The sequence below is a fragment of the Equus asinus genome, chromosome 1 (genome assembly GCF_041296235.1).
Source record: "Equus asinus isolate D_3611 breed Donkey chromosome 1, EquAss-T2T_v2, whole genome shotgun sequence".
Classification (NCBI taxonomy): Eukaryota; Metazoa; Chordata; class Mammalia; order Perissodactyla; family Equidae; genus Equus; species Equus asinus.
The window spans coordinates 31,137,795-31,714,510 of record NC_091790.1 but is presented as its reverse complement, the minus strand read 5'-3'; the positions used below and the strand labels follow the sequence as shown (position 1 = coordinate 31,714,510).

Sequence of the window (576,716 nt, the reverse complement as noted above, 5' to 3'; positions counted from 1 at the left end):
AAAACCAGCGCTTCTGAGGGAGGTAGACACCTTGCTATGCTTTTCACCACTGTACCACCTCGGATGGAGCCGGCAGGAGTGACCGCCTTCCATATTTGTTGACAAAATGAATGCCTGTCCACCACCCAGCTTCAGTCTGGTATCCGGCGTCAGCCTCAGCAGCCACAGAGCATCCGTGAGAATGCAGACTTTTGAAATTCCTGCTGATGGCTTTAAGCAGGAAAGCCTAGGATATTGGGGGGAAATTCCTCCCCAGAATCATGGTAGGGATTTAGGAAAAGTATAATTAAGAAATGTTTGGGGGGCCGGCTCCGTGGCCGAGTGGTTAAGTTCTCGCGCTCCGCTGCAGTGGCCCAGGGTTCGGATCCTGGGCGCGGACATGGCACTGCTTGTCAGGCCACATTGAGGCGGCGTCCCACATCCCACAACTAGAAGGACCTGCAACTAAGATATACAACTGTGTACAGGGGGGGTTTGGGGAGATAAAGCAGGAAAAAAAAAAAAAAAGATTGGCAACAGTTGTTAGCCCAGGTGCCAATCTTTGGGGGAAAAAAAGGAAGATTGGCAACAGTTGTTAGCCCAGGTGCCAATCTTTAAAAAAAAACAATGTTTGGGATAAGCATTGGCATTTTGGAAAATGAAGTTTACTTTGTAAACCTGAGACACTTAGGTTGCCTGTTAAAGCATTGGTTTTTGGTTCTTTTAGCTGGGGCGTTAAACCTAGACTAAAGAAAGTTTTTCATCTCAAGAAAATGGCACTTTCTATTATTTCAAAATTGAAACAGCAAGATGAAATTTACTTGGAAATGGAGTGAATTCATTAGCTTGAATGCCTAAGCACCTGTTAGGTAGTGGCTACCGTGCTGGGTGGTGAAGAGATTAATCGTTCATTCAATCAGTCATTCATTCATTTGAGTGACTGCTGTGTCAGGTACTGGGCTGGACAAGATAGAGAAGTAACTTAGAATTTAGTAGAGAGTGCACCACAAGTAAACAAGCAAAACTAATAGCGTAAATACGACGATGGGGGAACATAGCGTAGGCCCAAAGGCAGTCTGCAGGAGAGACGCTCACCAGGTTTGGAGGTCCCAGATTGCTTCCCACAGTGAAATCTAAGCTGGGACCCGAGAGATGAGGAGGATTTGGTCAGGCAAAGAAGGAAGAAGGGATGTACGGGTTTGGGATCCATCAGTATAAAGATGGCCACTGAAGATGTCAGGGCGCCTGTGATCCAGGGAGAGTGGATCAAGAGCATTTATAGGGTGGCCTGTCTCCACAAAGCAGCCTGAGAAAGGACAGGAGACAGACGGGGGAGGAAAAGCAGAAGAGGGCGGGGGCGGCAAAGCCAAGGGAGGAGAGTGCTCCAAGAAGGACGAAGTGGACAGCAGTGTCCAGTGCAGCGAGGGGGTGAGGCGAGCTGAGGGCCAGCAGGCTCCCCTGGCTTTCTTAGGAAGGGGGCTGGTGTCCTTGGCCAGAGCCGTTCCGTTGTGTGACTGGGGCGGAGCTGGGCCACTGTGGGTCCCAGGCGAGGAGCAGATGAGGTAGACACGATGACCGTGGCCAGCTTTTCTCACATTTCCGTTCCTTAGAGTAAGAGAAAGCATGGGGCACAGCGGTCTTTGGGGTTGGGGAGGACTTTTTCTTTGTAAAGATGTGGATGGTTTAAATGCTGATGGGAAGAAGAGTGCAGAGAAGTTTAAAATCCTGGATAGTGAGAAAGCCTCGCGGGCTGAGTGGTCCCTCTGTCACTGAGTGGGTGCGTGCAGGTTACCTTCCTGCTTTGCTGAGGGAGTTTTCTCATGGCGTGTCCTTCCTTTCTTTCTTTCCTTTTTTTTTTTTTTTTTGCTGTTTTGAAGTTAGAGCTAAGGTCGTGTGCGTACATGTGACCCCCAAAAGTGCCCTCAAGCAAAAGTTTGGAAGTGGTTTTTCAGCGTTAAGCTCATCTGTTTCATAATGCTTGGTGATTGTAGATTTAAAGTATTTTACTTTTGTTTTAAGGCTTCTGGCAGACCACTTTTGAGAGCATATGCTTGTTCCTATGGCTTGTCAACCCACAGGACTGCTGGCTGCTGGTGGCTGTGAATGTGTTTGAGTGTCCCAACTGTCAGCTACAGAAGGCTAAATCTGTAGAAGGAAGAAAAGTGCAATTAGGGTACAACCCCCCGCCCCCAACAATTGGGCATTTTTATTTATTTGTATGGTCTTCTAAAAATTGTGGTAAAATGTACATAACATAAAATTTACCATTTTAACCATTTTTTAGATGTACAATTCATTGACATTAAATATATTCACAATGTTGTCTAATCATCTCCTCTATTTCTATTTCTGGAACTTTTCATCATCCCAAATAGAAACTCTGTCTTGTTACTGATAACTCAGTATTCCCTGCCCCTAGCCCATGGTAACTTCTCCTCTACTTTCTGTCTCTGTGTGTTTCCTATTCTGAGTACCTCATACAAGGGGACTCATGCAATATTTGGCCTTTTATATCTGGCTTATTTCACTTAAAATGATATTTTCTAGGTTCATCTCTGTCTCAGCATGTATCAGACTTTCGTTCCTTTTTGTGGCTGACTAATATTCCGTTGTGTTTTGTTTATTCATCTCTTGGTGGACGTGTGAGCTGCGTCCCCCTTTTGGCTCTTGTGAGTAGCGCTGCTGTCAACATGGGTGGACGAGGATCTATTTGAGTCCCGGCTTTCAGTTCTTCTGAGTGTGTACCTAGGTGTACTCTGTACCTTCTGGTAATTCCACATTTAACCTTTTGAGGAGCTGCCAGACTGTTTTCCACAGTGGCTGCATTGTTTTACATTCCTGTCAACCATTCACTTTGTTTTATTTCAGCTATTTTAAAAAGTATGTCCGAATTTTACAAATACTCTAAAAGAATAGTAGTTCGAACTATTTGAAGTGGAAATTAGTTTGAATTAATGAAATAGCTGAATTACCAAACATCGAAAACTGATTTATGTTAGGTTATAACTCTCAGAAGTCACAATCCTTTTTCACTCTGCCATATATCGCCCTGATTTCTGTGACTTCTGATTTCTTTATGGTGACATTCCATTATGCTAGACTATACTGAACCAGAGTTTGCAACCATACGGCTTTTTGGTTAACCAGGGCTGCAAGTATACCTCTGGTGTCACATAATAGTATGATAGAATACTATTTGTGAAATTTTTGCTTAATTTTCTATTGTTCAATCTCATCCTTTTACCAATAATCATGAATTCATGATGCTATTTATTCAATAATTTCTCTCTATAATTTAGAAAAATAACGTCTATAAGCAACCTAATGTTACTAAGCAATAATTATTTCTAAGTAAATTATCCTTCATATTGTAGTTACTCAGTAGATTTTTGTTGAACAGATTCTAAACTTTGCTTAAGAACTAGCACCCAGCTTTAGTTGCTTTGGTCTGCATTGTATATATATCTTTTGAGTGAATACTTTTGTTTTAAGTGACCTGAGAAGCACGTAGGCTCTCGGTAAAGAAAACAAAACAAACTTTGAGCTATCTACAGTAGAAGATTACAGCCCTCCTTAGTTTCCTTGATTCTCATCAGGGTATTTTTTTTTTTTTTTTTTTTTTTTGCTGGGGAAGATTCACCCTGAGCTAACATCTGTGCCAATCTTCCTCTGTTTTGTCTGTGGGTCGCTGATAAGTAGTGTAGGTCCATGCCCAGGAACCGAACCTGCACTGCTGAAGTGGAGCACGCCGAACTTAACCACTAGGCTATGGGGCTGGCCCCTCATTTAATTGTTGTGTTTGCATCCTTCCAGATGTTTCTAAGATACATTTATACACAAGCGTACACATAATTTTAATAAACAAGATCATACTGCTATTCTGTGACGTACTTTTGTCTTTTAAAATATATATCTTAAGAGCTCTTTGTACGTCATTATAGATTTACATTGGTCTTTTTAATTGCTATATCAATGTTTAATTAATTTAAAATTAATGTTTAATTTTTAATGTGTATTATAATAACTAATTTAATGTTTAATGTTAACTTGCCACAGATGATAGAATTAGTAGACATTTCTGGGTCAGCTTCCATTGCTTCCTTCTCACCTCGTTGGGGGTCCCTTTTCCTGCCTGTAACTTTTGACTGGATGCCAGGCACAGTGAACTTTACCTTTTTGGGTGCTGGATAGTTGTGTATTTTCCAGAACATTCTTGAGCTGTTTTCTGGGATGCAGTTAAGTTGCTTGGAAACAGTTTGATCCTTTTGATGCTTGCCTTTCAGCTTTGAAGGTGAGGTCAGATTAGCCTTTCGCAGGGGCTGTTTTCTCCCAAATACCGGGAAGGGTACCTGACTGAATAATCTACTCAGGCCTCGTGGAGCACATGGCCTTCCACTGTGGCTGCTGGGAGCACCACCTCTGGGTGGACTTTGGAGGTGATTCTGTCCTCGGGCAGCTTTCCTGCACGCGTGTGCTGATCAGTTCTCAGCTGCAGACTCAGAGGGAGGTCCCTCTGCAGATCTCCGAACAGTCTCTGCAGCTCTTTCCTCGCCCCTGCTCTGGCCAGGGGACCCTCGCCCTTTTGGCCTCTTGCAAACTCCCACCTTTGAGTCCGCAGCGCGTGGAGACTGACAGGCTTTGCCTGGGTTGCCCTCCCCGCACTGTGGCCTGCAGAAAGTTCTTGGGCTCACCCCGTTTCTCCCCCTCGCTCAAGGATCACTGTCCTGTACTGCCTGCTATCCATTGCCTGAAAACTCTTGTTTCGTAGATTTTAGTGTTTAAGTTGTTTAAAGTTTGATGCACCTGATTGTCCATGTTTTGGGAAGTTGAAGTTTGGCCCCTATTTATTATGAAATTTTTGTGTACTTTCTAAAGTATGTTCTATTAAATTGACCTTTTTCCAGGGCCAGTTATCTTCAGAAAAAAAGTGCCCAGATCTCCTCCTCCTCTCCTCACGGCTCACTCTTTCCTGTCTCTTGTGTAGCCGTTGAGGAGTGACGCCTGCCTGCCTGCCTGCGTTTCCGCACACGTCCAGAGTCGGGTCGTACAGGCCTTCAGAGGGGCTGGACCTGGGTGCTCTTAGGCATCTGTTTGATGCAGTCGCCCGGCCAGCTGGCAGAGTGATTGGGTCCTGGAGAAAAAGCTGCCTCGCCTCCCTGTGTTGCCTGAGCCTGTGTCCTGATGCGGGCCCTGCAGCAGTACTCCCGTCTGTTTGCAGCTTTCCAGCGTTTTCCTCCTTCTGCTTTTGAGTCTTCTGTCTCTTTGTACTTAAGGGGCATTTCTTATAGATAGTTTATAGTCAGGGTCTTGCTTTTTTAATCTAGTTGACAGTCTCTGTCTTTTAATTAGAGTGTTTGGACTATTTACATTTAATATAATTATTGATTTGATGTGGTTCAGGTGAACCGTCTTGCTGTTTGTTTTGTATTTGCCCCGTCTATCTTTTGTCCCCTTTTTTCCTTTTCCTGCCTTCTTTTAGATTATTTAATAGAATCACTTTTTATCTTCACCACTGGCTTATTAGCCATACAGTAGCACCCCCTTATCTGCACTTGCACTTTCCATGATTTCAGTTACCCACAGTCAACCAAAAATATTAAATAAAAAAATTCCAGAAATAAACAATTTATTAAGTTTTGAATTGTGATGAAATCTCTTGTGGTCCCACTCTGTTCCTGCCAGGATGTGAATCATCCATTTGTCCAGCATATTTGTGCTACCCACCCAATAGTCACTTAGTAGGCATCTCAGTTATCAGATCACCTATTGCATGCACTATCACAGTGCTTGTGTTCAGTAATTTCGATGTGTGATCCTTGTTTTAATAATGACCCCAAAGCACAAGAGTAATGATGCTGGCGATTCGGATATGCCAAAGGGAAGCTGTAAAGTACTTCCTTTAAGTGAAAAGATGGAAGTTTCTGACTTAATAAGGAAAGGAAGGAATCGTATGCTGAGGTTGCTAAGGTCTACAGTAACTTTTATTGCAGTATATTATATAGTCATTCTATTGTATTATTAGTTGTTGTTGTTAATCTCGTACTGTGCCTAATTTATAAATTAAAGTTTATCATAGGTATGTATGTATAGGAAAAAACATAGTATATATAGGACTCGGTACTATCCATAGTTTTAGGCATCCACTGGGGGTCTTGGAATGTATCACCCTTGGATGAGGGGAGACACTGCACATAAATAGATGCATCTTCCATTTCTTTTCTTTTCTTTTTTTTTTAGTGAGGAAGATTGGCCCTGAGCTAACATCTGTTGCCAATCTTCCTTATTTTTTTTTTTCTCCCCAAAGCCCTGGTAAATAGTTGTATATCCTAGTTGTAAGTCCTTCTGCTTCTTCTATGTGGGATGCTATTGCAGCATGGCTTGATGAGCAGTGTGTAGGTCTGTGCCCGGGATCCGAACCAGCAAACCCCAGGCCACCGAAGGGGAGTGCACGAACCCAACCACTATGCCACTGAGCCAGACCCACATGTTCTTTTTCTTTTACTTTCGTTCTTCCTTTTTCCCCCTCCCCCTCTTCTCCTCCCCATCCCCTTTCCTCTCTCTTCCTTTCTTTTCTTTCTATTATTGCCCTCGGGTTCACAGTATGCATTGGTGTCTTGACACATTCTAACTTTGAATAATACTATAGCACTTCATGTATAAGAACTCTGTGACAGGATACTTGTGTATTTCCCTCCTGTCCTTTGTGCTGTTTTTGTTGTACATTTTATTTCTCAACATTATAAACGCCACAATACTGTTGTTACTCTTGTTTTAACAATTATCTTTTTAAAGTCCATTATCAGGGAAATTGAACAATGAGAATTATTTTTATATGGATCACATATAATTTCTGATGCTCTTGTTTCTTTAGTGTAGATCCTGGTTTTCATCTAGTATGATTTTCCTTCTGGTTGAAGAGCTTCCTTTAACATTTCTTGTAGTCTTGGTTTGCTGGTGACAAATTCTCTCAGCTTTTGGTTGTCTGAAAGTGTATTTATATTGTCATTATCTTTCAAGGATGTTTTTACTGGCTATGGAATTCTAGGTTGATAGTTTTGGTTATTTTTCAGCACTTTAAAGATGGATTTTTAAATTTTTATTTATTTTTTTGCTGAGGAAGATTTGCCCTGAGCTAACATCTGTACTAATCTTCTTCTGTTTTGTAAATGAGTCGCCGCCACAGCATAGCTGCCACAACCTCGGCCGCTGAAGCAGAGTGCGCCAAACTTAACCACTAGGCCACAGGGCCAGCCCCTAAAGGTGGAGTTTTCCTTGTGTTGTTTGTGATGAGACGTCTGCAGTCATTCTTTGTTTCTTTGTGTGTCGTGTATCTTTGTATCATGTACTTTTGTATGTCAAAGGATTTTTTCCTTTGGCTGCTTTTAGGACTTTTCTCTTTATCGCCGATGTTCTGCAATTTAATTATGATGTCTGTTTGTGTGTTTTGTTGTATTTTGTTTTTTCTTTGTGAGATTTATTCAGCCTCTTGGATCTGTGAGTTATAGTTTTCATGAAATTGGAAAATTTTTGCCATTACATCTTCAAAAAGTTTTTTCTGTTCCACCTCCCCATCCTTCTGGGATTCCAATTACATGTATGTTAGACTGCTGATTACTGTCTCACAGGTCAGTGAGGCACTGCCCGTTGTTTTCAGCCTCTTTTATTCCTGCTAATAGTTTCTCTTGCTATTTCTTCAAGTTCACTGACCCTTTCTTCTGGAGCGTCTAATCATCTAAGTCCATCCAGTAAATTTTTTCATTTCCAAAATTGTGTTTTACAGCTGTAGTCGTTCCAATTGGTTCTTTTTTATAACATCCTTATTTTCCTTATTGTGATCATGTCTTCCTTGAAGTCCTTGAACATATTTATGTTAGCTGTTCTAAAATATCTGCCGGTTTGATTATGTCTGTCATTTCTTGGTCTGTTTCTGTTGACTGATGTTTTTATCCTGAGTTACATTCTTCTGTTTCTTGGCTTGTCTCTTTATTTTTTATTGGCTACTAGACATTGTGTTGGCACGTTGTTAGTGTCTGGATTTTGTTGCCTTCCTTTAAACAGTGTTAAAGTGTGTTTTGGTAGGCAGTTAATTACCTGTGAATCAGTTCAAGTCTTTCAAGGCTTATTTCTGAGTTTTCTTAGAGTGAGTCTAGAGTAGCCTTATCCTGAGGCGCATTTAGCCCTCCCTGAGCCCTATTGGGATCTCGACCACGAATGCTTTGGGTGTTCAGTGAGGTTTCCCGCTCGGGCTACTCAGAACTCTGATGTCCTCCAGCTCTGCCTGCCCTCTGAGAATTCTTTCCCTCCAGCTTCTTTGCTTGGCCTTCAAGAGCCTCACCCTATTGTGTGCAGTTTAGCATTCCTGACCAGGCTCAGGTTGGCCTCTGTAGGTTTCTGTAGCTTGGTCTCAGAGCAGCTCCTTTCTGCTAGTCTGTCCTCAGGTTCCAGCTGCCCTAGCCTCCTGGGGTTCTGGTCTCTGTCTCTTCAACGTAGCAAGACCTGTGCTTTCTGCTCGGGGCTCTCTGCTTGGGTTCTTCTCCCAGCGTTTGGGTCAGAAAATGCCTCCAGGCAGGAAGCTGGAGCCATCACAGGGCTCCCCTTGTTTGTTTCACTTCTCAGGGTCCACTGCCCTGTTGCCCAATATCTAGAAACTCTGGTTTCATGTATTTTGTCCAGTTTTCCAGCTGTATATGGTAACAGGGCAAATCTGATACCAGCTACTCCATTGTCAGTGGCTTTCTATTTGCTTTTGGTTAATTTAGTTATTTTAACCACTTGATTTTGATGTATCACTTATTTAATGTACTAGTTTTTCTCCTCTCTTTTCACTTTATTTGGTCTGCACTGTAGCCTCTTTAGTTCTGCGTTTTAATAGTTTTCTCTTTGTAAGGCCCTCAGTTGATTCAGGTTGTACGAGGAAAATGATACTGAAGTTCTGGGGCACAAGTTTATTTTTTGCCGTCTTTGCATGTAATCAGTGTTTCACAGTTTATCTGCAGGGTCTCCAAATAGCGATGCAGACTGCGCTCTAGCTTGGAACCCCGTTAGTGCCCAGCACACAGGTGAGCCCTCTGAGAATCTTTGTGTTGCTGGGGAAATACGGATTTAGGAGAAACTTCAGTCCATGGGAGGAACTTAAGGCACTGAGTGTAATAGAATATTTTGATAGGTACTTTGTGAAGACTATTTCTCTTAACTTTTATGAGATAAGGCATTTCTTTCTAAACAGAGTTGTTGGACTACTCAGTACAAAGTCATCAGTGTGGTAAAGGGCTTAAATAATACTTGCCAGTGGTCATTAGCATAAGACAAAAGGGACTAATAGTTAAAACGGGAATTGATTTTACAGGACAGTTTAATCTGGAGAAAGTTTTCAACCTCATGTGGAAAATAAATATTTCAAGGTAGTTTGTGCCATTTTGGAAACTATGCTGAGTTTGTTTTAAAGAGCTGGATGAAAATGTTGAAAATCTTCACCATATGGTCCCTGGCTATTGATTTTTTTTTTGTGGCCTTAAAGTGCTAAAAATAAAGTATTGCCATTCTCTGTTTCTCAGGTCATGTTATGTTTCAGGTGCCCCTTTTTAAGTGAGCAGAGTACATTTGGGACAAGTTCACTTGTAATTTCTCCCAAAAAAAGGCCCTTGGGGTTTCGGATGAAACGGCCCTATATTTAGAGACAGATGTCTTTATGGTTTTTACCTTTGTTCTCAGGAACAGAGCATGGTATATTGACATGGCTTTCTTCACTAAGGTTTTCATGCTTTTGATTATCTCTTCTGCTTTGTTTTTTGTTGCTGTTGGGAATATCGCCCCAATTATGGTTTTTTATTGTTATTGTTTACAGAAAAGCTGTTGATTTTTGCGAGTTTGTTTTAAGGTTGGTCTCCGTAAATATTTGTCATTCTGATGTTTCCCGAATGACTGGGGTTGGGGGACTCCCTGTGGGACTGTCCTCGGCTTTGCTGGGTCCTCCCCGCCTGTGCACGTGTGCCACACTTGGGGCTGGCGTGGGCCAGGGGCGACGGTTGACCCCCTCAGGTGGGTCTGGTTCTCGCACGATCTGGTGAAGTTGACTCCACCACCTGTTGTGGGAACAAGTAAGACAGTGCTCAGCTCTTTCCCTGGAACCCTGAAGCTAGTTCCAGAACTTTCAGCGGGCAGGAAAGAGGACTGTTAGGCAACAGTGTTTAGCACGTGCAGAGCGTGTGTCTAGTGTTCCGAAAACCCAAAGGTCGCGGTAGCTCACGTCGCCTGGCCTCTGGCTCTTACCGTCCTGAGCGCTTTGTAGCATGACTCCATTCGTCGCTTGTGTCACGAGGCGCATGCACTCAGCCTGATCTTATTCTTGAGGAATTTGAAACAGAAACTTTAAGGAATTCGACCAAGTTTTACAAGGCTGGTCACTCGGCGGAGCTGGGAGCTGAACCCATGTGCTGTGGCTCCGGAGTGAGCTCAGAATCGCATGTGGCCAATAATTACATCTCCCCCGCTCCTGGGGGGAGTCAGAAACCGTCCACACAGAGTGCTGCGGGAGGGGACCATGTGCTGGGTGGGGGTGAGTTTTCTACCAGTTGTCTCCAAGGTTTGGGATTTGGGGACTTGGAGTACGGTTTGTTTTTCAACTTTCCTGTGTTTTTTCCCTGCAATGCACATGTTACAATCAGGGAAAACAATGAAGCTGTTTTAAGTGGGGCTGGAGGTGAGGCGATTTTCTTAGCACAGCTGAGTGAGTTTTCATGCGCTCGGCTCTGGAAGTTGCACAGGGATTAGTAACCTTGCAGCTGAGAGAAGAACAAGGTGGATATTCCAGTGGGACGAGTCCTAAGAGAATAAGACATGAAATGTAGGAGGGTGTGTGTACTTTGGTTCAGATTGGTTCAGCGTGTCTGTGCAAACGCATGATGTTTTCAAGGATACTTTTAGATCTGTCAGTGCTTGTGCCCTTTGGCAAGAGAAGAGAAACATTTTTAACTCTTGTTTTTTTAACTTCAGTCTATTACTGTTGTTGTGAAAGTGCATTTATGTATATATTTATGTACACTGAAAACAGCAGGACTCGGGATGAGAACCCCAGCAATATGGAGCCTTACAGACAGATTCTGTTTGCCTTCCCATCGTCTGTGGAGTTACACTTTGGGGCATTTTGCGCTTTGTTATAACCAGGAAAGCATTGTCTAATAAACTGGTATTTTCAACAGGGTTCTGAGCTGTTTTGGCAGAGATGTAAGACGGTGATTTCAATTTTTAGTTTTTTTGACTAGGCAGTAGGTTCATTAAAAAACACACACACACTAAAAAGGTACGAAAGGGATAACACTGAATATTCTTCCGTTATTGGACTGTCTGTCCCTTCCCTAAGCCAGCCGTCTCCTCTCCCCAGAGGCAGTGTCACCAAGTTCTTTTCTGTCCTTACAGAGACATTCTGTGCGTGTACAAGCAAATGCATCTGCCCCCCTCCCAGGCTTTTTTTTGTGTGAAGAAGATTGGCCCTGCGCTCACGCCTGTTGCCTGTCTTCCTCTGTTTTGTGTGTGGGTCGCCACCACAGCATGGTTGACAAGTGGTGTAGGTCCGCACCAGGAATCCAGACCTGCAAACCCTGGGCGGCTGAAGCAGAGCATGTGAATTTGACCACTGCACCACCGGGCCAGCCCCACATTTTCCCTTTTTTTGTACATAAATGGTGTACTTTGTGGTGTTTTCTCATTTAATACATATACATTAGAGATAATTCCACATCCAAAAAATAAGCAAATACTTCTTTTTTCCTGGGGTGCCCGTATTCCGTTTTTTGGAGGTACCCTTCTTTACCAGGCCAAAGCAGGCCCTCCTTGTGGGCTGTCTGGTCCTCTGCTTTGTAAGCAGTGCTGCAGCGAATGGCCTTGGATGTGTGTCGTTGCACGTACGTGAGCATTCCAGTAGTTCTAGTATTTCCCAGGGGTGGAATTTCTGAGTAAGGGAGTGTGCGTGTTTGTGACTTTGTTTGCAACAAATTGCACCGTTGCCATCACGATATTATTATTGGAGTTTTGCTTTTGTTTTTTTTGTCAGCCTGATAGGTGAGAAATACTATTTGTTTAGTTTTGTCAGAGAGGTTCTACATTGTTAAGAGCCATTTTCCTTTTTCTCCTTACTGATTTGTGTTACCCTTTATAGAGTGGGGAACCAACCTTTAGACTGTGATGTGAATTGCATTTTTTTCCCCCAGTTTGTCATTTATTTCTTATCTTGTTTTTATTGGCTTTTGCCAGGCAAGGCAAGTATGTTTTATTTTGGGTGAAGAGAAATTTCTCCATCTCTCCCTTTTAAGGACTTTCGGGTTTTGTTTCATATTTGAAGTCCATCTCCACTGCAAGATTATTAAAAAGATTCTCCTAAGATTTCCTTTGGTACTTTTTATAGTTTCTTTAAAAGCCTTTTTATTGTGGAGGGGCTGGCCCCATGGCCAAATAGTTAAGTTCACGCGCTCTGCTTCAGTGGCCCAGGGTTTTGCCAGTTCAGATCCTGGGCGCAGACATGGCCCCACTCATCAAGCCATGCTGAGGCAGCGTCCCACATTGCCACAACTAGAAGGACCCACAACTGAGAAAAAAGACATAACTATGTACCAAGGGGACTTTGGGGAGAAAAAGGAAAAATAAAATCTTTTAAAAAAGAAAAACCTTTTTATTGTGGAGAATGTCAAACATACTCAAAAGTAGAATAGCATAATGAAGCCTGTGTACCCATAATCCAAATTCAGCAACTGTTGACTCATCTCGTTTTGTCTAGAACCCGTCAACTTCCCGTGCTCTTGCATTTTTTCACTTCATCCATAAATATTTTAGTGTATATGTTTAAAGACGGGGGAGTCCTTTAAAAATATAAGCATAATATCATTTTGACACCTAAAAATTGAACACTTTTAGATGTTGCATAGCCCTTAAGTATTCAGATTTCCAACTGTCTCAAATATCATAATCTTGTTTGCAATTTGTTGGACTCACAATCCAAATAAAGTCTGTATGTTGCAGTCGTGATCCATGTAAGTCTCTAAATTTGTAGGTTCCCCTACTTGCTCTCTTTCTCCCCTCCACACCCGGGCTTGTTTTTCGAAAGATTTGGGATTTGTTTGTTAGAGAAAATGGGTTCTGTAATTTCCTGCATCTGATTTTCTTATTGCATCTTCATTGCATAGTTTAATATATTCCTTTGTATTTGCTGTAAATTGGTACAAGGATCTAGAGGGTCAGTAAGGTTCAAATTCTTTTTTCTTTTCAAGTATATTTCAAAGCTGGCATCGTATTCCATTAGAAGGCTAATATTTCCTGGTTGTCTTTTGGGTATACTATGCTCAGATGCAGTAAATTACTGGGGGTTGAAAAGTGATGTCCTAATTCGTCTGTTCCTTTTTCACGTGTATACCGCATTTTCTTGATCCATTCGTCTGTAAAGGACATTGAGGTTGTTTCCATGTCTTGGCCATTGTGAATGGTGCCGTAGTGAACCTGGGAGCGCTAACAGCTCTTCGAGACCCTCATCTCAATTCTTTTGGATAAATACCCAGAGGTAGAATTACTGCATCATATGATAGTTCTATTTTTAATATTTTGAGAACTCTATACTATTTTCCCTAGTGGCTGCACCATTTTGCATTAGCTGGAAGGTTTATAGAAAGAAAACCTTCTTAACTGCTACTTGATTAATTAGTGGTATAGTTTGTAAAGGAGAGGCAGAATAAATGCCTGATTTTTTTCACCTTTATTTACCACTTTTCAAAATGAATTGGTCGCCTTGTATCCTATAGTGGTGCCCAATTAGCTCTGTCATTTGAACTCGTGGGTTGAAACAGATTTGATGTGTGCGGTCCTTATCCTTATGGATGCTCTGTTGTCGGTTAGTTGGACAGCAAGCTCCTCTGCAGGTTGGAGCCTGTGTCCTTTTGATGCAGCCGTAGTAGATTTTGCTGGTGTCTTTGATAGCTGGTAAGTAAAGACGTTCCAGGCGCATCTTACATGTTGTGTATGGGTTTTCTTCTTGTTTTTTTCCCTAAAACCTGGAATCAGTCATTTCTCTAAATAAATCTGATTCCTTTTAATGAAAAATGCTGTTTGGAGATTCCAATCTGGGTACTAGATATGTGGTTTCTTTTCTTTTTTAATGTAAATCTTTGATCAATCTTGGAATTTATTTTGGTATAAGATGTGAGGTAGGGATTCACTTGGCTTTTTTCCAGATAGCTATTTATTTATTCTAAAACAATATGATGCCACCTTTATCATACTACTGTATTTCTGTGTTTTGGGGACTAGTTGTGGACTTTCTACTTTTCTAGTGTCTGCTTGTTTTTTGTGAAAAAAATTTTTTTGGCTATTCTTGTGTATTTATAATGATCCAGTGTTGGATCCAAATCAATTTTAGGATCAGTTTGTTCTGTTTCAGAAAAAAAAAATCCTGTTCATATTTTTATTAGAATTAATAAAGGGAAAGTTGCTATCTTGATGATATTGGGACTTTCCATCTAAAAACATGAGGAGGTTCTTTGTATGAATTAGTTTTTGTTGCATAACAAACTACCCCAAACTTAGTGACTTAAAACAACAAACACGTATTATTTCTTATAGTTCTGTGGGTTGTCTGTGGGTGTTCTTGTGGTCTGGAAAGCCCGGCTGAAGCTGGATGGCCCTGGGTGTCGTCGCTCACGTGTTGGGGTTCTTACCTTCTACAGCTAGGATGGTGGTCTCTTGTCTGCAGAGGCTAACCCAGGCTGGTTCAGTGGTTACAGAGGTCCCAGTGCTGAGAGAGAGCAAGACTCCGGTGTGCAAGTGCTTTTCATGCCTTTGTGTGTATCACATTTGCTCTCATTCTGCTGGCCAAGGCAAGCACATGAATGAGTCCAGAGTCAAGAGGAGGGAAAAACAGCATTCACTTCTTAATGGGAGGGGTGGCAAAGTCACATTGCAAAGAGGTATTCATACAGGGAAGGTAAGATTTATTGTGGCCATTTTTGCAAACAATCTGGCATACTTTCCAGTTTTTCCAATTTTGTGTTTCTTTTAGGAACATTTTAAAGCTTTTTCCAGATAGGTCTTACACATCTCTTTAGCTTATTCCTAGATATTTTATCTTTCGGTGCTACTGTAAATGGCGTCTTTCTCCCCTTACTTTAATTGAGAATTCTTGGGTAGGTGATACATGTACACAGTTAAAACGATGTGAAAAGAAATATACTGAGGATTTTCCCTCTCACTTCTGTTCTTATCCACTCATTGTCCTCTCCCATCTCGATAGAAAGCCAATATAAAAATGATTTCTTTTATTTATCTAATGCTGCTTCTTGGAAATACTGACAAATATAAATATTCTTCTGCCTGTGAAAAAGGTTGCATACTATATGCTCTATTTTGCAGCTTGCAAACAGTGCTGCAGTAAATAACCTCGTACACATGTGCACGGGTGCATCTGGACAGTGGATTCCCAAAGCGAGATGTCTCGGTCAGAGGGTAAATGTATCTTTAGAAGTATATTGGGGTAGCATTTTTCAATTACTAGTTTGGCAAAAATCCAAAAGTTGGGTGATTTATCCTGTTTGTGAAGAACCATCACTTTCGTCTGTATTTCTGGTAGAGGTTTAAATGATGCAGTCCCTAATAGAGGACACTCTGGCAACATCTACCAAATTAATTCATCTTTTTTTTTTTTGAGGAACATTAGCCCTGAGCTAACTGTTGCCAATCCTCCTCTTTCTGCTGAGGAAGACTGGCCCTGAGCTAACATCCATGCCCATCTTCCTCTGCTTTATATGTGGGACGCCTACCACAGCGTGGGTTTTGCCAAGCAGTGCCATGTCCGCACCCAGGATCCGAACCAGCGAACCCTGGGCTTCCAAGAAGTGGAACGTGTACACTTAACCACTGTACCACTAGGCTGGCCCTCATCTTTTTTTCATGTGTAAAATTGAGCATTTTTTTTCACATGTTTAAGGGCCATTTATATTTTTCAGTGAACCCTTTATTCCTCTGCCCATTTTTCTGTTAGGTTACTGGTCTTTTTGTTGACTTCCAGAAGCTCTTTATATGTTAGAAAGATTACTTCTGTGATATGAATTACAAAGATTCTTTCCTTTAGACCTCATGTTTTATATATTAATGATTTTTACATAATAACTTGGTTCCCAGCCATTTTATAGGGATCAGCAAATTACAGCCAATGGGCAAAATTGGACCTGCCCAGGTCAGATTTTGTGTTTTGTAAATAAAGTTTTATTGGAACACAGCCACACTCATTTGTTTACATAATGTCTGTGGCAGCTTCTGCACTATAGCAGTAGAGATAAGCGGTATAGCCTGCAAACCTTAAAATGTTTACTGTCTGGCCTTTTATAGAAAAAGAAAACCAACCCCAATTTAAAGCATCTACAGCAAAGTGTTTCGTATGATGCAGCCGTTTTTACATGGCCTTAAAAATAAAAAATCCAGTTGCTTTCATGTGTGTGTTGTGTGTATGTTTAATTATGAAGCAATGGGCAGAAAAGCAGTCGCATGTGGGCGTCAGAAGTGTCTTTTCTGGCACGTTACTTGGTAACAGTGATGTTGTGTGTGACACAGCCAGTTTGATGCCACCACATCAAATAACTGTTGAAATGCCTTTGTCTGATTATTCTCATGTACACCGTGTAAAGAAGCTTTGATCCGGGTGAGTTTGGGTAGAAAGTCTCTTAAAATCATCCCAAATTCCAGCTGTTTGGTCACAACATGGCCTCCAAGCTCTCTCCGGAACTGTCCTGCATGAGTGGAGAGAGGGAGGGTGATGTGGAAGTGGATGGTACGGCTTGACTGTAATTCTAAGTATTCGGAACTTTGCTTCTCTCTCGGGATTGTATAATTGCCCTTGGTTACACTTAGATTTGAGATTATTCTAAATGTTTCTTGGAAATTTATATTCCTACACTCAGTGATTTTCTATTCACATTTCTGTTTGGTTGGAAATTTCCCAAACTGCTTGTCTAACTGACCGCCAGTTAAAAAATTTCTTTAAGTACATCATGTTTCAGGAAAACAGATATAAACCCATTTTTAGGAAAAACGTTTTTGAAGAACATATCAATTTTACTGGTAATTCTTAAAAATTTTGCCTAAGAAAAATTAAATTTTCAGCCATTCTCAATGGCTGCTTCCGATTCTTTGTAGAAATTTCTTCTATAGGAAAAAGATCTTTTACTAAAACAACTATTAAAATACAACTTTAACAGAATTCTGTCATCTTAGCTATGTTCTTGAATAGATTATTAAACATTCCTTGTGAAAACATTTAAGAAAGCAGACGACCTTTACTTCCTTCTTTGGAAATTTTAAGAGCACCATACCCAAAACGTGAGAATTAATTGATCCGTACCCCCGTGGAAAGGATTCTTAGTGTGTGCAGCTGTCTGGGGCCCTGGCCCTGCGATGTGTTAACAATGTACTAATGACACAGGTGACACTATGGAGAGCAAGCTTGTCAGGCTTTTGATGACTCAGCAGAGAAGCATCAGGGATAGTTGGATGATGGCCTCAGGGATAATTTAAGATTCTGTATTTTATTCAGAATAACAACTGAACAAGCACAGGCCGGGATTTAACAAAGGCTGTTGAAAGCACAGATTGATATAAACTGAAAAGTGTTTAAGCCTTAACCAATTAGAATAAGGACAAAGACATCTACATGTATTAATAGTATAATAATGCTCTCAGAGTCTCTTAGAGTAAGTTCTGTTTCTTCTGGTGATTTTGCTGGTTAGGTAAAGACGAGCTACAGGAAGGCATTAATGTGTAAGGTTTTATAAAAAGTCAAATGGGTGTGCTTAAGTAAAACAAGCTTGCCATTAAAAAAGTAGTTATATAGAAATATCACCTACATGCAAAACTTTAGTTCTCGAGGGTGTCAAATTAATAAGATCCTTGAGTCCCTTGAATTTCTGAAAGTTTATGCATATTACTTACTTTTTAATTAAAGTTGGGAGAGGCACATTGCTGAAAATTTACTGCTTTTTCCCAAGATTTAGTTGTGCTTTATGTGAAACTAAAGCAGATGCTTAAGAATGGGGACTTGTCTTCTGCGTTCTAACCCCCCTATGAACTTTTTTTGCTGTCAGGATTTTTTGCTATTTTGAACCGTTTAGTTTAATTCTCTATTATTGTTTGTTTTAAAAAGGCTCTAGTGTTTTGGGGGTTTTTTTGTTTTGTAATATAGGAAATACAGCAATGTACTTCTTACATCCTGTGTTTTCTTTATTTAGAATGTTTCCTTTGTAAATTCTTTGATTTCAGGTGATTGGTTTGGATTAACGTGCACTCTCTTGCTTGCACGGGGCAGAATCTGAAGTCACAGTAGCTTAAGCACCAAGGAGAGACCTTGCCTCCTGTGACTGAGATGTCTGTGCGGGGAGAGAAGGCTTCTGGCTGGTCCTCCACTTATCTCAGCTTTGTCATTCCGCACAACTCTTTTTTCAGACTTGCCATGCCTCAGCTAGTTAGCCATTGCAATAGTATCAGAGAAAAAGACCCGCTCTCCCCAGCCTCCGTGTGGGTTTCTAGGAGAGTTCTGATTACCCCTGTTTGGGTTATATGCTCACCATTCACTCGGAGTCAGGCAGGAACTGTTTCCGGAAGGAAGGGATTGGCGCAGACAGAATAACAGATGTTTACAACATGGGTCAGAAAGAGTGAATGTTTTTTATACCCCTCTCCTCTCCCAAAAGGAAATCTGTGTTAAGGATGATGGCTTATGCACATATCAGACAGGTGTATGGGGGCGCACTCATGTTCCAGTGCCTAGAGCATTTGGTGTGAAAGCTTTGACTTCGCCAGTGTTTATTTTGCTGTATCTGGATAATGGGACTCTTCTGTGAGATTGCTGTGTACTAGCCTTTCACCTTATCTGTATTACTTTTTGAAATTGCTGTTGAAGAGATTGTGGTTGACAGTATGTATTCAATATATAGTGTGAAGTTATCTACTGACCAGGAACTGTGTGGAAATTTAGCTCTTAAAGCTATTTAAGTCTTCTCGAAAAGTACAGCTAACTTTGGAAAAGGCAATGTAGAAAAATGGGCCTTTTCTTTCAAAGGCCACATCAAAAATAGCTAGACTGATGGGCATTTGGGGTCGAGGTCAGCATCTTTATCTGTTTGGGTACTGTCAGTGATGAAGGGGAAAAAGGGGAGAAAGTGGGAAGGCTAGGTGGAAGCTAGACACAGGGATGGGAGAGAGAAAAGACGTTGGGAACATTGCCAGTCTCACCGAAGCTTCGTAAGAGTGGTTGCTCCCCTAGGCTACATGGTCAGGTTTTTTTTCTGTTGACATGTTATGCTCATTTGGGCATGTGCTTTTTCAATCTTTTTGTTCTCTAAAATTATCCTCAATTCTAATTTTTAAGAAGCATCTCTAGGTTAAAAAAAAAAACCTCTGAGATTGTTTTAAATAAACCTACGATGTTTGTGTACATTTTTCCATGAGTAAATGTTCAGTAATACTTGAATGTGTAAGGGAGTTTCCATTTTTTTATTTTTGACTTGTTTCACATTCTGTTTCACCAAGTAGTCATTTTAGTAAACTAGAAGCTTTGGTTTTCTGTATTTGGGGATTGGTGGATTTAGCTGGATTGAAAACAGTTGTTAACCAGGATTCTTCAGGAAGAGTAACAAAGCAGCAGGTTCCTCATCCAGCTGCTCTGGGGACCCCAGGCTGCTGGCTGTCCTGTGGGTGTGTCCTGGCCTGGGGACCCTGCTCACTCCTCACACATTTGTCTCACGGCTGCCCTCCTTGCACGAGGGGTTGAGCCTGGTGTGACATACTTTTAAAAAACACTCTACAACATGACAAGCAGAACTGTATCTACTTTTGCAGCTGTTTTGAGAAAAATAGCTCAGCACAGTTTCGTTGTCCTTTGTAATGACCCAAGGAAGGCTGTAAACGCCTACAGAATTCTCTCTTTGCCTGCAGTCCTGTCTTTCACTCCCCCTTCCCAGCCTCTCAGTGGACAGAATTCAAGGAGCCGAGGCCGTTTCTTGACTGACAGGCTGTACACTACCATTGGTTTCTTTCCAGCATTTTATCATGAAAAATTTCAAATATGTAGAAAAGTTGAAATCACTTTCCATTGAACACCATGAACCCACCATCTAGATTCTATAAATAACATTTTATTATACCTGCTTTATCACATATTCATTTATCAATCCATCTTATTGTTTTATTTTTTGAGGAAGATTAGCCCTGAGCTAACATCTGCCACCAATCCTCCAGTTTTTGCTGAGGAAGACTGGCCCTGAGCTAACATCCATGCCCATCTTCCTCTGTTTTATATGTGGGATGCCTGCCACAGCATGGCTTAATGAGCGGTGCATAGGTCTGTGCCTGGGATCCGAACCCGCGCACCCCAGGCTGCCAAAACGGAACACATGAACTTAACAGCTACACCACCGGGCTGGCCCCCATATTATTTTTGATGTATCTCGAAATAAATGAGTTTTTGGGTTTTTTCCCCCTAACCTTTCATGGCTACATATGAATCCTTAGTCCTTGGTATAAGGATGTCAGGCATCATTAAGTGCACGTGGGGAAGAGCAGTGTTGAGTGAGAGGGCCGAGCTCAGTTGCCATATGGTAGGTGTTCAGTCACGTTTGTTAAATGGGTTCAGTTCCCAGTTCTGTGTGACAGTCCATGGAAGACAATTACTTAGAATTTGAAATGGACTAAAAACATATATGTTTATTATATATTATAAAGTCATATAAAATATATTTTTTATAATACTGGTTCTGTCTCTTGGAATACGTAAATGGCAATATTCCAAGGAATCCGCACTTCTGGGCTGATTCCTCAAGGGTCCTCTTGAGGAAGAGGCTGAAAGAGTAGCCCCCTCACGTCAACCACAGCAGCTTCCCTTTAGTCTGTTTTCTATGACATTAAGATCTCATTGCAGGATAAGTTTGAAAATCGCAGCTATTGAGGTTACCTGATCTCCTGGCAACCTGACCTACGCAGGCCTGTGAGCGTCGTCGTAGCGTGGGAAGGATTACAGAGGAAGCCTGTCAATGTGTCTTCTCCCCAAATCTTACACTTCTGAGTTTAGTTGGCTCGGGACGCTGCATTATCTCTTGGTAAAGAGTAGGGGGAGTTTTAATTGTAAGGGATGAATCTAAAGGCTCGTGAATCTTCTATGTGTACATGTTTGTATGCCTGTATGTATACCTCTTCAGTCCTCAAGAGCACGTGTTCCCAGAATGAACGATATTTGTATTTCCACGTCTTACCTCCTAAAAGGAACGGCATGCTTTTTCCCTCCTTCATGAAATGGGTGTATTTTGAGTACTTCTTGGGTGACCTCTAGGTGCAGTGTGGGCAGCTGTCAGAAGCCTTGCCTGTGTCCAAAGCAGAGCGGGCCTCCCACACTGGTGTCGTTCTTCCTCACGGTGGGGCTGATGAATCATTTCGGTAATGTGTCTTCCTTTCTTCCAAAACAACCCCGGCCACGGGCGTGAAGCGTTTGTTCACACCGGCAGGTTTACAAGTGAACTGTAAAGGTGGTTCGGGTTTTTTCTGTTAAGTTTACATTTCTAACTTCCTCTTTTCCTCTCCACTCCCAATAGGCTCGGGTTATGTATGATTTTGCTGCTGAGCCTGGAAATAATGAACTGACAGTTAATGAAGGAGAAATCATCATCATTACAAATCTGGTAAGAGGACTGTTCTGTCCAAATCTGATTCTCCCTTCAGGACTGATTTTTAAAATTGTATATTTTTAGTAAGTTGATCATTCAGACCCACATGAATTTTTGTCCTGTTGCTTATGAAGTATTGATGGTCAAGTAAGAATCGATTATATAAACAGTGAGAAAAGTTAAGTCCCCTAACGATAGCTGGCTGGAGTTCCATCAAACAGAAATGGAAAGAGAGACGTCCCAGACAGATGCCGGCCGGATCGAAGGTGTGGAGATGAGAAAGTATTCAGCGGTTCTTGGCAGTCCCAGCAGCCCTTTCTTGACAGCCTAGGAGCCAGGCGTTTGGCTCAGTCCTGTGCACATGTTCTTTGATATCTTTTCCCCATGAACTCGCTGAGGTTGGTGTTTTTCATCTGTTTTACGAAGCAGGGTAATGAGACTCACTTAGAGGTCAAGTAACTGCCCAAGATCGTCCCGCTTGTAAGTAGCAAAACAAGGATTTGAGGCCACGTCTGTTTGGGCTCTGAGGCTCTGCTTTTTCTTCTCCGCTGGGGAACACTCTGTGTAGACAAGTGTCCCACGAGCATCGGGACAGGGCATGTATATGCCAGTGGGAGACAGGCCAGGAAAACTGGCTCCTAGAGCCAATCAGACAGGCCTGTGGGCCAGGCTCTGGACTTCAGGCTTAGTTTGGGAAGCAGTGGGTTCATTTAAGGGTTTTGCTTGGTGTTTATTGTTGATATTGTTGCACTTCAAGGAAATTAACGTAGCAAGGGTGTATAGAATGAATTGGTGTGGCTGGAGACTAGGGACAAGATTTGGGTGGTAGCAATAGGAATCAAAAGAAAATGGAGGCAAGAGGCTTTGAGAGTCAGACCAAGAGGACCTGGTGCTTGATTAGATGGTGGTGGTGAGAAAAGTCAAGGATCACTGAGTTTTTGGCCTCTGCACCAAATGATGAATGATGAGAGAATGATGAATTTAGTAAAGTACGTAGGTCAGGAAGAAGAGCTTTGGAAAGATTAAATGAGTTTATTTTTAGATGTGTTGAGTTTAAAGAATAGTAAATAATCACCCCTGCCCTATAATTTTGCATCAGTTTCAACATGGAACTGCAGAGCCAGCCCTGATGCCTCGTGGTTCAAGTTTGGTGTGCCCTACTTTGGCTGCCTGGGTTCATTCCACAGCATGGAAACACACCATCAGCCCGTCAGTAGCCATGCTGTGGCAGCGGATTGCAATAGAAGAACCAGAAGAACCTACAACTAGAATATATAACGGTTCACTGGGGTTGGGGAGGGGAAAAACAAGAGAGAGGGGAAGATTGGCAACAGATGTTAGCTCAGGGCGCATCTTTCCCAGAAAAAAAAAAAAAAGGGAACTGCAGAGGTAGAGATGAGGGAGTGGCCTGGCTCCCCAGACTATCCCTTTGAGAGTAAGCATATCAAGAAAGGCGCTAGGAAGGCCGAGGAGACTCTGGGAAGAGGAGGAGGAGAAGCAGATGTGTCCTACCAGGTGGGAGGGAGGAAGGGAGGACTGTGGCAGCACAAAGATGAAGGAAGGAGAAGGAGGAATGCCCAAAAGGATGGTGGTTTCTTAATATTGATAGTATTTTTTAAACCTATTTTATGTGTCTTAGATGCAAAAAGGAATTACTTGGTAGAAAAAGTGTATGTTTTAGATAATGTGCTAGTAACATGTATATAAGTAAATAGGTTCTATTTTCAATCAGAGGAGAGAGTAAAGATTCTTTTATCTGCTCATCTATTTGGGGGGAGGTGGGGTTGAGGAAGATTAGCCCTGAGCTAACATCTGCTGCCAATCCTCCTCTTTTTTACTGAGGAAGATTAGCCCTGAGCTAACGTCTGCTGCCAATCCTCCTCTTTTTTACTGAGGAAGGTTAGCCCTGAGCTAACATCTGCTGCCAATCCTCCTCTTTTTTGCTGAGGAAGACTGGCCCTGAGCTAACGTCCGTGCCCATCTTCCTCCATTTTATATGTGGGACGCCTGCCACAGCATGGCTTGATAACCGGTGCGTAGGTCCCTGCCGAGGATCTGAATCTGCGAACCTCGGGCCACTGAAGTGGAGCACATGAACTTAACCACTACGCCACCAGGCCGGCCCCTAATTTTTTTTTTTTAAACAAAGAAGTATTCTTCATTTCTTGGTAAAATAGTATTGTCTTTAAATTACTGTTGTATCAAAAATGGACAAATTTGTGACTTAAAGTGATTTTTAAAAAGAATGTGTGTTCTAGATTCAGGTAATTATTAACTAATTAGGGCATAATTTATGAACTTAAGACAACTCATACTATTTTAAGGGGAAAAAGTAGGACATTGCTGCAATAATAGATTGAAAAATAGGAATCCTGGTATAAAGTTCTTTATTATTTAGCTTATTAATACTGCTTATCCAGAAGAGCTAAGGAAACATAGATCAGTTAGCTTTTCCTAAATAACAGGGAATCCCAAAACTTAGTGGCTTAAACAACCATGTGTTGTTGCTCAGCAGTCTACAAGTCAGATGGATGATCTTCCTGACCTGGGCTCGCTCACGCCTCTAGCAGTTCCGCTCTTGTTGGCTGGCTTTGGATGGGGCTACAGGGAGACTGGGCCTTGTCTCTGTCATCATCTAACAACTCAAATTTATTTACGTAGCAGCTCTTTTGGAAAAAAGAGCGAGCTGAGGGGCTGGCCCGGTGGCACAGCGGTTAAATGCACGCATTCCACTTCAGCAGCCCAGGGTTCGCTGGTTCGGATCCTGGCTGTGGACATGGCACCACTCGTCAAGCCATGCTGTGGTAGGCGTCCCACATATAAAGTAGAGGAAGACGGGCTTGGATATTAGCTCAGGGCCGTTCTTCCTCAGCAAAAAGAGGAGGATTGGCAGCAGATGTTAGCTCAGGGCTAATCTTCCTCAAAAAAAAGAAAAAGAAAGAAAGAAAAAAGAGCGAGCTGAAATGTGCAAAGCCTCAAGGCCAGGCTCAAGGCCAGGCTCAGAACTCACCCCATATTATTTCCACCTCGTTCTGCTGGCCAAAGACGTCACACGGGACAGCACAGATTCTAGAGGCGGGGTGTGCATGCTACTTTCTTGACAGTTGGAGCTGCAAACCATTTTTGTAATCTACCACAGACCAGTAAATAGAAAGGAATTACAAAATGAAGGCATTGTATTAATGGACTCTTTTTCAAGCTTTACTTATTGTTGAAGTTTGATTTTTCTTATTTTTCGATTATATAATTTTCTGGAGAGAAGGCCTAAGAATTAAAAATTTTGAAGTGTTAACTCTGTAGGAATAAAAACCTAATTTATGTTAATTACTTTTTCATATGTAACAATTCCCAAATCAAAATTTCTACCAGAAACTCCCACTGTAATCTTTTTCTTTTTTTTTAAATTTTATTAGGATGTTGGTGGAGGATGGTTGGAAGGAAGAAACAACAAAGGAGAACGAGGCCTTGTTCCCACAGACTATGTTGAAGTAAGAACGTACTATCATTTATTAATTAAACCTGGTCTCTGTCAAACACATTTTTATAAATTATCAACTTAAAGGACAGACTGGAAGATAGCAATTTTATTTTTAATAAAAAAAATTTCCATTGTAAAAGTAATACATGCGAATTACATAAACAGAGGAGAATACATTGGAAGTAGAACTAAGAAAAAATATTACCTGTAGTCTCAAGCTCCAAAGAGTGACTCCAAATGTTTAGATTAAGTTCCTTCCAAGGATAGCAACTTTTACTTATTCTGAATAAAAGTATCTATTTTTCCTTTGCTCCTATTATATGATAGCTGCTGCCTCCCATACTGTGTATTGTAGAATTGATTCACAAAGTTTAAATAGTAGATTTTTCCTGCTCCCTGTGCTAATTTTAGGATGTCTCTCTCAATTCCTTCTTCTGGAACATAGACAGAAGGGTCTGGAATGAGCTGCTGTGAGCCATGCCCGGTTTAACTCTCTTATGATAGATGCCAAGGTTGGTGTGGCAACACCGGAGAGAGGGCTGCCCGGGGCACGCCCACTCAGCTGACAAACCCTCTTCTGAGTCAGCCTCCTGGCACCCCCTGCTGGTGGTCTGTAGGTCACTCAACACTGAGTACTGGGTACTTGGTGAGCTTGCCTCTCATCTTGGGTGACAGACAGTAAGGCTGCCTGGTGCCCTGTGAGCAATTGAGTGAGATGGAGAATGAAGGTCCCCTCCAGCAGAGAGGAATAATGCCCTGGAGGAGGTTTGCGTGGGTGCTGTCTGTCTGCTCTTCCTGATTGGGAGCTGAGGTGGGAGTTTTGAACCCTCTGGAGAATCTGATGAAATCTAGACCATTCTCTCAGAATATGTGCCCGTGCATGCACACCCAGCCTAATCCATACACGGGTCACAGGTCCCTGAACCCATTGTGCGTCTTCTGTTTGTGCTGTGTTTACCTCCGTACACTATGCGCTCAGGACAAGAAGGAGGAAAGTCTGAGGATTTACGTGGAAACTGGCATGAATTGCATTTTCTAGAACTCTGCATACTTACAGAAAGGAATAGTTAATACAGACATTCTCAGGCTTGCTTACCGTTTAAGAATATGAACCACTTTTCCATTATAGTAACAATTCTTGCTGCCCTTCAGGGACTTATCTCTGAAATAACAGATCTATGAAAATAATTGTGGTCCTTTCTAATATTCAGATCTTGCCCAATGATGGAAAAGATCAGTTTTCTTGTGGAAATTCAGTGGCCGACCAAGCCTTCCTCGATTCCCTCTCAGCGAGTACAGCTCAAGCCAATTCATCAGCTGCCAACAGTAGTAACCAGGTAAGTCTTGCGTCATCCTGCTGGATGCCCCGGCTTACTGAGCGCAGAGGGCATTTGTGAAAGCTTGTGATGTGTTAACGCGGTTGCTCTCTGCTGCAAGCATAAACAAAGTAGCTGTTAGATGTTTGTGTGGCGTTTTTGTTGGGTATTAACAAAGAACTCACCTGTTAAGCCTGCTGAAGACTGTTTTTAAAGTTGATTGTAAGAGCGAAGGCAGGGTGTTTATCGATCTGCTTTTAAAAGTTTGACATGATATGAACACAAACCCTGTAAATTGCAAATACTCTCTCAAGTGAGGGTGCGGAAAGAAAAGAAGGTTCCTATTGTTGGGACGGTCAGTGTCAAAGCTCTGGCTGGAACAGGAAATGATTTCTCCACCCTTGGCCTGTTGTTTCCATTCTCAGCTGGAGCCCCCACCTCTTGCAGGTGCAATGCATGTACAAGTGGCTGCAAATCTGGCGCACAGCACTTGGTACTATGGCTGTATTGCTTCTAGAAAACTTAGAATCATGGGGTGATTTGAGGAAAATACGCTGAAGTTTTCTTTAATTTTAATGAAAATTTGACTAGTTTGGTTATTGCTGGATGATTATCCAGAGTAACAGGCAAGAAAATTGAGAAGATGGATATCAAAATGTTATTGCTACCTACGTCTTTAGAAATGAATGGGCATTAGGGGATATTATTTCCTGATAATTTTTAACTACATAAAAAATTTTAAATTATATGAAGTCTAATAATCATATCACTTATAATTATTTGTTACAGAATGTCTGTATCTTAAGCTCCCAAGAGAGTTTATCAAAGTGGTATTACCATATATTAACCACAGATTTTATATAGTTTAAAATAGCTTTTTGTGGACATCCTGAACTGCAAATTAGTTTGGCCCAGATATTTCAGATTCAGAGGCAAGGTGATCCCCATACTTGAAAATTTCGTTGTTTTTTATTAAAGATTGGCACCTGAGGTAACATCTGTTGCCAAGCTCTTTCCCTTTTTTTCCCCTTCTTCTCCCCAAAGCCCCCCAGTACATAGTTGTACATTGTAGTTGTAGGTCCCTCTGGTTGTGCCATGTGGGACGCCGCCTCGGCATGGCCTGACGAGCGATGCCATGTTTGCACCCAGGATCTGAACAGGCAAAACTCTGGGCCACCGAAGCAGAGCGCGTGAACTTAACCACTCGGCCGCAGGGCCAGCCCCCATTTTCCTGTATTTTGTTACTCTGTAATACCCGAGAACGTTGGTCAGTTAAAGACTGCTGCTGACAAAATGTGAGGAAACCACGGTTAACCCTCACTTGCAGTTTTGCAGGGATTCCCAGCCTGAGCTGTTAACGTTGGGCCTGAAGCTTCCTCGCTGGGATGTTGAGCAGCGTCCCTGGCGTCTGCTCACTAGATGCAGCACTCCTTCCTCAGTGTAACAGCCAGAATGTCTCCAGATATTGCCACATGTCCCCTGCAGGCACAGGGCACCCAGCAGAGATTCACTGAGTTATGCAAAAACATCAGGGAAATGCGTTTGCATTAAGTAAAAGGCAACATTTTAATAAAAGGGAATTATAATGAGATGATCATAGAATAAGTGAAGGAAACAAAAGATGAAAATATCCATCTTATTTTTTTTCTCCCCAAAGCCACAGTGCATGGGTGTGTCTCCTAGTTGTAAGTCCTTCTAGTTCTTCTCTGTGGCCCGCCACCACACATGGCAACTGACAGATGAGTGGTGTGGTTCCATGACGGGGAAGTGAGCCGGGTCACCGCTGAAGCGGTGCGAGCACCAAGCTTTAACCACAAGGCCATCAGGGCTGGCTCAGGACTCATCTTACTTTAATTCAGGGACCTGCTTCAACCATTGTCTCAGGAGAGGCTGACGCACTTTAGCCGACGAACACAAATCCGAAATCAGGCTCAGATCTTGTTCTGTTGTGAAGTGAATTCCTCAGGATTTAAATGTGCTAAAGTACACTGATTAGTGTAAGTCTAAACTTTTTTTCTTTCAAGTTATTTGGAAGATAATATCAGCAACTTTTTTTTAAAGTTAGATTTTACTAATTCGATCTAATGTTAAATCTAATCAGATCCTTTGAAAGCAAAGAAAAGGTGAGCTGAAAATAGAAGTAACACAATACAGAAAGGATAACCATAATTGATGAATTTGAGCATTTGAATTTAATTTAAATCAGGTAAAAATATTTTTAACAGCCATTGGTGCTCTCAGTTATCTGGGATATGAGAACAATTTAAATAGGCCAAAATTGTGGTTTTATTTTACAAATGCCGTGAAAGATGTCATGAATAAGAAACCAGACAACCATTATTAATTGATAGCGTTTAAAATCTTTGCTATCAGGTTTCCCCGTTCTTTGATTTACTGAATGTCAGTCAGAAATTATTATTTTGGTTCCAGGGATATTCTCTTGGGATTTTCTAATTACTCCCGTGTTGTGCTCTCTCCCAGAGGACCATTTTGTTTTGAGGGCAGGCATGTCAGAGGAGCCGGCCTGTCTCTCCCCGTCGGGGCTTCCATCTCCTGTCACTCAGTACCCTGCAAACTTCCAAACCAGGATCCGTTTCCTCTTCTCAGCATCCCTAGTTTTAGGTTTGGCTTTCTTCCCACACATCCAGCTCCTGGTTATCCAATTTTCTGACTGTTGTATCTTTCTTTTAAGTCATGTCTTTTAAACAAGACCTCTCTAGGAGGTTGTCCAGCTGCAGATGTCCCTGAAGAACTCACTTTGAGCCTGCTGTTTTTCAATTTATCTGAGCCTTCCTTGCCTTTGTATTTTTAGTCTACACTGCATTTCAGTTCATAAATTTATGTCTTAATATGTAACACAGCACTTCCTTTTGTTTTTCTTGAAACTCCTAATTTCAGGTTGCGTGGGGTACCTCCTGGTTCTAGGTTCTTACTGAGCAATCACTGAGGCAAGGGGCCTACCTGGGGTCGAGGTAGGTAACGTGGACACATTCATTACGGGACCTTTTATGAGCTTTTCCTTCCTTTGACAGTAGATGAGGGAACCTTTGTAAAAACATAGTCCAGTCGCTTGGCTGTGGTATAGACTAGAATTGTAAATGTCAGAGGAATAGAATGCATTATTTTTGAAACGTTTTGGAACAATTTAATTTGGAAAATTATAAAACTTTTTTTTTAAGTACTTGGAGAGAATATAGACCTTATTTTTTACAGCCTAGGAATATGGAATGCCTTTCTAAGCATGACATAATGTCTAGCAGCCATTAAGGAAAGAATTGATACACTGAAGTCACAGTAATAGTCAACTAGGAAAAAGATTTCTAACATGCCACAGATATAGGCGAATTCTGTTAATATACAAAGAACTCTTGCAAATCTATAGGAAAAAGATGAACAACTCAGGAGAAGAAAATGCTCATTTTGAGATTCCTTTGTCAAATTAACAGAGAATTAAAATGTTTTAATACCAGTGTGAGGAGAGGCGTGGGCAAATAGGCGTTCTGGTACGAAGCTGGTGAAAGGATAAATTGATGAAGCTCTTTTGGAGGACAGGTTAATCATGGAGATTAATATTTAGATGCATGTACTCTCTGACTCAGCACTTCTGAGTTGATCCTGCAGATCTCCTCTCAGAACAGACATGGGGCAAGGGGTTTAGTGCAGCATTGTTCTGTCTGTCATGTAGGGGAGCTGGCCAGGTAGACTACAGGACAGCCACCCAGTGGGAAGTGGTGCTTCTTTTAGCTGTACAGATATGGATGTATTATTTTTTAAAGGCACCTCAGTATGGGCAATGTTACCTTTCTTGTGTTTACATATACACACACCACAGATGCAGTCATGTAGAAAATTCATTGAAGTATACCCAAGAACTGAATCAAAGTCTCCTTGTCGTCTTATTCTTTTTGTTTTTGTTTTTTTTTTTTTTGAGGAAGATTAGCCGTGAGCTAACTATTGCCAGTCCTCCTCTTTTTGCTGAGGAAGACTGGCCCTGAGCTAACATCTATGCCCATCTTCCTCTACTTTATATGTGGGACACGTACCATTTGCCAAGCGGTGCCATGTCCACACCCAGGATCCGAACCAGGGAACCCTGGGCCACGAAAACAGAACATGAGAACTTAACCGCTGCGCCACCGGGCTGACCCCCATGGTCTTCTTATTCTAATGGGGATTTTCAGTTGGATGAGCTACTGCAGTACCTTTGGAAGAGACTGATTTTTAGTGGTTGATATTAGTTTCATGATTAATTATTTACATGGTGTTTTCCAGTTTCGAGAGCACTTTGTATTCAGGGCTGTGCCGCTAGAATGAGTTAGCCGGCTGATGGAAATGAAGCTCAGAAGTCACTGAAAGACATGTCTTGTTAATAGTTGTCCTGGTCTTGTTTCTCACCCAGTTAATAGGGTTTAAATTATATCATTGCCTCGATTCTAAAAAGGTTCTCAGTATGGGTGTATAAAAACATCCTTCGATGACTTCCTCTTTCAAGTAGAAGGTAACGGGTGGGGCCAGCCCGGTGGCCGAGTGGTTAAGTTCACAAGCTCCGCTGCGGTGGCCCAGGGTTTCGCAGGTTGAGATCCTGGGCACAGACATGGCACCACTCATCAGGCCACTCTGAGGCGGTGTCCCACATGCCACTGCTGGAAGGACCCACAACTAAAAGTACACAACTATGTACCAGGGGGCTTTGGGAGAAATAGGAAAAATAAAATCTTAAAAAAAAAAAAAAGAAGTTAATGGGAAGTTTTTGTTTGTACTTTTTAAAGAAGAATAATGGAGATTCAACATTAATTAAAAGTTCTATAAAACTAGATGTTCTATCTGAAGATTTTTGACTTGAGAGATTCATATTCTGTCTTCTTCAAACACTGGAAGGATATACATACTTGAAATAAACCGATTCTCTTTTTGTAAAGTTCTTGTTGCTTTTTAGCACGCTGTATCCCAGTTCCCCTTGAGTGTCTGTTTTTCCGTTTCACGGTTTCTCATCCCATCCCTCCTCCTCCCCCCAGGCAGCTTGGTGCAGCAGGAAGCGTATGAGCTCTGGGGTTAGACCCCAGTTTGGCCGTCTGGCTCCTCTGCGTAAGAGTTGTGGCTTTGGTATAATACCCGCTCCCTGAATTGTTGGAGGATTCGGCCACCTGTGTAAAGAGGTGCTGGAAATGTGGGAGACATTTCATAAATATTTTCCTCCTTTTCTCTCTCCGTTCTCCATGGGATATTCTCAATCCACTTATCCTTTTTCGTTCCAGCCTCTCTCCCTCTTCTGCCCTCCTTAACTGTGTAGATGATTCCCTTATACGCGTCTCTCCAATGTTGAATTTTCTCTTCAGTTTGCCCACCTCCCAGCTTCTTGCTGATCGGCCCTATGTGCCTCCTCTGTATCTCAGACTCACCACGCGCAGAATCCCTGATTATTTCCCCACAGAGCTGGTTTCTCTTCCCAAGTTTCCCATTTGTGTTTCTCTGAAATGTTATTTATTTCTCTGCCCTCTTTTCTTTCCACTTTAGAACCCAGAGTGTCATCCTGAGCCATCGTTATGGACAGGAGTGTTGTGCATCCTTTAGATGTGTAAGGGCAGGAAAACCCTTGGTTTGAATCCCAGATCTCATACTTTCTGTGTGACTCAGGGGAAGCTACTTAGCTTCTGTGTGCCTCAGTTTCCTCATCTGTAAAACCTCATAGAATTGTTGGAAAGAGTAGGTGGGAAAATACTTCTAAACTGTTGAGAACACTTGGTACTTAGTAGGGGGTTAATGATTGTTCATTATAGTATGTTCTACTCTGCTGCCTCTAAAATAAGACATTAAGCATGGCAGTTCTTTGCTCAAGAAACTTTAGGAGTTCCCTGTTGCCTCCTGAAACAAGTAAGCATTTCTACCTGTCAAGAGAGAGCTATCTGAGGAGGTAGTCACTCTCCTATCAGTTAGAATTATGCACTCAGACACTGAATGATGCATGGTAGGGAAATTGTAGAAGAAACTCATGTGAATTTGAGGTGGGACTGGATACTTTTCCAGCCTCGATTGTATTTCTGTGATTCTGCAACATGGCACCATCCTTACCTTACCTCATATACCTAGGCTTCAGCCAAACTGGCTGTTCTCCAGTTTGCCCCATTCTGTCCCACTGCCTCCTTGTGTCTTTTGCTCTCTCTTCCAAGAATGACAGAATGACTCCTTCTGTCTCGCAAAAGTCTGCCCATCCCCCCACAGGGATGGTTCAACATCTGCAGATCAATCAGTGTGATGCACCACATGAACAAAATGAGGAACAAAGACCACATGATCATCTCAGCAGATGCAGAGAAAGCATTTGACAAGATCCAACATCCATTCATAATAAAAAAAACTCTCAATAAAATGGGTATAGAAGGAAAGTACCTCAACATAATAAAGGCCATGTATGACAAACCCACAGCCAACATCATACTCAATGGGCAAAAACTGAAAGCCATCCCTCTGAGAACAGGAACAAGACAAGGGTGCCCACTCTCACCACTTTTATTTAACATAGTACTAGAGGTTTTAGCCAGAGCAATTAGGCAGGAAAAAGAAATAAAAGGAATCCAAATAGGCAATGAAGAAGCGAACCTCTCTGTTTGCAAATGACATGATCTTATATATAGAAAACCCTAAAAAATCTGTCGGAAAACTATTAGAAATAATCAATAACTACAGCAAAATTGCAGAGTACAAAGTCAACTTAGAAAAATCGGTGGCATATCTATATACCAATAACAAACTAACAGAAAGAGAACTCAAGAATACAATCCCATTTACAATTGCAACAAAAAGAATGAAATACTTGGGAATGAATTTAACCAAGGAGGTGAAAGACCTATACAAGGAAAACTATAAGACATTACTGAAAGAAATTGATGATGACATAGAGAAGTGGAAAGATATTCCATGCACGTGGATTGGAAGAATACACATAGTTAAGATATCCATACTGCCTAAAGCAATGTACAGACTCAGTGCAATCCCTATCAGAATCTCAGTGACATTCTTCACAGAAATAGAGCAAAGAATCTTAAAATTCATAGGGGGCAACAAAAGACCTTGAATTGCTAAAGCAACACTGAGAAAAAAGAACAAAGCTGGAGGCATCACAATCCCTGACTTCAAAATATACTACAATGCTGTTGGAATCAAAACAGCATGGTACTGGCACACAGGCACACAGACCAACGGAACAGAATTGAAAGCCCAGAAATAAAACCACACATCTATGGACAGCTAATCTTCGACAAAGGAGCCAAGAACATACAATAGAGAAAAGAAAGTCTCTTCAGCAAATAGTGTTGGGAAAAGTGGACAGCCACATGTAAGAGAATGAAAGTAGACTATTCTTTTACACCATTCACAAAAATAAACTCAAAATGAATCAAAGACTTAAACTTGAGACCTGAAACCATAAGACTTCTAGAAGAAAATATAGACAGTGTACTCTTTGACATGAGTCTTAAAAGGATCTTTTCGGACACCATGTCTTCTCAGACAAGGGAAACAATAGAAAGAATAAACAATTGGGACTTCATCAGACTAAAGAGCTTCTACAAGGCAAGGGAAAAGAGGATTGAAACAAAAACACAACCCACCAACTGGGAAAAAAATATTTGCAAATCATATATCTGACAAGGGGTTAATCTTCATAATATATAAAGAACTTACACAACTGAACTACAAAAAAACAAACAACCCAATCAAAAAAGTGGGCAGAGGCTATGAACAGACATTTTCCAAAGAAGATATACAGCTGGCCAATAGGCACATGAAAAGATGCTCAACATCACTAATCATCAGGGAAATGTAAATCAAAACTACACTTAGAGATCACCTTCCACCCATGAGAATGGCTATAATCACCGAGACGAAAAATAGCAAATGTTGGAGAGGATGTGGAGAAAAGGGAACCCTCATACACTGCTGCTGGGAATGCAAACTGTTGCAGCCACTATGGAAAACAGTACAGATATTTCTCAAAAAATTAAAAATAGAAATACCGTATGACTCAGCTATCCCACTCCTGGGTATCTATCCAAAGAACATGAAATCAACAATCCAAAGAGACTTATGCACCCCTATGTTCATTGCAGCATTATTCACAATAGCCAAGATGTGGAAGCAACCCAAGTGCCCATTGACTGATGACTGGATAAAGAAGATACGCTATATATAGACAATGGAATACTATTCAGCCATAACAAAAGACAGAATTGTCCCATTGGCAACAACATGAATGGACCTTGAGGCTATGATGTTAAGCGAAATAAGCCAGACAGAGAAAGACAAACACTGTATGATTTCACTCATTTGTGGAAGATAAACTTATGGACGAAGACAACAGTTTAGTGGTTACCAGGGGTAAAGGGGTTGGAGAGCGGGCACATTTATATGGGGACTGACAAATGATAATGTACAACTGAAATCTCACAATGTTATAAACTATTATGACCTCAAAAAAAAAAAATCTGCCCTTCCCTGAAGTTCCATGTTCTTTATGAAGTCTTTTTTGATTTTTCCTTTCTCCCCTTCCCCCTTCTTGTAGCACCGTGTGCGATTCTTATCACAAATGATATTACTTACTTATAAACTTGGTGAGAAGCAGAGATTTTGTGTTATTTTTTTCTGTTCCCATAACCCATAAGAGGCCTTGCACCATAATAGAATGCTCTGCACATGTTTGAATAAGTTTTTTCCAGTCCTAAATACATCAAAAGGTCTCTTACAGTGTAAAATGTTATGAGCTTTACGGATTTCAGCCTGACTCCTGTCTGAAGGAGCTGTGTGTTCTCAGCATCGGCTGTAGGACTAGGAGTTGCCCCAGCCCATCCTCTACCATCTGCTGGGTTACCCAAACAAAAAGAGTTAAATTCTCTTACAGAAAATCCTCTGAGATTGTTCATTATTTTTTAACAGATTAGATATGAAACAAAAGCTTCAAGTTACGTGGGTATTTAGGAATATAACATCTTTTTATTATGCAGAGATTTGCAATGTAATGATACTTGTTAGGAAGGAATTTTTATTGGTTAAGGGATGAGGAAGACAATAGTAATTTTATGATGAAACTACGTTTTGCTTTCTCATTTCTCAAAAATAGTCCATCTTTAGTCCATTTAAAAATAAGTCAGCAAAAGAAACAAAAGTATTAGATTGGCTTATTATTTGATTGTCTCAAATGAGGTCCGTAATGCTCTAGACGTCTCAGGATTGCTTAATGGGAGATTGCCTCTTTAGGAGATTCTTATTGAAAAGATTTTCTCTGTCTCCCCATCCCCACTGCTAGCCCACAGGAATCCCTTTTACTTGGTTACACGGCTTTGTGAGGAACGCTGTCTACATGTGTTCAGAGGATGTGGTTAGAGACATTTGCCCTCGAAACTGCACCAGGCTGGCCATGCTAACTTCTTTGTGCTCACAGATCTTTGCCTTGTAAGAGACAGCTGTGTTCATCCAGGGACCCTTTCAAAAATGCGTGCTGGTGAAATTTATAGTTTAGGGTGGTTTTGTTGTTTGCTTTTCTCTAACTGGAAGCAAATGACAAAAGCAAAGGGTTTGTTTTGTTTTTTTTTACCTTGAAACTGCTGTGATGAAAGGCCAGTCAGCATTGTACGCACAGCCTATCATCAGAAGAGTGTTCATGAAAACCCATTTCTCAAGGACCTTCATTAACAGGTCTACCTGGGAGTAAACTATGTTTTTTACTTGTAGCATCATCCTATTTGGTACATGAAACTACCTATTTTAAGACTTTGTGCTAATAAGCAAATTCTCTAAGCTAATACAAATATTATCCATTTTTTAAGGCAAATTTTATGCTTTTAATTTTCTTTATTTAAAAAATAAATACCTGGAATTGACATCTGTGGGTTCAGAATGTGAATTAACAAAGGATTTGTTAAGTAAGTTAAACTCTTTTGAGTAATTTCTGGTCGATAGTGTTGACGTGACTGGCTAAAAATGGATTTAATCTGTTCTTGTGATCTAGCCTCATTTCAGAAAGAATGTACAAGTTTTATGTTTCTTTTAGTGGTTTTCTGAAGTCTGGAGAGGTTTGTCTGTAGAATTAGATGATGTCCTTGGAGCAAAAGATCTATAAAGAACAAATAGGAAATTTTACAAAGTCTTCTCTATTTTGAGCTAAAATGGTTAAGCTTTTTACATAATACCCTGTCTCGGCCCTTTTGATAAAAAGAGTTAAATCTTTGTCCGAAACTGATTGAACTATTTTTGGGTATAGGAATCACATTATTTGCTTTCTGTTCCCACTTCCTAACACAGCTGGCACACAGTTATTAAATGTTTGATGAGTGAGGAATGTCAGAGTAAAGACTTTGATATCTGCCGTGCAGATGAGTTGAAAAAGAAAAAGCATAGTAAACTCAGCCTTCACAAAACAAGTAACTTTCCATACATTTTTGTTGTATACCCCTGGACAAAGTCTTGCCCTGGAAGTTTCTAGTTACAAAATTCCATCCTTTTTCCTTTCCTTCCAAGCAGGAGACCATTTATTAGGGGGCAGTTGTGTTATGGGCCATGGCTGTGATAACCAAATGACAGCACGTGTGTGACTGAGGCACAGCAAGAATTTCCTTGTGTGAGATAAGCTGGACCCTCAGACGCTCCCGGGGCCTCTCCCCAAGATGGTAATATAACAGGCAGTGAGCCCGTGATTAGGGACTCCCCTTACCTGGTTGACTTACCAACTGAATGATCTCTGTTGACCTGGGTTGAATTTGGGGCATCCTCTGTAAGGAGCTGGGTGGGCCATTGGAGCTGTGACTACTTACCAGTTTCTTTTGAGCTTCTTCTATCTTCCGGTGAAGAAAATCAGCCCTGAGCTAGCTAACATCTGTTGCCAATCTTCCTCTTCCTCTTTTTTTTTTTCCCTCCCCAAAGCCCCAGTACATAGCTGTGTATCCTAGTTGCACGTCATTCTAGTTCTGCTATGTGGGTCGCCGCCACAGCATGGCTTGATGAGTGGTGTGTAGGTCCGTGCCCAGGATCTGAACCAGCGAACCCTGGGCCACGGAAGTGGAGTTCACCACTCGGCCACAGGGCTGGCCCTGAAGAACAGTTTCTGTTGGAGTTCAGTATACATGTCCAAGGTTCATATTACCAGTTTTCAAGTAAGAAGTTTTTTAAATGACTGCCTCAAATAGTGACAAATGAGTTTTCCTATCTTTCTTTCTTTTAGTATTATTATGTACTCCTGGATTTACATGGATTCAGTGTGTTTCAGTCCACTAGAGTGGCTTTTTTCTTTATGCTTAAATTTGTCACCCCTTGGAAGCCCATTCAAAGTGTTGCCTCTGTCTCATCGGTATTTGAAAGCTTCCTTCTCTTAAATATTGCTAATTCTATTATCGATGTCATTCCTGAGTCAGCTTGGATTGGCTGGTTTTTCTCTTGCTGTGGGTCATGTTTTCCTGCTGTTTTTCATGCCTGATGATTTTTTATTAGGTACCGGACATTGTGATTTTTACTTGATAGATGCTGGATATTTTCTCTTCCCATAATTGTTTCCTAGTCTTATTCTGGTGTCCAGTGAAGTTACTTAGAAACAGCTGAATCCCTTCAGGTCTTGAAAGCTTTTGAAAGTGGGGCTGGAGCAACCTTTAGTCCAGGGATGTTTTTGCCTCACCGTTGAGGCAAAACCCCTTTTAGTGCTTCACCCGATGCCCTAGGAACCCTGAGGTTTTCCCTTCTGGCTGCTGAGCACGGCCCAGTGGGAGGGATCGCTACTTCATCGTTTCCTCTGCTCGTTTGCCCACATGCATATGCGGTCGCTACTCAGCCTCAGCCCTGAGGCCCCCTCTGCAGATCTCTGGAGCTCTCTGTGCTGCTCTCTCCTCCCCAGTTCTCTGCTCCAGACACCCAGCTCTGTCTCCTCAATTCGCAGAGACCACTGGGCTTTGTGTGGGCCCCCATCCCTGATCTGTGGCCTGGCAAATCTCTCCAGGCAGGATCAGGTCCTTTATTGCCTGATGTCCAATGATTTGAAAACAGTTTCATATATTGGGTCTGGTTTTTTTAGTTTTAAGTGAAAGTGTACACTGGATCCCAGTTACTCCATCTTGATTATCTTCTTTGTGTATTAACTGATTTCTAAAACTGAGTTTATCTACATCTGTAGAATGGAAATAATACCACCACTTACTTCACAACAGAGTTGAACCTGGAAAGCGCATTTTCGTAACGCTATGTAAATGTTAATGGTAATGATTTCCCTACTAGACAGTTGCGGAGCTGGGATTGAAGCCTGGAAATTGGACTGCAAAGTTGTTCTCCTGGCAAGGCTGCCACTTTGGCCATTGGTGTCTTCATGGGAGTGTATCAGTTATCTGTTCTCACAGCGATGCTGCGCTGTGAGCCAGACACCCTCAGGAGCGCACATCCGAAGCCCTTGCTCCTGAGAGCCTGGCCTGGCCTGGCCACTTTGTGCCCACAGCTGGGCTCGGTGGGGCTCATCGTGGTGCTGTGGTTGCTTCACGTCGACCAGGTGGCTTTGCTCATCTCGGCTGGGCTCTCTCTCATGTCTGGTGACTTTGAAAGCAGAAGGTTCAACAGCTGAGCGTTTTTTAAGCTTGGCTGTGTTTTTCCTGTGGAGCTTCTTTCATCGGCTGTATGACTTGCATGGTATTTCTTCTGTTCCTTCTGTGGTGCTTATAGTGATTGTTAGTGCTTCAGTGACACTGTGTTGTGACAGCAGCAGTCTTTAGAATATGTACTAATCCGTTGGAAATGACCCACTGCTACACGATGGGAGCTCTGCTTTTGACGTGTAACGTTTTGAATGAGTGGCATGCTAGAATTTTCTGGTGAACTTAGACCTGCCATAAATTTACATTTTTAGTTAAAAACTTTGGTATACCCTTTCTTTTTTTTTCTTGCCCATTTACTGAGCACCCTTTTTATTTTAAGGCGGATATTTTGGCTCAGATTGGTTGTGTCGAAAGTCTCAGCCACTCGGCACCTTCTTCATCTTCTCCTCCCATAAATAAGGTAAAATTCAAAGTTGAAGGCAAGAGGAAATAAACATTTAAAACCCCTAAAAGCAATCCTTTTTTCCAAGAGAGGAGCCTTTGTCAGGTAAAGATCTTATCAAAGCTATTCATGGGGCTCAGGAACCTGGGAATTGAGTGTTGTGGGATCAGGAACTGAAGGGTCATCGCCATTTACACCTTGGAGACCTTTCCGCTGAGACCTGATTGATGAATTTATTCACTGGCAGTGAGGTCTAATGAAGGGTTTTAAATTTCATGTGGTTGATGGTTGGTCAGGAAGGGTTTGGTACCACAAAGGGAGGGAGAAGAGGACAAAGACATTGCTCAGCAGAGAGAAGAGAGGAGGGAGCTGGACGAAAAGTAGAGGAGAAGCGCCTCAGAGTTGAAACTGAGTGGGGGAGCAGAATGGATTATTGTGTGACCGCGGGTCTGAGGGACCAAAGGGGTTATTGGGATTGAGAGCACAGAAGTCGGAGGCCAAAGGATCATTAAACCAGATTGTTGTAGCCTGTGTGTGACAGTAGGGGGTAGGCTTTGAAGAAAGCAAGATCTCAGCGTCTGGCCCACAGAAAATGTTTGCCCAGAGCCCCAAGAATTAGGAGTTGCTGTTGAACTTTATGGTGAACCATTTCTGTCTTCTTCCTCTTTCCTTTATGTATCTGAAGGAAACAGGTCTTTGGCTAGAATAGACGATATCTTAAGTGCCTGTTATCACCTCTTCAATTAAGTTTCTCTATTAATGTGATCTGGCCTTGAAACCATTTGGAAATAGAACTGTCTGATCTTTTCTTGTATAGCATAATCTAGTGAGTGGGGCCCAGCCTGGTGGTGCAGCAGTTAAGTACGCATATTCCGCTTCGGTGGCCCGGGGTTCGCCGGTTCAGATCCCAGGTGCGGACATGGCACCACTTGGCAAGCCATGCTGTGGCAGGCATCCCACATATAAAGTGGAGGAAGATGGGCACGGATGTTAGCTCAGGGCCAGTCTTCCTCAGCAAAAAGAGGAGGATTGGCGGCAGATGTTAGCTCAGGGCTCATCTTCCTCAAAGATAAAAAAATTTAAAGAAAGAAAAAAAACAAAACAAACTAGCAAGTGTAGTACTCAAATGGGGATTTACTCAAAGAACTGCCAGTCTCCATTCTTTTCCTTCTGTATTCTAGATGAGCGCCTGTCTGATAAGGTCACCTCTCCTGAATGCCCCCGTGCCGTGCACCACATGTTAAATGCTTTATAAGCATTATGTCATTTAATCCTTACAGAGCCCCTGTGGGGAAGCTACTGTTAGTATACCCATTTTGTAAGTGGCAATTAAGAGAGATGAAGTCAGTCGCACAAGGTCACTTGGCAGTAGCCCAGATCCACTGGCTGTAGAGCCCGAGTTCTTCCCCGCTGTAGCCCCGTAAGATGCGCTTGAGGCAAATTCCTGCTGGTTCAGAAAGGGATGTGAAATTTACCCAGTGGACCAGTGTGCCTACCCTTGTTCCTTTTATGTGTTTATACCCCGTATTATATGTTTGTAAAATGCACAGCTTTCCTACAGTTACCATCTCAGGAGTGCCCAGCACTACCCACCCTCATGGCCATCCTGACCCCACTGCGGTTTTTCTGGCTCTGCAGTCAGGCACAAGCCAGTCTGCTTTCCAAAGAAACTTACCTTAGGCTATAAATCTTTTCAGTTGATGTATTTAAATAAGTCTTATGATATAAAGCTAAGGTAAGTGTATTTCTCTGTTTGTCTTATGAGGATAGGATAGCTTGTAAATTCAGAGTGCTAAATCAGCAAGTGTATTTCGTATTATTGCTCCTGGCCTTAAGGAGCATTTAATTCAGTAGGAGTGGGGGTAGGGAGAGTGTTGGATATAATCAGCCAGTTCTAGTGCAAGGTGGATTAAAACGTGTTTGTAACAGAGATACAGATAACCATCCTTTGGGGGCATACTCATTTAGCACATCCTGAATTTACTAAGCCATTACTGTGTGCCAGGCCCCTGTTCACAGGCAGGCGGAAATCACTGGTGACCTGATGGACACAGTCCTTCTCTGTGTCCCCTGCAGGCATCCTAATGGAGTTCAGAACCCAGGATGATTGTATATACAGTTTGTGTTTCTTGGATTTTTTTCACTATTTGTTAAAACTTCAAGCATAGAAAAGTTAAACAAATTTCATAGTGAATAATCGTACGCCCCCCTTCTGGATTTGACCACTAACATCTTACTGTTCTTGCTTTATCACACGTCTGTCTGTCTGTCTGTCTGTGTCTTCCAGCTTCTTTACAGTGGCCTGATACAGTTTTTATGTAACTTAGAAGGCGTTGTTGCTCTAAGAGTATGGTGGTGTCATGTGCTAAAAATTGCTTGTTCTCTGATTGGCCACAGCAGGTTATTTTCCCAAAAAAGACTCAAGTCAGTATACATAAGGAAAATCTAATTTCCCTCTTCGTGAACTAATGATAATCTTATAAAGTTTAGATGTCTGATAAAGAATAATATGTATTTCACACAAATACCCAAGAACATCATATTTAAACACTAAAGTAAAAAAAAATGTTTGAGTCCTTACGACTTTATGTAAGGCATTTTGAGAATCTTTTTGGGGGAAATGTTTTTTAAATAAGGCAGGCCTTGTGCTCTGGACTTCCTAATGGGAGTGACCAGCTGATATGCAAATACCTCTAACAGAAGACAGACCTTGGGAGAGTGTGGGAGGCCTGAGTGAATGGCAGCAAGCCGGCCCTGAGGCCAGAGCCCTGAGCGGGAAGGGCTGTGACAGAATTTAGGAAGATTAGGAGGAAGGCTTTGCGCGCGCTAGAGAGCACAGTGTGAGCAAAGGCAAGGTTGTAGGAAAGTCTGGGAAGCTGAGGGTTGAAGCACAGAGTGAGGTTCAAGCGAGTCATGAGAATGGGGTGTCATGGAAGGCGAAGTTAGGATCTGGACCGATGGACTAAGAAGCTAGGAATTTATTCCGTGGGCAGCGGGATCTAATGAGGGGTTTTTAATTACGCGTGCTTGGTAAAGGCAGGAGGGGTTCTATACCACGATGGGAGGGAAAAGAAGATGAAGACATTGCTCAGTAGAAAGGAGAAACGAGGGAAAACTGGAAGAAAAGTATCAAAGAGGCCCCTCAGAGCTTGAAACCTTAGCGGAGGACCAGAATGGATTACTGTGTGAGCACACTGTGCAGTTGAGGAACAGAAGGGTTATTGGGGGTGAAAGCAAAGAAGTCGGAGGCCAAAGTGTGGGAAGAGTGGGTTCAGAGAGACAGAATGTGGCAGATTGTGCGAGCTGATTATTAGTCATTGATGTCGGAGGTCAGGAAAAGGTCATCTGAGAGAGAGAGAGAGTAAAAAGTCAGTGATAGAAGCTGGAGAGGAAATTTCCAGTTGGTCAGGTTTTGAAAGATTTATCAGCAGGAGTCAGGTTGAAACAAGATGGAATGTTCCAGGGAAAAAAAAGACCCAGAGAGAGAAGCAAACAGTTACTGGATTTACCTACCAGGATTATATAGCCTAGGTAGAGAGCTAAGATCATATACATAACCAAATAATACAGCTGTTACTACAAGCAATTTAGAAACAAAGTCGTTTTTAAAAGAACTTCCCTGTTACGTGCTTCTCTCCTAGTAGGTTTTAACTTTTTTAGGATACTTGCTATGAATAGTTCACATGCAGGTTTGTCCTCAGTACTAAATTTTCATCTTTCTTTGACAGCTTGCTGACACTTATTAGAGTCTTGCTGTTATAGCAGTGCTGAACTTTCACTCTTCTGTTCTAGTTCTTTCTCAGTCGACTTCATTTAGCTTCTGTTATAGTCTTTCTGAATTGAGTCAGGCTGCCTGGGTTGGAATTCCCGCCTGGGGTTACCCAGCTAGAACAAGGTGGAGCCAGGAGTGCAAGCAGGCAGCCTGCCCTCCTTGGCGCCTTCCACTAACTGCTTCCTGGAGGCCAGGCCCAGCCCTTCGCTGCAGGTCCTGCTCAGTCAGCACTTCCGGAAATCATGCTAGACAAATGGATGTCTGTTCTTATCATCTTACTAGCCAAAATTTTTGTGCTTTTTGAAGTTTTTATTCTTAAAACAAAACCTTGTCGTTTAGAGTTTGGAGGGCGCAGAGTATATGTTGCTGAATAAGACTCCCTCCCTTAAAGAAAGCTGTGGAAGGAAGCGATTCTCTTGCATGGGGTGTGGTTGTCAGGCCCTCGGTGTGACCGCCTTCATTTCTGGTATCCACAAGAGTGGCTGGACAGTCTCACTTTGTAAGCCATGTGTTTGAGAAATTCAGTCATGTGGGTGACATGTCTTTCTGATGTTAATACTTAGAGCAAAATCACTAGTAACTTCATTTTTTTCTTGAAGGTATAAGAGATGCTAGAATGAAGACATGCTTCTGCGTGTAGAACATATACTCTGTTCTTTGATGCTTCTGGTGTGTGGCTGGAGGGCAGTTGTCCACCCCATCTGTCAGTTAAGAGTTAAAAAGACCAACCACTATAGCATTCTAAAACAGTGAAGAGGTATATTAGACAGTTGGGGTAATTTTCTTGCAAATCTCTCTCGCTTTTTTTTTTTTTTTAAATAAATACCAATTTTGTTTTTTTAATGTAAGGAAGAAGACTCAAGTATAGAGGAAAATTTGCTATTCCGTGTTCTTGGATAAACAGATTCAATATTGAAATTATTTTCTTTTAAAAAGGCACCGTTTATTTTCCCTGAATTTATATGTGAATTTAAGGTGACTCAAATGAAAATCAGCACTTTTTTTAAACTTAGCATTCTAATGCTAAAGCTCAGATTGTTTTAGTTTTAAAATGTTAAGCTCATGCTACAGTTCGTGAGTGAAAATAAGCAGATGAAAGATGGCATGCTAAAGTACTGATGGTCTTCTGTCTCGTGGGCTCCAGCGTAGCTTGGTACTAGTACAGATAGATGGCTAAGATACGACAGAGGGTCCAGAAATAGGCCAAGTCCAGGATGTGATCCAAGTGACTTTTCAGGGCCCAGCCCCGTGGCCGAGTGGTTAAGTTCGCACGCTCCGCTGCGGCAGCCCAGGGTTTCACTGGTTCGGATCCCGGGTATGGACATGGCACCACTCATCAGGCCATACTGGGGCAGCGTCCCACATGCCACAACTAGAAGGACCTGCAACTAGAATATGCAACTATGTACAGGGAGGATTTGGGGAGAAAAAGCAAAAAAAAAAAAAAAAGATTGGCAACACTTGTTAGCTCAGGTGCCAACCTTTAAAAAAAATAAGTGACATTTCAAATCAGTGGGGAAATTGGTGTGGGGGAATTGGTGTTGGGGAACAGACTGACCACAGCAAGAAATTAAGCTGGATTCCTGTATTTTTTCTTATACTGATGTAAATTTGAGACAAATTAAAGATTGAAAATTTTAAAAATCAAGGAAATGAGAAACTGTGGTTGCCTCGGGTGGGGGGCAGTGATGGGAAATGGCTACAGGTCCTCTTACTGCACTGCTCCTTGAAATTGGGCGCTCTGATTGCCCATTCCAAAATTTTATTTATAATATTAGTAGTTAAACTATGAAATTACTCAAAGGAATAATGAGAGAAAAATATTTTAAAAATAATTTTGGAGTGTGGCAGTCCCCTTTTGTGCAAGACAGAACCCCTCTGGCCTGTCAGTGGTGTGCAGGGCTGTGCACCACAGCGGTGTTTCCAGGAGCGAGATACTGGAAGTGAGATGAATGAGCATGAGCGAGTGCCAGTTGAAGTGTCGCAAGTCAGTGTGGTGGAGCTCTGGAGCCGTGTGGAGAACGATGCCATCCCCGTGTGCTGTTGCACCTTGGACAGTGTTTCAGGCTATTAAGTGGGGAAAAAGCCAAAAGTGCAGAGCAGAAAGTCTAATTTGGGCTCTCTTGTATGTTTAAAAACAAATGCTTTTTATGCTTTCCTACATGTTTAAAAAATTTGTTATTTAAATTTAAGATTGTTTTAAATTTCTATCAGTTTTTTTCAGCACCCTCGTTGTATTCAACTGTTAGGTGATTCCTCCTGAATTGAGTAGTGCTTTCTAGAAGTCACAAATACTCTTTTTACTTTTTTTACCCCTCACAACAGGTCAGCAGTGGCAATGACCCCTGGTCAGCCTGGAATGCTTCCAAATCTGGAAACTGGAACAGCACGGATGGCTGGGGAGCCAAGCCAGAGGGGGCTGCAGCCCAGAAAAGCACTTCCAATAACTGGGACAGTGCCTTTGGTCATCCCCAGGCCTACCAAGGACCAGGTGAGGAAGAGGAGCCCACGCTTAAAGCCAGGAGGGCATCCGAGTTAAAAATAGATTTTAATCAAAGAGGCTGTTCTCAGGTGCTCTCATTCATTAACAGCGAACCTGTTTTTCTGGATCCAAATATAGGTGGTCGTTAATTATGATCTCTAGTCCAGTCTCAGTTATGTGTCAAGGAGTCACAAATACAAACACTCGGCAGGGGCCAGGTTCATAAAGTGAAAGAACAAAGCGGCCCTGAGGCTGCGGAAGACAGAAGAAGGCAGCCCTGCTCTGGCCAGCGGATTGAGACCATTGCAGGAGAACTGAGCCCGTGTTCCTGCTTCCACAGCTCCAGAGAGAGCCTGGAAAGCTCGATTTTTATGTCATCTTCCCCCTTTAAAGATCTTGGCAACTAACGCACATTTATTTTTTAATCTTGGGCCAAAACAATGTGTATACAGATCGAATATGGTTTATCACTTGCCAGTTTATGACCTCCGACCCTCCTGATCTGCCTGTTTGACTGCCAGGCTATGAGTGGAAGTACTGAGGCAGAAGAGGAGTTTATTGAAGGGGAAACAATTCAGGAATTAAGAAAGGGTATTTATGTCTGTTCTGAAATTAAATGAGAAGAGATCTGCACATTATTTTTTTGTGTGTTCCCTGTATGAGCACCATAATGGGCACGGGTATGGGTTCCAAGTTCCTGCTCTAGACAGGAGCTGGCCTGTCACAGGACCAGGAGTCATGGACTGGGTAGAAATGTTGGGACCAGACTGCTGACCTCTAGTTCCGTGGTAACTTGGCATGACCCCGGGAGACTTAGCCTGGATCCTTCTGATACTTTCCATTCTTTTCTTTTTTGTTTTGGCATTTGTCTCAGCCTCTCGTGGTGGCACTCTTAGGGCGGAGGTCCCAGGACTATGGACTGTTTCCTGCCTAATAGTGAAAGGACACCTCAGGCCGTGAGAGGCAGGAGACAGGGGCACAGACAGTGGGAAGAGGAAGGAAGGGAGGACACTGGCAGCATCTTATCTGACCCAGGGATTATTGTTCGAATATTAGGCTACAGATGCTGGTTAATTACTCCTTGTCTCTCTCTTCTCTCTCTCCCTTCTCCACCCTCATCCGGTTCCTTGCCGTCTTTCCCCTCACTGCCCTTCTCCCACCTTTAGTATTATTAGTGTTAAACAATTCCTTTTCAGAGCTCTGTCATCCCATTTGTCCTCCTCAATCTTCTTGGTGTAAAGGGCGCTTTACCTGTTTATTGGCGAGTTTCTAAAGCTGGGTTCAGTAGTGCATAGGCCTGTGGAGGGCCTTCCCTTGTGTACCACATGGCGTTTTCACAGTCTGCATTTATCTACAGTTCCTGGGGCTGACAGCCCTGTTTAAGTTGCTTCTAACTTGTCTTTGGCACTAAAGGGCAGACTCTACAGTTCAAGCCTTAAAACTAGGTAGCTGCAGAGGCTGTACCCTTCACATCTGCAGTACTCCTGTACCGCACCTGTTTCTTCTTTTTTTTAATTGGTTAGCCCAATTGGCAGTTAGTAGAAAATAAAGTCGCCCTTTTCTCTTTTTCTTTTTTGATTGTTTGGCCTAGTTGGTAGTTAATATCAGAAAATTGTCGTTCCACTTTTATTTTGTTTTCCTTTATTGACGATCTTCTATGCCACCTCCAGCAGCTGGTGATGACGACGACTGGGATGAAGACTGGGACGACCCTAAGTCGTCGTCTCCCTACTTCAAGGATTCGGAGTCGGCGGAAGCAGGGGGCGCTCACCGGGGGGGCAGCCGTCCTGGCGCCTCTTCTATGAAGCTGCCACTTAACAAGTAGGTTTAACGGAATCGGGGAACATGGAGTCTGTGTGGAAACAGAAGAGAGCCAAAGAGACTTTCTCTCCTTCCAGTGATCTGTAAAGTTTTGGGTGTGAATTTGGTCATTTTTATTTGCATCTTAGCTTGGAAGCTTATTAAAAAAATTTTTTTTTTTTCATTTTAAAGTGAAATATCTGTTCTATTTAATGATCTGCCGAATACTGTTTTTATCTCTATCAAATCAATAATGTATTAAGATTTTATTGCTGATGTTGCAGGAAAGCTAAAAATAACAATATTAATAATAACTCTTTTAAAAATGTTTTGCTATTTATTCATGTCAATGAATAAGAGGCGTAAACTGCAAAGAGGCAAAAAGTTTACTTGAGGTCTCAAGAATTGCAATTCGGGAGACAGATATGAGTAGAAACTCAGATGCGCTCTGAGGAAGACGCTAGAGGCAGGGTTTGTGAAGGCAGGGGACACAGGCCTACAGAGGTTGACACTGAACAGCTCATGGTTGGTTCTGGCATGGGGTGAGCTGACTCAGCAGCACGCAGTTGGTCCTTGGGTCGTATCTAGGCAAGTTGGCCGTTCTTGGAATGAGGAAGTGCTTCAAGACGTGATGTCTGGCAGCAGGTAAAGGTCAAAAGTTCAGTTAACATCTGGCCACGGTGGATGTGGTGTGCGTGCATAAGCCTCACTTCCTTAATGGCCTCCCAGCTCCATTTTAGAAGCCTTGACATATGTTACTCCATTTTGTTATCGTCATCCACGTTGATCACTTACCACGTGCCACACGTCGTGCACAGCAGTTTCTGTGCATTCTCATGTGTCCCTCATGGCCCTTTGTGGTGCATATAATCTCTGTTTCACTGTGGCGGAAACTAAGCCCAGGGGCTAAGTAACTGCCCAAGCGCACCCGGGTGGAAAGTGACTAGTGTGGATTCCAGTCCAGTCCCTCAGTGTCCTGAGCGCATACCTGCTCTCAGCCACTCTCCCTAACATGTTTAAGACTTGGTTTTCATGTAGATTTCTCTCAGATTAAAAAAAATGTTTGAACAGTACCTGTAGCTAGGCTGCTTACCGGGAAGGTGTGGGCAAAGGGGCGAGTGTGGACAGAGCCGTGACAGATCCTGCAGAGAGTTCTGGCTCAGTCTGCAGGCCCCCTCAGTGTCCTTGAAGGAGATAGAATTTATGACTTCGTAAGAATCTTCAGATACTCTTCTTACAGCAATCAGGTTTAAAATCGTTTTTCTAAAATGAGTAACACTTTTTCTCAGTGTTCCAAGTCCATGATTCAAAGCAGATATCAAAGAATGTTAATCTGTGTCTGGAAAAATTGTAAACAGTGTTTGATAGAGAGCTGGATATCAGGATCCAGATCCAGATCTGCATATACATGAGTTTAATGAGCCCTGCAAGTCGGTGTATCTGAATAGCATCAGGTGATTAAATGAGTTATCTTTTAGCTACACACTTTTCCTACCCTTCTTTTCAGTTTCTTCCGTTTGTATTTTCATGTTCAGTTGCATATGTAATAGAGTTAGTCGTTCGTTGTTGACTGTGGCCTATTTCTTAGATCAGATTTGAAGTTCTCAGTGTATGATGATGTGCGTGACTCTTAGTGCTTTAAAGCTAAATACGGAGTAAATTTAAAACCCACTTTATTATAATGATTCTCTCAGCCCCATTTTGAAAACGAGGAAGCAGAGACTCTGAGAGAAGTGACGGGTTGAGTTGTCATGGCTAGTAAGTGCGGTTCTGGCTCCAGCCCAGGCCTCTGACTGCTCTCCTGGCTCCCCCTGCTCTCTCAGTTGCTGTATGATCTTGGGGAAGTTGGTGGCCCCTTTGAACCTCAGTTTCCTCATCTCTAAAGTGGAGGAGTTGACTTCTGTTACGAACTCTTCCTGCTCTAAACTTTCAGTCCAGGATGAAAGCAAATCAGAGGGCTCCTGATTTGTCCCTGAACCTCTGAGGCGCTCCTCTCTCCCTGGTGCTGGGAGCTGTTTAAAATCCTATGTATTTTTATTTAACTAGACTAATGTGTAAATGACTCATTTATAACAGTTGTAAAACTTTTTTTAAAGTATTAACACTTTTCAGCAGCTAATCCATTTTATATGACTGCTGTAGTCCAGTCATGGGACATAAACCTTATACTAGAAAAGGAGATGAGAAATTTGAGCAGTGTAGGAATCCACCTTGATAATATTCAGAAAATTTCATTGCCATTCAGTGGGTATTAACTGAGTGCACGGCTGGCCCTAGAGTTTTGCTGCGGTCCATAAGAATGCCAAGATACGTGTGAAATGTGATTTCTGCACTCAGAAGCTTACGGTCTAGTCAAGGAGTTGTCACTGAGTGTAATTCCCAGATTCTTCCATCAGCATTTTCTACCAAAATTATAGGTTCTTTAATAAAAGTGGCCCAGGTGAGCCAATTAATTCATTAAGCATTTAGTATATTCCCATAACTACTTTAGGTCCTGGAAGTGTGAACGCTTTCTCTAAGGTAGTTCTAGTCTGCTGCAGTGTGTAAATGGATAATGGCGATTACGCGTGATAAATCGTACAGCAAAAATATGCTCTGAGTGTGGAGGAAGCACAGAGAAGGTTCTACCTGAGTGGTAGGGAGTATTTCAAAGAGATGATGGCGTAATTAGAAATAATTCTAATTTAGGAGTACATACTAGGCTCTTTACATAGATCTTTTCATTTAATTCCCTTATCACCTTAACAAGTAGATCGTATTGGTCCCATTCTTTGCACAAGGACACTGAAGCTCTGAAGGTCACATAGCTGTTGTGTTGGAGTTGGAATTGAAACCCAGGGCCATCCCGCTCCTAGACTCCTCTTTGTTCTTTCTTGGATGAGCTGTGTTTTAAGCATGCCTGGGGAAAAGGGAATGGAGGAAAGTCAGTAGAGAGTGGAAGAAAAGATCTGGGTCCCTGAGAGCATCTTGTTGGCCTTGAACTTGGTATATGAATGAACTTCGAAGTAATGGAGCTGGTTTTTTGTAGAAATAAGATTTCTTTTGCTATATTAGGTATTTTGCTTTCTGAAGGTTTTTTCCTTTCTGGTTATTAAAAAAAAATTCTAAAACCCAAATTAATTTTTTCTTCTTTAAAAGTAGCACTTTGTGGGGGCAGCCTGGTAGCATAGTGGTTAAGTTCACACGCTCTGCTTCAACAGCCTGGGGTTCACAGGTTCAGATCCCAGACGTTGACCTAGGCACCACTCATCAAGCCATGCTGTGGCCGCATCCCACATAGAAAAAATAGTTGAAGATTGCCACAGATGTTAGCTCAGCAACAGTCTTCTTCAAGCAAAAAGAAGAAGATAGGCAACAGATGTTAGCTCAGGGCCAGTCGTCCTCACCAAAAAACGACAAAAAAAGTAGCACTTTGGACGGCTATGCATTTATTCTTGCCTTTCTCCAAATTTAGAACTTTATAGATTTGATTTCTGGAGGTAGCCAAGCTTATTTGTTATAATTTGAGTCTTTTTAGTAAGGAGACTGGTTTTCTTTTGTGTCTCAGAAACTGGTTCTGAAGGCAATTCCAAAAGGGTACAAGCAGCAATGAACAGTGTCAGCTTCTTTGGTTTAGTTGTGGCCTTCTGAATGGAGTGTGCTGAAGGGCGGCTTTAATTTGGATATGCAAATGCTGGCGTGTGGCTGCTGCCCTGTGTGGTCACTTCACATTGGTGTGCTGAGTACTTCCCCTCCTGTGACTAGGGCGGGGGTGGGGGACATTTTCTGGTCTGCCCTTCACTCTTCATGGGGTGACAGAGTGTTTCAGATCAAGTTAAGCAAATAGAGCACCCATAAATATCACACCTTCTGGAGTCACACTGTTCAATTAGCAGATGAAGCTTAATTAAATGTCTAATGGGCCGTTGAACAATCTGATTGTGTCAGGTCTCATTTACTGCAGCTTCCTAGTTCTAGTCCATCTGAAAGACAGAACAAGGTGAAAACTAGCGTTGAGTAAACTTGGACGAGAGCTGTAGAATTCTTACAAGGAGAGACGTAAGACTCACAAGCGTTGTCTTCATGATTAGGTTTCCTGGATTCGCAAAACCTGGAATGGAACAGTATTTGTTGGCCAAGCAACTAGCAAAACCCAAAGAGAAAATTCCTATCATTGTAAGTTTGTCCATTTTTGTTCTTTGCTTTGTGTCTCATTAAACTCCTTTATAATAGCTTAAAGCCAGGAGAGTGTATTAGTCTTTGGAAAGCGTTTTTAAACACATTCAGTGCTCCAAGTAACTGACAGTATGTTTTAGCATGTCAAGAGTAGTAAAGGTGATTAGCATGAATTAATGCTTGTCATTATATTGTGTAGATATTCTTTATTTTTACTTTTCAAACTATTAGTATTGAACCAACAGCACTCATAGCATATATTCTTTTAATAACTTTCCTTCTCTGAAGTGTCTTCAAGTATCTTTTATATCCTGTTTTTCTACCAGCCCTATATATTTAGCTGATAAACCCAGTTCAGGTATTTAGGTCTCTACACCAGCAAAGTACATGCGTGTTGTCAGAAGGTGCCTTTTCCACTGGTTGGCAATAGTCTTCCTTCCAGTAAACCAGCTGTCAGCTCATGATAAGAACATGGCAAATAAAAGCTGAGCGTTGACGACACCGTCAACATTATCTGTCTTAGAATAACTTGATCATTACATACGTGAAGCAGGCTCTTTGGTGTCACCCAGATGCTGATTGCTAATAGATTTTTTTCTGCCTAAGCATTATCTAGCTCTATATTCCCAGAAGAAATTCTGGAGAAGAGAACCGTGGCTATCTTCTGACCCTATTGACTTAGCCCTCTCACTCTAAGATGAGAGGGGAGCTTTGAGTGTAATCACCGTGGACTCAAACAAGGATGAGGAAACATCTGGTCTTATTCTATAGTCTCTGGGTCCTGGGAAACTTGATAAAATTACGAGAATAATACTGGATTTTTTTTTATTACTTGTTCCTTTATCTTTGAAAAGCTTGAAATCCTAGAACCCTCCAGAGAGAAGGGCTGTGGCCAAGATCCCCTTTTATCCTCCTTCCTTCAAAGCAAATTTGGGGTAATCTTCTGAGTAGTTAGATTCAAGATTATTTTAAACTTTTTTCTTCAGACTTTTTTTTAAATGCTGGACGTGCATCATTGTTCTTTTCATTAAATTTAAAGCCTCACAGAATTAAGAGCCTGTGGCGCTGCCCTCAGATGCTCAAGGGGACCTTCTCACAAGCCTGATAGTGTTGGGACAGAGCTAAAGGCCCCCGTGTTTGAGTTGTCCCACAGCTTTAGGCGGAACTGGGCCCACGTCCCCTGTGGTCAGTCCTGCCTGTGCAGACCTCTTCTGTGGAGAAGGAAGCTGAGGAAAGCCGTCGAGTCTTCTGAAAACCAAGAGAAAGCAGAGGCCTGGTTCTCCGCTTTTAAGGCACAGTAACCCTCCCCACTAATAAAGTGTGACCCTGTGCCTGCTGGGTCCTCGCGGATCAGTGGTGCCTCTCTTGGTCCCGGGGCTCGTCTTAAACATTCCTGCTCTGTAGCTTTAAGAGGGTTTTCCAGATCTGGGCTCCCTCTTGGGCAGTCATAGTAGCTTGCTGTCACAGGTCTTCTTTTTCATCCCTTATTAAAATTTCCAGGCTCCAGTCACCTTCCTGACCTGATAACCTCTGAACTTTCGTACCCCACCCCACTTTTTCCTCCTGTTACCTTTAAAAACAATTAGGACTGGGTGCGCAGAAAATGAGAGGAAGTGTTGAGGAAGTGTGATGGCAGTTGGACGTTGTTGAGACATCCAAGTGTATAATTTTATATTTCACAAAACTGTCAGTCTGTGATAGATTGGAAATTTTAAAAGGAGCCCTTCGTCACCTATAACTAAGACAGCTGAACTAGAGAGAGAAAACTGTGTTCCATCCAGCCCTCCCCAGAGGGGAGGCCAGCAGGCATCTGGGCCCCGTGGCCTGAGACAGCCCACGTGGGGAGCAGAAGGGTTCGTGTCAGCAAGCGAGTTCTTTAAGTATGACCCCCAGGGGAACAGAGCATTTATGCAACTTCTCAAAGAGGGGCAAGAATGACCCTCGAAAGGACTTCAAGTCCTAAAAAGAATCATTTGATGACATGTCAGTTGTATCACTGTCTTTCCACGTAACAACGTTAACTCTTCCTGGAACACTGTGTAGGTCGGAGATTACGGCCCAATGTGGGTTTATCCCACCTCCACGTTCGACTGCGTGGTAGCAGATCCCAGGAAGGGCTCCAAAATGTATGGTCTGAAGAGCTACATCGAGTACCAATTAACGCCTACTGTGAGTATCCCGGTTAGCAGACACAGTCGTGGTCACCTCACTAGTTACAGTTTGCTTTTTTCTTCATTTTCTGTAGCTGGCCTTGGTAACTTTTTCCTCTTTCTCTTATTTTGTAGAACACTAACCGATCTGTAAACCACAGGTATAAGCACTTTGACTGGCTATATGAGCGTCTCCTGGTCAAGTTTGGGTCAGCCATTCCAATCCCTTCTCTTCCAGATAAGCAAGTCACAGGTGAGTGTGTGTGACCCAGAACCAGGATGACAAGTGACAGGACTCCATTGGAGCATCATCGTGTAAACTGGTGACAGCATTGTCCATCCTCCACAGGAGCAGGATGTATACGTTTGGAAACAGTGGCTAAATGTAGCGGTATCTATCGTACATGTATTTGGAAGTTACCTAAACACCTAACGAGAATGTCACATAAAATTTTCTCTCAGAGTTCTTGTGCACATAGCTTAGATTCCAGCAAAATTGTTGTGTCTTTATTGCTATACTCTTTCCTATAGAAGAAATATGTGAATTTTTAAAATGTGAAAAATGACACCGGAGAAAATAGAAATGATCCAAATAGCCTAAAATGGCAATAGCAATGTGTGACCCAAATGATGCAAACACGTTATACAGTGCAGCTGTGTCGTTTTCATTACAAGTGTGTAAACATCAGCTGTAGAAGTGGCAAAGTTTCCAGGTGTTAATGCAGGCAGCTGCCAGGTTCTCTGCTCAATTATTTGAGTGATTATTGATATTCGAGTGTTGTTATTTATCATTGATTATTACACTCTCCCTTTCTTATTTGTTTAAAGTGTCGTGTCCCCCCCCCAACCCCACCCCAAGTAATCTTCTGGTAACGAATCCACAGTGCTGCCATAGCCCCTTGTAAATATGCAGATAGAGAGTATTTATTTCTGTGTCCGTTTTGAGAACGGTCATTGAGTTCCTTCTTCTCCAATGTAGTATAGAACTTGGAGTTTTTGTGCTCAGACTCTGATTGTCTCTGAATAAAAGTTTGTAAAGAAGCTAAACTTTACTAAAGAATAGAAAGGGGTTTAGTGTGTAGCTCGAAAATTTTGAGATAAATGAAACTAGTAAGTATAGAAAGGAAGGGGTCGAAGATGAGAGTAAGGCTTAAAAGGTCAGAGCTTTATTGAGAGGCCTCCAAGAGAAGTGAAAGGGGCATCGACAGGCTGAGCCCAGAAAGGAGAAACGTGGGATCTGGGAAGGAGGGGCTCTTTCCCCAGAGGGCGGGGAACACCAGAGAGGGGCGAGTCTTGACTCAGCAAGAGGCCAGATCAGTAGTCGAGGGAGGGACTAAGAATCTTAGCCAGCCAGATGGCAGAGGCAGCTCCAGATGTTCTCAGGCTACGTTTGTCCTGACGTGCCAGGTGTGCCGTGTGTCTGGACGCTTCCCATGTGCTTTGTCACTTCAGAGCAGAGACCTTAAACGGGCGCTGCTCACTAGCGCTAAGAACAGAATTTGAATCTGCTTCGGAAGCCGGCTCTATTGACCTTATGAGATGTGAACCAGCTTGTCTTCAGCTAGAATTAGTAACCTTAGGGGAAGAAACTTATTCTCCTTAAAACTTCACTTTGTACTTTACTTTGTTTCATGTTTGTTTCCTTAAAACTTTTTGAGGAGATGGAAAGTTTTATTTTTAAGGAAGTTGTTTTGATTTGGATTTTTTGAAAACTTTTCAGAAATTTCAAATTGTCCTAGGAGAGTGGAGGGTGGGGTGGCATGGCCCGGTGGATGAACCCATCCCGGCCTCATATGGGGGTCCTGAGCAGTCCCTCGTGGAGCCAGGCAGGTGAGGGGAAGCCGTATCAGGGCGACTAGGTCAGCATCAGCTGCCACTTCTTCCACACAGAGGTGTCACCATACCCCCAGTCCCCTGCCCAGTTCAGATACTCACTATCCCTCATTTTTGCCATTCTATTGCGTTAAATCACAGCTCTCTTTTGAAAAATTTTAGGTTTCTTTCCATGGAAACTTCAGTTCTGCCCTTCTCCGTATTTTCAAATTTCAGTCCGTTTCCTGAATTTTATCCTCTCCTTTATCAACGTGATTAGCCCAATATGCACTCTGTAGTGTTTAAGGAAATGGGTCAATGAGCTGTTTTAGGGTTGTGGAGATTTCGCATATCTTTCAGGCTTTAACACGTCTATTCTGAGTCAGATAACTTGGTGCCATTTTAAAGCATCAGAGTCACGGTTCTCCTCCCATACTAAGGTTTGTCTTTAAAAAAAACAGTTCAGGCCTGAAGCCGGGGGATGTCACAGAAAAGCGAGAAAGCAGCAGCCCCCAGTCAGAAGAGAGTTGGGCTTTGATTCACTGGCTGGGATGTGTGCCGAGGAAACGGAAAAGCACAGAAGCCGCTTTCTTTCTCCCTGATTTGCCTCCTGCCCGTGGTTCCAACCAGACGTGATTCTGTACACTCCCCTCTCACGGAAACCCTGGAGAAAAGAAACCGGACTGCCAAGTGGATGATGTCATGACACTTCTGTGGACTCGATACTGGCTCCGTGAAACACTTAGAGATAACGTTTTTCATTTGTGCGAGGATTTTGTTTTTTGTGAAATAATACTGAATGAATCTGGTTTGATTCCTGGACGCCAAACTGGTACATTCACATTCTTAGTGGAAAGCTAATAAGTAAGGTTCATTGAAAATGAGGAAATGGCAATCCTTCCTCCCTGCCTTTTCCCTGATTCTCTGGAACCTGGTATGAAAATCTTACCAAGCACAAAATAACTTCCGAAGTCATAGTTTGGAAATAAACCGGCGATGTCAGAAAATAAGAAGAAGAAGAAGAATCATTAGTTAATTAATTTCAACCAGTGAATAGATTATGAACTCTTGGTGTAATTCACTTTCTCCTATGGGAAATTCAGTGTAATCCTGGTCCACAGTGAGTTTCTGGGTCTCTTCTGTCCGGGAGGTGGGTCTGCATAGCTTAAGTTTATGTACTGCTTAATCTCTACTCCCAGTAAGTGCAAGATTTGAAGTGTTTTACTATACAGGAGGTGTCCAGACCATCCTGCTGTTCATGGGTTTTTGATATGTGGGTCGATAAGACTCTTCTCATTAAAAGACTTGTGCTTATTTGTACTCATAATTTCTAAAGGAAAGTCCAGGCTGCATTTTTTTAAATTTATTTTTAAACTTACATACAGTAAATTAACTCCTTTTTGGTGTACAGTTCTAAGAGTTTTGACAACTACCACTGCAGTCTTGTAACCACCACTGTATTCAGGCTACGGAAAGTTCCATCACCTTCCAAAATTCCATTGCTTCCCCCTTTATATTCAACCCCTCCCCCTGGTCCTGACTCGTGGCGACACAGGTCTGATCCTTGTCTCTATAATTTTGCCTTTTCTAGAATATCATAAATGGAAGCATCTAGTGTGTAGTCTTTTGAGTCTGGCTTCTTTTACTTAGCACAATGCACTTGAAATTCATCCATCTTGTGTGTTATCAGTAGTTTGTGTCTTCTTTTCACTGCTGAGAAGTATTTCAATGTATGGCTGTATCATAGTTTGTTTCTCCGTTCACTCACTGAAGGACATTTGGGTTCCTAGGTTTTGGCAATTATAAATCTGCTATAAACAGTCACATACAAGTTTTTATATGAATATAAGTTTTCGTTTCTCTTGGGCAAATAAATACCCAGGAGCAGAATGACTGGGTCATATGGTAGGTGTGTGTTTAATGTTTATGAAATTGCCAAACTCTTACCCAAAGTGGCTGTACCATTTTGGAATCCCCACCAGCGATGGATGAGAGTGTCAGGGCACTTTTGGTAGTGTCAGTTTTTCTTGATTTTAACAAGTGTAATTTAGGATATGTGGTGGTATCTCATCATGGTTTTAATTTGCATTTGCCTGATGACTAATGGTGTTGAGCACTTTTCATGTACTTATTTCCCATCCATGTCTTTCCTTTGGTGAAATGTCTGTTTAAATCTTTTGCCCATTTTTTATTAGATTGTTTTCTTATTGTTGAATTTTGAGAATTCTTTATATATTCTGGAAACAAGTCCTTTTGCAAATAATTTCTCCCAGGCATAGCTTGTCTTTCTCTTAACAGTGTCTTTTGCATAACAAAAGCTTTTAATTTTAATAAAGCCCATTGTGTCAATTGTTTCGTTTATGGATTGTGCTTTAGGCATTGTGACCAAGACCTCTTTACCTGACCCAAGTTCACATTGATATTTTCCTCTACAAATTTTGTAGTTTTAGGTTTTCCATTTAGGTCGACCATGCCTTTTGAGTTAATGTTTGTATAAGATGTGAGGTAGGGTAAGGTGGAGGTTATGTTATGCATCTGGGTATCCACTGGTTCCAGCACTATCTGTTGGAAAGAGTATCCTTTTTCTGTTGAATTGCCTTTGCACCTTTGTAAAAAATCAATTGACCAGATTTGTGTGGGTTTATTTCTGGCCCGAGGTCCTGTTCCGTTGATTTATGTGTCCATCCTTTTGCCAGTACCACACTTTCTTGATCTGTGTACCTTCAAAGTAAGTCTTTAAATCAGGTAATGTGATTCTCCCAACTTGGTTCTATTTCAAAATTGTTTTTGGCTATTCTTTTTCTTTTGCCTTTCCCTGTAAATTTCAGAGTGAGTTTGTAGATAACTGTAAATAATCATGCTGGGATTTTGATTGGCATTGCATTGATTGCATAGATCAATTTTGAGAGAATTGAAATCTTAATATGTAGTCTTCTAATCCAAGAGCGTAAATATGTCACATTTGATTTTCATTAGTATTTTGTAGTTTTCAGCATTCAGATTCTGCACATATTTTGTTAGATTTACATGTAAGAATTTTATTTGAGGAGTTCTGTTATAAATGGTACCATTTGTTTTCTAATTTCTGTTTTCCAATTATTTGTTGCATCTAGAGATAACAACCAATTTTTGTGTATTGACCTCATATCTGCAATGTTGCTAACTTCACGAGTTCCAGGAGGCTTTTTGTGAATTCTTTGGGAATTTTTTATGTAGACAATCGTATTATCTTGGAGTAGAGATGGTTTTATTTCATCCTTTCCAGTCTGTCTGCCTTCCATTTCTGTTTTTGCCATATTGACCTGGGTAAGGCGTCCGGTATAATATTGAATAGAAATGGTGAGAGCAGACATCTTTGCCTTGTTCCCAATCTTAGAGAGAAAACATTGTCTTTCACCATTAAATAGGATGTTAGCTGTAGATTTTTTGTAGATGTCCTTTTATCAAGTTAAAGGACTTCCCTTCTGTTCCTAGTTTGCTGAAAGTTTTCTACTTGAATGTATCTTGTGCATCTGTTGATGCAATTGTACAGTTTTTCTTAATATGCTGAACCAGCCTTGCGTTCCTGAGATAAACCTCACTTGGTCCTGACATAGTATTGTTTTTTTTTGTATTACTGGATTCAGTTTGCTACTATTTGGTTGAAGATTTTTATGTGTGTGTTCATGAGGGTTATTGGTCTATAGTTTTCTTGTAATGTCTTTGCCTGGTTTTGGCTCAGGGTAATGCTTGCTTCATAAAATAAGTTTGGAAGTATTCCCTCCTTTTCTGTATTCTTGAAGAGATTAGAACTGATATTTCTTCTGTAAGTGTTCGATAGAATTCACCAGTGAAATCATCTGGACCTAGAGTGTTCTTTGTGGGAAGGCTTTGAGTATGAATTTCCTAAATAGGTATAAGACTCCTCAGGCTCTCTCTTCTTCAGTGAGCTTTGGTTGTTCAGGTCTTTCTAGAATTGATCTGTTTCGAGTAAGTTGTTGGGTATGGGTTCAGAATTGTTCACGGTATTCCTTTATACTTTTAAGGTCTGTGGGGATAGCTGCTCCTTCATTCCTGATTTTGATAATTGGTGTCTCCTCTCTATTTTCTTGATTTTCTCTTTTCTATTTCATTCTTTTCTGCTCTTTTATTGTTTCTCTCCATCTGTTTGCTTTGGATTCAATTTACTCCTTTTCTAGTTTTGTAGCATGGAAACTTAGATTATTGTTTTGAGACCTTTCTCTTTTTCTGCTATGAGCATTAAATGCTACACAATTTCCTCTAAGTCCTGATTTAGCTGTATCTCATAAATTTTGATATGTTTCATTTTCATTCAGTTAAAAATATTTTCTAATTTCCCTTGTAAGTTCTTTGACCCATGGATTATTTAGAAATAGGTTTAATTTCCAAATATGTGGGCATTTCCCACGTTTTTGTTGTTGCTTGATCTCCAGTTTTTTTCTGTTATGCTCAGAGAACAAGCATATCCTGTATGATTTTAATCTTTTAAATTTATTGAGACTTTTATATGGCCTGTCGTGGGGTCGTCCTGGAGAGTGTTCCATGTATCAGCTCTGCAGCAGTTGCGTAGAGCCGTCTGTGTGTGTTGTTGGTTAAGCTGAGGTGATTGATAGTGTTGTTCAGGTTTCTAGATCCTTGCCAGTTTTCTTTCTAGATCTGTTCATTATTGAGAATAAGGTATTTGAATCTTTCGCTATTATTGTTGGACATGTCTCCTTTCAATTCTGTCACTTTTTGCTTCATATATTTTGAGGCTCTCTTGTTAGGTGTTCATTCAGTTTGTAATTGTATCTTCCTGATGTAGTGACCCTTTTATCATTATGAAGTGCTCCCCCTTGTCTCTAGTAAGATTTCCACAGGAAGTCTGTGTTTAAGTCTGTTTTGTCTATTTTTAATATGGCCACTGCAGTTCTCCTATGGTTACTGTTTGCGTGGTACATTGTCTCCCATCCTTTTACTTTTCATCTGTCAGTGTCTGTGAATCTAAGGTATGTCTCTTCTTGGCACCATAGTTGGATCTTGCTTTTTTATCAAGTCTGACAATCTCTGCATTTTGATTAAAGTTTTTAGACTATTCATATTTAATATAATTTTTGATCCAGTTAGACTTACATTTGCTGTTTTGCTGTTTGTTTTCTATGTGCCTTGTTTATACCTCTGTTCCTCCTTTACTGCTTTTCTTTTGTGTTAAATGTTTTCTAATGTGCCTTTTTAATTCTTCCCATTTTTAAAACTAAATTTTACAAGTTATTTTCTTAGTAGTTGCCTTAGTGGATATAATATGCATCTCTTTGTAACATCACAGTACACTTCAGATTAATATTAATTCTAGTAAAGTTAATAGAAACTTTTCTTCAATATAACTCCGTTGCCTTCTCTTTTTATGCTGTTATTATCATATATTACATCTATATATGTTAAAAATCCAGCAATAAAGTGTGATAATTGTTGCTTTCTACACTCATATCTTTTGAAAAAGTTAAGAGAAGACACGAGAAAAAATACATCTATAGTGTCTTTCATATTAACCCACATATTTCTGGTGCTCTTCATTTCTCCTTGTGGATTTGGGTAATTTCATTTTAGCCTGAGGTAATATCCTTTTAACCTGCAGGACTCTTTATAATATTTCTTGTAACACAGGTCTGCTATCAGTGAATTGTCTCAATTCTTTGTTTATCTGGGAATGTCTTCATTTTTCCCCGTTAGGAAGGATAGGCTTATTGGTTATAGAATTGGTGGCTGATAGTTTTCCTTTCAGCGTGATGAATATGTCCCTCCATTGCGTTCTGACCTCCGGGTGTCAGATGACAAACCAGTCTGTTCTGTCCATCACACAGCTACACACCTGTGCGCACACTCCCCATAAATGTTGTCGTTTTTCACTTACTACTTTCAAGATTTTCTTTTTGTGTTTGTCTTTCAGCAGTTTGATTCTGCTGTATCTTGGTGTGGATATCTTTATATTTATCCTACTTGGAGTTTGTTGAGCTTCTTGGAAGTATAGATTAAAGTTTTCCATCAAATCTGGGAAATTTTTCCCCACTATCGCTTTAAATGATTTTTCTTTTTCTCTCTTGTCCTTTGGGGTCTCCCATTACACGTATGTTGGTGTGCTTGATGTGGTCTGGGGCTCTGTTCATTTTACCTCAGTTTCTTTTCTGCATGTTCTTCAGATGAGATAACTTCTGTTGAGTTATCTTCAGAGTCCCTCGTTCTTCCTTCTGCTGTCTTGAGTCTGCATTGAGCCCCTACAGTGAATTTGCAGTTTCGGTTATTGTATTTTCAACTCCAAAATTTCCATTTGATTTTTTTTATAGTTTCTGTCTCCTTCTTAAGAACCCCTGTTTCTTGATTTCTTTGCATATTTTTCTTTACTCTTTTAAACACGGCTTCCTTTAGTTCTTTGAACATATTTATGGAAGCTGCTTTGTCGGCCCTTTTGTTTTTGTCTGCTGGAGTCAAACAGTCTAGGGGGACGTTTAGAGACAGTTTCTAGTGACTGCTTTTCTTTTCCCCCCCTCAGTGTGGGTCATACCTCACTGTTTCTTTATGTATCTCTTAATTTTTTGTTGAAAACGAGACATTTTAGAGAATATATTTTAGCACCTCTGGATTCTGGTTTTTCTTCTCTGAGGGTCATTGTTGTTTCTGCTTTACGCTTGCTTGTTTGGTAAGTAACTTGCCTGGGCTACGTCTCTGAAGTCTGTCTCCCCTGCAGTACCATTATTTTTATGTTTTCCTTGGTAAGTTTGGCTCCCCAGGCCTGCTCCTGTGTCTGTGTAGGTTGGCAGTAAGCCCCCCTCCAGCCAGACGGCCTCTGTCCTCTGCTGATGGATCTGTGTGTGGGCAGGGAGTGCGTTCACAGTTCTGGTCCTTTCCAAGTTAGCCCTGGCTTTTACTTTCTCGTGGGCCCTTTCGTGTCTCCTGTACATGTGCCTGCAGCCTCAGAGGTGGCTAGGAGGATGTGGCTGGCCTGGACCCCTTCTAGTCCCCTCTGTTTCTCCTCTCACTCTCAGCCTGGAATATGCTTGGCTCAACCGTGCAACCTTGGCCTCTGGATTGTCACTGCCACCACCCCGAAGCCTGGGTGTCTCCTCCTGCTCCAGATCAAGTGAGCCTCCTGCCTCCCCAGGGAAGCTGCAGCTGCCAGTCCTCGCAGCTGGCCTCGCCCTGGCACAGCCTCCATGTGCACCAAGTAGAGGGTGGGGACGTGCAGGGGCAACAGGGAAGCATGGGAGCGGCCCCAGGCCAGAGTGCCCCATTCTCCCACTCTTCTTGCCTGAAGTTCAGTAGTTTTGCAAACGTAAACACTTCTTAGATGGCTGTTTGCCTTTGCTTGGTTTCCAGAGCACTGCTTTGGTGGGTTTTGTTCAGCTTGGTAGTTGCTTTTTGGGGATAGAATTAGCTGATTCTCTCCCTGGGCTGTAGCCAGAATTTCCATCTCCAGGAGCCTTTTAACTGATAGTGACTTTGTTTGGTAGGCTTATAAAAATTCTCAGTACTCCTTTGATGTTTGGTACATTAAGCTGATTTTCTACTTTTAAAACAGAATATCACCCATTAAGCTGTGTTTTAGAATAGTCATAAGTTCTGGGATAGCAGCTTCCATTATTGCATTCATGGAAAAATTGCTTTTTCTATTTTCAGTTCAAGTAATTTAAAAAACAAAGCAGATGAAAAAGCTATAGCCCTAAGTTACTTTTCATAAATACTAAATTTGAATTTGTATATCTGAGATTATATTGCATTTGGGCACATTTTTATAAATAGAGAAATTTCATGTGCTTCATAAGAATTACTTATTAAATTCCACTCTTTCACTCCTTTCTTGCCTATGGGGCTTCATAGGGCCACAGGAACTGGCGTAATGTTACTTTATAAGAAAGAGAATTTTTCATATTGAGGTAAATTTGCTTTTAAATTTGTTGAGTATTTTAGGGATCCTTGAAGAAAATAGCAGTTTGAGGCTATGATTATTGTCTCAGTTAAAAAGTTTGTTAATTTGTTAACTTGGAATTTCGTTCTTTCAAAGTAACAAGTCTGTTGTATCTTTCCTGGAGGTCTTTGAGCATTCACTTTGTTGCTTGGTTTTAGGTTAGTGAAAAATTGACCCTGGTTTCCCTTTTACTGAATGACTTCCTACCGAGTAGCCAGCAGCGATGTAAACGGCTCTTCAGTTGGAGCAGCAGTAATCCATTTAGACGAAGTTGCACCTCACTCCGGGCCTGTCTCTTGCAGGTCGCTTTGAAGAAGAATTTATCAAAATGCGCATGGAGAGACTGCAGGCCTGGATGACCAGGATGTGTCGCCATCCAGTAATCTCAGAAAGTGAGGTTTTCCAGCAATTTCTAAATTTCCGAGATGAAAAGGTAAGGCTTTTTGTTATGATAGCCTTAGAGGATATTGGGAATTCTCACATTCACACCAATTTTATGTCTGAAAGGAGTTAAAATTATGTTGGCCGCTTGGTGATTTCTCATTTCCTCCAAAGACAATGAGGAAACGGAAACGTAAGTCCCAACCGTAGGAAATCCGTCATGACGTTCAAAAGAGCTACTGCCGGAACGGTTCCCGTAAGCGGGGGGAGTGGGCTGGCCCAGGGTGGGCAGCGGTGAAGGACATGATAGCGTGGGGAGTTTTTTCCTAGATGCTTTTAAAACTAGGATAAACCCCAAAGCACGCAGGATATCAGCATGAAGTGAGGGCAGTAGAGTGAATGATTTCTCACGGTCACATCTTCATCTTACAGTGTAATAGCATTTTGAAAGGAAAAGTAGGTTTGGAATTAAATTGTGCTTCTCAAAGCCAAGTTGTTTTCCAGAACTGTAGTTGTGAGTGCAAAGTAAATGCTGGGGTCTGCCTGCCCCCGTGGGCTGTCATTCTGCCAAGTCATCTGTTCTTTTTTGAAAATCAAGACAAAATTGGCTACTTGACATCTCCTTATTGTCTGCTTTGGAAATCGTTTTCTCTCTCAGCAAGCTTTTACTGTACTCTTTATTGTACCTTTTTATTCTCCAAAGGTGTTTTCTCCAGAATTTCTCTTATAACAAATATTACATATCTTAGAAAACAGTCTGAAGAATAAAAGCATTAGTTAGCTCGGGCGCCAAAGGCAGATAGGAGATATATTACGATCCTAGAAGAAAGTCTTGACATTATTTTCATGTTTGATCAAATAATAAAATACTGTATACCGTGTTGGAATTTCAGAGATTTACTTGCTAAACGTCTTTGTGGTACTTTTCTCTTCATAGAGTGAACATGTTTACAATAACAAGCGTAATATTAGGGCTCTGCATGTGTTTACAGACTTAGGCATACACTGAACATAGTTGAAATATTTGGGGCCTTATTTTCAGTTACCGCTTATTTCTAGAATTGACGGGCTCATTTGCATGTGTTGTACGTGACCAGGTCAGGAATTAGAAAAGACTGATGTACTTCAGCATTTCTCTGTGAATTTGTATGTATCGTAGGTCTGGCCTTATGGTCTGCTCTAGAAAACTCTAGTTTTCCGGCGGCGAGATGCGATATTAAGTCACAGTATGTCGTGTAGCTGTATAGTAGTGAAACTAGGTTCTTTGGGTGAATTCTGTGTAGTTACAAAACTGCACGGACCCCTCCAGGTTTTCTGCCTGACTCGTTCCCCACAGGACTTTAACACGGGCTTGTTTGATTGATTTGCCAAGGATTTGATCTAGAATGCACTTCTAAAGGTTGTGTTTTATGCAGAATGTTGTTATTAAAAAAATAAATCTAGACGTTGGCTTTTTTGGTGGTTTTGATATATTAGAAAAAAGAAAGAAGGCGCAGCCAGGGCACTTGAGTTCTAGTCTTGGTTCTGCTTCTGATTACCTCTGTGGTCTCAGCCATGGCATTTCATCTCTTGGCCACACTTTCCTCTCCTACTAAATGACAGTGTAAAACTAGATAATCACTAAAAACGGTGATTCTGTGGTCCATAGTAGCTCATAGAGATGGGTGGACCTAGAAAATCCCAAAAAATCTGCAGAAAAATGCTTAGAAATAAGTGGTTAGTAAGATAGCTGGATATAAAACATTGCATGTTTATATATGAGCAAAAAACAAAAAGGAAAGTCTAAAAAAACTATAATTTACAATAGCATCAAAAATATCGAATATTTAGGAATAAAAATGATCAGTGTACCTAAAAATCTATGAAACATTGTTGAGACAAATAAAAGAAGACCTAAATAAATTTTCCAATACTGTTTCATGGGTTGAAGATCAGAAAAGATGTCTTATGTAGAAAATCAAAGTGCTGAGAATAGCCAAGATGCTCTTGAAAAAGTAAGAAGTGGGAGGTGGGACAGCAAGACTCATTATAAAGCTAAAGTAGTTTTAAAAGCATAGTATTGGCGAAGGACAGACAGACAGACCAGTAGAGCAGAATAGAGGGGACGCTTGCTTTATGACAAAGGTGGTGCTGAGTTCAGTGGGGGAAGGACAGTCTTTTTGGTAAATGGCGCTGGGTCAGTTGGATGGCGTCACTGGGGGAAAAAGAAAATGTGGTCCCTCCTTCACAAAAATCTACTGTTGATTTTGTTACAGTTGATATTGGTGTTGTGGTTATGTTCTTAAAACATGCTCTTATCTGTTAAAGACATGTAATGAGGTATTTATAGGTGAAATGATACTATGTCTCAGATTTCCATTAAAGTAAGCTGGAAAAGATGAAAGGTAGAATGGAGAAGAGTGGATAAAGCAAGATTGGCAAAATGTTGATCGTTGTGGAAGCTGAGTCTGTAGGGGTTTATTATACTTTTCTCTCTACTTTATATGTTCTTACGTTTCCATTGTAAATAAAATCAAAAATAAAAATGAAGTCAATTCCAGATGGTCCACAAGTCTAAATGTGAAAGGCAACACAATAAAGCTTTTAGAAAGTAACATGGCAGAATATCTTCATAGCCCCAGAGTAAGGAAGGATTTCTGAAATAAGACACAAAAATGACTAACCGTACAGGAATAGATTGATAAATTAGACCACATTAAAATTAAGAACTTCTCTTTATCAAAAGAAGCTATTAAAAGTGAAAAGCTCAAAATGAAGATATATAACCAACAAAGGGCTGGATTTTAGAATATAAGAAAGATAACCCAGGAGAAAAATAGGAGATTTGGTAATGTACCTCACAAAGGGAAGTATGTGAACCATCACCAGATGTATAGAAATGCACCTAATCTCACTAGCAATCAAGGGAATGCATTGAAAACACAGCAGATACCACCACACACTTCCCAGAATGGCTAAGATAAGCAAGACTGACCATACCAAGTGTGTTCTTGAGATGGGTTGCTGCTGAAACTCTGACCCACTGCTGGTGGGCGTGAAAATTGGTAAGACCAATTTGGAAAACAGTTTGTCATTATCTACTAAAGCTGAACCATTTTCCACCCTCAGTATATACCTAACAGAAATGCGTGCACATTTACACTTGGAGACATGTATCTAGCAGCTTTATTCATAACTTGGCAGGGGCTGGAGGTGGCTACCATTAATAGAATGGATAAATAAATTGGGAAATAATTTGTACAGTGGAATATTATACAGCCATGGACTGAGTGAGCCACAGCTGCAACAGCAGCGTGGGTGTAGCTCCTACGCACAGGTTGAGCAGAAGAAGCCAGACACCAAAGAATACGCTGCATAGAGTTCTTTGCTAGTTCAGAAAACTAGCAGACCTGTAGTTTAGGGACTCACTCTTAGATGGTCAAACTGTAAAGAAAAGTGAGGAAGTGATAACCATAGAAGAGAGGATAGCGGCCCCTTTGTGGGGGAAGGAAGGGGTAGCGATTGGGAAAGGCTATGAGGAGCTTCTGGAATGCTAGCTCTTTGCTTTCTTGGCCTCGTGGTAGTTAGACAGGAATTCACGTTGTGAGAATTCATTATACTGTGTATTTTTCCTTTGGGCACTTTTATATAAATATCTTGCAATAATATGTTTTTTATAAATAGCTCATAATATGGGTTCCTATATTATATTTTAGAAAAGCTTTAACCTTTTTTAGAAAGCAGTTAACCTAAAAGTTTGAGCAATTTGTCCACATTGCTAGGGTGTGTTTGTTGTCGCCGTGTTTCTGTTGGTGTGCAGTGGGCAAGGCAAGTGGCTGACTCACCTCACTCCGAAGGTCCTGGGCTCATGGGACCGTTGTGCAGTGGCACATTCACATGCAGGATTGCACTTGGGATGTGTGGGCATTTGGTCCATGGTGCAGAGGGATATGGTGTGGGAGCTGCTTCCTGAAAGTTAGAAAAATAAAGATGATCAGCGAGCTGATTCTGTTAGGGAATTTTGAAAGACCAGTTTGACTTTGCTTTTCACTGTAACATTACAATGTTCCTATTTACAGGAGTGGAAAACTGGGAAGAGGAAGGCTGAGAAAGACGAGCTGGTGGGAGTTATGATATTTTCCACCATGGAACCAGAGGCCCCTGACTTAGACTTGCTAGAAATGTAAGAGAGATTGCCAAACTTTCCTTCTCAGACTGTGTCCGCCATCTTTGCTTACAGGTTTTGGCCAGTACAACTACAACTGGAATTCCGATTGTCAGACTAGAGCGTATGAAATGAGTGGGGTTTGTAGTCAGATACAAGGAAAGCGTCATGGGCACATGAAAGCACTGTCTTTCTAGCCATAACAGATGGAAGTCTGTTTCCTTTTACCTTGAAGGCAGTGATTTCATGGCTGGCACAGTGGTTAGTAGTTATTTCCAATAAAGTATGATGGAACACAGTGCCCAGAGCCAGCCAGCACCCACTGAATATTCAACAAAGCAGAAATTTCCTTGAATATTGCCTTGAAGGAAGCAATTTCTGACCTGCTTGTTCTATGTTTTTTTTAATCTGTTATCTTTTTTTTTTAATGTAGGCTTGGTTGAAAATCTGGAGTAATTCCTTTTCTATATAAGGACTAATAAGAAATCTTAGGGGATTTTTTTATTTTAAGAAGCTTTTTTCTTATCACAAAATCAATGCTTGTGTGTTACCAAAAATTTTGACAGGAAAAAAATCCACAATCTTCCAACTACCCAGACAGAAAACCATGTTAATATGTTGTCCTAAGTCTTTGGTCTTCCAAACAAACCCTCCTCTGTACATACGTATCTAAAGAAAAAATTGTTTAAACAAAAATCATCTCACACTATGCGTTCTGTCTTATGATTATACTGCTTTTTTCATTTAGCAATATATTATGCTAATTTTTTCAGGTGGGTAAATACTTTTTACATCCATAGAGAACTGGTGTGTTCAGTATCACTGAGATGATTGCACATGCAGGTTATTTTCTCTGATTCATTAAAGTGCTTGCTGGAATTGCTGGAATGGTTGAGCAGCTGCCATCAGCAACCATGTTGTTGTATAGTCCACGGTACCTCCAGTGATGGGATTTCACTAAATAAGATATGCAAGAAATGATTCTTTTATTTACTTTAGAATAATTTTCGTTAAAATTCACGAGGAATTGAGGGGGAACGGAAGCAGAGTTAAAATATAAATGGCAGATTTTTAAGTAGTTCTTGAAAAACCTGCATCAAGCCTGTTTTTAAGACTAATTTAGTTAAAGGACAGTTGTTAATAATGCAAGAAAACAGTAGCCGTGGTTCTGTTTGGTGAGAGTCTCCCTTGACCGCAGCGATCTTTCTACTCTTATGCCTCACCCTGTTGGGACATTTGATAGCAAAGGCAAGGACATGCCTTCTTGTGTTTCTGCCCCACAGAGAACAGAAGTGTGATGCTGTGGGTAAGTTCACCAAAGCCATGGACGATGGCGTGAAGGAGCTGCTGACCGTGGGCCAGGAGCACTGGAAGCGGTGCACAGGACGTAAGTGCCGTCCTCTGGTTTTTAGAGGTGGCGGCGCAGGCTCAGCTTTATGACTTTCATCACACTGAGGAACTGTACCCCCCAAACAAAAATGCATGCCGTGAACTGAAGTCACATGGTTCCCAGAGCTCTTTGACGAACCCCACTTTTCAGCCCTAGTTGGACAACAGAAAAGGGGCTCCAGTAAAGCCAGTTCAAGAACTCTGACACAAAACACCATGTTCAGGGGCCGGCCTGGTGGCTTAGTGATTAAGTTCACACACACTGCTTCGGTGGCCCTGGGTTTGCAGGTTCTGATCCTGGGCACAGACCTACACATTGCTCATCGAGCCATGCTGTGGCAGCATCCCATATACAAAATGGAGGAGGATTGGCACAGATGTTAGCTCAGGGCCAATCTTCCTCACAAAAAGAAGCCGCACCATGTTCACTTAAATATTTCCAGTTATTTGCAGTTTGTAACCTATGGAAAATTCATTTTTTCTGCATGTTTAGAGAGTGCTTTTGTTTATTTTTAATCTTATAATTTTGCCTTTTAATCTTCATCCATTTAGGAAGATGTATATTTGACCAAAGCCCTAATTTTTAGGAAAGACTAGTATAGTTGGTAATAGAAAATACAAAAGAGGGTCAGGCTAGGAGCAGGCCTGGGGGAAAGAGGCGCTGGCAGCCATGGCCTTTCCTGCTCTTTCCATGTCCTTGAGAACTTCGTGTCCCCTCCCTTCCCTATGTTTGTACACCGTCATTCTGCTGGACTGTGTTTTCCTGTGCTCCCCAGAACCGTGCAGCTCTGTTGTCAGGTGGCCCAGGGGAGAGACACAGGAGTCCAGCTGTAGGGACCACGCCACAGCATGCTGCCCCATTACCCCTGAGGCCCAGAAGGCTGTAGAGGCAGTGGACTCGCACAGATGCCATTGACTGCCTAGGGTACAGGAGTTTTCTCCCCGGTCTATCCATCCATCCTGCGCTCACTGCCAGCAGCCTTCTGAGTCCCAGAGAGAAGGCTGAGCTCTAGCTGCAACTGCCCAGGGGAATCTCTGGGAAAATTCGAGGCAGTGCTAGTCTCTCACGAAGAGTTTTCTGGCCTTCAGCTCTTATACTCTACAAGAATACTGGTTGTATTTGGTTATTTCTTAAAAATAAAAATGGTTTCTAGTTTGTGTAAAAGTAATACATACCTGCCTTCAGAGTATGTCAGTCCTGTGGTACTCAGCGTACGGAGGAGCTTAGTTATCTGTTTCTGTGAAGATTTTTTAAAAGGTGGTATTTTTCTTCTAAGTAAAGGAAAAGAATCAGAATTTTGAAGTCAGAAAATAATTTTCATGAACAAGAAAGTGAATCGTGAAGTGACTTGTAGATGAATTCTTCAAACAGCAAAGCCAAGTTAACAGCAGTATTAAGATCTATTAAATCCAGACCCGGAATCTAAGCCTTACATCAGAAGTTGGCAAACCGTGGCCTGCAGCCCAAGTCTGGCCTGCTGCCTGTTTTTGTAAATAAAGTGTTACTGGAACACAGCCATACTCATTGATTTGCGCGTTGTCTGTGGCTATTTTCCTGTTGCAGTGGCAGAGTTGAGTGCTTTCAGCAGAAACCTGTGGCCCCACAAAGCCTGAAATATTTACTGTCTGGCCTTTGCGGAGAAAAGGCCAAGCCTTAGACTGAATGGCCCTCTGCCATTCACATAATAATAACAAAACCCCTGGTAGTATAGCAGCTGCTCGTGCTCGAGGGCCAGACGCCAGGAGTAATAACAGTTGCTCCTTTCTCATGGCAAAGAAATATGATGCTGTGTCCTAAGGATAGAACGAAGACTGAAAAAATAATGTATACAAATGCAGCATTGAAAAAAAACGCAGGGGCTGGCCTGGTGGCGTGGGGGTTAAGTTCTCACGCTCTGCTTCAGCAGCCCCGGGTGCGCAGGTTCAGATCCCGGGTGCAGACCCAGCAGCACTTGTCGAGCCACGCTGTGCAGCAGCATCCCACATGGAACAGAGGAAGATTGGCACAGATATTAGCTCAGCACCCATCTTCCTCACAACAAAAAACCAAAAGACAAAATCTGTTTCAAGCCGTGGTCACAGGGAATAACTCTTTAGCAAAAAGGGGAATGACATTTCTCTAAAATAGTAATTTCATTTTAAAATAATTAATTTTAGCTATAAACTCTTAGGAGGCCATAATAGCAGATCATTTAAATCTGTATATTCTTTGAAAGCTATTTCCTTTTTTGGAAATATTTTAAATGAGTGTAAGTCTTGCAATCAAATCTTTTAGAGGTATCACAGAACCTCAGGATTATGGTTTCTTTTAAAGAGTTAAATCCTGGGGCTGGCCCCGTGGCCAAGTGGTTAAGTTCGCGCACTCTGCTTCGGCAGCCCAGGGTTTCACTGGTTCAGATCCTGGGTGAGGACATGGTACCACTCATCAGGCCACGCTGAGGCAGTCTCCCACATGCCACAACTAGAAGGACCCACAACTAAAAATGCACAGTGATGTACCGGGGGCTTTGGGGAGAAAAAGGAAAAATAAAATCTTTAAAAAAAACACCACATAGACTATTTTGAATCACTTCAAATTTCTTTTATTATAAAAGGAATCACTTTTAGAAAATAGTTGAAACCCATTTCAGTTCACTCAGAGGCCTAGTCAACAATTTTTTCCTTTTTCTCTTCCAGCATTACCCAAGGAATATCAGAAGATAGGAAAGGCGCTGCAGAGTTTAGCGACGGTGTTTAGTTCCAGTGGTTATCAAGGTACGTCTGTCTTTGTTTATTCTTTGGGTCTCCAGTGTCTTATCCAAACCAGCTGCCTCTTCAGGCTCTTGCAGACCAACGGTAACCCCACAGTCAAGAACCCTTGTCCCTGACCCTAAAGTGGCCAGGCGACTCCAGTCGGGACTTCCGTGACCTCACTGTGTTACTTTCGAGAAAAGTGAAGGTTGTTAGAATTTCTATTTTTTGCCAGCTTCTTTGTGCTCAGATACAGCCCTTGGGTTGTAATAAAACAGGCGGGCGATATGTAACACTGGGCCCTTGCTCTCATTTCTCTGCCACACTCTGAAGTCAAGTCTTCCTGTTACAGAGGCCGGAACCCATCAATGTCATTGGGAGGAGCAGTTTTTGACTAAGTAACCAATTCACGTTGCCTGTGTCTCTCCATAACTCACAATTGTTCTCAGCGTGCCCTGAGCTCTGTGGCTCACCTGTGGTGTTTCGAGTTCACTGAGCTGTGTTCACACTGACAACACTCATGAGAGCATCTGAGCTGTTTCTCCTTTATATTTTGGTTTATGTTTACGTAATTTGACCTGTGGAGCAGGTTGGAAGTAAAAGGATTTGTCAGGTGAGTGACACGTCTTAAATTTGAGTGTGTCTGTCACTTATCGAAATGACAGAACTGGCGTTTCACCAGGGTGTTTTCCTGATCCCCAGGGAAGGTAGGTCTTTGGGTGTCAGTCTGTGAGTATTCTCAGGAATAAGAAATTGGTCTCACCAAAATTTAAGATTCGGGGCCCCCGTATGTGAATATTTCTCATCGGCCTGGCTGAAATGTGTCTTATAATCAGAACTTTTAGGCTGGACAGGAACTTTGAAGATTGGTCTGGCTCCCTCGTTTTCAAGATGGGTGACCTGAGGCCCGGAAACATAAGCACCTTGGCCAGGGTACCACAGGTGGTTGATGGATGAGCCAAGACTAGAGCCATATCCATTGCTCAGGTGCTGGGCAGACTCTGAGAGCCCGTTCGTCTCTGTGGCTCTCTAGTGTCTTGAGTTTGTTCTGGAGTTTCTGGAAAAACATCTGGTTGGTCCCCATGGCGTCCTTCCATGTCAGAGCTCATCTGAATCCACGCCTGCCTTAAACCTCACCTGAGGTCTCTCTGCTCTTCAGCCCTGCCCTCACTTCCCACTGTCACTTCTCGGTCCACAAAGTCCTTGTGGGAGAACCAGCTCTGTCTTGGGGCCCCTCCAGGTTCAGGTCCCTGACACCAGCCCACGTGTCTGGTGAAAGCTCAGTGGGTGCCTGCTTGTCTCAGCAGAGCTCCTCTGCCGGTGGAAGGCTCCCTCTTCCACCCCTCGGTGCCCCCAGACCCAGCAGCTTGCCTGGGGCGCAGGCTCACCACTGTCTGAGTTTATGTGTTTGCATTTCTTCCTTCCAGCAGAGATTCCATGACTCTGAGGAAAAGTATGACTTCTTAATTTCTTTGGTGTTTTCTTGTTGTGATGAGAGCAGCAGCCTTGCAGTCATCCACATCCTATCTAGAAACGGGACCTCTCCGAGATTAGGTTGTTAAGGCTAACAATGGTCCTTCAGTCATTTCAGAATTCGTTGCTAGGTTATAATAAATGTGCCCAGTTTGGGGTCTCTCGTCACTTGAAGTCACATATAAAACTTAGAAACTGTTCAGAGCTAGACCATGGAATTTTTAAAGAGCACTTCACTTGTTCTCCTGGTCGCTGCTCAAAGAGACAAAGGTATCACTTGCTGTTGCCTGAATCTGCTGTGATTACGGAGGGTGCAGATAAGTGAACGCCAAGTCTTGGGAAGGGAGGAAAGAGAAGACAGTTATAATCTGGGAAATGGTTCCTGGAGAAGTTCTCCGACGACTTGACGCTGTAAATAAGTCTTTTCATAGATTGCTCATTCTCGTAAAAAAATGTGGTAGAATTCACATGCCTCCAAAATCATCAGGTTCTTCTGGAACTGCTGTAGATATTGCAGGGTAAGGCAAGTGTGTAATTATGTTACTGTTAACAACTAAGATTTTTTAAATGAAAGAGATAAACATAAAAATCAGAAGTTTTAAAATATATTCAGAAAAGCCCTAGAGTCCTAAATTGGAATTAGAAATATCAACATGAGCTCGTCATGTGTTTTCCCCTTTGAAAAGTAATACAGTTTGCCTTGCTGTGTTCACTGAAAAGGCCTACAAATAGTGATCCAATGTGGTAGCAAGAGGCAGCCTGACATCACCCACATGGTGATTTCTAAACACTTTGTCCCCCTGAAATGCGCCAGCGCCCCTGCTTAGCAAAAAGAACTCTGCGGCGAGCTTGAAGAGCCTTCCACTGGCCAGTGAAGAGGAGATCTGAGCATCAGCGGAAGTAATCATCACTGTGGAGTGAAGCATACCAAGTCTGTTTCAGTCCAGACTCGCAATGATGCTTAAACGAAGTTAATCTCTGTTACCCTTGGGGATGGTAGGGAATCACCTCATTATTCTGAAAACTGTAAAGACAAGGAATCAAGCATTTAACCTGCTTTTCCTGTTCAGACTTGCCTCAGGGTAACCGAAAAGTTGATGAAGGAAAGTTTCTCTTTATAGAAGCATTTCAGCTGATAAAGAAGGAGTGCTAGAAGCAGAGTAGGAGCATTTTGCAAACCTGTGCTGAAATAAAAGGTCCAGACAGGGATCATTTGTGGCTTCTAACACTGTACAGAATAGAAATGACTGGACAACGTGTCTTCTGAATCCGATCAAACCTCTAGATCTAACGACTAGTGTAGAAAAATACGGGAGACAGGACTGTTACGTCATCACCACAGAGATGCAGTCAGCAAAACCCAGACGGGGTCCCAAGGCAGATGAACTGTTTCTTCAATCCCCCAAAGAGAAATTTGCAAGGAAAAAGGGGGTGGGGAGAAGTAACCTGTGGATTAAGAAACTCATCGGCTCTGTGCCGGGTGGACCTTCCTTCGTCCTGATTCAAGCAGCCGCCTTGACAGGAGACACCAAGAAGCGGCACGCTGACTGGATAGTCTATATCAGGAACGCTTGTCGCCTTAGCTGTAGTGCTCCTATATTGTCCTTATTTTTTTAAGACTCCTTACCTTTTACGTAAAATCTGTGGATGAAATGCTGTGTGACCAGTGAAGGGGGGTAGGGAGTAGACAGTCCAGGTGAAAGAGGATTGGCCATGAGCTGTTAAAGGGGAGACCAGGTGATGGGTGGAGGGGGCTCATTGTCCTGTTCTCTAGTTTTTAAAAGTTTGAAGTTGTCTGTAATAAACTTCTTAAATAAATGAAAAGAGAGTCTAACTTATAACCACTGGTATAACTGATTTTCAGGCGAAACAGATCTCAATGACGCAATAACGGAAGCAGGGAAGACTTACGAAGAAATTGCCAGTCTTGTCGCAGAACAGGTATAAACAGAACCACGTAATGCCAGTTAAGATTTTATACTAGTTAATGCACGTTTCATTTAAAACCTGTTTTAAGACACTTTCAAAATGGCTATCCTCTTCCTTTCTGGCCCTATGTATCTTTGTTAGCTGTATTTGGTAATAGTGTTTCGTAGGTTAAGCTGAAGTGATGGATAAATCTGTCTTCAAGAAATCTGTGAATACCTTCCAGTGTCAGTGGCTGGGATCCCCTCTTGGCCGTCAGGGGATTAGGACGTACGGGACGAGGCGTTGCCCAGGTCTCCATTTGGACTCCCTTAGCCTCTCTGAGCCTTGGTTTCCTCATCTGGTAAATTTCAACGGTAGCTCCGACTCGGTGAGGATCTCAGGACTCAGCAACTGTAGAGAAGAAGCTCCTGCCCTAGCTCCTGGCATGGAGCAGGGCTTCGTTCCAGCCACATGGCTTTCACTGCAGTCTTTAGGAGCCTGATTTCAGTTCTTTTTACAGACAATAGATAATAAGTTCCCTTAAGGAGAATAACCGTCTCAGTTGTTTCAAATCTCTAAAGTAAAAAATTTTTTTTCCAGATGACTTCTAGGAAAATGTTTGTGCATACACACTCATGTGTACGCATTCATGTGGTCATTAACCACTCTCCTGATACTTGTAAAAAAGATGCATTTTTAGAACTGTACATAACATAGCTGTTAAAAACTGTAATTCAGAAAAATGGAAAAATTCAAAGTTGCCTCTTAAGATAATTACCAGATTTATTAATATTTTTATATTCTCTGCTAAAATTTAGACATTATAGCATCTTTTTTGCTTATATACATTCTTAACTAGTTTTTTTTTCTCACAGTATTTTGGGCTACCCCAAATTGCTAATTTTATCAACCAACCTGAAAATGATCCGATGTTTTATCATTTTCTTGACAACCTGTGATGGAGAGTATAGTAGTCTTGGGGGTTATTTTCTTGTAGGAAAACAAGGCTGAATGTGTGGCACTCAGTAACTGAACGTGGTCCCTGGGGTTTGGCTAGCAGTCCTCAGATCTGACAGTTTTCTTTTCCTTGACCGTCTGAATTCCTCTGCTGGTAACAACCACCTTGTGTCTTGTTATAGCCGAAGAAGGATCTGCATTTCCTGATGGAGTGTAATCACGAATACAAAGGTTTCCTTGGCTGCTTCCCGGATATTATTGGCACTCACAAGGTAACCTGATGGTGGAAGTTTCCGGAGGATGCCGCGGTGACACAGGGCCTTGTGCCTGGCCACCTGCGCCCCTCGCCTGTCAGCACATGCCTGAGTCGGGAGGAGGGGCCCGCTAACGTGTTTCAGTAGCAAGGTCCCATAAAACTAGGGGTGGTTTTTACATTTCTTTTCTTCTATAAAAGGTGATTTTGAGGGAAGTGAAACTATGAAGAATATTTCTTTATGCATTTGGTTAGGTCATGTATCAGACGGAATGGTCATGGTGTTGGAAATTCAAGACGGTAGTAAAAATAGTACTTTCCCTCATCAGTGAGACCCCGTGAGCTGTGGGCAAGTCGAGACGAAACAAGATTTTCTGTCCCTGAGCCTCGTGAAGGGTTTCCTAATTAAAATTGAAATGAGAATCTTGATTTATGTGTCTGTATTAATAAAAAGGAAACTATATAATTCCCAGCAAGAAGATATTTTTAAACTAAATGAGAAATTGGCTTAGGGTGTCCTCAGGTTTTGGTTATGGATAGTTTTTCTGTCTCTGTGTCAAAATCTGTCTATTACCTCAGAATCGTGGGTATTTAGCAACTGCAGTACCCCCAGGATATTGCGATGTACCTGGGTTTGTTAGGAAAATCCCTCTCGAGGGCTGGTCTGTGAGCCCAACAGTCCTGCCTGTGGCCATTTGGCATTTGGCTTGTAATTGAAGCATCACGAAGGGTGACATAGGAAACAAGAAGGCTGTGCAGCTTCAGACAGCTTAATGGAAGACTCCAAACGCTTTCTCTGTCCACTCATCTGCCAGTGGACACTTAGGTTATTCCCATATCTTGGCTGTTGTGAATAAAGCTGCAGTGACCATGGGGGTGCAGGTTCCTCTTGGAGACAGTGATTTCGTTTCCTTCGGATATACACCCACAAGTGGAATTCCTAGGAGAGCAGATCTTAAAAAATTCTCATCATGAGGAAAAAAACGTTTATAACTCTGTGAGGTGATGGATGTTAACAAAATTCGTTATGGTAATCATTTCACAATGTGTACATGTGTCAGAATCATTATGTTGTACACCTTAAGCTAATACAGTGTTATATGTGAATTATATCTCAGTTAAACTGGGGGAGGGGGATTAAATAAATAAATAAAAATTTCAATAAAAGAAAAACTCAGAACAGTTAGCGTGTTTTCGGAATTTGTGCCAGCCAAGTTAGCATTATAGGCATGGAGCCTAATTTATGCAGGAGGAGAGGGCTTTTCTTTCCAGACGGCTCTCAGTAATGAGCAGTGTGATGATACTGGAGTGGGAGATGTTTGGCAGCTTTTATACTACTTCCATCTAAGTGTTAATTTAAAGTTGAGGGGCTGGCCCCGTGGCCGAGTGGTTAAGTTCGCGCGCTCCGCTGCAGGCGGCCCAGTGTTTTGTTGGTTCGAATCCTGGGCGTGGACATGGCACTGCTCATCAAACCACGCTGAGGCAGCGTCCCACATGCCACAACTAGAAGGACCCACAACAAAGAATATACAACTATGTACCAGGGGGCTTTGGGGAGAAAAAAGGAAAAAAATAAAATCTTAAAAAAAAAAAATTTCTAAAAAAAAAATAAATAAATAAAGTTGATTCAGTGCTGCTTACAGACAATATGGTGAAGCTTGAGCCTCAGGACCAGCTGGCTTAGGCAGCAGCTCAGGAAACACTGTAACAGCAGAGAGAGGACCTGAGCATGCACCCAGGACTGCCCTCCTCAGAGGACCTTCTAACGCACCAACGCCAGCTTTCCCCTTAAACCCTGCCCTTGTGCTGGCAGTGGCTTATAAATATCACGCAAACAGTGTGCTCGGGGGTTTTCTATTTTGTTGTAACATAAAACTATAAACCTTAACTTAGTTCTATTTTTCAACAGTGGCAGCCTTTTTGCTCGCCAGTGACTTAGAGGCAGTTACATTTCACTGCTTTCCTATTGATGCTTTTCCTATCGATGATGTTCCTGTTTCGTGGGGACATTTTCCTGTTCAGTAGCAAGGCAGTTGTAGAAGACGTTAGCACTCTTGTAGTTTAAACGAGTGACTAATCCTTTTAGCTTTGTTTTCGTAATACCATTGCATTTTCTATTTCACAGGGAGCCATAGAAAAAGTGAAAGAAAGCGATAAACTGGTTGCCACTAGTAAAATCACCCCGCAGGACAAGCAGAACATGGTGAAACGCGTGGGCACCATGTCGTACGCGCTACAAGGTAAGACCAGAGGTTACGCCTAGCTGGTGGAGACCTTTCCCCCAGCAAAGGGGCTCTTTTCCTTGCTGGACAGAAAGCCAACTGTGAATGACAGTTGAATAGATGAAAGCTGATTTAAAATATCCTCATACGCCTCCTGTTTGCAGGATCCCAGTGTTAATGAAGATCTGTAATATTTATTTACTCTTTCGCACATTTACCTGCCGTAACTGTGAATGACAGCTCGCTTAGACCTGTCTTAGAGATGTTAGAGATGCCTTTACAGCCCTTAACATCAGCACCTGTCATAAAGCTCTGTTAGACTCCAAAGTTCAGCCTTTAGCAGTGTGTAACCTTCATGCCCCAGGACCACAGAATATGAAGGGAGTGTGGACGTAGCATTTTCGGCATAGTGTGACTGTTATTAAAAAGAAGGTGTTAATTAATTTTTATGTCTTTGAGTGTTTTCCTGCAGACAGGAGCGGTAAATGAATTTTTCCCGTTTTGGTGGATGGACAGAATATGTGTGGCAAAGGAGAAAGAGGAAGGATGTTGTAAGATGAAAAACGCGCACAAAACAATGGTCCAAGATTCTGCCCTTGGCCTTCAGGAATAAAGCATACTTGCGGGTTATCGGGGAATAAGTTTTGGTGATTGTGGAGGTCCCTGAAAGCCAGGCAGAAAAGTCTCGACTCGATGTGGGCATTAAGAAGCCACTTAAAGGTTTTGATGGGGAAAAAAAATGGTCAAGGGAGCAGAGTTTGATAGTTGCATGGAGGGGCAGACGTTCGCCAGGCAGCCCAGCCAGACGACCATTGCTTCTGCGCTCTGAGATTTTAAGGGCCTAAGGAAGATGTGGTGCTGGGGGAAGAGAGTGAAGCGTGTCTGCAGGCTTTTCAAGGAACAACCTGCAGGCCTAGGGAATTAGTGGAGAAAGAGAAGAATGGGTGCAAGAGTTCCAGAACTGAGGCAACTAGGGGCAGAACTGGGGAAACCTGATTGAAGATTTGGGTTTGGAGGGTTTGAAATGGGGAATTTGGCTTTGAACTTATGTTTGAGGTAAATGAGAAGTTTTGTACAACTTCAGGTGACTTACTGTAAAACCCATGGGCCAGCCTGGTGGCACAGTGGTTAATTTTGCACGCTCCACTTCAGCAGCCCAGAGCGCACAGGTTTGGGTCTCGGGCACAGACTACACACCGCTCGTCAAGCCATGCTGTGGTGGCATCCCACATGCAAAGTAGAGGAAGATTGGCACAGATGTTTGCTCAGGGTGAATCTTCTTCACCCAAAAAAAAAGAACTGCCACCACCCAGGACAATTAGCTTTCTGTAGGAATTTACACCAGCCCTTGGCTTTCTGCACCCGGGATATCAGGGCAAAGGCAGGTGGGGAGGCGATGAGGGGCTCCGATAAGGAAGGCCTCGCCAGAGCTGTGATGGGGTGGGGACGGTGTTGAGAGGCAAACTTCAATAGGGGATTCATGTGCTGAATCTGTACCTTCAGCCAAGATGAAGAGCGGGTGTCAGATGCTCTCGCCTGGTGAGAGGTTGCATCCTGACAGCCCTGGTGCTCAGGCTGCAAAGCGCCATTACTGAAGAGGGTCTCCACTGCGTCTGCTCGTCTGCCCAGCCTTCCAAAGGCCCTGAGACACCTGCCTAGGCGGTCGCTGTGCGAGAGGGAACGTGGCCCACTTGGGCCTTGCCAGCTCCGCTGCAAACAGACGTGGCATTCTGACCCGCAGTCGTCTGAGGAGAATTACCACCAAGTGGTTTCCTGCTCCATCAGTTCCGTTAGAACAATAGTCCACATTTGGCTGATAATCCGTTTTGGGTTTCATCGTATTTAACATGCAAATCAGCAAAAAATCATCCATCTACTAAAAAGTGTTGTTTGCCATTAACTGATCCAGTTGCTTTTCTAGCCTCTTTGTAAAGTGATTTGCCAAGAACCGGCAATGCCCTGCAGCCAGGTTAAACCTGGCGGCGATGAGTCCTACGTGAGCAGGGGGCCAGGTATTGTCCTCTGGCGCCTGGGGCTGACTGACGTCTTGGTTTTGCTTGCAGCCGAGATGAACCACTTTCACAGTAACCGGATCTACGACTACAACAGCGTCATCCGCCTGTACCTGGAGCAGCAGGTGCATTTCTACGAGACGGTAAGCCGCCTGCCTCCCTGGGCTGTGCGGGGCCTGGAGAGAGGGCTCCTGCTTGCCAACTCGGACCAGATGAAGTCGATCCATTGGTGTTTTTGTAATGCTCAGTAACAAACCAAAGGAGGCCAAATACTGAGCAAGGGTTTTTTCAAATCTCTTAATTCTGTCTGCTTTTTCCTTTTTGAGTAACACTGGGTTAGAAAAGGTTTTCTTTTGAAGAAGGAGGGGTGTTGGACGCTAGTCGTGAGGTCCCAGAAGTCCTGACTGTGTCGTTCCTGAGTCCCTCCCAGCCTCTGGGCACAGGGACACTGCACGGCACGCTCTCCGCGGAGCCTGGCACGGCACACACCGCGGGCAGGCTGTTTATGAGGGAGGTTTCACAGTGCATAAGAGGAATTCCAGAAAGAAAACAAAAGAGAGCGAAACCTTAAATACTTTCATTCAGAGAACAATCATGAAAACATAAACTCTTATGCCTCTACGTAGTAATTTTGTTGTTTATTAGTGTACAGAAAAGAAAGATCTTGCATGGAAACGCAGACCTGAAGACAAGTTCTGTGACGTTGTAGTTGACCGTGTGTTGGTGGCCGTGTTTCTTCCTAAGGTCCCCACTGTTCTGTGGTGTTAGCTCATGTGTCTTCAGGGACGTGGCAGGCAAGCCCCACGCTCACGTGCAGGCCTTGTCGCCTTTGGGCTGGACGCTGCCGAACTCGCGTCTCCGACGGCGGGTGCTTGAGAGGGAGCTCTGGCTGAGGCGCCCCATGCGTGTTGTGAACTGGGGGTCGGAGCTGAGTTTACAGAAAGAATTCCCGCCAGCTGCCTCTCCCTCGCAGTGTGCGGCTCCTGCGCTCTCTAACCAGACACTTTTCTATTAGTTGGTGCCAGTAGGGCTGCCTTTCATCAGGTGTTAGAATAATAGATTACGTTGTTCTATGTCTGAAAATAATTGAAGGGCAACTCCTGAAATTCCGGTAATGTTGGTCACTTAAGACTCAAGCCCAGGTGAGTTGTAGTTATCAGTGACATTGTAATTCAAAATAGAAAACCAGGTATTTAACCACCATATTTGTTAGATCTAACCTGCTTTTATGAGAAGGTAACCCTTAAGTTATTAAAATGTGTGTATTTGTTCATGTAACAAACATTGATTGAGTGCCTCTTATATACCAAGCGCTCACTCCATTGCTTAGGCCCCAGGGACGACTCAGACAGCTGTGTCTTCCAGGAGCTGGGTCCCCGTGGGGGAGACCGAGGCCCAGAATCCTGACGCAGTGCAGCCCTAGCCTTAGAGGAAGGTGTGTACTGTCCGTACTGTGTAGGAGCCGCGGGCTCGTCAGCTGGGTCTCAGGAGCTCATAGGTGCCCACGCAGGAGGATTGTAGGCCCAAACGAAGACCCCGTCCATCTGGCTCGCTGGGGAAAAGCGGATCATCTGGAAATGCTGCTATGCAGACGGGCAGGGGCCATGGGGAGGAGCCGGGGCTTCCTGCAGGCTGTGGCACCACCATCTGGGGTATAAGGAGGTCTCTCCTGCAGGGTGGAGGCTGGGTTGATGCCAGGAGAGACTGGAAGCACAGACCAGTGAAAGTACTTGAAATTTTTGTAATGTTTAACTTATAAGAGGTGGAAATAATAGAATACTACAACGTCATAATGGGAATAATATCTCAAAATTGTTTTCTTTCTTCACCAGATTGCAGAAAAGCTGAGGCAGGCCCTCGGCCGCTTCCCGGTCATGTAGAACAGAACAGAATGTGAAGAAAACTCCGAAGTGCTTCTTTCTGACTTGGGGCAATGCAATTCAGTTTTTTCCCTTATCTTCCAAAACAAAGAAAAACAGGAAAAAAAGAAAACCAAAAAGAAGTAGAGTTGCAAAAAACTGCCTTTACTTTATTAACCAGCCTGAATGCATCCGTTATCTGGGGATGGTCTTTTTTTGTTCCTTTCCATATCCATTATTAACCAATTGAAATTCTCTATTTTTGGAAAGTACTTAAAGTTATCAGAATTTTGAACAGAAAATTAGGGGTTCCCCCCAGTGATATTTTACATAAAATTGTAATTTGTAAGTTACCTGCAATCTTCTTGTTCTTACCCCGTGTCAGATAATTACTAATTGCTTTCTTAAAAATATGAAATACGCCAGAATAAAAAATATATATGTTTGTATATTTTTATAACTTTTCTGTCCTTTGGGATTCCTGTCTCTTCAGGAGAATCCACATGCCTTTCACTGACATATTTATGACTCAAGTGCTTATGTTTTCAGGAGAGGGAGCAGAGAGGCCTAGAGGACGCAGCTTGGCAAAAACCCATGGGCAGATTCTCCTGCCCTCGCTTTCCTTAGGAACGTCCTTGAAGCGTCGTCTTCCCCCAGGAGGGCTTTCTCTCTGGCACCTCCTTCCTGAGCATGGGGAGGCGTTCTTGACACTAGGAAGAACATCTGGAAACTCTGGGGATGTTTTTGAAATGCTCGGCCTGCTCCCGGGCCTGGAGCGGCGCCCTGACTCCTGTGCTCAGGAAGGAGCAATCAGGGGGCACACAGGCTCCTCCCGAGCGTTTAACCCCCTTGTCAGTCTTCAGCTGTTCAGTCAGGCATAGTGAGAAGTGCCAGCGAGACACGATGAGCCACTTGATTTGGATTGTACACTAGCAGGCCAGTTGGTATTACCTGAAAAGATGAAAAACACAGTTGAGTAAAATGGAAAGTTTAGGCACTGATAAGGGCTGCAGCCTGAAGAATGCGCAGTAACCCCCAGAGCGTTCGTGTTTAAGACAAGTGCAGAGGGCTCTTCTTCCAGCCTGTGTCCCAAACTTCAGACTGAATTTTTCTCATCGCCAGTACTTCAGCTAATGGCATAAAGCAAAGCAGACTCTGCAAACCGTCAGCTTTGAATCTGAACACGTGCCGCCACGCCGACCTTGCTCCTGCAGACGCCGTCCACCCTCCACCGTGGCCTTACGACAGTCTCTCCAACTGCTCTCATTTTTATGACCTAGGAATTATAGAAAATGGAAAATTTGGGCCAGCTTAAATAAACTGAAACCAAAAAATTAGTAGAAGAGGAAATCAAATGAAGATGAATATGAGAACTTCTTGTTCTTAATATCACGGGTTTTTGTTAATGTTTTATAAGTAATTTTCCCTACTTGATTTTTCTTTTATAAAATCTTATAGAACAGTGTTTATGATACAGCCATTTAATATATGTACAAATTGTAAAGAATATGTACAAATGTTTTACACAAATGTAAGAGCATGTAGAAGCCGACATATAAATAAATTGTTAAAAACACTGTACAGTAAATTCTCAAAGCACTTTTTCAAAACACTTTTTGGCGTTTTTGTGTGATTTTTTTTTTTTGGAAAATTGCTTCTTGTTGCCAGGTGCTGACCAGTCCAGGTAATGAATTTTTCCCCAAAACTTATTTCTCCTAACGTGATTTAGTAATTGTAATCTCTTATGTCAGAGTTTTAATCCTGGAAGCATTTTGTCCTCACCTGGAGACCTGTAAGGAACAAATACAGAGTGTTAGGCTCTAGAGAAACAGAACCTGCGCGCGCGTGTGTCTGTCTGCCTGCCTGCCTGCCTGCGTGTGTGCGTGCGTGTGTGTGTTCCTTAAGTGATGCTTACTCTTCTTGACATCCCGTAACTTAATTCTATGCTGTAAAACTCTTACGTTACATCATAAGAGAGGAAAGAAGACAAAGATTTGCTTTACACACACAGGTACTCATGACGAAATAAGGAGGAAATGCTCATGACAATTACGGTCCTCTGTAACTGGTCACATGGTCGTAGCCGGTATTTATAACTTCCTTCTTCCACTACCCACCCCTATTCCCTTTGCCTTCAACAAGCACTTCAGCTGGTCATGGTTCTCTACTAAATAGGGTCACCCAAACCTTCATTCCTGAAGGGTCTGAGCCATTCCTAGCCCTGCCTGGATTGGGATATAGTTTTCCATTGGCCATAATCTCAGGACATGGAAATACTGTGAGATGCTCTAAGGGATCTCCTATAATCCAGACATGCTCTCCCTTGCCTCCACTGTGGGGTCGCAGTCCAGTTTCCACTGTAGTCAGGATCAGTCACCCCAGCCAGCACAGTAACTCCTTCTTTGCCTGTTGATTCAGAGGCATGAGGAGCCGAAGATGGCCGGGCGGCAGTCTTAACTTCCGGTTCGGTGGAATCATTGTTGTGTCTCCTGATGGAAGCATTCCTCCCTTTGGAACTAAGACCTCTAGACCTGCAGAGCATAAAATCATGGAAACAAGAGGCAAAAATTTATTAGAGGTGATATCAAGGACCAGTATACACGGGTCGTTGATTCCTGGACCTATAGACACAGGCTATGGGAGAAACAGCCCCACATTGGACGCTGATTCACAGTATATACAGCATCCTGGAGAACCTTGCCCAGTCCTGCAAGGTGTTGCCACCTAGCTGGCCCTGTAACTGAGTCTTCAACAGGCCATTCCACTGTTCTGTCAACAAACTGTGTCTGAGTGGTGGGGAACATGGCAAGACCAGTGAATTCCATGGTCACGGGCCCATTGGTGCACTTCTTTTGCTGTGAACTGAGTTCCTTGTTCAGACGCAATGCTGCGTGGACGCCACGACTGTGGATGAGGCTTTCTGTAAGTCCCCACCAGCCATTTCAGCAGAAGCATTGCACGCGGAGAAGGCAAATTCTTATCCAGAGTAAGTGTCTATTCCAGTAGGAACAAAATGCTGCCCCTTCCGCTATGGAAGTGGGCCAGTGTAGGAAACCTGCCACCAGGTAGCTGGCTGACCACCCCGAGGAATGGTGCCATATGGGGGCTCAGTGTCAGCCTCTGCAGCTGGCATATTGGGTGCTCAGTAGTGGCCACAGCCAGGTCAGCCTAGGTGAGTGGAGTGCGTGGTGCTCAGCCCATGCACATCCTCCATCCCTGCCACCATGGCCACTTTGTTCATCAGCCCACTGAGCGATGACAGGAGTGGCTGAGGAGAGAGGCTAACTGGTACCCACAGACGGGGTCATCCTATCCACATGGTTATTAAAATCCTCTTCTGCTGAGGCCACCCTTTGGTGATCATTCACATGGGGCACGAATACCTTCATGGTTTTTTGCCCTTTCAAAGAGCTCTGCCCACATACCTCTTCCCCAAATTTCTTTTTTCACTGGTTTTCTAGTCATATTTCTTCCAAGTAGCGACCATCCAGCCAAACCATTGGCCACAGCCCAAGAACTGGCGTCTAATCACACGTCAGGTCGTTTCTCTTTCCAAGTAAAGTGAACGGCCAGGTGCGCTGCTCCAGGTTCTGCCCCGGGAGGATGTCCCTTCACCGTGTCCTTCAGGGATGCCCCAGGCAGGGGCTGTCGGGCTGCGGCTGTCCGCTCCCGGGTGGTCAGCTCCTCCTCTGTCAGCTGATCATGGGGACTCCCCGTGAGGCCCGTCGGTGCAGGCTGGGAGGAGAAGGTGTAGCAGGAGGGGGGACCGGGGGCATTTGGGCCACTTCTTCACGTGACTCACTTGTGCCTTCGGGCCTGCTGGGCCGGGCCCGCATCCACCACTTCCACTTGGTGATGGAGTGCTGCTGTGCACGCGCAGCTTTACGGCTGGATGGGTCAGGTGACGCCCAGGTCGTGATGGCAGCTCAGGTCGCGATGGCAGCTCAGGTTGCGTGGTGACTTGGTGCCCAGGGTTAAGCGCTCCGTCTCTGAGGAGGCCCAGTAGCAGGCCAGAGCCGTTTCTCAAGAGGAGAGTAGTTATCTGTGGGGGTGGCAGGGCTTTGCTCCAGGATGCCAAGGGCCTGCGCTGCGATTCACCTGTGGGGTCCGGCAGAGGCTCCCAACAGCGTCCCTTTCTGCCCTGACACTTCGGGCACCAGTGGATCTGCTGGGTCCGTGGCCCGGGTGGCAGAGCAGCTCGCATGGCAGCCTGGTTCTGTCGTGGAGCCTTCTCTCGTCCTGGGCCCCACACCAGATGTCTGGGCGCCCTTTGGCCTAGTTGACATATAAGTTAGTCAAGTTGACACAGAAAATTAACCATCACACTCAGTGTCCGCCTCCCATATATTCTGATTAAATTGGTCTAAAGAAGAGGCAAGGAGAACGAAAAAGGAATCTAAGAAAGGAGATGGCATGGCTCCTCAAAAACAGTGGTAGCTGACTGTGAGCCAGGAAGAGTAAAGGGGATTTGAGAGAAAGTGAGAAATTATCCTTCGGATGTTGATGCTTGGAAAATCCTCCAAGCGGCAAAATTTTAATGACCTAGTGTATGTTTCATTCTCTATGGGTTCAAACACATATGTGGTTCTTATACGTTATTTTGATTTTTAATTATTTGTATCAACCTTTAGATATCACAGCAGAGCTTTAATTATAGAATATAATTTTTACAAATCTTCGCAATGTAAAAATAGTAGAGAAGTGTTTGGAGAGGAGAGAGAAAGTCATGGCGGAAGAAAATCTCAGTCTGCTTTTCGACGAGTGACCCCAGCTGCCTGCCACCAGAAGCTGCAGCCCCAGGATGTCACCTCCCTGTACGGTGTGCAGGTGTCGGGGACGCCAAGAAAGATACTACTCACAGACACTGGATGGAGCAGTGCTTTACTCCCAGGGAGAAGAGACAGAGCGAGATCAGCTTCAATAATGAGCATCCGTGCCCTGCGGCCAGTGCATCTGGTCCCGCAGCCAAAGCAGGGAGGTGGTCTACACACACCCCTCTCATGCAGCAGGCCGAGAACCCGGACCCCTCCCACTGGGAGCGGATAGAGCATGGGGTCTCCAGATGCCCCATGACGCACATACTCAAGCAGAACATAGAAGTACACATGAAGCCCGGAACAGGGTGAGGTATTTCCGGATAAAGAGCTATCCCCCACTCAGACGTGAGGGCTCTTGATCTCCGTGTGAGGAACGGTTCCAGGCTGGAGACCACTCTCACGTGGCCGCGCAGGGGTCGAAAGACTGTGCCCACGAAACTGGCTTTCCCAACACTCCCAGTGCACATCTTCGATGGACTTTTCTCCAAGAAACTAAGGAGAATTCTAGTTCCTTTTGCAGGGGACAGTTTCCACAGGTCTTGTGCTCTACCTGGCTTTGTCGGCTGTGCCAAGAACGCAGAGCCCTGACTGCGTTCCACCAGGCAGTTTCTCAGTACTGTTGGCAGCAAGCATCTTTGATGGATGAGGTACCGTCTTCTTCCAGGAAGAACAGGCGTGCTTACTGCTTGTTATAAAACGTGGGTTTCCCCACCTCCAGGTTCCTCTCCTATGACACAACCTGCTTCGTATGCAGGCAGCCCTTGGACCCTCAAGTCACCCCCCCAGGGACTTACAAAGCAGAGGGAAACCAACGCCTACAGGCTGACGCGAGTGCTTCCTGCGGTGCCTCGGGTAAGGAAGTCCTTTGTCTCTGACTCAGGAGTCTTGTGTCTCCTGCCAGCATCTATGAAACAGCAACAGACTAACCAACCTATTTGCTTGTAAATAAGGCAAAATTAAGTCCTAGACCCAGCAGTTACTTTTGTAAGAAAACATTTTTTAAAAACAAAAGAAAAAATAAAGCCACCAAAAATATATACACTAACATAGATGGTTAAATGATGAGGAATAATCTTTCCCACCGTCAGCAAACTCTATGAAAGAACCCAAGGACAAGTCTTAGCAAAGCAGGAAGCAGATTTTTTCCCCAGCTTTATTGAGACATGACTGACATCTAACATTGTGTAAGTTTGGCGTGTACAGTGTAATGACTTTGTATATGTATACAATGCAAAATGACTACCACAATCTGAACTTATCTGTCACCTCCCATAGTTGCAATTTTGTGTGTGTGGCAAGAACTTTTAAGATCTACTCTTAGCAACTTTCAAATGTATAATATATTGTTAACTAGAGTCACCGTGCTACACAAGGAGATTGTTTGAATGCTGTTGACAATTCAAAGGACAATGAGCAAGGTTGTCTGAAGGCCATTAAACCTCTGTGGAGAAGACTTTAACTTTTCAGTCAACAGAAAGGTCAAAGGTCTCTAATAGGAATAGATGTTCATATCGCAGGGAAAACAAAAATTGTGACGTCCCATCCATCAATCACTCTGTCGGATTTGCAGAACTCAGTGGAGAGAGAGAGAGAGACACACAGTGACGTGTGTAACTTGAATCCAGGAACCCGGGTTATGCAAGACCAGCTGCGTTTCAGTTTTGAAGCACTATTTTTTTTAAAGAGTGAGTGCTTCCCACGTGGCTCACCTCTGGGAGCTGCCCTGCAGTGTGGAGGGGAGCAGGGTGGGGACACCCAGGTGGTGGGTGGGTGGTGAGTTGTTAATTCTGGAGAAAAGCCACTGACTTAACTGAAAATTATGTTGGTTTACCAGCAAGCCAGAGTCATGCACTTCTCCTCTGGGAACAAAAGGGTGTCACGGTGTCTGGTGCTGAGCATGGACACAGTGGCCACCCGTGGTCAAATGCCTGGGCCCAAAGGGAACCCGTGGCCCCATCAGTTGTCCTTAGAGCGGTGGTTCTCAGCCAGAAGCCATCTTGCCCTCCAGGAGACATTTGGCAATGTCTAGAGACACCTGCTGAGGGGGTTACTGTCATCTGGTGGGTAGAAACCAGAGATGCTGCGGAACATCCTCCAATGCACAGAGCAGCCCCTACAATAAAAAATTATCCACTCAAAATGTCAATAGTAGCAAAACCCTGCTTTAAAGCAAACAGACAACTTTTGTTTGCCTGGGGATCAACAAGTGTTCTCAGGTGTATACAGGAGGTGCTCAATAAATGCATGTGGATGAGGATGAAAAGCTATTGTCCATGGACTCTAGCAGAAGAGCCCAGGGTAGTGCTGGGATAGAGGGTGGCAGGAGAGGCTCCTAGGCTGCAAATGCAGCCCTTGGACCAGGAGGCAGGACCCGGGCTAAGATTCAGTTTCTACAGTGGTTCTTTGAGGGTATGATTGTGAATGATATTTATTATAAAATTATATTTTTCTGAGTTTTTTTAACAAAATGAGCTTGTATTATAACTTTTTCTTAATTACCTGTTAGAAAGACTTAGTTTCCCAAATCATCTGTTCACGGGACTTTCCTTAGTCCCGACTGAGAAAGGGGCACCGATTCCCTCTGCACCTGCAAATCTCAGTTCACACTTTACAGTTCACCCCTGTGATAGGGCATCATCAAAAGTATGAAGACCTTCCTTCCAGGGAAGAAACTCTTAGATGTAAGGAGATCTGAATTGTGAGTTGGAGCCCTGGGGTCTGGTTGCAAGTCTGACGCCAACATCTGTCACCTTGAACAAGTCTTGTGAGTTCTCGGGACCTCAGTCCCCATGTCCCTGGAGTGCCAGGACGAGAACAGATGAGTCCCATAGCCCTTGAGTGGCTCACAGAAGAGCAGGTGGGGGCTCAGGCCCACGGCCTCCTGGCTTCAGCGAGGGGGCAGCACCTGTCTGATACAGCCCCCACTGGGCCTGCCTCCCAAGTGACCCGTATGGGACACAGTCCCAGTGTGTTGAAGGGCAGCACAGGGTGTGTCCCCAAACTTTCTGCTTTCATCGCACGTCACGTCTTGCCAATTCAAAAGGAGGACCTGGCCACCAGGTTACACCAGCTGCTCCAGGCACATCTCACGTGGCAGGAGATACAGGTGAGCTTAAGAGCAACTGTGGTCTGGGGTGCATGCCAGAAAACCCTCTTTTCCCTACAAACCTTCTTGATCTCAGAGTAACCAGTTGACTCCCATGGCAATTAATGAGGTGAGACACGGCTGCCAGCTCTCCTCTATGAGTCACTGCCACTGTTTTCACAGATGGAGACGTTGAAGCCCAGGAGTGGCACCGTCTGCTCCAGACCCCTCAAGTGCCTTTAAGTTCGGAGCATCAGCCGTCATTCACTGGTTTCCTTTGCCCTGAAAAACTCTGATCCTTCACAAAATGATGATCCTCTAAAATAATGAGGGAGTTCTGTCATCTTTCTACTTCCCTGAGGAGGCGTCAGCCGGGCTACAGGAAAGAAAAAAGGGCTTCTCCAAGGATTTTATTATTTTTATTTTCTTTTAAAGATTGGCCCTGAGCTAACATCTGTTGCCAATCTGCCTCTTTTTTTTGGTGAGGAAGATTGGCCCTGAGCTACTATCTGTTGCCAATCTTCCTCTTTTTTTTCCTTCTCCACAAAGCCTCCCAGGGCATAGTTGTATATTTTATTTGTGGGTCCTTCTGGTTGTGCTATATGGGACACCGCCTCAATGTGGCCTGATGAGCGGTGCCATGTCTGCGCCCAGGATCCGAACCGGCAAAACCCTGGGCCACCAAAGCAGAACGTACGAACTTAACCTTTCAGCCACGGGGCCAGCCCCTCCAAGGTTTTTAAAAGTTATTACTAAAAAAAGACGAAAAAAAAAAAGTTATTACTAGCGCTTCGGCAGGCAAGCTTCTGTGCCCTTCCTAGCTTTCTTCTTGACAGTACAGTCTCAGAGAAGTCCCAATCAGCTGAGACACTTTGAGTTTATTCTGTGAACATTAAATCCAATATCATGTGCTGTGCTCTGGCTGGAATGCTAACCTGAAGCACGTGACGGCCCCCGGGGGAGGCCCGGGCCTCGTTAAAACTGAGCCCAGGAGCTGGAGGCAGGGCCTTCTCAGAAGGATGCTCGTGCCTGCTCCTCTCGCTCTGCCGGGATGAGCTGATGTGCTCGCCCACTTCTCACTCTGGTTTGCCTACTTTCGATTATTTTTTAAGTTGATTCTGTTTCTGATCAGCACCTGTGTATTTTTGGCAGTCAGATATTAATGGTGGTTTTCTATTTTGTTTCTTAGCCATCAGATATAAATAATTCTCACGTGAAGAGGTGAAAGGACGGTCAGTAACAGAAAGGTTAGGAAAGGCGGGGACCTAGAATTCCACATAGCCCATTAGCTCTGTGCAGGTTACCTCGCTCACCGGCTCCGCCCGTACAGTTAAGGAGACAATCTCAGGCTAAATTCAGTTCACCCCTGCAGTTAGTGAATGTTGGCTATTATGATTATTGAGTTGCCTCAAGAAGATGCCACGTCTGAGCCACAGAGGACCACGGTCGGCTGAAGGACCGCAAAGCAGAAAGGCCATCAGGCAGGAAAAGCAGGCTGGATACAAAGAACTGGAAGAAGGCCACGGTGTGGCAGGAGTGGTGACACGTGGACTGGGCTCCAGGCTGACAGCCCCCCCCTTTCTCCCGGAGTAAGCAGAGCTGCGAGTGGATTTGCATTTCTGATGGCTTCCTCAGGCTACAGAGAGGAGAATGGGTTATGGAGGAAAAGCTTGAGGCCTTTGGCAGTGATGTTTCTCTGAGGAGCCTGCCCGAGGTCTATGTCATGTCTTCACACTCTGGCTGGTCGCTCTGGGACCTATTTCCCATCCCGTGTGAGTTCTGGGAATTGTTCGGCCTATTGATTTCTGGTGGTTGTGTCACCGTCCTCACATAGTTTCCCCTGAGAGATGCATCCAACAATATTCACCAAAGTCTTATCTTTCTAGGGCCCTCTCCTGCAGAGCTCCAGGACACACAGCCCCTGTTTCTCGCTCTTTCTCTCTCTCTCTGTCTCTCTGTAGCTCCTTTCTCTCTCGTGCTCTGCCCTTCAGATCCTAGCCACCTTGGTCTCCCTGAACTCTGACCTCTGTCTCCTCAGCTCAGTGAAACCACAGAACTATTTGGTTTCCCCTCCCTGTCCTGGGCCTGGAATCTGCATTCAGGCAGTCATTTGGGGCCATTGTGGGAATTGCCTTATTTGTTTTTCTCTCAGTGATTGAAGTCCTTCATTGACTGTGGTCAAATGTCTGAAACGATTTTTCATATATTCTATTGGTTTTTCTCTTTATTTGAGGAGGAGTAATCTGGCCTCTGTTACTCCATCATGGTTGTAAATGGAAAACCGATCATTTGTTTTTGAAATCTAAGGCACGGGTAGGTTTTCTATTCACAGAGAACATCTTGGCACACACATCCCTCCAAATTTATTTTCGTTTTCAAGCATATGTGAGTAGCCCCTGCAGCAGGCACGACAACTTCTATCAACATTTGGTTCTCATCTTCCTCCAGACCCACTGATGGACCAGGCGTTTCCATCCCCATAAAATGAGGCATCACTCCGTGACTTGCTTTGGCCAAAGAAACGTGGTGGGAAGCCATGTGTGCACATGTGATCCCTGATGCTCGTCTGTCCAGCTCTTCGCTTGGGTCCCACGGTGACAATGGGAGTAAGTGTTGACGTAAAGGGGCTGAAGGGTTCAGGCAGCTTGGAACGCTGACCCATCACAGAGAGGAGGGATGGGCTGCGCAGCCACTGGAGCCACAGCAGAGTTCGCACAAGCAGGAAAGAAAGTCCCGCCGCGTGGAGACACTGGGACCTGAAGCTGTGTCTCATGCACATGAGCTGCGCCCGCCTGTCCTGACTGGTGGAGCCCTCTTCACTGAACCAGAGCCTGAGTTCACCCCGACCCTAAACAGGCGTCTGAAATTATACTGGCTTAAGAAAGCAGGAGTGTTTGAAAATGTCCCATTTGAAAAGCTAACAAACCACCATAAAATAGGAAGCAAAACAAAACAAGAATTTACACAAGCAAACCATTTTTGTGAGATTGCATTCTTTTGTTGATATGTTTCAATCACTTCCAGATGCATCAATCCATTGTAATTCAGAAGGGTTTTTTTATTCCCTTGCCACGCATCTGGGCAGAATGGAAAACAAATTTGCGTAAGTGGTAGAAATACGTAATCTACAACAGAAGAACTGACCCCTGGTGGATTAAAATTCTTCTTTGAGCAGCGTCAGTTCTTGATCCTTTTCTTTTGCATGATGTTAGCTCCGCATGTCCCTGTGCCACTGGAAATTTCTTTGTAGTTATGATTTATTTCCCAACCACCTTGAGAGTTCCTTCTGTGAGCAGCTTCTAGTAACTTGCGTCTAAAATAGGAATTCTTGGCTCGCGGTCCATATAATACTGGGGTGTGTGTATCAGTGAATCACACGCAATTTAGGCAAATTATTCATGTGTGTACTTTACAATTTTTTCTGGGAAAAGGGTTTGTTACCTTTCATCAGATTCTTAAAGGTATAGGTGACTCAGTACAGGGTCCCTTTAAAGACAAAGTCAATTTCCTCTGCTAGCCAGACTTTTGTCTCACATTTCGTCAACCACATCCTGTTCTTTTTCTTATAATTGCTTCTCCTTTTCTTTCCTCTTTCTTAGAACACTCGAACTGAAAGAATGTCTTGAAGAGGGCGGGATGAATAATTTTCACAAGTAGATGGGAGGTAGTTGCTACTCAGTTCTCAAAGCTTGTGGCTGATGACCCAGGTCAGCTGTCTGAGCGAGATACAGTATTTCACTCTGTGCCATCACTGTGGAAAGTGCCCAGGGCTCCTTCTGTTCAGAACAACTGTGATCAGTGACAGCAGAGCACTCCCTTTGGCCAAAGGAGGGGAGAAATGGAAAGGAGCTGAGCCTTGAGGAGAGAGGAGAAAAAGTCCTTCCTCTGAATAGCTGTGTTTCCTTTCACAGCTGACTGCCCCCTGTGGGTGGGTGTGGAGTTTTAGATTTCTCTATTAAATCCTGATGAGGAGCCAGAGAAAGCTTGTTTAACTAATTACGAGCAAACCCTTCTGGATACAAAGAGAGAAAAATTCTGGCAGTCTAGTCAATATTATTGTCTAAATACATGTGTGTAAGCCACCCGTGGTCTGCAGGGCACTGGAAAGCAGGAAGCAAGCCAGGCTTGAAAACAGCCACTGGGGCTGAAGATGCTCAGCTCACACACGGATGCTTAGATGGAGCTGGTCCTGGAGGCATCGCAGATTTTTAATGTAAAAATACGCTTCAGAACACAAACCATAGGACAGTTTTGTAGGACAAAAGCCGCATCTTCACTGAGAATCAGACTGAAAACCTCTTTTAACAAGCGGTTCTTTAGGAAGCTGGAGAAGCAAGGATTCCTAAGATGGATATGAGCACAGTGATCTGAATGAATGCTTCATTTTTGCTTTTTATTGTGGTCACTCAACTGGGGCCGATCCTTTTGTAGTTATCATTTTTGTTACGTCTTACGTGGATTCATGTTCACTTTTGTTCTTAAAACAAGTCACTAGCTCGATCTGTAAAAATGCTGTAATGCTTTTCCAGTTGCCGTCAGCTTTTTCGTTTACTTTATCTTTTATTCCACACTCCTGGAGAAATATGTCCGTGGGTCCAGTGATGAATTGGTCTCATGTCTGTAGAGCTGTGCTGAAAATACCAGTGATCCGTGCGTGAGTCAGCAAACGGGAAAACCACTATACCCTGCTGAATTTGTCAGCAACACAGTGGAAAAACAAGTTCTCTCAAATAGATAAAATATGAAATCAGAGAGGTGGTGTCGCCAACAGAAAAGACACTGAGTGAGAAGTTTGGAGACCTGTTTCTAATAACAAGTCCTGTCAGGGCTTCCGTGTTCTCATGAACAAGTCAGAAGTGATTGCTGTCCTTTCCTGAGTCTTAAGTGGAAATTTGTTGGGAGCTTCTGGAGAAGTTTTGCCTTTTTCTTATAAAAGAGACAGATACAGCTGGCGTGGATTCCTCTCTTCTTTCTACCTTGAATATCGGTGTGATGCCTGGAACTGAAGCAGCCATTTTGTGGTCATGAGACAACAAGCCAGCATGCTAAGAATGATGGAATGGAGAGAAAGCACTTGCCTGGGTCTTTGCTGACATTGCTGAGCTGTGGGTGGCTTACCCTGAGACTTCTTGTTTATTTAAGATGTTTATAGTTGAGTTTTCTGTTACTTCCAGCTAAAGCATTCCAAAATACCCCTGACTGGCTATGTTATTACTGGAATATTTAACTAAATTAACATTAATCAAAAGGGAATCTCCATGTAGTAATCCACAGTTTCACTTTACTTTTCAAAACTAACTACATGATGAAGCAAAAGTTAAGAGCAAATTTTTAAAATTTTGTATTTTGATAATTTTCAAACATACAGAAAAGTAGAAAGTAGTTTATTTTAGATTTTATTTATAAAATTTATATTTTATTTTAAATTTATATTTGATTTTTAATTCCTTTAAAAATGTATATTTTTAAAGTTTTCAAACATACAAGACAAAAATGGAAACATAGCAAAAGTTTCTTCTTTCTCACACACCCACAGGATGGGGCCAGCACCCAGCCTCTGTCTGCATTCCCCCAGGGATGGGGAGCTCACTTCTACACACAAGGCAGCCTTTTTTTTTTTTTTTTTTACAATAGCACATCTCTAATTGCTAGAAAGGTCTTTTGGATGTTGAACCAAAACTTATCCCCATAACTTTTTTCTCTGCTCTCTGGAGTGACAATGTACAGGCCTTGTTATAAAACACTTCACAATATTTTCTATCTACAGATCTTTCTATTTGACATCTAAGGATCTTGTAGCCCAATCAGGAAAGGGGCATTTCTGGGGAAGGGTTGAGGATAGAAAGGAAATGGGCCTGCCCATCCCCAGACGTGAGAGCACATTCGAGAAGCCTGTTCATCCTCTTGTGCAGGGAGTGCTGGGGGCGGGGAGCTCCAGTGTCACCCCACTTCCTCCCAAGCCCCGGGTCTATTTTCCCAGCTCACGTGCTGGGGCACAGGGCTGCGGGACACAGACCTTCGTTGTCAGAGCGACTTCAGTCGACAGTGACCGAACGAACAGCCAGATTCCAGTCTGCACACCTGTCCTGCCCTGGTGGGTTCTCCCTGAATGTGGAATTGGACTGAACAAGGGACACGCAGACCCTCGCTGCTCTGGGCATGTGAAAGGTAGCCCCCACCTGTGACAGGTGTGCTTTGGGGTTGTTTTTCCAGCTGTGATGCTGGTGGGGGCCCGAGGCCCGGTGTGTGCGGGGCTTGGTCTCGACCACAGGAGTGAATATAGCTCACATGGTCTTCAGGGCCCACAGGCGCCCACACAGACCAGTCTCGCATCAACCCCCCAAAGCGAGGGGCCTTGTTGATTTTCAGTAACGGACCAGGAGGGAAGGATGGCACCTGGGGACCTCGAGCGGAGAGGGCAGGTGCCACACAAACACGTTGGGAGTCTTTGAATCACCGGGCTTCTGAGCTTGCTGAGCACGCCACTGTCTGCACGGCAGCCAGAGCCGCCAGGCCGCCAGCCACAAGGTGGTGGGGAAGGTTTGACTCGGTGTCTGGGAGGTCTCAGCCCTGGGCCATCCTCTGAGGGTCAAGGTCTTGGAGGTTCTGCTGCTTAAAGTACATCATGAGAAAAGCTAAGAGTCTATACCCAGTTATCTCCACCTGAGGGCGTAAGTCGAGTCGTGTGTGTGTGTGTGTGTGTGTGTGTGTGTGTGTGTCTATGTCTATAGATAATTATAGATAGATCACTGCCTCATATTCCTTTTCGACAAAAAAATAATAACAAAATGAACTTCCAAACAACCGCTCCTATTAACTCTGCCCAACCCCCACCCCACAGCACGAAGGCTGGCAGAGCCGGGCTGGCTCTCCCAGGGAGCTGAGCCAGGAGACGTCAGCCCACACCTGCGCCGTGGGGCTCTTCCCAACCCCAGGGGGTTGACGGCGGCCAAGACACACAGCTGTTTCTGCCTCCAGACGCCTAGAAAGGAGCTCGCATGCTCCCCTCGCAACTGGTAGACGTCAGCTCAGCGATGGGCAGCCCAGTCTTCCTGCGCTGGAGGCTGCCCCCAGCGGAGAGTGTCGAACCAGCCTCCTCATTCTCCTACGATGGTAGCTCCTCAATCTTTCTCTTGTGTTATCAGGACCGTGTGCATCAGTGTTTGGATTCTAGACTCTGGGAATGAAAGACCATGGCACGTATCATCTGAGCTACCCTTTGCCCAGTGTTGACTTAAGAGGCTCGATTTCCCAGCCAGCTCCAAGGAGGTGTTCACGTGTCCTTCATTCCTTCACTCAACAAGCACTCAATGAACGCCAGGCGCAGTGTCAACAGTAACTATACAGACGTGGCCCTGGCTTCACGGAGCCAACGGGACATGGGGGACACACACAGTGGTAGCTTACACCTACACAGTGCCCACCATGGGCTACTTTACAAATGCCAATCTACTTAATTCTCACAACTTCTCCATTTAAAAGATGAGGAATCTGAGGCTCTGAGAAGTTAAGTAAACTGCTCACGGTGGCCCAGCCTGGAAAGGGTAGATCCAGGACTCAGACCCAGGCCGCCAGGCTGCAGAGCCCTTGCATTTGATTCCGACCTGATTCTGAGCAAAGGTGACCAGCTAACGCACAGATATATGGAGGATTCAGAGAACAAAAAGAATAGAGGACCATGGTGGGGAAATAGTGTGGTCAGATCCCACATACGCGGGGTCACGTGTAAGCTGAGGAAAGAAAGCTGAGAAGGACCCAGCCAGGGGGCAACGGTTCATACGGGCATCTTGAGTTGGGGCTTGGCATGGTCATGGCACCAAGTGAGGGCGGCGTGCTTGGAACTCGGGGGTGAGGGGAGAGTGGACTGGGGTGGATGAGAGGACAACAGAGGCAGGAGGATGGACTGTACCCATGTGCCGTTGGAAGCTGTGACGAGGGGGTGACATGACTCACCATGCGTGCTGTGTGACAAGGAGAGGAAGCAAGAGGCCAGTTACCGTCAGAGTCCAGTGACAGGGTGATTGCAGTGGTCAAGCGGAGAGAGGGGCCCAGGCCAGGTTTCCCTAGTTCGATGTAGACTTGATGGTCAGTGCTGGATGGCCTCTCCAGGTTGCCTCCAACACCGCTGAGCAGCGCTGGAAAAAGCCCACAATGCTGCAGACTGGCTTCATTCCAGGCTCACGATCTCTGAGGAGGGCCACATGAGAGGGACGAGGGGTGGAGGGAGGGTGACAAGGGACAGTGGGGATAACAGAAGGAGCAAAGTCCTTGGGGGGGCAGATGGACAGGGTCCGAGCAGGTGTGGAGAAGCAGGGACTGGTCCCATCACTGCAGGGAAGAAGATGAGGCCAGAGCGACGGAGGGTGAGGGAGTTCTTTTCTGGGAGGTGCTTTCTCAGGGAAGCGTGAGGCCAGGTAAACCGCTGAGAGTGAGGGGCGGAGGGGGGTGGGATGTGTGAGGAAGGACAAAAAGGTTGAAATAACTGTCTTAGAGAAAATGGGCTTAACTATAAAACTGCCTTGGATTAAGAGGCAGTTAAGTCCTGAGACCATGAGGTTAAAATTCACAGGCGTCATAGCACCCAGCTGTGGTCTTGAGATTCCTTTTTCTACCCAAAAGAATCAGGACTTCTTGGAGAAATGATTGATCCCAGGTCTTGGGGGCAGAAAATGTACAAGATGAGCCTGATACTGTCATGCCAGAAGGCGTGGATCCCATGAAAGACCACCGGGTCACATCAAGAGGACTCAGGAGCCAACTGGAAAGGCTCCCACTGGCCAAAGAGGGAACTTTTTTTTCTTTTTTTTTTTGAGGAAGATTAGCCCTGAGCTAAGATCTGCTGCCAATCCTCCTCTTTTTGCTGAGCAAGACTGGCCCTGAGCTAACATCCGTGCCCATCTTCCTCTACTTTGTATGTGGGATGCCTACCACAGCATGGCTTGCCAAGCGGTGCCATGTCCGCACCCGGGATCCTAACCAGTGAATCCCGGGCCGCCGAAGCAGAACGTGCGAACTCAACCGCTGCGCCAACGGGCCGGCCCCAAAGAGGGAACGTTTGAGCATCAGTAAAGCTAAGACTGCAATGGACTGAAACACATCGAATATGTTTAAACTCAAATATGATTCATAATGAAAAGAGAAAAAAAACTAAACCAATTGGTCACCAGTGGAAGGTGTTCATGGACCAATTCACTCATTATTTTGAATGCTAGGAAATTAAGGAAAAGAATCCTATTCTACCTATTTTATGTTATCGTTGAATAAAAAATAGTAGATGGGAATTTTCTGTTTGTAGATGAATTTTAGCTACTGAATGGAGAAGGAATGGTAGAATAGAGCACAACGGTTTTGCAAGGACCATGGCATCGATGATCAATGGCTGGTACATGACAGAGAGGGACAATCAGACACATGCTTCCTGACGGGAGAAACACCCCCAGCCACGAGACAGGATCTGCTCCAGCTTCTGTGTCCAAACACCAAGCCACAGACAACAGAGAGGGCAAAGCCTTCACCGTGGCCCAGAGCATCGGGCCCACAGCCCCTCCACTTCCCTCCCCTTTTCCAGGCCTGCTCCATCCTCAGGGTTTTGCACAGGCTGATCCTGGTGCCAGGAAAGCCCTTCCCTTAGATACCCACGTGGCTCCTTCTCTTGATTTCTTCACTTCCTAACTCTAACATCACTTCTCAATGAGCTCTTTATTGACCCTCATTTAAAATTGTTCCCTCCCCCTCCTGGCCCCCTCTGTGCCCTCCCTGCTCTCTTGTCCCCACAGCACTGTCACCACCTAGCATGTCACGCCTTGTGTGTGTGTCGATGTCCCCTCTGTGGCAGGGACTTTGCTTTGTGTGTGGCTATATCTCCAGCATCTAGAACAATGCTTGGGATTCAGCAGGTGCTTAATAAATATTTGTTCAATAAACCCATTGGTCAGGTAAGAATCATTGCAACAAACAACCAAAGAAGCTGTGAATCCTCCACTCCTGCGAGACTAGAGGATACTAAGGAGATTCATTTCTTCACTGGATGCATCCTTCTGGAGCTCACCATGTGTCAGGCCCTGGTCCAGGCTCTGGGGACGTCCCGGGAACAAACCAGACGAGCAGAAGGAACCCTGCTCAGGGGGCTTATCTTATAGTGGGAGGTGGATGGCAGACAGGGTAAATAAGGAAACTATTATATGTTAGAGAGGGATGTGTGCTAAGGAGACAAATAAAGCAGGGAGGGAGATGGGAAATGTTGCAGAGTGTATTAGTCAGCTCCAGCTGCATAACAAAGCACCACAGACCTGGGGCTTACACAACAGACATTTGCTTCCTCATAGTTCTGGAGGCCGGAAGTCCAAGATCAAGGTGTCAGCAGGGTTGGTTTCTTCTGAGCCTCTCTCCTTGGCTTACAGATGGCCGTCTTCTCCCCGTGTGCCCATGTGGTCTCCCCTCGGTGTGTGTCTGGGTCCTAATCTCCTCTTCTTAAAAGGACACAAGTCATATTGAATTGGGGCCACCCTGTGACCCCATTTTAGCTTAATCACCTCTGTGAAGGCCCCATCTCTGAATAGTCACATGGTGAGGTATAAGGGTTAGGGCTTCAGCACATGAATTGGCGGGCAAGACAATTCAGCTCATAACAGGAGGTTAGGTGGGTGGAGGAAATTTAGGGCGGCTCAGGAGGCCTCACAAAGAAGGTAATTTTTTAACACTCCTGCAAGAGCGAGAGCACCAGCCACAGGGCTATGTAGGGGAGCAGCTTTCCAGGCATAAGGGCTGGAGCAGGGGCACCTTGCGCACGTGGGGAAGAGCAAGGAGAGGGATGTGTCTGGGCTGAATGAAGCAGAGCATGGCTGGAGATGGCATCAGGAGGAAGGCGCCAAGGCATGCAGGGCTGTGGGGCGCGGTGGGGACGGGCTTCCGCTGAGTGTGGCTGCTGACCAGGCCAGTGGGGAGGGTGACGAGTTCCAGGCTCACGATTTCAGGGCAGGTGAGACAGCGGGTGCTACGGTGGAGGGAGGCGGTCATTCTCCCAGCACTGGATGCTGCTCCTGCACCCAGGTGACACCCTACTCAGAGGCAAAGACTGCATTCAGAACACCTCCGGGGCCACCCCACTCTGGGTGTCCAGAGGGATCCATGGGGCCTGATTCGAAGTTCAACTTCTTCTCTCTCCCTCCCTCGAGGCTGTGGGCCCGAGAGCCCACCCCAGTGATCTCCTGCAGGCAAGTCCCCAGCTCAGAGCCTATGTCACAGGGCATCAAACCGAAAACAACGGGGAGGCCAACAGTGGTCAGACCCCAGGTATATTTTTAAGGTAGAGCCGACAGGATGGAGACAAGGGAGACGATCAGCCAAGGCTGCCCCTGGGCCTAGGATTCCATTACCTTCTCAGGCCCCAAGGATTTTTGAACATGACTTCTAGATACCCCGCGCCACCGCAGACATTCTGGGCTTTTTCCGCTCTCCTCAGCTCCCATTCCCACCTTTTTTTGCTTATTGGGAATTCATCAAGGGCCAGGCCTCCAGAAGGATGGGCCCCCGCTTCCCCCTTCTCAGCAGGCACTGTCCCTTTGCCCCCTGGTTGCTGTCTCCACTCCCACCCTCCCATCAGCCCCTCCTCCCTCTAAAGAGCTGATCCTACCACCTGCGTTTGGGGGATATGCTCATCTCTAGACACAGGACACTTCCTTTCCACGCGGCAGCATCTTTATTTCTCTTTCTCTGTTCCTTTGCTGCTGGCCTTCTGACACAAGCAGGCTGGCCTGTCCTAGAAAGGTCCCCACTGTCCCCTCTGCCTGCTATCATATTTATTTTGTGTTTCTCCCAGCTGGGCTGCGAGAACTGGCAGACCACGCTTACTGCCTGCATTTCTTCCTGAATTCTTTGCAAGCTGCCTCTTTTTTTTTTTTTTTAAAGATTTTATTTTTTTCTTTTTCTCCCCAACGCCCCCCAGTACATAGTTGTATATTCTTCGTTGTGGGTCCTTCTAGTTGTGGCATGTGGGACGCTGCCTCAGCGTGGTCTGATGAGCAGTGCCATGTCCACGCCCAGGATTCGAACCAACGAAACACTGGGCCGCCTGCAGCGGAGCGCGCGAACTTAACCACTCGGCCACGGGGCCAGCCCCTGCAAGCTGCCTCTTTTGCCCAGCCCTCTAATAAAACTGCCAGCTCAAAGGTCACCATAACCTTCCCACCAACCAGAGATCTTTCCTGAGAACTCAGAGACCTTTCTGAGGTTCTCAAACCACTGGCCACTCCCTGCTTCCCAGAGCTCTCGCTGGCCACACCCTTGGCTTCTCCAATCTCCCAGGCTGCTTCTTTCTCGGCTTTTCCTTCTTCCCCTCCCAGGGTTAGACACCAGCCTCTCTGGCCTGTCTCCACTCCCCTTCAGAGAGCTGCTGCCTCGCGGCCTCCTCTCTTCATTTCTGGCCTTTCCCACTGGGTGACCCTCCTCATCTTAAACTCAGCACGACTGGAACCAGACCCACGTCCCCACCCCCAGTTTCTGTTTCTGGTCACACCAGCACCCCCACCCACTGCTCCCGTCTCTGTGGATGGTGCCACTGCAGCCCATTCTCTAAAGGCTGGGCTCCTTTCTGACTCCTTACTGCTCTTTTTGCCTCTCCAGCAATCAGGCACCGAATCCAGCCTTTCATTTACTCCAAAGGTCTCCCTGATTTCTCTCTGCTTCCATAACTAGCTGCGCTCCCTGGCTCCCCGGGCCAGACTGACTCCCCACGCGGCAGCCAAGTTGGATGTCCCGCGGTGGTCAGCTCTGGGCTGATGGAGATGGCTTTCCTTCCCTCCTCACCTCCTTCTCTTCCCATCACAGGCCCTCCAGGAGGTCTCCATCTCAGGAGTGGGGTGTGCCCAAACTTGCCCACTCAGATGGGTCCACTTCTTTTCCCAGATGCCACTCACGGTTTAGGTACCAAAGCTGACCTTTTTCCTGAATATCTGAAAATCTGTTACTCTCTCCATCTGCCAACTGTGCCAGCACCCGGGTGACCCTCGGCCTGTCAGGGCAGTGTGTATATAAGGATGGTGCTTCATCTGCCATCCATGTTGACCGTCCCACCCCGAACCACAGGGCGGCGACCTGAAAACCCAGCACGCTCAGCTCATTCAGCCAGTTCTCAGAGACAGGGGGACGGCCGCTGCAGTTCATTGAGTCTAAGATGCACATTGTAACATGGCTGCAATTAGGGCAGAGCTCAAAATTTAATTAAATAGTTTAATTGGAAGCATTTTTTTTTCTCTCTCAGTGTTACATAAAATAGTGGTTCATCTTTCCAGTGGATTGTGTCTTAGATTCTATAAGCTGTAAAGCTTAAGTGCTGGTCTTGACTGTAGGAAAATTTCTAAAATATATACAGCATGCCACTGAGCAAAGCTTTAAATTATGTGATGTGAGGGAAAGCAGGAAAGAGGGAGAGAGATAAGATAAAAGACCTGGTCCCCTGCCTAAGATTTTACTAATTTGTGAATCAGGGCTAAGAGAAGAAATATAAAAACACTTCTCAAGCAACACACGAGCAAGTGAGAGCAGAAGTGTACATCTGTGAATCTGAGCGTCGATAAACGCTATTATCTGGAACCTCAGCATTCTAGGAAGGCTTCCTGGAAGAAGTGAGCTTCGAGTTTAAAAGGAAAGGAAAAGGGGGCCAAAGTCTACTGTGCCTCATTAAATGGGTACGCTGTTCTCATGAGGAAGTAACATCTCCATTTCACAAAGAAAGAAACTGTTTGGACAGTCTTGAGCATCATACCTGTGATATCTACCACATCGCAGTTGAATTTGCGAGCAAGGGCGCAGAAGGCTCAAGAATGATATGAGTCTCTGCTGGTTGTTACATTTACTTTTTTCTCCAGATCATCACCTGGGAGGTTGTCCACAGAGGATGGAAAGTCTGGTCATTTTGGGTCACTCCTGAATGTGCGCAAGGGCAGTGCAGTATCCTGTTCCTTCTGGAACATGCCCAGGAGACACACTTGGCCCACAGTCTTCTCGCTCTCAGCGTGAGCAGAATGGGGTGGGAGAGACGAACCAGATTGGCTTGAGGGCCAGAGGGAAGCACCCTGAGGGAGGTCTCTGGGGCCCTCCACACATACCCATTATGGGAGAAGGAAACGAAACCTCCAAACCCACCACAAGGGCGACTGCAGGTAAGCCTAGACATCCCATTCCACACCCCTTCCCTGCCGACTAGGCCTGACATGTGGGCTAGAGCGCAGCGCCAAAAGGGGCCCCGCCTCCCATTACCTATTGCGAGGTCATCCTTGGTGGGCCACATACTCCAATGGACGATGCACCGATACGAGCTGGTGTCCACAGGCCATGAGCACGAACTGGCCTATTGTAGTATCTGCCCTTAAGTCAAGGGCCATACTCAGCAGAGGGGGAGGAGGGATTGCAAGTTGCAGGGGAAAGGACACAGGCAGGCAGGGAGAGCGCAAGAGCCCCCCTCGCTCCCGCGCCAGCCAGCACCTCACAGTTGCCCCTGCTTGTTATTGCCAAGGGTTCAGCCCTTAACTCCTCTGACCCCGCACCCACCCTGTAAGCCGGTGGGACAGGTCCTGTCTCCATTCGAGAGGTGAGGAGAGCGGGCTCAGAGAACTCAGGGTCACATGGTCAGTGGCAGGTGTAGAGGTCACGGTCTCGGTTCTGTCCGAGACAATTCCAAAATTCTGCCTGGTGTGGACAGTGGACCGCAACGCCATCACGTATAGAAAGCTGGTAAAAGGCAACATTTACTGAACACTTTCCACTGGCCAGCCACTCACTAGCCCTTTACGCGAATTAACTCGATCCTCACCACCACCTTATCAAGTTGGTCCAGTTATTAATCCCGCTTTCCCCGCAGGGTAACTGAGGCACAGAGTCGACGTGCCTGCCCAGGGTCGCAGAAGCAGAGAGCGAGGGAGGCGCAGCGCCCCTTGCGGGAGTGGGGAGGCAGGTTTCCAGCCCCACCGCCGGCCAGGCCCGGGCTGCCCATATAAGGCCGCGGGCGTCCTGTTGCGTTTCCAGGCCATTGGGGGCCCCCCGAGGCCAGCATCCTCCTCCGCGCCCAGGAATGTGTGGAATCCCCCTCCCTGGCGGCCGCCCGGCGCCGGGGGCACTTCCCCTGGATGCGCCCGGGCCGCGCGGGGCCGACGCCGGGGAGCCCGTGCGCCCTTGGGGCCGCGCCCCGGCCGGGCTGCAGCGGCCTCGCCGCTGGGGGGAGCGCGGCGCCTTGGCGGAGCGCGGCTGGGAGCGGGCGGCGGGAGGCGCCCTCACCTGCCCGGGGCGGCGCGGCGAGGGCGGGGAGGCGGCCGGGGAGGAGCCTGCGCCCGGCGCGAGCAGGGGCGCAAAGTGAAAGTCCTGGAAGTTGCGGGAGGCGCGCGCCGAGCCGTGGCGGGCTGTGCGCCCTCGGGCGGACGCGGCCCGCGCCCATGGCTCTGAGCAAAGGGCTGCGGCTGCTCGGGCGGCTGGAGGCGTCGGGGGACAGCAGCGTCCTGCTGGAGGCGCGCGGCCGCGGGGACTGCCTGCTCTTCGAGGCCGGCACGGTGGCCACGCTCGGTGAGTCGGCGCCGCCCGGGGCTCCGGGCCGCGACCCCGCCGCGCGCCCTCGTCTCCTGCCCGCGGGGAGGGCCGCCCAGAGGACAGAGCGACTGCCTCTGCTGAGACTTAGAGAAACGGGCACCTCCCTTCCCCGAGGTGACCGCTCCCCGGTGGCGCGGGGACAGCGGGGCATGGGGGTCGTGCGCCGGGAGCGGGAGGCATGGGGGGTGGTTTGTTTGAATGAAGTGACGCCGGCGACGCCAGAGTGCGCTTCTGGCTGGGCCCAGTGCGCACGGCGGCCCGCAGCCCCTCGCCGGTGGTCTGCCATCTGCGCGCCCGGCCGAGGGCTCTGGTCTGTCGGTGGAGAACCGGCTGTGGCCTTTTATGCGCCGCGCTCCGCCGGGACGCGTTACAGATTGACGACGATCCGTGGGCGATGACTTAGGAGCCGGCCCGACCGTGTGCCTGGCGCCCTTTTTCTTTTGCACCCGTTGAGGACACCAGTGATTGGCGGTCGCTTGTGTTGGCTAGCCTCACTCCGGGAGGGGACCGGGAGAAAAGCTCCAGGACAGACTCAGGAGAAACCGCTGATGGCACCTCCGCGTCTTGTAAATGCTTGGCCCATTAGCGTCGGTGCTGCAAAGTCTAGAACCTGGAGGATGACTCCGCATTTGTGCTGGGGATATTCGAAGCCAGATGTCAAGCCAGTATACCTCACATACGGGCTTCAGGAAGTCTCGGGACTGGCCTTAGAGACAATCTCATTTAATTAATTTTTACAGTTCTACAAAAGAGCTTTTTTTTTCTTTTATCGTCAGACTACAGATGAGTAAATTGAGGGCTGAGGAGGCTAAGACAGCTGCTTACCCAGGGTGACACGGCTGTCTCTGACTCCTGTGTGGCTCTTTCTGTGATGTCGTATAACGCATGGCCTCCTGGAATCACCAATCACCCTGCTCTTAGTTTTGTGGTTAATGTTCACGAGGAGAGCCTAGGTGACACCCAAGTGAGCAAAAAGCAGAGGAGGGTCACTTGTCCTTCAGTTGGTGGATGACTAGGGCGCTGCTCCCACAACACTTTATAAAGGTCTCAAGTCCTTTTTCCTCATTGGTATGCATCGATTCTTCAATTAGCATCCCCGTCTTGGAAGGACTATTTCTTCTATTTCCACTTCCCTCATCGTTTCATTAGCATATAGTTAGCTGGTTTGTTTTGAGTCACTTGGTTACTGAAACAATTGTTTTCTAGTCTTCTGAGCTCCAAAAGTGTGCAGTGAATCATGGCTTAAATTATTATCAGATTATTCCCATTTGTGTTCTGTCCCGAAACGTCCAAGTTTGGTCATTTGCTAAGGTCCTGAAGGAAAATGGCAGAGATTTCCATTCCATTTCAGATGTCTACTTCATACCACATTTATCAGAGCCAAGACGTTAATTTCATGGTACAAAACCACTGCTTCATCAAAGAGATTAGAACATCCTTCAGGTGGCTTACCCCAATGTTAGAGCAAGGTTCATAGACATTTCCAAGTTCCTTTGAAGCCACGTGGAGAAAAAGGCTTTTTCAAAACTGAAGATTTAAAAGTGCTTATTGAAAGTGATATAAAGCATATTTTCCATTAGGAAATTAAGTTTGGGCTGTGATGCGTGCACATCACGTTGGTGATTACAATACGCTGGATTCTGGAACAGACGGTGCAATGAAAGAGGTTGGCGGGTCTTCGCTTCTTGTGCGGTTCACATTTGTTACTTAACCTAGCGTTCATTTTTTGGTGGACCTTGGGCTGAATCCTTGATTTTTTTTTTTAAAAGATTTTTTAATTTTTTCCTTTTTCTCCCCAAAGCCCCCCGGTACATAGTTGTATATTCTTCGTTGTGGGTCCCTCTAGTTGTGTCATCTGGGACGCTGCCTCAGCGTGGTCTGATGAGCAGTGCCATGTCCGCGCCCAGGATTCGAACCAACGAAACACTGGGCCGCCTGCAGCGGAGCACGCGAACTTAACCACTCTGCCACGGGGCCAGCCCCCTGAATCCTTGATTTTTAAAGTCTGTTTTTCTCAATTGCAATGAAATGAAACTATTTTTAAAAAGCAGCTGTCGCATTTGGTGGTATTGCTGGCCCACAGAAGGATTGTAAGAGCCTTCTGTTCCTAGAAAGTTGTTGTCTCAAACTTTTAAAATAGACTCAACGTGTCACCATTGGATAGAACGGCTCTGCACTTGGAATTCCCACGTGTGTTCCAAAGTGCTAGCTTCTTTGCTTTTCTTTCCTCAAGAAGGTTAAGAGTGCTTTCATTTTTATCCAGAAGGTTGCAATCTCTACTTTGTGTGGGACCGTACTCCTGGGGCAGCCAGCATAGCTGGTGGCACAGTCCTGACCAGTCACCCTTTCCATGAGGTTCAAGGTTGGGAGCGGCTTCCTTTTCACCTCAGCTGTGGTTTCCTGTGATGGGTCTCCCCGGGGAGGAGTGAGAGGCCAAGGACACTTAAGTCGAGGGTTTATTCCCATGTGGGCAGTGGTTTCTCCTTAGCCGCTGAGTGGTCCTAAATTCTGCCCGGCTCTGTGGCAGATGCACGCTGCTGCCTTTATGTGGACCAGCGGGAGAGTTAGGTGGGCCCTACAAGCATACACACAGCTCTTCAAGGCACGTTTTACCCTATAAGGATCCTGATTGAAAAGGCCTCTTGCTGGCAGGGCTCACAATCGCTTAGCGTTTGCAGGCGGTGCTCAGAGAGAGTCGGGGGCTTGAACTGGCTTTGAGAAAAACTGATGGTCCTGGTTGTTGATTGCTGGGCATAGTCCTTCTGTTGCAACACGATTCTGCAGACAGTGTCCACGCCTGCCATCCAGCCTGCTAGCAGGAGGCTTACGGAAAGAATACTGCCAAATTCCTGCTTCTAAAAAAAGAATTCGGTTGAGAATCTATCTTTAATGTGGGTCAGTGGAAACAAGAATTCCAGAGGCAGAAAACCAAACATTGGCACCCATTTCAAAGGTTTTTATCAAGTTTTCTCGGTGACCTGGTTCAACAGTCGGAGGCTTCTCAAGTAGAGGGGACAAGCCATAGCTGGTGACAGTTCCCCGTGGTCCCCAGTCCAAAGTGAGCATACAGATGTTCTCTTCTTTGCACATGGGAACGAAAAGTACTTGCTGCCTTTCTCTTTGTCTCTTTGAGACCGAGTGTGGACCAGATGAAGGGCAATGGGCCAGTTGTCCATGGGTTTTATTCATTTTCAGAGGCAGCACCAATGCTCTGAGGTTCAGTGTTCTCCAAGCACCGCTGCCCGTCCCCCCCCCCCCCGCCCCGAGGGTGGCCGTGCGTGTCCCTGGGTTTGCACATCTGTTTGTGAGCATGTGGAACCCGGTCTCTCCCTCCCCCAGCTGTGCCTGCTGTAACTGGCAGCCGGGAGCGGGGGTGGGAAGGTGGCTCTTGAGACTTAATGAAATTAATTAGTGAGTGTCCCTAAATTACTTTGAACTTGGCGGGGAGAAGGTTCTATGTAAACCTCGGGCCTGGGAAGTCCCAGCTGCTGTGTTTGTACAGAGGCCACAGTGTCGCGCTTTGTTAGAGCGATGGCCATGGAGCTGAGCAAGGCTTTGTCTGGGCTGTGCCTTTGCCACTTTCTCAGGCTTCGTGGCTCGGATTTATGTGCTCAGTGACTTGAAGTTTGAGCTACTTAAGAGCATCTGAGAGAATCAAATGAGGGGCATCTATCAATCCTGAATAGAGTGAAGTGCAGGCGGGGCCACGTGGGGGCTCTAGGCTCCTGACCGGGGAAACCTGGGAAGTCACCGGGAAGACCCTGATTTCAGATCTCATCAGGCTGTGTGACTCAAAAACTTTTCTTTTAACTTATAATTGTGAAAAATTTCAAATGTACACAAAAGTGGAAGGATGCACGAATCTCCATGGACCTGTGACTTGATGTTGATAGTTATCAGTATATTTTAATTCTCTGTCACCCATCCCTGTATTTGTTTTTTAAGGAGAAAATTTTTTTTTATTTTTTTAAATTTTTTTTGCTGAGGAAGATTTGCCCTGAGCTAACAGTCTTCCTTTATGTTGTATGTGGGTCACCACCACAGCATGGCTACCAACAGAGCAGTGTAGGTTTGCACCCAGGAACCAAACCTGGGTCACTAAAGCAGAGCACAACGAATTTAACCATTAGGCCACAGGGTCACCCCCACCCCCCCAGCCCTAGTATTTTTTGTGAAAAACGAATCTCCTAAAATTTAGTTGGTTCAGGTTCTACCTCTAGTTAGTGGCAGAGCCGTGATTTGAACAAGGTTAGGAGGCTCCAGAGACTAGTGTTCAATAAAATCTCATTTGTAGAAAAAAGAAAATTTGATGGTGTGTGAAAAAGACTAGTTTTGTCCCCACCATCTCTGGGCTTATTTTGGGTTTCAAAACACACGTGTAGTCAGTGAAGGTGAGGGTTGTTGGTGTGCGTAGCATCCATGAATACAACATCCTGATCACGACTGGATTTTCATCTGGCACAGTTTTTTGTTTTTTTATTGAGTTAATAATAGTTTACATCAATGTGAGATTTCAGTTGTACATTATTTCTTGTCTGTCACCACATGCGTGCTCCCCTTCACCCCCTGTGCCCAACCCCCACCCTCTTCCCCTGGTAACCAGTGAACTGTTCTCTTTGTCCATGTGTTTGTTTATCTTCCACATATGAGTGACATCATCTGGTGTTTGTCTTTCTCGGTCTGGCTTATTTCTCTTAACATTATACCCTGCAGGTCCATCCGTGTTGTTGCACATGGGCTGATTTTGTCTTCTTTTCTGGCTGAGTAGTATTCTGTTGTATATATTTATGCCACATCTTTTTTATCCAATCATTGGTCGCTGGACACTTGGACTGCTTCCATGTCTTGCAATGAACATAGGGGTGCGCAGGTCACTTTGGATTGTTGATTTCAAGTTGTTTGGGTATGTAGGGGAGGAAGACATTTCTTCTACCCGCTCTGGGTCCTTCTGGCCAGACAATGAATTAAATTCACATGAGACAGAATAACAGGAGAAAATTAAACAAAGCTTTATAACATGTATACATGGGAGAGGCCCAGGAAAACTGAGCAACTCAGCCAACTGGCCGAGGCTACCTATTTAAACATCTTCAGCTACAGACAAGGAGGACGTTTGGGGTAGTGGTTTGGGGCTTCGAAGAGGAGGAAGGCAACTCACATGGAAATGGAAAAGCAAATGTTTGGTAAATAGAACTTTGATAAGAGTGGTCTTAGCAAGGATCCTCCCAGTCTACCGGAACCCAAGGTTGTCTATAATGATGACCTGTCCTGGGGATAGGCCTTTATTTTAAATTTCTTTTAGGCAGTTGGGGGGAAAGGTCAAATGTTCTTGCTGAGTCTGAGCCGCCTTTATCGTCTTGAGCTCAAAATAATCCACATACCAGAGTGGCGCATCTTGGGGCAGCCTGCCCTGAACACCATCAGGTAGATATACCCAGTAGTGGGATGGCTGGGTCATATGGTATTTCTATTTTCAATTTTTTGAGACATCTCCATACTGTTTTCCATAGTGGCTGCATCAGTTTGCATTCGCACCAGCAGTGTACGCGTGTTCCCTTGGCACAGTTTTTTTACAGAGGAGCGTTCAGGCATAGGGAAGCGGTCGCCCCCTTTTCTGAGCAGTGCACGTGACATTGCAAAGGGGAAATCTTCAAGAGAAGTGTGTGGGCTTCAGTCCTTGCGTGGGGTCTTATCCTTTTGCGTGGGCGTCCCCACCTAGGATAGAGCCGGAAGCAGACTCCAGGCGCTGAAGAAAGTGCCAGGTGTCTCTGCATAGAGGCAGCAACGAGACACCAGGCTCCCCGTGGACGTGCTTCTGAACGGAGGACTGCCCAACAGCTAACGTGTTAGACTGGTGTCATCTCGAAAATCTCCTTGATTTTGAGTGGGGAGAGGTTCCCGTGTCAGTGATGGGCGCCGCCTAGGAATGTAGCTTCCTGTCTTCTGTTGACCTGTTCTGAGGGGCTGGGGGTAGCTCTGGACAGAACCGTGCTTTGCACCTGAGGTGGGCACTGGGTCCCTGTTGTGAGCCAGGCGCCTTAAAAGGGCCCGGTCCAGACAGGCTGGGTGTGTCTGGCCGGGTCTGGGGCAGGTGGCAGTCTGCGCTGTTGGCATATGAAACTGGAGGGTTGCCATTTGCTTGTAAAGCTTCCTGGTTCAGAAGATGACTCCGGGCGGAGTCATCACTCAGCATGTTGCCTAGGGAGGGCGGGCAGGCAGCTCCTTCCAGTGGCCCAGTTCACGGGAGCCGTTGCAAAGTACAAAGAAGCAAGTCGGAATTTAATTTTAAGGCACTTTTTCCAGGACAGGGGACTCTCCTGCAGAGGCTCTGTAATATCATAGGAGCTGGTAATGATTCTATTCCTGCATCTGTGCCGCTTCTGGCCTGCCTCCCCCCTTCCCTGAGGATGGGGCGTGATGGAGCCCTCTCCCTGACCTCCGGGAACCCTTGTCCAGCCTGACGCCGAGCTGCTGTGCTCTACTCTCGGACTCTTTCTTGTGTGTTTCAATGAAACCACATGCTCCCCGAGAACAGGGCTCATCTTCTGCCATTTCTGCTCCTTGACAAGGTCTGAGGCAATGCTCAGGGCACAAGAGGTGATAAGAAATGAAGACGGACTTTCCCTGTATCCTGTTAAGCAGTGTGAGGTCTCACGGAGCAGAGCTTGGGCCACCAGTGCTCGCCTAGAGTCCGTGTTGATGTGGGAATAGGGAGCGGGGTGGGGAGAGGGCACGGTGTTCCTGGCTCATGCTCAGACCCAGCAGAGGACTGGGATGGTCCCAACACCCGTCAAGATCTAGGAAAAGGGCCAGATTGAAGGTGAGCCTGGCATAATAAACAGCTTTTTATCTCTGCTGGCCGACTGCCTTTTTGTATGCAGCTTGTATTGACTTATTACTGATAGACGGTAGTAATCTCTGCTCAGAAAAAACAAACTACTTCCCTCTCATCAGGTCTGACCCCAGAATGTTCCAGTGACACCCCCTCCAAACCCTTCACCTGTTTCCTCTCCTGCTTCTTGGCAGGAAAGAGAAGACCTGACTTCTGACTTTGGCTCCTTATGCTGTTCCTTATCTCGGGGGAATTTAGTTAATTCCTTCAGGCCTCAGAATCCTCATCTGAAAACAGATGAGTTACAGCCTATACTGCCTTTCCTATTCTGAGATTCCATGTGTCTTCAAAAAATCTTAAACACTAAGCATAGCAAATAAGCATACCCCTACTTCATGTGCCTAGTTAGAATTATAAACGACCCCCAAATTTGAATCTTAGGAGAAATGATCTGGTGAGGTAAAATTTAAGAGTGCTCAGATCTAAGTCCGAGCTAAACCTGGGAATGTGATGCTATGCACTTTTGATTGGAGACTTATGAATTAATTAAAATGCATGAAATTATCTCTCCTTCATTCTGCCCCTTTCCTATAACCAGGAAAAAACTTTTAAAACGCAATAACAATTTAAGCTTAAGTTAGGAACACAAAATAAGGTATTTATTAAAATATACTATGCTAATTCAGTGGCGCCTTTAGTAGATTCTTATTAATATCCATTGACATTCTGAAAATCCTACCTTTCATCATGTTGTAAACCTTTTTTTTAATAATCTGGACTGGAGGGGGCAGTTTGTATATCTGGGAATGTGTGTTCTTGTTTTTTCTGTTTTTTATTTTATTTTTTTAAAGATTTCATTTTTCGGGGCTGGCCCCGTGGCCGAGTGGTTAAGTTCGCGCGCTCTGCTGCAGGCGGCCCAGTGTTTCGTCGGTTCGAATCCTGGGGCGCGGACATGACACTGCTCGTCAGACCACGCTGAGGCAGCGTCCCACATGCCACAACTAGAGGAACCCACAACGAAGAATACACAACTATGTACCGGGGGGCTTTGGGGAGAAAAAGGAAAAAAAAATAAAATCTTTAAAGATTTCATTTTTCCTTTTTCTCCCCAGAGCCCCTTCCTTCCCCCCCAACATAGTTGTATATTTCTAGTGGTGAGTCCTTCTAGTTGTGGCATGCGGGAGGTCGCCTCAACATGGCCTGATGAACGGCGCCATGTCCCCGCCCAGGATTGGTACTGGCGAAACCCTGGATCCCAGAGCGCGAGAACTTAACCACTCGGCCACAGAGGCCAGCCCTCTCTGACTGCTTTAACGACTGTCGTGGCGTGAACTTCACTGCGAATCCTATGCATGGCTGATAAATACTGCATGTTGGAAAGACTCTCTTTAAGCAAAGGGGACAGCTCTCTGCAGCTCCTGCTTCCCACTAAGCAAACCGAGGTCCTGGGGAGTGAGCTGGATGCTGCTGGCAGAGGGGAGTGGTGGAATGCTGTCGGACGTGGTGGCAGTCCACGTGCTCTGGCTGAACACAGCAGTGACACTGGTGTCATGGCCTGTTTCAACAATGGGCTCGTTTGTTTTTATTTAAATAGTATGGATAAAAAAAAGAATATTTGAAAACGGAGTTTAGTAATGACTTGCTACCCACCCAGGCCTTAGCCAGGCCCTTGTTAAAAGGTCTATCTGCGTAGTGGTATCTACTTGTCCTTTCACCCGGACCACCAGGAGGGAGGAGGGTGTGGACCAGGAGGGGAGGAGCCCGTGGGCCAGAGGGGAGGAGCCCATGTGCCAGAGGGGAGGAGCCCGTGGCCCAGAGGGGAGGAGCCCGTGGCCCAGAGAGGGGAGCTGTGATCAGCACACATCTCTGTGGGTAACACCGGAGGGCCCCTATGGCGCTGCAGGAACGGAATTCCCTATTGAGACTTGCTGTCTCTGGAGTGGACAAACAGGGTCTTGTATTTCTCGCTTCACAGGGCTGCGTGCCTCTTTCTCCAGATACACACTATAAACAGTGTTTTAGGGGCAGGGCTGGGAGAGTCTGGTAGTATAGATGGATTTTAACCAAAAGTAACAACTTTACTTAAGTTTTGCTGTTTGTTGACTGGAGAAGAGGTATCATTTCCATTAGAATGTTAAAAATAATGACAATTCCTGGGGCCGGCCCCGTGGCCGAGTGGTTAAGTTCGCCCGCTCCGCTGCGGCGGCCCAGGGTTTCACAGGTTTGGATCCTGGGCACGGACATGGCACCACTCATCAGGCCATGTTGAAGCGGCGTCCCACATGCCACAACTAGAAGGACCCACAACTAAGAATATACAACTATGTACCAGGGGGCTTTGGGGAGAAAAAGGAAAAAAAGTTAAATCGTTAAGAAAAAAAATAATAGTGACAATTCCAAAGCCCCCAGGAGCCTGGGATGGGAGCACAGGGGAGTGCCCTGCCTGCTTGCCAGGTTCTGAGGGGTGGGGGGCTGAATTTCCCATTCCCTCCCCTGTTCCCCCTGCTTTCCAGCTGTGACTGTGTGTCTGAATCTGTCCAGAGGGAGTACTTTTTTCTGCTTCGCAGAAGGGCACCGTGTGGACTCGAGGCTGCCCTGGAGAAAGTGGACCAGGAACGGCCTTTTTCTAACTCGTGTGGTAGTGACAAGACTTTAATTCAGGGCGGGCCTGGTGGCACAGTGGTTAAGTTTGCATGTTTGCCTTCGGCGGCCCGGGGTTCCCCCGATTGGATCCTGGGCGCGGACGTTGCACCGCTTGTCAAGCCATGCTGTGGTAGGCGTCCCACGTATAAAGTAGAGGAAGATGGGCATGGATGTCAGCTCAGGGCCAGTCTTCCTCAGCAAAAAAGAGGAGGATTGGTAGCAGATGTTAACTCAGGGCTAATCTTCCTCAAAAAACAAAAAACAAAAGCCAAAACTTTAATCCAACTGTGGAAGTGCTATTTGTGGCTTACTCCTTCAACATGGGAACAGATTCCCTAAGACCACACACATGCAGTGAGAAATTGTAATGAAGTGCCATTGCATGAACGAATGGCTGCAGCTGCTGACTTCAGCTGCACCCTCCCCTTTAGGTTTCGGGATCAGTTTGCTGTTAGGAAAATTGGGTTTCCCAGAGCATATTAGGATTTAGTCTTAATGGAGAAAATGGACCCAGAACAAAGCCTTGAGGAGTGGTCCTATAGGAGAAGTTAGTAAGCTTCAGGGGATGAACTTTGTGAGTTTAGTTTGGTCACTGCCTTTCTCCTGGGCCTCGAGGACGGTCCTCTGTCCTGTGGCTTCTGTCTTCTCCCCTCCTGAACTTGCTCCAGTCTTTTGGGTGCGGATGGTAAGATTCTACGCTTCGAAAATCCAGGAGACGGCTCCTGAAGTATCTGTGAGGGTGGTGACGTCGTACCTGGGATTTACTCGGCAGTGCTCCGGGAGACAGACAGACGGACACACTCGTGCATGCACGCATGCTCACATACACAGCGGAGAGGGGAGAGTAGGTGAAATCAGACTGGGAAGGTGTTGATAACTGTTGGAGCTGGGTGGTTGGCGTGTGGTGCTTCATTAGACTTAGTGAATTCATAAGCTGGCTGGTTTTCAAGCTCAGCAGATAAAAATTGATGGCTGTCCCATATACCATCGTAGTCATCATTAGTCAAATCAGTTAGTCAATCAATTAGTCAGGAGTTGATCATTAGAGTATGTGATAGGAAAAAGAGATTCCGCTCCAGTGACAACAGTTTCTGAGAATAAACCTAATGTAACATGTCAGAAGAAAAAAGAAACAAGCGATAAAAGAAAAAGAAGAAACCGATAAAACTTTACTGAAGCACCAAATAAATGCAAGAAAGGTGTACCAGATTCTTGGGATAGAAACATCAGCGTTGTAAAGATGTCGGTTCTTCTCCGGTTAAGCCTGACATGGAAGTATCTATGAGTAAAATCCAATTCAGTTCCAACAGGAGTTTGATATAAAAAGTAACAGGCTCATTGTGAAGTATTTCTTGGACACCCCCCCCCGCAACTCATTCTTATCTTAATCCTCCCGTTTGGGTTAATGGTAATGGCAGCCCCATGTGGATGCGGCCAGTGCTCAGGACAAAAGCCTGTGAGTAGTCCTGGTCCTGCTCTTTTCCCCAACCCCATCCAACCCTCTGCTCAGTCCAGACCACTCTACCTCCACAGTATATCTGGATCCCACCAGTTTCCCCTGTTGTGGCTGCTACATGCTGGTCCAACCACTGCCCTCGCTCGCTAGGATTGGCAGCCGCCTCCTAACCACTCTCCCGGCATCCCCCTAGACCACACCTGTGTGCTCTGTCCTGGCTCTTTCTCCAGCCTCATCTCCCACCATTTCCTGGGCTCCCTCCCCTGAGTAACGCGCTAGTTCCTGCCTCAGTGTCTCTGCCCCGTTCTGCCCTCTGTCTGCAATGCTGCTCCCTCAGACCTGTGCCTGGCCGCCACCTCCTCGTTCAGGACTAACTCAGTGGCTTCAGCCAGAGTTCCCTGACCACCCTAGGCAAACCAGCCCAGGCCCTCCGTGCCCCAGCCGTGTCTGTTCCATCACCTGTTTTCTTGTCCTCGTAGCATTTATCACTGAAATGCGCCTTAATTCTTTGCTTGCCTCATCTGCTGTTCACCATGAGAAGGCAAGTTCCATGGGAGCAGGATGTTGTGGGTTGCACTGTGTCCCCCAAAAAGATATGTTCAAGTCCTAAGCCCCGGTAATTGAATGTGACATTATTTGGAAATAGGGTCTTTGCAGCCAAAATTAAGATGCAAACTAAGATGAGGTTATATTGGAGTAGGGCGGGCCCTTGTTCACTAGGACTGGTGTCCTTATAAGAAGAGGAGACACAGAGACAGACACACGGAGAGGGGAGAATGTTGCATGAAGACACACACAGAGGGAAGACGGCCATGCCAAGAGAGAGGCAGAGGCTGGAGTGATGCTGCCACCAGCCAGGGAGAGACTCCTGGGGCCACCAGCAGCTGGAGAGGGAGGGAAGGATCCTGCCTAGAGCCCCCAAGGGACCAGGGTCCTGCCAGCACCTGCACTTTGGACTTTTGGCCTCTAGAACTGTGAGAGCATAACCTGCAGCTGTTTGAAGCCCCCCGTGTGTGGGACCTTGTCACGGTAGCCCCAGGAGACGGATCTGAGGGGCGTTGTCTGTCTTGCTCAGTACTGTCTCCTCAACACTTTCTGTGTGAGGAGAGGCTCAGGAAACACTGGAAGGATAAAGGAATGGCAAAAATAGCCAAGAAGATTTTGGAAAAGATGAGCGAGGACCCATTTGGTCTATCAGACCGTAAGACGCACGTGAAGCCGTTACAGTGGTGTAATAGGCCAAGGTCAATACAGTCGAGGAGAGGGCTCAGAATGGCTTGTGTCAACGGAGTAATTTAGTTTATTATAAAGGCAATGATTTAAAGCAGCCAGGGAAAAGGGTGGATGCTCAGTAAATGGTGTTGGTGCCGTGGACCGGGGCAGTGCCTGGCAATATTCAGACAAGGGCCCCCTTGGCTTGTCTAGTCAGAAAGGAGAAGGGTAGAAACCTCAACTTGCCCACAGGACAGGGCCGGCTGTCCCTCTTCCGGGAGAGGGAGTGGTCATTGCAGAGTTCGTGCAGGTGACCGCTCGCACAGCCGTCCATCCGCTAACTAGCTTCTCCCCTGGCTTAAAGCCTTGTGCCCCACAGGAGCCAGTGTCCCTTAGAAAACCCCCATAGGTATAGAATCCAGGGTTCACACAAGGGACATGCCCAGTTATAAGAATTATGGTGCTTAAGGAAGCCCTGAGCCTGGTATCCCATTGGGGTTTATAATTCATTTATGGCTCTTCCCCAGCCAGAAGCAGTTTGCAAATGAGGGCCATTTGTACCATAAGCAGTGTTATCTAGTGACATCGTTCACTTTTACCTTTATGAGGTTCCTAAGGAACAGACCTAGAGAGTTAAACAAATGCCAGATTCTCATAAGGAAGGGAAAAAGGGTCTTGTTAATCCCGTGTGGATGCTAAGTAAGTTAGAACTCTCCATAGAATCATACATTAAAATAAAGTCCAGAGGTATTTAAGAGTTAAATGTAAAGAAATCCAACTTTTAAAGTATTTGAAGAAAATATAGGAGAAGCTTTCACAGTTTTATAGCATGCAAATCTTTCTAGGTAAAGCAAAAAACTCAGAAGTTACAAAGGAAAAAAAAAACCTGACAGATTTAAAAAATATTTTTTATTGAAATATAACATACAGAAAAGTGAACACATCCTCAGTGTACAGCTCCGCGAATTTTCACAAAGCCAATGCACCCACATGACCAGCGCAAGATCTGAAAATAGAGTATTGGGGACCCCCTGCCCCGCCTTCCCCCTGTGTCAGACAGACAGACTCCATAAAACTTTAAAACTCTAGGATATCAGAAGACACTGTAAATGTAGTTAGAAGACAAGCAACAGCCTGGAAGGAAGCCAGGGACAAGCCTTGGCCACATATAAAAGGGTCAAAGATTGATAGTCATTGTATATAAAAGAGCATTTACAGATCACGCAGAAGGACAAATAGATCAACAGAAAAATTGGCAAAGGACGTACTAAGTCATTCTCGAAAGGAAAAATACAGATGGCCGGGACAATGGAGCCAGCACGGCCAGCTCTGCCTGGCGAGGTGATTGATGCTGGAGGCAGGAGTGCTGTTTCTCCGTTCCCCTCCATTTTTCTGGCCGCCTCCCTCCTGTGATGCTGTCCCGGGGGACAGACAGTGCACTCCACTCAGCGTCACCCCTCCTTCCTGGCCCCGCACCTGTGCCCTCACCCCTGTCTCTCCCCTTAGGTGGAGCTCTTTCCCAGGAAACGTTTGGTCCCCTCACGCACCGGCTCCCGGTCAGCCCCACTGACTCCCAGACGAGCCCAGACTTGACTTGTCCTCCAGGAGACACACCTGCTCAGGTTCCAGCCAAGCCAGGCTCAGTGCTGGAAACATCAGGGCAGGGCTCGGGTGCTTGAGGCATGAGCCACAGCTGTGGCAGAACCAGGAGGGGCAGGAAGTCGGGGGCGGGGGGGCCGCTGTGCCCCGAGGTTGGGGCAGGTGGTATGTGTGGCCTCCCATCCCAAAAGGCCAGAGCTAGGGAGAACAAAATAGGCCCCCTGGAAGGAGTGTGGGACAGGCCTCAGAGGATGCAGGGTGTTCATTTTGTAAAGACAAGCTTCCCCAGAGAGAGGCTCCCGGAACGAAAGGATTTCACAGGGAAATGACGGGGGGCGTCTGGACAGGGCCCCCCCCGTGGACATGTGCAGCTCCAGTTAGCATGTGAAAAACCGAGAGGGCTTGCAACAAAGACACCGCTCAGCCGGTGTTCCTCCAGCATGTTCGCCTTTTGTTCACAGAACACACATCAACATCTTAGGGTACCCAGTGTCCCTTGGGATGCAGCCGGGGGTCCCTGCTGTGGAGTGAGTGAGGTTCGAAGGCCAGGTTCTGACCCAGCTGCAGGCTCTTCTGTTCCTGAGGCTGGAGCGAATTCCAGGGACAGAAAGCTTCCAGCTGGGTGGTGTTAATAGGGTCATTTGAGAAGGTTTCTTCTCCCCTTTTGTACAAATAGTGTGAATATTTTCCCGAGATGTTGGCAGGGCCTCGTGAAGAAGCTGACATGTTTAATTAATAGACATGGATGGAGAAAGAAGCCAAACTGGTCACAACCATATGTGCCCCAAATATTACTGACATCTGGGGATGTGGATAATAAGCTCCAAGATGAACTGAGTGTGTTCATTCCTTCATCTTTCCTGGACCCGTGTGCCACTGCGTGTCAGAGGTCGGAGGGTCCCAGAGGGCGTGGGTGCTGCTCTGTGACAGTCTTTGTGGACCGTCTGACACAGGTGAACAAGCTCATCTAATCAGATCCCTAACTGCGGCTAGTTTTTCACCAAACAACAACGGAAATTATTAAAAATCAGAGAAGCCTGAGAAATGAATGATGGCCTGTTTTCTGGATTCTGGATTCAAATACAGAGTGGGAATCGACTTTTGGTAGGTTGATCAGCTCTTGCCCCAGCTTCCTGAGACCGGGTCCTGTCCTCGACGAGTCCCTCACATCGTCAGCCTCTTCTTTGGCCTGCCTCCACCTGTACCACTCCCCCAGACTGTGCCTTGCAGGAGGCAGGGTGGGCGTCCTTGCTCCTCGCTGGTTCGCCCAGGCCAGGCTCCTCGCTCCTGTGGAAGCACATGGCTCCTTGTTGAATCTACCTTCTTGCCAGCCACGCTCTCCGTTCGTTGATGGGCTGGGCTCCTGGCTCACTGGGTCCTTCCGCCTCTGCTCGTGTCTCCATCCCAGGTGAGCTCATGTCCTTCCCCATGAGCCTCCTGCTCTGCTGGCCTCTCACTGCCCTCCCCTCCTCACTGCCCAGTCTTTCCTTCCGTCTGTCTTCCCACGCTGAGATCTTCTCATCACCAGTCATTATTCCATCCTTTAAGTTCCACTTTGAGCGTCCTGCTCTGCTACCTTGTGTCCCCCAGCTCCCTCAGAGCCCACCCGGACCGTTAGTCTGTGGACCCCTAGCCCTTCCCACCCTCTTCACCCCCCTCACATCCTATCTTCCCTCCGTGTCTTGCTTAGATTCCGATCCACGGCGATCGTTACTCTCTTGCACACGCACTCCGCTCTTCACTGCGCTCTCTCCTTCGAACTCGGCAGGCCAAGTCCTCAGCCCCGAATAAGCCCACTCACGCATGCACTCCTGTTGCTGAACGTGGCCGGAGAAAAACACAACATCGCTGACGTGTCTGTTGCAACCTCATAAAGGGTTTTTGCTGCTGTCAGTCATCTTACTGCATCTTCCTGCTCAGATTTCTCTTCCTCTCTCCAGGATGACTGTTTCACATATTCTCCAGCCTGCAGTGCCTCGTCCCTCTCAGCTAATGATTTTGCTTCCTATTTCACTGAGAAAATAAAAGTAATTAAAAGGAGAGCTTTCACAGCCCATCACTCATGTGCCCGCCCGGTGCTGGTGGGCACCGCCGTCCCTCCGTTACCGTGGATGGCCTCCTGTGCGCCTGCTCTTCCACTTTCCCAGCTGCTCCTGTCCCCTCTCACCTTGGAAGACTTCGCTTCCACAATTTTCCCCTTTCCCTCCTAACTAGGTCACTTCCACCGTTACACTAACAGACCGTCATACCTCATGTTAAGAAACCCTCTCTTGACCCCAGTCCCCACCTCCTTTCTCCATTCCCCCATGTGAAGGAGTCGTCCAAACATGCCATCTCCGCTCCCTGTCCTCCCGTTCTCCCTTGACCCAGTTCCAGCCAGGCTTTGGTCCTCCCCACCCCCCCGGAACCCCCCATCAAGGTCCCCAGAGACTTCTACCTTGCAGATCTCAGTCCTCCATCCAGCAGCATCACCCAGCTGATCACACCTCCTTCTTGAAGTGATGCTTCTTCTCCTGGTCCTATTCCTGCCTCACTACTGAGTTCCTGGAGCAGCACCTGGCACACAGGAGGTGTCTAGAATCCTTGTTGTGCGATGAAATTGAAGTGTGATGGGGGGGAGGGGGTTGTGACCGTCCCCTTCTCTCAGGCTCCCTCGTCCCGGAGCCTCTCTGCTCCCTGCATCTCACGTAGCATAAGAAGATATATATGGATCATATACGTGGCTTCTGAAGGTGTGTGTGTGTGTGTGTGTGTGTGCGCAAGCAGGCAGGCACACATGTGTGGAAATAGGGCTTCTCTGAGAGGGAGGAGGCACTGAGATGGGGTTGTAGCAAGGCTGGGAGGGGGAGATAACGTGAGTGAGGAAGAAGAGAGGAGGAAGTTCCGAGGAACTGGTTTGGCTGATCAGTTAGGGAAGAAACTGAAAAAGTAGCTGGGAGCGGAACCTCCAGCACCAGGCCCAGGCCATGGACCTAATTTGTTAGTCATAGGAGGCAAACCGAAGGGTTTGTTGTTTGAGGAAGTGACGCATCAGGACTTGGTCCAGGAGGGGCCCCTTGGGGAGGAGTGGGGAGGCTGATGGTCTAGGGATTGAGATGTGTGGTCAGGCCGTGAACACTGCCCACTATGTCTATAGAGAACATGCACACATTTGAGTATTTTTATGCTTCATTCTTTCTTTTCTTTCTTTCTTTTTTTTTTGGATGAGGAAGATTGGCCTGAGCTAACATCTGTTGCCAATCTTCCTCTTTTTTTTTGCTTGAGGGAGATTGTCACTGAACTAGTATCTGTGCCAATCTTCTTCTATTTTATTTGGCATGTTGCCACAGTGTGGCTTGACAAGCAGTGCTGGGTCCACACCTGGATCCAAATCTGTGAACCCTGGGCCGTCCAGGCGGAACGCATGAACTCGATCACTATGCCACCAGGCCGGCCCCTTTATGCTTCATTCTTACTCCCTGTTGGGATGGAGGACCTGTGGCCGCCCTGGCCCTTCCCCGTGCAGCAGCATCCTTAGGTGGAGGGACTGCTGACCAGGGCTTGGGCCCATTGCCTGGCTCTGTCCGAATTATAGCCAGCACTGTGTCAGTATTTTTTAAGGCCTGGATTCTGTCTTTTTAAAAAAAAAAAAAAAAAGACTCAACTATAAAAGCTCCGTGTCCTGCCCTTCACTCAAGCCCTCTTGTCCGAGGGGCCAGCCTCGTCACCTTGGCCACTACTGACCTTGGCACAGGGAGGGGAGTGTGGAGGGGCCCGTTCCTGCCCTGCAGATGTTTTTCCAGCTGTGGCTGCAGGAGAGGATGCGTTTTCCTCCGATTTCCTCTGGCTGGGCTGTGCATGCCAGCTAGCGCAGCCTCGGTGGGAGGCAATGCGTGTGCTTACATACTGGGCTTTCACGTGGCCCCGCTAGCTCTTTGGCGTGGCCTGGACTTCTTGGTGAAGGAGAGAGACGGGGGAGCTGCAGGACGTTCCTCAGCCGGGCTGATGTGTCTGCCCCGTTGGCCTTGGTCTTGGCTCTCAAGCTTCTGTTTCAGGCTGATGTTTTGATTTCCAGTCTGCTTAGCAACCCTCCGGCAGCCTCAGCAGCCCCGGATAAACCATTGTCTTTCTCAAGAGCTGCCTCAGCTCCAAACCGATGCCTCTGGAAGGAACGGCTCCCAGCCAGTCTGAGCTGAGCTCAGAGTTAGCACATGAAGGAGACGCTGCCCTTGATCTGGATGATTCTTTCCTCTTGAGACCCTGAAATACAAGAAGATGTTTAATTTCAGGCACAAGAACGCAGCCACAAAGGGTCCCTCAGTCTTGGGCCGTCTGCTTTGTTAAATTGGCCTACTTCTTTTTCGGACCTGTGGGCTGGGCTCTGCTGGAATTTCCTTGTGGCGCGTTATTGTGGAAAATATTATGAAAGAAAGAAGGATGTGTGGTTAGTGTGAGTATCGATCCGACTGGCTGGCTGCTGACCCGGAGCCTGGTCTGCCTGGCCTGGGTTTTACGAAGCAGAGCGGACTCTGGCTACAGCTGTGAGCACGGCTGCTCCCACTGAGACCAGCCCCAGCGTGGGGACATCTGACGACAGAGCTCTGAATCCATCAGCCGAGTTTGCTCTGCTTTGGAGCAAGCTACTGTTTCCCCTGCCAGCCTCTCAAGTGGTGGCTGTTTCTGTTCCACTCCCCCTGGCCCACTGGACCCGGGGGTGGGACACGTGTCCCCTAGGCTCCTCTTTGCCACCTCCAGACTGGTCTCCAACCCTCCTCCATAAAAGCACTTAACTTTGAGTCTCCTGTGCAGCGCCCACCAGGAGATCTTCCTAGGCTCACCTAAACATCTAAACTGTTAGTGCCCCACTCAGCATCCAGGATAGGGACCACAGCTCCCTGGCAGGGCAGCACGGGGCTTTCTGGTTCTCTGAGTCATCCTCCTGGCAGCCCTTGCTGTCCACACAGCCATTGAGAGACCTCCAGGAGAGTTTCACTCCCCCTGTGTGGATGCCAGCGCTGCCTTGCTGGGAAGTCTCACCCCCCACGAGATCTGGTATCCGGTGGTTGAGCTTCCAGGGTCTCACAGGACAGGCCCCTTCCAGGAATCTCCGCAGGGCCCCATTGCTCTTTATAGTTCACCTGTGGTTCCGCTCAGTCCAGATGCTTCTACCAGGCGGGACTATTTTTATCATCAGCCATGTTGTCTAGTAACGCAGACAACTTTTATCAGGTTACCTTGGAAACAGGACTAGAAAGTTAACCTAAGGTCAAATTCTTTTGCAGGCTCTGTTAACCCTCTGCCCACACACCCCAAGCAACCACATCACCCACTGCCCTCCTTGAAATTGCCTGGTTCCTTGGTGACTTTACCTTCCTCTCTGTTAGTCTCCCGGATACCGGGTCCAGCCTTCATTCTTGGCACCTTCAGTCGCCATGTTGATCCTGCTGAAGACCTTGGTGTTTGGTTCCCTGGCCTTCCCTCCTCCGATGAGCGTGTCCTCCGCCCTGGCTCAGCCGCTCACTCCCTCGCCCATGCCTTTGTCCCTCCACCGTCTGTGTCAACCATCCCAGTCTTCATCTTCCACCTCCATCTTTTCAGCTCATCCCTCAATCCCCCAATTCCTGTGATCTTTGACCCTACTGGGGTGCGACCCCTTGAACCTGCCACCTCTTCACAGTCCATCCCGCGACCCCTCAGCCTCTGCTCCCTCTTCAGCCATCTCAGTCGCTAACCCTGGCTTACTGCCTCCCTCCCTCCCCTGCTGCTCTCTTGCTTGGTCCTACTCACTTGGTGAAACCAGCGTCAGATCCTACCCTCCTCACCTCTGTGCCTTAGGAAGTTTCTGGAGATGACCCGCTACCACGCTGATGGTTCTTATGGTCACTTCATGATTCCTAAGCCCAGGTGGGCCCTTCAACGACATTCCTATACTCCATCCACTCTCCCACCTCCCCAGACACCTGTTTCACACCTTCCCTCCTCCCCGCTCTGCTGCGCCTCCTCCTCGCTCTTAGCCGCTGGAGTCGCTTCTCATTGTGCTCAGAAAATTGAAGCAATGAGGAGAGAACTTCCACACGCTGCCCGCACCAGTTACCCGCCCACCCGCATCTGCCCCGTATGTTCTCTCTTCTCTTCTGTTAACCATGGTGGACTGTCTCTCTTTAAGGCTGGCCCCCACTTAGGCATCGGATTCCATTGTCCTACTTGAGGGCATCGCTCCAGCGGCTTCTCTCTCTCCTACTGCATCACTTTTTACCTCTGTTGGATCATTTCTACCAGCAAACAAACTTGATATTAACTCCCCCATCTTGGAGAAATCTTTTGAGCCCACGTCTCTCTCCGCAACCTCCCCATTTCTCTCCTCTGCACACACACACACACGGTTCCTCAAAGAATTCTCTCTGCTCACTGTCTCCATTTTCTTTCTTGCTTTCCATTTAGGTGTTTTCTCCTCAATTTTACTGAAACTGCTCTTTTCCAGCTCGCCAATGCCTAACTCAGATGATGAACGCTCGGTCCTCATGTTCTGGGACATGGAGCGGTATCTGACCTCACTGAGCACGCTTGCTTCCTTGAAATACTTTCTTCTCTGCGCTCCGGGACACCGCGCTCTTCTGGTTTTCCTGGTATCTCTCCGGCCATTTCTTCTTGGTCTCCTTGACCTGTGAACACATTGTCCCCTACACTCACTCTCGAGGTGATCTCCTTCAGCCTCGTGATTTTAAATACCTTCTGTTTGCTGGGACACCCCACTTTGTGGCTTCAGCCCGGCTTCTCTGCTGGACTCCAGGCTGGAACAGCCCTGTCCTCGACATCTCCACTCGGGCGCCCAGTGGTGCTTCAGGGTCCGCTCGTCTGACCTGAGCTCTAAAGCTCCACCCAGACCTGCCTGTCACTCTTCACCGTCACGGCTGATGCTCATCCCTCCAGTTGTTCAGGCAGAAAATTCGGCATCATCCTCGAACCCTGTCTTTCTCTCATAGCCCACATCCACTCTGTCCACAAATCCTTTTGGTCCTCCCTTCAAAATATATGCAGCTGTTTGCTGATGTTAAGGAATTATGGTTAAATTTTTTCAGATGTGATAATGGTATTGTGGTTATATTCTTAAAAAGAACCCTTATCTTTTGGAGATTCTTACTGAAATATTTATAGGGGAAATGATATGATGTCTGGGCTTAACTCAACATCATCTGGGTCGGTGATTCTCCCCTGGAGGGCTCATTAAAACACAGATTGCTGGGTCTTGAGCCCAGAGTTTCTGACTCAGTGGGTCTGCAGAGGGGCCCCATAATTTGTCTTTCTAATGCTGGTTGATGCTTATTGTCTGGGGACCACATTGTGAGACCCACTGATCTAAGGTGTAGGAGAGTGGGGGACACAAAGTGGGCATGAGTTAAAAGTGGTTGGAGCTGGGGGGGTACATAGTAATGTGGGTGCATAGAGTTCCTGACCTACTTTTCTTTGGAAATTTCCATAATAAAAAAGTGTGTGTGTGTCTCCAGAATTCGACTGTTTCTCAGCACCGCCTCTGCTCCCACCTGGTCCAAGCCAGCATCATTTCATGCCTGGATCATTGTATTGCCTCCTATATGGTGTCCTTGCTTTTCCCCTTGCCCCCTAGAGTCTGTTCTCAACAGAGCAGCCAAGGTGATCCTCAAAACCCTGTACTGGCTCCCTCTCACTCAGAGTCAAACCTCTTGACTTTTTATGACCTAGAGCTCTTTACAGTGTGTCCCCCACTCCTTTTCTTCTGTCAGACACACTGACCTCGCTGGTCCTTGGATATGCCAGGAATGCTTCTGCCTCAGGACCTTTGCACATGTTCTTCTGGGCCTACAGTGCTACTCGATGCTCAGCCATCTCTCTCCCTTCCTTCAGATCTGCCTGCGAAAGTTGCCCTTGCAGTGAGGCCTTCTCAGAGCACACTGTGTCACATTTCACCCTCCCTACCCTCTTCACATCTGCCCTTTCCATGCTCACCTTTCCTCCTTAGCTCATGTCACAGTCTATATTGTGCTTATTGGTCTTGTCTGTCTGCCTTGGCAGGAAGCTTGCACGGTGCCTGGCACCGAGTAGGCCCTGCCACTCCATTGCCCTCATGGATGTGCCTCGGCCATGCCACTGTCCCCAGCTCCCACCCCCATCCGGGTTGGCCTCCTCTGTCATCACTCATTCATTCATGACACGTATCCCTTTGCCACTGCCCACTGCCTTCCTCGGTTCACTATGCTGTCCCTGGATTCTTGTCTGTTTGGTTCCCTGCTGGATCCCCGTGCCTAGGACAGTGCCAGCTGCAGAAGACTCGCAGATACACATTCACTGAGTGAGTGGCTGAATCCTGGGGCAAGAGGTGGAGGAGGAAGTGGGGGAGAGTAAATGAGAGGACTTTCCTTAACAGGCTGGAAAGTCCTGGCTGACGGGAAGGGAAGCAAAGACATTCTCACATGGAAAAACTTACAGGAAATGCAGCAAAAGTATGGAAGACGGGAATATTCTATTTTTGAGACATTAAGTAAGGAAGGACAGAAGTTGCAAATGGGCACACCAAATACAGCCTGCAGAGGTGTGCATGCAGCCCACACGATGCTTAAAATAAATTTGGGTTGGTTGCCAATACTGAAAAATCAAGAGTGTCCTATTTATCTTGAAAAACTGGAGACTTGCTGGCACTGGGCTGGCATGCCCGCCTGGTACAACTGGCTGGAACTGGCCGTTTGCCCCCTTAAAGGAGGGATCTGTCCTCTAGCCCCCCACGGCCTCTTCCAGCAGCTTCCCTCATTCCTTACCTGCCTAGTGCTCATAGACATTCATTTGTGAGCTCCCCTTTGAGGAGTGAAATGGATTTCTTCTTCCTTTGAAACTAACTGAGGAAATACGGTTGTCTGGGGCAAGTGGTGGTGTGGAGTGGTTCTGGAACAGGCTGCTCTGGGAGTGTGGAGGTGAGGCAGCTAGGGGGCCCTGCATCACGGGGGTGGGACGCACCCTGCTTACACATTCGAGGGGTCAGAAGGAGCCTCGGAGAGGAAGGCATCGAGAAAAGAAAATAAGCTTACTGGAGAAATGGAATGCCTGGGGGTCTGGTCTTTAAAAGGACTGGGTGGGACCAGCCCTATGGCACAGTGGTTAAGGTTACGTGCTCTGCTTTGGTGGCCCAGAGTTCACCAGTTCAAATCCTGGGCGCGGACCTACGCACTGCTTGTCAAGCCATGCTGTGGCGGGTGTCCCACATATAAAGTAGAGGAAGATGGATACAGATGTTAGCTCAGGGCCAGTCTTCCTCAGCAAAAAGAGGAGGATTGATGGTGGATGTTAGTTTAGGGCTAATCTTCCTCAAAAAAAAAAAAAAGGACTGGCTCCCCAAATGAAAAGATTACCAGTGTTCAGTGTTATGGGTTCAAATGTGTCCCCCCCAAAGACAGGTTGAAGTCCTAACTCCCAATATCTCGGACTGTGACCTTATTTGGAAATTGGGTCATTGCAGATGCAATTAGTTAAGCTGAGATGAGGTAATACTGGAGTAGGGAGCGCCCCAAGTCCGATATGACAGGCGTCCTTGAGGCGAGAGACACAGAGACACACAGGGAGAAGACAGCCATGTGACGATGAAGGCAGAGAGACTGGAGTGACACCACTGCGAGCCAGGGACTCCGAGGCTTGGCGGCCACCACCAGAAGCAGGATGGGGATGGAAGGACGCTCCCTGGAGCCTTGGGAGGGAGCGTGGCCCTGCTGACACTGCTTTCAGACGTGCAGCCTCCAGAACTGTGGGATGATCAATTTTTGTTGTTTGAAGCCACCAGGTTTGTTTCCAGTTAGTGTTTGTGGTGGAGAAACAGCATCTTTTTACAAGACTGTCCCATCCACAAAGGTTGTGACTTGTTGTGACTTGTCTCGTGTAAAGTCAGGGACAAAGATGTTTATGTTGGGGAGTCAATAATTTACAGGGTTTGAATGGGACCAGGTGGCCCTGTGGTGTTGAGCTTGTTCGTTTTTTAAGTATGAGTTTGAAAAGTCTTTTAAAAATTTTGTTTGAGTTTCCCAGTGACAGGGGACGTGATGTGCGCGCTTGTCACCTGTGATCCAGCAGGGCCAGGGGCCAGTTTTGTTTCACAGCTTCTCCTTGTGGTCATGGTCCCCCCTCCGAAGTGTGGGTGTGACCACAGCACGTTGGTTAGCAGGTCCTGATGCTGGGTTTTATTTGCTTGGGGTTATTTGCAGAGGTGAACGAAGGGACAAAGACTCCTTGTTTTACGGTTCATAGAATGAGAACCGAATGAAGGGTTCTGTCTGAAAGCTTTGGAAAGCTCCGAGGGTTGAAAGATATATTTTTGTGTCCGAATTATCCTCTTGCATTTATCAACTTGTCTGCTGAGATGAGGACCGGGAGCTGCCTGGTGTACCTCTCGCTGGTTCTACTGCAGCTCTTGCAGACGGGGAGACCCCAGACGGAGCAGGCACATGGCTGCAAGAGGGACATTCCCTTCCTCCTACAAGGTTGGGATTCACAGGATGTACCTGTCCTAGAGTGGGGAGCAGGCCCATTTCCAGGACTCCGTAGACACACGACACAGTGCCCGTCCCTTAAGAGATACAATTAGGGGCCGGCCCGGTGGCGCAGCGGTTAAGTGTGCACGTTCCGCTTTGGTGGCCTGGGGTTCACTGGTTCGGATCCTGGGGATGGACATGGCACCACTTGGCACACCATGCTGTGGCAGGCATCCCACATATAAAGTAGAGGAAGATGGGCATGGATGTTAGCTCGGGGCCAGTCTCCCTCAGCAAAAAAAAAGAGGAGGATTGGCAGCAGATGTTAGCTCATGGCTAATCTTCCTCAAAAAAAAAAAAGATGTAAGAGGGAGGTAGGCGAGTGAGAGAGAAGGAGATGTGAAGATGGGAGCAGAGACCAGAGTGATGCCATTGCAGGCTTTGAAAAGGCAGCAAGGGGTCAGAATGCAGGACACCTCTAGAAGCTGGAAAAGGCCAGGAAGCGGATTGTCTCCTAGAACTTCCAGAAGGAACACAATCCTGCCGACCCCTTGATTTTAACCCAGTGAAACCTATTCCAGAAACTTTGGACCCGCAGAATTGTACGATCATAAATGTGTGCTGTCTGGGGCCACGGAGTCTGTTGTCATCTGTTACCACAGTCATTTATTAGGAAACTAAGAGACCCGCCGAGCTGCCCCACCGTCTCTGAGACAGGTCGATGGAGTCGGTGGGACTGTGGCCTCCCAGTCCCTTTCATAATTATCTTTAGGTTCCTCTGTCCCCACTACCCACCCCCCAGAAAAAACCCAACCAATCAGAAAAAGTCATGTGTGTATTGTGGGAAAGTGTAATTTATTATACTGCTTCTTAACTTTTCTGGCATCACACTCCTTTGACAGTCTGATAAAACTATGGGTCCCAGCTCCATAAAAATAGACATCCCAAAAAATTGGCATACAATTTGAAAGATTATACAGATGCCCCCAAAACCTATCTGTGAAGTTCCGGTGTCTGCCCGGGCCCTCCTCGGTCACCCTGGATTAAAAGCCTTTGTGTTAAATGAATTCAGTTGAGGCTGAATGACCGCTTCCACGTAAGTCTCCCTGATGACGTTTGCCAGGCCCTTTCCTGAGGACTCAGCTACGTTTCTATTTTGTTCTATGCTTTTAGAAACATTCTTCTGAGAAGGGGTCTGGAGGCCTGCCCCTTTAAGAGCCAAAGGAGTCCATGGCATCATTGTATAGGCTGAAGGCTCTCTGCTCTTAAGTGTCCTTCCATCTGTCAGCTTTGCCTTCCCCTCCTGCTTTCACACTAGGCTGTGTCTTGCCCTGGGTGTGCACGGTGACTGCTGGCGACCCAGAGGCCTTGGCTCATGCACCTTGCCTTAGGATTCACTGGGCCCGGAAGCACCCAGGCCTTCTGCTCAGCCTCCCCTGTGTGTTGGCAGGTCCCTGGAGACAGGTGGGCACGCATAGGACGAAGCCTCCACCAGTGGACAATGCTTAGGAAGGGAGGTCCCCCCACTCGGGTCACGATGACTCACTCCTGTTTCTGAGCATGTGGACTGCGGAGTGACAGGGCCGGGCCCATGGCACCTGCTCCGGGCTCAAACCCAGTGCCTTTGGCCAGCCGGGGACTGCCTTCAGCCCCTCCAGCCCCCAGGAAGCTGCCGGCACTTCCAGAAAATCAGAGAGCAAGCTTTTCGTGGGAAGGTCTGAATCTCTGCAGCTCGGTGATTGGCTGATCAGAAAACCTCCACACACATTACTTGGGGCTGAGCTTTTTGTCTGTGCGTTTTCTTTTTCGGGCGGGTGGGGAGCGGGATGGGGAGGCTGCGGTGAATGAACCCCGACGGGAGACGCACGCTCATGTTGTCCGTGATGTGTTTCTCCCCCAGCTCCGGAAGAAAAGGAGGTCATTAAGGGACAGTATGGAAAGCTCGCTGATGCTTATGGCTGCCTGGGGGAGCTCAGGTTGAAATCTGGTGAGTACCCATCCAGACGGAGCCTCGGCTGTCAGAACGTGTGATGCGAGCCTTCTGGAGCCCTGGGCAGAATCTCTTTGTGTTAGTTCGGGAAGACTGTGGGATTGAGGCGTTTTATTTTAACTGTTAGGATCTTGTTAAATGTTTCTTTATTTCGCTGAGTCTGCTCCTCCACGCCGGGCAGGAGGTCCAGGTGAGCTGAGCCTGGCTGTGCAGCGTCTGTGCTGGTGGAGGGGAGGGTCAGCCCTGGTGACAAGGAAGCTCACCTTCATTGTTCGCCCGCTGGGATCTAAGTTTTTCCAAAGTCTGGTCTGGGGCGGGTCTGTCCAGGGGTTGTTTGTTCTTTACAAGGGATCTGTACTCTAGAAGGCATGGATGCGGGAGGTCTGAAGCCCCTGGACCCACTGGGTGTGTCTTATGGGAGAGAACCTGGGGCTGGGCGATGTTGGCAAGGAAAGAAAAACCATCAGTAGGCACCCAGGGTGGGGGAGAACGTTCATAAAATGGGCCACGTTGTCTGGCTGGAAAGGGCAGAGAACTCACAGAAACAAGTGGGTATTCCTGCTTAGTCTGAGACTGGCTGGGCTGAGCATCAGCCAGGCTGCCCTTGGTACTCACAGCCTTGCCGCGGGGCCACCGCATCACCTCTGCGCTCCTGGAGGTCATGGGTCTGCAGCCACCATTTCCTTCCTCCTCTCTCAGTCACCTAATTTATGTTGGCCCCACCCAGTCCCTCCAGTGATGCATGGGACCGAGACCAGAGCGCAGGTAACATTACTGATTCTCTGTCCTGCTTGGTCCAAATGGGAATGGCTGTGAGTTGACCAAATTCAGGTGGTGGCTTTTCCTGCGCCAATCGTGTGCGTCTCCACGGCTCACACAGCAGCTGCTTTCGTGGACTGAGGGATTTTGAAGCCGACAGATGCTCTGTGGTCCACCCTTACTTTTCTGGGTCTTTTCTTCAGGGGCTGGTTTGATGATGACATTGATCATTTCCAAACAGTGTGTGGGAAAAACGTTCAGTCCCTGCATGAAAAATGCATTTATTGAATGTCTGTTTTATGCCAAGGGCTAGATATACAGTAATTTACTTAATCTTAAAAATAAGCCAATACGATACTGTATCTTTTCCCCTGTTTACAGCAAAAGGAAACTATTTCAGAGGGTTGGAATAACTTGCCTGAAGTAAGAAGCTTAGTTCACATTCAAACCCAGGTCTAGCTGCCTCCAAACACTTGCTTTTTCCGTGAAAATGTGCTGCCTGCCAAGGGTTTTCTTTCCCCCAGTGATTTTTCTGAGGTTACGGAAAATTCCTGTGGTCCTTGCCTTAGTCGTGATGATGACAGTAACCTTACAGGGCTTACTCCCTGCTAGATGCTGTTTTAAGTGTTTTAATTTCTTAACTCAGCTCTCCCAAAAGCCTATGCAGTACGTCCTGTGACTGTCCTGCTTGACAGACACGGAAAGGGAAGCTCAGAAAGCTTAAGTGCTGTATTTCATCTCTCCGGTGACACATTTTCTTACATTGTAACATCTAGACGCTCGGGATGTGTTACAGTTGTTGGCACCTTAGAGTTATAATTGGCAACGTTTTTCTTGTACCGAAATTAATGATCATTTTGCGTCTGGCCGGGACCTGGATACAGGGCAGTGCCGGAACTTGCCCAAGGTCAGGCAGTTCTCAAGTGGAGACCCCGGGGTTGAAACGCGTGCCTTCTGGCTGTTCTGTCCTGCAAGGAGCAGAAAGGCTGAGCTCCCAAGGATGGGAAGACAGTCCCTTCCCCCACCGCAGGGGAGAGTGTGTTTTCCTGGGCTGTGATCGGAGATCAGCTATAGGGAACTGGTCCTACCCGGGAAGGGCAGCAGCCCCCGGAGAGATATTGTCAGATGGAGGGAGGGTGTGTACGGGTGCCCAGGGCAGGGGTCAGGGTGGCTTCAGCAGGAGGGGGGAGGAGGCAACTCCTCGAGAGGGCTCTCGTCCCTTCCTGCAGCCACTGGCCACCCACTTTTCCCTTCCCTGAGGGGTCAGTGCACACAGCTCCCGGTGCCATCAGACACTAGCCAAGCAGGACCGTGCTCCTGGCTTGGGGGGCCGTCAGGACCCCAGCCCGCATTTCTGATGTCCTCTGAATACCCCCAGCCCCGCCTGCCAGAGTGGCCCCCCAGGGTGGGCAGCGAAGCCCCTCTGAGTGTGGCTAGGATGAGTTTGACTTTTGCAGGGTCAGGAGTGTTTGGCCTCAACACATTTCTGGACCGGCCCTAGTGCGTCTGAAGGAAGGAAGGATGGAGCCTTATAATCAAGATTTTCCACATCCCCTGTGGTTACTTTGAAAAGCATTTGGCTTTAACTGGACTTTCCTTTTCCACTGCAAGTCCTCAACCCAGAGCTATGATCTGTTTTGTTTCGGGTTTTTTTCTCACCAGCGGAGGGTGTTGGGCAGCGGCGAGTGAAATTCCCCCTTCCGGTTGCCACCCACGCGACCCGCCGAGTGGAGGATGGGCCTCCTTTTTGGCTTCTTAAGGCTGAGGGTTTCTGAACAAAGAAAGAGACTTCCTCTCAGGCTCTTAACTTCGGGCAGTTGTTCAATTTCACTCTTCCTAAGGGAAAATATCCTTTTCTGTTAGAAATTAAGAAAAATGTACAAAAATTGCACAAAAGCTTTATCCCAGGTTCCTAGGTTTTCATGGAGAGCCCAAAGTCCTCCTTCCTCCCTGATATGTCAGCAGGAAAGGGGTGGAGCCCCCACCATCAGCCTGGGAGTTGGGCTTCCTGATACATATACAATACAAAACAGAGAAAGTAAGAATATAGCAGTAAAACGAATTTATCCCATGATTATAGGGGTTTAACTCTCTTTTAACCTAAGCTCTCAAGGCCTCCCTGTTTCATAGCTTCAAGGGTTGAATAAATTGAAGTCTATAATGAATTATGTCTCCTGGAGTTGTGCAGTCCACAGCCTGTGAAGCTGTACATGACAGCCGTATAAACTTTCCAGCAGACAGCCCTCCTAGATTTTAGTTCCAGCTTCACAACAGACTGACCTTCTGAGTTCATTTAATCTCTCTAGGACTGTTTTCCACTATGTGAAACCAGGAAAACTGCCTCATCTCTTACAGGGTTCTTAAGAGATTTGCATGAGGGAATGAACATGGTACTGAGCGTGGGTACTGAGTGGGAGAGGGCTGGCCTGCAGAGGGGTCCCTCAGGAAGAACTAGGTAAAGGCCTGGGCTGCATGCCTTAGGCCGTTGACTTCTGGTTGATGGTTAACCTTCACAGGCCAGGAGCTGGCCCTGTGGCCCAGTGGTTAATTTCACGCACTCCTGCTTTGGCGGCCAGGGTTTTGCTGGTTCGGATCCTGGGTGCAGACCTCGCATCACTCATCAAGCCATGCTGAGGCAGTGTCCCACACAGCAGAGCCAGAAGGACCTACAACTAGAATATACAACTATGTACTGGGGGGACTTCAGGGAGAAGAACGGAAAAAAAAAAAAGAAGATTGGCAACATGTTAGCTCAGGTGCCAGACGTTGGAGAGAAAAGAAAGTCCGCACAGGCCAGCTGAGGGCTGACTCGGTGGGCGGTGACTACAGAAGGAGAAGTCTCTGACATGGAAGTTTGGCAGTCTTTGTCCTTCAAGGTTCAGGGTATGCTGTGTTCTCTAGCAAGTCTTGAATGGAAATGGCCTTCCTCCGTCTTAGAATAATTTATTTTAATACCTATACCCAGTGGCATGCTGGTAAATATTTGACACCCAGCTCTCCAGGGGGGAAAAGCCCTGGCATGTGGTGTTTGCTAATTCCCGTAATGTAAACGCACTGACCCTGGCTGATGTCAGGCTGCCGGCGCGGAGCTGGGAGAAGACGTGCATGGCTGGCTCTCGTGAGCTGGTGTGACTGCCAGCACAGCACCTCCCACACCACGTTCTAGGAAGGGAAGGGGAAGGAGGCACTCGAGGCTGTGCACGTGGAGACAAGGAATTTAGACTTCTGAGCCTGCTGGTATTGGAGGGGAGGGCCTCGGGGGTCCTCTGGCCTCCCGCCACCAAGTGGTGGGAAAGCCTGGTGTGCATACGTCCTTTGTTTACGGATTTAAGTATGAGAGGATCCTCTGGAGCAGAAGGATGGATAAGATGGTCTGTGGGCACCCCAGGGTTGAGATGCCTGCAAACCCGGCTGGGGAGAGAACTCGGAGGCTGAGCCAACGCAGAGAAATGCCAGCGCAGGGGAAGCAGTGAGGACACGCCCAGCATTGTCCCCAAATAAACGGTATTGTGTCTGCAAATGACTCACCGAGATCCCGATGCCAGCCACTCCCACCCAGATGACAAATGGCCACAGCTAGCTTGACAGGGACCCCGTTCCTGCAGGGGCGGGGCTACTGGGCAGCTTTGACGTCAAGCTGGGTTTTGAAGGCAGCCCCCTCGAGGGAGAGAATTTCTAAGTTGATATTGAGGTTTCGGAGTTGTTTTTTCTTTATTAGGGTAAAATGCACAGAAGATAAATTACAGAGACCATTATAGCCAGTTTTCACTGTATGGTTCAGTGGCACAAAGGATGTTCACCTTGTCCTGCAACCATCACCACTGTCCGTCTCCAGAACTTTCTTCATCTTCCTAAACTGAAATCCGGTACTCATTAAACAGTCTATTTTGGGGTGGTCGCATTGCATTTCTCCACCCTGTTGATTCAGACTGCAGGCGGCATTGTCTAGACTATGAACCTCCTGCTCTCTGGAGGGGGTGTGTGTGTGACCCCTTCTGGTTCTGGTGTGTGTTTTTTTTTTTTTTGAGGACTGTTAGCCCTGAGCTAACATCTGCTGCCAATCCTCCTCTTTTTGCTGAGGAAGACTGGCCCTGAGCTAACATCCGTGTCCATCTTCCTCTACTTTATATGTGGGACACCTGCCACAGCATGGCTTGATGAGCGATGTGTAGGTCCACACCTGGGATCTGAACCAGTGAATCCCAGGCCCCTGAAGCAGAATGTGTGAACCCAACCACTGTGCCACTGGGCCGGCCCCCTGGTGTGTCTTTTGACCCATTGCTTGCCCTCCCTGCCACCTCACCTGACTCTGGCTCACAAGCTCTGACCCCGGCATGGACTTGCTTGTTCAAGCTGGAAGGGACATGGACCCCAGCTGCTACATCCTCCCCTGAGGCCCAGAAAGGGTAGGAGACTTGCCTGAGGCCCCACAGGCCACTGGAGGCGTGCAGAGCCCCGAGGCCCATCTCTGAGGCCAAGGCGAGTTTGAGTCTTGTCTTTGCCTCGCTACGAGATCCTTTCTGGTTCCACGTCCCTGGATGCAGCTTCCACGAATGACTTCTGAGACCCTCCCTGGGCCCGATTTCCTTCTTGGCTGTGAGAAAGCTGATCCTGCCTTAGTGAAAGCAAAGCCTGGACCCTGTACTCAAGGGGAGCAGCAGAGGGGACGCTCACACACCTGGGGCAGGTGACTACCACCAGCCTCACTCCTGTCCCCCTAAGAGACACCTTCTCTGTAGGAATCACGGGCCAACACCACACTGACAGGTGGGCAGGGGGCCAGTGACCCCCAACAGTCTGGTGCTACTCTAACTAGGAGTCTTTCCTTAAACCTGTAGCATGTGGTGAGCACACGAGGCTGATAAACAGGATTGGGTAGACGCGGTCATGAGGGTATTGGAGTAAGGAAGCTGCGTGCTGGGCTGAGCAGGGCCGCAGGGCCCCTTCTAGAGTGGCTGTGGCCTAGCGCAGTTCTTCTGGCCTCACAGAGTCTGTCCCCGGCACACAGACATGGTTAGTTCTAAGGAAAACAACTTCCAGGTCCCCAACTCCGTCCTATTATTGATTTTGTCTAAGAATGGGCCTGTAATGAGGGGCCGGTTTCTCACTTCCTCTGTCCCACCCACAGCCGCCCTTCTCCCATCTTACCTTTCTCCCATTGCCCCATACCTCCGGGGTGCCAAACAAAGGGACAATTCAAGATACTGTAAGCGTGTGGAGGAAGTGAGTCACCTCAACGACTAGGTGACAAATTTGTTTACAAGTCAGGTGATATTCAATTCTTTGCTTTCCACATAATTGAAGGACTTAATTGGGGGTTCAGCTGACATTTTCACAGTGATTTTGTCATAGATCATTGTTATTTATTTTTAGCATGTAACTCAGAAGGACTTTGAAGAATTCACTGACATTTCTATAATGAAGCCCTTTCTCCTCCCCTCGATGGATTAATGTGAACCAGGTTTCTTAGTGTTGACATCCGTAACAATGCGAAATAGAACTGAAATTGATATAGATCTAGTTTCGTTCCGTCAATAAATAATATTTATCGGTGGATTTATGAACTCAAAGTCCCATCCATCTCAGTAAGAGACGTCTTTCCAACAAATCTTTACTTTTTATGTTAAGTGAGTTTTTAGCAAAATGTTTTGTTCCCATTGTTTGATGGATCGTGTACTTCAAAGTCATTGCAATGATGACTCAAACCAGGAGAAACTCTTTTTAAACACTTTGAGCTTTAGGATCAGCCTAATCAATACAAGAAATGGAAGCACAAAATATGTTCCATTAGGATGAAATTCTGTGGGGAAGGTGGGATGGAAATAGGCGTGAAAATCCCATCTATTGGAGAAGAACTGGAATACATTCCTTCATTTATTCCTTTAAATAACAGGCGATGATGAGAATCAAGCCGCTGTCTAGATTGCATTGGATACTGGTAAGGAAGCCCACAATAGTTTCATTTTTACATGTCAATATTTAGCATGTGCTGGAAAATGTATTACTCACAACCATACACAGTAACAATGAAAACTTTTGTTGTCAGTTGAAAAATGAGCAAGCGGTACATGGATCAAGGACACTCTTAGAGAGATAGCCAGCCAAAGAGATGACAGACTGCTGGACCTTAGGGCTGGCTGGAGCCTGGGCCAAGGCGAGACCCACATTTGCATTCTGCGTCCAATACAGATGCACCGTGCGCTTGGGCAGGTGACTCAGCTCCTTGGGGGCCAGTCCCTCGTGTGAAATGGCAGGCAGGTGGGTGATAGTTCTGCAAGGATACAGTGGAGGGCATCAGCTCTGGAACTGGACTTGGCTTGAGTAACTTGCCCAGGTGGGGTAGCCAGAACGTGCCTTCAAATCCCAGCTCCGCCACTGTGTCGCCTGAGGCAAGCTAATTAACCTCTCTGGGCCTCCATCTTCCTTCCTATAAAATGGGACTAAAATTGGTACCTCTCCTGTGGGTTGCCGGGAGGAAGTCTGTGGCCCTGTGCCTGCTGCCCGAAAGCGCTGACTTGAGAATTAGCTGTCATTAGAGCACCTGGCTCCCACATACTTCCACGTGGTGGCTTTTATTCACTGCACTGTCTCCTGAGCCCCTCCCCCCAGGACTCAGGAGCCCCAGTTCTCCGTGGTGGTGGCACCTTCCCTTTGTCCTCATTTATTTTAAGAGCTTTTTTGTGCCTGCTGCCGCATGCCCATCGCAAGCCTCCCCCGGGCGCTGCCCTGCACAGGAAGTGCCTGCTGCCTTCAGAGCAACCCGGGCCTCCTGCCAGGGACTCGGTCCCCCCACGCAGAGGCTGTTGAGGAAGTGCTGCTAGAAATCAACTTCCAGGCTCAGATGGAGAGATGTCAAGTGAAATTTCCCTTGCCTGGCCTTGAACCCACTGCCTACAGAGTCTAATCTTGGGCTGGCAGACTAGACCCCAGGGATGGTCCTCCAGTCCCTTCAAGGGGTCGGTTCTGGGCTCTGCTTTTCCCTGTGCTGAGCCCATCAGAGCAGGCGGATGGGATGCTGGCCAGTGGCTCCAGCACAGGTGGTGGGAATATGTGCATTCGTGGGGCTGTGACTTGACGTCAGCCCCACCTTGTCTTCCAGAAATGACACCTGTCCTACTTAAGAAACTCAGCCCCCTGACACCTGTCACTGTGCCCAGCGGAACTGCCTTATTCTTACATTGTTTTAAAATGGTTTCCTGATGCTCTGACTGGAGAGGTGGGCTGTGAGCCACAATAGTCCCTCTGTTGGACCCACCCATCAATAGACATGGTAGGATGCTGAATGAGGGATCTTTACTAAAAACCAGGCGTTACCTGGCCCCAGCAGCACGCTTCTTCCTGGTAAGTGTGAGGAGGGAGTCGGGGGGGTGGTGAGCAGTGGAACTGGAGTCCCAGGGGTCTTTTATCAGAGTGTCCAGAGATCTAAGAACACTGACCGCCGTTGCTCCAGATCGTGACACTGACCATCTGGAGAAGATCTTGGGTCCTTAAACCTCAGCAGGGTGGGAGGAGTGTCCTCTGCACCAGAACCACACAGCCCCTGCAGGCCAGTTAGTCACCCAAGTCATCTCTCGGGCCCTCTTCTGAGACAGTGGAGAGTGGGGGTGCTGTCCCACTGTCCCCAGGGCAGAGCCTTGCTGTGCACCCCCACTCGTGGCATGTGTTTGTCAAGCGCCTTTCTGTGCCAGGGGTCTGCTCTGTGGTGGGGGATGCGTAACAGCCCTGGATGGTGCAGTGGGGACCCCGGAGAGGGAGGGGTCTCCTCCTCCTCGTAAAGGGGTCAGCTGTGGTTTGGGTAACCCTTTCCCAAGGGGCAGGGGGCTTCAGCTGCTCTCTCACTGGCTTATTTAGGAAGTATTCATCAAACTTGCTGTGTGCAGCGTTAGGATATGACAAGGAAACAGAGCCCCACCCCTGAGGAACCCCAGTCTACTGGGGACACAGATGGGGAAGGAGCCTGTTAACTTTGCGTGTGATGAGGGCTAACAGGGATGCTATTGGCACATAGAAGGGGCACCAAGGAGCAGGGAAGGCTCCTTGGAGGAGGCACTGACCCAGAAGGGTGGAGAGGAGTTCTCCTGGAAAAGGAGGATGGCAAGCAGGATGGTCCTGATGAGCACGAGGAAGGCTCGTGCTGTTCTGGAGGGTGGAGGCAGGGAAGCTGAGTAGGGAAGGAGTTGTGGAAGGCCTTGTTGGGTGCAGAGAGTCGTGGGGGCGTCCTGGACAGAGGCAACATCTTGTGCAAAGGCCCAGGGGTACAAGGGCATAGGGCACATTTGAGGGTCTGCAGAGGACAGCTCATGAGTGCTGCTGGATCGTGGGTGTCGTATGTGAGGAGGGACGAGGTGGGCAGGGTCGGGGTGGGAGGGCCCAAGAGGAGTTCCCATTTTAGTCGTGTGGGGAGTGGGAGCCATGGAAGGAGTTAAGCAGAGGAGGAAGGTCTGCAATCAGGTGAGTTTGGGAGGCACCCCCAGCGATGGAGCCTGGAGGACCCAGCCCACCTTGGGACCCTGAGCCAGACTGGGGCTGAGGATTAGTGGGGAGGGTGGATTTGAGACGTGGCAGATATGGGGTGAGGTGTGGGGCTGGGAACGCTCCAGGCCAGTAGCCCTCAGACTCTGGTGGGCACGGGACCACCTGGGGGCTTGTGAAAGCACAGGCCTCTGGCCCACCCCCAGAGGTCTGGGAGGGGCCGAGACTCTGCATTTCTAACAAGCTCCCAGGTGTTGCTGCTCATCAGGGGCCGGACCCTGAGAGTCACGGCTCCAGGCACAGGCTCCGGTGATGGGGCCGATTCCTGGGACCCTGACTTTAGGAACGCAGGTGCCACCGGATGTGAGGTGTGGACAGGAGTCATGGAGCGGCAGTAGGAAGAGGGACAGTTTCTGCCCCTGCGTCCTCTGAGCCACTCTGCAGCACGCCAACTCTGATCCTAAGCCCTCGCATCCGATTCCCCTTCCAGGTGGCGCTTCCCTGAGCTTCCTGGTGTTGGTGACTGGCTGCACGTCTGTGGGCAGAATTCCAGAGGCCGAAATCTACAAAATCACCGCCACCGACTTCTATCCGCTCCAGGGAGAGGCGAAGGAGGAGGAGCGCCTCACTGCCTTGAAGAAGATCCTCAATTCAGGCGTCTTCTACTTCTCGTGGCCCAGCGACGGCTCGGGCTTCGACCTCACCGTCCGGGCGCAGAAGCAGGGAGACGACAGCTGCGAGTGGGGCAACTCCTTCTTCTGGTGAGGGCCCGGGCCCCGCGTCCCCTGCCCCCCAGGTCACACGGAGTGCGGGCTCTGACGGGTGCCTGGGTCTTGACCTCCTCTTTGCATTATCCCCAGGACCTGGGTGACCTCTGAGAGCTGTGATCTGGTCCTGCTGGCTCTCAGCACGAGAGGAAAACTAACCTGGATTCCCCACCCCCGGGTCAGGGAAGCTGTTCAAAGGGGTCTAGTGTGGACTGAGGAGAGAGCGTCTGCTCTATAAGCAAAGAGCATAAGAGCCACATCTCCAGTGCCTCCTAAGTGCCCAGCCAGTGCTCAGTGCTCCTGCGGGCATTCGCCCTCTGGCTCCCTCGGCCACCCTGGTTGTCCTCCAGCGTCCACATATTTACCGCGGATGTTCATAACGCACTCATGATCTAGGCTCGGTTGCAGTTCCCTGTGGATAGTAACTCATATAATCCTCCTGGAGATCTATGTGGTGGGGTCTGGGATCCCCATTGGACAGATAAGGAGGCTGAGGCTGGGACGAGAGAGGGAATTTGCACCCAGGCATTCTGGATGCAGAGTCCCTGCTATTGATCACAAAGCCAAGCCAGCCCCATCAATGGGGAAACTGAGTCATCCTGCGAAGGTGATGTGAGGTAGTGTGAGAGGACAAAGGTGGCTGGATTTCACGTACCGATGATGTTTACGGTCAGTGGTAGCCAGCCCTGGTGGTCCAGTGGTCGAGATTCGGCACTCTCACTGCCACAGCCAGGGTTTACTTCTCAGTCAGGGACACGCCACTGTCTGTTGCTTGTCATACTGTGGTGGCTGCGTGTTACTGTGATGCTGAAAGCTATGCCACCGAGATTTCAAACACCACCAGGGTCACCCATGGTGGGTGGGTTTCAGCGGAGCTCCCAGACCAAGACACAGTAGGAAGAAGGATGTGGCCACCCACTCCTGAAAGAATTGGCCGTGAAAACCCTATGAATAGCATCAGAGCATCGTCTGATAGAGAGACAGAAGGGGAGAGGATGACGTAGAAAGACCGGGCAGGGATCCACTCTGCTGTGCACAGGGGCACTGGGAGTCAGAATCCGCTCGAGGGCATTAAGTGCAACGGATCATCTGGGTGCCCCTTCATGGACACAGGTGGTGTGGATGGCCGTGTAAACGTGTCAGTTATCTGTCTGTGCCTTGGGGTTCATGCCCCTGACGAGTCCTGTGAAACGGGGCAGTGATTTACAGACAGCGGTGCCCAGGAGCGGGTGTCAGTGGTGCTCTTCCCCTCAGATTCACCAGGAGAAACGAGTCGGAAGCAAAAGTGATGAAAATCCTGCAGTGGAAATCGTTCCAGTAGACTCATATACTGAGATGTTCTCAAAATTCTAGGATTGGCGAGGTTTATTGATGCCTTTTATTTGTACCTCTCTCCCTTTGCCCAAACAGAGGACGTCATAGGTTTCCATCATCTGATAAATGTTCTTTCCTTGGTGCATCAGAGCCCCCACAAGTGAATTCTGGGCTTCTGTCTGGGGAAACGGGGGCTTCACCATATCCTTCCATGTGTCCCGGTGCACGCCACCCCCCCAAATCCTCTTAGCTTCTCTGGTTTTGTTGAGTTTTTTGGGCAGTAACATGCCCAAACTTTAAAATGCACGTAAATCTCCTGCTGACCTTGTTAAAATGCAGATTCTGATTCAGCAGGTCTAGCCTGGGGCCCGAGACTCAGCATTGCCAGCAAGGTGATGATGGTGGCATCGATGCTGCTGGTTTGAGGACCACACTCTGAGTAACGACGTGTCCAGAGGATGGAGTGTCTGTGAATCGCTAGTTCCATTTTGCGGGACCAGCTGGCGCATGTGCCCCTTGAAGGCAGGCGAGCTTAGGGATGCCGGGGCTGTGGCTTATGAAGGTCTCTGTGCTAAGGCCATCGAGCCATGGTCACCCTGAGGTTCACGAAGTGGAGGCTGAGAGGGGCATAGGAAGAGGCAGGCTGCAAGTGGACACTAGCCTCTATCCTGAGTTGAGAGGAGGCTGCAACTCTGGAGGGTGCCAGGATGCAGGCCGTACCACACTGTGGGGCATCGTGTTGGGCTCAGGGTGGCGCCCAAGGAACTGACCACAATTGGGTCAGCCCAGCTGAGTAGTCACGGGCTTGACTGCCTAAACCCACCATCTGGGGTGCCGCATTCGAGGTCTGGACCCACATCTGGAGTCTGACGGGGTCAACCCTGAACGTGGCTGGTGAGTGAGGGAGAGGGTACAGCATGGTGAGGTCATTTTTCTGGGCTGGTTATTGACCCCACTGGTCATTGTTTGCCAGTCCAGTCAAGGCCTGGGAGGAACTCCAAGCTGTTTTCCTGTATCGATTTGGGTCTCTTCCTCCCAGCATATGAGCTGCCCTCGCCCAGGGGGTCAGGCCAGCATGACTACAAACAAGGATTATTCAGAGTTGTCCCTTTGGCAGAGGGCTCCTTCTCCTGACCCCTGGTGACTGACAGCAGCTGTGGCTGTGTGGCCAAAGACTCTAGAACATTCTAGAGGCTTTGCCTTGATGCCACCTGCAGATTTAATACATTTGTTACCATAAAGCTGGTTTATCATCTGAATTTTAGAGTGTGGCTCAGAAGAAGGAAATGTGTTTTTGTAAAGTACGCTTCATGAGCATCATTTTTCAGGCAGACGAGTGCTGTGGCCGTGAGAGCTCAGACATGGCCCTGCTCCCTGAGGGGTGTCTCAGCGCCCAGTGGAAGTGTCCATGGCCACAGTCGGGGAGGCTGGTCCAAGAGCAGGGCGTGGCTGCTGCTTGCTGCTTGGAGAAGCTGCCCACCCGGGGTGTCAGAGCTCCCAGCCCACCTCCCAGCAATGAGAAATGCTGCCATCCTTGAGGACGGCTCGAGGGCAGGGGTAGGGCTGCCTCTTTAAACAAATAGGGCACTGTGAGCCAGATTTGCTTAATTAAACCCTGGAAGGGAGAGGCTCAGCTGAGGGTTCCTGCCGCCCTGGGAGCATGACTGGGGCCTCAGAACCGCACTGCTTGGGTCCCCTGGGTGCACTGGGTGCAGCCAGAGGCAGCTTGTGGTGTCCAGGTGTCCAGAGTTGCCACTTGCACAACTTGGTAAGCTCCAGTGGGTGTTGGGGAGGCTGGGCGAGCAGGAGATGAGAGAAAGATGGAGGTGCACACACTCTTCATCAAGAGAGTGTGGGGCTGGCCGTGCTGGGCTGGCTGTGCTGGGCCTGAGCTCCGAGCTCCACGCTGCCACTTACTGCCTCCACAATCTTGGGCAAGCCCTTCATGTCTCTGTACCTCAGTTTCTTTATCTGTAAAATGGGGTGAATGATAATACCTTTCAGAGAGGTTGTTTTGAGGATGAAGTGAGTTAATCCATCCCAAAGCACTTAGAATGGTGCTCGGTGCATTGGATAACCATTGGCTGTCATCCCCATTATTATCATCACGGACACCAGGGGTCTCCAGAGGCCCAGAACAATCCACCCAGTGGGTATCAGGAAGAAATACTGGAGCTTTCATTAAGCTTTATGTCCATCTCAGCCTTTTTTATTTATTTTGGGTTGCTTTGTAACGCTCTCATTATATTCGCCTCATGGGATAGGTATATAATTTAAATAAGCATGCATATATTTAATAGGATTTTTATCACTTGTCATTTTATCATTTATTATTATTATTTAACCACAAAGCATATGATTAAATTTTTTTCTGATGGGATTTCTGATTTAAAAATGGGGAGCCACAGGTCCAAATGGAAGCCCCTCTGAAATTCCCTGAAAGGCACGTGGCTGGCTTAAACTCCACATGTGGCTTCCGGTCACTGATATTGACAGCCCGGAAGTGGCTTTGGGAAAGGCCTCCTTCCCTTGGCTGTTGCTCGTGTCTCGGTGGCCCTGCTGTGTGGGGTCTCAGAAGCCGGTGAATGTCCCAGGCCACTTGTCCTGAGTGCAGAGTTCACGGGGAGCCATGTGCATTCATCTCATCCTCAGTGGGAATGGCAGCCCCGCAGGTGCCTCATCCCTACCTCCGTGGGCGCAGTGTTGCCTGCAGGACGCGAGGTGACCTGAGTCACTGTGGGACTCCATTTTGCAGGAACCAGCTGTTGCACGTGCCACTGAGGCAGCACCAGGTGAGCTGCTGTGACTGGCTGCTGAAGGTCATCTGCGGGGTGGTGGCCATCCGCACGGTGTACGCCTCACACAAGCAGGCCAAGGCCTGCCTCATCTCTCGCATCAGCTGCGAGCGTGCCGGCGCTCGCTTCCACACCCGGGGCGTCAACGACGATGGCCATGTGTCCAACTTCGTGGAGACGGAGCAGGTCAGTGCCCAGGCCCGTCTGTGGCCCCGAGTGGATGAGAGTGGACACAGTCTGAGCAGATGTGTTTCCATTTGGGGGGTATTTGAGGCAGTTTTTGATGACCGTGCCTCCTTACTATGATAGAACAGAGTGCATAATTGGGGCTCTGCCCGCAAATGGGCCTCTGGTTTGCACGCTGTATCTTTTTTGATTGACTTCTCGTGCTGGGAAAATGTTTACTTGAGATATTTTCAGCTAAAAGGAAGCAAGAATTTTTGCCATGGTCAGGAAGGGTGGCAGTTATTCAGAGAGCAGCTGATGGATGAACCAATAGGATTTGAAAATCTTTTTAAGACAAACATAAGTAGATCAGGGCCAGCCCCCATGGCCTAGTGGTTAAGGTCGGCATGCTCCGCTTCGGCACCCCGGGTTTGGTTCCTGGGTGCAAACCTATGATGGCAGCTCACATACAAATTAGAGGAAGATTGGCAACAGATGTTAGGTGAGGGTGAATCTTCCTCAGCAAAAAAAAAAAAAAAAAAAAACGTAGATCAATAACGGAAGGATGAGAAAAGAAAATTATTTTTCTTTCAAATCAACTGAAACTTCACCCTAGCAAGTATTAGCACCTGGGAGTTGTGACATCTGCATGTTAAGCAGCAGTGGCTTTGAGCTCCCATGGAAGATGGTTATAACCATCTGCTTAATTTCTCACTGATTTTTTTTTTCCAAATTCTGTTCTCATTCCTAGAGATGCTGTCTTACAACTGTTTTTTTCCTGTCTCTAACTTGCAATCTGTAGGATGGTTCCACCATGTAGACTAACAGGTGTAATAAATTGCAGGAAAGGACCACTGTGAAAGGCACAGGTGTGATTGGCTGTGGGCATCGGGCTTCCAGCAGCCTGTGTTTACTTAGTGGTCGGCTGGCTCTGCATCCCCTCCTTGACACGCACCTGTGAGGCCTGTTTCCCACGAGGACTTCAGCCAGTTTAATTCAGCACAGATTGGAGTGCCGCCTTCCGTGTGCGAGCGGCTGCCTGTCTACCTTTCAGAGGCACAGAGGCGAGGAGCGTCCTCTTGGGGTCAGATGCTGAGTGGGAACGTTTGGAACAGGAGCCTTAAGATGAGGGGCAATTGCTTACCTGCAACTTCTGTTCACACTGTCTGCTCTCCTGGATATAGACGAAGCTGGTAAAGATCTGGTTAAAAATGACAGAAAACGTGGCCCCCAGGTGGAGACTGTTTTTCTTGTTGTTGCTTGGTGTCTGCAGGATGAAAAGTACTTCCTTTTGTTGTCATGCCCGCTTTCATGAACAGTTTTCATCCCAGTTTTTCCGCTTGTGCCTTTGAACCATTCAGTTTGTTCAACAGATCTTTATTTTTTATCACTTGCTATGGACTGGGTGCCATGCTGGGAACTGGGGGCCAAAGGTACAAAGTGTGTTTGTACGAATCAAATACCAGAGACTGAACCTGGAAGCGGAGCCGATTCAGGAGTCCGTCACTGGCGGCCCTGGAGTGCGTCCCTGCAGCGCAGCTCCTTCTCCGTCCAGCCCGTGCACGGATAATATCTTGCTTCGTCCTCTTGTTCACTGTTCTCTGGATTTTTGCATTTCAACCAGCTTTTTAAAAAATTGGAGTCTTATCTATTATATCCTATCAAGTAAGTCGTTGGAAAATGACTGTCCTCCGTGTCACTGTCCTTTCCTACAAGAGAGGGCATTTTAATGCTGGAGATGTGAGAGGACTGTATGAGTTTCCTTGAGCTGCTGTAACAAAGTCCCACAACCTGGGTGGCTTAAAGCAAACGTCTGAGAAATGTATTGTCTCAGTGCTGGATGCTTGAAGTCTGAAGTGACAGTGCTGGCTGGGCTGCGCTCCCTCTGAAGGCTCCAGGGGAACCTCCTTCCCTGCCTCTTCCAGCTCCTGGTGGTCCAGCTCCTGGTGGTCCAGCATCACTCCAATCTCTGGCTCCGTCTCCGCGTGGCATCTCCTCCCTGTGTGTCTCTCTCCCTTTTTATAAGGACAGTCCTACTGGGTTAAGGGCCCACCCCACTCTGATGTGACCCCACCTTAACTCATTGCATCTGCAATGATTCCATCTCCAAATAAGGTCACATTCCGAGGTGCTGGGGCTTAGGACTTCAACATATCTTTTTGGGGGACACAATTCAACCCATAACAAGGACGTAATCCTTTAAAGGACCACACTTTAGAAGTAGTGCATTTGGCTTTATGAAAAATCTCCCTCTTGTCTTTGCTTTTCTCATTTTTCTGCAGACTAGGGTTGGGGTCTTTGCTCTGGTTATTTCATCTCCGTGTGCCTGGTGCCTTGTGTTTGTCCCCTCTGAGCCCAATTTACTTGCTCGGGCTTGGAGGCAGGGGCCACCCCTCTTCCCCCAGCACTAAAATCTGACCTTACTTTGTTGCCATGATCAAGAAGAGGAAAGTCACTTTGGGAAGATAGGGCCAACTCAGCTGCACACTGGATGGCAAATTCATTGCTGATCCACTTGCAGTTTAGCTGTCTGTTGAGGACCTTGTCCCGTCCTACACCTTGTGGCCAGCCCGGCAAGACCTTAGAGATACCAGTGGCCTGTGCCTCCCCTCCTGGGGCCTATAGCCAGGGCTATTTAAATGGCCTCCCTTCTCAGGACTTGGGGAGGGGTTTCTTCCCATAACCTTTGTGGTCTTCCTAGTTTGTATTTTTCCTGTTTCCTCCTCTGGGCTCTGGATCACACAGTGCTGCTCTCAGTGAAGCTCTCACCCCCACCTTGCTCCCAGGACCAGTGGGTGAGCCGAAGGGCAGCCAGACACCCCCATTGGCTGTCTGCCCAGCGACGGCAGGCGGCTTCGAATGCAGCGCTCTCCCAGACTGAGAGGTTGCAACTTAATCCCACGGTGATTCCGTTTCACCAGATACACACCCCTCAGCCGAGTTTGATCGTGAGCCTGCCAGGTGGGGACACAGCAGGAACAGGACGTACGGGCTGGCCCTTGCCGGCAGGTGGCTTCACCCTCCTGGGGGTGCCTCTCTCGGTCAGTGCTCAGCTGCAAAACTCCTGCCTGGAGAGAGACGGGAAAGACAGCAGAGCAATTGAGGGCAGGGAGAGATCTGTGTGCTAGGGGACCGTGCAGGTGGGGCAAGCCGTGGAGTGGGAGGAAGACACAGATGAGATTGAGGAGGGCAGCGAAGGCACATGCTTCCTTTGGAAAGCATCCTGCTGCGGGATGCCCAATGATACTCACAGGACTGGGCATGGTCCTGATGGAGGATCCTCCCTTCCTGGAAGCCAGCTCCAGGTAGTGTCTAGCGTAGAAGCATCATCCCCTTCTCTAAAAGGCTTACGGAGGCAGGATGAGCAGAGATGGCTGAGGCGAAGCAGCTGCTCCCAGAGGAACGAGAAACTCACGTTGCTCCACTTACAGCAAGAGAGCCGCTTGCTCTCTGTCTCTGGACTCGTGGGATGTTTTTATTTATGGTGCTTTGTAGCAACAAAGGTGCTGAGGTTGATCTAAGCTGTTTTCTTTTTTAACACAAAAATCTTTCTCTAAGTCGAATCTGTACTTCCCAGCGTTCCTGCAGAGCGCGGCTTTGCCTTCCTGCCCTGCCGGCCGCCTGCTGGTGATGGTACTTCTAAGGATAAGTCGGGGATTGGCGCAGCGGGAGGATGCTCAGCCTGCAGGCGTTTGCTGAGCTCTGGGAAGCAGCTCGGGGAAGGGAGGGCGCACAGTGAGCGTGAAGGAAACCTCCCTGTGCCCCGTCCATGTCCACCCGTCTAGGACTGAGGGGATCTGATGGGATCCTGGAGAAGTCATTAGTGAAACCACAGTGGGTTCCTTCCTGGCCAGTTAAATAAGACTCTCCACCGGAAGTAGTGGTCTGATAGAGTAAAGGATATTTGCAGCAAATAGGAGGCCACACAGAATCGTTTCCAGAGTCATGGTGTCCCCGAACAAAGGAAGTGGGGACATTTATTTCCGATGGGAAATGAATATTCACAGGGGAGAGGTGGGTATTGACTTGCGCAGGCTCAGTTGGAAAACACACTTCCACACACACTACAGGTTATGGCAATAAGGCCTGAGCTCCTCCTGCAGAGATCTTAGCATTGAAAATAAGGCAAAGGTCAGAGGCGGAGCTCTCGTGGTGAGGCTGGTCTGGTTCAGGGAGGTTGGTGACTGCATCTCCTCAGCATAACAAAAGGGAAAAGAACAGTTTGGAAAAACAGTTAAATGCTTCCAGACTCACCCTTGAATTCCTCAGGGCAACTAGTGGGTGACGGATTAGGATCGCTGATGGAGTACGGCTGGTCCTGCTCTCTGGAGCTCGTGGAGCCATGATTGTGAGCCCCTGGTCGGATGGTGTCGTGGGGCAGGCAGAGTGCACCCTCAAATGGGCGGCCTTGGTGGCTTTGCTTATGGTGAAAGAGCAGATGGAGGGTGCATCTCAGGCCCTCAAATCAGTGATTCAGTAGACACGGGGCGGGGGGTGGGGTAGATTCTTTCAGGTAGCACAGAGTTGCCTGCTTCGTGAGCTGACGTTTAAAGAAATGGCAGGCTTTGAACCTCGGCCTCCTCGCCCAAGATTGGCAGGAGGAATTTGGTGCTGAGCTCGTGGCGGCAGGAAGGAGCCTCCGCTGGGGCAGCTCAGACCCTCTTAGTGGGAGTGGAAGCCCTGCGGTCAGTGCATGCAGGTGGCTGAGGAATTGCCAAGTGGTCATTATTTGCAAACAAACGACTAAACAAAGACAGATTGGCAACTGGGCTTCTCCTGAATGCAATGCTCGGAGAGCCAGAAAAGGAGGTGCTTTTGGCATTGTCCACTCTGCCTACTTTTAACATTTTTCCTAAGAGGGATGAACAGTCTTTCTTCTCCAAGGCAGGCTGTGTGTGTGTGTGTGCACACATGTAGGGGGTGTTTTGTGTGTGTACGCATGCGTGTGTGTGTGCTTTTGTGTGTATTGTATGTTAGGTGCATGCACGTGTGGGTATTGTGTCATGTGCGCACACGTATATGTTGGGTGTGCATTTGTGTGGGGGGTGTGTGTGTGTGCACAAGTGCAGAGGCATCCCAGTGTCCCTGGGAGGGAGCCTGAGTCCTTCCGGCTCTGCTCTGAGTCATACCTGGTGCACTCGCTCTGCAGCCATGACTCACTGTGCAGATAAACAAAACCCAAAAAGTCCCCTGGGTCTCCCAAGAGATAACTATCTGGCCATTGAAGATGAGGTGGCTGATTAATCCAGGGAGGTTAGGATGACTGTGCGCGTCCTCCCAGGAAGGCAGACTGGCAAAGAACTGGTTTGCAAACACCTCATCCGGAAATCGAAGTTCAGCCAAAAGCCTTTTAGATAAAAGTGTATCTATCTGGTCTGCTTGTCCCTTTCGCTTTATGGTCATAGGGTTCCTGCTCCCGCCACTCTGTGAAAGGGGCCTCTCAGGGTTGCCAAGTCCAGGGGGTCCCAGGCCTGCCCTGGCCTGGCCTGGCCTTGCCGCCACACGGCCATGGCCACAGTGGAGTCCCTCCTTCCTGAAATGCCCTGCTGGTGTCCATCCCACCTCTTGTCTATCTTGTCCTGGGTTAAACCCTTGTTTGCGTCTCTGCGTCCTCTGCAGGGGCTTCGTCCACACTCACGGGGCAGCATGTTCCTGGAGGCCTGCCATGCCCTGGGATCACACTCCCTCATTGACTCCTCCTTCTGTGACCAGGTGATATTAACTCCCTTGAGAGAGAGGGAAACTGAGGCTGGAAGTGGTTAAGGAACGTATCCAGGGTCATCCTGCTGGGCAATGGGAGTTGGCACATGGAAGCTGGACCCAGGCTGCTGTCCCAGAGCCCAGTGCTGACCTGCTTTCACTCTCCATCCCGCCTCTCCTCCCCCGGGGACCCCAGATGCCCTCTGTTAAAATTACATCTGTGAGGTGAGACATCCCATCTCCCACTAGTGTTAAAACATATGTTCTTTAGCCCAGAAAGGAAAGCACCGTAAATCCATCACGAGTGTTTGATGACCAGGTTTATCCTATCACCTTGGGAACAAAGAAGGTGGTCCTGATGATAGGATGGGGACCCAGAAGTAGAATATTTTCGTGTAGGAGGGAGGAGTGCAGAAATTTGGAGGCATCTTCTGGCCCCAGGCGTGGGGTCTGGCGCGCTGTGACTGCCTCTTGGTGTCTTCTGAAGCTGGTCCCGTGTAAGTTCCAGGTTAAAAGGATCGCGGTCTAGTGCTGGAAGTACTGCAATTAGCGCATGTTAATTAAAGTGAAGGGTAATGTTCCTTAGCTTACAGCAGATCCTGGGCACTGTTAGGAGTGGCCTTTATGGAGAGATGTTAGCTGAGTTAGTTTCTTTCTCAGCAATCGGGACCTGTGCAGGTCACACGTGCAGCTCAGTTGTACGCACCGAATCTCCTTGTAGCTGACTCCACCTGCCATACTGTAACCGATCTGCTACTTTCTTCTCTTTTTGTCAGTAGAATAATAGAGAGTAACAAATGGGCTGGTAGTCAATATCTGGAAACAGACAACCCTTCCTTAACCCAGTGCTTTTTTCCTTTGGGGATTAAGGGATAGAATTTCAGCTCAATAGTATAGCCGCAAACTCATGGAATTCCCGTAGTCCAGGGAAGCTGCGGGCCTGATGTTCAAGTCCTCCGCAGCGGAATTACTAATGAATGTGTGATCTGAGCGTGATCTAGCTGCCTGGAAAGCTGCCCTGTAAGGGAGCAGGCCAGTAAGAAATGGAAAGGACCAGCAGCATCGCCCAGGCCGGCCCTGCCAGGCCAGGCTAGAGTTACTCAGATAAAGGACAGCACATCTGATAACTGCCACAGCCCCGCCTCATGACACTCAGCACTGTGCTTTTTGTCCTTTTAAAGCTCCCTTGTGCTACAATGTCAGTGGGGGCCAGCAGGCCCATGAGGAGTTGGTACCCTGTGTGCAGGCAGAGGAGGAGATATGTGTCTTTAATGTATCGGTTTCATCTGCCTCTATGCAGGTGCTATCACACTGGAAGCTTGTGGAAGCTGTGTTGTGTGTTGACTTAGTGGCATGTTCAAGAACACGGTGGCAGAAGGCCAGGCCAGCTACAAGTCAAGTCAAGTCTTGACTTGCGTTGTCAAGTACAAGCCTCACTAGTGCCGTCAACTAGGTTTTGGGGCTATGGCTTGTTCATTTCATTCAGTCCTTTTCCAGTCGCTCTCTGCTACTTGGCAAGGTGAAAATAGAGGGCTCCGAAGAAGTTCTTAGTTAAATTCCTAAAACGGGGGGTGGAGGGGCGTTTCAGGAAGCTTGGTAAGGTGGTGCGAATTCCCTGCCTGCTGCAGCAGACCGTGGGAGGCCCGGCGCCCGCTCTGGACTCCTCGGAGGCTGGTCGGCAGCCAGCATCCCGTGAGTGCGCGGGGCCGGCCTGTGGGTCAGGCGGTAGCCCGGCCACACTGGGGAGAGGAGCCGAGGGCGCTGGAGTGGCTGTCTGCCCTTCATTCCGGCTGGTGTCGGGTCTCAGGCAGCCGGATCCCGTTACCCGGCCCCAGGACATTCGGTTTCATTGAAGAATACTTTCTCCCTTTATGTTTCCTTGTGGTGCAGACTATTTACATGGACGATGGAGTGTCGTCTTTTGTCCAGATCAGAGGCTCCGTTCCGCTGTTTTGGGAGCAGCCAGGACTCCAGGTAGGTAATAAAAAAAGTATGTCCACGTGTATTACTGTTGCCCCGGCCCTGTCTTCTAAACAGCTGTGGTTTGTTTCTTTTAACCATGTTTCTTTCATGGCACAGTTTCTGGTCTTTGTCCTCAGCCCAGTTGGCTTGAGCTGAGCTGTCAAAGCGTGCACACAAGCGTCTGTGGGTGTGCGTGCATGTCTGGTGTTTATACAGAAACATACACATTGTGTGTAATTTTCTGATCGCGAGCTCACCGTTGAAGCAGGTTAAGCGGGAAGGTCTTTGCTCATGAGTGAACCGCAGGGTCATTGAGTAGAATCACCTTAAGTTAGACCCAAAGTTCAGTGTATTGAAAACGTGGCCAAAGATGCTTTTTGGGAGTTGTGACGTCCCAGAGGGCTGTGAGAGGTCCTTGGGGCCCGGTGGCTGTGCACCAGTTCTGGCGATTGGAGGTGCCTTTTGTGGGGCCGCATGGGAATTGCATAGAGCTTTCTCATGATTTCTAAAAATACACCTTGCCATCCCAAACTGGGCTCTGGTCAGTGCCAGAGGCATTTGGCATGCTGGCTCCTGGGGAGAATTCAGGATGTGGTGCCATGTTCCAAGAACACATTTGTCGTCAATGAAACGCGCACTGCCTCATTCTTGAGTTCCTACCCAGGGGGGTCACGGACGAGTGGACTTGAAATTCCTCAACACCAGCCCTGGATCTTCCTCCCTGGCCTGCAGGAACGTTGGTGCACTCAGAAGACCTCTCTGCCCGGGCCTCTGTCCCTTCGACTCTTCTTACCCAGGACTCTGCATGATGGCAGTTGGGTCATCAGCCAGTGGCTGACGAGGCTCAGGGCCATCTGTCAGGTTCTTGGGGGTGTTTGACACAACTCGGTCTTACACTAGCCCTTGACTTGACCCCGTGTCAGCAGTAGGCACTTTGTCCTCGTGACTGTCATTGTGCTGCAGTTGACAGCCATAGAGAGGAACCATGTCAGTTCTTCAAGTAAGATGGATGGATGAGGGTCTCGTTTGGGCTCTGACTTCTGTGGAGGGGAAAGAAGGAAGCTTTATTAACGTTCAGTCTTTCCATTAGAAAGGGAACAACTAAGATGAATGAGGATGGCTGGTGGCTTTAAGTGATGGCTTGGAAAAGTACTCCCGAGGATAATTATAACATGGAAAATTCCTCTGGAGTTCATTCCAAAAGAGTTATTTTTTTTTAAACAGCTATATTGAGATATAATTTATATACCATAAATTTCACCCATTTCAAGCATACAAGTCAATGGTTTTTAGTGCGTTTACAGACTTGTGTAGCCATCATCATAATCTAATTTTAGAACATTTTCATCGCCGCTAACAAACCCTTTACCCATCAGTGGTCGCTCCCCACCCCCTCCCAGCTCTCCGTGAGCAACTGTTAGTCTACTTTCTGTCTCTATAGATTTGCCTGTACTGAACATTCCAGAACGGTTTTTGAAACTTGATCTTCTTTAGATTTGGAGTTTTCCTTCTGAGGCTTCTGGAGCTCTGCGTTTAGAAGCATAAAAAGTGAAGATCAAATGAGTAGAGTGCGAAAAAGAAAAGAGGGAGACCGCATTATGTTTCAAGTTAAAATTTGTAAGAAAGACAAAACTTGGGGTGCTGGTCATGATACAGTCCTAGAATTTGGAAAGGACCCTTTGAAATTCATCCATTTCACCCTGTCACCCAGTTGAAGGGTGCTTCTTCCAGCATCTGTGAGAGGCTGGCCTCCAGAGGCCACCATTTGGGTGGCTGCGATCATTAGTGAGTTCCTCCTTGCGTTGTGCACTGTCCGTCTGCAGGCTGTTCTGGGATGCACCAGAGTAAGTCTGATTCCTCAGACCTTCAAGGAGGATGCTCATGGCTCTTCCTTTCTCCCTTTTGTCTTCTCCAGAATCTTCCAGCTCCTTTGGGCATCTTCTGTCCTATTTCTAGGACCCTCCATGTTCTGGTGTCCTTCTAAAAACAAAGCAGAACTCGTTTGTCGTTCCCCTCTTTAATTTTGGTTTCCAGGTTGACCCTCTTGATGCTCCAGACACAGCCTGACCCTGTCGTGGAACACCTGCCGCTGAGTGTGACACAGACAATGTCAGTGGAACCTGGTGGCCCGCTTTCCGGCGGCTCTAGTACCTTTCAGATTCATAACACTTGTGCTTCTCCAGAGCCTCCGTGGTTTCTTCAAAATAAGTTTCAAAAGGCTTTCATATTCATTAATCTTACTAAAGATTTGCTGGCCTTTGGGTCTAATACTCATGTTTATCCTCTAGATACCATCCATCATCAGAGAGAGATGAGGTCATCTTCATAGGGCACCAGGAGGGCAGCTTTCGGTGGTGGTCCACAGTCACCCTACCTGAACTATCAGTGGCAAGCCTGAGGATCGATTCTGGTTGTTTTTCTCCGTTTTGAACTTTTTCCCTTCCTTTTGCACTCAGGTTAGATGAAAGGTGCAAAGATTTTTTGGGTGAATAGCATGCATTTTAAGTTGGAGTGTTGCACCCCGTTGGGGCTGCCCCAGGGAACCCCTGAGCCCTGCCAGGGATGGGGAGGGAGAATGGGGCGGGCAGAGAGGACTGTGGGATGATGATTTGTCTGCACATTTCTGCTGGAATGGTACTTTCATGACAAACTCCTAGATCCTGATGCCATTTCTAGCAACCGTGTACCTTTAACACTTTCATCTTTACCGTGTAAATAGGTTTGCAGTTTATAAAGATCCACACTGAAATTTTACCCTTAAAACTAATTGCTTTTAGAGTATATTTTTTATATACTGTTAGTCTCTTGAAGATTTTGCTCCACTTGTCACTTTAGAATCTTCCTCCCCCGTAACATGCGTATAGAGACACGTCTTGCAAAGGTGAGTTAGGTCTGTATTTTGAAGGTTCCGATGACTCAGCCAGCTGGAGGAGGATGCAAAGTAATTAATCCTTTCTGCTGCTCCCACGTTGCCTACATTCGCCTCCTCCTTGTCAAGGACCATTTACTAAGCTCTTGGATGCACGGCACTGTATGTGCTCGTTTGCGTGCTGTACAACCAAAATGTGGATGTGAGCCGGCTCGTAGCACAACAGTTTCAAAAATGATGAAGAGGTTGGGGTGAGGGGAAAAAATACTTACAATGAAAATCAACTGAAGCCGAGATAAAGTTGCACACGCGATGCGGGCCGTGGGTTTGTGTACCTGCCCGAAGCTGCTGAGCTTACCAGCCAGCAGCACAGAAAGAAACAAGATTGCAAGGCCACCTAGCACGTGACTCAGAGCATGAACCTGGAAGTTAGACGGACCTGGGTTCCACTTCCAGTTCTGGCTCCCCCACTTAGGAACTGTATACTTTTGAGAAGTTTTTATCTCGGGAAAAAAAAGTTCGTAACTCAAAAAGCTGAGAAGTTTTTATCTTTGCTAAACCTTACTATGCTGTTCTGTAAAATGGGGTTGACAGTACTGACCTCACAGGGTTGTGGAAAGAATTAAATATCATAATGTATATTAGAATTGAGCACAGTATCTAGAACCTAGAAAGCACTCAAAAGTGGTAGCTGTTGGGGCCGGCCCAAAGGTGCAGTGGTTAAGTGCACATGTTCTACTTCGGCAGCCCGGGGTTCACTGGTTCGGATCCCGGGTGTGGACATGGCATTGCTTGTCAGGCCATGCTGTGGTAGGCATCCCACATATAAAGTAGAGGAAGATGGGCATGGATGTTAGCTCGGGGCCAGTCTTCCTCAGCAAAAAAAAAAAAAAAAAAAAAGAGGAGGATTGGCAGCAGATCTTAGCTCAGGGCTAATCTTCCTCCAAAAAAAAGTGGTAGCTGTTAATATTATTAATAACATAAATAAATTATAACATGTAGGAGATAAGAACACAAGTTGCATCAGAAGGACCATGGCCCTTTGCATCTTGAGAGTGAAGTAAGAGATTCCCCCTAAGTCCCCGTGAGGACACTGGGGTGTAGTGACAGTGTCCTCATATCTCCCTATCAATATGCAGCACAAGGGCCAGTCTCCTAGTCTGTTCCATGTCCTAGCCCTCAGAGACACCCTGGAGTAAGCCATTTATTTGTCCCACACTCACTGAGCATCTGTGGGTACATGAGGGCACCTGACCTTGGTATAGCCCCTGCCTTTGGGCAGAAGGGGACAGGGCTTGACTGTGTTGTGTGGAAAGAGCCTGAGAGAGAGGCAGTGGCTCTGGAGAGGGCCAGCTCCTGCAGGCTGAGGGGTGGGCGTCTGAGCTGACTTGGGAGCGTCAGGACGGAATCACCCAGGCGAGGAAAGCAGCCCTTGCAGAGAGAACCACAGAGGTGGATGTTGCAACCCCTGAGGTCCCAGCGTATCCGGAGAACCACACTGGCATGGCTGCTTGCAGTCCTGGGCACGGGGGGCGTGGGGAGACTGGAGAGGCAGACAAGGGCCAGATCAGGACGGGCTTGGTGTGTTCCACTGGGGAGTTTACGCTTTACCCCAGGAGCCACTGGAAGAGTGGTACCCAGACTTTGTTACACATGAGAATCACCTGTGCAGCTTATTGAACCTGACACCGAGGTGCGTGCCGTTCCGCTTAAGTCACAGTGTCTGGGGGTGGGAGCCAGGCATCTACTTTTTGAAGACCCCAGATGACTCGATGTGCTGGAGGATTTAGGAACCACTCAGTGCTATGCTGTTAAGCCCGGTTTCTTAGGGCCAGGAGGGACAAGTTCGGATTTGTAGCATCTGCCCGTTTCTGCAGTGTAAATACTCCCATCATGGCCAATTTCAAGCTACCAGCTTGACGTCACTGAACTGGGAGGTGGCGAGAGATGCCCAAGCAGTCGGCTTGTGAGCTGGTCAGAGCCGGCTCCAGCACACACTGGGCCACTGCACGAAGGGTTTCCAGGGCTGAGGGACATCTCGGCATAAAGGTAATAGGATTTAGTTTGGAGGGAGAAGACTGAAGGTAAGGACACCAGGTGGGACTGTGGCAGTGATCCAGATGACACATGCTGGCTGCCTTAACTAGGGGAGGGGCAGAGGGATGCCGGGAGAGATTCGGACATGCCATTTGGGATTCTGGGACTCTCCGGTGCTGGTGCAGGCTCTGCTTTGACTAACACAGCCGGGCGTTCTCGAGACTTTGGTTCTTCTCATGGCCATCTCCCTAGGCTCAGTCTGCAGTCTACAGGAGTGAACTGATGACTTCAGATAGGAGTGATTGGCCAAGTGTCCACTCGGCCAGGGGGAGGAGGCTGGGTGAAAGAGAAGGAGGGAGACTAAAAAAAGTAGAGGCAGTCAGTTCCAGAGGCCCGGCGCCAGCGGTGGTTTCATTCCAGCCCCTGACTGCAGCTCGTTCTTGAGGCTTCTGACACACAGTGGCCTCAGGACTGGGTGACACCAGAGAGGAGAGATGTGGGTCAGTGTCAGAGCGGGACAGAGTGAGAGGCAGGGTCCAGGGTGGGAGGAGGCAGGACGTGAGGCCTAAGGCAACCAGACTAAAGGGATGATGAAGGAAGCGTGACCTCTGTGGAGAGAATGTCTGAGGCCCCACTTCTGCCCCAGGCCCTGTCCACTTTCGGAGGTGGGCGGACACAGCGTGTGGCCATGTTGCCCGAGGAAGCAGCCCTGGGCGGGCTAGGCCTGGTCACAGGGTGCCCCATGGCTGTGCAGGAGTGGACACAGCCCCCCGAGCTCATTTCCTGCTTCCTTAGCCCCTCACAGGTATTTGCAACCTGAGCAGAAAGGGAGTAGAGAAAGAAGAGCAGGTGGAAACAGTTCTTGAACTTAGTGTGTGCGCACGCGTGTGTGCAAACGCAGGAATCAGCTGGAGGGCTTGCTAAAACAGATTTCTGCTTGTTCTCAGTACGCAGGGGCACAGTTTCTGTCTAATTAGTCTGCACCTGTTATGTAGAGCTGTTAGAAACCTTGAAGCGTGCTTCTAGGTCTTTCCACGGTGATCCCAGGGTTCCCTATCTCTTTCCCTTTCCGCAGCACCCAGGGCCATGTGGACCCCTGGGGTCCAGGTGTGCTCACTCAGACCTGGACTGGTTCTGCAGTTCAGAATGGGACTTAGGTCATTGTTATAATGGGAGGAAATTTGAGCCCAGAGATTGGATGCTCCTGAGTCTAGTCATCTGTGACTGAAATTTCTACCTGTTTCGAAGAAGAAACTTTTCGTTATGACTCAGGGAGACAGAGTTAGACGTGTCGAATAAGAGAACTTGTCAGGACTAAAACCTAGGCTTCTGGGCCCTAAATCCTGGTTTTTCCAGTCTCCTCTTTCTGTGTTCCCATGGGAACGATTCTGGAAACAGCTGCGGCTTATCCCTGTACCCGGGGCAGATTTCTTGTGATGACTGACAGACTGACATGGAGCAAACAGCCCTTTCTCTTGGGTTTCAGCCCCTGGGAATCTCTCAGAGCGGGACTAAGAGGAACATAGACCCGCTTTCCTCCAGCACCTTCCTTGTAAGTTCAGAAGAAAGACAGAGCTGGCTCGCCTTGGAGTGTAGGACAGAGCTGTCTTCTCGGAACCCAGGGCCGTGAAAGTTTTTGGAAGTAAGCATCTGGCAGGTGTTGATGACCATCAAGAAAGGAGGGCAGAGGAAGCATAGAATGAAGACATTGGGTTGAGCCTTTTTTAGGAACTCCCAGAGTTTCTTAGGACCAAACGGATTTGTGACTTTATTTGTAGAATCATTTGGATGGAGAAACCTAATCCCAGTAATTTCTAAATCTATTGCTGAGAAACCAGTTTTCTAGATGGGTGCTTTCCTCAAGTGGGAACAGGGCTAGATGTCATCATACTCAGTAATCATCGCATCTCATCTGGATGGATCTCATGACACCACTTTGACAACGCTCAATAACAAGCAAGACTAAACCATACATTTTAAGAAACCTTTTATCTTGAGATAATTTCAGACCTACAGAAAACTTGTAAGACCAGTAGAGAGAACTCCCATTTGTCCTTTACCCAGAGTCTCTAAATGTTAACATCTTGCCACACACACATATGCTATCATTTTTTGAACCACTTGAGAGTCACTTGTGTATATCATGTATCTTCTTAATATGTTGGGGTGTTTCTCCCGAGAGAAAATATATTCTCTTACGTCACCGCAGTGTAGGTTCATTTTCAGGAAATTTAACATTGACCCAATACTTTAATCTGCAGTCCATATTCCAGATTTATCAATTGTCCCAGTAATGTCCCTCATGGCACCTTTTCCCCTTCGGTCCAGGATCCAAGCCAGGATCACACCCTGCATTTAGGTGTGACATCTCTAGTCTCCTTCAATCTGAATCAGTTCTTCTGCCTTTCTGTCTCTTGTGACACTGACATTTTTAGAAAATGTAGGCCTTCTTTTCCTTTGGATCAAACGTGCCTCATTTTGGGGTTTCCCAGTGATTCATTATGGTCAGGTTGAGGGTATGGATCCCTGATGCCATGTCCTTCCAGGGGTCCCATCTGGAGGCCCACAGAGTCTATCTGGCCCTCTTTAGTGATGTTGATTTTGATCGCATGGGCAAGGTGCTATTTCATGGCTTCACTTATAGTTAATATATTTTCCTTTTCAACTGATAAGCATCTCTTGAGACTCTGAGGCCATGCCAATATCCCGCTCCTCCTCAAACTTCCCCTTAATGTTTCTGATCAAAGGATGATTTTTGCCAAACAATTCTTTACTATGATGGTTATCAAATGACGATTTTTCCATCACTTCCTCCATTTTTATCAGTTGCTATTCTATGGTAAGGAAGAGCCCTCCCTTCTCGCCCATCCACCTGCCCACCCGTCCACCCCTCTGTCCACTCACCCTTCCGTCCACCCACCCAGCCATCTACCCATCCATCTGCCCACCCATCTCTCCACTTACCCAGCTGTCTGCCCACCCATCCCTCCACTTACCCAGCTGTCTACCCACCCATCCCTCCACTTACCCAGCTGTCTACCCACCCATCCACCTAGCTACCTACTAATCCTTCTGCCTACCCCCCCAGCCATCTACCCTTCACTTGCCTATCCATCTCCCCATCCGCTCACCCAGCCATCTACCTGTCTACCCATCCACCCAGCCATCTCCCCCCGCCATCCACGCATCCATCCATCTACCTCGTCTACCCATCCATCCAGCTCTCATCTGTATAGATTGATGGACTCCTATTTTATTCATCAGGTTATAATCCATTACTGTCCTTATGTAATTCAATGCTCAAATTCTCCCAGATTTGTCCAGAGAGAGCCTCTTCATACTGGCTCCAATAACAATACGTAGTTTTAAATTAGTTTTTTAAACTTCCAGTGTTAAATAGGTAGTTCTAAATAATAAGGCAAATTAGTTTGCAGGTGATTATAACTCAGATTTTGGGCAGTCGAGGTCTCTGGATTTGTAGAGGAGGCTGCAATGTGGTTTTCTCTCCCCAGTTGGCTTAGCTGCACCTCCGCACTATGGAAGCGCTTGCAGATCTGACAGGGGCCTCATGGTCTTACCCTGAAGTTTCTCTTCTGTCTATGGAAGAAGTCCAGCCTGCCTGGTCCAGGCTGCAGCTGGGACTGGGCCACCGCAGAGCCAGACTCAGGCTTCAGGACCTGAGTTCAAGGCCTGGCCTTCCAGAGCTGCGAATGGGCCACGGAGGGGGCCGAGTGGCTGCCGCATGCAGTGGGAGACTGGCAGTGAGAGGGGAAGGGGGAAACCGTTGCTTCCTGGGTTCGTAGAGCAGGAGGAATCACTAGCGTTATTTCTTTTTGCTTTAGGTTGGCTCGCATCATCTGAGACTCAACAGAGGCCTGGAAGCCAATGCCCCTGCTTTCGACAGGTAGGGTCATCTGACAGCATCCTGAGCCTCTCGTCCTTAGGAGCCTTCCTCCCATCAGACAGTAGCACAGGGAAGAGTGTGCAGTGGGAACGGGAGGACTCCAGATCCGGACTCTCAATCTGCCTTTTCCTTTAGTTCTTTATGCAACAAGAGAGTTTACTTACTGATAAGTAAGAATTTCTACTTACTCTCAGGTTTCGCTGAAGGTTCATTAATAAATGCTCAGGTAACACTTTGCAATTATTTTATCTGATCAGTTTCTTCTTCAATGAAACTTTATCCATTTGTCCCGGCTAATAAGGGATAATCTAAATTATTGGATATTTGTAGCTGGTTGGTTTTGTTTTAAAAGTAATATATTTCCAGGTTTTAAAAAGTCACAGTATAGGAAGGTATAAAGTGAGAAATAAAAGTACCCTAACTCCAAATTCCCACTGCTAGAGATTTTACTTTTAGTTTTTCCTGTATCATTCTAGAAAAAATTTTGGCATATACATAGTTCATTTTTGAAAACACGAATTGGAGCATAACACACTTACCATCTTGCAATTTGCTTAAGAAAAGCCGTTGTTATCAAACCAGGCTTGTTTTGCCCATTGCATGAAAAGCCAGTCACCAAGATGACGAGTTTGCAGCAGAGAAAGGGTTTATTCACAAGGCAGCCAAGTGAAGAGACGGGAGAACACATCTCAGATCTGCCTCCCTGAAGATGGGGATTAGGGATATTTATGGGATAAGGGGGCGGGGCGGTCTGAACTGTGGGGGTGATGATTGGAGGCAAAGAGGACTGAGGTAATTGCTGATCTGCACAAGTATAGTCAAGCTTCCTGCCTCTTCAGAGGATGTGTGTTTACAAAATGGCAGTGTTACCATGACCTGAGGGTGGAGTTTTTGGCTCCCTGACCTCAGGAGTTCACCTGTTGGACACCTGCACAGGCCCAGTTGATGGGCTGATGGTCTTGACCAGCCTGAACTAGATAGGGGTCGACTCTTAGTTCCTGAAAAACAACTCAGGCATCTGTTACCATGGTGACCCAAGTATCAGGGATGCTGTCTATGAGGAATTTAGTGGGACTCAGTTAATATATTGCCTATTTACCTGTCTTTTAAAAATAAGCAGCATAGCCTAACAACAAGTGGGCAAATAACTGAAGGTTACAATTAATAATTGCCAAAAAATCTTTAGTTACTAGCTACCTAATCATTAATGGCTAACTGTCCACCAGTTTCACCATCGCCAAGCAATTTGTCCTTGAATAGTTAATAGCCTCTTAAAATATTTGCTTTTTTAATCTAAATACTAATTTTAAAAATTATCTTAGTGAATGTAATAAAAATTCTCAAAGTGTAATTTTGAAGTGTTTTGATCATTCCACCTGAAGCCTCATTTGAACTTTAAATTGGCTTGCAACCTTCTTGTTTACCACAAGGCCGGTGACACCAGCCCAGCTGTGACCCCCTAATTAGCATGTTACCAGTCGTGGGCTTTTACTGGAAAGAGATGTATAATCTATTAGTCAAAGTGCTCTTGCCTTTTTCTCAGAACACTATTAATGTGTTGTACGCATTGTGCGTATGGAATTCTTTTAGTTGACATTGACCTATATTATACGTTCTTACTAAACATGTAATTGAATATGAAATTCTTCTTGAGCTGACCAGAAGCAAGAAGGAAGGGACATGCTGGGCTTGTTTCAAAAGTGTTCATGTGTTTTTGAGCTTTTTTTAAAAAAAAATATTTTAAGAACGTTTACATAGACTTGAAACTTTTTATTTATTTTTTTATTGTGAGGAAGATTGGCCCTGAGCTAACATCTGTACCAATCTTCCTCTATTTTATGTGGGATGTCACCACAGCATGGCTTGATGAGCGGTGCTAGATCTGCACCAAGGATCCAAGTTTGTGAACCCTGGGCTGCCAAAGCAGAGCACACAAACTTAACCACTATGCTGGCCTGGGCTTAAAACTTTTTAAATCCTGTTAGTGTATGGTGTATGTACGTGTGTGTGCGAGCTGGAGGGAATAAGCCCTCCCTTTTCTCACAAGCCCCCTTCCCTGAATCCAGGGGGTAAACTTAATCTCTTCTGCAAATCATCGAACAATTTTGTGAGACCGTAAGTCCTTTTTCAAGCCGCTACTGCTTAAACTTGTTTGGCTTACAGTAAGTTTTGTTTTTTCATGCTTCCTAACCACGAAGCTTGCCTAGAATTGTGCACTCTCACATTCCCAGTGGAAGGGGCTGCCTGTTCTCATGCTAGTCGCAACAGTGTTGTCCTCACTGAGGATGACGTTTAGAAGCGAGGTCACACATTTCTCTAATAGACGGTGGTGGGGCGCTGGGGGCTCCCCTGAGGAGTGGGGCTGCCATCACGCCCTGGAGGGGTGTCCCAAATCTCTGGGTCATCACAGGGCTCTCTCAGGAGTTTCTGAGTTCTTTGATGGATTTGGTCCAGAGTAAACCCCTTCCCCACCCACCCCTACAGAAAATCCTTTACGTGGGTAGTTAGTACCCGCAGAATGCTTGTTGCTCATTGTCAATGCCGTGCCATTTGTGCAGGTTCCTCACTGTGTTCTTTTGTCTGCCATCTGTCTGGAGGGAGCTGGTGTTTTGAGCATGCCTCTGGCTGTGATTGCTTGAGGAGGATCTTGTCTCGCAGTGTGGCAGTGAGTTTTGATGAAAGAATTAACCTTTCACCTTTGCGGGACAGTGCAACTCTGCTCCTTCCTCCCTCTGTCACCTTGCGTGGAGCTGCTTGTGTCCGGATTCTTGGTGTAGACATGAGGGGTGTTTGGCCGTTGATCCCTGAATGTGAGAAGGATGCTGCCAGATGCAAATCTGACTCCTCAATGTCCTGAAAACTCCACAGTTTTCCAAGGAGCTCCATGTAACAGTCAGAGAGGGGCAGAGAGAGTGAAAAAGGCTCCTGCGTGCACAGAGCCACCTCAGTGGCCTTGAGGCGGACTCCAAGACCCTCCCCCTTGGAGCCAGTGAAATGAGTTTTTAATTTATCAATAAGTGTATTATCTTATTTTTAAATTAAAAGGAAGGAAAGAAAAACCAACTCCCATGTGCCAAGCACTGTCGTCGTCACTTTTACTCATCTTTTTAGTCCTCAGAACCATTCTTTAAATAAGGAGGATTGGCCTAATGGTGCAGACGAAGGAACTAGCTTGGAAGGGATGAATAATTTGGTCAAGGGTGTTTCGGGCTGGCGACACGAATGATGAGTAATATCGTTCGTCTTCCAACTCTGGAATTGGGAACCAGCTGACACTTAGGTCAAGCTTCAGGCAATTGGAGATGAGACATCAGCCTTATTTCTGATAAGCTGCATTGTGGGGTGTGGCTTGGGTGTGTGGCCACAGTGGACATCCTCACATTTCACCGCCAAATCAAAGGTACTCAGTGATGGGCTGAGCTCAGACTTCCCACCCGAGTGGAGCCTGCTGTTGGGCTCCACATGTCGGACCTCAGGCCAGGATGCACCGTCTCCGGGCATGCAGACCCAGAAGAGGGCCCATAGGGGCCGAGCCACACACATCCCGTTTCTTCTGGCTCCCTCGCCCAGGGCTGCCGCAGTGCACAGCTCCAGGGACAGTGCACAGCCTGTCAGCTCGTGCAGAGCCTCTATTTTGAGCCATCTCTTCACGCCCTCCGTCTTCCCCCCAAGGAGGGCCTGCAGGGCTGCCAGGAGCATCTTTCTAGGAGGATTCCTCACACAGAGAGGAGCCTGGGGGTAGACGCACCCTTAACTTGTCATCAGAGGAACCCTAACCACCCACTTCAGAATCCATATTCTTCTCCTGCACTCTGCTAGCCCTCAAAGTAGGAAGTATTTTTTTCTCTTATTGGGCTAAAAATGGTTCTTTTGTATTAATTAACTTGAAAAAAATCCATTTATAAAAGAAACATTTCATTGTAGAAATTTGGAAAATACAAAAATGTATAAAGAAGAAAAAAATTTAAATCACATAAAATTCCACCACTTTTGACAACACGGAGTGTTATCTCCCAGTCTTTTCTCTATATTTAGGGATAAAGATCGCACTCTTAAAATAGAGTTTTGCATCTGCTTTTTCTATTTTGTCCTTTTCCTATGGTTTTTTTTTTTTTTTAAAAACTACATGTGAACATTTCTAATGTTATTAAAATTGTAAAGTTACTTTTCAAAAGCTGGTGGTAAGGGGTAAATATTAGAATCTCTCCCTAATATTTCAACACATGTGTTTAAAAAGTAGTCTCTGATGTACGAATATTTTTGTAAAGCCTGAGATTTTGGTGTGCCCTCTTGTTTGGGTTAAATGTAATGAAATGCAGCACTTAGAGAAAAAAATGGACACTGAGGTTGACAGCTCTCCTACCAATTTTTCAAGTTTGGAGAAGGAAGGTACCAGGTGAAGCCAGAGATTAATTTCAGAGAGATGCACATTGCATTTCTAAAGCTCTGTTAATGAAAGGCCGAGTTCGCTGTTCTAGATTTCATGGAGGAACTGTATAGAAAGGCTGGCATACCTTCATCCGCTATTCTGCTTATGTAGAAGTCTGACATATTGTGAGTTCCTCTCAGCCTGTGCCTTCCTGCACACAGATGGTTGACATGCTTGTCCCTGACAGTGAGGTTGAGTGAGCAGCCAGGGGGCTGGGAGAGATCTCCATCCTTTGGGCTCATTTTCCCACACTTCGGGCTCTGGGGGGTGGCGCCTCCTGGACCTCTCGTGCGCATCAGGTCCCTTCTGCACCCTGTGTCCTGGCGACACGGGGTCACGTGCTGCCCTGCTCCCTTGCAGGCATATGGTGCTTCTGAAGGAGCAGTATGGGAAGCAAGTGGTCGTGAACCTGCTGGGGAGCAGAGGCGGAGAGGAGGTGCTCAACAGAGCGTTCAAGGTAAACCCTGTCCCTTGCCTGCTTCCTGCACCGTGCGGGGGGTGGGGGTCGGGGGGTGGGGGTCGGGGGGGACGGGGTGGTGGTGAGGGAGCCCAGGGCCCCGCCCCGAGGCGGGCTTCTGTGGGCACTGGAAACAGTGCTGTTCTCACTGCCCTCACCATCTTTGGGGAGGTTTTCTTCCGCTTCTCTCCAGCATTAGGCAATTAGGGTTCCTGGCGTATGAAGGTTAACTTTAATGAGCTGGCGACTGGGAGAATTTGCTCAAAGTCAAAACAAAGCATCTCCCGTCACCAGCTGCGTTTCCTCCACTGCTCCCTTCTGGGGCTGTGAGGACTCACGACAGCTGGGCCTTTCCCGGCTCTCTTGGGCGGACACACAAACACACACACGCACACACGTGCACATGCACATGCATGCGTTTTGGCTTCATCCTGCACATCCCTGAGCTGCTGAGGGAGCCTGAGTTCCCCGTTCCTTCCTTAGTGTGGCTCAGCTGCCGGCTCCTGGCGAGCTCCCACAGACTCCCGCAGGGCACCTGTGCCTGGAGTGGCCCCTTAGAGCCCCTGCTCAGGTTAAGGCAAGGAATCTACCTGATTTCCTCCTGTGAACTTGGAGCCTTCAAACCTTCCAGCCTTGTTGGAGCTGCCCCTGAAACTGAACCCTGTGCCCGGCTCCCTGTGGCTTCTGCAGAAAAACTCTCTGGTTGTCTAAGCTCAAGAAGCCCCGTAGGAGGAGAGTTTGAAGTGAGACTTCAGCTCAGTGGGAACGGAGGGCCCACCTCTGCGTGTCTCCTGCTGCCCTGGCCCCTGACCCCTGGCTGGTGGACGCTGAGTCCAGCTGGTGCTCATTTCTCTGCTCAGAAAAGCCACATGCTTGGAGCAGACTTTCCGGTGGCCAATTTCATTTGGCCAGACCTGCTTTTCCTGTTTGGTTTGTTGCTATTGGCAACAAGCTGGGCCGTATCTCCTCTCCCTCCCATCTTGGCAGCAGTGTTGGCAGCTTATTTTAAGGGAGAAGAAGAAGAAGAAAAAAGAGCCCAAGAAGCTCCTGCCCCTTTATGTCTTGAGTTATGGGAAGGGGACATCCTCAGCCCCTGTGTCAGGTGGTGGAAGTGTCCCCAAGCTCATTTGTCATTGTGGGGGCAGGAGATGGCAGCGGTCTCGTGGCCCAGGTCGGGGAGGGAGGCTCCTGGGCAGATAGGAGGTCAGAGGTGGACACACCACTTGGAGGAGACCTGCCTGGGCTCCAGCTCCTTCAGCCCATCAGCTCTCCCACACTGAGGTCCATGCACCACGAGCTGGCCTGTGACCAGCGGTAGTTGGGCCACAATTGGACAAAGCACTTGCTCCAGAACATAAATCCTGTAAGTGGCGCACTCTTGAGTTCAGCATACTTCTTCGTAGCAAGACTTCCTTAGTGATGCCAGCCGTGCGCTGATTTGCATTCTGGCTCACGGTGGACGGGCACTCTTGTGTTTCAGGGACCAGATAGATTGAAGTCATTCTAGTCCTTCAAGGTCGTTAGATTCTCTGGCTGGGCGAATGCTGGACAAGTCTGACCTGAAGCCATGCAGGAGGGTTTGGGATGGGGAGGCCTGAGGCTAGGTGCCCTGGGAGGGCAGCCAGTTCACCCTTTACTGTCTGCTGAGAGCGCTGAGGAGCTGTTGGGTGAGGCTCCTCCTGTGGAAAGGAGGCCTCTGCCAGGAGCCTCACGTGGGCTGGTGTCTACCTGCTGTGCTTTCCCATCTCCAGCCCCACCTCCATTCCAGTTCACGTGCCAGACTGGGCCCACTGGCCCTGGCCACCTGTCTCCCCCACCCTGATGTTTCACTGGGCTGTGCCTCCTGCACCTCCTCTCTTGGGGCCCCGAGGACCCACCAGGAGACTTGGCTACTTCTGAGCACACCCGCCAGACACATGTGTTTGTCAGGATGGGACTGGTTACCAGGGCAACGGGGAGCTGGATTATGAGCTCCGCAGCCTGCCGCGCTGCCCTGCCCTGGGTGGGCCTGTGGCACTTGGGAGCCTGAAGAGCAGAGCAGCCCTTCCCTCGTCGGAGCCCTGCGGAAGGGTGATGTCGCTGCAGGGCTGTGGGCTGCCCCAAGGAGCCACACCCGCTCTGGCTGTCTTTTGCCCAAGGTGGACCTTCTGCAGGCAAGATGCTCTTGCCCCCGGGGTCTTTGTTCTGGGCCTCCTTTTCCGGGTCAGGACTGATAAACTGCTTGGTCCACCCTGAGTTGTAAAGCTAAACCGTGTGCTCCCACAAGTGAGCCGCTCGGATTCCGGCTGTGAGAGGAGGTTCGCAGTCACTGTCTCCCTCCCTCCCTGCCACCCTCTTCCTTTCCCCTTTCAGAAGTTGCTCTGGGCTTCCTGCCATGCTGGCGACACGCCTATGATCAACTTTGACTTCCATCAGTTTGCCAAAGGCGGCAAGCTAGAGAAATTGGAGAACCTGTTGAGGCCCCAGCTGCAGCTGCACTGGGATGACTTTGATGTGTTCACCAAGGGCGAGAATGTAAGTCCACGGTGAGTCTCCGCCTGCGTCTTCATCTTCCTGCGACTTAGCTGAGCGTCCAGGGATGTGTGCCCTCCCTCGCTCATAGCTACCCTTGCAGTTTCCTGGCCACAGGCTCAGCGATGTTGGGGATCCTGGGTTCCAGCCTTCTCCTTTCCCTTCTGCAATCAGAAAATGCTTTTGAATTTTGCAAGTAGATGGCAAAGCATGGTTTTCTGGCAAGATTAACTTACTAATAAAGGGGACTAGGTTAAAATGTGGATCCACGGTGACCATCTAACTTATCGTCCAAACTGTGATGAGAACCCGTGAGAGTGAAGGGGGCAGCTAGCATAACCCCGATTGCCCCAGGAAGCTGGGATGGGGACTCCTTGCTCCGAAAGGAAAGGAAGTCCAGTTTCCTCAAATCACAATACAGTGGAGCCTTGTGATTCTAAAATTTATTTGTAACCCCCAAATCGGTGCTCATGGTACTTTCACAGGAATGCTTAGAACAGTGACAAATTTGAGTCGCCCGATGTGCATGTTCCCAGCTGGGGTGGAGCAAGGCCACCCTCTGCCTTCCGTTTCAGCTCTCCTGCTGTAAATGTGTCCTTTTGACCATCTATTTAGTACCACGTTTTTCACTTTTTTGTATATTTTCTTGGTGATTTCACTATTTAAAATGGCCCCCAATATACTGCTAAGTGCTGCCTGCTGTTCCTAAGCCCAAGAAGGCTGTGACATGCCTGATGGAGAAAATACACGTGTCAGAGAATCTTCGTTCAGGAACGAGTTACATGCTGTTGCCATGAGTTCAGTATTAACCAACCAACAGTGTGTATTGAATTAGGTGTCTTTAAACAGAAACACAACAAAACAAGGTTCTATGTTGACTAGTTGATGAAAATGTGTGATCAGAGGCTCCAGGGACCTAACCCTGTATTTCTCCTAGGAGCAAGGGTTCAGCGTTTGCTAATTTGCTGATGGTTCAATTCGCAAATTGCTCACGGCAACTTTCTAGAACAAAGCTATGGCAAATAACGAGAACTGACTGTGTTGATAATGACCCAGGTGTGCAGTCTGCTGAGTGTGCGCTCTAGGTCAGCATGCCACTCTAGCACTGCTGGGGTCCATCGGGATGCTGGGGTCCATCGGGATGCTGGAGCCCATCGGGGTGCTGGGACCCATCGGGATGCTGGGGTCCATCGGGATACTGGGGCCCATCGGGACGCTGGGGTCCATCGGGACGCTGGGGTCCATCGGGGTGCTGGGGCCCATCGGGGTGCTGGGGCCCATCGGGACGCTGGGGTCCATCGGGACGCTGGGGCCCATTGGGATGTTGGGGTCCATCGGGATGCTGGTGCCCATCGGGATGCTGGGGTCCATCGGGATGCTGGTGCCCATCAGGATGCTGGCGCCCATCAGGTTGCTGGGGTCCATCAGGATGTGTTCTGGGGGTTCTGGTGGGCTATCAGGGAGGAGGTGAGTTTTGATATGCGTTTCCTCAGGAGTCTACAGTCAAACATAGGCCATCGCGCTACGGCCATTGCTCCTTCAAACGTAACTTGTAAACATTTGCATTTCTTGTTTTCCTAAGTTTTCAGAAAGGCACTTTGCGGATGAACTGTCTCGACTGCCTGGACCGAACCAACACAGTGCAGAGCTTCATTGCGCTCGAGGTCTGTTCCCACCGTGGCCCCTCGAGCCAGCTGTGTCGTGTCCTGTGCTTTCCGCAGGGCCTGGGCTGTGCGCCTTCATCAGCAAGATGAGGGTGGCGTTGCTGGGCTGACTCTCTGACTGTGGGGAGGCGGGACGGGGATGTGCCGGGCATCTGGAGAGAGGTGTTCCTGAGTGGCTGGCTTGCCTGTGCCCCAATATGCCTTTGACCCGTCACAGGCACACTTTTTCACCCTTTTTGGAATGCATCCCAGATGCGATGGCCCAAAGGTGCCAGGTGCCACCTTGAGGAGGAACAGTTCTGTGGAATGATTGTTGTGAATGTACCCTTGGGCAAAGGTGCCGTGAGGCTGGCTGAGACGAGGCTGGGTTGGAAGCCTGGGACAGAGACCTGAGTCCGTCTAGTGGCCTGCTGCCTGGGTGACCTCGCCTGGCTCACTGCTGGGCTGGGGTCAGCGCTGTCTGCCCTCTGCCCCTGCTTGCTGTCCAGCCCTCTGGTAGTGGGGGCAGAGGGGTCAGGAGTGAGGGGGTCAGAGGAGGGCTGGGTGGAACAACAAGTTAAAGTTGGGGTGCATTGTGGGGGGAAGCCCGTTCTCTGCTGCAAGGACTCCTTGTCCCCTGGAGGGGTACAGAGTAATCCACCATCTGCTGAGAAAGGAACTCACTGGGATGGCACCTGGTGACGTTCCCCCAAGGCAGCTGTCGGGGAGCTTCCGGGCAAGAATTAGTGACAAGGGTCCCTTACTTCTCATGCAGGTCCTTCATCTGCAGCTCGAGAGCCTAGGGCTGAACTCAAAGCCCATCGCTGACCGCTTCGTGGAGGCCTTCAAAGCCATGTGGTCTCTGAACGGGCACAGCCTGAGCAAGATGTTCACGGGCAGCCGGGCCCTGGAAGGGAAGGCCAAGGTAGGGGCCGGCCGCGGGCTGCGGGCGGGGGTCTGCGCGGACCCCTCTCACAGCCTGTGGTCTGGCTCTTGGCAGGTGGGGAAGCTGAAGGATGGGGCCCGGTCTGTGTCTCGCACTATCCAGTCCAACTTCTTTGATGGTGTGAAGCAGGAGGCCATCAAGCTGCTGCTGGTTGGGGACGTCTACGCCGAGGAGGCTGCTGACAAGGGAAGGATGCTCTTGGACAACACGGCCCTGCTGGGTAAGGGGGCTTCCGCTCCGCTTGCACAGAGGCATGCAGCTGCCCTGCCACCCGGAGGGCATAGGGGGGTGGGGGTGCTAGCCAGCCCTTCCCGCCCCTCCTCATGGAATCCCAGATGGCAGTGGCAGACACTCCCCTGAGCTGCAGGGCAGAGGGAGGGAGTTTCTGTGTCTTTCTAGCCCGCATCTTCAGCTTGACCGGTTGGCCTAAGCAGCTTGCAGCTGTGTTTTATGTCCTTTTATGAGGTGGTCAGTCATATGCAACCATGAGAGGAGGCAGATGAGGGGCTCAGGCAAAAACAAAGCTGATTATACTCACAGGTCCTAGAGATGGGGGCTGGCACAGCTTGCAGGGCCACATGAAAGATCCAGGGTGCTCAGGAGGCAGGAGCGAGGGGCGTTTCCTTTACTGGGACTTGGTGGGCAAGGCGGGACAGGATCAACAGCTTAGGATTGGCAGTTTGAATAATTCTGGTGGGCTTTGGGGTAGAGGGGTGGGCTTTCGTTGGATGGTACCTGGTCCTAAGATTGATTAAGGCAGAGGAATATCGCCTCCACAGTCTGGGCCCGCAGAGGAGGTGTGGCTCAGGATTGGTTCGTTTGCACATTCACACCACGCTCTTGGCTAAGTCTAGGAATTGGCTAGCACCGGGAAGGACCGTGTCTCCCCAGCCAGAAAGGTTTTTTAAGATGTCAAACATCATAGCATACAGAAAGTAAAAATATATATACAATACCAGCTGTCACTGTATTTCCCAGGAGCCTATGCTTTCTGGCCTCAAGTGGGAGCCCGCTTTTGTACTTTCTTAGTTTGGACTGTTTTTCCAAGCCCGGAGGAGGGGAGAAGCCGAGAGGACTCTGCAGGAGTCTGCGTCTATTTCTTTGAATGCTAACTCACCCCGGAACCTCTTTCTCAGCCTGAATGTGTTCCTGGTCCCATTTGTCTCTGGGAGTCTCATGAGAGCAGCCTCCTGTTTCTGTCAAGGTCCCAGAACCCTGTAAAAGTGGAGGAGGCAGAAGGACATGGCCGTCCCCGGGATGAGGACACCCTGTGGTCTTGGGGCTGAGACTGTCATGATTCCGTAATAGCTAGTGGTTCTTTTTTTTTTAATTGAGGTGTAATTGACGTACAACATTCTATGAGTTTCAGGTGTACAACATAATGATTCAATATTTGTAGGTACTGGTAGACGGTCACCACAATAAGTCTAGTTAACATCTATCACCACACAGTTAGAGTTTTTTTCCTTGCGATGAGAACTTTTAAGATCTACTCTCTTAACAACTTTCAAATATACAATACAGTATTGTTCACTGTATGTTACATCCCCAGCACTTAATTTATTTTATTACCGGAAGTTTGTACCTTTTGACCCCCTACACCATTTCACCCCCTCCCCATCTCCCACCTCTCGCAACCGCCAATCTGTTCTCTGTTTTGTGGGTTCAGTTTTTTGTTGTTGTTTTAGATTCCACTTAGAAGGGAGCTAGCGTTTCTTTGGGAACATTTTAATGGCATCTTATCCCCTAGAGCCTGTAAACATTGTAGGGCGAATGGAAAAGAAGGGGAGACCTAACTTTTTTCCTTATAAGAATATATAAGTTTTGTTTCAGAAACTTTTGGTGTTTTTTGAAAAATTGATTGCCCACATTTAAAATGGTTTCACGGCCCTTTTCTCCTCTCTTTCTTCTGTCATTGGATGAACCTCTTATTTGGCTTCTAATAGCCAAGGTGATATTGGTGTCTGCCCTGCAAATCAGGTCAGCCCACTAAAGCTGAGAGGAGCTCTGAGAAGTATAATGAGTCTTACTTAGTAGCAAGGCAGAGGATTTAGATTTGGGTTAAATTGCTAGTTTAAAAAAATGGAATATATTCTGGATATCTAGGGTATGGATAGGGTTCAGAGTAATGATTTTTTAAAGGCTTGAGTCTGAGATAAAACAAAACATTTCAGGTATGCAAGATGGAAGATGCCAAGACGGGTGTAAGACATTTAAAGTTTTATATATATTTTGAAATATGCTAAGTTGCGGTATCCCGTTGCTTAAATTCCCACTGGACCATGGAGTGACTGCTAAGGACGATATTGCCTGTGATCTGATGTCACAGCCTCTGTGGCTGCAGGTGGGGAAAGAGTGCCAAGGGAGGAACATCTCTGTGTTTTCAGGACTTTGTGACAAAAATGCCCCAGGGTGGTGTACTGCTTATGGAGGTTGTCACCTGCATAAGGAGCATAGCCTGGCCCATATCTCTAAGATCGTGAATTCCTCTCTCTCCGACAGGGAACCCCATCCATGTTTTGGGGGATGCATGGAGATTTGGAGTGCAGGCCAACATACCCTTTTTATGCCTCCTTGCAGTGACTCCCAGGGTCCTGAGAGCGATGTCGGAGCGCCAGTCGGAATTCACATATTTCAAGCGGCTCCGGATTGCCATGGGAACCTGGAATGTGAACGGGGGCAAGCAGTTCAGGAGCAACCTCCTGGGGACAGCAGAGCTGGCCGACTGGCTGCTCGACTCGCCCACGCTTTCCGGAGCCGAGGAATCCCCGGGTGAGCACCGGTGCTTCTGTGACAGCAAAGTGAAGATCCAGTGGGGCCCTCAGGTCTGACCTTTGCCACAGCCGTGGACCTGTGAAATTTGGTATTTGGTGTTCTCACTCCTCGGAATGTTTAAAGGGTGTCGTGGTCTAACTTTCCAGAAGACTCTCTGGCCAGTTAACTCTTTGGTGCCTTCTCTTTTCCGAATGTCTGGAAGGGTTATCAGAGTGGCGAATCTCTCTTTTCTCTTCACATATAGAGACTTCGCAGTTCTAGGTTTTGATCATGAGAACCTTTTTGTCATAAGGAGGACGATGCGGCTTCTGGAGCCGTGTCACCCTAAGGAGCTGGGCGGGCGTTCCTTTCATCTTGCTACTGACCAGGAACATCTCCCTGCCATTTCCCAAACCGACTCTATGACTGTATATGTCCACTTTAAGTAGTCATGAGAGAATCTGTGCACCTTTTCAGAATAAAATAATTCCAAATTTGACACCTCGCCCTTTATCTTATATCATGCAAGCTAATATTTAATAGCCTCAGAACTCGTGTTTTGAAGAATAAATGATTCCCCAGGGAGTGTTTACCCCGGGGCCTTGCTTTTTCTGGCTTCCTTGGATTCTGGAAGAGACTTATGATTCGGTTCTCTGCCTGTGGATTTACAGGAGCCTCTCATTCTTAACAGCCGTCCTCACCGGTGCCCAGAGCCTCGTCCCCCACTGTTGCATGTGCTGTCCACACCCCTCTTGCTGTCCCGGCGGGGAAGTGGCTCACATCCACAGCTTGGAGTCATTGGGATTCTCTCTCTGTGTTGGGGGTGACCGTTCTGAATGCCCACCGGAGCAGGCCCAGTAAATGTGAGATCTTTAGTGTAACTGTGGCTGGAACTTCCCTCGCCTTTTTGCATAAAATGACTCCTCTTCATTCGCCTGCAGGAACAGGGTGGGTGGCAATAGCAAGCTGTCTGTTCCTTTGCGGGGAATTTTATTGGGACTGTGGGCTTGCCTCTGCTCCCACTAGAAACTCACCAGATGCGGGAGAAGGAAGGCATATGTGTTGCCAGGCAGATCAGAGGAACAGATATTTTTTCTTTAAAAAAAACAAAAGAAACTCTAAGCCTCAGTTAAGTTGACCAGGTTGCCTCGTGTGAGCAGGTGGACAGCCTGGCCTTTCCCGATGGAGTCGGCAAGGGAGGGTGTCACTTTCTGCCACAGTTGGGACCATGGCTGGGCTTCATGGCCCAGACAGCTGAGCATCAGGAGGACGAGACTAGAAAGAGGCGGCAAATGGCTGCTGAGATTATGTTAGATCCTAACTTTCCTTGTTGAAGAGAACAAAGAGAGGAGGGATGAGGAATGCCTCCTGGCTTGCTGTGCTTCCTGTAAAGCAGGCGTTTCTGTAGCAGATTTCATCAGTGGTTCTCAAGCAGGGCTGGGTCTTCCCTTCTCTGACCCCCAGGACAGCAGTCCCCTGGGACAGGACCACAGTCAGTCCTTAACAGGGCGAGGCTGGGCCCTCGAGGGACACAGACGAGTAGGAGACAGCGCCACCCCAAGTAACTTAGTGTCTGATGCACATGGAAGTTCTCAGGAAGGAAGAGGGACCAACAGGATAATGGGGGGAGGCAGGGAAAGAAGCAGGGGTTCGGAGAGGTTAGCACCGTGCCCCAGGATGGAGACAGGGAAAGGCCGTGTGCACAGCAGGAGGCACAGGGCAGGTCTACACCGTGCCCAGTGGACGAGTGGACTGGGCAGTGGGACAGCGGGGCTCATAGACAATGTGGTGCCCATGAGTCACGTGACACAGTCCCTAGGGAGTCTGATTTCTTTCATTTCCTGCCTTGTTCTCCAGATGACAGCAGCCCAGCTGACATATTTGCCGTGGGGTTTGAAGAGATGGTGGAACTGAGCGCAGGGAATATTGTCAATGCAAGGTAAGTGGCCAGGTGCGGGGGGTGCAGGATGGTGCCGTGAAACTCACCTGAGGGTTTCTTGAGCCGGTGCCTGGCCAGGAGCAGGGCCCCGGAGTCCTGCGTCAGAATCCAGTAACCTGTGACCCTCGATGTCTGGATACTTCTGATTGGGCTCCTCCCTCCTAGGCACAGATACGCACCTCCGAGTTCCTTCTTCTCTGCTAATTAAGGAAACAGAAGGAAGGGAGGTTATCGCTCTATAGGAGGTACACTTATGGAGGTCATTCACGCTGTGAGCTGGGGCATGTGAGCCTGGAGGGCGTGGGCCGAGGGCCAGGCTGGGAGGGCGCTGACTCACGTTACCTGGGCAAAGGTGAGAAAGCGTGAGTGTGGGGAGGAGGTACTTCTCTTCTCTCCAGCACGTACAAAGGAAAGAAAGCCACTGGGTTAACATTAGGTATAAGGTCAACTGGAGCTTTTTCCCTAAACTGGTGCAGCTCTTTTTTTTAAAATTATTTTATTGAGGTCATAATGGTTTATAACATTGTGTAATTTCAGGTGTATGTTATTATATATCAGTTTCTGCATAGATTGCATTGTGCTCATCATCAATAGTCTAGTTTTTAATCCATCACCATACATATGAGCCCCTTTACCCTTTTCGCCCTGCCCCGACCCCCTTCCCCTCTGGTAACCACTAATCTATTCTCTTTGTCCATGTGTTTGTTTATCTTCCACATATGAGTGAAATCACATGGTGTTTGTCTTTCTCTGTCTGGCTTATTTGACTTAACGTCATACCCTCAAGGTCCATCTATGTTGTTGCAAATGGGACAATTTTGTCTTTTTTTTATGACTGAGTAGTATTCCATTGGATATATATACCACATCTTCTTTATCCATTCATCCATTGATGGGCACTTGGGTTGCTTCCATGTCTTGGCTATTGTGAATAATGCTGGTGCAGCTTTATTTCAAGGAACTTTATGAACAAATAATAAAACCTGACTCTTTGGAGCTCTTGTGAGTGAGGTCCTGGCTGGGTTTCAGGTGGGGGTTGGGGGCGGGGTATGTGCTGTGATGTCTGCGACACAACCAGAAATACATAGATAGTCCACTGCAGGAATCAAGGTGTGACGCTTACGTGGGAGTGCAGGCAGTACACAATCAGTTCTGTGAAAAGAATAAACCAAAAGCCGGAGGAATCTGTCGGTGGGAGAGCCCACTTCCAGCTCACTGTAAACGGCATCATTCTTTTCTTTTCTTTTCCAGTACCACCAACAGGAAGATGTGGGGTGAGCAGCTTCAGAAAGCCATCTCACGGTCTCATAGGTACATTCTCTTGACTTCGGCACAGCTGGTGGGCGTCTGTCTTTATATCTTCGTGCGTCCGTACCATGTCCCATTCATCAGGTAAGAACATTTAGTTTGCGAACATCTGGGGGAACGCGGGATTGTTCGTCCTGCTGTTTTGTTCTGACTTCCTCCTCCTCCTCGCCTTCCACAATAGGAATCAGAACCTGCCATTATTCTAGCTAAATGTAACAAAACCCCCAAGAAAAAACTGGGCTGAATAGCATATTGTCTAGCGATTAAAAAGCCACAGTGGGAACCTTCTAGCTCAGGAAGCTCAACTCTTAGACGGAGTGTTTCATGACCGTTGTCCCTCAAGCTCAGTTTTGCACGAGGAAAGGGGTTCCTTGTTGAAATTTTAGACAGGAAACCTCTGACTAAGAGCTGACTACCTCATCAGGAAATGCCAATTCTTTCATCTCTTTTAAAAAGAATTCTAAATAAGATGTGTGGGCAGAAAGCCTCTGCCACTGTCACCCATGACTGTGTCTCTGAAGTGACAGCTTTGTGAATGTCATAAAGGGGAAACCTTAGGAAATTAGTGTTCTTGCAGGAGAGGATGTGCATCAGTGCATATGTGTATGCATACGTGTGCTTGCCCGTGAGTGCATATGTGTGCAGGCATGTGTGCATGCGTGTGAGTGCGTGTGTGTGTGTGTTTTAAGATTTGAGGGGGACTCACCTTTTCCCTCAACTGTCTCACAGCCTAAAACTGCTGTCTGGTCTCATTCCTGTCATTAGAATTTCCTCCCATTTTTCTCATTGCCGATGCCAGGTGCTGAGCCAGCCTTCCCTCCTCCCAGTGAAACACTTGTGCATGTTTAGAGGGCTGCAGGTGTGCCCATGGCAGCACTTGGAGAGCAAGACTGTGCTCTGTGTTCATAATCCTCTTCTGTGACTTTGGGAAAATGTTTACCTCCCTGTCCCCCTGCTGCTTTACGATGGCAGCATGGCGGTGTCCGAAGCGAGTGGGTGAAGGTCAGCCAAGGTTAGAGTGAGGGAAGGTTAGGGCGGAGGTTAGAGATGATGGGAGAAAGGGCGCGATGCTGAGGAGCCCTGGATTTCCCAGACGCTGCCTCAGGTCCTGGACGCCTGTGTCCTCGGCCTCTCGCTCCTGCAACCTCCAGCTTATTTAGCTCGCACACCAGTCGGCCAGTTATCCCCTCACCTGTCTGCCAGGTGGTAGTCCTAGGCGCAGGTGTGGGCCTCAGTCTGGGCTTCAGCCCGTGGTCCTGTGCACCTATGCATTCACCCGTATGCATTATAAGTTGGCATTTTCACACGAGCAGGAGTCTGCATCGAAACCACCTACCCAGCCCAGCGTAAATAACTGGAGGTTTCCTGTGTCTTGAAATGAGTGGATTCCCTGAAGACCCCTCCTGTGCTTTGCAGGAAAGCCGCATGGCGTGGGGCGGGGTGGGGGGTGGTGATGTCTGTGCCGCCTCTGCTGGCAGCGACAGCTGGAACGAGGAAGTGGAAAGCAAGGATGAAGGTGATTCCACGGGGGCCTCGGGGGCACTTTTGTGAGTGCAGAGCCCTTCAGCGTTGGGGCCGTGGGGCTGATTCTGCAAACCCCCTACAAGGAAGCCACCGGCAGTGAGAGGAAGGATGTCAGGAGGGACAACAGAGTGGATGGTGGGCACGCAGGTCTCTGTGGCCTGGCCGCTGAGGACGTGGTGAAACAGCCTCTGAGCTGATGGGTTTGGAGTTTTCAGAGCCGCAAGCCTCATGCCGCTGCCCGGCTCGTCTCTGTAGATGCTTTCTCTTTGGAGCCACTAAGAAGCCAGCTCTGTGTGTGCATTCTCTGTTCCAGGGATGTGGCGATCGACACAGTGAAGACCGGCATGGGAGGGAAGGCAGGAAACAAAGGTGCCGTGGGCATCCGCTTTCAGCTCCACAGCACCAGCCTCTGCTTCGTGTGCAGCCACCTGACGGCCGGGCAGTCCCAGGTGAAGGAGAGGAACGAGGACTACAGGGAGATCACCCAGAAGCTGAGCTTCCCGACGGTGAGCCCGTGGCGGCCAGCGCTGCTGACAGCTGGCTCCTGCCGGTTCAGCCCCACCCGTGGGTTTTGAGCTGCTAATATGGGCAGGCACTGGGGATCCGCCGTGGGGGCGTCCCTGCCCTTGGGGCTCACACTGGGGGAGAGGAGATGACCTGGGATGGTGCAACAGAGGTAAGCCCAGGGAGTCCCTCTTCTCAATATGCTTCCTGAGTGCCCTTATGCATCCTACGTTTTCTCATGTGCTTTTTCCAATTTTCTAATTCAAGGGAGTGGGGTGGGGAAAGAAAACCAATGTGTCCATGCCTTGTCCAAGTTAGTGAGGAACATTTGAATCCAAACAGTGTAAGACTCGATTTTCTTGAGATTCACAGCCTTCACACATGCATTCTCTTGTGGCTCAGCTAAGAATGCCCATTTTCGGGGTGGCCCTGTGGCCGAGTGGTTAAGTTTGCACTCTCCGCTTCGGTGACGCAGGATTTGCTGGGTTGGACCCTGGCCGTGGACCTATGCACCGCTCTTCAAGCCATGCTGTGGTGGCGTCCCACATAGAAGAACTAGAATGACTTACAACTAGGATATACAACTATGTACTGGGGCTTTGGGGAGAAAGAGAGGAAAAAAAGGAAGAAGATTGGCAACAGATATTAGCCCAGGGCCAATCTTCCTCACCAAAAAACAAAAACAAAAAACCATTTTTCAAATCTGATTTCATGACTGGAGAGCCCTGTGTGCTCCCGTCTGTCTAAACGTTGCCAATAACGTGCATCACACCACCCTCTAGTGGTGATCAGAGGTTTCCATTCTGGAGCCGGCAGATTCTCTTTTCAATTTCAGGTTTGAATGTTCTCTTTGCTGTGCAAAGCTGACGGCTTGCACACCTTCAGCCTGGTGCAAGCCACCTGTTTCCCAGAAGCGAGGGTAGATTTCAGCTCTTCTTGCCACATATTCTGCCAGTATCTGACACGGTTGGGTGGGTCCTGGAGCTCTCCCGTGTGAGCCAGGTCCCTTAACACTGACGTCCTAGGTACTAGGCTGCACACGCACTCCAGGCAAAAAATTCTTTAGTTTTCATTCCTAAAATGATAATCCTGGAGGTAGTTTTAAATTTCTTGTATTAAAGAAGAAACAAACAAGTGAGCTGGGAAAGTTGCAAATTATCGTTTTCCAGGTTATGGAGGACATCACACATGTTTTCTTTGTGCATTTGTGTCTATGTAGTTAAGAAAAAAATGTCCAACCCTTCTTACTTAAAAAGTTCTGTTTTGAAATAGTAAACTTGGGACACATTCAAAATATTTAAAGGGCTCTGGGCTTACAATACAGCTCCTTTTTTCAACAACAGAAACATTGAGGGTACCTATAAGTTAATACCCTACACCTGTGCTGTCCACTAGCCACAAGTAGCCATTTACATTTAAATTAATTAAAATTAAGACACAAAATCCTTGTTTGCGCTGGCCACATTTCAAGTGCTCAGTGGCTACACGTGGCGGGCAGCTTCCATTTTGGACAGCGTAGATGAAGGGCGATTCCATCACTGCAGAAAGTTCTATTGAACACGCTGCTCCACACGCTCATTTATTTGGCTGTGATCGTTTTAACCTTCTGTCCTGAATGTTAGCTCAGGGCTAATCTTCCTCCAAAAAATAAATAAATAAATAAATAAAAATAAGAATAAAATGTAAGCCATGTAAAAGTTACTCAGTAGGTTTATGGGATTAGTGAAAACTGAGTTGGTCTAGAAGACTTTTTTTTTTTTAAAGTAGCATTTTAAGAAAAACACCTCTGCTTGTCATGTGCATAGTGAGCCATTTTTTCTCCCCCTCCCACCTTCCTTGCAAGATGGGCCAGAATGATCATGATTTTCTTTCTTTCTTTTTTTTTTGGTGAGAAAGATTAGTCCTGAGCTAACATCTGTTGCCAATCTTCCTCTTTTTCTGCTTGAGGAAGATTAGCCCTGAGCTAACATCTGTGCCAGTCCTCCTCTATTTTGTATGTGGGACACCTCCACAGCATGGCTGACGAGTGCAGTAGGTCCACACCCGGGATTGGAACCCGCGAACCCGCCAAAGTGGAAAGTGCAGAATTTTAACCACTCAACCACAGCCGGCCCTGATCATGATTTCTTTACAATTTAGAGAAGAAATATTTTCTCTCACGATTACGTGTTTTGGTGCGGGGATTTCAACTACCGCATCGATCTCACGTATGAAGAAGTCTTCTATTTTGTCAAACGCCAAGACTGGAAGAAACTTCTGGAATTCGATCAGCTACAGCTACAGAAATCAAGTGGAAAAGTAAGTTGTGCTTTTGAAATATTTTTGAGCAGCTGCTCCAATGCGGGATAACAGCTACTAAAGGTGTATGCTAGGGTTTGGCAAATTAAGTTCCACGAGTGGATTTAACAGTGATGCCGATATTGTAGAAAACACGCATGATGTGTGAAGTTAGACAAACGTGAGCATCAGTTCACACCCATTTCCTGTTCCTCCTCAAATGGGCTTGCACGGCCCATTCATGGTCTGTGGGTCTTCTCTCGGCTGGAGGGGCCATTGCTTATATGAAAGGACCCTGGTGACACACAAGCCCACTGCAGGAGCCAATGAGAATGCTAATGCATGCAGATCTACCCCATGTCATCCTCATGGGCAAGGCTTGTGGGAGCTGCTGTATTTCAGGTCCCCTGAACCACCAAGTGACCCTTTAGACTCTGCTCAAAGTATTTTATTTTGGTGATATCTCTGTGAACACACTAACAATTAGAACAATATCTAATACACCTTGCACACCAATTTGTCTGGATAATCCTCAAGACTGTCTTACAAATTAGGTAGTATACGCATTTTATACATAAGAAAACTGAGGCCCACTGTCAAATAACTTGTCTAAGGTCACACAGTCAGCACACAGAGCCATGATACAGCCAAGACTGTCAAACTACAGGGCTGTTTCTCCCCTACATGACCCCTGTGCCATTTTCGGGGACTCCGTAGGTTATGACATCGTAGGAAAGATTCAAGTATAGGATCCGTCCTCAGTTCTTCAAGGTCACGCTGGCCAGCCTCCAGGTGACACGAATCTTGTCTTCTCCTCCGGCTAATACTGTTTGCTTATTTTGGTACCTGTCATCTTCCCAGCAGGATGAGCTGAGGCGAGCGCAGCGCAGCTAAATTCCCTTTTTAAAATGCAGCTGGTTCAATGTGTGAAGATAGGAAAGTTCAGGTCTCCTACAGCGAGATTCCAATGTTCTTCCAGGTTTCTGTGCCCTCTGAGCCCTCAACCCTATGGAGGGATCACGGAGGGGGCACCAGATGGAAAAGTACCACGCCATACCTTCCTAAGACAGGCTTTTCTTTCTTCCTCCTACCAATATTCTCCACACCCTTCCACTCATGCAGGGAGTGAACGTCTGTTTCTGGGTCTTTCCATGGCATCAAGGCTGGATCCAGAGCTAAATGAAGACAGAGGAGAGTTTGACTTTAGCTCTCGGCTTCTTTTTACCCAATTTGTTTAGTTAACAAATATCTACTGAGGGCTTGCTAGGTATGGGCCGGGCGCTGCCCGAGGCCTGCAGGGTGCATCCTTGCCTCGTGCCTGGGCCCTGTCTTCTAGGTCACGGACCAGCAGACGGTGTCATAGATGGGGTACCAGAGGTGGGAGGGAGACCCAACAGTGATGTGTAAGTCGGCAGAACAAATAGATAATCATCACTTTTTTGCTAATTAAAAGGCACACGTATACTCGGTTTAAGACATGTTTGCCAACATAGTGTCGATCCTGTTACTTCTTAGGAGTAGAGCACTCTGGTATGTGCCTTTTCATTTTTTGTTTTTCATATAACACAGAATCAAGGAGAACTGAGGTGGTCTTCTGACTTCTTTTCCTCCCAATAGATTTTTAAAGACTTTCACGAAGGTGCCATTAATTTTGGACCCACCTACAAGTATGATGTCGGCTCTGCCGCCTACGACACAAGTGACAAATGCCGCACCCCCGCCTGGACAGACAGGGTCCTGTGGTGGAGGAAGAGGCATCCTTTTGACCGAACAGGTGCGTGAGGCATGTGTATTTTCGGAGCTGCTGGAGGGCGAATGATCAGTACCATAGAGAAACGATTGCATTTATTCAGCCTAGCGCTCTTGGCTACATAAATAACATTTTCTTGATATCCCAGAACTATGCAGAAGTCATCCCAGATGTTAGCCCCTGAGCTTTGCAGGTTGTGCTTTGGAGGAATTCCCTTCTGGCCTCTTTCTGGAGACTGATCTGGAATTGGTCCTGCTCCTGGCTGTCCCCATTCCTGTATCACGGCTGCCCTCCCTCCCCACCCCGTCCGCCTTTTGTTCTGGGTGGGAAATGAGGAGCGAAGCCTCGCTCTTTCTCTCCAGCACCTCCGCCCACAACACTCGTGCACTTTATCCAGCCCGTTTTGTTCAACCAAACTCTTATCTGCTTAAAGCTCATATCGAACATGAGCAGGACACAGGAAAGATAAGAGGGTTTTTTTTATCAATTAGTTGTCAAATATGTTCTGAACAATTATTGATGCCCAGCTAGGACGTGCAGTTTATTTAAAATTCTAACACCTATAAACTCGTACATGAACAACTAAACTTTGCTGGTGAGATGTGTGCTGAGATTTCAAAGCCAGGACATCGCATCTGCAGATGGAAAAGAAACTTTTTCCTTCAGATCAGTTTGTGGACATCCGCGTGGCCCCCGGGCAGTGGGAGGCAGGGATGTCTTTGTGTTCTTAGCCTCCGCATCTCCTGCTGGACCAAGTGCTGCAGATCTCCTGTGTTCCTGTGCCCCTGGGGCGGAAACCCCCAGCAGCGATTTCTGTGTCCCCTCCCAGTTTGCCTGTCGGGGGAGGATGTAGGCAGCACTGGTCTTACTGTTTTGGATAATTTACATGGCAGGAGTTTTTACCCCAAGACCCAAAGCCACTTTGGCATGATTTCAAGCCCAGAGGGTTAGAGTGAATGAGTCTGAGACGTGCTGGTCTGTGACATAGATCCCTGTTGTAGAAGCTTTGTAACCGGCATTCGTGTGTGTTGATAACATCCTGTGTTGTCTGTGGGTCTCTTGATTGGAATCCCGGTGAGTAGCTGGAGAACTCAACCTCCTAGACAACGATCTAGACGCGAACACCAAAGTCAGACACACCTGGTCTCCTGGCGCCCTCAAGTATTACGGCCGAGCGGAGCTACAAGCATCTGATCACAGGTATGTCCTCGCTGCCGTGGGCACCTTCTCCTCTGCTGGGGAAGGCAGCATCTGCTGCTCCACGCGGAGGACGGGCATGCTGGCCCCATCTGAATGCGTGTGTGAAATACAGCAAAGAACGAGGGATAAGATGACAAATAGCTGGGTACCCACCACCAAGAATTAACCAGTGCTAGCATTTTGTCTTTGCTCTGTATCAGAAATGACATCGTTTGTGAAAATTTCAAAGACACGGCCTATAGTATTCTATGTCATTTAAATTCTCATAAAGGATGTCATTGTACAACTTGCTTTTTCGTTCCTTAATATTTTTGAGATACAATCAGGTTGGTATTATGGCATTCCAGTATTCCACTAAATATATACATGGAATTTACCCATTCACCTACTGATGAATATTTTTCCTAATATTTTCTTATTACAAATACCATAGGGTTTTGAAGTGTTGGAGTCCGGGTTTTCACATGCTCTGAGCTGGTGGCTTGGCCTTGTGTGTCATGCGTTAAGGATGGAACACAAGCAGCCGAGGTGTGTCCACTCAGAGTGCGCTAGGACCAGCGAACGGGGAGCTTACCTGGTAGAACATCTTTGAGGAGATGGAAATGGTGAGGGAGGGTGTAGGTAGGAAGAGTTTGATCTTCCACAGCTGCTACCAAAGCTAGCATGTCAGTCTCAACTTTGACCAGGAAAGAAATGAAGAAAGAGGGTTGGTGGTGAATGGCTTGTCAGCCAGTAGGTCTATATCTTTAGATACTTCTAAATTCTTTAGAAACCTGTTGTTGCAAATGCATACCTAGAAATGAGCTGTGGAAATCTTCAGGTGACTTTTGGGTTTGCTGGTTCAGTGAGTATGTTTAGAAGCATTCATTTAACCAATATTTATTAAGGGGCCGTATAGACGAGGCCTTGTTCCTGGCACTGATGATAAGCAGTGAGCAAAACAGACGAGATCATGCTCTCATGGAATTTTCTAGTGAGCACAGATGGACAGTAACCAGATATAAGTGTTGTGAAAGAAACAAAGTAGTAGCAGAGATCAGACAAGGGGTTGGTGCTATTTTATACCCAGTGATCCTGGAAGGCCTCTCTGATAAGATGGCCTTGGAGCCGAGACCTGAAGAAAATGAGAGTGTGAGCCATGTGGATTTCAGGTAGAGAATGTTCAGGGTGGGGAGCATGGCAGTGAAGATCCAGGAGTCTGGAGAATAGAGAGGCTGAAGTGAAAAGAGTGAGGGAAGGTCACAAGGAGATGAGGTGAGATGTGCATGGAACGCAGACTGGATGGACCCCTGTGGGCCATAACTGGGACGGTGGATTTTACTCTGAGCTGAGGAGTGGTGTTCTCTGACGAGGTGTTAACAGAATCACCCGAAGGGACTCCGATGGGGCCAGGTGGAGGCTAGTGCAGGAAGCGAGGGAAGAAATGGCGCCGGCTTTAGACCACCGTGGTCGTGGGTCACTGTGGCGAGAAGTGGTTGGGTTCTGGATGGATTTTGAAAGTGGAGCCAACAGAATTGGCTGATGGATTGGATGTGGGGAGAGAGAGAGAGAGAGAGAGAGGAGCTGAGGATGGCTGCAGGGATTTGGGCCTGAGCAACTGGAAGGATGGAGTAGAGGTTACTCAACTGCGAAGGCTGGCAGGTGCAGATCTGGTTTGACACTTAGATATTTATTGATTTTTCTCATTATAAAAGCAGAACATCTTGGGGAAAATTAGGGGAAAATAAACAAGTCATCCATAGTCTCACCCTCTGAGACGAAATCTAGTAATGGTGTGTTATGTGTCTTTCCGCTGCATTTTCCATGTATGTTAGAAGATTTTACACCAAAATGTTAACCTGTGTGTGATTTGTGAACATGTGCACACGTACTTATAGATGTATAAATATGTCTAAGAAAATTAGGATTATATGATGTGAGCTGCCATCACATTTGTTCTTCAACTTACTCCATTAATATCTTTTAAATTAAAGTTTTTATTTTGAGATAATTGTAGATTTACATGTCGTTGTAAGGAATAATAGAGATCCCGTGTACCCTTTACCCAGTTGCCCCCAATGGTGAGATCCTGTAAATCTATACTAATATAGATACATAATGTCACAACCAGGATATTGACATTGATATATGGTCGAGATATAGAACATTTCCATCACAAGGATGCCTCGTGCTGCCTTTTTCTAGCCATGTTCATTTCCCTTGCTCCCTAACTCCTGTCAACCACTGATCTTTCCTCTCTTCCATAATTTTGTCGTTTCAAGAATGTTACACAAATGGAATCGGAATTGGAAGACTGACTTTTTTCAGCCAGCATAATCCTCTGGCAATTCATCCAGTGGTTACATGTATCAGTAGCTTGTTCCTTTTTATTGCTGAGTGGATAAAGCTGCCTGCTTTTCCTTTCATGAGAGATGTTCCTTCTTCTCTTCTTCACATGGGGCTTCTCTGAAGAGTTTTTCTGCCACAAGTTTTTATTTCTTATTTATTTTTTTTTAATTAATTAATTAATTATTTTCTTCTCCCCAAAGCCCCCAAGTACATAGTTGTATATTCTAGTTGTAGGTCCTTCTGGTTATGCTTTGTGGGACGCCGCCTCAGCATGGCCTGACGAGCGATGCTAGGTCCGTGCCCAGGATCCAAACTGGTGAGACCCTGGGCCGCCAAAGCAGAGCGTGCTAACTTAACCACTTGCCACAGGGCCGGCCCCATGCCACACATTTTTTAAAACACTCACTTAGTGCATATTCTTGCGTCATATTTTTCTCAACCTTCTTTTTTCTTGCTTCTCTAGAAAATGCAAAGAAGTCTAACAATAATATAAATTTGTTGGAGGAATAATACTGATACTATCACTCACGCCTTAATTTTTGTAGCGTTCCCTAGTTTTAAAGGTTGTCACCACATTATGTACTATTTTGTCTTATGTTTGCTTCCACTTAATATTGTATTGTAAAGGTCTTTAATAAGCTTACATAAACTTCATAATAAAGGATTTTCTACATTTTGTAAAGAGTAAAACCATTCCTATATCAGAATTACAGTAATGATTGCATTATTTCCTGCTGATCTGTTTTCCGGTGTATGTCAAATAGATTTTTACAATGTTATTTTTAATGATTGCATAGTGTGTTACCATGCGGCTACACCCTAACCTCTGTCCCTATTATGGAACAGTTAGATTGTTTCTCCTTTTTTCCCTCCCATCAACAGTGCTGCAATGATCAACCGTGTGTATAAATGTTTGTCTGAATCTCTGGCCATTTTCTTAGAACAGAGTTCTAGAATTGAGATTAGTAGGTCAAACGAGGTGAACGTTTTTAACACAAATTGCCAAATTGCCCTCTGAAAAGTTTGACCCCCTAGCAAAGGGGGAAATTCCCACTTCTCTACATCCTTGGCAATCCTTGGCAATGCTGGCGATTACCATTTAAAAAATCTTTGCTAATGGTTGGTACTGTTTTTTCTCAAATCATCCTTAGATAAAAATGCCAAGATAGCACAAAGATTGGGCAACAATAAACACTGAAACGCTAGGACAGACCAGCCAGGCTGCAGGGGCCCGTGCTGGAGGCCACACTGACAGGCAATTGATGTGGAGAGTTTATAGCAGAGCTCTGGGGACTGGGGCTGAGGGCCCTGTGGCTCTTGTCCCGGGTTAACTTTTCCCATGTTCCCTTCGTGTCTAATGCAGACCCGTGCTGGCGATCGTGGAGGTGGAAGTACAAGAAGTCGATGTGGGTGCTCGGGAGAGGGTGTTCCAGGAAGTGTCCTCTTTCCAGGGTCCCCTGGACGCCACTGTCGTAGTCAACCTTCAGTCGCCAACCTTAGAAGAGAAAAACGAGTTTCCTGAGGACGTGCGCATCGAGCTCATGGAGACCTTGGGGAATTATGGGACAATCGTCCTTGTCAGGTAGCTCCTGGCCCGGCTGGCATGGCCCCGGGTGTGCATGTCCTCAAGAACTGAGAGCTGCCAAGTCGCACTGGGAGTTGACTTGGCGCATCTCCTCTATTCCAGGATCAACCAAGGGCAGATGCTGGTGACTTTTGCAGACGGTCACTCGGCTCTCAGCGTCCTGGATGTGGATGGTATGAAGGTGGGTCGCGTTTGGTCACCCATGGAGCAAGGGCTGCTTAATCCCTGTGGTTTGTGTGTGCTGTCATGTGGTCGTGTCGTCCCGTCTCCTCACCTGTGTCTTTGGGTGTAGGTACCACATTCGGGCAGCAGCTAGGACTCCTCATTCTGATAGCTAATTCTGGTATCTTCGTTGAGGTATCTAATGTCCAGCCCTGGCCACTTGCAGAATTTGAGAGAAAGAGCAAGTTAAAACTTAGCTCCCACTGAGTTACTGAGTCTGTCTTTGCTCCCACCTCCATGTGGGAGGGTGTTGCCATCATTCTCTTTAGAGTATATACTTTGGAATATGCAGCTTATTGGTAGCTTCTATGTTGATAATATTCTGGTTTTAAATTCACATGGAATGAAAAGCCAGAGATGATAATTCAGCTTTATTTAGACCAAATAATTGTGAGCTGTGCTGAGCCTGCCTGAGCTCTAGACCCTCCCTTTTTCTTGGGGAAACACGAAGACTGGCCTGGCCCCCCCTGCGTGAACTTGCACGAGATGCACTGTGGGATCAAAGGGAGTTGTTCTGACGTCTGCGCTCCTTCTCGGACGGCCGCTCTGTCCTCACAGGTGAAAGGCAGAGCCGTGCAGATCAGACCGAAGACCAAGGACTGGCTGAAAGGTTTGCAGGAGGAGATCGTCCGAAAGCGGGACAGCCTGGTCTCCATGTCTCCCACTGCCAACTCCTGTCTGCTGGAGGAGAACTTCGACTTCACAAGTTTGGACTATGACTCAGAAGGTGCGTACCCCTGTGAGGACTTCTCAGTCGGGACGGCAAGGCGGGCGGGCAGGAAGTTCTCCCAGGAGCAGGCGTGAGATTTTCAAGATTCCTTCTGGAACCCTGCCTCGTGGAGATTAGACAGGGAACTTGAAATGTGCAGGGAGGATGCATGAAATGGTAAATGGGACCTGGAGACGTCTAAAATTACATTGGATAAGTGGTTTTGAGGATGTCAGGGCTGCAGCTCCGTCCCGTGTCTCAGGCATGAATGGAATTGGGGTCCCATCCCTGCTGACACGTGGGTGCCCGTGGGCTGCTGGCAGCTATGTCACAGGTGTCCTGACATGAGCCACAGGCCTTGATGTTGACTCAGACACACCCATGAAAGGCTATGCCGTTTCACCCTGATTGTTGGCTGTGACTCATTTCCTTCTCCAGGGGATATTCTCGAAGATGACGAAGACTATTTGGTGGAGGAGCTGGGGCAGCCTGTGGTCTCAGACTGTGAACTGGGGGGAGACGACCTTTCCGATACCCCCAGCTCCACAGCAGCGGCACCTCCCAGCAAGTCACCTGCACTCGTCAAAAAGAAGCAGCATCCGAACTACAAAGGTAGCTTGGACCTTCCTTTTCTAAGTAGCCTTGGCGTTGAGCTCCCTCTTTTTCTCGGCAGCGGCTGCATTGTGCCGTCAATCAAGTGTGCACGTCCCATGAAAAGGCTAAAATAAGTCTGCTATGACTCCAGCTGCCATCACACTGATTTCTCTAGTGATTTGTATTTTTCTACAGCTGGTACCCCTATGACACACCAGATTCATAATGATTCCTGTTTCCTCTGTGATTGGGATGACCACAGCTCTGAACCGGTTTTACAATTGTGGGGTTTTTTTTCCTTCTCTAAAACTTTTCTGATTCAATCTCATAAGAGACATGTTCAATATCTCTGTCCTGCCTTGGTGCATTGTTACATCCTTATATTATGATAGAGTAATATTATACATTAGCATCATTGTATCATTTTAGACTTAAGTAGGGCTGAAAGTCAGTGGATTGAACTGCAGGTCCCTAGATTAAATGGTATAATCATTCTTTTTGAGTAAGTTTTAGAACTTACGGAACGGAAGCGTCACGTGGGCTGGAAAGCAGGCTAGTTCATATCTCACCATCAGACTCCTGCGGCACAGCTCCGTCCACAGCCACGAATGCCTTCCAGCTGTTGGTCCAGCTGTGTGTCCCCCCCTGGAAGAAAGCTGTACCCAGCAGGTGTAGGAGCTTAGCCGTGTGCCAGGACCCTTTGAGCTGAGCCTGAAAACAGAGGACAGGAGTGAAAGTGAATTAAGATGCTTCCCAGGGAAGGTGCTTTGCTGGGAGGGGTGCAAAGTCCCCCAAGCCCCTTTGTCTAGTGTCCCAAAGCTGGTCCGTAGCCCAGCTGCATGGAACCATCAGGAGCTGTCAAACTTACAGGCTGCCGAGCCCCATCATAGAGATGTGCTTTAGCCAGGGGTGGGCTGGGATCCGGGAAACCTGGCATGTCGTGAATCTCCCCAGACACTTGGGATGCACAGCCAGGTTTGGGGGCTGCTGCCCCATACAGGACCAGCAGCCTTCACCAGCAGTCAACGTGGTTCTGCACGCTGTTCTCCTGAAGTGCTCCTGCCCTGGCGTGGTCGCAGCCGAAGGGATGTGTTCTTCAGACAAGAGGCGGCCCTCTTCGCCGGGGTGGCCGTCCTTCAGGCAGCCCCTGGAGGGGAGGGCAGATGTGAGAGCAGTGCCTCTTTGAAAGAAGAATAGAACCACCTGGGGCTGTGCGGGCAGCCTGGCCACCCGGTGGGCATCGAGGAGGTATAAACACCCTGTGGGGTGCTCAGGCATTCCCATTAGGAGAAGTCCTGCTTCTCCCCAGCTCAGCCTCGAAGATACATGGGGTTGAGCGCTTGGATTTGAAGGATGAGCGTCTGAGCCAAAATGAAATGAATCGGGCTGTGTTGTAGTGTGGGAGAGGAAACCTAAAATTGTCCTGAATTTCAATGCAATATTTCTGTAATAAAACAGAAGCAGTCGCCTCTTCCTACCGCTCTTAGCCTTCGAAGGTTTTCGCAGGACGAGGCAGGATGGCGAACACTGGTGAAGTAGCCGGCGATGGCTGCCATCTGTGGGACTTGAGGAGGAAGCAGGGACACCTCATACGAGGAGCTTGTGGCTGGACGCCAGGCTGCCCTGCTGGCAGCGAGTGAGCTTCCCAAACAGTTGTCATGTTTTGGAGTGAGGAATTACCAATGAGGCACTCTGGTTTCCAACTGTCTCCTCTCCTCTATGTGGAAATCTCGTGGATTATTTCCAAGGAGACACACCGACGCTTTAAAACACGATGTCAGTGTCTCTCATGTCTGGACAGCAAACCTTGTCCATGGTTCGCTGCATATTCCAAGCAGGCATTGGATGCCCCCCTCCCTCCCGTGCCCACAGAAAGGGACACGCCTCCGCTGTCCTGCGGGAGCTCCTCCTGCCGCAGTCGGCTCTGTGCAGGCCTGAGGGCGGCCCCTGACTCGCCTCACTCACCTTCCGCCATGCCCTCCAGATGATGCTGACCTGGCGGAGTTAAAGCAGGAGCTGGAAGCAGTTGGGGATTCGCACCACCGCTCTCCAAGCAGGTCTCTGTCGGTGCCCAGTAGGCCTCGGCCACCTCACCCACCACAGAGACCGCCCCCTCCAAGTAAGACTTTGCTTGCTCTTGGCTTACCACAATGCCTGCTGGGAATCATTGTGCCTTTCCTGCTACCGAACAGATGGCTCAAAATCCACTTCTCTCTAGGCTTTGAGTCCCCACAATGCTTTTCCCCTTCCTTGGGCTCCTTTTTGTCTTAGAGCCACGACACGCTTGAGAGCAGAGACAGCTGTGCGTCTCGTGGCAGGTTGAACGATTCCTTCATAAAGCTGTTCTTCGTCGTCCTGTAGCTGTGTAGCTTTAAGCGGATTTTAGTTTGAAACCTTATAGGATGGAATATTGGGGCCACAGGCGAGCCAGCGACTTTTTTAGCTCCTTCCTCCCCGACCCCCTGCAGTATCTTTCAGAATCTTCTCTCCTTGACTGCTGCCCGCCCTCTCCTTGCTTGTTAGGACTCAAGTAAGCCCAGGGTGATGGCATGCCAACCTCTAACCAGGCGCCATCCCAGCTGTGCGCCCACGCCTGTGGGCTCCTGGCGTTCTTCAACTTGAGGACAAGTTCTTCCCAGCTCAGGCCTCACAGGGTAGTGCTTTTCCTCCTGACTCCTCAAAAAGACAGTGCTTTGCCCATCAAACTTTCCTTAATTACCTGAAAATAAAGTTGTGACATGCTTTTGATCAGTTTCTCTTTGACCTCTACTGTTGACTTCTCCAACACTCCTTCCCCCAAAATGTGGCAATCAGATATCTAGATTTTTCTGAGGCTTTACTTTCAGAATTAGGTTCCCCTTGGCTTACTTTACAGTAGAAATCTATGGCAAGCGAGAAGCACGTGACTTTTTAAACATACACACAATTTTTTCTTTTTTTTTAAACAAAATTGATATCCATTTTGTTTGGTCATTTGTCTTTCATTTAACGAGTCATTAAATCTTGTTCTAAAACACAATTCGTTAATGCCTGCAAGTCTGATTTCATAGGGTTTATTCCCCTGCTTTGGAATTTTTTAGATTTTTGCCCACTAACCGTTTCTAAAATTTGGTCCTAGTAACAGTAGTGCATTTTAAACCCCTTAAAAATGAGTTGACTTTTATATCTGATTTAAATCCCCCCTAGAATGTTAGATTAAAATTTGCATTCAAATAAAGCTTCTCCAGAGAATCTGCATTCGCAGCAGAAGCTGATGGACAGTCAAAAGAGGACTTAAGCTTGGCTCTGTGGATGCCCCAGGGCCGCGTACGCGCTCTCACCCGCATGCGTCTGCGGTTGGCCTTGCTCTCAGCTGCCTGGGAATGTGCCTTGAAGCAGCCAGTGACTTCACTGAGACCCACACTCTGTCCTTGTTGGTTTTCGCAGCTGGTTTAATGGTGAAAAAGTCGGCTTCGGATGTGTCCATCTCCTCTGGCACCCACGGGCAGTATTCGATTTTGCAGACAGCAAAACTTCTCCCGGGAGCACCACAGCAAGCAGTGAGTTCTGTATTCAGCTCAAAGAGAAACGGGCCAGTATTTCAGACCCAGGGGTTTACCTTGTCGTGCATCCTCAGTTCCTAAGATCATGCAAGATCACCTCTTTTCCGTGAATACATAGATTTTATCTCTCTAACTGTCTGCCCACCTGCCAGCTCATCCCCAAACCCCGTCACTTAGTAGCAGGTCCTTTATAGGGCTTTTAATTGGTCCTTTAGGACGTTAGAGAGAAAATCATGTTTGATGAAAAATCCCATGTGCCTGCATGGCAGGACTGTTGGTTTCCAGGCTCACTTGCTTCTCGTTGTCCCGACGCTCGGCTTTGACCTTGGTGTGTACTCTACGGTGGTTGGTAGACGGGCAAACAGGAGAAGTTCAGATCAGTTGTCTGACGAAATGCTGATTGTTCTGGCACAGAGTTAGTTAAGCAAAGAGGCCAAAAAGAGTCCTAACAGGGCTAAATAACGCAGTAGGGGAACACTAGTAAGAACAGAGCTGTAGGATTTTGGAGGTGGAGAGTTCCAGAGGATGACAGCGAGCTGCTAAAGACTGCAGGTGACAGTGAATGGAGTAGAGGCGAGGAGGAGGGCGGTGGGGCTGGGTGCTGGGTGGAAGCTAATATGTCCCAGGAGAGTTCAGAGAGCTGGGCCAGGCCCGAGGCTCCGGCGTTCAGAGCCGGAGAAGGCAGTTAACTGGGTGTCGGCGGTTCATGGTGATGAAGGCTGACCATCAGAGGCAACCCAGAGGTTTGAGTTAAGAGCTAGAAAACGCACTTTGAGAAAATACGTGTGCAAGGTGTTTGAATGCCTCAGCCGGGCTGTGGAAAGAGTGGCCTCTGATGATGCTTTCTGGCTTTTATCTGGTTACTGAAATAAAGACAGAGGATAGTTTATTCACATTGCGAAATCCTGTAACCACCCAGTTTGGGAGACGAAGGTCATCTGCTCTAAATATTGTTGCATTCCTCTTCTCGGTGTGAGAGTGCTCCTGGGGGAAAGAGAGGCTTGGGGGATGGGGTTTAGGCTGGAGTTTGTGTTTTGATCACTCTCTGATGGAGCTTGTAAGTCTCATGCTCACGTACAGATCAGTAGACAGTGAATGCGCCAGTCTGGTTTCCTACCCGTGTTAATATGCTTCTCTTCCCGATTCTGTCCTCAAGCCCAAAGCTAGGACTGGGATAAGTAAACCTTATAACGTCAAGCAGATCAAAACCACCAATGCTCAGGAGGCGGAAGCAGCAATCCGATGTCTCCTGGAAGCCAGAGGAGGTAGGTGTTCCCCAGGGCTCTCCTCCCCGGGTTGAGAGAAAAACCGACTCTTCTTGTCAATTCATCTTCCTACTAAAAGAGGCCTAGAAGACAAAAGTAACTTTCTTTTTTTTTTCTGAAGCCAGTATTAAATGAAAGTACCCTTCAGCAACATTTTATAAAATTCCACTACTAAGATTTATTGTCCATTTAAAATTATGTATTTAAAAGGTAGTAAGTATATAAAAATCATCCCAGGATTATTAAGCAGCACTTAAGGGAGAGACTGAAATAAATGAAAATGAATTTTAGAAGAGGTTAATGTGGGCTCTAACAGATTCTGCTGGCTCTGTAAAAAGAGATAGATAGCGTCCGAATTCAGGCATAAAATCTCCTTTTTTTTTTTAAGAAAAAGATTTTTAATTTTTCCTTCTTCTCCCCAAAGCCCCCCAATACATAGTTGTATATTTTAATTGTGGGTCCTTCTAGTTGTGGCACCTGGGACACCACCTCAGCATGGCTTGATGAGTGGTGCCTGGTCTGCACCCAGGATCTGAACTGGCAAAACCCGGGGCTGCCAAAGCAGAGCGTACAAACTTAACCACTTGGCCTCGGGGCCAGCCCCCAAAATCTACTTTTTAGATCCAGCAGCAACTGTAGATTCCTTACTGGCAGCCAGGGATCTCTTCTCTGCCACACTGCCTGATCGTTTTTGCTGTTGTTACTCTGTCTAACCTGTGTTGACTATCTTTTAACTTGGAATCTCCCCCATGCATTCAAATCCCTGGTCACTAACGTTTTTGGGGGGTTTTTGTTTTGTTTCGTTTTGTTTTTAAAACACCCTAGATTTCTAAACTGCTGAGAATTTTATTTTATTTATTTATTTTTAAAATTTTTCCTTTTTATCCCAAAGTCCCCTGGTACATAGTTGTGTATTTTTAGTTGTGGGTCCTTCCACTTGTGGTATGTGGGATGCCTCCTCAGCGTGGCCTGACGAGCGGCACCATGTTCATGTCCAGGATTCGAACTGGCGAAACCCCGGGCCGCTGAAGCAGAGCACTTGAACTTAACCACTCGGCCATGGACGGGGCCAGCCCCAAGGGGTTTTTTGTTTTGGTTTGGAGTGGGGAGATTAAGCCCTCTGAAAAGCCATATGCAATTACAATTGCCTGATTTGCTTTTAGTCTGGATATTTAACTTATTTGGAATTCCCAAATAACATTTAAGGGGGACATAAATTAAGAGGTTACAAAACTCTGTTGTAGGATAACACCGTCACAAGTGTTTTTTTTTAATATTTAAAAAGAAATAACTAAAATTATATGGATGTAACAACTGAAGTGTCCATCAACTGATGAATGGTGTATCCATACAATGGAATATTATTCAGCTGTAAAAAGGAGTACTAATACATGCTGTATCATGGGTGAATCTCAGAAATAGTATGCTAAGTAAAAGAAGCCGAACACGAAAGGCCACGCATTATATGATTTCATTTATACGAGGTGTCTGGAAGTGGCAGATCCATACAGACAGAAAGTTATTCGTGGTTTCCAGGGGCTGGACAGAGGAGGGAATGGGGAGTGACGGCTATGCATATGTGTGGGGTTTCTTTTTAGGGTGGTAAAGTTGTTCTGGAACTGGATAGTGGTGATGGGCACACAACTTTGTGAATATACTAAAACCCACCAAATCGTATCCTTAAAAAAGGGGAGTTTTATGGTATGTGAATTATTTCAATAAAGTGATTTAAAAAGAAAAATCTATAGATGGAGAGGTTAGGAGAGGTTTGAGGTTTGAAATATACCCAGGGTCCCAACTTAATGTTTTCTTGGTCCTGGGCCCTGCTGCGATTTTGAGGCATTTTGGATCATCTCCTCTGAGAAATACACATAAAACCGTGCATGTGATGTCAGGGCCTCACTGAAGCCCATCAGGACCGCCCACGGACCCCAGATCACATCCCTGGTGAGAAACTGAGCATGAGAAGCTGGGGCCAAACCTAGCTGATTGGTCCTGACAACTGTCAAAGATTTTTTTTTAGAAAAAAGGAAATACAGTGCATCAGTAAATTATCCTTAGAATGTAGACCGCCTAAAGATTAACTCATGCAGCGAATTGCCTTGACCTGTACACGTCAGCCATGCAATCGTGTGTTTCAGGCACCCCGGGAGAAGCCCTAAATGCCACGGCCCCAATGGACCAAGGGTCTTCCAAACCAGAGCCCACAGCGGGGGTGGCCCCACTCCTGCCCCGTCGGCCAGCACCCAGAGTTCCTGCCATCAAGAAGCCAACCTTGAGGAGGACAGGAAAGGTAAGAACCTGGTAGTGGAAGCCCCTTGTCCTAAGTTGCTCGAATGTCTCGTTAGATAATGTCTCCATTGAGCCTGGTCTCTGCATACGCATTCATGAATACGCATCCTTGAGGAACATGCTTGGCAAGTGCTTTCCCCTTCGTATTCCTGCTGCATCTTGTCTCTAGCTGAGCAGAAAAACCAGGAGTTTCTCACCGTGATGGGAACAGCTTGGAGGTATCATGCCTCCCGAATGTTCTGTTGGAGTCCCCAAATCGAACCACCATGGGATGCTTTATTCCAAATGTTCCGCACTTCCCATTTGTGTGTGGTCTGTGTTGTGTGCACGTGGTTTCACATGTACAGATTTTATTTGCCTTGATGCAAGGGCTCTGTCCCTGGAGCCCGGCTCTGGACGCTGCCTTGTGGACCAGTCCAATAGCCCCCTCACCCACCCCGCCATGCTCTCCGCCCCTTTCGACAAGGTCTTAAGGGAGCTCTGTGCAAACGTGGACAACCGTTTCAGATAATGTGGTAAAGGAGTGTTTCAGCATGATGATAACTAAGTAAAAATATTTGTTTTGGTTCTTTCATGTGGACAAGATCCAGAAAACAATTAACAAAAATGAAACTTTGTATTCATTTTGTGACCGTTTATGCTTCATTTGTAGCTGTGTTTCCGTCTAAAGTGTTGTTACATAATATCTTTTCAATACTGTTTTTTAAAAAGCAAAAAAGAAAGGCAATAATGGATTCCGCGTTAGCCGTGTTGACAAGCCCTTGCACAGCTCGGCTTCTGGAGGGTCGACAGCTTCTCGTGCCACTTTTCTTGCAGATTGTGTTCTGCTCTCGCTCTCAAGCTTCTCAGCCTTGCTTGCTGCTTCAAAGACATGAGTTTGTCAGGACAGTAGCAGCCCAAAGACTGGCACCCATAGAGACATCTGGATCTTCCGTTTGATCTCGGTGTTCTCGTAACGGGACTCTCGGTAATGCCTGGCTGGTCATTTGCAGAATGCCTGCTGTTTCTCTACCTGTAGAGAGCGTGAGCCGTGCCTTTGGTGCGCCGTCCTTCCAGAGCTTGCTTTGTGTTTTCTGGGTTGCTTGTCCCTCTTTTGCTCATTGCATCTGTCCATTTTCCATTCCTCCTTGCAAAACAGGCCTCTTTCCTCCTCCTTTCCTTGGACCCACTTTGTCTTTTCTTTTAAAAGCCAGGGGCAGAAATGGATTCCTTTTCCCAACCAGCTGCACAGGAGTTACAGTCAAAGGCTGTCGGGGAAGGGATTGTTTTCCGTTTGTTTCCTAAAGAACCAAAGGAAATCCTGAAATGCCGAAGCTTGAGCTAGGGGAGGGCCATTTCTTTTTGAAGAAAGAAATGGAGCCAGCTCTTTTGCGCTCTGCAATTGTTTTCTTTGTGATATTTTTGAATTGGAACCAAGGAAGTAAAGTTCTGGTGTGAAATTTGCCATTCTTCTATATTTAAATATCAAAGATTCAAGGAGCAAGTAAATCCATTACTTCTTCTGTTAGCTTCTTGCTGCGCGATCAGTTTCTTCAGCCATGCACGGTGCAAACTGAATTATCAAAGCTTCGGCCTCAAAGGACAGAGTTTTCAGAGAGGTTCAATTTTAATAAAGAGCAGAACCCCATTTCCTAAGGTAACAAAGAAAAACTTGTCTCAAATTATTCACTGAAGCCCTGGTTTTAAAGTTGTCACTCATATTTCATTGGACCTGCTGGCACTTGATAAATGTGTGTGTGTCTCTCTTGTGTTCTTTCAGACCCAGCCACATGTCCGCATCCCGGACATTCTCAAATCTTGAATTTGCTAGAATGTCGGCTTAGCTCCTCTTTGCTGCCTCGCCGAGACTGATGCTCTCTGATTCCCAACCCCACCTCCAGGGCTGGCTTCTTATTTACACTCTTTGTTGTGCTTTTTCTCAGCCCACGTCACCGGAAGAAAACTTTGGACAACAGGCTGCCCATTTTACAATCGGGCCCCCGGAGACGAGCCTTGAAACTCCTCCTCTAACGACAGTCCCACCTGTTCCCAAACCAAGAACACTTCAGCCTGGGAAAGGTGTGGAGAGGAGGCCAAGTGGCGGGAAGCCAGTGCCCAACAATGCCCCTCCGGTGGCTGGAGCCACCACGCCACCCCCTCTGCAGGTTCCACCTCTCGTGCCCCAGGTCCCCCCAAGGAGGAAGAAGTCAGCCCCCGCCACCTTCAATCTGCAGGTTCTGCAGAGCAACAGCCAGCTTCTCCAGGGCCTCACCTGCAGCAGTAGCCCCAGCAGTGACTGTCCCCCTGCACGCCAGCCTGACGGGGGTGCCCTCCTTCCACAACCAGCTTTTCTTGGCACTTCATCTGCTGCAAGCCCAGAAACTGATGGCCCCAAAGAGCTGAAGTCAGAGGCAGCCTCCCTTCTGGATGACCATCAGGATCCCTTCTGGAGCCTTCTCCAACACCCTAAGCTGCTGAATAATGCCTGGCTTTCCAAGAGCTCTAACCGCCTGGACACGGGGACCACGAACCTTGGAAGGGCGCACACAGCCCCACCCCATGTCAGCGCCTCAGCTGCCGAGGAGCCGCCACCGGAGCACAGGCAAAAAGACTTCGGTCACTGGGTGACGGTCAGTGACAAGGACAAGAGGACGGTGCTACAGGTGTTTGACCCACTGGCGAAAACATGAGTGGGAAACCTTGACCCCCACTTCCTTGGAACGTGTGCCTTCTTCCCTTAGGCATCACTTTACAGGGAAAAGCCCAGAGTCAAAAGAGACATCTATTTAAAGGCACATTGAAAAAACATTTGTACTTCTGTCCCTCTTGTGTAGTTTACAAACCTTGTGTCTCTTATTGAATAAGATGATTATTCAGCCACCAAGATATGCTTTATTCCAGACTTGTGCGTTTGAAGTGTCCTCTCAGGGGTGTGGGAAACCGCTGGTTAGGTTCACTGTATGGATTTTAGGAGACAGAGTCTGGCCGGTAATGCCCAAGAAGCTCTCTCCTATTGATGGTTGTTCAATTTATGTGTGTATGTGGTGTTTTTAAAATTTTATTTGTCCTTTACAGATTTGGAGTAACTTTCTGGTGAACCACCTAAGGCTTGACGCATAAAGTAAGGATTAGACTGAAAGGTGGTCGGGGCCATTAAGAGCTGTACATGGCCCGCTGACACCGGCTTAAAAAGTCAGAGTGGGAAGCAGCCCATAGATCAAGCAATGACTAGACTGTACGTTCCCATGAGCCCTTGTTGACTTACGCACATGTAGATGAACCTTGATTACGTGTGATCCTGTGGGAGATGGTGTCTTACACTGTTCTGGTTCTGAAGTACATACCATTAGCTTAACCTGAGCTTAAACTGGGGAAAGACTCCTGTACCGCGTCTTAGACATTGCATGCCCCATAAATTGCTATCGTCCTGAGCCCTGGTGTGCTACTTGAACCAATTTTTGCACACTATCTGTTCCCTGTTAAACACAACCTCCTGGATTCTTTATTGCGTACCTAGTAAAACCAGGAAATGTGAAAACTCATGCTGGCACATGATATTGATCCTCATCATTATAGTATGAAGAATATTTAGTTTAGCCTGGTCTGCCAGGCTGTAGCTTCAGGAAGGAACGTACCACATGTCCCTAGATATAAGAAACCCCAGGGCAGCATTTCTGGGGTTTGCTCATCTATGTGTTTATTAGGTTTATTTTTTGCATATACATTTTTCCTGTACATTTCCAACACCATTTCTTGCCTCTTAGATCACTTAAAAAGACATCACCATACTGTTTTACATTCTTAAAATATTGTCATAAGGTCTAGAATGCATTTGGAGCAGATATATTTTTGCGAATAAGAAACTCACTGGGGGCTGGCCCTGTGGCCAAGTAGTTAAGTTCACGTGCTCTGCTTCGGCGGCCCGGGGTTTCGCCAGTTCGAATCCTGGGCGCGGACATGGCACCGCTCATCAGGCCACGCTGAGGTGGCATCCCACATGCCACAACTAGAAAGACCCGCAACTAAAAATACACAACTATGTCCTGGGGGGCTTTGGGGAGAAAAAGGAAAAATAAAATCTTTAAAAAAAAAAAAGAAAAGAAACTCACTGGCAGAAGCTTACTTTGCCACATAGTGTATTTAGGAGTCTTTCACATCATAGAATCCTAGAGCAGTGATTCTGTGTTGTCCCTAATGTGACCGGGGAATTCCTGTACTAAATGCCAGTAGTTGGGATGGCAATAAGCATCTCACCTGGGGGGTTGGGGGGTGGGGACCACTTTCTTTTGACCAATCAGACCTCTGGGATTTCAGAATTGTTTCTCATTGCCACTGTCATGATACACTGCAGAGTATTTAAATCTGGCACTCACAACAAAAACACAACTACAACATTTATCTCATTTCATCTGAAAACAGATAACAGAAAAAGGTGTTAGTGACCCATAAAGATAAATACATAATACATGGAGTTGACTGGTCCTAAAAGATGGTGTTTCCGGCCTTAGCTGATTAAGGCCCCTTCTGTAGCACTTACGTACTTTATATCATTGTTATCTGTCTAACAAATGTGAGAGGTAAACAACGTGATCCTTGAAAGAGTTTGGGGGAGAAAGAAAGCGAGATGGATAATAGGCTCAGAGAAGTTAAATAATTTGACAGGGTTCATGTTGCTACTAAGGGTACACTTGGGAGTGGAAGCAAAGATTTCTGAATTCAAAGGCTCTTTTATCTGTAACCTCTTATCCCACCAAAAAGGAGGTGAATTTAAAAGCAGATATTATGTAACCACCAGTCAGAAGAGCAGAGAAACATAAGTACCATAGAAGTTGCTTGCCATGCTGGGACTAGGCCTAATTTTCCAGCTTGCTTCTTTGTTCTAGAAAGCAAATAGCACATAAATGGTACAGAGAACAGAATTTCAATAAAGACAAGTGCTCATCACACAAGTAGCTTTTAAGAATCCAACAGTGAATATTTAACACACAAAGTTGAGGCAGGTCATAAGAAAAATTACAAGTAGTTTAATAAGAATTGAACCAACATTATTTGATGATGGATGTTCAAATTTAGTGAACGACATAGACTGGATTTTGAGTTGATAACATGTAAGGTTCTCACACCAAGGTTCTCTTTAAAAAACAAAGAATTGGAATTGCCTTATTTATTCTTTAAATCAGTGCTTAATCGTTGTAGGTTTCCGAGGTTAACAGCAGAGTTGGTGGAATGATCTTGACAATAAGCAGCTGCCTTCCTGGGGATTTCATTCTGTGGTTTTTTATTTTTAGTCTGTCTTTGATGTTCCCACGTGGGCCTTTCTTTGGTGACCTTGCGGTTTATTTCGCGACTGTTCTGTAAGACGTTACGCTTCACTGCAGTGTTTTGGGCACAGTGCTTTGCAATTCAACATTCTCTCTGACCCCAATTATATTCCCTTTTACAACATCATCTTCTCAGACTTCTTGCCTGTTTTTTAAATTGGATCCAGTAAATGAATGAAATTAGGACATGCGCCCAAGCAATTCCTGTAAAAGTTTGAAGTTGTTGAAGTTCCAGACACTTAAAATTCTCCTGACATGCGTATAAATGTGAGCAAAGTAATGTATGAAAACATTCGCTCTATAATGAAGTAATTTCATCAGAAAGAAAAGCTGCAAAAATTATTTATTAGGTGACTGGCAATTAATAGCACCCTGTAATGTTTATTTGAAATGATAATTTGTACTGAAATTGTGAAAAATACCTATTAAATGTTTTGTCTTTTTTTTTTTTTTAATTTGGCTTCTTTCTTTTCAGATATGAAGAACACCTTGGGATGTCTTCTTTGGCTAGCCTTCTATTCTGGATGAAATGTGATTACTAGTTATTCTTCTGTTTGAGTTTTTGGTTTGGGGTCTTCTTTCAACCATCAAACTAAGTTGAAAAAGCAGAAAAGTAACAATCTGGTTAAGAATTTATGACTTGAATGCTGCTACCTGGGACCATTGCCATCACATATATGATAACTTTGTGTGACAATATCTACAATACTGAGAGATGCTAGAATTCATTTTCTGTGGGACCTTTTGGAAACTTGTAAAATCTCTGACTGCTAGAGTGGTTTGAGTACATCACTGTGTAGAAAGAAAGAAGAAGAGAGTAAACAATCTTCAGGTCCTATCTAGGTTTGTTGTTAGCTAAGAAACGCACAAAATAAAGTCATGAATGTTCCCTGATGACTTTCAGGAATAAGAATATACTGACACTCTCAAAATAATAAAGATGGCTAGTCCGTCCTGACCAGTAAGTGCTGTATTGAATTCATTTAATCTGAGTGCACAGCCCTGGGATGTGGATGGGGAGGAAGGAATTGGCTGGATGTGGTACCTTCCTTTTCCCAGGTAGTGGGAGAGAGCCCTGAAACCCACTGTCATGCAAGGCAAGTTGTTTGTGCCTGTGTAATAGGCTCTCTCTGCATGAGGTCGGAGACCAGGTGAAGGAGTGACGCATTGTGCACAGAGGGTCAGGGAACATCTGAGAGAAGAGGATTAAGAATTTGACAAGTAGCAAAGTGGATTTATGTGCATGGAAAGCACGTTAGCTGATGGGCAAGAATTTCAGAGGTCCTTAAATGACAAGTTAGGGTTTTATTCTGTAGATAATAGAAGTAGTGGGTAGTGGAAATACCTAAATAAATCTGTGTGTTAGAGTGGTGAAGATAACAGGCTTTGCCTAGGCTAATAGCAGCTCTTCAAAGCATCTGGAATATAGTTTCTAGATAGTGTGAGGTAGGGGGTCCAACGTCAGCTTCCTGGGGGAATAGTTATACCATTTACTAAGTAACAAACCATTGCTCTCTCTTCCTTTAATTAGGTTTCTCAAGCGGTTATTCACTTTATTGACACTTTCAAATAACACTGGGTTTATATATCCTTTCTTTTGTTTTTTAATATTTTTTTCTGTCAATTTTTTAAACATTCTTCATTAACTTAAACTTACCCTTAGTTTGCATCATTTTTCTACTTTTAAATTTTGTTCTTTTCCTAATTTATTAATTAAAGGTAGCACTGGGTTCCATTATTTTTAGTTTTTCTTAAGTAAAGTCATTTAAAGTTATATATTTTCCCCTAATTATAGCTTTAATGTTACCCTATCCATTTTGGCATGAAATATTCTCCTCTTCATTGATTTCTAGGTTGCAATTTGCTTTTATTTTCTCTTTGATCCAAGGGAGACTGTGTAGTTTTCCAATAGTTAAGGATTTGCTTGGCATTTTAAAATTGCTCCTAAATTTATTGGATTATGACCTGAGAATGCAGCCTTGATAAATATCTGCTTTTTAAAGTTGATTTAAGTTTGCTCTGTGGTCAAGTGCAGAATTGATTTTCAAAGTGATTTCATCAATATAAAATAAAAATGTTTTTTAGTTGTAGGGTACAAAAGTATGTGTGTCTGTGCGTGTGTGCGTGTTGGTACATTGCTTCCTCTATACCCCAAATGGAACAGGTCTTTCTGCAAGGCAGATCTGGGGGATCAGTGCAGGCTCTGGTTCTGGCCCCAATGCGATGGTTCCCACTGTTCTTACCAAGATTCCTTAGATTTTCCTGAATAAATGCTTCTCAGTTTGTTGTCTTTTGATGAATCTCTAGATACTTGGAATGATTGCCTTTGCTAATTTTTACTAGTTTAATAGATGTCTCTCTGGAGGAGAGGTTTCCATGAGCCCTTCATACTGCCGTTGCAGAATTTCTCTCCCCTGGGCAATCTGTTCTGCACCACTGGTCTACTTGTCAATCTACGTACCAGTAATACATTGTCTTATTTCATTTAACTTTGGAATCTGGTAGAACAAGCGCTCCTACCTTATTCTTTTTCTTTAGAGTATCTGGACTGTTCTTGACCCTTTGCAATTGCATGTAAATCATAGAGTCAATTCATCAAGTTCTATTAAAAAAAATAAAACCTGTTACACTTTCTGACTAAGACTGCATGGAATAGAGTAGATATCTTTACAATATTGGCTCTTCAATCTAAGAACATGGTATATTTCTCCAGTTAAGGATTTCATTAACGTATCTCAAAGTTTTTGTTAGAAAAATTTTCAAATGTGAAATCAGAGAAAACAGTTTGAACCCTCATATATCCATCACCAAGATTTAATAGTAATTAACATTTGGCTATATTTGCTTTGATATTTGACTCCTAAATACTTCTAATATGTATCTCTAAATAACATTTTCTTTTATAACCTTAATACCATGATTATATCTAACAATTAACAGCATTTCTTTAAAATTAATTTGTTATTTTTTGCTAGTGTGCTGATTTTTTTTATTGCGATAACATTGGTTTATGACATTAGATAAATTTCAGGTGTACATCATTATATTTTTATTTCTGTGTAGATTACATCATGTTCACCACCCAGAGACTAATTACAGTCCATCACCACACACATGTGTCTAATCATCCCTTTTGCCCTCCTCCCTTCCCCCTTCCCCTCTGGTAATCACCAATCCAATTTCTGTCTCTATGTGTTTCTTTGTTGTTATTTTCATCTTCTATTTACGAATGAGCCCATAAGGTATTTGACTTTCTCCCTCTGACTTACTTCGCTTAGCATAATACCCTCAAGGTCAATCCATGTTGTCACAAATGGCCAGATTTCATTCCTTTTTATGGCTGAGTAGTATTCCGTTATGTATATATACCACATCTTCATTATCCATTCGTCCCCTGATGGGTACCTAGGTTGCTTCCGAGTCTTGGCTATTGTGAATAATGCTGCAGTGATCAGAGGGGTGCATGTATCTTTTTGCATTTGTGTTTTCATGTTCTTTGGATAAATACCCAGCAGTGGAATAGCTGGATCATGTGACAGATCTATTCTTAATTTTTTGAGGAATCTCCATACTGTTTTCCATAGTGGGTGCACCAGTGTTCATTCCCACCAGCAGTGTATGAGGGTTCCCTTCTCTCCACATCGTCTCCAACACTTGTTATTTACTGTCTTGTTATTTATAGCCCTTCTGATGGGTGTGAGGTGATATCTCATTGTAGTTTTGATTTGAATTTCCCTGATAATTAGTGATGTTGAGCATCTTTTCGTGTGCCTGTTGGCCATCCACATATCTTCTTTGGAGAAATGTCTCTTCAGATCTTTTGCCCATTTTTTAATCGGTTTGTTAGTGTTTTTGTTGTTGAGACGTATGAGTTCTTTATATATTTTGGATATTAACCCCTTATCAGATACATGGTTTGTAAACATCTTCTCCCAATTGTTAGGTTGTCTTTTCATTTTGTTGATGGTTTCATTTGCTGTGCAGGAGATTTTTAGTTTGATGTAGTCCAATTTGTTTATTTTTTCTATTGTTTCTCTTGCCCAGTCAGACATGGTACTTGAAAATATGCTGCTAAGACTGATGTTGAAGAGCATACTGCCTATGTTTTCCTCTGGATGTTTCATGGTTTCAGGTCTTACATTCAAGTCTTGAATCCATTTTGAGTTAATTTTTGTGTATGTTGTAAGATATTGTTGTATTTTCATTCTTTTGCATGTGTCTGTCCAGTTTTCCCAACACCATTTATTGAATAGACTTTCCTTTCTCCATTGTATATTTGTTCCTTTGTCGATGATTAGCTGTCCATAGATGTGTGTTTATTTCTGGGCTCTTGATTATGTTCCGTTGATCTGTGTGTCTGTTTTTGTACCAGTACCATGCTGTTTTGATTACTATAGCTTTGTAGTATATTTTGCAATCAGGGAGTGAACCAGCTCTGTTCTCTTTTCTAAGGATTCCTTTGGCTACTCAGGGTCTTTTGTTGTTCTATACAAATTTTAGGATTCTTTGTTCTATTTCTGTGAAAAATGTCATTGGAATTTTGATAGGGATTGCATTGAATCTGTAGATTGCTTTAGGAAGTATGGACATTTTAACTAGGTTAATTCTTGCAATCCAAGAGCATGGAGTATCTTTCCATTTCTTTGTGTCTTCTATTTCTTTCAACAACGTTTTATAGTTTTCAGTGTACAGGCCTTTCCTCTCTTTGGTTAAGTTTATTCCTAGGTATTTTATTTTTTGTTGCAATTGTAAATGGGATTGTTAATTTCTCGTTCTGCTACTTCGTTGTTAGTGTATGGAAACACAACTGATTTTTGTATCCTGTAACTTTACTGTATTCATTTATAATTTCTAAAAGTTTTTTGGTGGAGTCTTTAGGGTTTTCTTTGTTTGTTTGTTTTTTCTTCTTCTCCCCAAAGCTGCCACTACATAGTTGTATATTCTAGTTGTGGGTCCTTCTGGTTCTGCTATGTGGACACCACCTCAGCATGGCTGGATGAGCAGTGCTAGGTCCACACCCGGAATCCGAACCAGCCAAACCCTGGGCCACCGAAGCAGAGCACGCAAACTTAACCACTCGGCCACAGGGCCAGCACCTTTAGGGTTTTCTATGTATAAAGTTGCATCATCTGCAGATAGTGACAGTTTTACTTCTTTCTTTCCAATTTGGATCCTTTTTATTTCTTTTTCTTGCCTGATTGCTTTGGCTGGGACTTCCAATACTATGTTAAATAAGAGTGGTGAAAGTGGGCGTCCTTGTCTGGTTCCTGTTCTTAGAGGGATAGCTTTCAGTTTTTCTCCATTGAGAATGACATTAGCTGTCAGTTTGTCATATATGACCTTTATTATGTTGATGTGCTTTCCTTCTATACCCATTTTATTGAGAGTTTTTTTTTATCATAAATGGATGCTGTATCTTGTCAAATGCTTTCTCTGCATCTATTGAGATGATCATGTGATTTTTTTTCTTCATTTTGTTAATGTGGTATATCACAATTGATTTGTGGATGTTGAACCAACCCTGCACCCTGGAATAAATCCCACTTCATCATGATGTATGATCTTTATAATGTTTTGTTGTATTCAATTTGCTACTATTTTGTTGAGGATTTTTGCATCGATATTCATCAGTGATATTGGCCTGTAATTTTCTTTTTTTGTCTCATTCTTGTCTGGTTCTGGTATCAGGGTAATGCTGGCTTGTAGAATCAGTTAGGGAGCTTCCCCTCCTCTTTAATTTTTTGGAGAAGTTTGAGAAGGACAGGTAGTAAGTCTTCTTTGAATGTTTGGTAGAATTCACCAGGGAAGCCATCTGGCCCTGTACTTTTATTTTTTGGGAGGTTTTTGATTACTGTTTCAATCTCCTTACTGGTGATCGGTCTGTTCAAATTCTCTATTTCTTCTTGATTCAGTTTTGGCAGGTTGTATTATTCTAAGAATTTATCCACTTCTTTTAGATTATCCAGTTTATTGGCATATAGCTTTTCATAGTACTCTCTTCTAATCTTTGGTATTCCTGAGGTGTCTGTTGTAATTTCTCCTCTTTCATTTCTGATTTTGAGCCTTCTCTCATTTTTTCTTGATGATTCTATCTAAAGGTTTGTCAATTTTGTTTATCTTTTCAAAGAACCAGCTCTTAGTTTCATTGATTTTTTTCTGTTTTCTTTTCTTTTTTAGTCTCTATTTCATTATTTCTGCTTTGATTTTTATTATTTCCTTCCTTCTACTCATTTGGGGCTTTGTTTCTTTTTTTCCAGTTCCTTTAGGTGCACTATTTATTTGTTTATTTGAGAGTTTTGTTGTTTGATGAGGTAGGCCTGTATTGCTATAAACTTCTGTCTTAGAACTGCTTTTTCTGTATCCCATAAATTTTGCCATGTTGTATTTTCATTTTCATTTGTTTCCAGGTATTGTTTGATTTCTCCTTTGATTTATTAATTGACCCAATCATTGTTCAGTAGCATTTTGTTTAATCACCACATATTTGTGGCTTTTCTCATTTTCTTTGTGGAAAGAAATTGTGGCTTTTCTTCTTTTCCCTGTACTTGATTTCTAGTTTCATACCATTGTGGTCAGTAAAGATGCATGGTATTATTTCAATCTTCTTAAATTTATTGAGACTTGTTTTATGGCCTAATGTGATCTATCCTGGAGAATGTTCCATGTGCATTTGAAAAGACTGTGTATTCTGCAGTTTTTGGATGGACTGTTCTGTATATATCTCCCAAGTCCATCTGGTCTAACGTATCATTTAAGGCCAATGTTTCCTTATTGATCTTCTGTATGGATGATCTGTCCATTGGTGGAGTGTTAAAGTCCGCTACTATTGGGGCTGGCCTGGTGGTGTAGTGGTTAAATTCACATGCTCCACCTTGGTGGCCCAGGGTTCACAGGTTCAGATCCTAGGCACAGACCTATGCACTTCTCATCAAGCCATGCTGTGGTGGCATCCACATATAAAACAGAGGAAGATTGGCACAGATGTTAGTTTAACAACAATCTTCCTCAAGCAAAAAGAGGAAGATTGGCAACAGATGTTAGATCAGGGCCAATCCTCCTCACCAAAAAAAAAGAAATAAAATAAAAATAAAGTCCCCTACTATTATTGGGTTGTTGTGTATTTCTCCTTTTATGTCTGTTAATAATTGCTTTATATATTTCAGTACTTCTATGTTGGGTGCATAGATATTTACAAGTGTTATGTCCTCTTGTTGGATTGTTCCCTTTATCATTATGTAGTATCCTTCTTTGTCTCTTGTTACAGTTTTTAAGTCTATTTTGTCTGATATAAGTATTGCTACCCCAGCTTTCTTTTCATTGCCATTTGCATGGAGTATCTTTTTCCATCCCTTCACTTTCAGTTTGTGAGTGTCTTTAGGTCTGAAGTGTGTCTCTTGTATGCAGCATATATATGGGTCCTGTTTTTTTATCCAATCGGCCACCCTTTTGATTGGAGCACTTAGTCCATTGACATTTAAAGTGGCTATTGATAACAATGCACTTATTGCCATTTTGTTACAAATTTTTTTCTGGATGTTTTAGTAGTTCTTCCCTGTTCCTTTCTTCTTCTCTTGCTCTCTTCCCTTGTGGTTTGATGGCTTTCTTTAGTATTATGTTTGGATTCCTTTCCCTTAATTTTTTTGTATTCATTATAGGTTTCTGGTTTGTGGTTATCATAAGGTTCATATATAATAACCTATGTATCTTGCAATCTATATTAAGTTGATAGTCTCTTTAAATTGACCTCTTGCTAAAAGCTCTACTCTTTTACTCCCCTCCTCTCACATTTTATGTTTTTGATATTATATCTACTTCTTTTTTGTGAGTGTGTATCCATTACCCTCTTATCATGGAAACAGATAATTTTTTCCTATTTGTAGTCTTCTCTTTTTCATTTAAGTCCCTTTAGCATTTCTTTTAAGTCTGGTTTCTTGGTGATAAACTCCTTTAGTTTTTGCTTGTCTGGGAAATTCTTTCTCTCTCCTTCCATTCTGAATTACAACCTTGCCAGATAGAGTATTCTTTGCTGTAGGTTTTTTCCTCTCAGCACTTTAAATATATCATGCCTCTCCCCTCTAGCCTTTAAGATTTTTGCCGAGAAGTCAGCTGATAGTGTTATGGAATGTCCTTCGTATGTGAGTTGTTGCCTTTCTCTTGCAGCTTTTAGGATTCTCCCTTTACCTTTAATTCTTGACGTTTTAATTATAATGTGTCTTGGTGTCAGCCTCTTTGGGTTTCTCTTGTTTGGTGCTCTCTGGGCTCCCTGTACCTGGATGTCTGTTTCTTTCCTTAGGTTAGGAAAGTTTTCAGCTATTATTTCTTCAAATAGGTTCTCTACCCCTTTGTCTCTATTTTATCATTCTGGGACACCTATAATATGAATGTTAGTGTGCATGATGTTGTCCCAGAGGTCCCTTACTGTCCTCGTTTTTCTTACTTCTTTTTTCTATTATTTGTTCAGCTTTGGTGATTTCCTCTAGTATTTCATCCAGCTCACTGATATGTTCTCCTTTATCATCTACTCTACTTTTGAGTCCTTCTAGTGAATTTTTCATTTCCAGTATTGTATTCTTCATTTTTGATTGGTTCTTTTTTATATTTTCCAATTCTTTGAAGTTCCCACGAAATTCATCCATTCTTCTCCCAAGATCAGTGAGTGTTCCTATGACTATTAGTTTGAACTCTTTGTCAGGTAGATTGTTTATCTGTTTCATTTAGTTCTTTTTCTGTGGTTTTGTCCTGTTCCCTTACTTGGAACTCATTCCTTTGTCTTCTCATTTTGCCTCTTTCTCTGTGCTTATATCTATACATTATGTAGGTCAGTTACTTCTCACAATCTTGGAGAGGTGGCCTTGTGTAAGAAATGCTTTATGAGGCCCAGCAGTGTGCTTCCATCTCATCACCAGTTCCAAAGGTTCCAGGAGTGTTCCCTGTGTGGGCTATGTATGTCCTTCTGCTGTGTCAGGGTTGCTCTTGCTGCAGGTACCCGGGGAGGGTAGGCTGTCCACCTGGCCTTCTGATTGTAATGCTCAGCTATGTGTGGCTGCTAGGGTCCCTTCCTTCACTTTATTGGGTGTGGGGGGCCCCAGCACAATTGGCTGCAAGGTCTAATAGCACATTCCTGTTGCAGTATTTCTGTTAAGTGAGTAGACCCCCAGTGTGGCTGTTTGCTAGGCTCAGGGGCTTACAATTGCTCTAGGCCTCCAGCCTGCAAGGCTGTTATCAGCTCTCTTAGGAGTGCAGCTGAGTGGGGCTGGCCCCAGGCATGGGAGCACCCAATAGCTGCAGGCTTTGGAGCATGGGGCTGATCCTCTATATGGCTGTTTGAAAAACACAAGTCTGCTGCAACTGAGAAGTCCCACTGCCCACAGGGCCACACACTTTGTCAAAACAGTCCTGTCCCATGTGCACACTTTGACCCACTGAAGTGGACCCGGTCACCCCACGGAAGAGGCCCCACACATTCTACTAATGCAGGCTGCCCCTCATGAACTCCCTGCACCACAGAGGCAGACCCACTCACCCAGCTGCAGAGGTTCCAGGCAGCCGGCCTATGGGAGCCCACAAGTTGCCTGAGGGCTTACTGTTGAGTGGGGCCAGTCCCTAGGGTAGGCTGCCTGCCCTGGCTGAGCTGGATTAAATCAGTGCTCTAGCTGGTGGGGCAGACCCCTGGGCTAACAGGCTAGGGGAAGAACTCCAATGGCGTCTGCCAGCATCTGCGTCAGCATGCCTGCACTAGGTCACGATAATGGTTGCCACCAATGTCTCAGTCCCTTGGGAGGTGTTCCCAGCCTGGGGAGGTCTCAGCTCCCACCAAGATGTGCCCACAGCCTATCAAGTGAGTCTCTTTTCACCAAAGGACTGTGCCCCTTTCTTTCTGGTGATTTTAGGTTGCTTTCAGAAATGGGTGAATTTGTGTGAGGGCCCCTTAGGAGGAGGGGTTTTTTTCCCCTTATGTCCAATAGCTTTTCTGGGAGTATTCCCCATTGTTATTAATAGCCAGCAAAGCCAGATGTTATGACACTTGTCTTGGTTGTGCTGAGTCCAAAAGCTGCATATTGTGATAACGCTCTTCTGCTCAGATCACCTGCTCCTCCAGGGAAGGCTGCGCACCTTAGAATTGCTCCCGGTCGGCCATGAGGTGCTGCAGCTTGAAGCTGGCATTTTTCTCTTTAGAAAGGAATTTCTGCCTTTTCCACCTCAGTCAGCACTGTCCCTTGTTGTGGGGGTTCTTTTTATTCAGTTTTCAGTTCTCTCCTAGGGGTAATTGTTCCCAGAGTAGTTGTGAATTTGTTGTTTGCATGCAAGGAGGTGCGTTCAGAGTCCCCCTATGCCGCCATCTTGACATCAGATGCTAGTGTACTTAAATATTAATTTTTGGTGTATTGACTGAATCAAACAACCTTGATAAACTGTCATAAAATTCTAACAACTTACTGTATTTCAATGTACCTAATATACAATCAATTATAAGATACACCATTTATGTATTCTTCTTCTTTTTTTTTTTTTTGAGGAAGATTAGCCCTGAGCTAACATCCATGCCCATTTTCTTATACTTTACATGTGGGATGCCTACCACAGCATGGCCTGTCAAGCAGTGCGATGTCTGCACCCAGGATCCAAACCAGGGAACCCCAGGCCACCAAAGCAGAACATGCACACTTAACCACTATTATTCTTAAGAAGATGCTATGGTCTGCATGTTTGTTTCCCCCAAAAATTAATATGTTGAAGTCTTAACCCCCAAAGATGATGGTATTGGGGGATTGGGGTCTTTGAGAGGTTACTAGGTCATGAGGGTGGAGACTTCATGAATGGGACACCTCACAGAGCTCCATCACCTCTTCCACCATGTGAGGACACAGCAAGAGAGTGCCAGCTATGAACTAGGAAGAGGGCCCTCACCAGAATGCGACCATGGTGGCATCTTGATCTTGGCCCTCCCCACCTCCAGAACTGTGAGAAAGAAATGTTTGCAGTTCATAAGCTACTTGTGGTATTTTCTTATAGCAGCCCAAACAGACTAAGAAGGCTTCCAACTAAATTGTGACATCTATTCTGAGATGCACTCCAGTTACAGAGATGTTAAAATGTTTTTAACTGGGTCTTAAAGTTGGTAAGACAACTTTTGGATTTTCTATGTAGACAATGATGTCACCTGCAAATAATGAGTTTTGTTTCTTACTTTCCCATCCTTATACCTCTTTATGCCTTTTTCTTGCCTTATAGACCTAGCTAGAACATTTAGTACAATTTTAAATAAAAGTGTTGATAGGGGCCAGCCCAGTGGCACAGCAGTTAAATTCATGCACTCTGCTTTGGCAGCCCAGGGTTCACCCGTTCGGATCCCAGGCACAGACCTATGCACTGCTCATCAAGCCATGCTGTGGCAGCATCCCACATCTAAAGTATAGGAAGATGAGCACAGATGTTAGCTTGGGGCCAGTCTTCCTCACCAAAAAGGGCAGGATTGGTGGTGGATGTTAGCTCAGGGCTAATCTTCCTCAAAGAAAAAAAGTGTTGATAATAGGCATTCTTGTGTTATTCTTCTTCTCAAAGGGAAAGTGTTAATATTTTTGCCGTTAAGTATGATGTCTATTGTTTTTTGTTCTTTAGACACCCTTATTAAAGAAATTCTCTTCCTGAGTTACCAAGTTTATCTTTTTCATGAACGACTGTTGAATTTTATCAGAGACATTTTCTACATATATTGAAATGATTATGATTTTTTTCCCTCCTTTTGTTGGTTAATATGGTGAATTACATTGATCAATTTTCCAGTGCTAAACAATCTTGCATTCCTGGTATAAATGTAGCTTGGACAGATTATATTATCTTTTAAAAATATTACTAGATTTAGTTTGTCAATATTTTTTTTAGTATTTTTGCATCTATGTTCATAAGTGAGATTCTCTTTTTTGTACTGACCTTGTACGGTTTTGGTATCACAGTTACACTAACCTCAGAAGTTGAGGAGGACACTCTTTTATGTTAATAGGAAGAATTTGATAATATTGGGATTATTTCCTCCTTAAATTTTTGGTAGAGTTCACCAGTGAAGTCAACTGGGTCTATAGTTTTTTTGTGTGAGAAGATTCTTTAATCACTAATTCTGTTTTTTTAATAGTCATAGGACTAGTGTCTCCTTCATGGGCAAGTTGGGTAAGCTATAGTTTACTTGCAATTTTCTATTTCATCTAAAATTTAACATTCTTGGCCTAAAAGTATTCATAATAGCCTATCTTTTTTTTTTTTTTTTTTTTTTTTTGAGGAAGATCAGCCCTGAGCTAACATCCACTGCCAATCCTCTTTTTGCTGAGGAAGACTGGCCCTGAGCTAACATCTGTGCCCATATTCCTCTATTTTATATGTGGGACGCCTGCCACAGCATGGCTTGATAAGTGGTGCTAGGTCCACAACCAGGATCCAAACTGGCTAACCCTGGGCTGCCAAAGCAGTGTGTGTGAACTTAACCAGTACGGCACAGGGCTGGCCCCTCCTCTTATCTTTTAATGTCTACATTGTAGTGATACCTCCTTCTCATTTCTAATATTGGTAATTTGTCCCTTTTCTCTTTTTCTCTTGATCAGTCTCACTATAGGGTTGTCAATTTTTTTAGTCTTTTCAAAGAATCAACTTTTAGTTTTGTTCAGACTCTATTTTATGTTTGTTTTCTATTTCAGTTTGTGTTCTTTTAAAATTCTTTCCTTCTATTTTCATTGGTTTTATTTTACTGTTTATTTTTCTAACTTCTTGAGATCAATGCTTAGCTCATTTGACCATTTGGTCAAATCTGAAAAGAATGTGCATTCTCCATTCCTTAGGTACAGTGCTCTAAATATTCCAATGGGTCAAGTCTGGAAAGCATGTAATTCAAATCTTTTATCCCTCCCCATCCCCCCCTTTCTTTTTTGGTTGGATACATATGTAAAAATCTCCCATTGTGTCTTCTTGTAGTTTTCTCCATTTTTGCATTGTATAATTTGACGCCATATACTCACATTCATACACAATTAATATTTACTCTTTTCCTGGTAAATGTAATCTTTTATCATTATGAAGTCACCCTGTTTTTATTCTTCTTGCCCTAAAATATGTTTTATATGATGTAGCAACACTGGCCTGCTTTTGGTATTTGCATGACGTGTCTTTTTCCATGTTTTTTATTTTGAACTTCTCTATGCCTTCATGCTTCAGATGGGTCTCTTATAAATAGCAGATAATTAGTGTTGTTTTCTTATCTAGCCTGATATATTTATCTTTTAACTGGGGTATTTATTCTATTCACATTTAATGTAATAATTGCTATATTTGGGTTTAAATTTACCATGCTATCCTCTGCTTTGTCTCTGTACTATCTGTTCTTTGCTTCTTTTCTCCTCCTTTCACGCCTTCTTTTGAATTTTCATGATCTCCTAATTTGGAAGTCATTATAACCTATTTTTGTTGATTACATTTTTATTGGAGACCTTAGAAATTACATGTATCATTACATTCTCAAAGTTTAATGTTACTCGTTACTTTTACCTTCCTCTTGAATAATGCAATCACCTTGGAACACTTTATCTCCATTTATCCCACCCCAACTATAGTTGCTGTGTATTTAATTGTTTTTGTGGGGGTTTTTTGGTGAGGAAGATTTGCCCTGAGCTAACATCCCTTCCAATCTTCCTCTACGTTGTATGTGGGATGCCTCCACAGCATGGCTGATGAGTGGAGTAGGTCTCTACCTGGGATCTGAACCTGCAAACCCAGGCCACATAAATGGAGCACACAGTTTAACCACTCAGCCAAGGGGCCAGCCCCTTAATTTTACATATTTTAACACCCACTCAAGACATTATTATTGTCTTATACAATCAATTTTCACTTAGTTTACCCAAACAGTTGCCTCTTTTTTCACTCTGCATTTCTTCTTGAATCTCAGCACCTCTGGATGGATCACTTACCTTCTACCTGAAGTATATCCTTTAACACTTCCATTTATGAAGGTCTGCTGGTAGAAAACTTTTTCACTTTATATAGTATTGTCTGTTTCATCTTAATATTTTAAATGTCCTTATTTTTACTGAACGTATAATCCTGGGGTGGGCATGGTTTTCTTTCAGCACATCGACAATGTTGCCATGTCTTCTGTTTTCCATTGACTGATGACTTAACATCAGCAATCTTAACTATTGTTCCTTTAAACTCTTTTCCTCTGGCTGCTTTTAAGGCTTTCCTTTTATTTTGGCTTTTCTGCAGTGTCACTCTGCTATGGATAGACGTGGATTTATTCTCTCTGCTTTGGATTCATTGAACTTCTTGAATCTGTGGATTGCCATCTTTCATCAGTTCTGGAAACTCTTCAACCATTATCTCTGCAAATACTGCCTCTGGGACATTCTTTTTCTTGTCTCCTTCTGTACTCCAATGAAATATATAAGAGAATTTTTGTCTTTTTACTTGCCTATATCATTAGCTTCTCTTCTGTATTTTCCATCATTTGTCTCTCTATGCTGCATTCTGGATAATTTTTCTGACCTCTCTTCCTGCTCACTAATTTTTTTCAGTTGTATCTAATTTCAGGTCTCTTTTCTAGAAGCTATTTCTGGTACTTTCTAAAATCCAAGTCACTATATAGTTTCCTGTTTCTGAAGATATTTCAACCTTGTCTTCTTAAAAAACAAATTTTAAGCACGTTTTGTCCTCTGTATCTGATAGTTCCAATATCTCAAAAAAATTTTTTTTTGTTAGGGAGTGTGTTCTGCTGCTTGTTTCCATCATGGTACCATTTTAAAGCTATCTTCACTCCTTTTCATCCTTTTTTCTTTCTGTTCTTCTGATTAGATGAATTCCACTGCCCTGTCTTCAAGTCTGCTGATCCTTCCTTCCACATCATCTAGTCTGCTGTTGAATCTATTGAATTTTTCAGTTCACTTATTGTATTCTTCAGCTCTGTGATTTCTGTTTGGTACTTTATTTTCTGTCTTTGAAATTCTCACTTTGTTCATGCATTATTCTCCTGACCTTGGTGAGCATCTTTAGTATTTTGAACTCTTTATCAGGTAAATCACTTATCTCCATTTTGTTAACATCTGTTTCTGGAGTTTTATCTTGTGGTTTTTTTTTTGTTGTTTGGAACATATTCTTCATTTTTCTTGACTCTGTGTTAGTTTCTGGGCATTAGATAAAACAACTTCTCCCAGCCTTGATGGAGTAGGCTCATGAGGAGACGAACCTTATCATTCAGTCTATCAAGTTCTTGTTTGTCTCACAAACCTTTGTGATTGTCCAAGCTGCCCTCTTTGTTCTTAGTGGCTCCCAGTAGTTGAGGGTCTACCAAGACCTGCCAGTGTTCCAAGGAGGAGGACCTCAGTCAGCACCTCAATGCAGGCTGATTGGAAACTGGACCCTCAGGCAGCAGCCTTTAAAGTATGTGAATAGACCTCTTTCAGGGAAAGACTGGGAGATGGGTGCCAGCTCCCTCTGTGCTGAGCCCTGGGTGGAGCCATGGGATAGCAAGTTGAGAACTTTTTGTTTACTACAGTCCTGTGGAGCCCACAAACACAACCCCTGCTGGCCACCAGAACCAGACAATCAAGGGTACATTCTCTGGGCATGTGCACAAGCTCCTTCCAGGGAGACACCAGCAACCTGAAGTGGGCTGGAGGAAGAATGCAGAGATGGCACTCACTGGCCTCCCCCATCTCCAGGGAGGATCACAGTCTCCAGGTGTGTGCTGAATTAGGAGACTAACTCTCAGGCTGCAGCTTTTAAGATATGCAAATCGGCATCCTTCAGGGAAAGACTGGGAGATGGGTGTTTCTGTCTGCTGCCTCTGCACTGAATTCTGGGAGGACAGCCACAGTGAGTCCTCATGAGCCCGTTAACAACTGTTTCTTTCCTTGCTGTGGTCTTATGGGTCTCGTGGACACAAGCCCTGTTGGCTTTCAGAGCTTTGGGGCCGGCCTTCAGGTGGAAGTGTTAAAAGTTGCAGCACTAGATGTTGGGTCCAAACCCCTCACTCGTCAGGAAGCCGTGAGTTGTGCCTTCCCTCCCAGGTGTATCTCACTGAGCTGGGGGTGGGGTTTATGGCAAGTGTGTGTCTCAGCTTCTCCTACCCATCTCAATGTGGGAATTTTCTTGTTCGCCCAAAATGTACGAGTCACTCAGCTAGTTTCTGAATTTCTTTCAGGGGAAATTGCTCCCTGTGTAGCTAGAGATTTGGTGTCCATGGGAACAGGTGAGTTCAGGAGCCTCCTATGTCACCACCTTGAACCAGAGCTCTTTAAAATGTTTTAATCTAACAATCCCAAATGTCAAAATATTCTGAAATCTAAATTATAGACTTATAGATGACAAAAACCTCTACTGGTCCTAGGAATCAGTGCACATTTGGCTTTCATTATAAATTAGCCTTAACAATATCAAGATAAAGTTTGGATTAAACTAAAAACTGAAAGTTCTAGTAAACTTAGTGTTTCTGAACTCTGGGACCAGATGTTGAACTCCATGACACTGTTTCTAAACTCCAAGGCCAAGCTGAGCAGATTAAGAGCTGGAATTTTTATGAGAATGGCTTTTCTAAATTTGCAAGTTTCTTAGGTATTAAACTGTCTTATATCTTCTGCTTTATTAAGGTAATTTATAATAAAATGCCACCTTTTATAAAGCAAATTTCTAATAGATTTTAAGTGATTACCTTTTGGGAGTGTTCAACATCCAATATGAGGGCACAATCAGTTGTATTAAGTACTTTAAAGTGACATTTACTGAACATGCTCAAATTTTTTTCATGGGCATAAGTTTTATACCAAATAATAAAAACCAAATCATACAATGTATTTAATATAACAAAAGAATGAAAATTCAGGAAGGTATCCCAAAAACTCAAATATTTAGAAATAATTAGAGGGGCACTGTGAATTATGAACCAAGATCAAAAGAGAGAGAGAGATACACATCACTGTATTACCGTGCTGTCTCTCTCAATAGGAACTAAATGCTGGTGCCCACCACCCTCAGGCTGACTGAGCAGAGACCTGCCTCCTCTGTGTTCTGGCTGTTGGCGTAGCCTTGGGTAAATGGTCAATGCAGGGTCAAGAAAGGTTCAAGATCCTCTGTTTTGTAAGGCCGACTCTTTCTGTGGTGACATTTAATTAAACAGAAGTAAAGGGGGACTCGGTACCCTTGAGTTTTAGGGTTAACAACATAATCTAGCAGGTTTTGGGGAAATGTGAGGTGAAGTGAAGGGGTTACAAATAAGGATAACGACTTCATTTTCATCCTAGTTTTATTTACAGCTTGCTTTCAGTAGCTTGCTCTGTAACACGTATGTTTACTTCCTTCTTAAGCCAGATCATTGAAAGTGACTTTTCACATGAGAAGGCAGTATGAAGCTTCATTTGAAATTTTTTTCCAGAAAGGATATTTAAACAAGGCTGAGTGAATTAGGAGAACCATTTTATTGATGGTCTAAGTTTAAAACTATTTCAAATACATGTATTTTCATACTTTGTATTTTTAAAGTGTTTTTCAGGCAGTGATTATTTTAAAACCATATTGACTTAAATCTCACAAAACTGATGGAGTGAGTCTGTGTATATCATATCCATTTCAGAAAGAGAATAAAAAGAAATGTTAAGTGACTTGCCTGAAAAATTGTAGTAATTTAGTAATACACTGGCTCTCTCCCAGACCTGATTTTCAAAGCACAGCTATGATGGCTACATTGAGATTTTAAGCAATGGAGTTTCATTCCATTTACTCTAAGTTAATGAAGAGTTGTTTCAACCATGGGCATTGCCATGGTTCAGGGAAAACAGACAAACCTACCCCTTCTCGCCATGCCGTCCTATTAGCTAGTACTTACTGTTGTGCTAAAGGTCACATTTGCTGAGTCTACAGAGTAAAACAAGTGGTTAAGCCACTTGTTATGTTGTTGCATGATTAAACAATCAGAAGTTGACAGTTTACGGATGACCCCAGTTTACCTTCAGATGCTGTCCTCCGGTGTTCGCTTTGGCTATCCCATTCTACAAATGTCCTTTATCTTCAAAATGGTAAACAGAAGCTTAACGTGACCCAGCCATTTCATTCCTAGTACATACCCAAGAGATGGAAAACACATGGCCACACAAAAACTTGTACATGAATGTTCACAGCAGCATTATTCACAATAGCCCAAAAAACGGAAATAACCTAAATGTCCAACAACTGATGAATGCATAAGCAAATGCGGTATATCCATACAATGGGATATTATTTGGCCCTAAAAAGGAACAAAGTACTGATACATGCTACATCATGGATGAGCCTTGAAAACATCATGCAAAGAGAAAGAAGCCAGACACAGAAGGCCACGTATTGTATAATTCCATTTATATGAAATGTCCATAACTGGCAAATCCACAGAGACAGAATAGACTAGTGTATGCCAGGAGCTGAGGGCAGAGGAGGTGAGGAGTGAAGTCTAATGGGTGTGGGGTTATTTTTTGGGATGATGAAATGTTCTGAAATTAGATAGTGGTGATGGTTGCACAACTCTGTAAATATATTAAAAATCAAGGAACTGTATATGTTAAAGGGTGAATTTTATATAGCTCAATAATGCTGTTATTAAAAAAAGCAAAAGTCATCAATGTTATTTCCTGTTTCTCACATGCTGGAGGTCAGTTAATGCCAATTTCAAATGAGCAGGAAAGAAAGGAATACTTTATTAGTTAAAAAGAATGTGAGAATCTCAATACTAAGTATTCGCTAATATATATAATAGCTTAGAACACTTTTATTTCACACTCTGATCAATAATGGATTAGCTACTTTATCTGGGAAAAAATAAACGTACAGGTAGCAACAGTTTGGAAAGAATTACTAGAGAGTTTTTTTAAAAAGAGGAATATTTGTTCTCAGCAATACGAAAATAAAAACTTACAAGGAACTGCTCCATGGATGACAACAGGTCCAACAAAGTTAACACGTTAGACAAAGGCTTACACTGACATGTTTTAAAAAATTTGCAGCACACGGAAACCCAGAACAAAGCAGTCTTTTATGCTCTAGTTCATTCTAGGTACTCTCCAAATGGGGTTTTTATGGCATTGGTGATGGCTCTCCCTTCAGAAGCCATTGGTGCTCCTCCTAGCACGAGCTGGAAACAGCCACAGGTAACAAAAGGCATTCTCCATCCACAGCAGCTTGCTCCTTGTCACCAGGACAACAATGCCAAGCATCAACTGGCACACGTGGAACTGCTTGTAAATCAAAAGAATCCAGTCTAGCCTTCATTCTCTGGTCGCCACTTCCATGTTTGTGCTTTACAGCGCGTGAACTGAGAACAATATTCTGTTGCCTGCGAGATACCCCAGACCACTACAGTGGATGCCATAGTGACTATGTCTGCATGATTGCTTAGAGCTGAAAGAGAAAGACAACACCAAGTTTCTTGCACTGTGTTCACATATGAAAAATGGAAGATAAGAGTCAGTTTTCAAGGTCTTTGGCTAAAGTTTCACGGATGAATTGTAAGGTACGCTGGTACAAAAAAGCATCCTTTTGCTTTGGCTTACAAATGTTCAAATGGTTAACATCCACAGGAATTAGATCTCCAATGCCTAAATCTGGAGAAAACAAAAATGTCAATAAAATCTAAGGAAAAATATAAGCTTCCCCCCATCAATATTGAAAGAGGCCAAATGGGTAACTCTAAATGTGGATTTGGTTCTGATGAGGGAGTCTTAGAGATAAAGGGACCTGAAGTTTGACTGTAGGTAAACTACATGTGACCAATTGAGCAAGAATGGATCCTCAGTAGATATATTTTTATGCCTTTCATAAATTCTTCGCATGTGTCCTGGCCACTGCCTAATTTGACAGTGAATTCGTAAAGCCTGAGCACTGTCGTCTTCAAAGCCTTTACACACTCGCAGGTGGTTACTCCACGCTGCTTGTAACGACTTCTCTTTCTAGAGTTTGTTACGACACTTCACGATGAAAAGAACAGGAACATCTCACGTGGGAGCCATTCCACACCCAAAGCCCAGGGTCACTCCCCTGGGGGAGGGTGACAGTGCTTGAGAGATTTGGAAGCGTTTCTGATGTTTGAGTCTAACAAAGTCCCCCGAGACAGAAGCGACAAGAGATGCTGGTGAGGCCGGCTCGGGGAGGGAGGCAGTGGCGGTTAGGGAGGAAGGCAAGGCTCCTGGCGGCACGGCAGAAGGGCAGACAGAGTAGGACAAGGCTTCGCCACCACAAGCAGCTCGTCCACAATATGGACTCTGCTTTTGCCTCCAGCTTCCAAAGTCCCTTTTAAACAAATACAAATACAAACCACCTGGCAGCTGTTCTTTGAACTCTTCAGTTCTTCGACTGAACACTGACTCCTCCCCCTGCGGCACATTCCTTTGAGGGGAAGCCTCTTTGGGCTTCAATACAGAGCGGTAAGCCTTTCTCCTTTTACTTAGATAACACATAACGAAGTTAGGACAAAACTTGTTAGACAGACGGAAGAACCATCCAGCAGGCCCCCCAGATACACACTGCCCCTGGCTGCAAGGAGCTCTCATATGGCCGAGTGCCAACAGGACACACCTAACCCAGCCTCAGAGGGGATCAGAAAAGCAAGCGGAGCAGTCAGGCAGTGAGGGAAAAGCATTTCAGGGAGTGAAATGCATGGGTTATCTACTGTGTGCAGAGTAATAGAGGAGGCTCTAAGGAGAAGTAGGATTTGGGCCCTGCCCTCCAAGAGCCTGGAATACATTACAATACCCTATAGCAGGGATTGGGCATTTTTCTCAACCCCAGGATGATGAAGAAATTTACTTTCCACAAGCCTTTTCCACTGGACTTTGTTGTGTGAATATTCCCCACGTATCTTCCATTTGTTTGCTAAAGTTTCCACGCCTTTAGTTGATTTTTTCAGGATTCTGCCCGAAGCTGTAAATCCATTAAGTGAAACGCCCCTTTCAATCCAGCTGACAGAGGGCTTCGTATTCTTAACGCCAGAGTCACTCCTGATGGCTGACTCACACTTACCCAATAAACCTTTGCCATCTAGTCAGTTAAATGAAGTGGGGGATAATGCCAAGGTTATATGTTGGCAGGGAAATTTTAATCTATGGCTGAAAAGAATAATAGAATTCGAATCTAGATCTTCATAAAACTGTCTGCTAAAAGTGAGAAACTGAATACACAAGTTGATGTTTATGATTAAATGTTCAGTACCACCAACTAGGCCTCTAATGGCCAACCAATTTCGAATGAGTGAGTACCTGCTGATTCCACGGGCACCACGTGGAGTTTGATCATGCTGCCAATGTAGGTGGGCAGTGTTTCTACAAAATTCAGCACCTGGAAGTTTTTGTCTTTAGCAAACTCCAGAAAGTCATCCTGTAGTGTTTTAAGTGCAGGAGAATCTGTAAAATTATAGAGAACAAGATCATGACAAGTTCTGTTTACCTGAATCAGAATAAAATGCATTAAGCTTCCAAATTTAGGGGGGAAAGTAAGGTTCTGATTCCAGATGGTGGCTGAGTTATTTCCTCTCCTTCCTAAGATGCTATTAAGATGAGAGTAAAGGGCTAGAACCAACCAGACTGAGAGGCCAGCGTCCGAGGGACGCGTTTCTCACGTTACTGGCTGACAGGAGGCTGCATCCCAGGGCAGTATGGTGTGTGGGACTCAGGGGTCCCCCAGTGTGCTGGCCGGCACCCCTACCCCAAAGCGCAGCCTCCATCAACAAAGCCTCTCTAACCACAAAGAGCCCGTCCCTTCCGGGCCCCTGGCCTCACATATGAAGGGCAATCACGAAGCACCAGACCTCAGCAGAAAGCCCACAACCTCAGAGAGACAGAGCTGGCGAGCAAACAGAAAACCCGAGGAGAGAAGAAGCTCAATGAAGAAACAGAAAGAACCACCTCGAATTAGTGTCTTTAGACTGATTTCAAAACACAATAGATCAGAGAACAAGAAACAGCTCATGGAAAATATAATTTGACTGCAAAAAAATAAAATTCAACAGAAACTTTAGAAAATAAAGTCAAGAAACTCTCCATAAAGAAGAACAAAGAGAACACAAGCAAAAAGACAACTGGCATGTTCAGGCTTACGCCGGGGCCCACTCCGATTAACAGGTGTTCCTGGGAGAGAGCAGCTGCTTGTTAATCCAAATACAGTGCTTTATAATTCATATGATGAAAATCTTGAAAGCTCGTGTATATTTTAAGAGTTGATTTTCCAAACTCATGGAAAAAAGCAGTTCATTGCTAATTTGGAATAATACTTAAACTAATACTTAAAGCAAAACATTATATAACTTAAAAAGTTTTTAATATTTAAGACAGTATTAAAATTGTCATATTTGAGCAAACAATGGCTTAAGAACAAAAAAGGGGAGAGTGATGTCAGCATCAGGGCAGCATGAGGTGCTCCCTTTGTCTTTCCCCTTCAATCTACAACCAGTAAAACATCCGTAACTCAACAAATGTTCCTCAGCCCAATACGCTAGGATGCTGGAGAGATCATACGTCTGCGCATCTGAAGGTGGGTGGATGGGAAGACACAGGAGGCGGAACGCAGGAACAGTGAGGCCATGTCCATGATCCCGGCCCCCTGGCCACAGCAGCTGAGCCTGCAGCCCCAGGGAACCTGACAGCAGCAGCAGAAACAGTGCATACAACTCTGGCCTCCCAGCAAAAGTCAAATTATAATGTACACATGAGACTTCTCAAAAAAAAAAAAAAAGAACAAAAAGGGAGGATAGCAAAGAAAAATTAAGCCCAAACTAAAAATTTTCCATGATGGTCTAAACACAATTCACATACAAATAATAAAATGAGATAACATAGTCAAGTTAGAAAAGTTTTTCTCCTTCTCCTGTATAACTGATGTTAATACAACCCAAATTCCCTTCACGGCAGGAAGTATTACCCTTGCTGAGTTCTTTGACTTCCAGTGAGGGAAAGAGAAGATAGCGAATATTAACAGAGTACTCAGCCAGATGGGACCCATGATGAGGGACGCTATAAAAAACGATTCCTCTAGTATTGTTTATAACAGTATTCATTTCTGGCTTCTTAGAGGCCTCCAACAGCATCTTTTTGACAAGAAGACCTAGCCATAAAGAAGAAAGAAAAACAATGCATAAGTTACTTTCTTTCCCTCCATTATTTTTTTTAAAAAGGCAAAAGAAATACATAAAGAGATGCTTTCTTTAAAAAAAGTTTAAGCAATAATTGTCTGTAGTCCAATAAACAGGGCCTTAAAATACTCACAGGGTAATACTCTTGATCCTCTAGAATATATAGTACAAGCCTACAAACAGGTTAAGATTCTAGAAACCCGTTTGTAAGGCAGATCTTATATCACAGAAGGCACTGTCCCATAGAAGGAATGTTAAGCATTGCTGTGTTGGGTGTCCATCAATGAAATGAACATGCAGCAGCCAGTCTCCCCAGCCTGCTCACAGCAGCCCAATAATGACCACACCACTACGACAGTACTAATATTCAGAAAACACATAGTACCATAAAGCTTATCCACCATGGAAAACAAAGCTGCAATGGGAAAATGCAGCTAGGAAGGCACCTTCTGTCTCCCCAGCCTGGGCTTAGAGCCGACAGTGAAACACAAAGGTCAGGCAGATGGTGACAGTGGATCTTGGAGGACACAAAGGACTCCATCCACCTTTCTCTCGGCAGGAATCCCTGACTCAGAGGCAGCAACTTTGAGCATTTCATCAGATAAACTAGGCCAGGGCCTGCAGGAAGGCCCTCTGCAAGGTGGATGGTGAAAATTTAGAAGTGGACTGGGGAGTGGGCCGGGAGGAGCAGGCCATGTGGCTTAGCAAGCCAGCACTGGGACCCCCAGAGTGGACAGCTGTGATCACACCTCCACGTCAGCAGGCTCAGGGCAAAGGGTGAGCAGGCAGGAGCAGGCTGGGCTGTGGGAGCAATAGTGGACTCTGCGATGGGGGGTCCAGGGACCAGCCAGGATGCTGAGGGATAGTTAAGTCAGGCTTCTATAAGCCACCGACTGCTTCTGATGTTTATTCATTATTGCTACGTGAAAGCATTAAGCTGACAAACGCATATTCCTTTTATATGGTTTGTTACTAGCTGTCCCCTCTAGAAAAACAAATATCATGGAAGGAGAGTAGTGATTTTAGAACTCCTAGCCATAGACAAAAACATTAATTTAGGGAGGAAAAGGGCCGCTATTAAGTAACACAGACAGCTACAGTAACTTCGGTGAGCCCCGATGGCTGACAACCTCCCAATGCTCGCGTGGCAAAAGTGAAACACACTCACCTCCCATGCTATGTGACACCCAAATCAACGGCCTGTCCCCAACACCAGCAGCTCTGAGCTTCCTAAGAAGTTCGTTGCTCCTGAATGCAATGGACTTTCTGAACAAAATGAAAACAGCAAGCGTGACAGGAGGCGACCAATCCCACCGGTCCCCCCTGCCCCGCCGACATTTTGCTATCCAACTTTTTAAGGCAAGACTTTTGTTTATTGGACCAATGCCACATGCTACAGTTTGGAGTCAGGAATAGCCCTATCCTCTCTGCTCGATTTCTGCAACGGCTCCTTCACCATTTCTAACTTAGTCACACTGGCATAACTGGGACTATCTAAGCCCAGAACGAGCTGTTCATTTACTGAACAAGCACTGTTTGAGCATCTACTATGTGTATGGCAATTTTTACAGGCCACACTGGGGTCTCACACCAACCGCCCCCCACACACACACTTAGGACGCACATCCTTTCTCATGAGGTGGCCTGACAATAAGATCATGTTGTCTCTTGTGAGTTCGCCTATCTGAAGTCAGCTGTCATTGCTATTTAGTTCTACTTGTATTTATGCTGAAAACATTAAGCTTTCATCATTTTGGTTTCTTATTTAGAAATACTAGAAAACTATCAAAGTCAGAGAATTCAAAGTAAGTAATTTTCAAACTAAAAGGGAACTTCAAACCTATCTGGTCCGGTAGTTTCAAACTGTTTATAGTTTCAAACATAGAATCCTTTCTTCGAAATAAAAGTTTGTCAGAGCTTCTCTGGGTGACATGGGGAAGGAGCCCTGGGTCCTGCCCACTGGCCCTCAGCCCCCTTCCTCTGGCAGCTACATGGGGGCCGTTCAGAGAGAAAACTCATTCAGACCAACTCTCTCTATCTGTAGACCAAGCTTCCCAGATGAGTTAAATGACATCTAATATTGCACAGTGAGTCAAAGGTGGAATTGGCTACAGTCTGGGTCCTGGAGCCCAGAAGTCCCACGTTCCTTCCTCTAGGTACAATTGGCACATGTGACAGAAATGACGTAGGGAGCCCACATTGCTCAGCATCTTTTTCTTTGCTTCATTTAGCCAGTATGCTTGTGAAAAGAAAAGCAAAAAGCCTCATGTTTACGTCCAAGAGTGAAGGGGACTGCTATAGAATCCATAGCCCTCACTATTAGAATAGTTGTAAGTGAACCACGTTAGCAGCCTGACACCAACACTGTATCTGAGTCTTATCCTATTTCCTTGTTAATTTATCGCTAACTCCTTCTAGAAGGAAGAAAAACATGGTTAGGTTAGTTTTTCATACGAAAATCCTGTCTGTGGCATCAAAAGATAAAACTCCCCTCCATTGCAGCGGGTCCACTTACGGCCTGGACCCTTGCCCCTCCTCCCAGTCCAAAGCTGCCCGTCTGTTACCTTTCCATCGGGCACCTCGCTCTCCAGTCGCTGAGGCTGGTGTCATACTCCACAGATATAATTCGGAGAGCAGGACAGTCTCTCGCTAACCACGTCTGTGTAAAATACCAGGTACAAAGGAACACACATGACTCTCCACTGCCCCAGTTATTTCCTAGTAATTGAAATTCCTAACTAAAGGTCTCTTGCAATATTTACAACTAGCTAAAGATCACTTTGGAATAAAGTTTAAAGGTGTCTAGAAAAATAATTCCAGCATTTTATCTTTTTATATCCTGATCCCAAGATGGTATCAATATTTATAGCATGAGGCTAATGTAGGTTTCAAGAGAATATTCTCGATTTTAAACTGCTATAGCCACAAGCAAGGCCTGATTTGGAGTCTAGATCAAATTGGCTTTTGAAAGCATTTAATAGAAAGTTAAGATCTCAGGACAGAAAGTATAGTCTGATGATTAGAGATTCGCCCTGAGAACTCAGAGATACTAATGGCAGTCACAGCTCTGTCCCTGAGGACCCAGGGTCCATTGTCATCTCCATACTGTAGTGTCACCACAAAGTGCAAACCAATCTTTCTGCTTGACAAGCCTTTGTGAAGGTGAACAAGCAAGAGTGGGCAAAGCCCTGGAAAGTACACAGATATGCCACATCGATTTTCACTGAGCTCTAGACAAATTCCATTCAATGAATTCTTCCAGAATTAAGGCTCTTTGGAAGAAATATCAAGGAAATCCAAAGTGGAATTACTTCTTCAAAATCTTTCTATTTTTATAATTATTAAAATCATAGAACTAGCCAACTCTTATGAATAGATTATTTGCTATATTATATTTCTAATGGGAATGAACTAATACTGGTCCCTGCCCCTGTTTTTTACTTAACGGAATATTCTTTTAGAACCACAGACTGCACCCAAACCAGAAATTACACAACGCGGGGGTCTAGCCCAGCTGTTCATGCAGCACTCTACAAGTGTCCCTAAGGGACAGAAGAAAATCCCAGCAAAAGGAGAATAAGCAAGCCGCAATGAGGCTCCCACGGCCAGAGGCGCCGCAGCGTGTGGTGATACGGGTGGCCTACCCGAGCCAGCCGCTCCCTTACCTTGGGCCAACATGTCGTATGCCTGGCTTCGTCCTCTGAAGCCTCGTCAGTTGGACCCTGCTGCTCAGCGTCCTGCTGGCGCCATGTTTTGAACGCTGCTCCCATCAGGCCATGAATAAAAAGGACATCTGCTTTAATGGGCTGACTGACAGGGGAGAGAGTTTTAAAAGAAGCAGAATAAACGCATTATTGCTTTGGTAAGAATCCACACAGCACTCTCTGTGGATGGTGCTTAGCAGGTTTACATGACACGAGTTAAAAATGAAGGCAAGCTTTCTAAGGGCGGGTGTACTGAGGAACCCCATAAGGAGTTTTGCAAAGACACCTACAAGCGTGCCCACTGCTCTCTCTGTAAAAATGGAGACATATCTAGCCGGGTGGACCGACCAAAATCAACCGTAATGAGTTTAGCGATCAATGAAGTGACAGACGTCAGAGATCACCCTCCAGGAAATTCCATGAGAACATTCCACAAATCCACAGAAGTATTTAAGAAATTAAATAAGAACGTGAGTTTCAAAGTCAGTATGCATGAATGAGATTTTTTAAAATTGATCAAGAAAAATAATGTTTATAAGAAATAAGGCAAATGAGATTTTAAAGTAGCATATTCTTTCTTTGGATCTGACGTATTTTTAAAAATTGTAGATAGTATATTATTTGCAAGCTATTTATAGTACACACACAATTATGTAACACATATAAAATGCATTAGTATATTATTTTATTTACAAGTTGGAATTAACCACACAATCCATTTTCCAAATTAAAAAAAGTGTTTGCTATTTTCTGAGTTATTGTTTTAAAGTGCCTGACAAAAATCCAAGAAATCTGTCATTTTTTCATGTGCTCCTTTCTATATTTATTGTCTCAGCAATGATACAACTGGAAATACTGACCAGAAATAACCTGAAGAAGGGGCACGAGTCAAATAAGTGCGCGATTTACCCCTGGCATAAACTTGCTCCAGCCCCTTCAGCTGTAGGCCCAGGCCAGTTGGGTGCCTGCATATGACAATGTCCTCTCGCCTTCCCATCCAGAACGACCTCTACAATCCCAATCAGCATCAGCTCAGATCCACCTCAAAAGTGTAGTGAAGACGTATGCATTACCAAGTTCACGTGGGACACGGACGGGGTAAAAGCTGAATGCAACCTTGCTGAAGGCGAGCCTTGGTGAAAAATGACCCCGATAATCCAGGTAGTTCCATACTTTCAGGACAGCCTACAATTCTTCTGAGGTTATTAGGGACAAATTGTTTCAGTAACTAGGTATTTGACTTATTTGTAAGGTATTTAACTTATCTAAATTATGCAGAAATCAAGGGAAATGTTAAGCCCTCTAGGCTTTCTGTCCCCACAGGGAACAAAGTGCCGTCCTGTCCTCACCTCGTGCGGTACTGGGGGTGGAGCACGTACACGCCGTCCTGGTATTTCTCTCTCACGGTGTCTCGGTCTAGATTAGCCAGGCTCCTGGCGGCGTGTGAGGCCTCCATGATGTGGGGAGACTTCATGGCTTCGGCCAGCAGGGAGACCCAGCCTGGTGAGAAGAACAGAGCCCTGAATACCGACTCTACCGCGCCTCAGACGGGTGAGCGGTTTCAGATGGAAAACGACGGGAGAAAGACAAACCTCGGCGTCTGTCCACGCGGAAAAGCCCACCCACTCCAAGTCAGCTCCTCCCTAAGGTCCTCTGGGTCCTACGGCACAAGGCCACGAGGTCCCCAGCCAGGTACCCCTTAGGAGTCTCAAAGAAGTAGGAGGGGTTCAAGAGCCATTTTCTTTATTTAGAAAATCTAACAAAAGTTGCCATCACTAGAGGTGAGGTCATAAATGGTAAGAAAATATCATGATATTTTGCTTTTAGCAAGAATTACTAAACTCAGTGAGTTAATACTATTTATTTCATCCTGATTGGCAGTCATATTAGCAGACTTTAATAGACACGAGGAAATTATTTCTTCAAAATGAGCTTGCTGATAGACGAAAGTCTTGTAAAACCTGGGGTTCACAAGGGAAGACTATTTTTTAAAGGGAGACAAAGCAATACTATGTGCAGTACGATTTCATTTATTTTTTGTGTTTTTTGTTGTTTAAAACAATGTATTACTTTATAGGCACACTTGTGTTACTTTATTCCACACACAGATCTGGAAAGAGACACTAAGCTAACAAATAGCCATTACCTCTTAGACAGGGTTGGGGTTGGGGAGTGCTCTGTAAAAAGGTGTTCAATTTTTTTGCTGTATCTATGTTCTCTGAAGTACTTACAATGAGAATCTATTCATGTATTATTTATATAATTTAAAATAAAACAGAACACGGGCCTTGAAACTGGGCTCAAATTTCTGTCCCCTACTTACTAGCTGTGGAACCTCAGTCAAGTTCCTTGGCTTCTCTGAGCTGGAGGAAGCTTCTAATAAATTAACTTATACAAAAACTGCCTTTTACCAAGCCCAGCAGGCGCTCAACAGATAGCAGCTGTCCTACATCCTCCTCCCACTCTTTACAGCAAACGCGTCGAGAATCATTGTGATGACAGGAGGCCCGTATTTAACAATACAAAACAAGTTCCAGGCTCAATAATTCTTTAACAACGTTCAAAGTTGTAAAATCAGAAAATTCCTCTTCAAAATTTGTTAAAGAATGCTTTATAATAACAAAATAAGAATGTTTTAAAAATCTACCCATAGAGATAAACACGTATATCAATGGCATGTACAAAAATATGGCTCTATTTTTAATGTAGTCACAAGAAAGGAAACACAGAGAAACCATGGCACAACCCATTTCTACGGCATTTTTTCAGTTGAAAATGTATTTTCACAACGCATGAGATGCTTCACCTTTTACAAAACATCAAGGGCCCCTTCAAAAACATGTGTCTTTCTGTAATATTTAGTGTTTTAAAATTATATAACATCTAAATACATGTTAACTGTAAAAACAAATAAATAAATTAAATAATGAAGGGCCCACTTTAACACTCCCATCATTTCTCAGTTCCATTTATATCCTCAGAAGTAACCAAAGTTAAAAGTTTGGTGGATACTCTTCCAAACCTTTTAAAAAATTGTCATATGCCTATAATTTATACAGACACCCTGTGGCTCCATAGATTTTTTTTTTTAGCTAAATGGAATCATACTATTCCTACTGGTCTGTGACTTGATTTTTACTTCAGCAATGTGTCTTGGAGTGCTTCCATATACATCAACTTCATTCTTTTTAACTAGAGCATTACACACTTTGAGTATACCATTGTTTTTATTTAACCATTATTCCCATTGGCAGACATTTAGGTTGTTTCCAGTTTTTCCATACCGTAAACAACATGCCAGTACCTACTTCATACACAAACCTTTAAGAACACCCATGAGTATTTAGGTAGAAGAGATTCCCAGAGTATTAATACTAGGTCAAATGGTATATACATTCTTTTAATAGATACTACTGAGTGCCCATGAAAACACTCACTCAGTCTACATTCCCCGCAACAGTGCATGAGAGGGCCAGTTTTCACACACCTGCACCAACAGTAGATATTATCAGTATCATTTTAGCTTTTGTAAATCTGAATAGCAAAAAGTTACAGACATGATGCTATTAAGATTGGTATCTATACCTTATGTATATGTGTGTGTATATATATATATGCAGGTAAGGATAGAGAATGCCTAAGGAAAAAAAGTAAAACAAAATAAGCGAGCAGAATTCAAATTGGAGTATTGAGAATTAATGGGGGTTGAGCAAAAAGAAAGCATAAATAGGGGGCTGGCCCCGTGGCCGAGTGGTTAAGTTCGCGTGCTCCGCTGCTGGTGGCCCAGTGTTTCGTTAGTTCGAATCCTGGGCGCGGACATGGCACTGCTCATCAGACCACGCTGAGGCAGCGTCCCACATGCCACAACTAGAAGAACCCACAACGAAGAATACACAACTATGTACCGGGGGGCGTTGGGGAGAAAAAGGAAAAAATAAAATCTTTAAAAAAAAAAAAAAAAAAAAGAAAGCATAAATAACTCTTTCAACAGTTTAGCTATAAAAGGAGCAGAGAAAGAGAGGGTAGAAATTGGGGGGATGTGGAGTCAGGACTTTAGGTTTTTGTTTTTCCTATCTTCCCCCATTTGTGTTGATCAGAAGGGCCCAGCTGAGGGAGAGCAGCTGACCAGACCACGTAGACAAGAAAACAGTGGCAATTCCTCAGACAGTGAAAACAGACAGGACCCAGGTATAGTTGGAGGTCTCATAGGAGGTGTCCCTTTTCCTGTGATCAAGAGGAGAAAAGAAGAGGACAGGTTTGTTTTCTGGTAGTGAGAAATTAAGGAAAATTCCTTCTAGGGTTTTAGTTGTCTCACTGGAGTAGGAGTCATCTGCTGAGAGGGAGGGACTATGTGGAAGGTGTGAGGAATGTGGAGAGGGTTTAAAATCGTCACTGCTAAGAATGTGAAGGAATGTTGACGGTGAGAGATCCTTTAACTTGTGGATCTTATAAGCATAGTGACACCCAATCTGCAATGACTCTATGCTCAGCCACAGAAGAAGCGGAGAGTAGGTTTCCTCTAGTGTTGGGGTCTTGACAAGGGTGTGCTAAAAGGAGAGAGGGGAAGGGAGTTCTAGGGCCCCAGCAAGAACGTTACTGAAATGATGGACCATCGAACATGTGCTAAATCAGGAGGGACGTGAAGAATAAAGACGAATGAGGAATTGAGAGAGAATGAAGGGTCAGCAGATAGAAGATTCCAGTAGAGAAGAAAACCAGTCCTTGTGGGAGCAGGCGTAAAAACAAGCTGAACGAGAGGAGGATGTGCTCAGGGAGGTGAATTACTGATTTTTAGGCGAAGTGTTTCGGGCAATGACTAAGCCCAAGGTATGGCATCGGGGTGGAGTATTAGGCAACTCAGGAGCAGAGAGGGAAGTCAACGAAGATGAGAAGGTCAAAGAGGTGAGAGGCCAAGGTGTTCAGTGGGCTGTCACCCAGGAGGACTGAAGACTGGGCGTAGAGATAGGTTTCAATTACGGGAAGGGTGATTTTTTCTTTTTTAATAAAACATTGACTTGATCAAGTCTCTGTTCTGCTTTGAATCCTTTAGTCTCTATCCCCTTAATGAACTTGAAAATAGGTCAACAGACATCATCCAAAGTGAAGAAAAAAATTTTGAAAAGAAATAAGCAGTCTCAATGACCTGGGGAACAGAATCAAGAGATCTAATATACATAATTGAAGTCCCAAAAGGAGAGAAGAGAGATAAAGGGACAGAAAACAAATTTGAAGATATTACTGGCTGGAAAGGTTCCAAAAGTGATAAAAAAAAAAAAAAAAACCCATCAACCTACAGATTCAGCCAGCTCAGTAGACCCTGAGCAGGACAAATACAAAAAAAGACACCCAGGCACCTCACTGCCAAACTGCCGAGCACCAAACATAAAAATCTTAAAAGCAGCCAGAGGAAAAAAGACAAATTACATAAAAGAGAACAAAAGTGGGAAGAAGAGACTTACCAGACCACAGATGCTGGGAGAGGGTGGGAGGACACGTGGAAAGTGCTGACAGAAAAAATCACACATTGTCAACAAAGAATTCTTTATCCCTAGAAAATATCTTTCCCTGGATACAAAATGAAAGTGAAGTAAAGGCACTTTCAGAAAATGAGAGGTGAGAGAATTTGTTGCCAGCAGACCCAAAATACAAGAAATACTCAGAAGCTCCTCAGGCTGAAGGGAAAGATATCGGACATGAATTCAGAGATACAGAAATGAAGGAAGAGCACTGGATATTATAAATACGTATATAAATGTAAAAGACTTTCTTTTTTCTTATATTCTTTAAATATCACTTGACTGTTAAAACAAAAATAACAATGCTGTATCACAAAGTCTATTCCATGTAGGAGTATTTCAAAATATATTATGACAATACCACAAAGGATGCAGGGGTGTAAGCTGAGTCATACTGTTGTACGGATCTCACACCATATATGAGGTAGAGCATTCATTCAAGATAGATTGTGATAAGTCAAGGATACAAGCATTAAAAAATAGACAAAAATAGTCTATAAAAAGCTAAAAGAAGACAAAGAATGGAATGTAAAAAATGCTCAAATCACCCCAAAAAAGGCAGGAGAGGAGAAAAAAGGAGACAAACAATAGGGGACAAACAGAAAGCAAGCAAAGACAACAGCCACAATCCAACAATGTCAATAACCATGTGAGAGGCAACGAGACAAAACACTCCAGTTAATAGAGGTTATCAAATTGGATTTTTTTTTAAAAGATGCAACTATATGGTGTCTGTAAAAGATGTACTTATTTTTAAAGTCACAAAGAATGACAGCAAAAGAAGGGAAAAAGAAAAGATATACAATGCAAACAGCAAGTCAGAAAAAGCCACTATTTCAACACCAGACAAAGCACACTTAAAGAAAAGGAGTATTACCAGTGACCAAGACATTACTTAATAATAAAAAATGAACAAAAGGCCAGCCCCAGGGGCCTAGTGGCTAAGATCAGCACGCTCCACTTTGGTGGCCTGGGTTTGGTTCCCAGGCTCAGACCTACACCACTCGTCTGTCAGTAGCCATGCTGTGGCAGCAACTCACATACAAAAAGAGAAAGATTGGCAGTGGATGTTAGCTCAGGGCAAATCTTCCTCAGCAAAAAAAAAAAGAAGGAAAGAAAGAAAGAAAGAAAAGAACAATTCACCAGGAAGAAAAATCTGACAGAACCAAAGGGAAAACAGACAAATCCACAATCACAGTTGAAGAATTTTAACATATCTCAGTAATTCATAGAACGAGGCAAAACTCAGTAAAGACCTAGAGAAGATTTGAGCAATACTATCAATCAATTTGGTTTAATTGTTAGATATAGAATACTTCACCCAACAACTACGGAACACTCATTCTTTCCAAGTGCACATAGAATATTCACCAACATAGACCATAAACTAGAGCATCAAATAAGTCTCATCAAATTTCCAAAGACTAAAAACTTATAGAGTATGTTCTCTGAATGCATGGAGTATTAAATTAGAATCAGACATATGACATCTAGAAAACCCCTAATATTTGTAAATTACGCAGCACGCTTTTAAGTAATCCATGAGACAAAGAAGAAGTCACAAAGGAAATTAGAAAATATTTCGAACTGAATAATGATGAAAATAGAATATATCCAAAATTTGAGGGATGCATCTAAAGTTGTGTAGCAGAAATTTACAGCTTTAGATACCTATATTAGAAAACCATTGTTGTGATTTTAAAACATGTCTTCGAATTCTTTGACACTATTCTCATGCAGAAGTCCTCTTGAATAAATTACTTCCATTGCGTGATTATAAAAACCAAAGGAGCTTAAACTAGGCTCTCTTTGCCCTTGGAACCCAGCCATCAGGCTTTAAGGAAGCCCAAGCAGCACAGAGAGGGGCATAGAAAGGAGGCAGTGCCCTCAGTCCCTCCACCCCTGGCACCCTACTCCCCACCCCACTGAGCTCCCAGCTGATAGCCAGCGCCAATTTACAAGCCATGTGAGCAAGCAAACTTGAAAATTTATCCTCTACCCAACAGCTGAGCTGCCCCAGCTGCTGCTGGATAGAACAGACATAAGCCTTCCCTAGTGAATCTAGCCCAATTTCAGATTCATGAGCAAAACAGATGACTGCTGTCTTAACTGATGAGTTTCAAGGAGCTTTAATACACAGCAATAGATAACTGAAACGAAGAAAGCGTAAAATCAGCAATCTAAGTTTCCACCTTAAGAAGCTATAAAAAGAGGAAGAAATAAAACCCACAGTAAGTAGGAGGAAGGAAATAATAAAGAGTAGAATAGTTTTTATATTTTCAAATAATTATTTAAAACAATAGAAGAATATGTAACATAGGTTATATTTAGCCTGCAAATCCTAACATATTTACGACCTGGTCCTTTACGGAAAAAGTCTGCTGATCCCTGAACTAAACTTCATTAAAATTAAAAACTTCTGCCACTCAAAAGACACTGAAGTGTAAAGTCATGGCTTCTAATACATGTACATGTATGAACATATTCATGTATATGTGCACATATGCATGTACATTTACTTGAATGTATGTGTATATATATTTGTATATATTACTATCTTTTTTCATCAAAAGAGCCAAGAAGCAAAGACACCCCAGAAGCAATAAGCACGCCTAGCACCCAGCTCTTAGTCTCTAATAATCATTCCCCACTAAAAAGAAATAGGGTTCCTTAGAGAAATGAGCCTGGAACATCTTGTTATACCAGAATGCAAGGAATGCCCCCCAAAATGACGTGAGCAAATCACAAGGACATAGGAGCCAGTCTGTCACACTCCCACTAGCCAAAGCTGGGACAATATGGCATCAAATTATTAAATACACTAACAAATTATAAACCATTAAAAACAGGAATCCATGTGCCCATGCTGATAGGAAAAGAGAGAGAGGGAGAGAGAAAGGGAGAGAAGAAGGGAGGATGGAAGAAGAGAGCAGGAAGGAAGGAGGGCAGGAGAGAGAAGGGTGGGCTTTGCTTACAGTAAAATGTCAAATGCTGAAATGCAAGCAGGGAGGGCATGCTGCAGATGGCAAACCATCATCTTGCAACCATCACTGTAAAGACTGAATCAGGCAGGAACTTTCAGCAGATGAGGAGCAGGATACGTGCATGGTCTTAATCATCTCCCTACAGATGGCTTATCAGTTGCAAGGAGGAAAATCACTAATTATACAATGGTCCTCTTTTCAGCATCACCATGCCTCTTAGTTAACAAAATCATATTGAAGGTGATATAAACAATTAGAAGGTCGTCACGGCACAAACTGCGTTCCTGTGACTGTCCACACACTGATTACCTTAGGTGTGAACTACCCATATGCCTTATGCAATTCCTTGTCCCTATTAAAATAACGTGCTCTAAGGACCCATAACTAACACTAAGCAAAGTTTAAGTCTACTGAACGATGAACGTATCATGACGGGTGGAGGTGAGAGAACAAAGGACTGGATCCCAAATCCTCAGTATAGAAAGCTGTTACCTGAGCGAACGATAGGAGAATGAAGATGCTCATTCAAGGCCATATTTCCAACGATGCGCATTATGTTTCTCTGTATTTTAGGGCAGTCCTTGTGAAGTCGGTACAGCCTCTGAAGTAGCTGCAAGCCTCCGTTTGCTTCAATTTGATCACAGTGTGTAGGCATCTAACAATAAATTAATGACAGCTCACTTTATACTACATAAATTTACTAACCAGGTGACAGCATGCTGATGGGGCAGCCCTGTGGCTCCTGCTCAAGGACAGAGACCACACAGGACTCCCTCTTCAGCTCAATTAATATACAAATCTCTATCGACATGGGAATGCTTCAAAATCACTGAGAAAATTAAGGCATAGCTCACTAAGACTTCTGCAATCTTTATTTTTTTTAAAGTTGTTCTGCCTAGCTCTTGGTTGGATGGAACCTGACAATGTCATTATCACAGAACTGTTTCAACTTATAGTGATACTTTGATTGGCTTGAAACTGCCTTAACATGGTTCTCTAGCTTTGAGAAACCTGCCACCTGATAACAGGAAATAATCGTCTGTGCAAACAGCACCTTCTGCTTCTGCATACAAGACGCCCAGAGGGAGATAAGCCACATCTGCGGCCCCACACACTAACCCACACAGCCCACAGCCATGGGGCTGGCCTGAAACTCAGGAGTTGGAACATTTTTTAAAGAGAAAGATCATGTAAAAATAAAAAAGTAAGAAAAAGGGATGTGAATTTTTAATGGAGAAAAGAGATCAAAGAAAGTCAAAGGAAATATGTACATTAAGGTAAGGTGACAGAACTGACCAAGTCATCAGTCTCTCAAGGTCATAGGCAGGCCTCGCCTCTTCCCATCATTAGCTTTCCTCACTGACATGACACCACGTCATGTATATGCAACACGTTTTATTCTGTAAATTTCCATTAAATTTTGTCACATCAACTGCATTTAAAAGTAGGCCTTTTAGACAGATACCAAGTGAGATATGTAATAACTTGAGAGGTTTCTGGAAAGGTAACTGTTACATTCATGCACTGTACTTCCTACTGAAGATGCATCTCCTGCTTCAGTCACCAGTCCCAAGTCATGAGCACTCCAGCTGGTTTCCCCTCATCCCCTTTGCAGTAGGACACTCCTGCCTCTGCTCCGCGCTCGAGTTCTAATCCCACCAGTGGGAGCCACAGACGATGAGAAAGCACCACGCTTCTGCGCTATGCCTGATGGTTCCCAAATCTAAACATGGAGAGTTTAGAATCCCCAGGATGGGGTTTCTCATGACGAGGGCTGAGGCACGTGCACCTCCCTCACCAGGGATGCCTGTTACAAATGCAAATTCGACTCCACCCACATCTACTAAATTAAAACTGCTGGAGGAGAGAGGAGATGGGCATTTTTAACCCGCTTCCTGGGTGATTTCTAGGTACTAATGTTTGAGCACCGCAAAGTCTGTGCTTCTTTCTTTTTAAAATCAAACTATAATCATGACAGAAAACTTGCCATAATGCCAAAAAGTTTAAAAACCATTGATATAGGCTACAATTAAAATTCAAGAGTATGGTCATCCAAATATTTCTTTTTTTTCTATCTTGCCACATCTTTGTGGGCTTTTTGTTTGTTTGTTTGTTTTTGAGGAAGATGAGCCCTGAGCTAACATCTGCTGCCAATCCTCCTCTTTTCTGCTGAGGAAGACTGGCCCTGAGCTAACATCCGTGCCCCTCTTCCTCCACTTTATATGCGGGATGCCTACCACAGCGTGGCTTGCCAAGTGGTGCCATGTCCACACCCGGGATCTGAACCGGGGAACCCCGGGTTGCTGAAGCGGAGTGTGCGAACTTAACCACTGCGCCACCAGGCCAGCCCATCTTTGGCAGATGTTTTAATGGAACTTAGCTACCTGATAATATTACTTGTACAAGGGATCTGAGAAAGGCAATGAAAGACAGCAAAACTCAAAGGTAAATGCCATATTAATACAACGGGTAGTTTTCTTTACATGAAAATAAAATTAAATCTATTTTTAGAAATATTTAGCAAAAATGAAATTCATGTATTGGTGCTAAATCATGATTATCAATTCTAACAAGGAAATGGGGAAAAAAGCAGAAATTTAAAAATAAGCAAAAAGGTTTTCTTTTACAAAAAGTGAGGATTATATCCCTTGAATGAACCAATATGTGTAATTTTTTCAATGTGATCATAAAAAGCAAACCACATTTTGAAAATGTAAGTTACCTCAGAATGTTTTATTAAAGCTTCTAAACAGAACATTTCCACTGTAGCTGAAGGAACTTCTCCAAAGCTTTCAGCGTAAGGAAGTCCATTTCCTCCAAAACACCACAGGCCACCCTGAAAGTAAGATAATTAAATTTTTACTGAAAACAGTGACTAATATTTTTTTTGACAAAAAGAAAATCTCTGTACTATATATAGTATTAGAAAGAACTAATATGTAGGACTCAAAATATTTTGGAAACTTAAAGGGAACTTTATTTATGCCAACCGTTGCTTACTAGAATAGAAAACATATGGAATCATTCCTAGAGGAGAGCAATCTCGGGGTCTTTCTCCATCCTTTCCTCTGTGTCCTCTTCTCTGAAAGTACAAAGACTAACACACAATTCTTTATCAAGCAGGAAAAGCCCAGGGTTGATGACAACGTTCTGGTGTCAGATTATGCTGGTAGAGTCTACTTAAAGTCTATTAATCACAATAATGAGAAAGAGAAGAGGCATTATGGAAAAATTTAAAATAAAGGCCATGATGATGACCACAGAGCTTTTAATTCTTCATAAATTCAAATTCAAGTTCATATGGAAGAAAAAAAGAAGGGTTAGGAAAATTATGAAACAGAAGAGTAGTGGGGACTAGTCCTAACAGATAGCAAAACATCCTATAAGAATAAACTGGGAAAAGAAAATGCCAACTCTTACCACAGATAAAGGGCTAATGTCGCTAATATACAATAATCTCCTACAAAGCACTGGTAAAATACCAACAATGCTATGGAAAGATGAGGAACAGTCATAAACAGAAAGTTCTCGGGAAAAGAAATTTTGACAGCTGTCAAAAGTACAAGTGCTCAGGCCCTTCAACAATTGATCCTAAAGAGACACCCACACACGGCAAAGTGATACCGGTACAAGTCGGCCCACTGCAGCACTGTTTGTCAGAACAAAAGACCGAAACTACCTGATGGCCATCATAGGCGGTTGGTTAAATCAATGATGGTACCATACATCACATACAATGGAATGCTATGTGAGTATAAAACACGTTGAGTCTCTTCATATATTGATACGTACCAATCTCCAAAATAAACCCTTAAGGGAGAAAAAGAAAGGGCAGAAGAGGGTGTATCATATGTTATTACCGTTTGTGTAGAAAGGTATGCACAACTACGTGTGCCTGTTGGGGTAGGGGAGATGGAAGGAGGACTTATTACTGCCTCTCCTTTTGAAGAGCTTCGTACTGAACTGGGGGTCATAACCGTGTGCATACAGATAACTCATTTGCTGGCAAAAGAAGACAACTATGGGGCTGGCCCCGTGGCCGAGGGGTTAAGTTCGCATGCTCCGCTTCAGCGGCCCAGGTTTTCGCCAGTTTGAATCCTGCACGCGGACATGGCACCGCTCATCAAGCCATGCTGAGGCGGCATCCCACATGCCACAACTAGAAGGACCCACAACTAAAAGTACACAACTATGTACCAGAGGGCTTTGGGGAGAAAAAGGAAAAATAAAATCTTTAAAAAGAGAAAAAAGGACAACTATGTACAAGGTAATGTCTTTCAAAAACATATATATAAAGCCCTGTGTTTCTTACAGGAAATATAAACCATAAGTTTCTGCATTTTTAGTTAATTTATAGAGTTCACGGTTCAGTAAACCTAGTAAATATTCAAAGTGTTTGGCCACTCTATAATTCTTACTCATGCCTTCTTCTCAGATATAATATTCTGTTTTCCAAGTTTAAACTTGCTTGGATCTCAAAGATTCACGCTATTTATAAGGAGGATTGGGAAGGGACTAACTCACTGGAAGTCAGGGATAAGGGTAAACAGTGGACTGGTGGGCTCCAGGGGATGGGAAATTTTTCTTAAAGATCTCCCACCACAACCTGCCTCCCCCAAGTCCCTTTCCCCACCTGATACCCTCAAAGCATCTGACCTCCTTCTAACCTAAATGCTCCAAGGAAGAAGGAAGAGAAAAATGATCTAGGATTTTCATTCTTCTTGATCATTCCTGAAGTGGATATAAGTGTGCAGTTCCAATTCCATCCTTGTTGGTGAAGCTTATAAGTTATTTATAAACTGGCAGATGGTGTGGCAGTAAGAAGCATGAACAAAAGGAATGAATAAAAAGTTATAAACTCATGGTGTGGTCGTATGGATTATATTCTATTTCCTAACATGAAAATAAATATATATAGGGTACTGTCACTTTATCACTGGATTAAGATATAGCAAGGTTAAATAAATTCACAAAGATTTAAGAAATGCCACATATCAAATTCCATAAGTGCAATTAAAAAACAATTTCTTAAGTATCAAAGAAATGTATAGGAAAAGGTGGAGAGAGTCACAATGTTAAGGCTTAAAAATTAAAAGGCAACAATAACAATAAAGCATAAGAGGAGATGCTAACTAACCAAGTAAGTTACTAAAGAATTTACATCCACATTATATAGTGTTAATTACAGGTATGTAACAAAGCATTTTTATGAATAATTTACTATGATTCTCAAATTTAGACACAACATTACTATGAGTTAACATGGTATTTTTCAAATGCATTTCAACAAGTTTATAACAGCCAAATGATTTAATACAAAATGGATATTTTCTTACCATCTAATCTACATTCCAATTAAACACAACCCTTGGAGGTTCCTCTATTTTTGTCTTTGTCATGCAAAATACTTTGACTCATAATAGAAATATGCCTGTTGTTATCTAAGTATAGAGCAGTCTGTGCACAGCCCAGCTCTTTGAGCAATGTCATGATTCACCCATTCATTATTCAATAAATATTTATTGGGAGTATATTGCATATGAGGTACTGTGTTTGGGCCTGGGGAAATTATAGACTACTGGAAGAGAATAAGAGAATTAAATAAATAAGCAAGAAAATAAATATATAAAATAATTACAGAATGGGATAAATACTATGAAGGGCAATAAATGCAATAAACAGGTGAGATAAGGAGGAAGGTCTCTCTGAGGAGCTGACAAGCTGAGATCTGAAGGACAAAAAGGAGGCAGCCATGTGACAGGCTGGTGGCAGAGCATTCCAGGCAGAGGCAACACAAGCAGATACACACTTAGCAAATTCAAGGAACGGAGAGGAAAAGCCAGTGTGGCTGGAGCATAAGGGAGGGGAGAAAGAAAGGGGACAGTTACAAAGGCAGTGAAGAAACAGATTCAGCAAGCTGAAGCCAAAGCTGGCTATGAGACGTGACATCTGAAAATAATTACCTGTTCTCCTGGAAAACGTTTTGAACTGAGCTGGGTTTGCTTTGTCCCTGTTACTTACATGTGACAAGCAGATTTACCCATAACCAAAGTCGGGAGGAGGGAAAGTGCAAGGAGTTTGCAGATGACAATGATGGGTTCATTCCAACAGAATGTACCTCCTGGGGAACTTGCACGACCTAAGGCTGTCCATCCATCTGAAAGCAAGCTGCACAGTCTCCTGTTTTGTGTAACCATCTCTGTAGCTTTCCAAATCCTCAGGCATTATAGAAACCTCCCATCTTTAAACCGTGTCTGTCGGCATCTTTCTCTCAATCACAACACATTGCTATACTTAGGGAGATGAATGCAGAAGTGTCGGGATGCAAGGACTTCAGACTCTAATAGCTGAGATGATTTCAGAGAGACTTCGGGAATTTACAGGGGAAGATGATAATACTGGAATTGCAAGATTTTAGTTGGATTGTCCTTAAGCCAAGGTCACAAAAGCTTTATGATGGAAAATCATTTCAATGCACCATATCCACTGTTCTCTTGACTGCAGGTGGTTTGCCATATTAGATCAAAGAGACATCACGATCCAGAATGTCCAACCTTCTGCATCTCTGGTTGCTTCCTTAGGCTCTAGATCACAGGCACCTGAGGTCCTCTAAGAGGGGCTGAAACTGGAGACAAGCTGATTGACTGCAAGTGTCCAGATGGTAACAAAAACAAAACAAGACTGAAAACTGGATTGTGACATCAAAGAAGGAACGATATTTTTTTTTTTTTTTGTGAGGAAGCTTAGCCCTGAGTTAACATCTGCTGCCAATCCTCCTCTTTTGGCTGAGGAAGGCTGGCCCTGAGCTAACATCCGTGCCCATCTTCCTTTACTTTATATGTGGGACACCTACCACAGCATGGCTTGCCAAGCGGTGCCATGTCCGCACCCGGGATCTGAACCTGCGAACCCCGGGCCACCAAAGCGGAACGTGCGAACTTAACTGCTGTGCCACTAGGTCAGCCCCAGAAGGAGCGATCTTGACGGTAACATCTGGGCTAGTAGGAGGCCCGAGGACCACCTCACCCTGTCCCCCAGCCGCCTACAGAATCGTAGTCAGCAAATCCCAGGCAGATGCTGGAAAGCTGCCAGGGAGGAGGTGACAGTAAAACTGAGAAGCGCTTTCACTCTCCCCGCCCCAGTTCTCCCGAGGAACAGAGCAGAGGGACAACCGGCAGGAAGGCAGGTCATCGCCGGGGCTGGGGAGCAGGGGGCAGGTGGTTTGACACTGCCTCTAACTGTGGGTCCCTTTGTTATACTACGCAGAAGAGCTAATCTCTGGTGTTTCTTTGTAAAAAGTTACAAGTTTACAGCTCTGAAACTTGTGCAAACTAACTGGGCTTCAAGACAATGTTCATTCTAAAGCACGAGTTTTTAACCCTGGGTCATCCTTAAGGGTCTGGGGTAGATAGAATTCAGGTAGGGTGGAGGGGCAAAAATTACACCTTTATCTTCCTAACCTCTAACTGAAACTTTGCATCGTATTCAATCACAAACGTGGACGATAAACCAGAGTGACAGTTGTGGTCTGTGTGACAGTCAGCAAGAGAAAGTGCAGATATCTTCATATCACATCTTACTTGTTGCAGCCATCTGGAAATAATGTTACGCTCACTGTTCCTTTGGACGCCAACTGCACATTCTCAGACTGGCAACCCAGAATCAACATTGCATGCAGTGTCCCCCTAGCAAGAACTATTTGAGATCCATTCATGGAGATACTAGTCCTCAGTTTAACGTTCTTATTCAGTTAAGCAACAACAGCATTCACACTGATACATCTTTTTTTTTTTTTTTGGAGGAAGATTAGCCCTCAGCTAACTACTGCCAGTCCTCCTCTTTTTGCTGAGGAAGCCTGGCTCTGAGCTAACATCCGTGCCCATCTTCCTCTAGTTTATACGTGGGACGCCTACCACAGCATGGCTGCCAAGCATTGCCATGTCCGCACCCAGGATCCGAACCAGCGAACCCCGGGCCGCCGAGAAGCGGAACATGCGAACTTAACCGCTGCGCCACCGGGCCAGCCCCCACACTGATACATCTTTAAAAAATAAAATTTACACACTGAATTAAACCACAAGAAACAGCTGTTTTCCCCAACTATATCCACCGAAAGGGTTTAAACAGTACCAATGAGCTTCCTTAGCCCCAGAACTCGGTTTCTAAAAACCATCAGCCCTAGAACAAACCAGAACTTCTTCAAGAATCATCTGATTCTATGGCCGGAGCAGAGAAAGTTTAAGATGAGCTGGAACATTTTCTAATGCCAGAAAACACAGCAGTGCTCAAAAAATAAAGGAGACATTTCCAAAAGACGTGGGAGCCATAGCCAAATCTGGGGCAACCTGAGCACCAATATGAATAATAACAGTAATGGTTTATAATCTAGTGAATAAAATAACAATCCATGAGCCCATGGACCCATGGACCAGGAAAAAAGGAAGCGGGGCGGGGAGGAGAAGGAGGAAGGAAAGCTTTTCCTTACAGTAGATTACTGACAAGTAAAGAGAGAATGATGGAGATGGGGATGGGGCGTGGGAATCACCATTCTGCAACATTCCAATAATAACTGCTTTTCAGGCAAGATTCATTCAAAAGACACTAAAATCATTGGCTGAAAGTTTGAAGAGAAACTGGGTAGTCTAATAGTCTCAAAATTATCTCCTCTCCCCACAGATCCTGTATTCATTACAAACAAACATGTTAACATTAAAGCAGAGAACCTGGAAAGGTAACATCAACAATAAAGGGACCAACTGGCAACATGTGCTTCTGGATGTGATGCCCTGGGAAGGGCACAAAATCACGGACACTGTGTCCCTGTGATAAAAGCACAACCTGAATCCAATCACGATGAACTGAGGGCATTCTCCAAACCGCTACTTTGTGCTCTTCAAAAACATGAACAATACGAAGACAGAGAAAAGCTGAAGCGTTTTCCCAGATAAAAGGAGACAAAACAGACATGACCATCAAATGCAATGCTTCATCCTAGACTAGATCCTGGATCAGATTTACAAAAGAAAAAACCTGTCATGAAAGAATTACTGAGACAGCTGGCAAAGTTCAACTATGCAGTCTACACTGGATAACAGTATTATCCACTGTTGACTTTCTGAGCTTGTAGCTACACTGTGGTGATGTCAGGGAACGTCCTCGTTGTTAGGAAATACACGCTTAAGCGTTCAGAGGTGATGGGCATCGTTTCTGCAGCTAAGTCTCAAATGCTTCAGGGAGGAAAACAGTAAACGTGTGTGAACAGACATATATATCTATAGAGAGGGAAAGTAAATGGGGGGTGATAAAACAAATGGGATAAAATGTTCATAACTGGTGAATCTTAGTGACGTGCAGTTTTTACAACTCTTTGAGTCTGAAATTATTTCAAAGTAAAAGTTAAAATATTTTTAAATAAACTTCAACTTTCCTGTTTTAAATGTATTTTCTTAATGCATTAATAATAAGCACATTTATTAATTATATCACAAATTTGTTTTTTATTTTGGTCACAATATTTCAATATAATTAGTTTCCTTTGTAATCCTATGTACTGTATCTGATAAATCTAGAAATGAGTTCATAGACTTTACCCAATCACCAAAAGGATCCATGGTGTACAAAGACGAAGAATCCTTGCTCTAAAACCAAAAACAACTGTGCAGGCTTTCTGCTGAGGCTTCGAGTGACCTCTCCACATGAGCAGTTTTGCAGAGAAGCAGCATACTGCCCCTTGAAGGGTGCTTGGGGACTGTCACAGGGCAAGTGTGTCATAAACTGGTCAGATAGATCACTAAAAACCAGATGGACACCTCTCCTATCCCTTTGCCCCCAACTTCTTGGCATGGAAAAAATGCACGAAGCCTGACTAAACCGGGGTGAGGATGGGGAGAAACAAGAATAAGTGAATGGAGTTGCTTACTGGTCTGATGAGATGGAACCTCAGAAGTGAAACTAAATATTTTTTAAAATATTAAATTAAAGATGTGCTGCTTCTTATTTTAAAAAAAACATGTTCAGAGGACAGGGACCCAAATCAAAGCGAAAGCAGCATCTTCCAAGTGGAAAACCAGAAGTACTTCATTAAACACAAAGCACTCAGTGGGGTTTTTTTTAAAAGTACCAAAAACAATTTCTTTCTGAAATTTCTACTTAAAGGATAGATCTATGTGTGCATGTGATTTGCCCAAATAGAATGGAATTTTTTTTTTTGAGGAAGATTACATCTGCCACCAATTTTTTTGCTGAGGAAGACTGGCCCTGAGCTAACATCCACGCCCATCTTCCACTACTTTATATTTGGGATGCCTGCCACAGCATGGCTTGATAAGTGGTGTGTAGGTCCACACCTGGGATCCGATCCAGTGAATCCCAGGCCGCCAAAGTGGAACGTGTGCATTTAACTGCTATGCCACCAGGCTGGCACCAGATGAAAATGTTTTAAGAATCAGTTTCATTATTTCCACTGTGATCTATGATTCCTAAATATACTGAATTGTAAGAGTGTCAAGATAATGCAATTGAAAGGTCCTATGAATTACTTTCTCAGGCATCACTTTGTCTAGGGGAAGATCTCGTTTAGAACGGGCCAGTGAGACAGGTGGGGGAGGGGCAATGGGGAAGATGGCAGGAAACCCACATCCTCTCCAAGGTGGTAAATGTTAACACACACATATGATATGTTAATTATGCACACACAGGGTCAGCTGAAACTACGAAACTCTTTAAACTGCTGGCTGAGGCCATGACTCCTGGGTAGACAAAGAAGTAGCAGAGTGTTGTAAACCACTTTCTCTCTCTTCACTTAGCAAAAGGTAATTAAATGCTATAGAAGTGACAGAACACCCTAGAAGGTAGAGGGATGTTGACTAAATAGGAATGAGCAGAAGGAAATCTTTCAGGCTGAAAAAGAACATCAGGCCAGGCAGCTGGAGCTGTGGCGCGAGAACAAGGGAGAAGTGAGTGGCAGCAGTGGGAGATGGAAGCAGGTGGGACACCCTGGCAGAGAGCAGCGAGGCATCCCGTGCCCACCCTGACTGTGCCCACTGACCCTGTCCATCCATGGCCTGGTCCTGGCCAAGCTGAAACTATCAGAAGTTAGACAAGACCTGCTGAAATTGAGGCTGTGTTCCCTGGCTCCCAGATGACAAAGGGAGCCTGAGAACAGAGAAGGGAAGGCAATGGAAAACGGAAGAAATCACTCACAATGATAGGCCCACGGTCTCGTAGATATGACACCAGAAGCACAGCGACAAAAAGAACAAAACGCATAAATTGGACTACATCAAAATTAAAAATGTTGGTGTGCAAAAGACACTATCAAGAAAGTGAAAAAACCCACAAAATGGGAGAAATATTTGCAAACAATATATCCGATAGGGGATTTATATCTAAAATATATGAAGAATTCTCACAACAATAAAAAGACACGTAACCCAATTAAAAAATGGACAAAGGATTTGAATAGACATTTCTCCAAAGAAGATACATAAATGGTCAATAAGCACATGAAAAGATGCTCCATATCATTAATCATTAAGCAAATGCAAACCAAAACCAGAATGAAGATTCCACAACACGTCCCAGCAATTCCACTCCTGGGTACATACCCAAGAGAATTAAAAACATATGCCCACAGAAAAACTTGTACACAAATGTTCACAGCAGCATGATTCATAATAGGCAAAAAGTGGAAAGCACCTAAATATCCATCAACTGGTGGACGTATGAACAAAATGGTATACCCACACAATGGAATATTACTGGCCATAAAAATGAATGAAGTACTGATACACGTTACAACGTGGCTGAACCTTGAAAACATTATACTAAGTTAAAGAAGTCAGAAACAAAAGGCAACATACTAGATGACACTATTTCCATGATACCATTGATATCCATACCACTGGATGATACATCTGGAAATGTCCAGAACATGCAAATCCATAGAGAGAGGGAGTAGATTAGTGGTTGCCAGGGGCTGGGGAGTAGGAGGGGGGTTGGGGGAATGAAGAGTGACTGCTAATGGGTTCAGGCTTCTTTTGGGGATGATGAAATCGTCCTGGAATTAGCCAGTGGTGATGGTTGTACAACTCTACGAGTATACTAAAACCCGATGAATTATATATTTTTAAACTGGAAATATCATCATGAATTTAAGGCCTATTAAGAAACAGGTAATTGTTCTGCTCTGTCACTTAGGTAGCTAGGACCCTTGGGTCCACCTCCTCTACCTCCATGTAGAACAATTCAGTATGTACCCTAGTGCCTGTGTTTTGGACTCTAATACTATTCTCCACTAAGAAGAACCAGATCTCCTTGAAGGAGCAGCCGATTCATGCTGTACGGCAGGAAGAATCAAGAAGAGCCAGGGACATCTTATTGTCAGGAAACAAAGGTGCTTTCACAGCCAACTTGAGGATGGCATTAAAAAGAATAATGGGGTCAGCCTAAAGAAAGGGCTCTAGTGGCCAGGCAGCAGCACCCTGAACACCAAAAAGGAAACAATAATTACAATTCACTGGAGCAATTCCAAGACACAGCCCAAAGGGAAAATTATAAAGTATACTAGAGAAGTCATATCTACTGATGTGTCACTAATTTCTCATGAAAAGGGAAATGAGAAAAAGACAAATCATTCAATTGGTAAAGAATATAGAATACTATGATTGATTTTACTGATAAAATACTTTCTTCCCATTGAGTAGATTATATAGTTATTGTAGTAATAGTGATGGTAACATGTTTTCATTTCTCCTGGAGATATGAGACATTTTATGGAGACAAACTTGCTGAGATGATAGCACAAGAATACTGGAATTCAGTAATCGCCCTTGGGTGGGCCTAGAGTTGGAGTCTCTTTAGGATGCTACGTCTAGGACACTGTCCTTTGATCCCCAGAAGAAGCCCTCTGCTATGTATTAGAGCAGTTTTCTACCAGTTATTTGCACCTAGTGAACTGGCCCATAGCTAAACAGTAGGATTTGGGTATGCAGGAAGACAGAATGTAAAAATCCCTCTCGAAAAGACTTTTCAAGTCCAAAGGCAGTCTTCCTCCAAAGGACAGGAGCACGGCTGTGGAGCACTCTGAGAGCTGTGAGGAGGCTGCACCTCAGCCAGAGCATGCCGCGCCCTGCTGACCAATGCTACGGTCTCCTTCAGTTTTTGTACCATTTGCCACAAACTTTACATCTATAACTGTGCCTACTGGTGCTCTCCTGCCAATCTCATCACCATTCCTGGGGGCAGCCACACTGGTAAACAAGGGCCAGTCCATGCTTTGATCACAAAAAGTAAAGGGCTCGGACTTAACATGTAATGGGAAGCCATTTGGAGAGCTTTAAGCAGGAGCGTGACAGAATCTAATTCATGCTTTTAAAAAAACCACTCTGGGGGACGGTCCGGTGGTGCAGCGGTTAAGTTCGCAAGTTCCACTTAGGTGGCCCGAGGTTCGGATCCCGGGTGTGGACAAGGCACCACTTGCCAAAGCCATGCTGTGCCACGCTACTATAAAGTAGAGGAAGATGGGTACGGATGTTAGCTCAGGGCTAATCTTCCTAAAAAAAAAAAGAAAAAAAAAAGAAGAAAAAAGAAAAAACCACTCTGACTGGTGTGAGGACACGCGACTGGAAAGACAAGTGAGGAGCGTCTAGCTGAGAAGTGATAGAGATGTGATGAGGAAGACTTCTGGATCCAGCAAGGTGGTGAGCTAGGCTTCTAGTGAACCCCTCCCATGAGAAACATGTAGAAATGTTTGATAAAATACAATAAAAGCTATTTTAAAACATAGCCAAGCTCTAAAGAAAAGAAGAAGAAATAAAGGGGAGGCCTGGGGTGCTAGAACTGAAAACAGACTGTCCAGCAGAAGTGGTAAGCACACGGGGGATGGTGTAAAATGCCTGCAGCCCCGGTGGGATGGGCTGTTAACACTCTCGTTCAGGGCAGCAGATGTGGTTCTGGGTCTCACACTCCATGAGGGTTACCTCCTTTCTACAAGACGCTCTAGAAGAACTCTGCCCACCAGCCCCTGAAAGCAACAGGAAAGCCTGTTTCTGCTTGGGGCTTTGGGTGAGAAAGCACAATCCTAAGACCATGCCATGTACAGATGTATCTGAATTTACACTCCCTATGTGCTACAGAAATACCAAACTAAGGAGTTAATATAAAAAACTAGTCCAGTAACAGTGAAACTCCTGGGGTATCCAACAAAACTGCTCTGTGGGTACAGATGTATGATCCAGGATGCTGGGAACTCCCATAGCAAACAATCAGTCCAGCTAAAGGGGCGCTCACAGGAGAAATGCATAACCCATGCTAATCCACAATCTAACATAAGGGCGAGTCAATGCCATCATAAACAGGAATTGACACCCCAGGAAACTGAAATAATAGAAGACTGCAGGAGACTTTACAATTATTTTTTAAATGGAAGAATAGAAGCCAAGATGCAAGAAGATCACTATGAAAAAGAGGCGGTGGTGGCCAGGAGGAGACGGCTACAGTGAAGATGGTGAGACAAGTGGATTCAAGGACAGCTCACAGGAAGTGGTGACTATTTGGACATGGAAGAAAGGAACAAAGAATTCTTAGCCTTTAGCTTAAGCAGCTAGGTGGACACTCTGCCACTCACTGAGATGAAAAGACTAAAGGAGGAAGAGCTTCGCGGAGGGAGGGTGGGTTCCACGTTAGGTTGGGGGCACCCATTATACCTCCAGATAGAGACATCACATAGGAGGTCAAATATTCAAATGTAGAGCTGAGGTTAGAACATGGGGCTAGAGATATCAGTTCAGGCATCGGCAGCATACAGGTGCTATCTAAAACCTTGTACTACACCACCTATTCATTCTTCAAGATGCAACTTCACAGTGACCTCCCGGGAAGCCTCACGTGACTCTTAAGCAGAGGGAAGGGCTCCTGGAGGAATGACTAGTCAACATCCCCTGGCACAATACCCTGGGAAGACTGGGCGCTCAAACATATTTACTGAATGAATAGAGGAGCTAACCTTCTGAGCGGCTAGGCTTTGACTGCTTTCGCTCAGAGCCAGAGATGTAAAATACTGGATACACTCATCTAGCTCCGTTTGAGGTAAAGAAGCCAGCAACTGTCTGAGCTCTTCTTCAATGGAATAATCCTGAAACAAAAGGAAAAGAAAACCAGCAGATAAATTAGTGCTTTTAGTCTTGAAAACAGTGACTCACCCAGGGAAAGAGAGAATCATTTAATTTTGAATTCTGTACTTTCATGTCTGCTACCTTGATCTGAAAGACCAACTGCAAAGTACAGTCTAGATTTGCACCTTACGGGCTACTCCACATCCTGACTCAAAATGGATTATTACCCTCTTTCTAACTAAAGCTGGCTTTGAAAATCCAGAACTCATTAATATCTGATTTTCTCTAACAACTTACATCTAGTATATTCATTTTTCTATTTTTCAAAAACTGCAAGTTTTCAGGTTTTTTTTTTTTTTTTAAAGATTGGCACCTGAGCTAACAACTGTTGCCAATCTTCTTTTTTCTCCTGCTTTTTCTCCCCAAATACCCCCAGTACATAGTTGTATATTTTAGCTGTGGGTCCTTCTAGTTGTGGCATGTGGGACGCTGCCTCAACGTGGCCTGATGAGTAGTGCCATGTCCGCGCCCAGGAGCCGAACCAGCGAAACCCTGGGCCGCCGAAGCGGAGCACGAGAACTTAACCACTTGGCCACGGGGCTGGCCCCCCCTTTTTTTCCCGAAAGATTTTATTTTTTCTTTTTCTCCCCAAAGCCCCCTGGTACACAGTTGTGTATTTTTTTTAGTCGTGGGTCCTTCTAGTTGTGGCATGTGGGACACCGCCTCAACGTGGCCTCATGAGCAGTGCCATGTCCACGTGCAGGATCCAAACCAGTGAAACCCTGGGCCTCGGAAGCAGAGCGCGTGAACTTAACCACTCGGCCACGGGGCAGCCCCAAGTTTTCAGATTTTCATTTTCTAGGAAAAGCGCTCAAGAAATATGCTCTAATATCTACATGAGTGGTTAATAACTAATATATATGTATAGTAATACATTAATATCTATACATAGTAGTTCTCCAGGGGCTGTTTTATACCCTAGCAAACATTCAGCAATATCTGGAGACATTTTTGGTTGTTACAGCTCCGGAGGTGCTCCTGGCATCTAACAAGCAGAGGCCAGGGATGCTGCTAAACACCCTGAAAGGTACAGATCAGCCTCCAGCAACACAATTATTTGGCCCAACAGGTCAATAGTGTTGAGGTTGCGAAAAACTGATCTATAGCAACCTCAGGACAATGGGTCAGGTCATGGCTGCTGATACACTGTGAAGTTACCCTCTGGTGTACCGAGACTCCAACCCCAAAGGAGAAAATAACATAAGAGAGAGCAACATCTCCTGGGGAATCAAGAAACCTTTGTACAGAAACTATAATTTCAGGTTTATATCCTAGTTTACCTGCTTGTGAAAAATAGCCAACAAACTGCTTTTTGAATGTTTACTTTGCACCCAAAGTAAAGATGACATGTTAAGCTATTTTTCACTCACCGGTTTATTTACTTACTTCTGTTAAAGATGGCAAACGAGGTGGTGGGAGAAAAAAGCGAAGATCACTCTCTTTGCTTCGTGCCAAACCAATAAGAGTCCTCGGATCACAGGCTTGAGCGATTATCCTGTACTGGTAATCTATTGTAAGAGTACATCATTAGCACCCAAAGTAGCTTACAGTTGTTTCAAGGATTAAGTGAACAATTTAATTTAATGGTAAACTACAAGTTTGTAATTCAAAATTTCCCAAGGTTTTTTCACAACTACAACTGCATTTACAATACCAATAAGCTAAATAGCCAATATTTCCATGACTGATCTCACAATTCTCCTTAACATATTTTTAGGTCTACCAGTCTAACTAACCTTTTTTAAAAAAATGAACCTCAAATGTGAAAATGGATAGCTCAGAATCAATTTAACATCTTCTCCCTTTCCTTTTTTTTTTAAAAATAATTCTAGTGTTCAAAAGCTGTTTTGATCACTCCTCAAAAACCCAAGGCTGCGTTTTGATCTCTTGTCACTGGTAACAGTCCAGTGCTTGGCACTCATTCCACGATGTCCATGAACAACCTGAGGTTCCAGGTCGTGGCACTTGGTTTTGGCCTTCATGGTGTGACCATTCCATTCTTTATGTATTGCCACAGAATGAATGTTTGTGTCCCCCAAATTCACATGCTGAAACCTGATCCCCAATGTCATGGTATTCGGAGGTGGGACCTTTGGGAGGTGACTAGGTCATGATGGTGCAGCGCTCACAACTGGGAACAGGGCCCTTATAAAAAAAGACCTCAGAGAGATCCCTTGTCCCTTCTGCCATGTGAGGACGCAGTGAAAAGACAGCCATCTATGAACCAGAAAGCAGGTCCTCACCAGACACCAAGTCTGCCAGCACCCCGATCCTGTATTTCCCAGCCTCCAGCACCAGGAGAAATAAACTTCTCTTGTTTATAAGCCACCCAGTCTATGGTATATTGTTACAGCAGCCCAAATGGACTAAGACATGAATCAAAACAAAACTGCAACCACTGAGGCAGACGTTATTTGTAATAATGGCAGCTCATAACGTGGGTGAGGTCTTCAGAATCAAGTGGGAAACTCTTCCAAAAGCTACATGCCAGGGCTCCAACTCTGATTTTTCTCATATAGTAAGTCTGAAAAGGAGTCCTCGAAGGCAGATTTTGAAAAAGATTTTTATTCTAAGTCTCCACTAACATTAAGTAAGCTTGTATTTACATTATAAATTATTACAATTACAGCTACCAATCAATCAACTAATTAACTTGTATGGAGGCAGCGATCTTATTCTGCGACTTGACTTTTCTTTGAAAACATTATTCTTTTTAATTTGTTTACCCATTTTTTTTTTTAAAGATTTTATTTTTTTTTCCTTTTTCTTCCCAAAGCCCCCTGGTACATAGTTGTATATTCTTCGTTGTGGGTCCTTCTAGTTGTGGCATGTGGGACGCTGCCTCAGCGTGGTATGATGGGCAGTGCCATGTCCGTGTCCAGGATTCGAACCAGTGAAACACTGGGCCGCCTGCAGTGGAGCACGCGAACTTAACCACTCAGCCACGGGGCCAGCCCCGAATTTGTTTACCCACTTTTATAAGATGATTCTATGAACAAAATGTACTTTGGTTCCTGCACTATATAATAAGAGCAGATCTGAGGTCTCACTCGTGCACTTTCACTGCAGAACTTGAGATTAAATACAATTACATATTTTAAATATTTTAAATCTTCCTTAGAAAATAATATACACAAATCAGGTACAGGTGACTGATTATTAGTATTAGCACCAAGTCGATTGTCAAAGTGAAAGCAAATACAACCATATAGTGCAGCAAGCAATTAAAATGTATTTCACTAAAGAGGAACCAAAAGAAAATGCAAATACAACATTAGGCTATAACTATCAGAATCAAGAGTTTCTTTCAAGAGTTTCTCTGATCAAGTAAAACTTTGTTCTGGTAGAAAGTTAGACAAATATATCTACTTCAGTTTTTTGTTTGTTTGTTTTTGGTGAGGAAGATTGGCCCTGAGCTAACATCTATACTGATATTCCTCTATTTTGTAAGTGGGATGCAGCCACAGCATGGCTTGATGAGTGCTGTGTAGGTCTATGCCCAGGATCTGAACCCGAGAACCCTGGGCTGCCAAATTGGAGCATGTGAACTTAACCACTGCACCACCAGGCCAGCCCCTCTACCTCTGTTTTGACGCTGTTCTTAACAAATACATCTGGCTAACAGGCAGTAGGTTTTCCACTTTATCACTGAAGTTTCTTTTTAAAAATTTTGAGAATATTTTTTATATATTTTAAGATTGCCTAAATTATTTTCCTTCCTTAATATCTCATTCCCTTCTCTTCTATATGAGAAATCAGGAGCTGGCTGATGGTGTGCCATGTGTTCAGATGGTCTCATTACCATGCCAGTGGTGGGTCTCTGACATTTCCTGCACAGCCTGCAATCGTGCTGTCCTGTCATCCAACTTACTCTTCCTCAGGAGCAGCCACACAGCACATTCATGATCTTCTACGTCAACTGTACTAAAAGGGTCTTCGGAAAAAGGGAAAAATAACAAGACAAAGTGAACATTGTGAACAGCGAGAAGAACATTTTTATCCTCACATTTATTTAAGATGGTCCTTATAAATAAATATATAAAATCTATACTAGGAGAGTTAAATTCATTTCCAGTATTGATCACGACTCACAGGCTTGTTCTCAGATGTGTCGTATTATTGTGTTACATTTATTATGTATACTATGTATGTGCTTTTGTTTTATATACTATGTTGCTTTCACAATGCAGTCTTTTTTTTTTTGGCTCTTTCTCCCTAAAAAGTTTTTTATTATGAAAAATATCTTACATATGGAAGAATTAAAAGAATACTACATTAACATCCATATGCTTACCAAAACTAGATTTAATAAATGTTATCATTTTGCCATATTTGCTTATTTTACATGCATGAGTGTAGTTTTTTTCTAAACCATGTGAAAGGAAGCTGTAGACATGATGACATTTTACCCTTTCACAGCTCAACCTGCATCTCCAAGAGTAAGTTTGCATTCTCTTATATAATGATGACACCACTATAACTGCCAAGAACACTAACAAAAATCTTCCAAAATCATGTAAAATCCACTCTAACATCATATTCAAATTTCTCCAATTGTCCCAGAAATCTTTGGGGCTGTTTTTTAAAACCAAGATTTGATTAAGTCTCTGCAGTCTTTTAATTCTAGAAGATTTTCCCATCTTTTCTTTTTCATGATGCCAACTTTGTAAAGAGGTCAGGTCAGCTGTTTTATAGCTGGCTCCACGTTGTAGATTTGCCTGATTGTGCAATCTGCGTTTTTGATGCAATTCTCACTATGAGAAAGCATGGGAGGTATTTTCTAACAAACTCGAAATTCTGAAACACTCGAGGGTATATTTAGTCTCAATATTTATTTAAAACTATCTAACAACAATACATCCACAAAGATGGGAGGAAGAAAACTGTTTAAGGCATCAAGTCCTTAAAATTAAATATAGCCCAAGAGAATAACGTTATTCAATTTTCCATAGCTATAATAAATGTTAGTATAAGAAACGGAGAAAAAAAATCTCAGGTTGATCATCAAATGACTTTCAGATTACTGAGAAGGATTCCAAGTTAAATACAGTCATGTGTCGCTTAACGATGGGGACATGTTCTGATTAATGTGTCATTAGGCGTCATTGTGTGGCCATCATAGAGTGTACTTACACAAACCTAGCTGATGTAGCACATTACACACCTAAGCTATATGGTGCTAGTCTTATGGGACCACCATCACGTATGCAGTCTGCCACTGACCGAAACGTTGTCATGCGGTGCATGACTGTATTTGATACTTACCAGCAAATGGACCCCGTAATATCTTTGCCGATGTTGCCAATACTTTTCTTACTGCTTTGTGAAGCTCTTTTCTTGCCTGGTAGGTGATTCCTAAAATGATAACAAATTTAAACAAAATCACGTGTGTACTCTAAACACTACGCTCCAATACTTCAAAGAGAAATATAAACTAAACTCCAAATTTGTTCAAAAAGAAAATATAAAATAGCATATTTTTCCTTTTTTTTGGTCATTATCAAAGCAACTAAAACCACTATGGGAACACAGAGCTCTAGATCCCAAAATAAGATTGCTCTCCAAGTCAGGGAAAAAGTAAAAACAAACCAAAAATACTATCTAACTAAAGATAACAAAAATCCTTATGAACAACACAGGATTAGCTACATTCAGGAAAATGTTCCTTAAAAATAGCCCCTCTCAAACCGAAATTTGGAGATACCTTACTAACGAGATTGAGCGTCACTATATAGGTAAATTATAAGCTATAAAAATTCTGCGTCATTGAAATTGTTAACACACCATAACAGCACGTTGAACTACAGGAAGGCCAAATAATGACGACACAAACAGGACAGAGTGGCGCCACTGCAGCTCGGAGAACCTGCCGCACTCAGGGAACGTGATGTGCTGCCAGGCGTGGCGGTTCCGGCTGACAACGCAGGGACAGACAGCTGGACGCCAAGTGTGGAGACTCACCGGGCTACCCACATCTCGATGAAAGGATACTGCTCTGCTCTAAAATTTCACGTTCACCAAGCGATCGCCTGATTACTAATTAGGTTTCCACGTGAGCTAAACATGGAGAAGGGGAATGTTCCGACTAGTAGAGAGAGGTTTTCTAGCCTTTATGACAGATGTTTTCCCTCTGTAAATAAGTAGGTTGATATTCATATTTATGAATCCATCTCCTGAGTTTAGTGTGCATGAATAAATAAATCCCTTAAAGCAGAAATATCTCTGAGCTACGGGACAGAATCATGTTTCTGTGATTGCCAAACCGAGGGCCAGCCTGTGAACTGACGGCCCTGTAAACTGTGGAACTCCAAGTTTAGACTGAAACAACCAGCTCGTCTTCACTTCACCTAGCTATAGGAGAATTTCAAACTTGGGTTAGCATGGAAGTCCAAAACGTGGTCTTGAATTAACTCTTCAGGAACTCGGTTCTCACAGGGTTTGGTGATTCTTAGAGTAAGCTCTACCCATCTTATTACTATTGTATTTTAAATATTCATTCTTAAATTCAGTAACTGGCTTCCATTTTTTACAAAGATGGGATTACTTTACCATAAACTTACCATGATTTTCTCTTTTATCTAAAGAAACTGTGTGCACATATATATATGACTTCATTTTTTCTCTTTCTACCACTTGAGTATCTAATGTCAAAGACTTCTTCAGCGCCAGGACTTCATATGTAAGAAATAAAGAACCTCTTAAAAAGAAACAAAAAATTCATCATAAATACATGATCCAAATGTAACACAAGAGCCACTCTTTTCTGGGTTTTTTGGCTTAGGAAGACTGGCCCTGAGCTAACATCTGTTGCCCATCTTCCTCCTTTTGCTTGAGGAAGATTTGCCCAGAGCTAACATCTGTGCCCATCTTCCTCTATTTTGTATGTGGGTTGCCACCACAGTGTGACCGCCATGGTGTAGGTCTGTGTCCGGGAACCAAACCCGGGCCAGCGAAGCAGAGCACGCCACCTAACCACTGGGCCATGGGGCCAGCCCAAGAGCCACTCCTTTTTATTAAGCTTTTTGTAGTGAACTTTTTCTTTCTTTTTTATTGAGAAACATAATATATATACAGTAATGTGCATATAACATATTTATAGATACTTACAAAATATTTGTATAAATGTATACACACACATTTCAGTTTAACAAATAATAATAAATAGCTCCATTACCATATCCAGGCAGAAACAGAACATTAACAGTACCCCAGAAGCCCACAACGTGTCCCTCCCTTATGCTGACCTGCCCTCTTATCTCTACAGCTAATTATCAGTATGACTTTTATTATAGTAACACCTTTGCTTTTGTATATAGTATACCACTATGTGCACATCCTTCAACAACACAGCTTAGTTTCGTCTGTGTGTGAACGGCACGGGAACGGAATCGCACTGCACATCTTCCTTTGTTCAGCCTTCCGTTTGTGAGAATCATCCACGTGGCTGCACGTATCTGGAGCTCAGGCACTTATGTTTTCATGTGGTCTGTGATTCATCCATTGTATGGGTATACCACAACTTATTCACCCATTCTACCACAGATGGGCATTGAGGGGATTCCTAGTTTGAGTCTATTACAAACAACACTGTTACACATCTTACACGTCTCCTCTGTACTCGTGTATATGTTCCTCTAGGGTACAAATCTAGAAGTAGAATTACAGACTTTCTGGCAATATATATATGTTGTTCAACTTTACTACATAATGCCTTTTCAAACTTTTTTCAAAAACATTAGCTAATTTGTACTCCCATCACCGGCATATGAAAGTTTCTCCTCTCCGAAGAGTTACAACTAAAGTCAAGTTTTGAATGTGAAATACTATGTTGTTTACTGTGTACCCTAAAATGAAGGTTTTTTCCCCTAATCAGACTGATGTACACACACCCTAAATCCAGACACAAAGGCTGCAGTCTGTCTGGATTCAGAGCTGAGTAACCTCAGTTACAGTAAGTCTCTCCTGAGCTTCCCACCCTAAAGCAAAAGCAGGCAAGACAGGAAGGCCAGACACTGGCCAGCACAGAGGAACAGAGCAGACGTGTTCACTATTTTGATCATGCTTGCCATGAAAGACAGCACTCTACAAAAAATTGTGATTAATTTTCACTATACTTCTGAATATAATTGTGATATAAACAAAGAAACTGCATTACAGAAAAGAGCATACATGTCTCTTTTGCCTGGAATGAGCCAGAGGGAAAAATCATCTAAATACGTTTTGCTCTACTTTACAGTGTCAGAGAGAAATGTACGTATTTGGATAAAATGCCAAATCTCTCTCTTTTACCATTTTAGCATCTAAGCCTTGATTTTATATTTACACTAGTGAAAAAGAGCATTATTAACAAAAACACTAGAGTAGTATTTGACATACATTTAAGATATATAACTCTCCCTCAAAAAAAGGAAAGAAAAGAGAATGAAAAATAATTTTGGAAAGGAGAGTCACTCCCTTCATTAAGCATTAACCTCTGAAACAGAATGAGATGGGTGATGTCAATCTATTGGTTTTCTCCCTCAGGCTCAATTTCTTTTCATAAGAGCTTGATGGTGATTTAAAGGATTTTCAAAAATAATTTGACTCTAGTAGATTTTTACCTTCTTCATCCACTTTAGAACGTAACACAAGAAGAGACGAGACTGCGTGCGAGCTAAGTGGAGAGTGCAGGCTCTGTAGGGGTCTCAAGTGCTCTCCTCAGAGCAAGACAGCCAGGTGGGTGGATCCCCATCATACACTTGGACCCAAGAGAAAACACTCCTCAGAAAGTAAAGTAGCTGAATCCAGACAACACTGAAGTGGCAGAACCAGTGATTAACCAGTGATGAATCCACCTGTCTATTCCAAAATCTATACCTTTTTCATTACCCCCATGCTACCTGTAAATCACTTCCATTGAGATTTCAATAGTAGTATAATGAAGCCAATTAATATTTCATAGTTGACACTTACCCTAAAATCAGTGATCCAGTAAACTTTATTATTTTTCCTTCAAAAAGAAAGGAAAAAAGTCAATGTGATGAATTTCCTTTTTTAAATGTGACAGGAAGTAGGCAACAGTGTAAGTCCCTACCTATAATAAATATAATTGGATAAGAAGTTACTGATATTTTTCCATTAACATAATCAGTTGCTATCAACACATGGCTTCCTATCTCCAGATGCAAACAAACGAACCAATAAGCACTGGGTACGAAAGGAGAAATCTGTACTCTGTATTCTCCCCGTTTCAGACTCACTCTCCCCTCCCTCCACCTCTAATTCTGCCAGCGCCCACCACATCATAGAGATCTGGTTCCTGCTGCACCACTGACGTTGCCAGGCCAACACTGCTTCGACAAATGCCACGTCCGGGGAGCTAACTTCCCTCTGACTCCTGTCAGTTCACAACCAGTTAAATAAAGGAACAGGGAGAACTCTCCCTATCACTACTAGGACTATACTGAGCGATTATGTTTGTCAAGCGGTGACACAAAATGACTCTTCTCAAAGTAACAGTGTTATAATTGGTGATTAAGTGCCATATGTACATAGCTCCATTTAAAATACAGGTTACATTCTACAAGTTTATTCATAATTTTTTTGTTTGGAACTTGGAAAACATTTTTTTAACATTAAAAAAGAACTCCTAGTGGCAGATATAGCTAGTGGCCTATCCAATACACGTAAGCCCCTTAATTCTTACTAATATAACTTGATTACTAAAAATATTCAACCTGATCTAAAAATATTCAAATTCCCAGACTCCTCTGCAGCTATGGCTGGCTGTGCAACACAGTTCAAACCAATCAGATAGTGATGGAAGCACAGGGAGGGATCCTTCCCCAGAAGAAAAGACAAAGCCTCACACAATGGCTTTTGGCCTTTGTGCTTTCTTTTTTTTTTGTTCTGCTTTATCTCCCTAAATCCCCCCTGGTACATAGTTGTATATCTTAGTTCCAGGTCCTTCCAGTTGTGGCATGCGGGACGCCACCTCAACGTGGCCTGACGAGTGGTGCCATGTCCACGCCCAGGATCCCAACCAGCAAAACCCTGGGCCGCCACAGCAGAGCATGTAAACTTAACCACTCGGCCACAGGGCTGGCCCCCTTTCTGCTTTCTTGATGTCCAGGGATTCAGCAACCATCTTGTGACCATGAGGACAATAAGGATATTTGGGGTGGACCATTAGCATAGACAGAAAAGACATAAAACAAATCATGGATTTATCATTGGGTTAAATAAGTCTTGTGGACCACTCCGGAAACTTAACCACAATCCTATCACTGTTTCTATAGAAAACAGTTGTGTAAACTGTACTCACGGACATCTCTCCAGTATGTGTTGCTTTTTGGTGAAGGAGTTGAAGTTCCTATTCTTCTGCAACAGATGACACAATAAGCAGCCAGGGACATTCTGTGTAATTAGAACAATTACAACAAATTTAATTGAGCATCTAATTAAACATATTTCTTTTAACTAGAAGAACATGTCACAATCACAGTGGACTGTCCACAGAGTTAGAATTTTCAAGACCAGGAAAACTTTTCAATTGAAAAAAATTTCTCTGGGCCAGCCCCGGTGGCCTAGTGGTTAAGTTCGGTATGCTCCGCTTCAGCGGCCTGGATTTGGTTCCCAGGCACAGACCTACACCACTCATCTATCAGTGGCCCTAGTGTGATGGTGGCTCACATACAAAATAGAGGAAGATTGGCACCAGATGCTAGCTCAGGGCAAACCTTCCTGAGCAAAAAAAAAAAAAAATTTCTCTGTTAAAAACTTAAAACAGACCTATTAGAATATTTTGCTAGTCCTTTGCTATTCTTCAAAGAGTGTCCAACTGTGACCAATAACTAGTAGGAAACAGGAAAACACAGATCATTAATCAGAATATCAATATAGGAATTTAAAACTTTTAAATGTCTTTTTAAAGACATGCATTTAGATAGATAGATAGATATTTCCATTTCTCTGTGGTGACTGGAAGCCCTACAGAAATGAAAAGCAGCTCTGAATGGAAGATATACGCAGAACCATGGAAGTATTTAGTTTTTCTCCAGCTCCTTCATGATGGTACCCAACATTGTTTAAAATCTTTGAAATTTAATTGTTAATTGTTAGCATCCTGTCAAAAAAGGAGAAATATAGCTCAACTATCTTATCAACTGAGTAAAGATGATCGAAATATGATCACGATGCAATGGTTTCTAGAACGCAGTATTCTAGATCATATCAGACTGTCTTTGGATGAGCTATTTTTTTCTTTTTCCTTTCCTATAAGGGAAAAGAAGGAAGATGCTTTGAGAGACTCATGTGAGAAATGGTCCTTTGGTTCACATATAAAAAATTTCTGGCAGCTTTATAGGGATTGGGGGAAATTACTTGGTATACATGTAAAAGAAACATCTGTTAGCGATAACACAAAATAAAAAGCTTTCCAATTTTTTCTCGTGATTCTAGTACACCCACTGATGACTAAGCAAACCAGTTTAGGCAACAGGTAAACTTGTAAAGGCCACTGTTTCATGATGTCTCACTTATTTAATGGGTTGCTGCTACTTCTCTAAGGACATAAGGATAACGGTAAAAATTATCTAACGGCTGCAATGAAGCAGGTGCTCATAAAACCGGGGTGGAATGCAATGTAAACTCCAGAGTCCAAACAGGTCTTTATCTGCATTGTTCTCTCCTGCTTCCGAGGAAAAGGCCTCACCCTTTTCTCACAGGAAATGTGCCACCTACGCTCTAGACCTCCTCTCTGCTGCTTTCAAAGGGACCTTCAGTCATTATCTGCCTTCGTCTTCTTAATCTTCACACTCTCTCTCTCTTTCAATTCTTTCTGCTCCTCTCCCCTAAATACTGGATGTCCAATGTTCTCCCATCAAAACAAAACAAAAAACAAAGGATGGGAAAAAAAAACCACCCTTCCTCCATCAAGTACCATCCAGCTACAAGCTCTTCTCTCCCCAGTCCGCCTTCTGCCAACACTGAAACAGCAATCCTTAAGGTCACCAGTGAGGGACATCTTTGTTACGAAATCCACTTTCCAGTCATCATCTGACTTGCTCTGTCGGAAGCATTTGACTAGTCTCTCCTTCTCTAGTTGCTATATACCCCATCTTCTAGTTTTATTCTCACATTTCTGGCTGCGCTATCCCATTACTCATTCAACAAGCATTTATTGAGCACCTATCACCCATTGGGGATGGAAATTTGAGATGTGAATAAGGCAGGATAGCTCCCTGCCCTACAGAACTTAGAATTGGCTCTGCTGCCTCCACTCAGCCCTTAGATATTAGTGTTCCAGTGGGTTCCATCTGTGGTCTTTTTTTCTCATGCTATATTCTCTGGCTGAGTAATTTCAGTGTTTTCCTCACAAAGCTCTACCTATAGCTTATGATTCCCAAACCTCTGTAACTAACTCAGGTCTCTCTAAACTTCCGACACATATATTCAATTGCCTAATGCACATTTCGACTTTGAAGCACCACAAACACCTAAAACCTAGAAGGGCTAAAATCAAATCATCATATTCTTAAAACCAAATATCTGAAGATCATTTATTATTAGACCATAGTTTCCCCATTGATTACAAATGATTCCTCCATACACCAAGGTCTAATCTAGCTAGGGTCCATTTCTGGACAATTTTGTTCCACTGATCTGCTTGACTAACCCTGCATCAATGCTATAACATCTTTCTTAATTCCTATACCTTTAAAATAAGCCTTGATGGCTTCTACAGTGAGCATCTCTACACTCATTCTTTTCAGAACTGTCTTGCCTATTGGGATTTTGATTGGAAATGAATTAAATTTACAGATTAATTTGGGGAGAACTGATACCATATGGAGTCCCTCCACTCATGAAAAGTATATTTGCAACTCTTCTTTTAGATTTTTTACACTTTTCTTCACCAAGGTCACGCAAGTTTTTTCTTTGTTTCTTCCTTTAATGGAAAATTTCAAATGTATACAAAGGTAGAGAGAGTAAAGAAACGGGGTTCATCACTCACCTTGAAAAGCTATCAACACTGGCCAATCTTGTGTCATCTATTCCTGCTTTATCCAAAAGAACTTCTGCATGATAGACATGTCCTACATCTGTACTACTAGTGTGAAAATATGCTAGTGTGACTGAAGAACTGAAATTTTAATCTTTTAAAATTTTAACTAATTTTAATTTACATTACATTTTAATTTACATACATAAGGCTAGTGGCTATCATACTGAACAGTGCGCTCTACGCTATATCCCACATCACTTTCCACCACCAAGACACTCCATTATTTTGAAGCAAATCCAAAATGTAGTATCATTTCGCTTATAAATTCTTTAGTATGCATATCCTAAAAAAAGAAAAATTAACCATCATTATGTCCAAAAGTATAAATAATTCCTTAGTATCATCCAATATCCAATCAGTGTTTCAACTATTTCATAATCTTTTATTTTGTTTTGCACTATTGGTTTGTTAGAATTAGGATCTAAACAAGATCCACACATGGCATTCAGTTGCTAAGGTGCCTCTTTTTTAGAGTCAGTTATTTCTGTAATTACTGGTTTATTCAGATTTTCTTCCTTCTTGAATTAGTCTTGATAATATCTATTTTTCAAGAAAATAGGCATTTAAGTTTTCAAAATCATTAGCAAAAAGTTGTTCATGCTATTCCTATTTTTTATCCCTAAAATTGCCTACCTTCTTCTGTTCCTAGCACTATTTGTGGTTCTTCTTTTTTACTTTTGAGGAGTCTTCTAGAAGTTTATTAATAGAAAAAACTGCTTATTTTTCATTTGGTTTTGCTGACCATCTCTATTGTATTGTGTTTTCTTTTCTATTTCTGCTCTTCATTATTTTCTTCTTCCTTTCTTCGATTCACCCTGTTCTTTTCCTAACTTGTTCAATAATGCTTACCTAATATATAATGAGCATTTCTTGCTCTTTCATAAACGCATTTAAGACTGCAAACTTACCTCTAAATTTTGCTTTGCCTCAATTTCACAAGTCCTGATATTTCCACTACAATTTCCTCTAATCTGGGAATTGTTTAGGATTGTTTTTTGTTTCCAAACATGAAACTTCTAAAGATTACCTTTTTATTGTGCTACATGACGTGGATTCTTTAGAATTGTGGAGACTTGCTTTGTCACCTGGGTGCAGTCAATATTTACAAATGTATCACATAAACTTATTCTGTGTTATGGGCAAAATTTAGAATACCTATTATATCAAGTTTATTAACCGTGTAGTTAAAAGTTTCTACAGCCCTACTAATTTTTGTCTGCATGATCTATCAGTAACTCAGACAGGTTTTTAAAGTCTATGCATGAGAGATTTTAATCTCTAGTTTTCTTGTGATTACTCTGGTTTTCACATCAAAGTAATGCCAGTCTTATAAAATAAGTTGGTAAGTGTTCCATCTTCTTCTATATTCTGGAAGAGATTATATAGAACTGGCATTTCTTCTCCATTAAAAAGTTTTAAGGTGTTAGGTCTAAAGTGATGTCCTCTTTTTCATTCCTGATTTTGGCAATTTGTGTCTTCTCTTTTTCTTAGCCAGTCTGGCTACAGGCTTATCAATTTCATTGATATTTTCAAAGAACTAGCTCTTAGCTTTACTGAATTACTCTTGTTTTCCTATTACCGATTTTATCTACTTGTGTTCTTTTACTAGACTTTATTGCTTTGATTTCAACTAACTCCCCTTTCTTAAGTTTCTTAAAATTGAAGCTAAGATCATTGATCTAAGATTTCTTCTTTTCTAACACAAGTATTTAATGCTAAAAATTTCCCTCTAAGCACTGATTTGGCTGCATCCCTCAAATTTTGATATGCTGAGTGTTTTTCCTTTCATTCAGTTAAAAATATTTTCTAATTTTCTAATACCACTGCAACTTCCTCTTTGATTCATGGGATACTTTCGTTGTTGATAGTCCCGTCGAGTTAATTCTGACTCCTAGTGCTCTCCTGTGTACAGGAGAGCAGGGCCCTGCCTGGTCCTTTTTTTGCACCATCCTCTCATCTTCCAGCGTAATATCAGACAATGCTCCGCTGCTATTCATGGGGTTTTCATGGTCAATTTTTTTGGAAGTGGGTGGCAAGCTCCTTTTTCCTAATGGGATATTTAGAAGTGTGTTGTTTAATTTCCAAATATTTATGAATTTCCAGATATCTCTGTTATTGATTTTTAGCTTAATCCTATTGCGGTTGGAGAACAAGCTTTGCATATTTTCCTTTTTTTTAAATCTTGGTTTGTTTTATGATGTGGAATATGATCCATCTTGGTGAATGTTCCATATGCGCTTGAAAAAAATGTATATTCTGTTGCTGTTGGGTAGAGAGTCCTAAAATGTCTATTAATTGGTTCACAGTGTTTTTCAGGTCTTCTCTTCCTTACTGATTTTAATACGACTCATTCTGTTGATTACTAACAAAGGAGTGACTGTTGAAGGCAGGGGCTAGTCGGATCATGGAAGTCCTTTTTAACTAAGTCAAAGAGTCTGAGGCTTACCCTGAGTTATGGGAAGCTGTTAGGAGATTAACCTTAACAAATGGAGTAACATGATAAAAAATTTTGTTTTGGAAAACTTGACAAGATTGAAAATAGGTTGGAGAAGAGGCAAAGCAGAGATGGGAAAAACTAATTGGGAGGGTTTTAACGATAATCAGGGAGAAACGTGTATTTGAATTAAGGAAGTGGCTCTGAGAATGATCAAGAAGAAACAGACTTAAGGAGATATTGAGAGAATAAAATCTAATAAACAATTGATAAGAGATAGAGGGAACCGATAAGACTTAAGAAGATAGTAAGAGAACAGAATCTAATAAACAATTGGATAAGAGAGGGGAATGGATAAAAGGGAGGAGACAATTATGATTCTCAGTTTGTGGTTTGGATTACTAAGTATATAAGGACAACATTTACCAAAATAGGGAAATACAGGAAGAGAAATGGATTTGAGGAAGAAGATGAATTCCCAGTTTCAACACGCTGAGACTAAGCTTCTTGTAAAATACTCACGTAAGACGTCCATTAAGCTACGTGGGCTCAGCAAAGAGGTCTAAGCTATAGATACACATTTTTGAGTCATTACCACATTATTAACTGAAACCATAGTTTTGGGGGAACTTATTGCAAATGGTGTATAAAACAGTGTTTCTCAAAATGTCATCCTAGGATTAGCTGCAGATTATTCAAATGCAGATTCCTCGCCACTATTTTAGACAGACTTTTTCTGCTCTAAGTCTGACAAGGCTGAATCCAAGGTGTTAGGGGGGCTGCATCCCTTACTGAAAGCTCTGGGGGGATTCCACCTCCAGGCTCATTCAGGTTGTTGGCAGAATTCAGTTCCATGTAAGTGAAGGGCTACGGTCCTCGTTTCCTTGCTCGTTGTTGTCCGGGTGCCACCCTTAGCTCTCAGAGGCTTCTCTCTGGTCTTTACAGGGAGCCCCCTACATCTCAGAACCAGCAAAAGCTTATCCTTCTCACATTGCCAAATCTCTGACTCTTCTGCTTTCCTCTTCCACTTTTAAGTATCTGTGTGATTACACTAGGCTCTCCTGGATCATCTAAAATAATCTCCCCACCTTAAGATGTGTAACCTTAATTCCATCTGCAAAGTCCCTTCTGCCATGTCATGTAACACATTCACAGGATCCAGGGATTGGGCCATGGACATCTTTAGGGGGCCGTTTTTCTGCCTACCACAGGCCACTGTGAGCATTCCGATGCAAGTCTTTTTGCAGACATATGTTTTCATTTCTCTTGGGTAAATACCCACGAGTGGAATTGCTGGGTCACAGAGCAGATTTATGTTTAACTTTATAAGATACTGCCAAATATTTTTCCAATATGATTGTACCATTTCACCCTGCAACCAGTAATGCTGGAGTACGAAGTTCCAGTTGTTCCACATCCTCCCAATATTTGATGCTGTCAGCCTGTTTGATTTCAGCCTAAATGGGGGTACATGGTAGTATCTCATTGTGGTTTTATTTTGCTATTCCCAGAAAACCAATGTTGAGCACTTTTTAATATTCATGTTAGCCATTTACATTTATTTTTCTGTGGAGTCCCTTCTTTTGCCTATTTTTTAAATTGGATTGTTTGTGTTTTTTAAATGCGTTACCAGTTCTTTATACATTGGAAATAAATCCTTTATCAAATATAGGTACATACATATACTGCAAATATCTTCTCCTAGTCTGGGACTTGCCTATTCAATTTCTTAAAGGCATCTTTTGATGAACAGAAGTTTTAATTTTCATAACATCTTTAATCAAAATTTTTCTTTTATGGTTATTGCATTCTATGTCCTGCCTTAGAAACTGTTGCCTATGTCAAAGTGACAGATACTCTCCTATGAGAAAAAGTTTGTCTAAAACACATTTTGCTTTAGATTTTACATTTATGTCTATGATCCATCTCAAATTAATTTTTGTGTATTGCGTAAGACAGGAGTCGAGGTTCATTTTCTTTTCCTACATGGATATCTGATAGTTCCAGCATCATTTGTTGAAAAGATTTTCCATTCCTCATTGAACTGACTTTGTGCCTTGGTCAAAAATCAATTGACTATGGAAGTATGGGCCTCTTTCTGGACTGTATTCCATTCCATTGATCTATTTGTCTATCCCAATATAACTACCACGCTGTATTGATATTGTGGTTTTATAATTAATCTTGCAGCTAGCTAGTGTGAGTTCCCTGGATTTGTTCTTCCTTTTCAAGATTAACTATTCTAGGTCTTTGGCACTTCCACATAATTTTAAAGTCAGCTTGTCAATTTCTATTTTTATAAAGTCTTTAGATTAAGATTGTGACTGCATTAAGTATGAAACACTAATTTTATGCAGAGAACAGAAGAGAAATTCTGAGAAGCAGACTGAGGACACAGAAAGTAGAAAAGGAGACACTGTGAGTACCAAATAAAACAAATATTCAATAATTCCACTAAATTTAACAAGGCTCTGGAGGTACTAGAGGCTTCATAATGGTAGTTTCGTTGCCCTGGTTGGAGAAGAAACTAGACTGAAACTAAACATCCATTCTTCTCTTCATTCTTATTAATAAAACCCCTGAATTGCAACTGGGCACAAAGATAACTGAATAAAGACGACATCATCTGTTTTTCTTTCTAGTTTAGTGCGGTCACTAAGTACCGGTTAATGGGTTGTAAGTGGACGTGTCACGTGCAACTTCTGAGAAGTGTCCTTAAAGAGAACAGTATGTGCCTTTCTTCAATCTTTCCTCTTTCTTCTTCCGTCTTCCCATGAGCAGGTGGCAGTTGGAATTAAAGGGTCCATCTCAACCATGAGGCAGCATGCTAATGATGGCAGAAGAGCAAGACAGAGCCTGAGTCCCCGATGATCACGGAGCTGCTGCCATACCAGCTGTGGCCTGCCTACGCATGGAATGATATGCCATTATTATCTTATATTTTCTGTGTAACACAGCTGAATCTAATTCTAACATATTTAAGATATTTAAATATCTATAGATCTAAGATCTATAGATCTAAGGTCTAAATATCTAAGATATTTAAATATCTATATGCCAGTGATCCCAAAGTTGTACCTCCAGCCACAACCTTTCCAAACTCATCTATCCAACAGCTTGTAGAACATTTCCACTTGGATATCAAACAGGCCTTTCCAACTTAACTATCCAAACCAGAATTCTTTATTTTCTTCTCCCCAAACTCTTCCTCCACTCATCTGCCCCATCACCACCAAACAAATGGTAAATAGTTTTTGATGATAAAACTAAACAATCTACCTCATAGCACAAGCAAAAAACTTAAGATGTTGCCCTTGATTCCTTGTTTTCACCTCACCTCATATCCAAACCATTTACAATTCCTGTTCTCTGCCATCAAAACATATCCCAAATCCATGCACTTGTCTCCATCTTCACTGTTACCACTCTAGTTCAAGTCACCACCGTCATCTCCCATTTGGAGTAATGCAACAGCATCCTCAATGGTGCTTTCTGTAACTTAAGAAATCCCTCCCAGAGAGAGGAAAAAGTTCTGGAGATAAACCGACGGCTGCCCAGCAATATGAATCCCACTGAATTGTACATCTAAAAGTGGTTAAAATGTGGTAAATTTTATGTTATATGTATTTAACCCTAATAAAACATACAAATCTTTCCTGGAGACAACATAGCCTCCTATGGTTTTTTCTAAATGTTTTACAGATGTACCTTTCACACTTAGGTCTTTAATCCATTTGGAATTACTGTTGTGAATGGTGTGAAGTAGGGGTCTAATCTTGTCTTTATTCTATATGGATATCACGTACCTCAGTATCATTTATTGAACACTCTATGCTTTTCCTCCTGCTTTATAATACCACTTAGTAGTATACTAAGCTCATAGGTAGGTGGGTGTGGTTCTAGGCTTTCTATTCTGTTCTGAGTCTACTTTTCTATCCCTGAACCAATACTAGTAATTAAAACAACAGTCTTAATTATTACGGCTTTATATTAAGTTTTGCTATCTGAGAAAAAGAGACTTTCATTTTCTTCGAAATTGACTTAGCTATTCTTGGTCCTTTACCTTTCCATATATATTTTAGGTTCAGCGTTTCAAATTCCATGAAAAACCATATAGCAATTTCAATTGAAATTGCACTGAATGTGTAGAATTGGGGAAAACTGACATCTCTATGAGATTGAGTCTGCCCACCCATAAACACAGTATAGCTCTCCATTTCTTGAGTTTTCTTTCTTGTGTTTCAATAGAGCATAATAATTTTTTCCATAAAAGATTATACAGCTTTAATTTGATCTATTTCTAGATACTTTTAGTTTTGAATGCTGTTATGAACAGTATCTTTATTATTAAAATTCCTAGTTCGTTATTGCTGGTGTATAGAAGGCAATTTTTTTAAATTTAGAAATCCGCCTGAACTGAAGGCCGTTTCTGACACCCCCAGAACCAAAGCAGCCCTTCGTCTCTTTATCACATCACCATCTGATACCTTCTTGCTAATTCATTTTAGCGCCTCTCTCCTCCACTATAATTAGCTGCTTGTTCACCATTGTATCTCCAGTGTCTAGCATAGTATCCGGCACATATTAGGTGCAGAAAAATGTTTGTAGAATAAATGGACGGCGGTTTTAAATCTGGACGATTCGGAAAAACACAGGAAGAAAAGCAGGTTTTGAAATGAGGGTGAAATGAGAACTGGTTCAGTTTGAGAGGTGGTGTGGAGAGTACTCACAGGTCATTAACATGCAGGCACCAGGCCAGCACCTGGAGCCCGAGAGTGGGAGGTTCCACGTAAGGGAACTGCAGAGACGCTCAAGGAGAAGAATACATTCAAGAAGAAGAAAAAGAAAAGATACTTGGGAGGAACTAGACTTGAGGCAGATTAAAGGGAGCGAGAGAGCGTGCTCAACAATATGGAAACCAACGGGAGGAAAAAGACTGAGAGATAAACAGGGAAATAAATGGAAGAGCTAGGTTCGTAGATCACGTGAACACACGAAGTAAAAATCAGCAGAAGCTCAACTGGGGAAGCACAATTTAACGTACAGAAAGCAAGAACGTCCTATCTCCACTGGTAAAAAGAATCGGAGAAACAGAGAGCTCTAGGAGACTACAGGTCAGAATTTGGGAAAGGGATTAATTTTAGAACCCCCTGGGGTCTTTCGCGTTAAAATGACCGGGCTCAGAGACCTAATCAGCATCCCACCTACCCGACCTCCCGGGGCAGAGCTAGAAGCCACGGTCTGAAAGCTTCCGATTTGAATGGGGAGAGTCCTTCCTCCTCCTGGTCATCATCTTTCCGTGACTACCCCGCCCGCACTCATGGGACCGGCAGGTGCTCTCTGCGCCTCGCAGAGGACCCAGAGAAGGGCGGCGACCGGGGAAGAAGAGCCGGGCCGCCGAGGCTGAGCGAGCGGCCCTCACACCCGGCGGCGGGTCAGCGGGCCAGTCGGGGGCCGCGCGACCTCGCGGGGGGGTCCCGGCCGCGGCCCGTCGCCGCCCTCCCCACGCCCCTCGCCGGCGCCCTCGCCCGCCCTCCTCTTCCTACCTGCCGGCACGCGGACTCGGCCCGCCCCCCGCCGCTCACCACGGACCCGTTCGGCCGGGAGCCCACCCCGCGCCCTCCAGCCGGTGACTGGCGGCACGTGACCCCGCCCCCGTCCCGCCCCGCCCCCTCGGCCCAGCCCACGCCCCGCCTCCCGCCGGCGCGCTCCACCCACAAGAGCGGCGCTGACGCGATGACGTAGCCGGCGCAGGCGCACTTAGTCGGCGACGCCGAGGAGCTGCTGGGTGTGTGGGCGCAGGTACGTGGCGTCGGTTCTTGGAGAGGGGAGAGTCGGGTATGTGGAAGGCGGAGGGGTCCCGAAGAAAGGCGCCGCGGGGAGTGACTCAGAAGCCTGTCCTTCAGGTGCCAGGGTGTGGGGCGGTGTCCCGCATGGTCGCCCGGCGGTCATTGAACCGTGCGCTTCCCTGGGGGAGGCGTTGCCCCGCGCCCGGGTCTGGAAGTTTAAGGGTCACCTTGGCGAGCGCTGGATGGGTTCCCTTCCTACAGAAGCCACATCCTCTGGGGACGTGATTGCTTGCTAAAGGAACGCAATATCGGGAAGTCGACTTGCCTTGTGCCCTTTCGGGGTTTTTTGACCCGGAGCTGCAGCTTAATCTCTTGGTTCAATCTCATCTGAAAAACAAGATGGTCCGACTCGCTATATAATTTTTAAGGCCCTTTTCACAGCTACCATTCTGTAATTCCTGCCTCCCAGGATCTTATCTTTTATTATATTTTTGGGTGGGGAAAGAAATATTTTGACTGATGCACGTGTTTTAAACCTGGGTTGGGCACACCGTTGTGGAGTTAGGCCTTCGTTGGGACTGACAGTGGGTAGTATTTGTTTGCAAGTAAGATTTATGCTTTATTAGTATTCTCAGTAGACTCATTTTAACTTTGTTAAAAGATCAGAATATCTGTTTTCTTTCATAAACTTAAATCTTTACTCCTGACATTTAATGTTTCACCTCGTTTGAGAGGTAAATCACCAAAGTATATTTAAGTTGATGTTTTTGAAGTTTATGTCACCTTATTCCTTTTGTTAGCATTTTTAAGGTCGTCTCCACCTTCTGACTCGGAAAAGATGGTCAACGTCTTGAAAGGAGTGCTTATAGAATGGTTAGTAGTTTTGATACTTAATGAGTTCTAAATCTACATGTTGAATCTTGAGTTACATGCATACCTTTTTAAAACCCGTTTTTTTGTTTTGCTTTAAGATCTAAATGAATCAAGTCTTTGAATTTTCTCAACTTCGTTTTTCTTAATAACAAGTGGGACAGATTCTGTTGCTATGTTTCTTCCTGGTGCCAGATTTCAATTTCTCTGTTGAATTGATGCAATTGGCATTATTTCCAACAAGTTTTAGTCCGAGGCAGCATGTTTTTTAATTAACCCTCTTTAGAGGATCAGTGCTTGTATTCTCAAACCATCAGAGATTGACTAGAATTTTATGATGTGCCTTAGTCTTCGTTACAAACTATGGTCTTTAAAAAAAAAGAGAAAGGAAAACAAGAGAGCCAGTTGAAGATGTCTTAAACTAGACACACATTCCAGAGGCAAAACTAGAAAATTTAATGGGCAGAGCTGAGTTCTTCAGGGTTTAGTTATCACCAGTCTGAAAACCTGTACTGCTGGACCAGTCTTGCTCAGTCTCCACTTATTTATTTGCTCCACCAAACAATTCTGTCTCATCTGGGAATCCTACCCTGTGGACACTCCCATTGTCTGAAAATACTACTGTCTACATTTCTGTGCCCCTAATAGGAGCCATTATATGGATGATGGTACTGTTTACTGAGATAGCAAGGCTGAGGGAGGAACAAGACCAAACCCTAAGATACTTCTGGCGTTTAGAGCAGCACTGCCCAATAGAAATATAATATAAGCCACATATGTAGTTAAATGTTCTGGTAGCCACATCATAAAGTAAAATGAAACAGGTGAAATGAATATATTTTATTTAACTCACATCCAAAACGTTTCAACATGTTCTAAGTCTTCAAAGTCCCCATTAACACTTCAGACTTGATACCATCTTTTTTCATACTAAAGCTTCAAAATCCAATGTGTTTTACAGCACATCTCACACGGTAGCCACATTTCAAGTACTCCGTAGTGACATGTGACTGGTGGGCTATCTTATGAGTAGTGCAACTTTAGAGTTTGGGTAGAGGAGACACCAAAAAAGGCAATTAAGAAGAAAACAGCCGGTTAAGTGGGATGGAAGCTAAGGGAGAGAATGTTTCATGAAGGTGAGTGTCAGGTGGTGATGAGAGATGGAATAAGATGAAGACACACTGGAGGTCATGGATTTTTATGAGAGCTATTTTAATGGAGAGGTAGGTAGATGCCAGACTGGACCGCTTTGAAAGGGAGGTGAGGAAGTAGGACAATCTGGAGAAGTTGTGTTGTGGTAATGAGCAAAGGAGTAGAAAAATGAGTTGGTAGCAGAAGAAGGATATGGTCAGGGATTCTGGTTCTTATTATTTTTGTTGTTTTAATGTGAGAGACTAGAATGTATGTTGAGGAAGAATAAACTGGTAGAGAGGGGACAGGTATTCACTTAAGAAAGCAAACGGGTCTACATCCCGGAAGTTCTACACACACTGTTCTCTTGTCTTTTGGAGAAGAATTCTAGGCTAATTTCTGTATTGTATTGTTCTTGTTAACTTTGTCATAATTAATGGAAACATTTTTCTGGTTGGTCGTAACACAGGATACATACCCACAGTGTGAGCTATCAATTTTTTTCCCTTTGTTTCTTCCGATTCTCCTAAGTGTAATCTTCACCCTGGATTTGATGAATATTCACCTCTCCTGTAGAGTTTTTGTATTTTTTAAGAGTTTTTGTTGATGTTTTAATTTTCATTCATCTAGAACGAATGAGCTTTTTTGTTGGTCAAATAGCTGAATAATTGTCCAACACCATTTATTCCCTGGTGATGCGTGATGACTGGAATCACATAGTTGCACTCCCCTTGCTACTCTCCCTTGTCCCATCCCACATCCATTTTTCCCTTTGTTGTCGTTGTGTATTCGAGAATAACCTTGGAATAATTTAGCCTATTTCTAAAATAATCTATTTGGAATGATGGTTGAGATTGTATTGAACCTATATTTTAATTTGAGAAAAGTGATGGCGGGGCTGCATTTTAAGGAGCAAAACTCTGGGAAGCTCATTAAAATCTCACTGGTAAGCCTTCAGTTTAGCCATGAAGACAGAGTACAGGATTGTAAGAGGAACTCAGGTGTGTTTTCTTTCCTGATTGGGCGACCTCTCTGCTAGCTTGTTATCAAGGCTCTGAATCTGCCTGGGCTCGAACGGCGCCCCATCACCTTGGTCTTCCATGTTATCCCCAGACCAGCAGCAACAGCATCATCTGGCGCTTGCTAGAAATGAAAAAGTTTATTTCTCAAATCTAAACCAGAATTGTGGGTACAAAGGGTCTTGTCACAGTGCAGTTTTAAGCTTGAGAAGCACTTAATAAGCTTAAGTTTGCTAGTCAGTTCCTCTATGGAGAATTGTTTTGCACCGGGACCGCTTACATTTTATTTTGCAGATGGATACTATTCTTGCAAAACTAATTTTTCTATTCATGGTGAATTATAAAGTGTAGCCTGCACAATTTTTCCAAAGGGTATCCTTCTTCCCAAAGATACAAATTTTCCAAAAAGGCTTCAAGCCTAAGAAATAACAGGATGGTGGGGCCGCCCCATGGCCAAGCTGTTAAGTTCGCATGTTCCACTTCAGCTGCCCAGGGTTTCGCCACTTCGGATCCTGGGCACGGACATGGCACTGCTCATCAGGCCATTCTGAGGCAGCGTCCCACATAGCAGAGCCAGAAGGACCTACAACTAGAATATACAACTCTGTACTGGGGAGCTTTGGGGAGAAGAAGAAGAAAGAAAGGAAAAAAAAAAAAAAGACTGGCAACTGATGTTAGCTCAGGTGCCAATCTTTAAAAAAAAAAAAAGGAAAGAACAGGATGATAGTTGGGAAAGTCCTGCAGTTTCCCTCATATCTATATTTGATGTGAAAGAGAAGATTAATAATACAGTATTATCTCATAATATCTATAGATTATATGAAGCATTTGGGTGTATCAGAGTACAGAATTTGATAAGTCTGGAGTTTATAGGTGAACCACTTAAGGGTCTCCTGAAACTTCTTCCCTTGTCCCAATGATTCTCTCTCCAAATTCCAGTCATGTTATCATACAAGGTCGTCTATAAAAGCCTAGGTGGTGCTGTTCCGCATCTTCAGTCCGGGCAGCCAGCAAAGTACTTCTTAGACCTGTATGACCTGGTTCAAGAAGGGAGTCTAAATGTGACACCTGTCTTAGAATGGCTTAGCTTACTGCCTTATTTAAAATCCACGTCCATCAGTTCCTTTTAACTGTTTTTGAGTCCACAATAAAGAAGTAAAGAAACCAGAGTATAATGGTGGCCATGTAGGCCCAACTATCGGTGAATTGGAAAATCAAGATACTTGGATATAGTAAGATTCTCTCCTCTCAAGGCTTATCATGTAGCAAAATCTAAAGCTAAATTAAAGTTTTTTGTTTATGAATTTGTATTTTTATGTCAAACTGAGATTGGTGACAACTTCCTCTGTGTTGAGATCTACCACTGTCAGCTGCCAGCCTCACACCAAGCATTTTCCCAAATCGAGCCAACCACAGCAGTTACTGAAGCAAGCAGCATATGCCCAATGAACGTCTGAGTCCAATTCCAGGTGCTCGAGCAGAGCCCTGGTGTGACAGTTATCACAGTTGGTTTGGCAAGTGCTTCAGCAAGAAGATTTGTTGTATAGGTGCAAATTCCAGCCAGTTTACAGCACAATAACAAAGAATCTGGAGACATAGGTATTATTAGACCAGCCTTATCCCTGTGGGTTTGGTTTCTAAACCTGTGTTGTATGTGAAAAGCAACTAAGAACTAAGGCAAAACCAGTCTAACCTTTGTTTTGTATTTTCACTGTGTTTGTATGTCCTTTGTGAGCCTTTGCCGCTTAGCGGGACCACATTCACTGAAGTTTCCCGGGCACCCAGAACAGTGCCTGAAATATGTAGAGTCATGTGCCGCATAACAACATTTTGGTCAACAACAGACCCCATACATGACGGTGGTCCCATAAGATTAGTACCCTATAGCCTAGGTGTGTAGTAGGCTGAACTATCTAGGTTTGTGTAAGTACACTCTACAATGTTTACACAATGATGAAATCTCATAACGCGTTTCTCAGAACATGTCCCCATCATTAAGCATTGTATGACTGTACTCTCTTGAGAGTCTTGTGTCTTTGTAACAGTAAAACCTATTATGTGTCTTATTGGGAAATCAAGACATGTCATTCTGGTTAACTTAATGTCCTCTGTGGTGGCCCTTACTTTCTCTTAAGACCCTACTCATGCAGCACATATTGATGGAGCTCCTCCAGTATGCCAGACCCTAAAGTAGGTACCTGTATCTCAGGCTGGACGGAACCGAAATTCAGAGAACAGTTTGGAAAACGCTTGTCAGAGGGAAGTAAACTTAAATGAACAAAGCCATTTCACATTCAATAACAATTTTCTAAAACATTCTATTCTCAAGACGTACAGAATTTATGGAGAAATACTTTGAAAATTTTTAAGTAATTATATCTATTGGCTGAGTATCATAAAGAAGGATAGTTTACCATTGACTAAGCCAAGAGTATCGTTCTAACTGGATGGACAGTGCTGACCACTTTGTCCAACTGGCCAGTTAATTTTGTGGTCTCTTACAGCAAACTGCATCATCCTGATAGACCCTTCATGGTGGAATACCTTTTAGAATCATTTTTTATACTCATTTAGAATCGTATTTTATGGAATCATATTTTATAAGGTTCTTTAGAGGGGGTTTGATTGATGGTACCAGCCCTTCACATTTCCGGGGCGAAGACCTTTTTTCCTGCTCACCAGCCCTGACCCCAGGACTTTGACCAGGTATGGATATGGTCACTTGGTTTGGGTTTTTTTTTCTGCCAGTAGGTTCTCCCAGAAACGTGTAGAAGTAGAATAGCCCTGTATTCATTCAGGCAAAGGTGTTCCAGGCCCTCCGCATTTCATAACGAAATGTCCCTTAAACTTTGAGTGTCTTTTTCAATCGTTACAGATTATATTTCAGGTACTTGCTTGAGAATTCAGTGTCAAATTGACTGCTTTCCATTTCCTTTCAATAAGTTTAATTGAGGCAGTCGACATTAGAAGTAGTTATTTCAGTGTCTCCCTGACCAGTCGTTTCTCAGTCCTCATCTCGTCTGTCGGTTAGCACTGTTTGTCCAGGTCTCAGGAATGCCATTGGTGTTTGAGATGATTTGGAGTAGAGCGCAGATTTGGGTGGAGAGGGCATGGGTAGAACACAAAAATACTTTTTATATGACCAGTTTAATTTATCTGAGAAAAAATCAAGCGAGCACCTCAAGATGACTGGGGATTTTGTACCAGGTGAAGTTAAGCATAAGTGTTAGTTGATTTAAAGGCAATGTAAAGAAAACTATTAAGTAATGTGAAACGCAGGTGTTGGGAGAGCTGGCTAAAATAGCAAGGATAGTTTGCCAGTGGAAAAATTTGAAAGCACAGACTGTTCCCTTGCACTTCTTCATTTCAATTGTTTAGCATTTTCTTCATTGAAATTATGTAAATTTATGTCATTTAGAAAATTTCTAGAGATATGACATTAGTCTTAATAACTGCTTAACCCTATCTCTGATACCTGTGGTAGCAGCCAATTACTAGAGTAAATTGGTGTCATCTGTGAATGCACTGAGCTCAAACAGTAACAAGATAGTATATCAGATCAGGACAGCAATTTTTATCATGTTCACATTGGTCCTCATCACTGTGTTTCATTTGGACCTGAAATTTATTTTAAAGGACTAATAAAAAACTATTGTTCTTCCTGTCCTGTAAAGTATATCTTTCTAAGAAACCTCTGTGATTTTTATAGAAAATACTGAGATTCTTGTGGGACCTGAAACAGTCCAAGACAGAAAGGGCCTGGTCGGTGAAGGGGGTGCGGTCACTACGGGAGAGAGAAAGGCGGGCCCTCCCTTGTCCCTTGATTGCGGGGCAAGGAGGAAGCGGCCTAGCTGTGGAGCACTAAAGCCGAGGAGTGCGTCTGTCCCCCCACTCATGTCACTCTTACTCTCCTTTTCTCCTCCACCTCAGCCCACCACCCCTCTTTTATTTGTACAGGCATGGAAAAGTTGAGGGAAACAGCTGCCTTTTTCGCATGAGTCCGAGCAGGAAAACCATAGTTCTGTAGAAGCTGAAGCTTTGGTTTCCCCGTCCGCGGGCCTCCTCGTTTCCATTTCCGTAATATCGTCTGAAACAGCCCTGTTCACCCTGCCGCGTTACCCCACCTTCCTGCTAGAATTGCTCTGTAAGCTCTTTGTAATTTTAGGTTTCATGGCCTGCTCGTCCATAATCGGTAAAATTGTTCACCTCAGTGAGATTTCTCAATGTGCAGTGTGTTGTTTCTTTACAGAAATTTCTTATTTACATTTTTATTCTGTGTAATTGCCAAAACTAGGGAGCTGCTGAAAATGTGAGATTTCACATCTTCAGCATCTGCTTAAATTCTCTCTCCCAGCCTCTGTGGCTGTTGTCACCTTTCAGTCTCATGTCATTATCTGCCTTGAGACCCTCATTCTCATGCCCGTTATCCCGACTTTTCCTGCTTTCGGTCACCCAGAAAGCCACAGACTTCCAGGTCATCCCTCATCCCTTTGACACTAATTATCTATGGCCCTGTACATCTGCTTTTTAAATTTCATCTCCTACCCACCGCCCCTCCATTCTTTCCACTTTGCCCTCTAGGACGAAGTGAGATGTCAGCAGCAGAGTCCGCTGTGTCCTCAGCCTCTTCTCTGCACTTTTCCTTCCTTCAAACCACCCTTCCCCCCCCTTTTTTTTTTCGCTATAACAGCACCTGGCTTTCTCCTGAGCACACTGCTTCTCCCACAGTCCTATCAACTGGTGACGTTTTGTTCTAATACCTCTTGTACCATCAGGTCAAGAAATGAGATTGGGGGGAGGGGGGCCAGCCTGGTGGCCCAGCAGTTAAGTGCACACATTCGGCTTCGGTGACCCGGGGTTCGCCAGTTCAAATCCTGGGTGCAGACATGGCACCGCTTGGCAGGCCATGCTGTGGTAGGCGTCCCACATATAAAATAGAGGAAGATGGGCATGGATGTTAGCTTGGAGCCAGTCTTCCTCAGCAAAAAGAGGAGGATTGGCAGATATTACCTCAGGGCTAGTCTCCCTCAAAAAAAAAAAGAAATGGGATGAGTATCTACCTTACTCCTCATGGCTTCTTCATTACTTACAGAAATTCTCCCTCCCTCTTCTCTAGAAACCCCAGTTCTGAATCTCATACCATCAGACTGGACCACCCACTAACCCTGCTCTTGTAATCATCTGCAGGTGGCGAAGCCTACCTGTCACTCTGCACTAGTTCTCTTCAGATTCTTAGTGATTTCATGTGGTTGGTCCTTTCAATACCCTGTCCTCTCAGTTCCCTGACCTCCTGTTCCAATGAGCTTATCCTCCACCTTGTCACAGCCACTCATTCGCCTGGACAGAACTACACCTGTCCCTGCCAATACTGCCATCTCTTCAGAATCTCCAGGTCAGGCACCTTGCTCTGCCCACCCCTCCTCTTTCCAGCTCACTCCCTGTAATGCCCTAACTCTGATTTCTTCCACTCTACCAAACCTACGGTCTGTTGATCTCCCACCTTTTCCCTGTCCTTCACCAACCCAACGTCCTCACTTTCCTCCTTACCCAGCCTGGGTTCCACAGTCCATCAGTATACTCGTCTTAAAGACACTCTCAAGTCGCTTCCCCTTCATTTAGCCGCACTAACCAAATCTGGTTCCATCCACTCTCCACCTACTCTGAACCTTTACGGCCACAGCTCTAAGTGGCTGGAGAAAAGCAAACAAGCATACCGATTGGCCTCGCTTTAAATTCATGACTGCTAAACTCATGTGGGCCCTTGATGCTAGCCAGCAAACCTACTTCGTTTCCCATCCTTTTATTCTCCCACTTTCCTGGTAAAGCAGTTATATTTCATCAAATCTAAGATTTCATCAATTTTAACACTTACCAGTATTGTATGTTCCTCTAAGGAAAATCGCTGCCAATTATACTATTGCATAGTTATAGCATGATTAGAAGACTCATTCCAATTTAGGAGACATTAAAATGTTGGGGGAAGTTTGCCGCTTAGAATGGTTGAAATACAGCATTTCATACCTTCAGTTCTCTTACATCAAAACCCTTCCCTGTCCTCACTACCAGCTGATCCTCACCTTGCGTCCTGTTTCACTGAGGAAAGAAAAGCACTCAGAAGAGGGCCCAGTTACTGCAGGTGACCTGTCCCTTCTCCTGTCTAAAGCCAGCTTCTCTCCCTGGGAGCTGGAGCCCATCCCTCTTGCCTATCTAAAGTCACCTTTTTTGCAGTATTCCTCTTTCTCCTCCTTTATCAATTTTTCTTTCTCTACTGGATCATTCTCTGCATTACAAGCATGTCTTCATCCTCTCCGGGGCAAAAACTCCTGATTCCCACTTCCCTTTCCAGCCCCTACTCTATTTTCCTGCCCTATGTAGCAGAATTTCTCAGAAGACTTGTCTGTATTCACTTTCTCTAGTTTCTCCTCCCATTCTGAGACCCACTCCAGTCAGCCTTTCTCTTCTGTGACCACGGAAACTGTTCTTGCCAAGGGCCAGTAACTTTCTGAATCCAGTAGTCAGGTCTCAGTCCTTATCTTACCTTAATGCCTCTAAACGGCACTTCACACAGGCGATCACTTCCTCTTCCTGAATATCTTTTGTTCACTTAGCTTCCAGGACTCTGCAGGCTTTCTTCCTACCTCAGTGGTCATTTCTTTATAATTTACTTTGCTGATTCATCCTTTCCTTCCTAACCTTTTGATGTTGGAGTGTCCAGGCCTTGGTCCTTGGACTCTGCTCTGTAGCTGTGCTCACTCCCTTGTTATGTTAACTACTGTCTGTACATTGATGAATAACTTTTACTCTTCAGTCTGGATTGCACTGCTGAATTCCTGCTCAACTTCTTCATTTGGGTGCCAGTAGGCATCTCAGATCCCTAAAACCAAATTCTTAATCTTACCAGCAAACCTGTTCTTCCCACATTCCTCCTCATCTGAAGAAAGGCAACTCCATCCTTCCATTTGTTCAGACCAAAAATCTGGGAGTCTCCTTAATTCTTCTCTTTCAAAGCTCGAGTCCAGTCTCTGCAAATTATGTTGACTTTATTCACCATCTGTCTAGAATTCAGCCTCTTATCATCTTCGCTATAACCACCTGGGTCCCAAGCCTCACCTCTTGCCTGGATTACTGCAGTCACTTTCTACTTGGTCTCCCTCTTTCCACCCTTGCCTTCAGCACCTCCCAGTCTTTTCTCAACCCAGCAGACAGTATGATCCTTACATTTCAAATTTAAGTCAGTTTGTATTTGAGAGTGCTTTCTCTCACTTAGGGAAAGCCAAAGTCCCTAAAATCACCTCCAAGACCCTGTGTGATCTGGACCAGTTTTAACTTTCTGACCTCATCTCCCACTCCTCACCCCCCTCCAGCCACCTTGGCTTTGCTGTTCTCTCTGCCCAGGATGCTCTTCCCCAGTGGCACCATGTGGCTGCTCAGTGCCTCCTTCTGGTGTGTGTTCAGATGACACCTGCTCAGTAAGGCCTTCCTCCTGTTTAAACTTGCAAGATCCTATCACTTTCGTCACTGCCATTTCTCATCCTGCTTCCCTGTTTTTTGTGTTTTTGTTTATCATCGTGCTACCACTAGAATGTGACCTCCGTAACAGGGAGGGTTCTTAGTCGTTTTGTTCACCTCTGAATCCCAGGACCAGAATAGTGCCTAGCACATGACAGGTGCTCAATATATATTTGTTGAATGAGTGAATAAAATTTAAAGTAGCGAATTTATTACTTCTGAACAAATCAATTCTGCACATTAGTGTGATCATTCTAGTACTGCAACTGTAGAATTGAACTGAATTTTGCCAAACTTAAGTGGCTATGTGTAACTTAAGTATTCTGAATCTGAGTGTGAGATAAACATACTAGAAACTAAATTTAAAATCTGTGTCAGTTCTGGGCAGAACTGAAATAGATGGGCAGATATTTATTTACTCTCATCTTATGGCATAGTGAATTGTTCATCAATCATTTTAATAGAAGTTGTTGAAAGTACTTAAGGAAACCATCTTTTCAGGAAGACTTGACTTTATTAACAGTTAATACACCGTGAACCGTACCCATCTAATGACTGAACAGAATCCTTTGTTAGGTTCACTTACACTTAGTTTGTACTTGGAAGAAATAAAACTTATTTTTTATTGTTTTCAGTAAGTTATAGTGACTTCTTTTGAATTAAATTATCTTTGTAATTGATATTGACAGTCCTCAAGAAACTAAAAGATGAGAAAAGATTACGTTTTCTCTAAGAATTAAAAAAAAAATCTGTATGCAACTTGATATTCTTATATTCATTTTTTGCTAAACACATATTGTGTATTAGATCTAAAGAGTGTCCTTTGTTGTGATTCAGGGTTTTTAGGAAAGAGACATATTTCTGTAAATCCAAAATTGTATTCCTCTTTCGCTTATGACTGTCCTATTCATTCCAAACTAAGAACCACAAATAAATAGAATTGAATTTGGATCTCTTCTTTGAGCTCAGTATTCTCAAAGAGATTTTGTTAGGATTTCCTTTAAAGATTCTGAATGATAGTTCAGATTTATGAGGTTCAAAATTTTAAGGAAAGAAAAAAAACTTGAGTACCCACTGCAAGCCGACGCTGCTCTTGGCATTTTTCTCCTTCAATTCCCGTAACAAGTCTGTCACGTAGGCTCCCTTTGAGGCTTCGGGAGATGAAGTACATATTAAGGTCACACAAGGAAGTGGTAAAGCTGGGGTTGAATCCAGATCTGACTTCCTCTCCTGCCTGCTTTAGGACAGGGGCTAAATATTTAACTGGTTTCGTAAAGGAATCTTTCATGGGCAAGATGTGAAAGCTGTTGGGTTCTTAAGTGTAATGACCATGGACAAGTAAGGAAATGCATTGTTTAAATCAGTTAAAGGGTTTGTGATTCTAGGCTTTGAACATTACTTTTCATTTGTCAGTAACAAATTATTCTTTTAAATGTTATCATTGGCTTCTTTCTCTTGAACTTGCACCAACAGTTCTAAAATGAAGCTATGTCTATAAATTGTTAACACTTCAGGCAGAGAAGGAGTGAGGGGTTGAGTAACAGTGTAGAACTTTTAAAAATTATCCTAAAAATTCTACCTGCTCAGTTCGAATCGTTCACAGTGTAACTTGACAACAAGGTGTCTCATCATCGTGTGTTTATCTCTGCAGTGACCCTGCCATGAAGCAGTTTCTGCTGTACTTGGATGAGTCAAATGCCCTAGGGAAGAAGTTCATCATTCAAGACATTGATGACACTCACGTCTTCGTAATAGCAGAGCTGGTTAATGTCCTCCAGGAGCGAGTAGGTGAATTAATGGACCAGAATGCTTTTTCTCTTACCCAGAAATGAAGCTATTAGATATCGACCGTTTAGGAGTTACAAGTTACAAGTGCGAGAGACTGTCACCATTCAGTATCCTATGTGATTGATTAGACTTAGGGAATTGCTTAGGAGTGTGCTACAGGAAAGGCTGTGGTATCGTTTCTTCAAAAGAAGCCACTGAACTGATTTTCTTGTTCTGTATTTTTTCATATGTTCCCTAGAAATTAAAAAAAAAAAAGAGCTTTAATAGTTGGCTGTAATTTGGCTTTTATTATACTTTATTATAAATGTAAGTGATTTTCTATATTTTTAGTGACAATTTAATACATTATGAATATAATGGATATACTTTTAAATTATCAGTCTAACCTAGGTATTTATTTTGTTTGTTCCTGTTAATTGTGGGTTTTTGTAGTGTGGATGTGGTTTGTTTTGTTTTAATTAGAAATTTCACAGATTTGCTATTTTGATAACCGTGCCAAAGTGAGATCTTTGTTAATATTTATGTCTTGCAAATAATATCCGCATACCTGCCAGCTCTATGGTGAAGCTGATGGGGGAGAGAACCCTGTAACAATGTACACTACAGTTTCCATTTCCCTAAAAATACAGTTTTTCAAAAGTGCAGAGGATTAGAAACAACCAAATAGGAAAGGTACGTGGCTGCTTTGCAGCTTTTCTTTTTCCTTGTTCAGACTTTGGTGGTCACGTTTTCCCATTAAGGCAAGTGTTCTTTTGTTAAGAAATCAGTTTTACTTGTGCCTTATTCCCTATGAGAATCCCTGTTTAAACTTATCCAAAAAAGAAAGGCAGGAACAGATGGAAGCAAAGTCAGTGCTGTGGGAAGTGACGTGACTAGGTTAAGGCACCTTGCTTCTAGTCCTATGATTGATTGGAGGCAGAAACCACACTGATGGGGGCTTTGCTCCCCCTCCGGAAGACAGTGTCACCAGGGTGGGTTCCTGTGATGGGAATTTTCCAAGAGAAAACAGAACTTTCATGACATTAGGTGGAATCATATCAAACCCAATTTACTTTCCTCCTGATGGGATGTTTATTCAAAGCACCTGTGCACCATTTTCACTCACTGATACATGCATTACTGAAGCTGGAAACTTCCAGAGTTAGATATATTTATCATGATTCTCACCCAAATAAATCAATCCATACAATTTTGATTTCCACATTACAGTGCAAACAATTTTGATGAGTTATTGGTACATTTGGTCCTAAAATTTATTGAATAGAAAATGTATTTCTTTAGAATGTCCAGCTGTACTGAAATGTTATTGAATCTTGTATTTCAGGCATGTCTAAGTCAATGTCTAATATGCCTCAGGCATTTATCACCTAATACCTTTTATATTAACGTGAAACAGAGAAAATTTTTCTTAGAATCTCAGAGTTTAAAAGGTACAGAAAAAACTATTGGACAGTGACTGCAACGAGTGTGAACTGAAGGAAAATCTTCATTAGCTCTTATTTTTTAAAAAGTTGTATTGGGGCGAATGTTAACTATCTTTCTGTGGACACTGCATTAGAAAAATGGGACCGTGTGAGACTAGGAACCCCACTTGCAGCTGCTTGGTTGACTTGTCCAACTATCAGAGAATAGAAAATAACCAAGTGCCATTTTACCTAGACTCTGCTTCTTAGAATCTGATTGACGTTATTAATTTGGCACACTTTACATCTCCACAACGAGAGGTGCTGGCTGCTTGGTACTGGAGAAATTTACTACTTTTTATTTTTAACAAAGTCCTAAATATTGTGAAAAGGTATTAACTTACATTTTCTTAACTGCATAAAAGATTCATATTTTAATTCATGGAAGATAGTCACAGATATCCATGTATTAAAATTGTGATATTTAGACTTATACTAACTTCTTGACAAAGGTTGTTTTTTTTTTTTAATATTATATCAGGTCAAAAATTCTTAATTCCTTGAACTCTGATTTCCTTGTAAAATTTAGAGTGATTATTTTAAAACTCCAGGCCTCCTAAGTATGCATCACAGTTAATGTGAAAATGTGTATTGAGAAATGAGCTTTGTGAAGAGTAATTGAACATTACTGATAACAGGCAACAAAGACTAGTCTCTCTTATCTCTGATAGACATGTAGGTGGTAATCAAAATTATTAATGATTATATTGCTCTTAACATTAGCTGTAACAGGTCACTTGACATAATTGTGCTAGTTTTCTGAAAAGATGGTAAATAACGTACTCACATGAGTTTGTAGTTACACGTTAAACGTCACTTAGCTCTAAAGAAACAAAATAATAAAGCTCTGACATAATTCCTTCTAATTTAACTAGAATACTGGGATCAGTCTCTCTCTTAACCTTAACAGACAGAAAGGGTATATATGAAAGGTGGAGAAATGATGCAGTTTGCAAATATAGTCAATAAATATTCGAGTGTACCTAGCTCTACTTCATTTGCAGCAGAGATAACGTGGAAAGGCCTGTTGGTGAGATTATTGAACAAGCTTTATAAAAACACTGTTCCTCACTGCAGGAAGGTGATTCAGAGCACTGCCTGGACCCAGATGTCAGCTCCCTGCTTCCTAGCTCTGGGATCTTGGACATGTCATTTCCAATCCAATTTCTCTGAGCACTCATCTGTGCAAACAGGAATCCCTGTCCTCAAAAATCTTTTGGATGATTCTAAGTTAACATATGTAAAGCAGGTGGTTCTGAAATTTAGTTGCCTCAAAGAGCACATGAAAAAGGGAAAAGACATTTCAGCACACCCCACGTATTTTTTATTATTTATTTATTTTGCACAGTCGCAGTGCAGAGAGAGAACAAGCAGATGGGGGAGGAGGGGAATTCCTAGAAAAAGAGCATTGGGTAGATAGTTCAACAGGGGCCCACTCCCTTCATCAACCTCGAAACTCTGAGCAACTTTGTCAGGAAATATCTGAATAGTTAACTTTTCCGAGACCAATCCTCTCTGCCTTCACACTTGAATGATTGTTCTTGTATAGAATTCCTGGGTCACAATCCATTTCCGTCACAACTGAGCCATTTTTCTCATTGTCCTCAGATGTTTATTGGCCAAGTCCAGTTTGGATTTTTTCTTTTGAATAACTTTTTCTACTTGGATTGCAGGAGTTTCTTTCAGCTTGTCGCTCTCTTACCCTATTTTCTACCTTGCTCTCATTCTTAATCAGTCCCTTGCACCCTCCCTTTTTTTGGTTCCTCTGTACTATTTATTATTTCTTTGAAATTTTAAAACTTAGTCAGAGAATATATCCCTTGCTAATTTTGCTCACAATATGTGAGTCTTCCTGATCTCTGAAAATTCAGCTGGTTTGTTTATTTTGCTTTGGGGAGGATTCTGTTTAAGTTTTTAAATTTTCTGTTACAACTTCCATGCCTGTATTCCGTTTGTCTTCTTTAGAAACACCTATTCAGTAGATAATTCTCCACAATTAACATTTTTTATGTTGTTTTCTCATCATTTTCATTGCTTTTGTATTCTCTGTTCCGGGAATGCTTTTCATATTTGTCGCTAAACTTCATTTTACTTTCATGAAAACCTGCCTCCCACTGCTTCCAACTTGGACCTTATCTTGGCTGCTGTGCCTTTGGTTACATTGCGCTCTTTAAACTGTCCCTTGTCACAGCCTACTTTTGTTTACTGAAGGTCCACTGGTATCTTTAATTTTAATTGAAGTTATCTTTTTTATGAGCAGTACGCATTCATTGCAGGTAGACTGGAAAAGGGAAGCAAAAGAAGAAAATATGACTCATCCAGAGTCCTGCCACAGTTAACATTTTGATGATAATCTTCAAACCTTTTTCTAAGAGCATAAAAACAGTCCCCACCCCCCTGCCCCATGTGATCACACTGCTTTGACCCTGGATTTTTCACTTAATCATCTTTTGTTTATTGAAAACATGAAGCAGCATTTCTATTTCAGAGAGAAGTCTTTCCTTTGATCTCTTGAGCACGTTAGAATTACATGGGGAGCTTTATAAAAAGTATTGATGCCTCTCCTGAGTCCCCGGAATTCAGGTTTAATTGTTCTGGGACGGGACCCAAGCGTCAGCATTTTTCAAAGCTTCCCTGGTGTTTCTCATGTGCAGTGGGAGCTGAGAACCCCTGGCCAAGTGTGTGCAACAGAGGCTTTGAGTAGCGGGCTTTGGTTTGGGGCCTTGTTTGGTGTTCATTAGGCTAATCTTCCAGCGTAGCTGTTTCCTTTGCCAAGGAAATGGCTGAGCCTGTCCAGCATGGAGCCAGCTTCTGTTAAAATCCACTAATTAGATAACTGATTCCCCACGTAGCTGCAGGATCTTCGTTATTGACGGCAGTTACCTTGCTGTAGATCCTTCGGCTGGATCGAGGAAAGTAATTGCCACGCTCCTAATTGGTTAAACATAAATTCCCTGTAAGATGCTTTAGTCGTCTGTTTATTTACTATTTACCACAGGGCAGAGTTTTAGTGAAACAAACTGTTAAGCTATGTCACTACATCAGTTCTCAGGCAGGGCCTTTCTGAGGGGGATGTCTGATATTCAATATTAGCATGTCTGCGTAATTATTATGGTCATTCCTCGGTCTCCCCAAAACCCTCAGTAAGTCTGCACTGAGACGAGGTCTTGGATGTGTATGATTTTGTTAAGAAGAGAAGTTTGGTTTCTCGTTCAGAAAGCAGGGAGTGCAGAGGCAGGACCATGAGAAATATGTAAACAAAATTTATTTAGTGACGTGAGGAATTCAGAGAAATCTTGATGAACTTTCCATGGGACATGGAATGGAGGAGCTAGTCTTAAGCCAACCTTATAAAACCATTAAATCATATGGTACTTGCAGCTACAATTTGCAATTAATGCATCTTGGAAATTTTAGTAGAAGCCACCTTGTCTAAAAGTGAATGTTCTATAAGTGTTTAAACCTTCAACTGTGGCTACAGTGGGCGATTAGTATGAAAATTTCCCAGAATAACATTATTTTGGTCATGATCTAGGCAGATGGTCTGTTGAGGGCTGCTTCTATGGTATTAGCGCTTCTCAGACATCAGTGTGCTAGCTGGCAATCTTGTTAAAATGCAAATTCTCACTGAGCAGGTCTGGGCAGGGTTCTGACAGTCTGCGTTTCTCACGAGCTCCTAGGCGATGTCAGTGCTGCTGTTCTGCCTGGCACTGTGAGTCCCAAGGCTGTGTCACACAGTAGCTGAGGGCCTGGAGGGGAAAGCCTCTCAGTACTTCGCAAGAACAAAGGTGCGTTCCTCCTCCACTATTTAGTTTTGTTTTTTAATCTTGCAGACACTGCTAAAGAACTAATTAGTCCACTGCCTCTAGAAACTATATAGTCCTATAATATGCATCTCAGTGTGTTAATTTAGTCGTGGCTTTTAATTTCATATCCCGACTTTTCCTTCATTCCACATTCCTCGTTTCTTTTATTCTTGGTATGAAAGCATCCAAACACACATAAATAGATTGAATCACAGAACAACATCCATACCACTCAGTGTTAACATTCATATTTGATTCTGTCTTTTTTTTAAAGAAAGAAAGCAACACAGAATTGAATTCTCTTTTGTGCTTTTCCTCAATCACATTCCTCTTTTTTTACTCTCCCAACACAAGTCTAACCATGAAGTTGTGTCATCCTCCACATTTTTTACTTTTATTACTTACTATGTATCCAAAAAAGTTACATACAGTTGTTTAGTGTATTTTTAAACCTAAATGATACGTAAATGGTATGATGTAAGCCATCATTCTGTAATTCTTTTCACCCTATTTTTGAGATCTATCCATGTTGATACATGTGGTTTCATTCATTATAGTTGTTCTTTACTGTTCAGTCATATGAATACATACACTCTACGTGTTGATTCCTTTTTTGATGGACCTTTGGGCGGTTTCTAAATGTTAGGAACAATGCTGCAGTAAACATACATATATCTCCTCCTGCACCTGTTTCCCAGAAATGGAGTTTCTGGGTCAGAGGTTAGGCACATTTTCAACCTCAAGAAATCTTACCAGGTTAGCCTCCAAAATAACTGAATCAGTTAACACGGCCCCAGCAATAGGTGAAAGTTCCCATTTTTTAAACCCTTACCACACTTTATTGTTACTAATCTGATGGATTTAAAATGGAATTTAATCTCAACTACGTTTTTATCTTTTTGTTTACTTTTGGAAGCTGTTTCAGTCTTGTGTAAAAGCACTAATTGTACACCGTGTTTAATGGGAAATAGTATTTCAGCTTCATTATTATTTTTATGGGTTGGCCTTTATCTTATCCGTTTTTCTAACACGAAACCTATGGGAAAATATTGTTTGTCACAGCTGAATGACAAATGAGCTATTGTACAAAGGTAGCTTATATTCGTAAGTTGGAGACTTCCTGCAATAAGCTGGTTTCCCCCCCACACTCAGTCTAAATTTTACTAAAAATAGGAAACCATTTTGTGCTGTTGTAAATAAGCATAACTTAAGAGGTTTACCTGCTTCCAAAGTTGATCAGTACAATGCTAGAGATAGAAATTCTCAGGCTGATGGGCCTGGTCCTGTGGCCTGGGGGCTGGGTTTGCTCACTCAGCTTCAGCATCCCGAGTTCACAGGTTTGGATCCCAGACCTACACCACTCGTCAGCCATGCTGTAGTGGTGACCAAATACAAAATAGAGGAGGATTGGCACAGGTATTAGCTCAGGGCCAATCTTCCTCACGAAAGAGAAGATTGGCAACAGATGTTAGCTTGGGGAATCTTCCTCAGCAAAAAAAAAATTTCAGGCTGAATTTTTTAAGCAAACTTACTAACTGAAGTGTAACGTAGAGGAAAGTGCACATCATAAAATGTACAACTCTCTGAATTTCCACAAACTGAACACACCTCTATAACCAGCACCCAGATCAGGAAAAACAAAATTACTACCATCCCAGAAGCCCTTTCACAGAAATGCCTTCCTGCCAGCACCCATCAGAGGGTAAATACTGTCCTGACTTGGAACAGCCTAGATTAGTTCTGCTTATTTTTTAACTTGCTATCAGTGGAGTCATGCAGCATGTCCTCCTGGGTCTGGCACCTGTTGCTCAGCCTTCTACTGGGGGAATGCACCCGTGCTGTTGCAAGGTAATAGTTCTCATTCTCATTGCTGCACGGTAGGTTTGCCTCAACCACGCTAGAGAGATTTTGCTTAATAAATCAATCCTAAAAATTTAATAAATAACTATACATGCATTAGACCTCAATTTGAACTTGATAACTTTGATACATCAAAAAAATTTACCACTATCAAGAGAAAAGAAATGGAAGTACAGAATCTAATTGCAAAATATACTGGCATTAGTTACACTGATAGTTTATGGTTATTAGAATAGCTTCTTCATTCAGTCATTCACTTATTCATTCCAAAAATAATTATGAAATGCCTACCATGTCCTAGATGTGGAGGATAGATACAGTTGTAAAAAAGATGGATGAGGCACCTATATCAGGAAGCTTTCAACTTCAGTAACAGAACAGCAGCGAAGAGTGGTTTAAACAATAAAGAAGTTTAGTTGTCCCTTATGACAACAAGGCTGGAGGAGGATAGTTCCAGAGAGTTCAACCCTCTTCTACTCTGCCATCCTAATAATGTTGGCTTTTTGTCCCTGGCTTATTGCCTCATGGTCATAAGATGGTGGCTGACACTCCAAGGATTACATGCTCACAGCAGCAACCCAAACGAGGAAAGGAAGTCTCCACTTGCCAGCAGAGAAGATAAGGCAAAACCTCCCCCTGGTGTAACTCTTTTTATCCTGGAGAAAAATCTTTCCCAGAATCTTCCCACATGTCCATTCGTAGAGTATCATTGACAGAGAAATGGAATAATCATAATGGGCTTAGATCAGTGATTCTCAACTTTTAAAATCACTTGGGGTCTTTCTTACAGAAGAATTCCAAATAATTTATGTAGATGCTGTCCAGTCCAGGTGGACCTCAGCCCCTACCGTGAGTGTGGGCCACACTCAGTTACTTGCTTCCAAAGAATAGATTTGGACGGGGTGAAAAATAATTGTACATTGGAGAAACCTGGAAAATACTACCTTAGCCCAGTGATCAGGATTGACATCTGAGATGAGTCATGCTGCGAGCATGACCCCAAAATAATGTCATGAGAAGGGCGCTTCACCTCTGGTTTTCTTCCTAAAAAACTAGAACCCCAGTCTTTTCAGGAGAAAAGCATGAGGCAAGCACAAATTTAAGGAAATTCTACAAAATAGCTGACCAGTACTCATCAAACCGCCGAAGTCATGAAAAACAAGGCAAGACTGAAAAACTGCCGCAGACAAGAAGAGACGAAGGAGACAGGATGATTCACGTGAAGTGGTACCCAAATGGGATCTGGGGACAGGAAAGGGACCACTGAGTATAAACGAAGAGAATCCGTATGAAATCTGCAGTTAATAATAAGGTCCCAGTCTCGGTTTTTCTGCTGTGACATGTACCATGCTAATGTAAGGTTGTCAGATGTTAACCATGGTGGGGGGTCGGGGGATTAGATGAACCAAGATTGGGAAAAGGTTGATAAGTTGAAGCCAGGCGATGGGTCGCTGTAACTCAATACACTGTTCTGTCTGCGTCTGTCTATCCTTGAAGGTTTCCATTAAAAGTGTTAAAATGTGAACATTTTGTTTGACTACCTAATGTGCCTACATTCGTTTCAATCAATAATAAAGTATAACATAATGGTTAATAGCATGGATTTGGGTATCAAGAATTCTATATTTGAATGTCAGCTTTACATTGAACAGTTGGGTGATTTGGAGCAAATTACTAAACCTTTCTAAATCTCAGTTCATTATCTGTGAAATGCAGGTAATCGTGATAATACCTACCTCATGGGGTTGTTTTAAGGATTAAGATAAAGTATATAACATGCATTGTTACAGTATATGGCACGTAATAAGCACAGAACGATTTGAAAGGATCCTCACTAGCATATAAATTTAGTCTCCTTTAGCTCTACTTAACAGAAATACACTTCAGTTAGATTCAGCAAAAAAAGAGGAATTTATTATCAAGGTGTGTCTCATAAAACCCAAGGACAGGATGCAGCTGAGCTTCACATAGAGGCTAAAACCAGGAACTTTCCGGCCCCTCTGCAAGCCCATCTTCCTTCTTCCAGCCAAGGACCAACTCTCTCCGCTTCTCAGTCTCGAATTCAAGAGGGAACGGTGGTGGCCCCCAGCTCTAAGGATCCTATCTGTCCATTCAAGGTTCCTGCCAGACCGACACTAAAATCTCTTGATCCCAATTCCTAACTTCCCAGGAAGGGCTCATTGGCCCAGGCAGCTGTGGCCAGGAAGACAGTCACACTGTACAAGCTTAACTGGGGTAACCATGTGGATGGACATGTGCAGCCGATAGAAGAGTATTCACTAAAACCAGTGACTACAGTCATGGGCTTTGAAAAATGGAAGATCTTCACCAAATTCTCTATATAAAAACCATAGAAGGCAATAAAATCAAGTTAGTAATACCCATGCTTCTTTCATTTGTTTGTTCAACCAATACTTATTACACACCTACTAAATGCCAGACACGATGTAACTGCCTCAGGATACATAGAACATGACAGACTTGGTCCTCATTTGGCAACACAGAAAAGCAGAATTTAATTATTTACTTTCATGTGCCTGTGACAAAAGTACAAACATTCAAAACTTTCAAACTTGAGAAAAAGTAATGTTCTAAGGAGGGTGTGCTATGTACATCCTATGACTTCCATATATCCTCTAGCTCCTTACAATGTACTTTCCAGGAGTGCACACATCCTAATTTCAGAAGCATAGTCAGATTATGTAGATAAAAGGACAGTGAAGGGCGTCATCTTGCTGTCTCCCTGTAGATGTCCGTGGGAACATTCACTTACTTTGTTTTCATCCTGTGCTCACCAGGCAACCCTCTGGCTGGCATGTGGTCACCAGGAGAGAATGGTCTATGCATGTGGTTGTCGCGATTGTTACTAGTTGTCCTCTTGCTCAACTTTATGCTAGAACCAGAGATGTTATTGGGCACTGTGGGTACATAATGAAAAAAACTCATAATCTTAAATTTTGAAGATTTCTATGTCTGTAAATAGATTTATAAATATCTAATATCTGGAGAAAGTAGGTAACACAGCCTCAAATCCTTTTTGAATGGAAAATAATCACCAAGTGAAAAGTATCATTCCATTGTCGTACCCTGATGTATTCCTCATATTGCAGCTGACGTTATTCACCCTGTGTTTTGTGACTGAGAAGCCACGCGGTAGTCTGACGAGGAGCGTCTGATGGCGCCAGCATCTGTGTGGTGTCCTAGCAGAGAACACCTAGCTTAAACTCTTCCCTAAAATGCCAAATGTTATATAATCAATTTTGTATCAAAAAATATTGAAATCTCCACTTCTCTGCCTCAAAGTCTCATTTCGCCTCAGTGTGAGACCTGGTAGGTTAAATCTAAGGAAAACTACATGTTCCCAGTTCTTGATTACTAGAATAATTAACATTTCATTGAAAGAAAAACTTTTGACTAAGACCAATGAGTGTGAATGTATCTATCCAGGCAAAGAAAACAGTGGAATTATAAACAAAACCAAAACTCCACCTGGCTGAAATCACAGGTGATTTGTTCTTTCTTTTCCGTATTGCCTGCAAGTAACATGTGACATATGCATATTAGAGAAATAATAAAAGTAAAAGAAAATATTTTAATGAGGCAGAGACTGTGACCATGTGGATAGGTTATGGAAATCTTATACATTATATGTATTTGTCTTCCAATGTTTATATGGAAAAAAATTGCAGTTTTTCTTTCAAAGATAAAAATTCATTACTGAGGGGAAAAAAAGGGGGACTGGCCCCGTGGCTGAGTGGTTAAGTTCACATGCTCCACTTTGGCGGCCCAGGGTTTCGCTGGTTCGGATCCTGGGTGTGGACATGGCACCACTCATCAAGCCATGCTGAGGCGTCGTCCCACATGCCACAACTAGAAGGACCCACAACTAAAAATACACAACTATGTACTGGGGGGCTTTGGGGAAAAAAAGGAAAAAAAATCATTATCAATATCCTCTTCCTCCTCATCGTTATCAAGTATTTTATTCTCATGTTTCTTGAACTGATTGCTTTATGGCATGTATACTCCCTCCCCTCCCCCCAGAGCCAAAACCCAAGCCCAAAACAATTTTTTCTTTTAACTGTATTACAAGCTATGCATAAATACACCAGTTGACCTATCAGTGGATCATTTGATTGTTGGGTGTATAGTTAGTAAGAAAAATATATAATTACTTCTCTTGGCATTCTCATTCCTGCAAGAGTCCAGTAAGTATTAAATCTTAAAGTCACAAAAACTTGAATCTAGTCTCCAAATTTAATCCCAAGTATTTCGACAAAGTTAACTATCCTTAATAAAGAACCAGGGGCGGCCGGGTGGCACAGCCAGTAAGTGTGCACATTCCGCTTTGGCGGCCTGGGGATCACTGGTTCAGATCCCAGGTGCAGACATGGCACCGTTTGGCAAGCCATGCTGTGGTAGGCGTCCCACATATAAAGTGGAGGAAGATGGGCACGGATGTCAGCTCAGGGCCAGTCTTCCTCAGCAAAAAGAGGAGGATTGGCGGCAGATGTTAGCTCAGGGCTAATCTTCCTCAAAAAAAAATAATAAAATAAAAATCAAGAACAAATATTCATATGACATTTTAGAACTTTAGTATGATAATATTCTAACATTGTGCGAGTAGTAAAATTTTATGAGAGGTACTCATCCTCTCTGTTGATGTTTTAGTTTATATCTCAGTACTGGAAATTCTAAATGAAAATACAAGGCTGGCAGAAGCTAGAAAGGAACAGTATTCGAGGATAATTAAGCAGATCCTGCCAAAAATGTTAATGAACGCAGCAAGACAAACAGGCTTCAGATTCTAATTCCAATGAAGTGAACAGGTCACATTCTCTAAATTTGTATCCTCAGGAAGGATTGATGCAGGGGGAATAATGTAAGGAAGGAGTAATGTGGGGAAATATGGCTTCTTTGTTTTCTTAAAACCCAGATTAGGTCCAATTAGCTACTTAATAAAGCTCACGAGAAAAACAGAAGTTTAGTCTGGTCGGTAAATCTTTCTCCCGCCATCCCAAACATAATATAATGTGTTATTTACTCACACGACACTTCTGTTTGAGAAGAAAAAAGCCGCTGGACACATGAGCTCTTCCAGCAAGTTTGGTATCAGTTCTGACAGCTGATCTTGAGAGCCACACACTGCCAGGTCAGAAAGCCCTGGGGAAGGGCTTCCAAAGGCACAAGAAGTTAGGCCGTTGAGGTTGTTTTAGAGTAATCATGCCTTAGGGAGGGGAGTGCCTGGTCTTTTCCTGTCTTGCAGTCTACAGGCAAGCGCCCCTTCTTAGGAACCCTAGCACTCCCAAAGCCCGCGACTCCATGCCCTCCATCTGATGAACACGGCGCTTTCTCTCCCCGCCCCTCTGCACCTTCCTCTCCTCTTGTGAAGCCAGGAGCCTCAGATTCACACCGTGGAGCTCTCCTCCCTAGAAAGCCAGATGTTAGCGGCTGCTGTGCTAGTTTTCTGGGATGCGCTGACATGTGTCCACAATCGACTCTGAGAAGCAGAGGCCACCCCTGGAGGAAGCACCCTTTTCCTCAGTAGCCAGATTTCCTTTGGGAACCCCCAATTCCTTTCTAGCCTCCGCCATAGGCATCTGGGAGGCCTTAGAGCCCTGATAAACCAAGGGTGGTGCGCAGACCAGCAGCATTGGCCTCATGTGGACACCCGCCCCAAACTCAGTGAATCGGAATCACGTTTTAACGAGGTTCCCAGATGACTCTTTTGCACATTAAAGTTGGAGAAGATCTGCCATAAAGGAGCCACTCTGGGTCAAGGCAGAGAATTCAAAAACTGATTTGGGGGAGCTGCAGGAATAGCAGATTAAGGGATCATGAGGTGTTCCCAGCACTCACTGTGTGACTGTTAGTCGACCTATTGCTGTCTACCCACGTGACCTGAAACTCTCCCTTCTGCTCCCACCCCAGCTCTGGGGAGAAACCTGGGGATTAAAGACAAGTGATGTGGGTGTGGTGTTACTGTGAAGAAGCTTTATAATGTCCTCCCATCCAGAGGGGCAAAGACACCTTTACCAAGGTAAAGGCAGGCTCATTACTTCCCAAGAAATAGGATCCAAGTTATGTTAGTAAAAGAAATACAGATTCTGAGATGTGCACTTTGCAGATGGGAAGCACAGAGCTGCCTGTCCAGTGCCTTTGTGTGACTCAGAAAAAGGTGACTGGTACCTGGCTTTGCTACTGGTCGGTGCCTTTGGGTGAAGAAAAAGGCGCCCCTTCCTCCATAGGACTTCAGCTCCTCTTCACCCTGTCAGCAGGATGCGCTTGTGTACAACTGTAAGCAGTGATCTGGAAATCCCCAGCATCGCAGAGAAATGACGACGAGTCACAGGACGCCGGGGAGCTGACTCTGCGCACCAAGCTCCCTCCCTTGCGCCGCCAGTCGGGTCAACTGCTTCCCTGGCCAGTCTGCACAACATCGTGACCGGAGTCAGCCTGTTCTTGCACCTGGAGTCATTCGATGTCCACTTCTTATTTTTAAATGTTAATTTTGCCCTTTTGAAAGCCATATATCATTTTAAGGAAAATAAAAATATTAGCCACAACCTCACCACCCTAACCCGACCCAAATTAGCATTTTGGTGTGTTGCCTGCAAATCTTCTCTGCTGTGCTCTGCAGCTCTGTGGACATCGCTGGCCCAGTGAAACATCCCAGACAGTCAACAACTCAGGTCCTGTCCTGACTTGTGACACCCCCACCTCCTGGTTGCCAACTTGCTTTCTCTCCCATAGCCCAGAGCCTCTTCAGGCGGTTGACCTGGAGGGAGCTCCCACTTGGCTCAATCCAGAACCCAGCTCACCAGGAACCCTACTTTCACCCAGTGCTATAGTCCAGAACCATACCCTCCCTGCCTTGAAGCCAGAGGGTGGGATGTGGGTTCTTTTCCCGTTATGCATGTACCAGCTTGCTTGACTGCTGTCTGCCTCGAGCCTGTACCTTAAGTCCCTTCACCTGTGGGGCCTCAGAAGACCCACAGTGTTCACAGCAAGTGCCCAAACTCCCCTTTCTGATCTCACCCACTCCGCCTTCACTGCAGCCACTTATCCTCTTTTTTCAGATTGCCTTGTGGCTTTTTGGACTTAGCAATTGTGCCTGGTTTCTCTGGCTTCTGACTTTCAGCTCCCCTTGAAGGATTTCAGTTTGGACTCAAGTCTCTCAAGTCTCTAGCTCTGCCTGACCCAGACAATCCCAGAGCGGACCTAGTCTTCACTGGTTCCGGGGGCCACCCTCGGGGACCACTGGAATCGGAGCATCCGGTGGTGCTGGAATAGAAGCAGTTTTCCATGTGGCCCAATAGTTCCTTAAAAATCGCAAATTTTAATGACTGCAGTGTTTCTTAAAATCATATGATAATTTATTTAGCCATTTCCCTATTGCTAGAATTTAGGTAGTTTCCAATATTTTGAGTATCTAAGTAATAAAATGATGAATAACTTGTGCAAAAATTTTGAATCACTTCCTGTAGAAAGATTCCTAGATGTAGAATCGCTGGGTTAAAGAATATCACTATTTTTATGATATATGTTTGGTCCTTGATATATGTTTCTAAAATTGCTTTCTAAAATGATCATACCAACCGAAAGCGCCAACAGCAATGTCAAGGTGTACTCGTTTCACACTGCACGGACCAGAATGTCTTCATTTCGTCATTCAACAAACAGGTACTGTATTAGGGACTGATTAGGATTTGGCAAAATAAAAGCAAAATCCTTGCCACCACAGAGCTCGCATTCCGGTGCAGGAAGGAGATGACAACATGATAAACACCATACATGTAAGTATTTATAACATGCTGTATGAGAGAGGTGGGGACATCTCATTCTGCCTGAAACGTCACAGAGGAGGTGACATTCATACTGAAACTTAATGGCAACAGGACGGGGGAGGGTTTTCAAGCAGAAACAACAACACGGCCAGAGCAATGACATGTGCAACAGTGCATTGTGTTCAAAGGACTGCAAGCTATTCAGGAAGACTAGAGGACAGACGGTGTGTTTGGGAGAGGGGCAGGAGAGGAGGTCCTTGTACTCCGACGACAGAATATCTGAATTTCATCCTGTAGGCAATGAGAAGCCACAGAAAATGTTTAAGCAAAATCATTTCATGATTTCCCTTCATTTATTCTGATATAGATTTGTTTCTGGTATCTATTTAGAAGGGTCAAAGGAGCCATTGGCAAGAGTATGAAATGGAGTGGGGATAGACTGGGTGAGACATCTGGATGGACTGTAGACTGAGGCAGAAGATCTGGGTGAGAAGTCATCTCAACATACCGGCTGAAAAATGAGAGGGTCAACCAGTGAGGTTGCAGTGGGCATGGAACAGAGTCAAACAGAGGTATCTAGGAGGTTGAGTTGACAGGAGTTGGTGATTGTATTTGGGAGGAGAGAGAGGACTGGTTAGCCCATTCACCAAGACAAGCAAGAGAAGAAGGGTCAGGGAAGAAGATGTGTTTGATTTTGGAATGCAGAAGTTGAGTCCACGCAGATGAAGAAATCCAGTGGCACTAGGATATACGTTCTGCTATTCAGGATTGAAAAAAGAGGGTAGCAATGCAAATTTGGAGGTTAGTGTATGGGAGGCAGCAGTAGTTGACTATTCCTTCCTGTAAACGATCTGAGCATGACCTTTGCCTATTTATTTTTGGGGTCTTAACATTTTTCTTATCCATTTGAGTGAACTTATTTTATATTATTGTCTGTCATACTGGCCCCAAACTAGATGTCCCTGTAAATCTTTAGTTTCTATTTTAATCCTTTCACATTGAGGGAAAGTAAAGGTTTGATAAATTAATGTTGTCTGTGGGGACAATAAGCCATGTGAGCTGCAAATATGGAGACAGGGATAGGAAATAGCCATTAACATTTTAGCCAAAAAAAGCAAGAGAGAGGAATATTTATAGGACACATCTTAGACTCAGCGACAGAAGAGAACAAAGCAATGCAGAATGACAGCAGTACAGGGCACAGAACCATAGGTGTTGTCAACAAGTTGGATCACATGTTCTCGATCAAGAGCATATGATGAGATCCGAGTAGTCCGAGTCTTAGACAATAACACAACAACCTACAACTTGCTCTCCTGACCCCACTCCTTTTCTGGTGGTGTCCTTGACTCCACACAGCTGTCCTCCTCCTTGGACCTTTGCCTCATTTTTATTTCCCTGCTCCAGTGGCTGGTTCTCTTTGCTCCTCCAGTGGGCTTTAGTGATGCAGAAGGTTTGGACAATAAGGAAGTAGGACCAAGGACCATTTGCATTTTAATAAAAGATTCCCATAGGGGCAAAGTTTAAATCTGAATTTATGCTACATTTAATGTATATACATAAACATATATATGTACTAATTCAAAATAAAAATTTAACTATGTATATCATAAGTTTTTCAGATCAAACAAAATTTCAAGATTTGAAAAAATGTTAAACTTCTAGTTCCATTTAGTAAAAATAGCATGACATCTCTCTCTGACAATGAGAATAAGCTAGATATGGTACAAAATCATTTGTTTTATAAACACATCAGAGAGCTGAGGTCACAAAGAAACCTAAATGAACTAAATTCCAGAAAATGATGAGCCCTTCCTAGGACAGAGGAGATCTACAGCCACTTTCATTCTTGCCATAGTGGCAAGAGGAGGAGGAAGCTGCCAGAGACGGAGGTATGGAGAAGTCTGCCTAACTTTTAACAAATTTGACACCATGTGTGGGCTAGCCTGATGGATTGAGCTCCAGTCACCCAGCAAGTCTGCACCCATCTGCCAACTCTTTTCCATAGGTCTTCACCAGAGTGCACATGGTAGTATTCTGGAGGCTGTGGACAGGAGAGGAGACCTGAGAAAAATGCCACCGAAGCTGTCTGGGCCTTCAGCTAGTGCACTTCTGTGATCCTCCGAAGGCTGGGGCGGAGCAGGAGAGCGGAAAGAAATCCCTCTGACAGACTCCTGGCCCTCAACAAGTACACTGCAGTGGCCTGAAAATTGGGGCTGGGGCAGCAAGGGGAGAAGAGACCTCCCAAGCACAGAAAGCCAAGAACAGGACTTGAGAAAAGAGAACCCTCTGGCGACCCCCAAGGCTGGCAGCCAGGCTATTAATTAACTATAAAGCACACAGATCTGCAGTTCGGGGAACTGGTGGCTGGGTTGCAAGTCATAAAGAGAACTCTGGAGTCTCACTTTTGCTCAGATTCCAAGCCCTATCAAAAGGAAAGTCTTAATTCCAATTTTAAAACATCAAAAATAGTGGAAAATCTAACTAAATCTGCAACAAAGCCCAGACCTAGCTCATCTACAGATTATTTTCACTTGGTATCCCCCTCCTGCATTAGTGGCATGACAGGAGAAGGGGCATGCCCTTTTCTGAGACAAAATATTTTTTATTTCAGCGTCTACTGCTCTTTTGCTCATATTGTCAATCATACAGTAAAAATTATGACATACAAAGAAGTAAGAAAATATGACTCATAGTCAAGAGAGGAAATGATCAATAGAAATAGATGTAGAGATGCCTGAATATTAGAATTATCAGATAGAGAACTTAAACATACTACAGTAAAAATGTTAAAAGATCAAGAAGAAAAGGTGGACAACATGCATGAACAGATAAGCATATTCAGCAAAGAGATGAACACTACAAGAAAGAATCAAACACAAATGCTGAAAATAATTTCTAAAAATATATCAGAAATTAACAAAAAACTGGATACAACAAAGGAAAGGATCAGTGAACTTGAACACAGGTTAATAGACTGTTTCTAGGCTGAAATACTAAGAGGAACAGAATTTTTAAAAAAGGAAGAGAACCCCTAAGGTCTGTGAAACAATCAAATGGTTTAACATCTGTGTAAAGGAGAAGTAAGGCAAGGAGGGGGAGAATTGGGCTGAAGAAATATTTGAAGACAGAATTCCTGAGAATTTTCAAAAATTGATGAAGGACATCAACCCACAGATCTAAGAAGTTCATGGAACTCCAATCAGGATAGATGCAAAGAAAAGTCATACTTGTGCACAATATAGTCAAAATGCCGAAACCAAAAACAAAGAAAAATCTTTAAAAGCAGCCCGAGGAAAAAAATACTCATTAAATACATCATTGGAAACAGTGGAGGTCAGAAGATATGGGAAACACATCTTTAAAATGTTGAAAGTGAAAGAATGGTCAAATTAGAATTCTAAAAATATCTTTCAAACTGAAGTCAAAATAAAGACGTCTGTTTTTAGACAGACAAAAGCTGGGAGAATTGTCATCAGCAGACCTGTGTTCCAGGAAATCCTAAGAAATGTTCTTCAGGCCGAGGGGAAATGATACCAGAAGAAAGCCCAGATCTGCTGGAGAGAATGAAGAGCACCAGAGAGAGTAAATATATGGACAAATATAAAAGACTTAAAATTTTCTTTTCTTTTCTTTTTTTCTCTACCCATCCTCTCTTTCCCTTCCCTCTTGGCACAGAAACTTTGGCATTGGAGGAAATGAGGCAAGGAGGGAGACAGAGTGCGACACGGAGTCTGTGGTGGCAGGATGCCCCAGAGTGCCAGGATGTGGCCCAGCGGAGGGACAGGATGCATACAGAGACAGCAGTGGGATGCCCTGGTGGCTGAGGGTGTGGGAAAATGAAGGAAGGATGTCATGCAGGGGCTTTGGTGGCAGAGAAAACAGAGCAGTGGACGGAGGGTGCAGAGGAGGTAGGAGGAGGCACTGGAGAGAGCGACTGGGAGATGGCTACACTGAGCAAATAAGTTAATGGTCTGAGCAAATAAGTAAATATACTGAGGATAACAGGAGCCATGGTTCTGACTGTCCGAGAAGAGATTTACAAACATGAAAGGGGGAGGGCTAGAAAGAACATAGGAATGTTGGATCGGAATTGGAAATATGATATAAACTCATGATATGTATATAAGATATCCAGATAATTCTAGAAATAGTTATAGATGTCTGTGGGTACAAAATTTCCTATCTCTGTCTCCAGAAAGGGCCTAGAAGCAATGACATCCTCATGGCAAAAGCACCAGATCATGGTTTCTAAATGCTATACTATGCTAAAAAGAATCAGAGTTCCTTGGAGAAATGGCTGACTCCAGAGTTGGAGCAGAGAAAGTATAAGATGAGTAAGGATATAGAAGATTTGAATATCACTCTCAACCTATTTGATATGTACAAAATACTTCACCCAACAGAAGCAGAATACACACTCTTTTCAAGTGCATATGCAACATTCACCAAGCTAGAGCATACGCTGTCTCATAAAACAGCCTCAATAATTCCAAAGGATAGAAAAAACGCGGGAAACACAAATCAGAAATATCAGGAATGAAAGAGGGAATATCATTACAGATCCTACAGACACTAAAAAGCTTAATAAAGGAAATTACAAGGAACTTTATGCCAATCAATTTGAAAATTTAGATGAAATGCGCAAATTCCTTGAAAAAATACAATTTATCAAAACCAACATAAGATAAAACAGGAAAGCTGAAATCCCTATACTATTAAAGAAATTGAATGCTTAATCAACAGTCTTCCCACAAATAGGGGCTGGGCTGGTGCCGTAGCTATTAAGTTTGTGTGCTCTGCTTTGGCAGCCTGGGGTTTGCCAGTTCGGATTCCAGGCATGGACCTACACACCGCTTATCAAGCCATGCTGTGGCAGGTGTCCCACACATAACACACAGGAAGATGGGCACAGATGTTTGCTCAGGGCCAGTCTTCCTCTGTCATCATCACCATCATCATCATCATCATCATCATCATCATCTTCCCACAAATAAAACTCCAGGCCCAATTGAAATTCTATGAAACATTTAAGGAAGAAATAATACCCTTCTTACGCACCTTCTCTTTGAGAAAATAGTAGAGGAGAAAACAGTTTCCAGTTCACTTTATGAGGCCAACATAACCCTGATACCAAAGCCAGACAAATACCATAAGAAAAATTATCAACTAAAATCTCTCATAAGAATAGACACAAAAATCCTTACAAAATATTACCCAATGGAGGGGCCAGCCTGGTGCTGCAGTGGTTAAGTTGGTCCAGGGTTTGCTGGCTTGGATCCCAGGTGTGGACCTGCACACTGCTTGTCAAGCCATGCTGTGGTAGGCATCCCACAAATAAAGTAGAGGAAGATGGGCACGGATGTTAGCTCAGGGCCAGTCTTCCTCAGCAAAAAGAGAAGGATTGGCAGCAGATGTTAGCTCGGGGCTAATCTTCCTCAAAAAATAAATATATATATATATAAATATATATATTACCCAATGGAATCTAGCAATATCTAATAAGGAGAATACACACACACACGCACAGACACACACACACACACACACACACATATATATATAACAAGGATAATACATCATGATCAATTGACCGAGGTTAGTCTGAGGTTCAAAAATCCATCAATGTAACACGTAACTCGCTACACTAACAGAATACGGGAGAAACCCGCGGAACCATCACACACACGCCGAAAAGTGTTTGACAAAATTTAACACTCTTTCATAATAAGCACTCTCCACAAACTGGGAAACTATGGGACCCTCCTCAATCTGAGAAGCACGTCTATTGAAATAACTACAATTAACATGTAATAGCAAAAGACTGGATGTTTCCCCCCTAAAATTGGGGAAAAGGCAAGAATATCCACTTTAACCATTTCTATTCAACATTATCCTGGAAGTCCTAGCCAGTCCAAAAGTCAAGAAAAAGAAATAACGGGCACACACCTTGTAAAGGAAGAAGTGAAACTGTTGTATGCACAGACAGCATGATTGCGTATGTTGAAAACCTAATGAAATCTAAAAAAGAAAAAGACAATTAACAATTGAATTTAGCAAAGTCATAGGATACTAGAGCAATAAACAAAAATCAACATTTTCTATGTCTTAGCAACAAAAAGTTGAAAAATGAAATTTTAGAAATATCATTTACGATAGCATCAAAAATATCAAATACTGGGGCCAGTCTGGCAGCGTAGTGGTTAAGTTCACACGTTCCACTTCGGTGGCTCAAGGTTCACAGGTTTGGATCGTGGGCGCAGACCTACACACTGCTCGTCAAGCCATGCTGTGGCAGTGTCCCACATGCAAAATAGAGAAAGATTGGCATAGATGTTAGTTTAAGGCCAATCTTCCTCAAGCAAAAAGAGGAAGATTGGCAACAGAAGTTAGCTCAGGGCCAATCTTCCTCACCAAAAAACAGTCAAATACCTAGGAAATAGATCCATACCTGTATCTCTGTTTCCTCACTCATGAAATGAAGATGATAGCAGTCCCTCCCTCGTATAGTTGTTGTGAGGGCTTAATGAGCATTAGATTTTAAACACTTAGAATTCTGCCAGGCAGGTCATAAGTCATTAACATGTCAATGCTAGCCAAAATCTCAAGGTACACACCAATTACAAGGTAAATGGAAGATGTGATAATGGATTTTTGAAGTCAGCACTTGATGAGAAATCTTTTCCCCTGCCACAAAGAAGGAATTTGTGACTTAATGAATATGTGACACAGTGTTAGATCTATTAAAAATTTGAATTTGGACCAGGAGTCTGATAGCATGGTACTGAATAAGTGATTCCAGTAGGAGGAGCTCTGACCAAGAGTTTTGAAAGCACAGACATTCCCTATTGTCAGCTTTAGGGACCCAGACTTCCTATGCTTTAGAATTTGTCCTTCCTTTGCTCCCTGTGTCATGTTAATAAAACAAAATGCTGCTACAAACTATATATTTTCTCCTTAGAAGCAATAAATTGGAATAAATGAACTTTATTTGGATTTCAGACAATTTCTACCAGAGAAATCATGCATTTAACTTGTATTGGCAAAAAAAGTGTAATTTCCTACTTTAGGAACATCTACAGTTGGGGATTACAAACAGTATCTTTAGATAATTTTTCCTTCGTTTGAGACTGTATGGAAGGGTTTACAAAGGCTTTTGGCCTCAGACTTCAAATTCACCCTTATGCTTCCAGACTCCCTTTATTCTTATTAAAAACCCACAGAGACTCTGGAGAACAGTGTCTTCATCAGCAAGAGACATTGTTCTTTGTTGTGTTTTCATTTTTTATTAAATTCAAAATATTTTTTCTATTTTTTTGTTGTTCTTTACCTATGTAGTCTTTAGAAGTAAGATTTTTTTTTATTGAGGTATAGTTGACAACTAAGAATTGTATATATTTAAGGTATACCATGTGATGATTTGCTGTACATACATGTTGTGAGATAATCACCATATTCAAGCTAATTAACATATCTGTCTCTTCAGACAGTTACCACTTTAGCAAGAGCCATTTTAAATAAGTCTGTCGCCACAAGGAAACGATAGAGCATTCTAGACTAAAATTAGTATCCTCCAAACCAACCTCAATATCCTAAAATGTGGACCACATGTGTAGCTTTGTCTCTAAAGCTCATGGCATGGCACTAGCATTATGTGAGTTTTTACATTTCTCTCATTTATCTGGTGCTTTCCCCTGAAGAGCTTGATTTAAAGTCAAGTCAAGGAAAGGGGAGATGGCTTACCAATTTCAGGTTGCTAGGCAACTAGTCTACTTCTCCAAAGCACCCCTTCTTTTGTTCAGGAGCAATGGGAAGGTTAGCAGAAAGTATGTACCTTTAAGACAAATATACATATATATTTTTAAATAAAGTGATTTATAGGATAACTACCCAATCTGTGCACTTTGTGTTGTCTTATTTCTCCAAGCCAACTTCCTATTCCATCTTTCAATCATATAGAGAGAAATAAAATTAATATTTGGAATTCTACTTTACAGAAAGGAATGAATGTCAATGTATATTTTCTCTCATCCTCTGAAATATTTTTATATACGATTTAAGTTTTTCTTAAAACTAATATTAACAATGAATATTTTTCTTACTATCATGCGAATTGACGTTTATTGTTATCACTGTATGGTTTAGGGTTGCATGCTAGAACCCCTGAAGCTGATGATTTCCTGTAGGGTACCTTGCCTATAATTATATATGCGCAATTTATGATCACTTTGGTATGTGATCTGAAGGCCATTTAGAGATATGGACTTCTCATCTCATATAGTTTTACTTCCCTAAATAATAATTTAAAACCCTAAAAACAGTACTCATTAAAATAGGTAAATATAGAATCCTTAACTAGTATATCCAATCGCCTTATTTAAAAGATCGGAGAATATCAAGACAAAATTAGTCTAATCACCTTTCCAAGCTGAGCGTCTCCATCACATCTCACACCCCTGCCACGTCTATTTATTCTTTAATCCCTCCAGCTATTCCTTTACTGAAATATCCAGAAATAAACACTAGCTAACATGTGAGCCCTTCCCACAAAGGTTTAGTGTTATTTTATTCCAAACTATTATCGCTTTCACACTAACACTTAATGTATTCATTCATCATCTGTGCATCCACCCATCTTTCCATTCATCCATTGATTTGTTTATTTATTCATCCACTCAATTATTCATCACGTATTGCCTCGCTATCTGCCATTGTTCTAGGCACGAGAGATGGGCATATAATAGTAAACGTGAGACTTGCTCTTTTTCCTCCTAAGGCCAAAAACTTCTCTGATGTCTACTTAGAGCTTTGATGCTTCAAGGTCGTTTAGCGTCTGTGTTAACACTAGCTGCAGTTTTTAGAGGCTTAAGAAAATGAAATTCATTTTGTACTCCTTTAGCAGTCCCAGATAAGTATTTCTGGTTGGCGATCAGCCCTCCATCACCAGTAATTCGGAAACCCAGGTCCTCTCCATCTGGTGGCTTTGTTCTCCGCGGCCTCCAGTTCTTCACATCTAGCTGGCAGACGGGATGGAGAGGCACACCTGGTTCTTAACTGCCTCAGCCACAAGTGACACATGTTACTTCTTGTCACATTCCATTTGCAAGCAACGATCGTATGGCCCCTCCTTGGTGGTGGTGGTGGGAGGGACAACACAGGACACTGGGAAATGTTGTCCCTGACTGGGCAGAGACTTCCTACTTAAAAACTCTACTGTAAGGAAGGGCTTTTGGTGGACAATTAGCCATCTCTGCTACAATATCACAAACTCTTGCACTATTTTGCAGCTGTGAGTACCGTTACTACAATACAGGGGAATCATTGCTGAGGCTGATCTCTTCCATAGTCTGATACTTAGTACTTAAATCTTTAAGAAATTATCTTCTGCTGTCTAGTTTGTGTGTGTGTGTGTGCCTGAGGAAGATTGGCCCCAAGCTAACATCTGTTGCCAATCTTCCTCTTTTTGCTTGAGGAAGATTGTCACTGAGCCAACATCTGTGCCAATCTTCCTCTATTTTCCGTGGGATGCCACCACAGTGTGACTTGATGAGCAGTGCTAGGTCCGCAGCCAGGATCTGAACCTGCGAACCCTAGGCTGCCAAAGCAGAGTGCCCCAACTTAACCACCACACCTCTGGGCCAGCCCCGAAGTATACAGTCTTAAGCAGAAGATTTACTTTGCTAAGTGTGTATGGGTTCTAGCATATTTTCACTGTATTTTGACATCTGCTTTTTAGAGTGCTGATGACTTCTGTTAACCTCACGAACGACAACTTTATCACATTTTATTCTGTGTCCCTTTTTAAAGTTTTCTCTGGTGCTTCAGTGTCTTCGTTTGGTAAATAATGTCACTAATCTTGTTTATGGAAATGTGAACAAAATGGATGTAAAGCTCACTGAAGTCCTCAGAGCTACGTGTAAAACTGCAACATTTGGGGAGAGTTTTCGGCTAGTAAGAGGAAACCCAACCTAAAATTGCTTAAGTAAGAAGGGGATTTATCATCTCAGTGAACAAGCAGTTTCAAGATAGTGCAGGTGTATAGAATGCATACCAGAATCGGGTCTTCAGAGGATCAGTGTGGCCTCACAGATCAGTTCTCTCTGCCCTGCTGTCCTCCCTCTGTGGGCTGGCTCCTCTCATGGTCACAAGATGGCAGCAGCAGCCCCAGCCACCGCACCCTCTCCTGCAGGAGCAGCCCTCAGACTTTCTCAGGACTTCTTCTCTTTACACTCTTAAAAATTAAGGACCCCAAAGAGGTTTTTTTGAAAAAAAAAAAAAATATGTGTGATGTCTATCAGTATTTGCCATTTTATAAATCAAAACTGAGAAAATTTCAAAATATTTATATATTCATTTACAGTGATAAACTTTTATGTGTTAACATAAATCACACATTTTTATGAAAAAACAGCTATGTTTTCCAAAACAAAAAATCTAGTGAGAAGAGTGGAATTATTTCACATTTTTTACAAATCTCCATAATGTCTGGCTTAATAGAGTACAGGCGGGTTCTCATAGCCACTTCTGTACTCAGCGTGTTATGGTATCTCACGTCACGTAACCTCTGGAAAAGACCAGTGGACGTTCATGAGAGAAAGAGAGTGACAGATGCAAGTGACACTGTAGTATTATTATGAAAACAGACCCCACAGATCCCAGGAAAGGGGGGCGTCCCTATATTTCTTTTTTTTAAGATTTTATTTTTCCTTTTCCTCCCCAAAGCCCTCCGGTACATAGTTGCATATTTTTAGTTGTGGATCCTTCTAGTTGTGGCATGTGGGACGCTGCCTCAGCGTGGCCTGACGAGCGGTGCCACATCCTTACCCAGGATCCGAACCAGTGAAACCCCAGGCTGCCAAAGTAGAACGTGTGAACTTAACCTCTGCACCACCCGGCCGGCCTTTGAAAGCTAAGAAGCTGTTTCTAACAGGTTTCCCTAGCAGACCACCCCTCGTGTTTAACTGAAGGGGCTGAGATCACTTGCCCATTTCTAAGGAAAGAGAACAGAATCGGCAGGATTGGCTTATACCAATGGCTCTTTCGTGTGCATCAGGATCACTTGTAGAGTGTGTTAAAACACAGACGGCTCAGCCCAACCCCAGGGTTTCCAATTGAGGAAGTTTGGGGTGGAGCCTGAGAACGTGAATTTCTAACAATTCCCCGGTGCTGCTGCTGGTGTTCTGGGGACCCACTGTGAGAACCGCTGGCTCAGACAGTCAGGGCTTGGCCAGGCTTCCTGAGGACATGATAGCTTAATAAATTAGGGTTCATGAGCAAGCAAGGGGGGAGAATGGCTGTTGGTACAACTCTGTTTGCTGTACTTATATCCTCAGAAAATTTATGGTCGATTCCTCCAAAATGGAGAAATACCTTAACATTGGTCCTGTTAGTGAGTTCTTACTGGTTACCAAGAATATCTTGGATTCGTGGTCAAGGGAAGGAAAGGGCTATCAGGGAGGAGGGACAGAAAAGGAAAGGATGACGGGGCTGGCCCCGTGGCCGAGTGGTTAAGTTCGCGCGCTCCGCTGCAGGCGGCCCAGTGTTTCGTTGGTTCGAATCCTGGGCGCGGACATGGCACTGCTCATCAAGCCACGCTGAGGCAGCATCCCATGTATCACAACTAGAAGAATCCACAACGAAGAATATACAACTATGTACTGGGGGCTTTGGGGAGAAAAAGGAAAAAATAAAGTCTTTAAAAAAAAAAAAAAGAAAAGGAAAGGATGGAGTAGAGAGAGAAATTTAACTTAAAAACGTCTTGTCTGTCTCTCTTCCTCTACAGCCTTCCTAGCTTAAGAAACGGAGAAAGTAAACGTGGCTGACTGGGAGGTCTCCCCCTTTGCAAACTCATTTTACTACTTTATATTTTAAGAAGTCTACTGAGGCCTAAAACTGGGTGTAGCCAAGCCCATACCCACTTGCAGTTCAACTTGTTCTTTACTGTCACTTAGTAAAGTGGAATATTCCTTACAGTAGGTTGGTATAAACATTCCAAACTATAGAAAAGCCTCGGTTTAGGAAAGGGCTCTATATATTTCTCTCTATTGATAAGTTTCATTGAAAGAGCTATAGAATTGTAGAGCTGAAAAGGATCAGGGACTGACACCCTCTCCCCAACTTCCCAACTGAGGAATGAAGACAAGAGAGATGAGTTATGCGCCCAAGCTCACCCAGTCACCAAGGGCTGGTACCCAGGCCTTGTGACCACGTCTGTTCTTCAGAAATTCTGACCAGTTCTTCCACGTGATGGAAAAACCAAGATATAACAAACATGTTGTGTATGACCAAATAACAGAAAGACCACAGTGTTCAAGGTGTTTGATGTTTGAGTCAGTTCCACTGGATTGTGCTACAGCTACAAGCCTTACACCCTAATGGTCTTCAGTCCCAAACGCTACAGCCCTCAGCGCCTAGCTCCAAGGCTCTCATTTCTAGCAGCTTCCCAGAGGGCAGCCAGCCTCCTCAAGTTCGGGGCAAAACTGGTTCTAGTACAGCCCGGAGATGTCCATGCCAGCTTCCCCCTGACACAGCCCAAGTGGCCGGCTGCGGATTCCATCTGCTCTGCTCGCTCAGTGCCTTCACTTCAGAGGCCTCCTGGCCCTGGGCCTGCCACCACCTTCATTCTTAGCCTTACGGAGCACGGGGGTCACTGATCTCTTTCACAAATCACCCCTACTCCTTCCCAGAGACCAAGTCTGCATATCAAGAAGTGAGGCAGTTTTGGGACACTGCCGGGAAAAATGTTTGCCCAAGACAATGATGCCTACCTGACTTACCAGTTGCTTAACCAAGGCCACTTAAGCGTCTTTTGGAAGACCACTGACTACTCCACTTGAAAAACTGTACCCAGGGGCTGGCCCCGTGGCCGAGTGGTTAAGTTCGCGCGCTCCGCTGCAGGCGGCCCAGTGTTTCGTTGGTTCGAATCCTGGGCGCGGACATGGCACTGCTCATCAAACCACGCTGAGGCAGCGTCTCACATGCCACAACTAGAAGGACTCACAATGAAGAATATACAACTATGTACTGGGGGGCTTTGGGGAGAAAGAGGAAAAAATAAAATCTTAAAAAAAAAAACCCCCAAAAAAACTGCACCTAGCTACATTTACCTCCTCAGAAAGGGCCCCGTCAGAATTCTGGGCTGCCTGAAGGACGGCTCAGCAATGAAAGGACTGGGAGGAAGGAGAGGACGCTTCAAGTGGGGGGCAAAGGATGGCGGCCTGCTCACCAACTGTCGCTCCCCGATGAGAGAAGGAGACGATTATATGTGTTCTCTCTCCCTCTCTTTAAAGCCATTTTCTCCTGTTTTCTTTTCTTTTTTAAAACACTTTTCAACTGAACTTTATTGCATTTTATGAGGAGATTCATTATTTATTTATTTATTTTTACTTCTGGTGAGGAAGATTGCCCCTGAGCTAACATCTGTGCCAGTCTTTCTCTATTTTGTATGTGGGATGCCGCCACAGCATGGATTGATGAATGGTGTGTAGGTCCGCGCCCAGGATCTGAACGTGCAAACCCTGGGCTGTCAAAGGCGAGCGTGCGAACTTAACCTCTATGCCACAGGCACCCCCTTTTTCATTTCCAGAGTGAGCTGCGCAGTACTCTTGGCCCTAGACATTGCATCCAGGTGTTCCCTTGGTTCCCAAGGCACTCAGCAGCATGGGAGGAGGGAGCAGTGAGCCAAGGAGTGGCTCCAGGCTGTAAGACAGATGAGGAGGGCCCTTTGGTTGCTCTCCGTGCGTGCAGCCCAGCTTGCAGGAGTGAAAGGAGAGGCTCGGGTGGGCTCAAGGCTACCTCTTCCCTGATGGACCACCCTATTAGAAGCTGCTTTTTTATCTGAACCAAATTCTCCTCCCATAAACCCACACACACTGGTTCTTGTTTCGGACAGTGCTGGGTCCAAAGATGGAGCTCAACAAATAATTAAAAAGGAGTAATACTCTCATATCATTGCCCTCAAATGTACAAAGCTCGCCAGCACAGTCTTCTAAGTCTGTTTCTTCCCAGGTTGAACGTTCCTGTTTCCTTCAACAGCTATTCAGAAACTGTACAATGTTATAACACAGCTTCTAGAGTCCTCACCATCCTGGTCGCTCTTCACAGGTTGTGTGGCACCTTATCAATGTTCTTCTTAAAATGCGACTGTGGTCGCATCCTGACCTCGGAGAAACAGTCTGGACGTGGCTGGCTCTGCAGAGCACAGTGTTCCATCGGCATGTCCTCCTTTCTTCTGAATGCTGTATCTCCATAATGAAGCCTAAGCTGGCGCTGGCATTTTTGGCTCTCAGGACATATTGAAAGAGAAAAACCTCGCATCTCACTCTCCAAAAGCTTTAGCTCCTGTGCCATGGACACTTTCTGTCTCCCTAGATGCAGGATCCAGTTTCCCAATCTCTGTGCTGAGTGTTGGGTGACTGAAGGGCTTGAGTCAGCAGAAACTTTGGGCTCTGAATTACGTTGTGGCTGGGAGCGGGGGGAGATGTGACCAGGGATGCTGGGTGACAGGGAGGCAGAAGAGGCCCTGAGAGAAGAGCTTCTGGATCTTCAGTATCTGGATGTCTTAGAGTACCCTGATAGGGAGGGAGGGGTGCAGAGAAGTGGGGAGAGAAGGGAAGGGCACAGAGACTAACCCACTGTGATTTCTGGTCCCTGTGCCTTCAGGCCCAGGCTTAGAGTAGCACAGTGGCGCTCAGCTGCCATGCTAGCCCCACGCTCCTTCACAGGTGTGCCGCCAAATGTTGAGAGTAGAGTATCTACCTTACAACCGAGTTGTCATCCTGATACCAAGATGCCTGTCGGATCCAGTGTGAGCTTTGAGCTCACTGTGGGACTCAGGGCAGATGCAAGGATCTCGTACATGAGATGTAAGGACAGTGTGAGAGATATGAGACCTTATATTTCAAAGAAAGGTCACCTATCTCTCAGGACTTTTGGGAGCTTTGTCAGGGTAAGTTTTTCTCAAACTTGAATGTAGAGCTAAGACAGCCCTTATGGGGAGTCACAATCATGACAGTCATAAAAGAGACGCTTTCTTCTAGTAATTACCATTTAACAATTATTGTGGATTAGTTTAATTTCTTCAACTGTGTTGCCAAATTTTTTAACATTTAGAAGTATTTTAAAAACAACAAAATGAGAATTATTGGACTGGTGGGATTTCAAAGGCCAGTGGAAGGGTCCCCATGGCCAAATCTCCTTCCTAATGGCTCCCAGTTGCCTCAGATTTCTAAATAAGAGGCAATCATTTTCTTTCTTTTTTTTTAAGGATTGGCACCTGAGCTAACATCTGTTGCCAATCTTCTTTTTTTTCTTCTCCTCCCCAAAGCCCCCCAGTACATAGTTGCATATTCTAGTTGTAGGTCCTTCTGGCTCTGCTACGGGATGCCGCCTCAGCATAGCTTGATGAGTGGTTCTAGGTCCATGCTGAGGATCTGAACCAGCAAAACCCTGGGCCAGTGAAGTGGAGTGCATGAACTTAACCACTCGGCCATGGGGCCATCCCGGAGACAATCATTTTCATTTCATAATTAGAAAGATTTTTTCAAGGTTTTTTTTTCTGAGGGAGATTGGCCCTGAACTAACATCTGTTGCCAATCTTCCTCTTTTTGCTTGAGGAAGATTGGCCCTGAGCTAACATGTGTGCCAATCTTCCTCTATTTTGTATGTGGGTCACCACCACAGCATGGCTGCCAATGAGTGGTGTAGGTCCATGCCGGGGATCTGAACTCAGCCACCAAAATTGAGTGTGCCAGACTTAACCACTAGGCCATGGGGCTGGCCCCAGAAGGATTTTTTTTTTAAAGCTCAAGATGCAGATTCACAACAGATTTTAATAGATTACTGTAAATGAGCCTTCAAGTTAAAATGTCTTAAGGAAAACATTTTTGTTCTGAAAAGGCAGAGAGAGAGAATAGGTCCCTAAGGGGGTTGGGGGGTAGGGTGGGGGGTGGAGGGCACCTACTGGGAGGAATGGAGAAAGAATAGTAAAAATAAGAACCAACAAGGCACAGTGTTTGGCCTGTGGTGAGCATTTACTAGACCTGACCTATTCTTTTTGATTGAGTACCTATCATATATCAGGCAGTATACTAAGCACTTTACATAAATTATGTCATTTAATTCTTTCAACAGCCCAGCCATGTAGATATTGCTATTTGATTGTATGGTTAAAGAAACAATGTGTTAGGAATATTGTTCTTGTTGTCACTTGTTCATAAGTGGTAGAAGCAGGACTTCCATGAAGACACTTGCTCCAGACCATTCATGTACCCACCAACACCATGGGAAGCTGCAGGGGACCTTCACGGTTTGGCTGAGAGGTGGCTGTAGGTGTGCCCAATAGTCCTGGAATAAAGAGTTTTTACATGTGGGCCTGAAGGAAAGCTGTGATGTTAGAGAAGTGGTCTCAATGTTATTATTTTTTCATTTCAGAGAAGACAGAATGCCCGTGTCCTTCAGTCTTGATGGTATTTGTTAAATCGCTTTTATATTATTCTATAGATTGTGTTTGTTAGATCAAGGTGGTTCTTCAACTGCATATTTTTATCTTTAATCTTTTCACTAACTCTCTAAAGTCTGATGGTAAGAGTCAGTTTTTTCATAATTTCTCCAGGTCTTTGATTGTTGATCACAGTTCATGTGTGTTTGTGTGTGTGAAAGAGACAAGAGACTTTTGAAAACATGTTCTGTATCTATTTTAAAGTAATTCTGTTTAGAGGTTGTAAATTTTTTTTTTTTTGAGGAAGATTAGCCCTGAGCTAACATCTGCTGCCAATCCTCCTCTTTTTGCTGAGGAAGACTGGCCCTGAGCTAACATCCGTGCTTGTCTTCCTCTATTTTATATGTGGGACGCCTGCAAGAGCATGGCTTGACAAGCAGTGCCACGTCCACACCCGCCATCCCAACCGGTGAACCCCGGGCTGCTGAAGTAGAATGTGCGCACTTAACTGCTGCCACCAGGCCGGCCCCTAGAGGTTGTAAATTTTGAGGGTAAGGGCCATATCGTGTATTTCCTTCAGTTTCTCTACAGTGCTCTGCGCGACGCTGAGCCCTCAGTTGAAACATAATACTCTTTACATTGGATTGAGGAGGATTATCTTTTATGTTTAAGGTACTCCAAGATATAAATGTTTAATTTCCTACAGGTTTCAAAATTAATTTTAGGAGTGCTTATAAAATATTATCAAATAATGCTGATATTAATATGTCTATTAAATGTACTATATTCATGTACCTACATGCATGAGGCAAATATCATTTAAAAATTACCGTATTTATTTATTGATTTTCCTCCCCAAAGCCCCAGGACATAGTTGCATATCCTAGTTGTAGGTCGTTCTAGTTCTGTGTGGGACGCTGCCTCAGCATGGTTTGATGAGCGGTACCGCATCGGCACCCAAGATCCGAACCTGCCAACCCTGGCCCACAGAAACGGAGCGCAGGAACATAACCACTCGGACACAAGGCCGGCCCCTAAAAATTACCTTTTTTAAAGCTAAAAACGTCTAGGTAGCACTTTCCAACGTTTATAAAATCAAAGGCACGGAATTTCAGAATTTAAGGAATCAGTCCAACTCTTTAATTTTCTTTCTGACAACCAGAAGTTTACAGAAGCAGGAATTCTTAAATCTGAAGCTGATTTGAAAAATTTGGCAAATAGACAAAATAGGAAAGAGTGCTGAACGCTTGGAAAGAGTGGCCGCTATACTTCACTATATAGGGCATTTTTTGCCCCCCATCAAGGAGGAAATGATGCTGATCTTGTCTATTTTCTAAAAACTACACATATGAATGGTCACACAAACAGCCGTGCGATTTCTTTGGACATGATGGAAAGTGAAGGACGGATGCACAAAGTTTCCATTCCTAGCAGGATATCAGTTTAATGGGGCGGGGGGGTGTGGTAGGCTGTGAATTCTTTTTCCCTTTGTGAGTTAAAATGACGTTATCGGGTCTTTTCCCCACGAGACCAACTGAAAAAGAGATCCCATATGTGAGATCATCACCATCAGAGACACTGACTGACTGTCCCCATGGGGAGACACGCTGGTTCACAGCACAAGCGACTGTGTGCTTTCCGGTGGCTTTCCACGTCAGACACAGTGTGATGTCCACTCCCGGCTCAAAGGAAGTTCGGGCGGCGCACAAGTCAGTACATTTTCGGGGAGGGAGGATTGCTCGGGTCTGCGGGGTTCAGACTAGACTAGTTACTAACTGTTTTCATTGTTGTCCAGGCTGTGGAGTAGCCCCGAGGGATGGGGACTGCGGGATGTGCGTGTGTGCACGCGCGTGTGAGTGTGCGCGCGCGCGCGTGTGTCCGTGGGCGCGTGTGTGCTCGTGAGTGTGCGCGCCGAGTGTGTAGGGGCTGCGGGGTGCGTGGAGTCGGGGGTGCCGCGAGCGGGAGCAGGTGGCCGGCCGGGCGGCATTCCCGGCGGGGGGCGCGGGCGGGCGTCAACGGCCGGGGCGCGGGGCGCTGGGCCGGCCGGGGAGGCGCCTGCCCGCCGCGCCGGGTCACGTGGCGCGTCACGTGGCGCCGAGCCGGGCCCAGCGGCGGCGGCCGCGGCTGAGGGAGGCGGAGCCGCGGCCGAGACGCGGGGGGGAGGTGGAGGCGGCGGCGGCGGCGGCGGCGGCGGCGGCGGGGCTGCTGGAGGCGGAGGCGGAGCGGCGCGGAGGAGCGGGGGCCGCCGCTCGGCCGCGCGAAGGTGAGCGGGCGCGGGCGCTGCCGCCGCCGCCTCGGCCCGATCGCCGCCCGGGCGCCGGTGCCCTCGGGGCGGGAGCGGCGGGGGCGCGGCGGGCGGCTCCGGGCCGGCGGCCGCCTGGGTGGGCTCTCCGAGGGCGCGGCGGGGGGACGCGGGCCGCCACCCGGGCTCCGGCGGCGCGGGCTGCTGTCGAGCTGCTTTCGCCTTTTGTTTCGGCGTGTGAGAAAATGGGGCGCTCGTGTGCATGTGTGTGTGCGTGTGTAAATCAGGAGGCGTTTGGCTTGGAGCCATGTTTTTTCCTTAATTGTGGAGACAGAAAAATCCCTTGAAACGGTTTCCCCCGGGAGACGGGGCCGCGCTCCTCCTCTTCCTCCCCGGCGTCGGGATGGAGCGGCTTTCCCTCCCGGGCCTCTGCCCACCTTCGCGTGCCCCAGGCTGTGCCCCTCTCTCCGGCCCCTTCCTGCGCGCCCCACCTCCGTGCAGCCCCCGGGCGAGTGGGGTGTCTGCAGCGCGGCCCGGTCACCTGTCGTGGCAGCTGCCTGGAAATGCTGGCGCTTCTGCTGTCTGGTCTGTGCTGTTTCCTCTGGCAAATCACGGAGATTCCGCCCCGAATGCCAACCCTTTCTCTCTTCCCTGCGCCGAAAAACAAAGTGCACGATGCTGGTTGGGAAGTTTGACCCGCCGGGGCCATTAGCACGGAGAGGTGTCTACTTTTGCCTGTTCCACCACTTCAAGGTTGGCAAGGTGAGGGTCATCTCGCATGGTGGGAGGAAATGAGGGTGACACAGTCCTGTCGGGGGTGGATGTGACTTACCTGCTAAATTGCCATGGTGATCAGAAAGTCTTCTAACACTTGTCCCCTTGGGGACAGTCAGCTCCCCTTTGCGGGGAGCTCTTTCCTTGATTTCTCTGGGGGCCGTCCTCCCCTTTTGTATTTTGCAGTAGTTCAGCGGCACCTTAAGGATTGTGAAGGGGCAGGTTTTTTCAAAAGCGCAGGGAAAATCATTTATTTCTAAGCTTTTGAAGAATGTAAAAATCCATTTTTCGGGGGGGTGGTCCCTCTCTTTTGCCTCTCCTTCTGTGTCTGGGGTTTCCATTTCTTGGCAGTTGGAGTTTAGTTCTTGCAGGCGATGCCAGTGGGAATGGTGCTGTGGTCCTGGAGCGGCTGCGTCCCCAGGCCCGGCAGCACCGATCGCTGGGGTTTCAGGTTGTGATGGATGTGAAGTGACAGGGCACCTTGCACGTAGCCACACTGCAATCCCTACAGCAACCACCTAGACTCCTGGCCGTCTGGCGGGGCAGTTCAGAAGCTGATCTCAACATTGTGCAGTGACGGCCACATCCAGACTGGAAGGGTCTCAGGCGTCCCCCCTTCTTTCTTGATAATTTACTGTCGCGCAAATGAGTATGTGAATAAAGTGTGAATAGCCAAATCTAGTGCTTAGATCCTCAATTTAAGGAATAATACTTAATTTGTATGAAAGAGTTGTGAGAGGATGTGAATTTCCTTTAAGAATTGTTAAGTGCTCTCGTTTAGAAGGGCTGGGAAAGTAGTGTTTTCATGGCATGGGGGCGGTGTCGACCTCTGGAGTTAGAAGTGTGCCTTTTGACTTAGAGGGATGAAACAGGAAAGCATTTTTAACACAATGGAGGTTTCAGACATGGGGGAAGAGCAGAAAGCCAGGATTGCTTCCTGTGCCTGAGAAATAATAATATAGTGCGTTTATTACTGTATATTTTAAAACAATGACTTCTTCACTTAGAAAAGATGTGTGCTTCTTGAACTTTCTAGTTTTCATATGGAGCTGGAAGAGTGGCGCTTTGGTTATTCACACTTTTTCTCCCACCACAACTCTGAATAGAAAAAGAAATTTGTTTTTAACCCATACAAGGATATGTGGTACACGAAACCTGTTTTGTGTTGAACCATCTGACACTGATGCTGAGACCCCAGGTAATAAAAGGACAGTGAGGAGACGGCAGCGTGCCTTCAGGCCGAGTTTCAGCCCTCTCACTAGACGTGGACTGTGGGACAGAACGGGACGCCCAGGGTTTCTTTTTGGTTTTGCTGCAGATTCACTGAGTGTCCGAATTCAGGAATGTTTATAGAGTGCCCACCACGTGTGTGGCTGAGCCAGGACATGGTTCTTCATCGGTTCCACTGTATTTATGTTATCAATTACGGTCTCTTTCGTGCTCTCTCCTGTGGATGGAGAAAGATCAAAGAGAGAGTGAGTGGCCCCACTGTGCATATGATTCAGCAAATGCCTTAAAAATTTGAGTGGAACCTCTGTTATGAAATGCCTTGATTTAGTTATTGCATTGGTTCCTGTTTCGGATTCGGTGAAGTGTTTTCAGTATCACCAGAAGCCTTAGTGAAATTGTGCGTTTGCTCTCAGACTGCTGAGGAGCGGGGAATGTGTAATGAAAATGTCAAGTTTCTTTTAATTTGGCTGGGATGATGTTAATGTAGTTATTAAATGTGAACATATTAAACATACTAAATTTTTTGATGACAAAATATACATAAAATTTACCCGCTTAACCCTTTGTAAGTGTACAGGTTAGTGGCGTTAAGGACGTTCACATTGTTGTACAGCCCACACTACCATCCATCTCGCAACTTTTCATCCTCCCAAACTGAAACTCCATATTCTTTAAACAGTAGCTTCCGTTGTGGTTCCCCCACCCCCACCCCCCCCCCCCCCCCCGACAACCGCCCTTCTACTTTCTGTCTCTATGAGTCTGACTGTTTTCGGTCCCCCATGTAAGTGGAATCATACAGTATTTGTCCCTTTGTGACTGGCTTATTTCATTGAGATTAATGTCTTCAGGGTTCATCCATGTTGTAGCAGGTGTCAGAATCCTTTTTAAGGCTGAATAATATTCCATCGTATGTATATACTGCATTTTGTTTGTAAACATTCTAAAGTTTAACATACTCAATGTTAACAACCACAGTAACCTCATGAAAATCAGGAGCTCTCACTGGAAATTATAGATACCTTTGTTTAATTAAAACAGGAAAACAAATTAGTTATTTAGTGCACAGTACATTTTTAAAACCGTAGAACGCATGGGGGATAAAACTAATATGCGTACTGTGTCCTTGCTGGGTCCTGTCATTTCCCTTCCGTGTGAGTGGTGACATACGGTACATCTTTCTGACATTTGTGGCTGATGCAGATGATGGTTTTGTTTTCCAGCTAATGCTAATATGATGGTGTAATTTGCTATATGGAAGAGTATGCAGGGCTCACCCCGAAGTATAGGCTGTATAGGAAGGGTGGGAAAAATGTCTGATTATTTCCCTTTATTTCCCACTTTTCAAAATCATGAGTTGGTTCCCTGGCATCCTCCAGCGGTGATGGATGAGAGCTTTTTTCTTTTCTTTTCTTTTTTTGAGTATCTTTATGAACTCCTCTATTTTAGCATATATGATATATTTCAGTCTCTTTCAGTTATTGTCTTTTTGATGCTCAAATTGCCCTATTTTCGGGCAGAGAGACATATTTAGGTTGGCTCCAAGCCCTTATGACATGCCTCCAGTAATCTATAGTACCTTCCTTGCTTTCTGGTGTGACAGGATGTTCTAGGCTCATCCTGTAACCTTCCTGTTCCAGATTTGGAATCAGAACAGACCATTTTTAAAAGAAGAAAAGGAAGAATAAATGACCAGTAAGCATACTAAAATATTCAATTTCACTAGTAGTTAAGGAAATGAAATTAAAAGCAAAAATAAGATACCATTTGTTATGGACTTCGTGTATCTCCCCAAAATTCATCTGTTGAAGCCCCAGCCCCCACTGTGATGGTATTTGGAGATGGGTCTTTGGGAGGCAATTAGGGTTAGCTGAGGTCATGAGGGTGGGGCCCTCATGGTGGGATTCGTGCTCTTCTAAGAGGAGACACCAGAGAGCTTGGGGCTCGCCCCCCGCCCCAAGTCGTGCACAGAGACGAGGTCCTGTGAGCACGTGGCCAGATGGCAGCTGCCTACAAGCCAAGAGGAGAGACCTCAGAATGAAGCCTACCTTGCTGGCATCTTCGTCTTGGTCTTCTCAGCCTCCAGAATTGTGAGAAATAAATTTCTGTTGGTTAGGCCACCCCAGTCAATGGTATTTTTTATGGCAGCCTGAGCCAACTAAGACACTGTCTCTTAATTATTATATTGGCAATATAATTTAGACCTGTCTGATGTGAAACAATTTAGTAAAGCTTAATATAAAGATATAAAGTATTGTATTATTTTTATTTTTTTTTTTTTAAAGATTTTTTTTTATTTTTTCCTTTTTCTCCCCAAAGCCCCCCGGTACATAGTTGTGTATTCTTCGTTGTGGGTTCTTCTAGTTGTGGCATGTGGGACGCTGCCTCAGCGTGGTCTGATGAGCAGTGCCATGTCCGCGCCCAGGATTCGAACTAACGAAACACTGGGCCGCCTGCAGCGGAGCGCGCGAACTTAACCACTCGGCCACGGGGCCAGCCCTAAAGTATTGTATTATTATGATTACTTCTGCTGTTCCTTCTCATGGTAATCTTTTCGTCTTCTTCTTCTTCTCCCCAAAGCCCCCCAGTAAGTAGTTGTATATTTTAGTTGTAGGTCCTTCTAGTTGTGCTGTGTGGGACGCTGCCTCAGCATGGCTTGATGAGCAGTGCTAGGTCCGCACCCAAAATCTGAACTGGTGAAACCCTGGGCCGCTGAAGTGGAGCCTGCGAACTCAACCCCGTGGCCATGGGGCCGGCCCGTCATGGTAGTCTTAATATTTGGGCATTTCCCAGTTTGGAACGGGAATCAGGATGATAGGAGTTCCCAGTGCTGGTGAAGATGAGGGAAATGTGCGCTCCCGTCGCAGCAGGGGTATAAATGGATGCACTCATTCTAAATCGCTGCTGCTGTCTATCAAAGTGTAAAATTTGCACAGCCTTTAACCCAGCAAGTGCACATTTAGGGATTTATCCTAAAGAAATAATAGGAAAAGTTAGCAAAGATACATGTATGTAGTAAAGAAGTATTTGCTATGTACAGTTATAAAGTAAATAACCTTCAGTAAGGAATTGATTAAATAGATTACGGTACCTTCATTGTGTGCAGCCATTGAAAATAGTGATATGGATTACTATGTTAACCAGTCTGGAAAGATGCCTGTGATATTATTGAGTAAGAAAGGGAGGTTCCAGAACTGTAGGCATAGCACTTACATGTAACGTAGGCATATAAAGTGCGCAGCAGCCGGGTTTCAGAGGTCAAGAACCTGCCTCCTCCCAGTGGCGTAGTGGTTAAGTTGTAGTGGTTAAGTTTGCGTGCTCCACTTTGGTGGCCCGGGGTTTGCCAGTTCGGATCCTGGGCGTGGACCTAGCACCGCTCATCAAGCCATGCTGTGGCGGCAGCCCACATGAAATAGAGGAAGACTGGTACAGGTGTTAGCTCAGCGACAATCTTCCTCACACACACACGCACGCAAAGAACTCACTTCTGAGGATCGTGGCTTCAGGGCCTAATGGAGAGTCTCTTTCAGTCGCCATGGTCTGAAAGATGGTACCAACTGGTTTCATTCTCATGTCATAAGATTTGGTTTTCCTGGAGAGAGAATATGGTTGGCCTGGTTGGGGTAATTTGCCCACCCTTTGGTCGTGTGTGTGTGCGCGTGTATGTGTGTGTCTGGTGTTGCTCTCAGTTGACAGTCCCACAAAGACTGTATGGAATGGTAGAGGAGTCACAAGGAGAGTTGGGGTGCTTGTAACTAATGAAAGGGGAAGACGTTCCGGGAGACAAGGAGATAGATGCCCGCTACATGTTCAGTTCAAATTAAATAAATTCTGGGGGCCAGCCTGGTGGTGCAGCGGTTAAGTTTGCACGTTCTACTTCGGAGGCCCAGGGTTTGCTGGTTCGGATCCTGGGTGCGGACCTCTGCACTGCTTATCAAGGCAGGCATGCTGTGGCAGGTGTCCCACATATAAAGTAGAGGAAGATGGGCATGGATGTTAGCTCAGGGCCAGTCTTCCTCAGCATAAAGAAGAGGATTGGCAGCAGATGTTAGCTCAGGGCCAGTCTTCCTCAGCATAAAGAAGAGGATTGGCAGCAGATGTTAGCTCAGGGCTAATCTTCCTCAAAAAAAAAAAAAATTTAAATAAGTTCTTTGCTCAGAAAATTGAATTAATTACTACATCTCCATAAATTACTGCAAACTGGCAAACTTGGGCTTTTTTTCCCCTTTACCATCCCTTTTTGGCATGTTAGGACCTACACCAGTGGGTCAATGCTATTTGGTTTTTTGCTTTCATAGAAAATGGTGGGTCAAAATAAAATTTTAGGTTATTCATGGATTTAAAAAAATGATGCTGTTTTCCCCTTAAATGTGGTTAATTCAGAATCAGTTATATTTCTTTGATGTCAGTAGGTAGGAATAGAAGTCTTTGTTACTTGTGTGGTGTCAAGGATACCCCCCCTTGAGAGAAAGGGTATTTTAAGAATAGAGTTGAAAAGTGGTGTTTCTGAAAAGTCTCCAGTAGTAATGGTGTTGTGGGTTGTAGAGTGTAGATAGTTATTCTTTAGGTGTGCAGAGGTGCTGTGAGATAATACTTATTTGAACATCTTTCTTGTTATTATTTTTAATCCAAAGCACAATTAGGTCAAAATGGATGTGAAAGAGCTTTGAGAAAGATAACATACACTACAATTTAAGATAATAGTTTCTCATTTTTTAAAAATTAAAGACTCAATTTAGACCGTAATGGATGTGAAAGGATTTGTTAACACTTAATGTCAGACATTACATTGTTAACAATTATTTCTGCTGTTCCTTCTTTTGATAGTCTTTTTTTCTTTTTGCTGAGGAAGATTTGCCCTGAGCTAACATCTGCTGCCAGTCTTCCTCTTTTTTTGCTTGAGGAAGATTTGCCCTGAGCTAACATCTCTGCCAATCTTCCTTTATATGTGGGTTGCTGCCACAGCATGGCTGACAAGTGCTGTAGGTAAGCACCCAGGATTTGAACCTGCGAACCCAGGCTGCTGAAGTGGAGTGTGCTGAACCCAACCACTACGCCACGGGGGCGGCCCCTCCTTTTGGTAGTCTTAACACTTGGACATTGTCTCCCAGTTTGGAATGGGCATAGTAGAGCCACTGGATTAAAATTTCTGTTGTATCAGATCTCTTCTTGTCTGTTTAGGGCTAAGAAGTTGGCCTTTTTACTGAACAATTTTTGTGACAGAAGTCTCAGCCTTTACTTTGAAGTATCAGCTGTTGGTCCAGCTAGTTAGTGGGTGGAGCTCCAGGTGCTACAAGCTCTTTGTTAGCTGCTTTCGGAAACTGTTGCTCAGTGTTTGCAGATTCCACTTAAATGTTACAGACAGGTGTCACTGGGTTCAGAATTTTTTCATTCTGCTGAATGTTTCTTTTACCAGTTTTTCTTTCCAAGGCAGTTACTCCTGATTTGCGTGTGTATCATTTTCTATCTCTGGCAAGAGACAAAGGGAATCTTGTGCAGAAAACCCTTGCAGGGCCATGTTATTGTCCCCCTATGTACTTTTCCTTCGTTTGTGGCTCCTAAGAGTATCTGTTACCTCCCTGGGGAAGCACATGGCTTTGTTGCTGATTGCTGTGAAACATAGTAGTGTCAGAGGTCCTTGATGAGCGACAGGCTGAGCTGTTTGTACTGGGACAATTTTAATATTCATAGAAAGTTGATCAGTAGTGATGTTACCGTATGCTGAGAATATACAGGATGATCTTCGCCCAGGATCAGTTTCTTAAGCTCCACACAACCCTCTTAGCCACAGAGCCGGATGGACAGATTCAGCTCCAGTGGTTAGATGTCAAAACGTGAAGAAGTTAGGCTTATGCTCTGTATGAAATAAAGAATGAAATCAATTCTGTAACATTCGAAATGCTCAGAATAAAACCCAACAACTCTTATTAAACGATAGAAAGTTCACAGTTTGCTTACCTTATTCCAAGAGTAATAGTCTTTAATACTGTGACAAAAGTGAGAAGGCAGGTGGCACAGATATTTTTATGTCTCCTCACCCAGCTTTGACTCTGAGGGGCTTGGGAATAAATTAAGTAGTGTAGCATTGGGGTGCTGCCCAGAACCTCTCCGTTTTGCTCACTAGAGCATCAGTTCCCAGCGCTATGGATTGATGGCCTCCTATTCGTGTTTGATTTTGTGTCTCCCTCCTCACCATTCTAATGCCTATGGCGGCCAGGTTTCTATTAGCAGTGGAGAGCAAAGTGCCAATGTATGACGTCTACAGATTATCACCGTAATTCGGTTTTGTCTAATTACTCAACCTTTAATTTTAACTAATCACTGCCAGACCTTTTCTGGACTATTAACAAAGCTGCATGATTCCATTGCTGTATGGAATAGATTTAAGTTTGTGGTCAACTAAAATTAATGTTGTTTTGAAAAATCTTGCGATACAGTGTAGTGAATAGGATCTGAGTCTTATGTGTATTTATGTGCAAGGAATGTGATAGAGAAATACTAAGTGCCTTCGTAGGTCCCTCCTACACTAAAGTGCTTTTCTTTAAGAGGTGTCTGTAGAAGCAATAATGTTTAGAAAGTGCTGTGAAATCAGCCTTCTCTGAATTGAATGTACTAAGTTTATTGTAAATAAGTAGAGAAGTCTCGAGGTTGACTGATGGTTCAGAAATGACTTAGCGTTTTTAACTCTGAGAGCCTTGGGATGTCACAGTGTCTTCCCTTTCTTAGCTTTCTGTGTTTTGCAAATAATTGTGGTCTCCTTGCCTGACTGATGGTCATAGAGGTGGAACCTCCTTGGCCGTCTTCGCTCATGTTCAGCTGGTGAAGTTCTTTCTCTTTGACGTGACACAGAAAAACGTGCATGTGCCTGGCAGTGGGAATTGATCCATTTCTCGGGTGTGTACGAGACAGCCCCACTCATTGTGGGCATTAGGGCAGGCACTGTCACGTGAAAGATTCTTATAATCTCTGGAGGTCCATTTAAGCCAATTACTTCAACGTTTTAATTTCAGTCACTTATTATCAAACCTTTTACTAGCTTGTTAATGACGAGCAAAATTGGTTTGAGTTGCACCTCCTTTGGTGCTAATGAGCGGTAAAGTGGACCCAAGGTGAGACGTCTGAAGAATGAGGCGTGCTGGGGAGTCCGGGCTCATTCACAAATTAGATCACGGATGAGCTTCTAGAAGTTAAGATTTCGGTTTAATTCCTTCCTCTTCATTTCTGTCTACCTGGCCTTAGGTCCTGTCTGTTAGCAGTAATGTTATCTTGAGAAGTAAACTATCCATAGCATAAGACATTCCAGATAAGCGGGGCAACAGAAACCCGCCTGAGGTTATTGGAAGAAGATAGTTAATCAACTGGGATGCAGACTTTTAGCTACTGAATTTTCAGTCCAGTGGTTTTAATCATGGCCACACTGTTCTTTGTGAAAAATATTTTGTTTCTTGGCCTCTGTGTTGTTTTTATCAATGTTGCATGAGATTAATAACTTTCTGCTTCTTAATTTTTAATATGATAATATTAAAATGACTGATTTTAGTCATTAAGAATTAATATGATTCTAACTCTTAGACTTAATGTAAACTACATGTATGTGGTGATGTCTTGAAAGAAGTATATTCTCTCTTCAAGTTCTCTGGTCCTCTTTAACTCAGAAATAACAACAAACCAAACAGTTATTAAGATAGGTTGGTTCTAATATAAAGTGCTGAGTTAGATGTAACTGTATTTTATTAAAAGGATGCTTTTTCTTTGAATATGTGAGTCTCTCTAGAAACCCAGGTGAATGAGGCTCCGGGTGGGAGGGGGTGAATGCTGTGTTGAGTGTCTTCCTGCCTCCTTTTTTTTTTTTTTTTTGAGGAAGATTAGCCCTGAGCTAACATCTGCCACCAATCCTCCTCTTTTTGCTGAGGAAGACTGGCCGTGAGCTAACATCCGTGTCCATCTTCCTCTGCTTTATATGTGGGACGCCTACCACATCATGGTGTGCCAAGCGGTGCCATGTCTGCACCCAGGATCCAAACCGGCGAACCCCAGGCTGCCGAAGCGGAATGTGCGAACTTAACCGCTGTGCCACCGGGCCAGCCCCCTGCCTCCTTTTTTCTGTCCATCTGATCGGCTGGTGCTGAAACTTGCTCTAGTTTTGCCGTGCAGGGTCTGTGCACACCTTAGTCTCTTCACAACACTGCTGGTTGTGGTTTGACCCCTTTTCCCTTCTGTGGGCACAAAGTAGCCAAGCTTGATACACTGGGCTCCCAAAAGAGGAAGAGTTTTGGGTTCTGGAGGAAAACTTTGGTTAGGAGTGGTCAAACTGATGACACAGAAGTTCGCTGCTCTGGGGAAAGCAGCGTGAAGCTCTGCCAGCTCCAGCAGGACGCCCAGGCTGGGGCATCGGAGGCTGGGCGTGGCACGGGCAGAAGCCCGTGGTGTAAGGAGACTCTGGACTTGAATTTGGACATGTCATAGGTTTGAAATGTCTGAAAGCGGTTGTAGCAGATAGAGCACCAAGGCATGTAGCCATTAAAAAAATAAAAAGTCGACTGTGTTATGGATATTAACGCCTTTTCTTGTGTGTTATAAATATTTCCCAGTTTGTTGGTTGCCTTTCGACTCTGACTCTGTTCATGACATAAATTGATGTATGAAAGTTTAAATTTTCTATGTGGTCAAGTCTGTCAATCTCATAGTTTCTACTTTGATGGTTTGCTTAGAAAGTCTTTTCCGTGGAGTGTTTTCTTTCTTTCTTTCTTTTCTTTTTTTCTTTCTCTCTTTTTTTAAGCAGACAGGTGTTTTAAACTTTTTAAAATAAGCTTTTTATTTTGGACTAATTTAGGATGTACAGAAAAAGTACAAAGGTATATGGAGAGTTCTTGTATACCCCTCACCCAGCTTCTTCTAATGTTAACATCCTACCTCACTGTAGAACCTTTGTCAAGACTGAGAAATTAACATTAGTGCATTGTTATTAACTAAACTCTGGACTTCATTCAGATTTCACTGGTTTTTTCACTAATGTCCTTTTTCTGGGGTGCTACATTGCTTTCAGTGGGGTGGATTTTGAAGAGGCAGGACCACACATAGCAGTACGCTCTGTAGAATAGCTGTGCTCAAAACACTGTGTTTGTGTGGAATGTGGCAGTTTCATAGTTTACAGAGTCCTTTCACACACGTATGTGTAATTCAGATGGACAATATTCTTTTCTTTTTTTCTTTTTGTTGAGGAAGATTTGCCCTGAGCTAACATCTATGCCAGTCTTCCTCTATTTTGTATATGGGTCGCTGCCACAGCATGCCCACCGACAAGGGGTGTAGGTCCGTGCCAAGGATGAACCCAGGCTGCCAAAGGGGAGCACACCAAACTTAACCGCTAGGCCATGGGGCCAGCCCCCCAGGTGGACAATATTCTTGATCATTGGTCTTATTAGGCACATCTGCTGCAGGAGTGTACCTCTGGGCGGGGGCGCTGTTCTGCGTGGGTGGTACCACGAGGAACTTGGCCAGAGGAATGCCTCTCCCATTGTCCAAGCTGCCGGTTGCTGCTCCCACTTTGCATTCATTGTGATTCCCTAAGATGCCTTTGCTCCTGCAGTTACCTCTTCTTTTGCCTGGACCGGAGTGGAAAATCACGCTGTGTTGTTGATTTTTGAGTCTCAGAGAGAAAGGCACCCTCATTGTGAGGAGCTTTTTCTGTTCCTGGACACCCAAGTAAGCCCAGAATATCACTGCCCTCCGGAATCACTTTATCGCCTAGAAGAAGCGTGTTGTATCTAGTGGGGGAAAATGTGGTTGGCAAAGATAAAGGCACGTCTTACTCTTTAGATAGGTTTGAAAATCTCTGTGACTTGCTCGCCCCACTCTTCCCCTCCCTTACTTGGAGACAGACCAATGGAAGTAGGAGGTGGGGAGGGCAGACGGGAAAGTAGGTAGAACAAAGCCGTATTGGGTGGCTTCATGCCTACACTGCCTGATGGAAATAACTTTAGCAGGGAGCCCATCGATGCTTCTGCATCTACCGTCTGTAGGCGTCTCAACCTGCGCGAGTTAATGTGAGTGGGGCTGAGCGCTCTCCTGGGTAACCAGTAGCGTCTACTTGTGTGTTCAAATTGGTCTCCCCTCTCCCAGCTGAAAACACTTTTAAATTTTCTTAAGCTTTTCTGACTTGTAGAAAAGCCACTTTTCCGTTTAGAAAGTAGTGAGCCTGTGATTGCTGTGCCTGCCTGAGGAGGTGAGATCAATGCTGGAGCAGAGAGGAGCACCCTGCCTTTGGTTTCCCATAGACCCGGAAGGTGGTTTCTGTGGAGCTTGTGTCTTCCGCCGCCACTTTTAGAGGGGGTCAGTAGGTCATATCGGGAACCCTCCAACCAAGTCACAGGGAAATCACTGGAAACAGAGTTTTTAAAGTAGATGTCCATTCATGGATTGTACCTGCTTCAGTTTGGCCAGGAGTCAGCCTTTTTCTTTTCTCCAGAGTTTTTCTCGGTGGCTTGTGACTTTTCCCGTTGCAAGTTATGATCATTGCTTTCATATGCGTGACGCTTGGTTTACAAAGCCTTTTTTCCCCTCATGCTGTTTCCTTTGGTCTTCACGGCAACCTTGCACATTTTGTCAAGCACGTATTTTCTTATTTTGTGAGAAAACCGAGGCCAAGGGGCTTGCCCGCAGCCCTCTAACTGTTGAGCAGAAGTCTTAGGACTTGATTGAAAGTGCTGCGTCCGCGCTGTCACCCCCTCGCTCGCCCTGTGGGCTCCCCCCGAGCTGGTGCTGCCAGTTTTATAAACGCCCCGTGGGGGAGGTCTGCTCTTGGCAGTCTTAGGCAGGGTTGGCAACCAGAGCGTGTATCCCAGATCGATAACTAGCAGACCCTGTTGAGTGCAGATCCAACATCCTTCCTGCCCTTCTTAGTGGAATCGGGGTTTTGCTCGGATAGCCTCCCTGTCCCCATGTGACTGTGGGGAACGGGATTTGTCCCCAGCACAGGGGCCAATCCTCATGTTTCATCCAGTCATGCTGGTCCCGCTCACCATCGCTGACTGCTGTACGGCTAAGCGAGAGACCTGGCTCTGGCCAATGAGATACGAGGGAGGTCTGCCAGAAGGTTCTGGAAAACTCCTCAACCTTAAAATGACAACACTAGAAAAGGTAGTCCTTTTCCTCCGAGAATCGTCATGTCTGGAGCTGTTTTGGCCATCTCGCTGCGGTCTGAACGTGACGTCAGCAGGGGAGAGGACACAGCCAAGGAAACAGCAGGGAAAACTCCTGAGAGCCGAGCAGCCACCTGCCTCTGGACTTGTTCTGTGAGATGTTTCCTTGTTGTTTAAGGCAGTTGGAGTTGGGGTTATCTGTTACATGTGCCCGAAGACCTGCTGGCTGGTGCGGTGGCTCTCAGACCGATCGACCGATTCCTTCATTCATTCATCCCATGAAGGAGAAGTGCAGGGCGGAAAGCTGGAATTTGATGTAGTCAGAGGGCAGAGGCCTTGGTGAGAGAGAGCCCTCTTCATGCTGGGCCTCGTATCCCACATCGAAGGATTTCGGTCTTTATGGCAAGAGCAGAGCCATTGAATGGTTTCAGCGCTGGGGTTATAGCAGGAGTACAATGAGCTACGGTTAGTTTAAGCGGCCCCTGCTAAAGAAGACTGGGCTTGACGTTGCAGAGAGTCAAGTTTGGTTTGCTGAGCGGGCGAGGAGCTGTCGGGTTACGGCCCTGGCGATCAGCGGCTATGTCCAGAGAGCACAGAAGAGCATCTCTGCCTGGAGTCTGATGACAGAAACAATCCAGATTCTTTTCCTCCTCCTTGCCAGTGTATATACGTGTGTGTGTACATGCATACACACACACACACACACACACAGAGGCAGCTTTCGTGTTTTCTAATTTATGCATAATTTGTGAACAGTCTGTCATTCTCTTAGTGTTTGATCATTTAAGTTAAAAAGTTGCGGCCAAGAAATCTATGTTGGGGTTATAAAAACAGGATAGATGGTTTCGTTGTAAATAAAATTTTAAGGAGGTATTAATGTGTCTGAAATTGAACTTTTAGCATCCCCAAAGGTTTTTCTCCAGGTTTGGTATAATAAGGTCTGCCCCGATCCTCATGCATATGGATATATTAGCAAAACTGGATTGCATCCCAGTGTAGTCAGGCGGGGAACCTGCCCGAGCCGTAGAGTGGAGCTGCAATGAAAGCGGCGGTGTTCCTGTAATGCTATTAGGATGTGATGTGGGCCCTCCCTATGTTTATTAATTAGCGGAGTTGTAATGAGACTTCCCCCCCAAGCTTTGAAGGATGCTGATCAGTGGGCATCCGGGCAGGATTTTAGTTGCGTTTGGGAGCCTCCTGCGTCCAGGTGGGAGGGATCCGTGTTTCAGGTGGCGGCAGGTGAGCCTCCCGCCAAGTTGGCATAATGGGAACAGGACTCTTCTGGGTTGCCATCTGTTTGTGGCTGATAGGAAACCAGCAGTGACTTCTGAGGAGTTTATGTTGAAATACTTAGAAATTAGTAATGTTAGGACTGTGCTGATCAGGCGGGAGTGGGTGGGGGGAAACAGACCTTGTGGAGTGAGTTTTTGTTGTTACGAATTTCAGGAGATGGTTGCTTGGGTTCAATGGTCCCTGCCCCCACCCCCCAAAAACCACAGCTCTTCTCTGCCTACCCCGCTGACCGCTCAGCTCAGCCCCAGTTCTCTACCGAGTTGCCCATGGCGGGGGAACCCCTTATCCTCATGCTGTCACGTGTAACACTGTCCACGGTGTTTGTCACCAGCAGGTTGCTTGTGTCATGTTGTTTGTTGTTGTTTTAAATTGTGGTAAAATATACATAACAGAATTTACATTTAAACATTTATAAAGTGTACAGTGCAGTGGCGTGAAGTGCATTCATATTGCTGTGCGGCCATCACGATGGGTCATGTTTTAACCAAATATTTAGACGTACTTAAGCAAGAGTGGGTGCTTCTTCTCCGGGCACCACATTTGTATAAAGAGCCATTGCTCTGTCTAGTTGATGTCCCTTTGGTCTCCAAGCAGGAGGTTCCTTCCTCTCCCTCTGGGAGCTGACTGGGTGGAATGAGGGTGCTGGGCCCCATTCCTCTGGGTTGGGTTTGCTGGGCTCGTGCCTGGGAAGCCCTGTCTCCGGGCCCGGTGGTTTTTGGTGGTGTCCTGAAGACTGCTTTGTCTGCCCTGTGCTGTGCTTTAAAACAAGGGTGTGGCAGAGAGAGAGAGTAGCTCCCTTCCCCTCTAACGTCGCGTCACTCGGTAGGTTAGCGAGTGGAGCTGACCTGTGGGCACCCGGTGAGGATGCATGTGCTTGGAGGTCCCTGGTTCAGCCCCTGCCACAGAAGCAGGTTCTGAGGTGCCGCCTGCCTCTCTCTGGCCTGCAGACCCTGCAGGGTTCTGTCTGCCACCTGTAGGTCTCTGTCTTGCCTCTTTCAGAACAATCCATAGAAGGGACTGGAGTCTGTTAGTTCGGGGATTCGTGGTTACAAGGAAAAGAGACCTACCTGGACTCACTCACACAAAACAGGGAATTTTTTGGAAGGATTCTGGGTTGTCTCCTGGACTGTCATCAGGGACACACCCGGGCCTCAGGCCAGGACCCAGAGGCTGGAACACCGCTCTGTGGATGGCCTGGGAAGCTCACCTGTTCTGTCTCTCTCCCCATCGCTTAGCTTCCCTCAGTGCTTCTGAGTTCTTCTTTTCTGTTACAGACCAGCCTCCTCTACTCCTCAGTGCATGTGACAGATCGTGGCTGCCAACACCCATGTTTTTCCTATTGTGACCCAAGTGTCTAGAGAGAGACTATTTTCTTTGTGTTCTAGAATTTCATGGGAAGAACTGGTGAGTGGCCGTCGAAAATGGTGACTGCCATGGTAACTACCGGGAGGATGGGAGCAGTTAAAGAGGTCATTGAGGTTGAGCAGAAAGGACGCCCCTGCTCCAGTTTGCGAAAGTGTTAGGGACACCCCCAATTGCTGACAGTTGTGAAAAGATGCAGGCTGTGGAAGCACCTAAGCTTTGCATTAAAAATGGAAGCAAAACAAAACAATACAACAGAAAGCTGGCCCAAAACAAAATGCTGCCACTGCCGCTACCAGGAAGATATCCAGTCACTTGCAGAGATGAACATGCTAAACAAATTCTGGAATTATTTTTTCTTAAAATTAAATTTCTTTTTAAATAAATTATAGCCAATTTTCATATCAGCATGATTTGAACTCAGAAATTGTGGCCCAAGTTTAATTAAGCAGGGTAGCTGGATATGGGAGATAATGTTCCTGAAAACCTGAGTAGAAATAAAATATTTTAAGTTAAATTATATTTTAAATGCATAGGGAGAGCTTGCTATCAGACGCAATCCTTTTGTCAATTTTTTTTTAAATCCGCTAATTTAACTTTGTAAATTTGGATCTTCCCACATCACATTCACTTAAATCGAGGTGTACCAGTGGATTGTCCTTCCTTGCTGTCATTGTCTGCTCAGGGTCACCGGTTCACTGGCAGATCACGTGCTCCACTGATTTCTGAGCTTAGGAAAAGCATCTGTTCCTCTTTCGGTTGTTTGCTTACGCACACAGATGCCCTGTATGAATTTGAGAAGCCTCTATGAATTGTAATTACGTTGGGATTGAATGTTCTGTGTGAGTTGTGAACCTGTATCCGGTAATCTCAGGAGATTTGAAAGTGTCACGTAGTGATTACAAGGTGGAGAAAGAGCAGTCTGATAATTTGGGGAGTGAGCGCCATTTGGGAATTTATAAATGTGTTGGCTTATCATCTTCTCAGATGTCCAGGTTCTGCTTTGTTTGCTCCTCAGTCATAAAGGGATAAAGTCGTAAAGTCATATTGCCCATTTGACTTATTAGTGTACTTACAATGAAGACTCGGAACACGTGGCTTGTCTGGAAGTGTGACCTGTCGCTGGGGCTGGGGTGAGGGCGTGATGAGCACTGGGACTGACACTGCTGTAGAGGAAGACACCCTGTGGAAGGCTGCCCTCCGTGCCCCTCACTCTGCTCAGTGTCCTGCCTTCAAAAGGGTAGGAAACATTTATTACCGCTTTAGAGGATTTAGAAGCCAAGTGGTGTTCTAGAATAGTGCTGAGAGCGCCCTGCTGTTGAATGAAAATTGGGAGTACTGCGTGTCGGCTGTGGGAAGCCCTTTATCCCATCTGACCTTTCTCTTCTGCTGGCTTCTTTCTGCACAGTGCGGGGGACGCCCCTGAAATGTCCTGTCTTAAACAGAGTGCCTTGAACCATACCTCTCTCATCACAAATGCAGACCCGGGAGCTCTGAGGACTGGGGAGACTCGGTGCCTTCAGAACGACAAGCGAGAAGTCGTAGTGTAAAAACAGAGCCTGTATACCAAGGGCCTGATGACATCTGGTGCCCTGTGACAACACGGAAGGAATCAAATGAATGTGGTCAATTTGATAAGGTGCCACCTTTTAGTTTATGAAGCATGTTCCATTCTTCAGAGCATCTTAACGAGCGTGGTCCCCTTTGATCTGTAGAGTCTTGCTGATAAAGGCGATGGAGGCTGGAGGAGATGTCTCTCCATTTACACAGGGGAGAACGCGTCTGGGGGATGCTGGGCACCAGCCCTTAACTCGCGCAGCTCACCAAGCCCGGCTTCTGAGTCCTGGTCAGATTCTTTTCCCATTTCGCTTTCCCCGCCCCTCTTTTTAAAAGAAATCTTACTTGTTGATAACTTTATTTACATGCTTATTTAGAGCCCAGCCTTCTCTCCAAAAAGAGCAATGACTAAGAAGAAGGTTGTGTTGATAGTAACTTTTGGCTCAAGTAAGGCAAATACTTGTTTTCTTCTTAAACTTTGAAAATAAAGATAGAGGAAAGCTGTGTATTTGGTAAAAATTAACCCCTCTCTGTGTGCCCAGAGCTCCCCACCAGTTCTTAGGTCATTGTAATTAAGCGTACATGAAACCTTTTCTCTTCTCCCAAATTTAGGATTGTGTGAATGGAGGAAGGCGTGACGAATGAGGGACCTGTGCTTACAGAAGCCTTAGCTTTGCTCTTTTGATATTTTACTTATTGCATCAATTTTTGATGTCTTCATGTTTAAACATAAAAAGCGGCAAAATATTACAGTGCTTTTGTAAAACAGCAGATGATCACCTGTGGTCTCCACAATTGTAACTCTTAAGCACAACATTCTTTGAATTCTTTTCTCGTATGCATTTTTCATTGTTGTAATCAAGGCTACAGATACGTTTGTATGCTTTTAAAAATTTAGCTCAGCATAAGTGTTTTTCATGATTATGGTCTTCATAATTTTACTTTTTTTGAAAATTTTTTTTATTGTGAAATAGATGAACATAAAACTACCGTTTTAACCATTTTAAGGTGTAGAGTTCAGTGGCATTGAGGATAATCACGGTGCTGTGCAGCCATCACCACCAGTCATCTTCCAGAGCTTTTTTGTCTTCCCAAACTGAGACTCTGTACTTGGTAAATACTAACTCCACATCCCCACCCCCAGGCCCTGGCAACCACCATTCTACTTTCTGTGAGTTTGTCTACTCTAGGTGCCTCATTTAAGAGGACTCAGACAGTAGTTGTTCTTCTGTGACTGGCTTATTTCATTTAGCATGATGTCTTCAGGCTTCATCCATGTTGTAGCATGTGTCCAGAGTTTCCTTTTTTAGGACTGAGTAATACTCCACTGTATATATACACACCACATTTTGTTTATCCATTCATGTGTTGTAGGGCACTTGGATAATTTTGCTTTTTTGAAGACTGTATGATATTCCACCAAGTGAATAAATCATAATATACTTCAGTGTTTGACTATTATTGGCTATTTGGGTTGATTCCAGTTTTGGGCTATTTTAAATAAAGATGTAATATATATCATCCTACTTTTTTATCCTTCTGGCTTGTTTCTTTTAAATGGATTATACAAATACTGATTTATTTGCTGTTTACTGAGTTAGAGTTAGAGTCTAGGCTGAACTTTTGGATGAAGATAATTTAGGTTTGTGCTAAGTAAAATGCATTACTTTACATTTTATTGAGTACGTCTTAGTTTAATGTGGAAGAGCTATGTAAAGAATTCTCATTATCTCCGTCAGCAGAGTGGCTTCTTAGTGACGAAGCATAATGCAGTGGTTTACAGATGTCAGAGATGACTGATGTTTCAGTGGTTGAAGAACTAATGTCAAGACAGCATTCCGGAAGCGTCTATGGGCTGATTTAAAGATTATGCAGATCTTTGAGAATGAGTCCAATGCTGAAACCATAATTTTATAGACCTAGTGGTCACACTGGGGAGAAATTGGTGTCTTTGTTCCTTTTTTCATTGTTACCAATCATTGGCATGTCTGTGACGAGAGAGCTAGAGTGAAAGATGTGATTCGTATCCTCCAAGACCTTACATCGAGGTTGGTACGCCAACATGCCAGGCAGTTACAAAGCCAGAGCAACGGCGTGATAAGAGGGGCAGCGTGGGTTCCTGCAGAGGAATCCAGGCAGGCTCACTGGCTGTCTAGACAGCTGTTAGACTGAGGGGAGGATGGGCCCTAAGAGGGTTCTAGAAGAGGGTCTTAGTTTGGTTTCCGCTGCCCTCCTCGCCCCAATGCTGTTCTGTTAGGCCTCTGTGCACAGTTCCTGACCATCTAACATGTTGTCAGTTGTCCGGATCCTTAGGGAGCTTCACCCCTTTGCCAGGCCGATCCTCAGCCCTTCCCAGTCAGCTCGTGCTGTGGCAGCCCAGTGTTAACTGGAGGGTTCCTCCCCTGCCCAGATATTGTACCAGAAGGCCTGCCAGGTCAAATGGCTGTTTTCATCTCTGGCCCAGTGTAGACGGCTGGCTGTGCTTTGGCCTGCCGCTTCCTGAGCCCTTGAGCTGAGCGCGATGTGCCTGCCTCGGCCTGGCTGAGTTAAGGCTCTTTGGTGCTTGTCTGTCAGCCTGATCCCATCTGCTCCATGTCTGTCAGACATTCCTCAAGAACCCGTCAGTGGTATCTGTCTCTGTTCTCTGCAGATTTTCTTTTGTACTTTTATATTTGTTTAATCATTTTAAGGGAATTTGGGAGAGAGAGTGTGTAAACACATAAGCTCACTCATCATCTGGAATTTATTCTTGTGTGTTGTGTCTTCCCATTTTACTGAACTCCCTTAATAGTACTAATTTCATTCAATTCTGTGGGGTGTTCCAGATGGAAAATTAGATTATTTATAAATAAGGATGACTTTTGGCTCTTTACGTTTGAATGACTTTTTTCCTGCCGTAGTGCCTTTCCTGGTGGACACCTTTGGCTCTTTACGTTTGAATGACTTTTTTCCTGCCGTAGTGCCTTTCCTGGTGGACACCTTTGGCTCTTTACGTTTGAATGACTTTTTTCCTGCCGTAGTGCCTTTCCTGGTGGACACCTTTGGCTTAATTCTCACGTTAGCCAGACTGCCTTTGGCTCTGCTGGTTTTAAGTCACTTTCTGTGTATTACTGGATCACTTTCTGGAAGGGTGGACTGGCATTGGGTCTTGCCTGTCACCCACGTCCTCACCAGTGCTGAGTGACTGGAGCATGGGAAAGGCTCTGCCTGACCTGTGGCTCTGTCATTTTCACAGTAAGTTTGGGTTTGGTCATTTGTTATTTCCTCTAGAAATTCTGGAGTCCATGGGAACAGTCAGAGTTGGCCTCGACTCATACCTCGTTTTGTTCTCATCGAATAATTACACACAACTTTCCTCCCTGTTCCAAAGCGACAGGGGCGTGGGGTGGAAATCACTATTGTCCATCCTGGCAACACAGGTTGGCGGAAAAAAATATGGGCCTGGGACTCCGATATCGAATCTTAGCTCTGTCACTATAGCCTGATGATTTTTGATAAGCTTAACTTAAACCCTCTGAGCCTTGGTAATCATTTGTAGAGTGGGGGTTTTACTGTCTCACAGGGAGCTGTGAATATGGAGTAAGATGCAAAGTGGGCCCTTAGTAGTGCAGAAATCATCAGTTCTTGCTCTCGCTTCTTCTCACCCCAGTGGTTTCTTAACATCCTAAGGCCGCTCAGCAAGAGTTGTTGAAGATTTTGGTAGACTTTAGTTTTAATCAGAGATAAGTTTAACCACCCCCCCCCCATTCTTTGTCCCTGATTTTCAAATTGAAATCGGGGTGAACCACAGTTGTTTTTACATATCTTTTTAATGATTTACTCTACTCCAGATTTTTTTTTTTATTGCATATCAGGTAGACTATAAATACAGTTACAACAGCAGTGTCTAACATTCATTGAGCAGTTACAACTATGTGGCGGGCAGGTATTTAAGGTAATTTGCATCTATTTATTTAATCTTACCAAGAGTCTTACTTCATGGGAAACTGAGGCACAGAGAGGTCACCCAGGTTGGGAGTCTGACCCACGCTGCACGCTCTGGCAGCCTGACTCCAGCTGTACCACTGCTGCCCCAGCTGCCGTCATGGTCTTGAAGGATTTGTTCCCTGTATTTTGTATTTGCGAAGCCCATTCTAGTGTGTGTGTGTGTTGTGTGTGTGTGTGCAGATGGAGTTAGAAAAAGAAATCTGTTCTTGAAAAGGCCGATTATTATGAGGTCAGATAGCAAGTGTCAAATATAGAGCATTCATGTGTGTTGAGTCTGTCAGTTCTGATCTGTAGCATGAAGACTTTTTTCTCACTTGGGCGGTGTAATTTGCTTTATCCCCCCGGAAATTGCCTCGCAGGTATGAACCTTGTTCTACATCTGTAGAACCCTGGTTTAACTTTGTCCTAGATTATTATAAAACCTTCATTATTGGGATATTCTTTTTTTTTTTCAATTTTTTGTTGTAAAATATATGTCACCAAATTTACCGTCTTAGCCATTTTTAAGTGTATGGCTCAGTGGTAATAAATACATTTATAATGTGCAGCTGTCACCAGCACCCATCTTGATAACAAACTCCATACGCTTTAAGCAGTACCCCCCCCCCAGCCCTGTCAACCACCATTCTGCTTTCTGTCTCAGAATTTGACTACTCGTGGTACCTCATATACTTGGAGTCGCACGATATTTGTCTTTTTGTGGCTGGCTTATTTCAGTTAGCACAAGGTCTCCAAGAGTCATCCATGTTGTAGCATGCGTCAGAATTTCCTTCCTTTTTAAGGCTGACTAATACTCTGTTGTGTGCGTATACCGCATCTTGCTTATCCACTCATCTGTCGATGGACGATGGACGCTTGGGTTGCTTCCGTGTCGTTCTATGGATATTCTTGTCAATATAGTTCTCGTCTGGAAATTCTCCTTGCTCGGCCCAACGCTGAGCTCTCTTTTTTGGCTTTGTTATTGCTCCATCTTCTTAAGACCCTACACTGGCTTTGTGCTGCCAGAGAACCCATCCTGCAGCCGAGATTCTCCCAGCTCTGGCCCAGAGCCATTGTGGTGGGACTGAAGTTTATCTTCTTACCCCGTCTCTTCCCACCCTGCAGGGCGCTCCTCACAGCAGCCTGGCCTGCACTCACCTTGCAGTGCTGGCCCCCGGCCAGGGCCTGGGCCTGTGCTGGGCGCTCAGTGAACACTCATGCTCCAGTGTCCCTTGGCTGCCCCCCTCATTTCATACCTCACCCTGGACTCTTGCAGCTAAAATTAACACACGTCATGTACTGATTTGATGCTTGCCCTTTTTTTTTTAAGCCTTTTTAAGCTTTCACAATTTCTTCCTGAAATTCTAGATCCTTCACGAATGACATAGCTCATGAATTAGAGGTAATTTACCCCACCCTCCATGGTGCTTAAATGTGGCAACCTTCGAGGCTGCCTTCACATTGGTCTCAGAGTTTATTTACCAGCCTATTGTAAACATAAACTGTAATTGGCTTATTTAATAGGAGCAGTTTTGCCATAATCTCCGCTCTGTCCTATTTTGTTTATTTTCTATTTAATTGTTGCTTATCGTGTGGTGATCAGGAAAGCGTTTGAATCCTAGTCAAGTGGGGAGCTATTTTGGTCCAGCTTCCTCAGGGTTGTGTCAGAGTCATTGACAAGGAGGAAGGGCAGAGAAACCTTTAACTCACAGGTGCTTCGTTGCTTGTAGTTCAGAGAGATTTTTTAATCTTTTGCCCTTTAGAAGTTTTTCTTTGTTTTTGTTTCTGTTTTTGTTTTTTTGGTGAGGAAGACTGGCCCTGAGCTAACAGCTGTTAATGCTCCTCTTTTTGCTGAGGAAGACCGTTGCTGAGCTCACGTCTGTGCCAGTCTTCCTCTATTTTATATGGGACACTGCCACAGCATGGGTTGACAAGTGGTGTGTAGGTCTGCGCCGGGGATCCAAACCCAGGAACGCCGTGCTGCCAAAGTGGAGCACACAAACGTGACTGCTTTGCCACTGGGCCAACCCCTAGAAGTTTTGAAAGGGTGGCTTTGATTCAGGTATAACTGTCTTCCCAGAATAAAAGAAAATGTCCTGAAAGGTTGGATTGTAGTTACAGAGCACTGAGAAGGAGTCTGCACTGGGGAAAACTTAGCAGAAGGCCACACTGGAAGATCTGTAGACTTGTGCTTAAGGCGAGACGGGGGGTGTGCGCCAAGGGTTGGGGGTAGTGGGTCGTTGGAAGGATTTATTGAGGCCCCTGTGCTGTGGAGCCTTTAGAAGTCTTTGGAGAAGAAATGTTACACTCGAATTTCTAAGTTAGAAATTTGGGAGTGGAAGTGAGTAGGGAGTTAAGTACCTGGAGATGGGTTGAGCAGTTGCTGCCCTCATGCTGTCACTAAGTCGGCTGTGGCCGCTGCCCTCAGGGAGGTCCAGTGTGGTTGGGGAGCAAAGGCTGACGTGCTAGATTGTCAGTAAGGTCCCGGTGTCATGTGATAGGACCGCGGATGCGTTTCAGGCATCCAGAAGAAGGGTTTTTGAGTTGGGAGTCGCCAGTGGTCAGCAGCGTTTTCACCATCTTATTTTTCTTTTCAATATTTTCCCTCTTTGCCCCCAAAAATGACTGTGATCTTATTAATAGCTTAAAAGTTTTGTTCAGTGGGAGATAGTGGTATTCATAGTTCCCGTTTGTTCAGGGCTGACTGACATGCTTCCTGGTGAGCTGAGCGAAGGGAGAGGATGGAGACGGACGAGATGGGGAGCGGGTGGGGAGCCCCGTGGAACGCTTATGTCCCAGGTCGGGCCAAGGGGAGGAACCAGCGCAGGAGCCGGAGGAGGAACAGTCAGGAGGGAGGGGGAAGGCCAACACGGAGCTCCTGCTAAGACGTCGCAAGGACTGACTCCTTTAAAACCCTCAACTGCCCTAGAGATAGGAGCCGTCGAAATCCCCAAAACTGAGACCTTGAGTGGTTTAATAACTAGCTCTAGCCACACACTGAGTAGTAAGTGATAGAGCCAGGATTTGAAGTCAGGCATTCAGATTCCAGAGTCCCCCTTCTTCGTCTTCTTCCTTTTTTTTTTCTGAGGAAGATTGGCCCTGAGGTAACATCTGTGCCCATCTTCCTCTACTTTATATGTGAAACACCCGCCACAGCATGGCTTGATAAGCAGTGAGTAGGTCCGTGCCGGGGATCCGAGCTGGCAAACCCCAGGCCGCTGACACAGAGCATGCAAACTTAACCACTGCACCACGGGGCCAGCCCCCAGAATCCTCCTTCTTAACCACTGCTTCCCAGGTTTATGAGTGTTACCACACCCAGTTATAATTTCAGCCAAGAATAAAGACTGTGACAGTTTACTCGGTATAACTTTATCTTAGGTAGCTTTGTCTTAGGTAGCTGTGTAGTTCCTAGGTAGGTGTTTTATATGTCATCCTAGCCGGAAGACTGAGAAGCCATCAGTACATGTTTTAAATATTGAAAAATAGCTTACGGACTTCCATTAGTGGGTTTTAGATGCTGAGGGAACTCATGAGCTGTGTCTGGGAGCCTGGTCCACCCTTGTTGCTTCACCTGCAGAGAGAACGACACCCTTGTTGTTGAGGGACTTACCCAAGACCTCACTGGAGCTTGGACTTCGGTCTCTTGACTTCAAGGTCAGAGTTTTTCCCACGGTATGTTGCCCCTGGAACGCATATTCTTTTGCAGACGGCGTTGTAAAGGAAAGGTAGGTGGAGTTGCAGTGAAAATATAAGGTGCTAAGAACGCCCCCGTCAAGGTCGCTGGTAACCTCTGTGCAGCCACATCCAGGGTCTTCATCCCGCTTGACCTCTCCGCAGACCTGTCTTTGCTCGGCTGTCAGGACTCCCTCCCTGTTGGCTTTCCTCCTCCTGTCGCCTCTTCTTTCTCAGTCTCCTTTGCTGGCTCCCCGATCTTGGCCTGACCTGGAATGTTGGGGTTCCATGGGGTTCGCCACTACACCCTGTTTTCTCCTCCATGTTCGTCTTCTCTCTCACTGACTCACCATTTTTTGTAGTTGTCATCTTTATTGGGTGAGTCTTAAAACCTCCAGCCCAGCCTTCTCCTCTGAAGTTCAGATTCATGTGTCCAGCTACTACTTGACCTTGACGTTTGGATGTCTCAGAAACACTGCAGACTTAACGTGTCGCGTGAAACCTCTTCCATGGGCCCTCTGCACCCACTGATAGCACCCCTGCCACATCCTGGTCTTCGCCTCAGTTATTGCCGCCACCAGCTGGGGACCATTCGTGATGATCCCAGTAAGAGCTGACCTTTATTGAGAGTTCATGTCTCAGGTGCTTCCTCAAAGGCAACACATGAGTTAACTCAGTTGTTTAGTCCTAACAGCAGTACCTCGAGGTAGGTGATGACAGTAGTAATAAGAATAGATTATGTAGCTCTTGTATCCACAGGGCACTGTTTTACGCATGTTATAATACTAACTCATTGAATTCTAACAAGTCCGTGAGGTAGACGCTATTAACTGTCCCTGATTGGCAGCTAACGTCAGAAGCTGAGGCACAGAGAGATGGTTACTTCCCACAGCACGCGCGCTCCCTCCGCGAGGAGGTGGTGGAGCCCGGCGTGCGGTCCCGGAGAGCCCAGGTGGGTGCGCTGCGTCCGACTGTGATTGCCCCGCTTCACGGACAGGGCGGCGAGTCCTCCGTCCCCTCCCTTGTCCGGTTCATCACAAATTCTGTGGCAGCTACCTCCAAAGCGCGTCTCCAGGCTGCTCTCTTCTCCGTCTGTCTGGTGAGTGTCCGGTTCAGGCCACCTGGGCTCGCCCTGGATCTTGGCACCAGCCTGCTTGCTCCCTGTCCTTTCTGCTTTCCCTCCGTCCCCTTAGGATCTGTTCCAGAGAGCGGCAGCACTGGTCCCGAAATGAAAACCAGAACATTTCAGTCCACCTCTTAACAGCTACTCGGTGGCCTCCTGCCACTCTCAGAATTAGCTGTGAGCTCCTCCTGGGGCCTGCAAGGCCCCTCCTCAATCTCACCTGATGCTCTTGCTTTCCACTCTGCAGCCTCCGGTCTCTTTTCATTGTCCTCGTACGTGCCAGAGTTGTCCCTGCCTCTCAGCTCTGGCGCAGCCGTCCCCCTGGCTGTGAGGTCCCCACCCCGGCTCCCCCTCTCTCCTTTGGTCTCCATTGCAGGGCCTTCTCAGGGAACCCGCACCAGCCCCATAGGATTCCTCCTTTTCCGCACAGCACTTTCCACCGATGGCAATAACTTTATTATTTCTCTCTTCCTTTTTGCTGTCATTACCCCCATTAAAATGTAAGCTCCCTGAGGCCTAGAGCTCAGTAAGTATTTGTTGAAAGAAAGAAATACAGGGCGGGCCCGGTGGCATAGCAGTTAAGTTTGCGTGCTCCGCTTCGGGGGTTTGCCAGTTCAGATCCCGGGTGCGGACCTACACACTGATCATCAAGCCACGCTGTGGCAGGCGTCCCACATATAAAATAGAGGAAGATGGGCACAGATGTTAGCTCAGGGCCAGTCTTCCTCAAAAAAAAAACAAAGGAAAAAAAAAGAAATAGAGCTTAAATTTTAGGCTGCATTAGAAACCTAACTTTCCAGTTGCAAAATGTGTTCTGAGTCCTGGAAGAGCGAAATCTTACGTAGGCTGGAGCACAGCCCACCGCCAAGTGGTAGACGGCGTGTCCAGTTCTGCCCCTTCTGGGACATGGGCTGCAGGAGCCCCAGGACGTTGACAAGTGCAGCTTGTGTTCCTTTGCCCTTAGTCCTGCCCGTCTTCCTTGCACCACAGAGCTTGAACCCTGGGGGACCACTGCTGGCGATGCTGCCGATCCTGCCGATGCTGCCGATCCTGCCGATGCTGGCCATGCTGGCCATGCTGGCCATGCTGGCCATGCTGGTGTTTTTGTGGAGGGGGAGGAAGCCAGGCAGGGGCGCCCAAGCCATGGTGAGGAGCTGAGCCTGGGGGTGTGGCCACGGCCCTGCCTGTGAAAGGCCATGGATAAGGTGACCTCTATGGCCCCAGCGTGGCTCTCACCACCTCGCATTCTCCTGGCGCTGACTTACAGATCGAGCACCAAGTCCAGACATCTGGATGGCCACGGTCACAGCTTTCTTTAGCTCTTTCCTGATGCCCACCTTGTCCCTCCGCAGCTGTGTCACTGTCCCTGGGGATTCTCTGGGCCCACCTTAGATGTACAGCCACTGTAGTGGCAAGCTCTTTTACTCTCTTTAGTAACTGATTCTGTCGGGATGGGGTTCCCAGGAAATGTGCCTCATGAGAACTCCCGGAGTAATCTTTTTAGCTGGAATTTGGGCTAATTTTAGTAAACAGGCAATGACGGTTAGCAAATTAATTAAGACCTTGTTTGTAGTTCTGTTGTGGAGGACAGTAAATTGTCAGCTCATTTCAGACCCCGCGGCTTCCCAAGAGCTGTCATCCTGTGCACGTGTCGCAGGAGGCTGGGCCTGCTAGGCGCCGGGGAGCGTGCCGTCCACACGACGTCCGGGACCGCGGCGCAGCGTCTCTTACTGAGCGGGGGCCACGCCTGCCGTGAGCTCGGAGGCCTTTCTTCTGAAGCAGCACAAACGGCACGTTCTGAGTTGACCGTGGAAGGGTGAACACAACCCTGCTTCACGACGGCATCCGCTGTTCTCTGGTCCTAAGCTCGTCGTTCAGACGGGTAACAAGAGATCAGTAGAGGTGGCCCCACCTTGCGACGCCGGTGCGGGAGGAGCCCCTTCCCACAGCACTCTTCTGGTTAGATTTGGAGTAACTGAGAAGTGGGGTGTAAGCAGCACTTTCTGCACACGTACCGAGGGGTTTCTGTTGTGCAAATAGAGAGGGCCGACATTATTAGAATCTACACATGTGCTGTTCCTAAGTGTCACCTTTGACAGCCCCTCCGTCAGGAGGTCGGGAGGTCAGGAGATGAGATTTCTTCGTAGATTACAGAGTGTCGGGGAGGGTGCTGTTGGTCGTCTTACGTGGGGTAAGGTCACTTTCATGGACCGACCTGTGTAGCAGCGATGATGCTGTGACGTTACTTCGTTTGAATTATTTATTCCGAGTCCTGGTCAAACAGCCTTTAACCACGTCGTGTGTGGTTAGTTGGGGAAGTTTGTAGAGGGCCTTGGCCGTGGTGGCAGGAATAGCTCCTCGCTCGTCCTCTGTTTCTTTTCTGGCTGTGGGAGAGCTCGGTGTGGGTCGTGTAGGATCTTGTTTCTTGTGTCACACCAGGCTGACGACCCTGACTTTGTGCTGGCCTGGGGGGTACCTTTGGCTTTCATGCGAAAGCTGCTGCCCTGCCCCTTGAATATCAGGTCTTGTTCCAGGACACCTTGGTGACTCTACCACAGCTCCCCCTTCTGTTCCTATGGCAGCGGTGGCATTTGTGGCCCTCAGGGCCTTCTGAAGCTTGGCCTGAGGCAGCTCTGGCTTCTTCACTCAGAGACTGTCCTTTCAGCACCTGTCGCCTAATTCCTGGAACTCCGTCCGCTTCCTTTGACCCTGGGGTCCTGGTTTGTGTGGGGCCTTCTTGGCAAGAGCTCTGGGCTCCCTACGCCTCGTGCTAAGTCCGTCATCACAGGCGTGGGGGGACAGAGCTTCACGGGATCTTCAGTCTGGTGCTGGTCAGTCTGTGGACCCCACTGATTCTGCTTTAGAGGAAGGGTGGGGGGAGGGTAGGGGCTGTTTTCACAGCTCCTTTGAGGCTCTTTAAGGAGTCCAGTGTTAGCGTAAGTCCAGGGAGCTGTACTCACGATCCAGCTTCGTAAAGAAGGAACCAAGTCCAGCACCTGGCCTTTTCCTTCTGTTGCTTTGATGTCCATTTGGGAGCGTTCAGAGGGGAACTGTAGGATAAAGTAGTGTTTTTTTTGCCCCTTGCTTTAAATGTAAAATGGTCCAGCACTTTCCAAGAGGTGTTTTTATTATTAGAACTAAATGATGGTGTTTATGCTCATGTTGATGGAAATTCTTAATTCTAAAGACATATGCTTAGCTCTTTCCTAAGATGTTACTTTGACAACAGTTTTTGTCTGTTTTAATTTGAGAAAATTTTTATATCGTGGGTTTAGAAGAACAGTTGCTCTGATGGTGGTGAGAGTTTTTTCTTCTCGATCATTTTACCTGTTTTATTACTTTATTTTGGTTCTTTTTTAAGATTTTATTTTTTTCCTTTTTCTCCCCAAAGCCCCCTGGTACATAGTTGTATATTCTTTGTCGTGGGTCCTTCTAGTTGTGGCATGTGGGACACTGCCTCAGCGTGGTTTGATGAGCAGTGCCACGTCCGCGCCCAGGATTCGAACCAACGCCACACTGGGCCGCCTGCAGCGGAGCGCGCGAACTTAACCACTCGGCCACGGGGCCAGCCCCTATTTTGGTTCTTAATAGATGCCAGCAAGTATTTATTTGATCCTGATTTTTTTTTTCTCCTTTAAACCTCTAATGGAACAAATGCTTCTGGAGGGCCCGCTCTCTCCAGGGTGCCGTGTTGGGACTGGTGAGAGCGTGGTGATACAGACATGAGTCCCGGTCTTACTAGGGAGTCAGGTGGGGGAGGTTCCCCTTATTTACACAGGCTGGAGGAGGGGTCCGAAGACTGGGTGTGATTTTTGATAATGTAGAACAATTAATAATTGTTCGGAATTTAAATCTTGTACATGTTTTGTCCCATCTGGTTGAAGCTTTTTAAAGTTACTGTTAAATTTATGCATGACCTGCTTTCGTATTTATCCATGATTTAGCTCAGGTTTGATGGAAAATGTGTTCTTTTCCCTTCTCTGTTGTTGTCCGATCTTAATGTCATAGGAAGATGATAATACAGTTTGGTGATAATGTGTTTAGAACATCTTTCCTCACCTGAGTAGATGATATCCTCCATGCGTCCGTGAGGAGAGTCTTTAATACGTGGCTTAAACTGCAAACATCAGTTTCAAATGACTTCGTCAGTGTTTAACTTCACATTATATTAGAAAAGAACAGAATCTCCCTCTCCCAGCGCAGTCCTTTGACGTGAGCAAACTGGGGCAGGATCCCTGGCCTGTCTCTTTCCCACCCCCTCGAGCAGCGTGGGTCCCTGCCCTGTGCTCACTGACACACAGCAGACCTGTCGCTCTCTTCCGCCAGGTCCCAGGCGCTGCAGACGGCTCTGAACACTTGATGCTGGTTCCACTTGGAATGTGGCGTGTGAACCGCTCTACCCAGAGAGTCGATCCCAAGACCATAGGGCTGTTATTTCGGGGCAGTGTCTGAATTAGGTGCTGCTTCTCTGACCAGGCTAAATGGGCAGCATTAACCACGGGACGGACAGGAGCTGCGTCACGGTGGCTGTGCGAGTTTGGCTCTCTCAATAACTGGGGAGTTGAAATGGACCATTCAGTATGTGAGAAAAGGGCATATTTTTCTTATATATTCTCTCTTCATTTCCTTGTATTTACCAGCTTGAATGTTTGTTGTTGAGAGGTAGGCCTCGGTGCGAATATTAATTAGAACTGTAGTACATTAATCGTGTGGTAGCAAGCCCAGTGTAACATGCGTGCATTTACAGAAAGGAAACCTTATACGTTATAAAATGAGTAATTGAGGCCGTGCAGCATGGTACTGTGCTTTTATATCACTGTATCTTTTTTTTTTGTATCGCTTTTTTATTTTTGATACTTTCCGTGGGTCATTTATTACTTTATCCTCCCTGGTTATTGAAAATCATCTTTTCTTCATTTTTCTTCACCAGGAATCTCTTTGCTTGGCTTTTTGGAATAAGCGGCTGCCTGAATGTAGATTTTATTTTTATTACGAAGGTCAGTTTCTTAGAGAAAGTCTTCAGTGTCATTAAAAACCGCTTCACGCTGAAGGAGAAAACCCTGGTCAGGAAGAGTCCCTGCACTACTTGATTTCCCCCTTCAACGGCTGCCTCAGTGCCTCTGTAGCGAAAACTGTTGGCGCAGTGCCTGCTGGCTGCAGGACGGAGCTGAGAGCCCTGCTGTCCTTCAGGTGGCCGTGGTCGGGTGATTAACTGAAGCCAGGGTTTTGGATTTGAGGCTCCGAGCATCGTCAGGTTTGTAGGCGGCAGTCTTCCGTTCTGGTGGTGTCTGAAAGGCCACCCTTACCGTGCAGCACTCATTTTAACTGGGGAAGTTGGGACAGAGAAACGCTGTCCTTTGTCGTTTGGGTGAGAAAGTCACGAGTGTGTCCTAGTCACAGTTCTGCACTGCTTAGCCCAGAGGCTGGGATGTAAGGCACGCGAGTGTTGTTCAGTGACCGAATAGGACCGCTGTGTGGGTAGACAAAGTCGGTTGGTTTTTCTTTCTGAAATCTTTAAAAAGGAACAGCAGCAGATATCTTGTGTTAAATCTGAGAAGAAACAGCCACTTGGAATCCTTTGTGCTCCCACTTCTTTGGGCAAGTGACCAGGAAGAAAATGGATTATCGCATGGGGCAGGCTGAGCTGCCTCGCCTGGGAATAGTCAGGAAGGATATTCAAAAAGGCAGAAAGAGAAAGAAACAGAATCTCATTAGTTTCCAGTCGTTTTACTGGTATCTGATAGAGGTGATTCAGACGTTGGACTCCTACGCTGACATCCCTGCCTTAATTTCCTTCTTGACAGGCCCTGCCTGCATAGTGAGGTCTTTTTTCCCATCCTGGATCTTATTCTTCCATCAGCCCAAAGGGGTGACAGGGCCAGGTGGCCACGTTTCACAGGTGGACAGAGGGAGGCAGAGAGATGGCGGGCATGCCTGAGGGCCTTATCTCGTTTGTCAGCTGCTCTGATTGAGAGTCTTGCCTTTCAGGAACGTTGGGAAGGACACATTCTCTGTCTCTTCCATCCATGGCACATTTTGGACCACATTACCCTAGCTCTCAGAAAATCGCTTTTACCAAGCTACCCATTGATGTTCAACTTTTATTCATGTTTGTCGTAGGAAATAATTGTGAATCCTGTTGTGCATTTGTGTGAGGTTGTTGCAGACGTTGTTCCCTCCATCAGCTGATGGCCCTCCCATGATGCTTCAGTGTGGACGTTTTTTTAGAATTCAATGATAGGAACAACGTTGTGTGTCCCGGCTAACTAGACAGTCCCCTCATTTCTGGTGAGAAGATTTACGCAAGCCATCCCCAGGCTCCTGCCCTCGCTGCGGGCTTACTGAAGGCCGAGCTTTCTGTGCCCAGTGTTAACGTTATCCCTCTCTCCTTTTCCTTAACTGTTTTTCCTTTTAAAACTCTGTTTTATAAGATGATAAATAATCTTATTTTGTATGCACTTAAAAGTGCTTTGAATTCTTTGTGGAGAGAGCCACGTTTTTAACAGACTCATTGACACAGCAGGACATATTCATCACTCAGTAAGTACTTGGTTTGAGTCGGTGCCTGCAGGTACTCAGCCTTCTTTCCCTACGAACTCCAGTCGATTCTCCGTTCTCGTTTAGCCTGGGCCACGCCGAGTTTCTCCAAATGTGGGTGTAAAATACTATTTTATTTAAGATCGTAAGATTGTGGTATAAGAACTTGAAGGAGATAGAACTGATCCGTTTCTTCCAAAAGCTAAGCTTTTGGTAAATGACTGTGAACGCCTGCTGAGAACCTGGGTGACGTGAGTCATGGCCTGAACCCCGGCTGCATGCTCATCATCTCCAGCTGTGATCAGAGCCCTGGATCGAAATGTGGTGTAAGAGGGGAGCTGGGTCGTTAGCCTTGTTCCTGCTACCCAGGGTCTACTCCTTCGTTTGAGCTAATGCTGTTTTCTGGGAAGAAGGTTACTCCACTGAGCGCAGAGAATCTCAGCGGAGCACTTCAGCCCCGCGGTTCATTTTCTCGCGTTCCCTGTATACACCTACTCACAGTGTTAGCAGTTGACTGAATTCTCCCCGACACTCGTGACACCTGTGGGAAGCAGGCACCGGGGTCCTACAGGAACACAGAGGCCTTCCTTGATGAACCCCATTTCATGTCGGCCCCTTCTCAGCTTTGAATTCTTCCATTTCATGTACAGATCGTTATAGCGCGTGGAAATCTACAGAGATGTGCGTGTGTAAGTGCCAAGATGCAGTGGCAAGACTCTGGTTCTCAGCCAGCTTCTCTGAACTTCATTTTGCTAACTTGTAACTTGGAGCTTCATTTTGCTAACCCACATTTGGTTGTTGTTAAAATAAAAGGAAGTAATAAAAAAAAAACCCTTGAAGCATTATGCCTGGTTACATTCAATAATAATGGAAACAGAATAATAAGCGTTTCCTAGCTGTCAGTGATGGTCCACTTATTCGCCCGTCTGTATAACCAAATTCTTGTGTGAACCAGCTCCTTGATGTAGAATGTGGCAACGTTTGCCTTGTGTTTTATGAATCTTATGATTTCCCAGTATTGTCACACAACTGAGAATTTGCTTCCAATAATGGCACATGCACTTGGTTCACCTCAGTTCCTGTACATGGGGTTTCCTCTGTCATCTCTCTGCTTTCCCTACGCCATAGCTCTTACTTGAATTTAACTTTGGATCTGTGTGCTGGTTGTGATTTTCTGGTGAGTTACGTACAGAAGTGATAGTGCTCTATTCCTAAACCATGCTCTTTATTCGATGGAAGTACCAGTACCGTCCGGTCGTCCTTCAGAACTCACTTCAGAACGCATTGGTCTCCGTATCATTGTGAGGTAAACTCCTGCCCTTTGTCCTCTGCCCCTGCGGGCCTCTCCTCACCACACCCAGGGTCACCCTCCTCTCCAGCCGGTCCGAGCCTCTCTCCTCTTGGCTTCTTGTGTCTCCCTCCTCTGCCCGGGCCATCTCCTCCTTTGACCGCCCACCTGGTTTCACTCTTGCACACCCTGGGTATGGTAGGTGGTGGAGTCTCGACTCCTCCTGACCAGATATTCTGGAAAACCTTCCTGCCATAAACCCTTCAGTGGAAATACTGGAGACGACGAAACAAGCGCCCTTTTATAATCTTTACCACAAGAAAGTGAGGAACCCACAGGTGGGGGAAAAGAGAAAGAGGAGTGAGCATGCCTGAGAGAGAGAGAGGATCTAAAACCAGAGTGGGAAGTGACACTGACGGGACCTCTGCTGGTCCCAGGACCTGGATTTCAGGGACCCCGTGTGTTGTCTGAACGTCTTTGGAGGGCAGGGCTGGGCGCGGAGAGAGAACTTCCGTCAGCAGAGGGAGGAGGCTGCTGCTTAGCTTTACAGAAAAGTCTCTTGTGAATCTGTGGGGTTTGAGATTTGAATGTATGCTACCTGTGTGGTCTGGAAAACCCCGAGCTGAGCAACTCATCCCAGGGCTGCTGGGTGGGAAGCACCCCAGGGCTCGGCAGAAGTAAACGCAGACCCCCTCTGGAAGAACGACCCACTCGACCCACGGATGAAGAGCGCCTTAACAGGAGCCAACAACAAGAACATCACCAGACGCCTAAGGAAGTGAGCCACCACGAGCGAGTCACCCTACAGTGGATTGTGAGGCGGTTTGTTCCATCCATTCCTTAAGTTTTATGAATCACTCATTAGATATGAGGTATGTTCTGTGCTGGGGTTGTATTAGCAGAACATTCGATGGGGAAGTAGGTCTCGGGCTGTCGACCAGAGATTTGGTACATTTGACCAAGAGCCCTGCTCCCCTCGGGGCTCCAGTCACTGCCAGAAAGCCCTGGGGCTTTGCTGGTCCTGATTTGAAAACCACTGACTTATGTCAGTTCCTTTATTTTCCAAGTGAGAACAGACTGTGGTGGTGAAGTCACCCGCCCAGTGTGAACCTCAGTGTCCTTGTCTGTAGAATGGGGAAAGGATCCCCCTCGCAGGGGCGCTGTGGTGATGAGAGGGAACCAGCACCTCGTCCACGTGTCTGCTCCCTTCTCTGTCCCTACTAGTCACAGAGAGGACAGGGCCTTGGTTCTCTTGATTTCCGGCTCAATGCTTTTCTCCTGCTGGTCCCACTCGGTGAGCCGGTTGAGTGTTCCAGCCCACGCTGGCTCGCTCTGTGCTTTCTGATTATTTCATGTCTGTGAGTGTGGCTTCCATACGAGACTGTGAGCTGATTAACTTCAGGGACCAGATCTTGTATCTTTGTATTAATTTTATATTATCTAGTCTTGGGCTGGTTACTTGGTAGATGTTTTGTAGTATCTGTTTATTCTTTCTTGGTTAAGCATGTAACGTCATTGTAATTAGGAAATGAAAATATTTCTGTCCAAAAACGTCGTTATGGTCATTGTGTGCGAGTTTTGGCAAAGTCGGAGAATACCTTTTCTGGCTGTTTATGATGTGGACGTCTTTATTCTGCTCTCTCCGCCCGGGATTGACAAGGCGATTCCCGCCCCATCTCAGGCCGCAGTTTCCTGTACGGTCCAGGACTGCTCATTGGTCAGAGCGAGGCCTGCTTGTAAGTGCTGCTCTCCACGCTGGGACCCTTCCGTGTGCTGGAGGTTAGTGAAGACCCCTCGACCACTTCTCTGTGCCTCCAGGCACATGTTGAGAATTGGAAATGTGTCCATTTGGCTTGGCCCTGGGCCATGGGTTAGCCCTGGTCGCCGGCCTTCCCGTCCTGCCCTCTGCCCTGGCGCCTGGCCTCGCTGGACAGGCGGGCGTGCTCCTGTGCCTGCCCTGTCCGTCTGCTGGCTCGGGGTCAGCACTCCTGCTTTCCATCGGAACCGGGAGGGAATCGCTTGGAAGCTGTCCTCGCACAGAACCCACTGAGGCTGGGCCTCCGCCAGGACTCTCTTCTCTCTGCAGTTGCTGGCTGCTGTTCAGCCATCCGTTTGAGCCCTTTCTATATGAAAACCATGGAAATGCCAGGGGATTATTTTTGCAAGTAAAAAAAGATGGCAGCAGATGTGAAAACAGATTTACTCATCGGGATATAAATTGGTATTTTGTTTTCCTCTTAGTTTAACAATATATAGGTATTCATGAAAATATTTGGCTACAAGAAATTAAGAAAAATAACAAACTGCCATTATCTGTTACAATCCAGTTCAATTTAGTTTCTTTGGAAAGAACTTCAAGTTGTGAGTTAAAATTTACTGAAATTTATGTTAGTATTAAAATAAGCTTAAGTTTTAAGTAATCTGAAAGACATATTAAAATTCAGATTTACTGTAATCAATTGTACCTGTTTTGTACAGATGGAAGCATTTTCTGGAACACGGAATGTGGCAGTGGAACGGACGCACAGCTGTTTTGCCGCATCCTTCACTTTTCTTTGACAGTTATTTCTACGTTTCTCCTTTTTTGTAAAGGAAACTTTATATTTTGTATTTCCTCTGTGGCCATGATCAAGAGGGTAATTTTCCACTTCACCTAAACTTGTTTCCTCTTGTCTATGTGCTAGACCATAACTGGTTTGCATTTTCTGCACTGCTGCGCATCTGTGAAAAGACCCTCGGTTACTGGTGTCGCTGGTACACTTGAGTGTGGCATTGCCTGAACTCTGCACTAGAGGCATTGGCAGGAGCTTGGGCGATATTTTTAGCTGCTTGGAACTCTGTATTGCGATGGTGTTTACTAGTATTTCAAGACCAATTTTATTATATAATTATATTTGACGTATTTACTGTCCTCCAAGACAACAGCATTTCACATGACCGGGACGTAGCTTTTTATAAGCCTCAAATTTTGAGCTCTTTTAATGGAAAAATTTCCAAAAACCCAATTCCCTTCTTAATCAGAGGGTGGTGAATATGATAGAGCAGATCATTTACCATGCAGGGGCATCTCTTTACTCTTCTCTGAGGACACACAGTGATGCTTTGGGAAGGCGCGGCCTGTTGGACCTCTTCCTGCATGTAATCGTCGTTCATTCAGCAGATAGATGGAGTTCCTTCCTAGGTCTGGGGATTCACTGGTGAAGGCATATTTCCTGCTCTCAGAAGGTTCACAGTGTAATGGAAAGAGAGACCAGGACAAAAAGTCTTAGAGAAGGCAGCCGGGGGAGGACAGGTTTGGGATCCAGACAGATCTCAATTCAGATTACAGGGTTAGTGAAGTTGTATGAAACTCTGTCCAACATTTGTGTGACCGGAGTTATGTGTGTGTGAGTGTGTTTGTCTCTGCCTGTGCCAGTGGAAAGACTTCCGTAGTTTACTGGCGCATGGAAGAATACAATTGATAACATCATTGGGAAAGCATCTTTATTCCGACTTAAGATCATTTGTTCCCAGGGGAAAGGATTTTTAACACCATGTACTAATAAAAGGACTTCTGTTCAGTTGAACGTACATTTGTTGAATACCTGATGTGTGCACTGCAAGTTGTCCTGACGAACAGGCGTTTCAAGTCCTTTCCCTTAGGTAACTCCCACACCAGCGGGGAATACAGGGGCTCGAATACCTGTAATATGGTGGAGAATTGAATGAGCAACTTAAGAAAGATAGGAAAGCAGACTGTGCAGATTAGAGAAGAGAAGTCCACACCCAACAGGGAGAAGCTGACAGGGACGGATGGAGGTGGCTTGGAGGATGCGTCAGGAAAGATGCTAAAGTTGGGGTGAACTTTCTAATCAGCGGGATAAACTTGGGGCTTGGTGTACAAGCATAAAGTTTCCTTTGAAAGGAGCATAATTTTTACAGAGGACAAAGACGTGTGGGGCATTCTGGGAAGGGCCCTGAAGGCCAGGCTGAGGGTGTCCTTAGGCAGTGAGTGAGGTCAAGTGACTCTGGAAAATATTATTCCAGGGGTGAACCCAGTGTGGTCACAATCTAGTATTTTCTTCATACGCTATTGCATTTACTAATGCTCTTTTGAGGATTTTTGTGTCTTGTTTATGAGTGATAGTGCTTTTAATTTTCCGTTCTTATACTCTCCATATCTGGTTTTGGTATCAAGGTATAATAGCCTCACAGAATTAGTCGTGGGTGTTACCACTTTTTTTTTTTTTGCTCTGGATGAGTTTGTGTAATACTGCAATGGTCTGTTCCTTGAATGTTGGTAGAACTTAGCTGCAAAATATCTGAACTTGATGTTTTCTTTGTGGGAAGATTTTAAAGTACTGAGTCATTTTTTTTTAATGGTTATGGCACAATTTAGACTTTATCTTTCTTCTTGAGTTAGTTTTGTTAAATTGTGTTTCCTAGGAATTTGCCCATTTCATATGTTATCAAGTTTTTTAGCATTAAATTGTTCATGGTATTCTTTTATCTTTTTAATCTTCACCGTATCTATAGTTATACTCTCCCTCCACTCCCCGTTTTTTTGCTGAGGAAGATTGGCCCTGAGCTAGCAGCTGTGCCCATCTTCCTCTATTTTATATGTGGGACACCCACCACAGCATGGCTCAGTAAGTGGTGCATAGGTCCGTGTCTGGGATCTGAACCCCAGGCCGCCGAAGCAGAACGTGCGAACTTAACTGCTGTGCCACCAGGCCAGCCCCAATGTTTACTTTTTTCTTTTATCTGATGTGTAATTAATTGAGAGAGCTGATTGAAATCTCCCACTTTGATGGTGGATAACTCATTTTTCCCCATCAGGTTTGGTTTTGCTTTGCCTATTTCCAGGTGGTTTCATTAGGCGTTTATCAGGTTAGAGTTGTGACATGCTGCCGGTGCAGAGGACTGTTTATCACTATGTGGCTGGCTCCCGTCTTTATTCCGTATTATCTGCTTTTGCCTTAAAATGTATTCTGTCCGTTATTAACATAGTTACCCCAGCTTTCTTTTGATTTCTGTATGCATGGAATATCTCTTTTCTCCTTTTATTTTCATTCTTAACGTGATCTTAGGTTTTAGGTATGTGAGAGTAAAGAACAGTTTCTTCTTCTTTAATGTGATCTGATACCCTCTTAATTGGCAAGTGTAGGTCTTTTAGTCACTGATGTGTTGTGATTACTGACAGATCTGTGCTTCTGCCATCTCTTGTATTTCATTCTGCCTTTTGTTTCTTTTTCCCCTTTTCGGGGGACTGATTCGAGTCCCCTCCAACCCCCTTTTCTCTCCTGTGACTTGGAAGTTGTGCACTGTGATCCTGGTCTTTCAGGGACTGCCCTTGCATGTCACCGTGCTTGCCTGAGCTAGTCAAGGGTCAGGTTAATCAGCATTTTGACCTCCCTCCTGAACAATATAAGGGGCTTAGACCACTTCAGCTCTGATCAACCTTCTTTTCACCAAATTGTCTATTTTCTTAGTTTTCTATTTTCCCCTCAAATAGACACAGCTTAGAGGTTAAGCACGTGGACTAGACTGTGGCAGCCTGGTTTGAATCCCAGCTCTGCCACCTACCAGATGAGTAACAGTGGGCAGTGCTTAAACCTCCATGTGCCTCAGTTTCCTCACCTGTAAAGTGTGGACAGTGAAAGGACCTTTCTCATAAAGCTAGAGCTTTTTCTTTTTTAAAGGTATGCTTTATTTTGGTGAGCAAGATTGGCCCTGAGCTAACATCTATTGCCAATCTTCCTCTTTGTTTTTTTATCTCCCCAAAGCCCCGGTACATAGTTGTATGTCCTAGTTGTAAGTTGTTCTAGTTCCTCTATGTGGGATGCCACCACAGCATGGCTTGATGAGCAGTGTGTAGGTCCATGCTCAGGATCTGAACCTGCGAACCGTGCGCCGCCAAAGTGGAGTGCACAAACTTAACCACTCCACAACCCGGCCGGCCCCCTTAACTCTAATTCTTAAAAGACAGTTTTTCTGGGTATTTAATTGTGTGTTATATATCCGGAATGTAATTCCCTATTTTCTCTCGGTACTTTGAAGGTATTAGTTGATTGATTTCTGACCGCTGCTGAGATGTCTGCTCTTAGGCTAATTGCCGTTCCTTTGAAAGTCCTTGTCTTTTGGCTTTGGCTGCTGTCCAGCTCCTCTCTGTGTTTTACTAAGATGCGCCAGGTGCGGATTTCTTCTTTACTTATCTTGCTCAGTCTACATTGCGGTTCCTGTATCTGTGGGTCTTTCATCAGTTTTGGCACAGTCTCTGGTTATGTCTTCAGCTGTTCTCCGTTTTCTCTCTTTGGTCCTTGTGGAGCTCCAGTTAGATCCGTCCTTCTCAGTCAGGCCTCCCTCTCTCTCAGTCTCGCCTTTCTGTTTATGTCTCCTTGTCCCTCTGCGCTACAGAGGATTTCATGGGAATTTCTTGAGCTGTCAGATCCCGTTCATGAAGTCCTTTTCTGGCTGATGTCCCTGCTCATACATCGTGTTCTGTTTTAGTGATCAGATTTCCCTTTCTGAAAGTTTTATCTGGTTCTCTGTGGTCATTTTAGGTAGTGTCTTAGTGCATGCTTTTTCATTCCTTTTAACATTTCAAACCTAATTATTTCATTTATTTCTTCCCAATCTTTATAGCTTTGATTTCCTTTCTTGTCTTAATACGGTAGCTGGAACTGCCAGGACAATGTTGAAAAGCAGTGGTGAGAGGGGACACCCTTGCCCTGCTCCCGATCTTCTTGGGAAAGCTTTGAGGTTCTCACCATTAAGTATGATGTTAGCTCTACATAATGAATACGTTGTGGGTATTATTTGTTAGATCAATTAAGAATCAGAAAAATAGCAGTTTTTATTTTACCTTCAGTCTTTCCTTCTTCAGTACTCTTCCTTTCTTTATGTAGATCTGAGTTTCTGACCTATATCATTTTCTTTCTCTTTAAAGAACTTCTTTTAACATTTCATGTAAGGTCTGTCTACAGGCAACAAATTTCCTCAATTTTTTTTGTCTGAGAAAGGCTTTGTCTTTCACTTTTTTTTTTTTTGCTGAGAAAGACTGGCCCTGAGCTAACATCTGTTGCCAATCCTCCTCGTTTTTGCTTGAGGAGGATTAGCCCTGAGCCAACATCTGTGCCAGTCTTCCTCTATTTTGTTTGTGAGTCACCACTGCAACATGACTGATGAGTGGTGTAGGTCTGCACCTGGGATCCAAACCCACAAACTCAGGCTGCTGAAGTGGAGCACACCAAACTTAACCACTGTGCCACGAGGCTGGCCCCTGTGTCTTTCACTTTTGAGGGCTCGTTTCGCAGGGTTCAGAATTCTAGGTTGGTGATTTTTTCTCAACACTTCAAATATTTCAGTCCACCCTTGTCTTTCTTGCATGGTTTCTGAGAAGTCAGATGTGATGCTTACCTTTCTTTCTCTATAGGTAAGGTGTTTTTCCTCTCTGGCTTCTGTCAGGATTTTTTCCTTATATTTGATTTTCTGTAGTTTGGAAATGATGCCTACGTGTGGTTTTTGGGCATTTATCCTGTTTGGTGTTCTCTGAGCTTCCTGGATCTGTGCTTTGGTGTCTGACATTAATTTGAGGGGAAGTCCAGTCATTGTTGTTTCAAATATTTCTTCTGTTCCTTTCTCTCTTTCTTTTCCTCTGGTATTCCTGTTACGTGTATATTTTTTGTAGTTGTCCCACAGTTCTTGGAAATTTTGTTTTTTTCAGTCTTTTTCTGTTTGCTTTTCAGTTTTGGGGGTTTCTATTGAGACATCCTCAAGCTCAGAGATTCCTCTGCTGTGTCCAGCCTGCTAATGAGCCCATAAAGCCTTTCTTCGTTTCTGTTACAGTATTTTTGATCTCTAGCATTTTTCTTTTTTTGGTTCTTTCTTAGAATTTCTGTGTCTCTGCTTTTATTGCCCATCTGTTCTTGCACACTGTCTGCTTTACCCACTAGAGCCCTTAGCCTGTTAATCCTGGTGGTTTTAAATTCCTGGTGTGGGAATTCCAGCATCCCTGCCATTTCTGAGTCTGCTTACGATGGTTGTTCTTGTCTCTTCGAGCTGTGTTTTCAGCCTTTTGGTGTGTCTTGTAATGTTTTCTTGATAACTGGACAGGACGTACTGGTTAAAAGGAATTGTTGTGAATAGGCCTTTAGTAACGTGGTGGTGAGGTGTAGGGGAGCAGAAGCGTTCTATAGTCCTGTGATTACGTCTCAGTCTGTGTGTGTGTGAACTTATGTGCTTTCATTGTGGTGAAAAATGCATAACGTAAAACTTACTGTCCTACCCATTTCTAAGTATGCAGTTCTGTAGTGTTAATTATAGTCACGTTGTTGTGCAGCCAGTTTCCAGACTTTTTCACCTTGTAAAACTGAAGCTCTGTACCCATTAGGTAACAGCTCCCCTTTCTCCTCCCCCTAGCTCTTGGCAGTCCCCATTCTACTTTCTGTTTCTGCATATTTGTGTACTTTAGGTACTTCAGTTGAATGGAATCATACACTGTTTGTCTTTTTGTGACTGGCTTGTTTCACTGAGCATAATGTCCTCAAGGTTCTTTGTAGCATGTGTCAGAATGTCCTTCCTTTTTAAGAGCGAGTAGTATGCCTTTGTGTGTGTCCGCCACATTTTGTTTATCCGCTCAGCTGATGATGCGTCCAGCTCCTGGCTGTTGTAAACAGTGCTGCTGTCAATGTGGGTGTGCGTGTACCTCTTCAAGGCCCTGCTCTCAGTTCTTTGGGTGTATACCCAGAAGTGGAATTGCTGGATTGTACGGTGGTTCTATTTTTACTTTTTGGAGGAAGCTCCGTACTGTTTTCCGCAGCAGCTATACCATTTGGCAGTCCTACCAACAGTACGTAAGGGTTCCAATTTCTTCACATCCTCACTGACCCATTTTTTTTATACTAACCATCTAGTGAGTGTGAGGTGATAGCTCACTGTGGTTTTGTGTGTGAACGTGTGCTCTCAGTTCTCGTACTAACATTCTTTTGAGTTTCTCCAAAACGCTGTGTTCTCTTCTGCCGTGGTCTTTGTCCAGGCTATTGCCTTTGCTTGGAATCCCTCCGCCACCCCTTTGTTCTCATATTTGACATCTGCTCTTTCTTCAGAGTGCAGCTCTCAGCACCACGTGTCCTTCCTTTGTGGCATTTGCCATAGCCGTAATTATTGATTAATGCCTAGTCTTCACCACTCCACCGTAGGCTCCTTGCAGGTAGGACTGTATCTGTATTTGCTCATCATTGTCTTTCAGCACCCAGCCTAGTGCCTGGTACATAACAATAACAAAGTTAATAGTGATCACTAATACCGTATAGCATTTACTATGTACTAGACACTTCTAAAAAATTAAGATAAAATTTATATACAGTAAATTCACCCTGTTAGTGTACAGTTCTGTGCATTTTGACACATCCAAACAGGTATGTCACCACTACCATATCAAAATACAGAACAGTTCCATTGCCTCCCCAAATTTCCCTAAGCCCTTTCTCCCCGTTTTTTTCCTTATTTCTTTTTTTATATCCAGTTATTGAGATATAATTGACATATAACATTGTGTAAGTGTAAGATGCACGATGCGATGATTTGATACACTTATATGTTGCAAAATGAGTACCGTAATGAGGTTAGTTATTGTCTCCATCACCTCATGTAATTAGCACTTCTTTTTTGTGATGAGAATGTTTAAGATTTACTCTCTTGGCTACTGCCAAGTATGCAGTACAGTGTCGTTACATAGAATCACCGTGCTTTACGTTCCGTTACCTCCCCGGCACTTCAGGTCCCGGTCTTTCAGTGGCCCTTGCCTGTGGACTGCCCCTACATTTTTTTCTCATTTTCCCGCTCCCCTCTCAGCTGGCACAGGGTGGCTAGCATAGGCTGGAGTTGGGGATTTCTCTTCCCTCAGGTCAGTTAGGCTCTGATAAAATCCTAATTGGTTAGGCTTGGTTAAGTATTTTCCTAAGGGCAGACCTTGTTCCGAAGAACAGAATGCTCTCATGTATTTCAAAACGGTTGCTTTTCCCCTTCCCCTGCCAGAAGCATGAGCAGGTTTTTCTCCAATATTTACTGCGAGGACCTAGTGAGCTCCTGGAGGTAAAACTCACAAAAGTCTAGGGGCCCCGATGGCTGGGCCCCCTGAAGTTTTTCTCTCTCGCACTTGCCCCAACAATCCATCAGTTGCAGTTGGGGTTCCCCGCCCTGGGGCTGGTTCCCGTGGCGGTTTCAGCTGGTTGGCTTCTGCTCCGGTGAGTGTCATTCTTTGTTTTAGCCTTCTGTTCCGTCCAATTTTGGAGCCAGTGGTTTGCCCTGTGATGTACTTCTCTTACGGATCTAAGAAGAATAGATTTCTCTGTTTCGTTCAGCTTTTTACTTGTCGTTAGGACAGAGTAGCAATTTCCAGGCTTTTTATATGCCTGACTGGAACCCAGAAATCCAAACCTAATTATTTTAAATTCTGTTTATGTTCATTTCAGTTTCTGAAGGCTTAGGGATCTAAATTTGTTGTTTCTACTGACAGCTTGTGATGACTTATTTGCTTTGTACGTTTGGTAATTTTTGATTGTTAACTGAGTTTTGGTTGAACCTCATCTGTGGAATCCTTAGGTTCTAAATTGGGAATGTTTCCATGCAGACAAGATTCACATCTGCTTCAACCTCGAACCACAGAGCGCTACAAGCTGGAGACGGCTTTAGCCTCTGACATGGGCCCTGCTGAATGTGTGTGACTCAGGCTCAGTCCCTCTACCTTGAGGTTGGACCAAAGTTCCGATGTCTCATAGGGTGACCAGCTGTCTGGTTTGCCAGGACTGAGGGGTTTCCTGGGATGAGGGTCTTTCCGTGCTAAAACTAGGACAGTTCTTGGCAAACTGGGACCATTAGGTACCCTGATTCTGATTCCAGTGCTTATATCAGCATTTGTTCAGATAATGCTGGGCAAATATGTCTCTTGCGTTTGCATTTGCTGAATAACTCTGGCTTCCTCGTGTGTTTATTTGTGTGTGCATCTTCATTGGAGGTTTCTCATACTTTCCTGCAAGTCCAGCAGAAATTATGTTTGTTGTAATTTACCCAACATCTAGTTATATAGTAGCGGGTGGGCCTTCAGAGCATCCTGGAAATGTAACGTGTAATTTCACTTTTCACTTTATTGAGAACTTGTTGCCATGTCAGTCTGCAGTCGTCTGTAATATAATTACTGGTGGTTGCATAGTATTCTGTTTTGTGTCTGTAACCAACATGTACTGAACCAGTATCCCATTTTGGATGTAAAGGTTATTTCAGATTTTCCCCTTATAAAAATGCTGTGGTAAAAATCCTCACAGCTGAATCTTTGCACAATCCTAGCTTATTTCCTTATGATAAATTTCCAGAAGTAGAATTGCTGAATCAAAAGGTTTGCAACGTTTTAAGTCTTTAAAATTGTATCACCAAATTGGCCTCTCATTTCTCTACACCCTGTGTGACACTGGGAATTATCATTTCTTTCAGTCTTGCTCACTCTGTTAAGTGAAATGCTCTCCTTTTTTTTTTTTCTGCTTTTCTCCCCAAATGCCCCCAGTACATAGTTGTATATTCTAGCTGTGGGTCCTTCTAGTTGTGGCATGTGGGTTGCTGCCTCAGCACGGCCTGATGAGTGGTGCTATGTCCACACCCAGGATCTGAACCAGCAAAACCCTGGGCCGCCAAAGCAGCGTGCATGAACTTAACCACTGGGCCACAGGGCCGGCCCCTCCCTTTTTAATTAAGGCACAGGACTTGATACCAGAGAGCCTCATAGATGGTACCACAGCATCTCAGCATCCACATTCCAGGTGTCCATGCTCTCTTAGCAGGATCCAGCTCCCACTCTCCTTTCGACTACTAATCAAGCTGTTTGTCTTCCAACATCCATGCCCTCCTTTCTCTGTGCAGATAATTACATGTTCGTGCTCTTAGAACTGGCCGTTGAAATCAGGCACAGAAGTAAATAGGGAGTAACTTTCCCTGAAAATGTGCCTCCTTGCTGCTGTCTAACCACAGCAGCGGGCCCCTGGCTTTCTCCCTTGACCTCTTTTACTCGCCTGGGCTGTGGGGCTGTCAGCCCTAGGCTTCCAGAAGACCCGGACTCTGAGTGGTGGGTGTTGATCCAGGCTTTGGGTAGAGATCCTCATTCATTTATTGTTTCCTTGTTCTTGGAAGACTGTCTGGGGCCCTGCACCTTACTTCCTGCCTTATCAAACGCTTAAGTGCAGTGCTGATGAGCACTGCCGACCAGGTGGAAATTGGAGTTAGGAGTTTGTGGTTTATTAGGTATGATGAATTACACAGAAAAATAGCTCTACCACAAGCAGAGAAGACCCTTGCCACGTGGCTCTGCAGTGCTTCCATGTGCTGCATCCCGAGGAGCTGGTGCTGTGGTGAGAAGACGGAACTCCTCTGTGGAATGTGTCTGAAATTCACAGTGCAAGTCAACCGGAAAATGATTTGATACTAACACAGTTGTAGGAAGAGTGCATCTTTTGAATAAGCCTGGGCATGACCGTGTCTACATATCTTTAGTTACTATCATCTCACTAGCATGTTTTGAGAATTAAGAGCTGGAGAATGATAACACCGTCAATATGTGGAATCATATTTACGGTGTTATTAAACTGCAGTCTCTTTGCAGTGGCGTTTCCCGAATGCGGTTGTTCCTCTACGTAGGTGGGTAGCCAGGTGACAGGTGATTGCTGAGACTCCCCACCTTAGAAGGCAGTCCTGGAAGGCAGATTTGAACTAGCCTCTAGGCAGCTATTGGAACCAATCAGGAACCAGTTCGAACTGCCTCGGGCTCCGTGGATATTTGTGGGCTGCAGAAAATTCCCCAGGAAAGGAGTGACTAATTAGAGGCAGGTCCTTGGAGTTACTTTAAGAAGAAGCGTAGAGTTCAGGATCTGTTGCCATCCGTGGACAGGGGCATCGAGGGGAGGCCTGGGTGTGGAGAGAGCCACGCTCTGTCTACCCTGCCATAGAGCTGAGTCTGAGACAATAGACAGCCACGGCAGCAGAGTTGTCCTCCGAGGGTACAAGCTGGGTGTGCTTAATTTACATCACCACTCAGGAAAGCTCGTTTTCCTTGCCGTTTCTTCTCTCCAACCCCCAAACAAGTCCGTCATCAAAAGCTTAAACCTTAGGGTGTTTGGAATATCATGTTCAAATTTTTCTGTTTTTCTTCCTGCTTTGCATTCATCTAACAACATCTGTATATTTTTTCCCTAAATCTTCTTTTTGCTTCTCATCTCAATCTTCTGCTTAACCACTGTTTTTATCCTTTAGAAAGAAGTAGAACTTTATTCTGAAGTTTTTCTATCTCCACTTGTTGCTGTTAACATGCATTTTCTTTGTGGACCCCTTCTGAGCTTGAGCACTAAAATAGCATCTTTGCTACTTTGTTGAGATTTTCTAGGTTTGGAGAGTACTCATTAAGGTTGGATATAATAATTTAAAAAATTCTTTCTCAGGGCTGGCCTGGTGGCGTAGTGGTTAAGTTTGTGCGCTCTGCTTCAGTGGCCTGGGATTCATGGGTTCGCACCCTGGGCGCAGACCTACACATTGCTCATCACGCCGTGCTGAGGCGGCATCCCGCATACAAAACAGAGGAACACTGGCACAGATGTTAGCTCGGGATAATCTTCCTCAAGCAAAAGCGGAAGATTGGCACCAGATGTTAGCTCAGGGCCAATATTCCTCCAAAAAAAAAAAGAAAAAAAATTTCTTTCGTAATAATGGATTTAAGTTCTCCAAAAATCCTGGAGGACTCGTGCCTAATACAATTCACAGCTTGTCAAACCTCTTTGCTGTGAGATGTCTCTGACATGTGGAAGACTACATCAGACATATGAGCCATAAAGAATAATTACAGAGAGAACTTCTGTAACCACCACCCAGATCAAGACATGGAGTGTCGCTGGCATCCCAGCAACACCACCGTGTGTACCCTTCCCTGTTCACAATCTCTACCCCACCCACCCCCAGCTAACCACCATACTGCCCTGTGGTCTATTTTCCTTGCTTTTTCAATTTTAGTCATACTATGCATGTCGTCTTAACTGATAAAATGAGTTTGGCCTGTTTTTGAACTTATGTAAATGAGTCATTTTATAGGTATTCTTTCATAAGATCCCTTTGGTCAACATTATTGTTTGTGAAATTCACACGTCGTGTTCTGGGTAGCGTTCGTTTCCGTTGCTGTTTGAAGGTACCGCCCTTTATCCTTTCAGGGTGGGTTCAGTCTTGGGCTCCTGTAAACGATGCTGCTGCTGCGAGGGCCTGTGGCTGTGATCCCTGGGCTTCCAGTGAAGAACATGCGTGTGCTCGGGCGTGGAGTTGCTGTGTGCAGAGTAGTCACGTGTTCTGCAGTTCTAGCTAATACCAGCTGTTTTCCAGAGTGGTTACATTCTTACAACTTTTAATGCCTGTATTTCTATCAAAATTGTGTAAATGGAAAATATCTTTCCTAATTTATTTTATCTCTGATCTCTAACATTAATTCAAATGATTTTTAAAAAGTGAAACAAACCAAAATGCGTTTTTATTCCCTCCACTAGTAAATTTTACCCATGTTGGTGGAAAGTAGACGTCAGATAACATAAAATAAACTGTAGTGAGAATAACTCTAGTTAGACAATGAGTATCTAACTGGGGACGAGAGAGGCAGAGAACACAGCACAGGGGCCTCCTGCTGACAGATGTTCAGGTAAGATTTGCTGGTCGGTGAATCCAGGAGTGTCTGTAATTACTGTAGGATTTTCTTTTCTCAGCAATCTACCATTCTCCCCCTAGGTTGTCCTTCCCGAGTTCTGGGGCTCCTCGTTTGCCCTTAGAACTGGATAGTGTGGACAGTTAGAATGGGAAGCATCTTATAAGTTTACTGGCTCCCAGACCACGTGCAGGTTATTAATTCAGTCAGGCACCTGTGTTAGTATTTGCTTTAAGATTGTAATCTCCCGAAAGCAGGAATGGATTTTTCAATGATTACAGGAACAGTCTGAAAGTAAGCTGTAATGACCGGAAGCTGGTTCCCGCCAGAATTCAGAGGTTAGCATTGTTTATCCCTAATGAAAAACTCCAGGATTGCTTGTGGACCAGTTTGCAGCGTTTAGAGTCAAAAACATCATAGTGTCAAAGTAAGGAGTATTTACTTTCAGTTATTGAAAGACTGTGTGTGACTTGTTGCTTTTCTTAATTTGCCTGATTTTTCAAGTTGAGGTGACATATACATAACAAGATTTAACATTTTTAAGTGTACAGTTCAGTGCCCTTAGCACGTTCACATTGTTATGCAACTGTCACCACTATGCAGCTCCAAAAGCTTTTCATCGTCCCAAACTGAAACTCTGTACCCGTTAGACATTAACTCCCCTGGTCTCCTACCACCAGCCCCTGGTAATCACCATTCTACTTTTTGTCCCTATGAATTTGACTTCTCTAGGTATTTCTTATAAATGGAGTCATACAGTATTTGTCCAGCTTGTTTCACTTGGCATGAGGTCTTCAAGGTTTGTCCATGTTGTAGCATGTATCAGACAGAATTTGATTTCTTTTTTTGAGACTGAATAATATTTCATTTATGTATATACCACATTTTGTTTATCCATTCATCTGTCGATTGACGTTTGGGTTCCTTCCACCTTTTGGCTGTTGTGAATAATGCTGCTGTGAACAGGGTGTGCAAGAATCTGTTGGGGGTCCCTGCTTTTAATTGAATAGTTACTTTGTAATCTTTCTATACCAAACTCTTTTCCTAGTGTTGATTTGGTGATGTACTTCCCTTAGAAGCTAGTTATATCCTTAGTAATCAGTTATATCCTCCTTTTCTCATCCTCATGAGAAAATAAGACACAAAGAAGGCAAGTGTGCAATATCATCCATTTCTGTTAATTAGTACTCCAGCCTCTCAGTAATTAGGATAGTATGATTATTTTTTTGTTGTTACCCTTTTGTATCCATTGTCCATTTGAGTAATAATAAGGGTGCATGTCATTTTTTCTTAAAATATCTGCCTTATTTGTTTCGTGTATATGGTTCTTTATAATTTAAAACTTTCGTTAAAAACCATAGCAATATATAAAACTTTTATCCGTGCTTTTACTATGGAAATTTATCCTACACACTTTAGTATGATAGTTATTTGAGGCTTACATTTTGGAGAGTTAGCATATATCATTGGTTTTCAAACTTTTTGACCTTAGGGCTCCTTTAGATTCTTAAAAATTATTGAAAATCTAAAAGAGCTTTTGTTTATGTGGGTGTTAGCTATTCGTGTTTACCATATTAGAAATTAAAACTGAGAAGTTGAAAAATTTTTACTAATTCATTTAAAAATAATAAGCCTACTAAATGTTATAAATAATATGTTTTATGAAAAATAACTGTATTTTCTAACTAAAAAATGTACTGAGAAGAGTGGCATTATTTTACATTTTGGCAAAATATCTTTAATGTCCGACTCAGTGAGACGGTAGCTGGATTCTCGTATCCGCGTCTGCATTCTGTCTGTTGCAGTATGCTGTTTTTGATGAGATGTATGAAGATCTGGCCTCACACAGGTATGTAGTTGGAAAAGGAGGAGTATTTTAATAGTCTTTTTAGATAAACATGGATATTTTTCTTTGATGCTATACCAAAACTCAACAAGTGGTAGTTTCTTTTTTTTTTTAAATTGAGTTCGTAATAGTTGACATCAATGTGAGATTTCAGTTGTACGTTATTTCTTGTCTGTCACCACATGAGTGCTGCCCTTCACCCCCTGTGCCAACCCCCACCCCCCTTCCCTTGGTAACCACTGAACTGTTCTCTTTGTCCATGTGTTTCTTTATATTCCACACATGAGTGACATCGTCTAGTGTTTGTCTGGAATTTTAGAAAGGTCACTCTGAGGGCCCTCTGGAAGGTGGGATGGTCCGGGGCAGTTAGGGACCGAGTCATCCAGTGCGTTTGTGGACGTGGTGCGGGCCTGGCCTGAAGGCAGTTGGGAGAAAGAGTATGGCTTGCTGGAGACAGTCTCTGGGACTTCATTGCTAGCAGACAGGCTTCAAGCTGAGAAAGCAGCTGTGCTTTGCTCTGTGACCTGCCAGCAGTCGGGGCTTGGAGGGGCTTTCCAGGCCCTTGCTGCCTTCAACGAATATCTTCTACCGATAGTGAAAAAAGGCGATTTAGGTAGCTTTTCTGAACCTCCTCGGTCTCCTTTTTGAGGATGCCTGCTTACCCGGGATGATGGCTTCTGCAGGGGTGAAGCTGCACAGTCAGCCCCAGGGTCTTAGAAAGGGCTGCACGCTGGGGGAGAACAGAGGCGGTGACTTCATCCAGATGTGCCAGCCACTGGAAGGCCCAATAGGCTGCACGCGGCACTCAGACCCCTCAGGTTGTCTGTCGCCTGTAAGTTGGCAAGGTGCACCCTTTCCTATTTGAACTTGCCCGCTCAATGCAGTCAGCAGCTCCATCTGATAAACGTTAGTGTAAAGATGGGTCTCCAATTTGTTGCAGCGATATTCTCTTAGAACCTTTATTCTTCAGAATTTTAAAGTGTTTTTTTTTTTTTAATCTTATTTGTTTTACAGACTTATAAGACTCCAGGGCCTTCAAGCTGCGATTAATCAGATGGTTCCTGACATGACTGAGAAAACAGTCGCATTGCGTGCCCCTGAAGAGTGTGTGTCTCTGCGTGTTTAATCCTTCTTCCTGTACACACGCGTTTGACACGGGAAGACAGGCTCGTTCTTGTGCACACTTGAAGAGTTTCACAACTGATGAAAATTAATTTCAGAATCCGATGGAGCAACTTGACACCACTGGGCTCGGGCGCCCAGGGAGAGAAATACAGCACTGATGGCCAGTTTTCCATGTGGTCTTCACGGGTAAAGAAAGTTTGCAAAAAGAAGAAAAAAAAAAATCTTGCATAGATCAAGCCTCAAAAATACCTCTCCAGTTGAAAGCAAGAGCTAAGTGAGAAGGTGACCGAGGAGAAGTGTGACTTCTGGCACTGCAGGTGGGACCATGAAGTGTTTTTTGCACTTTTTTTTCCAGTGGATTTGCTGAATTGGACAGACTTTAAAATTCTGGACTGAAGGTGACTCTGACTGTGGCTTATGACTGCAGGAAAGCGAGTTTGGCTGTGATGGCACAGGTTTCAACATGAACCGATTCCTTTGCCGTTTTCTGTTAACTGTATTCGAGAAATTTTGGTTTCTCATTTCCCTTTTCCTTTCCTGTATCTGTAGGATAACATCCTAAGGTGGCGATCGAAACTGCCAATTACAAAGTAAATATCGGGGAACGCCCAAGCAAAGCTGCTTTTCCTTGGGCTTTCCATGTGTGTTGGGAGACGGTCTCTGAAGCAGAGCAGGAGCGTGCCCATCAGCCAAACATGATAACCCTGTAGGGAAACAGTGGGGAGGAACCCGGCTCTCACGTGTGTTTTCAACTCACTCCTGTGTTTTCGTTTCAAGGGATTCTCGTCCTTGTTGCGTCCAAGAAGACCTGCATATGAGAGGAGGATTACTTAGTGGACTTGATTCTGAGATGAGTTTTTTTCCTTCAAGATGGAAGAATATGTGATCTCTAGGAGCAGAAAAGGGCGAAGTGACTAGGGGAGGGGGGAAGGAGACAGGGACAAAGGAGACGTCTTGTCAGCAGGAGGATTTGGGGTTCAGCCGAGGCAACCAACGCTTGGACCGCTTTGAGAGCATTCGAGCATCCTGGCTCCGCCCAGTGAAGGCGCTTGCTTTCTTTGCCTCTATGGCACCGAGGGGTGCGTGGGCCTGCGGAGTGGCAGTCAGATGGAGCCCAGCTCTCCACGGCGACACAGCAGCCTGCCGGGAAGCCGGGCCTGGCTCTGAGTGTGGAAGTTTCTGGTTCTGAACAGCGAAGAAAGAGTCTTGTTCTCTTCCTAAGCTTGGACCACTGTCTGCCTGAGCTCTGGTCTCTTTTGCACGGTTTGTGTGCCTTTTTTTCCCTTTATGCAATCTTTTTCAGCTTTAGCAGCAGAAATTTGTCTAGTTGAGAAAATGTGCCAGAGGGTGGCTTCAGAAGGAAGGTGATCCCGTGTGTTCTGTCTCCGCGTCTGGACTTTTGAAGAGAAAATTCCAGCTGGAGGGATTCTTAAAGCCTTAAGTTACTTGAAATCTGTATATTTGCAACCCTGTGTCTCTGGAATCCTATGACACTAAACTGGAATCTCAGGCTGAATGAGAATAACCAAGTTGAGTAAAAAGAAGAAAACTCGGTTTCTTGATACCACGTGTTAACGATGCTCTTTCTCCAAAGGGTCAGCCCGTTCTTCCTCTAAGGACTTGAAAATAAAAATGGACCCCGCATTTTTTTTAAGCATCACCTTTTCTTAGCAGACTGCCGTCATCTTTTATAGAGGAATTTTTTCACTATGCATTTGGTGGATCTTTATAAAATACCCTCTGATTAGACCCAGGTCCGTCTTCGTTAAAGGGTCGGGGGAGACAACGCAAGCCAACCAGAGAGAGCAAATCCGTCCCTCGACGAGAGGAGTTGGTTTCAATCTCCCGGCATTCCGCGTTACTCTTTAAGTCGAACAGTTCATCCAGAAAAAGTATGTATGCGGCGGTGGAGCATGGGCCTGTCCTCTGCAGTGACTCCAACATCCTCTGCCTGTCCTGGAAGGGGCGCGTCCCCAAGAGCGAGAAGGAGAAGCCGGTGTGCAGGAGGCGCTCCTACGAGGAGGGCTGGCTGGCCACAGGCAACGGCCGGGGCGTCGTCGGGGTGACTTTCACCTCAAGCCACTGCCGCCGGGACAGGAACACGCCACAGAGGGTGAACTTCAATCTGCGGGGCCACAACAGCGAGGTGAGCTGGCGTTTTGTTTCACTTTCGTCTGATTACCGCAAGTGGTGTTCTGGACACCAGGGACACCAGGGTGGCTTTCTCACTGGGGGGGACGTGGATTAGACTGTCCTAAGCAGCCTGTTGTGCTCTGAGCCATTATGGTCACTGCGGATCCTGCCCCAGTGTCAGACTGGCAGGGTAAGCAGTGCCGGCGGCGCCCTCTTCGCCCTCCGCAGTTCCCGTGTGCATGGCTTCGGTGCTGGGTGAACACCTAGCTTACGTTCCTTATACTTGGAGGTGACCAAATGGATTAAGTGGTCAGAGGTGAAAGGAGTAATTGATTGGACAGGAGCGAGAGTTTTTCACATCTATTGGGTATATTATATGAGGATATTATGCTGCATATATCCATAGATAGATTTCTCTGGGCTTCTAAAACATCAGCAGTGTCATTGTGACACTTGTTCAACCGTCATTTATTGAGAATGCTTGTGTTAGGCGCTGTATTTGAAGAGGTGCACTTGCATGGCATGGTTACACTGTTTGTGCTTCACTGTTCACGAGCTCATTTGTGTGTTTTCTTGTGAGGAATCCGTCTTGAAATGTCATTGGAGGGTTATTGTTAGTTGCTGTAAAGGAGGAAGAGTATTTTTGAAGCATGGCGTACAGTGACGTCGTTCATCTTTGGCGTGCGTCTCAGCGCTTCTTTACACGCGCAGTCAGCCATGTAGCCTCCACCAGATGAAGGTGTGGAGCATTTCCAGCACCTCACAGATCCCTCTGCCCCTGCCCAGGCTGCGCTTCCCTGAGGGGTGCCCCAGACTCTGACTTCCGTCCCGCAGACGGGTGGGCCTGTGCTTGAACTTCACGTCCGCGGAATCATCTCGGTGTCTGGCTTCTTCCACTCAACATGCTGTCTGTGGGGTTCGTCCCTTTTGTGTGTGCTGTTAATTTGTTCTCTTAGTTGGTGTCAGCTTCCACTGAAGGAAGAAACCGTGGCTTTTCCATTCTTTTGTTGATGGGCATTTGAATTGCTCCCAGGTTTTGCGTCTTATGGCTAAACCTGCTATGAACATCTGTGGGTCTCTGCGGGTCTCTGCACTCAGAGTGGAGTTTCTGAGTCGTAGAGTAGGTGTACATTAGCTTTAGTAGAAATTGCCAAATAGTTTTCCAGAGGGATTGTACCATTCTGTACCCTCACCATCAGTGTATGAAAGTTTCAGTTGTGCAAGAAGCCTCTTTTGGATTTGAAGTTTTCATATTAAAAATGTGGTTTATGCAAGGAATTATGTTTTACAAATACTTTATACTTACGACATACACATTCACACCCATACACATATACACATATACGTGCATATATCTGTAATTTTTAAGTGGATAACTTCTTAAAAGGTGTGTTTTTCTAATGCTTTGTGACAAATTACAGTGAACTTAGTGGCATACAATACCCACTTTGTATCTCACAGTTCTGTAGGCCTGAAATGCTGGCCTGGTGTAGCCGGGTCCTCTGCTTGGTGTCTCACAAGGCTGGGAAATGACTGTGGTGTCAACAAGGACTGTGATCTTGTCGGAGGCTCAGGGTCCTCCTCCAGGCTTGTTCAGATTGTTAGCAGTATCATTTCCTTGCAGGTGTAGGCCTGAGGTCCTCGGCTCCTGGAGGCCACCCAGCGTGCCCTGCCACATGCCACCATGCCCTGCCACATGGCCCTTGCCGCAGCATGGCAGTTTGCTTCTTCAAGGCCCGCAGGAGAGCATCTGCCATGGCTTCGAATTTCTCTGACTTTCTATCTCTGAAGAAGGGCTCACTGGATTAGATCAGGCCCACCCACACTCCCGGGGGGTGGATTATTCAGGGTATGCACACCAGGGGGTGCTACTTTTGAATTCTGACTGCCAGAAAAGAGGACTTATAATTCCCAGTGGCATGGATATTTCACTAGTGAAACTTTCCTGTGGTTTTCTTCCATTTTGCATTTTTAGTTTTACTTGATATCTATTCTTTGTATTAAGATAGTTGCTATTTATTGAGTGCTTCCCAAGTAGGGTGACCAGCCTTCCTGGTTTCCTGGGATGTGGGACTGACGTCAGTGCTAAAACTGGGAAAGTCACAGGCAAACGGGGATGGTTGGTCATCTTACTGCCAACTGCCAGACATGGCACGAGGCACCTTCTGACCTTGTTGCCTTGTGTGGTTTGCACAGCAGCCTTAGGGGTAGATATCATTGTTCCCATTTTACAGGTCAGAAAACTAAGTCTCATCGGTGTTAAATACCTTGACTGAGTTCATACAGTTCATGTGGAGGAAAGCTGGAATTTGAACCCCAGGCCCTACCATTCTCCTTCACTTTATCTTTATTTTCTTAAAAACCTGTTCCATGTAAGCCCACAGGCCCTTATCCATAGTTGTGAAACCTAAGGGCTCTGAAAGTGGAAAGTGTTTGTGTAACTAGTTGACTGGGGGGACCTGACCTGATGTGAGGCTGTTTACTGTCCTCACCCGTCGCTTCAGCTCCAGAAATAGGTCTGTGTTTTATTGTGGGTGTTACCCAGACCCTGCTGGGCTGCTGTGTAATCCATGGGGTCTGCCTTGTATTACTTTTTTAAAACTTCAGAAACTCTGAATTTCAGAATGTATCTGGCTTCAAGGATTTGGCGTGAGAGACTGTGAACCTGTATGTTCGTTTAAGGGCGTCGTGAAAAGCGGCCTCTGAGGGGTTTTCTCTTCTTTTCATTTCTGGGAGGAATGACATTTACCTCATCTCTGTCCATTACTTAGTTGCCTTGTCTTCACTCCCCTTCCACCAAAACGAGCAGAAGAACCCTCCCGCCACCCGCCACGCCCTGAAACTCCAGTGAGAACTGTGGCAAGGTCGTGACTCTCTGGCCATAGGACGAAACCAAGTTGCAGACGTCAGATCTGGTAATCTGCTGATTGCGCAACTGAAGAACTTGGGAATGTTTTTCTTCTAGAAAACAATTTCTTGCAGATATTACTGATGTCACGCAAGTTAGTCATGGTTAGGAATGATTTTCATTTAACGAGATTTTCTTCACTTGAGAGCAGACAGGCAGACCTGCGTGTGCGGTAGAATTCATTTCATTACAGAGACATCCCCCATGGGAGTGGTCTCCCCTGGATTCTTGGATTTGTTGCTGCTTCTCTGAGAAGTTTTTTCTGACCCCATCTCCCCCACCCCCGCTTACCCCCCTGTGCACGGAACAGACTTCTTTGGGGGCGCTGGGAAGGCTGTCTTATAGTTACCTGCTTCTGTGGGGTGGTAAAACTTGCTGGAAGCTTGTCAATCCTTGTGGTCGTAACTTCCTCGCCTCCCATTGTTTAAAAGGTCACATTTATTTTAGTTTGCATTAACTTGTTAGCCCACTTCAGCGTGGCTTCTTTCCCCACCACTCTACTGAAATGGTCACGTTCCCAGTGACCTCACATTGCTGACCCTGTCGGTCACTTTACTGCCCTCGCTGTCTCCATGGCATCCAGTGGAGTGGAAACATTATTTTCTCTTGCTTTCCAGGACACCACGCTCTTCTGGTTTCCTCTGACCTTTCCGGCCTCTACTTTCCATTTTTCTTTGCTAGTTCTGCCTGTTTTCACCTCATCTTGAAATGTTGGAGGGGCTCAGGCATGCATCTTTTTCTAGGTGATCTCTGAGTTGCCTTGAAATCCACCTGTTTGCTGGTGACTCCCAAATTTATATCTCCCACCTGCCGTCACCCTCCGGTTCCAGACTCCATTCTTCGGCAGGATTTATGAGATGCAGAATGGGACAGCAGTCACTGGGCATCTCAAACTGCAGGTCACCCACAGAGAACTCGTTTTCCCATTGCCCGTCAGCCTCTGAACCTGTTCCACCCTCTGTCTTCTCCATCTCAGTCGGTGGCCCCAAGACCAGCCAGCCAGTCACACGTACAACACAGTCTCTCCCTGCCCGCTCCTTGTTCCCAGATCCGGTTACTAGCAAGGCCTCCCGCTGTATTCGACCTCTAGGTGATGTCTAAAGACGCCTGCGTCTCTGCTTCCCCACCACCATGCTGGCACCAGACTCCTCACCCATCTTCTGATTTAAACTCTGCTGTTTAACCCATTGTGGAGGCCTTTACTTAAGAGTGTCTTCTCTTAATTTCTGAAGTCATGTTAAAATATTCTAAAAAATTTATATCTAATGTACTTTATCTTTTCTTTTTCCTAAAAGCACGGTATGACTTGTGTCACAGTCCCCAAAAAAGTGGGAATTTCTAGATTATAAGAATGATCTCCCTCACAGTTGAATCTTAGTTTTCTGCTGCGCTGCGCAGTGGCTCTCAAAACCCTCCTTTCTCTGGTTCGCTCTCTCTCCTCAAAGACCCAGAGCTGCTGGTGGACTGCCGAGCCTCGTCCTGTTTTGGTGTCACCGTGCGTGGTGACGATCAGCCTTCTTAGACTTAGGAGGGATTTGAAAACCACTTTGGGTTTTAAAACATTTCTACAGGATTTAGGATATTTAAGGATCTATACACTAATTCTAGGGAGAAAATTTGGCTAATTTTGGATTGGAGCCAGTGAAAATTCTCTGCAGACTTTTTATCTTCCTTATAAATTCTTCATGAAGGGTGACTTTTACTAGATTCGTGAGCAGCCTCTGTGGTGTCCTACTGATGGACCTAAGGGAGGACTCTGTTTATTTCCTGTGGTGATGTCTGTTCTTTCCCCTCTGCTGTTCCTGTTTTTTCCTATCTCCATTTCAAGAAGTTCCTGCTCAACCACTTAACTGCCTTGTGTGGTCCTGCCCAAGTCATTCAAGGCATTCGTTTGCTCAGGGTTAAATTAAAATGATAATTTGCTTCTTTCAGAGTTGTGAGAATCTGTGAGAATCCATTTTTGAATGGGCTTTGAAAACGGTGAATGCCGTGTATATAAATGGTGATGCTATAGCACCTCCTATGCTGTTTACCTAACTGTATTCTTACCTCCCAGTCCTTATGATATCACTTAATACCCTTAAATTCGCTTCCGAGTCTGACTCATGAGGCCAGAGACAGCGTTTTTGGGTTTTTGTTTCATCGTTAAGATTTGAAAGCCACAGATGCAGTGGGCCACTATGTAGTGCGTACTGTTGTGTGCCGGGCGCTGTGTGTGCTTGCCGCGGGGGCACGGGGTGATCACGGGTTACATGCACCTCCTGGGGGCCCCAGTCCAGCAGCGAAGGTGAGCCGTGCGCCTGGCTCTCTCCTCCGTTTGCCTTTCAGTTCAGTACAGAAGAAAGCCTTGGGTCACGCAAGTCATGAAAGGTGAGGTTTACCAGAGACTCTGTGCTGAACATGACCTTTGAGTGGGGTCTTGAGAAACAGAATTTAGATAGTCCTTTTCTGAGTGATGCAGGAAGAGTAAGCCGTGTTCTGCCTCCAGAGAAGCAATTTCTCTCTTCTCTGTGACATGAAGGCGTCATGTGTCCCTTTGGCTGCAGCCTAAGCCCGTGACGCTGTTAGCCTCATGACATCAGCCCGTCCCTGGGAAGATGCTCTTGGAATCTGGCTGGACAAAGACAAGAACCTGTACCTTGTTTCCTGCCCTGGGACAGACGGTTGACGTTCTTGTCTTCTTTCCATCACGTTGTGAGATGTTTGTGGTTTGTACCTGAGATTTTACCCCTCGGAGCATTCTGTACTTTGATTCATTTCAATGGCAGAAGGTGTAATCAAGGTGCTGCCTTAATACTCTGCCTCACGCAGATGCTCAGATGAGGCTGTCTTTGTGCTTAATGTATCAGCATGCGGTTGTAGTCAAGTTTGAAAAGTTTCAGACTTGTGTGTTCCTGACCTGTCTGAGTTTAAGATAATTTGTTAGTGACTTGGCATTAATGACTCAGCTCATGTGGCTCTTCTAGTGAAGCAGCCATCTGGGTTTATTTGTGTGAGCGTGTTTCAGCCCACTGGTGACCACGTCTGTCCTGGTTCCTTCCCGGGGGGCCCTGCCGGTGTTCCGTCACGTAGGCACGTTGAATCCAGAGAGGGCCAGCCCAGGGCTGCTGCTCTGTGCCTGCAGTCGGTGGAGCACAGCCTCCGCAGGACGGCCCTGCAGGTGTAGTGGGGGCGGAGTGAGCTCAGGGCTGCCCTGTGGGCTGTTTGTGGCCTTGGTGCTGTGCACAGCCGATTTCAAAGCTCTCAATCGTCTAAAGGGAGGAATTGCGAAACCATGACCCCTCAGTCTTCCCTCTACTTTTTGCAGATAACCCTTTACTGTGTTAAAAGTGAAACAAATAATGGAAACTTGCCTAATTTTATGTCTTGGGAAGGAATTTAAAGTAATAAAATGTGCCTTCTAGACTTTGGTGGATGTTCCATTTTTATCTGCCAGCTTTAGTATTAAACATTTCCTGAGTGGGAAAAACAGAATGAAAGGATCTTTGTAGTGAGACCAGGAGGATGGAGCAGTATATGAATGAAGGAAATGCACCATTTTATTTATTTGTTTGTTTGTTTATTTATTCATTTGGTGAGGAAGATTAGCCCTGAGCTAACATCTGTGCCAGTCTTTCTCTATTTTGTATGTGGGATGCTGCTACAGCCTGGCTTAATGAGCAGTGTGTAGGTACGCACCTGGGACTGAACCCTCAAATCCCAGGCTGCCGAAGCAGAGCATGCGAACTTAACCACTATGCCACCAGGCCAGCCCCTAAAGAGTTTTCTTTTTGGTGAGGAAGATTGGCCCTGAGCCAACATCTATGCCAGTCTTCCTCTGTTTTGTATGTGGGACGCCATCACAGCATGGCTTGATGAGCAGTGTGTAGGTCCACACCTGGGATCTGAACCTGCGAACCCTGGCCTACCGAAGCAGAGCATACAAACTTAACCACTGTGCTGCTCCCTGCTATTTTAAAAATATGTTTTTTTAATTTCCTGAATACAGCCGTCGTTAATTTTCCCAGTGAGAGTGTCTTTTTTTTTATGAGGCATGCAGACCTGGGTGGGGGATGTGCTGGGGATGCCAGGTGCTGCAGCAGAGCAGAGGGTGACGCATCGAGGGCCAGAGCTGTTGGTAAAGCTTCTGGCAGGGGCGGTGGCATGAGCTGGATCTCAAAGCCGCTTTGAGTTCTATCCTTTGGGGATAGTCATGATAAAAGCACTAGTGATACATGTTTTGGGATGAAAGAAGCAGTGTTTTTGGTTCGAGTTGTATTCCACTTGAGAGCCCACGCTAAGCTGGACACTGCTGGGCTGCGGCTCCACAAAGACGAAGGAGGCGCTGTTCCTACCCAGATGACCTGCGTGTCAGAGGAAGGATATGGTTTCCATGGAAATAATGTTGCTACTTCTGATGACAGTTGCCATGTATTATAGGGCCACAGTTTTCCATGTACTTTATGTCCGTTATTTTGTTTAACCCTCATGACAACTCTCCAGCTTTCTTTTATTATCCCTGCGATCAGTTGAAGAATCTGAGGTTCAGAGATGTATGGAAGTTGTCCAAGGTACAGAGCCGGATGCGATGATGGCAGACCTGGGACTTGAATTCACGTCTTTGTTTTATCTTCTATAAGAAGACATTGCTGGGCTGGCCCGGTGACATAGTAGTTAAGTTTGGCATGCTGCCCTTTGACAGCTTGGGTTCGCAGGTTCGGAGCCCAGGCACAGACCTACCCCGCTCATCAAGCCATGCTGTGGCAGAGTCCCATATATAAAGTAGAGGAAGATTGGCACAGATGTTAGCTCAGGGTCACCCTTTCTCAAGCAGAAAGAGGAAGATTGGCAACAGATGCTAGCTCAGGGGTAATCTTCCTCACCAAAAAAAAAAAAGGACACTGCTTCAAACAAAGTGAACCATAATGAGCAAAGAAATAGAGTTGTGAGTGACTGTGGCATGTATTTTGGAGAACGGGAAGTTTGGTGAGGCGTTGGAGAGCAGTGCAAGGCAAAGCTGCTGGGGCTGGGGGCCCAAACCCTGGATAGTCATGAGAAAAGCAGTAGTGATAAACATTTGTGGGATGGGAGAAGCAGTGCTTTTGCTTTGGGTTGTATTCCTGCACCACTGGAAGACTGTCGTATTCTAATGGAAGCGTTGGAAAGATCACATCTGAGTATAAAAATTGTTATTCAGTTCAGTGCGTTTGTCCACCAATGTGGGGAATGGAGAGTTGGCAGCATTGGCTGTATTTAATTTATTATGGAAATAATAGTCTTCAAGAAGTAGCGTCGAAACAGTCACCCTGATCCTATGATAGTGGAAAATGGGGCCTAGTTAGACTCTTGAGAGGAGAGTGTAACTAGTTATTATAGACAGAAGGTATGTGAGAAACAGCTCTTTTATTTTTATTTATTTATTTATTTATTTTTGAGGAAGATTAACCCTGAGCTAACATCTGCCACCAATCCTCCTCTTTTTGCTGAGGAAGACTGGCCCTGAGCTAACATCCATGCCCATCTTCCTCTACTTTATATGTGGGACGCCTGCCCCAGCATGGCTTGATGAGTGGTACCAGGTCCGCACCCGGGATCTGAACCAGTGAACCCAGGGCCGCCGAAGCGGAACGTGCAAACTTAACTGCTGCGCCACCAGGCCAGCCCCAGAGAAACTCTTTTATGTGTGTCGTATGAATTCTTATTTTGAACAGGGAACTGTTCTCGCATAGAGGCAGAAATAGGAGTATTTCTGTATATGAAGGTCAGAATTTCATTTCACCTAAATTGGCTCATCTATTTTTATACGAAAGCTCAGTAGTGTGAGTTGATTTTTATCACAGTGATACTTAGGCGTGGGAAAACGCTCCAATGAAAAATAGCAGTGTTCTAACTCCTGTCTGCTTCCCACTTGCCTCCTGTCCTGGCTGTTCACCAAAGGCTTATGTTGTTATCTTTTTGTTTAATCAGTATTGGGCTTTTGTCTGTTGACTTCTTTCCCATCTTGGTACGTGATCTAGCTGTCTTCTCTCTCTTTCCTTCTTAGTCGCTCAACCCAGCTTTGCTGCACTTCCTAATCATCCCAGAATTGCTCTGTCATCATAACTGGTTAACTCAGTATTCATCGTTCATGTTACATAAACTATGACCATATTGTGCCCAGATGAACCATGTAGAGTACTGTGAGTATATTTCCTCTATTGTTCAACTTTTCTTCCCTTATGATGAAAATTGTCTTATTTTTTTCTAGCGGTGTAGTTTCTTTATCTATTGTGAATCTTCCTACATCTTCAATGCATTTCTACACATTCACACCAATAGGGTGATGTATCGGTTCTTTTTGTTGCGTTTTCTTCCTGGAGAGCTCCCTCTGGGTCCCTGGGCCTCCTGCTGCTCCCTGGGTTGGTTGCTCAGAGGCCTGCTGCCCAGCGCTCCTCCTGCACTTCCTTCTTTCATCATCATGGGAATTCCCTTTGCCCCTGGGTCATTTGTTTCTTGGATATTGTCTTCTTGGTTTAACTCCTTTGTTTTGTTGGAGCAAAATCTCCAGTATCTTCCTAAGAGAGAACTCGTAAGTCATGGATTTGAAGACTTTTATGCCTAAAAATGTCTTCATTCTGCCTTCACTCTGGGTTGATAGTTTGGCTAGCTATAGGTTTCTACGTGGTTCCTTTGGAAACTTGAAGGCTTTTTCCCATAGTCTTCAGACTTTCAGAGTTATTATTGAGAGGCATAGGAGTTAAGAGTTCAGGCCCTGCAGCTGGACTCTGTTTGAGTCCTAGCTTCAACTGTATTCACTTCTGTGTGCTGTAATCTTCTCGTTTGTGAAATGGGTTTATAGATAGTCCTTTCCTCCTGTGGGATTTGTTGTAAGGATTAAATGAGTTACTTCAGTCATGCATCGCTTAACAACAGGGATGCCTTCTGAGAAATGCATCGTTGGGTAATTTCATCGTTGTGCAGACGTCATAGAGTGTATTTACACAGACCTGGATGGTACAGCGCACTCACACCTGGGCTGTGTGGTACTAAGCCTAGGAGACTACTGTCATATATGCCACCTGTCATTGACTGAAATGTCATCATGTGGCACACGACTATATGTACAGCATTTATAAAGGGCCTGGCATCATGAGGGCTTTGTAAAATTGACTATTATTATTGTAAATCCCGTATATGTGACCTTTTAAAAATAATTTGGGAGTTTTGGCATCTGCTCTTTATCCTAGGTATTCTGAAATTTCGCGATGATGTTTAAAAGTAAAGTAGTATAAAGCTGTTCACACCTCTGCGAATGGGGGGTGTTTCAGCTGACAGGCTTTCCTGTGGAATAATGTGGGGGAGAACCCCCTGTTTTGTTGCTGGCCTCCAAATGTCAGCATCCAAGGATGTTTCTCCGGGGTTGTTTGGTTGTTCTAGATGAGGCCCTTCTGATCACATGCCTGTGAATTTACTCCTGCTGCTGGCATTCTGAGAGCTGAGGCGTGTGTGTGCGTGTGCACGTGTGTGTGTGTGCTGGGGGAGAGGCGGTGATGGTCGAAGGAGCAGGAGGAGCTACTATTCATTGAGCGCTCACTGTGTATGAGGCACTGTTCTAAGAGCTTCAACTCATTTAACCCTGACAGCAACTCTGTGACTTCGAACCCATCATCATCATCATCATTTTAAAGATGAGGACCCAGGTACAGAGGCATTAAGCAGCTTGCCCAAGGAGATGCATCTCTCCTAATTGACAGAGCTGAGACTGAACTCAGGAACCCTCAAGATTCCACGCTTTTCTCTTTTTTTGCTGAGGAGGATTCACCTTGAGCTAACATCTGTTACCAGTTTTCCACTTTTTTTGCCTGGGGAAGATTAGCCTGAGCTAATATCTATGCCAGTCTTCTTCTGTTTTGTATGTGGGACGCCACCATAGCATGACTGACAACTGGTGTAGGTCTGTGTCTGGGATCTGAACCTGCGAACTCAGGTCACAGAAGCAGAGTGTACCGAACTTAACTGCTACACCAGAGGGCTGGCCCCAAGGTTCCACACTCTTTAACCTCTTGGAAAATCACCCGTTTTCAGTCCTTGTCACCGTCTTCGCTGTGCCCAGTGGCCCCGAGACTGGTTTCTGTGGTTCACTCTGCCAGTGGAATGAGCCTTCTGTGTCTGAAGCTGGTGGGGAGGATTGCCTGGTTTCACCTCTGATGGCTACGAGGGAGGGAGCATCGTCTGGCTGCGTGGGTGGGTGTGGGTGCCCGAGGCTGACATGTGCTGTGTGTGGCTTTTCACCCAGGCCCACTGATTTCAGCCTGGCCTGCACCTCTCCTGGTCCCTGTGCCTTGTTCCTCAGCCTTCCCGGGCTGTCTTTTCCTGGGTGCCTTCTGCAGGAGCTATTGGGCCTTGCTGTGATCCGTGAAGCCAGTGCCACTCTCGTTCGTTCTCTGTCTTCATGTGCTGTGGCCTGGGCAGCCTGCAGGATGGCCTTTGTGTTTGTTTTCATGTTCCTTGTCGTGAGGTGATTTCTCAGAGAAGGATTAGGATCATCTTTGTTTTGACATCTTAAATCAGAAGTCTCCTGTGAAGATATTTTTTAAAGTTCTTAAAGTCATTAAATATAGATTTATTTTCCCTAAGCAAAAACCAGAGTACAATAGAAATTGTATTTTACTAAGAAAATAGGACTTGTCACAATAGTGGCATTGTTCATTTTTTTCCTTTAGCAATTTGTTTAATTTTTTTCTCATAATAGCAATAAGTGATCATGTCTGAAAGTAGCTTAGACACATGGAAAACACTGTCTTTGGGGTGTATTTTTGCTAGAGAGAATGCGAGAGGGATGTGGGTACAAGGCAATAATTTTTTGGTAATGGCCTCCTAGGGGAGCAGCTTCAAGCTGCATTATGTCAAAGTGAGAGTGAATGAGATTATTACTGGAGTCCCACAAATAAATATTTCCCTAAGCATAGGATGTGTGTTCATGATTTAGTAGTAGGTGAACGTGTCAGTCCTTGAGCCAGACTGCCTGGGTTTGCGCCGAGCTCCTTTCTGTGTGATGTGGGATGACTTACTTCCGTCTCTGTGCCGTGGTTGGGTGATCTGTACGGGAACAGTGGCACCTGCTCTGGAAGCGGCTGTGGCGCCTGAAAGGTGTAATCCACAGACAGTGGCCATCGAAGAGCTTGATTAGTCCTAGTCCGTGTTTGTTTGTGGTCAGGCCGTCATCCCTGGGTGTGTTGCACACCTGCCTCTCCTGACTCGGCCGGAGCAGTGGAGCCATGGCCTCTCTGCTGAGAAGTCGCCTCCTGATTGCAGAATGAGGCGGGAGGTGGGTGAGGGGTTAAGAGCCGGTAAGAGGTGTCCCAGCGGGGACAGGGACGGGCTCGTGCCTCGGGTTTTATATAGGCTGGGACATTGGGGCCCTCATCTCTGTCAGTTCCTTATGTGCGAGGCTTTCTTGACTTTGTCTTGAGTGGGGCTCGCTCATCCTGCCTGTTTCCATCCGAGTCCGCAGAAGCCGCCTTGTGGCCTCAGGTGGACATGGGGCCATCCATTGATCTCTCAACAGGGAGGCTGCCGGGCATCACGCGGAAATGGATCTCGTATCCTTACAGGAGGTCTTTATCTGAAGTTGACTGAAGTCACCTCTCTGGGGTATGGTCTGGGATGGGACGGGTTGGGACTGGGAGGGGAGAGAGAAACACAACAGTTGGCTGTTTCTCACTGAGTCCACCCACACGCCCAATTCTGAACTTCTAAAACTAACACGCCTGTTCGTTTTACCCAAGAGTATGCTGCTGGGTGTTTCTGTTGTACTTCTGGCAACCTGCATTTGGTTTCTCGTCCTCGTTGTTGCTGTTTTATGGATTCTTACTGGCATTTGTTGTTTTTTCCGCTTGGCCTGGTTGGATTTGGTCTCCTGAAGTACAGAGGAAATTGTCTCCAGCCTTCAGACCTTTCCTTATCCTGAAGTAATCCTCCTGTTCAAGCTCGCTTCCCGCCTTTCTTCTCCTCCCTCTGTGTAATCCCTGTCACAATGTTCACAGCAGAAACCAACTTTGTCTGTCTTAGCTCTATTCTTCTCTGTCTTTACTGCTTAAATTTGTAGGGTTTAAGGAGGTGTTCGTTAATCAGAGTCTTAAAACAGAAAAATAATTGACCTTGGAAATAATTCATCGTTGTCAGTAAGGTCTATTTTGTGAACTCCTTGGTGGCAGAAATAAATGTTTAATGGCTTTGGTTATAAGATACTATAAGTTAATGTTTAGGACTTGGGAAGTTGATTTCACTTGTTTTATTCAAGCAATTTGAAAATAAAAGTGTAAAAAACCATCTATTGTCTCTCCATTTGCTTGATATTTTCACGATTTCAGATTTTATTTTTTCCCCTCTTCAGGAAATTTACTGCAGATGGCATTTGTGGCTAATCAGGGAATTACTTAAACTACATGACCGAAAAGCTCTTTCTTGTCTCCTAGGGCTTAAAATTTTCTTTTCTCATAATTGTGCCTTAAAAAACCCTAATTATCTACTTCATTTCCAAGATTGAAATCGCCTTTAGGGGAGTCAGAATCTGTGATATAAATTGACATTTTTTCCTAGTAATGAAATACTTGTTTAAGAGACAACATCTCTTAAAAAAAATCATTATTATATTTTAGATCAGCACTGTGCAATAGAAATGCAATGTGAGCCACATATGTACTTTTAAATTTTGTAGTAGCTACATTAAAAAGTAAAAAAAAACCCAGGTGAATTTTAATCATATATAACCCAACATATCTAAAATATCATTTCAACATGTAATCCATATAAAAAGCTATTAATGATAAAATGTATATCCTTCTTTTCTTATTAAGCCTATGAAGTCTGGCACATCTCAATTCGAGTTAGCTCGTCTCCCAAGTGCTCAGTTGCCGCATGTGGCTAGGGGCTGCCATACTGGACTGCATAGTTTTGGACATCTCTCTTTGTTCTTTTTTTTTTGAGGATTGTGGCAGAGCTGCATGGTTACCCCAGAGAACTTACTAATGTAAGTCTTAGAACCTTGGATAAAAGGCATTTGAAAATCTTTTTATTTGGAAGTAATTTCAATCTTACATCAAAGTTGCAAGATAGTAAAAAGAACGCTCAGTGTTTTCTCAAATTGACCTGTTGTTAACCTGCGCTTGCTTGTGCTCACTTGTGCTCTGTGTGTGTGTGTGTGTGTATACATATATATATATCCCCTTCTGAACCATTTGGGAATATATATCCTGATCTTTTGCCCTGAAATACTTCCGTGTATATTTCCTAAGAATAAAGACATTCTCTCGTATAACCACACTAGTACAGTTGTCACTGCAGGAAGTTTAACATTGATTCAGGAGTTTAATGTACTGTCCATATTCCACTTGTGTCAGTTTTTCCCCTCAGGATCCAGTTTAGGATCACATGCTGCATTTAGTTGTGTGTGTTTAGACCTCTTTAATCTGGAGCAGTTCTTCAGTTTTTCTTTGCCTTTCATGACATTGACATTTTAGAAGAATACCCCTCTCCCTCTTTAATAGAATGTTCTGCATTTGGAGTTTGATTTTTAAATTATTATTATTAAATTCAGGTTAATCATCCCCAGCCAAATACTCCTGAAGCTATGCTGGATGCTGTCTCTTTCTCCGGATATCAGTGTGGAAGCACACAGTATCTGTCTGCCCCCACCCCCCGCCGCTCTGCGGTTGATTTTGATCACCTAGCCACAGTGTCCTGGCTGAGTCGTTACTGTGTTTCCCCTTACATTTGACAAGCATTCTGTGGGAGGACACTTAAAATCATGCAAATATCCTGCTGCTTATCAGAATTTCCTGCCTAAATTTCTCATCTATCTATGATTCTTGCTTGAACCAATCTCTCCTATGATGGCTGCAAAATGGTGATTTTCAACTCCAGTGCTCCCTCCACAGAATGTTGCCAGTAGACATTCTACATAAGCAAGAGCTCCCCATTCCCCTCTGTTCGTCCATCCATTCATCCGTCCCTCTGTTTACTTTTCTATTACCAGTATGAACTCATGGATTTCAATTTTTTTCTTCAATGCTTATTGAACTTACATATTTGTACCCAGTTTTGCTCAGCTTGTTCCAGATTTGGCCAGTGGAAGCCCCTTCAGGCTGATGTGTCCTTCTGATGCACCCCAGTCATTGAGGGTGCCTCTTTACCGTCTGACGTAACAAGATCTTCCAGCCTCATCTTGTCCTCGCTGTGCTCCAGGTCTGGAAGCAGTCATGTCTCTGAGGAGTGCTGTTTGCTTTAAGTGGGTTGTGGGGGGTGGGAGCTGTGGTATTAGAAACCAACATCTGGCCTTTAGATGCGCTCATTGCTCCTGGGGTGTCTGCTCCTAGGCCCTTCACTGGACATAAGTACATGCCTGCAAATATACATAGATGTGCCCAATCAGGAGACAGAGCATATAGTAGGCTAAGCAGGGAAAGTTTAATATAAAGAATTATTAACTCATAAAAGAGTAACTATCAGATGTGAGGAAACTCTGTATGGTCCCCTAGGGCTGAGGGAGAGCGCCCAAGGAAGGACAGGTCTGGAAGAGGTTCCGATCTCACTGGAGAAGGTGTGGTCCCTCCCACCAGATAGCAGAGAAGTTTGTTGGCTTAGCCAGACTGGAGCTGGTCTGGGGTCAAGTGATAATCAGCCCTTGGGATTGCAGGCAGGGGAGCAGGGGAGCATCAGCTAGTGGCGGGGGCAGAGGAGGAGTCTGGCGTAGGAGGCTTTCAAGGTGAATGGGTCATGCGGGGGCTGAAGGAAGGGGCTTGCAGAAGGGATGATGGCTGCGTGTGTTACCCTCTGGGCCATAGGCAGCTGGGAGTGCAGACAGGTGGCAGGGGCTCTGCTTTCTGTGCTGAGAGGACCACACAAAGGTTGTCACCAGGCCAAGGCTGCGAGGTCACAAGAGGCACTGTGTTCTGGGCCACTGGCTGGGGTGGGTTCTGCTGGATTTCCTCACACCCCCACGGCATCCCCCACCCCTGGGGATTGCAGGAAGCCTCTTCTTCCTACAGTGTCCCCCAGAGCCCTCTGTTCAGAAAATTTAACATGGTGCTCACATTAAAGGAGATATGCTTAACGGGATTCCACTGATTATTACAGAGCAGACGTTGAAGGGTGTCTGTGCAGTTGAGAGGTGATAAAGATACATAGATATATACACGTGCATATATATATACACACGCACATATGTGCATATATGTATATTTTAGAAAGCATGAGTTTATACTAGTATTTCCAATTCCAAACCACTCTCATGACTTGTCCCATTTCATATTTGTTATTTTTTCTACCATAGTTGGCTCAAACTCATAATACATCTAAAATAATTTCAGAATTTCTTCACCCATACTAATACAGAAAACCAAACCTACTAAAAAGATGTTATGGACTGAACATTTGTGTCTCCCCAAAATTCACCTGTGGAAGCCCTGACCTCCTGTGTGATGATGGTGTTTGGAGATGGGAGTGGGGAGGTGATGGTGGTTAGATGAGGCCACAGGGGCGGGCCCTCCTGTTGGGATTAGTGCCCTCGTAAGAGGAGACGCCAGAGCTTGCTCTCCCCACAGTGCACAAAGAGGAGGTCATGTGAGCCCACAGCGAGGTGTTGGCCATGTGCAAGCCAACAGAGGAGGCCTCGGTATGAAACTCAGCTCGCTGGTACCTTGATCTTGGACTTCCAGCCTCCAGAACTGTGAGAAATAAAACTTGTGTGGTTTAAGCCACCCAGGCCGTGGTATTTTGTTATCAGCCCGAGCTGGCTAACACAGGAGTTCCGAATCTGCTTGCAGGTCTTCTGCCATGCCGTCTACCCCCAAGGGTACACACGGTCACGTCCTGATGTGCTTAAGTTGCCTGGATTAATTCCCCTCTACTCCTCCTCCCGTGTGGTTAAGTATTTCATTTGTGTAGTTGGGTTTATTTGTTTCAGTTTTGTTTTAATTTTTGGATTTTTCCTCTTTCCATTCTTGTTGATTTTTTAATGTTTTGAGTATGCAGAACATTAACATGCATTTGAAAGTAAAAACCACATAGAGAGGCATAGCAGAGAACGGACACTCCTTCCCACTTCCCTTCCACCCCTGCCACCCTGTTATAGATGCTTCATTACCTTCTGATTAATTTTTTTCTATTACCTTCTGTAAAAATAAGCATGTGTATGTCTCTATATTTTATGTTTTCTTATTGCCTCTTTTTTCTTTGACAAAAGAGAGCATGTTATACATATGTTTTCCCCCTGCTTTATTGAGATATAATTAACTTAAACATTGTATTTGTGTTAGGTCTGTCTATCTGTCTGTCTGTCTGTCTGTCTATCTCTCTATGTGCTTTTTTGGCATTTGCTTTTCCACTTTACATCTGGCAGTGACTCCGTGTCATCTCATGCAGATCGTTGCATCCTTTCTTATGGCCTGTGGTGCTCCATTGTGTGTATGTACCATCGTTTATCCAAACAAGATCTCCAAGTTCAAATGTTTAGGGAGTTTCCTGTAGTTGGGAATTATAACTAACGCTGCAGTGAATAACTTGTGCATATGTATTTTCGTATTGTTGGGGGTGTCTCTTCAGGGTAAGTTCTTAGAAGCGGGATTGCTGCTTTGACGTGTGAAAACATATGTAGTTCTGTTGGATATTGCCAAACTCCCTTCCAGAATGACTGAACCATTTTGCATGCCCGCCGGCAATCTATGAAAATGCCTTTTCCTCCCACAGCTTCACCAGCAGAGCATATTATCAAGCTTTTAAACTTTTGCCAATCTGCTAGATGAGAAGTGGCACCTCAGTGTAGTTTTAATTTGGATGTCTTTTGTTATAAGTGAAGTTGAACATGCTTTCAAATATTTAAGGACTGTTTTTGTATCATATGAGTTGTCTAGTCGCATCTTTTGTTCATTTTCTATAGGACTTTTAGTCACTTTGCCTTCTTCAAATTTTAAAAGTTCTTTGTTTATTGGGAATATTAGTCTTTTTTTTTTTTTTTTTTAAAGATTCTATTCTTCCCCTTTCTCCCCAAAGCCCCCCAGCACACAGTTGTACACTCTCCACTGTGGGTCCTTCCAGTTGTGGCACGTGGGACGCCACCCCAGCGTGGCTCGATGAGCAGTGCCCTGTCCGCGCCCAGGATTCGAACCAACGAAACACTGGGCCGCCTGCAGCGGAGCGCGCGAACTTAACCACTCGGCCACGGGGCCAGCCCCAGGAATATTAGTCTTTTTTATTCATGATATTTATTGCAAATCTTTTTTCCCAGTTTGTTATTTATTTTTTGACTTTACTTATATTTTTGCCATACAAAAGTTAAAAAAAGTTTTATCTAGTCAAATTTATCAGTTTTTATTGCATCTGGAGTTCGAGTCATAATTAGAAAGCTTTTTCCTCTGCGTCGGTTGTAGAACAATTCGCCTATACTTTCTTTGGGTTCTGGAAAAGACTCATAACAGAGTACTGCTAGTGAGAAAATCAGCGTATACTTGCTACTTGTTATGGCGTCTCTCATCTCTGGCCTCCTTACGTCAGGACAAGTGGTAATTCAGCACTCTTAGACCTGCCAGGCTGTCTCGTTTTAAACTCCTTCTGCAAATAGATAAATCAAAGGACAGAGAGATTTACCATCAGGTAAAGTTAGAATTTCAGTCAGTGACAGAATTGGGAATATAACTGATTTTTTTTTAACTCTTTGATTTCTTCGTCTATTTTGAGTTAGTCCGGAAGACCAATCCAGTCTGTCTGAGATTCTTGTCCGTTACCTGGGTCACTTTGCTGAGGGTCCTTTCTTTCTGATTTCGTAGAGCATCTTGCCCAGTCTCAGTCCGTCAGAAGAGTCTGTCTGTCTTCCCGCAGGGCCGAGGTGGTCTGGAGAGAGCTTGTAGGCCAGGACGTTTCTCAGCCTGTGCTCTGTGACCCTGACCGGGCAGAGACTGGGGATATGATGACCTCTGTGTGTGGCAGGCGGGGGACTCAGGTCCCTCTCTCTGTGAAAGGCCTCTGCTGCCAGTGAGCTCCCAGTGGCCCAGAGGCTGGGAGAGGGTGGCCTCCCTCTGTTACTGAATGACTGAAGATCACGTTGTAGTGATTCATTTTCATACAGTGAAAAACGAGGACGGGGGCCAGGGAGCAGTGACGCGATGCTGCCCGTCGTCTCTTTAAACCTCCCTATATGATCGATGCTGGACTGGAACCAGTAGGAGGAGCCTTCGGTTCTCTGTTCCAGTTCCAGTAGCCGCTGGATGAGTGACTGTCGGCCAGCTCCTTTCTGACTTTTAATTTTCCTTATCTTAAAAGCCGGGTGGGAACCAGCCCCGGTGGCCTACTGGTTAAGTTTGGCATGCTCTGCTTTGACAGTCTGGGTTTGGATCCCGGGTGGGGACCTACACCACTCGTCTGTCAGTGGCCATGCTGTGGTGGTGGCTCACATACAAAAAGAGGAAGATTGGCAGTGGATGTTAGCCCAGGGCGAATCTTCCTCAGCAAAGAAATAAGTAAAAAATCAGGTGATCTGTAAGAACTTTTCCAGCTTCGAGGTTCTAAATTCTTCTAGTTTCTTTTGTTTCCTACTTTTAATATATTTAGTTGTTCCATTCCCCAAACTACTAAGCACTTTTGACTCTTTTTTTTTTTTTAAACCATTCACTTCCTTCTGAAAATTTCTTTTTGAACGTTATTGGTCTTAAGGGTGTTGGGCAGATAAGTGGATTGTCCTTGACACATGGTCGTTTCTGTTGGAGTGGAAGCTCCATGGGACCAGGGACGTGGCTTTGGCACCTTTAAAATAAAAGAGAGCAGTGCATTTCTTCTTCCTGCGGCTTAGTTCTAGAAGTGGAAATCAGTTCCAGGGGCTCAGTGACATTGAGGTGGGCCTTCATGTTTCAGGTTTATTACCATGTAGACCAGAACATGACTTTGTTTCGTGGCCCTAAATTGTGCCCTTTAGCAACTATGGCCAGATGTCATGAAAATTCATTGTTGGGTGCAGAGAAGACTGGGCGGAAGTGTGGCTTCATCCTTACAGATCGTTCCCAGCGACTTGAAAACCCGCTCAGAATATGGTAAGGAATTCCTGCTGAAGCCACATTCAGTCTTAGTCCCTCTCCCCAGCCCCAGCCTCTCTTCTCCTCTGTCACCTGTATGTGGGATTTCCTTCATGTCTGAAGAATAGCGAATTTAATTATTAAAAAGAAAATCCTTCTCAGCTGGTATGACATTTATTAGGAACATTTGGCCCCATTGTTGAGCAGCTAACTTATTTTTCTTATGTGGAAAAAAGAGCCAGTTAAAATTTCGTAGGTGTGACCCAGAGCCAGATATTGTCTTGAGGTCACCCGCGTCCCTTTTGTAATGATCAGAAGTTCAAGACAGCTCATGTTGCCACAGGACAGTCAGTGGCTGTGGTAGATTTAGCTTAATCTGGAGGGAAATGCCAAGACTCTGATCTAGTATAAAATTCATTTAAGTTCCGTGGATTTATAATAACTACTGTAAATGGAAAGCTACTTTTCTGGAATAGAGTTAGGCCTGGAAAGTCAACTTTTTACCTTTTTTTCCTAGTGAAGATGAATTGTGGCCCTTGTTTTGCTGTTTGACATTTTAAAAAATAAAAATACCCATGTAAAATATTTTGACCCTAAGTTTTCATTCAACTCATTGGAAAAAATATTAAAGCATCTTCTATGTGTCAGCTGCCATGCTAGGGGCTCTGGTTGTAGGGGTGCGAATGATGAACACAGATTTTATTAATGATGATCCGTTTGGTTGCAAGCACAGAAAACCTACTCCTATCGGCTTAAGCGGTGAGGAAGACGAATGTGTTGACTCTGGGAACGAAAGACATCCTGGGGCTATCACGGTTTGACCCTTTGGGACCTGGGGTCTCTCTGTCCTTGCTTCTGTCTGTGTTGGCTTCACAGGCAGGCTCATCCGACGTGGCTGCCCTTGGCAACCTCAGACTCCCAGATCTCATGCTGAAGAGAAAGACAGACTGCTTTTCCCCAGTACAAGTGCTGGGCTTGACTCTCACTGCGTGGAATTAGTCACGTGCCCAAACCTGAACCGGTCACTCTGCCCAAAGGGAGGCAAAGCTCTGATTGGCCAGGCCTGAGCCAGGGGTGGATGGAGTCACCTCTGTTCTAGCAGGTAGGCTGAGAGTAGGGAATGGTGGTTCCAGAGGGAAAATCCAGGCTGCGCCCTGGAAGCGGGGAGCGAGAGGAGTCAGGAATAACCGCTGTCTCCCAGGCAGCCTCTGCTGTCTGTAGCACACGGCCTGGTGGAGGGAGACGGGGTTTCAACAGCAGTGACAACAAAGGGTGGTGCTGCTGTGATAGAGAAGGTAGAGGCTGCCGTGGGAGCGGCCAGCAGGAGCACTTCAGTGCAAGTCTTACTTTAAAGTGTCGTGAAGAATAAGAATCAAACACGGACCCTTAAAAGTACGTGTTTAAAGGAAACGTAACTGAGTGAAGGAACATGGCACTTGACCATGCTTTGGACACTCCGGGCAGCAGATCTATTGATGGCGCCTGCCGCCTCTCTCTGGGCCAGGTCTGTGCTGGGAGAGAAGTGGCTGAACTGCGCACCGCTCCGAGGGCAGAGGGGCAGTGACGGTTCATTGTCATGTCCCCAGGGCACAGCGCATCCTACATTTCCCTCTAAGAGGGACTGCGTCAGTATGGTGACACTGAGTCCACCACCTTCTGTGGGGGAGAGGTGAGGGTGCTGCAAGGTCAGGTCTGCCAGGGACGCAATCACTGCCTTGGGGCAGAGCAGGGACCAGAGTGACCAGAGATGGAAGAGGGGCCTTTGGAGGTGGCGGTGATGGCAGGACATTTCCTGGACAACATGGCTTTTGAGGTAGGCCTTGATTATGACAAAGGTTTCTCCTGACTGTGGGGGCACCGCCTTACTTCCTCTGTAATCTGTCCTGTGGAGTCCCCGAGGCCTGCCTTTCTGATGCAGGTAGAAGCACTCTAGGGGGGCCAGCTATGCTCACCTGTCAGGACTGTCCTGAGACGTGGCACAGAGCTCAGAAGACATTGATCCCATGGCTCCGTGAGCCTCGTTGAGGCTCGTCTGCTCCTGAGTGCTGAGTGGAGCTCACTGTGAGGACAGAAACAGGAGTGTGGTCTGACCTGGCCCTCAGGGGCATCGTTCTCCTGGGATGGCCCCCCAGCATGCTCTTGAAACTGCGGTGGCCGCTAGTGGGCATATTCGGAGGTCTGTAGTTTCTTGTGGTCTAGTGTATCGTAACCTTGGTAGTTGGGTGACTAGTGAAAATTCATTTTTCTGAGAAAGACGTTTATGAGAATTGTTTGGTATTCATTTAGCCACTAGGTTCAACAAACCTCAGATAGTAGTGTAGACATTCACCTTAGAGGGCGGCTCGTTAGCTGTTGAGTACCACTCGTGTTTACTGGATCAAGTCCCCATTAATTTAGTTTTATTTTCTTAAGTTTGTCCGTGAGTCACTGAATGTCCTGCCCCCCACCCCCTACTGTGTGTGCACACCTCCTGTGTGTGCACGTGGGGTGGGTGTGGGCACGCACACGCATACACACACAGCATCAGATGGGAAGAGCCCTGCTGGTGTTACCCCTCTTAGAGGAAGGGGGGCGTTGCACCGAGTAGCCTGGACTCTCCCAGACCACCCACCACCGGCGCACTGGCCCTGCGCTTTCTGTGAACGATCTGTCATGTTCCTTCCCCTGACCTTCCACGACCTTCCACGACCTTCCATGGGGAGTGGGGAGTTCCCTTCTCAGATCGCGCCTTCTCCCTGATGTCACCAGGGTAAGTGGGGTCAGTTTGCAGGTCTCTGCTCAGGCCTCCCTTTTCCCTGACGTGCCCTGCCCTTTGGACCCAGTGCTCCCAGAGGGTCCTGTCACCTTAGCACTCTGTGACTCTGTGGTCCCCCACCACTTAGTGTCTGTCCTGCTTACTGGGCGTAGCACTCACGGCCTTCTGTTGTTCTTAGGGGCGAATGCACGTCGTGCTCCTCTGGTTTACAGTGTTTGAGGTAGAGCCGTTGAGGGATGCTGAGCTGCTGGAGACGGCGCCTGTGAGGGAAGACCGAAGCGTTCACGAATGGGAAGCTGCTCTCTGAAAGCGTGCTTAAGAAACTGCTGCCCCTTCAGAAGGTTAATTTACATAGGCTTCTGTTTTTTTTTATCAACGTGAGTCACATCTTAACTTTCTTGTTCATTTGCACACACTTTAGGTCTGAATCCTGAAAGCTAGTGTTTGTCTATCCAGCCTGGTTGCCTGTGGTGGGACAATATCTCCGACGTGGCTGATTCACTCAGTAATTGCATAGCCACCTTGGCGTCCTAAACGTGTAGGGTTCCTGGAACCGTGAAACACCTAATTATATAATATGTGTTTTAGATTTTATGTTTAATACTTCCGGTGAAAGTGCAAGACCGTGTGCTCAGTTGCCCATGTTTCTGACTTTTGAAAGGATGGGGTGGAGACACCGTGCTGTGAAGGACGCAGGATTGGGAGTCAGGTGGAGCGTGCGTCAGCTCTTGGTTCTCTCACTTACCAGCCATGTGATCTTCAGCTCGGTTCCTTAGCTATGAAGCAGGGACTATAAAATCGTACAGGGCCGTCATGAGGATTGAGGAGGATAGTGTATATTTATCTCATATATAAAGTACCTGGTACCGCATTTGACCTTGAGAAGATGCTCAATGGAAGGTAAGTACGAGGCTTCCTGTCATGAGCAATGAGACTAAAAATCAACAATATGTCTTGGGGCCAAATCATTTTAATTTGGGGGTACTTTTTCACAGTTATGCAATAAAATCATCAAAACTGTGGTTTGCTGCACATGTGCCCAGAACTCTGTGTCCGCTGCCAGGCCCGCTTTCTCCAGGACTGCCCCACCAGCTGAGGGGGAGCTGGACCAGAGGAAGCAGGGGAAGCGGAGCGAAAGGGGTCTGGGTGACGGTGTGTTCAGGTGGCCAGGGCTCACGGACAGTGACTTGGGGGGTAGGAGTTGTGCGTAAATTGTGCTCACGTCAGCGGGCTGGACTTGGAGCCGCTTGTGAGCCAGCTCGGGCTTTGTCCCTGAAGCGGAGGAGCTCCGACTCCTAAGGCGAGGCTGGCCCGGTTCCTATCGAGGCCGAGCTAGAGGAGAGCTCAGGTTCTCCTAGGAACCGGGTCCACAGTGGCGCTGGGATGACCGTCTCCAGGCTTCGGCAGTTCAGTCATGTTGGTGTGCTTTGCGTGTGTGTGTTTCTAACCAAACAGAACACAACTCGAGTCGATGCTGAGAGGGGGGCCTGGTGAGGAAAAGACTGGCAGCCCTTCGCTGGCTTTTTTCTTTTAATCTGTCAGGACAAATAGTCTGACTTAAAATGAAAATACTAATAAATTGAAGTACATGGAGAAGATACTGATAAAATTAAGTATGTGAATTGTTCCTATCGCTCTGTGTAGCACATCACATATAAGAAGGATCTGTCTGGGCTTTTAGTACTAAAAGGTCCAGTATTTTGGGTTCTAAAGATTCATTTTGGCAGAGTATTTAATTTAATGATTTAAGAGTGGTCTAGGGACCGGCCTGGTGGTGCAGCAGTTAAGTTCACACATTCCGCTTCAGCAGCCTGGGGTTCGCCGGTTCGGATCCCTGGTGTGGACATGGCACTGCTTGGCACGCCATGCTGTGGTAGGCGTCCCACGTATAAAGTAGAGGGAGATGGGGACGGATGTTAGCTCAGGGCCAGTCTTCCTCAGCAAAAAGAGGAGGATTGGCAGCAGATGTTAGCTCAGGGCTAATCTTCCTCAAAAAAAAAAGTGGTCTAGACTTTCACCTTTTGCTGAAGTAAAACGCCTTCAGCCACTCCTTTCCTTTCTTCCTTCCTAAAGCTTAAATAGGGCTTACATTTTACCCTTTCCTCGTGATTGGAATAATTATGATTCCATAATTCTCTGCTCTTTACTATGTGCTAATTTGGCTTTGGACTTTAATATTAGTTTGTGTGTATTTTCCCCCAAAATTTGGATATAAAATATGACCACAACTGTACCAAACATACGAGGTAAAGCTCATTATGAAATCTCAGAATGTAGAAATGTCAGATAGGTTTTTTTGTTTTTCCTGGCAGATAGCTTTTTTTCTGAAATAAGCCATTACAATAAGTATGGTTTATATAGTTTTCAACAAATTGGAAATTCTTATTTTCCTGCACTGCAGAGGTAATTGACATTAATAAAATGATCCTAAGGCATTACAATATTCCAAAGTGTCTTCTGAATCATTAAAGAAAGATTATCTTAAGCATAGTTTCTTAGTTCATTGCATTTTATTGCATTATAATGAATTGAAAAGTGGAAGTCTGCATATTTCATATATATGAGAACCTTCTCATTTAAAAAATAATACACATGACCCAGTAACATACACACATATATAAAACTATAAATAGAGAAATATAAAATATATGCAGGGGGCCGGCCCCGTGGCCGAGTAGTTAAGTTCTGGCACTCCACTTCAGTAGCCCAGGGTTTTGCTGGTTCGGGTCCTGGGCGTGAATATGGCACTGCTCGTCAGGCGATGCTGAGGCGGCATCCCACATGCCACAACTAGAAGGACCTACAACTAGAATATACAACTATGTCCTGGGGGGCTTTGGGGAGAAGAAGAAGGAAAAAAAAGAAGATTGGCAACAGATGTTAGCTCAGGTGCCAATCTTAAAAAAATAAAAATAAAAAAATATATGCCTACCTTCCTAATCCAGTCACTTCTTCCCATTCTTCCAGCCCTGGTCTAAGCTACTGTTGTCTCTGATGTGGGTTAGTGCACTGACCTGAGGGTCCCCTCTGGCCTCCCCTGTAGTCCACACAGGGGCCAGAAGAACATTTCTGAGCTCAGGGGATCCCCTCACCCCTCTGACTGGAGCAGCTCCTTCCTGCCCGCGCCTCTGACTTCCTCCTGCCCTCCCTCCCAGAGGCACAGTCCTGCTCCGACCTCCTTCTTGGCCTGAGGGCCTGGCCCGGCCCAGCTGGTGCCTTCTTGCGCCTGGATGCTGCCTCATTTAAGGTCGTTCCCTCAGAGAAGCCTTCGCTGACCATGGCATGAGTGCCGTCTTCTCCAGCTTTCTTGCCTGTCACAATTGGATTTTTTTTTGAAATAACGTTTGGATTATATCATCTCTCTGATTAAGAATCTAAAGGGTTTTCTAAATTGTTTATCTCATCAAGTGCCAACTCTCCTGCCTGGAGTTTTTGTTGATTTGCTCTCATTGCACATTTATGTTTTATGCATCATACTTAGAGGCCCTTCTATTTCTGAGATCTGTGTTTCTAATGGTTTGTCTCTTCAACAACATCATCCAAATAAATAAATGTCGTAAATCCGAAATGCTGATCTATGCATGGTTTTATGTTGTGGTCTTTCTCCGTGTCTGTGACTGCTTTTACAAGCTCCTGTGGGTGTGAACTTGTCCTTTAGTACTTTACACTAGTATTTTCACGTGCAGATGGTCCCCAGCTGTGTGCTACTGAGCCACACATGCTCACACTTACGTAGGCTCCTCCGTGAGAAACCAGAGCAGATGAAGGATGGGTGCCTGGTCAAGCCGCTCTCAGCATCAGGCCTGCTGCCCTCCCTTGCCCAGCCTTGTGGGCCGAGACGAGCACGGCCTCCGCGCTGGCCTCTGTATTTTGCTTCTCCACTTCTGCCTGGGTCTGTTCTTGGGGCCGAGGCTGAGCAAGGCCTCGTGACTTTTAGCTCCGAGGGGAGACGGCCACCAACCTGCTTATGCAGATCAGTAACACTGAGCGTAAGGCTTGCCGTTAGCCTAACAACATCAGTTCTTTTACAGTTTATGGTTATTCGTGTTGTGTTCTTAAGAGATGAAGAAACACTGGTGAGGTTTCCTGGGAAGAACTCCTGGTAAATGTGCTCCCTTTCATAGCTGTGACCTCGTGTGGTGTTTATAGACTCACAAACTTAGCCGTTCCATGTAATTCAAGGATTATCTATATTGACAAAGCTGAATTTGTCATTTGTAATGATTTGGAGTATCTTTTCATATAGCTGTACCATTATTTGTTTAAGCATTTGCTCACTGGGGGCATTTAAAAAATATTTTCATTTTCCTTAAACAGTGGGTTACTCTCTGTATAAATTCTTTTGGGATTGTTTTTGGAGCTACAGTCTCAAAAGTGGGATTAATGGGACTAATGACTTGAGTAATTTAAAATTTTTGTTGTGTATTTTTTCAGAAAGATTGGCAAAACGATGAAGACCAGATTTTGAAGCATTATTTTATTGAGATCATAATAGTTTATAACATTGTGAAATTTCAGTTGTACATTATTATTTGTCAGTCACCATGTATATTGTGCCCCTTTACCCCTTATGCCCACCCCTCAACCCCCTTCCCCTCTGGTGACCACTACTCTGTTCTTTTTGTCTGTGTGTTTGTTTATCTTCCATATATGAATGAAATCATACGATGTTTGTTTTTCTCTGTCTGGCTTATTTTGCTTGTCATACCCTCAAGGTCCATCCATGTTGTTGCGAATGGGACGACTTTGTCTTTTTTTATGGCTGAGTAGTAGTCCACTGTATGTATATACTGCATCTTTTTTATCCATTCACCAGTTAATGGGCACTTGGGTTGGCTATTGTGAATAAGGCTGCAGTGAACATAGGGGCACATAGATATCTTTCTATTGTTGATTTCATGTTCTTTGGATAAATACCCAGCAGTGGGATAGCTGAGTTGTATGGTATTTCTATTTTTAATTTTTTGAGAAATGTCCATACTTGTTTTCTAGAGTGGCTGTACCAGTTTGCATTTCCACCAGCAGTGTTCAAGGGTTCCCTTTCCTCCATGTCCTCTCCAACATTTGTTATTTTTTGTTTTGGTGATTATAGCCATTCTAACGGGTATAAGGTGATATCTCAGTGTAGTTTTGATTTGCATTTCCCTAATGATTAGTGATGTTGAGTGTCTTTTCATGTGCCTATTGACCATCTGTATATCTTCTTTGGAAAAATGTCTGTTCATATCCTCTGCCCATTTCTTGATTGGGTTGTTTGTTTTTTTGTTTTTGAGTTAAGCGAGTTCTTTATGTATTTTGGAGATTAACCCTTTGTTGCATATATATGATTTGCAAATATTTTCTTCCAGTTTTCTCTTCATTTTGTTTCTCTTTTACTTTGCCTTGCAGAAGCTATTTAGTCTGATGAAGTCCCATTTGTTTATTTTTTATTTTGTTTCCCTTGCCTGACTAGATATGGTATATGAAAAGATGCTTCTAAGACTGATGTCAAAGAGTGTACTACCTATATTTTCTTCTAGGAGTTTTATGGTTTCACGTCTTACCTTCAAGTCTTTAACCCATTTTGAGTTAGTTTTTGTGTACAGTGAAAGATAATGATCTACTTTCATTCTTTTGCATGTGGCTGTCCAGTTTTCCCAACACTATTCATTGAAGAGACTTTCCTTTCTCCATTGTATGTTCTCGACTCCTTTGTCAAAAATTAACTGTCCATAGATGTGTGGTTTTATTTCTGGGCTTTCACTTCTGTTCCATTGATCTGTGTGTCTGTTTTTATACCAGTACCATGCTATTTTGATTACTGTGGCTTTGTAGTACATTTTGAAGTCAGGGATTGTGATGCCTCCAGCTCTGTTCTTGTTTCTCAGGATTGCTTTAGCTATTTGGGGTGAAGACCAGATTTTTTTGAAGACTTCTGGAGTCTAGAAGTTCTAGATCATATGGAGTCCTTTTTTTTGGCTTAATAAGGCATATAAAGTCATACATTATGGTTTTAGTTTTTATTTCCTCATTTATTAATTAGGTTGAAATTTTAAAATAACACCAATTTGTCATCTATGTGGACTGATTTCAATTCTTTAACTTTTGGGATATAGTAATTTTTTTTTTTTTTAAAGATTGGCACCTGAGCTAACATCTGTGGCCAATCTTCTTTTTTTTTTTTTTTCTTTCTTCTCCCCAAAGCCCCCTAGGACATAGTTGTATATTCTAGTTGTAGGTCCTTCTGGTTGTGCTGTGTGGGATGCCACCTCAGCATGGCCTGATGAGTGGTGCTAGGTCCGCGCCCAGGACCCCAATGGTGAAACCTTGAGCCGCTGAAGCAGAGTGCACGAACTTGACCATTCGGCCAAGGGGCCTGCCCCGGAATAGAGTAAATTTTTATATTTGAGTACTCTTTCTAAATTGAAAGCAGTGTGCTTAGTAAAATTCAGGATCTGTTCTCTTTTCTACTTTACCTGAAAATACCTTTCCAACTTCCGGCTAAAAGTCTACGCTTCTTTAATTAGTTGAGGTGTCTCTTTGTTGAGTGCTGTTTGTGGAGAGCGGATAATGACAATGTTAAAATGCTGAATTGCTCGTTAATGGACCTTTTAGGGATATATTTTAGATCCCTGAGAGTGGATCATTCTTAAAGTCCCTATGAGCACTAAAATTTCTTTTTTTCTGGGGATTAAAACAATGTGAATTCTCTAAGAACAAAACTCCTCTAAATAAAGCCTATGACTTTGAGATTCTCTAAAGTGGTTTTATTTTATGTGGGCACTTGTTAAGAATGTCAGGGAACAGCATCCTCTCTTTGTCAGCCACAGTGGTTGCTGTGGAAATGGGCTCCAGAATCTTCAAGGGGCTCCTCCGTTGCCCCGGGAACTGTTGTGTCTTTACCCAGAAGGCCTTTCAGGGTTCTCCCTCATGCCATTTGCTAAAGAGCACCTCTGAGGGTAATCATGAAACCGCCGTACCTTAGGGCTGTCACTAGAGGATTTTATGTCTTTATCTTCCCCAGTATTTGCACTTCTTGGAGAAAAGTATTTAATCCTTGTTAGTTGACTGAAGGAGTGAGTGAGCTAGTGCGGATGGAAACTAGAGTGTGAGTAACTTGCACCTGTTTTAACTTCTTTTGGTTCATCTCTAAGCATGTGGAGAGTGTCTGACTGCCTGACGTCATTGCTATTCAAGCCTGGCAATGGTGCATGTTCGGTGCACTAATAGGCCAATGTCGTCCCTTCTGTGTTACCACATTTGTGAACAGATACAAAGCTCTGTCTTCTGACAGACTTGGAATGTGTGTAACGGGCAGACTTAGCAGAGTGTCAGTTTTCTCTTGTTTCATCACTTAAAAAAATGCCCTAAATACTTGTTGAGGCAACTTGTTGACAAACGTGAACAAAGGAGAAAGCATTTGTCCCCAAGATGCTCGCTGTCGAGTATAGGTAAAATTGCCGTCCCGTGAAATAGTAGCTGGGGAGAGGTGTGTCCAGGTGTTTTGGGCAGCTGTGAGGAGACTGTGAGGGAATTCTTTAGGGGATGGTTCAGACCATTTTGAAGGGTAAGTAGAAGTTTGTAAGGAGACTCGGTTGTCCAAGAGTCAACATAGTAAGGGAGGAAGCTGATGAGTTAGGTGGGACCTCGTGTACCAAGTAAGGGGTAATGTTATCCCATTAATGACGGGAAGCAGCTGGAGGAGTGAAAGCAGGGCATCACCTGGATGTATTTGCGTTTACAAAAGCTCTGTTTGTGTGTCGCAGGTTCTGAACTGAAGGAGAGGAGGCACTGGGACCTGGGACTTTGGTCTTCTGCAGGAATCTAGGCACAGTGGTGTGCTCAGGCCATGGCAGTGGGAATGAAGAGGGCAAATGGAAAGATACGGAGGAGGGCAAATTATGGGGTAGCTGGCAGGTTTGATGTAGATGGCAAGTAAGGAGGAACTCAGAATGACTCCCAGATTTATGAATGGATGTGATTGACAGGATAATGTAGACTGCATTTTGAGACATGTTGCATTTGAGGATCAGGTGGGAAATCTATTAAAAATTCAGGTTCAAATTTATACGGCCAACAACATGGATGAATCTCAAGAACATTTTACTGAGTGACAGAAGCCAGACACAAGTGACTCCGTACACAGTGCATGATTCCATATGAAACTGGAAAAGAGAAATCTAGTCTCTGTGTCAGGAAGCAGACCAGTGGTTGTCTTGGGGATTGAGTGAGTAGGGGTGGGGTGCGTTAGGATATTTGGGGTGATGGGATCTTGATTGTGTCAAACTTCATTGAAAGGTTCACTTTAATATGTGCATTTTATTGTGTGTAAATTATACCTCAGTGAAGTTGATTTTGAAAAATGGAGGTTCGAGAGGGAGGTCTGGACCAGAGCTCAGTACCATTGGGAGTTAGTGGGGTTTAGGCTGTGACTGAAATTCCAGGATGGATGAGATCATCTAAGGCAAGGACGAGGAGGAGAAGAGGGCCAAAGAAAGCAGCCTCGGGGACACCAGCCTCGTAGGACAGGGGAGGGGAGAGGAGGCTTGGGAGAAACGGCCACTGGTTAGGGCTGAGATGAACTGGAAAGGACAGTGACATGAATCCAGGAAAGGAATTCCATGGATGGAGGGGGCCAGAAGTTTCAGTCTCTGCAAAGGTGTCAAGATAGGGACCATAGGATTTAGCGGTTTGGCCACTGGTTTTCTATGATGTCTTGGTTGATTGAAGATGTTGAGAGCAGCCTGAGAGCACTGACAGGGTGGTGAGGACAAATGCAGGCCGTCCTTCCAAGGAATTTTGGCTCTGAATGGGACCAGAGAAACAGGGCAGGGAGGTGATTGGGGGAGTCAGGGTCCAATTCCTAACAACTTCTAGGTCGTTTTATGTTTTACAGGTCGAGGGGCTCTGGTAAGGAAGGCCCGATTTTAGGGAGAGGTAATTGGTGGGCAGGGGCTCAGAGAGAGCGCAGGTCAGACTTCATCACAGGGCTGCCCCGTTGCTCTGAAAACAGAGGACGGAGCTGTAACGTTGGTGCACATGTGGATGCATTTGCTCGAGGCTGGAGGAGCTGGCTGCAGGAGCAGGGTGCAGCTTCGAAGTAGCTCCTAGGAAATGGGAGAACGGACCTGGCCAAGAGTGAACCAAGGACAGCTGAGAAGACTTAAGCCTCGAGAGTCGAAACCCCGCGGGGGTTCTAGCTGGAGAGGCTGTCGTTTCTCCACCTGTGCCCAGCATTTCAGAAAAGCAGGTGTCTGTCACTAATACCCAAGGTAACCAGTTAACCATAATTAACATTTTCTTTAATCTGGTTACTGAGAGGCATTACTCTCTGCCCATTTGCAGCCCCTAGCTCCCAGGGAGCACGTGGGCCCTCTGCCCCCTCCCCATCTGTGACCCACGTGCACTGGAGGTAAGATTGGGAGGCGTGTATTTCTGATTGACCTTGTGACTCTCCAAATAAAGGTTTTGTTTGGCTAGAAATTAGAGCCTTTTCCCTGAGGAGAATATGCTCCCCCCAGCTTTATTGAGCTGTACCACACATATAACATTGTGTAACGTATAACGTGTTAACGTGTAACATTAACGTGTACAGTATAATGATTCCCTGTGTGTATATATTGCGAAATGATCCCTGCAGTGGGTTTAGTGAACACATCCATCGCTTCACATGGTTGCATTCTTTTTGGTGGACTTGAAGATCTATGCTCTCAGCAACTGTCAAATGTACAGTGCAGTATAAACTCTGGTCAGCACGTTGTACATGACGTCCCCAGAACTCACTCCTCTTACAGCTGGAAGTCTGTACCTTCTGACCACCTTCACACCCTCCCCACACACAACAACATGCTTTCTTCAGTGAAGACACAGAAAAGGGTCAGCTGTTGGTGTGACCCAGCAGACGTGGGCACAGGGCTGCTGTCAGGCTTCAGTCTGAGTTGTGAGGCGTCATTTGTAGTCCGTCACCTAACAGGCGTTAGCTTCTGGTCGGAGGACCACCCTGAGAACATTCTCCTTCCCAGGAATCCATATTGGCATGTAAAGCACATCTGAGATCCTCCGTAATGACGGCCACAATAAGCTCACAGGACCCCAGGTGCCAGCAGTTCCCTCAGACTAGTGGAGAGGCTCTGTGGTCTCTGCTGCTGTTTTTACTGGCCGGAGGGCTACCCCTTTTGCTGTGATGCTGTGCCCAGAAGAGGAGATGTCTCCTGGCTCCTAAACTATGTCTCTGCTTCCAGGCCTGGCCCGCCTGCAGTGAGTGCCGCATGGCCCAGTGTCACCAGGAACCCCTGCGTGCCTGCCCTCTTCCAGTCGCTGGGCTTGTGGGGCGAGGCCAGGCCGAGAGCTTCCATGTTCATCTTTGCTGCCTGCTGGACTCTCCGACCTCTTGATTTGTTTCTTTGTAAAACTTAGGACCTCCGTTGTGTGCTATATTCACAAAGCACCGGTTCCTGAGGATCTGCTGGGGTTGGAGTCCCAGATACACCACTGAGTGAGTAAGGAAGTGTTGTTGAGCGTGTCACTTACCTCCTGCACCCAGAATTCACTCCTGGGCGGGCGCTGGGTTATGCTGATGTCTGTCCTGCCTACCACATTGGAACGCCCTGGGCATCAAATCATAGGGTTTAAGCAAAACGCTCTGAAGATTTTAAAGCACCACACAAATGTTAGTTGTTTTTAATGTTGTCATAAGTCCAGAGAAGAACCTGATTTTCAGTCTTTTCAACCCCTCCCATGCCACCCAAAGATCTATTTCTCAGAATCTTGCCTATAAAACTATGGGGGTGGGGAGGAGAGAGCGAGTGGACCCAAGAAACTAGTAATTTTTTAACTAAAGACTTTGTCAAATTGAGATAATGATACAGCCATATGAGCTCTTCTTGGAGGCAGAGTGATTCTCTGTGTGTATTTTAAGTGCGCTTTGTAATTATTGTGTCAGAATTGTGCTCAGAAAGCTCTACCCTCAGCCTACTGAGGTGTTTTATTTATTTAAACAAACCTGTCAGTCCTCACGGTAACGTGCGTGTGTGTGTGTGTAGATAGATAGATAGATAGCACTTTACTTAATTGAACCAGTCCATTTGGGAAAAACTACTGACTCACGTGGGTTTGTGCCTTGCTTAGCAGTTGGCGTCTGTCCTGCAGGGGGCACGTCAGGGCAGCATTTCTCAGTGTGGTTTTGGGCAGTAAGAGAGCTAGTGAAGGTGTTGGGTCTCGCAGGGCAAGAAGTTTCCTCTTAGGCTGGTCACGACTCCTCAGCTTCGGATGCGAGGAGACCGATGAGGAATGGTCCTGCACTCACAGGCCTCCTACTTGAGGACGGGAGACACATTTCTAGGCCAGTAATATACAAACCATGGAAAACTCTAGAGTATGTGAGTGACAAAAGCAGAGTGATAACTTAGCTATCATCTCTGATGCTGTCAGAGAACACTTTCAAAAGCGGCCCCTTGGGTTGGGTCTTGATAGGCGAAGAGGATGGGGAATGGGTGATGATGACCCCGCCCTGTAGGGGGTGGAGAAGACCAGCCGTAGGGCCGCGCCTGGAGGTGGGCAGCCCGGTCTAGCAGATGCTGAGCTGAGCCGGCGTGGCGCTCCCTGGGCGGCAGTGGCCAGCACGTCTCTCTTCAGCACAGACTCTCTGATGTTAAATATCCTTAAGATGTTATGAGTTTTTGTTATAAGACAGCTTTTCGTAGGATGATTCTGCCCCTAATTTATTGCTTTTATTTGTGTGGATTTCTGTGCCCACCTGCCCCCCATTTACCTAGAGTGCACCTGAGAGAGAGTGGGCATCTCCCTGGGTACAGGGGTGCACCCCCTCTTCTTTAAAGACGAAATCTTTGGTAGTGATTACTCTATTCCTTCCTAGTGTATCAAAGGTGGACAATATGATCTCTAACTTGTAAATTAATTAATTTTTTTTTTTTTTTTTGGTGAGGAGGATTGTCGCTGAGCCAACATCTGTGCCAATCTTCCTCTGCTTTATGTGGCACACCACCACAGCATGGCCTGGTGAGTGGGCAGGTCCACGCCTGGGATCTGAACCTGTGAATCCGGGCTGCCGAAGTGGAGCGCGAGAACTTAACCACTGTGCCACTGGGCCTAATTAACATTTTTAAATGGCCAGCCTGTGTCCTCTCTTCTCAGTTAAATAGAGTTGGCAGAAGAGGTTTACATTCTGTCGGATTGTGTGATGAGCATCTCTGTGGCCCTGGCCCCTACCAGTTGTCCTTTGGCTTGTTTGTCAGCTTTTGTCTCTGCTTGTTCACTTCGTCTGGCCTCGGGGACTAAGGGTCAAAATTAAGTTTTGGATTTTGTTAAAATTGAGCAATTGAAGACTTTGTGCCCTGCCCCCTCCTTTTATCCCTCCGAAAATCTGAGGCTGGAGTACCGTACACAAAGGACTCATAGGTTCCACGCAGCGTGAGGTGCCTGTCTGCTGAGGAACAGCACTGCTTGTCGCTCCTGTGCAGCTTTGCTCCTGTTGTCACACTGCATTCACAGTGTCCGCCTGTCCGTCTCGGAGCGTTTGGCAGGGTCCAACAGAAAGGAGAGCCTCCAAGAATGGACAGACCCTCAACTCACTTTCTTCTGGGTTTGCAGTCTCTGCTGAGAATATCAATGTCTGTCTAAGAGAGTGTGTTCTTACCTATCGTGTGCCTCACGAATCCATTCTTCCGAGTTGACACTGTCTTTCTGAGTGATGCAGAAGATCGAATTAAAAAGGATATTGTTGGCGTGCAGTGGCAGCAACAAGGCTGTGGTATTTATGAAGAACTGGGTTCTGTTACAAAATGAGTGGGTAGCAATAACCAGAAAATTGGTTAGAGGGGGAAGAAAGAAATCCATGATTTTTTCTTTGGCAGATATCTGTTGCTCATTCGTTTACTGAATGCTGGAAGAGGTGGAAGATCACAATATTAGTATCTCACAGGCTCTGAGCAGGTGAAATACTTTACTCAATAAAGTCTAGCAAAAAGTGCCACCCGCCATGTCATTCCCGCGCCAGAAGCCAGCGTGTCCCTGCATTTATGGTGCCCTTAGCAGAATGACGTTTGACGTAATTATTGATGTGGTTGGACCCAGGTCTGCCATTTTGCTCTTTTCTATTTGTTACCCCTCTTCTTTTTTGATCTTCTCATCCTCCTTTCCTGCCGCCTTTCGTGTTAACCAAACTTTGTTTGGTATGTCTTTGTAACTTTTCTGTTGGTTTTCGGTTCTGTTTCTTTGCTGTGTTGTTTTAGTGATTGCTCTAAAGATTATGACATTCACCGGACTTGAGTTAATATTGAGTTACTTCCCGTAAAATAGAGGAGCCCTGAGACCATATAGTCCATTCGTCCTTCTCCCAACCCTCGGTGCTGTTGTCGTGGGTCTTGTCTTTGGAGTGAGGTTGGTCCTGTTGGAGGGTATCAAGAGTAACCTTGCTGTTAACAGTATGGCCAGATCCACTGGGTAGTTGAATGGAGTAGTATTTAATTACAGTTTTCATAAAATTTTAAAAAAATTTACGAATAGAGTGTTTTTCAGTGTTTAAAAATAGCAATGTGTTACCTCTTAGCACTGAAAGAGATGAGCTGTAGGTCCCTGAAAGAGAACCTGAAAAGCCCCTTTAATCAGTGTTCCAGGTCATCTGGCTTTTCATTAGTTTTTCCTTAATTGCTGGATTGGTATTATATTTCATTTAATCAGAAGAGAATCCCCGGCTTATAGCTTGTTCCTCAAATCCAGTAGCATTTTAATGTTTTCCTCTTTTAGAAGTGCAAACCTCTGATTTCTTTTTAAAATTGATCCATGTAAGTTCTCCTTGTAAAGACTTGAACTCTGTGGAAATGTGTGAAAGATGTGAGTTAGGGAGGTCTCTTGGCACGAGAGGAGCTGGCTGTTATCACTTTCACGTTTATTTGCATCTTTTCTTTCTAGTAAAGAGTATGTACTCTTCCAAATTATATCAACTTCCTCCTGATTTTAGAGGTTAACTTACAGATGAGTCTGTCTGTTCCATCTACTTCTTCTTATGACTTAGAACATTTTCTAGTCATGAACATAAAAATTTTAGGTGCCTAGGGCCGGCCTGGTGGTGCAGCGGTTAAATTTGCACGTTCCGCTTTGGCGGCCTGGTTCTCTGGTTCGGATCCCAGGTGTGGACATGGCACCGCTTGGCAAGCCATGCTGTGGTAGGCGTCCCACGTATAAAGTAGAAGAAGATGGGCACGGATGTTAGCTCAGGGCCAGTCTTCTCAGCAAAAAGAGGAGGATTGGCAGCAGTTAGCTCACGGCTAATCTTCCAAAAAAAAAAAAAAATTTTAGGTAGCTTATTCATTTTGCTTCAAGAATATTCAAGCTCCACAGCTTTGAAAGTTTCTCTATAGTTGCAAGATTGGTTTGAGATTACTTTTATTGGATTCCACACGGAAGGTCCCACTGCATCCCTGAAATAGCTCTGTTGCATAACTGTCCTCTGTCTAAAAATAACCGTTGAGTAGCATCAGCTCTTGCCCGGGGACGTGAACCCGCACGCTTTTGGTTATTTGTACTGACTCTGACCGCAGACCGGCTTCCAGCAGGTCCTGCCAAGTGATCCTTTACAGAAAACACCAAGCTTGTTCCAGTGAAGTCTGATACTGTTGTAGTCCCTGACAGCACAACAGACAGACCGCGCTTGGTGTCTGTCCAGGTCTGACTTGCCAACATTGAGGGATTTTCATAATTTTATTTATGCTTCTCTGAGGTCTCTTGTGGCTGGGGTCATAGATTGTTTGTATCTGCACTTAACTCGTACATAAAAACTGTTGTGTCGTGAGTCTGACTTGAAGAAAGTCAGACACGAAGTCACAGGCTCTGTATTAGTGTCAGGGCGTGTTTTCCAGCCGTACACTGTCTGAAATTCGTACTCCTTTTCTTCCCTGTTGGAGCACGGGAAAACCTGTAGCCCCTCCTCTTGCTGGCTGCATGCACAAGGTTACAAATAATCGACAGGGCCTAAAACTAACTAGGCAGATCAGTGCTCTGGGATCCAGATGTGGAGGATCTGAGATGGCTTTATTAGAGAGTTGTGTTAGCGTACCACAGATTGTGCAAAGGAACAATATTTTGTATATGAATCATTTTCGCGGGCCCCTGCTTTTTTATTCACTTAGAGTGCCAGCTGGATTTTTATGTGATTTCCACTGTTTCCATTTGAGTTAAAGATGTGAGAGTCATGTGTGTTTTATTTTTATTGTGAGTAGACAGTTGGTGTTTGCAAAATCTTACTTTAATGAATGCGTATTAAAATAGTGAAATAATCAATGTCATATTAAAAGAAAAATGTGGCTTTGTTTAGAGATGCACCAACAGTTTCTCTTCACTTAGGTGCAAATCAAAGGCAATTATGAATTACTTATCAAAACTTCACCGTTTAAAATAAGTAGGAAAAAATCATGATTCTTTGTTAAATAAGGAGGAAGTGGAACACACTTCTGAGGCCAAGTAATTTGACCAAGGAAATGCACAGTAAGTGAAATGACTAATAAATAACTTTTCTTGGAATTCTTCCTCATTATAATCACACTCCAGGGAAATTTTTAAATTTAGAAAGAAGAAATAAGAATCTGAATGTTGTGAAAAATATTTTGATAATACTTAGGAGCTGTCAACCTGTGGTTTTATATCTAACTAGAAGTTAAAATATAAAAATGTAAAATTGAAAAATTGAGAGGCAGAGAGTTTAGAGGAAAAAATACTAAATTGGGAGTCAACATACCAGGGTTCTTATTTGTCTCAGCCATTAATTCCTTATGTACCCTGAAATCTTTTATTCTCTTTCTTAGCTTCTCATCTCACCCTCCTTTCCTTTGGGTTTTTAAAATTATTTTTGCTGAAGTGTGTATCTTTTAGCAGTTCTTGCAGTAACTGTCTATAGAAGGTCAGTGCTGTCTTTATATTTCAGAAAATGACTTTATTTCCTCCTCAGTCTTCCTGGCTATGGAATTCTAGGTTAACAGTGGTTTTCCCTCAAAACTTTGAAAATAGGATTTTCTTCTGGTCTTCATTGTTGCTGTTGAGAAGTCTGCTGCCAGTCTAATTGTCATTCCCTCTTAACTCTCTTTTTCACGATTTTCTCTTTATCCTTGCTGTTTTTCAGCCTCACTACAGTCTGTCTAGGAGATTTATTTTTATCCAGTCTGCTTGGCACTCATTCTGAGCTTTCAGCATCAAGATTCGTGTCATCAATTCTGGAAAGTTTTTAGCGTTGTAATGTTGCTTCCCACCGTTCCCTTCGAGCTTCATTTCTGGAAGTGCTATTAGATGTGCGTTTCTTCTCAGTCAGCGTGTTATGTTACTTATGTTCTCTGCATATATTTCGTCTCTTTTTTTCTGTACTCTGAGCGAGCTTCGGTTTACTAATTTTCTCTCTGTGCCTGGTGTGGTTTCTCCCATCTATTGAGTTTTTAATCAATGGCTGTATTTTTCACTTCCATGATTTCAAATAGATTCTTGTTTTAAAATCTACCTCTTGATTCATTATCTGACTGATTTTGTTTCCAAAATATTGGGGGGGTGGTTATTTTTCTTTCGTATCTGTGAAGGTTTTAACACGTTTATATTAAAGTCATTTCCGGTTTGCCGTGTTTTCATTTATCTGATTGCTGAGTGTTTGTCGATCTTTCCTGAAGTCAGTCTCTCCGCCATGCGTCGGGCTCTTAGTTTAGAAGCCTGTCTGATGGGCAGCCTTTGTTCCTCTCTCTCCCGTCACCTGTCCCTGTGCAGTGGTTTTCTGTTGTCTCAACCCCACCCCAGGCGCCTCGTTTAGAACTGGCTCTTAATGGGCGGTTCAGGCTCCTGCCCTTCTGGGTGTGGAGGGGAAGGCAGAGCTGTTCTGGCCGGGTTTTGGCTGCAAGCTCGCTGCGTCCCCCTGCTGCTGCAGCTGGTGGCTCTCTCTCAGCCGTAGCGGTGGTCGCAGAAGCCTGCTCGGTTTCTTTCCGTAGGCACGGCGTGCTTCCTCCAGCCTGTGTGGTCTAATGCAGTGAGGGGTGCTCTGAGCCACTGGTCTCCAGCACCCCCCAACCACCAGGCCTTGCGTTTGGCTGCTGCTTCCACCCCAGGCCTCTGCCTGTTTCTGACAGTAGGGCTCTGGCTTCAGCCCCTATGCCAGCCCGTTTTTGTTCCCTGTATCATGTTTGTAAACATGACTTCCTCCCTCCCTCCTTCACTCTCTCCCTTCCTTTCATCCTAAAATTATTTTATCTGTCATTGCTATCATTTGGAGTAGCAAGTGGTATTTAAAACCTGAACTCACAAGGCATCCTGCCCGGAAATTCTGTCTTAGTTTCTTCATCTTTGCTAAGTAGTCTCGACGGTCCCTTCCAGCTCCCCAAACTCTAACTTCCCCGTATGCGCGGGCTGCGAGAGCCGCCTGTGGAGTCAGCTGTTGGGCACATTGCACTCAACCCAGTCACTTTCCAGTCCTTACGGATCTGGGCCAGACAGGCTCAGGAGTTATTGGTCTCAAAAGCCGTCCAGAGCATTGCGGTCTCTGCAGAAGCGTTTCCAGTTACTACTCACCTTCCCAGTTACTATTTTCCATGCTGGACTTAGCCTTTGTAGGAAAAAACAAAGACAAAACCTCTCTAAACCATAGGAGTAATGCCGTGGTTCTTATTGGCTCAGAGACCACACGGCTATGGGAATGGAGCTGGCCACCATCTCCTTGTCTCTGCCCACAGACACACATCTAGATCTGGCCTGACTTCAGAGACCCAGATGCTTCCAGAAACAGCTTCTTAAGAACTGAGGACGCGTTTCCATTTTCCACTAGGAAATAATAATAGGTTTTCCAGCAGTCTGACTATTCCAGCATGGCCCAAAGGAGACTCTAGAAGCAATAGAGAGGGATCAGGGGTCATTGTCAGTCAGAAGAAGGTAGAGTTTACTTTTTTTACAAGCTTCTGAAGTCTCTTCATGGATGATCACTAGAGCTATTTGCTTATGTTTTACGAATAATGTTTAATGAAGAACTGCCAGAACTGCCGTTAACATTTTTTGAAAAATAAATAACTTAGCAGGGAAGCAGCCATATGGTGTCTGTTAAAGCTGGAGATGCAGAGTCTATTTTAAAAAATAGACCTACAAAAAGGCTGAACACAAACTGAAACACCCCCTCGGCTTTAATAAAAATAATATTTAGCCATTCATAGTTAAATTTCTTTTTTTTTTGGTGGAAGATTAGCCCTGAGCTAAGATCCGTGCCCGTCTTCCTCTACTTTGTATGTGGGACGTTTACCACAGCATGGCTTGACACGCAGTGCCATGTCCGCACCCGGGATCCGAACCGGTGAATCCGGGCCGCTGAAGTGGAATGTGGGCACTTAACCGCTGCACCACTGGGCCAGCCCCCATAGTTAAATTTTGAAATAACACCTAAGAATTTAAAACTTTTACAAATAGCATATTAAATCTGGCAAGCAGAAGTTCCGAGGAGGTATAACGTTGATTCCCGTCCCATGGTTCTCACTGATTCTCTCATTGTTAACCTTCTGAGCAGGAGGAGTTGCTGATGACTGCAGTTTTTAGGGAACCAGAGAAGAGGCGGTGAGAGCCTGGTGTTAGGAAGGAAGGCAGGAAGTAGGTGATCACAGAGGGAAATGGGGCTCCTAAGTGGAGCCGGGGAGAAGATGGTGCTGCTGTGGCCCCAGTGCTTATGCTTGCCCTCTGCCGTGGCCCCTGAACTCGCTGGCATACACAGATGCTACCTGACCTTCAGAGCACCAGGCCCTCAAAACTGACGTCAGAAGTGACATATTGAAAGGCTGGCCCGGTGGCATCCCAGTGGTGAAGTTCGTGTACTCTGCTTCCGCAGCCCAAGTGTCATGGGTTCAGATCCCAGGCATGGACCTACACACTGCTCATCAAGCCATGCTGTGGCGGTGTCCCACATAAAATAGAGGAAGAATGGTACAGATGTAGCTCAGGGACCATCTTCCTCAAGCAAGAAGAGGAAGATTGGCAAGAGATGTTACCTCAGGGCCAATCGTCCTCATCAAAAAAAAAAAAAAGTGACGTATTGAATCTTAGGTGGAAGTTTGAGCTTTCCATGAATTTCCTCTTGGTGATTCTGTTGCCTCTTGATTGGTTTGTCTGTAAAATGAAAGACTGTTTATAAAATGATCAGAATTTTTTGCATGAAAAATTATGATTGTTAATGCTGAAATGATTTATAACAGAATTGAGTTGTTCTCTTCCGTTTAATTGCTTGATTCAGTGTAATGTTCTTAGCTGTTTTGAACAGCATGTGATATGCCCTTTGTCTTATGTTGAAAGCATATCAGGAATCCATCCCTAATGGTCTTTGATGGCATTTGTGAATTGGGCTAATTAGCTTGGTTGGTTAAGACACTCAGTTGGAGAGAGCAGAGGCTTGCTTCGCCCCTGGGTCGGCCGGTTAATTTCTTTCCATTTTCTGAGCACAGAGCCTTGGTCCCAAAAGAGGAATGGATCCTCACATGGCTCTTACAAAAACAACTCCAGGGTGCTCAACTTGGGCATGGTGTGCCTGTCAGGACGTTGTCATTAAAATACACATGTGCACACACACACACACACACACACATATACTTTCTCTTTTTTTCAAGTACATAAAAATTATATAGTTCCCCTGGTGGGACAGGCAGAGTTAAATTGTAAGCAAGTGTTTAATATTCACAGTATTCGTACAGTATTTAGCCGATTATTTATTCATTCCGTTCGGTACAAAGCATCCTATCATGTGCTTCTGGGTCTCTGTGTGACTGTGACCTTACAGAAAATGCGCCACGCGGTAGTTTCATCTGTTGGGAGATACTTGTTAGAGTTAGTTTACAGTGCCGAAGAACTGTTGTAGGAAATATGGTGCGAAATTGCAAGAAGTGTCTCCCTTTCTGTCGTATTCAAGTCATTAAAAAAAAGCACAAATATATTTTCATTGAAAGGCCGTGAATTTAACCTCAGGATAACCCGTATTTTGTGCAGCTTTTATTTGTTACAATGACTTGTGATGAATGCCATTTTACACGGGAGGAGAATTGAGTCGTAAGAGCCTTTGCGCTGGCCTCTGCCATAGGGGGAGCCGGGGCAGGAGTGGGACCCTGAGAGTCAGGACGTCCACCTGGGCGGGTAACTCTCTTATGTCTTGCATCAGGGCATCGTTGCTTGAACCTTCAAAGGTGGGAGCTGAGTGAGTTTCTAGTATGTTTTTAAAAGTAAGACACAGAACAGACGATGCTGTTGCTTGATTTTGGACAGTCATACGTGTATGCTATGTCCATGGACTGTCTCTGAAAGGATGTACAAGAAGCTGATAACTGGTTGCCTCTGGTTCGGTAGATTCTAGTAACGAGATGTCGGTGGAGTCAGGTAGTAGCTCTGACCTCAGGCAATTTATTTAAAGTCTCTAAGTCTTGGTTTTCTCTTCTAGAAAATGGGGAATGTTGTTTTTGAGATCCAGTGGCCATCCAGCCTTCATGCCAGCTCTACCCTTCCCCACTGGGGCTCCTGCTGGGTTCCAGGCAGCCGTGGGTGGTCCGCCTAGGCTGTATGGTTCCCTGGCCAACAGCGATCGGCTCAGGAATAGGGCCATGACTTGTTAGCACATCTAAGAGCGACGTTCTTGTTCTTTCCCACTGGACGTGAAGGAGCGGAGGCTGTGGGGTTTGGAGTAGCAGTCTTCCACCTTCTCTCCCTAGGAACCGGAGAAAAAGCCAGCGTGGAGGAAAGCTTGGAGGCTGGAGTGACCCTGGTGGGACCTGGGCTCAGGCTATTCCTGAAGCTCATTTTGCCCCTGACCCGTGACTAGACTCCTCACTTGTGTGAGCTGATAAATTCACTTTTTGACTTTAGTTTCTTGTCATGTATGTCAGAAAGCAAAATCCCACTGGTGCAGGGTGATACGTTTAAATGTTACGATTACTGGATGATGGCATGACACATGTCTATAAAGGGCGGTGCTCTGTTTGTGGAAAGCACTCAGTGGTAATTTTCAGAATATTTAGTCAGAAGTCTACTGCACATTTTACTAGTAACTTGCTCTAAGGTGAAGAGAGGCTGCAAGAGAGATTATAACTGGGTGTTTAGTTCCTTAGACTGGCACAAATATACTCTACTTCTGTTCAAGGCCACATGCTTTGTTACGATGAAATAGAAGTCTCTTTGGTATATTACAGCCAAGAAGCATTCTCTCTGCTCAGGTTCCAGGGTGGATTTGAATCTCCTGTTGTTTTCTGATTTCAAAACAAATACAACTGTATTCTATGTGCTCTTTAAAAACAGGAAGAAAGAAAGCTTTATTGGGTGACTTAAAAAAAATAACAAACACGAACTCAATAGTAACGAGACAGGCAAGGAGTGATCAGGGCACCGGAAGACACCAGCTCCTGACTGCCTGATGATCTTGACCACCTTCTTTCTTCTCTCACTCCTCCAAGGCAGAAAAATCAGAAGAACAAGCGCTTATAGAGATGGAAAAAAATTTTTTTTTTTTAAAGCTGTGAACATTGAACCACAGAATCCATCGGATTACGTAAGAGCAGAAATGTTGTTGTTGGTTTTCTGACATCTCAACGCTCGCCTGAAAGTGCAGTGTGGCATATTTTTTAAAGATTAAATTGAATTAAAAATCAATTTCTATTTTGAGAATTGGAGTAGGGTGAGATAATTGGAAAGGCCCCGGAGGGCTTCAGTAATGGTTGAGAATCATTCTTCTTAAGGACAGAAGTGGGCTCTGAAATGACAAGCATTTTATACGCCCCAGCCAACCTGATTTTTAAAGTAAAAATGTTTCTAACGCATATGGAGCTCATGGCCCCCATCTGCAATAATTTAGACATTTTTTTCCCTTGAGACTTTTACATGATTAGCCCATCCCAGGCACCGTATTTCCAAAGTGTTGTCTTTTTTATTACTAACAAGTTAATATACAATATATGGTTTTGTATTTGCTTTTGCTGCTTCATTAACTTTCACATTTTGAAAAAGTGATACACACTGTAGCAAATTAGTCAGAAAGCATTAGGCATAGATATAAAGAACTAGGAAATCAAGCTGATATTTAGATTATTTTCACACGGGAAAAATGGGAACTGTCAATGGCGTTCTGCATCAGCCTGCACTGCTAATATTAAACAGGTCTGACCAGCTTGATGCGCTCAGATGGACAGAGCCTGAAGACTAAAACAGTGATGAATCGAGGGGGGTGGAGGGTTAACTATAAATACGTAGTAAATAAATGTTTCCTACAGAGAAAGTTCTTCAGTTGAAAGTGTAGAGTCTAATAATGGTGGTAACGGAATTGCAACAATAATAGTAGTTTACACTTGGGAAGCTCTTGCTTCTACAGGTCCTAACCTGCTGAATCCTCTCAGCAGCCCTGGGAGGCAGGTGCTCTGACCATCCCCATCGTGCAGGGAGCAGGGCACCCGGTGAGAAAGCGTGGAGCGAGGGGGCTAGTGAGCTTCACCTCCGCCTCCCTGCCTCCCAAGTGGAACGTTCCTTTCATGAGCCACAGGGTGAGAAAGCCAGGCGAGCTGTGTGCCCTGGAGACTCTGGGCAATCAGAGGGCAGCCCACCTTCATCCCCATCATCCCGAGTGACTTTGCAGTGGGACCAGACCTGAGTGCCGCCCCAGGCTTGACAGTATGGGAAATTCTTGACAGACAATTTGTTCAGTTCCATTTAGAGTTATCGAGTTTATCCCCATCTGGTAATAGTGTCGTCACAAAATGAATGCTTTTCAAGGAGAAGACATTTGTATTAAATAGGGTATGGCAGCCCCAGGTGTCTGAATGGTTGCCTCCTCCAAGAAGCTGCCTTGAACCTCCTTGGTCCACACGGATCTGTTCATAATACTTATTTACCAGCTGCCTTGTAATGTGGTGTGTTTTTAGTTATCTTTCATGTCGATACATTCAGATGTTGGTGAGCCCTACTGTGTCCCAGTCATTGGAGAGGCATTTAGGGCCACACTGGTCTTTGAAGACGAGGTAGGTTCCATAGGGGCAGAGAGACCAGGAGCTCTTGCTGAGTGAGAACAGCGTGTACAGTTCAGAGATAAGCATGAGACAGGCTTATTCTCCTTTATTTTGTGAGATAATCAAACGAGGAAGCTCTGAATCTCTATGTTGACGCGTCCTGCTATTTGGGAAGCTTGATTGCACAGACTGTTTCTCGCCTTGCTTTAGTGGTGCTGTTAGGATACTATTAATAACATCGCAGTGCAGAGGGCTGCTTCGAGGCTGATGCTGACAAGAAGGAAATAGCAGCGTTTTCAGGAGGGAAGGGTAGTGTGGATGTGTTGCAAAAAGGAGTGGTATTTTGTGGGTTACACTGATTTTCCAAAAGTGGAAATCACCTGGGGAGGAGTTTCCAGATTCAAAGAAGATGACTACTTCATCAGTCTTCGAGGACCAGCTCCCCAGTTTTGGGTTCTGTCAGGGGAGCTCCTCCAGGTGGAAGAGGAGAGTGTCGCAAGGCCCCCGGAGCGGGTCAGGAGACTTGCCTTCAGCCTGCTGCTGACGCCCGCAGCAGAGGACCCCGGAAGTTCTCCATGTAATCCCAACATTCACTGTTTTACTGTGAATATCTTAGACGTGGTCAACGTTGTTTGCAAGTGCATCGTCCTTTCCAACAACACTAATACGGTGAACATGGGAAGTCTCATTCTGTACTATCATTGTATAGGAGTTCCTGGTTTCAGCTTTTCAGCGGTGAATTTATTCATGAGTGTTACCTCCTAGGACTCATTAAATTTCTGTTTTAAAACAGGTCTGAAATGTAACACTTTCCCAAAGTAGCTTGTTAAGGCTATTTTTGGGTGTGTGTATGTAGTTATCAGGTGTTATTTCTATCTTTAAAACCGTGGTCCTGCTATGCCTACCTAAACCAAGTGTTAAAGAAGTCGGGTTCTCACTCAGAGTTTAAGCAATTAAGTAGGAGCTTTTTAAATTTAGGGTTTTCTTTTTTCTTGGTTGTTGGCAGTTCAGTATGTGTTCCTTTTTCCTCCATTCATCATTTGTTGAATACCTACCATGTGTCAGCATTTGGTGCTGGGAATAAAAAGCTGAATAGGGGCCTGGCCCTGTGGCTGAGAGGTTAAGTTCATGTGCTCTGCTTCGGTGGCCCAGGGTTTCACAGGTTCAGATCCTGGGCGCGGACATGGCACCACTCATCAAGCCATGCTGAGGTGGTGTCCCACATGCCACAACTAGAAGGACCCACAACTAAAAAATACACAACTATATACTGGGGGGATTTGGGGAGAAGAAAAAGCAGAAAAAAAAAAAAGATGATTGGCAACAGTTGTTAGCTCAGGTGCCAATCTTTAGGAAAACAGCCGAATAAAATAGGGTCCTTCCCTCAGTGAGGAGGTGGCCTCGTGGGGAGACGGACCCACACAGTGCAGTGTCATGGGGCAGCTGAAAGGGAAGATGCGAAGGTGCTGAGGGACGTGGAGAAGTCAGACACCGATTCTCTCTGGGGATGGGAGGGGTTAATCAGAGAAGATGTACAGAGAAAGTTAGGTTTGATCTGAGTTTTGAAGAAGAAAAAGACACAGACCATCGCTAGGTGGTGAAGAGAAGGCTAGCTTTATGGTGAAGAGCTTTTCAAGAGACTAGCACGAAACTCAGGATGCTCAGTTTCCTCCAGCAAGTGCTTACTGAATTTCCCTCCTTACCTGGCATGTAATGCAGGTGTGTTGAGATCTCCGCGAACAAGAACTCATGCTAGATCTTAGAAGCCAGAATCACGGGGAAAAAGAACAATGTGTCGAGTATAATTAAACTTGAAAATGTCTGTTACGGGCTGCGATGGGAGAGATCCTTGGGGCTCAGTGGAAGTGATGAGACCGGGCCACGTCCTGGAGGCCTCTGCGTGTGCTGGCTGGGGCCGCAGTTCCAGGTAAGGGAGGTGCAAAGGCACGGAGGCCAGAGCGGTGTGTGGTGTCTGGGGAAGTAGGGACAGCAGCTGGGCACACAGCCCCTCCCCCAGGCCCGCTCTCTCTTGCCCGCCCACCACTGTTTTAGTTATCTCTCGCTCCGTGACGAATCACCCCTGAACTCAGTGGCTGAAAACAGCAGTAACCGTTTATCATTTCTCATGGATTCTGTGAACCAGCGACTCAGGAGCAGCCCCATCGGGCAGTTCTGGCTCTGGGTCGGACATAAGGCCGAAGTCCACTGGTGAGGGACAGGCTGAGGTCGTCTGGGCAGCTCTGCACCCACATGTGCAGGGCCTGGGCTGGGAAAGCCCTACTCAGGCCACCCGCGCTCTCTGGGATCTGTCTTTGTGGTCTCTTCCCTACAGCCAGACTCTTCCTGTGGAGCCTCGGGGTTCCGGAGGTCTACGTCTGAGAAATACAGGCAGAAGCTGTGTCACCTCTTCTGACCTGGCCTTGAAGGTCACGCAGCATCACCCCCACTGTGGTCACACGGCATGGCCTCCCCTGTTGTCAGGAGCCCACCAGATTCAAGGGCAAGGAACTGAGACCATACCTGTCAGTGGGGGAGTTTGAGGGTCACCGTGTAGGAAGAGCACGTGGAACAAAATAAATCAGTGTTGCCATCTTTGGGAAGTACAACCTGCCGCAGCCTCAGAGACTGGAATGGCTAACTGCTTGCTTTCTCCGCCTCTCTCATAGGATGCCAGTGAGACATAAGGGGGAGTTGGCTGGCAGCCCTGGGAAGACTTTAGTTTTCCACACCGCAGGAGCAGTCATGGCTGTCACCATCTCATGCTTACCTTACTGACTATGGCTGTGATGCCAGGAGCTATGGCAGCCATCCTGTAGCCACAAGGGAATCAGGGTGGCTGGCTTTAGCGCTGTCTTAGTTCAGGCTGCTGTAACAAAGTACCATAGATTGGGTGGCTTTTAAACCACAGAAATGTTTCTCATAGTTCTGAAGGCTGGAAGTCTGAGCTCAGGGTGCCAGAATGGTCAGGTTCCGGTCACAGTCCTCTCCCAGGTTGTAGACTGCCAACTTCTTGTTAGAACTGCACATGGCAGAAAGAGGGCAAGAGAGGTCTTTGGGGTCCCTTCTATAGGGGCACTGATCCCATTCGTGAGGGCCCCACCCTCATGGCCTGATTACCTCTCAGAGGCCCACTTCCTGACACTGTCACATTGCGGGCTAAGATCTCAACATAGGAATTTGAGGGGGACACGTTCAGTCCATTGTGGGGACTTTTGACGGCCCCTGCTGCCTCAGGCTTCGTCTCATGGAAAAGAAGCGCTGCTGTTTGTCTGAGGCAGCGTCTCTCAGGTTCCTGCCGCCTTCCTGATTGAGATGGTCTGTGATGCTGCGTCCGTCACACGGGATGGGAGCGAGTAGGATCCTTCCGTCATACTGCATCCGAGCAGAGGGAGCTTTAACGGGCAGGGGGAAGCCGTCTGGGCTGCTTGTGCGGGGTTTGAGGTCAGTCTGTTAATAAAGTACTTATCGCATGTCTGCTGGTGGCCTGCACCAGCTTATGCACAATGGGAGATAAAAAAGCACAAAAGGGCATCACTCTTGCTAAGTAACTTACGCTTTATTTGAAAAGAGAAAAGCAAATGGGTAGTAATAATGCACATATATGTAGCTTTTTATGTGCCAGGGATTGTGCTAAGGATGTGACATGAGTTCTTGAATTTAAACGCAGAAACAGTACGTGAGGAAGGTACTCTTCTTACCCCTATTTTTTAAAAAATTTTTTATGACTAAAGAAACAGATGCTTAGAAAAGTTAAGTAACTTGCCTCAGTTTAGTTGTAAGGTATTGTGTTGTTTTAAGTGTAAAAGGATTTGCCCTGGAAGTGCAGGTTTTTCAAATTTTCCCTGGACAGTCGGTGAGCGCCCATCTCGAGCCTCCGCGTTTGTGTTAGACACTGTGCTGGGTGCTGAGAACACGGAGAGGAACGTGACGGGGCCTCTGCCTCCGAGGAGCCAGATGGTGCAGGGAGGCCGACATCTACGTAGCCACGTTTGGGATGGCGCAGGACTCTGGCTGAGGGCCTTCTAGGAACGGGATGGTTTAATGTGCTCTCTTTTAATACAGCGAGATAAGTTCTATGATGGTTACTCGTTGTAGCATAACGAACCATTCCAAAACTAAGTACTTAAAACAACAACTGTTTATTTTTTTAATTGGAATTATAATGGTTTATAACATTGTGTAATTTCAGGTGTACATTATTGTTTATCAGTTCCTGAATACATTTCATCGTGCTCACCCCCAGTAGTCCAATTTTTATGCATCACCATACATATGTGCCCCTTTATCCCTTTTGCCCACCCCAACTCCTTTCCTCTCTGCTAACCACTAATCTCTTCTCTTTATCCATGTGTTTTTTTATCTTCTACATGTGAGTGAACTCATGCAGTATTTGTCTTTTTCTCTCTGGCTTATTTTGCTTGATATCATACCCTCAAGGTCCATCCATGTTGTTGCAAATAGGACTATTTTGTCATTTGTTATGGCTGAGTATTATTCGGTTGTGTATATATATACTATATCTTCTTTATCCATTCGTCTGTAGATGGGCACTTAGGTTGCTTCCACATCTTGGCTATTGTGAATAGTGCTGCAATGAACATAGGGATGCATAACTCTATTTGGATCCTTGATTTCAAGTTCTTTGGATAAATACCCAGTGGGGGGATAGATGGATCATATGGTATTTCTATTTTTAATTTTTTGAGAAATCTCCATATTGTTTTCCATAGTGGCTGCACCAGTTTGCGTCCCCACCAGCAGTGTATGAACGTTCCCTGTTCTCCACATCCTCTCCAACATTTACTGTTTTTTGTTTTGGTGATTATAGCCATTCTGACTGGTGTAAGATGATATCTCATTGTAGTTTTGATTTGCCTTTCCCTAATAATTAGTGATGTTGAGCATCATTTCTTGTGTCCGTTGTCCATCTGTATATCTTCTTGGAAAAATGTCTGTTCATATCTTCTGCCCATTTTTTGATTGGGTTGTTTGTAGGTTTTTTTGTTGAGTTGTACCAGTTCTTTATATATTTTGGAGATCAACCCCTTGTCTAATCAATGATTTGCAAATATTGTCTCCCAGTTGGTGGGTTGTCTTTCCGTTTTGTTCATGGTTTCCTTTGCCTTGCAGAAGCTTTTTAGTCTGATGTAGTCCCGTTTGTTAACTTTTTCTTTTGTTTCCCTTACCTGAGAAAAGATGTGGCTAAGACCAATGTCAAAGAGTGTACTGCCTATATTTTCTTCTAGGAGTTTTACGGTTTCAGGTCTTACATTCAAATCTTTAATCTATTTTGAGTTAATTTTTGTGTAAGGTGCAAGAAAATGGTCTGCCTTAATTTTTTTGCATGTGGCTGTCCTGTTTTCCCAAAACCATTTATTGAAGAGACTTTACTTTCTCCCTTGTATGTTCTTGGCTCCTTTGTCAAGGATTAACTGTCCGTAGATGTGTGGTTTTATTTCTGGGCTTTCGGTTCTGATCCATTGATCTGTGTCTGTTTTTGTACCAGTACCATTTTGATTACTCTAGCTTTTAGTATGTTTTGAAGTCAGAGAATTTGATGTCTCCATCTTTGTTCTTTTTTCTCAGGGTTGTTTTGGCTATTCGGGGTCTTTTGTTGTTCCATATAAATTTTAGGATTCTTTGTTCTGTTTCTGTGAAGAATGTCGTTGGGATTTTGTTTGGGATTGTACTTAATCTGTAGATTGCTTTAGGTAGTATGGACATTTTAACTATGTTTATTCTTCTGACCCATGAACATGGAATATCTTTCCATTTCTTTACGTCTTCAGTTTCTTTCGATAATGTCTTGTAGTTTTCAGTGTACAGGTCTTTCACCTCTTTGGTTAAGTTTGTTCCTAGGTATTTTATTCTTTTTAACGACTGTTTGCTTAGCTTCTGTGGGTGAGCTGTTGGGCTGGGCTGGGCAAGGTAGTTCTTCTGGTCTTGATGGGCCTCAGTCATGTATCTGTGGTCAGCTGCCAGTCCGCCCAGCAGCTCTGCTCTGAGGATTGGCAGCCTGTCTGTTGGAATGACCGGGGCAGCCAGGCCACCTGTTCTTTGTCATCCAGCTGGCTAGCCTGGGCTGGTTTTCATGACAGCTGGGCAGGAGGCCGAGAAGGAGAAAGCAGGAGTGTGCAGGGTGTCTTGAGGCCCAGCCCTGGGACTGGCACATCCTCCCTTCTGCAGCTTTCTGTTGGCCTGACACGGGGCAAGCCCAGATTCAAGGGGCAGAGAAATAGACTCTCCCTCCTGATGGGAGGAGCTGCAGAGGGGGAAGAGGACAAACTGGGGGTGTTTTTATAATCTGCCCCAAGTATTGTAATAGAAATATATACCAACGCATTGAGACTTAAAAGGAGTAGTTTAGGCTTTCTGTCTTGGGTGTGGCGATAGCATGCATAAAGGAGTAGTTCTAGGCTTTCTGTCTGGGGTGTGGCGATAGCATGCATAAAGGAGTAGTTCTAGGCTTTCTGTCTTGGGTGTGGCGATAGCATGCATAAAGGAGTAGTTCTAGGCTTTCTGTCTGGGGTGTGGCGATAGCATGCATAAAGGAGTAGTTCTAGGCTTTCTGTCTGGGGTGTGGCGATAGCATGCATAAAGGAGTAGTTCTAGGCTTTCTGTCTGGGGTGTGGCGATAGCATGCATAAAGGAGTAGTTCTAGGCTTTCTGTCTGGGGTGTGGCGATAGCATGCATAAAGGAGTAGTTCTAGGCTTTCTGTCTTGGGTGTGGCGATAGCATGCATAAAGGAGTAGTTTAGGCTTTCTGTCTGGGGTGTGGCGATAGCATGCATAAAGGAGTAGTTCTAGGCTTTCTGTCTGGGGTGTGGCGATAGCATGCATAAAGGAGTAGTTCTAGGCTTTCTGTCTTGGGTGTGGCGATAGCATGCATAAAGGAGTAGTTCTAGGCTTTCTGTCTGGGGTGTGGCGATAGCATGCATAAAGGAGTAGTTCTAGGCTTTCTGTCTGGGGTGTGGCGATAGCATGCATAAAGGAGTAGTTCTAGGCTTTCTGTCTTGGGTGTGGCGATAGCATGCATAAAGGAGTAGTTTAGGCTTTCTGTCTGGGGTGTGGCGATAGCATGCATAAAGCTTGAGTGATTGGGATGGAGGGAGCCAGTTTTCGGGGGAAGATAAGTTCAGTTTGGAAATGTGGAATTAGAGGTGACCGTGGGTTCTCCAGGTGGAAGTGAGCTTGTGTTTAATTGGAAATTTGGACCCAGAGAAGTCAGGACTCCAGAGAGAGCTGTGTGGAATCACATTCCCAGGGTGATAGGAGGAGCCCTGAGGATGATTTCACTCTTAGAGGGAGGAGGGCAGAGATCGGAGTGCTGCGGGGAAGTAGCTGGCCACAGAGGACCAGGGCAGCACAGGGAGACAGCTAGGAGTTCCTGCGCTTATCCAGGAGGGACCAGGCTGGTGGCAGGTGCGACGATGGGGAGACTGGCTGGATTCTGGATTCCAGGAAGAGTGACAGGATTTACCAGCGAATCACATCTGAGGTGTGAGAGAAGGAGAGGACTCGAAGCGTTCTGGCCTGATCAGTTGGCAGGATGGAGGTGCCACTTGCTGAGGTGGTAAAGATGGAGTACCACGTTTGGGGCAGGAATTCAAGCCCTCTGCTTTGAATTTAAGTTTGAAATGCCTTGGATATAGGTCCAAGTGGGGATGTCAAATGGGCAGGTTCGTAAAGTGGTCCAGAGGTCAGGGAGGAGATTCGGGCCAGAGAGAAAAATCTGGGCTCACCGCTGTGTGACTGGTATTTAAGACACTTAAGAAAAAGGCACTGGATTGAATGCCCTCTCCTAGGGGTGCTGTAGTAGATGCTTAGCAGCTGGGACCGGGTGGTGGCAGGAGGACCAGAGAGAAATTCAGGAATTATTTAAAAGAAAAATGAACAGGGCTTACTCTCAGAGGTGATTTAAGATCTCAAGGAAAAGGAGGATTAGTGACACCTCCTAGATCGAAAGAGGAGTTTGGAGATGAAAATGGACAAGCTTCCTGGTTTCATCTGCTTTAAGGTCTTGTCATCAGACAGTTTATTATTTTAGTCTTTATTGTATAGTGAAACTGTGCTCAGTTGAGAGTGGAGCATGCTTTGAGGCCCTCCCCAGAGGTTCAGCGAGTGCTCTGCACGGCCCCTCCCCCGCGTGGGAGCCACGCAGTCCCCTTTGCTTTGGCAGTAACGTGGGGTTAGGGAACAATTACGCTGAACAAATGTCTCTCAGTCCCTAAGTGGCCTTCCATGTTTAGCAGCCCGGCCTGAAATAGCTCCCTGGTTCTAGCTCACAGCTTCGAAGTGGAGCAGAATGCCAGAAGAAGTGCACCTGCGCCAGGTTTGGGCTCTGCTGCCCTGAAGGGAGGACAATTCGATGAGTGTCGTTTGTATCTAAAGTTGGGGCGACTCAGTAGAACTTAGGGGCTACACATGTGATTTTCGGTTTGATAAGAGCCCAGGTGCTGTGCCAGGCTCCAGATAGAAAGACAAAGACGACAGCTGTGCTGGCCCTTGAGGCCACTGAGGCACACGGGCTGTGGCTGTGGGCCGTCAGAGGTGCCCAGTGTGGGGCCGTTCAGAGCCCTGTGATGGCACCGGGGGGTCAGTCAGAGAGGGCTTCCTGGAGGTGGCACGTTGTAACTCATTTGTACATTGTGCTCTGATTCTTGGTGATTTGGGGGAATAACAGTAGGCAGGGAGATAGGTATTCCATTTTTGTACTTGGCAGTGAATTTTCTCTCAAAGTACTGTTTCTTTGGTTCCTGACTTCCTCTGCGCTTCCCAAAAGCAAATACAGCACCAGAATTTTATCTGAGACGCTGTCCGTGAATTCTGAATATTTTGGATTTTGGAAGGTGTATGATGCACTTACCGTAGAGGGTGGCAGACTCCTAGCGGGGCTGGGGCATCACTGTGTCATCAGACGTAATATTTCAGCGAAGCTCTCCCAGAGGGCTGGAGAAAGTGCTGATGGAGCTGCGTGCCCCTTCAGGACGGGCCGTGGACTCCAGTAAGCCAGCTCAGGTCTGTCAGCAAGTGAGTTAGTGAGAAACGTTAGATTTTCAGAGATTTGTAAGAGTTCAGAATCGTGGATAATTGTGGACCCACCTTCCAAATGTGGGGCTCTGCTTTTTGTTTTCTTCTCCTTTTGGGGACTCGAAGTTCCTTAGAGTTGTGGGGCGCATCTTAGGACATGGGGGAGGAACGGCCGAGGTTCCTGACTTGCCGTGTGGGATGAATTCCGCGTTCTGCACCGTAGAAGTAAATTGCTACCTATCCAGGAAGGCCAATTCAGGTGTATTTATTCTTTAATAAGGACAACTGTGTAGTTTCACTTATCTTTATAAAAGTTCAAATTATGAATATTTAACTTTTCTTCATGAAACTCCAAGTAGAATGACTTCTCCCTTAGTGATTTGTGCTTACTTGGGTTCAGCCCCACCCCATTTCATTATTCGTTTCCATGTACGTCTTCCCTCTGTTCAGGGAGCGAACCTGAGATCTCCTTTTTTTGTGTGTGCGGAAGATTGTCACTGAGCTTACATCTGTACCAATCTTCCTCTATTTTATGTGGGACGCTGCCACAGCATGGCTGTCGAGCAGTGCTAGGTTCACGCCTGGGCCGCTGAAGCAAAGTGTGCAAACTTAACCACTATGCCACCGGGCCGTAGATATAGAAAGATATTTTCTTTCCATCTCTGGCCTCTGGCACAGTGGACACTCATGTCTGTAGGAAAAGCAGGGGTCTGAGGAGGTGGGCATCTCGCTGTGGCCTGATGCTCGGACGTCATGGTCCCCCATGTCCTTCAGAACCTCCAAAGGCACCATTGGGTCTTGTGTGTTACACTAACTGTCATGAGTGCAACTTGAAGAAACAGCTTTCTGGGAGTTCGTCTGACTGGCTGGTTGCTCTGGGGATGGGAAACTTGTCAATGCCTCTATCTGTCTCTTTAGCTCCAGGCTCTATCCAGGGTCCCTTGTACCCGCTGATGCTTGAGGAGTGGAGGGCAGGGAATCAGGATGGGCACCTTGTGAAGTCTTGCGGACTCTCCCTAGTAGATGAATGGGAAAACAAACCTTCCAGCACTGCACCTCTCTCCCTGCAGGGGGGTGGCAGGATCCCTCCTCTTTTCTTCTCCGTTTGGTCTGTTTCTTCAGGCAACACAGTAGACGAGAAAGAGCCTTGGCGCTCCGCAGACCGGGCATGGAATCCTTGCTCTGCCATTCCTTACTAGTATCTTTTTTTTTTTTTGAGGAATATTAGCCTTGAGCTAACATCTGCCACCAATCCTCCTCTTTTTGCTGAGGAAGACTGGCCCTGAGCTAACATGCGTGCCCATCTTTCTCTACTTTATATGTGGGACGCCTACCACAGCATGGCTTGCCAAGCGGTGCCTTGTCTGCACCCGGGATCTGAACCGGTGAACCCTGGGCCACCAAAGCAGAACGTGCAAACTTGACCGCTGCGCCACTGGGCCAGTCCCCTCCTTAGTAGTTTCTTTTTGGTGAAATTACCTTAAATCTCTGAGGCGGGTTCTCAGATGGTGATAATGACTAGAGAGCTGTACCTCACAGGCCTGCAGTAAGGATGAAATGAGATCCTGTCAGTAGTGTGGTGCAGGGCACACCCCTCACTGAGCCTGTATTCGGGGCCATTCCCTTTCATCAGTGAGAGTCCCTTTTTGTGCCATGAGACTCATGGATGGTTCACTCTGGCATTTATTTGAGAAGTTGAGATGTCACTACAGTAGGGGTCGACATGTTAATTACAGCAGTGTCCTTCTCACGTAAGCGAGTCAAATGGCATAATAAATACCGTTAATCTTGGGAAGTCAAGAAGGAGATCCTGAGAGGCGAAGGGGGCCGTGCTGGAAATAGAATGAGCACTTGGGTTCAGGAATCAAGGTCACAGCCAGTTTAGCCACTGGGGGGCCATGAGAAGCTTTTGCTGGAGCAGGTGCTAGATTTTGTTGAATCGGGGACTAAATTCAACCCGTCTTCAATAGGTGTCACTGAAGATGAAAATGTTCCTTTGTGAATTCTGTGAAATCTTGTACCCCATTTCCCCGCCTGTAACGTGGGAATGATTATGTCGACTTTCATAGTGCTGTTGTGAGGCTTACAATGGAATGATCCAACAAGTGGCACCTTGTTTTACGTAATTTAACTATTGCTGTCAAGATGTGGATTTACATCGTTTGGGTTGGGTAGTGCCTGTTTTCAAGGTCATGGATAACTAATCTGGTGATGAATCTTATAAAGGTGAATAGAAATGTGCGATTAGGATTATAGGATAGACGGATAACTAACCCACACTCGGAATGGGGACGACGGTGAGTCCACAGCGACTGGGAGCTGTGCTTGGAAGGCCCGAGGGACGTGGGAGAGCACAGTCAGGCCACTGAGCCTGCAGGTGGAGCCTGAGTAGAAACCTGGGCGTGTGGCCACGGGGATGGAGTGTCGTGGCAACTGTGGACCACGCAGGGGATTGCTATTTGGTCTCTGGGATTAAATGATGTGTAGATGGGCACACTTGGCGAGCCGCCTTTTCAAGAGTTCCAAAGGGGGTGGATGCCCTCGAGGAGCTGAATGTGGCCTGGATAAGGCTTTGGAAGAAATTGAGAGTGAAAGAAATGGCTGGCTGTGGCTGGGAGTGGGCGGATGGGGATTCGCACCGCAGGCCCAGATGTCCTCCTGGGCCCACGGCTGGAGGAGGTGGTCAGGCGAGTCCTGCTGGGTCCCTGGGCAGGGCGGGGAGGCACAGGGAGGTTCCGAGAGCTCGCTCTTCACCTTCTGAATTACGGTGAGATTCCCTTTCAGGGCGGGGAGGCACAGGGAGGTTCCGAGAGCTCGCTCTTCACCTTCTGAATTACGGTGAGATTCCCTTTCTTTAAAACATATCGTCTCAAATAATCCAAGCACAAATTTTATCTAGCATATGAAGCCAGTTCTTTTATTCCCTGAATGCAGTGCAGGTTGTGATGAGGTCATTTAATTTTGAAAATTTGACTTTTAGTATAAGAACTAGATGCTTGTTTAGCATTTACTTTTATGTCTTCGTATTACTCGGCAGTGGTCCATTCTTTCTTTAGGCCAAGCATTTTAATTTGTTTGACAGGTTATTAGCCAGCTGTCTGCATTGGGTTGAGGCAACATTGTCACCCCAACCACGATGAGCAGTTGTCTCACGTCTCTTTGAGGCGTCGGAGCTGAACTGCCCTTGCTGGTTGTGGCTGACGGACTCTGGCAGCAAGACGTTCCCGGGCGTGCGGGCCCAGGGGGCTTGTTGGTTCAGAGCAGAGTCCAGGGCTCCTCTCATGAATGTTCGGAGAGTGTTAACACGAAGGGACTGCGAAATCAAGCGATCTGCTTGGAAAACTTCCCAGAGGTAGCTTTACAAGCTCTGAAATTAATTCCAGATTCTGTCTCCCAGTATGCTGCCCTGAAGTCAGGCTTTTAGTTGGGTTAAGAGTTGGTTGACTAAGGGGTTGGCCTGGTGGTGTTGTGGTTGAGTTTGTGTACACTGCTTCTGCAGCCTGGGGTTTGCAAGTTCAGATCCCAGGCATGGACCTAGCACTGCTCATCAAGCCATGCTGTGGCAGCATCCCTTGTAAAAAAAGACAAAGATTGGCAACAGATGTTAGCTCAGGGTCAATCTTCCTCACCAAAAAAATAAAATAAAATAAAATAAGTTGGTTGACTAAAATAAACAAATGCTTTCATCTGGAAAGCAGTTGCCCTTGCCTGCCTCGGTGGGTTGCTGTTGTGAATGTAGGTTCTGAGTGCCACTCAGTAATTATCAAGAAAAATAGCAAAAGAGCATGATCACCTACCGGCCTTCCACCTCCAGCCCTCACTGAAATTATCATCTTGGTAAAAAAATCAGGGGTTTATGATGACAGTTCTTTTTTCTTCTTTTTTTTTTTTTTGTGAGGAAGATTGGCCCTGAGCTAACATCTGTCACCAATCTTCCTGTTTTTGCTTGAAGAAGATTGTCACTGAGCTAACATCTGTGCCAATCTTCCTCCATTTTTTCTATGTGGGGTGCCACCACAGCATGTCTTGATAAGCAGTGTGTAGGTCCACACCCAGGATCCAAACCTGCGAACCCCAGGCCGCCAAAACAGAGCACGAGAACTTAATCACTATGCCACCCGGCCGGCCCCTGATGACCGTTCTCTACAGGCAAAACATTCCAAGGCTGTTCTTACTGACTTCCTATTGCATGCGGCTCCCTTTATGTCACCCCTCTGCAGTCAGGATGTCCACCTTGGTGCCATAGATGATACCCACAGGCGATGGTTTTGTTCAAAACAAGAACCACCTTGTGGCAGAAAGAGTGTGGGTTCTGGAGTCAGGAGACTCTGGCTTCAAATCCTGCCTTCAGGTTAGTAACAGTGTCACCCTGAGCAAGCTGCCCTTTGAACCTCGGATTCTTCTGTGAAATGGTGGTGCCACCTGCTTCAGAGGGTTCTGAGGACTAAACTAGTATATATATAATATAAAGACATATATGTAATATATACATGTGTATACACAGAGTTATAGCTACACAATGTACAATATACATCCTAACTTATACATTTTGTATATCATTTAATATAGTGCTTGGCACGTAAAGTTCCTTATCCAGTGTTAGTTTCTCTTCTCCCTTCCTCCCCACAGTAGTTTTGTCATCAAAGGTGGTGGCAAACAGTCGGTCAGGAAAAGCTCACAAATACATTGTATAATATCTTGATTTTAAAGATTGCACTTGGCTAGCTGAAATATTTACCCCAGACATTACTTTGTTTAAGCCTAGCCACAACTATGAGTTAGATAACTACTGTTAATTGTAAGTTTCATTACAAGTTCAGGTAAGGTTGGTTTCTGAATTAGAATAATAAATTTGGAATTTCAGTGCTCAAACCTTAATAAAATGATGACTTCTCAAAATTTAACCAAGTAAAACCATATTAATTAGGAATAATTTGGAGGACATCCAGTCTTGCATGATGACAAAATGACATCTACAGAGCACTAATAGATACGGACTGAAGCCCTATCTCAAGAGAATGACCCTTGCAGAAGGTGTTCATAGGTGCTAATAAGACAATGTAGTAAGTTTCCTTTTACTACTTAAATATATTTTAAAAATTCTTTTTTTAAACAAAATAATGTATTACAAACGTAACTTATTTCATGTATGAGAAGGAAGCCTTAATTCCTTGACTATAGTTTAACACAGCTGCACAGTTCAGATAGACATTCCTTATTCAGAAGGGCAGTACACCATAGAGGTTAAGTACACAGACATGAGCTAGATGGCCTGGGTTAGAAAGCTCATTTAACTGTTTATTAGCTGAGTGACCTTGGGCGAGTTCCTAAACCTCTGTGTTTTCTATATTCTTATTTGCAAAACTGGGACAATAGTAGTTCCTGTCTCATAGGGTTGTTGAGAGGATTAAATGACTTAAAGCCTGGAAAGTGTTTAGAATTGTATCTGAGTGTTATAGTTACATAGTGTTAGAATTTTACTGTTACACAGTGTTAGCTGTTTTTAAAACTTTGAAAGTTGGAAAAGAATTAGTTTATTTTCTGTTTTATTTTCTCTCATCTCAAGTGATGACAAATAAACAGGTGAGGAAAAACTAGAAGAAAGTAGTCAAAATGGAAAAATGTAAAAGTAGAGGGTAAAGCAGGAAGAAACTGCATGCAGTCCAGTTAGGATTGTGGGTCGAGCGTGTGGGGGCTAAAGCAGAGGGGGACCCAACGTGGAGCTAGTTTTATAGTTCTGTCAATTAAAGCTTTGAGTGCAAGTTCGTTGTATTTCCCCAAAGTGCAGATCAAAAGTTGAAGACCACTTCTCGTCTAGAACATCACAATTGCCACCTGTCACTCACATCTGTATCTTAAAGCTCTGTGAAGTTTTCCAACACAATATGCCATGATAGATGTCCTTATTTGAGGGGATTGGGACTAGCGGGTGGTTGATTAATCCGAGAAAAGAGAAAGAGAAAAGTTGGTTAAAATAGGGCATCGTTAAGAAATGATGCTTGGGGCCGGCTCCGTGGCCGAGTGGTTAAGTGCGCGTGCTCCCATTCGGCGGCCCAGGGTTTCACTGGTTCGGATCCTGGGTGCGGACATGGCACCGCTCGTCAGGCCATGCTGAGGCGGCATCCCACATGGCACAACCAGAGGGACCTACACCTAGAATATACAGCTATGTACCTGGGGGCTTTGGAGAGAAGAAGGAAAAAAAAGAAGATTGGCAACAGATGTTAGCTCAGGTGCCAGTCTTTAAGAAAAAAACAGAACGATGCTTGAACACCTTAAAGATTTTACTTTGACTTAAGCATAATTTCTGAGTAGCAGATTAACCAGTACACCGTTTTTCCCCATGTTCACCACATGGGTACTGTGATGTTTTTTCCATTGTCTGAGGCATGTGCTACTTGCTATGAGACAATTGCCAACATTTTACTCAGGAAAGGTTCTGATGGGGTTTTAGGTCGTCTTTCTCACCCCTCCCACACACACCAGATTCTTTCCTTTTTAAACAGTTTCACCTACCATACAATTCACCTATTTAAAGTTTTTGTGTACAGTTTGGTGGTTACAACCGTGTATTAGGAGCAGGACCCTAAAGCCACTTGGAGAGGAGCGCTAACAGTGTGTACTCTCTCTAGATTATTGTCTCTCATTTTTGATAGTTGGGTCACCCTCACTTAATTCCACTGAAATCTTTTCTAGTCACCTGCCTTTGTGGAGTCTTTGCAAAGTTTGCATAGTTTTTATAGTTAAACTCGTATTTATGAATGTGCGTGTGAACAGTTCACACTTACTCCTCCAACAAATGGATTCTGTAGTTAATGGGTTCTGCTGTCTCATTTAGTCCGTGTCAGCGTAGTTACTGGGTGAGAATTGCTGCTTTAGGAGATTCAAGTATCCAGAATGGTTTAGCTAGAGTAAATATAACCACATCTTTGCTGTTTTCTATTATAGCAAATTGCCAAATTCCATCTAATTTATACACTACAGGACTTAGTAATTTCTATACTTAACTAGCAAATAATTAGCTTTGAAATTTTGTTTATATAGAAAGCTGGTGATAAAATTGGTCTTAGCGATCATAGAAGATGCTTGGAGGAAAATACACTCATTTTCTAGTGAATGAAACAAAGCCCTCATCACAGGTATAGTGTTTCTGCACAGGTAATAGTTGCATTATTGTTTAACAAAACAGTCACCTGAAAAATGAAATTTCCTGTTTAAAAAGATAGCTTTCTGATGTCATCGAGGTGAATTAACCCTGTAAATTATGGTCACTTAGTGTCATAGTGGTAATCTTCCTAAGAACTGTGTAGCACAGACTAGCCTAGACTGGATCACGGTTTATCTGAGTTCTATGATGACAGCAAAGTGACCCTTCCTGCCGCGGGGAAGTAGCCACAGTGGACGCCAGTGTTTGCTGCGGAGAACACACGCCTGTTGCCATTCTGTCCGGTGTTCAGTGTCTCTGATCCCTTACCTCAGGTTTGAAAAGGAACGTCCCAACTCAGGGTGATGTGGTTTGCTGATTTGTAGTTTCAAAGAGATAGATGAAGCCAAAAGAAACAACTTCATCATTTTGCCAGCGATGGTACGTTTTTGCTGAAAGTATCTTAATAGGCAAAGGATTTAGTTTTCTCACTAAATCCTGTAACTAAAATAAATAAAAGGCAACTTTTCCCTGAGATAAAAGTGAGACAGCATTTTTTTTCTTGTGCTTTTTATCATATACATAAAGGTTTATGTTTTGATATGGTGATCAATAGGAGTGGATTTGGGGATTTTATTGTGCAAATTATTTTTTAGGTTTTAATTAATATAATTAATCGCAAAATGCCGTCAGGGGCATTTGAGTCATGCAGTGTGCCTCTTCCCTTGGAGCTGGCAAACAGTGCTTTTGAGAGATTTCTGTTTATCAGTATGGATCTGGCCAGAGGACGGCCAGAGCCGATGGGCCCCCTCACACCTCGTGCAGAGAGACCCTCTGGTTTACAGTCAGAGTATCTGTTGGAGAGAAGAACCAGCTCAAAATTGATGTGCACGTGAACCAGCAACTAGGCTACAGGGTATTATTTGGTTTAATAGTGTTAAAACATGTTTAATTATGTGCATCGTTCCTAGTGAGAAATAAAGAAGCTTGTGAAATGCACCATGCTCTCCAGTATCTGGAGAAGCCACCATTGATAACAGTTTGGAATTCTTCATGAACTTTTCTGTGCACACAAGAACAGGCAAACAAGACACATATGCATATATATGTACACAGCATTTTGTAAAACAAAAGTGAATCATGAGACACCTGGCTGGCAGCTTGCTTCTTTCTCTATGTAACTATATGTGAACTTCTTTTCTTGTCAGTACACTAGAAAAAAAAAGAAGAAAGAGAAAAAGATTGTTATTCTAATGAATGGATATCCCATTATTTACGTGATTATTCAGCCACGTGTTGGTGGATGTTGGCGTTGTTGTGTCCTTACTGATGTGTTAGCATCTTCAGCTTAGAAAAAGAGCAGCCTGAACTCTGGTTAGTTTTGTCAGTTACTGCCGGTCAGGAATGCGCTCCTAGCCAGGGAGGGCGTCAAGGGAGAGCTCCATCGTGGCGCTGCTGCCTTTTTCCCCGAGTTAACTTTCTGCAGCACGTGTTCACACCTCATTTGAACAGAAGGTTGACCCAGAGGAGGTTGGGCCTGTCTGCCTTCCTATTTCGTTTCATCTACTACATCCACAACTAGAAGTGTCTCCAGAGGGCTTCTCTAGGGTGGGGTTTACTGAGGGACAGTTTCCTAGATAAGGAAACGTCATTCCTATGCCCAGCAGATGGAAAACCAAATCCCAGCAGGAAAAGGAGCCAACGGACGGCTTAAAAGACGCAGCCTGTGTACTGCTCACATCTCCTTGGCCGTGTGACTGGTCCTGACTACATGGTGGTGGTGGGGTGCTTGGAAATCAACAGAGGCAGACAAGGAGGGAACATATTGGGATTGGGTGATGGGTGAACTATCTACCATCCTGTACTGGCGCTGGACCTATTTCTTAGCTCACTAAGGAAACAGAGCCTTTCTCCTTATTTATTTATTTAGCAATTTCTCTTTCTCTCTTTTTTTTTTTCCTGAGGAGGATTGGCCCTAAGCTAACATCTCTTGCTAATCTTCTTCCTTTTGCTTGAGGAAGATGGTCCCTGAGCTAACATCTGTGCCAGTCCTCCTCCATTTTGTGTATGGGATGACACCACAGCATGGCCCGATGTGTGGTTCATAGGTCCATGCCCGAGATCCAAACCCATGAACCCCCGGCCGCTGAAGCAGAGTGCACTAACCTAACCACTATGCCACTGGGCCAGCCCCTAGCATTTTATTTTCTTAATCCTTCGTTGTATTTGGTAGACATGTTTACCTAGTTTGTTTTGACTTTTTAAATTTACTAATTTAGCAATTTCAGTTAGCATTAGTTATATCTCTTTGGTTGCAAGTTGCATAAATCTCCCTTTAACTTAACCAAAAATAGGGAATTTATTGCCTCTTGTGACTGAATGAAGTGCCCTGGGCTGGGCTGGCTTTGGGTGCATCTCGGTGCACACCTTAGGTGATGTCTTCGGCTCTGCTTCCTCCTGTGTTGACTGTGTTCTCCGGTCAGCCTCTTCCACCATAGCTAGTTTTGATAGCTCCAGGCTTCCGTGACTCCAAGTGGACCCTCTGTCCCCAGGGCTGACATGGCAGATTCCCTTAGGAGGAGCCACCATCCGTAGCCGCGTGGAAGGCCTGGTTGGCCAGCCTGAGTCATGGTCCTCCGTGCAGCCAGCTGGCCGGGAAGCACAATGATCGGCAGTGTTGGCATAACAGCATAGGGTGGACGCAGAGTTGCTCCCTTCCTTGTGGACACCAAGAGTGCTGGACACAGAAACAGGGTGTCCACTACAGACCTGAACGGACCATGAGTGTGTTTCTGTAGTTGTCTGCTGTTTTTCTTTGATTTTCTCCTGTTGCCTCAAAACTTAGCAAATTGTCAGTTTTCAAAGATGTTAGACCTGTACACTTCTGTTTGACGCTGGATGTGCGGTGCTGTGATATTTCTGTGCTTGGCTCAGTCCTCCCGGAGGGCCTGAAAGGTGATGTGGGTGAGGCACGTAGCGCTGGCTCTTCACTCGGCTTGCAGCCTTCACACCATGGCTCCGGCCTGCAGAGCCCGTGAACCTGGGGCAGTTTATGAAATCTTCCCGCACCTCTGTGTTGTCGTCACTAAAAGTAGGGGTGATAGTAGTTCTTGCTAGTAGAGTCATCCTCAGCGTGAAATGAGAAAATGCGTGCAATCCCGTCAGCAGAGGGCCGAGCAGAGTGCTGGCCCCCAGGGAGGGTTAGCTGCTGCTGCTACTATTCTTACTATTATTGGTGCTCCCTGTCTCTGCAGCACATCATGTCACATCTGTCCTGGGAAGAGCACAGCCTTGGTTTTCTCTTCCCTTTTGTCCTGGTGTCATGCTGACATCATCACTTGCATGTTCTTGGCAAGAATCATCCTTGCTTTTAGGCAATTCAGTCAGGTGATTAAGAAACATTTACAGAAAGCTTGCCTCTGCATGCCTTCTTTGAGACAGAGGTCCGTGTTTACAATCAAATAAGTACTGTGATAATCAGCTTTGCTTTCTTTACATCAGGTGCAATATTTTAAAAAGGTAGAGTCGAAGAGAGAATATACACAAAAGGAATCCATTATTGTGAAATAGATCCTTTGAAAACGTACTAAAGGGACCAAATTTAATATAGCTTTTCTAATTTTTATGTAATCTTATGTATATGAAGTTATATGAATAATGTATTTAGTTTGTAACAAGTGTACCATAGGAAGAATATAAAAATCTTTTTCAGTCCCGTTTCCCTTATTTCCATTGGGATGTCTCCTTGCAGACTGCTTCTCTGCACACGTGCACATGCGTTGTAATGTAACTTAAGATGTTTCACTTAAATAGTCACAAAGAGGAGAGGTGTTTTTATTTTTAACTTATTTGTTTTAACTTCCCCACGGGAAATGGCCCTGCATTTTCCTTAAGCACAGGCCTTCAGAACCCTGGAGAAATTGGTGGAGCCGGCTTTTGGTCTGCAGCCTGGCGGGAGCGCAGCGGGGGTGGTATGGCTTCAGGCTGCGTTAGTTTTACGTTACGTCGACTGTGGACTGAGCAGAGTGGATCACGATGGGATCGGATAGCTGATGCAGTTATGAAAAGTGAGAATGTGATTGCTCAGCAGGAGAGAGATTTTCAACAATAAGATGAATTTTAGGTGGAATCTGACAACCAGTGGAGAAACCGGAAGTGGTACTGAAGTACCCTAGGAGCCAGGCTGCTGTTCAGGTGACAGACTTTACGGAAACCACCGTGAGTGTGGGCACTCCCGTCCCAGGGTAACCGTGACGGGCACCATCAGCCCTGGCGGAGTCAGAGGCGCCTCCTGGAATCTGGGCAGGAGGGATGTGGTTGGTGTGCCAACTTTTCCAGATCTCCTCCTCCCAGGGACCTGGTACGATCACCCCTCTCCTTTCCCTTCAAGTTAGATGTCTTCACGTAACTCGCCTTGTCCAGTGAACTATGTGCAGAACCTTGGAGAGCTCTGCCTGCTTCTTCCTGCAGTGTGGTTGATGATGGTACCCACATTAGAGGCTCCACTGGGCCATGTCCCTGAGTGGAGACAGTGTGGGCCACAGCCCCCGGCTCACCCCACTGGCACGAAGCCTGGTCAAGAAGTAAGCCTGTGCTATTTTAAGCCTGTGAATTTGGGGCGTTATTTGTTACTGCAGCAGAACGTAGCCCCCTCCTGATTGATCAGTGGTATCAGCCCTGGTCCTCACCTGCAGAACCAGGTGCCCTGTTCCTGGGCCGGGGGGAACCATAGTGTCACTTCCATTAGGTTGGCAATCCTGTCCCCCCAGCTCGTCAAGAAGAGGTTTATTTTGGTATATAAAATATACTGATGGCCTTCTGTTTCTTTCATATGTCATGAAAGTTTGAAAGAATTCTGAAAGTCAGAAAGATGCAGATGCTCTGCAGGGCAGTGAGGGTGGACCCAATCCTGGAACACTGTCAAGCGTTAGATGTGCCGGGCCTCGCTCCTTCCAGGTCCAGGGGGCCTGTCAGTAGTTCTCAGCTGGGTCTCTCAACAAAAAACAGATTAATAAGAGAAATGCAAGTGCATTTTATTTAAGTCTTACATGACACGAGAGCCTTCATAAGGGAATGAGACCTCAAGAAGCGGTTAAACCTGAGTGTTTTTCTGCTAGGTTTGATGAAGAGTGGAAAGTGGTGGAAAATGTGATAGGACACGAGGGCTGTGGGCTGAGTGGGGTTAACTGGGGCAATTTAGAAGCCCTGTCCATTCAGATTCCCTCACATCCCTCCATCTTCAGAGATAAGGATGCTCCTCCTCTGGGCACAGGAGGGCACTTCTCACAGAGGGTCTTATGACCTGATCCAAGGGAAGGGGTGGGAAGGTCAGAGTCCTTCCTGCGCCTGCCCTTTCTCTCCTTCCTTCAGTTTAAGGTATTTGGTGTGCCAGCGTGGGTTATATTTTGGGGGAGTGTGTCCAGAACCCCAAGAGGGTACCTAGGGCCCCTGACAACTAGCCACTGGCCGCCTGCCTTCTTCACCAGGTACTGGGGCTAATGCTCTTGGAAACTCCATTCTTTTTTTTTTTATTTGAGTTCATAGTAGTTTACATCAATGTGAAATTTCAGTTGTACATGATTTCTTGTCTGTCACCACATGACTGCTCCCCTTCACCCCCTGTGCCAACCTCCAACCCCCCTTCCCCTGGTAACCACTGAACTGTTTTCTTTGTCCGTGTGTTTGTTCATATTCCATACATGAACGAAATCATCTGGTGTTTGTCGTTCCTGGTCTGGTTTATTTCACTTAGCATAGTTCCCTCCAGGTCCATCCATGTTGCTGGAAATGGGGTGATTTTGTCTTTTTTATGGCTGAGTAGTATTCCATCATATATGTATACACCACATCTTCTTTATCCAATCATCAGTCGGTGGGCACTTGGGTTGCTTCCATGTCTTGGCTATTGTGAATAGTGCTGTGATGAACATAGGGGTGCATATGTTACTTTGGATTGTTGATTTCAAGTTGTTTGGGTAGATATCCAGTAGTGGGATAGCTGGGTCATGTGTTAGTTCTACTCTTAATTTTTTGAGGAATCTCCATACTTTTTTCCATAGTGGCTGTACCAGTTTTCACTCCCACCAGCAGTGTATGAGGGTTCCCTTTTCTCCACACCCTCTCCAACATTTCTTATTTTTATTCTTAGTGATTATAGCCATTTTAACAGGTGTAAGGTGGTGTCTTAGTGTAGTTTTGATTTGCATTTCCCTGATGATTAGTGATGTTGAACATCTTTCCATGTGTTTATTGGCCATCTGTCTATCTTCTTTGGGAAAATGTCTGTTCATCTCCTCTGCCCATTTTTCGATCGGGCTTTTTGTTTTCTTTGTTCAGATGTGTGAGTTCCTTATATATTGTGGAGACTAACCCCTTGTCAGATATATGATTTACAAATATTTTCTCCTAGTTGGTGGGTTGTCTCTTTGTTTTGATCCTAGTTTCTTTTGCCTTCCAGAAGCTCTTTAGTCTGATGAAGTCCCACTTGTTTATTTTTTCTTTTGTTTCCCTTGTCAGAGAAGACATGGTATTTGAAAAGATCCTTTTAAGTTCGATATCCAAGAGTGTACTACCTATATTATCTTTCAGGAGTTTTATGGTTTCAGGACTTATCTTCAAGTCTTTGATCCATTTTGAGTTTATTTTTGTGTATGGCATGAGATAATGGTCTACTTTCATTCTTTTGCATGTGGCTGTCTAGTTTTCCCAACACCATTTATTGAAGAGACTATCTTTTCTCCATTGTATGTTCTTGGCACCTTTGTCGAAGATTAGCTGTCCGTGGATGTGTGGTTTTATTTCTGGGCTTCCAGTTCTGTTCCATTGATCTGTGTGCCTGTTTTTGTACCAGTACCATGCCATTTTGATCACTATGGCTTTTTAGTACGTTTTAAAGTCAGGGATTGTGATGCCTCCAGCTTTGTTCTTTTTTCTCAGTATTGCCTTAGCAATTTGGGGTCCTTGGTTGCCCTGTATGAATTTTAGAATTCTTTGTGCTATTTCCACGAGTAATGTCATTGGGATTCTGATTGGGATTGCATGGAATCTGTAGATTGCTTTGGGTAGTATGGACATTTTAACTGTGTTTGTTCTTCCAGTCCATGGGCATGGAATATCTTTCCATCTCTTTATGTCATTATCTATTTCTTTCAGTAATATCTTATGGCTTTCATTGTATAAGTCCTTCACCTCCTTGGTTAAATTTATTCCTAGGTACTGTATTCTTTTAGTTGCGATTGTAAATGGAATTGTATTCTTGAGTTCTCTTTCTGTAAGTTTGTTATTAGAGTGTAGAAATGCAGCTGATTTTTGTAAGTTGATTTTGTGCCCTGCAACTTTACTGTAGTTGTTAATTATTTCTAATAGTTTTCTGATGGATTCTTTAGGGTTTTCTGTATGTAAGATCATGTTGTCTGCAAACAATGAGAGTTTCACTTCTTCACTCCCTATTTGGATTCCTTTTATTCTTTTCTCTTGCCTAATTGCTCTGGCCAAAACCTCCAGTACTATGTTGAATAAGAGTAGTGATAGTAGACATCCTTGTCTTGTTCCTGTTCTCAGAGGGATGGCGTTCAGTTTTTGCCCGTTGAGTGTGATGTTGGCTCTGGATTTGTCATATATTACCTTTATTATGTTGAGGTAGTTTCCTTCTATCCCCATTTTGTTCAGAGTTTTTGTCATAAATGGCTGTTGGATCTTGTTAAATGCTTTCTCTGCATCTCTTGAGGTGATCATGTGATTTTTAATTCCTCAATTTGTTGATATGGTGTATCACGTTGATTGATTTGCGGATGTTGAACCATCCCTGTGTCCTTGGAATAAATCCCACTTGATCATGATGCATAATCCTTTTGATGTATTGCTGTATTAGAGTTGCCAATATTTTGTTGAGGATTTTTGCATATATGTTTGTCAGCGATAGTGGCCTGTAGTTTTCCTTTTTTGTGTTGTCCTTGTGAAGCTTTGGTATCAGAGTGATGTTGGCCTTGTAGAATGTGTTAGGATGTGTTCCATTTTCCCTAATTTTTTGGAATAGCTTGAGAAGGATAGGTATTAAATCCTCTCTGAAAGTTTGCTAGAATTCCCCAGGGAAGCCGTCTGGTCCTGGGCTTTTATTCTTTGGGATGCTTTTGATTGCTGTTTCAATCTCTTTCCTTGTGCTTGATGTATTCAGATTATCTGTTTCTTCTTGATTTTGCCTTGGGAGGTTGTAAGAGTCTAAGAATTTATCCATTTCCTCTAGATTATCCATTTTGTTGGTGTATAGTTTTTCATAGTATTCTCTTATAATCCATTGTATTTCTGTGGTATCTGTTGTTATTTCTCCTCTTTCATTTCTAATTTTGTTTATCTGAGCTTTCTCCCCTTTTTTCTTTGTAAGTCTGGCTAGGGGTTTGTCAGTTTTGTTTATCTTCTCAAAGAACCATCTCTTTGTTTCATTGATCCTTTCTGCTGCCTTTTTTGTTCCAATGCTTTTATTTCTGCTCTGATTTTTATTATTTCTCTCCTTCTGCTGACTTTGGGCTTTGTTTGTTCTTCTTCTAATTTAGTTAGGTGTAATTTGAGGTTGCTTATTTGGGATTTTTCTTGTTTATTATATTGTGATGAATTTCTCCCTTAATACAGCTTTTGCTGCGTCCCATATGACTTGGTATGGTATCTTTTCATTTTCGTTTGTCTCCAGATACTTTTCGATTTCTCCTTTAATTTCTTCAATGATCCATTGCTTGTACAATAGCATGTTGTTTAGTTTTGTCATCTCCATTCTTTAGTCAGTCTGTGCAAAGTCAGCAGATTACCCCTGGTAAATACCATGCGTGGGAAAGGTTTCACCATTTCTCCAAACCAAGCTCATAGCAGCAGGCTTCTTCTTGGCCAGCTCACCATGTGGCTCCCACCCGTCAGCCACCCAGTATGACCACTGGGGCAGAACACAGGCCTCACCCACCTCCCAGCAGCTCATGGGCTCAGTTCCAGTCCACTGAGGATTTTTGTTTTTAGGAAGATTAGCCCTGAGCTAACATCTGCTGCCAGTCCTCCTCTTTTTGCTGAGGAAGACTGGCCCTGAGCTAACATCCGTGCCCATCTTCCTCTACTTTATATGTGGGATGCCTACCACAGCATGGCTTGCCAAGCAGTGCCATGTCCGCACCCGGGATCCAAACTGGTGAATCCCGGGCCACAGAAGCAGAACGTGCACACTTAACTGCTGCACCACTGGGCCGGCCCCCACTGAGGATTTTGAGGGCCATCCCTTCACGATGAGGCCAGAGGGAGCCCCTCTTTAACACTGAGCTGCTTTGCTGCAAATGTCGCCTCTCTTCTTGTGTAAAAGAGTGCCTCTCACTGAGGGGCAGTCACAGCCAGCAGCAACTAAATATGGATGGTCAACTGATGCTATCCCCCAAAACAAAACACAACAAAGCACTCGTCACGTGTGAAATCAACTGTATAGAATCAAAAAAACTGTTTTTCACTAGTGCACACCTAATACTGAGTTTTCGTACTTGTAAACGCCTGAACAAGATTACAAAGCCAGTGCGACCTCTCGGTGAACTGGTGTTTGTTTTGTGTTGGTGACAATACGTTGTTGACGTTGCTGCTCCTTAAGGGGCAAGCCAGTGTGTTACTGAGGCTCCAGCAGCTTCTGCCTTTCCGTTGTCAGTCAGACGTTTTCTAAGCAGAAGACACCCTAGATGTGTGTGCGCAGGTGTGTGCGCAGGTGTGTGCGCAGGTGTGTGCGCAGGTGTGTGCGCAGGTGTGTACCGTTGCCAGCACCTTCCTCTCACAGGCGTTGATGTTCACTGTTGAAATAGATGTTTTCCTCGGCCTCAGTTCTGCAGCTGTGCGGTCATCCCTGACTTGCTGGGACCCTGAGAGATTGACAGGCTGTCCTGGGACTTTCGGTGTAACAGGAGAGAGGGCAGAAGACGTGAAGGGCTGACTCTTGGCAAGGAACGACTTTAGGGGCTTCGAGGTGCCCCCTGGGCAGCTGTCCTCTGGGTCGGCCGCCGGGGAGGTAATACAGCGGCCCCCGGAAGGAAGCCCCGCCTTCCCTCCCCAGCTGAGCTGTCCTGGCATTTACCTGACCTCAGAGCCAGGGACGCAGCCTTGGGTTCTGTAGCAGGCTGCCTCCAGACGTCAACGTGCAGACGGAGTACCTGATGACGTGCAGATTCTGATCCACTGGGTCTGGGGGCGGCTGCTGGCTCTCAGATGATGCCTGTGGCGCTGGAGTCAGGGAAGTATGCTGCTGTGTGCTCCGTGGTGGTGAGTGCTGGCCCCCGAAGCGCCCTGCCTGAGAGCAGGTTTCGCATCCCGCTCTGGGCGGGCAGCACTTCCTGAGTGTTCCTTTGAGTAAGAGATAATCAAACATAACATTTCTTCAGATCTTTCAGCGTGCCAGTTTTTTTTTTTTTTAATTTATTCCTCACAACTTCTCTATCTGTGGACAAACTTACTCAAAGCCACAAGTTGTGTGTTCTACTCCCAGCGTTTGTATGCACTTGTCTGACTTCAGAGCCGAGCCTGGAGCCCTTAGACTGTACTCGGAGCTCTTTAGCGTTCACGTGGGTGGTGAGGAAAGGACCATCCAAAAGGGCTTGAGAGGTTTTTTGTTTTGTTTTGTTTTTTCCCCATGAGGAAGATTGGCCCTGAGCTAACATTGTGCCAGTCTTCCTCTATTTTGTATGTGGGATGCCGCCACAGCGTGGCTTGGTGAGTGCTGTGTCGGTCCGTGCCTGGGATCCAAACCGGCGAACTCCCAGGCTGCTGAAGCAGAGCATGTGAACGTAAGCACTACACCACTGGGCCAGCCCCGGCTTGAGAGTTTTTATTCTCTCTCTTTTTCTGGCTTGCTAGTCACTCATGACACTTGGCGTAATTCTACCCAGGCTTTTCAGATTCCAGTACTCAAGCAGGAGAAGGTGCTAGCATCGCATAGCTGTTGCTTAACAGTCTGGCAGCCTCGGAATTGTGTACCACAAACCACGTTTCAAAAAGATAAAATGTTTGCTAACAAACATTAAATTGAACTGTGTTATCAGGTTACTGAGAATTACCATTTTCATAAAGTTTATAAAGTTAATTTTATTTATAAACTTTCTAAAATTTCAAGTGAATTAATATAAAGCTATTGTTTTAAATTGAGGTCTAATTGACATGTAACATTCTGTTATCCATCTTCTTTATCCATTCATCCATCAAACATAGGTTTTTTCCCATGTCTTGGCTATTGTAAATAATGCAGCAGTGAACGTGGGGGTGCGTATCTTTTAAAATTATACATTTCGTATATATTTTGTTTATATATATGTTTTCTTTTTCTCTGGATAAATACCCAGAAGTGGAGTTGCTGGATCATATGGTAGTTCTGTTTTTAATTTTTTGAGGAACCTCCATACTGGTTTCCATAGTGGCTGCACCAATTTACATTCCCACCAACAGTGCACAAGGGTTCCCTTTTCTCCGCATCCTCACCCACACTTGTTATCTCTTGTCTTTTTGCCAATAGCCATTCTAACAGGTGTGAGGTGCTATCTCCTTGTGGTTTGGATTTCCGTTTCCCTGATGATTAATGATGTTGAGCACCTTTTCGTGTACCTGTTGGCTGTTTGTATATCTTCTTTGGAAAAATGTCTCTTCAGATTCTCTGCCCATTTTTTAATTGGATTGTTTGGTTTTTTTTGCAATTAGTTGTATGAGTTCTTTATATATTTTGGATATTAACCCCTTATCAGACATGTGATTTGCACATATTTTCTCCCATTCTGTAGGTAGCCTTTCCGTTTTTTTGATGATTGTCTTTGCTGTGCAGAAGCTTTTTAGTTTGATGTAGTTCCACTTGTTTGTTTTTGCTTTTGGAGTCACCTTGCAAAAAATCCAAGACCAGATCCCAGACCGATATCAAGGAGCGCACTGCCTGTGTTTTCTTCTAGAACTTTTATGGTTTCAGGTCTTACATGCAAGTTTTTAATTCATTTTGGGCTAATTTTTGTGTGCAATGTAAGACAGGCTTTGGGGTCTGAGCAACCAGGGTCCTCCCTGGCTCTGTCCCCACTCGCTGAGAGATTTGGGGCAAATTGATGAACACCTCTAAACTCTGGTTTCCTTGTTTTTACAATGAGGATGGTCCTAATTACCCCATAGAGGTTTTGCATGAGGCTTAAATGAGATGCTGCGTGTGAAGAACCCAGGATGGTAAGTCCTGAATGAACGGTAACTGTGATTCTCCGCAGGTTTACTCTTTGCAATAGTCCCTTCAGTTAGGTGCTGGTCCCCTCTTTTACAGATGGGGAAACTGAGGCTTGGGGAGGTCATGTAACTTACCCAGAGGCACACAGCTGGCCAGTCATGCGTCCCACTTTTATGAACAGTACTCATGGTGGAGTGGAAGTGACTCTTGTTTTTACAGTGTGGAGGTGGCTGACTTCTTTGACCATCCGAGCTGCCTTTGATAATCCCCTTCAAAAAGAATGTGCTGTTTGCATCCGTCAGCAGGCTGCAGATAGTGTGGAAAAATGGATCCTTCAGCAAAGTGGAAAAAAGTTAAGCTTTAATCAATAGTAACATATAACTAAATGCAAATACAGAGCTCCTAGATGGAATTTAGGTTGAAAAGAATTCACATACATTTCAGGTAGTTCAGGTACTGACTGAGTCAGTGTTAAGTTGTACTGCAGAAGCACACAGGCACAGAAAGTTAAATGCAAAGAAGTATTTTGAGGGGGGAGATCCTTGGGGTTAAATATGTTAGGGAATGTGTGGTTATAATTTTCTGTTTGCAGCTGTTAATAAGCTCACCTCCATTTTCACTCTGAAGGGGAGTGCTGGGCAGAAGGGGGGTCTCTTGCCTGCTCAGTGACTTCTGGATAATTGGTGCTGTAGCAGGGAGCGCTCAGCTTCCCCGGTTCTGGCCTTTGCAGACATCTGGGGATACCCTTGTTGCTCAGACATGTGACTAAGGGGGCCTCCCGACAGTCCCTCTGCGTGTGTTCCTCACAGCGGCCGAGCTCATCATTGTGTGGTCACTTACCTTCCTCGCTCCCTCTCCTGAGCTGCTTGGGTGTCAGCCAAGTGCCACCCTTCGCCATCTCTCTGCCTCCGGCGTGGTGCCTGGCATAGGGTGGATACTCAGCAGATCTAAGTGGTTCCACGGGCTCCTGCAGTGGCTCTTATCCATGTTAATTGGGATATAGCCCTGTGTCATTTGCCTACTAATTCCATAGTCTAGCCAACCCAGGATTTTTGGTAAATAATTGCGTTGATGGAAATGACTTGAGTCATCCTGGTAATCGTTTTTGCAATGCAGAATTTCATTCTTAGTCTTTCAAAGTATGAACGAATCATAATTGAATTTGATAAGAGACACAGCTGAGTTTTTTTGCCTCGTAGTTTGTGTTGATTTTGTGTATTTCTATGTATTGTATAATTTAAAGAAAAGAATGATGACATTTCAGCACTTAACACAAAACCATTGATGGCACAGTATGGCGTTCTAGGCTGTGTACAGAAGTAAGCAGAAAATGAGGTCTCAGTAAGGCCTATTTTTTTTTGTTAAAGGAAGATTAGCCCTGAGCTAACATCCGCCACCAATCTTCTTTTTTTGCTGAGGAAGACTGGCCCTGAGCTAACATCCTTGCCCATCTTCCTCTGCTTTATATGTGAGATGCTCCCACAGCATGGCTTGAGGAGCGCTGCATAGGTCCGCACCTGGGATCCGAACTGGTAAACCCCAGGCTGCAGAAATGGAACGTCTGAACTTAACCGCTGCGCCCCCAGGCTGGCCCCTCAGTAAGGCCTCTTGATTAAGAAGAGGAAGCTGCAGGTGGTTCCAGGCTGACAGTGTTTCCCTGGAAACGAACGAGGACTGCGTGAAGCACAGTGACGGTGTTGGCTGCACTGTTTCCCACGAGCCAGGAAGGAAGGAGTGAATGTTAGACGGCAGTGAGGGACGAGCCGGGGCTGCGCTGGGCCTCCGTTCACTGGAGGGCCCCAGGGGACCCGGGCAGTGGAGCCTTGGGCCGGGGGTGGGGCGAGGGCTTTCCGGCCTCAGGCAGGTGGTCGGCTCTCCGTGACCTGAAGACTCGTCCTCCGCTCTGCGGGTCGCCGAGCCGGGCCCCGTTGTTCCTCTGGTCTCAGGTGTTTGTCCTGTACCTTTTCCTGTACACTGGGATCGCCCTCGTGGGTGGAGACGACACCTCCTCCCTCCGTCATTTTGTTTGTTTCATTTTTCTAGATTTATATGACTGTTTATAATTCTGAGTGCCCATCTGGTTTCTGTAAAGGTACCTGAGTCTATCTCAGTGTGGCTTCTGGATGGAGTTCTAGGAGCCTGAATCTCAGCGCCCGCTCTACGGTTGTGTCGTGGAAAGGTCTTAGATAAGGCTTTCGTGCGTGTTGTCTTCTATGCAAAATGCTCCCTGCCCTAGGAGGAGCTTGTGAAGGTTCCCGTGGATGTTACGAGAACAAGTTAAATAAAATTCTGTTGAGCAGCTTTAGCTTCAGAAGCACAAGCGTCACCTAAAACCTGGTTCTGAGCGGACCTCCCATGGATGGGTCAGATTTCCATATGGTATTGTCTGCCTAGTGACCACATCTTTAAAAAACTGAAATGCAGCCTCATGTACAGTGTTTTTAAGGTATCAAGGATATTCCACCAATAATTTTTAAAATGCCAGAGTCTCCTTAACTGGGAAGTGAAGGAAAGTTCAGTTAACTTTAATATGTCCGTGATTTTCTGTACAGAACTACCCCGTCTTCATTTCTTTTCTCACAGACATCCATTCTGTATTTTCCTCAATTTTTGTGATACAAATAATTTTGCAACAGCAACCACCGTCAACACTGTTTGCCAACTGAATGACAGAAAAAACCAGTCTGTGGCTCCATCTTGTACTCTGTCGTCTGCTATGTCTTGTCCACTTCGGTCCACTCAAAGAACGCCTGAGCATTACCCTTGGGTGGGCAGGGACTGTGGCCGGCCTCGGAGGTACCGGGCAGGAAGAGCTGCGTGTGGGAGGTCAGCTCTGCTGTAGCTCTGTGTGTGCTCTGTTCCCTGGGTGCCACCACACCAAGAGCAGTCAGCAGCAGCTGGCTCACGCCTTCCTGCTGCTGCCAGTCGACAGTCGGGACCTCTCCCTCAGCTAACTGCAAGCTCTGCCCGTCCCAGGAGCCCTGAGGAGCTCTGTGGCTGAGACAGCCCTTTAGGAAAACTAGCCAAGGACTCTACTGAGGTCCGTCAGCGGTGTCATCGAGGGAGGGCACCTGTCAGTTTCCTTAAATAAGAGCTTTATTAAGGAGCTAGTCTCCCCTCGAATCAGGGTCGTGAGAAGTGGGAAGAGGAGAGAGAAGCAGGGTGTTCCCTCTGTGCATGGGTTTGTGGTTTAGTTTAAATACAAAATACAGAAATGTGAAATCACTTGAAAACAAGCTATCAGTGTGTGCAGAGAGGATGACAGGAAATGGCGTTGTTAGGAGAGGATGTGAGGAGTTTAGCCATTAGAGGAGGATGAATACATTTATTTGGATTAAGATGTTGTATGAGTCCATTCAACAGGGAATGGAAAATATGAATCTGGAGGAACGTACACCAAGTAGTTGTTTTGGAAGTACAGAATTTCAAGGAATGCTCATTATCTCTGTATGCATTTTTGTGATGTCTGAAATATTTACTACTTTCAAGATTAGAAAAAAGATAAGGGAAAATAGTATATGAATATTTGACAAAAATTTTAAGATATTTTAACTTAAAGCTTAAATGTTGAGCCAAAGGCAGAGCAATCAGAAATTTTTTTTTTTTTTTTTTTTTTTTTTTTTTTTTTTTTTTTTTTTTAAGATTTTATTTTTTCCTTTTTCTCCCCAAAGCCCCCCGGTACATAGTTGTGTATTCTTCGTTGTGGGTTCTTCTAGTTGTGGCATGTGGGACGCTGCCTCAGCGTGGTCTGATGAGCAGTGCCATGTCCGCGCCCAGGATTCGAACTAACGAAACACTGGGCCGCCTGCAGGGGAGCGCGCGAACTTAACCACTCGGCCACGGGGCCAGCCCCAGCAATCAGAAATTTTAACAAAGTATTTTTCTAATTCTAATGTTAGGCAATGTACTGGGCAGGGTTCTCCAGAAAACAGAACCAATAGGATATGCCCTCCCTTGCCTGCACTGTGGGGTCGCACTCCAGTTTCCCCTGTGGTCAGGATCAGTCACCCCAGCCAGCACAGTCACTCCCTGCTTTGCCGGTTGATTCAGAGGCATGAGGAGCCCAAGGTGGCCGGGCTACAGCCTTAACTTCCGGTTCAGTGGAATCATTGTTGCGTCTCCTGGTGGAAGCATTCCTCCCTTTGGAACTAAGACCTCTAGGTCAGCAGAGCATAAGGGCACGGGGGCAGAAAGTAATGTTTTGCTACTGGGTCACTGGGGGTAGTAGTGTGGTGCCACTCCCATTTCCACCCTTGATTCCTGGATCCACGAATCCTGGCTGTGGGAGAAACAGCACCATACATAGGACACTGATTCAAAGCACATACAGCTTCGTAGAAAACCCTGCCGCAGGCCTGCAAGGTGTTGCCACCTTCAAGAGGCCATTTCACCATTCTGTCAACCAGCTGCTTCAGGATGGGGAACATGGTAAGAGCAGTGAACTCCATGATCGAGGGCCTGTTGCCACTCTTTTTGCTGTGAAGTGAGTCCCTGGATCAGAAGCAATGCTGTGTGGATAGCATGATGGTGGATAAGGCACTCTGACAATCCTGGATGGTAGTTTTGGCAGAAATATTGTGTGTAGGGAAGGCAAATCCATATCTGGAGTGCCTATTCCAGTAGGAACAAACTGCTGCCCTTCCACGATGGAAGCGGTCCAATGTGATCCGCCTGCCACCAGGTAGCTGGTGATCCCCCTGGGGAATGGTGTAGTGTCAGAGCTCACTGTTGGCTTCTGCCGCTGGCAGGTTGGGCACTCAATGGTGGCCATAGCTAGGTCCGCCTAGGTGAGTGGAGTCCATGCTGCTGAGCCCACGCACACCCTCCATCCCTGACACCATGACCACTTTGTTTATGAGCCCACCGGGCAATGACAGAGGTGACTAGAGAAAGAGGCTGACTGGTATCCATAGGAGGGATCATCCTCTCCTTTTGATTATTAAAATTCCCCTTTGCTGAGGTCACCCTTTGGTGAGCATTCATATGGGAAACAAATAGCTTCACGTTTTTTGCCCATTCAGAGAGGTCTATCCACATACTTCTTCCTCACATTTCTTTGTCACCAATTTTCCAGTCATGTTTCTTCCAAGTAGCGACCATCCAGCCAAACCATTGGTCACAGCCCAAGAACTGGTGTCTAATCACATGTCAGGTCGTTTCTCTTTCCAAGCCAAGTGAATGGCCAGGGGCACTCCTCCAGGTTCTGCCCCTGGGAGGATTTCCCTTCACCAGGGATGTCCCAGACGGGCTGTAGTGCTGCGGCTGTCCACTCCCGGGTGGTCAGCTCCTCCTCTGTCAGCTGATCGTGGGGACTCCCTGTGAGGCCGTCGGTGCAGGCTGGGAGGAGAAGGTGTAGCAGGAGGGGGAACCGGGGGCATTTGGGCCACTTCTTCACGTGACTCACTTGTGCCTTCGGGCCTCCTGGGCCGGGCCGCATCCACCACTTCCACTTGGTGATGGAGTGCCGCTGTGCATGCCCAACTTCACGGCTTGATGGGTCAGGTGACGCCCAGGTTGTGATGGCAGCTCAGGTCACGTGGTAACTTGATGCCCAGGGTTAAGCGCTCCGTCTCTGAGGAGGCCCAGTAGCAGGCCAGAGCCGTTTCTCAGGAGGAGAGTAGTTATCTGTGGGGGTGGCAGGGCTTTGCTCCAGGATGCCAAGGGCCTGCACTGCGATTCACCTGTGGGGTCCGGCAGAGGCTCCCAACAGCGTCCCTTTCTGCCCTGACACTTCAGGCACCAGTGGATCTCCTGGGTCCGCGGCCTGGGTGGCAGAGCAGCTCGCGTGGCAGCCTGGTTCTGTCGTGGAGCCTTCTCTCATCCTGGGCCCCACTCAGAACCAGCGGCTTTTTTGGTCTCTAGGTAAATGGGCCAGAGTATCACACCCAGATGAGGAATATTTTGCCTCCAGAATGCAAAGGGGCCCAGTCAATTTGACACATAAAATTAACTGTTACAGACAATGTGATATGATGCATGGAAACTCAACTTTATGTAAGTCTTGAACGAATTATGTAACAAGTAACATCTCTCATCTTTCTAAGATCGTAAATGGTCAGGAGGAAACTTGCATATTCAGCTCCTAACTTAGAATTGAAATATTACTCCAGTATTCTCTGAGCCCTCCCTCCCCCAGCACCTCTCTTCCCTCCCCCCAGGTGCTGTGTCATGATCCACGTGCTGGATTTTTTTCTTGGGTGGTGGATATTTAGGTTTCGTGAGATTTTGCACTTAGGAGTAGGTGTGTTGTATTTGCTTAGTACTTGACCAAACAGAATCCAGTGTATCAAAATTTCAGAGCTAGAAAGATCCTTAGGAATTCTCTAGGCCGACCTGATTCTTCAGACAAGATGAAGATGCAGAGTGCTGCAGCCCAGAGCGCAGCTCAGATTGGCTGTTGTCCGCTGAGAGCGGCTTTCCTGTTCCGGCCGGCTCTGCGCCCTCAGAGCCGAGAGACGTGCTTTGGTCTGGGCGCACAGTAGGGCTCTGGGCGGACGAGCTGAGATTCTCTCTTCAGTTGGGAGCCCAGCAAACTTGGCTGTGGATCGAAGGTGGCGGCAGTGTGTTTGGAGCAGCGCCGTTGCCTGGCCAAATGCTGGACGTGCTGGGCTAGGAGGCAGGGATTTGAAAGAGCAGCATGTTGACAACCCTGCCGCCGTAACTGCTCTGAGAACTGAAGAGGAACATCTTGAAAATTAATGTAATAGATGAAGCGTAAATGAGGACTAAAGTACACACCTGGTCGACAAGATGATTGCAATATTTAAAATATAGATTTTTAATCGAAATAGCCAAGTTAACTACGTTAATAATTGAGTCTCCCTTTAGCACGTTTAGTGGAGACTGAGCAGTAGGTAGATGCTTAGGAGCTTGAGATCAGCCTTTTTTTTTGAGGCCGTAACATCCCTGATGTCAGGGGCGTGGTCCATTTCGATTGGTGGTCTTGGAGTTAGATGGTAGTGTGGACGTCCTCCAGTTCTAATCCAGCAGACCCCTCCTTAGGTCCGTTGCTTCCAGGCACTCTGGCAGTTGGGTGTCAGGCCTCAGCTGAAGCCCTTCCCGAGGTTCCAGGTTCCTTTGGAGGCAGCCCTTCCACTGGTAGACAGCCCTCCTAGTTAGCAAGTTCTCTTTCATAGTAAACGTCGGGCTTCTTAGAATTTGTGCTTTTGTCTCCTAGTTCTGCCCCGAGGTTTTTTTCTGTCTTTCTCAGAACATTTTTCATAGCATTTTGGATCGTCGAGAGTTCTAGACTAGAAATTTCGGTTTTCCTATTTAATAAATTGGAGCATTCTTCACAAATACTATAGTTTTCCCCGATGAGTACGTGCTCCCAAACGATAGGCTCATCAGCCGATTCTGCCCTGCTTTATTGTTTAAGCAGGAAAACACACTGGGCGAGAAGTGGAAGGACACAGGTCCTGGCCCTGCTCTGGCAGTGCTTCGGGCCAGTGAAGCTCTCTGAACCTCAGTTTCCTCTTCTGTAAAGTAGGGATGATAATGCCTGCTCCAGGTACCAGGTCATGGGGTTCTTTTAGAATCAGATCCTTTTGTAGTCTGTCCATTTCCTCACAGGTACGGAAGGTTAACTTCCTTGTTTTAGAGTGGAACATTTTGAATCATAAATTTGATGATTTAGGAGGGGCTTGGATAATAACAAGGTATGATGGTAAAAACAGATGATACTTTCTGACAAGTCTTGAAACCCCGTGAATATGGTGGGTTGGCAATTTAGCTTATGCTTTTCTGTATTTATTATAGAGACTGGGAAGAGATTTTAAGAAATTCAAGAATAAAAAAATGTATGAGTTATATTGCGGAAGCTAACAGATTTGTTGGTTTAAAGTAACTCTACATACCTCTAGCTTGGGTCCATGCGAAGATTATTCAAGTTGCCATCCCTGCTACAAATTAGAATCAAATCTCAGTGCATGGGGAAAAAGTATCATTTGCTAATAGACAATAATGACCTTAAGAGATTCGTGACCTTTGCTAATTATTTATGGAGTTAGTGCTTTTTATTTAGAATACTTTATTTTGTGATTTGAGTTTACCTGATTCCACTCTTTTGGTACCTCAAGTAATCTGCTTTATTTGCAGCTGTCTTGGCACTCAAATTCTCTTTTCAGCCTTGTTTTCCAAGAATCCCTTTCTAAGCTGGGAAATAACCTTTGCTGGCCCTGGAACCCTTCAACAGCAGGTGGGCTGAAATGGGTGTTACAGGGACATCTCAGCCCAGAGCGGTGTTCCGGGAACACTAAACGGAGGGGGAGGCGGGCAGGGAGAGAAACACCGCATCCCCAGGGGGGTGGGGGGCGGGCGGGGTCGTCCACCTAGGGGAGCGGTGCTAGGGGAGAACTCTGAGAACAGAAGTGCTCTTACGACCGGTAGAAATGCTAGATGTGTTGCCTTTTTCTTACTTCTTTCCCTTTTCAAATCAAGCAGGGAGTCCATTTTTTAACAGACTCTTTGTCGATCTCGCCAACTGGAAAAGTATTACTTATTGGGAAATTAATTCCAAGCTATGCAATGGGATTATTTCACAATTATGGGTTTTGGGGGAAGAGATAAATATGAGTAAAAGGAAATAGTGATGCAGTGTTTTAATTGAAATTCATGCGTGTGACACTGGTTTTGAACTTTTTGTGTTTGTGTATGAATCATATTTTATAAGAAATTTTTAGTTCTGTGTGGTAGCCAGTGTTTCCTAAAACATGTATTTTTTCGATAAAACTCTTACATCCTCCTTTAATATTTGAAATTTCAAAAGAAATGACTAAAAAAAATCAATTGAAGCATGCGTATTATACTGCAAGTTTTTAAAAAGCAAATCACAGCAACTATATTTAATATGCTTTTCCAATCCCGCACATCCCTGCCACTCTGCTCCCAAATTTTCTGATTCTGGTATGTTCTCCTGTCCTTCTCTGAGATGTCCTGCCTGGCACATTATCTTATGATTGAATGGATACTACCTAAAATATAACCTTAAGCCTCAAAAAGAAGGCTCTTAATACTCTGTGCATAATACATATTACAGTTTTCTAGTCTCTATATAAATATACATATTGTAAAAAGAATAACAGGCTAAAGTGGCTTTCCATTATCAACAGGATAAAGTCCAAGACCTTCAGCCTTTCTATTGGAAGACACTGTTAGACCTGACTTGATACTTATGAAATGCACACTGCAGGGTGGGAGGCAGGTATTATATTTCCTTTGTTTATATTAGAGGAGTACAAGGATCAACTAAGAAAAGCTGGGACTTGCATACATGCGTGCTGAGTATCCTCGTAGTTCATTTTAGCCATTCTGATACTGTAGGGTTGTCTCACTGTGCTTTCAGCTACCGTTTCCTGATGACTAATGATGTTGAGCATCTTTGCATGTGCTTATCTGCCATCTGTATATCTTCTTTGGTGAAGGATCTGTTCAGTATTCTACCTTGTAGGAAAAATTGGGTTGTCCTTAGTTTTGAGTTGTAAGAGTCAGACGCAAACAAGTTCCGTTGCATGCATTGTATTTGGTTGAGGTGTCTTTCAAGTCTTTTAATCTGTAGATTCCTCATCTCTTTATTGTTTTCCTTGCATTGGGAAAACCCAGAACATGAGAAATTCCGTAGGATGAGTGAATTTTCCTAATTACACCCCCAGGATGTTATTTAATATGTTTTTCTGTAGTTTTATAAACTGGTTATTTAGGTCTAGAGACTTCAAGTTGGATTTTTGTCACGTGCGTTTTGTTCTGGTAATACTTCATGGGTGGCTCATGCACCTCCATCAGGAGGTAGATAATATATGATTGTCTGCCTTCTTTGCGATGTTAAAATTGATCAGGTTGTTAGGACTTGTCACTTAGATCCATTCATACTACAATCCCATCTTCCTTTCACCTGTCCAGGTTAGCCGCCATTGGCGGATCTTTGCCTAGAGCCATTGTCTCATTAGTGGTTGCGACATGGTGATATTCTGATTTTGTCATTCCCTCTTTATTTATTAACTGGAATACTTATTCCAAGAAAAGGTTTGCCTCATCACCTCTTGGTTGTTATGGGTACTGTTGGTAAGTAATGGCAGGATCACTGTGGGATTTGTTTTTTTCCCTTTGCTTACCAGTTTTCAGAGTAACGAGTTGTACACCATTCTTCAAAGGTTAATGACGAGGATTTTATATATTTTTAGGATCATCATGGACTCATGGATTTTAGCGTACGTAGATTTTGGCACGCTTGTCTCAGGGCCTTCTACTAATTCTTTTTGCTGCTCAAGTTGCTCCATCCTTGGCCAGTGGGAGCCCCTTCAGGTTGGTTCTACAGGCCTTTTGATACCTGCCTCGCCTTCTGGTGTAACAGGATGTCTCAGGCTCATCTTACCGCATGTTGGTTTTGTATGTCAAAAGCCGTTACCCACTCCAGTAGCAATGCACACACCGGCATCTTGGTTTCTTGGATCTAGCGCTCAGGAACCGGGGCTCCGTGGAGAAATGTCTAATTCAAGGACTGGAGCAGAAAGTACACGTGAGACGCCTTGTAATGTCAGAAAGTAAGGTAGTGCTCAAAAAGCAAAATAAACGACACCGTGACAGGAGTAGTCACAGGGGACAGAGGAGCCAACTGTGAAAGAGCTCCCCGAGGCCAAAGCTGGAGCAATTTGAGCAGCAACATAAACGAAGTCATACTGGATTATGACCCAAACTCCAAAGTAAACACCTATGTGTTCCTAGTGATAAAATAAATAAATAAATGGAGAAGAGACAAATCTTCTGGACAGAAGAGTTATAAATAATTCATGTAGACGCTCTGCCCTCAAGGAGATAGAGCACAGTTCACCCCTCCCTAAATGTGGGCTGCCCATACTCTCTTCCTTCCAAACAGAGCAGTGTGGGAAGGGGGAAGAAAGGGTAACTCTTCAGGGAGGAAACCTGACGGACGCTGTTTCAGCCAGGTGAGCACGTTCCTGTCCACAGTGAGAAGTCGTGTTGAGAGCGTGTACCACTGATGTGATGTGATGTGATGAGAAGAACACTTCAGCTCTGTGGTCGTCCTCCCAAAACCCGTAACTCCAGCCTCTCGTGAGAAGAGCATCAGATAAATCCCAGTCGAGGGATGTTCAACAGAATACCTCATGAGTCCTCAAAACTGTCAAGGTCACCAAAAACAGGGAAAGTTTCAGAAACTGTCATAGTCACGTGGAGCCTAAGGAGACATCACAACTAAATGTGGTGTTCTAGACGGGATCCAGGACAGATAAAGGATGCTGCATTAAAACTGAGGAAATTTGAAGTGCAGACTTTAGTCAGTAATAATATATGCATATCGATTTATTAATTGTGACACTGTACCATACTAATGGAAGATGTTAATAATAGAGGAAACTGTGGGACACAGGGCACCTCTGTACTCTCTTTGCGATTTTTCTGTATATCTAAAACTTAAAGTTTATTTGAAATTTAAGAAGTTGTTTACCCTTTGGCAGTAACCCCGAGCTAATATTTATATAGTGCATTGATGTCTTCAAACATTTTCACAATTCCTTTCTTTGAGCTGCTCCTCTAGTTTCTAGTTAGGCAAAGGAATTATTTTTTTATGAGCATTAAGCTCATATCTAAAAACATGTGGGAGCTAGCACCACTGTTATGAAACAGAATTGGAGTAGTAAAGATCCAGCAAAGAGGGATCTCTTTTGTGCTGGCTGAGTTTTTCATCTGTTTATTACTTAAGGGCCACAGAGGGGACCCACACACTGCGCGGAGCCTTGCCTTAGCCTAGGGGCAGCTCCCTGTCTCTGCCCAGGCGGCTGATGGGCCTGAGGAGCAGGGAGGGGAGTCTGCTTTGCTGTCCGTGACTCATTGACAGATGGTGTCATTAATGTGGGTGGAGAGCGCTGGGGAGGAGCAGCCTTAGGGGAAAATAGATCTGAGCACTGTTAGAGATGTGCTGAGTTTGTGTCGTCTGTTAGGCATCCAGGTGGAGATCCTAGACAGGATATAGAGTCAGAGACTGAAGATAAGAATTTGGAAGTCATCAGTGTTCAGATAGTTAAACATTGGATTTAAAGATGAGACTGGATCAGATTCCTAGGAAGCCAGTGGAGACTGAAGAGGGAGGGGTCACGGCTGAGCCCTGCATCTCTGCAACACTTAGGGGAGCGAAGAGAAGACGTAGCGCAGGGAAGACTGAGGGACTATTGGAAGCCATGCCTAGTGGACGCTGTGTGTTGTCTGCCGAGACTCATGGCGCCACCTGGTCCCCTCTTCCACCCCCAGCCCACTCCCACCAAGCAGCCAGTGACTGAAGTGCAGGGAGCAGGAGAGCTTGGCCCTTGTCTCACAGTGGGTCCAGCAGCAAGCAGTTCACACCCCAGGGCTCTGCGTGGGATCAGGCTGAGTCAGCTGGTCTCCATCACAACCTCCTGCCTTCCTCCATCCCCAGCCCTGTCCCACTTCCCTTCCCCCAAGAGCATACTGGAGAAGCCACAACAAGCCACGTAGGTGCGCACGAATCCGGTCTCAGCTCTTTGAGGGAACCTAACCGAGGACACCAAGTAAAGAGGGTTATCAAGGGGTGAGGACAGTGCCTTAGTGAGCGTTCGCTGTTCTTCCTTTTCCCAGAACGAGACCTCCCCTTGTAGGTGCATCGTGCTCCCTCACTGTGGGCTCTCCCCCACTGCTCATTCCGTCCCCTCCTGAGCCTGTCGGCCATGTCAGAAGGAGGCGGCCAGCTCCTCTGCAGGGCTCGGGGAAGTGGCGAGGCTGGAGCAGGCTGAGGGCTGGGCTCTGGGAGCACCGAGGAGGAAACAGGTGGCTCTGCCTGGGAGAGCTGCAGACATTTTCGCAGGGGAAGTGGCATTTGAACTGTGCGTTGAAGGAAATCCTGCACCAGCTTTGAGGCTTTGCTGGAGATGCAGGTGGGAGCCCCTTAGGCCCCTTGTTCAGCTCGTTGGGGTCAGTGGGCTGGATTTTGTGGCCTCTCTCCAGACTGATCTTAAGCTGCAGCCGTCTCTCTGCAGCCTCAGGTTGCCTCCTATCTCAGGAGCTCTCCTGGCATGCCGGCCCTGCAGAATTCACTTCTCAATCCACAGCAAGTTGGCGCAAAGGCGTGCAGAGGAAGACATCAGGAATTATGAGAATTTACCCCAGCCACCTTCCTGACCTGTCCCATTGCTCTGGGACTCCTGGCCGCAGTGTGTGCTTCTCAAGGGCACGGCTGTGCCTTCTGTAGTTTCAGCCCCCACAGGCCCCGTGTTGGTTGTGCTGCAGGTGCCTGGTAACGACTGTTGGATACACGAGGTTCTGATCTCTTCTTAGGGTACACCACGAGGGGAGGCGCCGTCGGTGGACGCGTAGCCAGGAACTGAGTGATTATTTTCCTTAAGCACAGTGGAGGCGAGCAGAGAGAAGGAAAAGGCCTTGATATGTCTTACCAGAGCCTGTAACTAAGATGTTCCAGACTGAATGGAATACAAAAGTCTATGGAGATAAATAAAAATTAGAAGCAAAATGTGAAATAATTTTCCACCTGTGAGATTCACAAAAATTTGAAAGTCTGGCAGTGTCGAATGTAGTCGGGATCTAAGGCCGAGGTGCACGCTGGTGGGATGTGAACTGTCCCCGTCACTTTGGACAGTAACCTGGCAAAGTCTAGTAGAGACGGAGCTACGAACACCTTTAAGTTCTTCCCGCCTGCGCACGTGCTCTGGAGGGGATCCTGTGCTGCTCACAGGGCCTTGTGGCAGGATGTTCGTAAGCAGCATTGTTCGTAAAAGGAGGAAGAAAATAGGAAGGCAACCTAAAGTTTCTCACCGAGAGAATGAATAAATAAATTGTGGTTATTCACGCATGACTGCTGTGGAGCAGAGAAAATACACGGGTTAGAGCCACACCTGTCCACACGGTGCATTTCACAACAGAATCCGGAGTGAGAGAACATGTAGAGTCTTTTGAAAGCTTAAAAACGTGCAGAAGTGTTAATTTTTAAACTGGATGAGGGGTACATGGAAAGTTATTGTCCCAGCTGCTCTTCGCTGGTGTACGTTGAAATTTTCTACAACATTTAAAATTAAAAAAGAAACACAAAATACTGAAGTGAGGATACATACATAGGATATATAGGTATAAAAATGCGTATGAATTAAAACCATGAAATGCCCAGGAAAGTGTTTTTTTCTCAGGAGGGAGGATCGAAGTGTGGGAAGAACACACGGGTTTTCGAAAGTCCTGGTGATGTTTTCTTAAGCTGAATGAGAAGATATTTCAGGATGAATTGTTCTTTAAACTTTCATATATGTCATAAATATTGCTAAAGCTGTTTTAAGTTTAAAAACTATTTTTTAAAGTTTAAAAGCATAGACTTTTGTCTATGGAGAGATTGGACCTTCTCAGCTCCGCTTTTTAAATTTGTAAATGGAGTCGTTATACTAATGGTAATACCTCCTTTTAAGATATTTGTGAGGATGAAGTTAGCTAATGTATGTGAAAATGACTTGCAAACTATTAATTATTACTATTGCTAAAAGATATTTGTTCAAATTCCCTGTAAAAGAAGTATGAGAAGCTGGAATATGTCCATTGTGGGAAAATCAGAAAATATAGAAAAGTTCTAATAAAAATCACTGTTATAAAAACCACTAATGTTTTCGTTTCTTTTTGGTATAATTTTTGTTTTCTTCTATCAGAACTAGAACTTGTTGGTACAGTTGTTTTTCAGAACATTTCTGCATTGCGGAAGTATCACAGCAAGAATACATACTTATTAAGAAAGAAAAGGGGGGTGGCTTCCCTGAGCATCGCACCAGGTGCTTCTTGAGGGCGGGGCATTTCTTCCACCTGTGCGTCCATGTGAGCAGCATCCTCCTGGTGCTAAGTGATTGATGGCCACGGGCCAGTTTGGTTGACCTTGGTAATGGAGACGAGTGCCCTGAGCAGGAGCCAGGAGACTGGGCTCTGGCCTGTCCCCGGACCCACCTCCTACCTGCTATGTGACATCAGGCAGGGCCGCTTCACCACATTAGCCTCCTTGTCCTCATCTCTGAGACCGAGGGGTCATGTCAGCTCTGAATTGGCTAAAGCCAATAACTACTGCCTACACCACGAGCATTTAGGTGAGAGTAAGTGGGAAGTGACAGTGGGAAAAACATGCTTTAACATGGTGAGGTGCTTCGGAACCTCAGAGAACAGTGATTGTGGTTGAACATACTTTCCAGTTAAATTTCTACTTAGGAGGTGGCAACTGAGACTGAACGTTAAAGGGTGGAGGTTAGGGTCACAGGGAGTCTTCTTTCATGGGGTTTTGAGATGTGCTCAAGTCAGCGCCTGAAACTGGTCAGGAGATGATGATGTTAACTGTTGGGTTGCTTACAGACTGTGTTTAACGTAGCTCTTCAGAGCGTTTTATGTGTTGCTTTCGTGAAAGACTCTTGCTGCCCCTCAGTGGATGAGAAGGCCGGGAGTGCTGATTTCACATTCATGTCAGGAGACCTGGTGAAGTTCTTTTTTCCTAACTCAGTCCTTCCTGATAGTTTAAATTCTATTCATTCAGAATATGTGTTATTTTGCAACAAGAAGGTTTGGAGGATCTCAGGAAGGAAAGTGTAGCTGTGAGTTCCCTAGGAAGTGTCCTGGGACTGAGAGGGTCGTCCCCCAACCCATTCAGGTTCCCAACAGTGTAGGGACACCTTGGTCCCTGGATTCTAGGACTCAGAACACTGTAGAGCTGTTTTTCTGAATTCCTGTATCATCTCTGGACCATTTCCTTCTTGGAGTTCTTATAACAAATTGATTTGAATGAATGAATTAGGACTGGATTTGTGAACATTTAAATGATAGAAATAAATTGGATTACGTGGAAATAAAAGCTAAAGTTTTCCTGAAATGTAGTCAGTGTTTCAGAGGCTTAGGAGAGAAACTCTTACAACTCAGTAAGAGAAAAGACAAATAACCCATTTTAAAAAGGAGCCAAGAATCTGATAGACATTTCTCCAGAAGAGATGTGCAGATGCCCAATAAGCACTTGAAAAGATGCGCAACACCATTAGCCATCAGGGAAGTGCAAATCAAAACCACTTCACACCCAGTAGGATGGCTGTAATAAAAAAGACAGAGCAGCAAGTCTTGGGGAGAAGGTGGAACCCTCAAACGGTGCTGCTGGGAATGTAAATTGGTGCAGCCACTTTGGGAAACAATCTGGCAGTTCCTCATAAAATTAAACGGAATTATCATTTGACCCAGCAGCTCCACTCCTAGGCATATACCCAAGAAAATGAAAACATATGTCCGTACAAAAACTTGTATACAAATGTTCATAGCAGTATTATTCACAATAAGCAAAAGATGGGAACAACCCAGATGTTTATCAACTGAGTGGATAAAGAAAATGTGTTGTGTCCACACAACGGAATATTATTTGGCCGTATAAAGGAAGTAGGTAGTGACATACGCTACAACAGGCATAAACCTCGAGAACATGATGCTGAGTGAAAGAAGCCAGGGGCAAAAGGCCACATGTTGTATGATTTCATTTATATGAAATATACAGAATAGGCAAATCTATAGAGACAGAGATGATCAGTGATTGCCTAGGGCTGGAGGGAGTATTCTGAGGGTTGATGAAGATGTTCTAAAATTTATTGTGATGGTTGCACAACCCTGAAAATACACTAAAAACCATTGAATTGTACATTTTAAATGGGTGAATTGTATGGCGTGTGAATTTTGTCTCAATAAAGCTATTGCCAACAAAAACCCAACAACTCATTCGAACCAGTTTTAGCATCTTACTATTGAGAGAATAGTATAAAATTCTATAGAAATATGGTTAACCCCCTTTCAGGCATAGTTCAATTTAGAAAGTTGTGTGGAATGCTCCTGTGTGCCTGGGCTCCAGGAACAGAAAATCAGAGAAGTTGTCAGGCTGGTGGAACAGAGACATTTGAGGGAGCAACTGCAGGCCGTGAACGCACATACCAGAACTGCCTAGAAGATGCCATGGTAATGGCAAGGGGGAGTGTTTGGGACTTCAGGGAAGGTGACACCACCAGGTGTCAAGGGGTAGAAGTTTATTCCAGGCCAAAGGTGGCAGGAGCTGTGTGGTGGTGTTGATTTTTAAGGCACGGAGTTGGGTGGGGAATGCAAGTGGCAGGAGGTGAGTCTGGAAGGAGGGACTAAGTTTCAAATCAGTCATCTTCTGTTCAAGAAGAGGAAACCATATACGTCACGCTGTGCTGAACCGGTCTTCACGTTCTGGAGTTTTAGCTCACAAATTAATACTGCAGAGCTCTCATTGGTTGAACATCTGCTGTGCACCTGGCGCCCTTCTAAGGTCCTTTCTCATCATATTTTGACAACAACTCTAGAAGCATGTGCTGCTGTTGCCCCCATTGGAAAGGGGTAGTAAGTGGGTCGGCAGGTTGCCCATGGCCACACAGCTGGTGGTAGTGAGGCCGGGCTCGGGCCTTGAGCCCACACGCCCCACTGTGACACTTCACAGGGCCTTCGTGCTGGTGGGCATAGTCTGGACACCATTGTTTGCACTGGATTTCTTCCAGCCTCTATCTCAAGATGCTTTTGGTTCTTTGTGAAAATGACTAAAAGTATCTAAGATTACACTGGCGCTCACTGTATTTTTCTTGTACAATCGAAGTTATTGCTGTTTCATTTAATGAATTGCAGAATAAGAACTGAGTGCTAAGCATCATTTACAGGGATTTATTAGTTGAGCTGTTTGTATTTAGCATTCGTTCAAATTAATATTCCTTTTAGGCTGAGGGAAATTTCTGAACGTTGGTGATACTGGTTGTTCACTGTGATGGTTTCCTGGATATTTCTATAAAGTTTAAATTGGACTCATATCTAGGAACACCATTTGAAGAGTGCCTGCCCCAAAGATCAACATCCTAGAGATGGGTCGCTCACTCACACTTGTTTTGTTCTGCCTAAAAGTAGTTCTACGTGTAGGAAGTGAAGCGACTTATTTAGGGCATTAGATTACAATCCAAATAGGCTCTCAGACCTGCCCTTCAGTGGAGATTTCTCTACCTTTGATAGTCTGCAATAAACATTTATTGATAATGATAACTATAAAATGATAGAATGCCTTACGTTGGAGAGGGTGACAGGCTGGTGTTTTTTTGCATAATCAAAGACCTAGGTCAAAACTTAGCTTATCCTCTGTGTTTTCAGTGGAACACCACCACCTTTCAGCTAACACCCTAAACGCTGAAGGTCTTTGGTGCCCTGAGTAAACAGTAGCCCCATTTTCCTTGAAAAGGGAAGGAAAGCTCTGCCTTAGAATCCTGGGCAGATGCTTAGCACCCTGCCACACGATTTGGGCGACTGGGGACCCAGCTGGCCCCCTGGTTGGTAATTCCTCAGCACTCTGGTATGTCCTGACCTTGCCAAATAACTGGAAAGATTTGGAGAACAGGAAATAAGCTGCTTGGGAGATAAGGCAGGCAGCTATGAATTGTAGACGAGAGAGGAAATGAGAATTCTAACCCAGGGAAACAACATTGCCAGTTTGACTGTATTTTTAAGCCAAGAATCATTGGAGAGATTTCCTTCTCTCTCAGTTTACCTACCTGTTTAGTTATACTGGTGAGAACTCACAGCAAAGTGTGTTAATGGGGACTCCATTTCTGTTTACTCCTGCATCTCAACTGATCAGGAGTTACAAAAAGATGAAACTGAGTCTGTGAACTTTTTGTTTATCCAGTAACTGCTACTGTGTGGTCATAAGACCAAGAAATCTTTAACATTAGAAATAACTTGAAAATTTTTTTGTTTTGGGGGTGATTTTTTTGGTGAGGAAGATTGGCCCTGAGCTAGCATCTGTTGTCAATCTTCCTCTTTTTGCTTGAGGAAGATTGTCACTGAGCTAATAACATCTGTGCCAGTCCTCCTCTATGTTGTATGTGGAATGCTGCCACAGCATGGCTTGATGAGTGCTGTGTAGGTCCGCAAGTGGGATCCGAACCTGCGAACCCTGGGTTGTCAAAGCAGAGTGTGCGAACTTGACCACTATGCCACCAGGCTGGCCCTTAAAATATTTTTTTGCCTCTGCTCTTTTGTGTTTGTGTCACACCGTGACTAGGCAGGCTGTTTTGGTGAAGAAGAGAGGTTTGTTGTTGATGTTAATTAAACATGCAGCTCTCCATGGCAATGGACATTAAAGGAAAAAGGCAGAAGTACAGAAAATGCAACTAACCTCTCTTCTCTGAAATGACCCCTTGTTATCAAATACATTTTATAAGGAAGGTCACAGTAGGTGAGTGTGCACTGTGTTAACTTAAGGAAATAATTTAAAAACTGATCAGTCATGAATATCGTGTTCTTATTTGTCACGTTCTATCTTGTGTGGCCATTCTGAGATCCATTAGCGATTGTAGGCTTAAACGACTGATGTGTCTTTAGGGACCAAATTGTAGCCGAGGGCACGTTTGTGGGTTGCAGTGCTCAGGCCAAAGCATCGCTGGCTCTGAAAGAAATGTATGATGTTGGCTTTCATTGACCATTTGGAAATTCTAAATTTTATGACACATTCACTGTCATTTAAAGACTTTTGTTGTTGTTGGTTTTACTATTTTTAAAAATTAGATCGGGGACCGGCCCGGTGGCACTGTGGTTAAGTTTGCACGCTCCATTTCGGCAGCCCGAGATTCTCCGGTTCGGATCCCGGGTGTGGACCTAGGCACCACTTGTCAAGCCAGGCTGTGGCAGGCGTCCCACATATAAAGTAGAGGAAGATGGGCATGGATGTTGGCTCAGGGCCAGTCTTCCTCAGCAAAGAGAGGAGGATTGGTGGCAGATGTTAGCTCAGGGCTAATCTTCCTCAAAAAAAAAAAAAATTAGATCAGTAGTTTAAGTAGAGAATTTTAAAAACTAGACTTATGAATCTGGATTTGTTCCCTCTGTCCATCTGTGTTGAGAGCCCTCCTGTGTGTGTTCACAACTCTGTAATTGCATAGAGAGCCCTACATTGTGTCTGTTTAGTGAGCTGAACCCCACGGGGACAAAGATGTGTTAATCTCTATCCTCGGCACCTAACAGTTTATAATAGGCAGGCAGGCAGTATGGCTGTTGTTAAAATGCCTTTGGGAGTTGAAAATAACCTACCGGAAATAGTTTCCAATAACCTTTTATAGTTCGAAGATGTAATTGAATAAGGATCATAATTTCTAATTGGATATTCCTGTTTGGCACAATACATTCAAAATTATCATGTGTCGGTATTGAAAGACAAGCGTGCCCTTGTCCCTTTCGTCCCGCGCCACAGCTCAGTGGGGAGGCGTGCACGGAAAGCGATAGTTGGAGTGGATGGTGTAAGTGCTGCGTGCAGAGCCCGGACCAGGGAGGCGGGCATCTCAGCAGAGGGATGGAGCTCGATGGGGCTGCCCGGAGTGGTAGGTGGCCGCATGCGTGGAAGCTGACGTTGCCCTGGGAGCCATCAGCTAGGTTAGATTTGTCTAGTGCTCACCAGGTCTCGAAAGATTGCAACCTCACAGCTCTCTCGGATTTTTGCTGAGGTTTACAACAGAGCCACAGTATCCTTACATTTTAAGTGGGTAATAATTTCCTCTTGGAAAATTTGGGGATTTTATCACGTATCTTACAACAAGTGCTGATCCCACCAAGGGTGGCAGACCAAGGTTGGGGACCTCTCCTAGCTCTCTAGTGCCCTGAAAAGAGACTTAAAGACCTAAAATCAGGTGTGCCCGTGATGCAGCTTTGAGAGGTGACGGGGCCTCTGTGTCGGCCTGCGCTTTGGACACAGGTGGGCATTGCAGAGGTCCTGGACAGTCCGTCCTTGGCCTTGTTTGCTATTTGGGAATGTAAGTTAGAGGTTGGCACCCATTTACACCAGGGCCACATGTTTGGTTTATTAGACACAATGTCTTGGGAGGAGAAGGGGGTTCAGATCTTTCTTAGGAATAGCAGGCGTGTCCTTGCTGGTTAATGATGTCCTCGTTTGACTGACACACATCAGTATATATCCGGTGTCCGTGGACGCTCTGACTCCCAGCTGCGCTTTCAGCTTCCCAAGAGCGGGGCCTCGTCTTCTCTAGCGCCCTGTTGGTCACTTAGGATCACGCAGCAGGAACCAAGTAGGTACCAGCTGGATGTCTGCCTGAGTGAATTCACTCGTCACGGTCCCCACATGGGCCAGTCAGGCGACGCTCGGGGAACATTCACGACAGCAAATGCGGGTTGTTGGTTTGTGGCTCATGGGCTGCGGGACCGCTTCATGGCGGCCTGTCCTTCAGGTGTTCCTGGGCTCTGTGAGGGCTGCCTGGGTATTTACCTGATTCCACAAACCACCTACTGGAGGGTCCACCTTTTAGACGGGGGACTGATAGGTGAGAAAGATGAAAATGATTTGTCCAGCTCCCGAATTTTTCAAGTTTAAGTTCTAGTTCTTATACTCACAAACTTTGATGCTTGTAATTTCTTCATATTTCTTCTGTAATAAATCCTAAACAACTTAGATATTTCAACTGCACGTTTTTTCCAGATTGGCCATAGTTAGAGGCTGAACTGTTCAGAAATGAGATAGTCCAGGAAAGGTGGAGAAAATTTCAGTTCGGGAGGAAAACGAAGTCAAATAAGCCCCACGCTTTCCTCTTTCTGTTCTAAATAATTAATACACTGATTCAAATACACAGTGATTTTGTGGACGTCGTTTTCGCTCCACACAGGACTGTCGGCTGAGGGGTCCTTGCCCTGTGAGAGGCAGGGCTGGGTCCAGACGGACTCTGGGCCCTCTCTGTTTTCATAGTGATGGGCGTTTTCATGCCAAAGTGTTGTGTGTGCTCAGGTGTGAGCTGTTTGTCACGATGCCATGTCACGGGGGTCTGGTTCCCTGTGTGGTGTGCCCTGTCCTCTCCTCTGATCCCCACGTCCTCCCCCAGTCGTTTCCTTTGATCACACCGTCTCTTGAGTGCTGCGGGCTGAGCTCTTCGTAGCCATGGTCCTGTCCCTGTTCCTTCCCCGTGGTAACCATCTTCCCGGTTGCTTTCTAGGTTGTGCTGGTGAGGTGGAATGAGCCATACCAGAAGCTGGCCACGTGTGACGCAGACGGAGGCATATTTGTGTGGATTCAGTACGAAGGGAGGTGGTCTGTGGAGCTGGTCAACGACCGAGGGGCTCAGGTGAGTGGGCCGGAACCCCTTCCAGCGCGAGATTGCTGGAGAGAGAATGCAGACCCCATTTCCAGGGCAGGTGAACGCTCTCCCCAGACATAGGTAGACTAGAAGCGAACACAGCTAGAGAAAGATCCTACTTCTTTCTCTTTAACCGTGCCGCTGTTGTGTGAGCTCGCCAAGTTTTAAGCTTTAATTAAATCTGTGAAATCATTTTTCTGCCATTCAGTGTTGTGGTGACATGCTCGGTTCGGATCCCCTCAAGTGCCTCTGGCATGTCACTCTTTGCTCCCGTTTGAGAGGTGTTTTCCCCATGTGTAATCCTCATAGTTCTGTCACAGGGAGCCCCACATGGCTGTTTCTCACAACCCGCTCACCAAGCTGAGTTTTTAACACTCTCTTCTATCAGGTTTCAATTAGCGTGGCCACCTGTTGTCACCCTCAGCTCTTCCTTTCTGAAGGATTTGTCTTCGCTCTGAGGAAGACGCCTGCTCTGGGGGCTCCCTGCTGAGCTGGGCTGTTTTTGAAACTGCTCTGCGGATTCTTCTGGCTTGTGGTGCTGCTCTCGCTCTCCTCCCAGGTGAGGACGGGCTGCAGGGACCTCCTCTTCTCACATGTTTAAGGACATATGTCCCATGCCGGGGATTTGACAGAACTCTGCCTTCAGAACCGAGTCCTCAGGGGACCTTTATTGCTGAGGGGTTTCTTAGCCTGTTTTCACTCCCCAGCGATGGTTTCCCTGTGCCTGCCTTTCTATGCATTTCTAAGGAAATGGATCTCATCCTCTTTTCTCCCATCTGTTTCTTAAATAAGCTGTAAGCTTCCCAAGTTTGAAAGATGCAAACCAGTGAAGTGACATAAAATTACAAGGAATGAAGATAATTGTTACCTGCCATCGAGTCGGCTCTGACTCCTGGCGTCCCTGTGAATGAGTGAGTGATGTTCACAATGTCCTGTCCTCAGCAGCTCACTCCGCTCCTGTAGACTGGGCCCGTGGCTTCCTTATGGAGTCAGTCTATCTCCTATTTGCTCTTCCTCTTTTCCTGTTGCCTTCTGCTTTTCCCAGCATTATTGTCTTTTCCTAAGAATCCTACCTTCTCCTGATGAGCCCAAATTAGGACAGCCTCAGTTGTATCACTTTTGCCTCCAGCAATAGTTCAGGCTTCGTTTGCTCTAGGACCCACCTGTTCGTCCCTCTGGTAGTCCAGGGCGTCTGTGGAGCTCTCCTCCAACGTCATACTTGAAATGAATCAATTATTTTCCTGTCAGCCTTCTTCACCGTCTGGCTTTCTTGCCGGTGCGTAGTCATTGGGAACACGAGGGTGTGGGTCATCTTGGCCTTGGTCTCTAAGACACTTCCTTACACTTGATGAGCTTTCCCAATTCTTTCCTTGCTGCCCTTTGGAGTCTCAGTCTTCTCTTGGTTTCTTGGCAGCCGAATCCATTTAAATCGGCGACTGAACCATTATTAGCAGTTACTGCTAGGCTGAGGGTCTTTGTTAGATGTCATCACAGAAGACAGACCTACCTCTGGTTGAAAACAGAACGTTCTTTTTTGTGAGCTCGTTGGTCTGGTAGCATAAATGTAATAATTCTGACTGACTGCACGGCCTCACGGTTTCCCTGTACCTCCGTGGAGCAGAAAAGGCAGAGGAAGAGCCTGCTCACCAGCCTCCTGGACACAGAGCCGCAGACGTGGAAGTCTCCACGGCCCTGAGAAGTTCCTGGTTCTTGGAGGATGGACGTTGTGGTCACAAGCATGGCGCTGGAGTCAACCACACAGGCCAGGAGTCTCACTCCGTGACTCTTGGTAGGAGATGTGTGACTTCTCTGTGCCTCCACTTCCTCATCCCTAACATAGGGACTCTCATGGTCCCTGCCTCCGAGGGTCACTCGGAGGATTAAATAAGATTAAATCTGGAGAGTGCACACGATAGCTGTTGCCGCGTGTTCTTAGAGTGCCTGTGGTATTATGAGGTACTGCTGCCTCAGAGCCCCGACCGCGGAGCATACGTGCCCTTGAGTAGTAGCCATAATGTCATCCCCAAAGAACAGCTTCAGGCTTCGAGGCAGCAGCTCCAGTGGAGACTTCTCTGCATTCACCCATAAAGGTCGCCAAAGTGCCCTGATTCTCCCGTCCGCAGAGTGTGGCCTCCTTGCCCGGGGAGGCCCAGGGATTGGGTGAGACGTGTCTTCAGACTTTGGGCAGCGGGAGATCTTGAAAGCATTGCTCGGAGAAAGACAGTGACGGGAGCTAGGACAGAAGCTCACTCAGTGCTTGGCTTTTTCGTGTGTCTTCTCTTGTCTCCCCAGCAGCCCTGTTTGGAAGATGTTGTTATTCCCAGTTAATGAAAGACAAAACCCAGGTCAGGAAGGTTGAGTAACTTGCCCAAGGAAGTCCTAGGTGGTAAAGCCAGAATCTGGAGCCAGGTTTGAGTCCAAAATGCTCTACCACACTGTCTTATTCCCAGATGAGACACTGTTTTCTCTTTGAGCCGAAATGCATGTGCTCGTGGTGTATCCTAAAGAGCTAAGACTTCATCACCTTCAGAGGGCCCAGCCCCACAGCCAAGAGGAGCTGCCACCACACCCTTTTCCCCTGGCAGCAGCCTCTCTGAGGAGGAAACCTTCTGTCACCTCCGTGTAACAACTGTGTGGTCTCCACCACCGCCCTGTCCCTCAGCTTTTCTTTTCAATGAGAGTTGGCACAAAAAAGCATGTTAGAAACAAGAAAGGGAAGATGAATTCAGACCTGGAAGTGAATGAGCTTACATGGACTGTAGGACATCTGGAAGCACCTGGAATCTCACGAATGCCTGTGCCTGGCAGGGTGAGCCAAAGTAATCGCTGTATCTTGTGATCTGATCCAGGTTTTCCTATAATTTTGCTGTTTGGAGCAATTACTCTGCAAACCTCAGAACCCACCCAGCAGTTGTCATCATTAAATGCTTGCATTTTGGGGAGGTTTGGTTGCTTTTAATTGTGTTGGAGTCAGATCCTCCTGAGTAAAACAGCATCAGGTACTGGTGAGGGGTCGCTCGTCCTAGGAGTGGTGGCTCTGTGCACCTGAAACGGTATCTGGTGGGAGGAGGGGCAGTTCGTGGCTTGGAGGAGGAGCATCCTTGAAATCTGCTCAGAGAAAAATCACACTCTTTAGAAGAAATGACAGGTAATCCTTGTGATGTAGCATGCCTTTCATGTCGCAGAGTAATCAAGCATTTGCCAAAAGCTAAGTGATGCTTTAACAATTTCTTTTTCAGGAAATGATTATGCGTCTGGAACGGCGCATGCGTTACTTTACGGTAATCACCAGGGACGGCTGTGCCCGGCACGGGCTGACATTGCATAGTCTGATGGGAAGCTTCCCGGGCAGTGGGCCTCCAGGCTGCTGCTCAGCCACAGTTACCCCGTGTGCGCGGACGCTCCCAGTGAAGCAGGAGCCCTGCAGCCTCTGCTGGGCGAGACAGCCATAAGGGGCTCTTTGCTGATCCTCCTTACAGCTTGCATCGTCTGTTCCCCTGTTTCTGTTTTTCCAGTTGTGATGCAGTCTTGTCACTCTATGCTGACCTAATTTAATAAACCCAATTAGTTCATGTCAAAATCCTCTGTTATCATTTTTTGTGACTGTAAGATTGGTGGAGTCCCAGAGAAGCTTCTCCTCACTGGTTGTATGGTTTAGCCTTCTCCTAAGATGTTTTTCCTTTTAATACAAATACTTTCCAAGATAAATGAGTTAAAATGCATGTAAATAAGTAACGTTATCTTTGCAAAATGAAAGGACTTTTAAATTTTATTGTAGAATTGTGTCATCTCTAAAAAGTGTTTTGAGTTCTGAAGAAAAACTGGAGAGTGTAATTGGTTGAAACATAAAGTCAGTGAAACCACAGTTCTGAGTTTACCTAAGCAAACAGCTCCTTGCGGTGACCTCGGACCAGCTGTTTGAGGGCTACCCCAGGATAGCTCCATGAGACAGCTCCATGCCATTGTCGTGATGGGGACATGCCGATCGCTCAGCATAAACCCAGCCCCTGCTGGGAGAACAGCAAAAAGTTCATGTCCTTTGGTATTTGTTCTTTTATTTTATTATTATCTGAAATGTGATATATCTAGTAATGTCACAAGTTTTAAAGTTGAACATTTCCAAGTGTAAGCAACCTAAAACAATTTTATGAATGAAAAGTTGGGCATAACTATAAAGTAGAAATTACAAGGTAATGAATGGTTATTAAAAGATACCTAGATAATTCAATGGGGACAAAGAATAGTCCTTTTTTTAATATTGAGATATAGTTGGCATAAAGCATTAATTAGTTTCAGGTGTACAACATAACAGTTTGATATTTTTATATATTGCGAAATGATTACCACACTAAGTCTAGTTAACATCCAGAGAGTACTCTTTTTGAGAGATGGTACTGGAAAAGGTGAATATCAATTTTTATTTTTAAAAAATTAAAAGAAGAACCTTGATTCTTACCTTACACCCTGCACAAAAATTAACTCTAAATGAATCATAGGCATAAATATAAAAGCTGAACTTCTGGAAACCTTGGGTTTGCACCCTTGGGTTAGGTAAAGATTCTTTAGATTGGACAGAAAAAGTACAAACCATGAAAGAAAAAAAATTAATATTAGACTTCATCAAAATTTAAAATTTTTACTCTTTGAAAGATACCATTAAGGAAATGAAAAGACAAGCCACAGAGTGGGAGAAATTATTTGCAGCACACATATCTGATAAAGGATAGTATCTAGAATTTTTACAACACAATAAGAAGGTCAAAAATTCATATATGTCAATTATATATGGGTGTATATATATACATCTATATTATGTATAGGTATATAATAAATGAATATGAATGGATATGTGAATAGATGTATATGGCAAGGGATTTGAACAGACATGTCTCCAAAGATGATGTGTAGATGATCGATAAGCACATGAAATGATGCTCCACATATTAGTCGTTGGGGAAATGCAAATGAAAAGCACAATGTCATACCACTGTATATCTGCTAAAGTAGCTAAAATAAAAATGTGAAATGATCACTTGACAACACCAAGTGTTGGTGAGGTGTGGCCCTACTATACCTCATACGCTGCTGATGGGAGTATAAGATGGCATAACCACTCTGGAAAAGAGTTTGGTAATTTCTTATGCAGGTAAACATATACTTACCCTATGACCCAGCAATTAATTCTGCTCCAGGCATTCACTCAAGAGAAATGAAACCATGTGCTTACAAAAAGTCTTGCACATGAATGTCTATAACACTTTTCTAGTAGCCAAATACTGGAAACAACCCAAATGCCCAGCAATTTGGGTAGGTAAATAAATATTGCTCTATTTATACAATGCAGTATTACTCATCTATAAAAAGGAATGAGCTACAGCTGCACACAAGCATTCAGAATACTCTCAAAACCATTATACTGAGTAAAAGCAGCCATACACAAAAATGAACACACTATGTGGTTCCATTCACGTGAAATTCTAGAATAAGCAACTAGTGAGAGAAATTAGACCACTCGTTGCCTCCAACCAAGGATGATGGTAGGGTTGACTGCCAAGGAGAACTTTATTTTATTGTATGTAAATCGTACCTCAATAAAGTTGATTTTTAAAGGCTAATAAATACTACCAGCAACTACTTGCCCAACAATTTTGGAAACTTATGTGAAATGGACAAATTCCTAAAAAGAAATAATTTAATAGAACTGACTCAGGAAGAAATAAAAAACTTCAAAGCTTGACTGGTATTAAAACTGTTAAATAAATTGAAGCAATGGTTAAAAATCTTCCCACAAAAAAAATACAGAGCCAGACGGTTTTACAGGCATGTTGTACCGAACTTTTCAGCAACAGGTCATCCCAGTTTATATAGATTCTTCCAGGCAGTGGGAAAAGAGGGACCGCTCTTCGACTCGTTTTGAGAGGTCACTGTAAAACCCTGGTAAGTCCAGACAAAGACATTACAAAGAAGGAAATCACAAGTTTCATTCATGAATTTGGTCAAGATGTAGAAATTCTAAACATATTAGCAAGTCAACTTCAACTGTGTGTATAGAAGGTAGTGCTTCACCTCCAAGCTGGGCTTCTAGGTGTGCGAGGATAGTGCAACACTGGGAACCTATGGAAGTAGCTCACTGCAATCCTAGGTTCAAAGAGAAAGAATATGTGGTGATTTGAATAAATGCATTTGATAAAACTCAACACCCGAGTATAAGTAATGTTTTCCAGTTAAAATTTTTTTTCCATTTTGATTGAGGGAATCTTGTTAACAAGACTGAGAAAGGTGTGTAATCAGAAACTGAGAGCCTTACTATTTTGATAAGTGACTAAGAGACACTAATGGACAGTCTGTTGTTCACCGTTAAGCGGGAGGCCTGGAACAGGGGCTGAAAGCAAGGGCGCAGGAGCCGCACAACCTGGGTCACTGGCTCTGCCGCTCCCCAGCTGTGTGTGACCGTGGATAAGCTACGTGTGCCCCGTGTCTGTTTTCCCTGTAAAATGGGCATGATAATACCTCCCCCAGACCAGGCTTAATCAATTGACATGTGTGAGGCACTTGGCGCCACACTGACACAAGCTTTTCAGTAATGTCTTTTATAGTATCTATTATTATTATAATGCATATATGTTATATATATTTTATAATACGTTATCTGTATAATTATATTTTTATATATATTATTTTCTCCAAGGCCATCTCGATGTCAGCCAAAGGTTCATAAGTTAATGACCCTACCTAGTCTTTGATAAAGTTGCTTTCCCTTTCAGATGACAGATTGACCCCTTTTGTCTGTGTCTCTCAAAGGTGAGTGACTTCACGTGGAGCCACGATGGGACTCAAGCGCTCATTTCGTATCGCGATGGGTTTGTCCTGGTCGGTTCTGTCAGTGGACAAAGACATTGGTCCTCTGAGATCAACTTGGAAAGTCAGATCACGTGTGGCATATGGACTCCTGATGACCAACAGGTAAAGCCTCCTGAATGTGGGTGTGGAGTGTTAGACCTGTGTGGGCTGAGGAGGAAGTGAGTGAAATACTATCACTGGGAAGAAGGGTGGGGGAGGGGCAGCTGGCTCCACAGCCTCTTAAAGAATCACAAAGAACAGTGAACGTGTCCAGGTAAAAATCAAAACAAAAGTTTTAAATAAACCAAAGATTGGAGAAATAATAGTTTCCACCAATATGGTAAACGCTGAGTTAATATTTTAATTCTAGAAAATAATTCATACAAATTTACTTTTAAATCTACATAAATGGCAATTGAGAATTGGATAAGAGACATAAATAATTCACAAAAGAAGTTCAACTAGTCAATAATCACAGGGAGGAAAAGTATGCATTCCCAGGGAAAAATGCACAATAGCATAGTGAAGGTATATTTTCACTTTTTAGCAAAAAATAGCAATAAAATGAGACAGGTGATTTACTGATTATTGATAAGAGTTCAGTCAAATAAACAGTCTCCTTCATGGCTGGTAATAGTGTGTATTATTAGACCTCTGGGAACGCAATTTGGCAGAGTATGTCAGAAGTCTTACAAATTATCATCCACTTTGACCTGGTCATGTTCTTTAGGAATTTCTCTAAAAGAAACAGAAGAAAATAAAAGTTGTAGTCATTAAAGCATTATTTATGATAGTGAAAATTTGGCAACAGCCTACTTGGCTGAAAATAGGAGAATGGTTAAGTAAACTGCGGTGGAACCACTTAGAGGACCACATAGTCACTCAGTAAGTCACACATGGTGGTTATGAAGGTGGTGGGATAATCTGGAAGAGCCCTTACGTTAAGGAAAAAATCAGGATACGAAATGGCATTTGTGGTGTGATTACCGCATCCTCCAGCACCCAAAAGAAACCCGTCCACGTCGTAAAAGAACTGGGAGGAGATGAACCAGAACCCCACCGGCAGGCTGCTTTTATTGAACCAGAACCCCACTGGCAGGCTGCCTTTATGGTGCTGAGCCTCTGGGTCATTTCTAAAACATAATTTCAAAATTTTCTTTAATGTGCCTGTTTTACTTTCATCATAAAATGATACTTAATAACCTGGTAAAATTATATATTGATAATTCATTTTTTAAATATAAGGATTGACTAGTTAAAACCTTTATAAATGTAAAGCTTGTGTTTTCCAAGTACGGCAAAATCTATAAAATGCCAGAACATTTCATACCAGAGATTTCGGTTTAATATTGGTAAAAGCAGGCGATATAATATGAAACTGTAACTTTTATTTTTGAACCTTTTTTTTACTGAATTGCTTTCTTCTAGTCACTATTTATTTTATGTTTCCAATTTTTTCAAGTACGAATGGCCAGTATCTTATATCTTTCTTCTCAAAATTAGTATTATGAGAATTACAGAAAGATCGTCTCCGCTCCGAATGGCTTCCCTCGCCCTCCGCCTCAGGTCTCTCGTTAGCCAGTAGCGTGTGCGGGTGTCTCTATGAATCACTTAGGTTGGCTTAGGAGAGCGCTTTGTTTTTGTCGGTTTTTACTGCCCCTAGAGTCTGCTCAGAGAAGCGTGCCGCAGGCCCTTCAGTGACCTTGCTCAGGCATTTAACCTCTCTCTGCATCAGTTTCCTCCTCTGTGACAAGGGGTGTGAATTATTTCCTGCCTCATCCCCAGGGCTTTTTGATGATCAAATGAGGGAACAGATGTGAAAGCACTTAAGAACTCGTACCTGGAAGTCTTGGCCTTCACATTCTCCCCTCGCCTAGCATGATGGAACCCGTAGGCTCATGTCACCGTCCCCCTGATGAGCTTTGCCAGCCAATGTCCCCAGCAGACAGCACACCTGAAGTGTGACAGGCATGGGACCTAGAGATGCTGGGGATACAGTGAGTAAAATGTGGCACCTGCCTGAGTTCTGTATTTAGGGCTAATGGGTAGGATTTTGGTCAAGGAAAGCGCTCCACTGCCTTGGCAAAAGGTTGCAGCCTAACTGAAGCAGTGAGGCTCCTTGGCAGGGTTTAACGCAGAGAAGAGATGTATGGGATGCTCCGTCGGTCGTGTTTGAACGGAGACATGGAGAGATAATGTTCCTTCCTCCATCTCTGTCACTCTTTCTTATCTCGTGCTTGGTTTGAAAATTATTAATGAGAAAAGCATGTGAAGACAGCCTGATGTTTGTAATACCGTGCCCCGGCTCTTACTCTGGGAGTCGATGTGTGCAGCATCGGTGTGGACGGCAGGAGGCCAACTGCATCCTTCCCGTCTCCCGGGAGGCCCCCGCCCTTGATGCAGAGTCAAACAGCCTCCGGGACGAAACCGCCTCCACCTCCAGAGACAGTTCTGATCATAATGGGCTTTCAGGCTGCTTCCTGTGAACTTTTAAAAATAGAAGCAGTACTGTCTTACAAGCAGTGAGTTTGCAGTCTCGCTATTTTTCTGTCATATGTTTTCTTCATTCTAGAGTGCTGATTTATGTACCCTTTGGGGGATTATAAACTACTTTGAGTGTCCGATGGAAATTGGGAAGCCTTTCCCTGGAAAAATGTGCACAGTACATACATGGTTACATATATCACTTTGCATGGAATTTTGGGAGCTCGTAGGCTCCCTCCATAGATTCTCCCCCTTCAAATCCTGATCTAGATAGTTTAGAGGTGACATTTGGGGTAATTGTCCCCAACTTTCTGTTATGCACACATTCAAATGTTACAGAAAAGTTGAAAGAATTTACCCTCCTTAAATTTGGCAGCTAACGTTTTGCCATATTTGGGAGCTCTCTCTCCCTCTTCCCCTGCCTGGCTCCCTCCCTCCCTCTCTCTCCACGCACACATTTTTTGGTAGAAGTATTTTTGAAAGTAAGTTGTAGACATCATGGCGCATCACTTCTAGATGTTTCAAGATGCATGTCCTAAGAAGAAGGTCATTCTCCTCCATTATCCCAACTAAGAAGTGAGCAGTGATGGTATCTGGTATCCAGGCTGTCTTTATATTTCCTTAATTGTTACAGGAACATGTTTTATACACTTTTTTTTCTTTCTTTTGATATTTGGAACCAGGATCCAATTTAGCTCCTGTACAGCAATTGGTCGTTATGTTTTTAGTCTAGAACATTTTCCTCTTTTTCTTGTTTTAATGATGCTGCCTTTCTGACGAGCTCAGTGTGGTTACCTTGCAGAGTGTTGCCTGCTCTGGATCTGTGACTGTTCACACAGAGCATCATTGAACTTTTTCTCCCAGCCCCTGTATTTCCTCTGCGCTGGAAATTAGGTCTAGATTAGAGTTGGATTAAACAGTTTGGGTAAAGAGTGTTTTATAGGCGACATCATATCATTCTTACTGAACCGCATTAAAAGGTATATGATATCATGTTATCCAACTCTCAGGGTTGCTGAGTTTGATGGAACTTTGTAAAGCAAAATTATTTTTCATGGCATGTTTTTAATTCCATCTACACTTATGGCTCATTTTTTCAAGTGATGTGTTTCATTTCGGGCTGAAATGTGTCTTCCGTTAAATTGCGAGAAGGGACTCTGATCCTCCCTGGAGGGTGTAGAGTAGATGAGGACTCGGACCTGGTCTGCTCAGGTTGCCGCCACGGAATCTTGCTTAGTTCTTAAATAAGTAGGGGGGCTTGAACAACAGACGTTTATTTCTGCCAGTTTTGGAGGCTGGAAGTTCACGATCAGGTGTTGGCAGCTTCGGTTTCTCTTGAGGCCACTTCTTGCTGTGTCCTCACGTGTCCTCTCCTCTCTGCCCTCGTCCCAAGTGTCTCTTCCCCTTCACATGAGGACACCAATCCTACTGGTTTAGGGCCCTACCCTTATGGCCTTATTCAACTTTAATCACCTCTCTACAGGCCCTGTCTCCAAATACAGTCCCAGGAGGGGTTAGCGCTTCAACACGGGAATGTTGAGGGGAACACAAACATTCAGGCCATAACAGCCTCATGAAAAATACTCTGAAGAGTGGAAAATTCACAGAAGAGACAGTGATATAAACTCAGCTTGATAAACTTGGCATTTATTTATAAATAGAACAATGTTTGTAAGGCTTGGGAGGAAGACCAAATTATATAAAATTATGTAAGTAGAAGATGTCAAAGAAATAAATATAAATATGACTGGAAAAAACTATCTGTGGGTCCTGAGTTGATCAAGGGCAATGCAGCAGGAGGCTTTGCGATTCCTCAGAAACGCCCAGCACCCCAGCACGCGGTGCAGGAAGAGAAGGCTGGGTTCCCTCCGCATTCCCCAGGCCTGGGAGAGAGAGTACCGGGCCTCCCGATGGAGGAAAGCGCTTTGAGACATACACGTTCACAAATAGCCGTCCAGCGTGCTTTGCGTCTTAGCGTGGTGTCAGTTCACTCTGACAGCATTTCAGCTGGAGAAGGCTGTTGAGAACTGGAGGTGCGTTTCCGTCAGGGAAGGGAGAGATGCCGGCACATGCTCCGTGTGTGTCTAAGCAGGAGCCCGGCTCTTCTGGGGGGACCATGAGCAGCTGGTAGCTGTCCACGGAGGACAGGACACAAGGAAAAAGCCTCAGACTCACATCTGTATGGGTCCGGTTCAAGGAGGACTTCGTGGTTACTGTTCTCAGCAAAAGAGCCGCCCGCACCAGTACAGGTAGAAGACTCTCCCTGGTCCCCCACTTCCGGGGAGAAGCCAAGAAGGGGGCTCCCAGGAACTTTCCTCTGCAGGGGAACAGGAGTGCTGCTTCTCAGGCTGGTAGCTGGCTCCCTTCTCTACCATAGCTCCTGCGACGTGGCACACACATAGTTGGGTGCATGAACCATTTTGGCTTCATTTTGAGGGGATCACAAGGCACTGAAGCCATGTGTGCATGAGGGAGGTTAGCGATCCCCATTCTCACACACAGTACGGCCCCGGATTAAACTTTGATGTGTTTCCTCCAGGCATCTGCAGCTTCTGCTCCAAGTTGGTGGTCCCCTCCATGGACTTCAGTCCTTGCCAGTTGGCCTTCCTTACCATTCACCCCAGTTTGTACTCAGGCTGACCTGTCTCTCTCCCCGGGCCCTCGGAGCCCTTGGAGCATCTTCTCTCTGGCTCTTGCCAGAATCTTGGGGTGGTTTCTTCCACAGCATATCAGCTCCCACCTGTGCATCATGGACTCCCCAGGCTCTGGGCTGTGCTCATCCCTCCCTCTAGTCCTTCACACCGAGTGCTGGCTGCCCAGAGACCATCAACCCAGACCTGCTTAGATCCCACGTGGTCTAAACTTCCCTTGTCGGTCTTCGTCCCTGGCCGCCTCCTCTATTGCAGATCACTTATGCCAAAAACTGGGAATTATACTTGACTTTCCCTCTTCCTTATCTTCACCCTCCACTTAGTCACCAAGTCCTGTTGATTCCACTGCCTAAATATCTTCGTATCAGGGAGTATTTATATTTGAAAGTTAAAGATGATTATGCTCAGACTAGCTTAAATGAAAGTATTCATGATTTCACCTACCTAGAATTCTGGAGCAGGGCTGGTTAGTTTGGTGACTCGCACTTTCTTCCCATCTCTCCTCTTCAATGCCGTTCCCTGGCTGGCGCCTTCTGCCGTGTTCAGTGGCTGCTTCTGGCGCACCAGGCTCCCTCTTTCTTGGCTCCTGTCCAGTGAGGGAGTGAGTGGCTCTTCGCATCTTGGAAGTTATTCAGAGAGTTCCCTTTGCCAACAGCAGAGGCTTGCAAACTGTGTTCGGCATGGAGTTTTATGGCGCTGCCTTCCTGGGGCGGGGGATGGAGTGGGGTTTAGGGAGGAGGGGGCCAAGAACGCCCAGGCCAGCTCCCAGGGCAGCTCCACTTCTGTCTGTTTCAGATGTGACACTGGGATTGTGTCTTAGATTTTCTTTTGAGGGAAGGTCTCCAAGATAAACTCTTAACATACGAGGCCGTACATCGTCCGGTTCCCAACTTCCTTTGCTACTTAATTTTTGGGTTTTCGCATCTGCCAGTACTGGTGTGGAGGCTTTCATTAGTTGAGGCTGGCTGGATTTAGGTATTTGTTGTTTTTTCATTTTTTAGGCTAAGTAGTTATCCCTCCTTTAGAAAGCAGCTCAAATGGGGGTCGCAGTATCTGGATTCTTCTTTGTACACAAATCCAACAATGGTTTCTAAACGTGAATCACTGTTGGTTTAATCTTCATCCATGGTATGGAAATCCACCTTAGTGAGAATTATTAGATATTAGGATACCCTACCAAGAAAATCCATGAGATTTCCTCAGAGAAGAGACTTTGCAAGATTACATGTCCCTGTTTCCTGGCACGGCGTCCCTGTGCTACTGCCTGAGACAGCAGGATGGGATGATGGCGTCCTCACAGAACGCCCGGCCTAAGATGTTTTTTCATCTTTCTTCCTATGTCAAAGCTGGCCCTCTCTTTCCCTCTCTCCATCTCTGCTCTACTCTACAGTAATGAGAATCTGTATTATGAGCCAACAGACTTTTCTGTGTAAATATTCTGAAATTTTCCTCTTTACCCAGTGTGTCTGTGACGTATATTCATGATGAACGTCTAGAATTACGGTTAGGAAGTTTAGAGCCACAAGAAGGAAACTTTAAGGCTCATTTCCTTTAATGAGGACACGAGTCAGTATTTAGAAAAAAATCATAAAGGCAAATGCTTGTTCTTCATAAATTTTGGAAGTGCTGATAATTAACTAGTCCGTAGAGTTTATGCAGGCGATGAAAGATACAAACTGTGATTAAATTGTGCAGTAGAGGATGTCGTATGATGATGGCGAACTTAGAAGCTGTATCAGGAGTACAGACCTATACAATAGAGCAGAGCAAAGCAGAGCTGTAAAAACTGATTTTCTTCTAGAAACTATTTATAGTTGCAATCCTACAAGTAAAAACCATTTCAGTAGATATATATTATGCTTGACCTTCAATTATAATAAATAACCAGTGGTTTCTCCTTTGGAATGTACTGTTAGGAAAAAAATATTTGTCATGTAGTTGGAATATTTAAACATTTGCTACAGAAGTTAATAGTCCTAATGAAGTACAGGTATACTTCACTTTATATAGTCGATTTAAAATGTAGGTGAATTGAGTTTTTGTAATTATAATTATATTTTAAATAGCCCCATAAGAGTATCTTCTCTGTTTAAAAGAATATTCTGTAGAAATTGCCCTTGTTTAGAATGTAGTTGTTTGGTGCAGAAAAAAAGATTTCTTCACCTAATACCTCTTTTTGCTAAATGTCCACACTTTAGTTTTCCGTGAGTAGAGATAATGTTTGTTTATAAATACTAACACTAGTTTTTGAAAGAGAAGGTCTTAAATACTTAAGTAGACCTTTTTTTTTTTTTTCTTGAGGAAGGTTGACCCTGAGCTAACATCTGTTGCCAGCCAATCTTCCTCTGTTTTGCTGGGAAAGATTGACCCTGAGCTAACATCTATTGCCAGTCTTCCTCTATTTTGTATGTGAGCCACCACCACAGCATGGCCACTGATGAATGCTGAAGGTCTGTGCCCGGGCACTCCAACGTGGGCTGCCGAAGTGGAGAGCACCAAACTTAACCACTAGGCCACTGGGGCTGGCCCTGAACAGACCTAATATTTTCTTAGGCGCCTTAAACCATAATGTTGAATAAGGTAGGAATAGTCTGGATTGGCACATACTAAGTAACTGTTGCTTTTTTTCATGTCTTGGCACATGCAGACGTAAGTGGGGTGACATCTCTTTATAGCCTCCATACTTGTATTTTCTTGTTTTATGTTTTTTAACCTAGAAAGAGGGGAGGTTTATTCTCACTGTTTTTGGCTACAAAGGGTAGGTCCCAAGCCTCTTCTCACCAAGTGAGAGGAGCTTTTTCACAAAATGTGATCTGATTTTCTCCCTCCTCATCTGATGTCTGGTGTCTGCTGGTGTGATCGCTGATCCTGAGTCACCAGTGTTGATACACCTTTAGACCTGTTGGTGTCGTGGTGGGGACAACAACAAGAAAAATCACTCAAGGTACCCATTGTGCCTCTGTGACATCTGTGAAATGAAAGTCGTTTTTATGGACATAGTTTGCAAAAAATATGTCCTTAATTTCCCATTTGGAGTGGAGTGGTCAGGACTTGAGTAGTTAGTGTAGCAGGATTGTTAGTGGGGATATTTCAGCGCAGGACTTTTAAAGGTTTTATTTGTCCTTTTTCTCCCAAAGCCCCCCAGTACATAGTTGTATATTTTAGTTGTGGGTCCTTCTAGTTGTGGCATGGGGGATGCCGCCTCAATGTGGCCTGACGAGTGGTGCTATGTCCGCGCCCAGGATTCGAACCGGCGAAGCCGTGGGCCACGGAAGCAGAATGCACGAACTTAACCACTCAGCCACAGGGCTGGCCCCAGGATTTTTAATTCATTTAGTTCAAATAATTTTTTAAAATTTTTAAGTCATTACTATACAGTATCTTTTCAGAGATATTGATGAAAAACCAACTGTCATAGATACTCATATGCACTTAAAGTTTTAATACATTAGTCAATTGAAAAGAATAATTAATTATTTACATTTTAAATATAAGTACTAAAGTAGAACTCAAGGAGATTTGCTAACTCCTCTTTTTATAATTTTCTAATTATAAAAAAATTGAGTAACATAGCAAAAATAAATAGAAGAACCCATACATATCTCCACATTTGCTTTTTTTATCTCTTCATGTTTCTTCTTTGCTGTATTTAAAGCAAATCCCCGATGGCGTGTCCTTTCACCCAGACATCCTTCAGGATAAATCTCTTCAAAATGTGGCGTTTCTTTCCATAACCACAGTGCCATTATCACACGGCTTCTTTTCTTACTTTGTAGAAGGTTCTTGTCAGGTTACAGTAGGTAATTTGTCTGAGCCTTGGATCAACCCCTGGCTTTACAGGAGGTCCTCTGTGGCATCAGGGGGGATGGGTGTTCATCCTGAAGCTTTTCTTGGGCTTGTGCTGTAAGATAGGAAATGATTTATATAGGAGACTTTTAAAAAGCAATCTAACTCTTTGCTTTCTCAGCTAAAAATGTGATGTTCATACCGCAGTTTTGTAAGTGAAAAGTAATTTACTGATGTTTGACATGGTGGAAATGCCTACAACATGGATGAGGCCCATTCTTTGATAGAAAAAAAAATCAAACTTAACAAAACCGAAATAAAGACAGTCACAATTTATTGTTTGCAAGGAGTTTTTTATTCACTATAAGAATGCATTTTGGGGCCAGCCTGGTGGTGCAGCGGTTAAGTTCGCACGTTCTGCTTTGGTGGCCTGGGGTTCACCAGTGCAGATCCTGGGTGTGGACCTACACACCGCTTGTCAAGCCATGCTGTGGCAGGCATCCCACATATAAAGTAGAGGAAGATGGACATAGATGGTAGCTCAGGGCCAGTCTTCCTCAGCAAAAAGAGGATTGGCAGCAGATGTTAGCTCAGGGCTAATCTTCCTCAAAAGACAAAAAAAAAAAAACGTGTTTCCCTCTGTTGGCCCTTTAAGTGCTGGCTTTGGGACTCAGCTGACAGTCCCCCCTTCCCCCAGCTAATCTCACCTCCTTCGGTGAGCCTGCACCTGGTCCTTTAAGGGAGTACTTACAGGTGCTGTGTAGGTTTTCGAGTCCCTGGAAAGACTTGAAAGCCATTGTCCTCAACACAACGAAAAGAGAACGTGGAAATCACTCTCATACAAGCTCTTGTACTCATTCATTATTATTTTTTAACCCACAAACTCACTACAGTAACCCCTCAGTGGTCCCTTCTTATGCTGGAGACCCTCAATGGTGAGTGAACTGTGAGTGGGTTAAGGGACCTATGGAATAGAGCTCCTGCCTAGTGGCTCGTGGCGACACTGCTTTAAAGTGAGGTTTAACCTAAACTGATGGAAAGAGTGATTCTCTTCCCTCCGTCCCCATTCGATTTCCCCACGGCTTTTTAGTAGTGTGTGGACTGCGAAAGGGAAGCCTGTCTTTATTTAAGCCCTGAACTGAACATATATAGGAATGATTCTTGCCAAAATAGGCAAGGAGGATGTAAGTAACAATTAAGGAAAATTATGGAAAGATACTCGGGAAAGCAAGTCAGGAGATGACCTCCCACCCTTCATACCTACCTTTATACAATTGTTGATATTGTTTAGGCTTTTTTCCCCCCAATTTTTATTTTCTGTGTATTCTGGAACTTCTGTTGAGCTCTTCATAGAAGAGAGCAGATTTCTTTAGCAAAAACAGGTGCAGCTACTGTGTTTGTACTTTCTTTTCTTTTGTTGATGTTGTTTTGGTTGACTGAGAGTGGCAATTAAGACATTTAAAAATTAAATTACTCTTTCTTATCTCTGGACTCAGATCATTGATGAATCACTATATAGAACACTCAGTTTAGATGAATTATAAAATATGCTAAATAAAAATACCTTTCTTGAAATTTATGTTTAACAATTTAGTTTAAGAAGGAAAAATGGGAGACAGTTATTTGTATACACTGGCTGTTATTACATACACCTTCCAAAGAGTGTGTTGTGCAGGGGTGAACCTCAGCCAGATGGTGGAATAGAAAGCCGTGGACCTTCCTTTCCATAACAACGTCCCAAATCAACCTTTGTGAGAAATCCAGAAACTAGCTGAGAGGCTCCTGCACCCCAGGTGAATGTGAAACCAGCCACATCAGAGCTGGTAGGAAAATTTGAGATACCCTCTTGCCATAATCACTACCTCTGGCAAAGCACCGTATGATTGGGAGAAAATCCCCAGTTCCCAGACTCTCCCTGGGAATAGAAGGAAAGAACTGGACAATACATCCAACATTCTGATTTTTTCTAGGTGTGTCCGGAGGCCCTAGCTTCTGTCTCACCTGTCTCAGAGGGCTGGTAGGATGCCTGGGGGTCACTCAGAACAAAGTGGGTGGTTGGAACTAGCATGGGGTAGCACTTAGCACAGCTCCTCTCCTCAGCCCAAAGCAAAGTGAGCTGGTAAAAACCTCAGATCCGGGCTTCTCCTTGGGGAGGGAAAGAGTTTGACCGTATCCAATGTTCCCAGTTTTATGGGGGCTGCCAAGGGACTGGCTCTGTCTTGGAGCACTGACAGGACCCAGCATATTCTAGACACCTGGGGGTTATTAAGAACAAAGACAGTGGTTCAGACTAGCACATTGGTTTGAGAGGCCTCCAGAATCTCTGAACAGGATGATTGGCGAGAGGCTTCTAGTATACAAGGTTAGTCCATGAAGACTGGGAGAGGTGGCTGTTTTGTCTAATGCACAGACACCAACCCAGAGAGTCAAGGAAAATGAAGAAACAAGGAAATATGTCCCAAACAAAGGACATGATAAGTCTCCAGATTCTGACCCCAATGAAATGGAGATTATATGATTTACCTGACAGAGAATTCAAAATAACAATCATAAAGTGCTCAACAAAATCAGGAGAATAATGCATGAACAAAGTGAGAATTTCAACACAGAGACAGAAAATGTTTTTTAAAAATCAGAAATTATGAGGTGAAGAATACAATAACTGAAATGAAAAATTCACTAGAGGATTTCAGCATCAGATTAGATCAAGCAGAAAAAAGAAGCAGTGAACTTGAAGATAGGTCATTGGAAATTATACAGTCAGAGGAGCACAAAGAAAACAGTGAGGGGCCAGCCCCACGGCCAACTGGTTAGGTTCACATGCTCTGCTTTGGCGGCCCAGGGTTTCGCCAGTTCAGATCCTGGGCGCAGACCTAGCACCACTCGTCGAGCCATGCTGAAGTGACATCCCACATAGCAGAGCCAGAAGGACCTACAACTAAAACATACAACTATGTACTGGGGGGCTTTGGGGAGAAGAAGAAAAAACAAAAAGAAGATTGATAATAGATGTTAGTGCAGATGCTAATATTTAAAAAAAGAAGAAAATTGCACAAAAATAATTTTTTTAAAAAAAAGAAAAAGTGAGATAGAATGAAGAAAGCTTAAAGGACTTGTAGGACACCATCACATGGGCCAATATATGCATTATGGGAATCCCAGAATGAGAAGAGAGAGAAAGAAAGGGGCAGAAAGCTTATTCAAAGAAATAATGGCCAAAAACTTCCCAAATCTGGGAAGAAAGTGGACATCCAGATCCACAAATCCCAATGGAGCCCAAATAAGATGAACTAAAAAAAAAATCCACACCAAGATACATAATAATCAAACTGTCAAAGACAAAGATAGTTTTTTTCTTTTTTGATGAAGAAGATTAGCCCTGAGCTAACATCTCTTGCTAGTCTTCCTCTTTTTGCTTGGGAAGGATTGTTGCTGAACTAGCATCTGTGCCAGTCTTACTCTATTTTGTGGAATACCACCATAGGCTGGCTTGATAAGCGGTGCACAGGTCTGCACCCGGCATCTGAACCCATGAATCCCCGGCTGCCAAGGTGCAGTGTGCTAACTTCGCCACTAGGCCACTGAGCTGGCCCCAAGACAGTTTTAAAAGCAGCAGGAAAAAGTGACTTGTCTCGTACAAAGGAACCCATAAGACTATCAGCAGATTTCTCAGCAGAAACCTTGCAGCCCAGAAGGGGGTGTGATGATATATTCAAAGTGCTAAATGAAAAACCGCCAACCACGAATGCTGTACCTGGGAAAACTGTCCTTCAAAGTGAAGGAGAGAGAAAGGCTTTCCCAGACACACAAAAGTTGTTCTCACACACACATCACCACTAGACCTGCCTTAACAAAAAGTGCGAAAAGGAGTTCTTCAAGTTGAAGTGAAAGGATGCTATAATTCATGATCACCAAGGCATGGAAACAGCCCAAGTGTCCATGAGTGGATGAATGGATAAAGAACTTGCGATGTATGTATAGAAAGGACCATTATTCTGCCATTAAAAATGAGGAAAACCTACCATTTGCAACAACATCGATGACCTTGAGGGCATTATGCTAAGTGAAATAAGTCAGACAGAGAAAGACAAATAGTATGTGGTCTCACTTATATGTGTAATCTAAACGAAACTCAGAAAGAGAGATTAGACTTGTAGTTACCAGAGGTGCGGAGTGAGGGGAGGGAAAATTAGAGGAAGGTGGTCAAAGGATACAAACCTCCAGTTCGAGGTAAATAGGTAATTAGGGATGTAATGTGCAGCATGATGACTATAGGGAACTCTCCTCTATGATACATAGGGAAAGCTGGTAAGAGAGTTAATTCTAAGAGTTCTTATCATGCGCAGAAAGTTTTTCCTTTTTTCTTTGTATTGTATCTGTATGAGATTATGGATGTTAGCTGAACCTATTGTGGTAATCATTTTACAATATATGTAAGTCAAACTACCATGCTCTATGCCTTAAATTTATGCAGTGATATATGTCAGTTATTTCTCAGTAAAACTAGGGGGGAAAATGAAAGAATGCTAAACCATCATATGAAAGCTATGAAAATAGAATACTCACTGATAAAGATAAATATATAGACAGATGCAGCATACTTTTTTCTTGTAATAATGATAGGTAAGTCACTTTTAATTCTCTTATAAAAGTTAAAATCAAGAATATTAAAAATAAGTTTAAAAATATGTTAATGGATGCACAATATAAAAAGATAAATTGTGACATCAGTAACAAAGCGTCAGTGGGAAGAAGTAAAAGTTTTGTATGCAACTGAAGTTAAGTTGTTATGAGTTTAAAGTAGATGCTATAGCTATAAGTTGTTTTATGTAAGCTCCGTGGCAACCACAAAGAAAATACCTGTAGAAGATACACAAAAAAGACAGGAATCAAACCAGAGACTACAAAACATCAATGAAACACAAAGGAAGACGGCAAGAAAGGCAAAGAGGGACAAATGAGCTACAAGACTTACAGAAACAATTGACAAAATGACAATAGGAAGTCCTTTCCTATCAATAATACTTTAAATATAAATGAATTAAACCCCCCAGTCAAAAGACACAGAGTAGCTGAATGGATTAAAAAAAAGACCCAAGACCGAACTATATATTGCGTACAAGAGATTCACTTTCGATTTAAGATCATATATAAACTGACAGTGAAAGGATAGGAAAAGATATTGAATGCCAATGATAACCAAACGAGATCAAAACTGACTATATTTATGTCAGACAAAAGACACTTTAAGTCAGAAACCGTCGGAAGAAACAAAGAATACCAGTTAGATAGCAGTCAAATAGTCAATTCACTGTGAAGATAACAATTATAAATATATATATGCACGCAACATCAGAGCACCTAAATATATAAAACACTAAATATATAATGCTAACGTTGACAGAACTGAAGGCAGAAATAGACAGCAACACAGTAATGGTAGGAGACTTCAATAAGCCACTTTCCGTAATGGGTAGAACGTCCAGATGGAACATCCCTAAAGAAAACATGGACTTTAACTCCTCTGTAAACCAAATGGACCCAAGAGGTCTGTATGGAACGTTCCACCCAACAGAAGCAGAATATACATTCTTCTCAAGTGCACAAGGAAAATTCTCCAGGATGGATCACATGCTGGGTCGCAAAGCAAGTCTTAACAAATTTTAAAAGATTGGAATCATATCAAGTATCATTTTCAATCACAATGAAATACAACTAGCAATGATAGCAGAAGGAATACTGGAAAACCCACAAATATGTGGAAATTGAAGAATCCACTCTTGAGTAACCAGAAGGTAAAAAAGAAATCAAAAGGGGAATTAGAAAATACCTTGAGACAAATGAAAACTAAAACACAACATACCAGAACTTACAGGATGGAGCAAAACAGTACTAAGAGAAGAGTTTATAGCAATAAATACCTATAATAAGAGAAAAAAGATCTCAAATAAACGATCCAACGTTACAACTCAAGGAACTATAGAAAAACTTAGCCCAAAGTTAGCAGAAGGAAGGAAATAATAAAGATTAGAGGAGAAAGAAAACAAAATGGAAAATAGGAAAAAAAATCAACAAAACTAAGAGTGAGTTTTTTGAAAAGATCAACAAAATTGATGAAACTTCAGCTAGACTAACAAAGAAAAAGAGAAATGACCCAAATAAAATCAGAAATGAAAGAGGAGATGTTGTAACTGATGTCACAAATAAAAATGATCATTAGAGACTGCTATAAATAGTTATATGTCAACAAATTGGATAACATAGCAGAAATGGGTAAATTTCTAGAAACATACAACCTACTGAGACTGAGTCATGAAGAAATAGAAAATCTGAGCAGACCATAACTAGGAGGGAGATTGAAGCAGTAATCAAAAAGTTCCCAACAAAGAAAAGTCCAGGACAGATGGCTTCACTAGTGAATCTGCCAAACATTTAAAGAATTAACACCATTCCTTCTCAGTCTCTTCCAGAAACTTGAGGAGGAGGGAACACTTCCAAATTCATTTTATGAGGCCAGCATTAACCTGATACCAAAGCCAAAGACACTATAAGAAAAAAATTACAGACCTGCGTCCGTGATGAACATAGGTACAAAAATCCTCAAATACAGTCATGCCACATAACATTTAGCTCAATGACGGACTGCATATATGACAATGGTCCCCTAAGGTTATTATCCCTTTAAGATGATGGAGCTGAAAAATTCCTATTGCCTAGTGATGCCGTTGCTGTCGTATTGTCAGCGCATCACTCATGTGTTTATGGTGATGCTGGTGTAAACAAACCTCGAGTTCTTCAGGCAGTATTCCAGAAGAAGGCATTGTTATCACAGGAGATGACAGCCCCGTGTGTGTTATTGCCCCTGAAGACCTTCCAGTGGGTCAAGATGTGGAGGTGGAAGACAGTGATATTGATGATCCTGACCCTGTGTAGGCCTAGGCTAATGTATATGTTTGTGGCTTAGTACTTAACAAAAAAGTTTAAAAAGTAAAAAGAAAAATAAAATTTTTAAAAAATAGGAAAAGGCCTATAAAATAAGGATGTAAAGAGAGAAAAATTTTTTTTACAGCTGTATATTGTGTTTTAAGCTAAGTCTTATTACAAAAGAGTCAAAAAGTTAAAAAAATGTAAAAGTTTATAAAGTAAGTAAAAAAGTTACGGTACACAGACCCACAACTAAAATATACAACTATATACTGGGGGGATTCGGGGAGAAAAAAGCAGAAAAAAAAAAGATTGGCAACGGTTGTTAGCTCAGGTGCCAACCTTTAAAAAAAACAGAGTTACAGTAAGCTAAGCTTAATTTATTATTGAAGAAAGAAAAATATTTTTGATAAACTTAGTGCCGCCTAAGTGTGTAGTGTCTGTGAAGTCTACAGCTCTGCAGCAGTGTCCAGCGGTGCCCTCGGCCTTCACATGCACTCACCACTCACTCACGGACTCACCCAGAGCAACCTCCAGGCTGCAAGCTCCATTCATGGTGAGTGCCCCATACAGGTGTACCATTTTTTAATCTTTTATATTATATTTTTTACTGTACTTATTCTGTTTAGATATGTTTAGATATACAAATATTTACCATTGTGTTAACAATTGCCTACAGTATTCAGTACAGTAATATACCGTACAGATTTGTAGCCTAGGAGCAATAGGCTCCACCATATAGCCTAGGTGTGTAGTAGGCTATACCATCTGGGTTCATGTAAGTACACTCTATGATGTTTGCACGATGATGAAATCAGCTAACAACACATTTCTCAGAATGTATCCCCATTGTTAAGTGACACATGACCATGCTAGCAAACCGAGTTCAACGGAACTTTGAAAGGATCATACACAAGACTCAATTGGGATTTATCCCTAGGATGCAAGGATGTTCAACAACACAGGAAAATCAATTATTGTGATACACTGTATTAACAGAACATTGAGATGTAATACAAGACAATCATCTCAATAGATGCATAAAAAGCATTAGAGAAAATTCAACACACCTTCATGATAAAAACTTTCAACAAACTAGGAATAAAAGGAAATTACTTCAATATAGTAAAGGCCACATATGAAAATCCCATAGCTAATATCATACTCAAAGGTGAAAAACTAAAAGCTTTTCCTCTATGATCAGGAACAAGATGAGGATACTTGCTCTCTCCACTTTTATTCAACATAGTACTGCAATTATAGCAATAAGGCAAGAAAAAGAAAGAAAAGGCATTCAAATAGGAAAGGAAGAAATAAAATTATCTTTGCAAATGACATGATCTTAGAAAACCCTAAAAGCTACATACACTCACACTCACACACATACACACACACACACACACACACACACACACGGTTGAAATAAATGGATTAGTAAAGTTGCAGGATATAAAATCAATATACAAAAATCAGTTGCATTTCTATAGGGTGAACTATCTGAAAAGGAAAGTAAGAAAATCCCACTTATAATAGCATCAAAAAGAATAAAATAGTTGGGAATAAGCTTAACCAAGGAAGTGAAAGACTTTTACACTGAAGACTAGAAAACATAGATGAGAGAAATTAAAGAAGACACAAATAAATGGAAAAATGTCCCATGTTCATGGATTGGAAGACTTACTATGACTAAAATGTCCGTACTACTCAAAGCCATCTACAGATTGAGTGAATCCATATAAAAATCCCAATGGCGCTTTTTACAGAAATACAGAAACAATCCTAGACGTTAAATGAAACCACCAAGGACCTGGAATAGCTAAAACAATGTTGAGGAAGAATAAAGCTGGAGCAATCACATGTCCTGATTTCAAAATATGTTACAAACTACACTAAATAAAACAGAAAGGTGTTGGCATAAATACAGACATAGAGACCCATGGGACAGAATAGAGAACCCAGAAATTAACCCATGCATGTGTAGTCAAATGGTCTTCAACAAGGGTGCCGAGAATATGCAATGGGGAGACAATAGTCTCTTCAACAAATGGTGCCAGGAAAACTGGATCTGTACCTGCAAAAGTATGGAATTGGACCCTCGTCTCTTACACCGTGTACAAAAATCAACTCAAAATGGATTAAAGATTCAAACACAAGACTTGACATTATAAAACTTCTAGAAGGAAACATGGGGGAAAACTTCATGACATTGGTCTTGGCAGTGATTTCTTGGATATGACACCAATGGCATAGGCGACAAAAGCAAAATTAGACAAGTAGGACCACATCATAAAAAGTTTCTACACAGCACAGAAAACAATTAGCAGAGTGAACAGGCAGCCTATGGAATGGGGAGAAATACTTGCAAACCATATATCTGATAACCAGTTAATATCCAAAATAAACAAGGAGCTCCTTCAACTCAATAGCAAAAAACAAAAGAAGCCAAATAACCAGATTTAAAAATGGGCAATGGATTCGAATAGACATTTCTCCAAAGAAGATGTACCAGTGACCAAAAATATATGAAAGATGCTCAACATCACTAATTGTCAGGGAAATGCAAATCAAAATCACAATCTGAAATCACCTCAGTTCTGTCAGGATGGCTGTTTTCGAAAACACAAGGTAACAAGGGTTGGTGAGGATGTGGAGAGATTGGAACGCTGGTACTCTCTTGGTGGAATATAAAATGTTCTAACCATTAAGGAAAATATTATGGAGGTTTCTCCAAAAATTAAAAATGGAAATACTGTATGATCCAGCAATCCCACTCTTGGGTAATTATCCAGAAGAATTGACAGCGGGGTCTTGAAGAGACATTTGTACAACCGTGTTCATTGCAGCGTTATTCACCATAGCTGAGGTGTGGAAACAACCTAAATGTCCACCAGTGCATGAATGCATAAAGAAAATGCAGTGTAGACATAGGGTGACATAGTATTCAACTTCAAAAAGAAGGCTGAGTCATTCATGAATAAACTTGGAGGACATTATGCTGAGTGAAATAATCCAGTTGTGGAAGGCCAAGTACTGCGTGATCTCACTTAGATGAGGTGCCTAAAATAATCAGACTCACAGAAGCAGAGAGTAGAATGGTGGTTGTGCTGGGATAGGCGGAGGGGAAAAAGGGGAGTTGCTGTTCAGTGGGTATAAAGTTTTAGTTATGCGAGATGATTAAGTTCTGCAGGTGTCCTGTACAACATTGTGCCTATGGGTAACAACGCTGTATTGTTCACTTGAAAACTTGCCAAGAGTGTAGAGTGTTAGAGTGTTAAGAACATGTTAAATGTTCTTACCACAATAAAAAAAAAATTATATATTGGGGGTCTAAGTTTATTTTAAAGTCAGTTCCTTGTTAATTTAGTGTTACATTTTTGTACTAATACCATGGCATGTAACGGCGTTGGTTTTGACGCAGTCCTTGCGTGCACGCCGGTGCTTGTCCTGACGGCTGAACTACACGATTGAGCTTCCCAGGGTTCCCTGGGGCGTTCCTGACCAGAATGGGTTGCTGCTCTGACAGCCCCACGCTTGACGTTGAACACGTCCCGTGTTACGTTAGAGAGAGGTGATGTTTGCCACTAGCAGTGACAGACACTCTCCTGACGAATTTCTATGCAGGCGCTGGTGATCCCTCTTCTGGACTAGGCGTCAACCTTGACCTGTAAAACTAGATTCTCTCTCATTTAATTCTATTATTTCCTTGTTGATTTTCTGTCTGGATGTTCTGTCCATTGGTGTTAATGGTGTGTTGAGGTCCCCTACTATTATTGTATTGTTGTTGATGTCTTCTTTTAGTTCTATTAAGAGTTGCTTTACAAATTTTGGTGCTCCTGTGTTGGGTGCGTATATATTTATAAGTGTTATGTCTTCTTGGTGGAGAGTCCCTTTTATCATTATATACAGTCCCTCTTTGTCTTTCTTTATCTGTTTTGCTTTGAAATCTACCTTGTCTGATATTAGTATAGCGACACCTGCTTTCTTTTGTTCATTATTAGCTTGGAGTATTGTTCTCCATCCCTTCACTTTGAGTCTGTGTTTGTCTTTGGGGCTGAGGTGTGTTTCCTGGAGGCAGCATATTGTTGGATCTTGTTCTTTGATCCATCCTGCCACTCTGTGTCTTTTGATTGGGGAGTTCAATCCATTTACATTTAGAGTGATTATTGAGATGTGGGGGCCTACCACTACCATTTTGTGTCTTGTTTTCTGGTTTTCTTCAATTTCCTTTGTTTCTCGTCCCATGGTTTAATCTGTTCTGATGTAGAGCTGCTACTCTCTGTTGTTGTCCTTCTACTTATCTCCTCTGCTCTTGGTTTTGTAGCCCCTTTCCTTTTTTGGATTTTTCAGGAATGAGGGTTTTCCTGAGGATTTCCTGAAGAGGAGGTTTTGTGGCAATGAACTCCCTTAATTTTTGTTTATCTGGGAAAGTTTTTATTTCTCCATCGTATTTGAAGGATATTTTCGCTGGGTAGAGAATTCTCGGCTGTAGATATATCATTCCACTCTCTTCTAGCCTGTAAAGTTTCTAGATTCTCTCTCTCTCTTTCTCTTTCGCTTTCTCTCTCTCTCTAAGAAATTTGCACAAGTGCTTGCGTAGTTTCTCTTAACACAAGCTGTGTCCCTGAGAATAACTCCAGCTCCCTTATGTTCTTGCCTGGGAGACCTCAAGGCTGATGAAAGAATTTGCTGTTTGTTCCAGACAACACCTGACAATAGGGCCCCTGCCTCCCTGTGTCTGTGGGTGGTTGGACCCTAACTTAGATAAGCACCAGTTAGCAAACCCAGATGGCTTCATCACATTGAGAAACCCCTCTCCCGGCTTTATGTAGATTTCCACTTCCCTGACACTCTCCCGTTCCCTTTAAAACGCCCAGTCACCTCTGCGCACATGGAAGCTGAGTTCAGTTCCGCTGTAGTTATTACTGGTTAAGATGTGTTCCTGCCTCTTTAACTAGTGTCCAGCTTTGTTTACCTTTGACACCAGTCACAGCTGCTGTTGAGTGTGCCCCACTGTGTGCCCCGGCAGCTACTGGAGAGTCAGAGACTTTTTCTCTCCTCAGACAGGGAAATCATTTCCTCTTAGTCCTTTTGTTGAAGAAATTTATTAGTAGCCATAGGAAGAAATTACTGTTCTCAGAGAAATATATTTAGATATATGTTAAAGATTTGGAGCATTTTGAAACAGGAAAGGATATAAGAGCTCATCTAGTAAAACTTTCTTAGCTGACAGAGGAGACCAGCACTCAGGGACGTAAATGACAATTCAAAGTTATGTGTTAGTTAGGCATCGGGAGAGAAACAGACCCCCCAGCCAGCTGACTGTCAGTCCCGACTCCTTTGCAAAGGAAAGGATGTTTCTGCAACAGGTTTGCACTGTCCGGACCAACCGGCCTAAGCAGATTCCAGTATGGCTTAGCATCTCCCACCCACGTTAAAGATGCTCATTCACCCCGCAAGGACTGCGTGATGAACGGCCACCCTGGGCGTTTTGCCATGCTCCAAAGACCTGATCAAGGGCTGTGTTCCTGAAACATTTCTTTTAACCTCGTTCAGTGTACACTTAAAGATATTTTTAATGGTATGAAATTCTAAATGTTCAAAAGACTATTGATAAAAAGGCCCCTTTCTTCCACTATCCCTAAGCCACCCAGTTCTGTTCCCCAGAGCTCATGGGTGTTTCCAGTTACTTGTGTAGCCTTCTGGAGATGTCCTAATTAAATGCGTTTTTTAATTAGGCATGTAGTCAAGACTCTTCCCCTCCACCCCCGGAAATCACTGTGTGGGTGTCTTAGAAGGGTGAGTGAACTTTAAAATGGAGCCTGAGAGATTTGGGGAAGAATGTTCTAGCAATGGGAATTATTTAACATGAAATTCAATGCCTGAGACACGTAGAATATCTCCTTCTCTGAAAATCTTTAAACATAGGGTAGTCTCTCATCTTTCTGGGTTAGTTTGTAAGTGTTCTTTTCTGCAGTGAAGAGATGAAGTGACTTCAAAATTACATATTTAGCCCAAAGATACAAATTTTGTATTGTAGGTATTCTGGGTGAGATTACTTTCTTATTTGTCAGAATAAGTCTTAAAATATCTGTTTTAGAAATGGTTGTTATAGTCAACTGTGAAATTACATTTTGTTTTGTTTCTTGTAAACCAGGAAATATCCTGTTAATCAGTTCTGTCATTTACAACTGTCCGATTTCATTGACTCTGTTTCTTTAGTTGCAAAATATTCAAATCTGGCCTTGAAGCTACTGTTCTGAAACCCAACAGGGACATCTTTAAAAAAGAAAAAGTTGTGCTTCAAGTGACATCTCAGGACAGAAGTTTCCTTCTAAAGAGCAAGGGGACGTCACAGCTTGTCCCTTCGTTCCTCTATCCACAGTGGCACATTTAGCTGTTTGCCACCAACAGAGCTGAGGTTACTAGTAGAAATTTGTCATCACTTTGTTAACTACTCCTCCCAGCTTTAATCACAAAAGCAAATAAATGGGAAGAAAGTCAACTCCTTCTGGAACTTGTTCCAATGCTACTAGTTAAACTCTACTACAAAAGAAGTGAACATTTATAGAAGTGTGTATTTTTGTAGTTGAAGTTTCCTAATACTATCTTTATTCAAGAATATAGATGAGTACCAGTCTCCAAAGATAAAGATACTAATGAGATATCATCACTGTTTCCAAAACATAAATATTTGAAATTATTTTATATCCTCTTCCTGCCCCCTTTGGTTTATGGTTTGGTTCATTTAAAATTACTGGCACTAATTAAGTTATATTTTAAAATAATTACATCTAAAAATAGTTTAGCATGGAGTACATTGAAATGAAGAGATTGTATGTGAATACCTTAATTATTTAAAAATCACCTCGATGTTAAACACGGCACTGCAATGAGTGTTTTCAAGGCTGGAAAGTAAATTGAACTAAGAGACAGCCATCAACTGGTGTGGCCCGAGGACCCACACGTTTCTACCAGCTTGTTTGGTTCTTGGTGTACGCATTGCAGAGGGAGCGTCGTCCCTGCTCATACGTGAAGCCTGCAACCCAACGGAGAAAAGAGCAGGGAAAATATGCGACAGAACTTTACGTCATCCGTAATTGAACGTGTTTTGGAGAGCAGTTGGAGGGGAGGAACTGAGCATTGGTTTATGGTTTAAAGAAGAAAGGAAAGAAGTTGTTGCTTCATTTGTAGGAAAATTTGAGCAAAGGCCAAAGCTTTGGGCAGAAATTCATTTACTAATAGCCACCGAGCATCCACTCATGACGAGAATGTGGGAGAACCTGGGGGCGCAGCCCTGCCCTTGAGGAGCTCATGGTTCAGTGGGAAAGACGGACGTGCAAAAACAGCCAAGTTTGGAGTGCTGTTAGAGTGAGATCTCTTCTCTGTGGTGGGTCCCAAAAGCCTTCACATGCTCTGTCTGAGCACCCGTTATGTACCAGATGCTGTACGGGTCATTGTAGATAAAACACACGCCACTGTTTGCTGGAAGAAGGCCCGGTTGTGTGTGTGTTGGTCGGGGGAAGGATGAGGTCATGCATTTCATCTGGGACATGTTGACTCTGAAGGGCCTCTGACACGTCTGGGGGTGAGTGGCAGGTAAGCAGTTGGATGTGTGAGCCTGGAGCTTAGGGGAGAGGCCTGGGCAGGGAACCAGCGTGATGGGGTCCTTGGGGCCATGGACATGACTGTGATCTCCTAGAGAGAGAAGAGTGCATAAGGTCAAGCCTGGAAAAGCAGACAGAGCCCGGGAGGGAGGAGCCGGCAGGCATTTTTCTAGAGCATTCGGGGGTAGGGGAAGAAGCAGAGACTGACGCCTTTACCCGTGTGTCTGTTCATTTTTATTAGACTTCTCTGTCTGGTTCTCTTGAAGTCCTTGGCTCACATAAGCTTTATCTCATTGGAAGTGATTAAGCATGAAAGAATGTAACAGAGGAGGTTTTTAAAAATCTGATTGCGTGTTGTATCAGTGTTCTTCAGTTATCTGTGACATACTTGTTCTAAAACGGAGTAACTTCTCCATCATTGCTTGACAACTAGTCTGTTCACGTGGCTCTTTTCCTTCTCTCCAATCTTAATAGTGCATTATCTTCCCAAGAGAGCTGGAGTCGAAACTGATTAATGGTGGGGAGTTTGGGGGCTGATTTTTTTCTTCTGTTTTGTTTTAGTGTGATGTTGAACACTGAGAACTCACTAAATCACCAGTCAGGAATTAGATGTCTGCTCTTGTCTGGTACCTGTTCTTCTCTAAAATGGAAAAATAGGAGTTTTAGTCAAAAGATGCTTCAGTGCAGAAGCATCACAAATACTTAACTGCCACATGTCGTCTAAGATGCTAGGCCCTGGGGAGATGGCAGAGAGCAGAGCAGACGTGGTCCATGTCCTCAGAAGCTTGCTGTCAAGCATGGGAGTCAGACAGCAATCAGATAATCCCACAGTAAAGATGGGAGAGTCGTGATGGTTGTGCCAATGGAGGACTGTAGGGTCACGTGAGAACCCATAACGGGGTGTCAGGGAACTGGTCTGGGATCCATGTATGGTCACCCCGAGTGCTCCTGGAGAATAATGGTTTGCTGTTCCTGCTCGTGAGCTCTCTCTTTATTGAAAATAACAGTCGTAAGTGATATGATAACCCCTTCACCTAGCACCGAGGCACAGGCTGCTCTTCAAAATGTGCTTGAGCAAGCGGGTGAGAATAGAAGAAACGCTCGCTTCCCGGGCACCTCACCCGTGCCATTCGCCTTACGCTGCGGTTCCCACACATCTTCTTTTGAAATATGTAAATTGTGCATTTCAGTTCAAGTCACAAGAAGTCATGTTCTATGTTTATCGTACTGAAACCTGCCTACTGAGCGCGTTTGGAGCCTGCCTCCTCAAGGGCTTCCGCGGGTCTGACCCGCTGCCCCAGTGTCTTGATCCCAGTGCCTGGGTCACACAAGACCTTTGTCCACTTGCCAGTGGATGTTTATTTCCTCTGTTGGCACCAAAAATTTCACTTTTCCTAAAATGATTTTCACTGTGTTCACTGTTTTTCCTGTAAGTGGCATGCGGTCATGGATTCATCACTGCCCTGAGGAAAAGTGCTTTAGCTTTTTTTAGTTTTCAGTCATTAAAATGTAGATCATGTTTAAAGGAATATTTATAGACAATTGATTTATTCTAAAACAGCTCTGTAAATTCTGTGAGTGTATTACTACTTAAATGAAGTATATTTTCCCTTGAAATTAATCTATCTTAATCATCAGCATTGATGTCCTAAAATTTCCTTTTGATTGTCACTGGCTTTAACTTATCCATTTAACAGTAAATATCGAGTGCCCACTGTGTGCCCAGAGTTCTGTTAGGTGCTGGGGGGTACACCTCTGGACAGTCTGCCCCCGAGGAGCTTAACATCAAAATCTGGCAAGCAAAAAGAGGCAAGGACCTAAAAAACCTCAATGTGTAAATCCTGGTCTTTCTAGTGAAATAACCCTGGCTTGACCACTTAATGAATGGCTTTGTCAACTTGACCTCTCTTAAATTGTTGCTGCGTCTGTAAGATGGAAATAGTTTGTGTGGTTCTCACGATGAGTTGCTGATGGATAGACAAATCTCATGAAACACAAAAGATCCTGAGTTTTTAATGGCAATGGATGCAGAAACTGCAGAGCCCACACACAATGCAGCAGATAACATGGCGTCTCCCTGGGGAGGTCCCCGTCCCCAGGGACATCCAGCTGGGTGACTCCACTCATGTCAGGGAAGCCTTGCACAACTGGGGGCTGCTCCTCTGCCAGTCTGATGGAGGGGGCTTAGCCCCTGCCTGCCTGTGCTGTAGCTCCGGCCCGGGGCCTGCCTGCACCCCCAGGACGTTCCCAAGAGTGTGCTCGGCGGTGAAGTGAGGCGGTTCCCGAGGAGAGCCCTCAGCACACCAAGGGCCCAGCTGAGCTCCGTGCCAGCGAGCCTGGGACTCAGCTCCCAGGATTATTTGACAGCTAACGAGGTAAAGCTGTTAGTATAGTGCTCAGCACAAAGCAAGCACTCAATGAATGTATTAATACCATTAATACACTATAGGACTATTAATTAATACATTAATACCATTTTTACTCTCAGTGAAATAAAACATTAGACAAACTATTTCAGGGCCATCTTCTTTTCCAATTACGGTTAGAGGACCTGTTGACATAACCAAAGCTATTTTCTCTTTGGTCAAACATAAACATACACCTAAAGTTTTTCTTCTAAATTTGAGAAATTCTTAAGAATGAACCTCTGCTGCTGCTTTTTTTTCACAAAAAATTAGTGAATATTATCCTCTTCTTAGCTCTCCTCCACCAACCAAAAAAAAAACCCAGCAAACAAAAAGAACCCATGAAAAATAAAACAAGGATTTTTCCAGTATTGTTTGAAAATGTCTCTGCCACATAACGAATATATTTATTATGCTATGATTCACATTTCAGTCTTAGACAATTAAAATTCTTGCAGTAATAACCAGCTAAGTTTCTACTACTTAATGCTTTGTGTATCCTCTATGTTACTTAACTGGTCTTTTTTTTTTTTAGTTCTAAATATGTTTTGTCCTTCTAAACAAGTCGAGGGGGCGAGACTTGCTAGAAACCACAGCTGTTTCTCCCCGTCCATCAAGGGTGCTGGTCCTTGGTTGCAGGTGCTGTTCGGCACGGCCGACGGGCAGGTGATCGTGATGGACTGTCACGGCAGGATGCTGGCCCACGTCCTGCTGCACGAGTCAGATGGCATCCTCAGCATGTCCTGGAACTACCCTGCCTTCCTGGTGGAGGACAGCAGCGAGAGCGACACCGACTCAGACGACTACTCCCCACCCCAAGGTAGCTCACTGGCTCCGTGGGGACAGAATTATATCGAAGGAGAGTGAACCATTCAAAGGAGGATGGGAAAGGTCCGCCATATGCATAGACCCTAACTTGCCAAGAAGAGTTCTCGAACTGAGATGCAAGGCAGGACAGGTCTAATCTCTGGTCTCGATCTGTCTTCTCTCTGCCGTCCCTTTTCTCAGAGTCTCTGGGCATGTTGATGAAGCTCCATTAGCTTAGGTTTCCGTAGATGTAAAATGAGACTTCCGACCCTTCCTGTGTCCCTGGGGTGTTGTGGGGCTGAGCTGCTCAGTGACAATAAAGAGAACTGACGATGGAATATGCTGTTCTCTTACTGTAACTTAATACCTGGGCTCCAGCTCCCTGATGTCGTTAAAGCCCATAGCTGTAGTTGTGTGAGTACGTCAGGCTGATATCCATGTCCCTGCCTTCTTTATTTTGGGCGGAAGTCTTCCCTTTCCCGGTTCGGAAGAGCCTGCCTGCCCCACGTAAGCCTCACTGTGGTGTTAGATTAGGTCAGTTGACGTTTGAATTTTTTCACATTTGCTCCAGTAGTGAAAGATTGTTTCAGGCTCTTGGTGGGGATGATTTCTCACTCCTGCCCCCTTCACCTCTTGTGGTGTGTCTATCCCTCAAATGTGTAAGAGACCCCTTCTCCCCGCTCCCCGCAAAAGCAGAAGCCCTTGATGTTGGTGCTGGCCATCACCAAAGTCAGCATTCAGCGTTGGCTACTCAAGCTCTGGCTCTTCCCCAACACCCCATCCCCTGCACCAACCTCTTTTTTTAAAAGGAAAATGTATTGTGAAATAGTGGAAGGGAATGACTCCCTGATGAGACGTGGTCACACTGCTGCAGGACGTCTGTCCTCAGCCTGGACTGCTGTGCTCACACTGCTTGCTGAGTGCCCTGCCTGGACTAAGGGCACACACGGGACAATTTCTAGCCTTCCCTGTGACTGTGGGCACGTTCATCCTATAAAGGGCTGGTCCAGGGAAAGTATTTTCATTTTCTCCCATCAGCATCTGCCTCCACTGGGACTTGGGATGCTCTTGTTTTGTCTTCTCCCTCCCGCCCCAGACATGATGATGTGTGATGCTTCCCAGAGACGTGTACATGCTCATTTGTTCATTTGTTTAAGGAGAGGATGGTGGTCACACGTGGAACACAATTCAGCTCAGTGGTAGTTTTTCAGGATCAGCGGGTCTTGGGAGGGAGAGTGCTCTTAGCACCCATAAATCCATTTGGGAGGTACCCATGCCCTTCCTTAGTAGGACCAAAGCCTTGAGTAAGCATTGATCATTTCTCCAGCCTCAATAGGAAAGTCAGTGTCTTTCAGCTTTGGACTCAGCATTCTCTTAAACGGAACTTTACTAGATTGAATGCAGATTCACTTACCCTGCTTGTTATTGGAAGAAACGAGATGCAGAGACCAAGTTGATAAAGCAAGTCCAGAGTAAGTCTGAGCGTAGACTTGAGTCCCTGTTGCTGCTCTAGCCAGGGCCCTTCCCAGAAGCAGCGGGCACTGGGGAGGGTGCCTGGACTTGCCTCTCAGGTGGAGCAGGGGCTTTCCTGGTGGCCTAGGGAATTTGAGCACAGAGGTGGGTCCCTATAGCATTGTAAGCAAGGGAGAGTAATAGCTGGGGATGCTCTGCAGGCGGCGCTGAGTCAAGGGCGAGCAAGCAGTGTCAGCTGGCCCCCTCTGGATGGCTGCCAGAGCCGAGCTCCACGTGGGCGTGAAGCAGACATGAGCCCTCGGAAAGACCTGTGACTCACCCTGGCCTGTGGGAGGGACTGACTCACTTTTGAAACAATACGTGGAAGAATCCAGAATGTGCTCCATCATGGCTCTTTCCTTAGCATCCGTGAGTACTCCTTGAACTCACAAAACAGGGTTTTCTTGATGTGCCCTGTGGATGTAGCAAAGTTCTTTATGAGCCATGTCCACACTCAACCTTCACTCCAGATTTGGGGTCTTTGGGTCAAAAAGAAGGACTCGTGGTGGCTGCTGTGTGGCATTTCCTGTAACACTCAATCAAAGAGCAGTTAGTGTTGAAAAGTAACTTTTCTTTGTATGTTGGACCAGGGTTAAGAAAACATTTTCATCCCTCTTCCCACCATCCTCACACATTATATGACATTAAAATAATTTATGTTTACACATTGTTAGAAACATATAACCCATTAACACGCAGGTCAATAAACTTTTCACACATGTTCTCACCACCACATAACAGAGTCCAGGGAACCCCACTCGGTGCCTCCAGGGCTGGCTGCCCCGTCCTGCTTCCCATTCCAGGGTTCCCTGCTGAGCACCGTCCGATGGCCCTCTCTAGCTCCCGAGTGGTGTAGAGTGTTGCCTCCTTTGGCAGCATCCCAGTGCAGAGTCTGGTCTGCATCGTCAGGTGATTTTTAAGGCCTTCTGCAGGATTGCAGCCTTGTGGACCTGGATTTGGCTCACGTGCTCATCGCCTCTCTTTCACTCAGCGCTTTTGTTCCCGCAGACGGTCCAGCCGCGTACCCCATCCCGGTGCAGAACATCAAGCCACTGCTCACCGTCAGCTTCACCTCGGGAGACATCAGCTTAATGAACAGCTACGACGACTTGTCTCCTACTGTCATCCGCTCAGGGCTGAAAGGTACAGAAGGCTGCGCGTGACCCAGGCCCACACGAGCCCTGTGCGCGTTCCCCTTCCAGGCTGGGTGTCGGACACCCAGTGCTTACTGATTCCCGGCCTCTGCAGTGACCTCTCGGAGTCTGTTAATAAAGGGCTCCTCTGCTTATCTGACGAGTCGATACCTGGGCTTAGCTTGACGAGGGGCTTCCTGACAGCCAGTCTTCGTCTTCACCTGCTCTCTTCCCGCTACGACAAGATTGCTCCCCTCTCGGTGTACAGTGTGCTTGCCTCTGGCTGACCCTGAGTCTGCACAGTACTGGACGGCAGCACCTGCCATTCCCGAGGCAGCAGGCAGTGCGCGAGACAGTTTGCACAGACGCGCCTGCGATTTCAAGGCTTCTTACGGAACTGATAGTTGTGCAATAAAGTTGCCTTGACGGACTTATGGAGGATGCACAATTGCCGGGCTGAGGCATTGATGTGAAGGCCAGCAGTCAGGTGCTGACGCCTTCTCAATAGACCTTATGAAGTACTGTTATCTCAAGAGAAAATCGGTGTCCCTAGGCATCAGGAGTGTTCTGAATTTTGCAATTCAAGAATACTACTGACGTTGTGACCCCATTAAGTTCTGTGGGGAGACAGTTCTGTCTCCTCTGGGTTGGGTGGTGCAGTGTAGAAATTGCTGGGCTGCCTCTGGCCCTCAGTGTTAAAGGGACCCACTGTAATCTGAATGGGAGGACGGCAAACCAGAACCTGCAGTTCAGCTCGCTGCCGTCGTTCACAACTGGCCATCAGACCAGAGCGTCACGGCCGTGTGCTTCTTGTCTGAATTATTCAGGAATCACAGGGACATATAGAATTAAGTCCTATACTTAACTGTTGACTGGCTGGAACGCATCGTACCTGCCTGTGTACCCCTAAACACTTGGCATTTCTGTTTTAAAATTATACAGCATTTTTAGAAGCAAGTTATACTCACTCTTTGGGGCATCCTATTTTGCTGTTTCAAAACTATAATTGTAAGGAATTATTTAGCCTGTAAACTCCTGAGGGACATGAACTGTGTGGAATTCCTTCTTTATGCCACAAACGGGCCCGGTGGGAGCTGAGTAAGTATTTGTCTGTGTTGATGATCAACTTAAATTCTTTGGGCTTTTCCTAAGCTCTTTTTCTGAATTTTCTGATTTGTGGAGCTAAAATATAGGGATGGTCATCATAAATTCTTCCATATATTTAGTAATTCAATCTCTGCTTTCTTCTTCAAAAATTCTATTTTTAAACCTTTTAACCAAGTGTATTAATTTCATCAGAACTTGCATCCTGTTCTGGGGTCCTGAACTTTGATCTCTGTCGACTGTCTGATCAGGACTAAAAATAACGTAAACGTAATTACCACTCAGTTCCTTTGTATTCTTTATAGGGTGAATTTGTCTAGTTTTTTACCATCTTGCTTACCTGTGGAAACTTTATTTTTTTCTTCCTCTGATGTATTATTTTGTTCTCTATCAAACTAGACTGTGTTGGAGCAGCATTTCTAACAATTTCCTGCCAGCTGTGCAGCACAGGATTAGGGACACATCCAAGGTGACGTGGGGAGGTGACCCAAAGTAGCCCTCCCAGATGTGAAAGGTTTTGACTTGAGATTTATCCTAAAAGTACAGGCAGATTTCACATTCTTGTCATTGCCCGACTAGAAACCTATGTCTAATCTAAGAACGTTTTCAGTCTTTCACCCTTTCACGGGAGGTGTTTCTGCACTGAGTCTTCCTAATCTCGGAAAGTTGGGTGAAGTTTAAGTGAACTGCTGTCATCCACTGTGTGCTGCGTGGAGGCAGTTTCCTTTTCTGTCTTGGTTTCAGAATATTTTAAGGACTCAGTCTTACATGTGGTATGAACAACAGTAGTTTTGGGGTTTTTTTAAATTAATTATTTATTTATTTCCTTTTTGCTTGAGGAAGATTGTGGCTGAGCTAACATCTGTGCCAGTCTCCCTCTGTCTTGTGTGAGACACTGCCATAGTACGGCTTGATGAGTGGTGTGTAGGTCTGCACCCGGGATCTGAACCTGTGAACCGCGGGCCGCCAGTGCAGAGCACGTGAACTTAACCACTACACCACCAGGCCATCCCCTTAATTTATTTTTGTCCACTACTTTGTGGGACATGTTAGTAGATACTGGAAAGAGGTAGCCAGGATGCTGTCAAAGATGGCACGCGGCAACTTCTTCCATCCGCGGGGATCTGTCCTGTCCCAGACAGGCCAGTCGCTTGTCTCCTAAGGTAGACTGAAAGGTCTGGTCTTCCTGTGTGTCACTGTCTCCAAGAAGTCCCTCAGAGACCTTTTCCAGTGAGGAAGGGTGGCTCATGGTATTCTCTGGTTTATCACCAACACTGTGATTTATGTCATGTGCAAAAGGACTTGGAATGCCAGACAGCTCGTAGACCCCGCAACCAGCCCTCCCCACCCCGTCAGACTCGTCTTCATTGCTGAGTCACGTGGTGGGAGGGGGGGATTTTGCTTTGCAGGTGTTTGCTGAGGAGGTTCTGCCTTCTGAGTGTCCCAGCCTTGGGAACTCGTGTCTATCAAAAGTTGAACTGTAAATTGGTTCGCCTTATTTGGGAGTTTGACTTTGTTGTAACTTTACTCCTTCATGAGCATGTAGGGGAGGAAAGACTGTTTTCCCTCTACCCATCTTAGGTTCTCTGACTGGGGCCCCGTGAGTTAGATGGACAAAGAACATATCGAGGAGACAAAAACAGAAGTGTGTTAACACGTGCATTGGGCTTACTCATGGAAGCGCTCAGAGACGAGTAACCCAAAGGGGTGGTTAGAACTTGGGCTTATATAGCATGTTAACCAAAGGACAATACATTTGTCGAGAAGTGACAAGACAGAGGAAAAGGACTTTGAACTTCCAGGGCAGCAAACTGTGGGACGGTGAATGTATGGGGAACTAATGGAAGATACGGCTGGTTCTAAAGTTTGCCGCGTGGATTCCTCTGGTGTCTTCCAGGCTGACCAGGGCTAGAGTTGTCTCCAGTGGTTAACTTGTGTCCTTCCTGGTAGAGAGGGGAGGGGACCCCTTTACAAATGTACGTCCTGCTTTTAGGCAAATAGGGGAGGGCAGAGAGCTTTTCTTGTGTCTGCTTCCCCTCAATTGCCTTCAGCTCAAAATGATCCTTATGCCGAAGTGGCATATTTTGGGGTTGCGTGTTCTACCACCCGTCAAGGAAAAATAATTCAGTCATGTTCAGAAATTCTCTGACCAAGCCAGTGTGTCTCTTGCAGTAAAGCAAGCTTTCAAGGGGACTTCTCATTTCACCCCAGATTTGTCTTAAAATAGAAGAATTCAAACCCCTGGGCTTTTTTTTCTTTGCTTTGCAGTATTTCTTCTTCTCATCACGTCATTGGGCACACTGAGAGGGTCAGGAGGGGGTTCTGAGCAGAGGGGTTTTGGTCCATGGGGCCGTATTCTCCCACGGTTTGGCTGACAGAGATCTGTATCCATCTGGGCCGACAGCGCTCAGGTTCACTGTGTTAGTCTTCCAGCAATCTCTGAATGGATTGTCTGTCTAGGTCAGCCCTGCAGGGACAACAGAACACTTATCTGTTGGGAAAACCAGCGTGTGACAGAATTCAAATCAATGATTGAAATTTAAAATAAATAAGTAGCAAAAACAGCGGTGCAGGGTTCACTCACCTGCTCAGCAGAGTGGGTCAGCCCGGGGGCCCGGGTGCATCTTAGTCTCTGCTGCGCTGCAGGGATGTTTCCCTCTGAACAACGCTAGACTCCGTCTTCCGTTGTCTTTACCCGGCAGTGTCAGTTGCTCCTCCCTTTGACTCCCTTGTGTTTCCAAAGCTGCCATCCAGAGGTCATTTCCGTTTCGTTATCACTACAAGGCAGTTCCCTGGCGCGACTGCACCAGTGGGAGGTCCAGAGCACATTTAGTTTATGCACAAGTCCTCTCGCTTCCCCCGTCATCTTTTTCAAATCTCATTCACTAGGATTTTACTTGATTCTTGTTTGTTTGTACTTAACCTTGTTTATATCCTTTTATAAGCAAAAGGAAAAAAACTCCTTATTGATGCTTACACTGTCTCAGATTATAGAGGTTTGTCACTTTGTGTTTGTCTAGAACTGCTTCCGCTCAGCCTTCTGCCACCTCTGCCTCTGGTTTCTGTGTGTGGCTAACTTGATGAGCAAGCTCTTGTTCCCTGGGTCTGGAGAGCCCTCTTGTCCTGGGAACCGCTGTCCGGTGACCCAAGAATGCCCTGGAATTAACATCAGAATCAGTACCACAGACGAATACGACAGGGGTGCTGTGATCATGTGCGACGTGACAGAGCTCAGGAGCTGCGGAGTTCTAGACTCGGCTCTGAAATGTGTCCTTGTCGTGGTGGACCACCTTTAAATCACTCTAGCCTCTCAGATGAATGGGCCACTGAGTTCCAGATTCCAGGGATCAGATCCCGTTTTAGGGTCTTGAGGGAGGAAAACTATGCAATAAACCTTATTAGTACTAATAGCTTGTTTTACCAGCAAGAATAAGTAAATTTCTCATATCGGATTGAACACGCCATTTAATAGCCGTTTCTTACAGGTACTGAGTGGCTTGTAGGTGAGCATCCCACCTCCAGTGGGAAAATTTCTCTGACAACACTAGCACCCAACAGAAGTATTTTCCTTCTTTTCTAAGCCCCCACCTCATCCAAATGTCCACTAAAGCCAAGGCCTTCCTTTGCAGACATGTCCTTTATCTGAACTTTGCCCACTGGTACATGGAAATCAAATAGATATGAATTCAGGCTTTGCTCTCGATGTACTTGGAGCATTTGTAAACCCTCTGAGTCATCTCTGGGAGTGGAGGGCATGGCGGTGGGAAATGCACTTAGGATGTGCAGTCATAGGTTTTTCTATCTTACCTGCTCTCTCAGTTCTGCAAGTCCCGTGATGGAGATGCTGGTACTGAGTTAGACATTTAACATGCCAGCTTTATCATATATGCTTTGGTTGGTTTGTTTGTTTGTTTGTTTGTTTGTTTTGTAAGGAAGACTGGCCCTGAGCTAACATCTGATGCTAGTCTTCCTCTTTTTGCTTGCGGAAGATTGTCGCTGGGCTAACATCTGTGCCAATCTTCCTCTGTTTTATGTGGGATATCACCATGGTGTGGCTGGATGAGCTGTGCCAGGTCCACGGCCAGGATCTGAACCTGCGAACCCTAGGCCACCAAAGCGGAGCGTGCAAACTTAACCACTATGCCACCAGGCTGTCCCCATACATATGTATAGTTTTTTTGGGGTTTTTTTTTTTTTTTTGAGGAAGATTAGTCCTGAGGTAACTACTGCCAGTCCTCCTCTTTTTGCTGGGGAAGGCTGGCCCTGAGCTAACATCCGTGCCCATCTTCCTCTACTTTATATGTGGGACGCCTACCACAGCATGCTTGCCAAGCGGTGCCATGTCCGCACCCAGGATCCGAACTTGCGAACCCCAGGCCAGCAAAGCGGAAGGTGCGAACTTAACCACTATGCCACCAGGCCGTCCCCATACATATGTATAGTTTTTGACGCATTTAGTTATGTTTCAGGGGATCTGCAATCCCATCCATGTAATAAATGCCTGTTTTGAAATAGTCTCTATTGTCTTCAGAGCAGTGGGTAGCCGTTGTCTTCATGGGAGAAAGGGGAAGAGCCGCCATTGTATTTGCTGGGCTGCTCTGTGTTTTAAACTACGTAAGTGAAAGGTTCAGGAAGGGTCACATCCTTGTGCTGACCGTTTCTTCTTTGGGTTTCAGAGGTGGTGGCCCAGTGGTGCACACAGGGAGACCTCCTGGCAGTAGCTGGTATGGAACGGCAAACGCAGCTTGGCGACCTTCCCAGCGGCCCTCTGCTGAAGAGTGCCATGGTCAAGTTCTACAACGTTCGAGGGGAGCACATCTTCACACTGGACACGCTTGTGCAAGTAAGAATGTGTGTCAGGCACTCACTGTGACGCCACTGTGTTGTAGGCCCCTGATCTCTGTTAAATGTTCATCAGTCGGTTATGCTCATTATAATTGTCTTTGACAGATTTTAATCTTTTGTTGACTTTAATTGAATTATGGGGTATAAACTAGAAGAAATAAGAGAAAAAGAAGTTTCTGCCCTATAGCCAGAATACTTTATTCCATTCCCCAGTCGGATGAGTGGACAGTGAGTGAGCCGAGCGAGCTGGTATGTGTCCTCAGTCTCAAGGAGAAATCGGAAACTTGCAGAAGTAAATGCTGAATCTGCATTTATTCACACTGACTTTATGTTTGTTATGCTAGTAATGTATTTTTACATTTTGACTAAATTATTGTTAAACAATAAATAAAAAAACTTAAAGGTCTTTAAGAAAGTATGCACAGGTCTAGACTTTCTGTCTGTTTTTATTCCCTATAAATCTTTAGACCAGTTTGTTTCTGGTCTGTGTCTGTCATGGGGGAGGATGAAGTGCTTAGTGGGGGGTCGTGGAGATGGGTCTGGGACTGAGCTGACCATTGATGGGGCTGATAATAAGCGAGGGACTCTGTCCTAACCTTTGCAGCTCATCAGAGAGGCAGGTACACCAGATTTGGGGAAATTTGTAATTAGATGCAGGCATAAATTATTTAAATATATCTTTTTTTAACATTCGGTAAAATACACATAAAACTTACCATCTTAACCATTTTAAGTGTCCAGTTGAGTAGTGTTAGGTGTGTTAAGTTATGATATACCCAATCTCCAGAGCTTTTCATCTCGTAAAACTGAAGCTCTCTACCTTTCGGTCTCAATGAATTCGACTGCTCTACACCCCTCATACACGCGGAGTCATACAGTATTTGTCTTTTTGTGACTGGCTTATTTCACTTACCATAATGTCCTCAAGGTTCATCCATATTGTAGTATGTGTCAGAATTTCCTTCCTTTTTAAGACTCAACAATATGCCATTGTGTGGATGTACCGCATTTTGTTTATCCATTCATCCTTCAATGGACATTTGGGTTCCTTCCACCTTTTGCCTATTGTGAATATGCTGCTGTGGACAGGGGTACACAAATATCTCTTTGAGACGCTGCTTTCAATTCTTTTGGATAAATACCCAGAAGTTGAATTGCTAGATCATATGGTAATTCTATTTCTAATTTTTTGGGGAACTGCTGTACTCTTTTCCATGGTGGCTGCACCTTTTTACATTCCCACCAACCATGCACAAGCATGCCAGCTTCTCTACACCCTCGCCAACACTTCTTTTTTTTTTTTTTGTAGTAGCCCTTCTAATGGGTGTGAGATGGTATCTCCTTGTGGTTTTGACTTGTATTTCCCTGCTGATTGGTTATGTTGAGCATCTCTTCATGTGCTTATTGGCCATTTCTATATCTTCTTTGGAGAAATATCTATTCAAGACTCTTGTGCATTTTTTAATTGGGTTATTTGTTTTTTTGCTGTTGAGTTGTAGGATTTAAAGTTATCTTTTGATGATGTAATATCTTCTATGGGCAAATAAATCTGTTTGTCCACTCGTTTGTTCAAGCATCCAGCAAACCTGTTTTGAGGGGCCCTGTGCAGCTGGCACTGAGCCCCAAGCCCTGAGTGCTAGTGTACAGGAATATGATACAGGAGCCCTTCAAGGTAATAAGCTGAAATTAAGTCCCTGCCAAAGCTGGATAGTGTGCTTTTAAAGTGGGACTCAGTGCTGTGCGTGCCTTCTCTACAACCCCTAGAGGCAGAAGTGGTCCAGGTTGCCTAAAGTTAGGAATTGGGAAGATTAATGTAACAGAAAAACAAAAAATGGAATTTAGAGAACTACTAAGGATGTTATTGAAATGTGCAGTCCTGGAATCTGGGTGGGTAGATGCTTTGTGACCCGAGACTGGGAAGTGTGAAATCATAACAAGGCACGTTCAAGAAGAAGCGATAAACACAGGCTGGGAAGCTGTGGTTGGATCGGAAACTCAGCTTCCTGTTTTAGAAGTGAAGTAGTTCCAGGTGATGAGGCGAACCGGGGAAAGCTGAAGTGGGGTAGAGTCGAGGCTGTTAGCGTGAGGCCAAGGAATGGGGCAAGAAACATAGATCCTGGAGTCCCTCGGATTGGGGGTTGAGGGAGAGACTGCCTTGTTTATGCTTGTGAGCCTCCTGCCAGTGCATTGCCTGCAACATAGCAGGTGGTCTGTAAATATCTGCTCTGTGGACTGATGGATGGATACTTGTCAACATGTGCTTTCTTTAGTTCTTTCTGTTGATTGTTTGAAGCAGTAGCTATGTGCCCTTCCCAGTCAGGTCTCATGCTAGCTTTCCCTAGCCTGACTGAAAGATGAGTAGGAGAGGATGGGAATTTTCAGCTCTTTCTGAGTTAGTAAGGCTTTCATATTTATTAGCATATTTGTGAATCAAAGTACTGAAACATACTCCAAGTTGTACATTCAGCATTCTCCACTCTTCTGTCTGACTCAGGACACCCTTCCTGCTGGCCTTCTGTTCCCTCTTCAGGGAATGTCCTTCCTGCCACCTCAGCTTCGGGAAATCCATCCTCCTCAATGCCAGCACAGTCACGGCCTTTTTTTTAATAAATCTTTTTGTAAATCTGCCTGATGATTGGGACCCCTCTTCTCTGTGAACCCTTGGGGTGCTTAACACCTGTGGCATATAGTGCATTTTGCTGTTTGTCTTATTTTCTTGAAGTCAAACCCACATTTTCTGTATTTTCCTGATCTTCACTGTGCCTAGAATGTAGTAGAGGCTTGATGACGTTAATCACTGCAAAAGTTCTCCTTGACTTTCTCGTGAAACTAACATAAGTGCAGAATTGAAACTACTTGGGGCTCACAGATAAGGGAGGGGCTTGGCTGAGCTTCCTTTGGGGGAAAATATCTGTGCAGCGTCTTAGCATTTTAATAAATTATTGATTTTTTTTCATTCGAGGGTCTGTTTCAGCCATTGAAAAGATTGCCTCAATAATATAAAATTAAATAATGATGCTATTAAAAAGCGAGTACAATGTAAATTACATGTAGCACCAACTTAATTCTTGTCTGTAATGATTCTAAAATCGCATGTTATCTGTGCTGTGCTGTTCAAGTTGTCCAAAGGCAGGGACATTTTTATAGCAGGAAGGAAGTTAGGCAATTTATTGCACTATTTATGAAAAGAACTAAATGCTGTTTAGATTGGATAATTTATTTCCGAGTTAATTGGGTTGTAGGTTATTGCATACAAAGCCCTTGCCCGCCGCCAACGTCTGGCAGCCTAGGCTTTAAAATGGGTTCTCCTGATTTACTCCCAGCAGCAGTGCCTGTGGCCGAAGCTCGTACAGGGAAATACGCTCTAATTTATTTTCCTTTCCTTCCTACCTGTTGTAATTTAAAATTCTGTAATTCATTTCATTAGCTGTTATCTGTGACTGTCTATATGTAATTGCATATCTGATAAGCAGTAGCATTAGCACTGCTGACTGAAGTTGCAGGCTTCAGCAGTTTGGGTCTGGGTTTTGGTTGGTTGGTTGGGTTTTTGTTCTGTTTTAGCTTTATGAACTTTTTTTTGCATTCAAGGCATGTTGGAAGGAGTCACCTTATATTCTATAAGATTCAGTTGTTGCTGTAACATATTTGGGTAAAAAATGAAGAGAGAAGGAAGAGGAAGAAGATGGGTGTGGGAACTGAAAATCAAGTCAGAGCGCGCGTCTGTGGCCATACACGTCTGTGCTCTTGAAGGAGAATCCTTTGGCAAAAGCGTCTTTGCCTCCTTTTGTGGAGGATTGACTCCACCTGTTCTCACGAAGCTGCCACGGGTTGCGTTTCCCGTTGTTTGCTGTTAAACAGATGAGAAAATCCTTCCTGGGGTCGTCTGCTTACAAAATACAAGAAGGGTGTGTTCCCTTAAAACGGAGGTTTGGGTGACTGAATCCTGAGCTAGCTTTCGTTACTGCAGCTTGGTTGGTGGCCAGATCATTGAACCTTAATGTTCAAGACTGTCCATGGCTCCAACCAGCACAATTAGATGGTGACAAGCCACCACCTTGGTCTGTTTAAGAGTGAACTGTTCTAGAAGGCTTCCCTTCTTCGCACACACTTGCACAAACGCTAAACATCCCCTTCCGCCAGGGGCTCTGAAACTTCTGAAGTACGTTTCCGCCAAGACAGAGACCCGCCTTCCTAGGGGAGCTGCAGAGAGGGACAGAGTCCAGGGATGGCTCCGGGGCCTTCGCAGCCTCCAGTCCCCAGCCCGGCCCTTCAGCGGAAACCGTGCACCTGGGCAGCCTCGCCTGCCCTCTCTCGGGCCCGCGGGGCTGGCCGGGGCCCTGGTGCTGTCCGTTGACTCTAATCCTGCTTGAGCAGCTTCTCTTTAGTGTGGAAGGATACCCTGCTTTTCCTTCCTCTGGAAGGTTGCGAGGATTCCGTGCAGCTTACTGCCATGCGCACAGCAGCGATGCGGGGAGGCCGCTTTCACTCCGGGTTCAAACAGTGAACAAGCTCTCAGTCAGGCCTGGGCTGGGGCTCCTCTGGGGCGCAGCGTCCTCTGCCCGCCTCTGCCTGAAGCGACCCCCTCACTCCTTCTCCAGCCACCTGTCCTCTTCACCTCAGAGCCTGTTCACTACCTCCCCGTGTCAGGTGGTCCCCATCAGAGACCCTCTCCCCCTCCCACCTCAGCGTGTCAGCTCTGTGAGGGCCGGGAATTTGTTTTATTCAGGGCCAGTCCCCTGACACCTGGCCTGTGTCTGGCCCATTGGACACATTTAACAGATATTTTCTGAATGACTGGTTGACAACTCAGTAGATGAATAAATGATCGGACGGACGCATGGCATGTATTGTGTGGCGGCAGGAGATAAGGTGGGGGTATTTAGCGTGTCTTCTTCATGTGCTGTAAGGGGTTGAAAGCGGCCATTGTTAGCACATTCCATGATGCTGTAGCAGGGAGGGAAGGAGAGCCAGGCACCCACGCTCCTGTTCAGTGGCTCAGCATCAGACACTGAGAGGGAGACGCTGGGGACACCTTGGCTGTGCACTAACCACTCGCCTAACCTCCCCACGAACAGCGCCCGCACCCCTCCAGCAGAGTAACAGCTCTCGCTCCATCAGACTGACCAAAGCACTGGATTGTGCTCCACTAACGCTCCCCAGAATGCACCTCATTTTCCTGCCCTTTTGCCTTGAATTTAGACCCGCAAAATCTGTGAACTTCCCTACGCAAATTAAGATTCGAATGTTATCAACTTCACGGTTCTAGCCATCAGTTCCAAAAATAGTCATTTTGTGTAATTTGAGAAAGAGAGGAAGTCCACAGATTTACAGCTGAGGTTTTCCCTAGCAGATGGCAGCTGTTCAAACAAAAACATTAATCTGTGGGAGTTGCGTGTGTGCACGCTTGTGTGTTCCCAGGTTTATGGAAGTTGAACATGTGTGCGTTTCTCTTCCACCGCGGCGGATCCCGGTGGGTGAGCAGTTCCTGGGGAGGACCGTGTGCTGCGGGTGAGGGCTGTGGGCCAGCAGACAGGGCAGCCTCGTGTCCCGCCAGTGTGGCAGATCCTAGGGGACGGAGTGACAGAAATCGCTGACTGTGAGGCTGAGAAATGAAGATGCCCCATGCCCCGTGTCTGCAGGCACATGCGCTTTCCTCCACTTTGACTCCCCTTCTTTCTGAAACAGCAGAACATCTGTAGCGAGGGCTCTGTAGACCGGAGTACCAGGAAACAGCACAGGGAAATGAGCGCCAAAAAGAAGTGAGACTTTAAAAAAGCAAGATGACATATTAAAAAGTATAAAAAAGGTGTAAGAGGATTTTGTGTGTGTTAGTTTTCTTACTTATTTATGTGCTTATTTCCAGCTTTATTGATATGTGATTGACATGAACACTGTGTAAGTTTAAGATGTACAGCACGTGGATGTGATGACGCTTATATATTGCAGTGTGATTAGTGACATAAGGTCAGCTACCCCTTCCGTCACGTCACGTAATTACCATTTCTTTTTTGGGGTGAGAACATTCAAGATCTGCTCTCTTAGCACCTTTCTAGGATACAGTACAGTATTGTTAACTATACCCACCATGCCTGCGTTAGATGCCACATAAAAGGACCTCCTTCCAGGACTTATGGGATGCTGAGAGGTCGTGGCCCTACCGCCTGGCCTCAGACTCGGTGGTAATTACAGTAATCAATTTCCCCACATCAGTGAGACCTCAAAATCTTCAGACCAGAGGGTCTGCCCTCACTGTTTGTAAATTCTTTCTTATTTTTCTCATACAGCCTTAGCATTTATTATGGCGAGGGTACCAGTATTGATTTTGCTACTTCATTGTCTTACATGGAGCATGTGCCATAATCATGTTTAATTATTTAATCATTTTTATTAAATGGGCATCTTTTCCCCCCTTTGCTGAGCTAAATCAACTGTCCCTGACTTGGGCGAGTGAGTGAACGCTGCTCCCCAAATCACTGAACTGTACGTTCCCGTTAGGGTCCTCATCCTGCTCGTGAAGGCAGGGGTTTCCTGGTACCCTGGCTCCAGAGAACAAGTACGCCGTTGAGACCCTGCAGAGATCCCTTCTCCAGGCTACCGAATTTCAGCTCTGTTCTTCTGGGGTCTAGTTTTCACACCTTTCAAGCCCTTTCACTCTTTCTTGCCAAGAATTCTAAGTTGTCCTCATTGATGCGATGCCCGATGTGGAGCAGCACAGTCCTTGCCCACTGCTGTTTCATGCTTATCTACCAGGACTACTTGGCTACTTATCTCCACTTGTGGGCCCACATGACCTGTGGATCCTTTTCTGCCCTAATGAATCATTCTGGTCATTGTCCGTTGGTTATTTATGCAGGCTGTTTCTCTTCTTGTCTATTTGCCTTTTCTACAGACATGTTGTTTGGGTTCTTTCTGAGTAAAATGGCCTTGAGCAAATGGCTTATGGGGAGAACTGAGGGGAGAATTTGGGTTTGTTACTTTGTGATTATAGTTAAATTTGTTAGTGGGACGTGACACATTCTTTCGTGCTTGTATCACTGTACTGACACTTAAGAGAGACACCACCTTGTAAGATGAGCGTAAGCTGTGGGGTTGAGGGGGAAGCCGGTAAGAATTGCAGCTCTCCTATTTATTGGCTGTAACCAAGTTACTTAGCCTCTCTTAGCTCAGTTTCCTTGTATGTTAAATGGGAATAATCATACCTATGTGGTAGACCTGAGAGCATTAAATGAGATAATGTATGTGCTTATCAAGATAACTTAAGGTGCTATTGGAATGTGGTAAGTTTTTAAGACATAATTGTTATTTTTGTTACAATGCATAGTGATTATATATGTAAATGTAACGGAGAGGATTTTTATCCAGTTTAACTGGTTTAGGTTCCTTTGTACAAAGATGTAAGAGATGCGTACTTATCATAATGACAGTTTTATATAAGATCCTCCCCAAACTTGTAATCAACTTTTACGTAGAGAGAGTTACTATGAAAAACAGAACTAGAAGGAGGGCGGACACAGGAGGATAAATAAGTATACATATAATTTGTACATAGTAACCCTTGGCATGTCCGATAGATGGGCTCAAAAGTAATGAGAAACTGGGAGAAAGAAGTGTCTGGGATTTCTCCAGCCAGTCCCAACCAGTCAGATTGTATGAAGTGAAAATGTCCTTCGTGACTTGAGCTCTAGGCTGTAAATGTTATCTTAGGAGGCTCAGCGGTGGCAGGCAGCATATATCTTTAAGATTAAGCATGACTTTGGTACGAATAAAACTTGGCGTCCTAACCTGCCCTTATGGGGTTGATGATACCAGAGAACTTGTGTGTGTATTTTTAATGTGTTGTCCGCCCTGTCTTCAGCAGTGGTTATGTCTTGCTCTAAATTAACAGGCCCCTCTCTGGGGTCTCCCCTCTGTGTGGGTTCCTCCTGTAAGGAGGCCCATCCTGGAAGTACCCTGGAAGCCCCCAGACTTGAGTTCCAGGCCCCATGGTCCTCCTCCAGGGGGCTGCGGCTGCCTGGCCTCACTGATGGAAATGGAACTTGAGTTACCTTCAGCCTGGCGCTTTGTTTTGAAGTTGAAACCAGGATTAGCCGACCCTGGAGGCTGTTTTTAAGCAAGTGTCTTCATGTGTTCCTTTTATCTTGATGTTTGTCACTAAAGCGTTGTGAATATTCTGTTCCTATCTGTCATTCATATAAAAGATCTGATATCCTCACTTCTGATCGTTGAAACCCCTCAAGACCTCATTAAATGAGCGCTCCATCTGTCCGGGTCGGAGTGAAGTTCCCTCGCTGCTTCTCCATCACCCGCTCTGCCCCCCTCTCTCCTCCTGGGCTCATCTTCCGTAGATGGCACCCCTCAGCTTTGCATTTTTTTCAGTACAATGGGTTTCTGACTTTCACATTTGGATTTCAGCCTGCCTTCTCAAAGCAAGCGATGGCCACAGACCCCTCGGGCGGCCGCCACGGGAGCGGTGTTCCCCTCTCTCCCCTTTCCGGATAGCTTTCTGCTTTCTTTCTCTGCCCCACCAGCTCGAGGATGGCTGAGAGTAACGGTGATTTAGCCTCTGTGGGTTACAACCCATGATAGGGCCCAGAGGACTTGACGTCGTTCATCTCCTCTAGTCCTCACAGCTCCCATTTTGCTCATGAGAAGGTAGGAGACTCCCAAGGGTTATGTCATAGTCCCCAGGTCACACAGCTCGTGACCCCAAATCTGGGGTTGGTTTGACTCTGAAATGCTCCCTGGCAGGACAAAAGGGAGGGCCATCTGGTCTTCCTCCTCACCACCTCCCCAAGCCATGGGAGGACCTACCACCGGTTACTTGGGGATCCAGATACCGAGCTTCAGTAAGGAGTGTGGGGTACTGTCCCCCAGGCTGATGGCATCTCCTGGCAGAAACGCCCTGAAAGCTAAGTGAGGTTTTATGGCACCGAATTCAATGAGATAATACATGTAAAAGGACTTTGTAAAACTGTTCCAGAGCTTCGTGCTCTGGCCTGGAGATCTAACTACTTTTCGATGGAAATATTAGATTTTTACAATATAGTATTTAACATCCTCTATTGTGCTTTTTAAACCCGGTATACTCAGGAACTATCTGGTCACTTGATTTTGCGTGACGCAAGCGTGCGTGATCTTCTTTGCTTTCCACCAGAGCAAAAGCTTAAGCGTGGTCTCCCTTCGCTTCTTGGCAGCGCCCCATCATCTCCATCTGCTGGGGACACCGGGACTCGCGGCTGCTGATGGCGTCAGGGCCGGCCCTGTACGTGGTCCGTGTGGAGCACCGGGTGTCCAGCCTGCAGCTGCTGTGCCAGCAGGCCATTGCCAGCGCCCTGCGAGAAGACAAGGACGTCAGCAAGCTGACGCTGCCCCCCCGCCTCTGCTCGTACCTCTCCACTGCCTTCATCCCCACCATCAAGGTAAAGCCCTCCACCCACCCTCTCCTCCTGCCTCACCCCTGCTGGCCGCCTGTTCCCGAAGGCTCGCCACGAGGAGGGCAGAGACAGGGAAGACTGGAGAATCCCAGGGCAGGAGCACAGAAGCGTGTCTGCTCCTTGACAAGTGCGTCTGGGTGATGAAGGTGTGCGGCTCTGCAGAGTTCTGCCACGGTCTCCCACACATGCAGTCCGTCCCCAGCATCACCGTTAGTGTCCACGAGAGATTCGCCTTGTGTGATGCACACAAGCTTTCTCATGGCAGAGGCGGTATTCTGAGCTTGACTGGTGTGTTGCCCGGATGATCAGTCTGTCTTGTTCCATCCTGACTTCCTGGCAGATGCTGCCATTATTCCCACGTGAGAAAGCAGGAGACGTGTTCCCAGAAGTGAGGGACTTGCTCCATGGCTCATTAGGGGAACTGTCAGGATGAGACCCTGTTGATCCTGGGGCCTGCTCTCCTCACCGCTGTGCTGAGGGGGGCAACCCCCACCCAGCCCTTAGGTCAGCCGTCCTATGTGCTGACTGTAGCCTGAGAACCGGTCTGTTGTCATAGGTAGTGTGTGGACTCTGCCTGCCAGTGGCTGTTGGAGTCTGAGTTCCCTGTAACCTCGGGCCCTCCGCACTGTAGGTTCTTCCCTGTGTTCTCTTTTTTGTATTCTGTCTCTGCTTCTAAGTATCAGATTGACTTGTTGCTTACTTTTTTCCTAGAACATCAGAGTTTGGGAATCTGCTGTGATATTTTTTTCAAGTTGCTTTACAATCTGGGTTCAGCACCAGTGACTCTCAGCCCTGGCTGCTCATTAAAATCACCCAGGGAATTTTTAGAAAATACGCATGCCCAGGCCCACCCCCAGAGAGTCCACTTTGATCGTCTGGGTGGGATCCTGGCTTAGGGATTTTTTAAAGCCCCCAGCAGATTCTGACGCCCCCAGAGTGGGACTCACTTTTCCGCACCATGTGGTTAATGCCCCCGAGCTGCCCGCCAGTGCTCTGCCAGGGTAATCAGTGACGTGCGCACTCTTTTCTCTCCATGTCCTGCCTCCAGCCCCCCATTCCAGACCCCAACAACATGCGCGACTTTGTCAGCTACCCGTCGGCCGGCAACGAGCGTCTGCACTGCACCATGAAGCGCACGGAGGACGACCCGGAGGTGGGCGGCCCATGCTACACGCTCTACCTGGAGTACCTGGGCGGGCTCGTGCCCATCCTCAAGGGGCGGCGCGTCAGCAAGCTGCGGCCGGAGTTCGTCATCATGGACCCGCGGACAGACAGCAAAGCAGGTGGGCCCCTCGCCGCAGGACCGTGGACCTTGTGCTCGGGGGTGGTTGCAGAGTGGGGATCCTGAGCAACCGCACAAAGACAGTGCCTGTCTGTGAAACGGGAGCCTGCGTCGGCTAGCGTGCAACGTCCTTGAAGCCACTCCCTTTCCAAAATCCCATTGCAGTTCCCGATTCTCTAAGTGGACTTTCTGACAGGTTTTTAAGAGCATTCCGTAAGGCTCCGTGTGGCTGGGGCCGTGCATAGAGGAAGCATCGGCTCTCAGTGGAGAGGAAGCTGGCACAGCCCTTCCGGGAACAGCTTCCTCTTCCAGTTATTGATCAGGTGTTCATCGAGGGCCTTCGGGTACTATTGAGACAGTGACAATAACAGTGAGGTGCCGTCACTGCCCTCCCTGTGCAAATGATGGAATAAAACGTTTCAGACCTTCAGCCTCCTGCTGCAATCTCACTTCTCGCTAATCCACATTAGCCGCTTTTTAGCTGATTCCCAAGGAGAATTCTTGCCGGTCCATAAAGATTTGGCATGACGAATCACTCCTTCTGAGAGCTCCCTCCTGTACCGATCTTCATGACGTATTCAGGGCGCTCGCTGTGCACCTCTCTCCAGGATCCCAGAGTGTGAGCTCCCGGGAGGGACTTCGCCCTTTTGGTGGTAGTGACTGTCGAGGCCCGAGGCCCCCTCAGCTGTACCTGCTGGCTCAAACGTTCCACCACCGCCTATGAGCTTCCGCCTGTCACCCAGAGCAGAGTGAGCAACCCTGTGTGCCTGTCACCTGTCAGTCAGTCAGCTGCTGGCATCCTGCGGGGCACACAGTCCCTGAGTCCTCAGAGCCTGGAGGGAGGCAACTGAGTCATCTTGCACCCCCAGTGCCTGGCAAGCGCCTGACCTTGAGACAACGTGGGTTGAAATGGATTCGTTTTCGTAGTTCGTACTTGTTCTCTCCACTTCCCAGCTCACCTTCCCGCCCATTAGACTGGCCGCTGCCCCTTGTTAGGTCCCTGAAGCCGCTGTGACATGTAGCATGACCACAGTTCTCCTAGTGTCACATGCCGTGGGCCTTTTCAACCTTGGCCTCACTTGCCCGCTTCAGTATTTTACATATTTGGTCCACCTCTGTCTGCTTTTCTTTATGGGAAGGCCCGGCATCTCCGGCAACATCCCACTGTCAGTGTGAGTGCGTAAAATTGAAAGGAGTAAAGCTGTACTTTACAAAATTGGACGTCAGTGAGTTATTGCGTCTTTTGAGTCGTGCCAGAACTAGTACCAAGAGCAGGGAGAGCGAGAGGAATCGGAGGCCGGTAGGCAGGCAGGTGGAAAGGAAGGAGGGGGAAGACTCCGAGGGCAGGAAGGCAAAGTGAGAAAAACCGGGGAGCAGCCGGCTTAACTCAGAAGGAAACTGCGCTTTCAGGGCAAGAGAGAAGGCAAGAGCGCCGTTAGAGATGACAGCAGGGGGTGTGGGGAAGGCCCTGAGCCCGGGGGCGCATCACCTCTTCTCATCGGGGGTCATCGTCTCTAAGGTTCCTCCCGTGTATACAGTTTTATAAAACCTATGCTCAGATCCATGTTGACGGGAACTTACGTGGAGAGCTTGCTTCTGTGCCCCCCGGTGCATCAATGTCCCACCGAAGAACAGGACAGAAGCGGCAGGTGGGAGTGCTGTGGGGCCAAGGCTGCAGCTCCCTCGGACCTGGCTGGCTTGGACCTGACCTGACCGTCCCAGGCCCACTTCTCCTTAATGGTCACATTTATCAGCTCATCCACCACACGCAGGCTGGCTCGATTGCCAGCAGTCCTGTGGGGAAGGAGAGGTCTCATTTTTGGAATTAAAAGAATTAAAAAGTTGTAAAGCAAAGCAGATCGACAGCAGGTGCTCAGCGCCTGCTGTGTGCGGTCCTCGAGTCCCCTGTGCCTGTGACGCAACACCAGGGCACCTCTGCCTTCGCGGAGCTCGTAATCCCTTTTGGGTGATAAGACAGCTTCACACTTGAAAAGTTCAATAAAAAAGTCAAGATTTAAATGCCTCAAGACAGAAATAGAAGATGTCTCACGAGGCAGAACATGACTAATTGCCAGCTGCATGGTTCAGAGGAGGGAACGATTCCTGACTTTAAGGAGCAGGGATTTCTCATTGTGAGAAGCCCATCGGCGCTGCCAGCTCTCCACGTCATTGTCTCGGATGTGTCCGTGGGCCACCTCCCTGCAGATCACCTGGGACGCTTACTTGACTCCAGGGTCCCATGCCTGCCCCTTCGATGGTTTCGGCAGGTTGGGGGCGAGGCCTAGAGATCTGCCACTTAGTGGGGGCCCCAGGGGATTGTCCGCTTTGAAGGTTGTGATCCCCAGTTGTAAATGATCTCCAGGTGACTTAGCAAATGTGTTCCTCAGAGTTATCAGTGTGCGTTTTCATGATAGATAGCATGAGTCCCAGTAATTTTTTTTAGCAAAAATTCACCAATTTTCCAAAGGAATCTTTGGTCTGGCTTGTCTGGACTGAATTTTGTGCGCCACCCCCCCCAGCAGTTCACACATTAACGCCCTAACCCCCAGTGTGACTATTTGGAGAAAGGGCTTTTAAGGGGTAATTAAGGTTAAATGAGGCCATAAGGGTGGGGTCCGGATCTGATAGGACTGATGGCCTTATAAGAAAAGGAAGAGGGAGAGAGCTTGCTCTCTCCACACACACATGTAGGCCAAGGAAAGGCCATGAGAGCTGAGCACACAGCAAGAAGGTGAGCATCTGCAGGCCGAGAACCCAGCCGCGCCGGTACCCTGACCTTGGGACTTCTTAGCCTGCATTATCACATGAGCCAGTTCCTTATAATCTCTTTCTCTTTCTGTGTGTGTGTGTCTCCTGTTGGCTCTGTTTCTCTGGAGAACCCCGACTAATGCAGATTTTAGTACTGAGAAGTGGGGAGCTGCTGTAACAAATAACGAAAATGTGGAAACTGCTTTGGAACTGGGTCATGAGTCAAGGCTGAAGAGTTGTTTCATTTTGTTGTTTTCCTCCCCAAATCCCCAGTGCATAGTTGTGTGTCCCAGTTGTAAGTCATTCTAGTTCTGCTATGTGGGACTCCACCACAGCATGGCTTGATGACTGCTGTGTAGGTCCATGCCCAGGATCTGAACCAGTGAACCCCGGGCTGCGGAAGCAGAGCACGTGGACTTAACCACTTGGCCATGGGGCTGGCCCCTGGGGGCTGAAGAGGTTTGACGTACATGTTAGAAATGTGGACGTTAGGGCCGTATCTGGTGAGGTTTCAGACAGAAATGAGGAACATGTTATTGGAAACGAGAGGAAAGTGATCCTTGTTATGAAGTGGCAAAAACTTGGCTGAACTGTGTTCTGGTATTTTGTGGAAGATAAAACTTGCAAGCCAATGAAATGGGATATTTAACTGAGAGATTTCTAAGCGGTTTCGGAGGAGTGGCTTAGTTCCTCCTGATGGCTTCTAGTAAAATGAGAAGGGAGGAGATAGAGAAATGGAAGGAATTGTTAAGCAGAAAGGAACCGGAAGTTGGAGATTTGGAAAATCCGTTCACGACGACATGAAGGCAGACCGCTGGACTTCTTGGATTCGACAGGACGGGCTGGTGGAGCTGTTCTGCTAGGAACATGCGCTATTCTTCAAGAGGGAAAAATGACCCCAAAAGCAATTCACAGGTCAGCAGGGCCACTGCCTCGGTTTCACCTGGCCAGCAGCCTCCGCCTGGAGCCTTGAGGGCAAGACCTCAGCCCGTCAGAGCCCTGGGGACCCCCACCTTGAGCTGTTGGGGGGACACTGCCATCCCACGGGGCCTGGAGGCATAGTATTAAACCAGAGAGGATTATTCTTGAGGCTTAAGATTTAATTGAATTCGCCTTACTAGATTTTGGACTCACTTGGAACTGTCCCCTTTTCCTCCTTTCCTGTTTCTCCCCTTTGGAACGCAAATGTCTGTCCTCTGCCTGTCCCACCACTGTGTTTTGCGTTTGGAAGCACATACCTTGTCTAGTTTCATAGGCTCACAGCTGGAAGGGAGTTCTGCCTCAGTGTGAATCGTTCCTCGAATCTCTGATGAGAGGCTGTTCAGATGAGAGACTGGACCTTAGATGTTAGTGTTGATGCTGGAAGGAGTTCAGACTGTGGGGGCTGTTGGGACGGAATGAATGTCTTTTGCATGGGAGAAGGACGTGAATGAGGGGGAACCGGGGTGGGATGCTACGGACTGAATTGTGTCTTTCCCCCCAAGTTCATGAGTTGAAGTATGGACCCGGGGTGGGGCTGTATTTGGAGATAGGGCTTTTAGGGGTGATTAAGGTTCAATGAGGCTATAAGGGTGGGGTCCTTATCGCATAGGACTGGTGGCCTTCTAAGAAGAGGAAGAGAGATGTCTCTGCACACACACACTGAGGAAAGGCCCTGTGGGGACACAGGGAGAGGTGGCCTTCAGCAAGTCAGGGAGAGGCCCTCACCAGAGCCAGGCCATGCTGGTCTTGGACTTCCAGCCTCCCAAACTGAGGAAATAAACTTCTGTCGTTCACGCCACCCAGTCTATGACATTTTGTTATGGCAGTCCAAGCAGACTGAGACAGAGCTTACATTTAAAAGCTATTAAAATTGTGCTTAAAGAGGACTTTTTCAAATTCTAAAAAGACATCTGATTCAGGTTGCGTATTTTGAAAAGGCATTCAACCCAGATGAAAGAAGCATGTGCTAGAAAACTGACAAAATTGGAGTGAAGCCCCAGACGTCATAGTTAAGGCTTTGGTTCTCAAAGAGCGATCCCAACTCGCATTTTTCCACAACTTGGATGTTTCTTGCAGAATTCCCATGAGAGATTGATGACACAGACTCTCTGGAAGTAAGAGGTCCGTGTGGCCACCACCCCCGGGCTCCCGCCACTTTGATCTGATGCACTGCCCTGGACCTGCAGCTGTGTCGATGGCAGGGGGCAGAGCGCAGCACCTGCGCGTGTGCACTCGTACCACCGAACGAGCAGGACTCGACCGCGGCTCAGAAAGCAACTGCCTTCCTCTCACGCCGCCCCTTTAAATGCGTTCAGTGGGCAAGTCCTTCCTCTGCTCCTGGGCGAGTGCTTCTCAGCCCTGGCTGCACATGGGAATCACCGGGGAGCCTTCACAGTCATCAGTACCCGTGCCCACTCCCGGGATCCTGCTGCAGTTGGTTGGGGCTGCAGCAGGCGGCAGGGCGAGATCTTTTTCTTTCGGGAAGTCTTTATCGAGTCTTGGGGTTGTTCTCGTCTCTGGGGTTCCAACAGGAGGCAAGACAGGCAACTCTCCTTCCACTAGTTGGGGTGGTAGACAGTAAAAAAGTGGTTATGGGGGCCAGCCCAGTGGCGTAGTGGTTAAGTTCATGCACTCTGCTTCACCGGCCCAGAGTTTGCGGGTTTGGATGCCAGGCGCGGACCTACACACCACTCATCAAGCCATGCTGTGGCGGTGTCCCACATACAAAAAATAGAGGAAGATTGGCACAGATGTTAGCTCAGGGACAATCTTCCTCACCAAAAAAAAGTAGTTATGAATGTTTATGCTCCCCCCACCCCCAGTGTGTATGTTGAATCCTCATGCCCAGTGTGGTGGTATTAGGAGGTGGGCCTTTGGGGGTGATTAGGTCATGAGCTGGGGCCTTTATAATCATGAGCTCAGTGCCTTATAAAAGAGGCTCCAGAAAGATCCCTAGCCTCTTGTGCCAGGTGAAGACACAGCGAGAAGTCAGCCCCCTGCAACCCTGAATAGGGTCTTGACCAGAACCCGGCCCTGCTGGCTCCCTGATCCTGGACGTCCAGCCTCTGGACTGTGAGACCTCAATTTCTGTTGTTCACAAGCCGCCTGGTCTGTGGAATTTTGTTACAGCGGCCCGCACAGACTGAGACATGAGTAAAGGAGAAAAGCAGAGTGGCGTATAGCAACTGTGAAATCCTGGCCTTAATGGTTGGTCAGGAGTTGAGTGGACAGTGCATGGCTGAGTTTCCTCAGGCTGGTGAACTGGCTCTGTGCTCGTGAACACGGGGACGCGTTCTGTGGGCTTTCATGCGTTTCTCAGTCTCGGCCAAGCTTCCTTTGGTCCAGGGCCTCGTAGATTAAATAACGTACAGCACTGCTCGGGGCATGCGAATTCAGCCTTTTTATTTGATCAAACTCAAATGCACACCGCTCTAGCCGGCTGGGTTCACAGTCGTGCCTTCTGACTCAGGAAGTAGTGTCAGAGGGGGTGAGGCAGTAACTCAGACTGGATGTCAGCCGGCCCCCTCCCAAGTGGCACGCCAAGTTGTCCTTCCCGCCTCCAGTGGCCTCAGAGAGGCCCCGTTCACTGATGCCACCGCCACGCGTTCAGAAACCTAAAGATTAGTTTGGATTACAAACTCCTCCTTTCAAGTGTAAACAGCCCTTTTGAGTGGTAAATTGCTCATATTCTGTACATTGTTTCATTGTGATTGAATGATTCAGCTTTTTTATTGCCTGGCAAGGCTCTTGGGGCCTTCAGGGGATGAGGCTTTCCTCAGCAAAACAAGGTGATTTTGAAGAATGGGGTACTTCCAGTGTGTGAAGACCCGGGGTGTGGGGCAGAGAGGGGTCCCGGTGGGGAAGGGGTGTGAGGGGGTGTGAGGAAGGCGGCAAAGGAGAAGGGAGTTCGAGGAGGATGTCAGACATGGGCTTTGTCCACCCTGCACTTTTGTGATGGGCCCCTCTCTTTGCCTCTCGTCTTCCACTTAATGGCCAACTGGCAAAGCTGTCTGGAGTGGCTTCCATGCAGGCACCCTCAGCAGAACCCAGAGTTCCCACTGAGAGTCCTACTGTGCGCATCTCCCTTTCAGCCATTGCTCAAAGCAGGCTGGCACCTCCCTTGGGTGGACCAGCCACACACACCCCTCCCCTCCCCCGCCCAGGCCTCCTTGTGGCAGTTCCAGGAGACTGTTCTGACATGCCAGGCATAAACTTCTGGGAGCCCCTTAAATGGACCTGACTGCCAGGTTCTAGTCCAGAGCAGGCCTGGAATCAACAAGGGCCTTCCCGGGTCCCAGGTCAGAGCAGATTCTGGAGGCGTCTGTGAATCAGCAAGCCCCTTGCCAGGCCTGCATTCCCAGGCTGCCCATGTGAGCCTAGATGGATGCCTGGTGTGTCGTGAGGCAGAAGAGTGTGGCCATTTTGGCTCTAGCTTTGGGCGCAGGAAACAGTGCTGGACTAGATCATATCCACAAGCATTAAAATCCCGTGCCCATGTTGATAACAGTAGAAATAATGGCTTACTTTTGCTTAGAGTATATAATAGAATATATACTAGGAAGTATATACAATATAATATATACTTAATAATTAAAAATATAACAGGAAATATATACAAGGAAAACAGTGCTATTCTCCTTTCTGGGTCAGCCCGTAGACTTCAAATGCTGGCCTGCAGAGTCGTCTGTCCTTTAGTTCCTGGTCATCATCGTCGTGCGAGTATAACTGATATCACTTCCCTAAAATCTGCTGGTTGATGTCTTACCAGATGAAATCTATGGAAACAGCTTGATTTCTACCATGATCGACAGCTGCAACTGCTCAGACTCCAGTGACATCGAACTGAGTGACGACTGGGCTGCCAAGAAATCTCCCAAAATCTCCCGAGCTAGCAAATCACCCAAACTCCCAAGGTAACCTCCGCCTGGAGGGCGTCCTCCCTCTCTGAGCCTCTGGAGACGTGGCTGTGTGTGGCTGTGGGAGAATCCCGTTAACGCACAGCAGAGGAGCACGGCAAGAGGGAGTCTGGGCCTTCCACATGGAAGATCTGCCTGCAGTAGTTACAGCTTTCCTTCAGGGTAGAAAAAGGCACCCAGGAGGAAGTTTGCTAAACCCGCAAAACTTCTAGGGTAGCACTGATGGTGGGCGGTGTGGAGGGGCCATAGCTTCTTGGCTTACTTGTTTTTTCTTCCAGTTTGAGAAAAGTAAGAAAAAGGTTTTACAGTGTATGTAACATATTGAAGAGAATGCCAAATCAAATACCTCTAATGCTGTAATTGGGAGAAAATAAACTAAAAAAAATTTTCAATCCAAAGGGTTTGTCCTAAAGAGTAGCAAAAAGCTGAGAGTAGCTAGAGGGGCCTGCGGTGTCATAGGTAAGAAACCGTGCCTTGCTTGTCCTGGCCCCTCACCGAGGGCTCTGTAATGTGGGGACGTAATCTTGGACGGATCCGTGAGCTGGGTACCAGTTTCCTTGTCTATGGAAGTTAAAGGGTGGACCATGTCTTCACTAAGATCCCTCTAGCTCTAAAATTGTGTGACGCTGTGCAAAATTAAGGTCTCATTTACGAGCAGATAAGCACCTGTCCAGATCTTAAACAGGTGATGCAATGTGCAGTTGGTGAACCAGCGTATTCACCTAGTTGAAGATGAAGAACATTTCTATCATCCTGGCAAGTTCCCTCGTGCCCCCTTCCATCCGATACCCACTCCTGAGACCAGTCGCTGTTGGAACTTCTGTCATCCTGGTTTTGCTTGTTCTTAAACTTCATATAAATGGTGTCAAACCATAAGTACTTTTTTTATTTGACTTTTTGCTCAACATAATGATTTTGAGACTCATTCATGTTGTTGCGTGTGTCAATAGTTTGTTTTTATTTTTTACTCTGTGGAATTCCATTGTAATGAATATGCTACAATTTGTTTATTCCATTTACCAAATGATGGATATTTGGTAGTTTCCAGTTTGGGGCTATCATGAGCAAAACCATTGTAGACACTCTTCTACAAGCCTTTCTGGGGATGCATGCACTCGTTTATCTCAGGTACATCCTTAGGAGGGAGTTGTAGGGCCCTGGGGTAGACGTGTGTAACTTTATTGGAAACTGCCAAACAGCATTCCGAGGTGACTGTTGTACCATTTGAAATTCCCACCATCAGCCTATGAGAGTTCCAGCTGCTTCCATCCTCACCTACAGTGTCTTATCAGTTTTTTAAAATAATTGTATCCATTCTGGTGGGTGTGTAGTGGTATCTCAGGGTAGTTTAATCCTAACATCTTCAGTGATTGATGATGCTCAGCAGCTTTTTATATGTTTATTGGCTGTTTGGTTATCTTCTTTTGTGAAGTGTCTGTTCGAGTCTTCTGCCGTTTTTTATTGTTTTTCTCTTCTGGAGTTGTAAGAGTCTCTATAGATCCTAGCTGAGTCCTGTGGCAGATATGTGGATTGCTGTGTAGTCTAACACAGGAATTTCTTCTTTTATGATTAGTGCTTTTCGTGTCCTGTTTAGGAAATGGTTTTGTCCACCCTAAGGTCATGAGACATTCTTCTTTTCTCTTCCAGAAGCTTTATAGTTTTAGCTTTCACAGTTAGATCTCAGATGAATTTTTGTGTATAGTGTGAGTTGGGAGTAAATGTTCATTTTTTTCCCCATATAGATATCCAGATATCCAGCAATCTGATTGATTTATTTTTTTCATTTTCATTCTAGGCTTGTTAAAATTGCAAATAAAATTATGAACTTTCCTACACATCTACAGTGTTTTGACTTTTCCCATTATGGAAGGAGAGAGAACGTTTAACACCTAGGGAGCAGTCCTTCACTGTAAATGGCCTTGTAAATCTCCTGGGTGTTGCAGTCCGGTCCTCCTTCCTTCCATCTTTCCCTGTGTTGAATCCCCCTACGTAGCAGCCAGGCTAGTTGTCCTCACTCACAGCTGTAACCGGGTGGGTCCCCCGTCCTCCCACACTTTGGGAGCCCTAGATGTCTCATCAAGCTCTCAAGCCGTACCTATGAGGCTCAGTGCTTTGATGGAAATCATCAAACTTACCATATTCATTTGTGTGACACTCTCTTTGGGGTCGACTGGCTTTAAACACGTGTCCCCGTGTTATAAGCAAAGGAACTGAGGACCAGAGATAGAACATAGGATCAAAAGGCAACAAAAAAACTTTAGATCTACTGATTTGATTTAAATATTGCAGGTGGTGGAATGCTAGGTAAGTCTGTTGACATCCAACCATTAGCTTAGCAATTATAAAGTCATTGTGGCCTTAAGGTGAGAAAGACTCTTCCCACTGCCCTTTTTCCCAGCGCTGATTTTGCAGACCCCTGGCAGAAGGCACGTGGACAATTCTAAACTTACATTAGTCAGTTGAAAGTGAAAGTTAATTCTCTGGAGTTCTTTACAAATGAATTGCTTGATTGAATCTCACTATAGTTTTATTGTTTTGGGGGTTCGTTTGTTTTTTCTTTGCTGAGGAAGATTTTCCCTGAGCTAACATCCACTGCCAATCTTCATTTTGTATGTGAGCTGCCACCACAACGTGGCCGCTGACAGACAAGTGGCGTAGGTCCGTACCTGGGAACTGAACCCCTGGCCACCAAAGGGGAGCACACTGAATTTAACCACTAGGCCACCGGGGCTGGCCCACTGTGTTTTTCAGTCTATATTACTCGATATACAATTGTGTCCTTCTTTCCTCCCGTTCATAAGGCAAAAGCAGGCAGGAGGGACTTGGTTAAATTGGGGGACCTGGCCCCTGGGAGTGTGATATTCACGCTGACTGGTAGGAGTTGAAGGAGAGTGCGGGCGCCGTCCCCACCGTGGGTGCCTGACCTCCTGGCCTTGTCTCCACAGGATCAACATTGAGGCTCGGAAGTCACCCAAGCTGTCCCGGGCCGCTCAGGAGATCTCCAGGTCTCCTCGGTTGCCGATGCGCAAGCCCTCCATCGGCTCGCCCAGCCTGACGCGGAGAGAGTTTCCCTTTGAAGACATCACTCAGGTAGTGTGCTCTTTCGGGTGGGTCACACAGTATGATGGTGGCTGAACCCTCCTACCCCCCCACCCCGTGCCTGTCACTGCAGTTGCAGTCCTGGCGTAGAGAACTAGAGCCCGTTTGCCCTCCTTTGGGCCCCGTCACGACCACATCCCGAGGAACCTCCTTCCCTCCCGGGCATCCCCCTGTTGCCACAGGAATCTTCTCACGGGTGGCTCTGGGTGAGACAAAGCCGCACTTCTCACCTCTGCTCCCCCAAGCCGCTTCTGCCCCTTCGCTGACTCCCAGTGTCCACAGGAGCCAATCCCTGGTCGCAGCCCCACCGCCTGGCCCGGCCTGTCCTTCCCTCTGTCCCCCTGGACGCCCCCTCCTCTCCAGGTGCCACAGCCGCACTGTCGACTCACCTCTTCGCACCTTTGCGATTTGCCCTGCTTGGTCGCTCGCTCCATCCCCCCACCCTTGTTTCTGCCTGCGTGCTTCCACGTGGAACTTCACCTCTGTCGTGAAGGCTTCCTTCCCTGGCGCAGCCACAGTAATCCCAGAGCATCTTGTTTATAACGCCCTTAGAACGCTCCTCAGTGACGTCTGTGTGTAAATACTTACAAGCCTCATCTCCTCCATTAGGTTATAAGCTCTTTGAAGAGCTGGATTTTATTCATCTTTATTGTTGCCCTTACATACATGCACACACACACACAGAGGCATGGTTTGAGCATAGTGACTAATTTTTAAATTTTAAAAAATTTAATTGAATAAGAAAACGGATAATTGGGTAGTTTCAGGACACACTGGTATCAGTGCAGGTGCTGTTTCCAGGAGAAATGTCAAGGATGGAAATGGATTCAGGGCCAGGTGCCCTCCCCAGTTCAGTGACTGGAGGACAGGAGAGGTGAAGGGAAGATGCCCAAGTCACTTTTGTGCCCCTTTAACCTGCACACCTGCAGACACACTGGGGCACATCCTCCCCCACTTCCAACCTGAGAATCACTCGGTGAGCCGCCGCTTACAGACGGGAGCTTGGCATGCAGAGGCAGCTTCTGGTCTTAAAAATGGTAGAATGATCTAGAGAATGAGTATTTCTGGCAGTGTCCACCTGTGGCTTTCTAAGCAAAAAGTATTAACATTCTCTATTCTTAAGTGATCAATAGAAAATATGGAAATAGACTGTGATTTTTCTTCCCTTCTTTTTCCACAGCACAACTATCTTGCTCAGGTCACGTCTAACATCTGGGGAACCAAATTTAAGATTGTGGGCTTGGCCGCTTTCCTGCCAACCAACCTCGGTGCAGGTAAAAACCGCGTCGTGTTCTCTGCCGGCTGCCCTGGTTGGAACTCAGACTGAAACAGTTAGTTCCGGCCTTCGGTGGCCTAAAGTAGAAAATGAGCTCTTATGACGCCAAAAGATGAGCATGCCTTGTCCCTCCAAAGTTTGACTCTAGCCACTATGATTCCATGAACATTAGAATTATCGCTCCAATCAGTTTTTTTTTGCCAGTGGTGCTTTCATTTTTTTATATAAGTTCTGTTTATAAAAATGACAGAAATAACCAAAATCTCTGTCAAAGCTCTGATTGGTTTCTGGTTATTTTGATTTCTGGCCTTTTACGGTGGGCAGATTTTGGTACCAGTGTCTTTAGGTTCTTGAGTCAAAGAAATTCCTGGGGGCCGGCCCCACGGCTGAGTGCTTAAGTTTGTGTGCTCCACTTTGGCGGCCCAGGGTTTCGCCGGTTTGGATCCTGGGCATGGACATGGCACTGCTCATCAGGCCATGCTAAGGCAGTGTCCCACATAGCAGAGCCAGAAGGACCTACAACTAGAATATACAACTATGTACTGGGGGGCTCTGGGGAAAAGAAGAAGAAGAAGAAAAAGAAGAAGATTGGCACCAGATGTGAGCTCAGGTGCCAATCTTTAAAAAAAACAAAAATTCCTGAAGAAAGTCAAGAAGAAAGCGTTCAGGACTATAAGATAGAAGTTGGCTGACTGTTAGTACAGTTCTTCATGGTAAATCTTTATGGATCTCATTTCTAAGTACCAGATAAATATCTTGTCCATGAGAAGTTTGAGACATCGAGGAAAACGGAACCCAGGGAGAACCAAGCTGGGCAGATCCCAGAATTTGAATTCTCTTCTGTACTCCGCCCGAATGAGTAGGACTAACTTGTCATGTTTACTCGGGGACAGTGAAGGAGGGAAATGACAGAAGGTCCTTTTCAAACAGCTTCATCCCGATGGGCACATCTGTGTGTGGGCTAAGAACCTGTGTGCCCCCGGCTTGCTAGGTTGCCTGAACATCCAACATGCACACAGCTCTCTGGAAGCCCAGCTTAGCCGTGGGGGTCACCTGTGACTGGTGGCCCCATCTTGAATGTGCTCTGTGTAACCTACCACAAATAGTTTTTGAAAAATTCTGAATCTCGCTGTTAGAGTTGTTTCAGACACAGTTAGATCCTTTAAAACAATTCTTGTGACACTGACGTTAAAAAGATGTATTGCTGTGTATCCTATGCATCTTCAGAGACTTATTAAATGGTGCTGCATTTGGATTTTTCATTTTGAGGCTTCTCAGCTCAAAGGAAAAAAGGGATAAAAGTAAAACGTAAAACTGACTTAGGAAGTAACTATAGATGACCCCTGTACATCATGGAAGGAGATCTCTTATGATGTTTCCCACATCCTGGAAGCCCTCTGATGACCACAGAGCTCCTCCTCGGTCCCTCAGCAGTGCCCCCGATGTGTGCGGTGATTCTGATAACCGCTATGTGAGGCACGATCATGCCCACATCCGTAAGCTGAGAACTTAGCCATCGGCCCACAGTAAACATCGAAGAAAGGAGTGGAAGTGAGAACTTACTTAACGGGTCTTTTCATCCTGCTGTTACTTCTTGGATGTTGCATAGATCCACAAATAAGTCCACAAGGACCTGGGATGGCGGGCTGTAAGTGCCTTCGAGGTGGGCCACTCCAGTATGAGGAATCTCAGTGCCTGAGACGAAAGCTCTGGGGACGACTGTGGTGAAATCATGGTCCTAATCATTGACCTTTTCAAAAAGGGTGGGTTAGCTATCACTATTCATTTGTCAAGCTAAAAGAATTTTCCACTTGATTCTACTAAAGAGAAGAAATTAACTGTTGCATTCTAGAAGGTTTGTTACATATGGCGGCCTGTTAAATAGTCTGTGACACTTCTGGATGTAAAAAGTGAGTGCTGTTGGATATTTTTTGTTGGATAATTTGTTTCCTTCAGTTAGAATGATTGGGCCATGAAATTTTTGTGTTTTCAATTTTTTGCATTTCTTAATTTTAAAAATGTGGAATAAGTTCAAAATTCAAGAGATTTAAAGGTGTATACAGTGAAAATCTCTCTCATCCTCACCCCCAGCCACCTCAATTTTTCCCATGGAGGCAAATGATGTTATTTTTTAAATCCCTCCTGAGATTTTTAATTTTATTTCTCTTTGTCAATCTGAACAACAAGGAACAGAACTTGGATGCCTTAATTCTTAAGCTATAGGGAACCATCCAGCATTTTTAAGCCAAAATTCATATTCTCTGTTGTGGGCAAGAGAGAAGAAAGCGTGAATAAGACCTGTCATGACCCCTGGGTTGGAAACGTCATCCCAGCCCACGCCAGTCCAAGCACCGGCTTACAAAGGTGCTTCAGAAAAGCAGGCCTGCCGCGCTCAGGACTGCTGGCCAGTAGCCACCAGCCTGCGAGGTGACGGCTGTGCAGACAGACTTGCTTATCTTAATAAAAGAATAATAAAGAACCTCTGCATGTCTCACAGGAAAGAGTATTAAACATAAAAGAACATTGACGGGACAGTTTCATCCTGATTTTAACCTACTGTGAAACTTAAATTCACATTCATTATTTTTTCCCTTATTTTGTCTTCTCTAAATATTTTAGTTGCAATCTAGGCCTCCCCTTAAACACCCCTGTTAATCAAGTTAAATCTTAGCATTTAAAGAAACTGTGTGGAAGTTCCCTAGGATTCTCCATCCCGATCATGGAATTGAAAGTCAGGAAGACCAGAATCCAGTCCTGAATAAAGCAACATCTTTTTTCTTTTTTCTTTTTTTTTTTAAAGATTTTATTTTTCCTTTTTCTCCCTAAAGCCCCCTGGCACATAGCTGCATATTTTTAGCTGTGGGTCCCTCCAGTTGTGGCATGTGGGACGCTGCCTCAGCATGGCCTCATGAAAGGTGCCATGTCCGCGCCCAGGATCCAAACTAGCAAAACCCGGGCTGCCGAAGCAGAGCATGTGAACTTAACCACTCGGCCACAGGCCGGCCCCAAGCAGCATCTTATTCCTACTGATCTCGTTGTTGCCTTCCAACAGCTTCTTGACCGCCCAAGATCCCCCTGAGCTTGGCACTCTGGTTATCACAACTATGTTCCCCAAATTAGCCTTCTGATTGCAAATGAGGTTTTAAAAAAATATACTTATCATACACCAGCTCATTCCAAACATGAACGTAAGTCTAAGATAGGTTTTTAACATTTGAAATGTGTGGTTCTGTAGACAAGCCGCTGGCAAAGTGGCTGGGCTAGACCGAGAATTTGCTGTTAGGAATCCAGTCCGTGGGTGGCTTGGCCGGTGGGCACTGGGGGAGATGGAGAGCTGCTCTGTCCCCACCCTGCCCTCAGGGATCAGCCTGCCTCCCTCCCGCGGCTGTTGGCGCCTTGGCGCTCCTCTGGCCGTCTGTGTTGACTGTGCTTTCCTCCTCCACCAGTAATCTATAAAACCAGCCTCCTGCATCTCCAGCCGCGGCAGATGACCATCTATCTCCCAGAGGTTCGGAAGATTTCCGTGGACTATGTTAATTTGCCCGTCTTCAACCCGAATGTTTTCAGTGAAGATGAGGATGATTTACCAGGTGTGTTCACACATCAGCTGGTTTGTCACGAGCCCTCTCTCAGTGGGTCATGACAGGGGACAGAGTGGTAGGTAGTCAAGAATGACAGCATGTCATTCCGTGCCTGCTGCCTAAGTTTGGAAAAGGTGCACCTTCCCTGTAAGGTAAGGCTTCCTTGGTGGGTGTGGTGGCATGTCACAGGAGAAAGGTCATGTACTGTCACTGGTTTGTGGAGGAGGGAAGCTACCAGAGCAGGGACGAGGAAGATGGCCGTGATGGCTCATGTCACAGAGCACTTCTAGCATCTCACTGTGTCCTCAGCAGTCCTCATAGTCCTGTGCCCGGATAGAGAGAAGTTCACAGGACGAATCGGGACTCAAAAAAGTCAGAACTCAACCCCAGTCTCACTGCCCCGGGCTGGCCCTCATCCTTTCAGCCCCTGCTTAGAGAAGGGCGTCTCTCGATGATCCTGTGCACGGAGCCCAGTGTCTCAAACCTGCCCCGTCTCCAGGGCGGAACGTCCTTCTCCCACAAGCAGAACGTGTCTCGGTGCGTAGAAGCCAGGTCTGAGTTGAAGTAAAAGCTGGTACAAGTTCTCAAAATCCCAGCTTAACAAATTTTCAGATATGTATAGCATCTTAAGTTGATTTAATGTTTTCTAGTGGGGGAATCCTATTTTGATGAATAGATTAGAATGATTTCTAATTACTCTGCCAAGCATTCGTATGTACCTATTCTCAAAAAAGCCCACCAGGGATTTTATGAATATAGAGACCCCTCTACTGCCAACCAAGCAGGTGCTGGAAGTCTCTGCTTTCTGAGCCAGAGGGACCCACGTGGCCACTGACTTCTCCTGTGTCTGGTCCTTCTCGAACGGGGGCCTCTGGTCCTCACCATGGGTCAGGAAGGGACACACATCCCAACTCGGGCTCTGAACGTGGGGGGATTGCTTACTCTCTCTCAGCCGGGTTTTTGCCTGTAACATCACTTCACTGTGCTCTCTGACTGGGGCCATCTTCGGTTCTCTGATAGGGATGCCCCTCCCCCTGGGTGGAGCAGATGGAGACAGACGCAGTCCTAGTGGGCGAGGACACAACCACATAAGCCTGCAACTTGGTGAAGCCTCACACACTGGAGCTTTATAGCGTGTCCCCTGCTATTTCAGAACCTTAGATTTCGAAGTGTCTTTCACGCTTGCCTCTGAAGACCCTCCCTGTGCTCCCAGAAGATGGCTAATCTAGCTCTCGCTTCTGCTCAGCTGTTGCTGCTGTTCTTATCACTGTCTGTGGTTCCCAGTGAGGGGGGGAGGGGGACGGTTTGTCTCAGGGCTCACACTTAACTGCTGGTGACACGACAAAGAGACTCCATCAGAGGGCAAGACGCCTGCCGTCAGTATCCCATACCGAGGAGAGAACATCTGGAAGGGGGATCTGAGCAGGAGTCATGGAAAACTTGAGAGAGGACCCAGATTTGTGCAGCCAGGGGACAGTCACATCTCCCTGGAGGACCCCAGGGGTCAGATGGGCATCTACCCAACATTTTACACACTGACCAGTCCATAAACCTACTTAGAAGCCTAGGCATTGTGAGTCCTCAGTGGAGTTTCTTACTGTGCCACTGCCCTCTTCTTTTGTAAGACTGGGCCATTTTATGACTATCACGCGTAAAAAGCATCCTTAAACATTTAAGTATTTGCCATGGTACCATTCAGGCACATGACCACATTCAGAAGGTTCACAAGTATTCATTGAAAAGCTCTGACAATGCCCTTAGCTGCAGAGCCCACTGATCACCCGTATGCCCTTCCAGAAATATCCCAGAAGCTTTGTGTAACTTGCGTGAAGCTTTCCCCAAGCAAACTCATCTCCGTCTATAGCAATTGCATTTTATTCGCAGAAGATCTGGATGAATTCAGATGTGTTGCTTACTCTGACCCAGTTTCATGGCACTGTTTTGTGAGCAGTTCGTTTTTCCCATCTCCTTCCAGTGACGGGAGCATCTGGTGTGCCTGAGAACAACCCACCGTGTACGGTGAACATCCCCATCGCGCCCATCCACAGCTCAGCTCAAGCTATGTCCCCCACGCAGAGCATCGGACTAGTGCAGTCCCTGCTGGCCAATCAGAACGTGCAGCTGGACGTCCTGACCAATCAGACCACGGCCGTGGGGGCAGCTGAGCACGCCAGTGACAGTGCCACCCAGTACCCAATCTCCAACCGCTACTCCAACCCTGGACAGGTGATCTTCGGAGGCGTGGAGATGGGCCGCATCATTCCGAACCCCCCTCAGCTGTCCCTGCCGCCGCCAGCACAGGGGGCCATCCAGCTGTCGGTGGTGGACCACGGAGACCGAGACCACGAGCACCTGCAGAAGCCAGCCAAGGCCCTGCGGCCCGTGCCGCAGCTGGCCGCGGAGGGGGACGCCGTGGTGTTTAGCGCCCCCCAGGAGGTCCAAGTGGCGAAGATGAACCCCCCACCCCCCTACCCAGGAACCATCCCCGCCGCCCCCACCACGGCAGCGCCCCCGCCCCCGTTGCCGCCCCCGCAGCCCCCGGTGGACGTGTGCTTGAAGAAGGGTGACTTCTCGCTGTACCCCACGGCGGCGCACTACCAGACGCCCCTGGGCTACGAGAGGATCACCACCTTCGACAGCAGCGGCAACGTGGAGGAGGTGTGCCGGCCCCGGACGCGGATGCTCTGCTCCCAGAACACCTACACCCTCCCCGGCCCGGGCAGCTCGGCCACCCTGAGGCTCACCGCCACCGAGAAGAAGGTCCCGCAGCCCTGCACCAGCGCGACCCTGAACCGCCTGACGGTGCCGCGCTACTCCATCCCGCCGGGGGACCCGCCGCCGTATCCCGACCTCGCGGGCCCGCTGGGCGCGGGCCGGGCGGCGCAGAGGCCGGAGAGCAGCCTCATCCACGCCACGCTGCGCAGGAACAACCGCGAGGCGGCGCTGCGGGCGGCGCAGCTGGCCGAGTCCCCGCGCGCGCCGCCGCAGCTGCCGGCCAAGCCCAAGGGCGCCGCGCCCTTCCCCGCGCGCCCGCCGCCCGCGCTCTACACCTGCAGCCAGTGCAGCGGCGCAGGCGCGGCCGGGCGGCCCGAGCAGAGCACGGGGGCCGGGCCGGGGGCGCACGCGGCCAGCACGTCCCCGCTGTCCTCGCAGTCCTCCTACAGCCTACTGAGCCCGCCCGACGGCGCCCGCGAGCGCGCCGATTATGTCAACTCGGCTTTCACCGAGGACGAGGCGCTGGGCCAGCACTGTCCCGCCGAGAAGCCCCCGAGGCACCCCGCGCTGCCCGAGGCCGCTGCTGCCGGGAAGCGGCCACCCCCTTACCAGTGGGACCCCATGCTCGGGGAAGACATCTGGGTTCCCCAGGAAAGGACAGCACAGACTGCGGTGCCCAACCCCCTGAAACTGTCCCCTCTGATGGTAGCTCAGAGCCAGCACCTGGACGTGTCCCGAGTGCCCTTCGTCTCCCCCAAGTCCCCCGCCAGCCCTACTGCCACTTTCCAGACAGGCTATGGGATGGGAGTGCCCTACCCAGGAAGCTATAACACGCCCCCTTTGCCGGGAGTGCAGGCTCCCTGCTCCCCAAAAGACGCCCTGTCCCCAGCCCAGTTTGCACAACAGGAGTCCGCAGTGGTCCTGCAGCCCGCCTACCCGCCCAGCCTCTCCTACTGCGCCCTGCCCCCCATGTACCCAGGAAGCAGCACGTGCTCGAGTTTACAGCCGCCACCTATCGCCTTGCACCCCTGGAATTCCTACAGCGCGTGCCCGCCCGTGCAGAACCCCCAGGGCACGCTCCCCACCAAGGCACACTTGGTGGTGGAGAAGCCCTTGGTGTCCCCACCGCCCACCGACCTCCAGAGCCACCTGGGTACAGAGGTGATGGTAGAGACCGCCGACAACTTCCAGGAAGTCCTCTCCCTGACGGAAAGCCCGGTCCCCCAGCGGACGGAGAAATTCGGAAAGAAGAACCGAAAGCGCCTGGACAGCCGAGCAGAGGAAGGCAACGTTCAGGCCATCACAGAGGGCAAGATGAAGAAGGAGGCGCGGACTCTGAGTGACTTTAACTCCCTGATCTCCAGCCCCCGCCTGGGGAGGGAGAAGAAGAAAGTGAAGAGTCAGAAGGACCAGCTGAAGTCGAAGAAGTTGAATAAGACGAACGAGTTCCAGGACAGCTCGGAGAGCGAGCCTGAGCTGTTCATCAGCGGGGACGAGCTCATGAACCAGAGCCAGGGCAGCAGGAAGGGCTGGAAGAGCAAGCGCAGCCTGCGCACGGCCAGCGAGCTGGAGGAGGCCAAGTGTCGCAAGGCCAGCGAGCGCGAGGACGGGCGGCTGGGCAGCCAGGGCTTCGTCTACGTCATGGCCAACAAGCAGCCCCTGTGGAACGAGGCCACCCAGGTGTACCAGCTGGACTTCGGGGGGCGGGTGACCCAGGAGTCGGCCAAGAACTTCCAGATCGAGCTGGAGGGGCGGCAGGTAAGAGCCTGGCCCGGGGCATGGCCACAGCGCAGCCTTCTCGTCTGGACAGGTTCCTGGGGTCCTTAAAAACTGGGTGCAGGGTATCAGTGCTTCGGCCTGGGGGAGCGTTTTTCGAAAGGCCCAATGGGAAATGTGGAAATGCCCCTTGCTTTTATCTGTTTCTCATCAGAGTAACACATGTACTGAGTTTTTAAAGTCAGATGATTCTACAAGACCCATGAGGAAAACCAGCAGGCCCCTGCCCCCTCCCCCAGCCCCAGCCCCTCCCAGAGGCATGTGCTTCCAAGGCTGTCGCCTTTTTTTCTGGTATTTGCCACCATATTTGTAAAGAAGGAGTTTCTGCTATTTATTGATTTTTCCGTGTCTGGCATCATGTATTGACTTCTTCCTGAGGAACGTGAGGGTTTCTTTTCTTGACCCCCACCCCATGCCGACACACCTTGACGTTCCCTCCCCCTGCCCAGCTGAGTCAGCAGTCATCGGGCACCTCGTTGCGCCGTGACGCCCGGCTGAGCCAGGCGGTGTGGTTTGGTCACGTTTCCTTTTTTATCGTATAGGGTTTTTTTTCCCCTCAGACATAATTGCCTAGTTTTGTTGGCTTGCTTATTTCTCCGTGGATTTATTAATAAGTCGTTTGCCAGTTCTTGGCGGAATGCAGATCCCCTGTGGTTGCGAACACGTTGGGTAATCTGTCAGTCCTTCCTGCTCCAACCCTGCTGCGTGGCCGTTGTTCTGGGACTGCCCTTCCCCACCATCCTGGGAATTCCCTTCGCCTCTCCTATTTAAATCTCATTTGCATTAATTCACTCAACAAACATTTATTGAGCACCTGCTGTCTGCCTGGCAAGCCTCTGAGCCAGGAGTCGGCAAACTGAGGCCCACAGGCCGACCCATCCTGCTGCCGCTTTTTGTAGGTAAGGTTTTGTTGGAACACAGCCGCCCATCCACTTAGGTGTTGTCTACACTGCCTTCACCCTACAACAGCAGAGTTAAATAGTTGTGGGAAAGACTGTATGACCTACAAAGGCTAGAATATTTATTCTCGGCCCTTTCCAGAGCCTTTGGCAACCCCTGCTCTAAGTGCAGAAATGAGATCAATGAGGAGAACAGAGAAAAATCCCTGTCCTGGGCCGGCCTGGTGGTGCAGTGGTTAAGTTCACACGTTCCGCTTCAGCAGCCTGGGGTCCGCCAGTTCAGATCCCAGGTGCGGACATCGCACCGCTTGGCAAGCCATGCTGTGGCAGGCATCCCACATATAAAGTAGAGCAAGATGAGCACGGATGTTAGCTCAGGGCTAATCTTCCTCAAAAAAAAAAACCTTGTCCTGATGAAGTTTACAAAAATGGAAGAAAGACAATCAATAAATATGTACAATATAATGTCATATAACACTGTAGTATAACATGGTCCCTGTAAGTACTGAAACAACGAGGGAAGCAGGCTGGGGAAGGAGGCTGTGGCATCTTTTCCATCTCTGAGCAGTGACATTTGACAGTTACAGTTGATATTTCTCTTCAGCCTGTAGATTCTTCTTTGTGCTTTTTCTTCCCGCTTTCTGTTTCCTTGAAGAGGAGGGCACTCCATTTGACCTGTGGAGCTCTCCACGCTCCGGAGTCTGCTCGCTGTCTCCCACCGTGTTGGTTCACATGTTCCTCCATCCCTTTATTTCCACCAAACTCATAATTGGACTGAGAAGCTCGATCAGAGTCCCTTTTGTTGGCAAAAGTGTCTCACAGACCACGTTGTCTGCTTCCAACAGGTGCCGCCCGGACCTGGCCGGCCTGTGTCCCACCTCGTTTTCCTCTAATATCTCTGCTCCCCCCGCCCCCCAGGTGATGCAGTTTGGAAGGATCGACGGCAATGCGTACATTCTGGACTTCCAGTACCCCTTCTCCGCTGTGCAGGCCTTCGCCGTCGCCCTGGCCAACGTGACTCAGCGCCTGAAGTGAAGAGGCTGGCGTGGGGAGGAGGAGCGGCGAAGGAGCCTTGTCAGAGAGGCCCCATCGGAGATGCTCGAGGCGCCTGCCCGGGGCCAGCGGCTGGGAACCGGAAGACAGGAGCAAAACTGGAAAAGTCTGTCAGGCCCGGGACAGCCACTGACCTTTAGTCATTGCCATTTGTTTGGGCTTTTATTGTCCTTATTGTCTTTCTTTCTCCTTTCTTTTTAAACAAAAACAAAGTACGAGAGAGTAGTGTTTGGAAGCAAAGGTTGCGAGCACCTTTTAGGAAACGTAGTTGCTGTGCTGATGTCTGCCCGGGTGTGCCTGTGTCGGCTGCGGGACGAGGGGCCCCTCGGAAGGAAGGCGGACTGCCTTCCAGCCTGCGGCCCTTTTAGACTAAGGAGTCCGTGTGATTGTCATTCTCCACAGCATCTAGCTTTTATTACTCCTCCAACACCACCACTAGCATAAAAACAAAAACCTTTTTTAAAAGACACAACCAAAAATCCTGAAGGCACAGGTTCTTTTGGGGGGCCAACATGTAGTTCACACATGGTAAGTCGCTCCCCTGAAGGTGACTTGATTAATGAAGGGTATTTTGGCAAACGCACTGTGTTTGACTAATAACGCTAGGCTTTTCACGGGGTGCTGTTAGCAGGTGTGAGTAGGACTCGCTCACGATGCTGTAGGGGCAGGGGCGCCGGGGGAGGAAGGAGCTCCGCACACGGACACACGGGCGATCCGCGCAGCGTGACTTGAAAGTCCAAGGGCTATGCTCCTCTTCGGAGGATGTTTACATTGAAGACTCCACTAGTTTTATAGCATGTCACAGTTCCGTAGGCTCGGCGATGACCCTTCAGTATGACTGACTGTGGGAGAAGGTGGGAGACAGCAGTGGAGAGATCCCGGCGTCGGTGGGGTAGCGGTTTTCTCGGCTAGGGCATGGTGAGTCACCAGATGGCCACGTGCTGGGAAGCAGCCTTTGTCCCCTCCCCTCTGTTGTTAGTCTGGGAGACGCAGCAGTGGACATTCTCTACCCTGTGGGATAACACTGTTCTACACTTTCTAAAAAGGCTGACGATATGATTGAACTCCCTCCTTTTCTCTCTTGGCTGCATCGAAATTCAATTCACTAGAAATGTTCTCCACTAAATTAGAAAAGTAACAAAAAATTTTAAGCATTTGCCAGGGTATTAAGAGAGAGAGTTATAGTCAACTCTTTGACAAAAGTCCCACAATCTTCTCTAGGAAACAAAAAAGGTTGTTTAATAAATGTACAGACTGTTTACTGGGGAAATAAACCAGTAGGAGAGCATGGTTCAATGATAGGACTTAAGGTAGTGGGTTGGCTACTGTTTCTTAATTGCAAAAGAAGAAAAGTCCACCGAGATGCTCTTCTCCCACCTGCCACCGCCCCCTCCTCAGGGGACGCCTCGGGCAGCATTCAGCCCTGAGAACAGACCCAGTTCGTCTTTTTCAGTGATTCACACCTGTGATGGTGTTTAGGGCAGAAGCGCTGTCTGCTAGCTTGGGGTCCTAAATTTGGGTTTTGTTTGAAAACAGACAAGCGGAAGATACTACAGAAAAGTATTTTCAAAGTAATTTTAATTCCCTGTTTGGGTTTAAAAGTTAGAAAAGACACTGCCCATTCCTTTCCTAGAGCAGGATGGCATCGCTCGCTGTTCCCTCCAGACCCGGAGAAACACAGATGAGGTTTTAAATACAGTGAAGAACATCTCCCAGCTAATGCCACGGTTTCCCATTTCACATTTTAAAATATTGAACCTGATTCTTTGGTGGGTAAATTCTGCCAGAAGGAATTTAGCAGTGTATTCGGAATTGTATAATTCTTTTGTATGAGTTTCTGTAGCTTATTATGATGTTTCACTGCTTATTGTTAGGTGTGCAATAATGGTTATAGCCTATTTCTAAAATAATTTAAATGCAATTCCCCTGTTTTATTGTTCAAGAGATAATTATTTATCTTGCTTTAATAGTGTTCTTAGGAATTATTTTGTTACTATGTACTGGTGAGTTATGCCCATTTTAGTATTTATTTAGAAAACTGGTATGTTTGTAATGACTTATTTGGTAGCAGTCTATTTTGCTGCAAGAAATAAAGAGGATGTGATAGAAGGTTTTTTCGCTGGACAATTTGTAACTTTTTCTAGTTGGGAAAAAAAATTCCGATTACTCCTTTAAAAGTAATTCTGTTTTTGCATTTTGTGGTTTTGATCATAACAAAGGAGAAGATTTCTTTGAGATAACATATCCTAAAGTAGTATTTCCCCTTCTCTTGGAAACTTTATTTTTAATTAGGAATAAAAGGTGTTATGAAACGAGAGGAGTCTTATTAGCAGGAGAGTAGTAAAGGAAGGCGTTATTAGTAAGGAGTGTCCATTTGTAGAGTTCTGCCTGGTCTTTGAGGTCTAAAGACCATGGAGGGGTACATTTTAGAACTTTTCTCAATAAAAGCAAATATAGGAGGAAATCGTTAGAATAAAAACTACAAGTACATGTGTGAAGAGAAAGTGAGTCTTTGTAGCAAAGAATTAACTAGACTTGCTAAATTCTTAACTGCTCGCAGAAAGGCCTTTTCCCCTGCTGGTGGCGAAGACCTGGGGTGGGGTGTTTTGCGTACGTGCACGTCCACCTCTGGATGAGCAACAGCCCAGCTCCCCTTGCTCCGGCCCAAAGGGGCAGATGCTCTGGAATGGCCCGTCACACCCAGCCAGGTGTCTGCAGCAGCTGCAGTGTGGGGTCTTTCAAGTTCATGGTGATGCTCTTCCTTGTTTCAAAACTTGTTTTCATTCAGACAGTCTCAATGCATTAAATACTGAAGTCAGTACTTTGAACAGCAGAATTCTATGTCCTTCATGTTTATTAATTGCTGTTTAGGACTATTCAGATACCTCATTGAATCCCTAAATTTAAAAACGTGAACCCAGTCAGTAGGCAACCCCGTGAAGAATCCATGCCTTTTTGAGGGAACTGATATATTAACAAACATAAAAACCAGCTTTAAATTTGTGTTAACTCTAACATCATCAAACCAAAGGCACAGATGTGTGTGTGGTATCCCCATCGAATGGACATCCTAAGAAAAATTGCAGCAAGGAGCAGGAAGGTGTCAAAACCCTCCTGGCAGGGTTAAGTCAGAATTTTGCGGGTTAGTAGTTTTCACTCATGGCCACTGCTTCCTTGTCAAGCGTCCCATGAGGACGTGCAGAAACTTTCCCGTTCATCTGGTAATCATAGCAGAATGTCAGGAGACCCCAGGGCTGCTGTCCCGCAGAGTTGGAGGGTGACCTTGGGCCTGCATTTGTCCGTCTGTAAAATGAAAGGACAACCCAGACGGTTTTCTAAACTCCCATCGGCTCCCACAGCCTCAGGGCTCAAAACATGATGGATCAGCATCCCACTGTACGAACTTGGGAGGTACGTTTCCAAACGTTGCCTTCTTGTCAAGAAACACTTCTCCTGTGTTAACAAGGTGTCTACTGAGTGTAAACCAGTGCATTTAAAATGCAGTCTCCAGCAGGCTCCCCACTGGAAACAAATTCATTTGGAATTGCGATTGTTACAAAATTACACAAAAGCACCGATTGCAGGTGAGACAGAGGAGCCTTCTCGTGCGTGTGCCCCGCTCGGTGGACGCCCTTGGGAACAGCCCTGAAATAAGTCGTCCCTTGGCCTGAAGACGAGAGAGTGGGTTGAAAAAAGAACAAAGGAGGGAATGCCCTGGCTGGCTTGAACTCGTGTGTGCTCTGCGGTGTTACATTGCCTTTCCAGTTCAAAGGTTCCTTGAAAAGGAGCCCGTGTGTCCCCGTGCGGGCCGTCCACCACTTGGCCAAGTCAGTGGTTGTGAACAAATGTGTTGAGACGAACTGTGTCAAGAATGTTGTCTGAGGTCCCGGGATTTTGTCATAGCACACGAGTACAACCTCTTCACCATTCGTGTATTTCCTTCTCCTGGGCCGATGAAATCCGAAGGGTTGTGGCTTACTTTGTTTTCGTTTCTTTGGCTTTGTGCAATTTTCTTGTAACTTTACTTGTACCTATGTTTTCTGTTTACAAGTTCTTTTAAAGGGGAAGGGAGGGTTCTAAGATCTCGTTTATTGTAGATAAAAAAAAAATTTCTTTTTGTGTTGTAGAAAAGCATGGGTTATGCGTTTGACTGAAAAAGGCACTGTGTTATTTACCAAAGGGGTATTGTTTTCGCATTTGTTTATAAATGCATTATTTTGGTACTGTAAATTTGGACATGATTTCTGAGTTTATTACTACTGGCATTTTCTTTTCCTTTTTGTTTTTTTTAAACTCTAAGTGCGCAATGCAGGTGCACAGGTCCCAGACCAAACCAGACCACCAGCATGATCTTGTCCAAACCCTGGGGATGGCGCACACAGCTTTGGGCGCCTCACTTCCTCCACTGTTGGTTTGTTTGTTTTCAATTCAGCTCCCTGCTTTGTTTTACTTTCCAAGCCAGATTTATTGAGATACCCGATTGCATTCTAATGAGCTCACCTTCGTTTGCCTCTCTTATGTATTTTGTGTATTAGATTGTGCGGGAGGTATTCTAGAAGGCGTTAATGGTTTGCATTCAAAATGATGTGGTTTGTCCAAATTATTTTGTCTTTATTATTGAGATGGATTAATCTCATTTTTTTTCTTGATGATTTGAAGTTGTAAGACTTGTCCAGCTATTGCTTAATAAAATTTTGCAGATCGAAAAAAAATCAGTTACTTGTGTGCAGAATTCACATGTGGGTCTTGAGTCCTTTGAGACAAAATCACCACTCTCTAGTGGCATGGCCCACCCTCTAGTTGCTCCTCTCATCTCTGGGTTCCTGCCAGCGTCTGCTTGACACCCTGAGATCCTTATCCGTGTGGCTCTTTTTGTTTTGTTTTGTTTTTGTTTTTTGAGGAAGATTAGCCCTGAGCTAACATCTGCCACCAATCCTCCTCTTTTTGCTGAGGAAGACTGGCCTTGAGCTAACATCCATGCCCATCTTCCTCTACTTTATATGTGGGACACCTACCTCAGCATGGCTTGCCACGTGGTGCCATGTCCGCACCCGGGACCCAAACCAGCAAACCCCGGATGGAACCTGCGCACTTAACCGCTGCGCCACCGGGCAGGCCCGCCTTTGGCTCTTTTTGAGAGTTGGTTTGAGTTTGTGTTTGTTTATTTAAAGGGGACCCGATTCGGGTTGCATCTGTCGTAGCACCTACAAGATCAGAGGTGCTAAATACATTGACACCTTCCTTGTTACTTTGTAGGAAACTTAATAAAACCAGGTTTTGAGCAGTTCCACCGTATGTGCTAATAGAACTTAAAGTTGCTGTTATTACTGATGAGTCTTAGGGCCCCTCCTTGCCCTGCGCTAGAGTTCCCTCTGACCATGGCCTGGGGCGGGGCCTCAGGGCTCGTAGGCGGCTCGTCTGTGAATACCATAGTTCACATGCACGTTTACAGAACTACCCTTCCAGGTTTTTTCAGATATAAAAATAGACAAGTGGTCACTAAGGCTTTAGAGATAGAAGAACCAAAAAGCACGGTCGGCTCCAACAAATATAGTTATGCGTTGTTTTAAGATAATCATAGGACTATAACCCTGTGCTTTTCATAGTGGTCATCATACAAGGCTAACTGACCTGAATTTTCTGTAAGAATCAAAATGTATCTCATTTTATTGTGAGAGTTTGTGAGCTTCAGTATTCATTGTATCTTCATCGCTGAGACCTGGTCAAACACAAACGCCTTCTCTCCCTCCCGCAAAACACAAGGGACCGAAACCGGAGCAGCCAGGCTGTGTGTGGGTCCGAGGACGCGTGTAGCGTTGCTTCTCGACCAGGCCCGTGGTCAGCTTCGGGGCCGTTCATTGTGAGCCAGTGTCTCCCGAAGTGATTTATTTTTAAAGCCCTGGTGAGAAAACTTAGCAAATCCCTTTCCTTCCACAAACTTATTTTGGAAAGGATGCTTTCTATTTTTATTCTAGTGTTAAGTATTCTTTTCCTGGTGGTGGTAACAGAATCAGAATCCATTTAGCTCCCGTACTCTAGCCCCAAAAACTCATTGTGGAAGAGAAATGCCTGCCTCCTGGAGATTGCATTGCAGTGCTCCAAGAATGTGGAGCTAGAGCTCCAAGCTTCATTATCAAGTGGTAGCTTTTGCCTCCCTTCCCTTTCAGAAGAAAATTGAAGCCCTTGGAGGTTGAAATAATTTCTGGATTCCACAGACAGAAACCGATCCTGAAATAGAATCCAAGATTTCTGGGTCACATTGATGATAGACCTGGATTCTTCCTAGCTTCTCCCTCGGCTGTTTTGTCATGATTTGCCTGCCACAAGCTCTGAGCTGCTTACACTTAGTCCTCACCCGCAGAAAGGGGCATCGTAGCAGAGCACCCTAGCCGGCCGCCCGTGAGCTCACTCTGCAGCGGGGAGGGGGTGCTCCTTCTCGACTTGCAGAAGATTGCACCTGTGGCTCGTAGGCTGCCTTACATGCCCAGGTGTCACAAAGGAGCAGGTCTACGCAGACTTGTGTCTCTGCATATCTTAGAAGCAGTTGCTCAATGCACCAAAGAATACGAAGCCATCCACATGAAGAACAGGCTCATTTCTTAAATCTGCTTAATGTTCCTGTTAGAATGATAGCTTCCAGTAACAGAAGGTGCACGAGCGTGGACGCCGCTGGAAACTGGGTGTCAGCTGTGGAAAATAGCGATCCCTCACCGCTTCTGCTCTCCTTTTTCTTTCCATATCCCCTCTCTCTCCAGGGAGCGGGTTCCCTGTGCTTCAGGTGATATTAAAGCCACGTGTCTCGGATGCTTCTGTCGAACGGGGATGGGAGCCTTCGATGTCGCTTCAAGACCTGGTCCTTGAAACCTCGTGTTGAGGCAAAGGGAAAGCTCTTTGGAAAGTATAAAAGTATAAGAGTGAAATGGGAGTTTCTCTTAAGAAGAAATAGGTCTGAGGGATTTGTGAAACTTCAGCCACCTCTCAAGACCGTCCAAAGACTTCGCAAAGCATTTTCCGCTCTGCCGTGTGAAACGTCGGTCTTTTTCCCAAGTTGGTGTCGTCAGAAACCCAGAGGTCCCATTTGCCATAGAGCGCTCGCCCTCTTCCAGGCACCGTCTGAGCCCAGGCGTGAGACAGCATTTTCACTGCAGCCACAACTATGGCTCCCTCACCACCCCCCAAAAGATGGAGCTTCAATGATGAAAGCTAGTCGCAGGGCGGCGTCTCAAACTACTGATCCGATTGCCTTCTTTCAGTCGCCCTGGCCGTTCTCCATCTGCAGCCACGGGCCGGGTGGGGGGGGGGGGGTGTGGAGAGACCCTGTGCTTCCTCTTCCCTCTCTTCTTCAAAGGAGAGGAAATGGCCTGTCCTGACTCCATTCCCCAGGTGTCCAGGAACAGTCTCCTTTGGGTTTGGCCTCCAGCTTATGCAAATGGTCTGGTTTATCCTTTCTTGGGAATGAACTCCGTGTTTCCTGCCTCCCCAGCTGTCGCCTGGAGGGCCTTCTAGAAACCACCTGTCCAAATCCTGCACTCTCCCAGTGGTGGGTGCCATCTCTGATGTTAAAAGGAGAAATCCTTGAATCCTTGAATCCCTGTTCTTTTTGTGTCTGGTATGGAACCTGGGCTCCATCATTGTTGCATTTTCTCTCTCTCCCCAGGAAAACGGCGAGCAGCAAGACTTCACAGTACTTGAGACCCAAATGTGTGAGGGACTCCTACCGTAAGGAGAAAGATCGTCCTCGGGTCATTCCCTTCTTTCTGTGCTGGAGCCCCACGGGGTGCTCAGTACCTGCGCTGACGACAGGAGGCCCTCATGTCCTAGGGTGATGGTTTCTCACCAGTGCTGACGTCTGACTCTTGTTTTAAATGCAGAGAGGAAACACTCCTCTGACAGGAGGAGACTGTCCCCGTTCGTTCCACTGGAATAACCACCCTGGCCGAGGCTTCGCATCCAGCTGTGTGGAAGGAAGTCTCTTCAGCCCGCAGCACTTGATTTGATGATGCCGGGTCCCAGGGCAGTCAGGACGGAATGGTGCTCTAAAAGGCACAGAGCCTTCGATCGACTGAACTCCCAGCATCTCTGCCCCATCTTGGCCACATGGACTTAGCCTCCCTCCCCCAGTCTTTCTGTTCCCATCGGTTGCACCCCAGTGGGTCTCAGTCCTGCTTCCAGGGCTTCCCTCTCACGGGGTCAGCTGATAAGCATTCTCTTTTCCAACGCCCCCTTCCCGCCAGGTGCTCACCTCCCTGGGGGCGGAGAGAGAGTGGGTGTGACAAACTTTTCAGGGGATCAGCCAGTTTCTCCACAAACAGCTCCCGGAAAGAGTGATGTCCCCAGGAAACCCTCAGACTAGAGCACACCAGCCTCTGGAGAATGTCACATTCCAGAGGTCCGCTCAGTTCCTGGCCTGTGACTCACTGGGTGGATCCCGCCCACCCGGGGCCCCGAGGCAGTGATGGTGGCCCTGCTCCTCTGTTCCCGGTGAGGGCCCCACAGCAGCTGTGCCCTCCGTGTGGACTGTGACAGCGGCAGAGGACGCTGGCTGTGCTAACCCGCCCTGTCTCGTTTTTCAATGTCGTGCTTTCATGACGTGCATCTCTTGAGACTGTGCTTTATCTTTCCGGAATAAAGAACTGGTAAATCTGTATTCAGAAACATAAAATTTTCGAAAACCAGCCAGATAGGAGTACATCTGTACCTGGAAATGCTTAAGTGGAGCCTGCTGCTTTTCCCCCTCAGGACACCCCAGAGACACAGCTGAAAATAATTTCATTCGCTAAGGTCTCCTCCTCTCTGGATGGCACCACAGCAGAACATGCAGCTTATGCATAGTATTCAAAATAAAGCAAAGGTGAAGATGACGCCAGCAACCTAGCCCATGACAACAGCAAGCTCCGCAAACCACGGTGGGAAAGTGTGCCCTCGTGACTCCATAAATTCCTCTTCACCAGCCCTCCGTGGGCAGGTTTGGTCCCAGTTCAGAGAAGGGGAATCTGACGTAGAAAATCTTCAGTGACTTGCTCCAAGCCAGGCAGTGTTGACAGAGAGCCGGGAGCGAATCTCAGAGCAGCCGAAACGCAGCTCCTCTCCAAGGACGCCTGGGAGGCTCCCTAAATGACAGAACAGGCAGCCAGTCCCCGGCGAGTGGGAACCCGCCCTGCCGGGACCAGAGCCCAGGACGAGGCTGCAAACCGTCCCGGACATTGGCTTCCAGCCTCCCATGAGGGATGTCTGGCTCCAAAGACACGAGTTCATCTTGGCCAGACCCCTGACCTGGACATCTCGGAAGCGAAAAGAAACCCAGTGAGCCAAAAGTTGAAAGGAGAGAGACCGCTCTCCAGGACAGCTGACTCTTCACCCGAGAGCCTGAGCTGCCCGCGAGAAAGACGCACCTGGACAAGGGGGACGAGGAGGGGGGCAGGGAGATCAGAGTGGATGAAAAGGGCTCTGGTCAAAGGGAAGAACTGGAGAGGACGATAGCCCCAGAACTATCCACACCAGCCATCCTCCTCAGGGAGGGAAAGAGTTGATCTTCAAACCTCCCACGTGGGCAAAGAGCTGCAGGAGGCAGAGGAGGCGGGGCCTGCCCACACCTTCCTGCGCAGAGGTCTCCTTTAGGCCGCATTCTGCTATGAAGTGTCCCAGACTCCCTCCTCTGTGCTCACAGAAGCGCCAAAGTGCTCTGCCAGGGGCCTGGCTCCTAAAGCCTTCAACCCCCATCTGCCGTGTGCCTGGCCATCTCCCTGGGAGGCACTCCATGCTGTGTATCTTCAGAGCTCCAAGGTCACGGGTAAGGGGGGCAAATCAGCAGGATTTGGGCATTCATACCCAGACAGTTTTCTTGGAAGCAGTTTAGATTTTATTAAAAACCTCTAAAGTATTTATCTCCTTAAGAAATATAATGCTGGGGCTGGCCCCATGGTGTAGTGGTTAAGTTCATAGGCTCCGCTTTGGCAACCCAGTGTTCGCGGGTTTGTCAGCACTCATCAGCCATGCTGTGGCAGTGACCCACATATAAAATAGAGGAAGATGGGGGCCAGCCCAGTGGCGCAGCAGGTAAATTCACATATTCTGCTTCTCGGCAGCCTGGGGTTCGCCGGTTCGGATCCCAGGTGCAGACATGGCACCACTTGGCAAATGCCATGCTGTGGTAGGCATCCCACATATAAAGTAGAGGAGGATGGGCATGGATGTTAGCTCAGGGCCAGTCTTCCTCAGCAAAAAGAGGAAGATTGGCAGTAGTTAGCTCAGGGCTAATCTTCCTCAAAAAAACAAAAAAAACGAGGAAGATGGGCACGAATGTTAGCTCAGGGCCAGTCTTCCTCAAGCAAAAAGAGGAGGATTGGCAGCAGATGTTAGCTCAGTGCCAATCTTCGTCAGAAAAAAAAAAAACCATAATGCACTTAATCTGCCTATGAGCGTCATTGGAGGATAAAATTACAACTGAGACCAGACTTGAATGAAAAGCCCTTGGGAAGGCTGAGTGGGTCATAGGCACTCTCTTTCCATGAGTAGTGACAAAACCAATAACTGTGTGAAGAGCACTCTTGATCAGTGAGAACACCTGGTTGGGTAAGTCACTGGCCAGGGGATGGTGAGAGGCAGCCTGGTGTAGAATGAAGAGCACTACTCTGGAAGCCATGACGTCTGGGAGCGTATCCTGGATCTCTCACCAAGGCTGTGTGACCTTGATAAGCCATTCAACCCTGGGCTTCCTTTTGCTCAATTAAAAAATGGGGAGATTGGACCAAATCAGTATTTTCCGAGGCCTACCCCACGCTTCCTCAGTAATTGTGCACACTGGTTAAAGTAAGGCAGGCTTCCTTTACTGTGGAATTTTCCAGAAACTTCAATATGCTAATGTGCTGTACGTGGTGACCGCCAAGGGAAAGAAACACAGTACAGTGTTAACCAAACATTTTTGCCTTCAGAATCCTATTAAGGGAGCATCTTGTAGGACCAGTGACCTAAGGAATAAAGAGGCTTTGGGAAATAGGATGCCCTAAATCTGTGCTTCTCTGCCTTCTATTGAAAACCGAAAGCAGGTTCCTTCCTTCCCTCTTCTGCTAGAATAAAAGATCTACTTTGCTTCCACCCAAGTAGGCTAGAGACTCTTGCTCGAGTGCAAAGTACGTTTGCTGAGCTGTGAAGCTGTGTTCTGCCTTTACAGTCGACCTTCTCACAAAGCCGAGCTGATTGAAACAGAAGTGAGCTCTTGTTCATTACACCCTACCAAGATGCAAATATTTAGCTTGTTCAATTTGCAATTCTAACTCATGCAAATATGGTCTTTCCTAAGACAACTGAGATGGAGGACGCCAGACTCCTTCTGACCTAGCTCGTCTTCTGTTCCTAATTAATACTTTCAGATTTCTGCCTTCCATTTAACTGGGGGCCCTGGACATCGTCTTTCACTCAGTTTAGAGAGGAGAACCACTTAGCGTCAACCAAGCATTCATCTGGGTTGAAGCCAGTGGATTAAGCCAGGCGCCATGCTGAGGTCTGTGCTCTCCAGGGGTTGGGAGTTCATATTCGGAAATGTGGTCATAAATAGAACTCCCACTGGCTGCGGAGGTGCTTTGCAAAAGCGAATGTCTCTTCTGAACTCTTGCAAAAGTCTTCTTGTCATTTCACTTGCCTAAAATAAAGAGCCAAAGGCTGAGAATATTCGTCTGAACTGAAAGTCATGTCCCCTGGGAGCCCCTAAAGGCTGGCAGCCACCTGGGGACTGCCTAAACGGAAGGGGGACAGCTGGTGTCCACCTGGGGACTGCCTAAACAGAAGGGGGCCTGGGCTTCACTGTGTGAAGCCCCTGGTGAGGACCTCCATGGGAGAAGCCCGGTGCTGAGGGCCCCGAAGGCGCCATGGAGAGATGCTGAATTGTGCCCATTGGTTCTGGGGAGACGGCCTGGGGATCAGGGTTACCTCAAGATGACTAGGGGTGGGGGGAGGTTGTTTTTCTTTCGTGGAAATAAAGACCAACCAAACGAGGATAAGCAAAGGCTATTTATTCAGAGTTGCTGTGGTGAGGAGTCAGCCACTATCACCTGTGTTTGGCAGAGACTCAGGGCAGAGAGAGGAGTGGGAAAGCTTCATGATGGAGAAAAGGGATGGGCTCAGGGCACGAGGCTATGGGCATGAGAAGCTGGAGGCAGCCAATTAGAAATTTGGCATCCATGTGATTGCCTGGGGGTGAGTGTCGCTTTCTCTGTTTGGTCCTAAATTGGAAGCAGGGACGAAGATTAGGGAAGCTGTCATTCATTAGTCAGGTCCTCGCCGTTTGGGGCCAGTTGTTCCAGACGTTATTGTTCGGCCTCCTGGATTGTTCCAGACATGGTGGCCTGACTTCCTGTAACTGTGACTGCTAGTAGGCTGGCTTCCTAGGATGGTTCCTGTACATTGTAGGTCAGATTTTCATACATAGTCTGGCCATTGTCCACTTGTATATTCAATTGCTCAGTTTAAATAAGCAAATTTCCAATTTTCCTGAATATTATCATCATAAGAATGAACCTACGCCCAGTGAACAATGGGTTAATTGACATAATAAGAATATCTTACAATTGTGTGCTCTTAAATACAGAAGAAGTTACAAATGCTGTCAAGTCAACGTGCATCTTGCCTCAGTGTCTAATTTGACCTTGCCAAAGTGGGAAGGGCATGCCGAATGATAGGCACATTCAGAGACAATCCTGAAGGGAAAACATTTTAGGAGCCACTAGAAGTAACATGAGAAAGATAATTACAAAATACTCTGTAGATCATATTCTAAGTACGATAACATTTTATCACAAACCTCATTTTCATTTTATTGCCTTGTTTTCCCCCAAGGAACACAGAAACAGTCCCTGCAGTGCTCGTGGTGAGTTCTTGAAATCTTCGAATTTTCCGTGCCAGAGTTGGAACAATGCTTCTCTTCACTAATAGAAATTAATTCAGGAAAAGCCTGCTCAGCCGGTCACAGGGCTGTGCTGTTAGTTACCAGGTCACTTGCTTTTGAAATGTTTAAAGAGGGATTCGCCCACCTCTAGATAGTAAATACCATCCTGAGGAGGAAAATGGATTCTGAATCCCACTGCAGGGTGGGAGGGGAGGTGGCATAGCAGCTTAGAGAGAGCTTAGAGCACCTGAATGTTAGCGCCAGCGTGTTCTCAGAAATTCGCGGAGCATCTAATTCCCCACCGATCCAGTCACCATACTGTGACTCTCTCTTTCGAAGGGATGGTAAGGACGACATATAAAGGGCAATGTTATCAGAGCTCTGACTTCTCAGTCTTCCCATTGCAGTAATTCAGCCCCGCCACGTCCTGCTGCTGGATTAACACGATCCTCTCCACCCCTGCCCATGTGTGTTCTGTTGTTTGGGCATTGTCCCCTTCATGGTACCCTCTTTATGAGAACAATACTTTCAGCAAGGGTCGAATTCAGTGGCCTGCTGGTACATGCTGAACCAGCTGTCCAGAAACAAAGTCCTGAATGCATAAATATATAGACGTAAGCATTATAAATTATCACAAAATAAAGGCTGTGAAGCACACCATTACAAATAACGGAATATGCAATATTCTTTGTTACGACTCCAAATAGCCAATTGATTCTCACAGAATGCTATTGTTGATTTTTGCCAGACGCTTGTGTCCACAGCCAATCTATAGATGCAATTGACAAACGAGTATAATCCCAACATGAATGTTGATTGATATTTTCATTTACCTTTATGAACAAGACAATAGTGAAACGACCAAGACGTATGTTCAGTGAAATGTCAGAACTTTACTCCTACATTAATGATGTGAACAGTTTCTCTACTGAGTTGGGTAATAGTTTTTGAATACTGGAAGAAAACTTCCTCAATTTTTTATGCTACTCACAATATAATGGCTACAGACATGATACACTCTTCAACTTAAACTGCATTGTTGACGTTATCTCCATCACTTTCTTAAGTCTAGAGCCTGGACTTAAGACAATAAACAAAACTAAATCAGCCCCCGATTGTTGGCTTTTGCTGAATTCCGTGGTGGAAATCTTCCCAAGAGAACCAATTTCAAGCCACCAACGTAGTGTCACCGAATGAGGAGTTGGAAAGTGATGTGCAGTGAGGAGCGATTGAATGTTCAATGATGACTGAGTTTAGCAATCAGCTCTCGAGATGCCTGGAAATTTAACCATCAGCCGTCGTGAGCTAGTACCGGCCAACTCCAGCACATCACTGGTTGCGTGTGTTGTTTTCGGAACACAGAAGAAGCCCAGCGTCAGACTGGATGACACCATGGGGATGGTTTCATCCAGGGCAGCGATAGGCTTCACCCAGAGTTACTCAGCTGGTGGGTTCAGAACATAGAATTTTTATTGTTCTTCCATTAATTCAGCCAATATTTATGGAACATCTACTACATACCAGTCAGTAAGCTGCCTGTTGAGCCAGGTGATCCCATGGGGAATCCAGCAGGCACAGCCCTCCCTCATGGGGTGCACAGTCCCCACTAGTTCCCTGTCTATCAGATTCTGCTGAATCCCTTCTCTCCCAGGTCGACTCACGCTCTCCGATCAGGGCCTCATGTTCTGGAGCCCAGAGGAATGGCTTACAGTTGCACCAGACAGCAAGGAGCCAGCCTTGACCGCTCCCTCTCCTTCCTTTTCCATTGCAATTCACCACCAATCCTGTCCGTTTCTCCTCCTACCCGAGCTCTCAGGCCTTCCCACTACTCTCCACCTCTGCTGCCTGAAGCAGGCACAAACCCTCATCATCTCTCACCTTGACTTCTTCAGGAGCCTCCTAACTTCCTGCTCCCTCTTCCCCGAGTTGGCTCTCCACTCAGCAAACAGGGTGATTCTTTTTTAATAAAAACCCTGTGTTTATATCATTCCTCACCTTAAAACCCTTAAACGGCAGTTGAGAACTGTCGTGAGAGGCATCACCTCTGGATCCAGCCTGCGTGGGTGTGTTGCTCACCAGCTCGGTGACTTGGTACAAGATTATGTAGCAGCACTGTGTCTGTTGCCCCATCTGCAGAATGAGGATGATGTAATACCCATTGCATAGGGCATTTTTGAGGATTAAATGATGAGCATTTATGAAGTGCTTGGAACACTGCATCATCTTTATCATCATCATCATCATTATTAGGATAAAGACCAAACCCCTTACCTGCTCCTGCCTACTCTTCCAGCCTCAGCTGTCAACACTTGCCCCACTGCTCTGTGTTCCCGAAACCCAGTCCCTCTCTGCAAGGTCCTCACCACACTGGCCCTTGCCCAAACTCATCTCACTGCCCGCCATGCCTCCCCTCACCCACCTTTAACTCAATTCATCCCCCAGAGCTCCTTCAAGATCACGTCTTCAGTGAAGCCTTCCCTCAACCCAGGCTAGATCAAGTCTTTTGTTACGTTTCTTTGGAGCACGTGTTCCACTGGACTCACACATTCATTAGGATACCTATATAACAGTTCACGTGCCGTGTACACTGTGGGCTCCCTGAGAGCTCCCAGTGCCTTATGTAGTGCCTGTAACATGGTAGGTGCTCTGTATATATAAAATCTCTGTAATGAATAGGGCTTATCTAAGACCCATCTGAGAGCCCATTCATCACAGGCAATGCCTCATTCAGCCAAATTCCAGTATGAGTTAGAAAGTTTGGCTTTATGCCTGGATTTGACTAATGATGGCATTTGGCATCAACTCTTCACCCTATTACTCTCATTTCCCAAAACTTCCAAGGGCCCTGCTTAGCTTCTGCCAAGTGCTCAGCATGGATGGGAAAGAGCCAGGATGATATCAAGACTTTGGGGGCCTTGTCAACGTATTTGACCCTATAGAGTTGCTAGCTGTTGAGCAATCTCGACTTCCCAAGGCCATTCCTAGAGATTCCAGTGGGTAAGTAGTTATCACAAACACTCCTGAACACCCAGTGGATACAGGAGGTCATAGCAGCTGCTTCCCACGAAAGACTGAACTGGAGAGGGGGTCAGCTTCCCAAAGGAGAACTTGAAAACCATGGAAGTTCGCCTTGCTAAGATCTAGCAACTCTTCCCTTGTGGGTGCCTGACATCATGGCTGCAACATATTTTGTTGTGTGTTTTAAGTCCTTATCTATTATAGAAACATACTAAAGTATTGAGGTGAAGTGTTATCTGGGATTTGCTTTAAACTCTCCCAACAAGAATGGCAAAATGTTGGTAACAGAAACTGGGTGAGGGGTGATGGCTGTGTGGACAGGAAATGAGTGAAGGGATTCATTAGACTAGATTCTATTTTTGAGTGTGTGTGAAAATTTCCATAACCAAAGTTTTTAAATAGCCTCAAACTATATAAATCAAAAATTGATAAAATATAGGAATTCATTGGCCAATTCACCATTGTGGTGGGAGCTTACAACACACTTCTTTCAATTATAGATAGATCTAACAATCAAAAGCTTAATTTCATGGGAATAAACTTTGGCATTCAACAACTAGAGAATTCAAAATCTTTGGAAACACACATGGACCATTTATAAAAATTGATCATATACTTAAAAAAAGCCATAAAGCAAGTATCAACAAAGTTCAAGGACTCTGTACCACATAGACTATGTTTTTGGAACACAATGCAATGAAGGTATAAATCAATAATAAAAAGACAAAACTCTAAATATTTGAAAGCTTGAAATGCATTCTGAATAACCCATAGGTCAAAGAAGAAGTGCCTGGTAATGAGTCAAAACTTGTGAAATGCCATGAAAACAGTACTTGGAGATAAATTTATAGCTGTAAATGCTTGTTTTTACCTGAAAATTAGTGAGCAAATCCACATCGTCAGACATTGGAAAAGTAACAGCAAAAAGGTTTTTTAAAAAAGGAAACGGATAAAGATAAGAACAGAATTTTATGAACATAAAAACCAAAAATATGTTTAAGAAGGTTTATGATGTCCAAATCAGTTCTTGGAGGGAGTGACGTCAGCATCATGGCAGAGTGAGCTCTTCCCTTAGCCTCTCCCTGATAAGACACAATGAAAAGGACATTCATAAGCCAACAGAGGACATTCACACAACACAGTAGACGTCTGAGAGATCCACGCAGCCACACGTCTAAAGGTGGGGGTGCTGGACCCCCCAGGAAGCAGTGGAAGGAGGTAAGCAGATCTCCTCTCCCTCCCACAGTGGCAACAGGCAGTGACCTAGGGGGCGGGACCTCACAAGGCAGCTGGCGCACAACCCTGAGAGGAGAAGGGGGAAAAGGAAGCTGTCTGCAGAATCGCTTTTACTCTCAGAGCTGCCTCCCAGCCTGCAGAAACGTTCCACACTGAGGCAGCTAGGCAACCGTGGGGGCATTCCCACCAGACCAATCTTCCCAGGCAGGCTGACAGGGACTGCAGAGTGGCATTTATATACTCTAATAACAAACTAACATGAAGAGAGCTCAAGAATACAATCCCACTTACAATCACAATGAAGAGAATAAAATATCCAGAAGTAAATTTAACCAAGGAGGTGAAAGACCTATACACTGAAAACTATAAGACATTATTGAAAGAAATCAATGATGACATAAAGAAATGGAATGATATTCCATGCACATGGATTGGAAGAATAAACATAATTGAAATTTCCATACTACTAAAGCAGTCTACAGATTCAAAGCAGAATCCCAATGACATCCTTCATGAAAATAGAACAAAGAATCCTAAAACTCATAGGAGGCAGAAAAAGCCCCAAAAGCTAGAGCAATCCTGAGAAAAAGGAGCAAAGCTGGAGGCATCACACTCCCTGACTTCAAAATATACTGCAAAGCTATAGTAATCAAAACAGCATGGTACTGGTACAAAAACAGACACACAGACCAATGGAACAGAATTGAAAGCCCAGAAATAAAACCACACATCTGTGGACAGCTAATCTTTGACAAAGGAGCCAAGAACATACAATGGAGAAAAGAAAGTCTCTTCAACAAAAGGTATTGGGAAAATTGGACAGCCACATGCAAAAGAATGAAAGTGGACCATTGTCTTTGGGTATACATAAAAATTAACTCAAAATGGATTAAAGACTTGAAGGTAAGACGTGAAACCTTAAAACTCCTAGAAGAAAATACAGGCAAATATAGTCAAAGAGTACACTCTTTAACTCTTTGAATGGAAAGATGTGTTATATATACACAATGGAATCGATGTGTATATACCAATGGAATACTACTAAGCCATAAATGGAATACTACTAAGCCATAAAAAAGACAAAAGTGTCCCATTTGCAACAACATGGATGGACCTTGAGGATATTATGTTAAGTGAAATAAGCCAGATAGAGAAAGACAAACACTGCATGATTTCACTCATCTGTGGAAGATAAACTAACACATGGACGAAGAGAACAGATGATGGTTACCAGAGGGGAAGCAGGGTTGGGGGTGGACGCAAGGGGTAAAAGGGCACATATATGTGGTAACTGACAAATAATAATGTACAACCGAAACTTCACAATGTTATAAACCATTATGACCTCAATAAAATAATTTAAAAATTTTTTTCTTGGAAAAGATTGATGAATTTTACAAAATATCTGGCATGATGTATGAAGAAAAAATAGGATAAATCAATGGTATTGAAAATGAAAATTGGACATAACTTCAGATAGAGATTTTTAAAAGCTAAGAGAGTAAGAATACTATGAACAATTATATGCCATTAGATTTGAAAACTTAGAAATGTAACCATTAGTAAAAAATCTTCCTACAAAAAAAATACCAAGCTGATTGTGGTAAGTGCCATCAACTCTCAGGTAACTTTTCCCTCCACTCTTATACAAACACTTCTAGAACATTTTTTTTAAACAAGAGCAAACACTTCTCCCCCACCGTAAGGCTGATACATTGATACCCAAACAAGACAAGGACCAAATCAAAAAGGAAAATTCCAGGCCATCTCATTTAAGAAATGCCTGGCACATTTTCATTTCATTTTTCTTTCTCCTTCCCTCTAAAAATTGGTATTTCAACAGACAAATTTCATAGCAGCCAACATTTAATCACTTAAGCGCAAATTTCCTTGTTTGGGTTAACTCAGAAAAACTTAGGCAGACCAGTCTAACGCTTAAGATTGGTCTCAAGGTCCCATTTATTTCGCCTACCTAAATTATTCTTGGTTTAGCATTTTTCACGTTATTCTTGGTTTCAAGCAAAAGGAGAAACAAGTTAAAACAAGTAAAAACAAGTTAAACTAACCAATTTTGGTTGTCAGTTACCCTCTGCTTCTATCCTGCCTGGACTGTCTGGATGGGCTAGCGTCCCTTCCCAGAGCAGGAGTGGCTTGGAGGGGACCTGGCTCAAGCGAGTGCAGTAAAATGCCTCTTAATTGAGTAAAAAGGGCATAACTGCTTTACGAGCCCAAATACCAACTCCCAGAACACTTCCTTGCCATTAGAAAGTGCCAGACCCATAAGTCTCAATAAATATTTGTTGAATAAATGCAGTACAAGGCAGATTTATTTCTTATTTATTCTCTCCTCTGGGGAAAATTAATTCATAAGTAAAGTCTGTATTTCTGAAAAATAGTTAGATAACACACATTTCTGGGGAGGAAAAAAATGCTTAGCTACGTTATATAGTAAGATACCTTGATGAACTCATAATTTAATAAAAGCCAAAAAAGAGAGGGAGAAGGGAAATTTAAACCTGTTAAATGAAAATGCTTCTTACTGTTTTCTAGGAATAATCTAGAAATCCATTTTCTATTGCATCAGAAACAAAAACCACAGGATGTTAAGCATTCTTGCTTAGCACGCCAGTGCACAATAATGTCAAATTAAACAGCTATACATTGACTAGTCTAAATTAAATGAAAAATCAGTCTTCAATTGCATGCCTGGAACTTTATGGATGAGAAGGTGTCAAGGAGGCAGGTAAGCCCCAAGTACAAATGCTGTGGTTGACGTTATGAACTGACTCTCCATCCATAATGTCAAGATAAGTGGGTAGGAATGAATGGCTAAAATAAAATGTATGTCTGGAATTAAATTTTGATGTGTCACTGCCAGCAGAGATATAACACAAATGAATCAGTGAGCTAAGTTATGTATGACTTGGAGAAAGGAGAAGAATGTTTTCTCCTGAATCTTGTTTCCTGCCATGAAATAATTGGCCCCTCATTTATTGGCGTGAAATAGAGATTGGGCATAGAGCTAATCATCGGAAACGAGCCCATTCTATTAGGTTGAAGTGAATGAAAGTCATTTTTGAGGGTCAAAATGACTGACTATTGGCAAATCTGCCTGGTTCAATATAATACACCCCTGAGCTATTGATCTGAATGTGAGCCATGTGGCATTGTGTGTGGCTTATCTGAAAGTGGCGTTTAGCTGTCTTCACATCTAGAAGAGCATTGAGCTGTGGACAGGGAGGCCCCAGCAGAAAGGAGCTGAAGAACCAGACAACACAGAGCACAATGTGACCAGAGCACAAACGACCACAAAAACCCAGTTAGTAATGGCTACAAAGGCCAAACACAGGGTTCAAAAGCCAAGATGTACAAGATAAGTAGAAGAGAAAGAAGCAAAAAGAGATCCAGGGGAAAGAAAACAAAAGGATTTTTTTTAAAATGAACAGGAAGGAAGGGCAGACGGAGGCAGCCACAGAGGGTGGAGAGCCCCAGCCCCACCACAGTGATGAGAAGAAACAGCTGAGATGGACGCGAGAGGCCAACTCCAACAACTCTGGGGGCTGGGGCAAGTGGCGGACACATCCCCTACTGTCTTGATGCCACACTAATTGTCCAATTGCTCGTAGATATATGGGGACATTTGGTGACTATACAAGCTAAGCCTGCCCCCTTCAGTGGCCTCTGGGGGCAGGACATGTCTCACTGATGCCCTGTGGTAATAGCTGGGGGCTAAAATGAGGCTGAAGTGACCCAGACCAGGCAGAGGGCAGAGCTCTAGTTGGCCACATATGGCTTCCACTCCTCCTCTGGGGAAAGCAAAGGGCAGAAGCACAGGAACACTGCCAACCCTACAAGAGCAAATGGACCTCTCTCCAATCCTGGAAAATGGTGAGAACAAGAACACATCTCTCAATACATCGTCTACTATGACATTCTGTATCATAAAGATAAATAGTCAAGTCTTTTAGATTGTCTACCAAAGGCATAGATCCCTGCCTCACCATGACAGAGGATGGCATTAGAGCACCAGGCCACGCTGCCTGACAGGGGTCTCCTAAGAGGATCGGAAGCACAGTTCTGTCTCTGTGGTGCAGCTCACAGATGCTGCCCACCTGCAGCATCCAAACCAAAGTCACCATCATCCCCAACAACCGACACTGCACGATCAGTCACCCAAGCCAGATAACAGAATCGCCCACGATATCTCCTCCTTTCCCACCCAGTTCCAGTCTTGTAAAGTCCACCTTCTAAATGTCTTCCACACCACTATCCACTGTGTTCCATCACCACTTCTTGCCTGGACCACTCTAACAGCCTCCTAACTCACCTCCTTGCCCCTGTTCTGCCCTCCTGCTCCCCAGAAACTTTCTTTCTCAAACTCATTTAATCCAGCCACTCTCTTGTCCAAGGTTCTAAAATGGCTCCCACTGCATTCAGGACAAAGCCCAAACTCCTTATCATGGTTTAGGCCCCCCATGGGTCCTCTGCCTACTTGACTACACTCATCTCTCGCCACTCTGTAACAGACCCTGCATCCACCCGTGCTGAATTATTGCTGATTTCTGAACACATTGCTCTCATATGAGCTGTGTCTGTACATACTCTTCCCTTCTTGGAATTTCTCCTCCCCTTATCCACTCAGTGAACTCTTCATTCCTGGTTTGTCAACACAGGCATCACCTCCTCTGTGAAGTCTTTCTAGATTCACATACCCTGGACTCACCTTCGCTGTAGACTTAGTCACGTCACTTGGATCTATTTACATGTGTCTCCTCCACCAGATTCTGAATCCCTAGTGGGCTGGAACTGATTCTTACTGGATTTTGAATTTCTAGTACCTCATATTGTCTGGAACAAATGAGCACTTAATGTTTATCAAGATTAAAATGAAATTAAAGTGCTCAGTTCTGCCCCGACATTCAATTGAAAAATCAAGACTGATCTTTTATCCAATGTTATTTGTGCAGCTGCCCGTGGATTCCAATGAGTCGCCTGGGCGTTTCAACGTGAGAGATGGCGTTCGTGGTGATGGCTGATGAGAAACGATCAGCAAACCATGAAGTCAGGGAGCTTCACGTACTTTACATGATTCAGCTCTGAGCCCAGAATCTCCCTTGGCAAAGTGGTGACGTCAGAGTGTCTTGTTCTGCTGACTAACAACCATCTCAGCCGATGGCGTCCATGAATCAGTCTTTGAGCCTCAGCTGTAAAGAACACATTGGCTAGAGAGCGCTTAAGTTAAACTTCAGTGGGAGGACATTTTTATTCCTCTAGATCTTTCTAAATTGTTCCTTACGAACAACCAGTCAAAGCATAGCTAGACGAAGGCTATTTTCTGTCATCTTTGCATGCTGTCAGTGAAAGATCATCTGGGGACCCCACACTTACCTCGGAACGCTGCCCTTTCCTGCAACAAGGAAACCACAGAGCTCCCCTGAGAGCTACGAAAGTGATGGCAATTCCTTTACCACCTCCTTGCCCACCAGTGTCTCTCAGTGATTGCATCCCCAAACCAGAGAGCTCGTCCTTCTGCAAAACATGATTAGGTAAAACTTCCCTGAGGAGTTTGTCATCACAAAGCACCATTGTTAATTTCATCCTAAGACACGTGGTGCCATTTTCCTGTTGCTTGTTGCTGAAACTGTGCTAAAATGAAATGTAACAGAAACTTTAGGGGAAACTTGGCTTTGCCAGAGGTGTCTGGGGATGGTGAAGAAGAATGTGAAGCCTGATGGGGACTAGATATGCCTCGAGCGCTTTTCGGAAAGAGTGGAGTATTAGCAATATGTTAACCATTCTGCAGCGGGAGTCAGGGAGACGGAATCTAATCGCACCTCTGCCACCAACTGTGCTCTCGTATGAGCCACTTAATCCTGTTGGGCCTCAACTTCCTCATCCTGCAGTGTTGATCTTGTATTCTATTCGATGGCTTGTAAGCCTTTCTTCAAATGCTCCAGCACAGATTCATGAAAGGGGACAATAGCTTTACTGTGGCCCCAGTGCTGTCCTGGCTCAGCTAGCACCCTTCCCTCTGAGCTGAATCTACTCCTGGGGCTGGAAAAGGGGGCAGGATTTTATTCTTTTAAATCGTATGTACTCTCTACCATCAAGCAGCAAACCTCATGGGTCCACTGACACCGGAGGAACATTCTGTGAGCAGGGTATGCTGAATATTCTCTTTGGCCCCCTCCCCAGATCCATGTGTGCCCCTTCTCTGTCTAGTTCTGTGTCCCAGGAGGCTGACATCTATGAACTGCAACACCCAACTCCCTTGCTCCCTGGATTGCTGTCAGGTTTGGTCAATGGGAGGCACTGGCATGAGATTGGCAGGCCAGAGGGCATGAATACTGCTGTTGATGAATGCATATGCATGACTATCACTATCTGTTACAACTGTAACAAGACTCTAGAACTTTTAGCCGCACTTGTCCTCAGACATAGGGTATATCTTCAATGGATTGTGTGATGCTACATGAAATCAGGGAAATGGAACCATTTCTTAATGGAGCTACAATACGTCAATCTCCAAACACAACTGGTCTTTAATGGGGTGCCTCAGTAGAGGCTGTAACCTATGTTGGGTGAAAGTAAATTCACTGAAGTCAGACACATTTGGGATTAAATATCACTCCTGTTACTTGCTGTGGAATTAAGAGCAGATACTCAACGCCTCTAAGCTTCAATTATTTCAAAATGGCGGTAAGAGTAGTAGCCACTTGTGATGGTTAATTTTATGTGTCAACTTGACTGGCCATGGGGTATCCAGATTAAACACTATTTCTGGGTGAGTCTGTGAGAGTGTTTCTGGATGAGATTAGCGTTTGAATCGGTGGACTCAGTAAAGTAGATTATCCTCCCCAGTGTGGGTGGGCATCATTTAATCCATTGAGGGCTTGAATAGGAGAAAAGTTGGAGAAAGGAGGAATTTGCCCCTTTTTTCAGCCTCCCTGCTCAAGTTGGGGCATCTCCTCTTCTCTGGACCTCAATCTAGCACTTAGACCATTGGCTTTCCTGGTTCTTAACCTTTAGACACAGAGTGGAAGTATACCACCAGCTTTCTTGGTCTCCAGTTTGCAGAGCAGATCATGGGACTTCTCAGCCTCCTTAATCATGTGAGCCAATTCCTCATAATAAATCTCCTTATATGTTTATATATCCTATTGGTTACTATTGGTTCTGTTTCTCTGGAGAACCTAACACACCACCTCATAAAACTGTTGTGATTACTGAATGAAACAATATCATCTGTGCTCATTACAGTGCCTAGCACATAGTATGTGCTCAATAAAATAGGCCTATTATTGTGGTTATTGATAATAAAACTACCATTAATAATGCATCCAGGGAGTATCTCAGTTAATCGCCAGAAAACTTACTGTGCGATTTCTTTGAGGAGCTGAGAAAGAAGTGCACATTTGGCTGTTTGTAATTCAGCAATAATAAATTACACCAACCATATTCATTGCCCTTCCCGTCTCATCTTCTAGTTAGATTTCCTTATGACCTTGCTTTACTTTATCCCTCTCAGAGGATGAAAATGATCTGAAGAGTATTTTTGATTAGATGATTCTCTGCAAAGGCCCTTACACTCCCAGAAGGAGCACTGCCCTTTAAAGCTAATCAACAAAAAACAAGCCAGTGACCACAGGGAAGTCTGCACAGAACATAAATATGTGTCACTCTGAGGTCTCTTATGATCTCATATTTCAAAAGGACAGTGATGCAAAGGTTTAATTTTAAGTGGTATTTCTTCTCTTTTGCTACCAACATCTTTTAAAGATACATCAAAATTGTAAAGATTTACAAACTGTATATTCACTTCATTTTCATTTAGATGAACGAAGTATTTCATTTAGACAATGTGTACAAGTTGCTGGTCTCAAATATTTTTCAAAACCTCATTAACATGACTTTGATTTTTAATTGAACGTTGGGGCAGAAGTGGGGTGCTTGAATTTTATTTTGATCTTGATAAACATTAAATCCTCATATGTCTCAGACAGTATTAGGTACTGAAAATTCAAACTTGAGTAAGAATCAGCCCCTGCCTTCCAGGAGTTCCTAGTCTAGTGGGAAAGACACATGTGTGATCAGATCCCAAGGGTGTGGTTAAGTCTAGAAGTCTACCCTGTCAGTATGCTAGGATGTTTCCACCAGGTTTAACCAAATCAGAAAAGGAGCCCACTAGCTTTCTAAGGGTCTTTAAGGCAGCATTTATGTTTTATTGATGGTCTTATGCTAACTCGTTAGTCTGCATCCCTGGCTGAGACCTATTGTCTCATTTCCCCAACCCAAACATGAGGCTTGAGTATTATTTAGGTGGAGAGAAAGCATGGACATACTCTTACAAGCCACCATGCTCACTCAGCTTCCTGGAGTGGCCTGGAGTTCACTGTAATCATATTAAAAGGTAGATATTAATAAAATGCCTAGCCAATTGACTTTCTGTATGCCTATAAACTAATTTTCATTGGTATTTGCATAAATCCTTTTAGTGTCTCCTATTCCTGGCTGGATGTCTGTTTGCAGATAAAGTTCAAGGAGTGTTATATTATTCAGCTAATTGGCAGTGTTTATTGAACACCTGCTTTGGGGCCCAAGGATGAAGGGGCAGCCTTGTTGGTAGAACAAGTGGTTACCTATTTTGTGTCACTTGAGAGGCATTAACAGGAAGCTCCCTCTGCTACAAAAAAGAGCCTCCTTTCCAACGCATTTTAAACCAGGAACATTGCCCTAAATTCCACCATTAGAGATTCATTATTTTGGTTTAGCAGGCATGTTCTTTAAATGTCAATTCCAGGTTGAAGCTGGTTGATAGGCACACAGGGTCCATTAACTCTCCTCTCTCTATGTTTGAAATTTTCCATGATAAACATTCTTTTTAATGTTTACACTCTTTTTGACCTAGTAACTTCCTTTCTGATCCTAAGGGTATAATCTGAAATTCAAAGATTTGTGCACGAAGATGTTCATTGCAGCATTATTTATAACAAAAGCACCAAAACAACTAAGCGGCCAAGAATAGGGGGACAATTAAGTGGATTATAGTCCTTCACTGAGCTAGAACACTATGCAACATTAAAAACTATATTTAAGAAGGGTGTGTATAATGGTGTGTCACTTATATTCATAAGTGAAAAAGCAGGATCTCAAATAATTTAAATGATATGGTTCCAATCATGTAATATGTTAAGGATTTAGGGAAAACAGAGTTCTAGGAGATAACAGCAAGCCCTGGCTGTGACATTTGGAAAGTAATACGTATGCTGTTTCTATGCTAGATTATACAGAAAGATGCACAAGGACCAGGGATGGAATGAATGAGGCCACTTAGACACACGCTGCCCTAGCTTGAGGGTGAGGTGTATTTTTTTTGTTCTGTCTTATTCTTAAAAGAGAAATTGAATAAGTGGAGTGGCAAGTGAGAGTTGACCAGCCTGGTGACATCCATATTAATTATAAAGAGACTGGATAGGGGCGGTACTAATAATTATTTGAATGGAAATGACCAATTCTAAACCTGCCATGTCCTGGCTGTAGAGAAGATGGTTTCGGCTATCACGTTAGCAATGAGGGGCTGGGTATTAATGTTGGCATAGAGAGTTTCTCTAATAAACCAGTCAGTATGGTTTGAGTTTGTGCCTTTCCTAAGACATGGAGACATCCCAGCCAATCACTAAAGACACTTGGGCAGTAATTTAATGTATTACACGTATGACAAGAAAGATATTTTAAAATGTTAGCAGTTATCGCTCAGTTATAGAAGTAGGGATGATTTTCATTCTCTTGCCTAAGCTCCTTTGTGTTGTGTAAGTTTCTGTGATGCTTTCTCATCAGTAATCTCGGGGGTGGGGGCAATATATGTAAATGCCCCTGGGAGAGTCAGCCCATTAGTGAGCACTTACTATGGACCAGGCATTGTATTAAGAGCTCTCAGAATCCTCTGTACAAACCCATGAGGCAGCCAGCATGGTCAGCCCCATTTTAGACACAAAAGCAACCGAAATTTAGAGATATTAAGTATTTAGCATTAGCTCACATTACTAAAAAAGTGGTAGAGACACATCTTTCTGATTAGAACCTGTGCCCTTAGCCACGCCTGAACGAACATGCTTTCTTTCTCCCAGGTAGATAAGAGCATGACTGTAAGGTAATGGTCCTTTTGGTGGGTGAAAAACCAGAAGGGGTAATTTGAGGGCATTCAGTCAATGTAAGTACCTATCCGAGCTGGGCACCAGAATCACGTTATGAATAAGACATGGCCAAAATGAAGGTGGACGGTTGAACACACATCACTTTTGCTAAAACCCCCATAAAACAACAGTAAAGAGATTTTTTTAAAAATTCATAAACCCGGGGTGGGACCAAGATGGCAGAGTGAGTGGTCATCTTTGTCTCTCCCCTGTCGAATCCACAACTAATTGGACATTCACCGATTAACAAAGGATATCCAGATAGCATATCAAGATGCCTAAGAGCCTCATACTACTATATATCAGAAGGCAGACGGACTTCCCCCCGGGAGGAGGTGGAAATAGGTGAAAACTCTCCAACCCCCGACCCCTGACCCCCGGACAGCTTAGTTCCTGCAGGAGGCTCTCTTCCAGCAGACTCCCCCATAGCATCGCCACACACCAAGGGCGGGAGTGTGCACTCACCAGCGGAGTGATGGTGGAAACAGGTGACAACAGCCCTACCCAAGCCCCCTGCAATTACACCTAAGCCCAGGGGTAATCCCCAGGGTCCTGCACCCACCAGCAGGGAAGGCCTCTGCTCACCATTAGCAGGGAGGCCTCACCCAGAATCCAGAACAAAGGGAAGCTCCTGGTGGGCAGATTCCCTGGCATGGCACCAGACCACAAGCTGCTGCTGGGCCCACGGTTTCTGGCACACGGGTCGGTGCAGGGGGCACCCGGACTTCCTGTGGACGTGCTTGAGGACAGGGTTGGAGCTCCAGCGCCCGGCTCTGCAGCTCGGGGGGAGGCTCCAGGGTCCCGCACCCCCCCGGCAGGGAAAGCCTCTGCTCGCCATTAGCTGGGAGGCCCCGCCCAGAATCCAGAACAAAAGGAAGCTCCCAGCGGGTGGATTCCCCAGCACTGCACCAGACCGCCAGCTGTTGCTGGGCCCACGGTCTCCGGCACATGGGTCGGTGCAGGGGGTGCCCAGACTTCTCATGGACACACGGGTACTGGGTGGAGCTCCAACACCTGGATCTGCGGCCTGGGGGGATGCTCCAGGGTCCCGCACCCCCCCCCCCAGCAGGGAGGGCCTCTGCTCCCCATTGGCAGGGAGGCCCCGCCCAGCATTCGGAACACCTGGAAGCTCCCTAGAGCAGAATTCCCCACAAGTCAGCAGCTTACAAGCCACCGCCAGGCCCACGGATTCTGGCCGTGTCCCAGATGAGGCAAGGGGCTCCCAGAGATCCCATGAGAGTGGATTGGGGCAGAGTGGAGCTCCGGTGAAATGGCTATGTAGTCCAGGGGGAACTCCAGGTTCCTACAGCAGCCTCAGCGAAAGCCTCTGCACAGCACTAGTGGAGAGGTCCCGACTGGCAATCGCAAGGCAGGAAGGCCCTGGGGCAAAAGTAGCACAGCTAGGTGAGCTAACTACAGACTGCAGAAGATACCCATAGCTCTGCTGGGACTTATAGTGGACAAGTGTGATCTTGTAGGCTCTGTCAGGGACAAAGCTGCGATTATAGGTGATCCTGCTCCCAGCTGTTGGGAAAGCCCACAACACCGCTGCAGACCACAAGGAGGGAGCGCGTCTAGGTGGGCTGCAACAGTAGGCACCAGCAGCCTGAGGCCCCCTTGCAATTGCCCCCACAACTGACGAGGGACCCCACAGGACCACTGTGACTACGAGGAGGGGTCCAGGTCCAGTCAGTAACAGCTGACAGGGTTCCTGGTTGGTGCAGTCTAAACAGCTGCCCCCCCCACATACACCAGTCGCAACAAGTGGAAGCAGTGACTAAACTCTATCTCTATGCAGAGGCACAAATCCACAGCATCAAGCAGTATGAAAAAATATATTAAATCTCCAGAACAGAAGAAAACTAAGCACCCAGAAAACAATTCCAAAGACAATGAAATCTATAACCTAAATGATGATGATTTCAAAACTGCCATTATTAAAAAGCTCAACGAGTTAAAAGAGAATTCAGATAGACAAATCAATGAGTTCAGGAGCTATGTCACGAAAGAGCTTGACACTATAAAGAAGAACAATTAGAAATACTGGAGATGAAGAACACGATGGAGGAGATTAAGAAAAATCTGGACTCTCTGAACAGTAGGGTCGATAATATGGAGGACAGAATTAGCAATTTGGAGGATAGGAATATAGCAATGCTGCAGACAGAGGAGGAGAGAGAACTAAGACTGAAAAGAAATGAAGAAACTCTCCGAGAATTATCCGACTCAATTAGGAGATGCAATATAAGGATTATAGGTATACCAGAGGGAGAAGAGAAGGAGAAGGGGGCAGACGCCCTGATCAAAGAAATAATAGCTGAGAACTTTCCAAACTTGGGAAGAGAGATGGAACTTCGTGTGACAGAAGCCAATAGATCTCCAAATTTTATTAACACAAGAAGACCAACCCCAAGGCATATAGTAGTGAAACTAGCAAAAGTCAACGACAAAGACAAAATACTAAGGGCAGCCAGGCAGAAGAAAATAACTTACAAAGAAAACCCCATAAGGCTATCAGCAGATTTCTCAGGAGAGACCTTACAGGCTAGAAGA

General features: G+C 45.1%; 5 protein-coding genes and 1 long non-coding RNA gene across 13 annotated transcripts in view; 4 read left to right on the top strand and 2 right to left on the bottom strand.

Annotated features, from left to right (window-relative positions):
- Window positions 1–84,502, top strand: part of SNX9 (sorting nexin 9) — a 104,037-nt gene extending 19,535 nt beyond the window's left edge. Inside the window, exons 2-18 of the mRNA XM_044761557.2 lie at window positions 21,588–21,674; window positions 25,073–25,147; window positions 26,349–26,474; window positions 45,550–45,715; window positions 47,377–47,527; window positions 51,577–51,661; window positions 53,705–53,830; window positions 53,947–54,064; window positions 63,865–63,995; window positions 68,002–68,105; window positions 69,371–69,474; window positions 72,153–72,230; window positions 75,544–75,620; window positions 76,727–76,816; window positions 78,923–79,037; window positions 81,083–81,174; window positions 82,864–84,502. Of these exons, the coding sequence (XP_044617492.2) occupies window positions 21,588–21,674; window positions 25,073–25,147; window positions 26,349–26,474; window positions 45,550–45,715; window positions 47,377–47,527; window positions 51,577–51,661; window positions 53,705–53,830; window positions 53,947–54,064; window positions 63,865–63,995; window positions 68,002–68,105; window positions 69,371–69,474; window positions 72,153–72,230; window positions 75,544–75,620; window positions 76,727–76,816; window positions 78,923–79,037; window positions 81,083–81,174; window positions 82,864–82,911 (1,773 nt within the window). The 3' untranslated portion in view covers window positions 82,912–84,502. The remainder of the gene's footprint in view (window positions 1–21,587; window positions 21,675–25,072; window positions 25,148–26,348; window positions 26,475–45,549; window positions 45,716–47,376; window positions 47,528–51,576; window positions 51,662–53,704; window positions 53,831–53,946; window positions 54,065–63,864; window positions 63,996–68,001; window positions 68,106–69,370; window positions 69,475–72,152; window positions 72,231–75,543; window positions 75,621–76,726; window positions 76,817–78,922; window positions 79,038–81,082; window positions 81,175–82,863) is intronic.
- Window positions 84,503–105,912: 21,410 nt separating this feature from the next.
- SYNJ2 (synaptojanin 2) lies at window positions 105,913–205,347 on the top strand. 4 transcript variants are annotated; one of them, XM_070484096.1, is made up of 27 exons: window positions 105,913–106,344; window positions 132,477–132,563; window positions 142,288–142,558; window positions 146,634–146,859; window positions 154,429–154,512; window positions 163,249–163,310; window positions 168,100–168,196; window positions 170,549–170,721; window positions 172,290–172,371; window positions 173,126–173,275; window positions 173,351–173,516; window positions 175,877–176,068; window positions 177,908–177,989; window positions 179,241–179,381; window positions 181,135–181,327; window positions 183,465–183,623; window positions 185,220–185,376; window positions 186,435–186,552; window positions 190,244–190,462; window positions 190,568–190,646; window positions 191,246–191,414; window positions 191,835–192,008; window positions 193,975–194,109; window positions 195,417–195,529; window positions 196,689–196,797; window positions 198,939–199,090; window positions 199,906–200,138. In XM_070484096.1, the coding sequence occupies exons 1-27, from the start codon at window positions 105,915–105,917 to the stop codon at window positions 200,026–200,028; spliced, it is 4,143 nt and encodes a 1,380-aa protein (XP_070340197.1). In that variant the 5' UTR covers window positions 105,913–105,914; the 3' UTR covers window positions 200,029–200,138. The 4 variants fall into 4 exon arrangements, with proteins under 4 accessions (XP_070340197.1, XP_014702439.3, XP_014702438.3 ...); XM_014846951.3 differs by lacking the exon at window positions 199,906–200,138 and adding an exon at window positions 201,012–205,347 and having other exon boundaries at window positions 105,918–106,344; XM_014846953.3 differs by lacking the exons at window positions 193,975–194,109; window positions 199,906–200,138 and adding an exon at window positions 201,012–205,347 and having other exon boundaries at window positions 105,916–106,344.
- A 16,310-nt stretch (window positions 205,348–221,657) lies between these two features.
- Window positions 221,658–276,032, bottom strand: SERAC1 (serine active site containing 1). 4 transcript variants are annotated; one of them, XM_044760728.2, is made up of 18 exons: window positions 275,914–276,029; window positions 273,031–273,272; window positions 265,192–265,283; window positions 263,841–263,877; window positions 261,449–261,585; window positions 260,154–260,243; window positions 258,691–258,822; window positions 256,275–256,396; window positions 254,720–254,848; window positions 242,438–242,551; window positions 240,208–240,370; window positions 232,565–232,715; window positions 231,177–231,321; window positions 230,076–230,170; window positions 228,680–228,777; window positions 227,301–227,483; window positions 225,644–225,787; window positions 221,658–223,993 (listed from the first exon to the last, which is right to left on the bottom strand). In XM_044760728.2, exons 3-18 carry the CDS (start codon window positions 265,280–265,282, stop codon window positions 223,857–223,859), a joined length of 1,968 nt encoding a protein of 655 aa, XP_044616663.2. In that variant the 5' UTR covers window position 265,283; window positions 273,031–273,272; window positions 275,914–276,029; the 3' UTR covers window positions 221,658–223,856. The 4 variants fall into 4 exon arrangements, with proteins under 4 accessions (XP_044616663.2, XP_044616666.2, XP_070340505.1 ...); XM_044760731.2 differs by lacking the exon at window positions 273,031–273,272 and having other exon boundaries at window positions 275,914–276,032; XM_070484404.1 differs by lacking the exon at window positions 273,031–273,272 and having other exon boundaries at window positions 258,760–258,822; window positions 275,914–276,024.
- A 116-nt stretch (window positions 276,033–276,148) lies between these two features.
- GTF2H5 (general transcription factor IIH subunit 5) lies at window positions 276,149–288,737 on the top strand. The gene is made up of 3 exons (XM_044760735.2): window positions 276,149–276,273; window positions 276,957–277,029; window positions 288,337–288,737. Exons 2-3 carry the CDS (start codon window positions 276,995–276,997, stop codon window positions 288,515–288,517), a joined length of 216 nt encoding a protein of 71 aa, XP_044616670.1. The 5' UTR covers window positions 276,149–276,273; window positions 276,957–276,994; the 3' UTR covers window positions 288,518–288,737.
- A 9,064-nt stretch (window positions 288,738–297,801) lies between these two features.
- Window positions 297,802–300,789, bottom strand: LOC139040176 (uncharacterized). The gene is made up of 3 exons (XR_011494178.1): window positions 300,651–300,789; window positions 298,376–298,495; window positions 297,802–297,939 (listed from the first exon to the last, which is right to left on the bottom strand). It is a non-coding gene; the product is annotated as an uncharacterized lncRNA (long non-coding RNA).
- A 21,192-nt stretch (window positions 300,790–321,981) lies between these two features.
- TULP4 (TUB like protein 4) lies at window positions 321,982–551,540 on the top strand. Of its 2 annotated transcripts, XM_070483936.1 has the most exons (16): window positions 321,982–322,090; window positions 373,571–373,998; window positions 374,459–375,827; window positions 471,840–471,968; window positions 478,782–478,943; window positions 505,314–505,494; window positions 508,002–508,136; window positions 513,907–514,073; window positions 523,270–523,494; window positions 524,558–524,792; window positions 532,290–532,434; window positions 535,383–535,527; window positions 536,717–536,810; window positions 540,259–540,402; window positions 542,369–544,866; window positions 546,702–551,540. In XM_070483936.1, the coding sequence occupies exons 3-16, from the start codon at window positions 375,576–375,578 to the stop codon at window positions 546,816–546,818; spliced, it is 4,629 nt and encodes a 1,542-aa protein (XP_070340037.1). In that variant the 5' UTR covers window positions 321,982–322,090; window positions 373,571–373,998; window positions 374,459–375,575; the 3' UTR covers window positions 546,819–551,540. The 2 variants fall into 2 exon arrangements, with proteins under 2 accessions (XP_070340037.1, XP_044616672.2); XM_044760737.2 differs by having other exon boundaries at window positions 373,571–375,827.
- The last annotated feature ends 25,176 nt before the right edge of the window (window positions 551,541–576,716 follow it).

Coding starts and splice junctions, on each gene's coding strand:
- GTF2H5 (XM_044760735.2), top strand. CDS start 276,995: ATGGTCAACGTCTTGAAAGGAGTGCTTATAGAATG. Junction 277,030..288,336: donor AAAGGAGTGCTTATAGAATG/GTTAGTAGTTTT, acceptor TTATCTCTGCAG/TGACCCTGCCATGAAGCAGT.
- SERAC1 (XM_044760731.2), bottom strand. CDS start 265,282: ATGTCCCTGGCTGCTTATTGTGTCATCTGTTGCAGAAGAATAGGAACT. Junction 260,244..261,448: donor AGATAAAAGAGAAAATCATG/GTAAGTTTATGG, acceptor TTATCATTTTAG/GAATCACCTACCAGGCAAGA. Junction 240,371..242,437: donor CTTTAATAAAACATTCTGAG/GTAACTTACATT, acceptor ATTTATTGTTAG/ATGCCTACACACTGTGATCA.
- SYNJ2 (XM_014846951.3), top strand. CDS start 106,218: ATGGCTCTGAGCAAAGGGCTGCGGCTGCTCGGGCGGCTGGAGGCGTCG. Junction 173,276..173,350: donor CCCTGGAAGGGAAGGCCAAG/GTAGGGGCCGGC, acceptor GGCTCTTGGCAG/GTGGGGAAGCTGAAGGATGG. Junction 177,990..179,240: donor GGGAATATTGTCAATGCAAG/GTAAGTGGCCAG, acceptor TTTCTTTTCCAG/TACCACCAACAGGAAGATGT.
- TULP4 (XM_070483936.1), top strand. CDS start 375,576: ATGTATGCGGCGGTGGAGCATGGGCCTGTCCTCTGCAGTGACTCCAAC. Junction 508,137..513,906: donor CATCCGCTCAGGGCTGAAAG/GTACAGAAGGCT, acceptor TTTGGGTTTCAG/AGGTGGTGGCCCAGTGGTGC. Junction 532,435..535,382: donor AAATCACCCAAACTCCCAAG/GTAACCTCCGCC, acceptor TTGTCTCCACAG/GATCAACATTGAGGCTCGGA.